The 576,716-nt window shown below is 42.2% G+C and overlaps 18 protein-coding genes, 1 long non-coding RNA gene and 2 pseudogenes across 19 annotated transcripts; 9 read left to right on the top strand and 12 right to left on the bottom strand.

The window, feature by feature from the left end:
- Positions 1-2,340: 2,340 nt before the first annotated feature.
- On the bottom strand, positions 2,341-3,534 carry LOC148341825 (uncharacterized). Its single transcript, XM_088287963.1, has 2 exons — positions 3,446-3,534; positions 2,341-3,277 (listed from the first exon to the last, which is right to left on the bottom strand). Exons 1-2 carry the CDS (start codon positions 3,532-3,534, stop codon positions 2,401-2,403), a joined length of 966 nt encoding a protein of 321 aa, XP_088144089.1. The 3' UTR covers positions 2,341-2,400.
- Positions 3,535-4,628: 1,094 nt separating this feature from the next.
- On the top strand, positions 4,629-452,004 carry LOC148341826 (uncharacterized). Its single transcript, XM_088287964.1, has 3 exons — positions 4,629-4,652; positions 9,876-9,975; positions 449,967-452,004. Exons 1-3 carry the CDS (start codon positions 4,629-4,631, stop codon positions 451,700-451,702), a joined length of 1,860 nt encoding a protein of 619 aa, XP_088144090.1. The 3' UTR covers positions 451,703-452,004.
- LOC148341827 (uncharacterized) lies at positions 45,177-50,996 on the bottom strand. Its single transcript, XM_088283777.1, has 3 exons — positions 50,910-50,996; positions 48,272-48,371; positions 45,177-46,586 (listed from the first exon to the last, which is right to left on the bottom strand). The coding sequence occupies exons 1-3, from the start codon at positions 50,994-50,996 to the stop codon at positions 45,184-45,186; spliced, it is 1,590 nt and encodes a 529-aa protein (XP_088139903.1). The 3' UTR covers positions 45,177-45,183.
- On the top strand, positions 96,930-98,662 carry LOC148341828 (uncharacterized; annotated as a pseudogene).
- On the top strand, positions 99,476-102,674 carry LOC148341829 (uncharacterized; annotated as a pseudogene).
- Positions 103,056-104,988, bottom strand: LOC148341830 (uncharacterized). Its single transcript, XM_088288999.1, has 3 exons — positions 104,231-104,988; positions 103,757-103,913; positions 103,056-103,228 (listed from the first exon to the last, which is right to left on the bottom strand). Exons 1-3 carry the CDS (start codon positions 104,822-104,824, stop codon positions 103,056-103,058), a joined length of 924 nt encoding a protein of 307 aa, XP_088145125.1. The 5' UTR covers positions 104,825-104,988.
- Positions 105,807-115,126, bottom strand: LOC148341831 (uncharacterized). Its single transcript, XM_088283804.1, has 5 exons — positions 115,086-115,126; positions 114,882-114,957; positions 107,384-107,710; positions 106,745-107,215; positions 105,807-105,842 (listed from the first exon to the last, which is right to left on the bottom strand). The coding sequence occupies exons 1-5, from the start codon at positions 115,124-115,126 to the stop codon at positions 105,807-105,809; spliced, it is 951 nt and encodes a 316-aa protein (XP_088139930.1).
- Positions 122,914-126,132, bottom strand: LOC148341832 (uncharacterized). Its single transcript, XM_088288620.1, has 3 exons — positions 126,027-126,132; positions 124,227-124,361; positions 122,914-123,968 (listed from the first exon to the last, which is right to left on the bottom strand). The coding sequence occupies exons 1-3, from the start codon at positions 126,127-126,129 to the stop codon at positions 122,920-122,922; spliced, it is 1,287 nt and encodes a 428-aa protein (XP_088144746.1). The 5' UTR covers positions 126,130-126,132; the 3' UTR covers positions 122,914-122,919.
- LOC148341833 (uncharacterized) lies at positions 170,194-173,694 on the bottom strand. The gene is made up of 2 exons (XM_088283815.1): positions 173,295-173,694; positions 170,194-171,608 (listed from the first exon to the last, which is right to left on the bottom strand). The coding sequence occupies exons 1-2, from the start codon at positions 173,416-173,418 to the stop codon at positions 170,194-170,196; spliced, it is 1,539 nt and encodes a 512-aa protein (XP_088139941.1). The 5' UTR covers positions 173,419-173,694.
- LOC148341834 (uncharacterized) lies at positions 269,604-275,049 on the bottom strand. The gene is made up of 3 exons (XR_015842079.1): positions 271,799-275,049; positions 271,467-271,661; positions 269,604-271,302 (listed from the first exon to the last, which is right to left on the bottom strand). It is a non-coding gene; the product is annotated as an uncharacterized LOC148341834 (long non-coding RNA).
- LOC148341835 (uncharacterized) lies at positions 294,129-330,398 on the bottom strand. The gene is made up of 3 exons (XM_088283829.1): positions 330,213-330,398; positions 319,629-321,341; positions 294,129-294,157 (listed from the first exon to the last, which is right to left on the bottom strand). Exons 1-3 carry the CDS (start codon positions 330,277-330,279, stop codon positions 294,129-294,131), a joined length of 1,809 nt encoding a protein of 602 aa, XP_088139955.1. The 5' UTR covers positions 330,280-330,398.
- Positions 352,315-382,747, bottom strand: LOC148341836 (uncharacterized; the record flags this gene model as incomplete). Its single annotated transcript, XM_088283885.1, has 3 exons — positions 352,315-353,045; positions 357,093-357,098; positions 382,159-382,747. Coding segments are annotated over 3 exons (1,326 nt in total), but the record flags the coding sequence as incomplete, so codon positions are not given.
- Positions 389,098-395,316, top strand: LOC148341837 (uncharacterized). The gene is made up of 2 exons (XM_088283896.1): positions 389,098-389,118; positions 393,697-395,316. Exons 1-2 carry the CDS (start codon positions 389,098-389,100, stop codon positions 395,314-395,316), a joined length of 1,641 nt encoding a protein of 546 aa, XP_088140022.1.
- Positions 408,090-409,814, top strand: LOC148341838 (uncharacterized). The gene is made up of 2 exons (XM_088288625.1): positions 408,090-408,407; positions 408,477-409,814. The coding sequence occupies exons 1-2, from the start codon at positions 408,296-408,298 to the stop codon at positions 409,337-409,339; spliced, it is 975 nt and encodes a 324-aa protein (XP_088144751.1). The 5' UTR covers positions 408,090-408,295; the 3' UTR covers positions 409,340-409,814.
- LOC148341839 (uncharacterized) lies at positions 418,467-420,939 on the bottom strand. The gene is made up of 2 exons (XM_088288851.1): positions 419,909-420,939; positions 418,467-419,839 (listed from the first exon to the last, which is right to left on the bottom strand). The coding sequence occupies exons 1-2, from the start codon at positions 420,018-420,020 to the stop codon at positions 418,977-418,979; spliced, it is 975 nt and encodes a 324-aa protein (XP_088144977.1). The 5' UTR covers positions 420,021-420,939; the 3' UTR covers positions 418,467-418,976.
- Positions 452,005-459,636: 7,632 nt separating the features above from the next.
- Positions 459,637-472,810, top strand: LOC148341840 (uncharacterized). The gene is made up of 5 exons (XM_088287965.1): positions 459,637-460,013; positions 461,211-462,740; positions 471,710-471,921; positions 472,249-472,320; positions 472,754-472,810. Exons 1-5 carry the CDS (start codon positions 459,890-459,892, stop codon positions 472,808-472,810), a joined length of 1,995 nt encoding a protein of 664 aa, XP_088144091.1. The 5' UTR covers positions 459,637-459,889.
- A 2,114-nt stretch (positions 472,811-474,924) lies between these two features.
- LOC148341841 (uncharacterized) lies at positions 474,925-477,518 on the bottom strand. The gene is made up of 3 exons (XM_088287967.1): positions 477,372-477,518; positions 476,986-477,138; positions 474,925-476,176 (listed from the first exon to the last, which is right to left on the bottom strand). The coding sequence occupies exons 1-3, from the start codon at positions 477,516-477,518 to the stop codon at positions 475,091-475,093; spliced, it is 1,386 nt and encodes a 461-aa protein (XP_088144093.1). The 3' UTR covers positions 474,925-475,090.
- Positions 477,519-478,711: 1,193 nt separating this feature from the next.
- LOC148341842 (uncharacterized) lies at positions 478,712-479,837 on the bottom strand. The gene has a single exon (XM_088287968.1). The coding sequence runs from the start codon at positions 479,444-479,446 to the stop codon at positions 478,712-478,714; it is 735 nt and encodes a 244-aa protein (XP_088144094.1). The 5' UTR covers positions 479,447-479,837.
- Positions 479,838-492,993: 13,156 nt separating this feature from the next.
- On the top strand, positions 492,994-495,395 carry LOC148341843 (uncharacterized). The gene is made up of 3 exons (XM_088283904.1): positions 492,994-493,000; positions 493,929-494,063; positions 494,322-495,395. The coding sequence occupies exons 1-3, from the start codon at positions 492,994-492,996 to the stop codon at positions 495,284-495,286; spliced, it is 1,107 nt and encodes a 368-aa protein (XP_088140030.1). The 3' UTR covers positions 495,287-495,395.
- A 31,222-nt stretch (positions 495,396-526,617) lies between these two features.
- Positions 526,618-529,835, top strand: LOC148341844 (uncharacterized). The gene is made up of 2 exons (XM_088283916.1): positions 526,618-526,636; positions 527,482-529,835. Exons 1-2 carry the CDS (start codon positions 526,618-526,620, stop codon positions 528,834-528,836), a joined length of 1,374 nt encoding a protein of 457 aa, XP_088140042.1. The 3' UTR covers positions 528,837-529,835.
- A 19,189-nt stretch (positions 529,836-549,024) lies between these two features.
- LOC148341845 (uncharacterized) lies at positions 549,025-563,121 on the top strand. The gene is made up of 6 exons (XM_088283929.1): positions 549,025-549,138; positions 549,884-549,982; positions 550,070-550,219; positions 550,281-550,335; positions 561,655-561,789; positions 562,048-563,121. The coding sequence occupies exons 1-6, from the start codon at positions 549,025-549,027 to the stop codon at positions 563,010-563,012; spliced, it is 1,518 nt and encodes a 505-aa protein (XP_088140055.1). The 3' UTR covers positions 563,013-563,121.
- The last annotated feature ends 13,595 nt before the right edge of the window (positions 563,122-576,716 follow it).

Here is a 576,716-nt window from a genome sequence, read left to right on the forward strand (position 1 = left end):
TAATTTATTTAATTTCTACACTAGTATATTTCGAATACAAGGTTGTTTTGAATTTTATAGAAAAGATTCGTTTTGATTACAAAAGGTTCCTTATATTTATGTGCGTATGTGCGTGTGTGCGTATGTGTGTGTGTGTTTGTTTGTTTTTTTATTTTATTATTTTATTTATTTTTTTATATATCTTCTGTCTTACTTATTTATATATATTAATATACACATTTTATTTAATTATTATTCATTTATTTATTTATTATTTATTTATCTTCTTTTTTATATATTTATTTATTATTACTAAACTCTTCTTTTTTCTTTTTTTTCTTCAAATCATTCCTATACTTTGTTGCACTAATCACTCGTCCTACAACTGTCTGACATCTTCAATCACTAAATAGTCTACACATACTTTAGATCCTTTATTCTTCAAATTTGTTTAACTCACGATTGTGCCGTGAGAGCAAAATGTTCTTTTACTAAATACTTAGATAATTTAAATGGTTGTTAATCGCCACCTCTTCAGATCTTTATTTTCTAAAAGCGCATTTCTTGTCTGGTATTTCAAAATTTCAAGTGTTCTACTCTGTTTTCATGGATCATTTGTTTAAGTCTCTTAATGTTGTGTCCTTAAATGTTAAAGGTCTGAGGGATATTACTAAGCGTAAGGCAATTTTTTTGTTTTGTAAAAAATCAGAAGCTGACTTAATTTTGCTTCAGGAAACACATTCTGGCGAGTCAGACGTTAATTTTTGGAAAACACAATGGGGGAATCTATCTTATTTTAGCCACGGCACTAATCATTCTGCAGGGGTCTTGATTTTCTTGCATAAATTCAAGGGAGAAGTTCTTGAGACAATATCTGCTAGTGATGTTAGATGGATTCTGTTGATAGTTAAACAAGACGATGCTAAATTTATCATTTGCAACATATACGGATTTAACTCTCACAGTCTTAATAAAATATTATTTGAATTAATAAATTTAAAATTAAAGGACCTCAACAAAAAATACCAAGGAGCTGTCACCATTATTTGTGGAGATTTTAACGAGTGCCCAGACGACACAAAGGATCGATATCCTCCTAGATTATCCCAGAGATCAACAAATAACCTTCTGTCATTACTTTGCTCTAATCTCTCCCTGACTGATGCTTGGCGATTTTTTTTTTTAACCCCAATGTGGTGGAATTCACTTGGTGTAATAGAAATGCAACACTGAAATCTAGAATAGATTTATTTTTAATATCATCATCTATTCTTCAATTTGTAAAAGAAGTTCATCATCAATATGCCCCATTAACAGATCACATGCAAATAATTTTAAAATTGGGTAAAACCCAAGAAAACTGTTAGGTTGAAGATATATTTTATCCCATATTTTACTCTATTAGTATTGCAAAAGAATTGTTCCACAGCGTGACCTATGTTTGACCATATGGATGAGAAGACTTCACAGAGAAGCGGATGCCTGAGGACTGGATCAACGTCTGCAACATCAAAAGAGGTGTGCCGAGACACACCTCTGAAACAAAAGGACTGAGACTTTAGTACCAGAGCACTAAAAGGCATATCTGCCTTTTCAATCAGTGGATGACTGCCATTGATGTCTGTCTTTCCTCTTGTGTCTGAGATGTTTACATATTCCTGCTGGTGCGCCCCCCTTCATCCCTTAGTGCAAATACGTTGTATTGTTAGGGACTTCCCTAATAAAATAGAGGGCTCGGCGGAGTGTGCTCCAGAACGAAGTTGGAGATGTAACTGAGCACACCTCCGTTCGTTCTCCTCGCGAGTAAAAGATCAACTCTTGTCTTCCTTCCATTCATTTAGCCTTTGTTCAGTGAATGCTTAGGTGATTGAACCTGACAGTAATTATTAAATGTATGTGAGGGGATATTTGAAGAGTTTGAGTTTTGTTCAATGGACCATACATATACGAGCCAGCCAAACACAGCGAGAAAACCAGCGCTGACTCCAGTCGCCATCAAGTTGCCCACTCCTGACATTCCAAAACCTTGAAGAGAAACTGAGACGATTTGCGTTTCTCTTTCTGGTTCTTTTTATAGTTCAACTTCTAGTTCAGTTATTCACCTTTTCACACAGCGTAATGAAGGCCAGTTGAGCAAGTGGAACAAGTAATTTTATTGATAGTGGAAGGCACCGATTTCTTAAGCACCGTTTCTTCTCACACCTTTTCCATTAGGTACGATTAAAAAGACGACTGAAAAGCATAACGTTAACAAATGTTGCTCTAGGCAAATGCAATTAATTTCATTTACATGTTTGATGTTAACACAAAAAAAAAACATCACTCAGACACAATGGTTCTTCTGGCACTGATCACATTGGCTTAATGTCAATAAAAAAGCTTTGCAAAATTCAATACATCATATTTTATTCAAAATCACATTTACATCTTACCACAAAGAGTCGGTTCCTTCAGTTTTTTTTGTCTTTTTTTTAAGCTTGAACGATCGCTGCAATTCTCACCAGCACAATTGTGTCTCTCAGCACTATGTTTAGTGGAGAATGTTTTAGCACAAACGCTGCAACTGAATGGCTTGTCTCCACTGTGCGTTCTTGTGTGGCTTTTTAAATTTCCCTTTTGAGAGAAGCATTTTCCACAAGCAGAGCATGAAAAGGGTTTTTCTCCATTGTGCTTTCTTGTGTGGTTTGTTAAATGCGGCTTTTGAGAGAAACTCTTGCCACAAACTAAGCAGGAAAAACGTTTTTCACCACTGTGTGTTTTTCTGTGTTTTGTTAAAGCAGAGTTGTCAGAGAAGCATTTTCCACAAATGGAGCATGAAAAAGGTTTTTCTCCACTGTGCGTTCTTGTGTGGCTTCGTAAATGCGACTTTCGAGAGAACCTTTTGGCACAAACTGAGCAGGAAAAAGGTTTTTCTCCACTGTGTGTTCTTGTGTGCCTTTTTAAATTTGACTTTTCAACGAAACTCATGCCACAAACTGAGCAGGAAAAAGGCTTTTCTCCAGTGTGTGTTCTTGTGTGGATTCCTAAATATGACTTTTCAGAGAAGCTTTTACCGCAAACCGAGCAGGAAAAAGGTTTTTCTCCACCGTGTGTACTTGTGTGCCTTTTTAAATTTGACTTTTCAACGAAACTCATGCCACAAACTGAGCAGGAAAAAGGTTTTTCTCCAGTGTGTGTTCTTGTGTGGATTCCTAAATATGACTTTTCATAGAAGCTTTTACCGCAAACCGAGCAGGAAAAAGGTTTTTCTCCACCGTGTGTACTTGTGTGGATTTGTAAATGCGACTTTTGAGAGAAACTCTTGCCACAAACTAAGCAGGAAAAACATTTTTCACCACTGTGTGTTTTTCTATGTTTTAGTAAAGCCGAGTTGTCAGAGAAGCATTTTCCACAAACGGAGCATGAAAAAGGTTTTTCTCCACTGTGCGTTCTTGTGTGGCTTCGTAAATGCGACTTTCGAAAGAACCTCTTGGCACATACTGAGCAGGAAAAAGGTTTTTCTCCACTGTGTGTTCTTGTGTGCCTTTTTAAATTTGACTTTTCAACGAAACTCATGCCACAAACTGAGCAGGAAAAAGGTTTTTCTCCAGTGTGTGTTCTTGTGTGGATTCGTAAATATGACTTTTCAGAGAAGCTTTTACCGCAAACCGAGCAGGAAAAAGGTTTTTCTCCACCGTGTGTACTTGTGTGGATTCGTAAATGCGACTTTTGAGAGAAACTCTTACCACAAACTAAGCAGGAAAAACATTTTTCACCACTGTGTGTTTTTCTATGTTTTGTTAAAGCCGAGTTGTCAGAGAAGCATTTTCCACAAATGGAGCATGAAAAAGGTTTTTCTCCAGTGTGCGTTCTTGTGTGATTTATTAAATCAGACTTTCGAGAGAAACATTTACCGCAAACCAAGCAGGAAAAGGGTTTTTCTCCACTGTGTGTCCTTGTGTGCCTTGTTAATCGTGACTTTAGAGAAAAGCTTTTACTGCAAACTGAGCAAGAAAAAGGTTTTTCACCACTGTGTGTTCTTGTGTGACTTGTTAAATGCAACTTTTGGGAGAAGCTTTTACCACAAAATGAGCATGAAAATGTTTTTTCTCCACTGTGTGTTCTTGTGTGTGGTTTTAAAGACAACTTTGAAGTTAATGAGTCAGTGTGACATGCCCTTTCACCTTCGGCTTGCCCATCATCATCATCATCAGGAGAGCGTGATAATGTGTCCTCATTATGTGCTCGTGATGGCCCCCAGTGGTCTTCGTCACCTTCTGTTGTCACGTGATAACTTGAACTGCTGCTTGTAGGCTCCGCCCCTCTGTTGTCCTCACTCTCATCCTTGTTTGCATCTTCACTCTTTATAGGGACAACGTTCAGTGGTGACTTGTTGACCTCCTCCTCCTCCTCCTTTTTGATGTGAGTCAAGTCTGGCTCCTCTTTTACAGAACAGAGATCGTTTTCACTGACGTCTGCAGGACACAAAAAGACAAATTTGGTTTGGTCAAGTCAAACCTCATGTGGCGACTTTGTCTTATATTGTTTCTACATGACTTGTGCCTGCCGCACACGGAGCAATGCGTGCGACCCGGTGTTAAAGAAATTAAATTTGTCATGTCATCATGTTTCAAAACTATGCTTACAGGTTAATAGAAGGTCACAAAAACATGGACCTCTTAAACCGGAAATACGTTAGTTCAGTCGGAACAGAAGTGTCTATGCTGGCAGTTTAGCAGGAAGCCACAAAAACAGATGCACGTCTTGAACCGTGTTTGACAGTAAACCGTTTGGCTCGCATTTAACAGAAGTGTGACCCAAAGATGTTTTGGAAGCTGAAACCGTTAGAACAAAAGGAAGCGTGTGGACGGGTGTGATAAAGTCAAAATGTGTCCATTCTGTTTGAGTTTGCATATTCAAATCTGCTTCAATAAAAAGCCACATGAGAGAAGAAATCTTTGGCTTTCACTCTGGGAACTAAATGTTCCTGGGCTTGTTGGTAGAAAAGGGGGTTGTGATGTTCTCACTTTTTAAGCCCATAGTAAGCCAAAGATGCAGATGCATTCCTTCCAGCATGCGCTTTTTCAATGATGAGATCCGACCAACCCTGGATGGATGCATTTAATGCATTTTAAATGTTTGGATGAGGTGAAACTATGCACACGTGCACAAAACAGTGCAGGGCCACCCGAGGTTCATTGACTCTCACCCGACCAAGCCAGTACAAAGTTCATAAATAAGACCAATACGTACTTGATTTTTTTTTTAAAAACTTAATATTTTGTGTTTTATCCACTAAAATTGATCAACCGCCATTGATGTTTTCGCCGCAGTGTGCACATTTTTTAGAGTCAGGCAGAATTCCTCCAGGAAGGAATTGCTTGAACAAGATATAAATACCAGAAAATGTAAAATGTTAAATAATCAGTTCAAATTTTATAAAAAAAAAAACATGGAATTCACCCCCCCCCTTATTGGTTATTCTTTGGCATTTATTTTCTGAACTGATTTCATTTGGCAAAAACAAATGTTCAGCAGACCTGCAAGTAAAAGGCAATATTTAAAAATAAAGCGGAAATAACCTTGGACGCATTTCCCCAAACAACTTAATGTTGTGATGCATATGTTTAACGACAGAAAGTCGTTCTTTAGAAAGCAAATGAGAGTAAGACGGGTACAAACCTGCTTTGATTGGCACAACACGAGGCTGGTTGCAACCTTCACCCAGCAGTTGAAGATGTTGCTCGGACTCTTCTTTTATTCCACAAAGTTCCTCTTTGTACTTGGGTGTCGTTCTTGCACACATTTTTCAAACGCCAATCTCAACAAATCCGCACTCGATCTCTGCTTGGCGATGAGTCATGTGCCTCTTTTCGTTAGCGGCTAGCTAGCTAACAAGCTAAGCTAACTACGCCGAAAAGCATCAACGCGCGAAGATGAGGTTATCGGGACACAAAGACTTAATGAATTATGTCGTAGTCCTTTAGAGTAGCACTGGACATTCTGTCAGAAAATTACAGTCAGTTCCACACTAAATCAGAAGAATTTAGCGGTGGGATTTTTTGTTCCGGTGTGGACGGGTCGGTGGATGTGGTCGAGGCCCTTCGGAAGCTGCGCGCTTGCTAATGACGTCATGCTTTAAGCACGTATTTTTCAAATATCTTTCTTTGCCTCTGTGTTTGTTTTTACCCCTGTTATATTTTAATATATATTTTATATAATATTTGAAATCGGTTGATAAAAGAAATTAACAAAATAACTAAATTAACGCCACATTCGCGAGTCAGCTCCTACGTCACTTCCGCCGATGCCTCGAGAAGCCGCTGCTGCAACAGCACTGGGACGTTTACGTTTCTCCTACCGAACTTGCAACAATGCTGTGGTTCAGTCGGGCTGCAAGATTGTATGAATATAATGTCTGCATATACTAGCAGTGCTTCTCAATTATTTCACGCCCGCCCCTACCAAGAAGAAAAAGATTCGCGCCCCTTCACCACCAATTTTTTTTCTGTCTTTGTAGATTGATATTAGATTGTCAATAAAATATCCATTAACTAACCTAAATTGATAAGAAATATAATTTTGAGAACTATTATAGTGAGGATCTCGAAACTCAGTACTCTGTTGTGCAAATATTGATGAGATGACAAATATTTGTCACGTCATGTCATTATCCACACCGCTTATCCTGAACAGGGTCGCGGGAGAGTGCTGGAGCCAATTCCAGCTGACAACGGGCGAAAGGCGCACAACACCCTGAACTGGTCGCCAGCCAGTCACAGGGCAGACATAGACACCGTCACTGAGTGGGAACTGAACCCACGCTGCCTGCACACAACTCAGGCGAGTGTACAGCTCCACCATCAGTGGTGATATTAGGGCTGGGCGATATGACCTAAAATCAATATCGCGATAAATTGGGCAATTTTACCTCAATAACGATAAATGTGCGATAAATTCCCCCTGAGGACCAAAATCAAAATAAATGCAGGAAATGCATATTAACTGCTTTTTTTTATTGACCAACTGGTACACATTAGTTTCAATGAAAAATAAAAGTACAAAAATCATTTGAATAAAGATTCAAAATAGCTTGCTTTGCATGACTTGAACAATGTCACAAAGAACAGGAGAAAAAGGGTACCTCTCACAAAATCTTTTTCTGCAAATAGATTGTGCCAAGATGCTGTAATGCCATTTGCATAGGCCTAAATTTGTGTAAAGGTATCTTGTAAACAATCTAAATAATGCCATGTGCAAAGGAGCTAGTCGCCTGTAAATAAAATGCTAAATAAAATGAAAAAAATGTCAATGGAATGCCAATGCCAAATAAACAAGTGTGCTTCATCAGGAAAATGTGCCGTCTCGAGTGGTGCGCGGTCGCTACTTGTCGTCTACGTCATGCACAGTCAGGCTCAAACAGGGATCCATGTTGCGACTCGACCACAAGTCGGATGTGGATGCAAAATGCTCGACATGTCTACGCTCCCGTCCCGATGTTGTCCATATAAGGAAGTGCTGTTTGCGACAAATATTTTCGTGCCTCTTGTCGGCTACGTTCATGAGGCGTTTAAATCCTGTGCGCTCCACTGTAACTAGAGGAGCTATATCTTTAGCTATGTGCTAGGCTATCGCGTCCACCTCTGAGACATTCTCTCGTATGGTGTCGCCTCCGTTATGGGCTGTTGTCACTTGTCCAAACTTGCTTCTCACTTTGAACTTTTAGCACAAGCTCCAAGTCAACAACATGGTTGTGTTGTGGGTGGTGAAAAAGAAAAGGTTGGGCGCGCTGTTTCGGGTGCTTACGACGCACTTTGTGTTCTTTTGCTCAAACATCGTCTTTATGGAACCCAAAACATTTCCAAACGACAGATTTCGAATTTCTTTTCGGGACAAGCGAGTCAGGAACAATTTCAACGAACATTACGTCGTCTTCAGCCGTGTCAGCTGCTTCTGGATTTGAATCGCCAGCTACGACCGCGTCGTCAGTTTTCTTTCTTGTTCAGCTGGGTGGAGTCACATGACTACAGCCGCTCAAGCCGTTTTACAGGGGCATGAACATAGCTGCAGACTAAAAGGACTTCTTTTTTTTTAAAACACCGAATTAACCGACATGGGCAAAATGATTTTATTAAATTTCGATCACGGTAAATTTTCGGTTTATTGCCCAGCCCTACGAGAATAGCAGCGATCCTTGAAGCTTAAAAAGACAAAAAAAAAAACCTGAAGGAACTGACTCTTCGTGGTAAGATGTAAATGTGATTTAGAAAATATGATATATTGAATTTTCAAAGCTCTTTTATTGACACAAGGCCAATGTGATCAGTGCATTGTGTCTGAGTGATGATGATTTTTTTGTGTTTACATCAAACATTGAAATGAAATTAATTGCCTTTGCCTGGAACAACATTTTTTAACGTTATGCTTTTCAGTTGTCTTTTAAATCGTACCTAATGGAAAAGGTGTGAGAAGAAACTGTGCTTATGAAATCGGTTCCTTCCACAATCATCAATAAAATCACTTGTTCCACTTGCTCAACTGGCCTTCATTACGCCGTGTGAAAAGGTGAAAAACTGAACTAGAAGTTGAACTATAAAAAGAACCAGAAAGAGAAACGCAAATAGTCTCAGTTTCTCTCAATGGTTTTGGAATGTCAGGAGTTGGCAACTTGATGGCGACTGGAGTCAACGTTTATTTGTCACCACGGACGAGATGATTCACATCACGCTGTTCGTTGCTGCTGCTGTCTTAATTGAACACTGGAGGTCACCTGCCAGCATCCCTGAATTTCACCGGCGGATATTCAGCTATCCCACGTCTGATCCCAGATTGTTGTGGAATTTTCAGCGGTAAGGGAAGATCAATGAGATAGTCTGGAAAATAAATTGTCTTTTGGGTCAGTCTGCAGAGTGATCTCAGTGGGAGAAGTGCGTGGGAAGATACTGATGCACACAGGAAGATGATTTATTTGACAGTAACTGTGTCATCTTAAAACAAAAAGATACTTTTTCTGCGTTGAGCCTACTTATCAGTCAAGGTCGTGTTGTTTTGGCTTCACAAAGAATCCTCTCGTACAAGAAGCGAAAGGCACTTCCTTCAAAAGCAGGTGGCCACAATAAATAACAAAAACCTTACTTGCAAAAGATTTGTCCATAATATTAAGATTGAACAAAATAGTGACACAAATATTGAAAAAGTAAATACAGTCACGATTAAACATTGAATACTAAATTATTACTAAAACAGTTCAATGAATCTTGAAATAAATAATGAATCACCGTAGTTTAATGAATACTGAAACGAATAATGAAATATTTAAGTTAGTTAAGTTATAAACATTGAAACCATTTTTTAAGACTCTAACATTTAGAGAATAAAACAGTGACGTATTTTAATTTAAAATTCGCAACCACGTCGCTGGCGAAAAACCCTGTAAAAAGGCAAATATGTTGACAAAAAGTTTCATTTTATCATGTCAACTGTTAATAATAGAGAAATACATTTGGAATACTGTCCAACCAACAACATGGTGTCAGATGTGAAAACAAAACCAGCAACAAAAGTCAAATTCAATACATCTCTCAAGTTCATATTTGGGAACTAAAATGTTTGTTCATGTGCATCTTAGGTTTTTCTCTATGTTTAGAAGAAGATAACAATGATTTGCATCGCAAATGACGACATCTGTCGGTGAGTTGGTGACAGTGCTCCACACAGCCAGCAGCCAATCATATCACAGCGGGGTGTGTCCTGTTCTTCCGCTTTCGTGACGAACAGGAAATCCTTTCAGTGGGACGATGCCATCTTTCTTTCATCTCGTCGAACAAAGAGAAGCACACGAGTTATCGCCAAGCAAAGACCAAGTGCGGATTTTTGGGAATTATCATTTGAAAATGTGTGCAAGAACGACACCCAAGTACAAAGAGGAACTTTGTGGAATAAAAGAAGAGAACGAGCAACATCTTCAACTGCTGGACGAAGTTTGCAAGCAGCTTCGTGTTGTGCTACACGAAGCAGGTTTGTACACGTTTTACTCTCATTTGCTTTGTAAAGAACGACTTTCTATCGTTAAAAATATGCATCACAACATTAAGTTGTTTGGGGAAATCGTTCAAGGTTATTGCCGTTTTAAATGTTGCCTTTTACTTGCCAGTTTGCTGAACATTTGTTTATGCCAAATGAAATCAGTGCAGAAAATAAATGCCAAAGAATAACCATTAGTGGGGGGTAAACTCCGTGTTTTTTTTCCCCAGTTTAAAATTTGAACTGATTATTGAACATATTACATATTCCGGTTTTTAAATGGTGTGAAAGAAATTAAGTTTGTCATGTCATCATGTTTCAAAACTATGCTGACAGATGTTGTGTATTTTTATATCCACACTGATAAAAATTTGGGGGCTGATCTACTTAGAAAATGGAAGGTAACCTTTTGCATCACACATTTATGTTTATAAAGCAAGGACAGTGCTTGTTTCATCTACTTAATTTCTTGTGCATAAGAAATCGGTTTTGTAAAGTCTACTTAATTTTACAAGTCAAGTTAGTTTCAATTTTGCAAGTGAAGTCAACTTAATTCTGCAAGTTTGTTAACTACATTACTTCAGTAAATGCAACCTAACTATTCAAGTTAACTTGCTTGCAAGGTTAAGTAGAGTTTACTTGCGAAAATAAAACTAACCTGACTTGCAAAGTTAAGTGGATTTTACTTGCAAATCTAATTTCTTCCACACAAGAAATGAAGTAGCCTTTACAAAACAATCCTTGCACTATCTACATAAAAATGTGATGCAAAAAGTTACCTTACATTTAGGAAGTAGATCAAGCACACCATTTTGTGTCATGCTGGGTCTACTTTAAATATTAAGTATGTGACACCTGTTGGGCAATCATCCACTGATCACTCAAAATATATTTCCAAGGCCAAGGGTCAACATGACTATGAATGAATTCCAACAACTGATTAATCAAATAATTGGTAACAATTAAATTATAAACTATTTTTGTAAAGGACAAACGGGCAATCATTAGTTGCGGCCCCAACACTATACATATGAACAACATGTGTCAAACTATGCATGTATAATTATGTGACTTAATTCAAAACAAAACTTGGAATTTCTTGAGTTTATATAAGCATATTTATTTGACAAGAAAATATTTTTTGTTATGAACAGTGAGGGTGAAGGTAAGACGTGGCAAAGTTAAATACATTGAAAGGACATGTTCATTCATAATCAATGTTTGTCTCAAAAATTAACTCACCTAATATCCGTTCATCTAACACCAACCAAACATCCATCCTATGCTTGTGGATGTTTTTATTAAATTCTGTTAAAAATAATTATAATTTTGTCACCATTTAAATAGAGAAATCTAAGATCATAAAAGAATGAATGCATGTTCCGTGGAATCTGATTTGTCAACACGGAAAAGCTCTGAGTGATGAAAACGTTAACATATGGTTCAGGAACAGGTCTCTTTGACGGCAAAAGTCTGACTACGGTAAACAATTGATAATTAGACCTCAATGAAGTGATTGTGCAGTTGAAAAAGTTCATATATTGACTGTGAAAAGCTAAAGTGAGAAACTAGGATTAACTATTTGGCAAACACTAGAACATATTCAGTCTCGAGGAAGACTGAATACAGTAAAATTGCAATAAGAAGAACAATAAACCAGCCCAGAGTGTTACAATGTCCTGGAAACAAAAGTTTGGGATTGCCCCTGAGGGTGAAATTCCTCTCTGAACTCCTCCTTTTTGCCCCCGGCAGGAACTCATGAAACAGGGATACTGATAAGAGATACAATTTTGTTGAAACAGAACATGCAAGGTTAAAGGTCATGCAAAACGGGAAAAAAAAAAAAACATCTAATGTTCCATACTTCTGTTTGGCGACGGATGTACGACGGTAATTCAATTAATGGAACGACATTTTGAAATGGAAATGACAGGAATATGATGAATTATCATGTTATGAGGGGACTTTTGATATACAGTGAACCCTCGGTTATCGCGGTTAATGGGGACCGAGACCACCCGCGAAAACTGAAAATCCGCGAAGTAGCGGCGCACTTTCAAAAATGCTTAAAAAAAAGTGCAAAGTAGCGGCGCACCTTCAAAAATGCTTAAAAAAAATAAATAAATATATATATATATATATATATATATATATATATATACGGGTAGAGAGAGAGAGTGAAATTCATGTTATAACAAAAAAACAAAACAAATTATTATTAAAACTTATTTTATATTCCCCAGCCATTATTTTTGTATTTATTCAATTACTTCTTTTTGTATTTATTTAATTACTTCGACTTTTACCTGCTGGTACGCCGTCCGGTGTGCCCTGTGAAATGAAAGGTGGCATTCTTCATTTATTTATTTATTCATTCATAACTGACAGCCTCGCGCTCCGCTCATGCCCGGGCGGAAGAGGTGCTCCTCTTCGGCTTACTGTGACGCGAGCATGCCCTCCTCCTCCGGAGCTTCCATTCGGTTAAACTTGGGGGCCGCTTGGCACCGCCCGTGCCCGGGGAAGATGCTCCTCTACGGCTTAACTGCAGCACGCCGGCCGGAGCTCTGGTACGGTCCGAACCGCGCGAAACGTCGACACCAATCGTGTCCGGGGGAACGTGCTCTTCTTCGTCCACTCTCCTCTTCGCCCACGCTCTTCTTCGATGCACGCCAGCCGTCTAACCGCTCCAGCGCCCCCTCGTGCCGCTCGGCGAAACTACAATGCCCCGAATATTTTTTAGACCCGCGAAGCACTGAAGCGCGAAGTAGCGAGGGTTCACTGTACAGTAAATTGATATAAATTAAATTAGATATTTTTAGTCTGCGCATAATCCACTTCAAAGAATACTGACTCATTGGTTGAGGAAAACGGGGTTATACAGTGAACCCCCGCTACTTCGCGGTTCACCTTTCGCGGATTCAATGCTTTGCGGGTCTAAAAAATATTCGGGTGTATTGTAGTTTCGCCGAGCGGCACAAGGGGGCGCTGAAGCGGTTAGACGGCCGGCGTGCGCCGAAGAGGAGAGTGGACGAAGAAGAGAGTGGAAGAAGAAGAGCAGGTTCCCCCGGACACGATTGGTGGCGACGGACACGATCGGGGGCGACGTTTCGGACCGTACCCGAGCTGCGGCCGGCGTGCGTGGCAGTTAAGCCGAAGAGAAACAACTTCCGCCCGGGCACTCGCGCGGCGACATTTTGCTTCGTTCGGGGCCGTGCGTGAGCTCCGAAGGAGACCGGCCGGCGTGCGTGGTAGTTAAGCCGAATAGGAGCACCTTCCGCCCGGGCACCGGCGGAGCGCGAGGCTGTCAGTTATGAATGAATAAATAAATAAATGAAGAATGCCACCTTTCATTTCACCGTCATGATCCGTGCCTGTCATGCCGCGTGTGTTTTTGTTTTTTCAGCTGTGTGGGCGTTCCTCCAGCGATCGTCTCGCGCCATGTCGTCAGCTGCTGCGAGACGCGCTGATTACACTGACTATATTGTGATTATAAATATCTTTGTATCACCACCTTTTTTCCCGGGTCTGCGTTTGGAGAGTCCTGTTCAATCCACCAGTTCTGCTGGAGGATCATAACATTCACAGGGCACACCGGACGGCGTACCAGCAGGTAAAAGTCAAAGTAATTAAATAAATACAAAAAGAAGTAATTGAATAAATACAAAAATAATGGCTGGGGAATAAAAAAATAATAAGTTTTAATCATAATTAGTTTTTTTGTTTTTTGAATTTCACTCTCTCTCTCTCTACCAGTATATATATATATATGTATATATATATATATATATATATAGGTGCGAAGTATATATATATATACACGGTGTTTTTTTTTTAAGGTGCGACGCTACTTTGCGGATTTTCAATTTTCGCGGGTGGTCTCGGTCCCCATTAACCGCGATAACCGGGGGTTCACTGTATTAGTTCAGTGGTTCTCAATTATTTCCTGTCACGCCTCCCCCCTACCAAGAAGAAAATAAATTCGCGCCCCCCCACCACAATTTTGTTTTTTACATTTTGTACTCATGTACATGTTCTTTGTATATTAATGTTAGATTGTCAATAAAATATCCCTTAACAAAGATAAATTGATTAAAAAAATATATCATTTTGAGAACGACTATTGTGAGGATCTCGAAACTCAGCACTCTGTGGTGCGAATATTGATGGGATGATAAATATTTACTTTACGTTTTTGTTTATTTTTTTTTAACTTTATTAACATGAACAAACCAAACAGTTATTAATGCGTACATAATATAGAAAAGACAAAAAGAGCCAGGGGGATTTCAAACAAAAATTCTATATAAATAACATAAAGCAATTTGTTGACTATACATTTTTTTTTATGTTCACAATCCGTTTGACGTCGAACCTCTTCGTTTTGATGACGTCAGCCATTTCCGTGTTCCAGCCTGAGAGCGTCTGCTAAATTGCTAACGTAGCCATCGTCTTATTTTGTTTGGATACGTAATGGTTGCAATACAACATTTCTGTTCATAGCTGCTGGCTCTCCGCCCGAACGCGGTTTGAGTCAGACTTCTTTTCAAAGTCGAGCGTCCATCGAAGCAATTCATTTTAGCGATTAGCGTGCTTAGCGCCTCCTTGCTCGCTCTGCTGAGGCGCAAGATAGCTTGGCATTTAAAGAGCGGCGAAATAAATCACTTCCGGGTCAACAAGCGACGGGGCGACGCTTTTTTTTTAATCAGGACTGCGTGACAAGGCGACACGTTTTTTTTAAAACCAGTACTGCGTGAACTCGGGGCACAAACAGCTTTGACAAGCTCAAACTCGCGTTGTCTGAGATCGCCTTTTTCGGTCCCAAAACCATGCAAAAAAGCATGTTCGCCAGGGTCCCACGCACCCCCCCCCAGCATCGCACCACGCGCCGAATCACTGGTGTAGCACAACAGGAGGCCGCTTGCAAATTTCGCCCAGCAGTTGAAGATGTTGCTCGTTCTCTTCTTTTATTCCACAAAGTTCCTCTTCGTACTTGGGTGTCATTCTAGCACACATTTTCAAACGCCAATCTCAACAAATCCGCACTTGGTCTTTGCTTGGCGACAACTCGTGTGCTTCTATTTGTTCGACGAGACGAATGAAAGATGGCGTCGTTTTTTTAGAGCAGCGCTGAACGGATTTCCTGCGTGGAAACTGCAGTTTGTTCTGCACTAAAGCGGAAGAACAGGACACACCCCGCTGTGATATGATTGGCTGCTGGCTATGTGGCGCACTGTCATCAACTCACGCGCCCCCCTCAGCATCGCACCGCGCCCCATTATTTGAGAATCACTGTATTAGTTAGTTAAAAAAAGAATAGCTAAATTATAGTTGACGTGTTCATGGGTGTTCTGAAGGTTCGCATGTTTATAGAATCATCCCTTTGAGTTGTGATTAAGAAGGGGATATTTTCCGAACTAATGTTAATTGTCCTTACTGACATCATGCGGAACAGTCTGTCAATGAGAAACTGCTAATCAGTATGAGTAGAACCCCCGTTTTTGCATCGATGAAAGAAAATATTGTATTGGATGGAGAAAAAGAATTGTTACACTCGTGGGTTCAGAGGGCCAAGAGTGCTAATTCACCGGGAACGGAAAAAAGAACAGGGGAAAAATAAATAAAATAAAACAGGGGGAAGCAGTTAATGCAGCAGCCGACGCACACAGCTCCCATTGCGTCTGCTCTTTCCGTTTCCGCTGCTCCTGGGCCAGGTTCTGGTGACGCAGTGCCCACAGCAGGCTTGTTGTCCGCACCGGCTGGTCAACAAGGTCACATAACAGAAGTAGGGGTGGTTATAGACATGGGTTGTGAGTGGGACGTGCTCTTGCTGTGGGGTGTGGGGTCACTGGGTGATGAGCGGTCCAAACCGAGCCACTTCCTGAAATGTGCCATCCTGTGGTCCAGCGCCACGCCAGTCACAAAGAGGTCCTCTAGCACGGGGGCGCCATCGCTACCCCCTCCTCTGACAACGCTTCTATGGCTTCCAAACGCACAGTTGATGCTTCAACCCGATTGGGACCCCATTCCACGATAGGGGTGCCCGTGGAGCCTCAGCATTCAAGGACCGGCAGGTCTTGGCATTCCGGTGACGATTGATGGACAACAGTTTTTGATGGTGGAACAAGATATTCCATGCTTTGCAAGCTCCCTCTGCATATCCCAGTGAGCAACAACACTGTCACCCTTGTGGGACACTTGAGATTGGCCGAGTCACTGCCATGGACCGAACCCGCACCTGTGAAACACTGGAATTTGAGTGGGACTGAATTTCCAGAAGGGACTGAATATGACTGTGCGCTTCCGCCGGGGGAAGCAGATGTTGTCCTCCGTTCCAGTCGACTGGGCAGCTCTGAGACCAGGGTCTCCATCCTCCCGCGGGTGGTACGTCCTTGTTCCTGCTCTGGTCTGCGCGGTGTAGCCGCCTCCACCCTTTCAAACCACCAATTGGTCCTTTGCATTGAACACTCAGTTCTTATGATTTGGTTTGTCAGGATGCATTCACCCAATTCCGAGGGTCAGAAGTGCATCTTGCATTAGGATTATGTATTTGTGATGTCTACCGGTGCTGCCTCGCATGTGTGCCTTGCCCCAGAGCAGAGGAAACGCTATGAATTGTCTCTGTTCGCTGAGCCACAAATCACATTAACTATCGGTGCGCATCATCATACTCAAGATTTAGGCCCATTGGTGAAGACGGTTGGCAGAGTTAATTTCAGATGTTGAATACTCCATGTCACTAGCAGGGTGTGGTGTTTCAGCACCCAATCCGAATTCCTCTGTTATGAAACATTTTCCGAATTTCTCGACAGTATGGTTGACAGTGAATGGGTCACTCTGAAGCGAAAGCTCTGTTTGCGTCTCTGCAAGAGGAGTTGTGGACCCGGGGTCTGACTGATGTTGTGCTCTGCTCCACAGCTTCTCCAATTTGTTTTTGCTATATCTGAGCCTCCCCCATTTGACAGAGTTAATGCCGGTACAACCTGGCGGACTGCTCCTCGCAAGTGACAAAGACAATCTTGGCTTGTCTCGTTTTTGACAAAAACTCTGACATATCTTGTTCAAGCAATTCCTTATGGAATGAGTCAACCTGACTCTAAAAACTGTGCACACTGCGGCAAAAAAATCAATGGCGGGTGATGAATTTTAGTGGATAAAGCACAAAGGATTAATTTTTTTTTTAAAAATCAAGTACGTATTGGTCTTATTTATGAACTTTGTACTGGCTCGGTCAATGAACCTCGGGTGGCCCTGCACTGTTTTGTGCACGTGTGCATAGTTTCACCTCATCCAAACATTTAAAATACATTTAATGGATCCATCCAGGGTTGCACGGATCTCATCAGTGAACAAGCGCATGCTGAAAGGAATGCATCTGCATCTTTGGCTTACTATGGGCTGAAAAAGGGAGAACGTCACAACCCCCTTTTCTACCTACAAGTACAGGAATATTTAGTTCCTGGTCATAAAGTTCCTGTGGCCCAGGTGGTTTGCATCTCCACTGCAACTCGTAGTTCCTGGTAATTTATCCAAATGACAACGAAGACGTAACAGTGAGAGGTGTTGCGTTACTTTGTTACTCATTACTGGCACCCTATGGCTGTTATACATCATTGCAGTTCCAAAATAATTCAGTGAACTCTTAAAATATTTTGGTGTATCTTCGTCAAATTTGAATACATATTGGATAACTTTAAAATATACAGTCATTATTCAAATATGTCAACATGAAAGTCAGAGTGAAAGTGTTGTTGCTTAATGCTTTTGTGTAAGAACATTTACTCTTCAAATGTAATTTTGTTTTAAAATTTATTTCAAAACAGAAATTTTATAAAAATAAAAAGGGTAATGTCGGAACTTGCTCGCAGGATAAATGTCATTTTGGGTAAAAAAAACCCAAACGTAAATCATACAATAGATAGCGACTCTGATTCCAGGGCCCCTTTAATTCTTTTAGGGATCCAGATTATAATGGAAGCAAAAAGTACCCACGATGAAACTATCTCTAAATGCAAAAAGAAATACTTGTAAACATATTTCGCTTGAAGGATTCCTATTTTATCAATGACATTAGGTTGCGATGGCCCCCAGTGGCCCCCCATTAATAAGTTAGGGTCCCACAACAGGTGTTCCATCAGACGCACACAATAGCCTGTGTGTGCTGACTTCAGCTCGCTTCCAGAAACGTCTGTGACTAATTCAGGAATAAAATCGGGCATCAGCCGCAACGTGCTTCCTTTTTAAATGCTCGTTTATCACTGTTGTGCTGCTAAAAGGAGGTTTACATCGTAGGACGTAATTTTGTGAAATGCCCCCATGGTCCGGTCCAAGTTGGGGTTGCACGCATTGCTCCGTATGCGGCAGGAACAAGTCAAGGTAGCACGGTAGAAACAATATAAGACAAAGTCGCCGCATGAGCTTTGACTTGACCAAACCAAATTTGTCTTTCTGTGTCCTGCAGACGTCAGACAAAATGATCTCTGTTCTGTGAAAGAGGAGCCAGACTTGACTCACATCAAAAAGGAGGAGGAGGAAGAGGAGATCAACAAGTCACCACTGAACGTTGTCCCTATAAAGACTGAAGATGAAAACAAGGATGTGCGTGAGGACAACAGAGGGGCGGAGCCTACAAGCAGCAGTTCAAGTCATCACGTGAAAACAGAAGGTGATGAAGACCACTGGGGGCCATCACAAGCACATCATGAGGACACATTATCAGACGCTCATGACAATGATGATGATAATGGGCAAGCTAAAGGTGAAAGGGCATGTCACACTGACTCATTAACTTCAAAGTTGTCTTTAAAAGGGCACAAAAAAACACACAGTGGAGAAAAACCATTTTCTTGCTCGATTTGTGGCAAAAGCTTCCTGCATCAGTCAACGTTCACAATCCACACAAGAACACACAGTGGAGAGACATCTTTTTCCTGCTCAGTTTGTGGCAAAAGCTTTTCTTTTAAGTCAAATTTAAAAACACATACACGATTACACACTGGAGAAAAACCTTTTTCATGCTCAGTTTGTGGCAAAAGCTTCTCTCGAAAGTCTCATTTAGTAAGGCACACAAGAATGCACAGTGGAGAAAAACCTTTTTCCTGCTCAGTTTGTGGCAAGAGTTTCTCTGACAAGTTTAATTTAACAAACCACACAAGAACACACAGTGGTGAAAAACCTTTTTCTTGCTCGGTTTGTGGCAAAAGTTTCTCTAAAAAGTCACATTTAACAACGCACACAAGAATACACAGTGGAGAAAAACCTTTTTCCTGCTCAGTTTGTGGCAAAAGTTTCCCTAAAAAGTCACATTTAACAACGCACACAAGAACACACAGTGGAGAAAAACCTTTTTCCTGCTCAGTTTGTGGAAACTGCTTCTCTCAAAAGGCACATTTAACAGAACACACAAGAACACACACTGGAGAAAAACATTTTTCCTGCTCAGTTTGTGCCAAGAGTTTCTCTCAAAAGTCCTATTTACGAAACCACACAAGAACACACAATGGAGACAAGCCATTCAGTTGCAGCGTTTGTTCTAAAAAATTTGTCACTAACCAGGGAGCTGAGAGACACGATTGTGCTGGCGAGAATTGCAGCGATCCTTGAAGATTAAAAAAAGAAAAAAAAATGAAAAAACCGACTCTTTGTGGTAAGATGTAAATGTGATTTTCAATAAATGTGATCAGTGCATTGTGTCTGAGTGATGATGATTTGTTTTGGTGTTTACATCAAACATGTAAATAAAATTAATTGCCTTTGCCTGGAATAACATTTGTTAACGTTATGCTTTTCAGTTGTCTTTTTAATCGTATTTAATGGAAAAGGTGTGAGAAGAAACAGTGCTTATGAAATCGGTACCTTCCACAATCATCAATAAAATCACTTGTTCCACTTGCTCAACTGGCCTTCATTACGCTGTGAAAAGGTGAAAAACAGAACGAGAAGTTGAACTATAAAAAGAACCAGAAAGAGAAACGCAAATAGTCTCAGTTTCTCTCAAAGGTTTTGGAATGTCAGGAGTTGGCAACTTGATGGCGACTGGAGTCAGCGCTGGTTTTCTCGCTGTGTTTGGCTGGCTCGTATATGTATGGTCCATTGAACAAAACTCAAACTCTTCAAATATCCCCTCACATACATTTAATATGCTTTCTGAATAAATTTCTGACTGGCAAAATAAACATTCTAGGTTGAGCTCTATCAATCGTTTGGGGTTTGTTGCGAAGAATCTCACTTCGGAAAAAAACTATCATTTTGTCAAATATACCAAATATTTTTTTTCATGCTTTATTATATTTTTTATAGATTGGATTATTTATATAGTGAAATAGGTAAATATTAAAATGTAAAATTGGAAATCACATACAGACTTAATTCAATTAATAACAAATATAGAAACATTTTATAAATATTGAACTCATTGAGAAGAGTCCTGATCTTGAAATAAATATTGAATTATAAAAAATACTAAAAAAATTAATTCAATAACCCGACCCTGGATGAGTGGCAGAAAATGGCTGGATGGATGGAATAATTTAAATTGCACACATATTCAAAAGAACAGATATGTTAAGAAATATTCAAGTGTGAAATAAAAAGGTTAAAATTAATATTGATATAATTTCACATATTAAAATAATTGAATAAATATTGTAGTATTACATAAGAAAGCTTAAATATACATTGAAATAAATAAAAAAAAAGTCATGTATTTTTAAATGGCCTACTATAGATATGGGAAGTTCAAAGAAGTGACCAGTCTTGGTTCTGAAGTTCCGATGTAACCAGATACTGCCCTGAGAGAAAATAGGCCTGAGCATTGTTTATGGTGGGGGCAATTCTCTCGCCAGGTCAGTGACCTTCCAGGGTATGGAAGTAATTTAAGGTGGTCACTCGTAGACTGGTCGTATCAAACGGGGAGACGCATCTGCTCTCCCTCTGGGGGACTTTTGGAGGGAAATCCCGAAGACTAGCGTGATGGGAATTGCATATGCAACAAGGGAAAATTTGATATTTATGTCCTATTTGGGCATTCCCTAAAAGAAGGGAATGTCTGAGAGGGGGCTCGCACGTTTTTGGGGAGACTTCTTTTGACATCAGCATGTGACGAGAATAAAATCTTTTTCGAACCAGTTCTTTTCCATCACCATTCTCCAGCCTTGCTCGGCTGCCTCTCCGGAAGGCAGCAAGGACCCACACTTCAAAGACAAAATATACGACATACTGAAAGAAAAATAATACTCAAATATTGAAATAAGTCCAGAATTGAATGAATAAACAACAAAGAAATAAATACCTCCTGGAAAATGTCATTATTTTCAACATTTGTCAAAGCACAACATTTCGATCAGATTGAGTTCTTTCTTGCACATTCTTAAGCAATCATAATTTTTTTACTTTTACTTTTGAAGTTACCTCAGTGCATTTCACACCTGTGCCTTCAGGGAATTCCTACTTTGTTCGACTTGAATGAATCCGCATCAAAATATCATCATTTATGACACCACGGCTGGACAAATAATATCTAGAAACACACTTACAAACACTTGGCTGTCAGGATGGCCGAGTGGTCTAAGGCGCCATGTTCAGGACCCGATCTCCCCAGGAGGCCTGGGTTCGAATCTTGAATTTCCCCATTGTGGGACTAATAAAGGGCATCTCTCTCTACACGCCACTGAGTGAGTGTTGGACGATATAGCTTCTTTTGAAAGGTCCGACTTGAAAATGTCCTTGCAAGTGGATCTGAAATTAAATCCACACTTTTCCTTCCTTCGGCCATTGTGGTTTAAAAAAAGCAAGAATATATTTCAGATTTTCGAACGGTCGCCAGTTCCGACTTTTTGGTGTGTTGATTCGGCATAGTGCTGCCCCCTCACAAGTGAGTATCCAATCACAAAACGCGTTCATCACCCTCAGCATAAGGCCAGCGAGAAGGCTCACTGTAACCAACTCGTGATCTGATTGGCTATCGCAACCGTCTAACAAATTTGAAAGCTCATTGACTTTGACAGAAGAGATGCCCGCACAATTGCATCTTAAGGCCTCGGAACGAATAACGAGCGAGCGGAATTCCGATTGGATTCAAAACTCTCACCTAAAGATACAACGCTCAGCTATAATATGACATCAATGCGACGATTACGATTTTTTTTTTTTATTGATTATGTTTGGCCAGCAGAGAAGACCTTGAAGGCCCACCACTTCGTTACTTAATAGCCAAAATTAAACTTTACTTTCATCAATAGAGTTAAAGTTGTATTTTATTGTAGGCGTTATGTAATTAATAGTGAAGGATTGTATTACGATTGCTGGCATTATTTTAAACACTTACGGGACAGAAGGTCAATTATTTAATTTAGCAGGTTCATAGGGACTGAATATGTTCAACATTGATAAACAAAAAGCATTTTTCAAATGAAAGTAGAAGTACAGTGCATCGATAAGATTGACTGGGATTGTAGTCATGGTGTTTACTGATGCATTATATTATTCTCATATGCTAATTTTCTATGACTTAGTTTAAATGTAAGACCTCAAACTTGCACACATAGTATTTTCATGACCCACACTCTCATTCGGAACAAACAGATTCAGTCTTCTCAGGTCAAACTGATGACAAACCAGATCGCACTTCATGGACAAATACGACAAAACACATTCTCCACATCGGCCATAGAAGATACAAACATCAAGTTGGGCCGGGGAGGACGTCACAGGGACGCTATCAAGAACACCAAAAATACATAATTTGAACTGTGAAAATTTACACCACACAATCTGTACACTGACGAGATTACAGGGGAAGGAGAGCAGGAGAGACGGAGAGACTGCCGCCTGCCTGAGAAGGTCAGCCTTGGACGTGGAACGTGGGAAGGAGCAAGGACGACCGATTCAACCTACATGTCCCTTGACAAAGAAAACCTCCTAGAAAATGTCAGACTGGGCTGAGATCAGCGCAACATTTTTCGATTGGGCTCGTCCGAGAACAGTTTCTCGTCAGATTAAGAAAAAGCCGCCCAGATATCTGTATTTGTACTATTTCCTGAACTCCAGAAATCGAAGAAACTTAAATATCGGAACTCTAATCAGTTGTTGTTGAGTCTTTATTTGACCCTTTTCTTCTTGAGTACAAAAAAAACGAACACGCATTGGAGTAAGTTTGGATTTTCAGGTTCATTTACGAAATATTTCTCGTTTTCTCGGTGGCTCAACTCCAACAGTTTTGGTGACCCCGACGTGATTTTCTCAAGGAGAGAGTCCTTGCGGCTTGTTGTTCACACTCTACAATATTCCAGGCCTGGACAATCAGAACAAAGGTAGGGGAGAGCCTGTTTATTCAAAGTCTCCTGATTTGTTATATTGTAGAGTGGAAAGACGTGGCCGATTATTAGACCGTTAAATTTTGTTCGTGTTTCTGGATATATTGTTTCTGGACTTCAGGAATGGTTGCATGCTTTGTATAGAATGTAGATTGCGCATGGATTACTAGTAATATTGGAAGCGTATGCAGGTGAAATAAGTAGGGGGCTCCTGTTGTCGGCCGGCAACAGAAATTAGCACCCGGAGTCAAAAAGGGGGACTCCTGCTCTGGCAGTCGAAGAAGGGGATGCACAGCTGACTAGCAGAACGTGTGCACGGCGATCCCAATAAAGTGACGCTCAGTATAGTAAGTATAGTATAGTATATAAGTGGACTGAGGCTGGGAAAGATTCGAACTTTCGGACCGCCATTATCTGTCGCTGCCGAGGCATACACGGTGGAGGGAAGTGCACAGCTGACGAGCTCATGGTCGCACTGCAACCTCAAAAAAGAGTGCGCAGTCACGGTAAAAGAGCGCGCAGTCACGGTATACGTGGTTGACCGAGGCGTGGAACGTTCCGGTTGCTGGAATATAGAATAGATTTTAAGGTGTTCCGATATTGTTGACAGTTTCTTGATTTCGGGGTGTTCCAATGTGGTTCACTGGCTCTGTTCTGTGTTTGTGCTGTTGTCTGTGTGTTGATTGTGACGTTGTTGTGTAATTGTCTAACTGCCTATACGTTGTGTGTGTCCCGTGGCAATTTGTGGCCCTTGCTGTGCTGCGTTCAACTGGGTTGTTGTGTCTCATGTTCATAATTCCCGGGTCTATGTCTTATGATGCTCAATTGGTTTAATGTTAGGGGGTGTAAGAGAAAGTAGAGTGTTAATGTCTGGTGAGTGATGATAAAAAGGAGAGAGTGGGGTTTGTGTCCCACACAAGAAAACATGCTTAAAGTAACGTGTGGTGCATACAATATATCGTGTGAAAGTTCAAGCGATCGTGTGAGTGAATGCAACCCTGAAGCAGAACAGGGGGAAACCTAACGGTGATAAGATAAAACTGCCTGATTGGTTTGAGTGAATAAATAATGAAGTTGTGGATATTTTGGTAGTACAGAGAGGAGAATCCAAAACATGGAAAAATCTGTGATAGGATGGACCTTGCTCCGGTGAGAGTTCCACACTGCTTGAGTCGTAGTTGATTAAAAATGGGGAAATGGTGGGAATGTAAAATTATGATTGTTATAAAAATTTCAGGGGATGATTAGCAATTAAATTACAGGAGAGGATTGGCGATGAAATTACTTGAGATAAAAAGTATATGAAACCGAAACACAAAGGCTCTATTGAGCATGTGTCTTGCGGACGTACGAAATGTGACCATTGGGAACTCTGAGTTGATGAGGAAATTGAAAGAAAAAAGTCAAAGCGAGCAGGGTGAAGAGTGTGAGGAGAGATTGGTGGGGAAAGTGGTGGGAGTAGTTGGATGAGCAGGGGGAGTTGCAGATATGAGGTTGGAAAGATGGGGGTCGAGTGGCCGATGGACGGTAGCTGTTTGTGAGGGTTGGAGATGGGGAGGCGTGGCTGGGGTGCGGACAATATATATAAGATATATAATCATACGCAATACCGACAAAGTGCAACGAAAGACGCTGGTGGAAAAACTGACACCAGGGGAATAACGACGGGAACGAAAAAGGCTTGCAAAAGGCAAGGAACAAAATGAACAAAAATCGCTTTCCGCAGAAGGGCAAGGAAAACCAATTGAGCGCAACCGAGAAGATCAATAAATGAAAACGGAAACACAAACAATGAACGGGAACAAGGTACACGGAATGCAATAACAAGGTGTCTAGAATTCACAACTTGGGGCATGAGCAAGATGAATATTCCGACGCTGAGTCGTCAGCGTGGAGTGTTTAAATAGTGCAGTAATCAATGACTTGTCGAGTGACAGGTGTGTGGCTGGTGGGCGTGTCTCTCCAGCCATGACGACATGAACAGGAACAAGCGCTGGAAGGAAACGCCCCCCACTCCAGCTGGGCAAACACAAAACAAAAACATGACAGGACAAAACGGACCATGACACAAAAGGATTAGGTTTTTGGGATAGGTTTTAATTGAAACATTTTATGATCATGTTTAAAGAAAATCTTTAGAACAGGAGCTGTCTAGCAATTGATGAGAGGTTTGCCAAGTATAAAGTTGGATTAAATAGTTCGGCAGCTGATTTATTAACTGATGTGTATCAAATGTAACAAAGGTGGACGACAGATGTTTTATGACTTTGCGACACCAGCCCTGACATGACAACTTTTAAGGGACTAGACAGCATTCAAGAAATACCAGACTAACATCCGCATCTATGAGCTGTTTGACGTCACAGGTGCAGGATCGTCAGCTGAGGAACAGGAGAAACGATTTCACGGAGACTCAATGGGAAAATCCACAAACGCACAGTGGTAAACTTTGGCATATGCTGGCTAAATTGAGGCTGAATTAGCGCCGAGGCAGGGGTCTCTGTGTGGAATTGGAAAGTATCTTTTTGGTGAGTGAAAGTGTGACAGAAAAAGTGTTTGTATGTCTAAGTGGTTTGAGTGAATGTTTAAGGGACGGGCCTCAGGAAAGAAACCTGATGAAGGGCACCGGCAAGCCCTAACACCACGTAGGATGCAATGGGCGGACAGGTCTGATCAACCTGGATCCCTATTGCACTCCCAAGTACTGATTTTCAAATTGTTATTGGAGACAGATTGGACTAATCAAATTCAAGCATCAAGTGAATGATGTCAGGAACTGTCCTTACTCGAGGCCGAGGCCAGACCTACAGACCAGCATGACGGTCACCGGCTGAATGGGGACACCTCAGGTGAGATTGGCCGTGCCGTGCATCAGATATTTCTGGCCCCGTTGGGGCCGATGTTGCTGTATCTTTCAGGTGGGGAGCGGAGGAGACAGGCCTGGTCTATGTGGCCAGGGCGAGACGTGAATGGAGTGAGACTTCCGGCAGTGACCCATCCATTAATGTCGTCATTACGCAGCTGTTCCAGTTGGCCGTCCTTAGGGCGTGTCCTTCCGGTTACGGACATCATGTGAAACAGTCCATCAATGAAAAAATGCTAATCAGTCTCAGGAGAACACATTTTTTTACATCATTTTGCACAACATCAGAAAAGAAAAATGTGGGATTGGATTAAGGAGTGTTACTAAAAATTGTTGTACTTGCATGTTCAGGTTGCACCTGCGCCTTCCGCTTCTGCTGCTCCTAGGCAAGGTTTGGGTGACGCGGCACCACAGCAGACTGGCTGTCCGTACCCGGCCGGTCAACGAGGGGAACAGAGGTAGGGGTGGTTATAGACGGGGGTTGTGAGTGGGGTGTGCTCTTGCTGCGGGGTCACTGGGTGATGAGCAGTCCATACCGAGCCACTTTCTGGAATGTGTCATCCTCTGGTCCGGTGCCATTCATGTCGCCCAGAGCTCCACCAGCGCAGGGGGCGCCACCGTTACCCACTCCCAATGCACTCTTGACACCAACCCGCTGGTACCCCATTCCATGACAGGGGGCCGCGGAGCATATGTGGTGCTCTCCTCCATTCCACTGGCTGAACTGAAACATCTGAGGGCAGCTCTGAAACCTGGTTCTCCATCCTCCCGCGGTGGGTATGCCCTGTTCCTGATCCAACCTCCACCCATTCACCAATTGACCCAGTACATTGTACACTGCACACATGATTTGGTTTATCAAAATGCATTCATCCAAATTTAGTCAGGAGTTCATCTTGCATTAGGATTATATATGTGCTATGTCTACCGGCGTTGCCTCGCATGCGTGCCTTGTCCCTGAGCAGCGGAATTGGTATGAATTGTTTACTTTCGCTGAGTCACAAATCACATTGACTATTGATGCGCGTCTTCATACTAAAGATCTAGGCCCCATGGTAAAGCGGTGTGTAGAGGCGGTTGGCTGGGTTCAGACGTCTATTACATGTTGAATACTCCGCGTCACTAACAGGGTATCATACTTCAGCACCCACAACAAATTCTTCGGTTTTGGGAACGTGACTAAATTTCAAAATTTCACGAAACGGGTCACTCGGGAGAGGTAGCTCTGTGTGCGTCTCTGCCGGATGGGTTGTGGACACGGGGCCCGACTGATTTTGGGCTCTGCTCCACAGCTCCCCCAATTGTTTTACTGTCTCTACACCCTCGCCCAGTTGACAGAATCAGAGTTGGCACAGCCTGGAGGTGGAGGGAGGCATTCGGGAGACAATAGGAGGTGAAGACTGCAGCGGTCTTGGAGCTGTCTACGTCTTGGAGAGCACCTATTCTTCCCGTAAAAAATGGTTTAATTTGGTATCTGCGTAATTCTAGTTGTGGGATTTTTATTTTATTTTTTATTATTATCATAAATGGTTACTATTTCATTTGGCTTGCTTTAAAGATTTGCCAAAGAACGGTCAAAATTGGAGCGTTAGCTCAGGGCTTAATTTATAATCTCTAAACAGTTAGATATTTGAACTCAGTGAACTACATTTTTTTAAATTCAGGAATAATTTGCCCATCTTGCAAAGCCAAATTCTAACATTGTGCCATATTAGCTGGATATCATTGGGACATTATTGCGAACCAACACTTCTGGATTGTGGTGATTATCGGCACAACGAAATGTATACGTTGGAAAATTGTTTCTGGGGGCAATGCCTGTGAGGATGCCACTGTCTAAATTATATTCAAAGAAAGCTTTTACAACAGTCTGGGAATTGAAATAGATATAGATATAAAATTTGGTGGGTCTACGTTAATTACAATATCTTATTCAAGTGCCTGATACAAGCTTCACAAACAAGTTTAAAAAGGTGATTGAGTGCAATTAATGACGGTAGTGTTGCAATTATTTAGTTAAGAATTTTAATTGCGGGACGGCACTAGTTAATTTGTTACTTTTTGTTGTCTAATATAACTTTGATTGGGATCGACCCCACTAGGGGGTGGGGTCATAGTATATTTCTTGCCGCATGCATTTTTTGTGGCCACAGGTTGCGTTTTCATTTTCATGGTAAGATATTTTTTCGGCGGGGATTGAAGGATTGTATTACGATGACTGGCATTATTTTAAACACATACGGGACAGAATGTCGATTATTAAAGTTAGCAGGTTCATATTCACTGAATATTTTAAACATTGATGAAACAAAAAGCATTTATCAAATTGAATTAGAAGCACGGGTCACAAGAATAACTGGGATTGTAGGCCTGATGTTTACTGATTTATTATATTATTCTTAGATGCTAAATTTATAGTACTTAGTTTAAATGTGTGAACTTTATTGAAATTCTCAGTCGCGAGAACAAATTTGCCTACATAGCATTTCCATGAGCTGCCCTCACATTCACAGCACTTCATGGACAAAGACGACAAAGCACATTCTCCACATTGCACTGGAGGACTCACACAGACGCTATCGCAAAAAACACATTCCGAAAGACATAACAATTGGAGATCGGAGCACACGCACATACACACTTGAACATACACGTGCACATACACACACACACATGCACACCAACAAGATTACAGAGGAATGCCAGCGGGGAGAGAGACGGAGAGACTGCCCGCCGGAGAAGGCCAGCCTTGGCGTTCCAGTCTTGGGGACCAGACGGGAATCAACTATCCAGACGATGACTAACCTGGGGAGGACCTTCCCTCGGACGTGGACCCGTGCCGTGGGAGGGAGCGAGGACGACCAATTCAACCAATTCAACCTACATTACCCTTGACATAAAAAACTCCTATAAAAACTGAAGCTGGGCTGAAAGATGGTGCGCATTTTTCGACTGTGCTCGCCCGAGTGCAGTTTCTCGTGAGATTAAGAAAAAGCCACCCAGATATCTGTCTTTGTACTATATCCTGAACTCCAGAAATTGAAGAAACTAAATATCGGAACTCTAATCAGTTGTTGAGTCTTTATTTGACCCTTTTCTTCTTGAGTACAAAAACCGAACACGCATTGGCGTAAGTTTGGCTTTTAAAGGTTGATTTACAAACTACTTCTCATTTCCATGGTGACCCAACTCCAACAGTAACTGTAATGATAGCAGTTATATCATTAGTCACTAGTTGGCAGTATTGCCTGACGTGTGTTTGGTTACCAGACAAACAAGTGTGTCTGCACATAGACGAGAATGCAAGTCAGTAAATAAAGAGAAACAAGCTTGCAGCATCACGTTACCTGCGTGACTTCTTAAGATAGAAGACAGAACATTACATGGTACAGTGGAACCTCGGTTCTCGACCATAATCCGTTCCAGAACCCTGTTCGAAAAGCGAATTGTTCGAACACCGAAACCATTCCTTTGCTGCTTGCACTGACTTTCTTTGGAGGCAAGATTTGGGGCTAAAACACTTCGTACACCTATATAAAACGCGAGAGCAAAACGCAGCACGTCCGCACGCGACAACAGTTGGTCACGAAGAGAGAGAGAGAGCGATCTACACCCGTACGCCGCTCAGCATCCCATCCTCGCGGACGCACTCACGCGTCGTACCGGCGTTCGAACTCCGAGGTTTGTTCGAACTGCGAAGCAAGAATTTCTCTTTTTTGTTGTTCGAACTCCGATTTGTTCGACCTCAGAGTCGTTCGAGAACCGAGGTTCCACTGTACCAGGTCGCGGGTCAAGAAAAGGACTGACGCGAGATGGACTCCGTAAGGCCACCAGAAGCGCTGAAAATGACGGGAAATGTGGACGTGAGTTCAAGCAACAATTCCTGCTCTACCTTGCCGTCGTGGGAGTCGGAAACAGAGCGGACGAAAGAAAAATAGCCCTTTTGCGAACCAATGCCGGAGCCGAGGCCATCGAGGTATTCAATGAACCCGAAGATAAAGACAAGTTTGAAACGGTCCTGTGGATTTAATTGCAGATACACTTGCAAGGAGATTTTCAAGTCGGACCTTTCAAGAGAAGCTATATCGTCCAACACTCACTCAGTGGTGCGTAAGTGTGTTTCTGGATATTATTTGTCCAGCCGTGGTGTCATAAATGATGGTATTTTGATGGGGATTCATTCAAGTAGGACAAAGTAGGACTTCGCTGAAGGCACCTTAAATTACTTCCATACCCTGGAAGGTCACTGACCTGGCGAGAGAATTGTCCCCACCATAAACAATGCTCAGGCCTATTTTCTCTCAGGGCAGTATATGGTTACATCGGAACTTCAGAACCAAGACTGGTCACTTCTGTGAGCTCCAGTCCCTTCATAGTTTCATAAAGAGAATTACTTCCCAGATCTATATTAGGCCATTTAAAAATACATGACTTTTTTTAATTTCAATGTATATTTAAGCTTGCTGATGTAATACTACAATATTTATTCAATTATTTTAAGATGCAAAATTATATCAATTAATTTAAACCTTTTTATTTCACACTTGAATATTTCTTAACAAATTTGTTCATTTGAATATGTATGCAATTTAAATTATTCCATCCATCCAGCCATTGGCTGCCGCTCATCCGGGGTCGGGTTATTGAATTAATTTAATACTTAAGTATTTTTTATATTTCAATATTTATTTCAAAATGAACTCTTCTCAATGTGTTCAATATTTATAAAATGTTTCTATATTTCTTATTAATTAAATTAGGTCTGTAAGTGGGTGCCAATTTTAATATTTCCCTATTTCATTATATAAATAATCCAATGTATAAAAAATATAATAAAGCATGAAAAAAAATATTTGGTATATTTGACAAAATGATAGTTTTTCCGAAGTGAGATTCTGCTTAGCAACACACCCCAAACGCTTGATAGAGCTCAACCTAGAAAGTGTATTTGGGCAGAAAGTGAAATATTAAATGTATGTGAGGGGATATTTGAAGAGTTTGAGTTTTGTTCAATGGACCATACATATACGAGCCAGCCTAACACAGCGAGAAAACCAGCGCTGACTCCAGTCGCCATCAAGTTGCCAACTCCTGACAAATCAAAACCTTTGAGAGAAACTGAGACGATTTGCGTTTCTCCTTCTGGCTCTTTTTATCGTTCAACTTCTAGTTCAGTTTTTCACCTTTTCACAGCGTAATGGAGGCCAGTTGAGCAAGTGGAACAAGTGATTTTATTGATGATTGTGGAAGGCACCGATTTCATAAGCACCGTTTCTTCTCACACCTTTTCCATTAAGTACGATTAAAAAGACAACTGAAAAGTATAATATTAACAAATGTTGTTCCAGGCAAAGGCAATTAATTTCATTTACATGTTTGATGTAAACACACAAAAAAAATCATCATCACTCAGACACAATGGTTCTTCTGGCACTGATCACATTGGCTAAATGTCAATAAAAAAGCATATTTTATTCAAAATCACATTTACATCTTACCACAAAGAGTCAGTTCCTTCAGTTTTTTGTTGTCTTTTTTTAAGCTTCAAGGATCGCTGCAATTTTCACCAGCACAATCGTGTCTCTCAGCGCTACGTTTAGTGAAGAATTTTTTCGCGCAAACGCTGCAACTTTTCTCCATTGTGTGTTCTTGTGTGGTTTCGTAAATGCGACTTTAGAGAGAAACTCCTGGCACAAAATGAGCAGGAAAAAGGTTTTTCTCCACTGTGCGTTCTTGTGTGATATGTTAAACTTGAATTTTGAGAGAAGCTTTTACCACAAACTGAGCAAGAAAAAGGTTTTTCTCCAGTGTGTGTTTTTGTGTGACAAGTTAAATTTGACTTTGCGGAGAAGCGTCTACCACAAACTGAGCAGGAAAAAGGTTTTTCACCACTGTGTGTTCTTGTGTGTGCTATTAACCTTGCCTTTTGAGAGAAGCATTTTCCACAAACTAAGCAGGAAAAGGGTTTTTCTCCACTGTGTGTTCTTGTGTGGGTTGTTAAATGCGACTTTTGAGAGAAACTCTTGCCACAAACTGAGCAAGAAAAAGGTTTTTCTCCACTGTGCATTCTTGTGTGGATTGTTAAATGAAACTTTTGAGAGAAGCTTTTGGCACACACTGAGCAAGAAAAAGGTTTTTCTCCACTGTGCGTTCTTGTGTGCCTTACTAAATAAGACTTTCGAGAGAAGCTTTTGTCACATACTGAGCAAGAAAAAGGTTTTTCTCCACTGTGCATTCTTGTGTGGACTGTTAAATGAAACTTTTGAAAGAAGCTTTTGCCACAAACTGAGCAAGAAAAAGGTTTTTCTACACTGTGCGTTCTTGTGTGGATTGTTAAATGAAACTTTTGAGAGAAGCTTTTGTCACATACTGAGCAAGAAAAAGGTTTTTCTCCACTGTGCATTCTTGTGTGGATTGTTAAATCAAACTTTCGAGAGAAGCATTTCCCACAAACTGAGCAAGAAAAAGGTTTTTCACCACTGTGTGTTTTTCTGTGCCCTTTTAAAGACAACTTTGAAGATAATGAGTCAGTGTGACATGCCCTTTCACCTTTGGCTTGGCCATCATCATCATCATCATCGTCATGAGTGTCTGATAATGTGTCCTCATTATGTACTTGTGATGATCCCCATTGGTCTTCATCAACTTCTGTCGTCACGTGATGACTTGAGCTGCTGCTTGTAGGCTCCGCCCCTCTTTTGTCCTCATTCTCATCCTTTTTTTTATCTTCAGTCTTTATAGGGAGAATGTTTACTGGTGACTTGTTGATCTCCTCCTCCTCCTTTTTGATGTGAGTCCAATCTGGCTCCTCTTTCACAAAACGGAGATCGTTTTCACTGACGTCTGCAGGACACAAAAAGACAAATCCACATTTTGTTTGGTCAAGTCAAAGCTCATGCGGCGACTTTGTCTTATAATGTTTCCACTGTGCTACCTTGACTTGTTCCTGCCGCACACGGAGCAATGTGTGCGACCCCTACTTTGACCGGACCATGGGGACATTTCACAAAATTACGTCCTACGATGTAAACCTCCATTTTCTAGCAGCACAACAGTGATAAACGAGCATTTAAAAAGGAAGCACGTTGCGGCTGATGCCCGATTTCATTCCTGACATAGTCACAGACGTTTCTGGAAGCGAGCTGAAGTTAGCACACACAGGCTATTGTGTGGGTGTGATGGAACACCTGTTGTGGGACCCTAACTTATTGATGGGGACCACTGGGGGCCATCGCAACATAATGCAAATTGATAGAATAGGAATCCTTCAAGCGAAATATGTTTTCAAGTATTTCATTTTGCATTAAGAGATATAACTAAATGTTCCTGGGCTTGTTGGTAGAAAAGGGGGGTCTGACGTTCTCCCTTTTTAATTTCAGCGTAAGCCAAAGATGCAGATGCATTCCTTGCAGCATGCGCTTGTTCACTGATGAGATCCGTGCAACCCTGGATGGATGCATTCAATGTATTTTAAATGTTTGGATGAGGTGAAACGATGCACACGTGCACAAAACAGTGCAGGGCCACCCGAGGTTCTTTGATTCTCGCCCGACCAAGCCAGTACAACGTTCATAAATAAATAAGACCAACACGGACTTGATTTTTTTTTAAAAACTTCATATTTTGTTTTTTTTTTTCACTAAAATTGATCAACCGCCATTGATGTTTTTGCCCCAGTGTGCACATTTTTTACAGTCAGGCAGAATTCCTTCCGTAAGGAATTGCTTGAACAAGATATGTCAGACAGAGTTTTTGCAAAAACGAGACAAGCCTGCACAAATGAATCACCGAGCCAAGATTGACTTTGTCACTTGCAAGGGGCAGTCCGTCAAAGAGAAAAGCTATCCCACTCCTGTGCGGCGTTTTATTGAAGCACAGCAAAGTAATTTGTATATGCAAACTCATAAAGAATGGAAAAACATGAACACTTTGACTTTATCACACCCGTCCACACTCTTCCTGTTGTTCGAACGATTTCAGCTTGCAAGACATGTTTGGGTCACACATCTGCTAAACGGTTTCCTGTCAAACACGGTTCAAGACGTGCATCTGTTTTTGTGGCTTCCTGCTAAACTGCCAGCATAGACACAACTCTGTTACCACTGAACTCACGTTTTCCTGTTTAAGAGGTCCATGTTTTTGTGACCTTTTATTAACCTGTAAGCATAGTTTTGAAACATGAGGTGTCAGGTTGAAATGCCCTGAGGCCTTTGGGAGAGCTTAATTTGCTGCCGACTGAAATAGCTTCCTGCACCAGATAAAGGTGACTGACACCAGGGAAAAAGCAGGTATTGTTGTGCATTTTTACCGGTCGACCGGGAGAGTGAGACAGAGAGCCGTCCTGCTTCCTTCAGCTCTGTGCACCCTCTCGCTGCTAGCCCCCCCCCATTATTAAAAAATCAAACGGCAATAACCTTGAACGATTTCCCCAAACAACTTAATGTTGTGATGCATATTTTAAACAATAGAAAGTCGTTCTTCACAAAGCAAATGAGACAAACCTGCTTTGTGTAGCACAACACGAGGCTGGTTGTTAACTCGTCCAGCAGTTGAAGATGTTGCTCGTTCTCTTCTTTTATTCCACAAAGTTCCTCTTTGTACTTGGGTGTCGTTTTTTCACACATTTTCAAACGCCAATCCCAATAAATCCGCACTTGATCTCTGCTTGGGGATAACTCGTGTGCTTCTCTTTGTTCGACGAGACGAATGAAAGATGGCGTCGTTTTTCAAAGTTGCATTGAAAGGATTTCCTTCGAGAAAACCGCAGTCTGCTCTGCACGCATGCGGAAGAATAGGACACACCCCGCTGTGATATGATTGGCTCCTGGCTGTGTGGAGCACTGTCATTGTAAATGATGGCAACGAGGCTCTTGTCTTGTAAAACGTTTTAATTGGCGAGACCACTCCAACAACTCCCCACTTGCATGAACAATCTCGCGAGACCCCTGCGAGACCATTGTGACACTCAGTTACCGTAAAGATGCAACACAGTCGCAAAGACAAATATAGCACCATTACATGACATCTCCCCTCATTTGTGTTATTTTCAATAACATCAAACAAGCACACATTTTCCCCAACTGGGCTGCAAAATGCAAAAAAGTAAAGATGCCTCTCAGAAATCAAGTTAACCTGAAATATGCATCAATCAAACAAATCCCAACAGCATGAGAATTTTTTTCTTTTTCCATTTTTCCCATTTTTTTTCTTTTCCTTTTCTCCCCAAGGACCATGAGTCTCAGTCTCACAGGTCAAGCCTGTCGACTGGTTTGCACACCCGCCCAGAACGGGTCACCACCCGAGTAGGTGGGGAAGTCGAGGATGTCGACTCGCTCCGGCATACAGAAGCGGTGTCGTCTCTGCCGGTGTTGACAGGATGGACATCCGTCGGCTTGTAGTCTTCGGATGCTGCTGGGACTGACTGGGGAACTGGCCCAGGTTTGAGGTGACGGCGGTTCCGCCTCAGTTCTGCTCCTTGTGGTGTCCGGATGAGGAAAGACCTAGGTGTTGTACTCTCTCATGAAACCGCAGCTGGCAAACACCATGACTTCTCGTGATCCAATTTGGAAAACACTTGGTCACCTGGATGTAAAGAAGGCAAAGTTCTGGCTCCATGGCGACGGTTGAAGTAGTGAGTCTGTTTAGCCTTTTCCTTCTTATCTGTCTCCTCCACATCTGTCCTGCTGGGCCACTTAGGTTTGAGGTTCTCCTCCAGTGTTGGAAGTGTCGTTCTATTTTTCCTCCCCATCAACAGCTCAGCTGGGCTGTAGCCTGTCATGGAACAGGGAGTAGCTCGATGACACATGAGCGCCATGACAGGGTCCTCCTGCTTCAGGATCCTCTTAGCTGTCTGCACTGCTCTTTCTGCATGTCCATTTCCTTTTGGATGATGAGGGCTGGACGTGTAGTGTTAGAAGCCGAGCTGTTTAGAGAACTGCTGGAATTCAGCACTTGTAAACTGGGGACCATTGTCGCTCACAATCTCACTTGGAATGCCGAATCTAGGGAAAACGGTTTTCAAACTTTTATTATTTGTGCACTCGTTGTAGATGGCAGGTGTAATATTTCAATAAACCTTGAGTAGTAATCCGAGATTACAAGGTAGTTATGTTGTTTAAATTCACGGATGCCCATGGCTACTCTCTTCCAAGGTCGCTCCGGAAACGGTGTGGATAGGAGTGGCTCCTTTTGTTGACTTCTTCTCATTTCGTAGCACACTTGACATGATGCCACGAGCTTGCATATTTCCGATGAAAGTCCGGGCCACCACACGGATGAACCCGCTCTCTGTCTACATTTGATGAGGCCTTGATGTCCCTCATGAACTTTCTGAAGTACTTCCCCTCTCATTGATCGTGGCACAACAATCCTACACCCTCTCAGAATTAGGCCATCGTGCACTGACATATGCTCTAGCAACTACTGGCACTTTACTGATGTGCTCAGGCCATCCTCTCTCTATTAGCCCTGCAACACATTGAAGTTCGGGGTCAGCGGCTGTCGCTACCCTAATTTCCTCCAACTTGCCTGTAGATGCCGGGATCCCTTCCACCACACTAGCCACATAACAGGCCACATCGCTATGCGTTTCGTTTACAGTGTTTGCGTTCGGTAGCGGGCTGCGTGACAGCGCGTCCGCAACAATCAGGGTTTTCCCAGGAGCATATTCAGCGATAGGGTTGAATCTCATTAGTCTCATGAGAAGACGCTGGCAACGTAAGGGTACATTGTCCAAACTTTGATTGTTGATGAGAGGTACAAGTGGTTTGTGATCAGTTACCAACTTGAACTGTTCCAGTCCGTTAAGGTATCTGTCGAACTTCTCGCACGCCCAGACACCAGCCAATGCTTCCTTTTCTATCTGTGCGTAGCGAGATTCTGCATCGCTTAGCCTTCGGGAGCAATAAGCTACAGGTTTCCAGTGATCTCCATGGAGTTGCAGTCACACACCACCCAGTCCATAACTGCTCGCATCAGCCGACACAGCAGTTGGCATCCCCACATTGTAGTAGGCAAGCACCGGTGCAGTTGTTAGCAATTCCTTAATGTTCTCAAAAGCTGCTTGTTGAGCGTGACTCCAAGTCCAGACGGCATCATTCCTCAGGAGCTCATGCATTGGCTGACCCACCGTTGAGAGGTTTGGAATATACCTTCCTAGGTAATTGACCATTCCCAATATCCTCTTCAGCTCTTTCAAATCACCTGGTGGCGACAACTGCCGTATAGCTTCCACCTTCTCTGGGTCTGGCCGGATGCCAGACCTGTCGATGAGGTGTCCAAGGAATCGCAGCTGGTTCTGTTTAATTGAACACTTATCTTTGTTGAGCTTCAGGCCAGCAGTCTGGATGCGTTGCATCACCTTCTCCAAGTTGTCGTCGTGCTCCTTCTCAGTAGCCCCGTACACCAGGATGTCATCCATGAAGACCTCAACCCCTTCAAGGCCCTGTAGAGTCTCCATCATCTTCCTCTGGAAGATCTCTGGTGCACTTGTAATTCCAAACGGGAGTCGTTTAAAGTTGAAGCGGCCAAAGGGAGTGATGAATGTAGTGAGCCTACAGCAGTCTGGATGGAGGGGTATCTGGAAGAACCCGCTGGCTGCATCCAAGGAAGAAAAGACTGTAGCTCCGCTTAGTTTCGCTATGATGTCATCAGCTGTGGGCAAAATGTACCGTTCTCGTTTAACAGCCTCATTCAGCCTTTTGAGGTCGACACAGATGCGGGCTTTTCCTGTGCTTTTCTTCAGGACTGGCACCATGGGTGCACACCAGTCAGTGGGCTGTGTAACCCTCTCTATTATGCCATTTTGTTCCATCCTCTGTAACTCTTCTTTCACCTTTTGCAGCATGGGCAGAGGAACACGTGTGTATGGCATATGGTTGAGCATTGTCTTTTAATTGTATTCGCACCGGTTCAGTCTTTAAAGTCCCATGTTCACCGTATGCTTGTATGTGACCTCTGTTGGTCACCAACTCATCTATTCTCCTCACCAGGTTCATTTTCACAGACATTGGCCGGCTGAGGGGGTTATTCACCGTGCGACCACGAATAACATAAACTGCGAGAGGGTAGGTTTTGCCTTTATAGGTAACTGTGCTTTGGATCAGACCTAAGCACTGCAATTCACCACCTGGACTATCAAGTGGAATGTCAGCAGGCTGCAGTTGTGTTTTGGGAGTGAGCGAACGGTAGGTCTGTTCGCAGATGACGTTCACGTCTCCCCCTGTGTCAATTTTAAATTCTGCTGGTGTAGATCCCAGCAACAACTTCACGGCCCATTGCTGTGAAGTTCCATTTGCTTTTCTCACTGACCCAAGGAAATACGGTTGCTGTTGCTCCGATTGCTCTGTGACTTCACTCACCGCTTTTTTATTCCTACACACTCTGCTCCAATGTCCCACTTTGTTGCACGAGTTACATGTAGATTTCTTAGCAGGACACATTTCATCCTTATTATTGCTTGGCTTTCCCACATTTTCCACATTGTCCATAACAGCTCTCCCTCTGCTTGAAGTGTTGCTTGGTGCGCTTTTTAAATTTATTGGTCACCTCATGTACCATCCCAGCTGCTTCTCCTTGCATGCTAATTTGGGACGTTACCTCCTCACACTGCCTGACCGTCTCAATCGTCCGCGCCAGCGTTAGGTCGTTTATCAGCTGCAGTTTACGTGAAACCTCCTTGTCCAATATTCCCACGACGATCCTGTCGCGAATGTTCTCCTCTCGGGTCGCGCCGAAGTCACAATGTTCGGAGAGCTCGTACAACACCCGAATGAAAGTCTCCGCCTTCTCGCCCGGCCGCTGTGCGCGCTGGTGGAAGCATGCGCGTTCATGTATCACATTCCGTCGTGGCACGAAATAGTCATCGAACTTGCAGAGTACTCGGTCAAAGTCATTTCTGTGTCCATCTTCGGCGAATGTAAACGACTTGTAGATGTCCTCGGACTCACTACCCATGGCGTATATCAGGCTGCTCACCTGCACCGCACCCTCTTCTCTGTCGAGTTTAGTGGCGGTCCTAAATCTCACAAATCGCTGCTTCCAGTCCGGCCACTCTCCTGGCTTATCAAAGGGGAAACCCGTCGGGGGATTAAACTTGGCCATTGTTTCGAGTTTACTTCTGACACCATGTAAATGATGGCAACGAGGCTCTTGTCTAGTAACACGTTTTAATGGCGATACCACTGCAACAACTGCCCGCACTTGCATGAACAATCTCGCGAGACCCCCTGCGAGACAACTGTGACACTCAGTTACCGTAAAGGTGCAACACCGTCGCAAATACAAAATTAGTACCATTACATGACATTTACGATACGTTTTAAAAAAAAAAAAAAAATTATGGTGACTATACGTTTTTTTTAATGGTTACTGTAAATTTTTGTCTTCTATCTTAAGAAGTCACGCAGGTACAGTGATGCTGCAAGCTTGTGTCTCTTTAGTTATTGATTTGCATTCTCGTCTATGTGTGTACACACGAGTTCGTCTGGTAACTAAACACACATCAGGCAATACTGCCAACTACTGACTAATGATATAACTGCTATCATTACAGTTACTATACGTTTGAAATCAAACCACTTCGTCGTGATGACGTCAGACATTTCCGTGTTCCTTTCATTTTATGTTTAGATACTTAATGGTTGCAATACAACATTTCTGTTCATAGCTGCTGGCTCTCCACCCAAATGCAGTTCAAGTCAGACTTCTGTTAAACGTCGAGCGTACATAGAAACAATTCATTTTAGCGATTAGCGCGCTTAGCACCTCCTCGCCTCCTCGATTAGCACGCTACTTGTTCGTGGAGTCGTTTATTAGCCATCACGTATCTTGTTGCTGCTCCTGTGCGCGGACTTAGATATAGTTCAAATAAAGTCCGTTCTGCTGCGGCGCAAGAAAGCTTAGCGCAGGGCGTTTAAGTAGCGGCAAAATAAATCACTTCCAGGACAACCAGCGACAGGCCGACGCTATATATATATTTTTTAATCAATACTGCGTGAACTAGGGGCACAAACAGCTTTGACGAGCTCAAACTCGTGTTGTCTGAGATCGCCTTTTTCGGTCCCAAAACGATGCATCGTTCAGATGGACTACGGCGGAAAAAAAGCATGTTCCCCAGGGTCCCACGCGCCCGCCTCAGCATCGCACCGCGACCCACGATTTGAGAATCACGGCTTTAAAGAGTGAAGATGAAGACAAGGGTGAGAGTGAGGACAACAGACACGCGGAGCCTCCAAGCATCACGTGACAACAGAAGGTGACGAAGACGACTGGGGGCCATCACAAGCACATAGTGAGTACACATCGTCCCACGCTCCTGAAGACGACAATGATGATAATGATGATGATGATTTTCGGCACCGCGCAAGTGGCTGCCTGTTTCAGCAGCACTGGCTCACCGTTGAGCCTTCTTCGTGTGTTTTTCCCTTTACCCTGTTTATTTATTTATTTATTTCACCTCATCACAGCAATGGACATCAAACTTGTGGTGGTTTTATTGCTGCTGGGGGCTGTTTTTTGCGCGACCGTGTCCGGAGACATAACTCTGAGTTACGGATCGATCGTGTACACAAGAGATCACCTGTTAGCACTCCGTGCTAACCCCGCACCGGCTGCCGGAGCGAGACCCGATGTCCCCCGGGAGCTGAGGAGGAAGAGACGGGGATGCGGGGGCTAAACACCAGGCAAGGAGGAGACGATAGCACCCTGTCCTCCCATCCGTTATTATGGGGAATGTTAGATCTGTTCCCAATAAAATGGACAAGCTAACAGCGTTAACCCGTCTCGAGTGGAATTTCCGGGAGGCTAGCTTGCTGATGTTCACGAAGTCTTGGCTAACAGAGCTAACGCCGGACGCCATCGTCAAATTGGACGGCTTCCAAATTCTACGTGCGGACAGGACACTGGAAAGCGGTAAGAAGAAAGGAGGAGGGCTGGCTGTGTTTATTAATGATAGATGGTGTAATCCTGAGCACATCACTATTAAGGAGCAACTTTGCAGTCGGGACATTGAACTTCTAGCTGTTAGCGTGCGTCCGTATTACGTCCTACGAGAGTTCAGTCACGTGATCTCGGTGGCGGTGTACGAACCTCCGTCTGCTAAGAGTGAGACAGTCTGTGACGTACTGACTGCTGCTGTGAGTAGGCTACAAACAAAACACCCAAATGCCCTGCTCCTTATCACTGGTGACTTCAATCATGCTTCTCCTTCCTCCTCTCTGCCTTCATTCACACAATATGTGACTGCCACACCAGAGACAATAAAATCTTGGACCTTTTCTATGCCAACACCAAGGAGGCATACACATCACTGTCCCTCCCCTCGCTGGGCAAAGCTGATCACAACTTGGTGGCTCTCCTTCCTGTGTACAAACCTCTGGTCCGCAGGCCGCCAGCTGTGACAGGCAAAGTTCAGAGAGGGTCTGGAGAAGCAGAGGAGGCCCTAAAGGACTGTTTCAACACAACTGTGTGGGAAGTATTCAGCGAAGCTCGCTGGGAGGACACTAATGGTCTAACGGACACAATTACAGACTATAATAATTTCTGCATGGAGAACACCATTCCCACCAGGACAGTAAGATGTTTCTCCAACAACAAACCATGCATCACACCAGACATTAAAGCTCTCCTGAAGGAGAAAAACAGGGCTTTTGTGTCAGGCGACAAGGAAGAGCTGAAGAGAAACGTCAGCTGAGAAGGAGGATCAGAGAGGGGAAAAAGTCCTATGGGATGCGGATGGAGGAAAAGCTGCAGAGTAATAATGCCATGGATGTCTGGATGAGCCTGAAGACCATTTCAGGCCACAGAAACCAAAGCCCCAGAAGGGGGGGACCTTCATTGGGCAATTGAGTTGAACCTATTTTTCAATATGTTTGATCAGATGCGTGCCCCCGCTTAGTCTCCCCTGCTGCAGCCCCCACCAAGCCCTCCTGCCGCTGCGAATGAGACCCTCTCTCCCCCTCTCTCTCCTCTCTCCTCTCCCCCCCACAGGCTTCAGTTCCCTGCCACATCAGACAACCACCACTTCCTACTGCTCAGCCTTGTTCCTCACAACATCTCAGGTGAAGAACCAGCTGAGGAAGATAAAGGCAAGGAAGGCAGCGGGTCCAGGTGGGATTCGTTCCCAGCTCCTCAAATCCTGCGCAGACCAGTTGTGTGGAATCGTCCAGCACATGTTCAGCCTGAGCCTGAAGCTGGGCAGAGTCCCCCAGCTGTGGAAAACATCCTTCCTGGACCCCCCATCCGAAGGAGCTCAACAACTTCAGACCAGTGGCGCTGACGTCTCATCTGATGAAGACCCTGGAGAAACTGGTCCTCGTCCATCTGCGCCCCCTGGTGAGCTCTTCGATGGACCCACTCCAGTTCGTATACCAGCCTGGCATCAGTGTGGATGATGCCATCATCTACCTGCTCCACACTTCACTCTCCCACCTAGAGAAGGCGGGGAGCACTGTGAGGATCATGTTCTTTGATTCCTCCAGTGCTTTCAACACTATCCAGCCCACCCTATTGGGAGACAAGCTGGAGCAGGCGGGAGTGGCTCACCACCTCATCACATGGATCCATGACTTCCTCACAAACCGGCCACAGTACGTGAAAACACACGACTGTGTGTCTAACGTGCTCCTCTGCAGCACAGGAGCGCCGCAGGGAACTGTTCTGGCTCCCTTCCTATTCACCTTCTACACCTCGGACTACAAATACAATTCCTCTACCTGTCACCTGCAGAAGTTCTCTGATGACTCTGCGATTGTCGGCCTCATCACTGACGGAGACGATCGGGAGTACAGAGGGGTTACGCAGGGTTTTGTGGACTGGTGTCAGCAGAACCGCCTCCAAATCAACGCTGGGAAATCCAAAGAGCTGGAGGTGGATTTCTGCAAGAGTTGGCACTCTCCACCTGCACCAGTGAATATCCAGGGAACAGACGTTGAGAGGGTCTCAACTTAAGAGTACCTGGATGTTCATCTGAACAATAAACTGGACTGGAGCGACAACACAGACGCTCTCCATAGGAAGGGGCAGAGCAGACTCTTCCAACTCAGGAGACTGAGGTCCTTTGGCGTTCAGGGGACACACCTCAGGAATTTCTATGACTCTGTGGTTTCATCTGTCTTTTTCTTTGGAGTGGTCTCCTGGGCAGGAGGCATCTCGGGCCGGGACAAAAAGAGACTGGACAAACTAGTGAGGAGGGCCAGCTCTGTCCTGGGCTGCTCCCTGGACTCTGTGGACTCAGTGGGGGGCAGGAGGATAACGGCGAAACTGTCATCAATGCTGGACAACCCAGCCCACCCACTCAATGACACTCTCGGAGCACGCCAAAACTCCTTCAGTGATAGAGTGAAGAGATTTTTCCGCTCCTTCCTGCCGGCTGCTGTCAGACTTTTTAACAAGAACATTAGGACAGGTGTCAGGTTCGTCAATCAGACATAATATATTTTATCTTACCCCTGGTGTTCCGTGTTGTCCCTTCTGGTTCAGTCGGACGGTGACCGAGCCGCGCGTCGGGATGTTCTAGAGAGGCTGGCCTCAAGATGAGGGTTTTAAATACTAGTTGCTGTGCACAGTCTTTCTTCAGCCGTCACTGTTCTCTCCGCTCGATCCAGTCACCATCCAGCCCGAACTTTGAAATGTCACGGAAGAATCAGAGACAAAAATAGACACGAACACCAAGTGGCAAGAGTCTGGCAGCCAGGAGAGATGATACCCCAGTGATCCTGTCGAATCTCTGAAGCTTACTGCACCTCCCTGGGCCTTTTATTGAAAATCACGAGTTATATCACAATACAGGTTTACACAACAGATCAAGGGTATGTTTATTCTGGTCGCAGCTGTTGTTGATCCTGCTCACGTCTGCACTTCTTTCATGTTGATTTGGAGTCGACTTAACCTGGGTGCAGGTGGCTGTTCCCAGAGTTGTTAGTTAATGTGTGAACTAAAATTAGCAACAAAACCTATACCGTATAGTTAATGTTGTGCCGTGTGATATCAACTTCTCTTTATTACATTTGTTAATAATTGTTCATGTTATTTCTCTGTAGCCACTTCATAAGAATTTCTTTATTATTCTCAACATTCTTTTTTAGCATAGGTGTCGTCGTAGTAGCAGCAGACTTCAGCAAACATCTCTTATCAGGATTCAGCACGATGTTGCTTGCATCAGCTTTTCTCCTGAATTTCCACTCAAACTGCAAACACTCAAGCATAGTCTACTTCACTAGACTGCGACATGTTATATGCACTACGTATTAAAATAAACTGTGTCACGGCAAATGTATAATAACCTCTTAATATTATTCTAACAGGTATAATTGACAAAATGATAGTTTTTTTCCGAAGTGAGATTCTGCTTCGCAACAAACCCCAAACGCTTGATAGAGCTCAACCTAGAAAGTGTATTTAGCCAGTCAGAAATTTATTCAGAAAGTGAAATATTAAATGTATGTGAGGGGATATTCGAAGAGTTTGAGTTATGTTCAATGGACCATACATATACGAGCCAGCCAAACACAGCGCGAAAACCAGCGCTGACTCCAGTCGCCATCAAGTTGCCAACTCCTGACATTCCAAAACCTTTGAGAGAAATTGAGACTATTTGCGTTTCTCTTTCTGGTTCTTTTTATAGTTCAACTTCGAGATCAGTTTTTCACCTTTTCACACAGCGTAATGAAGGCCAGTTGAGCAAGTGGAACAAGTGATTTCATTGATGATTGTGGAAGGCAACGATTTCATAAGCACCGTTTCTTCTCACACCGTTTCCATTAGGTACGATTAAACAGACAACTGAAAAGCAAAACATTAACAAATGTTATTCCAGGCAAAGGCAATAAATTTTATTTACATGTTTGATGTTAACACACAAAAAAACTCACCATCACTCAGACACAATGGTTCTTCTGGCACTGATCACATTGGCTTAGTGTCAATAAAAGAGCTTTGCAAAATTCAATTTCATCATATTTTATTGAAAATCACATTTACATTTTACCACAAAGAGTCGGTTCTTTCATTTTTTTTTTCTTTTTTTAATCTTCAAGTATCGCTGCAATTCTCACCAGCACAATTGTGTCTCTCAGCATGCTGTTTAGTGAAGAATGTTTTAGCACAAACGCTGCAACTGAATGGCTTGTCTCCATTGTGTGTTCTTGTGTGGCTTTGTAAACTTGACCTTTGAGAGAAACTCTTGGCACAAACTGAGCAGGAAAAAGGTTTTTCTCCAGTGTGTGTTCTTGTGTGGCTTGTGAAATGCGACTTTTGAGAGAAACTCTTGGCACAAACTGGGCAGGAAAAAGGTTTTTCTCCAGTGTGTGTTCTTGTGTGGCTTGTGAAATGCGATTTTTGAGAGAAACTCTTGGCACAAACTGAGCAGGAAAAAGGTTTTTCTCCACTGTGTGTTCTTGTGTGGCTTGTGAAATGCGACTTTTGAGAGAAACTCTTGGCACAAACTGGGCAGGAAAAAGGTTTTTCTCCAGTGTGTATTCTTGTGTGGCTTGTGAAATGCGACTTTTGAGAGAAACTCTTGGCACAAACTGAACAGGAAAAAGGTTTTTCTCCAGTGTGTGTTCTTGTGTGATTTGTTAAAAATGACTTTACATTAAAGCTTTTGCCACAAACTGAGCAGGAAAAAGGTTTTTCACCACTGTGCTTTCTTATGTGGTTTGTTAAATGCAACTTTTGAGAGAAACTCTTGGCACAAACTGAGCAGGAAAAAGGTTTTTCTCCACTGTGTGTTCTTGCGTGCCTTGTGAAATTAGAATTATGGGAGAAGCTTTTCCCACAATCTGAGCACGAAAAGGGTTTTTCACCACTGTGTGTTCTTGTGTGGATTGTTAAATGAGAATTTTGAGAGAAACTCTTGCCACAAATTGAGCAAGAAAAAGGTTTTTCTCCACTGTGTGTTCTTGTGTGCCTTACTAAATGAGTCTTTCGAGAGAAGCTTTTACCACAAACTGAGCACGAAAAGGGTTTTTCACCACTGTGTGTTCTTGTGTGGTATGTTAAATTTGATTTTAGAGAAAAGCTTTTACCACAAACCAAGCAGGAAAAAGGTTTTTCTCCACTGTGTGTTCTCGTGTGCGGTTTTAACGACAGCTTTGAAGTTAATGAGTCAGTGTGACATGCCCTTTCACCTTTGGCTTGCCCATCATCATCATCATCATCATTAGTATCATCATCATCGTCATGAGCGTCTGATGTGCCCTCATTTTGTGCTTGTGATGGCCCCCAGTGGTCTTCATCACCTTCTGTTGTCAAGTGATGACTTGAGCTGCTGCTTGTCGGCTCCGCCCCTCTGTTGTCCTCACTCTCATCCTCTTCAGTCTTTTTAGGGACAACGTTCACTGGTGACTTGTTGACCTCCGCCTCTTCCTCCTCCTTTTTGATGTGAGTCAAGTCTGGCTCCTCTTTCACAGAACGGAGATCGTATACACTGACGTCTGCGGGACACAAAAAGACAAATTTGGTTTGGTCAAGTCAAAGTTCAGGCGGCGACTGTCTTATATTATTTCTCCCGTGCTACCTTAACTTGTGCCTGCCGCACACGGAGCAATGCATGCGACCCCGATTTGGACCAGACCATGGGGGCATTTCACAAAATTACGTCCTACGATGTAAACCTCCTTTTAGCAGCACAACAGTGATAAACGAGCATTTAAAAAGGAAGCACGTTGCGGCTAATGCCCGATTTCATTCCTGACATAGTCACAGACGTTTCTGGAAGCGAGCTGAAGTTAGCACACACTATCGTGTGCGTCTGATGGAACACCTGTTGTGGGACCCTAAGATATTAATGGGGGGCCACTGGGGGCCATCGCAACATAATCTCATTGATAAAATAGGAATCCTTCAAGCGAAATATGTTTTCAAGTATTTCATTTTGCATTTATGGATAGTTTCATCGTGGGTACTTTTTGCTTCCATTATAATCTGGATCCCTAAAAGAATTCAAGGAGCCCTGGCATCAGAGTCGCTATTTATTGTATGATTTACGTTACTTTTTTTTAACCCAAAATGACATTTATCCTGCGAGTAAGTTCCGACGTTACCCTTTTTATTTTTATAAAATTTCTGTTTTGAAATAAATTTTAAAACAAAATTACGTTTGAAGAGTAAAAGTTCTTACACATAAGCATTAAGCAACAACACTTTCACTCTGACTTTCATGTTGACATATTTGAATAATGACCGTATATTTTAAAGTTATCCAATATGTATTAAAATTAGACTAAGATACACCATAATAATATTAGAGTTCACTTAATTATTTTGTACCTGCAATGATGCATAACAGCCATCGGGTGTCAGTAATGAGTAACAAAGTAACACAACACCTCCCATTATTCCGTCGTCATCGTCATTTGCAAAAATTACCGGGAACTATGAGTTGTGGGGGAGATGCAAACCACCTGGGCCACAGGAACTTTATGACCAGGAACTAAATGTTCCTGGCCTTGTTGGTAGAAAAGGGGGTTGTGGCGTACTCCCTTTTTAAGCCCATAGTAAGCCAAAGATGCAGATGCATTCCTTGCAGCATGCGCTTGTTCACTGATGAGATCCGTGCAACCCTGGATGGATGCATTCAATGTATTTTAAATGTTTGGATGGGGTGAAACGATGCACATGTGCACAAAACTTGAATTGCACCCGACGAAGCCAGTACAAAGTTAATAAATAAATAAATAAGACCAATACGTACTTGATTTAAAAAAAAAACAACGTATTTTGTGTTTTATCCACTAAAATTGATCAACCGCCATTAATGTTTTCGCCGCAGTGTGCACATATTTTAGATTCAAGCAGAATTCCTTCCGTAAGGAATTGCTTGAACAAGATATAAAAAACAGAAAATGTAAAATGTTAAATAATCAGTTCAAATTTTATACTGGGAAAAAACATGGCGTTTAGCCCCCACTAATGGTTATTATTTGGCATATATTTTCTACACTGATTTCATTTGGCAAAAACAAATGTTCAGCAGACCTGCAAGTAAAAGGCAATATTTAAAAATAAAACGGCAATAACCTTGAACGCATTTCCCCAAACAACTTAATGTTGTGATGCACATTTTTAACGATAGAAAGTCGTTCTTTACAAAGCAAATGAGAGTAAGACGTGTACAAACCTGCTTTGTGTAGCACAACACGAGGCTGGTTGCAACCTTCGTCCAGCAGTTGAAGATGTTGCTCGTTCTCTTCTTTTATTCCACAAAATTCCTCTTTGTACTTGGGTGTCGTTCTTGCACACATTTTCAAATGATAATTCCAAAAAATCCACACTTGATCTCTGCTTGGCGATGAGTCATGTGCCTCTTTTCGTTAGCGGCTAGCTAGCTAACAAGTTATGCTAACTACGCCGAAAAGCATCAACGCGCGAAAATGAGATTATCGTGACACAAAGACTTAATGAATTATGTCGACGTCCTTTAGAGTAGCACTGGACATCCTGTGAAAAAATTACAGTCAGTTCTACACTAAATCAGAAAAATGTAGCGGTGGTTGTTTTTATTTCGGTGTGGACGGGTCGGTGGATGTGGTCGAGGTCCTTCGGAAGCTGCGCGCTTGCTTATGACGTCATGCTTTAAGCGCGTATTTTTCAAATATATTTCTTTGCCTCTGTGTTTGTTTTTACCCCTGGCTGTTCTGTTTTGATATATATTTTATATAACATTTTAATTCGGTTGATGAAAAAAATTAACAAAATAACTAAATTCGCTCCGACGTCACTTCCGCCTATTTCCCGAGAAGCCGCTGCTGGAACAGCAGTGGGACGTTTACGTTTCTCCTTCCGAACTTGCAACAATACTGTGGTTCACTCGGGCTGCTAGATTGTATGAATATAATGTCTGCATATACTAGCAGTGCTTCTCAATTATTTCACACCCGCCCCTACCAAGAAGAAAAAGATTCGCGCCCCCCCACCACCACCAATTTGTTTTCTGTCTTTGTAGATTGATATTAGATTGTCAATAAAATATCCCTTAACTAAGCTAAATTGACAAGAAATATAATTTTGAGAACTATTATAGTGAGGATCTCGAAACTCAGTACTCTGTTGTGCAAATATTGATGAGATGACAAATATTTGTCATGTTATTGTTGGAGTTGGGTCACCGTGGAAATAAGAAGTAGTTAATAAATCAACCTTTAAAAGCCAAACTTACTCCAATGCGTGTTCGTTTTTTGTGCTCAAGAAGAAAAGGGTAAAAAAAAGACTCAACAACTGATTAGAGTTCCGATATTTAGTTTCTTCAATTTCTGGAGTTCAGGAAATAGTACAAAGACAGATATCTGGGCGTCTTTTTCTTAATCTCACGAGAAAACTGCACTCGGGCGAGCACAGTCGAAAAATGCGCGCCATCTTTCAGCCCAGCTTCAGTTTTTATAGGAGTTTTATATGTCAAAGGTAATGTAGGTTGAATCGGTCGTCCTCGCTCCCTCCCACGGCACGGGTCCACGTCCAAGGGAAGGTCCTCCCCAGGTTCGTCATCGTCTGGATAAGTTGATTCCCGTCTGGTCCCCAAGACTGGCACGCGAAGGCTGGCCTTCTCCGGCGGGCAGTCCCTCCGTCTCTCTCTCCGCTGGCATTCTTTTGTAATCTTGTCGGTGTGTGCGCGTGTATGTGCAAGTGTATGTGCAAGTGTATGTATATGTCTGTGTGTGTGTATGCGTATGTGCATGTGCTCCGTTCTCCAATTGTTCTGTCTTTCGGAATGTGTTTCTTTTGATAGCGTCTGTGTGAGTCCTCCAGTGCCCAATTTGGTATGTTTGCATCTTCTACAGCCAATGTAGAGAATGTGCTTCGTCGTATTTGTCCATGAAGTGCTGTGAATGTGAGGGCAGCTCATGGAAATGCTATGTGTAGAGGTTATTTTAGATTAAATTAGTTTCTTCTTATTTTCGTTGTTCAACCTCTTCGTTTGGTGGCGAATAAAAACAACTTTTTACGCGTGAACAAACACTGATGGTCGAAGCACGACAAAAAGACCGTGTTGCTCCTTCGCCATCATCTTTATTTCTTCTTCAACCAAAAAACACTTTGTTCTTCGTGCATTACAGTAAATAAAGAATTGCGCCCTCTAACGTTGACACATTTCACTCCACAAATCAAAATAATTACAAAAGACAAAGAAATGTATAATTTCTTCTCACAAACATACAAATGGCAAAAAACAAATATTTGCAATCATTATCCATAAAAATATAAACATTTGTGAAATGGCGCTAACAACTCATATTCAGAGACACAAAAGACAAGGGCCTGGAAACCCTCAGTGTTGAGAGAACACTATATCGGCAAAGGTAGGCCCCGCATTGTCTCCCTATACATTGATGACGGCGCTGAAGAAAGCGGACACAGAGACCGTGACTGAATAAGTCATCAGAGCTGAACAGAATATCACGGCGCTGAGACGCGCGGGTGAAGCGCCGAGCGAAGGGTTGATGATGGCAATGATTATGAGAGGGCTACCGGAAAAATATAAGCCGTTCACGTTAATGGTGACGCACGGCTCAACGGACGTTTCGCTGGGGGAGTTCAAGGCCAAATTATGGAACTTCGAGGCAGCGGAAGACACAGGATCACTCGCCGAGGAGGCCGGAGGGACAGTGATGAACGCACGGGCGGCGCAAAAGAAGAAAAGCAGACCGCCGACGGAGCTGGCGTGTTGGCGATGCGGCGAAAAGGGTCACCGTAAAGATGACTGCTCAAAGACTAGTTGGTGTAGTTCCTTTAAACACACAGGACCAGCGGACAAAGCATGCCGGAAGAAGCGCGGACAAAGCGCTCGGTATGCGTGCGTCCAAAAAGGCGGAGACGATGATGGCGGTGGCAGCCATGAAATGCAACATGATGACGCCAGGAGAGCAACCGGAGGTGAGGATTACTCCTTCAAGACGGAGACTGAGAATACCAGCTGGACAGCACAGCAAATGCAACAAAAGGTATTGATTGTGGACACAGGTGCATCGTCCCACTTTATGAACGACAAAAGATGGTTTAAGAACTTTGTGAGCAATTTCAGGCCGGAGAAACACAGCATGGGGCTCGCAGATGGGAAACGTGTTTTTGGGCTGGCACAAGGCAAGGGAAACGCACAGGTGTGTCTAATAGTCAGTAAGGGGCGTCGGTGTAAAGTTACGTTCAAGAACGCCCTCTACATCCCATCCTTGCCTCAAGAACTGTTTTCCATGAAGTCAGCTACTGCTAAGAGTGCCAAAGTGTTCTTCAAGGAAGGCGAAGACGTTCTTACGGCGCCTGATGGTCCAACATTTGACATTTATATGTATAAAAGAATGTACTACTTGAAAACAGAGTGTCATGAAAATGATGTGTGTAAAGTCAGCCATGATATTCAGACATGGCACGAGATAATGGGGCACTGCAACTATGAGGATATATTGAAATTGCAAAATATAACAGTTGGCATGCACATTAGTGGTGCGAAACACAAGCCTGATAAAGAATGTGATGTATGCATAAAAGGGAAGTTCGCCCAAACGAGAAACCGAACTCCAACTGACAAGGTAAAGACACCGCTAGAACTGGTGAACACAGATTTAGCTGGTCCTATTAGCAACAAATCCATTGATGGTTTTAAGTATGTGCAATCTTTTACAGATGTGTATACAGGTGCGGTGTTTGTTTATTTTTTGAAAGCAAGGATGATGGCGATGCTCTTCAAGCTACCAAGAAGTTCTTATCTGATGTAGCACCATATGGCACTGCGAAATACATACGGTCAGACAATGGAACCCAGTTTACAAACAGAGACTTTAAGACACTGCTACGATAGAACAATATGAGACATGAAACCTCCTGTCCTTATTCCCCACACCAGAATGGGGTAGCTGAGAGGGAATGGCCGACTCTTTTTGATATGGCTAGGTGTAAGCTTATTGACTGCAACTTACCAAAGAGCCTGTGGCACAATGCTGTTCAGGAGGCGGCATATATAAGAAATCTGTGTTTTAATAAGCATACAGGCACCACTGACAGGAAAAATGTGTCATTTATCAAGGATGCACAAGTTCGGGTCAATATGCTCTGCCTATCAACAAGACAGGATTAAACTTGACTTTAAGTGCGAAAAAGGACACTTTGTAGGGCATGACAAAGGCAGTCCAGCCTTTCTAGTTTATTATCCAGTGAGGGAAAGGTGTTCCCACAGACTGGTAAAGTTTGTCACCAAGACAACATGTGAAAATGAAACGCTGACTTATGAGTTAAACCTGCAACCTAGAGTGAGTTGTGAAGTCAAAGACACCCCACAACCTAGTGCGAGCACAGACATACAAACTGGTGGTTCAAAACAACCAAAAGATGATGATGACAAGCACCCTAAAGGGATACCACAGGTCCCACGTAGTGGGAGATATCCTACCCAAGAACGAAGACCACCGGGTTATCTAAAAGATTATACTCAAGACAGCAGTGAGGAGGATGACAGTACACTTGTTAGCATAGACCAACGCAACAGAGTAATGTGCAATATTCCCCTAAACTTTAAAGAGACCTGAACATCAACTGAGTCAAAAAAATGAAAGAAAGCAATGGACGAAGAGATGAAGTCCTTAGAGGACATCCACACTTTCACTTTGACTTAATTGCCAGATGGCAGAGAGACAGTGGAAGGGAAGTGTGTCTATTCAATCAAGGAAGGCAGTGATGGACGTGAGATGTACAAGGCCAGGTTTGTAGTGAAAGGTTATAGCTAGAGAGCAGGAATAGACTATGGTGAAACATTCTCACCGACAGCAAATCTGACTCGTGTACGGGTGGCGATGCAAAAGGCTGACGTAAAAACAGCTTATTTGCACGCACCCATTGATAGAGAAATATACATGGAACAACTTGAGGGTTATGAGAAAGGAAGAGATGGGCTAGTGAATAAGCTGGAGAAGTCCATTTACGGCCGAAAACAATTTGGACGTAATTGGAATTTATTACTTCACAAATACCTAACCGGGAACAAATTTATCCAGAACCAAGCAGACCACTGTGTATACACGAAAGAGTCTAAAGTAGAAGGGAAAGTGATCATTGTTATCTGGGCTGATGACCTCATCATTGCCGCCAATAACACAAAAGTGGCTTCGAGCAAGTGAAGAGCATGCGATCCACCAAGTTTAAAATGAAGGACCTAGGCAGGTTAAAACATTTCCTTGGCATGGTCTTCAGCCACTCGGAAGGCCGTGTAAATGTGACACAAAACAAGTACCGTATTTTTACGGCCATACGACGCGCTGCCTCAAAGTGCGCAACACCAGTTGAGGGTGCTATTTCTGTCTTTAACGCATATAGGCGCGCCGCATTACAAGGCGCTAGCTTGTTCACTCACGCTGGCGAACGCTGCATTACAAGGCGCTAGCTCGTTCGCGCTAGCTCAGCTGGGTTTGCGCTAGCTCGTTCGCGTAATCTCAGTTGATGTCAGCTCCCCAGGACTCAATCCCATTAGGAATTGCTGTCAGAGATATCACCCCATTTTAATGACAGAGGTCATGAAGCTATTAGGAGTCACTGTCAATAACAATGACTCTAACCAATAACAGGTGTCTTGGCAAAAGTCTACAAGACAACGTCAGGGGAGGGACTTCACTGGTCACCACACTCCTTAGAGTCACGGTTTCAAATCAAAACAAAAAAAAACTCAGCATACAAGCAAACAATGAAATAAAGAAATAAGATTAACACAAAACTTGTATCTATCATGCCATCAATATACCCAAAAGAAATAAAAAATAACACAAAAAGATTATAGCAATGGCTTCTTGGGAGCCACTCAGCCTTAGCTAATTACAGCAATGGCTTCTGGGAGCCACTCAGACTCAGCCAATCACATGGCTGTTTAGAGAGATGTGCATTGCTGTTTGGAGAGATGTGCTGTTGTGCTTTGGGCTTTTTGTCTGTTGTCTAAACCTGGGACGTTTCTTGCTTGCAATAACATAAATGATAAGACAGACTACAACATTGTGGACAGCTGCCCTTTGTCCAGCTTTTTCCAACACCATCACCCAAACACCATAGTCACATAATGTATAGTCACGGTCAATTAGAAGCATAGATAACTCACACTTTGTTCAGCAGGGTGTGCTAACATGCACTCTGAACAGCCCATTGAGTAAAAGGGTTGATGGTCGCGAGTGATACTTAGTCCATATAATGGGCGGGTTGCTTTACAAGGCGCTTTGTTTGATTTGCGGAAGATTCAGGACTTTAAAGAGCGCCCTATGGGCCGGAAAATACGGTATGTGGAAAAGATCCTAAACCATTTTGACATGCAAATGTGTAGAACAAGGGAAACACCCTGCAAACAAAAACTAGACTACACTGAAGATGCGCCGAGAATGACTGATGTAAAAATGTACAGAGAAGCGGTTGGCAGTCTCATATATTTGGTCACCGGCACACGCCCTGATCTATGTTTTGTGGTGAGCCAACTATCGCAACATTTTTTCTGAACCCACAGATGAGCACTGGATCACGGTCAAACATGTCTTGCGTTATCTCAGAGGTACAACCGACGGACAGCTCTGTGTCCAAAAGAGCTGCGAGGGTCTTGGTATTCGAGCTTACAGTGATGCAGATTGGGCGTCGGACGCCACTGACAGACGCAGTACCACAGGGCATTGTGTGAGTATGTGTGATGACAGTGCACTGGTCTCATGAAGGACCAAGAAACAACAAACAGTAGCACTATCTACCTGTGAGGCAGAATACATGGCTTTAGCCCTAACAATACAGGAGTGTATTTATTTGGAACAACTGTTAAAAGGTATTGATGACTATGTGTACACGAAAACTATCATTCATGAGGACAATCAAGGGGCTATCGCACTTGCGAGGAACCCTGTATACAGGCAGAGGTGTAAACATGTGGACATCAAATATCATTTTATTAGATCCATCATAAAAGATGAGAAGATGATACTTGTTTCCTGTTCCACAAATGACATGGCAGCAGATGTTATGACCAAGCATGTGACCAAATCTAAATTGAAAAAATTTACAGGGGTCATATTTGGCATAGAAATATTCGACAATCAAATGTCATGTTATTTCTTTATGTCTTTGTGAAAGTTGTTCAGTTTACAAGTAGTTCATAAGTGGGAATGTTGAGTGTAATTGTATGACTGCTTATTTCTGTAATGTGCTTATTTGTCACAAGGGGTGCTGTCGCTGACAGATGATGTTAACACGCGATGTTCGGCAGGTGCTCACGCCTTATTTCTCTCTCTCTGCTTTTGGCTCTTGTGAGGAGCAGTTCGTGTGCGTTGCTGGAATAAACTACGCCACTTGGCAAAAGAGAGAAGTTGTCTGCATATCAGAATTATTCTTCTGCTGCGACTTGGCATTAAGGTATAATCCTAGTTTGCCACATAACGGTGGATTTTATCAATGGCGAAACGGTTAATTCGTGCAGATTTATTAAGAGTCGCCCTTTGTTTTTCATTCATACAGAAGAAACGGACAATTTTAAAAAGATATTGTTGAAATGAGAAACAGAATGTGCTGTTCTAAAGAAAAAGATAAATATGTCCTTTATTAGTCCCACAATGGGGAAATTTGATAATATGTTGGGTTTGTTTCTCTGAATATACTTTTTTTGTTGTTTATTATATTGTGTGTTGTTTCCAGCAGCCAATCACATCACAGCGAGGAATGTCCTGACTGACTTCCGGTTTTCACTCCGGTGTCGGTACCAGATGGGGACGGGTTGCTCGATGTGTTCGGGTTGTGGACGGGGTCCTTCGGAAGCCTGCTGATGACGTCAGGCGTTATAATATATTTATGTATTATATTTCTTTGACTGCATGTTTGTCACCCCTGTGTGTTACATTTGTGTGTTCTGAGTTACTAAATAAAAACAATTACAAAATAATAAAGTATATTTACATCATACTCTGTGTGCCTGTCGAAGAAGTCACGTCAATTGTCGGAGGGAAAATTTGGAAATACTAGATTGAGAAATATTTCACACTATATGCAGACATTATATTAATACAATCTTGCAGCCCGAGTGAACCACAGCATTGTTGTAAGTTCGGTCGGAGAAACGTAAACGTCCCACTGCTGGAGCAGCAGCGGCTTTTCGGGAAATAGGCGGAAGTGACGTCGGAGCTGACTCGCCAATGCGGCGTTAATTTAGTTATTTTGTAAAAACAAAAATATCAACCGAATTAAAATATTATATAAAATATATATTAAAATAGAACGGCCAGGGGTAAAAACAAACACAGAGGCAAAGAAATATATTAGGAAAATACGCGCTTAAAGCATGACGTCATAAGCAAGCGCGCAGCTTCCGAAGGTCTTCGACCACATCCACCGACCCGTCCACACCGGAACAAAAACACCCACCGCTAAATTCTTCTGATTTAGTGTGGAACTGACTGTAATTTTCACACAGGATGTCCAGTGCTACTCTAAAGGACTTCGACATAATTCATTAAGTCTTTGTGTCCCGATAACCTCATCTTCGCGCGTTGATGCTTTTCGGCGTAGTTAGCTTAGCTTGTTAGCTAGCTAGCCGCTAACGAAAAGAGGCACATGACTCATCGCCGAGCAGAGATCAGAATTATTGGAATTATCATTTGAAAATGTGTGCGAGAACGACACCCAAATGCAAAGAGGACCTTTGTGCAATAAAAGAAGAGAACGAGCAACATCTTCAACTGCTGGACGAAGTTTGCAAGCAGCCTCGTGTTGTGCCACTCAAAGCAGGTTTGTACACGAGTGGGTTGATCTGAATCAGAATGAATTGACCAAACCAAATCTGTGTTCATCTTTTTGTGTCCTGCAGACGTTAGTGAAAAATATTTCTGTTCTGTGAAAGAGGAGCCAGACTTGACTCACATCAAAAAGGAGGAGGAGGAGATTAACCAGTCATCAGTGAACTTTGACCCGATAAAGACTGAAGATGAAAAAAAGGATGAGAATGAGGACAAAAGAGGGGCGGGGCCTCCAAGCAGCAGCTCAAGTCATCACGTGACAACAGAAGGTGATGAAGACCACTGGGGACCATCACAAGTACATAATGAGGACACATTATCAGATGACGATGATGATGATGATGGGCAAGCCAAAACTGAAAGGGCATGTCACACTGACTCATTAACCTCAAAGTTGTCTTTAAAACGGCACACAAGAAACCACGGTAAAGAAAAACCTCGATTTTGCTCAATTTGTGGCAAAATTTTCTCTCGAAAGTTTCATTTGACAATTCACACAAGAACACACAGTGGAGAAGCATCTTTTCGCTGCTCAGTTTGTAGCAAAAGCTTTTCTTTACAGTCAAATTTAAAAACACATACACGATTACACACTGGAGAAAAACCTTTTTCCTGCTCAGTTTGTGGTAAAAGCTTCTCTCAAAATTCAAGTTTAACAATCCACACAAGAACGCACAGTGGAGAAAAACCTTTTTACTGCTCAGTTTGTGGAAAATGCTTCTCTGTAAAGTCAACGTTAACAAGCCACACAAGAACTCACAGTGGAGAAAAACCTTTTTCCTGCTCAGTTTGTGGCAAAAGCTTTTCTGGAAAGTCAAATTTAACAAGTCACATAAAAACACACACTTGAGAAAAAAACTTTTCCTGCTCAGTTTGTGGCAAAAGCTTTTCTGTAAAGTCAAATTTAACAAGTCACATAAAAATACACACTGGAGAAAAACATTTTTCCTGCTCAGTTTGTGGAAAATGCTTCTCTCAAAAGTCAAGTTTAACAGAACATATAAGAACGCACTGTGGAGAAAAAACCTTCGCCTGCTCAGTTTGTGGCAAAGGATTCTCTCTAAAATCAACTTTAACAAAACATAGAAGAATACACAGTGGAGAAAATCCTTTTTCCTGCTCAGTTTGCGGAAAAAGTTTCTCTCAAAAGTTAAGTTTAACATATCACACAAGAACACACAACGGAGAAAAACATTTTTCCTGCTTAGTTTGTGGCAAAAGTTTCTCTGATAAGTCAAATTTAACAAAACACACAAGGACACATAGTGGAGAAAAACCTTTTTCATGCTCAGTTTGTGGCAAGAGTTTCTCTCAAAAGTCGCATTTAACGAGCCATACAAGAACACACAGTCGAGACAAGCCATTCAATTGCAGCGTTTGTGCTAAAAAATTCTCCACTAAACATAGTACTGAGAGACACAATTGTGTTGGTGAAAAAAGCAGCGATGCTTGAAGCTTAAAAAATGACAAAAAAAACTGAAGGAACCGACTCTTTGTGGTAAGACGTGAATGTGATTTTCAATAAAATATGATGAAATTGAATTTTGCAAAGATCTTTTATTGACACAAAGCCAATGTGATCAGTGCCAGAATAACCATTGTCTCTGAGTGATGATGAGTTTTTTTGTTTTTATATCAAACATTGTCAATGAAATTAATTGCCTTTGCCTAGAACAACATTTGTTAACGTTATGCTTTTCAGTTGTCTTTTTAATCGTACCTAATGGAAAATGTGTGAGAAGAAACTGTGCTTATGAAATCGGTGCCTTCCACAATCATCAATAAAATCACTTGTTCCACTTGCTCAACTGGCCTTCATTACGCTGTGTGAAAAGGTGAAAAACAGAACTAGAAGTTGAATTATAAAAAGAACAAGAAAGAGAAACGCAAGTAGTCTCAGTTTCTCTCAAAGTTTTTGGAATGGCAGGAGTGTAGTCCAGCAAAAAGGCCACGATTCAGACTGATATCCAGATTTTCCTTTTTTATTTCTCCTTTTCCTCTGACGGCGTTCGGAAATTCCGGAGCCCCTTAGGGGACATGGAAGAAAAAAAAAACAACAACAAATCTTTGCTTTCCCTTGCAAAGATTGCGTTCCCTCGCAAATGCAAAGTTGTTTTTTTTTTTTAGTGAATGTTCGTTTATTTATTTTTCCAATACGTGTTTATGTACTTCCGGGTCAGTTTGGCTTGCCTAGCCTCTGATGCGCGGCTGTTTGAGAGACGACAGTACGTCAGATGCGGCAATAATCTTAGAGGGTGACTTGGAACGTTTCTTGCGGTCAAGAGATGTCCCTCACGGTGACATTCTGCACATGAAAAGCAACAAGGTACATACAATTAACTCAAACGCACATGTCAAACTCAAGGCCCGGGGGCCAGATCTGGCCCGCAACCTCATTTTATGTGGCCCGCAAAGGGCAAATCATCTGCATCAACTTCCTGTTTCTATCATATTTTCTTCACTTTTAACAACACTGAGATATGAGATATTGCCATTTATTTGTTAGCAGTCCTCCCCTTTTAAAATAAATGGAAAAATTGTTGAACAATTACTTAGGAGCTTCTGATTTCAAAACTGGCTTTCCATTCAATTTATATGGGTTCACAGTCATACCGGCCCTCTGAGGGAAACCACAACTACGATGTGGCCCGTCCACAAAAATGAGTTTGACACCCCTGCTCTAACGAAATAACCTTAATAATAGCAATATGGGTCCCTACTGTTAATGTTTTTGCATAATACTAGCGTGCAAACTGTTTACCTTTTGAGTGGCAAGAAAAGTATTGCTGTTCTGTTTTCAATTTGTAGTTAATTTAAATCCTGTTATTGCATTCAAATTACTGTGTAGTGTAACGTTAAATATTTTTCTAAATGTTTTTTGTACAGCGCAACTTTAGTTTTGTTATGAAGCAGCGTAGTTCGTACCCGGAAATGACGTCATCAAATCGGAAGTCGCGGAAGCAGGAAGTATAATAATAGATCACCAATAAGAGAGAAATGTGATGATAATGAAGTCCAATCGAGCACAATCTGCATACATCTTTTGCCTTTGGTAGCATCGTGGGTACGTACAAGTTTGTGTTAATAACATTGACTATTACTCTAACTATCCTGAGATTGCCCAACTCACCAGCACCACTGCACAGTCCATTATTGTTCACATGAAAGGGTTCTTTGCAAGACACGGAATTCCGCAGTGTGTTGTGAGTGACAACGGTCCGCAATTTGACTGTGGATAATTTCAACAGTTTGCAAAGCAATATGGATTCACTTCAAGCCCTTTATACCCACAGGCAAATGGCCAGGCTGAGAAGGGAGTGCAAATCATCAAGAGACTGCTAAGGAAGGCCAAGGATGATGCATCTGATCCTTACCTTGCCCTATTGAGTTACAGAGCTGCACCTCTGGAGTGGGGAGCTTCGCCTGCTGACCTACTCATGTGCCGTAAGCTTCGCACCACAAATACCACAAGGACATGACAACAACATTTGGATTGAAAATAAGAGAATGCTCAAACTCAAACAGAAAATTGCATATGATAGAGCTACAAAACATCTGGAACCTCTTTCTGAGAAAGACACTGTAAGGATCGAGGGACCTCATTGGGACAGAAAAGTGACTGTCCTTATCGAAGCCGGACCGAGATCTTACATTGTGGAAACAAAGCATGGACAAAGAGTGAGGAGGAACAGGAGGAGTCTTCTGAAGGTTCCCGGGAATTGTAAGAAATCTTCTGATGCGGCTGAGGCTGCAAAGCAGGTGGATACATCGAAGGAGCACAGACCTCAACCACCAGCAATTTCTGGGATTACTGAACCTCTTCGAAGATCAACAAGAGTTAGACGACAACCGGACAGGCTGATTGAAAATGTTTAATGTTGTGTTATTGTTGCTAAAATTGTTGTAGAGCTGCTTGTTGTCATAAATAATGGATAGATATTGATAAGAAGTGAAAATAATTGATAACAAAACAAAATTATAACAATAATAATAAATAATAATAATGAAAAAAAGGCATAGGCATTGTTTAACGTTTGAAAGGGAGATGTAATGATAGCAGTTATATCATTGGCCACTAGTTGGCAGTATTGCCCGATGTGTGTTTTGGTTACCAGACGAACAAGTGTGTCTGCACATAGACGAGAATGCAAGTCAGTAAATTAAGAGACACAAGCTTGCAGCATCACGTTGCCTGCGTGACTTCTTAAGATAGAAGACGGAACATTACAGTAACCATTAAAAAAAACGTATAGTAACCATAAAATTATTAAAAAAAAAACGTATCGTAAACATACTAAAGCTGTTGCTTTTTGTTATTTACAAAGAATTTTTGTTTAAAATCCCCCTGGCTCTTCTTTTTGTCTTTTCTCTATTATGTACGTATTAGTAGCTGACCTTCCCACAACTCCCTGGCAGAAGGTAGGCACTGATTTTTTTTTCATATAAGAGAACATTATCAGTTTCCCAAGCGTGAAGAAGTCCTGAGTGACATGGCAGGTGCTAAGTACTTCAAATTAGATACATCGCATGGATTTTGGTATTAATAACTGTGTTTGGTTTGCTTTTGTGAATAAAGATTTTACAAAAAACGTATGAGTAAATATTTATCATCTCATCAATATTTGTACAACAGAGTACTGAGTTTCGAGATCCTCACAATTATAATTCTCAAAATTATATTTCTTAGCAATTTAGCTTAGTTAAGGGATATTTTATTGACAATCTAACATCAATATACAAAGACAGAAAAAAATGGTGGTGGGGGGGCGCGAATCTTTTTCTTCTTGGTAGGGGTGGGCGTGAAATAATTGAGAGGCACTGCGAGTATATGCAGACATTATATTCATACAATCTCGCAGCCCGAGTGAAACACAGCATTGTTGCAAGTTCGGGAGGAGAAACTTAAACGTCCCACTACTCTTGCAGCAGCGGCTTCTCGGGGCAAATGCAGAAGTGACGTCAGAGTTTACTCGCCAATGTGGCGTTATTTTAGTTATTTTGTTAATTTTTTTTATCAACCGAATTAAAATATTATATAAAATATATATTAAAATAGAACAGACATGGGTAAAAACAAACACAGAGGCAAAGAAATATATTTGAAAAATACGTGCTTAAAGCATGACGTCATAAGCAAGCGCGCAGCTTCCGAAGGACCTCGACCACATCCACACCGGAACAAAAACAGTCCACCGCTAAATTCTTCTGATTTATTGTGGAACTGACTGTAAATTTCTCACAGAATGTCCAGTGCTCCTCTAAAGGACGTCGACATAATTCATTAAGTCTTTGTGTCCCGATAACCTCATCTTCGCGCGTTGATGCTTTTCGGCGTAGTTAGCTTAGCTTGTTAGCTTGCTAGCCGCTAACGAAAAGAGGCACATGACTCATCGCCAAGCAGAGATCAAGTGCGGGTTTTTTGGAATTATCATTTGAAAATGTGTGAAAGAACGACACCCAAGTACAAAGAGGAACTTTGTGGAATAAAAGAAGAGAACGAGCAACATCTTCAACTGCTGGACGAAGTTTGCAACCAGCCTCGTGTTGTGCTACACAAAGCAGGTTTGTACCCGTCTTACTCTCATTTGCTTTGGAAAGAACGACTTTCTATCGTTAAAAATATACATAACAACATTAAGTTTTTGGGGGAAATCGTTCACGGTTATTGCCGTTTTATTTTTAAATATTGCCTTTTACTTGCCGGTTTGCTGAACAATTGTTTATGCCAAATGAAATCAGTGCACAAAATAAATGCCAAAGAATAACCATTAGTGGGGGGTCAACTCCGTGTTTTTTTTCCCAGTTTCAAATTTGAACTGATTATTTAACCTTTTACTTATTCAGGTTTTTAAATGTTGTTAAAGAAATTAAGTTTGTCATGTCATCATGTTTCAAAACTATGCTGACAGATGGAGTGTATTTTTATTTCCACTGTTGAAGTTGAGCCACCGAGTAAATGAGAAACATTTCGTAAATGAATCTTAAAAGCCAAACTTACTCCAATGCGTGTTCGTTTTTTGTACTCAAGAAGAATAGGGTCAAATAAAGACTTAACAACAACTGAATAGAGTCCCAATATTTAGTTTCTTCAATTTCTGGCGTTCAGGAAGTAGTACAAATACAGAGATCTGGACGGCTTTTTCTTCATCTGACGAGAAACTGTACTCAAGACGAGTACTATCGAAAAATGGCGCGCTGATCTCAGCCCAGCCTCACATTTTATAGGAGGCTTTTTATGTCAAGGGTCATGTAGGTTGAATCGGTCGTCCTTGCTCCTTCCCCCGGCCCGGCCCACGTTCCAGGTCCAAGGCTGACCTTCTCAGGCAGTCTCTCCGTCTCTCCTGCTCACATTCCCCTGTAATCTCGTCAGTGTACAGATTGTGTGGTGTATGTTTTCCCAGATCAGATTATATTTTTGGGTCTTCTTGATAGCATCCCTGTGATGTCCTCCCCCAACTTGATATGTTTGTATCTTCTATGGCCTATGTGGAGAATGTGTTTTATTGTATTTGTCCATGAAGTGCTATCTGGGGTGTCATCAGTTTGACCTGAGCAGACTGAATTTATTTGTTCTGAATGAGAGTGTGGGTCATGAAAATACAATGTGTGTAATTTTGAGGTCTTACATTTAAACTAAGTCATATCAATTTAGGATATGAATGCATCAGTAAACACCATGACTACAATCCCAGTCAATCTTATCGATGCACTGTACTTCTACATTCATTTGATAAATGATTTTTGTTTAATCAATGTCGAACATATTCAGTAAATATGAACCTGCTCAATTAAATAATTGACCTTCTGTCCCGTAAGTGTTTAAAATAATGCCAGCAATCATAATACAATCCTTCAATATTCATGTCCGGTGTGGCCATTCCCTATAAGAAGGGAAGGCCGGAGAGAGGGGACACCTTTCCCTTTTTTCTTTTTGGGGAGACTTCTTTTGACATCAGCACGTGACAAAAATAACCAAAATGGCTGTGTCAGAGAATTTTTTTCCATCACCAATTCTGCCATGCTCGGCGACCTGTCCGGAGGGAAGCTGAGCCAGACCCACACATCAACAACTAAATATACCACACAGGTTAATAGAAGGTCACAAAAACATGGACCTCTTAAACAGGAAAACGTGAGTTCAGTGGTAACAGAGTTGTGTCTATGCTGGCAGTTTAGCAGGAAGTCACAAAAACAGATGCACGTCTTTAACCGTGTTTGACAGGAAACCGTTTAGCTCGCATTTAACAGAACTGTGACCCAAACATTGTGTTGTAAGCTGAAACCGTTCGAACAACAGGAAGCGTGTGGACGGGTGTGATAAAGTCAAAGTGTTCATGTTTTTCCATTCTTTATGAGTTTGCATATTCAAATTGCTTTCCTGTGCTTCAATGAAACGCCGCACAGGAGCGGGAAAGCTTTTCTCTTTGCCGGACTGCTCCTCGCAAGTGACAAAGACAATCTTGGCTGGGTGATTCATTTATGAAGGCTTGTCTCGTTTTTGGCAATAACTTCTCTGACATATCTTGTTCAAGCAATTCCTTCTGGAATGATTCAATCTGACTCTAAAAACTGTACACACTGGGGCAAAATGATCAATGGCGGTTGATGAATTTTCGTGGATATAACACAAAGGATTACGTTTTAAAAAAAATCAAGTACGTGTTGGTCTTATTTATGAAAATTTTACTGGCTCGGTCAATGAACCTCGGGTGGCCCTGCACAGTTTTGTGCACATGTGCATAGTTTCACCTCATCCAAACATTTAAAATACATTTAATGCATCCATCCAGGGTTGCACGGATCTCATCAGTGAACAAGCGCATGCTCTAAGGAATGCATCTGCATCTTTGGCTTACTATGGGTTTAAAAAGGGAGAACGTCACAACCCCCTGTTCTACCAGGGCCCCTTTAATTCTTTCAGGTATCCAGATTATAATGGAACCAAAAAGTACCCACGATGAAACTACAGTGGAACCTCGGTTCTCGACCATAATCCGTTCCAGAACCCTGTTCGAAAAGCGAATTGTTCGAACACCGAAACCATTCCTTTGCTGCTTGCACTGACTTTCTTTGGAGGCATGATTAGGGGCTAAAACACTTCGTACACCTATATAAAACGCGAGAGCAAAACGCAGCACGTCCGCACGCGACAACAGTTGGTCACGAAGAGAGAGAGAGAGAGCGATCTACACCCGTACGCCGCTCAGCATCCCACCCTCGCGTACGCACTCACGCGTCGTACCGGCGTTCGAACTCCGAGGTTTGTTCGAACTGCGAAGCAAGAATTTCTCTTTTTTGTTGTTCGAACTCCGATTAGTTCGACCTCATAGTCGTTCGAGAACCGAGGTTCCACTGTATCTCTGAATGCAAAATGAAAAACTTGTAAAGATATTTCACTTGAAGGATTCCTATTCTATCAATGACATTATGTTGCGATGGCCCCCAGTGGTCCCCATCAATAAGTTAGGGTCCCACAACAGGTGTTCCATCAGACGCACACAATAGCCTTTGTGTGCTAACTTCAGCTCACTTCCAGTAACGTCTGTGACTATGTCCGGAATGAAATTGGGCATCAGCCGCAACGTGCTTCCTTTTTAAATGCTCGTTTATTACTGTTGTGCTGCTCGGAAAGGGAGGTTTACATCGTAGGACGTAATTTTGTGAAGTGTCCCCATGGTCCGGTCCAAGTTGGGGTCGCACGCATTGCTCCGTGTGCGGCAGGCACAAGGCAAGGTAGTACGGTAGAAACAATATTAGACAAAGTCACCGCTTGAGGTTTGACTTGACCAAACCAAATTTGTCTATTTGTGTCCCACAGACGTCAGTGAATACTATCTCCGTTCTGTGAAAGAGGAGCCAGACTTGACTCGCATCAAAAAGGAAGAGGAGGAGGAGATCAACAAGTCACCAGTGAACGTTGTCCCTATAAAGAGTGAAGATGAGAGTGAGGACAACAGAGGGACGGAGCCTACAAGCAGCAGTTCAAGTCATCACGTGACAACAGAAGGTGATGAAGACCACTGGGGGCCATCACAAGCACAAAATGAGGACACATTATCACACGCTCATGATGATGATGATGATGACGATGATGGGCAAGCCAAAGGTGAAAGGGCACGTCACACTGACTCATTAACTTCAAAGTTGTCTTTAAAACCACACACAAGAACACACAGGGGAGAAAAAACATTTTCATGCTCATTTTGTCGCAAAAGCTTCCTGCATAAGTCAACGTTCACAATTCACACAAGAACACACAGTGGAGAGGAGCCTTTTTCATGCTCAGTTTGTGGCAAGCGTTTCTCTCAAAAGTCGCATTTAACCAGCCACACAAGAACACACAGTGGAGAAAAACCTTTTTCCTGCTCAGTTTGTGGCAAAAGCTTTTCTTTAAAGTCATATTTAATAAAACACACAACAATGCACAGTGGAGAAAAACATTTTTCCTGCTCAGTTTGCGGAAAAAGTTTCTCTCAAAAGTCACATTTAACAGAACACACAAGAACACACAGTGGAGAGAAGCCTTTTTCCTGCTCAGTTTGTGGCAAAAGCTTTTCTTTAAAGTCATATTTAAGAAAACACACAACAATACACTGTGGAGAAAAACCTTTTTCCTGCTCAGTTTGTGGAAAACACTTCTCCAGGAACTCAAGTTTAACAGAACACACAAGAACACACAGTGGAGAAAAACCTTTTTTCTGCTCAATTTGTAGGAAAAGTTTCTCTCAAAAGTCACGATTAACAGAACATACAAGAACACACAGTGGTGAAAAACCTTTTTCCTGCTCAATTTGTGGAAATAATTTCTATCGTAAGTCGCATTTAATAAAACACACAACAATACATAGTGGAGAAAAACCTTTTTCTTGCTCAGTTTGTGGCAAAAGCTTCTCTCAAAAGTCTAATTTAACAATCCACACAAGAAAACACAGTGGAGAAAAGCCTTTTTCATGCTCAGTTTGTGGAAAATGTTTCTCTCAAAAGTATAATTTAACAAGCCACTTAAGAAGACACAGTGGAGAAAAGCCTTTTTCCTGCTCAGTTTGTGGCAAAAGCTTCTCTGGAAAGTTTAATTTAATAGAACACACAACAACACACAGTGGAGAAAAACCCTTTTCATGCTCAGTTTGTGGCAAAAGCTTCTCTGGAAAGTCAACTTTAACTAAACATAAAAGAATACACAGTGGTGAAAAACCTTTTTCCTGCTCAGTTTGTAGGAAAGGTTTCACTCAAAAATCAACTTTAACAAATCATAGAAGAACACACGGTGGCGAAAAACCCTTTTCCTGCTCAGTTTGTGGAAAGAGTTTCTATCGTAAGTCGCTTTTAACGAACCACACAAGAACACACAGTGGAGAAAAGCCATTCAGTTGCAGTGTTTGTGCTAAAAAATTCTTCACTAAACAGGGTGCTGAGAGTCACAATTGTGCTGGTGAGAATTGCAGCAATCCTTGAAGCTTAAAAAAAAAAACGGAAGGAATTGACTCTTTGTGGTAAGATGTAAATGTGATTTTGAATAAAATATGATAAATTTAATTTTGAAAAGCTTTTTTTATTGACATTAAGCCAATGTGATCAGTGCCAGAAGAAGCAATGTGTCTGAGTGATGATGAGTTGTTTTGTTTTTATATCAAACATTATCAATGAAATTAATTACCTTTTCCTGGAACAACATTTTTTAACATTATGCTTTTCAGTTGTCTTTTTAATTGTACCTAATGGAAAAGGTATGAGAAGAAACGGTGCTTATGAAATCGGTTTCTTCCACGGTCATCAATAAAATCACTTGTTCCACTTGCTCAACTGGCCTTCATTACGCTGTGTGAAAAGGTGAAAAACTGAACAAGAAGTTGAACTATAAAAAGAACCAGAAAGAGAAACGCAAGTAGTCTCAGTTTCTCTCAAAGGTTTTGGAATGTCAGGAGTTGGCAGCTTGATGGTGACTGGAGTCAGCGTTTATTTGTCACCCCGAAGGAGATGATTCGCATCACGCAGTTCGTTGCTGCTGCTGTCTGAATTGAACCCCGGAGGTCACCCGCCAGCGTCCTGAATTTCACCGGCAGATCTTCAGCTATCCCACGTCTGACCCCAAATTGTTGTGGAATTTTCAGCAGTAAGGGAAGATCAATGAGATAGTCTGGAATATAAATTGTCTTTTGGGTCAGTCTGCAGAGTGATCTTAGTGGGAGAAGTGCGTGGGAAGATACTGATGCACACAGGAAGATGAAGATTTATTTGACAGTGTAATCTTAAAACAGAGATATTTTTTCTGCATTGAGCATACTTATCAGTCAAAGTCGTGTTGTACAAGAAGCGAAAGGCACTTTCTCAAAAGCAGGTGGCCACAATAAATAACAAAAACCTTACTTGCTAAATAGTTTTCCATAACATTAAGATTGAACAAAATATTGACACGAATATTTAAAAAGAAACGATTAAACATTGAATACTAAATTATTACTAAAACAGTTGAATGAATCTTGAAATAATAGTGAATAGGCGTAGTTTAATGAATACTGAGACGAATAATGAAATATTTCAGTGCTTATATCAACACTGAAATCATTTTTAACACTCTAATATTTAGATATTTAGATAATGAAACAGTGACGTATTTTAATTTAAAATTCGCAACAACGTTGCTGGCGAAAAACCCTGTAAAAAGGCAAAGGTGCAAACATGTTGACATAAAGTATCACTTTATCATGTCAACTGTTAATAATAGGGAAATACATTTGGAATATCGTCCAGCCGACGACATGGTGGCATGTTTTAACAAAGCCAGCAACAAAAGTAAAATTCAATACATCTCTCAAGTTCATATTTGGGAACTAAAATGTTTGTTCATGTGCATACGGTTCAAATCGTACGTTTTTCCAATGTTTAGAAGAAGATAACAATGATTTGCATCGCAAATGGCGACATCTGTCGGTGAGTTGGTGACAGTGCTCGACACAGCCAGCAGCCAATCATATCACAGCGGGGTGTGTCCTGTTCTTCGGATTTCGTGCGGAACAGACTGCAGTTTTCACGCAGGAAATCCATTCAGCGCTACTTTAAAAATCGACGCCATCTTTAATTCGTCTCGTCGAACAAAGAGAAGCTCACGAGTTATCGCCAAGCAGAGATCAAGTGCGGATTTGTTGGGATTGGCGTTTGAAAATGTGTGAAATAACGACACCCAAGTACAAAGAGGAACTTTGTGGAATAAAAGAAGAGAACGAGCAACATCTTCAACTGCTGGGCGAAGTTTGCAAGCAGCCTCGAGTTGTGCTCCACAAAGCAGGTTTGTACACGTCTTACTCTCATTTGCTTTGTAAAGAACGACTTTCTATCGTTAAAAATATGCATCACAACATTAAGTTGTTTGGGGAAATGCGTTCAAGGTTAATTGCCTCTCTAATGTCTTGAATAGACATTGTTTCACAAGTTTGTTTAAGTCAAAGATTTTGAATTTGTTCACCTTTCCTCATAAGCAAGTACATTATTTTTGTTCTCTTGGTGCTGTTGGAATTTAACTCTAAGACTGTAGCATAACTTTTACCAAATTATTCGAATTAATTATCTGACTCCATTAATGATTAACCAAACATGACCGACATTCATCCAACAATTATGCGCGCTCGTTTTGAGAGAAAGACGACCAGGAAGCCGGCAACTTCACACAGGAGCCGATTTATTCCTCACAGGAGATCTAGTACAAAAGCCCTCTCAACACAGTTCTGCGCGCCTCTGTACCCAACAGAAGCCAAAGTTTTGTTACCTCTTTTGGATTTCACCTGGACGGGTAGTATTGATAACACACAGTCCTGTTTAGAATAGAATAGAAATAGAATAGAAATCCCTTTATTGTCATTGTACTCAAGTGTGCAACGAGATTAGAGGGCTCCCCTCTCCAGTGCAATACAACAATAATACAGACAAATATATAAATTAGATAAACAAAGAAGACAGTGCAATGGAATTCAGTACTGAATAGGGCATATAGAAACACATCACAATGCTGTTCTTCGAGGTTAGGGTGGTCTCGTGTGTGTGTGAGAGTTCAGTATGGAGATGGCTCTCGGAAAGAAACTGTTTCTCAGTCTATTGGTCCTTGATTTGATGCATCTGTAGCGCCTGCCAGAGGGCAACAGGTCGAACAGGTGTGAGTTTGGGTGGGTATTGTCATTGACGATGTTGAGAGCCCTTCTGAGGCACCGGGCGGTGTAGATGTCCGACAGTGGGGGAAGAGGGCAGCCAATAATCCTTTGCGCTGTTTTGACTGTCCTCTGGAGCCTCACTCTGTCCGCCTCAGTGCAGCCGCTGTACCAGGTGGAGACACAGTACGTCAGCAGGCTCTCGATGGACGAGTGGTAGAAGGCCAGCAGCAGCTTCCTGTCCAGGTTGAATTTCCTGAGGACTCTCAGGAAGTGCAGACGTTGGCGGACCTTCTTTACCACTGCTGTGGTGTTGTGACTCCAAGAAAGGTCATCGGAGATCTGTACTCCCAGGAACTTGAACGTGTGGACCCTCTCCACACACACGCCTTCGATGCAGAGGGGGGGCGGCAGCGTCTTGTTCCTCCTGAAGTCGACGACAATCTCCTTTGTTTTAGCAGAGTTAAGGTGCAGTCTGTTGTCCTTGCACCAAGTTGTCAGTCTCTTTACCTCCTCTCTGTAGGCTGTCTCGTCACCTTCCGAGATCAGACCGACCACTGTCGTGTCGTCAGCAAACTTGACGATGGTGTTGTTGCCGTGGGCCGGGCTGCAGTCGTAGGTGTAGAGGGCGTACAGGAGAGGGCTCAGCACGCATCCTTGGGGGGAACCGGTGCTCAGCATGAGGGTGGAGGACGTGTAGGGGCCGAGCAACACAGTCTGGGGTCTGTTGGTCAGAAAGTCCTTAATCCAGATGCGTGTGAGGGCAGGGAGGCCGAGAGTGTCCAGTTTGGCGACGAGGATGTCTGGGATGATCGTGTTGAATGCCGAGCTGTAGTCCACAAAGAGCATCCTTGCATAGCTCTGCTGTCGTTCCAGGTGGCCCAGCACAACATGCAGAGCAGTGTCGATGGCGTCCTCAGTGGATCTGTTAGCCCGGTATGCAAACTGGTAGGGGTCCAGAGTGGGAGGAAGGCAGTCCCTGATGTGCTGGAGAACCAGCCTCTCGAAGCACTTCATAATGACTGGTGTGAGAGCAACAGGACGGTAGTCATTCAGGTGGACGGCTGGTGACTTTTTGGGGACAGGAATAATGGTGGAAGTTTTCAAGCAGGAGGGGATGACTGCCTGAGCCAGGGAGCGGTTGAAGATCCTGCAGAAAACATGTGACAGTTGGTGGGCACATGCTCTGAGGACCTTGCCTGGTATTCCGTCGGGTCCAGTAGCTTTCCTGGGGTTGACCGCCAGGAGCGCGCGCCTCACATCGTGTTCCTCTACGATGAGTGGGGGGGAGTTGGAGCTTGAAGTGCGGGGGTGTGACGGTTGGGGCGAGTCAAAGCGAGCGAAGAAGCAGTTAAGCTCCTCTGCCAGCGATGCACTCGGGTCTACAGAGGTCGTGCTGCTGCCACGGAAGTTGGTGATGCTCCGTAGACCCTGCCACACCTCCCGTGGCCTGTTACTGGCAAGGTGGGCCTCCAGCCTCCCCTTGTAGGTTGCCTTGGCTAGCTTGATGCCTTTGCTCAGGTCAGCACGAGCCACCCTGTACTGGGCTTTGTCGCCTGACCTGAAGGCAGCGTCACGGGCCTTGAGGAGAGAGCGAACCCTGCTGGACATCCAGGGCTTCGCATTTGGAAAGGTCCGTATAGTCTTATGTTGGGACACAGTTTCCATGCAGAACTTGATGTAGTCCAGTACACAATGCGTGTAGACATCAAGGTCCTGATGATCAAAGAGGTCCCAGTTTGTGTCATGAAAGCAGTCCTGTAATTCACTCATGGCGTCGTCACGCCAGGTTTTCACAGTCTTTGTGGTAGGCCTGAATCTGCGCCTGAGAGGGGTGTACGCAGGTGCGAGCTGCAAGGACAGGTGGTCTGACTGGCCGAGAGGGGCGAGTGGGAGGGCTCTGTATGCGTGCTTGATGTTCGAGTACACATGGTCGAGAGTGTTGTCTCCCCTCGTTGGGCACTTGACATGCTGGTGAAACTCTGGGAGTACAGTCTTTAAATTGGCCTTATTAAAGTCTCCCGCTACTACGTGAACGCCATCAGGGTGGGCCCGCTGATGTTTATTGATGACGCACGCGAGTAGCGAGAGCGCCGTGCTAGTGCTAGCGTCGGGAGGGATGTAAACAGCTGTGACAATCACTACCGTTAGCTCCCTCGGGAGAAAATAAGGCCGGCATTTAACGGACATGAACTCGATGTCGGGGGAAGAGTGCTTCTCGACGATCGTGCTATCGCCGCACCAGTTCTCATGCACGTAAACACAGAGCCCCCCGCCCCTCCTCTTACCGGTGTCCCTCGTCCGATCCGCGCGATGTAGCGAGCGCCCGGCCAGCTGGATGCTAGCGTCGGGGACGTCTGCGTGCAGCCAGGTTTCCGTGACGACGATCACACTGCTATCGCGCACATAGCGGTTTCCCAGGATTTGTAATCCCAGGTCGTCGATTTTGTGGACCACGGATCTGGCGTTGGTGAGATGCAGACTCGGTAGTGGTTGCCTATGGGGCTGCCGTCGCAGCCGTTGCAAGACACCGGACCTGCAGCCTCGCTTCTGCTTCCTCTCTCTGCGTCGCCTGCGCCGCCTCCCGGCCCCGATGACCAGCCACGGTGAGCCGGGCAGCCTCGCCAGTTCGTTGGGAATTTTGCGATCATAGCAAAATTCCTCTGTGATGGTTATTTCGCATCGATATCCAATGTTCACGATGTCCTGGCGGGTATATCGATGTTGTGCCTCAGTTGATGCCAATAAGAGCAAGCAAACACTAATAAAAAGTAATAAGGAGCACTGTGAGTGGGAGCTGTTAGCCGCTGTGTCTATGCGCGCCGCCATCTTGGGAAATAAATTGTGGAATAAAAGAAGAGAACGAGCAACATCTTCAACTGCTGGACGAAGTTTGCAACCAGCCTCGTGTTGTGCCACTCAAAGCAGGTTTGTAGACGTCTTACTCTCATTTGCTTTGTAAAGAACGACTTTCGATCGTTTAAAATGTGCATCACAACATTGAGTTGTTTGGGGAAATCGTTCAAGGTTATTGCCGTTTTATCTTTAAATATTGCCTTTTACTTGCAGGTCTGCTGAGCAATTGTTTATGTCAAATGAAATCAGTGCAGAAAATATATGCCAAAGAATAACCAATAGTGGGGGGTGAACTCCATGTTTTTCCCAGTATAAAATTTACATTTAAAATAACAAAACATTTTCTGGTTTTCATATTTTGTTCAAGCAATTCCTTACGGAAGCAATTCCGCCTGACTCTAAAAATGTGCACACTGCCGCAAAAACGTCAATGACGGTTGATCAATTTTAGTGAATAAAACACAAAATATTAAGTTTTTTTTTTTTTTAAATCAAGTACGTATTGGTCTTTTTCATTTATGAACTTTGTACTGGCTTGGTCGGGTGAGAGTCAATGAACCTCGGGTGGCCCTGCACTGGTTTGTGCACATGTGCGTAGTTTCACCCCATCCAAACATTTAAAATACATTGAATGCATCCATCCAGGGTTGCACGGATCTCATCAGTGAACAAGCGCATGCTGCAAGGAATGCATCTGCATCTTTGGCTTACTATGGGCTTAAAAAGGCTGAAAGTCACAACCCCCTTTTCGACCAACAAGGCCAGGAACATTTAGTTCCTGGTAATAAAGTTCCTGTGGCCCAGGTGGTTTGCATCTCCCCCGCAACTCATAGTTCCTGGTAATTTATGCAAATGACAATGTTGTGTTACTTTGTTACTCATTACTGACACTCTATGGCTGTTAAGCATCGTTGCAGTTCCAAAATAATTCAGTGAACTCTTAAAATATTTTGGTGTATCTTAGTCGAATTTGAATACATATTGGATAACTTTAAAATATACAGTCATTATTCAAATATGTCAACATGAAAGTCAGAGTGAAAGTGTTGTTGCTTAATGCTTATGTGTAGGGATTTTGACTCTTCAAACATAATGTTGTTTTAAAATTTATTTAAAAACAGAAATTTTATAAAAAATAAAAAGGGGAATGTTGGAATGTACTTGCAGGCTAAATGTCATTTTGGGCAAAAAAAACCCAAACGTAAATCATGCAATAAATAGCAACTCTGATTCCAGGGCCCCTTTAATTCTTTTAGGGATCCAGATTATAATGGAAGCAAAAAAATACCCACGATGAAACTATCACGAAATGCAAAAAGAAATACTTGTAAACATTTTTCACTTGAATGATTTCTATTCTATCAATGACGTTATGTTGCAATGGGCCCCAGTGGTCTGCATCAATAAGTTAGGGTCCCACAACAGGTGTTCCATCAGACGCACACAATAGCCTGTGTGTGCTAACTTCAGCTCGCTTCCAAAAACGTCTGTAACTATGTCAGGAATGAAATCGGGCATCAGCCGCAACGTGCTTCCTTTTTAAATGCTCGTTTATCACTGTTGTTGTGCTGCTAAAGTGAGGTTTACATCGTAGGACGTAATTTTGTGAAATGCCCCCATGGTCCGGTCCAAATCGGGGTCGCACGCATTGATTGGTGTTCGCCAGGCACAAGTCAAGATAGCGCTGTAGAAAATAAGACAAAGTCGCCGCATGTGGTTTGACTTGACCAAACCAAATTTGTCTTTTTGTGTCCTGCAGACGTCAGACAAAATGATCTCTGTTCTGTGAAAGAGGACCCAGACTTGACTCACATCAAAAAGGAGGAGGACGAGGAGGAGATCAACAAGTCACCAGTGAACGTTGTCCCTATAAAGACTGAAGATGAAAACAAGGATGAGAGTGAGGACAAGAGAGGGGCGGAGCCTCCAAGCAGCAGTTCAAGTTGTCACGTGACAACAGAAGGTGATGAAGACTACTGGGGGCCATCACAAGCACATAATGAGGACACATTATCAGACGCTCATCACGATGATGATGATGATGATGGGCAAGCCAAAGGTGAAAGGGCATGTCACTCTGACTCATTATCTTCAAAGTTGTCTTTAAAACTGCACAAAAAAACACACAGTGGAGAAAAAACATTTTCCTGCTCAGTTTGTGGCAAGAGTTGCTCGCGAAAGTCTGATTTAATAAGTCACACAAGAACACACACTGGAGAAAAACCTTTTTCTTGCTCAGTTTGCGGCAAGGGGTTCTCTGTAAAGTCGCATTTACGAAGCCACACAAGAACACACAATGGAGACAAGCCATTCAGTTGCAGCGTTTGTGCTAAAAAATTCTCCACTAAACAGCATGCGGAGAGTCACAATTGTGCTGGTGAGATAAGCAGCGATACTTGAAGCTTAAAAAAAGACAAAAAAACTGAAGGAACTGAGTCTTTGTGGTAAGATGTAAATTTTGATTTTGAATAAAATATGAAATATTGAATTTTGCAAAGCTCTTTTATTGACACTAAGCCAATGTGATCAGTGCCAGAAGAACCATTGTGTCTCAGTGATGATTTTTTTTTGTGTGTGTTTACATCAAACATTATCAATTAAATTAATTGCCTTTGCCTGGAATAACATGTGTTAACATTATGCTTTTCAGTTTTCTTTTTAATCATACTTAATGGAAAAGGTGTGAGAAGAAACGGTGCTTATGAAATCGGTGCCTTCCACAATCATCAATAAAATCACTTGTTCCACTTGCTTAACTAGCTTTCATTACGCTGCGTGAAAAGGTGAAAAACTGAACTAGAAGTTGAACTAAAAAAAGAACAAGAAAGAGAAATGCGAATAGTCTCAGTTTCTCTCAAAGGTTTTGGAATGTCAGGAGTTGGCAACTTGATGGCGACTGGAGTCAGCGCTGGTTTTCTTGCTGTGTTTGGCTGGCTCGTATATGTATGGTCCATTGAACAAAACTCAAACTCTTCAAATATCCCCTTACATACATTTAATATTATGCTTTCTGAATAAATTTCTGCAAAATACACTTAATGGGTTGAGCTCTATCAAGTGTTTGGGGTTTGTTGCTAATCAGAATCTCACTTTGGAAAAAAACTATTTTGTCAAATATACCAAATTTTTTTTTTCATGCTGTATTATATTTTTTATACATTGGATTATTTATATAGTGAAATAGGAAAATATTAAAATGTAAAATTGGAAACCACATACAGACTTAATTCAATTAACAAATATAGAAACATTTTATAAATATTGAACTAATTGAGAAGAGTCCTGATCTTGAAATAAATATTGAATTATAAAAAATACTTAAAAAATTAATTCAATAACCCGACCCTGGATGAGCGGCAGAAAATGGCTGGATGGATGGAATAATTTAAATGGCACACATTTTCAAAAGAACAAATATGTTCAGAAATATTCAAGTGTGAAATAAAAATGTTCAAATTGTTGATAATTTTACATACTAAAACAATTGAATAAATATTCTATTATTACATAAGCAAACTTAAATATACATTGAAATAAATAAAAAAAAGTTGTGTATTTTTAAATGGCCTAATTTAGATATGGGATGTAATTCTCTTTATGAAACTATGAAGGGACTGGAGCTCACAGAAGTGACCAGTCTTGGTTCTGAAGTTCCGATGTAACCAGATACTGCCCTGAGAGAAAATAGGCCTGAGCATTGTTTATGGTGGGGGCAATTCTCTCGCCAGGTCAGTGACCTTCCAGGGTCTGGAAGTAATTTAAGGTGGTCACGAGTAGACTGGTCGTATCAAAGGGGAGACACATCTGCTCTCCCCCTGGGGGACTTTTGGAGGGAAATCCTGAAGACTAGCGGGATGGGAATGCATATGCAACAAGGGAAAATTAGATATTCATGTCCAATTTGGGCATGCCCTGTAAGAAGGGAATGTCTGAGAGGGGGCTCGCACGTTTTTGGGGAGACTTCTTTTGACATCAGCATGTGACGAGAATAAAATCTTTTTCGAACCAGTTCTTTTCCATCACCAATCCAGCCTTGCTCGGCTGCCTCTCCTGAAGGCAGCAAGGACCCACACTTCAAAAACAAAATATACTACATATTGAAAGAAAAATAATACTCCAATGTTGAAATAAGTATAGAATTGAATGAATAAACAACAAAGAAATAAATACCTCCTGGAAAATATCATTATTTATCAACATTTGTCAACATTTTTCTTTCTTGCACATTCTTAAACACATTCTTTTTTTACTTTTACTTTTTAAGTTACTTCAGTGCATTTCACACCTGTGCCTTCAGTGAAGTCCTACTTTGTTCTACTTGAATAAATCCCCATCAAAATACCATAATTTATGACACCACGGCTGGACAAATAATATCCAGAAACACACTTACGCACCACTGAGTGAGTGTTGGACGATATAGCTTCTCTTGAAAGGTCCGACTTGAAAATGTCCTTGCAAGTGTATCTGCAATTAAATACACACTTTTCCCTCCTTCGGCCATTGTGGTTAAAAAAAAGCAAGAATATATTTTAGATTTTCGAACGGTCGCCAGTTACGACTTTTTGGTGTGTTGGTTCGGCATAGCGCCGCACTGCCCCGCAGTATTGGAACTCACTGGAGTTGCATCTTCATTTGAAGTTTGAAAAACACAACAAAAACCTACGATATTTCGTCCGAAAATTGACAGTCGGAAGTTTTCTTACCTTCTGCGCATGTTTACAAGTGGCGACAAGTTCGTTCAAATCCGAACATTTCGGATTCTGACATGACTAAAGTAGCTCGAATATTTTTAAGTAGACAATTCAGTTGCGAGTAAGGAAGGGAGTAATATTTGATTATTGGCTGTTAATTCGTTAGCTCCATGATGTGACCTGACATCGTGTCAGTGACTGTGTTCTTTTTATGCTATGAAACTTATGGAGGCAGCGCCACAGGCACTGGTCTTAAAGGAATACACAAATTTCCCACACTCATATTTTACTCATGTGATTACTCAATTAATAGGCTCCCCTGGACTTAAAATTGATATCTGGATTGCTGTAATATAATTTCCCCAATTTAACATGAAGATTTGTTAATTATAAAAACTACAATTAACATTTTCAATAACTGCACAGGATGATACATGCTGTTGTGAGGAGGGTTTCATGGTTGATGATGAAAACAAGACTGTGTAATTGTAATTCTGTTGTAATTCTTTCGAGGCAGGAACTGTCCGAAAAAAAAATTCATGCAATTTGTAATCACACACTTTGTCATCCAAAAGGTCACTCAGGGCAAGGTAATTTAATCTTTGGGAAGGAGAAAAAAAATTGTCACTTGCCCAAGTTGGGCAAGTAATTTGGCCACTCGGGCAAGGCAAATTTTGGCACTTGCCCTAAGGGCAAGCAGTTTTTAAAGTTAACTTTGAAGCCTGCGAGTGAACCACAGCATTGTTGCAAGTTCGTTCGGAGAAACGTAAACGTCCCACTGCAGTTGCAGCAGCGGATTCTCCGGGCAAAGGCGGAAGTGACGTAAGAGCTGACTCGCCAATGTGGCGTTAATTTATTTTTTTTTATCAACCGAATTCAAATATTATATAAAATATATATTAAAATAGAACATCAAGGTGTAAAAACAGACACAGAGGCAAAGAAATATATTTGAAAAATACGTGTCTGAAGCATGACGTCATTAGCAAGCGCGCAGCTTCTGAAGGACCTCGACCACATAAAAAAATAAATAAATAAATAAATAAATAAATAAAAAATAAATAAATAAAAAAAAAAAAAAAAAAAAAGGACCTCGACCACATCCACCGACCCGTCCACATCGGAACAAAAGCAGTCCACCGCTGAATTCTTCTGATTTAGTGTGGAACTGACTGTAATTTTCTCACAGGATGTCCAGTGCTACTCTAAAGGACGACGACATAATTCATTAAGTCTTTGTGTCCCGATAACCTCATCTTCGCGCGTTGATGCTTTTCGGCGTAGTTAGCTTAGCTTGTTAGCTAGCTAGCCGCTAACGAAAAGAGGCACATGACTCATCGCCAAGCAGAGATCAAGTGCGGATTTGTTGAGATTGGCGTTTGAAAAATGTGTGCAAGAACGACACCCAAGTACAAAGAGGAACTTTGTGGAATAAAAGAAGAGAACGAGCAACATCTTCAACTGCTGGACGAAGTTTGCAACAAGCCTCGTGTTGTGCCACACAAAGCAGGTTTGTACACGTTTTACTCTCATTTGCTTTGTTAAGAACGACTTTCTATCGTTAAAAATATGCATCACAACATTAAGTTATTTGGGGAAATGCGTTCAAGGTTATTGCCGTTTTATTTTTATTTTTTGCTTTTCACTTGCCGGTCTGCTGAACATTTGTTGATGCCAAATTAAATCAGTGCAGGAAATAAATGCCAAAGAAAAACCATTCGTGGGGGGTAAACTCCATGTTTTTTTCCAGTATAAAATTTGAACTGATTATTTAACATTTGACATATGACAATGTCAAAGTGTTCATGTTTTCCATTCTTTATGAGTTTGCATTTACAATTTGCTTTGCTGTGCTTCAATAAAACGCAGCACAGGTGCGGGAAAGCTTTTCTCTTTGGTGGACTGCTCCTCGCAAGTGACAAAGACAATCTTGGCTGGGTGATTCATTTATGAAGGCTTGTCTCGTTTTTGACAAAAACTCTGACATATCTTGTTCAAGCAATTCCTTATGGAATGATTGAACCTGACTCTAAAAACTGTGCACGCTGTGGCAAAAAGATCAATGGCGTTGATGAATTTTAGTGGCTATAACACAATGGATTAAGTTTTTGAAAAAATCAAGTACGTATTGGTCTTATTTATTTATGAAATTTTTACTGGCTCGGTCAATGAACCTCGGGTGGTCCTGCACAGTTTTGTGCACATGTGCGTAGTTTCACCTCATCCAAACATTTAAAATACTTTGAATGCATCCATCCAGGGTTGCACGGATCTCATCAGTGAACAAGCGCATGCTGCAAGGAATACATCTGCATCTTTGGCTTACTATGGGCTTAAAAAGGGAGAACGTCACAAACCCCTTTTCCACCAACAAGTCCAGGAACATTTAGTTCCTGGTAATAAAGTTCGTGTGGCCCAGGTGGTTTGCATCTCGACTGCAACTCATAGTTCCTGGTAATTTATCCAAATGACAATGATGATGTATCAGAGGGAGGTCTTGTGTTACTTTGTTACTCATTACTGACACCCTTTGGCTGTTAAGCATCATTGCAGTTCCAAAATAATTCAGTGAACTCTAATAATATTATGGTGTATCTTAGTCTAATTTTAATACATATTGGATAACTTTAAAATACACCTTATTCATATATGTCAGAGTGAAAGTGTTGTTGCTTAATTTATGCGTAGGGATTTTGATTCTTCACACGTAATTTTGTTTTCAAATTTATTTAGAAACAGAAATTTTATAAAAAAAAATTAAAAAGGGGAATGTTGGAATGTACTAGAAACAATCTAAGACAAAGTCGCCGCATGAGGTTTGACTTGACCAAACCAAATTTGTCTTTTTGTGTCCTCCAGACGTCAAGTGCAAACGATCTCCGTTCTGTGAAAGAGGAGCCAAACTTGACTCACATCAAGAAGGAGGAGGAGGAGATTAACAAGTCACCAGTGAACGTTGTCCCTACAAAGAGTGAAGATGAAAACAAGGATGAGAGTGAGGACAAGAGAGGGGCGGAGCCTCCAAGTAGCAGTTCAAGTCATCACGTGACAACAGAAGGTGATGAAGACCACTGGGGGCCATCACAAGCACATAATGAGGACACATTATCAGACGCTCATCATGATGATGATGGTGATCATGATGATGATAATGGGCAAGCTAAAGGTGAAAGGGCACGTCACACTGACTCATTAACTTTGTGTTTAAAAGGGCACAAAAAACACACAGTGGTGAAAACCCTTTTTCTTGCTCAGTTTGTGGCAGAAGCTTCTTTGATAAATCAACTTTAACAAACCATAGAAGAACACACAGTGGTGAAAAACCTTTTTCCTGCTCAGTTTGTGGAAAAGGTTTCTCTCAAAAGGCGAATTTAACAAGCCACACAAGAACACACAGTGGAGACAAGCCATTCAGTTGCAGCGTTTGTGCTAAAACATTCGCCACTAAACAGCAAGCTGAGAGACACAATTGTGCTGGTGACAATAGGAGCGATCCTTGAAGCTTAAAAAAAGACAAAAAAACTGAAGGAACTGACTCTTTGTGGAAAGATGATGTTGGAGTTCAGTCACCATGGAAATGAGAAGTAGTTTCGTAAATCAACCTTTAAAAGCCAAACTTACGCCAATGCATGTTCGTTTTTTGTACTCAAGAAGAAAAGGGTCAAATAAAGACTCAACAACAACTGATTAGAGTTCCGATATTTAGTTTCTTCAATTTCTGGAGTTCAGGAAATAGAACAAAGACAGATATCTGGGCGTCTTTTTCTTAATCTCACGAGAAAACTGCACTTGGGCGAGCACAGTCGAAAAATGCGCGCCATCTTTCAGCCCAGCTTCAGTTTTTAGAGGAGTTTTTTTAATGTCAAGGGTAATGTAGGTTGAATCGGTCGTCCTTGCTCCCTCCCACGGCACGTGTCCACGTCCAAGGGAAGGTCCTCCCCAGGTTAGTCATCGTCTGGATAGTTGATTCCCGTCTGGTCCCCAAGACTGACACGCCAAGGCTGGCCTTCTCCGGCGGGCAGTCCCTCCGTCTCTCTCCCTGCTGGCATTCCTCTGTAATCTTGTCGGTGTGTGCGCGTGTATGTGCGTGTATGTATATGTCTGTGTGTGTGTATGTGTATGTGCAGGTGTAAGGGTGTGTCTGTGTGTATGCATGCGTATGTGCATGTGCTCTGATCTCCAATTGTTCCGTCTTTCAGAATGTGTTTTTTTATAGCGTCTGCGTGAGTCCTCCAGTGCCCAATTTGGTATGTTTGCATCCCTACAGCCAATGTGGAGAATGTGCTTCGTCGTATTTGTCCATGAAGTGCTGTGAATGCAAGTCATGGAAATGCTATGTGTGCAAATTTGTTCTCACTACTGAGAATTTCAATAAAGTTCACACATTTAAACTAAGTACTATAAATTTAGCATATGAGAATAATATAATAAATCAGTAAACATCATGACTACAATCCCAGTCATTCTTGTGACCCATGCTTCTAGTTCCATTTGATAAATGCTTCTTGTTTCATCAATGTTTAAAATATTCAGTAAATATGAACCTGCTAACTTTGATAATCGACATTCTGTCCCGTATGTGTTTAAAATAATGCCAGTAATCGTAATACAATCCTTTAATCCCCGCCGAAAAATATTTTACCATCTAAATGAAAACGCAACCTGTGGCCACAAAAAATGCATGCGGCAAGAAATATACTATGACCCCCCCCCTGTCAACCCCACCCCCTAGTGGGGTTGATCCCAATCAAAGTTATATGAGCCAACAAAAAGTAACAAATTAATTAGTGCCGTCCCGCAATTAAAATTCTTAACTAAATAATCGCAACACTACCGTCATTAATTGCACTCAATCACCTTTTTTTAACTTGTTTGTGAAGCTTGTATCAGTCACTTGAATAAGATATTGTAATTAACGTAGACCCACCAAATTTTATATCTATATCTATTTCAATTCCCAGACTGTTGTAAAAGCTTTCTTTGAATATAATCTAGACCAGGGGTGCTCACACTTTTTCAGCATGCGAGCTACTTTCAAAATGACCGAGTCAAAATGATCTACCCACTACAAAAATGCAAAACATCTATTTATTTTCAAATGTATTAAGGATTATTTGTACGTACAATGTATGTTGATGTACCTTACATAACCAAATGAGCCAATATTGCAAGACACACATAATTAGCTATTAACATTTTTTTAAATTAACTGAGTTTACTTTGATGACTTGCACTGAATTGAATCAGCCAGGGATGCATAGTCCGGACAGTAGCTGCTGATAGCCAGCCTCAAACACACTTCCAAATGTTCATCAGTCATGGTGGAACGGTATTTGGACTTAATGATCTTCATGTAAGAAAAGGCTGACTCACATAAATAAGTGGAGCCGAATAATGCAGTCAAAGAGATAGCACATTTCCTCATGTTAGGGTACTTTTCCTCCGTGAGTAAGTTCCAGAACTGTCCATGAGCTCTCGACTTCAGTTCAATGTCGGTTTGTAGAGTCAAAATCTCATCTTCCACTCCAGAAGAGTTCATGTGAAACAGTGATGCAATGTTTGATGCGAGTGAATCAACCTCAACATCTTCCTGAAAAGGATAGCACATGAATGTAGCGACTGGCTCGAGCAAAGAAAAGTCTTGAAAGCGTTTGTTAAATTCTGACAGACAACCGGTGATCTGCTCCGTGTAGCGTGCACTGTCAAGTTGCTCACAGGCCTTCCCTTGCGTCTCCAACTCTGACGCCAGGTTCTTGAAAATTTGCCAAATCATGGTGCTGCAGCTTTGTGGAGAAATGTTGCATCTTTCGTTTGAAAGCGTGAACTGAGCTGATCATATTGGTCACTGTTTTGTCTTTTCCTTGCAGCTCAAGATTAAGGTCATTCAACAAGTTTGTCAGATCGGTTAAAAATGCCAAGTCTAACAGCCACTGGCCGTCATTTAGCTGCTTGTATTCTGCATGTCCAGATACACGGAAAAACTCCTTAATCTCCGGACAGAGCTCTCGAAATCTTTTGAGGAATTTCCCACGACTAAGCCATCTCACGTCAGTATGTAGCAACAACTCAGAGTGGTTGCAGCCAGCCTTCTCCAGATGTGCACGGAATAACCGTCTTTGAAGAGATCTGGCTCGAATAGAACATGCGATCTTCGTTGCCACATCCATGATCTCTTTCATGTTAAGCATTTTAGCGCATAGCGCTTGTTGGTGGATAATGCAATGGTAATTCAAGAAGTCTGGGAACGCATCATCCTGCCTGCACTTGGCAATAAATCCATTCACACGCCCAACCATTGCAGGTGCTCCATCTGTGGTGATAGACACCAATTTGTACATTGGGAGCTCAGTTTTCTCGATAAAGTTTTTAAACGTCTGAAATATGTCCTCTCCTCGCGTCTGTTCTTTCATGGGAAGTACTGTTAATAGCTCCTCTTTTGCAGTGATATCACTTAACACCATGCGAATGAAAACGCACATCTGGGCTGTGTCACTCACATCCGTAGATTCGTCCAACTGCAGTGAGAAAAATTCACAATTTCTGATGTCCGTCCACATTTGCTGGGTTAAATCCTCGGCCATGGCATCACAGCGACGTGTAACTGTATGTCTTGACAACTGCAGAGCTTTGATTGAAGATAATATCTCTGCCTTATTTTTAAAGTCCCGGAACAATGAGTCAGCTGCTTCAACGAATGCCTCTTTTACCATCTCTCCGTCTTGGAAGGACTTCTTGTTTTTAACAATGGCGTGACACACCCGGAACGATGCTTCGGTGGCCGCCTTCGCTTTGGAAGTATGTTGTGTGAAAAATGACTGCTGTCTTGTCAACTGGGATTTTAGTTCATTCACCTTTCTCTTTCTTAGCTCGCTTTTCGGCGGGAAGTCGTTTTCGTATCTTTCTTGAACAGTCCGAAAATGCCGCTCCACATTTCCCTTCTTTGGTACTGCGATGATAGAATGGCATATGAGGCAAACGCACTTCGAAAATGACATTGTGAAAAAAAAGTCCACCTCCCATTCTGTATGGAATTGATATGCTTTTGCCTTTTTACTTGGTCCAGCTCCTTCACTCATTTTAGTGACCATAAACTTTAGCGAGGGCTTAAAATCTGACACAATTCGCCGACTAGCTTAGCACTTTGCGTCGTTGTTTACGCATGAGCGGTGACCTAAAGGTCAAAATTCAGTTGTTATCTGACTGGTTGTCCTGTATGTCAATCAAGTAACGGGGATGGATGATAGGCTGACATCGTAAGTTCTGCTGCACTTAGAGCCGTTGTTTGATTTGATTGGTCAACAGAATGGCAACATTCAGTTGTCATCTGAATGGCTGCCTTGTATATTAATCAAGTGACGGCATTGATGCTAGGATGATATTTTTTTAATGTCACGCCGCGATCGACCAGTACCACCTCCGCGATCGACCGGTAGATCGCGATCGACTTAATGAGCACCCCTGGTTTAAGGCATCCATCCAAGGTTGCACGGATCTCATCGGTGAACAAGCGCATGCTGCAAGGAATGCATCTGCATCTTTGGCTTACTATGAGCTTAAAAAGGGATACCGTCACAACCCCCTTTTCTACCAACAAGCCCAGGAACATTTAGTTCCTGATAATAAAGTTCCTGTGGCCCAGGTGGTTTGCATCTCCACCGCAACTCATAGTTCCTGGTAATTTTTGCAAATGAAAATGATGACGGAACAATGGGAGTTGTTGTTACTTTGTTACTCATTACTGACACCCTATGGCTGTTAAGCGTCATTGCAGTTACAAAATAATTCAGTGAACTCTTAAAATATTATGGTGTATCTTAGTCTAATTTTAATACATATTGGATAACTTTAAAATATACGTTATTCAAATATGTCAAAGTGAAAGTGTTGTTGCTTAATTTATGTGTAGGGATTTTGACTCTTCAAACGTTAATTTTGTTTTAAAATTTATTTAGAAACAGAAATTTTATGAAAAAGTAAAAAGGGGAATGTTGGAACGTACTAGCAGGCTAAATGTCATTTTGGGCAAAAAAAAAACAAACAAAAAAAAACCAAACGTAAATCATGCAATAAATAGCGACTATGATGCCAGGGCCCCTTTAATTCTTTTAGGGATCCAGATTATAATGAAAGCAAAAAGTACCCACGATGAAACTATCCATAAATGCAAAATGAAATACTTGGAAACATATTTTGCTTGAAGGATTTCTATTCTATCAATGACATTATGTTGTGATGGCCCCCAGTGGCCCCCATTAATAAGTTAGGGTCCCACAACAGGTGTTCCATCAGACGCACACAATAGCCTGTGTGTGCTAACTTCAGCTTGCTTCCAGAAACGTCTGTGACTTTGTCCAGAATGAAATCGGGCCTCAGCCGCAACGTGCTTCCTTTTTAAATGCTCGTTTATCACTGTTGTGCTGCTAGGAAAGGGAGGTTTACATCGTTGGCCGTAATTTTGTGAAATGCCCCCATGGTCTGGTCCAAATCGGGGTCACACGCATTGCATGCATCACAACATTAATGCGGCAGGCACAAGTCAAGGTAGCACGGTAGAAACAAAAGAAGACAAAGTCGATGCACGAGGTTTGACTTGACCAAACCAAATGTATGTTTGTCTTTTTGTGTCCTGCAGACGTCAGACAAAATGATCTCCGTTCTGTGAAAGAGGAGCCAGACTTGACTCACATCAAAAAGGAGGAAGAGGAGGAGGAGATCAACAAGTCACCAGTGAAAGTTGTCCCAACAAAGACCGAAGATGTAAACAAGGATGAGAGTGAGGACAACAAAGGGGCGGAGCCGACAAGCAACAGCTCAAGTCATCACGTGACAACAGAAGGTGATGAAGACCACTGGGGACCATCACAAGCACATAATGAGGACACATTATCAGATGCTCATGACAATGATGATGATGATGATGATGATGATGATGGGCAAGCTCAAGGTGAAAGGGCATGTCACACTGACTCATTCACTTCAAAGCTGTCTTTAAAAGGGCACAGAAAAACACACCGTGGTGAAAAACAGTTTTCTTGCTCGGTTTGTGGCAAAAGCTTCATGCATAAGTCAACGTTTACAATCCACACAAGAACACACACTGAAGAAAAACCTTTTTCCTGCTCAGTTTGTGGCAAAAGCTTCTCTGGAAAGTCTAATTTAAGAAAACACGCAACAACACATAGTGGAGAAAAACCTTTTTCTTGCTCAGTTTGTGGTAAAAGATTTTCTCTAAAGTCCCGATTCACAGAACATACAAGAACACACACTGCAGAACCTCCTTCTTGCTTAGTTTGTGGTAAAAGCTTCTCCCAAAAGGCTCATTTAACAAGCCACACAAGAACACACAGTGGGGAAAAATCTTTTTCCTGCTCAGTTTGTGGCAGAAGCTTCTCTCATAAGTCAACTTTAACAAGGCACACAAGAACTCACAGTGGAGAAAAACCTTTTTCCTGCTCATTTTGTGGAAAATGCTTCTCTCAAAAGTCTTATTTAAGAAATCACACAAGAACACACAGTGGAGAAAAACCTTTTTCCTGCTCAGTTTGTGGAAAATGCTTCTCTGAAAAGTCACATTTACAAAGCCACACAAGAACACACAATGGAGACAAGCCATTCAGTTGCAGCGTTTGTGCTAAAAAATTCGCCACTAAACAGCATGCTGCGAGACACGATTGTGATGGTGAGAATATAGGGCTGGGCGATATGACCTAAAATCAATATTGCGATAAATTGAGCAATTTCACCTTGGTAATGATCGATGCACGATAAATTCCCCCCAAAATCAAAATAAATGCAGGAAATGCATATTAACTGTTTTTTTTTTTAACCAACTCGTACACATTACTTTCAATGAAAAATAATAGTACAAAAACCATTTGTATAAACATTCCAAATATCTTGCTTTGCATGATTTGAACAATGTCACAAAGAACAGGAGAAAAAGGGTAACTCTCACAAAATCTTTTTCTGCAAATCGATTGTGCCGAGATGCTGTCATGCCATTTGCAAAGGCCTAGATTTATGTAAAGGTATGTTGAAAACAATATAAATAATGCCATGTGCAAAGGAGCTAGTCGCCCGTAAACAAAATGCTCATTAGAATGGAAAAAAATGTCAATGCAATGCCAGTGCCAAATAAACAAGTGTGCTTCATTAGGAAAATGCCGTCTCGAGTACTCCGGTGCGCAGTCGCCACTTGTCATCTATGTAATGCACGGTCAGGCTCAAACAGGGATCCATGTTGCGACCCGACCACAAGTCGGATGTGGATGCAAAATGTTTGACATGTGTCCGCTCCCGTCCCGATGTTGTCCATATCGGGAAGTACGGTTTGCAACAAATATTTTCGTACCTCTCGTCGGCTACTTTCATGAGGCGTTTAAATCCTGTGCGCTCCACTGTAACTAGAGGAGCTCTATCTTTAGCTATGTGCTCGGCTATCGCGTCCACCTCTGAGACATTCTCTCGTATGGTGTCGCCTCCGTTATGGGCTGTTGTCACTTGTCCAAACTTGCTCCTCACTTTGAACTTTTAGCACAAGCTCCAAGTCAACAGCATGGTTGTGTTGTGGGTGGTGAAAAAGAAAAGGTTGGACGCGCTGTTTCTGGTGCTTACGACGCACTTTGTAGTTCATGTTTTTTTGCTTAAACATCGTCTTTATGGAACCCAAAACATTTCCAAACGACAGATGTCGAATTTCTTTTCGGGACAAGCACAACTGGAACAACTTCAACTAACGTTACTTCGCGTGTCAGCCGCTTCTGGATTTGAATCGCCAGCAACGACCGACCGCGTCGTCAGTTTTCTTTCTAGTTCAGCTGGGTGGAGTCACGTGACTAAAAAGACTTTTCTTTTTTTTTTTTAACACTGAATTTTCCGACATGGGCAAAATGATTGTATTAAATTTCAGGAACAGTAAATTTTCGGATTATCGCCCAGCCCTACGAGAATAGCAGCGATCCTTGAAACTTAAAAAAAAGGACCAAAAAAAACTGAAGGAACTGACTCTTTGTGGTAAGATGTAAATGTGATTTTGAATAAAATATGATAAATTTAATTTTGCAAAGCTTTTTTATTGACATTAAGCCAATGTGATCACTGCCAGAAGAACCATTGTGTCTGAGTGATGATTTTTTTTTTGTGATTTTACATCGAGATGTAAATAAAATTAATTGCCTTTGCCTGGAATAGGGCTGGGCGATAAACCGAAAATTTACCGTTACCGAAATTTATTAGAATGACCGACATCATTTTGCCCATGTCGGTAAATTCGGTGTCTAAAAAAAAAAAAGAAAAAGAAGTCTTTTCTGTCTGCGGCGATGCTCATGCCCCTTTAAGACGGCTCAAGCGCGTGTAGTCACGTGACTCCTCCCTTCTGAACAAGAATGTAAACAAGACGCGTTCGTAGCTGGCGATTCAAATCCTGAAGCGGCTGACACGGCTGCGGACGAAGTAACGTTAGTTGAAATTGTTCCTGTCGCGCTTGTCCCGAAAATAAAGTGGACATCTGTCGTTTGGAAATGTTTTGGTTCCATAAAGACGATGTTTAAGCAAAAAAACATGAACTACAAAGTGCGTCGTAAGCACCAGAAACAGCGCGTCCAACCTTTTCTTTTTCACCACCCACAACACAACCATGCTTTGACTTGGAGCTTGTGCTAAAAGTTCAAAGTGAGGAGCAAGTTTGGACAAGTGACAACAGCCCATAACGGAGGCGACACCATACGAGAGAACGTCTAAGAGGTGGACGCGATAGCCGAGCACATAGCTAAAGATAGAGCTCCTCTTGTTACAATGGAGCGGACAGGATTCAAACGCCTCATGAAAGTAGCCGACAAGAGGTACGAAAATATTTGCCGCAAACAGCACTTCCGATATGGACAACATCGGGACGGGAGCGGAGACATGTCAAGCATTTTGCATCCACATCCGACTTGTGGTCTTGTCGCAATATGGATCCCTGTTTGCGGCTGAATGTGCATTACATAGACGGCAAGTGGCGATTGCGCACCAGGGTAATCGAGACGGCACATTTTCCTGATGAAGCACATGCGTTTATTTGGCATTGGCATTCCATTGACATTTTTTTCCCATTCTATTTAGCATTTTGTTTACAGGCGACTAGCGCCTTTGCACATGGCATTATTTAGATTGTTTATACGATACCTTTACACAAATCTAGGCCTTTGCAAATGGAATTACAGCATCTCGGCACAATATATTTACATAAAAAGATTTTGTGAGAGGTACCCTTTTTCTCCTGTTCTTTGTGACATTGTTCAAGTCACGCAAAGCAAGCTAGTTTGAATGTTTATTCAAATGATTTTTGTACTTCTATTTTTCATTGAAAGTAATGCGTACCAGTTGGTCAATAAAAAAAGCAGTTAATATGCATTTCCTGCATTTATTTTGATTTTGGTCCTCAGGGGGAATTTATCGCGCATTTATCGTTATCGAGGTAAAACTGCCTAATTTATCGCGATATTGATTTTAGGTCATATCGCCCAGCCCTAGCCTGGAACAACATTTGTTACGTTATGCTTTTCAGTTGTCTTTTTAATCGTATTTAATGGAAAAGGTGTGAGAAGAAACTGTTCTTATGAAATCGGTATCTTCCACAATCATCAATAAAAATGACTTGTTCCACTTGCTCAACTGGCCTTCATTACGCTGTGTGAAAAGGTGAAAAACCGATCGAGAAGTTGAACTATAAAAAGAACAAGAAAGAGAAACGCAAGTAGTCTCAGTTTCTCTCAAAGGTTTTGGAATGTCAGGAGTTGGCAACTTGATGGCGACTGGAGTCACCACGGAGGAGATGATCAACATCACGCAGTTTGTTGCTGCTGTTGTCTTAATTGAACCCCGCAGGCCATCCGCCAGCGTCCCTGAATTTCACCGTCGGATCGTCAGCTATCCCACGTCTGACCCCAGATTGTTGTGGAATTTTCAGCAGTTAGGGAAGATCAATGAGTCTGGAAAATAAATTGTTTTTTGGGTCAGTCTGCAGAGTGATCTCAGTGGGAGAAGTGCGTGGGAAGATACTGATGCACACAGGAAGATGAAGATTTATTTGACAGGAACTGTGTAATCTTAAAACAAAAAGATACTTTTTCTGCGTTGAGCCTACTTATCAGTCAAGGTCGTGTTGTTTTGGCTTCGCAAAGAATCCTCGAGTACAAGAAGCGAAAGGCACTTTCTTCAAAAGCAGGTGGCCACAATAAATAACAAAAACCTTACTTGCTAAATAATTGTCCATAATATTAAGATTGAACAAAGTAGTGACACAAATATTGAAAAAGTAAATAATGTCACGATTAAACATTGAATACTAAATTATTACTAAAACAGTTCAATGAATCTTGAAATAAATAATGAATCACCGTAGTTTAATGAATACTGAAACGAATGATGAAATATTTAAGTTAGTTGTTATAAACACTGAAATCATTTTTTAAGACTAACATTTAGAGAATAAAACAGTGATGTATTTTAATTTAAAATTCACAACCACGTCGCTGGCGAAAAACCCTGTAAAAAGGCAAACATGTTGACATAAAGTATCACTTTACCATGTCAACTGTTAGAGAAATAGAGAAATACATTTGGAATACTATCCAACCAACAACATGGTGTCAGATGTGAAAAGAAAACCAGCAACAAAAGTAAAATTCAATACATCTCTCAAGTTCATATTTGGGAACTAAAATGTTTGTTCATGTGCATCTTAGGTTTTTCTCTATGTTTAGAAGAAGATAACAATGCTTTGCATCGCAAATGGTGACATCTGTCGGTGAGTTGGTGACAGTGCTCCACACAGCCAGCAGCCAATCATATCACAGCGGGGTGTGTCCTGTTCTTCCGCTTTGTGACGACCATTTTCTCGAAGGGAAAAAAACGACGCCATCTTTCATTCGTCTCGTCGAACAAAGAGAAGCTCACGAGTTATCACCAAGCAGAGATCAAGTGCCTATTTGTTGGAATCATCATTTGAAAATGTGTGCTAGAACGACACCCAAGTACAAAGAGGAATTTTGTGGAATAAAAGAAGAGAACGAGCAACATCTTCAACTGCTTGACGAAGTTTGCAAGCAGCCTCGTGTTGTGCCACACAAAGCAGGTTTGTACACGTCTTACTCTCATTTGCTTTGTAAATAACGACTTTCTATCGTTAAAAATATGCATCACAACATTAAGTTGTTTGGGGAAATGCGTTCAAGGTTATTGCCGTTTTATCTTTTAATATTGGGGGGCTAGCAGAGAGAGGGTGCACAGAGCTGAAGGAAGCAGGACGGCTGTAAAAATGAACAACAATGCCTGCTTTTTCCCTGGTGTCAGTCACCTTTATCTGGTGCAGTAAGCTATTTCAGTCAGCAGCTAATTAAGCTCTCCCAAAGGCCTCAGGGCATTTCAACCTGACACCTCATGTTTCAAAACTATGCTTACAGGTTAATAAAAGGTCACAAAAACATGGACCTCTTAAACAGGAAAACGCGAGTTCAGTGGTAACAGAGTTGTGTCTATGCTGGCAGTTTAGCCGGAAGCCACAAAAACAGATGCACGTCTTGAACCGTGTTTGACAGGAAACCGTTTAGCAGATGTGTGACCCAAACATGTCTTGTAAGCTGAAACCGTTCGAACAACAGGAAGAGTGTGGACGGGTGTGATAAAGTCAAAGTGTTCATCTTTTTCCATTCTTTATGAGTTTGCATCTTCAAATTGCTTTGCTGTGCTTCAATAAAACGTCGCACAGGAGCGGGAAAGCTTTTCTCTTTGGCGGACTGCTCCTTGCAAGTCAAGTCAAGTCAATTTTATTTGTATAGCCCTTAATCACAGACAGTCTCAAAGGGCTTTACATAGCCACAATCGACATCCCCGATCTTAACCCCCAGGACAAAGACAATCTTGGCTGAGTGATTCACTTGTACAGGCTTGTCTCGTTTTTGACAAAAACTCTGACAGATCTTGTTCAAGCAATTCCTTACGGAAGGAATTCTGCCTGACTCTAAAAAATGTGCACACTGCGGCGAAAACGTCTATGGCGGGTAATCAATTTTAGTGGATAAAACACAAAATATTCTGTTTTTTTTTTAAAAATCAAGTACATATTGGTCTTATTTATGAACTTTGTACTGGCTTGGTCGTGTGAGAGTCAATGAACCTCGGGTGGCCCTGCACAGTTTTGTGCACGTGCGTAGTTTCACCTCATCCAAACATTTAAAATACATTTAATGCATCCATCCAGGGTTGCTTGGATCTCATCAGTGAACAAGCGCATGCTGCAAGGAATGCATCTGCATCTTTGGCTTACTATGCGCTTAAAAAGGCTGAACGTCACAACCCCCTTTTCTACCTACAAGTCCAGGAACATTTAGTTCTGTCTCTTAATGCAAAAAGAAATACTTTTATTTTACTTGAAGGATTTCTATTCTATCCATGACATTATGTTGCGATGGCCCCCAGTGGTCTGCATCAATATGTTAGGGTCCCACAACAGGTGTTCCATCAGACGCACACAATAGCCTGTGTGTGCTAACTTCAGCTCGCTTCCAGAAACTTCTGTGACTATGTCAGGAATGAAATCGGGCATCGGCCGCAACGTGCTTCCTTTTTAAATGCTCGTTTATCACAGTTGTGCTGCTCGGAAAGGGAGGTTTACATCGTAGGACGTAATTTTGTGAAATGTCCCCATGGTCCGGTCCAAATCGGGGTCGCACGCATTAATCCGTGTGCAGCAGGCTCAAGTCAAGTTAGCACTGTAGAAAATAGGACAAAGTCGCCGCATGAGCTTTGACTTGACCAAACCAAATTTGTCTTTCTGTGTCCTGCAGACGTCAGTGAAAACGATCTCCGTTCTGTGAAAGAGAAGCCAGACTGGACTCACATCAAAAAGGAGGAGGAAGAAGAAGAGATCAACAAGTCACCAGTGAACGTTGTCCCTATAAAGACTGAAGATGAAAACAAGGACAACAGAGGGGCGAAGCCTACAAGCAGCAGTTCAAGTCGTCACGTGACAACAGAAGATGACGAAGACCACTGGGCGCCATCACAAGCACATAATGAGGACACATTATCAGACGCTCATGATGATAATGATACGAATGATGATGATGCTGATGATGGGCAAGCCAAAGGTGAAAGGGCATGTCACACTGACAGTTGGGTATGTACTCACTGTGGGAAATCATTAACTTCAAAATTCTCTTTAAAACAGCACATAAGAACACATAGTGGAGAAAAACCTTTTTCCTGCTCAATTTGTGGCAAAAGCTTTTCTGTAAAGTCACATTTAACAAGCCACACAAGAACACACAGTGGTGAAAAACCTTTTTCCTGCTCAGTTTGTGGCATGAGTTTTGTTCATAAGTCAAATGTAAAAAGGCACACAAGAACACACACTGGAGAAAACCCTTTTTCCTGCTCAGTTTGTGGCAAGAGTTTCTCTCAAAGGTCTAATTTAATAATTCACACAAGAACACACAGTGGTGAAAAACCTTTTTCCTGCTTAGTTTGTGGCATGAGTTTTGTTAATCAGTCAAATGTAAAAAGGCACACAAGAACACACACTGGAGAAAACCCTTTTTCCTTCTCAGTTTGTGACAAGCGTTTCTCTCGAAAGTCAATTTTAACATGTCACACAAAAGCACACATTGGTGAAACACCTTTTGCTTGCTCGGTTTGTGGAAAATTCTTCTCTGAGAAGTCTCAGGTAACAAGACACACAAGAACTCACAGTGGAGAAAAGCCTTTTTCCTGCTCAGTTTGTGGCAAGAGTTTCTCTCAAAAGTCAAATTTAACAAAACATAGAAGAACACACACTGGAGAAAAACCTTTTTCCTGCTCAGTTTGTGGCAAAAGCTTTTCTGTAAAGTCAACTTTAAAATATCACACAAGAACGCACAGTGGAGAAAAGCCTTTTTCCTGCTCAGTTTGTGGCAAGAGTTTCTCTCAAAAGTCAAATTTAACAAAACATAGAAGAACACACTCTGGAGAAAAACTTTTTTTCTGCTCAGTTTGTGGCAAAAGCTTTTCTGTAAAGTCAACTTTAACATATCACACAAGAACGCACAGTGGAGAAAAGCCTTTTTCCTGCTTAGTTTGTGGCAAGAGTTTCTCTCAAAAGTCAAATTTAACAAAACATAGAAGAACACACTCTGGAGAAAAGCCTTTTTCCTGCTCAGTTTGTGGCAAAAGCTTCCTCCGTAAGTCAACGTTAACAATCCACACAAGAACACACAGTGGTGAAAAACCTTTTTCCTGCTCAGTTTGTGGCAAGAGTTTCTCTCTAAAGTCACAATTAACAGCGCACTCAAGAACACACCGTGGTGAAAAACCTTTTTCCTGCTCAGTTTGTGGTGAAAGCTTTTCTATAAAGTCAAGTTTAACAAGCCACACAAGAAAGCACGCTGTAGTAAAACCCTTTTCCTGCTCAGTTTGTGGCAAGAGTTTCTCTCAAAATTCACAGTTAACAAGCCACACAAGAACGCACAGTGGAGACAAGCCATTCAGTTGCAGCGTTTGCGCTAAAAAATTCTTCACTAAACGTAGTGCTGAGAGACACGATTGTGCTGGTGAGAAAAGCAGCGATCCTTGAAGATTAAAAAAATGAAAGAACCGACTCTTTGTGGTAAGATGTAAATGTGATTTTGAATAAAATGTCAATTTAATTTTGCAAACCTCTTTTATTGACACTAAGCCAATGTGATCAGTGTCAGAAGAAGCAATGTGTCTGAGTGATGATGATTTGTTTTGGTGTTTACATCAAACATTATGAATATGATTGCCTTTGCCTGGAACAACATTTTTTAACATTATGCTTTTCAGTTGTCTTTTTAATCGTACTTAATGGAAAAGGTGTGAGAAGAAATGGTGCTTATGAAATCGTTGCCTTCCACAATCATCAATAAAATCACTTGTTCCACTTGCTCAACTGGCCTTCATTATGCTGTGTAAAAAGGTGAAAAACTGAACGAGAAGTTGAACTATAAAAAGAACCAGACAGAGAAACGCAAATCGTCTCAGTTTCTCTCAACGGCAGTTAAGTTGAATACGTTTTTCAAGTTCGTATTTGGGAACTGTCAGAGAAGTTTCTGCAAAACAACCGGACAAGCCTTCTGACTGTACAACTGAATCAACCAGCCAAGATTGTCTTTGTCACTTGTGAGGAGCGGTCCGCCAAACCTCTCAGTGAGAAGGCCCAGAGAAAAGTTTTCCCACTCCTGTGCGGCGTTTTATTGTAGCACAGCAAAGTGTGACCCACGAAATATGTGGTCACAGTTTGGTTCATTTGGGATGGTTGATGTGAAGGGAAATCCATTTTCCAGGTTGATTTGAAACATGTGCGTGTTTCGACAGCAGAGGGCAGTAAAGGAACAGCACAGTACCAGCGATGTGATTGTATCTTCACAACAAGCTGCAGTAAAGTGGCGTTGTGTCGTAGTTTCTATGAGTTCGCGATTCTACGGAGCCCCTTAGGGGACACGGAAGAGAGAAAAAAAACTTTGCGTTCCCTCGCAAAATCTTTGCGTTCCCTCGCAAAGTTTGCGGGAATGCAAAGTTGTTTAGTTTTTTCTTCGAGTGAATGTTTTTTTTTTTAATGCGCGTTTATGTACTTCCGGGTCATCTTCCGTGTAAACAAACGCAGCAAAGATGGCGTGTGTTCACCCGTGGGCGAGTTTAATTGAATTTTACTTTGAAATTGGCTTGAAATACAAAGAAATAAAATCAGTTCTGGATATTAAGCACGGTGTTCAAATAAGTGAAAGACATCTGAAGCGAGTGCTAAACAAAAAAGGATTCTTTCGTCGTAAAACGTTCACTGACTTGTACGGAGCCCCTTAGGGGACACGGAAGAGAAAAAAAAAAACTTTGCGTTCCCTGCAAAGATTGCGTTCCCTCGCAAAGTTTGCGTTCCCTGGCAGACTTTGCGAGGGAACGCAAAGTTGTTTAGTTTTTTCTTAGAGTGAATGTTTTTTTTTTTTTAATGCGCGTTTATGTACTTCCGGGTCATCTTCCGTGTAAACAAACGCAGCAAAGATGGCGTGTGTTCACCCGTGGGCGAGTTTAATTGAATTTTACTTTGAAATTGGCTTGAAATACAAAGAAATAAAATCAGTTCTGGATATTAAGCACGGTTTTCAAATAAGTGAAAGACATCTGAAGCGAGTGCTAAACAAAAAAGGATTCTTTCGTCGTAAAACGTTCACTGACTTGTACGGAGCCCCTTAGGGGACACGGAAGAGAAAAAAAAAAAACTTTGCGTTCCCTGCAAAGATTGCGTTCCCTCGCAAAGTTTGCGTTCCCTGGCAGACTTTGCGAGGGAACGCAAAGTTGTTTAGTTTTTTCTTAGAGTGAATGTTTTTTTTTTTTTAATGCGCGTTTATGTACTTCCGGGTCAGTTTGCCTACCCTTGCCTTGAATGCGCGGCTGTTCAAGAGACGACAGTACGTTGGAGGCGGCACTAATCATGGAGGAGGGCTTGGAACGTTTCTTGCGGTCAAGAGATGTCCCTCACGGTGACATTATGCGCATGAAAAGCGACAAGCAACATACAATTCACTCTAACATAATTCCTTAATAATAGCAATATGGGTCCCTACTGTTAACTTTCTGTTTTGCATAATACTAGCGTGCAAACTGTTTACCTCTTGAGTGGCAAGAAAAGCATAAATTTGATTGACTATTATTTTAGTAACTATTTTTTAGTAACATAGAGGTAAAAATACAGTGTGAACTTAACTGGGGGAGGGGTGAAGCCAGCATTTCTATCTAGTCGAGCTGCACTGTTAATGCTCTTATAGTATTGAAGATATTTAACACAAATTAAAAACTACGTTACAAAAATAGTAAATGTACTGCCACTTCCAGATGTTTAATATTGAATACATTTAATTATGACTGCTGTGTGCCATTACTCATGTGAATATATACAAAATACGTTATTAAGTAAGTAAACATTGCAAGTATTTATTCTCATATTTCATATTTGCAGGTTGACATGGCAGTAATTTCCCTTTTGACTGACGAGCAATTGGGCAAATATATCACTTCCTACGGTGATCGAGTAGCTGTCCTTTGCTTTTGTCGACAGAAAATGCCCAGTGCTGATAATGAAACTCTCATACAGACATTAAGGGACAAAATAAGATCAAGGAAAAAAGGTGTACTGAGTGGAACTCCAGGTGTGCTCCAAAACCACGACAGGGGAATGGCAAGAGAAAAAAAAATTTCTGCGGAAACGAGTTGCAGGAAGATTGAAATAGGATGGCTCCATTTTTATGGCAATGAATATACCATCAAGTTAGGACAACCAATGGTGGAGGAACAAGGCATGCCATTATGGAAAAAACAGCAACTGTTGCTCAGATTTTGGAATTGGGAAAAGAGTTATTTTTCCCAGATGGAAGCTCAACCAAAGGATCAGTTGGTGACTTTACTTTTGAGGTATGTGACTTTAAAAGAAATCAGATTACTTTAGATGAAACGGTTGGCAGACTCTATGAAAAAAACAAACTGAAGCTGCTGAGATTTTACATTTGCACAAAAGAAGTTCCTTCCACATGTCAAGTGGATGAACACAGTGAAGATACTTTATCTGTCACCAACATGAAGGGAGGACTTTCACAGTTGAATGAAGATGGATCTCACCTTAACGGAGGTGATCTGTATAGAAATGTACTGGATCACGGACACTCATCTGACAGTGACGTAGGCGAACAGGTTTGTGCCAGTTGATGCATTATTTGTTATGCTCGATTTAAGTAAAACAGAAGTGAAGTCTTTTTGCTACTCAAAAAAGAAAAACATGTGTGCCAACAATGAACATGTTTGCTAAAAAATGCATCACAAAGACTGAGGGAAAATTCACAGCTATTTAATACTATTTCTAATGTGTTTTATCCTAATCTGTAGTGTTTGCCCAGCATTTAATCAGAATAAAGTGCTTACCATTAGATGATTTTAAATTGTTGCAGACAATTGTTTTAGAGTTCACTGTATTTGTTGCAGAGTTTGCAATTACAAGCAAGGTGTGGCGGTTCGGTGAACCAAGTGGAGTGAAAACAGGACCCAAAAGCAAGCGTGGAGAGGAGAGGAGGTTTTATTGGTATGATAGGAGGGGAAGCAGCGAGTTCGGGAGCCGGGGATGGGTGGCTGGTGGAGGAGCGACGCGACAGGGCAGACGAGCCTGCAGCAGCGGGAGAAGGCGGGCCGGTGACGGCGCAGCGGGAGGCAGACAGGCGCTCTGGCGGGAGGAGCGCGGGCGAGGAGATCGGCGAGGCAGGGAAGATGCCGGCGAGGAGGCGGAAGCGGTGAACGGCAGGCAGGCAGCGTAGGGGCGGCCAAGGTGCAGGCGGCGGTCAGGAACTCGACGGTAGGCAGCAGAGGAGCGGGCTCGGACGGGCGCTGGGCGGCTGGAGGGAGAACGAGGACATTCAGAGGTTAACGACGAACGCATGTCACGGCAAACAGGCGAGAGCAAGGTGAACGACGACATGAGCCAGGTGCCACGGTTGGTCACGGGATAATCCGGCGTCTGGCTCCTGGCAGCGCTGAGCTTTAACCCTGCGGTGATTGCTGTTGATGAGCTGCAGGTGCGCAGGAGCCGACGCCCTCTCAAGCCGGAGGCGTGCCTGGCTGGAAACTGCCGGAGACCTGAAAACAACAATAACCTCGCCAGGCCCCACAAACCCGAACCCCCACACAAGGTTAAACAAACAACGACGACTTTCTGAGAGTGGGAGAGCAGAAGAGGCAGGAAAATCCCAACCATCTTCTTCAACCTCAACAGCAAATAATGAAACAAACATTGGCCAGGGGAAGGAGTCAGACATCAACACAAACGGACAGGATGCAGTTTGGATTAATCTCCCAAATTCTAAAGACTTCCCCTGATGCTTGCTTTGAAATTATGGACATGACCAGAGCAGTTCCGAATGGATTCTCACAAACAGAGATGGAGTACAGCTCCCCCGACACTTTTGAAGAAGCAGATACAGTTGAATGGGATCCAGAGGACAGCCTTGGGAGAATATATCAAGATGAGTCTGTAGTAATTGTTGGGGTAAGGTAGAAATACTAATGCAGGTTTTAAATCATTTGAAAGAGTGGATTAATCTGCTAATTAAAATCTGTACATTTCATACTGTCATACTTTTCTTTTTCTGAAATATATTGAGATTTTGGGGGCGTTATAAAAATATGTAAAATTCCATTTTAGAAAGACTCAGTATACAGTAAATAACAGCGTAATAAATTGTTTGACAAGGCCATTAACTTGAGGTTTAACGAATAATACGTTTGTCATTTAATACATTGTGTTCAATTAATTCTTCAGAGTTCTGGGATGTAGGTGGGACCGAACAGGCTTCACAACCTCCTCTCCCTCCTGCTGCTAATGACCTGCCTTCGCAAGTTGGACAGTCCACTCAACAAGAGGTGACTGCACAGGTAGGCTCCATTGCAAGTTACCCCAAACACACTCTCTAAACTACTGACTTATTTTACACAACTGTTAAGTAATATAATATCGTATTTTGTCATTTAATGGTCCTACAGTTTACATTTACAGTTTCAGGGATTGAGGGGAACATTATCATGGAGAAGCAGCATTCAGTTTTTGTGCGACGTCACATATATAAAACATACTTCCAGAGAATTGCAAGAATGCTTAAGGTGTGAATTTCTTGAAAACAAAAATATAATTTCGGAAATGTTTGTTGTTAAATAATCTGAAGCAACACTTTAATTTGAATCCTTAACATAAATTTTAAATTGACTATTTATAGTAGTTCTGTTGGTTTTTGGGAGGTAGGGGCAAGGTCAGAGGTACAACCATTCGATTCCCACTCCATCCAATCATGTGTCCTCCACAGCCACTCACATTAATGTATGGCTTGGTGTGAATGTTTGGTGGTGGTCGGGAGGGGTCGTAGGCGCACACTCGCAGCTACGCTTCTGTCAACCTGCCCAGGGCAGTTGTGGCAAATACGTAGTTTAACACCACCATCGTGTGAATGCATGAGTGCATGAATAATGTATTCATTGTGAGCACTTTGAGTGTCTGGTAATTGTCCAGAAAAGCGCTATATAAATATGATGCATTATTATTATTGTTAGGTTTTTACTTGCATTATAGGACACATAGGATCAGGCATTATTTTGATACTCACACAATTATCGTCAAAGTTCATTTCACATTTCACCTTTGCTTTGTTGACTAAACAGTATTTTTGTTGTTTGAATGTTTATTCTTTCAGGACAGTGGACCAAATCAAACGCAAGACGTGCTCTCAATTTCAAGCAGTCTCCTGTCCCCGACAACCTCACCTGACAACCATAGCGATCCAAGGACTACATGGCATGCATCGATTTGTAGGATAAAGATTGTTGATGATCTTTTGTCAGTGTTTATGGACAGTAGTATAATGGAATTCAATTTAAAGATTAAGTTTGTAAATGAAAAAGCTATTGATGATGCTGGCGTGTCAAGGGAAGGTTACACTGCATTCTGGGAAAAATTTCTTGAACAGTGTGAGGGGGAAACAGAGCGGGTTCCAAGGCTGAGGCCAGATTTTTGTGAGGCTGAATGGCAAGCGGTTGGCCGGATCTGGGTGAAAGGGTTATTAGACCATGGTGTCATGCCAGTGAGGCTATCAAAAGCTTTCATGTTAGCCTGCATCCATGGCATTGACTCAGTTGATGTAGACATCCTTACATCATCATTCCTTAACTACCTTCCTCCCATTGAGAGATCAGCAGTTGAGAAGGGCCTCCAGGGCACAATAGAGGAAAGTGATGAAGAGGACTTGCTTGATGTATTTACAAGAATGGGTTCCCATTTCCTCCCACCAAAGACTAGCTTACAGCCTGCCATTCAAACAATGGCTCATAAAGCCCTTCTACAAGAGCCCAAGTTTATACTTGATTGTTTCGCCACAATAATGATACTTGTGCATCACAAATTACCAGATAAGCGAAGTGTGTTGTCCCTGTATGACTCCAAGAAGGCCACAGGCAAAAAAGTGTTGCAACTGCTTAAAACAACAAAGATGGTGATGTCTCAAGGAGAGCAAGCAACCTTTAACTATCTCCAACGTTATGTAAAAAATGCTGATCAAACCAAAGCTGAAAAAAATCCTGCGTTTCTGGACTGGTTCCTCTGTCATCTGTGTTGACAACATTCTGGTATGCTTCAATAGTGAAAGTGGACTGAACAGAAGGCCTGTTGCCCATACCTGTGGAGCCACACTTGAAGTACCATGCACATACAGCTCTTACCCTGAATTCCGCACAGAGTTTGACAACATTCTGTCCAGTAACTACTTAGAAATGGACATTCTTTAAATCTGACACCATGCAGAGAGTAGGCTTTTCTGTTTGTACATTAATACACTGCCATAGTTTCCACATTTTCTGCTCCACTTATTTTTATGATGGTTCCATGTTAGATGGAGCACTATCTTATTTTTGTGTGAGAAGCGGGGTTCATCGTGGATTGTTCACCAGACCAGGACCAGGAATGTTGGAGCACATGGAGAAAACCCACATGGTCAAGAGAACATGCCAAATGCCACACAGAAGGCTGAAGACTGGATTTGAGCATGCAACTTTTTAGGTGGATGTGATAACTTCTCATCCTGTGCTGCAGTTATATACATTTGATTTGATTAATTTAGCTTTGAAAAAGGCATGTTGTACGAGTGATCATCACGTTCCACAATTTTGAGGTCCTTTTGTGTGTGAAGTTGGCTTGTTCTTCCGATGATTGCATGGCTGTTCTACAGGTACTCCGGCTTCCCTCCAAATTCCCAAAAGTTCCCTAATTAAGGTCCGTTGAAGTTTCTAAATAATAATTAAAAATAATAATTGGGGAAAAAAGATGTCCCAAGACTCACAACACTTTTTTTAAGACCCAGAGTTGCCCATCAAGGGTCGAATGGTTAATTGCTGTTGATATGTAGTGTTCATACATTCTAAATTGTTAAAAAAATATTTGCTCTGTTACGAGAGTTTTTCCAGTTGCCATTCCATTTGCATCCAAAGGCTGTTCGTGAACAGATATCCTAACGTTGCCTTTCTGTCAGGTAAATTGATGTTTGTAAGAATTTGTGATTGCTAATAAAATTTGTTCTATTTCAGTGTAACATATTGCATTTTTTAAACACATGACACCACCTGCTGACCAAAGCAAGGAGTGACAATTATGTCATCATCTTTAACAGGCAAGTTTCTAAAATCTCAATTAGGATAATACAATACTACTTTATTTAAATAGCGCATTCCACAACAGCTGTCTGCAGAAATATTATTTAACATGCAGTTAGGTTCAGAAATTGTGGCTGAAGTCAGTGACCAAGACAGAAAGTGTATGTCATATTTTAATTTGAATGTAAAAGAAAATATGGATACCATACTCGCATGATTGGTGATAGGAAGGAAAAATAGTTTCACCAACAATGAATCTTTATGGCCAATGAAAACGTAATGCTTGTAAATTACAGAATTGCGGTGATGGCCTCTTTGAGGTACAAATACATGTTCACAGCCTGATATGGATCTCTTGGTAGAGTCATATCAGACTGGGCCATTAACACAGCAAACAATACAAATGCATCCGGATCACAAGGCATGGTCTTACGAAAAACACACTGGTTTTTGCACAGTTGAACTTTGTCAGGTATCGCTCGCCGGTCGGCGAGGAGGAGGTGGACCCAGAAAGCGAGGAAGCAGGGGAAAGGGTAACTTAAAGGGAATTTATGAACTGAATCAAACAACGAGGACAAACAACGTGGCGTGGACAAACTAAACGTGACTAAATAGAACGAAAGAAGACAAGTGACGAGGATCGTGACAAAACACAAGGGACCGTGGGCATGAGCATGGGGCAAGAGCATGGAGCAGGAGCGGGGGCATGAACGAGGGCATGAGCGAGGGCATGAGCGAGAAGGAGGGTGGTCGTGAAGTCCATAAAATGGCGTAGCAGGAGAAATGTTCCGACGCAGAGCTGTCGGCCAGGGGTGGATAAATAGTCCGATAATTAGGGGGAGCAGATGGGAATCAGGTGCGTGGCTGGTGGAGACGGAGTGCTGAGGGGAAACGCCCCTTCTCAGCTGACAAACATAAACAACGTGCACATGGCAGGGAGGTGACGAAAACAATAACAAAAAACACAGACATGCCCGACACGGGTCATGACAAACTTGTTCATTGTCAACAGGGGAAAGGAAGTCCCTTGTCCCATAAAGTTCAGGTAAAGCATACATCACGTTGGGCCGACCACTGGGGACATTTATGTTCTTTGAGGGCCGAATGAGATGGGAGTTCCAAACTTGGGCAGTCTCATCCAATTCATCCTGTTGAAAATAATATGCAGATAGATGTAGGAAAAGCTACACAGTCAAATCAAATTTAAAGAGCAAGAAATTACAGCATAAAGCCCCTTTTCTCTCCTTATTTGCCACTCACTCGCACCTTCATCCCACCTTTCCTCCATCTCTGTTTACCTTGGTCATTTCATATTCACTGTGTGAAACCACCACACACACGTACCACCATCTTCTTTCCCCTATCCATCCTTTTTTATTTCCTATCCTTGTTATTTCCATTAACACACTCTCATATGCACAAATACACGTTTAATAAATTACTATATTGGAATGTAGTAACTCACCTGAATAAGTCCCATGCAACAAAATTGCAGGAGGCTTTTGTCCAGAAATCCAGCATCAAAGAAGCCATTGTCTCTAAGGTCTGTGAAGAGTGATAACCAGAACTCCATACACTGGCTGCGAAGAAACCCCCACCAATATTCAATTCTTTGATTGGCGGTACTGGCTCCATCCAAGTAGCTGTCAAGGGTGCTTCCTGGTGGTATGGGGACAAGGAAACGCTGGAAGCCTTTGACATGGCCATTTTCAGTTCCAAGATCACCTCTAACGATTCGAGGACAACCCCCTAAACGCTGCACAACTCCCATGTAGTAACCTCCAATCAACTTTGGGTCACTGCTTGTTGTGTAGGCATTGAGCCACATTATTTTCCTTGAAAAGCCATCAATAGCCCCATTGATGCAAATTCCAAATGGCTTCACTTTATCATAGGAATCCAGGTGCCAAATAAAGTTCGGCCCTTTAGAGAAGTAGCTTCGTCGTCTCAGACGTCTTGCCTGCCTTAAGGACACTCCACTCGGGTCCAACTCTTTCAGCACCAGACGAACATCCTCTTTCCTGACTCGAAGTCCATGTTCTCTGCATTTACTGTACATCCATCGGTACCCGTGTAACTGTCCGGAGTGCTGCAATTGACCTCTAATAAAGTCAACCAGGACTGCCAAGTCAGTGAACGTTTTACGACGAAATAATCCTTTTTTGTTTAGCACTCGCTTCAGATGTCTTTCACTTATTTGAAAACCGTGCTTAATATCCAGAACTGATTTTATTTAATAATAATAATAATTTGCCCTTTATTAGTCCCACAATGGGGAAATTCGAGATTCGAACCCAGGCCTCCTGGGGAGACTGGGTCCTGAACGCGGCGGCGCCTTAGACCACTCGGCCATCCTGGCAGCCACTCGGCCATCCTGGCAGCCACTCGGCCATCCTGGCAGCCACTCGGCCATCCTGGCAGCCACTCGGCCATCCTGGCATTTCTTTGTATTTCAAGCCAATTTCAAAGTAAAATTCAATTAAACTCGCCCGCGGGTGAACACACGCCATCTTTGCTGCGTTTGTTTACACGGAAGATGACCCGGAAGTACATAAACGCGCATTAAAAAAAAAAACATTCACTCGAAGAAAAAACTAAACAACTTTGTATTCCCGCAAACTTTGCGAGGGAACGCAAAGATTTTGCGAGGGAACGCAAAGTTTTTTTTTTTTCTTCCGTGTCCCCTAAGGGGCTCCGTAGAATCGCGAACTCATAGAAACTACGACACAACGCCACTTTACTGCAGCTTGTTGTGAAGATACAATCACATCGCTGGTACTGTGCTGTTCCTTTACTGCCCTCTGCTGTCGAAACACGCACATGTTTCAAATCAACCTGGAAAATGGATTTCCCTTCACATCAACCATCCCAAATGAACCAAACTGTGACCACATATTTCGTGGGTCACACTTTGCTGTGCTACAATAAAACGCCGCACAGGAGTGGGAAAACTTTTCTCTGGGCCTTCTCACTGAGAGGTTTGGCGGACCGCTCCTCACAAGTGACAAAGACAATCTTGGCTGGTTGATTCAGTTGTACAGTCAGAAGGCTTGTCCGGTTGTTTTGCAGAAACTTCTCTGACAGTTCCCAAATACGAACTTGAAAAACGTATTCAACTTAACTGCCGTTGAGAGAAACTGAGACGATTTGCGTTTCTCTGTCTGGTTCTTTTTATAGTTCAACTTCTCGTTCAGTTTTTCACCTTTTTACACAGCATAATGAAGGCCAGTTGAGCAAGTGGAACAAGTGATTTTATTGATGATTGTGGAAGGCAACGATTTCATAAGCACCATTTCTTCTCACACCTTTTCCATTAAGTACGATTAAAAAGACAACTGAAAAGCATAATGTTAAAAAATGTTGTTCCAGGCAAAGGCAATCATATTCATAATGTTTGATGTAAACACCAAAACAAATCATCATCACTCAGACACATTGCTTCTTCTGACACTGATCACATTGGCTTAGTGTCAATAAAAGAGGTTTGCAAAATTAAATTGACATTTTATTCAAAATCACATTTACATCTTACCACAAAGAGTCGGTTCTTTCATTTTTTTAATCTTCAAGGATCGCTGCTTTTCTCACCAGCACAATCGTGTCTCTCAGCACTACGTTTAGTGAAGAATTTTTTAGCGCAAACACTGCAACTGAATGGCTTGTCTCCACTGTGCGTTCTTGTGTGGCTTGTTAACTGTGAATTTTGAGAGAAACCCTTGCCACAAACTGAGCAGGAAAAAGGTTTTACTACAGCGTGCTTTCTTGTGTGGCTTGTTAAACTTGACTTTATAGAAAAGCTTTCACCACAAACTGAGCAGGAAAAAGGTTTTTCACCACGGTGTGTTCTTGAGTGCGCTGTTAATTGTGACTTTTGAGAGAAACTCTTGCCACAAACTGAGCAGGAAAAAGGTTTTTCACCACTGTGTGTTCTTGTGTGGATTGTTAACGTTGACTTACGGAGGAAGCTTTTGCCACAAACTGAGCAGGAAAAAGATTTTTCTCCAGTGTGTGTTCTTCTATGTTTTGTTAAATTTGACTTTAGAGAGAAACTCTTGCCACAAACTAAGCAGGAAAAAGGCTTTTCTCCACTGTGCGTTCTTGTGTGATATGTTAAAGTTGACTTGACAGAAAAGCTTTTGCCACAAACTGAGCAGGAAAAAGGTTTTTCTCCAGAGTGTGTTCTTCTATGTTTTGTTAAATTTGACTTTAGAGAGAAACTCTTGCCACAAACTAAGCAGGAAAAAGGCTTTTCTCCACTGTGCGTTCTTGTGTGATATGTTAAAGTTGACTTTACAGAAAAGCTTTTGCCACAAACTGAGCAGGAAAAAGGTTTTTCTCCAGAGTGTGTTCTTCTATGTTTTGTTAAATTTGACTTTTGAGAGAAACTCTTGCCACAAACTGAGCAGGAAAAAGGCTTTTCTCCACTGTGTGTTCTTGTGTGTCTTGTTACCTGAGACTTCTCAGAGAAGAATTTTCCACAAACCGAGCAAGCAAAAGGTGTTTCACCACTGTGTGTTTTTGTGTGACATGTTAAAATTGACTTTCGAGAGAAACGCTCGTCACAAACTGAGAAGGAAAAAGGGTTTTCTCCAGTGTGTGTTCTTGTGTGCCTTTTTACATTTGACTGATTAACAAAACTCATGCCACAAACTAAGCAGGAAAAAGGTTTTTCACCACTGTGTGTTCTTGTGTGAATTATTAAATTAGACCTTTGCGAGAAACTCTTGCCACAAACTGAGCAGGAAAAAGGGTTTTCTCCAGTGTGTGTTCTTGTGTGCCTTTTTACATTTGACTTATTAACAAAACTCATGCCACAAACTGAGCAGGAAAAAGGTTTTTCACCACTGTGTGTTCTTGTGTGGCTTGTTAAATGTGACTTTACAGAAAAGCTTTTGCCACAAATTGAGCAGGAAAAAGGGTTTTCTCCACTATGTGTTCTTATGTGCTGTTTTAAAGAGAATTTTGAAGTTAATGATTTCCCACAGTGAGAACATACCCAACTGTCAGTGTGACATGCCCTTTCACCTTTGGCTTGCCCATCATCATCGTCCTCATGAGCGCCTGATAATGTGTCCTCATTATGTGCTTGTGATGACCCCCAGTGGTCTTCATCACCTTCTGTTGTCACGTGATGACTTGAACTGCTGCTTGTAGGCTCCGCCCCTCTGTTGTCCTCACTGTCATCGTTGTTTTCATCTTCAGTCTTTATAGGGACAACGTTCAGTGGTGACTTGTTGATCTCCTCTTCTTCCTCCTCCTTTTTGATGTGAGTCCAGTCTGGCTTCTCTTTCACAGAACGGAGATCGTTTTCACTGACGTCTGCAGGACACAGAAAGACAAATTTGGTTTGGTCAAGTCAAAGCTCATGCGGCGACTTTGTCCTATTTTCTACAGTGCTACCTTGACTTGAGCCTGCTGCACACGGATTAATGCGTGCGACCCCGATTTGGACCGGACCATGGGGACATTTCACAAAATTACGTCCTACGATGTCAGCCTCCCGTTCGCCGCACAGCAGTGATAAACGAGCATTTAAAAAGGAAGCATGTTGCGGCTGATGCCCGATTTCATTCCTGACATAGTCACAGACGTTTCTGGAAGCGAGCTGAAGTTAGCACACACAGGCTATTGTGTGCGTCTGATGGAACACCTGTTGTGGGACCCTAACATATTAATGGGGGCCACTGGGGGCCATCGCAACATAATGTCATTGATAAAATAGGAATCGTTCAAGTAAAATATGTTTACAAGTATTTCTTTTTGCATTAAGAGATAGAACTAAATGCTCCAGGGCTTGTTGGGAGAAAGGGGGGTTGTGACGTTCTCCCTTTTTAAGCCCATAGTTAGAAAAAGATGCAGATGCATTCCTTGCAGCATGCGCTTGTTCACTGATGAGATCCATGCAACCCTGGATGGATGCATTCAATGTATTTTAAATGTTTGGATGAGGTGAATCTACGCACATGTGCACAAAACAGTGCAGGGCCACCCGAGGTTCATTGACTCTCACCCGACCAAGCCAGTACAAAGTTCATAAATAAGACCAATATGTACTTGATTTTTTTAAAAAACTGAATATTTTGTGTTTTATCCACTAAAATTGACTACCCGCCATTGATGTTTTCGCCGCAGTGTGCACATTTTTTAGAGTCAGGCAGAATTCCTTCCATAAGGAATTGCTTGAACAAGATATGTCAGAGTTATTGTCAAAAACGAGACAAGCCTGCACAAATGAATCACCCAGCCAAGATTGTCTTTGTCACTTGCAAGGAGCAGTCCGGCAAAGAGAAAAGCGTTCCCGCTTCTGTGCGGCCTTTTATTGAAGCACAGCAAAGCAATTTGAATATGCAAACTCATAAAGAATGGAAAAACATGAACACTTTGACTTGATCACACCCGTCCACACTCTCCCTGTTGTTCGAATGGTTTCAGCTTACAAGACATGTTTGGGTCACACTTCTGTTCAATGCGAGCTAAACGGTTTCCTGTCAAACACGGTTCAAGACGTGCATCTGTTTTTGTGGTTTCCTGCTAAACTGCCAGCATAGACACAACTCTGTTACCACTGAACTCACGTTTTCCTGTTTAAGAGGTCCTCGTTTTTGTGACCTTCTATTAACCTATAAGCATAGTTTTGAAACATGAGGTGTCAGGTTGAAATGCCCTGAGGCCTTTGGGAGAGCTTAATTTGCTGCTGACTGAAATAGCTTAGTGCACCAGATAAAGGTGAGAGACACCAGGGAAAAAGCAGGCATTGTTGTTCATTTTTACCGGTCGTCCTGCTTCCTTCAGCTCTGTGCACCCTCTCTCTGCTAGCCCCCCAATATTAAAAGATAAAACGGCAATAACCTTGAACGCATTTCCCCAAACAACTTAATGTTGTGATGCATATTTTAAACGATAGAAAGTCGTTCTTCACAAAGCAAATGAGAGTAAGACGTGTACAAACCTGCTTTGTGTAGCACAACACGAGGCTGCTTGTAACCTTCGCCCAGCAGTTGAAGATGTTGCTCGTTCTCTTGTTTTATTCCAGAAAGTTCCTCTTTGTACTTGGGTGTCGTTCTAGCACACATTTTCAAATGATGATTCCAACAAATTGGCACTTGATCTCTGCTTGGTGATAACTCGTGAGCTTCTCTTTGTTCGACGAGACGAATGAAAGATGGCGTCGTTTTTTTCCCTTCGAGAAAATGGTCGTCACCAAAGCGGAAGAACAGGACACACCCCGCTGTGATATGATTGGCTGCTGGCTGTGTGGAGCACTCTCACCAACCCACCGACAGATGTCGCCATTTGCGATGCAAAGCATTGTTATCTTCTTCTAAACATAGAGAAAAACCTAAGATGCACATGAACAAACATTTTAGTTCCCAAATATGAACTTGAGAGATGTATTGAATTTTACTTTTGTTGCTGGTTTTCTTTTCACATCTGACACCATGTTGTTGGTTGGATAGTATTCCAAATGTATTTCTCTATTTCTCTAACAGTTGACATGGTAAAGTGATACTTTATGTCAACATGTTTGCCTTTTTACAGGGTTTTTCGCCAGCGACGTGGTTGTGAATTTTAAATTAAAATACATCACTGTTTTATTCTCTAAATGTTAGTCTTAAAAAATGATTTCAGTGTTTATAACAACTAACTTAAATATTTCGTCATTCGTTTCAGTATTCATTAAACTACAGTGATTATTTATTTCAAGATTCATTGAACTGTTTTAGTAATAATTTAGTATTCAATGTTTACTCGTGACTGTATTTCCTTTTTCAATATTTGTGTCACTATTTTGTTCAATCTTAATATTATGGAAAATTATTTAGCAAGTAAGGTTTTTGTTATTTATTGTGGCCAACTGCTTTTGAAGAAAGTGCTTTTCGGTTCTTGTACGAGAGGATTCTTTGTGAAGCCAAAACAACACGATCTTGACTGATAAGTAGGCTCAACGCAGAAAAAGTATCTTTTTGTTTTAAGATTACACAGTTCTTGTCAAATAAATCTTCATTTTCCTGTGTGCATCAGTATCTTCCCACGCACTTCTCTCACTGAGATCACTCTGCAGACTGACCCAAAAAACAATTTATTTTCCAGACTATCTCATTGATCTTCCCTAACTGCTGAAAATTCCACAACAATCTGGGGTCAGACGTGGGATAGCTGACGATCCGACGGTGAAATTCAGGGACGCTGGCGGGTGGCCTGCGGGGTTCAATTAAGACAACAGCAGCAACAAACTGCGTGATGTGGATCATCTCCTCCTTGGTGACTCCAGTCGCCATCAAGTTGCCAACTCCTGACATTCCAAAACCTTTGAGAGAAACTGAAACTACTTGCGTTTGTCTTTCTTGTTCTTTTTATCGTTCAACTTCTCGATCAGTTTTTCACCTTTTCACACAGCGTAATGAAGACCAGTTGAGCAAGTGGAACAAGTCATTTTATTGATGATTGTGGAAGATACCGATTTCATAAGAACAGTTTCTTCTCACACCTTTTCCATTAAATACGATTAAAAAGACGACTGAAAAGCATAATGTTAACAAATGTTGTTCCAGGCAAAGGCAATTAATTTCATTTAAATGTTTGATGTAAACACAAAAAAAAATCATCATCACTCAGACACAATGCACTGATCACATTGGCTTAATGTCAATAAAAAAGCTTTGAAAATTCAATATATCATATTTTCTAAATCACATTTACATCTTACCACGAAGAGTCAGTTCCTTCAGGGGTTTTTTTGTCTTTTTTTAAGCTTCAAGGATCGCTGCTATTCTCGTAGGGCTGGGCAATAAACCGAAAATTTACCGTGACCGAAATTTAATAAAATCTTTTTGCCCATGTTGGTTAATTCGGTGTTTAAAAAAAAAAGAAGTCCTTTTAGTCTGCAGCTATGTTCATGCCCCTGTAAAACGGCTTGAGCGGCTGTAGTCACGTGACTCCACCCAGCTGAACAAGAAAGAAAACTGACGACGCGGTCGTTGCTGGCGATTCAAATCCAGAAGCAGCTGACACGGCTGAAGACGACGTAATGTAAGTTGAAATTGTTCCTGTCTCGCTTGTCCCGAAAAGAAATTCCGACATCTGTCGTTAAGAAATGTTTTGGGTTCCAAAAAGACGATGTTTGAGCAAAAGAACACGAACTACAAAGTGCGTCGTAAGCACCTGAAACAGCGCGTCCAACCTTTTCTTTTTCACCACCCACAACACAACCATGCTGTTGACTTGGAGCTTGTGCTAAAAGTTCAAAGTGAGAAGCAAGGTTGGACCAGTGACAACAGCCCATAACGGAGGCGACACCATACGAGAGAACGTCTAAGAGGTGGACGTGATAGCCGAGCACAGTGTTTTTCAACCACTGTGCCGCGGCACACCAGTGTGCCGTGAGATATTGTCAGGTGTGCCGTGGGAAATTATTCAATTTGTGTACATGTGCGGTCTAGCGCCTGCAGAGTTAAGTAGTAACATGTAGTACTCTTCCAAACCAGTAGGCGGCGGCAGCAGCAGCAGGTAGTGAATTGCCTTGTGCTTGGAGACAAGCGAGAAGTGGATAGCAGAATGAAAAAAGTGGATAACAGAACGACGGTGAAAGTAATGGATATGTTTTTGAAGAGAAAAAAATGCTGACTCTGAACTGGTACCCTGGACAAAACCCAGACATAGAAGAAGGCCCTAGTATGAGTGGAGGTAAAAAAAAAAAAACAGCAAAGATGACCTGCAAAGTTTCTGCCGTGAGGCAATACAGCGAAAGCTATCTTTCATCTGGATTTACTTTTACCGGAGATGCAACGACACCGACTCCGTTGTGCTTGGTATGTGGTGAAAAGCTCTCCAACGGCGCTCTGGTCCCAAGCACGCTTAAACGCCATCTCCAAACGAAACGCCCTTTACTTCAAAACAAAAATGTGGCGTATTTTGTTGGCCTGAGTGAACACACGGAGAAACAAGCAACTTTCATGAGAAAAACCGCAAAGGTAAGCAAGAGAGCCCTTAAAGCTAGCTACCACGTCGATGAACTTGTGGCTAAATCAAAAAAAGTCTCACTCGTGGCAGAGGAATTAATACTTTGATTCCTGCCAATATATCAGCTCTGTGTTCATCCAAACAGGCACAGGTTTCACACTGAGTATAAATGTGAAAGATTTTACGATTGTTGAATTATATGCTCTCATGGTATTCTTTAGTTTAAGTAATGATATATTTAATTATATGTCATTATGTAAATTTGGGTATGTGTGTATTTTGTTGAATGTCACATATATTTTCGTTACTGTCGTAAATCTCGCGTGGTTTACGTGATGACGTTTTACGTTTGTTGAAATGCCTTTTATGGATGTTGGCTGTGGGAAGACATGTTGTGTCGAGTGACTGAAAAATAAACAGCAAGATGGAAACATCCTAAACTTGTCGTGGTGTTGTGTTGGTGCGGTGAGCCGAAAGGAAATATGGAATACGAAGCTGCAAACGCAACAGGTTATGGGCCCAGGCGCGGCACAGGAGGAGGAAGATGGCAACGGTTAGTTTTCGACGGGAATGAAAACAACTACGAACTTTGGGAGGTAAAGTTCCTCGACCATTTGAGGATACTCGGATTGAAAGACACTATACTGTCTACCGCCGCACCCGATCCACAAAAGAATGAAGAATGCTACGCGGAGCTAATTCAGTTTCTCGACGACACAAGCCTGTCATTGGTGATGAGAGAAGCGGCAGACGACGGCAAAAAGGCGTTGGAAATACTACGCGGCCATTACGCGAGTCAGGGTAAGCCCAGAATTATTGCCCTGTATACGGAATTAACTTCCTTAAAGAAAGAAACTGAGGAAACTATAACCGACTATGTCATTCGTGCTGAGAAGGCAGTAACCTCCTTGAGAAATGCAAAGGAGATAATAAGTGATGGACTGATAATAGCTATGATTCTGAAGGGCCTCCCAGAAACATACAAGCCTTTCTGCGTCCACACTACACAAAGCAGCGATGACTTAACGTTTGCACAGTTTAAAAGTCGGCTACAAAGCTACGAGGAGACGGAAAAGTTTGACTCTAACACAAAGACAGACAATGTAATGAAAGTAGACATATCATCGGTCGTCTGCTACGGATGTGGAAACCGTGGACATCTTGTGAGAGATTGCCGCCAAAGAGGGGTGACGAAGTGGTGCAACTACCACAGGAGTGCTACACACAGTGATGAGACATGCAGGAGAAAAACCAAGATGAAAGATGAAGCAAAACAAACGGCAGAAAGACAACAGGATCATGAGGAGGAAGAGACATTTGTGTTCAAGGTCAACCACAAATATCTCTCATACAATGCTAAAAGGAATGCATTAATGGTGGACTGTGGAGCAACATCACATGTTGTCAATGAGGAACACAAATTCACAACGTTTGATGAGACTTTCAACCCAGCAAGACATTATATGGAACTAGCAGACGGAACCAGGAAAAACAATGTTGCATTGAAAAGAGGAGATGCCAAGGTCTTCCTCCAGGACGCGAAAGGAAGATGTGTCGGTGTCACGTTGAAGAAAGCCTTGTATATACCAACGTACCCTCAAAGCATCATGTCAGTGAAAGCAGCTACGTCGGATGGAGCCATAGTAACATTCAAGGAAGGACAAAATGAACTCATAACCAAAGATGGAACAGTTTTCGACATCGAGGAACATGAAAGACTGTACTTCGTGAGAACGGTAAATCACAACGAACAAAACTATGATGAGTCATTTACTGACATGAAGTCAAAGGACAATGCGAATCTGACTTGTGATGTCAAAACATGGCATGAAATTTTGGGACACTGTAATATGGATGATGTGTTCAAATTGCCAAATGTGGTAAAGGGCATGACAATTACAGGTAACTCTAAAGTAGAATGCAATGTGTGCACAGAGGGAAAATTCATCAATAGTAGAAATAGGACATTGAATGCAAAAGCTAATGCACCTCTTGAGATGGTGCACACTGACTTGGCAGGCCCCATTGAACCAACTAGTCAGGATGGTTACAAGTATGCTGTTTCATTCATAGACGATTTTTCAGGGGCCGTGTCTGTTTATTTTCTCAAAAGCAAAAGTGACACACTATTAGCAACAGAAAAATTCCTTGCTGACAGTGCCCCATACGGCAGTGTCAAATGCATTAGATCGGATAATGGTACAGAATACACCAACAAAGCCTTTCAGTCGCCTTGAGGGATAAAGGAATTAGACATGAAACTTCATCCCCATACTCTCCACACCAAAATGGTACAGCCGAAAGACAATGGAGAACACTCTTTGAAATGGGACGGTGCCTGTTATTAGAAAAGGGGTTACCAAAAGTGCTGTGGCCTTATGCTGTCCAAAATGCTGCTCATATCCGTAACAGATGTTACAATGACAGGGTTAAAAACACTCCATATTTCATGATGACAGGAAGAAAACCAGATCTTTCCAAACTGTGGGTGTTTGGATCAGAATGTTATGTATACAAGCACAATCACAAGAAATTAGATGCAAGAGGTGAAAAGGGGATTTTTGTGGGGTACAGTAAAAACAGCCCTGCATATCTGGTGTATAACCCACAAACTGAAAAAGTATCGAAACACAGACTGGTAAAATTCATCAAAAATAAGTGCATGGAAAGAGAGACACAAACAGATGAATTGGATTCAGAAATCATGGGAAGCAGGAGTACATTTTCTAACACTGAGGGTTTTGAAGATAAACCACACGATGAAGTTGGCAGTGAAAGTCATGACTTTAATGAGAACGAGGGCATGATAAATACAGATGTGTCACAGTATGATGAGGCGTCAGAAACACTAGGTGACAAAATGAAAAATGCAAGTCCTGATTACGGTACAAACCACCGCTATCCAAAAAGAGAAAAGAATCCTCCAAAATACTTAAATGATTATCTGACAGACCTCAATGACAACGATATTGCTAACACAAATGTTGATCATTGTTACAGAGCCATATGTGACGTTCCACAAACGTATAGTGAAGCTCGGATGTCGGTCGAGGCACCCTGATGGATACAAGCAATGAAGGAAGAAATTCAATCACTCCAAGAAAATGAAACATTTGAACTGGTTTCTTTACCCGAAAGCAGGAACTTAATAGGGGGGAAATGGGTATATGCCTTGAAAGAAAATTCAGAAAGAGGAAAAGTATATAAAGCTAGATACGTTGCTAAGGGCTACAGTCAAACAGAAGGCATTGACTACCATGAGACGTTTGCTCCAACAGCTAACATCACATCTGTACGGGCTTTGATGCAGATAGCAGTCCAAAACAATCTCATCGTCCACCAAATGGATGTAAAAACAGCTTATTTGCATGCGCCGATAGATGAAGAAATCTTCTTAGAGCAGCCTGAGGGTTTTGAAAAGACATCAGAAAAAGGCGAGAAGTTGGTATATAGGCTAAAGAAATCCCTCTATGGCCTTAAACAATCTGGAAGGAACTGGTACAAGCTTCTAAATGATCACCTAGAGCAAGGAAATTTTGTGAGAAATCTATCTGATCACTGCGTATACAGGAAACAGATAGAAAATGAGGTGATCATTATTATCATTTGGGTAGATGATCTAATAGTGGCAGCAAGCAACAGTGATCTACTTAATAAATTCAAAGACACCATGAAATCCAGGTTCAATATGAAAGATTTGGGCAAAATATCGTACTTCTTGGGCATTCAGTTTGAGCAAAAGGGTGAAGAAATCAAAATGAGTCAGAAAAGGTATATCGTCAAAGTGCTTGAAAGATTTGGAATGTCAGACTGTAAACCCAGATACACACCAAGTGAACCAATACTGGGGGTGAATGAAGAAAGTAATAAAAATGAGATGGCCAACCCTAAAGAGTACCGTGAGATTGTAGGTAGCCTGATTTATGCCATGACGTGTACAAGACCAGATATCAGCTGGATAGTGAGCAAATTGTCACAAACACTTGCAAACCCAAAAGCATGCAATTTAGTGACTGCTCAACATGTTTTGAGATATCTAAAAGGTACCATGGATTACGAATTAATATACAAGAAAAATGATGAAGATTTAAACCTGGTGGCGTTCAGTGACTCTGATTGGGCATCATCTGTAGAAGACAGACGTAGCACTACGGGCTACTGCTTCAGCATGACAAAACAAGGCCCTGCAATCTCATGGAAGTCGAAGAAGCAGCCTATAGTGGCTCTTTCGACTTGTGAAGCCGAATACATTGCTTTGGCAACCACGACACAAGAAAGCATGTATTTAATTCAGTTGTTAAATGGTATGGATCATACAACATACAGTTGCACCAGGATTTATGGAGACAATCAAGGGGCCATTGCTTTGACCAAAAACCCAGTGAATAGACAGAGATCTAAACACATTGATGTTAGGTTTCACTTCATCCGTGAAGCACTTCAAAATGGAAAAATAGACATTGCATACTGTCCGTCAGAAAACATGATTGCAGACATATTAACAAAAGCAGCATCTAGGATTAGGATTGAAAAATTTAAAACTTGGTACTTTGGAAATTAAAGGTCATTGTTTTGAGCTGATGAGAGCAAGGGAGGGTGTTGAGTTATATGCTCTCATGGTATTCTTTAGTTTAAGTAATGATATATTTAATTATATGTCATTATGTAAATTTGGGTATGTGTGTATTTTGTTGAATGTCACTTATATTTTCGTTACTGTCGTAAATCTCGCGTGGTTTACGTGATGACGTTTTACGTTTGTTAAAATGCCTTTTATGGATGTTGGCTGTGAGAAGACATGTTGTGTCGAGTGACTGAAAAATAAACAGCAAGATGGAAACATCCTAAACTTGTCGTGGTGTTGTGTTGGTGCGGTGAGCCGAAAGGAAATATGGAATACGAAGCTGAAAACTCAACACCTTTATTTCATAGTTTAATGCGGTTCAAAAGTACACTGAATAAAGACATTATTTTGTGTTTAAAATGTTCAGTAAGGTATAATTGTCAGGTGTTTTGGTTTAAAATCGTAGTAAAGGGGGGAACTTGTTTTTTCTTCTACATGTATAAATTGTTGTTTCGGGACATGGGCATAGATGCACACAATGGCAAGAAGAGGCAATGTACCCTGAAGAGAAGGCAAGAGGACAAGTCACGTTTGTGTGAAGATTTGTAAACCTTTATTCCTTTTGAGTGAATGTGGCCAATGAGGTGAATATTGTGCTATTTACTTTAAGTTTCTTTATTGTTTTGTGAGCCATCCTTATTTGTGTGCTCTATCCGTTTATATCCAGGGGTGCACAAAACTGGTACGCAGGTACGCATGCGCAACAGAAATCAGGGATGCGTAACGTCAAGTGCGTCACGATGCGCCCTTGCGTACCTGTACACACTGCCATCAATCCACTATTTCATCAGAAGCACAACGAACGAGGTGAAAAATGCCAAAAAAAAACCAACAGACTTGAAGCAAATTTTTGGGTCTTTCACCACCAAAAAAGAAACAGCCAAGCGAGCCTGAGCCAAACTAGAGAGCATTTTCGAAAAAGTGGCTCCAAGATCTGCCGTGGCTTGAAGCTAATGATGAGCGTACTGAAATGTGGTGCAAGATTTGCCACTCACATCCACATATAGCTGATAAAAGAGGTGCGTTTTGCTCAAAGACCTGGGTCTGCTTTTTGATGGATCCGAGGACATCACAAAAACTGAGCAGGAGATCGTTTACGTCGTGTCGGTGTCCAGTGACGGCGAACTTACCTCAGACTTCGTTGGACTAATTGAACTGGGTGCTGATCGAACCGCACAAGCCATAAGTGACGGACTAGTGAGACTTTTCGAGGACGCAGGCTTGAATAACTGGGCCGCTAAACTGGTCGCTGTGTGCACGTTAACGTTGGAGCGTACAACGTAATTGTGCCGAAACTTAAGCAACTCGCTGCAGTTGGAGGCTCCGTGGTGCACATTTTGTGCACCGCAGACACTGGAGAACTGAGCCAAGTCAGGTGATCACGGTGTGCCTTACTGTGTCACATTTAAAGCTGATGCAGTTTTATTTACAGAAAGGTGGTGCAAAAAAACACTGAAACACTGAAGAAATTGTGCAAAGAAAATGGGATCTCTTTTGTGGAGTAAGTTTTATAACGTCAGGAGGACATCGAGGAAGAAAAAAAAAAGACGTGAGTACCCCACACTATCTCCTGGTACTCATGTGAGTAACCCATGAAAAATATTATGTGCACCCCTGTTTATATCGCTGTTTCTTAGTTCTGACGGCATTGTTGGGGTGTTGTTTTAACATGTAAAAAGACTTGTCGATAACATTAAATGTCTGTTGAAACCGAAGAACGAAGTTGAGCTTTGATTGAACTCGAAAGGAGTAACACCGAGTGCCTGTTGAAGTAACTATTCCAGACCACGCCCATAATGGCATAAAAATGATGTATGAGGTAGTGAAGGACGTGTTTGTTGAAAAGTAGTTATATTACATTTGGAAGCAGATATTAATAAAGGAAAAACAACTGGTTATTTGATTTTCATTTTAAATAATAAATTCCAAAATTGAAATACAGCTTGTTTGTTTTCTGCAACAAGGAAGGAAACGTCTCAAAACAGCTTGAATTTAAAATTTTGTTTCGACTACAAAAATAGAATATAACACGAGCAAAAATGGAAAAACGGCTTTTCTATTTATTTGAGATTCCCGGAAGTGGTCGGAGAGGGACAACTTGAAAGACTGCAATTGCGTTTTCTCGCCTGTAGGTGGCAATGTTTTCCACAGTTTTGAATGAGCTAAGACGGGTTTTATCGCCATCTACTGTTTAATAAACAACGACTTTTAAAGTTTGTGGTATATTATTGTTGTAGATGTGCGGGTCTGGCCCAGCTTCCCTCCGGACAGGTCGACAAGCAAGGCTGGAGTGGTGATATAAAAAAACTTCTGAGACACTCTGGTGGTTGGAAAAAGATTGTATTGGTGTCAAATTAGCTGATGCCAGAAGTTCCCCCAAAAAACAACAGTTGCACTATGTTAGAAGTAGAAATGAAGAATTATTACCATCCATAAATTACAACGTATGGAAATACAAACGTAAAATGTTGTTGGGTTTCTCACCTGTTTCACACTCTTTACTTCGCCAGCTCTCTCGTTTGTCACTTTTTCCTGTTTGCTTGTGTTTTGGGTTGCGATTTTTCATTGGCTCTCTTCATCATTGAGGTCAGCGTCGATCTGAAGTAACTCAATGTCGGTGTAATGTGTGCAAAAATATACTTTATTTCTAAAGCGCATTTCACGTATATGGGTTTAAACTTGAATTGCTGTCTGTTTTGTTTTTTCAGCGTTACCCGTTTACATTAAGTACACTAAAGTCCATCAAAGGCTATTAATTACATAAATCCTACAATAAAGCATAACTTTAACTCTATTGATGAAAGTAAAGTTTAATTTAGGCTATTAAGTAACTCAGTGGTGGGCCTTCAAGGTCTTCTCTGTTGGCCGAACATAATCAATAAAAAAAAATGATCATAATCTTCACATTGATGTCATATTATAGCTGAGCGTTGTATTTTTAGGTGAGAGTTTTTAATCCAATCAGAATTCCGCTCGCTCGTGTTGCCGGGCAGGTTTCACAATACGGGGAGCGGGCATTATGCGTTCCGAGGCCTTAAGATGCAATTGTGCGAGCATCTCTTCTGTCAAAGTCAATGAGCGTTCATATTTGTTAGACGGTTGCGATAGCCAATCAGATCACGAGTTGGTTACAGTGAGCCTTCTCGCTGGCCTTATGCTGAGGGTGATGAACGCGTTTTGTGATTGGATGCTCACTCGTGAGGGGGCAGCGCTGTGCCGAATCAACACACCCAAAAGTCGTAACTGGCGACCGTTCGAAAATCTGAAATATATTCTTGCTTTTTTTAAACCACAATGGCCAAAGGAGGGAAAAGTGTGAATTTAATTGCAGATAAACTTGCAAGGACATTTTCAAGTCGGACCTTTCAAGAGAAGCTATATCGTCCAATACTCACTTAGTGGTGCTTAAGTGTGTTTCTGGATATTATTTGTCCAGCCGTGGTGTCATAAATGATGGTATTTTGATGGGGATTCATTCAAGTAGGACAAAGTAGGACTTCACTGAAGGCACCTTAAATTACTTCCATACCCTGGAAGGTCACTGACCAGGCGAGAGAATTGCCCCCACCATAAACAATGCTCAGGCCTATTTTCTCTCAGGGCAGTATCTGGTTACATCGGAACTTCAGAACCAAGACTGGTCACTTCTGTGAGCTCCAGTCCCTTCATAGTTTCATAAAGAGAATTACTTCCCATATCTAAATTAGGCCATTTAAAAATACACAACTTTTTTTTCCATTTATTTCAATGTATATTTAAGCTTTCTTATGTAATAATACAATATTTATTCAATTATTTTAATGTTAAATTATATCAATATTAATTTAAACCTTTTTATTTCACACTTGAATATTTCTTAACATATTTGTTCTTTTGAATTTGGATGCCATTTAAATTATTCCATCCATCCAGCCATTTTCTGCCGCTCATCCGGGGTCGGGTTATTGAATTAATTTTTTAAGTATTTTTTATAATTCAATATTTATTTCAAGATCAGGACTCTTCTCTAATAGTTCAATATTTATAAAATGTTTCTATATTTGTGATTAATTGAATTAAGTCTGTATGTGATTTCCAATTTTACATTTTAATATTTTCCCATTTCACTATATAAATAATCCAATGTATAAAAAATATGATAAAGCATGAAAAGAAATGTTTGGTATATTTGACAAATGATTTAAGTTTTTCCGAAGTGAGATTCTGCTTAGAAACAAACCCCAAACGCTTGATAGAGCTCTACCTAGAAAGTGGTTTTAGCTCGTCAGAAATGTATTCAGAAAGCGAAATATTAAATGTATCTGAGGGGATATTTGAAGAGTTTGAGTTATGTTCAATGGACCATACATATACGAGCCAGCCAAACACAACGAGAAAACCAGCGCTGACTCCAGTCGCCATCAAGTTGCCAACTCCTGACATTCCAAAACCTTTGAGAGAAACTGAGACGATTTGCGTTTCTCCTTCTGGCTCTTTTTATCGTTCAACTTCTAGTTCAGTTTTTCACCTTTTCACAGCGTAATGGAGGCCAGTTGAGCAAGTGGAACAAGTGATTTTATTGATGATTGTGGAAGGCACCGATTTCATAAGCACAGTTTCTTCTCACACCTTTTCCATTAAGTACGATTAAAAAGACAACTGAAAAGCATAATGTTAAAAAATGTTGTTCCAAGCAAAGGCAATTATTTTTATTTACATGTTTGATGTTAACACACAAAAAAACTCATCATCACTCAGACACAATGGTTCTTCTGGCACTGATCACATTGGCTTTGTGTCAATAAAAGAGCTTTGCAAAATTCAATTTCATATTTTATTGAAAATCACATTTACATCTTACCACAAAGAGTCGGTTCTTTCATTTTTTTCCTTCTTTTTTTAATCTTCAAGTATCGCTGCAATTCTCACCAGCACAATTGTGTCTCTCAGCATGCTGTTTAGTGAAGAATGTTTTAGCACAAACGCTGCAACTGAATGGCTTGTCTCCACTGTGCGTTCTTGTGTGGATTCGTAAATGCAACTTTTGAGAGAAGCTTTTGCCACAAACTGAGCAGGAAAAAGGTTTTTCTCCACTGTGCGTTCTTGTGTGGTTTGTTAAATGCAACTTTTGAGAGAAACTCTTGGCACAAACTGAGCAGGAAAAAGGTTTTTTACCACTGTGCTTTCTTGTGTGCCTTACTAAATGAGACTTTCGAGAGAAGCTCTTGCCACAAATTGAGCAAGAAAAAGGTTTTTCTCCACTGTGTGTTATTGCGTGCCTTGTGAAATTAGAATTATCGGAGAAGCTTTTACCACAATCTGAGCAGCTAAAGGTTTTTTCACCACTGTGTGTTCTTGTGTGATTTGTTAAAAATGACTTTACATTAAAGCTTTTGCCACAAACTGAGCAGGAAAAAGGTTTTTCACCACTGTGCTTTCTTGTGTGGCTTGTTAAATGCGACTTTTGAGAGAAACTCTTGCCACAAATTGAGCAAGAAAAAGGTTTTTCTCCACTGTGTGTTCTTGCGTGCCTTGTGAAATTAGAATTCTCTGAGAAGCTTTTACCACAATCTGAGCAGGAAAAGGGTTTTTCACCACTGTGTGTTCTTGTGTGGCTTGTTAAATGTGACTTTAGAGAAAAGCTTTTGCCACAAATTGAGCAGGAAAAAGGTTTTTCCACCACTGTGTGTTCTTGTGTGGCTTGTTAAATTTGATTTTAGAGAAAAGCTTTTACCACAAAACAAGCAGGAAAAAGGTTTTTCTCCACTGTGCGTTCTTGTGTGCCTTACTAAAGAAGACTTTCGAGAGAAGCATTTTCCACAAACTGAGCAGGAAAAAGGTTTTTCACCACTGTGCTTTCTTGTGTGGCTTGTTAAATGCGACTTTTGAGAGAAACTCTTGCCACAAATTGAGCAAGAAAAAGGTTTTACTCCACTGTGTGTTCTTGCATGCCTTGTGAAATTAGAATTCTCAGAGAAGCTTTTACCACAATCTGAGCAGGAAAAAGGTTTTTCACCACTGTGTGTTCTTGTGTGGCTTGTTAAATGTGACTTTAGAGAAAAGCTTTTGTCACAAATTGAGCAGGAAAAAGGTTTTTCACCACTGTGTGTTCTTGTGTGGCTTGTTAAATGTGACTTTAGAGAAAAGCTTTTGTCACAAAACAAGCAGGAAAAAGGTTTTTCTCCACTGTGCGTTCTTGTGTGCCTTACTAAAGAAGACTTTCGAGAGAAGCATTTTCCACAAACTGAGCAGGAAAAAGGTTTATCTCCGCTGTGTGTTCTTGTGTGCGGTTTTAACGACAGCTTTGAAGTTAATGAGTCAGTGTGACATGCCCTTTCACCTTTGGCTTGCCCATCATCTTCATCATCATCATCGTCATGAGCGTCTGATAATGTGTCCTCATTATGTACTTGTGATGGCCCCCAGTGGTCTTCATCACCGTCTGTTGTCACGTGATGGCTTGAGCTGCTGCCTGTAGGCTCCGCCCCTCTGTTGTCCTCACTTTCATCCTTGTTTTCATCTTCAGTCTTTATAGGGACAACGTTCAGTGGTGACTTGTTGATCTCCTCCTCCTCCTCCTTTTTGATATGAGTCAAGTCTGGCTCTTCTTTCACAGAACGGAGATTGTTTTCACAGACGTCTGCAGGACACAAAAAGACAAACACAAATTTGGTTTGGTCAAGTCAAACCTCATGTGGCGACTTTGTCTTATATTGTTTCTACCGTGCTACCTTGACTTATGCCTGCCGCACACGGAGCAATGCGTGCGACCCCAACTTGGACCGGACCATGGGGACATTTCACAAAATTACGTTTGACGATGTAAACCTCCCTTTCCTAGCAGCACAGCTGTGATAAACGAGCATTTAAAAAGGAAGCACCCCTCTGTTGTCCTCACTCTCATCCTTGTTTTCATCTTCAGTCTTTATATGGACAACGTTCACTGGTGACTTGTTGATCTCCACCTCCTCCTTTTTGATGTGAGTCAAGTCTGGCTCCTCTTTCACAGAACGGAGATCATTTTGTCTGACGTCTGCAGGACACAAAAAGACAAATTTGGTTTGGTCAAATCAAAGTTCAGGCGGCGACTTTGTCTTATATTGTTCCTACCGTGCTACCTTGACTTGTGCCTGCCGCACACGGAGCAATGCGTGCGACCCCGATTTGGATCGGACCATGGGGGCATTTCACAAAATTACGTCCTACGGTGTAAACCTCCCTTTCGCAGCACAACAGTGATAAACGAGCATTTAAAAAGGAAGCATGTTGCGGCTGATGCCGATTTCATTCCTGACATACTCACAGACGTTTCTGGAAGCGAGCTGAAGTTAGCACACACACGTCTGATGGAACACCTGTTGTGGGACCCTAACTTTTTAATGGGGGCCACTGGGGGCCATCGCAACATAATGTCATTGATAGAATAGGAATCCTTCAAGTGAAATATGTTTACAAGTATTTCTTTTTGCATTTATGGATAGTTTCATCGTGGGTATTTTTGCTTCCATTATAATCTGGATCCCTAAAAGAATTAAAGGGGCCCTGGCATCAGAGTCGCTATTTATTGCATGATTTACATTTAGCCTGCTAGTACATTCCAACATTCCCCTTTTTATTTTTTATAAAATTTCTGTTTTTAAATAAATTTTAAAACAACATTATGTTTGAAGAGTCAAAATCCCTACACATCAGCATTAAGCAACAACACTTTCACTCTGACTTTCATGTTGACATATTTGAATAATGACTGTATATTTTAAAGTTATCCAATATGTATTCAAATTCGACTAAGATACACCAAAATATTTTAAGAGTTCACTGAATTATTTTGGAACTGCAATGATGCTTAACAGCCATAGGGTGTCAGTAATGAGTAACAAAGTAACACAACACCTCCCATTGTTCCGTCATCATTGTCATTTGCATAAATGATCAAGAACTATGAGTTGCGGGGGAGATGCAAACCATCTGGGACACAGGAACTTTATGACCAGGAACTAAATGTTCCTGGCCTTGTTGGTAGAAAATGGGGTTGTGGCGTACTCCCTTTTTAAGCCCATAGAAAGCTAAAGATGCAGATGCATTCCTTGCAGCATGCGCTTGTTCACTGATCGAGATCCGTGCAACCCTGGATGGAGGCATTCAATGTATTTTAAATGTTTGGATGGGGTGAAACTACGCACATGTGCACAAAACAGTGCAGATCCACCGGAGGTTCATTGACTCTCACCCGACGAAGCCAGTACAAAGTTAATAAATAAGACCATTACGTGCTTGATTTAAAAAAAAAAACTTAATATTTTGTGTTTTATCCACTAAAATTGATCAACCGCCATTGATGTTTTCGCCCCAGTGTGCAGATTTTTTAGAGTCAGGCAGAATTCCTTCCGGAAGGAATTGCTTGAACAAGATATAAATACCAGAAAATGTAAAATGTTAAATAATCAGTTCAAATTTTATAAAAAAAATAAAAAAACATGGAGTTCACGCCCCCCTATTGGTTATTCTTTGGCATATATTTTCTGCACTGATTTCATTTGGCAAAAACAAATGTTCAGCAAACCGACGAGCAATATTTAAAAATAAAACGGCAATAACCTTGGACGCATTTCCCCAAACAACTTAATGTTGTGATGCATATTTTTAACGATAGAAAGTCGTTCTTGACAAAGCAAATGAGAGTAAAACGTGTACAAACCTGCTTTGAGTGGCACAACACGAGGCTGGTTGCAAACTTCGTCCAGCAGTTGAAGATGTTGCTCGTTCTCTTCTTTTATTCCACAAAGATCCACTTTGTACATGGGTGTCGTTCTTTCACACATATTCAAATGATAATTCCCAAAAATCCGCACTTGATCTCTGCTTGGCGATGAGTCATGTGCCTCTTTTTGTTAGCAGCTAGCTAGCTAACAAGCTAAGCTAACTACGCCGAAAAGCATCAACGCGCGAAGATGAGGTTATCGGGACACAAAGACTTAATGAATTATGTCGTAGTCCTTTAGAGTAGCACTGGACATCCTTTGAGAAAATTACAGTCAGTTCCACACTAAATCAGAAGAATTTAGCGGTGAACTGCTTTTGTTCCGGTGTGGACGGGTCGGTGGATGTGGTCGAGGTCCTTCGGAAGCTGCGCGCTTGCTTATGACGTCATGCTTTAAGCGCGTATTTTCCATATATATTTCTTTGCCTCAGTGGGTTTTATTTACACCTGGATGTTCTATTTTAATATTTATTTTATATAATATTTTAATTCGGTTGATAAAAAAAAATTAACCAAATAATTAAATTAACGCCACATTGGCGAGTCATCTCTCGCGTCACTTCCGCTTATGCCCCGAGAAGCCGCTGCTGGAACAGCAGTGGGACGTTTACGTTTCTCCGACCGAACTTGCAACAATGCTGTGGTTCACTCGGGCTGCAAGATTGTATGAATATAATGTCTGCATATACTCGCAGTTGCTCTCAATTATTTCACGCCCGCCCCTCCCAAGAAGAAAAAGATTCGCGCCCCCCACCACCATTTTTTTCTGTCTTTGTATATTGATGTTAGATTGTCAATAAAATATCCCTTAACTAACCTAAATTGATAACAAATATAATTTTGATAACTATTATAGTGATGATCTAGAAACTCAGTACTCTGTTGTGCAAATATTGATGAGATGACAAATATTTGTCATGTCATGTCATTATCCTCACCGCTTATCCTGAACAGGGTCGCGGGACGGTGCTGGGGCCGATTCCAGCTGACTACGGGCGAAAGGCGCACTACACCCTGAACTGGTCGCCAGCCAGTCACAGGGCAGACATAGACACCGTCACTGAGTGGGAACTGAACCCACGTTGCCTGCACACAACTCAGGCGAGTGTACCACTCCACCATCAGTGACATGATAAATATTTACTAATACGTTTTTTGTCAAAAACTTTATTAACATTAACAAACAGTTATTAATACTTTCATAATATAGAAAAGACAATAAAAAGAGCCAGGGGGATTTTAAACAAAAATTCTATATGAATAACAAAGCAACAGCTTTAGTATTGTTGGAGTTGAGTCACCGTGGAAATGAGAAGTAGTTAGTAAATCAACCTTTAAAAGCCAAACTTACGCAAGTTTTCTGCCTTGTGCGCACTCAGAGGTGCAGCGCTATATGTCAGCAGGAAACGTTGCACGTACGGAAGACCCGCTCTTATACTGGAAGTCCATGGAGGCAACGTTCCCTCATCTATTTCTATTAGCCACACAGGCGTTGTGCACACCGGCCTCTTCAGTGCCTTGTGGGAGGATCTTCTCAAAGGCGGGGGAAATTGCCTAAAAAAAAAAGATATAAATAGACTGAATAACAAAACGCTGGAGAAACTAATTTTTTTGAATAAAAATCTTTAATTACAATGAGTCCATTGTCATTCACAACACTTTTACTTGAGCATTCAGACAGATGTTCACTTAATTTATAAACTGCGTCTCAAATATCAAAGATTTTTTTATGAAAGTACGTATATGTAAAAATAATGTGAATGCAAATGCCTAATCATTGGAATTGGATAAAATTAGTTTGACAGATCAGAGTCTGATGACCCTGTCAAATTTTTCCTGCAAGTCCACCAGGTGTCAGTATTCAGCAACACAGTGTCAACACAGTGTCAATACAGTGTGTCACTGTGTCAAAACAATACAGGTTGCCTCATCTACCCATCACTAACAGGGACGAGAGTGGGGACGAGAGTGGGGACGAGAGTGGGGACGAGAGTGGGGACGAGAGTGGGGACGCGGACAAGAGAATGCACGAGATCAGAGAGCGGTCGTGACAGTCCGTAACGGAGCAATGCACCGCCAATGAGTTGTCGGAGTGAGGTGTTCAAATAGTCCAGTAATTAGGGGAGCAGATGGGCATCAGGTGTGTGAGGGTAACGGGGAACAGGTCCGTGGCTGGTGGGGAACGAGTGCTGGAGGGAACGCCCCACTCAGCTGACTAAATAAACAGAATGAGCACATGGCAGGAAGGTGAAGAAAATAATAACAAAAACACTGACATGACCGACACGGGTTATGACAGCAGTATTTTTTATCATTGCAGCGTTTTAGTAATTTTCCCTCTGTACCATAGACAGACATTCGGAGTGTTTCCTTACACTTGTATATGTTGTGGGATGTAAGTGTGTATATACACATGGGGACTTGTGTATTTACGTATATACTGTGTATATTCGCATAGGTTTGCTTTTTCTGAATGTCTGCTGCTAATGTTATACATTAACGGCCACATTGCACCGCCGCCTCGGTGTGATCTATATGTTTGCTGCTGTCACACTGCAAATTTCCCCATTGTGGGACTATTAAAAGACATCTTTATTGTTATCTTTAAAAACCTTGTGTTGGTGCTTGCAAAATAATTTTCCATAAGATTAAGATTGAACAAAATGGGGAAACAAAAATTTTAAAAGTAAATACTGTAACTATTAAACATTGAATACTAAATTATTCCTAAAACAGATCAATGAATCTTGAAATTTAGAGTGAATTATTGCAGTTTAATAAATACTGAAACGAATAATGAAATATTACAGTACTTTAAATAAATACCGAAATCATTTTCGAACACAATAACAGTTAAGTAATAAAAGAGTGACATATTTTAATTTAAAATTCGCAATCACATCACAACCTGGTGAAAAACCCTGTAAAAAGGCAAATATGTTGACATAAAGTATCACTTTATCATGTCAACTGTTAATAATAGGGAAATACATTTGGAATACTATCCAACCAACAACATGGTGTCAGATGTATAAATAAAACCAGCAACAAAAGTAAAATTCAATACATCTCTCAAGTTCATATTTGGGAACTAAAATGTTTCTTCATGTGCATCTTGGGTTTTTCTCTATGTTTAGAAGAAGATAACGATGATTTGCATCGCAAATGGTGACATCTGTCGGTGAGTTGGTGACAGTGCTCCACAAAGCCAGCAGCCAATCATTTCACAGCGGGGTGTGTCCTGTTCTTCCGCTTTCGTGACGAACAGACTGCCATTTTCTCGAAGGAAAAAAACGACGCCATCTTTCATTCGTCTCGTCGAACAAAGAGAAGCTCACGAGTTATCGCCAAGCAGAGGTCAAGTGCGGATTTGTTGAGATTGACGTTTGAAAACGTGTGCAAGAACGACACCCAAGTACAAAGAGGAACTTTGTGGAATAAAAGAAGAGAACGAGCAACATCTTCAACTGCTGGGCGAAGGTTGGAAGCAGCCTCGTGTTGTGCTACACGAAGCAGGTTTGTACACGTCTTACTCGCATTTGCTTGGTAAAGAACGACTTTCTATCATTAGAAATATGCATCACAACATTAAGTTGTTTGGGGAAATGCGTTCGAGGTTATTGCCGTTTTATTTTTAATTATTGCCTTTTACTTGCCGGTGTCGTACCAAAGTACTTACCCCTGCCAAAATCTGTATCCCCTGTCGCGGGAGCGCGCACGCATTGACTGAAGGCGGCGCGATGTTACTACGTTTGTTTTCATTGAAAGGCACGAAGAATGTATGATTTTGTGTGTTTGATTTGCTGTAATTTAAACCAGGGTTTCCATAAAAGTGGTAGTCTTCGTCGGTGTGGGTTTCAGCACACCATTCGCTACAATTTAACACGTAAAGTAAGCGTTTGACTCCTCCGAAATCGGGGGGAAATTCCCTGAATTTGCATTAGTTAGTGTTAGACCAAAGAAATTTTGCAATCAATGAAGCTACCATAAGGGAATTTCAGTGATCAAAACACGATGGAAAGGGGAGAGGATTAGTGAAGTGGGCTATATCGTTTTTCCAGCGAGATCAAATTAAGTGGCAACATACAGATAGGTGGTATCCGGTTAGAGAACACGTAATTGTATTCCAATTGACTGATTTGTTTATTTTTTTTATAACCACCGATAGCTGCGTCAAGAGTAGCAAAAGAATAAAAAAAATAAATAAAGTCACTCGCGTTCTGCGTCGGACTCGAGGTGCATTCACTGACCACTTAGGCAGTAGGACAGTTACCAGGGGGGACTGATTCTGGCAGCACCTGCCAGAATAGGTACCCCCCTCTAATCACAAAAGTATTGACCCCAACCATCAAGTGACTTATTCTGTGTGCTTATTGGATCATTTTGAGTATGTGTGGCAAGTTTGAGCAGGATCCCACTTTTCTAAGCAAAGTTACCAGGGGGGACCTATCCTGGCAGCACCTGCCACAATAAGTACCCCCCCCTCTAATCACCTGCTTTGATAAATGCAGTAATCAATTTAATGCATATGCAAACAGTCACAAACACACATTTACATATTTATTTAAGTGCTAATACTATAAAAAATAAAATAAATAAATAATACTACTGTATCATAGAACTTTACATACTGTAATAGTGCAGTCCTTATGTAATATTTATGCTGTCCTCAGTAAATTGTGTCAGTTGTTTTATAATTGGAATTCTATTTCTATGTGTAATTTTGTTTATTGTTTGATCCTCAGTCGGTTACTTTGTGGCTTTTTGACTTTTTTTGCATGTAGGCTTAATATCATTATTGCGACACCTGGACCGAATTGAGTGTGTGGACACACTTGGACTGAAGAACTTCAGCCAGTTAAGTGTTGTAAACTGGCCAGATTTGCCAGTTGCAAATGAAGAAAGCACTCCTCGATTTCCTTCAGAAGTACAACAGGCAGACTGGATGGGAGGGTTGCTCAGGCTGTGACGTGTCGGAAGCTGTTGGATGACCATCTGATATGCCTCTCCTCACTAGGGTCGCAGGCATCCTGGAGGCTATTCTATTAAATTTACTTTACTTTATTTAATTAAATCACCCTCTAGTTTATTTTACCTGGAGGGCAGTACATGACACATGAATCGCACAAAGATTAACAAGATTTATTCATAGGTTCCTCAAGTAAATATGATAAACCATGAAAAAATAAGACAACATAAGTATGCATGTTCTCCCCATGACTGCGTGTGTTTTCTACTTGTACTCCAGTTTCCTCCCTCATTCCAAAAACATGCATAGTGGGTTCATTGGACACTCGAAATTGCCCCGAGGTATGAATGTGAGCGTGAATGGTTGTTCGTCTCTGTGTGCCCTGCAATTGGCTGGCAACCAGTTCAGGGTGTCCCCCCGCCTACTGCCAAAGACAGTTGGAATAGCCTCCAGGATGCCTGCGACCCTAGTGAGGAGAGGCATATCAGATGGTCATCCAACAGCTTCCGACACGTCACAGCCTGAGCAACCCTCCCATCCAGTCTGCCTGTTGTACTTCTGAAGGAAATCGAGGAGTGCTTTCTTCATTTGCAACTGGCACTATTTGAGAATCACTGTATTAGTTAGTTAAAAAAAGAATAGCTTAATTATAGTTTACGTGTTCATGGGGATTGAATATGAATCATAAACAGAAGACAAAACCAATTGGCATTGGCATTTGTAAAATATATGTAAAATATTAAGTTGGTGAGCTCTTATGGGAGACGGGGCGAGACGCGAATGGATTGAAGCTTCCGCCAGTCACCCGTCCAATAGTGTCACCACCACTCAGCTGTGCCGGGTGGCCGTCCTCGAGGGCGTGCGCCTCCCAGTTACTGACATCATGCGAAACAGTCCGTCAATTAGAAACTGCTAATCAGTATGAGTAGAACCCCCGTTTCTGCATCAATGAAAGAAAATATTGTATTGGATGGAGAAAAGAATTGTTACACTTGCGGGTTCAGAGGGCCAAGAGTGCTAATTCACCAGGAAAGGAAAAAAGAATATGGGAAAAATAAATAAAATAAAACGGGGGGAAGCAGTTAATGCAGCAGCCGACACATGCAGCTCCCATTGCGTCTGCTCTTTCCGTTTCCGCTGCTCCTGGGCCAGGTTCTGGTGACGCAGTGCCACAGCAGACTTGTTGTCCGCACCGGCCGGTCAACAAGGTCACGTAACAGAAGTAGGGGTGGTTCTAGACATGGGTTGTGAGTGGGACGTGCTCTTGCTGTGGGGTGTGGGGTCACTGGGTGATGAGCGGTCCAAACCGAGCCACTTCCTGAAATGTACCATCCTGTGGTCCAGCGCCATGCCAGTCACAAAGAGGTCCACTAGCACCGGGGCGCCATCGCTACCCCCTCCTCCGACAACGCTTCTATGGCTTCCAAACGCACAGTTGACGCCTCAGCCCGATTGGGACCACATTCCACGATAGGGGTGCCCGCGGAGCCTCAGCATTCAAGGACCGGCAGGTCTTGGCATTCAGGTGACGATTGATGGACAACAGTTTTTGATGGTGGAACAAGATATTCCACGCTTTGCAAGCTTCTTCTGCATATCCCAGTGAGCAACAACACTGTCATGCTTGTGGGACTCTTGAGATTGGCCAAATCACTGCCATGGACCGAACCCACACCTGTGAAACACTGGAATTCGAGTGGGACTGAATTTGACTGTGCACATCCGGCGGGGAAGCATATGTTGTCCTCCGTTCCAGTCGACTGGGCAGCTCTGAGACCAGGGTCTCCATCCTCCCGCGGGTGGTACGTCCTGTTCCTGCTCTGGTCTGCGCGGTGTAGCCGCCTCCACCCATTCAAACCACCAATTGGTCCTTTGCATTGAACACTGAGTTATGATTATTTGGTTTGTCAGGATACATTCACCTAATTTCGAGGGTCAGAAGTGCGTCTTGCATTAGGATTATGTATTTGTGATGTCTACCGGTGCTGCCTCGCATGTGTGCCTTGCCCCAGAGCAGAGGAAACTGTATGAATTGTCTCTGTTCGCTGAGCCACAAATCACATTCACTATCGGTGCGCATCATCATACTAAAGATTTAGGTCCATTGGTGAAGACGGTTGGCAGAGTTAATTTCAGATGTAGAATACTCCATGTGACTTGCAGGGTGTGGTGTTTCAGCACCCATTACGAATTCCTCTGTTATGCAACATTTTCCGAATTTCGACACTATGGTGGACCCGGGGTCTGACTGATGTTGTGCTCTGGTCCACAGCTTCTCCAATTTGTTTTTGCTATATCTGCGAAAGTTTTTATCTTATTGTGAAAGAAATTAAGTTTGTCATGTCATCATGTTTCAAAACTATGCTTACGGGTTAATAGAAGGTCACAAAAACATGGACCTCTTAAACAGGAAAACGTGAGTTCAGTGGTAACAGAGTTGTGTCTATGCTGGCAGTTTAGCAGGAAGCCACAAAAACAGATGCACATCTTGAACCGTGTTTGACAGAAAACCGTTTAGCTCGCATTGAACAGAAGTGTGATAAAGTCAAAGTGTTCATGTTTTTCCATTCTTTATGAGTTGACATACAAATTGCTTTGCTGCGCTTCAATAAAACGCCGCACAGGAGCGGGAACGCTTTTCTCTTTGGCGGACTACTCCTCGCGAGTGACAAAGACAATCTTGGCCCGGTGATTCATTTGTGCAGACTTGTCTCGTTTTTGACAAAAACTGTGCACACTGCGGCAAAAAGATCAATGGCGGTTGATGAATTTTAGTGGATAAAGCACAAAGGATTAATTTTTTTAAAATAAATCAAGTACGTATTGGTCTTATTTATGAAATTTTTACTGGCTCGGTCAATGAACCTCCGGTGGCTCTGCACTGTTTTGTGCTCGTGTGCATAGTTTCACCTCATCCAAACATTTAAAATACATTTAATGCATCCACCCAGGGTTGCACGGATCTCGATCAGTGGACAAGCGCATGCTGCAAGGAATGCATCTGCATCTTTGGCTTACTATGGGCTTAAAAAGGGAGTACGCCACAACCCCCTTTTCTACCAACAAGCCCAGGAACATTTAGTTCTATCTCTAAATGCAAAAAGAAATTGTCATGATCCGTGTCGGTCATGGCAGGGCTTTGTTGTCATTTTTCACGTCCCATGCCTTGTCCTTGTTTTTGTTTACCCCGGTCAGCTGAGTAGGGGCGTTTCCCCTCAGCTCTCCGTTCCCACCAGCCATGCACCTGTTCCCCGTTAGCCCCGCACACCTGACTCCCATCTGCTCCCCTAATCAATGGACTACTTAACCACCCGTGCCGACAGCTCAGCGTCGGTGCATTGCCCCATTTGCGGACAGCACTCCCATTGCTTTGCCCTTTCCTCATGCCACCGTTACTCTTTGCTGTCATTCCTGATCATAGCTCGTAGTCACTTGTTATTGTCCCCGTTTCACAGTCTAGTTCAGTTCTGTCCTGTCGCACCGTTGTTTGTCCTCATTGTTTTGTTATTTTGTCCCTAGTACCTTGTTGCCTTTTGGTTTCGTTTTGTTGAATAAATTCCCTTTAAATTACCCTAATCCCGGGTTCCTCGCATTTTGGGTCCACCCCCTCCTCGCCGACCGGCGAACCTAACAGAATGCACCGACCAAGAAAGGACCCAGCGAGAGGCTCACGGCGGCGTCATGGGCGCCGCCGCTCGGACAACCACCCTCTTCAGCCTGCCGACCAGCCCCGTGCCTTTCCGTTGGTTCAGCCTTCCGTACCTCGTCTGACTCTTCTCCCCTTGGCAATGTAAACGACTACCCCCCAGTCATCACCACCTTATAATAGACTCCGATTTGGCCGACGATTTTGAGCACCAGGTCCCTCACGTTCTGGTCGACTCAGATCACGAGGATGACTTCGAGTATATCTACCATCTTTTAGACGCCCAGCGCAACCCGGACTCACTCAGTGACCAGATTTCAGAACTCCAGACCTGCTTTTCTCACTTGGCCGAAAAGGAGGAGCAGCTGCAGGCTGCACTGGTAAAGATTGAGGAGGAGGCTGCCGCCGAGAACCCAGCCCAGAAGAAGATCCAGGAACTGGAAGCTCAGATCGCTGAGCTGCAGGAGGATCTGGAATCGGAGAGACAGAATCACAACCAGGCTTTTGATGAGCTTAATGACCAACTGGAGCAGGCCAAACGGAACAAGATGTCGGTGGAGAAAGCAAAGCAGGTTCTCGAGAGCGAATGGGACGAGGTGCAGATCGAGCTCAAGACTCTGATGCAAGGCAACTCCGATTCCGAGCATCGTCGGAAGAAGGCGGCGTACCAGGTTCAGGAGCTGCAGGTCAAGCTTGGAGAGAGCGAACAGCAGAGGCAGGAGATGGCTGACAAGATGGCCAAAGTGCAGTCTGAGCTGGACAATGTCAACAGCCTTCTGACTGAAGCCGAGGGTAAGAACATCAAACTCAGCAAAGACCTTTCTTCAGTGGAGTCGCAGCTGCAGGATGCACAGGATTTGCTCCAAGAGGAGACTCGTCAGAAGCTGAGCCTCTCCACTCGCTTGCGGCAGCAGGAGGAGTGCAAGAGGAACATGGAGAAGCAGGTCTCCTCGCTTCGGGACCAGCTGGCCGACATGAAGAAGGCTGATAGGGATCAGGTCCCCCGTCTCGGCTGCGCCTGGCCCGCCTGCTGCGCCTGGTCCGCCGCCGCCTCCATGTCAGCTGCAGCAACCCATGCCATCTCCACGTCAGCTGCACAGACCATGCCGCCTCCACGTCAGCTGCAGCAACCCACGCCGCCTCCACGTCAGCTGCATCCACCCACGCCGCCTCCACGTCAGCTGCAGAAACCCACGCCGCCTCCACGTCAGCTGCAGAAACCCACGCCGCCTCCACGTCAGCTGCAGCAACCCACGCCGCCTCCGCGTCAGCTGCAGCAACCCACGCCGCCTCCACGTCAACTGCAGCCTCCAGCGCCGGTCCCTCATCAGCTGCATCCTCCAGAGCCCCACTCCGCCTCACTGCCAGCTGCTGAGCCCCGTCCCGGCTCCCCGCCAGCTGCTGAGCCCCGTCCCGGCTCCCAGCCAGCTGCTGAGCCCCGTCCCGGCTCCCCGCCAGCTGCTGAGCCCCGTTCCGGCTCCCCGCCAGCTGCTGAGCCCCGTTCCGGCTCCTCGCCAGCCGCTGAGCCCCGTTCCGGCTCCCCGCCAGCCGCTGAGCCCCGTTCCGGCTCCCTGCCAGCTCCTGAGCCCCGTTCCGGCTCCCCGCCAGCTCCTGAGCCCCGTTCCGGCTCCCCGCCAGCTCCTGAGCCCCGTCCCGGCTCCCCGCGAGCTACGGAGCCCCGTCCCAGCTCCTCGCCGGCTGCTAAGCCCCGTCCCGGCTCCTCGCCGGCTGCTGAGCCCCGATCCCGCGTCTTGCCAGCGCCCCAGGTCCATGTTCAAGCGGAGCACGTCTTGCGTCCGCCCCAAGTTCACGTTCCGTTGGAGCACGTCCTGCGTCCGTCCCAAGTTCACGTTTCGGCGGAGCACTTCTTGCGTCCGCCCCAAGTTCACGTTTCGGCGGAGCACTTCTTGCGTCCGCCCCAAGTTCACGTTTCGGCGGAGCACGTCTTGCGTCCGCCCCAAGTTCACGTTCCGGCGGAGCACGTCGTGCGTCCGCCTCAAGTCCACGTTCCGGCGGAGCACGCCATGCGTCCGCCTCAAGTCCACATTCCGACGGAGCACGTCCTGCGTCCGTCCCACGTCCACGTCCCAGTGGAGCACGTCGTGCGTCCGCCCCAAGTCCACGTTTCGGCGCAGCACGCCCTGCGTCCGCCTCAAGTCCTCGACCCGACGGCGCACGCCCTGCGCCCGTCCCAAGTTCCTGCCTCGGCAGTGGCTGACGACCCACTGCCGCGTCTCGTCTCAGCCTCGGCGGCGCTCGACGACCCACCGCCGCTCGAGGTTCCGGCGTCGGCGGTGGAAGACGTTACGCCGCCGCTTCTCGTCTCTTCCTCGGCGGCGTCCGAGGAACCGCCGTCGCTTCTCGCCTCTGCCTCGGCGGCCTTCGTCAACCCGCAGTCGCTCCCGGTTCCTGCCCCGGCGGTGGACGACGACATGCCGTCGCTTCTCGTCTTTGCCTCGGCGGCGTCCGATGAACCGCCGCCGCTTCTCGTCTCTGCCTCGGCGGCGTCCGATGAACCGCCGCCGCTTCTCGTCTCTGCCTCGGTGGCGTTCGACGATCCGCCGTTCCAAGCTCCTGTCTCGGCTGCGCGCGACGGTCCGCCGCCGCTCCAAGCTACGGTCTCGGCTGCACCCAACGGCCCGCCGCCGTTCCCAGTTCCTGTCTCGGCGCCACCCGACGATCCGCTGCTGCACCAAGCTCCTGTCTCTGCTGCACCCGACGGCCCGCCGCCGTTCCCACTTCCTGTCTCGGCGCCCCCCGACGGTCCGCTGCAGCACCAAGCTCCTGCCTCGGCTGCGCCCGGCGTCCCGCTGCCGCTTCTCGTCTCAGCCTCGTCGCCGTACTTCATGTGGCGATCTGGACCTCCCGGACGTCCGCCGAATGGCCACGGCGGGACTTGCAGGTCTGGCCACCCGGACGGCCGCCTGAAGGGCCACGAAGGGACTCACTGGTCTGGCCCCCCGGACATCCGTCGAGCGTGGGCCATGGTCCCCTCCTGCCCACCCTCGTTTTTGGACAATTTTGTTTGTTTTTTTTCTCCTTGTTGTTTTGGGACGTCTGGGATCCGTCCCTTTAGGGGGGTTCATGATCCGTGTCGGTCATGGCAGGGCTTTGTTGTCATTTTTCACGTCCCATGCCTTGTCCTTGTTTTTGTTTACCCCGGTCAGCTGAGTAGTGGCGTTTCCCCTCAACTCTCCGTTCCCACCGGCCACGCACCTGTTCCCCGTTAGCCCCGCACACCTGACTCCCATCTGCTCCCCTAATCAATGGACTACTTAACCACCCCGTGCCGACAGCTCAGCGTCGGTGCATTGCCCCATTTGCGGACAGCACTCCCATTGCTTTGCCCTTTCCTCATGCCACCGTTACTCTTTGCTGTCATTCCTGATCATAGCTCGTAGTCACTTGTTATTGTCCCCGTTTCACAGTCTAGTTCAGTTCTGTCCTGTCGCACCCTTGTTCGTCCTCATTGTTTTGTTATTTTGTCCCTAGTACCTTGTTGCCTTTTGGTTTCGTTTTGTTGAATAAATTCCCTTTAAGTTACCCTAATCCCGGCTTCCTCGCATTTTGGGTCCACCCCTCCTCGCCGACCGGCGAGCCTAACAGAAATACTTGTAAACATATTTCACTTGAAGGATTCCTATTTTATCAATGACATTATGTTGCGATGGCCCCCAGTGGCCCCCATTAATATGTTAGGGTCCCACAACAGGTGTTCCATCAGACGCACACAATAGCCTGTGTGTGCTAACTTCAGCTCGCTTCCAGAAACGTCTGTGACTATGTCAGGAATTAAATCTGGCATCAGCCGCAACGTGCTTCCTTTTTAAATGCTCGTTTATCACAGTTGTGCTGCTAAAGGGAGGTTTACATCGTAGGACGTAATTTTGTGAAATGCCCCCATGGTCCGGTCCAAATCGGGGTTGCACGCATTGCTCCGTGTGCGGCAGGCACAAGTCAAGGTAGCATGGTAGAAACAATATAAGTCGAAGTCGCCGCCTGAGATTTGACTTGACCAAACCAAATTTGTCTTTTTGTGTCCTGCAGACGTCAGTGAAAACGATCTCTGTTCTGTGAAAGAGGAGCCAGACTTGACTCACATCAAAAAGGAGGAGGATGAGGAGGAGGAGATCAACAAGTCACCACTGAACGTTCTCCCTATAAAGACTGAAGATGAAAACAAGGATGAGAGTGAGGACAACAGAGGGGCGGAGCCTCCAAGCAGCAGTTCAAGTCATCACGTGACAACAGAAGGTGATGAAGACCACTGTGGGCCATCACAAGTACATAATGAGGACACATCAGACGCTCATGACGATGATGACGTTGACAGTGGGCAAGCCAAAGGTGAAAGGGCATGTCACACTGACTCATTCACTTCAAAGCTGTCTTTAAAAGGGCACAGAAAAACACACGGTGGTGAAAACCCTTTTTCCTGCTCAGTTTGTGGCAAGAGTTTCTCTCAAAAGTCGCATTTAATAATTCACACAAGAACACACAGTGGAGAAAAAACATTTTCCTGCTTGGTTTGTGGTAAAAGCTTTTCTCTAAAATCAAGTTTAAAATACCACACAAGAACACACACTGGAGAAAACCCTTTTTCCTGCTCAGTTTGTTGCCAAGGATTCTTTCGAAAGTTTCAATTAACAATCCACACAAGAACACAGTGGTGAAAAATATTTTTCCTGCCCAGTTTGTGGAAAATGCTTCTCTCATAAGGCAAATTTAACAAGCCACACAAGAACACACAGTGGTGAAAAACCTTTTTCTTGCTCAGTTTGTGGCAAAAGCTTCTCTCAAAAGTTTGATTTAACAATCCACACAAGAACTCACAGTGGAGAAAAACCTTTTTCCTGCTAAGTTTGTGGCAAGAGTTGCTCTCGAAAGTCTCATTTAATAACTCACACAAGAACACACACTTGAAAAAAAACATTTTCCTGCTTGGTTTGTGGAAAAAGCTTTTATCTAAAATCAAGTTTAAAATACCACACAAGAATACACAGTGGAGAAAACACTTTTTCCTGCTCAGTTTGTGGCAAGAGTTGCTTTCGAAAGTCTCATTTGATAATTCACACAAGAACACACACTGGAGAATAACCATTTTCCTTCTCAGTTTGTGGAAAATGCTTCTCTCAAAATTCAACTTTAACAAACCATAGAAGAACACACAGTGATGAAAAACCTTTTTCCTGCACAGTTTGTGCCAAGAGTTTCTCTCAAAAGTCGCATTTACGAAACCACACAAGAACACACAGTGGAGACAAGCCATTCAGTTGCAGCGTTTGTGCTAAAAAATTCTTCACTAAACAGCATGCGGAGAAACACGATTGTGCTGGTGAGAAAAGCAGCGATCCTTGAAGCTTAAAAAAAGAACAAAAAACTGAAGGAACTGACTCTTTGTGGTAAGATGTAAATGTGATTTTGAATAAAATATGATATACAGTTAACCCCCGGTTATCGCGGTTAATGGGGACCGACCGAGACCACCCGCGAAAACTGAAAATCGGCGAAGTAGCGTCGCACCTTAAAAAAAAAAAAACACCGTGTATATATATACTTCGCACCTGTATGTATATATATATATATATAAATATGTATAGGTGCAAAGTAGCGGCACACCTTCAAAAATGCTTTAAAAAAAAAATATATATATATATACAATGAACCCCCGGTTATCACGGTTAATGGGGACCGAGACCACCCGCGAAAACTGAAAATCCGCGAAGTAGTGTCGCACCTTCAAAAAAACAAAACAAAAAAAAAAACACCGTGTATATATATATATACTTCGCACATATATATATATATATATATATATATATATATATATATATATACTGGTAGAGAGAGAGAGAGTGAAATTCATGTTATAACAAAAAAACAAATATTATTAAAACTTATTTTTTTATTCCCCAGCCATTATTTTTGTATTTATTCAATTACTTCTTTTTGTATTTATTTAATTACTTCGACTTTTACCTGCTGGTACGCCGTCCGGTGTGCCCTGTGAATGTTATGATCCTCCAGCAGAACTGGAGGATTGAACAGGACTCTCCAAACGCAGACCCGGGAAAAAAGGTGGTGATACAAAGATATTTATTATAATCACAATATAGTCAGTGTAATCAGCGCGTTGCGCAGCAGCTGACGGCATGGCGCGAGACGATCGCTGGAGGAACGCCCACACAGCTGAAAAAACAAAAACACACGCGGCATGACAGGCACGGATCATGACAGTGAAATGAAAGGTGGCATTCTTCATTTATTTAGTTATTCATTCATAACCGACAGCCTCGCGCTCCGCCGGTGCCCGGGCGGAAGTTGTTTCTCTTCGGCTTGACAGCCACACACGCCGGCCGGTCTCCTTCGGAGCTCACGCACGGTCCCGAGCGAAGCAAAATGTCGCCGCGCGAGTGCCCGGGCGGAAGTTGTTTCTCTTCGGCTTAACTGCCACGCACGTCGGCCGTAGCTCGGGTACGGTCCGAACCGCGCGAAACGTCGCCCCCAATCGTGTCCGGGGGAACCTGCTCTTCTTCGTCCACTCTCTTCTTCGTCCACTCTCCTCTTCGGCGCACGCCGGCCGTCTAACCGTTTCAGCGCCCCCTTGTGCCGCTCGGCGAAACTACAATGCCCCCGAATATTTTTTAGACCCGCGAAGCACTGAACCCGCGAAAGGTGAACCGCGAAGTAGCGGGGGTTCACTGTATTGAATTTTGCAAAGCTTTTTCATTGACATTAAGCGTGTGATCCGTGCCAGAAGAACCATTGTGTCTGAGTATTTGTATTTGTATTTGTTTTTATTTTTGAAAGTATACAGGGACAGTGCATATTAATCAAACAGTTTCCTGTAAATATGCCAGATTATGGCCAATGGCTAATTTGCATCCGTTGTCCCTGAGTGATGTTGATCTTTTTTTTGTTTTCATATCAAACATTATTAATGAAATTAATTGCCTTTGCCTGGAGCATTTGTTAACGTTATGCTTTTCAGTTGTCTTTTTACTTAATGGAAAAGGTGTGAGAAGAAACGGTGCTTATGAAATCGTTGCCTTCCACAATCATCAATAAAATCACTTCTTCCACTTGCTCAACTGGCCTCCATTACGCTGTGTGAAAAGGTGAAAAACTGATCGAGAAGTTGAACTATAAAAAGAACCAGAAAGAGAAACGCGAATAGTCTCAGTTTCTCTCAAAGGTTTTGGAATGTCAGGAGTTGGCAACTTGATGGCGACTGGAGTCAGCGCTGGTTTTCTCGCTGTGTTTGGCTGGCTCGTATATGTATGGTCCATTGAACAAAACTCAAACTCTTCAAATATCCCCTCACATACATTTAATATTATGCTTTCTGAATAAATTTCTGACTGGCCAAATACAGGGCTCTATCAATCGTTTGGGGTTTGTTGCGAAGCAGAATCTCACTTCGGAAAAAATCATTTTGTCAAATATACCAAATATTTTTTTTCATGCTTTATTATATTTTTTATAGATTGGATTATTTATATAGTGAAATAGGAAAATATTAAAATGTAAAATTGGAAATCACATACAGACTTAATTCAATTAATAACAAATATAGAAACATTTTATAAATATTGAACTCATTGAGAAGAGTCCTGATCTTGAAATAAATATTGAATTATAAAAAATACTAAAAAATTAATTCAATAACCCGACCCTGGATGAGTGGCAGAAAATGGCTGGATGGATGGAATAATTTAAATTGCACACATATTCAAAAGAACAGATATGTTAAGAAATATTCAAGTGTGAAATAAAAAGGTTTAAATTGTTGATAATTTTACATATTAAAATAATTAAATAAATATTGTATTATTACATAAGCAAGCTTAAATATAAATTGAAATAAATGAAAAAATAAGTTGTTTTTTAAATGGCCTAATATAGATATGGGAAGTAATTCTCTTTATGAAACTATGAAGGGACTGGAGCTCACAGAAGTGACCAGTCTTGGTTCTGAAGTTCCGATGTAACCAGATACAGTGAACCCCCGGTTATCGCGGTTAATGGGGACCGAGACCACCCGCGAAAACTGAAAATCCGCGAAGTAGTGTCGCACCTTAAAAAAAAAAAAAAAAAAAAAAACACCGTGTATATATATATACTTCGCACATATATATATATATATATATATAGATATATATATATATATATATACTGGTAGAGAGAGAGAGAGAGTGAAATTCATGTTATAACAAAAAAACAAATATTATTAAAACTTATTTTTTTATTCCCCAGCCATTATTTTTGTATTTATTCAATTACTTCTTTTTGTATTTATTTAATTACTTCGACTTTTACCTGCTGGTACGCCGTCCGGTGTGCCCTGTGAATGTTATGCTGGAGGATTGAACAGGACTCTCCAAACGCAGACACGGGAAAAAAGGTGGTGATACAAAGATAGTGTAGCGACTTTGTAAATAGTTCAAGGGTTCTGTGTTTTCCTCTTTTCTGTGGAGGCTGTGAAGGCAGCAGGGGAGTGAACGTTTTGTTGTTGTTGTTGTGTTGCTCTCTCTCTGATCGGCGTGGTTGCGGCCAACAGCAGCCGCCGGGAGGAAGGATACAACCTCTACGTGGTCTCCCGGACGAGTCGGCGGTCCCCCGTCGACGACGAATGTATCCTGCCGGCACCCATATTACCCCACGACTCGGTCCGGAGGACCGGTCTGGGAGAGGGCGCCGCCACTATCTCCTGCCACCTTTTGGCTATGGCTCCTGCGGTGCCCCCGACTCATTCCCCTCCGGCAGAGGATTTTCGGCGACGCACCTCCCCCTCACAACGGCCTCTCCACCGAGCCGCAGAAGGTGATTGCGCTAGCTGGGCGAACCTTGGGAGGTTCCGCCCAGGCGCCAGCCCAACAACAACAACAACAGCAGCCGTTTTTGGCTTAATAATAAAAGCGTTCGCTGATGGACAAATTGGCCTGATTTATTATACAACGTTACAATATTTATTATAATCACAATATAGTCAGTGTAATCAGCGCGTCTCGCAGCAGCTGATGGCATGGCGCGAAATGATCGCTGGAGGAACGCCCACACAGCTGAAAAAACAAAAACACACGCGGTATGACAGGCACGGATCATGACAGTGAAATGAAAGGTGGCATTCTTCATTTATTTATTCATTCATTCATAACTGACAGCCTCGCTCTCCGCCGTTGCCCGGGCGGAAGGTGCTCCTATTCGGCTTAACTACCACGCACGCCGGCCGGTCTCCTTCGGAGCTCACGCACGGTCCCGAACGAAGCCAAATGTCGCCGCGCGAGTGCCCGGGCGGAAGTTGTTTATCTTCGGCTTGACAGCCACACACGCCGGCCGGTCTCCTTCGGAGCTCACGCACGGTGTCCGATCGTGTCCGTCGCCACCAATCGTCCGGGGGAACCTGCTCTTCTTCGGCCACTCTCTTCTTCGTCCACTCTCCTCTTCGGCGCACGCCGGCCGTCTAACCGCTTCAGCGCCCCCTTGTGCCGCTCGGCGAAACTACAATGCTCCCGAATATTTTTTAGACCCTCGAAACACTGAACCCGCGAAAGGTGAACCGTGAAGTAGCGGGGGTAATAGGCCTGAGCATTGTTTATGGTGGGGGCAATTCTCTCGCCAGGTCAGTGACCTTCCAGGGTATGGAAGTAATTTAAGGTGGTCACGAGTAGACTGGTCGTATCAACGGGGAGACGCATCTGCTCTCCCTCATGGGGACTTTTGGAGGGAAATCCCGACGACTAGCGGGATGGGAATGCATATGCAACAAGGGAAAATTAGATGAGACTTCTTTTGACATCAGCATGTGAGGAGAATAAAATCTTTCTTCTTTCTTTTGTTCTTTTCCATCACCAATCCAGCATTGCTCGGCTGCCTCTCCCGAAGGCAGCAAGGACCCACACTTCAAAGACAAAATATACTACATATTGAAAGAAAACTAATACTCAAATATTGAAATAAGTATAGAATTGAATGAATAAACAACAAAGAAATAAATACCTTCTGGAAAATATCATTATTTATCAACATTTGTCAACATTTTTCTTTCTTGCACATTCTTAAACAATCGTAATTTTTTTTACTTTTACTTTTTAAATTACTTCAGTGCATTTCACACCTGTGCCTTCAGGGAATTCCTACTTTGTTCTACTAGAATGAATCCCCATCAAAATACCATCATTTATGACACCACGGCTGGACAAATAATATCCAGAAACACACTTACGCACCACTGAGTGAGTGTTGGACGATATAGCTTCTCTTGAAAGGTCCGACTTGAAAATGTCCTTGCAAGTGTATCTAACATTAAATCCATGCTTTTCCCTTCTTTGGCCATTGTGGTTTAAAAAAAAGCAAGAATATATTTTAGATTTTCGAACGGTCGCCAGTTACGACTTTTTGGTGTGTTGATTCGGCATAGCGCCGCCCCCTCACGAGTGAGTATCCAATCACAAAACGCGTTCATCACCCTCAGCGTAAGGCCAGCGAAAAGGCTCACTGTAACCAACTCGTGATCTGATTGGCTATCGCAACCGTCGAACAAATATGAAAGCTCATTGACTTTGACAGAAGAGATGCCCACAGAATTGCGTCTTAAGGCCTCAGAATGCATAATGCCCGCTCCCCGTATTGTGAAACCTGCCTGGCAACACGAGCGAGCGGAATTCCGATTGGATTCAAAACCCTCACCTAAAAATACAACGCTCAGCTATAATATGACATCCATGCGACGATTATGATTTTTTTTTTTTATTGATTATGTTTGGCCAGCAGAGAAGGCATTGAAGGCCCAACACTGAGTTACTTAATAGTCTCAATTAAACTTTACTTTCATCAATAGAGTTAAAGTTATGCTTTATTGTAGGCGTTATGTAATTAATAGTGAAGGATTGTATTACGATTGCAGGCATTATTTTAAACACTTACGGGACAAAAGGTCAGGTTCATATTTACTGAATATGTTCAACATTGATTGAACAAAAAGCATTTATCAAATGAAAGTAGAAGTGCAGTGCATCGATAAGATTGACTGGGATTGTAGTCATGGTGTTTACTGATGCATTCATATGCTAAATTTATATGACTTAGTTTAAATGTAAGACCTCAAACTTGCACACATAGAATTTTATGACCCACACTCTCATTCAGAACAAACAGATTCAGTCTGCTCAGCTCAAACTGATGACAAACCAGATAGCACTTCATGGAAAATACGACAAAACACATTCTCCACATAGGCCATAGAAGATACAAACATATCAAGTTGGGCCGGGGAGGATGTCACAGGGACGCGATCAGGAACACCAAAAACATAATTTGAACTGGGAAAACATACACCACACAATCTGTACACTGACGAGATTACAGGGGAATGTGAGCAGGAGAGACGGAGAGACTACCGCCTGCCTGAGAAGGTGAGCCTTGGACGTGGACGGGGGAGGGAGCAAGGACGACCGATTCAACCTACATGACCCTTGACAAAGAAAACCTCCTATAAAATGTGAGGCTGGGCTGAGATCAGCGCGACATTTTTCGATTGTGCTCGTCCGAGTACAGTTTCTCGTCAGATTAAGAAAAAGCCGCCCAGATATCTGTATTTGTACTATTTCCTGAACTCAAGAAATCGAAGAAACTAAAATATCGCAACCCTAATCAGCTGTTGAGTCTTTATTTGACCCTTTTCTTCTTGAGTACAAAAAACGAACACGCATTGGAGTAAATTTGGCTTTTCAGGTTCATTTACGAAATATATCTCGTTTTCTCGGTGGCTCAACTCCAGCAGTTTTGGTGACCCCGACGTGATTTTCTCAAAAAGGGAGTCCTTGCGGCTTGTTCTTCACACTCTACAATATTCCAGGCCTGGACAATCAGAACAAAGGTAGGGGAGAGCCTGTTTATTCAAAGTCTCCTGATTTGTTATATTGTAGAGTGGAAAGACGTGGCCGATTATTAGACCGTTAAATTTTGTCAGTGGTTCTGGATATATTGTTTCTGGACTTCAGGAATGCTTTGTATAGAATGTAGATTGCGCATGGATTACTAGTAATATTGGAAGCGTACGCAGGTGAAATAAGTAGGGGGCTCCTGTTGTCGGCCAGCAACAGAAATTAGCACCCGGAGTCAAAAAGGGGGACTCCTGCTCTGGCAGTCGAAGAAGGGGATGCACAGCTGACTAGCAGAACGTGTGCACGGCGATCCCAATAAAGTGACGCTCAGTATAGTTAGTATAGTATAGTATAGTATATAAGTGGCCTGAGGCTGGGAAAGATTGGATCTTTCGGACCGCCAATATTTGTCGCTGCAGAGGCATACACGGTGGAGGGAAGTGCACAGCTGACGAGCTGATGGTCGCACTGCAACCTCAAAAAAGAGTGCGCAGTCACGGTAAAAGAGCGGGCAGTCACGGTATACGTGGTTGACAGAGGCGTGGAGCGTTCCGGTTGCTGGAATATAGAATAGATTTTAAGTGGTTCGATATTGTTGACAGTTTCTTGATTTCAGGGTGTTCCAATGTGGTTCACTTGCTCTGTTGTGTGTTTGTGCTGTTGTCTGTGTGTTAATTGTGACGTGTATTTGTTGTGTAATTATCGAACAGCCTATACGTCGTGTGTGTCCCGTGGCAATTAGTGGCCCTTGCTGTGCTGCGTTCTACTGGGTTGTTGTGTCTCATGTTTATGACTCCCGGGTCTATGTCTTATGATGCTCAATTGGTTTAATGTTAGGGGGTGTGTGAGAAAGTAGAGTGTTAATGTCTGGTGAGTGATGATAAAAAGGAGAGAGTGGGGTTTGCGTCCCACACTCACAACAAAACATGCTTAAAGTATCGTGTGGTGCATACAATATATCGTGTGAAAGTTCAAGCGATCGTGTGAGTGAATGCAACCCTGAAGCAGAACAGGGGGAAACCTAACGGTGATAAGATAAAACTGCTTGATTGGTTGGAGTGGATAAATAATGAAGTTGTGGATATTTTGGTAGTACAGAGAGGAGAATCGAAAACACGGAAAAATCTGTGTTAGGGTGGACCTTGCTCCGATGAGAGTTCCACACTGCTTGAGTCGTAGTTGATTAAAAATGGGGAAATGGTGGGAGTGTAAAATTATGATTGGTATAAAAATTTCAGGGGATGATTAGCAATTAAGGAGAGGATTGGCGATGAAATTACTTGAGATAAAAAGTATATGAAACCGAAACACAAAGGCTTCATTGAGCATGTGTCTTCCGGACGTACAAAATGTGACCATTGGGAACTCTGAGTTGATTAGGAAATTGAAAGAAAAAAGTCAAAGCAAGCAGGGTGAAGAGTGTGGGGAGAGATTGGTGGGGAAAGTGGTGGGAGCAGTTGGATGGGCAGGGGGAGTTGCAGATATGAGGTTGGAAAGATGGGGGTCGAGTGGCCGATGGACGGTAGCTGTTTGTGAGGGTTGGAGATGGGGAGGCGTGGCTGGGGTGCGGACAAAATATATAAGATATATAATCATACCCAATACCGACAACGAAAGACGCTGGTGGAAAAACTGACACCAGGGGAATAACGACGGGAATGAAAAACGCTTGCAAAAGGCAAGGAACAAAATGAACAAAAATCGCTTACCGCAGAAGGTCAATAAATGAAAACGGAAACACTAACAATGAACGGGAACAAGGTACACGGAATGCAATAACAAGGTGTCTAGAATTCACAACTTGGGGCATGAGCAAGAGGAATATTCCGACGCTGAGTAGTCAGCGTGGAGTGTTTAAATAGTGCAGTAATCAATGACTTGACGAGTGACAGGTGCGTGGCTAGTGGGCGCATCTTTCCAGCCATGACGACATGAACAAGAACAAGTGCTGGAAGGAAACGCCCCCACTCCAGCTGGGCAAACACAAAACAAAAACATGACAGGACAAAACGGACCACGACACAAAGGGATTAGGTTTTTGGGACAGGTTTGAATTGAAACATTTTATGAATTAGAATTAGAATTAGAAATCCCTTTATTGTCATTGTACTCAAGTGTGCAACGAGATTAGAGGGCTACCCTCTCCAGTGCAATACAACAATAATACAGATATACGGCACCACAGCGGTGATACTTGAGGTTAATTTCAGTTAAGTTGGCGGTGGCGCTGTTTTTATGAAAATTACTCACTTAACGCAAGGGTAGGTTCTTCGTAGAGGGGATTACAGAGTTACATGCGGGACAAAATTTACTTGTCAGGAACTGTCCTTACTTGAGGCCGAGGCCAGACCTACAGACCAGCATGACGGTCACCGGCTGAATGGGAACACCTCAGGTGAGATTGGCCGTGCCGTGCAGCAGATATTTCTGTGTCTTTCAGGTGGGGAAGGGGGAGACAGGCCTGGTCTATGTGGCCAGGGCGAGACGTGAATGGAGTGAGACTTCCGGCAGTGACCCATCCAATAATGTCGTCATTCCGTCCTTAGGGCGTGTCCTTCCGGTTACGGACATCATGTGAAACAGTCCATCAATGAAAAAATGCTAATGAGTCTCAGGAGAACAATTTTTTTTTTACATCATTTTGCACGACATCAGAAAAGGAAAATGTGGGATTGGATTAAGGAGCGTTACTAAAAATTGTTGTACTTGCAGGTTCAGGTGGCCAAGAGGGCTAAAAATGATAAAATAAAAAAATGGAAAAAAAAGGGGTGGGGTAGCTAATGCATGCAGCTCCCATTGCACCTGCGCCTTCCGCTTCTGCTGCTCCTAGGCAAGGTTCGGGTGACGCGGCACCACAGCAGATTGGCTGTCCGTACCCGGCCGGTCAACGAGGTCGGGATTGCGGTAACAGAGGTAGGGGTGGTTATAGACGGGGGTTGTGAGTGGGGTGTGCTCTTGCTGCGGGGTCACTGGGTGATGAGCAGTCCATACCGAGCCACTTTCTGGAATGTACCATCCTCTGGTCCGGTGCCATTCCTGTCGCCCAGAGCTCAACCAGCACAGGGGGCGCCACCGTTACCCACTCCCAACGCACTCTTGACACCAACCCGCTGGTACCCCATTCCATGACAGGGGGCCGCGGCGCATATGTGGTGCTCTCCTTCATTCCAGTGGCTGAACTGAAACATCTGAGGGCAGCTCCGAAACCTGGTTCTCCATCCTCCCGCGGTGGGTATGCCCTGTTCCTGCTCCAACCTCCACCCATTCACCAATTGACCCAGTACATTGTACACTGTACATATGATCGCACACATGATTTGGTTGCTCAAAATGCATTCATCCAAATTTAGTCAGGAGTTCATCTTGCATTAGGATTATATATGTGTTATGTCTACCGGCGTTGCCTCGCATGCGTGCCTTGTCCCTGAGCAGCAGAAATGGTATGAATTGTTTACTTTCGCTGAGCCACAAATCACATTGACTATTGATGCGCGTCTTCATACTAAAGATCTAGGCCCCATGGTAAAGCGGTGTGTTGAGGCGGTTGGCTGGGTTCAGACGTCTATTACGAATGTTGAATACTCCGCATCACTAACAGGGTATCATACTTCAGCACCCACTACAAATTCTTCGGTTTTGGGAACGTGACTAAATTTCAAAATTTCACGAAGCGGGTCACTCGGGAGAGGTAGCTCTGTGTGCGTCTCTGCCGGAGGGGTTGTGGACACGGGGCCCGACTGATTTTGGGCTCTGCTCCACAGCTCCCCCAATTGTTTTACTGTCTCTACACCCTCGCCCAGTTGACAGAATCAGAGTTGGCACAGCCTGGAGGTGGAGGGAGGCATTCGGGAGACAATAGGAGGTGAAGACTGCAGCGGACTTGGAGCTGTCTACGTCTTGGAGAGCACCTATTCTTCCCATAAAAAATGGTTTAATTCGGTATCTGCGTAATTCTAGTTTGGGATTTTTATTTATTTATTTTTTTTTTTTATCATAAATGGTAACAATTTCATTTGGTTTGCTTTGAAGATTTGCCGAAAAACGGTCAAAATTGGAGCATTAGCTCAGGGCTTAATTTATAATCTCTAAACAGTTAGATATTTGAACTCAGTGACTACATTTTCTTGAATTCAGGAATAATTTGCCCATCTTGCAAAGCCAAATTCTAACATTGTGCCATATTAGCTGGATATCATTCAGACATTATTGCGAACCAACACTTCTGGATTCTGGTGATTATCGGCAAAACTAAATGTATACGTTGGAAAATTGTTTCTGGGGGCAATGCCTGTGAGGATGCCACTGTCTAGATTATATACAAAGAAAGCTTTTACAACAGTCTGGGAATTGAAATAGATATAGATATAAAATTTGGTGGGTCTACGTTAATTACAATATCTTATTCAAGTGCCTGATACAAGCTTCACAAACAAGTTTAAAAAGGTGATTGAGTGCAATTAATGGTTACCAGACGAACAAGTGTGTATGTACATAGACGAGAATGCAAGCCAATAAATAAAGACACACATGCTTGCAGCATCACGTTACCTGCGTGACTTCTTAAGATAGAAGACAGAACATTACATGGTACCAGGTCGCGGGTCAAGAAAAGGACTGACGCGAGATGGACTCCGTAAGGCCACCAGAAGCGCTGAAAATGACGGGAAATGTGGACGTGAGTTCAAGCAACAATTCCTGCTCTACCTTGCCGCCGTGGGAGTCGGAAACAGAGCGGACGAAAGAAAAATAGCCCTTTTGCGACCCAATGCCGGAGGCCATCGAGGTATTCAACACCTTTGTTTATGATGAACCCGAAGATAAAGACAAGTTTGAAAAGGTCCAGTGGATTTAATTGCAGATACACTTGCAAAGACATTTTCAAGTCGGACCTTTCAAGAGAAGCTATATCGTCCAACACGCACTCAGTGGTGCGTAAGTGTGTTTCTGTATATTATTTGTCCAGCCGTGGTGTCATAAATGATGGTATTTTGATGGGGATTCATTCACGTAGGACAAAGTAGGACTTCACTGAAGGCACAGGTATGAAATGCACTGAAGTAACTTCAAAAGTAAAAGTAAAAAAAAATAAAAAATACGATTAAGAATGTGCAAGAAAGAAAAATGTTGACAAATGTTGAAAATAATTATATTTTCCAGGAGGTATTTATTTCTTTTTTGTTTATTCATTCAATTCTATACTTATTTCAATATTTGAGTATTATTTTTCTTTCAACATGTCGTATATTTTGTCTTTGAAGTGTGGGTCCTTGCTGCCTTCCGGAGAGGCAGCCGAGCAAGGCTGGATTGGTGATGGAAAAGAACTGGTTCGAAAAAGATTTTATTCTCGTCACATGCTGATGTCAAAAGAAGTCTCCCCAAAAACGTGCGAGCCCCCTCTCAGACGTTCCCTTCTTATAGGGAATGCCCAAATAGGACATGAATATCTAATTTTCCCTTGTTGCATATGCATTCCCATCACGCTAGTCTTTGGGATTTCCCTCCAAAAGTCCCCCAGAGGGAGAGCAGATGCGTCTCCCCGTTGACACGACCAGTCTACTCGTGACCACCTTAAATTACTCTCATACCCTGGAAGGTCACTGACCTGGCGAGAGAATTGCCCCCACCATAAACAATGCTCAGGCCTATTTTCTCTCAGGGCAGTATCTGGTTACATCGGAACTTCAGAACCAAGACTGGTCACTTCTGTGAGCTCCAGTCCCTTCATAGTTACATAAAGAGAATTACTTCCCAGATCTAAATTAGGCCATTTAAAAATACACAACTTTTTTTTTTCATTTATTTCAATTTATATTTAAGCTTGCTTATGTAATACTACAATATTTATTCAATTATTTTAGTATGTAAAATTCTCAACAATTTAAACCTTTTTATTTCACACTTGAATATTTCTTAACATATTTGTTCATTTGAATTTGGATGCAATTTAAATTATTCCATCCATCCAGCCTTTTTCTGCCGCTCATCCCGGGTAGGGTTATTGAATTAATTTTTTATGTATTTTTTATAATTCAATATTTATTTCAAGATCAGGACTCTTCTCAATTAGTTCAATATTTATAAAATGTTTCTATATTTATTATTAATTGAATTAAAGCTGTATGTGGTTGCCAATTTTAAAATTTCCCTATTTCATTATATAAGTAATCCAACGTATAAAAAATATAATATAGCATGAAAAAAAACATTTGGTATATTTGACAAAATGAAAGTTTTTCCGAAGTGAGATTCTGCTTAGCAACAAACCCCAAACGCTTGATAGAGCTCAACCTAGAAAGTGTATTTAGCCAGTCAGGAATTTATTCAGAAACCGTAATTATTAAATCTATGTGAGGGGATATTTGAAGAGTTTGAGTTTTGTTCAATGGACCATACATATACGAGCCAGCCAAACACAGCGAGAAAACCAGCGCTGACTCCAGTCGCCATCAAGTTGCCAACTCCTGACATTCCAGAACCTTTGAGAGAAACTGAGACTGCTTGCGTTTCTCTTTCTTGTTCTTTTTCGAGTTCAACTTCTAGTTCTGTTTTTCACCTTTTCACACAGCGTAATGAAGGCCAGTTGAGCAAGTGGAACAAGTGATTTTATTGATGATTGTGGAAGGCACAGATTTCATCAGCACCGTTTCTTCTCACACCTTTTCCATTCGGTACGATTAAAAAGACAACTGAAAAGCATAACGTTAAAAAATGTTGTTCCAGGCAAAGGCAATTTATTTCCTTTACATGTTTGATGTAAACACACGAAAAAATCATCATCACTCACACACAATGGTTCTTCTGGCAATGATCACATTGGCTTAGTGTCAATAAAAAAGCTTTGCAAAATTCAATATATCATATTTTATTCAAAATCACATTTACATCTTACCACAAAGAGTCAGTTCCTTGAGTTTTTTGTTGTCTTTTTTTTTAAGCTTCAAGGATCGCTGCAATTCTCACCAGAACAATTGTGTCTCTCAGCACTACGTTTAGTGAAGAATTTTTTAGCACAAACACTGCAACTGAATGGCTTGTCTCCACTGTGTGTTCTTGTGTGGCTTCGTAAATACGACTTTCGAGAGAACCTCTTGGCACAAACTAAGCAGGAAAAAGGTTTTTCTCCACTGTGCGTTCTTGTGTGGATTGTTAAACTTGAATTTTGAGAGAAGCTTTTACCACAAACTGAGCAAGAAAAAGGGTTTTCGCCAGTGTGTGTTCTTGTGTGACAAGTTAAATGTGACTTTGCAGAGAAGCGTCTACCACAAACTGAGCAGGAAAAGGCTTTTTCACCACTGTGTGTTCTTGTGTGTTCTGTTAAAGTTCCCTTTTGAGAGAAGCATTTTCCACAAACTGAGCAGGAAAAGGGTTTTTCTCCACTGTGTGTTCTTGCGTGGGTTGTTAAATGCGACTTTTGAGAGAAACTCTTGCCACAAACTGAGCAAGAAAAAGGTTTTTCTCCACTGTGTATTGTTGTGTGTTTTATTAAATATGACTTGAAAGAAAAGCTTTTGCCACACACTGAGCAAGAGAAAGGTTTTTCTCCATTGTGCGTTCTTGTGTGCCTTACTAAAGACTTTCGAGAGAAGCATTTCCCACAAACTGAGCAAGAAAAAGGTTTTTCACCACTGTGTGTTCTTGTGTGCGGTTTTAAAGACAGCTTTGCAGTGAATGAGTCAGTGTGACATGCCCTTTCACCTTTAGCTTGCCCAGCATCATCATCATCATCGTCATGAGCGTCTGATGTGTCCTCATTATGTGCTTGTGATGGGCCCCAGTGGTCTTCATCACCTTCTGTTGTCACGTGATGACTTGAGCTGCTGCTTGTAGGCTCCGCCCCTCTTTTGTCCTCATTCTCATCCTTTTTTTCATCTTCAGTCTTTATCGGGAGAACGTTCACTGGTGACTTGTTGATCTCCTCCTCCTCCTCCTCCTTTTTGATGTGAGTCAAGTCTGGCTCCTCTTTCACAGAACGGAGATCATTTTGTCTGACGTCTGCAGGACACAAAAAGACAAATTTGGTTTGGTCAAGTCAAAGCTCAGGCGGCGACTTTGTCTTATATTGTTTCTACCATGCGACCTTGACTTGTGCCCGCCGCACACGGAGCAATGCGTGCGACCCCATCTTGGACCAAACCATGGGGGCATTTCACAAAATTACGTCCTACGATGTAAACCTCCCTTTAGCAGCACAGCTGTGATAAACGAGCATTTAAAAAGGAAGCACGTTGCGGCTGATGCCCTATTTCATTCCTGACATAGTCACAGACGTTTCTGGAAGCGAGATGAAGTTAGCACACACAGGCTATTGTGTGGGTGTGATGGAACACCTGTTGTGGGACCCGAACATATTGATGCAGACCACTGGGGGCCATCGCAACATAATGTCATCGATAAAATAGTAATCCTTCAAGTGAAATATGTTTACAAGTTTTTCATTTTGCATTGAGAGATAGTTTCATTGTGGGTACTTTTTGCTTCCATTATAATCCGGATCCCTAAAAGAATTAAAGGGGCCCTGGAATCAGAGTCGCTATTTATTGTATGATTTACGTTTGTTTTTTTTTTACCCAAAATTATATTTATCCTGCGAGTAAGTTCCGACATTACCCTTTTTATTTTTATAAAATTTCTGTTTTGAAATAAATTTTAAAACAAAATTACGTTTGAAGAGTAAAAGTTCTTACACATAAGCATTAAGCAACAACACTTTCACTCTGACTTTCATGTTGACATATTTGAATAATGACTGTATATTTTAAAGTTATCCAATATGTATTAAAATTAGACTAAGATACACCATAATATGAGTTCACTGAATTATTTTGTAACCGCAATGATGTATAACAGCCAGAGGGTGTCAGTAATGAGTAACAAAGTAACACAACACCTCCCACTGTTCCGTCATCGTTGTCTTTTGCATAAATTATCAAGAACTATGAGTTGCAGTCGAGATGCAAACCACATGGGCCACAGGAACTTTATTACCAGGAACTAAATGTTCCTGGACTTGTTGGTGGAAAAGGGGGTTGTGACGTTCTCCCTTTTTAAGCCCATAGTAAGCCAAAGATGCAGATGCATTCCTTGCAGCATGCGCTTGTTCACTGATGAGATCCGTGCAACCCTGGATGGATGCATTAAATGTATTTTAAATGTTTGGATGGGGTGAAACTACGCACATGTACACAGAACAGTGCAGGGCCACCCGAGGTTCATTGACTCTCATACGAACAAGCCAGTACAAAGTTAATAAATAAGAAAAGACCGATACGTACTTGACTTTAAAAAAAAAAAAAAAACTTAATATTTTGTGTTGTATCCACTAAAATTGATCGACCGCCATTGATGTTTTCACCGCAGTGTGCACATTTTGTAGAGTCAGGCAGAATTCCTTCCGTAAGGAATTGCTTGAACAAGATATAAAAACCAGAAAATTGAAAATGTTAAATAATCAGTTCAAATTTTCGACTGGGAAAACATGGAGTTCACCCCCCACTATTGGTTATTCATTGGCAGGTATTTTCTGCACTGATTTCATTTGGCAAAAACAAATGTTCAGCAGACCTGCAAGTAAAAGGCAATATTTAAAAATAAAACGGCAATAACATTGGACGCATTTCCCCAAACAACTTAATGTTGTGATGCATATTTTTAACGATAGAAAGTCGTTCTTTACAAAGCAAATGAGAGTAAAACGTGTACAAACCTGCTTTGAGTGGCACAACTCGAGGCTGCTTGTAACCTTCGCCCAGAAGTTGAAGATGTTGCTCGTTCTCTTCTTTTATTCCACAAAGTTCCTCTTTGTACTTGGGTGTCGTTCTTTCACACATTTTCAAACGCCAATCTCAACAAATCCGCACTTGATCTCTGCTTGGCGATGAGTCATGTGCCTCTTTTCGTTAGCGGCTAGCTAGCTAACAAGCTAAGCTAACTACGCCAAAAAACATCAACGCGCGAAGATGAGGTTATCGGGACACAAAGACTTAATGAATTATGTCGACGTCCTTTAGAGTAGCACTGGACATCCTGTGAGAAAATTACAGTCGGTTCCACACTAAATCAGAAGAATTTAGCGGTGGGTGTTTTTGTTCCGGTGTTGACGGGTCGGTGGATGTGGTCGAGGCCCTTCGCAAGCTGCGCGCTTGCTAATGACGTCATGCTTTAAGCACGTATTTTTCAAATATATTTCTTTGCCTCTGTGTTTGTTCTGTTTTGATATATATTTTATATAACATTTTAATTCGGTTGATGAAAAAAATTAACAAAATAACTAAATTAACGCCGCATTCGCGAGTCAGCTCCGACGTCACTTCCGCCTATTTCCCGAGAAGCCGCTGCTGGAACAGCAGTGGGACGTTTACGTTTCTCCTACCGAACTTGTTTTTATTTCGGTGTGGACGGGTCAGTGGATGTGGACGAGGTCGAAGATGCGCGCTTCCTAATGACGTCATGCTTTAAACACGTATTTTTCAAATATATTTCTTTGCCTCTGTGTTTGTTTTACCCCTGGCTGTTCTGTTTTAATGTATATTTTATATAATATTTTAATTCGGTAGATGAAAAAATTAACAAAATAAATAAATTCAAGCCACATTGGCGAGGCAGTTCTTACGTCACTTCCGCCTTCGGCCCGAGAAGCCGCTGCTGCAACAGCAGTGGGACGTTTACGTTTCTCCTACAGAACTTGCAACAATGCTGTGGTTCACTCGGGCTGCAAGATTGTATGAATATGATGTCTGCATATACTCGCAGTGCTTCTCAATTATTTCACGCCCGCCCCTACCAAGAAGAAAAAGATTCGCGCCCCCCCACCACCAATTCTTTTTCTGTCTTTGTAGATTGTTATTAGATTGTCAATAAAATATCCCTTAACTAAGCTAAATTGCAAAGAAATATAATTTTGAGAACTATTATAGTGAGGATCTCGAAACTCAGTTCTCTGTTGTGCAAATATTGATGAGATGACAAATATTTGTCATGTCATGATCCACATTGCTTATCCTGTACAGGGTCGCGGGAGGGTGTGGTCGTTTTTTTTTTTGTGCTCAAGAGGAAAAGGGTCAAATAAAGACTCAACAACTGATTAGAGTTCCGATATTTAGTTTCTTCAGATTCTGGCGTTCAGGAAATAGTACAAACACAGATATCTGGGCAGCTTTTTCTTAATCTCACAAGAAAACTGCACTTGGGCGAGCACAGTCGACAAATGCGCACCATCTTTCAGCCCAGCTTCAGTTTTTAGAGGAGTTTTTTATGTCAAGGGTAATGTAGGTTGAATCGGTCGTCCCCGCTCCCTCCCACGGCACGGGTCCACGTCCAAGGGAAGGTCCTCCCCAGGTTAGTCATCGTCTGGATAGTTGATTCCTGTCTGGTCCCCAAGACTGGCACGCCAAGGCTGGCCTTCTACGGCGGGCAGTCTCTCCGTCTCTCCAGCTGGCACTGCTCTGGAATCTTGTCGGTGTGTGCGTGTTCCTGTGTATGTGCACGTGTATATGCAGGTGTAAGTACGTGTCTGTGTGTATGCATGCGTATATGCATGTGCTCCGATCTCCAATTGTAATGTCTTTTGGAATGTGTTTTTCTTTTGATAGCGTCTATGTGAGTCCTCCAGTGCCTAATTTGGTATGTTTGCATCTCTACAGCCAATGTGGAGAATGTGCTTTATCGTATTTGTCCATGAAGTGCTGTGAATGTGAGGGCAGCTCATAGAAATGCTATGTGCGCAAATCTATTCTCACGATTGAGAATTTCAATAAAGTTCACACATTTAAACTAAGTACTCTAAATTTAGCATATGAGAATAATATAATAAATCAGTAAACATCATGACTACAATCCCAGTCATTCTTGTGACCAGTGCTTCTAGTTCCATTTGATAAATGCTTTTTGTTTAATCAATGTTTAACATATTCAGTAAAAATGAACCTGCTAAATTAAATAATTGACCTTCTGTCCTGTAAGTGTTTAAAATAATGCCAGCAATCATAATACAATCCTTCATTTACCATTGCAGTCGACTTATCATTGCAGTATTTTCTATCATTGCAGCATTTTTATTAATTTCCCCTCTGTACCATGGACAGACATTCGGAGAGTTTCCTTACACTTGTATATGTTGTGGGATGTAAGTGTGTATATACACATGGGGATTTGTGTATTTACGTATGTACTGTGTATATTTGCATGTTTTTTTTATGAATGTCTGCTGCAAATGTTATACATTAACGGCTACATTACGCCGCCGCCTCTGTGTGATCTATTTCTTTGCTGCTGTAACACTTCAAATTTCCCCATTGTGGGACTATTGAAGGACATCTTTATCTTTATCTTTAAAAACTTTGTGTTGGTGCTTGTTAAATAATTTTCCAAAAGATTAAGATTGAACAAAATGGTGAAACAAAAATTTAAAAAGTAAATTCTGTAACAATTAAACATTGAATACTAAATTATTCCTAAAACAGTTCAATAAATCTTGTAATTAATAGTGAATTATTGTAATTTAATGAATACTAAAACAAATAATGAAATATTAAAGTACTTAAATAAATATCGAAATCATTTTCGAACACAATAACAGTTAAGAAATAAAAGAGTGACATGTTTTAATTTAAAATTTACAACCACATCGCAACTTGTCGAAAAAGCCTGGAAAAAGGCAAAGGTGCAAATATGTTGACATAAAGTATCACTTTATCATGTCAACTGTTAATAATAGGGAAATACATTCGGAATACTATCCAACCAACAACATGGTGTCAGATGTATGAACAAAACCAGCAACAAAAGTAAAATTCAATACAGCTCTCAAGTTCATATTTGGGAACTAAAATATTTGTTCACGTGCATACGGTTCAAATCGGACGTTTTTCCAATGTTTAGAAGAAGATAACAATGCTTTGCATCGCAAATGGCGACATCTGTCGGTGAGTTGGTGACAGTGCGCCACACAGCCAGCAGCCAATCATATCACAGCGGGGTGAGTCCTGTTCTTCCGCTTTCGTGACGAACAGGAAGTCCTTTCAGTGCGACTTTGAAAAACGACGCTCTTTCATTCGTCTCGTCGAACAAAGAGAAGCACGCGAGTTATCGCCAAGCAGAGATCAAGTGCGGATTTTTTGGAATCATTTGAAAATGTGTGAAAGAACGACACCCAAGGACAAAGAGGAACTTTGTGGAATAAAAGAAGAGAACGAGCAACATCTTCAACTGCTGGGCGAAGTTAGCAAGCAGCTTCGTGTTGTGCCACTCAAAGCAGGTTTGTACACGTTTTACTCTCATTTGCTTTGGAAAGAACGACTTTCTATCGTTAAAAATACACATAACAACATTAAGTTGTTTGGGGAAATCGTTCAAGGTTATTGCCGTTTTATTTTTAATTATTGCCTTTTACTTGCCGGTTTGCTGAACATTTGTTTATGCCAAATGAAATCAGTGCAGAAGATAAATGCCAAAGAAAAAACAAAAGTGGGGGGTGAACTCCATGTTTTTTTTCCAGTTTAAAATTTGAACTGATTATTGAACATTTTACATATTCCGGTTTTTATATGTTGTTAAAGAAATTAAGTTTGTCATGTCATCATGTTTCAAAACTATGCTGACAGATGTAGTGTATTTTTATATCCACTGTTGGAGTTGAGCCACCGAGAAAATGAGAAACATTTAGTAAATGAATCTTCAAAGCCAAACTTACTCCATAGCGTGTTCGTTTTTTGTACTCAAGAAAAAAAGGATCAATATGTTCGGGTCCCACAACAGGTGTTCCATCACACCCACACAATAGCCTGTGTGTGCTAACTTCATCTCGCTTCCAGAAACGTCTGTGACTATGTCAGGAATGAAATCGGGCATCAGCCGCAATGTGCTTCCTTTTTAAATGCTCGTTTATCACAGTTATGCTGCTAAAGGGAGGTTTACATCGTAGGACGTAATTTTGTGAAATGTCCCCATGGTCCGGTCCAAGTTGGGGTCCACGCATTGCTCCGTATGCGGCAGGCACAAGCCAAGGTAGCACGCTATGAACAATATAAGACAAAGTCGACGCACGAGGTTTGACTTGACCAAACCAAATTTGTCTTTTTGTGTCCTACAGACGTCAGTGAAAACGATCTCCGTTCCGTGAAAGAGGAGCCAGACTTGACTCACATCAAAAAGGAGGAGGAGGAGATCAACAAGTCACCACTGAACTTTGTCCCTATAAAGACTGAAGATGAAAACAAGGATGAGAGTGAGGACAAAAGAGGGGCGGAGCCTACAAGCAGCAGCTCAAGTCATCACGTGACAACAGAAAGTGATGAAGACCACTGGGGGCCAGCACATAATGAGGACACATTATCAGACGCTCATGACGATGATGATGATGATAATGGGCAAACTAAAGGTGAAAGGGCATGTGATACTGACTCATTAACTTCAAAGTTGACTTTAAAACCGCACACAAGAACACACAGTGGAGAAAAAAAAAATTTTTGCTTGGTTTGTGGCAAAAGCTTCCTGCATAAGTCAACATTCACAATCCACACAAGAACACACAGTGGAGAGGAGCCTTTTTCCTGCTCAGTTCTTGGCAAAAGCTTTTCTTTAAAGTCATATTTGATAAAACACACAAGAATACACAGTGGAGAAAAACATTTTTCCTGCTCAGTTTGCGGAAAAAGTTTCTCTCAAAAGGCACATTTAACAAGTCACGCAAGAACACACAGTGGAGATAAACCTTTTTCATGCTCAGTTTGTGGCAAAAGCTTCTCTGGAAAGTTTCATTTAACAAAACACACAACAATACATAGTGGAGAAAAACCTTTTTCCTGCTCAGTTTGTAGGAAAAGTTTCACTCAAAAATCAACTTCAACCAATCATAGAAGAACACACAGTGGCGAAAAACCCTTTTCCTGCTCAATTTGTGGAAAGAGTTTCTCTCGTAAGTCGCTTTTAAAGAGCCACACAAGAACACACAATGGAGACAAGCCATTCAGTTGCAGTGTTTGTGCTAAAAAATTCTTCACTAAACATGGTGCTGAGAGACATGATTGTGCTGGTGAGAAAAGCAACGATCCTTGAAGCTTAAAAAAACAACCAAAACAAAAACTGAAGGAACTGACTCTTTGTGGTAAGATATAAATGTGATTTAGAATAAAATATGATATATTGAATTTTGCAAAGCTTTTTTATTGACACTAAGCCAATGTGATCAGTGCCAGAAGAACCAACATGTTTGAGTGATAATTGTTTTTTTTTGTTTTCATATCAAACATTATCAATGAAATTAATTACCTTTGCCTAGAACAACATTTTTTAACATTATGCTTTTCAGTTGTTTTTTTAATCGTACTTAATGGAAACGGTGTGAGAAGAAACTGTGCTTATGAAATCGGTTCCTTCCACAATCATCAATAAAGTCACTTGTTCCACTTGCTCAACTGGCCTTCATTACGCTGTGAAAAGGTGAAAAACTGAACTAGAAGTTGAACTCTAAAAAGAACCAGAAAGAGAAACGCAAATCGTCTCAGTTTCTCTCAAAGGTTTTGGAATGTCAGGAGTTGGCAACTTGATGGCAACTGGAGTCAGTGTTTATTTGTCACCACGGAGGGGATGATCCGCATCACGCAGTTTGTTGCTGCTGCTGTCTGAATTGGAAAAGTACCGTAGTTTAATGAATATTGAAATTAATAATGAAATATTTAAGTAATAAAATAAACATTGAAATATTTTTTGAAACTTTAACATTTAAATAATAGTGAAAATTTTCAATTTAAAATTTGCAACAATATACGTCCATCTATCCATTATCTATACCGCTTCTCCTCACGAGGGTCGCGTGGGGTGCTGGAGCCTATCCCAGCTATCTTTGGGCAGTAAAGATAAAGATAAAGATAAAGATGTCCTTTATTAGTCCCACAATGGGGAAATTTGAAGTGTTACAGCAGCAAAGATATAGATCACACAGAGTCGGCGGCGTAACATTAGCAGCAGACATTCATAAAAACGCATGCAAATATACACAGTATAAACGTATCTAAGTGTAAGGAAACACTCCTAATGCCTGTCCATTATACAGAGGGGGAAACACTGTAATGATAAAAACTACTGAATGATTGAAAATACTGCAATGATAAAGATATTACACTGAAAAAAGTACTGTAATGGTGAGAGTACTGACATGACAGGAGAGTACTGCAATGATAGAAAATACTGCAATGATAAAAGTACTGTAATGGTAAAAGTACTGCAATGATAAAATATACTGCAATGATAAAAGTACTGTAATAGTAAAAGTACCGCAATGATAGGAAATACAGTAATTATAAAAGTACTGCAATGATAAAAGTACTGTAATAGTGAACATCCTGCAGTGGTAGAAATACTACAGTGATAGAAGTATTGTAATAAGAATACTGTAATGATAAGAATACTGTAATGGCGGGGGACACCCTGAACTGGTTGCCAGCCAATTGCAGGGCACACAGAGACGAACAACCATCCGTGCTCAAACTCATACCTAGGGGCAATTTAGAGTGTTCAATCGGCCTGCCATGCATGTTTTTGGAATGTGGGAGGAAACCGGAGTACCCGGAGGAAACCCACGCAGGCACGGGGAGGAATTAAATTAATAAGAAATATAGAAACATTTACTAAATATTGAACAAATTGAATAGTCCAAATTTTCAAAGATAAAAATAATGAATCAAATTTTAAGTATTAATTAATTCAATAAATAATTAAAATAATTGCACTCATATTTAAATGAACAAATATGTTGTCAAATATTCAAGATTGAAATCGAAAGTATTTAAAAATATTGATAGAATTCTTACATATTAAAAATTTTGAATACATATTGTAGTCATACATAAGCAAGTTTAAATATTTACATGAAAATCGAATTAAATACTGAATACTGAGGTAAAAAATTGTTTAGGAAAAAATACTTAAATATTGAAGTGAGTATCCAATTAAATGAATAAACAACAAATACCTCGTGGAAAATATAATTTATCAACGTTTGTCAAACCACAATGTTCTTTTTTGCATATTCTTAAATAATCTTAGTTTTTTTTCTCTTTTCCTTTTTTAGTTACTCAACAGTTCATTCCACGTGGAATATCCCATTGGGAGAAAAAAAATATCTCATGCAAAAAATAAAGAGCGACCTATTGTTTTTGAGGACAATAAAAGGCACCACAGCACTGGCGAAAAAGCCTGTAAAAAGGCAAAGGTGCAAACATGTTGACATTAAGAAGAACTTTATCACGTCAACTGTGAATAATAGGAAAATAGATTTGCAATGCAGTCCAAAAGACAACATGGTGGCAGATAACAAAACCGGCTGTCAGAAAGACTTGGGGGGGAACCAAAGTTTCGTTCCGCATTGACGCAATACTAGGACGGGTTTCATAATAAGGTAACACTTCCGCTCCTCTCGCGGCACCCGTTGGTGTGCGTCTACTGATTAAAACATTCAAATTATTCCAGTTTCCTGATTCTCTGACCGGAATCAACGGCCCATACTGCCCGCTTCAGCCAGTGTAATTTCTCAGCTAATGTGGACAACACTGCATTACAACAAGTGGTCCTTCGAGCCGGATTGGAGCAAAGCTAAAGCACTATGGACCCTGCAGCAACTACGGAAGAGACATCAAGTCGGCCCAGCAGAGAATCCCGTCTGCCCCCTCATCTAATGGACTATGAAGTTGGCTATTCAGTCCCCGGATCACATCCTCCAATCACTTCATCCCGCTCCAGCGGCAGACTCAGAAGTACTTCGAGGAGATCCCATCGCTCTGTAACCAACTCCAGTTCTTACTCAGGGAGGCACACAACCTATTCCGTTGGCCACTATCCGCAAGATGAGAATGCTGAACAACTTCAGATGGTTAATCTTCAAAGACAGCTGGCCGAAGATGAGGAAGCTGAGCGCGAACTCAAACAACTGCAAGCTCAAGCCAAGGCAGCGCAACAGGCACAAGAAGAAGCCATACAAGCAAAGGAGGCCATTAGCAAACGCTTCGAACAAAGCCGCAGACTACAACAATTAAGAGCGGATGTGGAACTAGCTAAACTGGTCACGTCAATGCTCAGTACGAACAGCCCCACATCAAGCACCTATCAGCCGATCCCACCAGCTAGTCCTGCACCAGGCAACCTTGCACCTCCTCACGCCAACTCATATCCAACAATGGGCAAACAACAATCCCCTAATTTAGTCCAAACAGCTGCTGCAGCACAACCGTTGCCTACGGCAGCGCCAACAACGATCCATGATGGAGCGGCTGCTCCACTACAAAGTGAGCAACTTAATACGACTCACGGCCCGTCATTCCAGCAGACAGGACAAGAATGGGAGCATCCTCGAGCTTCTTCCATTCCCTTCCAGGCTCCTACATCAGCACCTGCCCCCTATTCTGGTCTACAGCCACAACTCGGAGCAGATATGCTGATCGCTTCTGCCTTTGGCATTCCAAAGCCAACGCTACCAGTGTTTGAGAGCGGTCCTGAGAGTGACTTTGCTCTGCTGAAGATGGCACTGGACAGTCTACTCAACAACCACACCCACCTGAGTGAGCAGTATAAGTATCAAGTGTTACTAAGTGTAACTAATTGTCACATGATCTTCTATCATTTTCCGGTTCCGGCGCCGCGCGAGTGGCTGCCTGTTTACAGCAGCGTGGCTCACTATTGAGCCTTTTTCGTGTGTTTTTTCCCTTTACCCTGTTTTATTTTATTTTTACCTCATCTCAGCAATGGACCTACAACTTGTGGTGGTTTTGCTGCTGTTGGGGGCTATTTCTTGCGCGATCGTGTCCGGAGACGAAACTCGGAGCTACGGATCGATCGTGTACACAAGAGATCAGCTGTTAGCACTCCGTGCTAACCCCGCGTCGGCTCCCAGAGCGAGACCCGATATCCCCCACGAGCTGAGGAGGAAGAGACGGGGATGTCGTGCGGGGGCTAAACGCCAGGCAAGGAGGAGACGATACCACCCCGTCCTCCCGTCCGTTATCATGGGGAATGTTCGATCCCTCCCCAACAAAATGGACGAGCTAACAGCGCGAACCCGGCACGAGAGGATTTTCCGGGAGGCTAGCTTGCTGGTGTTCACGGAGTCGTGGCTAACAGAGCTAACGCCGGACGCCGTCGTGGAATTGGACGGCTTCCAAATACTACGCGCGGACAGGACACTGGAGAGCGGTAAGAGGAAAGGGGGAGGGCTGGCTGTGTTTGTTAATGATATAGATGGTGTAACCCTGGGCACATAACTGTTAAGGATCAACTTTGCAGTCGGGACATTGAGCTGATAGCTGTTAGCATGCGTCCGGTCTCCTTACCGCGAGAGTTCAGTCATGTGATCGCGGTGGCGGCGTTCGTGCCACCCTCCGCTAACGGTGAGACAGCCTGTAACGTACTGACTGCAGCTGTGAGCAGGCTACAAACACAGCACCCAAATGCCTTGCTCCTTATCTCTGGTGACTTCAATCATGCTTCTCCTTCCTCTTCTCTGCCTTCATTCACACAATATGTAACCTGCCATACCAGAGACAATAAAATATTGGACCTTTTCTATGCCAACACCAAGGAGGCGTACACGTCACTGCCCCTCCCCTCGCTGGGCACAGATGATCACAACTTGGTGGCTCTCCTGCCTGTGTACAAACCTCTCGTCCGCAGGCAGCCAGCTGTGACAGGCACAGTTCAGAGATGGTCCGGAGAAGCCGAGGAGGCCTTGAAGGACTGTTTCAACACAACTGTGTGGGAAGTAATCAGCGAAGCCCACTGGGAGGGCATTAATGGTCTAACAGACACAGTTACAGACTATATTAACTTCTGCATGGAGAACACCATTCCCACCAGGACTGTAAGATGTTTCTCCAACAACAAACCCTGGATCACACGGGACATTAAAGCTCTCCTGAAGGAGAAAAAGAGGGCTTTTGCGTCAGGCGACAAGGACGAGCTGAAGAGAGTGCAGCGTCAGCTGAGAAGGAGGATCCGAGAGAGGAAAAAGTCCTCCAGGATGCGGATGGAAGAACAACTGCAGCGGAACAATGCCAGGGATGTCTGGAGGGGCCTGAAGACCATCTCAGGCCACGGACAACCAGGTAAGACCCAGAAGGGGCTTCAGTGGGCAAATGAGTTGAACCTATTTTTCAATAGGTTTGATCAAATGTCTGACCCCGCTCAGGATTCCCTGATGCAGCCCCCACCCACCCCTCCTGCCACTGCGAACAAGACCCTCTCTCCCCCTCTCTCGCCCCTCTCTCTCTCCACAAGCTCCAGTTCCCAGCCTCATCAGACAACCACCACTTCCTCCTGCTCAGCTTTGTTCCTCACAACATCTCAGGTGAAGAACCAGCTGAGGAAGATGAAGGCGAGGAAGGCGGCAGGCCCAGATGGGATCATCTCCCAGCCCCTCAAATCCTGCGCAGACCAGCTGTGTGGAATCGTCCAGCACATGTTCAACCTGAGCTTGAAGCTGGGCAGAGTCCCCCAGCTGTGGAAAACATCCTGCCTGGTTCCGGTTCCAAAGACACCCCATCCGAAGGAGCTCAACAACTTCAGACCAGTGGCGCTGACGTCTCATCTGATGAAGACCCTGGAGAGACTGGTCCTCGTCCATCTGCGCCCCCTGGTCAGCTCCTCAATGGACCCACTCCAGTTTGCATACCAGCCTGGCATCAGTGTGGATGATGCCATCATCTACCTGCTCCACACTTCACTCTTCCACCTGGAGAAGGCGGGGGGCACGGTGAGGATCATGTTCTTGGATTTCTCAAGTGCTTTCAACACCATCCAGCCCGCCTTTTTGGGGGACAAGCTGGAGCAGGCGGGAGTGGCCCATCACCTCATCACATGGATTCACGACTACCTCACAAACCGGCCACAGTATGTGAGGACACAGGACTGTGTGTCTGACGTGCTCCTCTGCAGCACGGGAGCGCCGCAGGGAACTGTGCTGGCTCCCTTCCTGTTCACCCTCTACACCTCGGACTACAAATACAATTCCACAACCTGTCACCTGCAGAAGTTCTCTGATGACTCTGCGATTGTCGGCCTCATCACTGACAATGACGATCGGGAGTACAGAGGGGTTACGCAGGGGTTCGTGGACTGGTGTCAGCAGAACCGCCTCCAAATCAACGCTGGGAAATCCAAAGAGCTGGTGGTGGACTTCCGCAAGTATCGGCACTCTCCACCTGCACCAGTGAATATCCTGGGAACAGACGTTGAGAGGGTCTCAACTTAAGAGTACCTGGATGTTCATCTGAACAATAAACTGGACTGGAGCGACAACACAGACGCTCTCTATAGGAAGGGTCAGAGCAGACTCTTCCTACTCAGGAGGCTGAGGTCCTTTGGCGTTCGGGGAACACTCCTCAGGAGCTTCTATGACTCGGTGGTTTCACCGGTCATCTTCTATGGAGTGGTCTCCTGGGCAGGAGGCATCTCGGGCCGGGACAAAAAGAGACTGGACAAACTAGTGAGGAGGGCCAGCTCTGTCCTGGGCTGCTCCCTGGACTCTGTGGAGTCAGTGGGGGGCAGGAGGATGACGGTGAAACTGGCATCAATGCTGGACAACCCAGCCCACCCACTCAATGACACTCTGAGAACACTCCACAGCTCCTCCAGTGATAGACTTTTACACCCTCGCTGTACCAAAGAGAGATTTTGTCGCTCCTTCCTGCCGACTGCTGTCAGACTTTTTAACAAGAACATTGGGTCAGGCCTACAAACGGGAGGGCATTAGTGCAATTGTGCAGTCCTAGAATGCAATATATACTACGACTGTACTTTCAGCCAATGGTGTACTTAAATATTGACCAATGATGTATTTTGTTTCCCATTACAGTATTCTTATAACAGTACTTCTATCACTGCAGCATTTCTACCATTGCAGGACGTTCACTATTACAGTACTTTTATCATTGCAGTACTTTTATCATTGCAGTATTTTTCTATTGTTGCAGTACTTTTCCTATTACAGTACTTTTACCATTGCAGTATATTTTATCATTGCAGTACTTTTTAACATTACAGTACTTTTATCATTGCAGTATTTTCTATCATGCAGTACTTTTCTATCATGTCAGTACTCTTACCATTACAGTACTTTTATCATTGCAATATTTTTATGATTGCAGTATTTTCAATCATTCAGTAGTTTTTATCATTACAGCGTTTCCCCCTCTGTATAATGGACAGACATTAGGAGTGTTTCCTTACACTTAGATACGTTTATACTGTGTATATTTGCATGCGTTTTTATGAATGTCTGCTGCTAATGTTATACATTAACGGCTACATTACGCCGCCGACTCTGTGTGATCTATATCTTTGCTGCTGTAACACTTCAGATTTCCCCATTGTGGGACTAATAAAGGACATCTTATCTTATCTTATAAAGAGAATTACTTCCCATATCTCCATTAGGCCATTTAAAAATACACTACTTTTTTTTTCATTTATTTCAATTTATATTTAAGCTTGCTTATGTAATAATACAACATTTATTCAATTATTTTAATATGCAAAATTAGATCAATATTAATTTAAACCTTTTTATTTCACTCTTGATTATTTCTTAACATATTTGTTCATTTGAATATGTGTACAATTTAAATTATTCCATCCATCCAGCCATTTTCTGCCGCTCATCCAGGGTCGGGTTATTGAATTAATTTAATACATAAGTATTTTTTATATTTCAATATTTATTTCAAGATTAGGACTCTTCTCAATGTGTTCAATATTTATAAAATGTTTCTATATTTCTTATTAATTGCATTAAGTCTGTATGTCGTTGCTAATTTTACATTTTAATATTTCACGATTTCATTATATAAGCAATCCAAAGTAAAAAAAATATAATATAGCATGAACAAAAATATTTGGTATATTTGACAAAATGATAGTTTTTTCCGAAGTGAGATTCTGCTGAGCAACAAACCCCAAACACTTGATAGAGCTCAACCTAGAAAGTGTATTTAGCCAGTCAGAAATTTATTCAGAAAGCGAAATATTAAATGTATGTGAGGGGATATTCGAAGAGTTTGAGTTATGTTCAATGGACCATACATATACAAGCCAGCCAAACACAGCGAGAAAACCAGCGCTGACTCCAGTCGCCATCAAGTTGCCAACTCCTGACATTCCAAAACCTTTGAGAGAAATTGAGACTATTTGCGTTTCTCTTTCTGGTTCTTTTTATAGTTCAACTTCGAGATCAGTTTTTCACCTTTTCACACAGCGTAATGAAGGCCAGTTGAGCAAGTGGAACAAGTGATTTCATTGATGATTGTGGAAGGCAACGATTTCATAAGCACCGTTTCTTCTCACACCGTTTCCATTAGGTACGATTAAACAGACAACTGAAAAGCATAATGTTAAAAAATGTTATTCCAGGCAAAGGCAATAAATTTTATTTACATGTTTGATGTTAACACACAAAAAAACTCACCATCACTCAGACACAATGGTTCTTCTGGCACTGATCACATTGGCTTTGTGTCAATAAAAGAGCTTTGCAAAATTCAATTTCATCATATTTTATTGAAAATCACATTTACATCTTACCACAAAGAGTCGGTTCTTTCATTTTATTTATTTTTTTTTTAATCTTCAAGTATCGCTGCAATTCTCACCAGCACAATTGTGTCTCTCAGCATGCTGTTTAGTGAAGAATGTTTTAGCACAAACGCTGCAACTGAATGGCTTGTCTCCATTGTGTGTTCTTGTGTGGCTTTGTAAACTTGACCTTTGAGAGAAACTCTTGGCACAAACTGAGCAGGAAAAAGGTTTTTCTCCAGTGTGTGTTCTTGTGTGGCTTGTGAAATGCGACTTTTGAGAGAAACTCTTGGCACAAACTGGGCAGGAAAAAGGTTTTTCTCCAGTGTGTGTTCTTGTGTGGCTTGTGAAATGCGATTTTTGAGAGAAACTCTTGGCACAAACTGAGCAGGAAAAAGGTTTTTCTCCACTGTGTGTTCTTGTGTGGCTTGTGAAATGCGACTTTTGAGAGAAACTCTTGGCACAAACTGGGCAGGAAAAAGGTTTTTCTCCAGTGTGTGTTCTTGTGTGGCTTGTGAAATGCGACTTTTGAGAGAAACTCTTGGCACAAACTGAACAGGAAAAAGGTTTTTCTCCAGTGTGTGTTCTTGTGTGATTTGTTAAAAATGACTTTACATTAAAGCTTTTGCCACAAACTGAGCAGGAAAAAGGTTTTTCACCACTGTGCTTTCTTATGTGGTTTGTTAAATGCAACTTTTGAGAGAAACTCTTGGCACAAACTGAGCAGGAAAAAGGTTTTTCTCCACTGTGTGTTCTTGCGTGCCTTGTGAAATTAGAATTATGGGAGAAGCTTTTCCCACAATCTGAGCACGAAAAGGGTTTTTCACCACTGTGTGTTCTTGTGTGGATTGTTAAATGAGAATTTTGAGAGAAACTCTTGCCACAAATTGAGCAAGAAAAAGGTTTTTCTCCACTGTGTGTTCTTGTGTGCCTTACTAAATGAGTCTTTCGAGAGAAGCTTTTACCACAAACTGAGCACGAAAAGGGTTTTTCACCACTGTGTGTTCTTGTGTGGTATGTTAAATTTGATTTTAGAGAAAAGCTTTTACCACAAACCAAGCAGGAAAAAGGTTTTTCTCCACTGTGTGTTCTCGTGTGCGGTTTTAACGACAGCTTTGAAGTTAATGAGTCAGTGTGACATGCCCTTTCACCTTTGGCTTGCCCATCATTATCATCATCATCATCATTAGTATCATCATCATCGTCATGAGCGTCTGATGTGCCCTCATTTTGTGCTTGTGATGGCCCCCAGTGGTCTTCATCACCTTCTGTTGTCAAGTGATGACTTGAGCTGCTGCTTGTCGGCTCCGCCCCTCTGTTGTCCTCACTCTCATCCTTGTTTTCATCTTCAGTCTTTTTTGGGACAACGTTCACTGGTGACTTGTTGACCTCCGCCTCTTCCTCCTCCTTTTTGATGTGAGTCAAGTATGGCTCCTCTTTCACAGAACGGAGATCGTATACACTGACGTCTGCGGGACACAAAAAGACAAATTTGGTTTGGTCAAGTCAAAGTTCAGGCGGCGACTGTCTTATATTATTTCTCCCGTGCTACCTTAACTTGTGCCTGCCGCACACGGAGCAATGCATGCGACCCCGATTTGGACCAGACCATGGGGGCATTTCACAAAATTACGTCCTACGATGTAAACCTCCTTTTAGCAGCACAACAGTGATAAACGAGCATTTAAAAAGGAAGCACGTTGCGGCTGATGCCCGATTTCATTCCTGACATAGTCACAGACGTTTCTGGAAGCGAGCTGAAGTTAGCACACACTATCGTGTGCGTCTGATGGAACACCTGTTGTGGGACCCTAAGATATTAATGGGGGGCCACTGGGGGCCATCGCAACATAATGTCATTGATAAAATAGGAATCCTTCAAGCGAAATATGTTTTCAAGTATTTCATTTTGCATTTATGGATAGTTTCATCGTGGGTACTTTTTGCTTCCATTATAATCTGGATCCCTAAAAGAATTCAAGGAGCCCTGGCATCAGAGTCGCTATTTATTGTATGATTTACGTTACTTTTTTTTAACCCAAAATGACATTTATCCTGCGAGTAAGTTCCGACATTACCCTTTTTATTTTTATAAAATTTCTGTTTTGAAATAAATTTTAAAACAAAATTACGTTTGAAGAGTAAAAGTTCTTACACATAAGCATTAAGCAACAACACTTTCACTCTGACTTTCATGTTGACATATTTGAATAATGACCGTATATTTTAAAGTTATCCAATATGTATTAAAATTAGACTAAGATACACCATAATAATATTAGAGTTCACTTAATTATTTTGTACCTGCAATGATGCATAACAGCCATAGGGTGTCAGTAATGAGTAACAAAGTAACACAAGACCTCCCACTGATACGTCATCATTGCCATTTGGATAAATTACCAGGAACTATGAGTTGCAGTGGAGATGCAAACCACCTGGGCCACAGGAACTTTATTACCAGGAACTAAATGTTCCTGGACTTGTTGGTGGAAAAGGGGGTTGTGGCGTACTCCCTTTTTAAGCCCATAGTAAGCCAAAGATGCAGATGCATTCCTTGCAGCATGCGCTTGTTCACTGATGAGATCCGTGCAACCCTGGATGGATGCATTAAATGTATTTTAAATGTTTGGATGAGGTGAATCGACGCACATGTGCACAAAACTTGAATTACACCCGACGAAGCCAGTAAAAAGTTAATAAATAAATAAATAAGACCAATACGTACTTGATTTTTTTTTTTTAAACTTAATATTTTGTGTTTTATCCACTAAAATTGATCAACCGCCATTAATGTTTTCGCCGCAGTGTGCACATATTTTAGATTCAAGCAGAATTCCTTCCGGAAGGAATTGCTTGAACAAGATATAAAAAACAGAAAATGTAAAATGTTAAATAATCAGTTCAAATTTTATACTGGGAAAAACATGGAGTTCACCCCCCCACTATTGGTTATTCTTTGGCAATTATTTTGTGCACTGATTTAATTTGGCATAAACAAATGTTCAGCAGACCTGCAAGTAAAAGGCAATATTTAAAAATAAAACGGCAATAACCTTGAACGATTTCCTCAAACAACTTAATGTTGTGATGCATATTTCTAATGAAAGAAAGTCGTTCTATACAAAGCAAATGAGAGTAAGACGGGTACAAACCTGCTTTGTGTAGCACAACACGAGGCTGGTTGCAAACTTCGCCCAGCGATTGAAGATGTTGCTCGTTCTCTTCTTTTATTCCATAAAGTTCCTCTTTGTACTTGGGTGTCGTTCTTTCACACATTTTCAAACGCCAATCTCAACAAATCCGCACTTGATCTCTGCTTGGCGATGAGTCATGTGCCTTTTTTCGTTAGCGGCTAGCTAGCTAACAAGTTATGCTAACTACGCCGAAAAGCATCAACGCGCGAAAATGAGATTATCGGGACACAAAGACTTAATGAATTATATCGACGTCCTTGAGAGTAGCACTGGACATCCTGTGAAAAAATTACAGTCAGTTCCACACTGAATCAGAAGAATTTAGCGGTGGGTGTTTTTGTTCCGGTGTGGACCTGGTCGGTGGATGTGGTCGAGGCGCTTCGCAAGCTGCGCGCTTGCTAATGACGTCATGCTTTAAGCACGTATTTTTCAAATATATTTCTTTGCCTCTGTGTTTGTTTTTGCCCCTGGCTGTTCTGTTTTGATATATATTTTATATAACATTTTAATTCAGTTGATGAAAAAAATTAACAAAATAACTAAATTAACGCCGCATTCGCGAGTCAGCTCCGACGTCACTTCCGCCTATTTCCCGAGAAGCCGCTGCTGGAACAGCAGTGGGACGTTTACGTTTCTCCTACCGAACTTGCAACAATACTGTGGTTCACTCGGGCTGCTAGATTGTATGAATATAATGTCTGCATATACTAGTAGTGCTTCTCAATTATTTCACACCCGCCCTTACCAAGAAGAAAAAGATTCGCGCCCCCCCACCACCACCAATTTGTTTTCTGTCTTTTTAGATTGATATTAGATTGTCAATAAAATATCCCTTAACTAAGCTAAATTGACAAGAAATATAATTTTGAGAACTATTATAGTGAGGATCTCGAAACTCAGTACTCTGTTGTGCAAATATTGATGAGATGACAAATATTTGTCATGTTATTGTTGGAGTTGGGTCACCGTGGAAATAAGAAGTAGTTCGTAAATCAACCTTTAAAAGCCAAACTTACTCCAATGCGTGTTCGTTTTTTGTGCTCAAGAAGAAAAGGGTAAAAAAAAAGACTCAACAACTGATTAGAGTTCCGATATTTAGTTTCTTCAATTTCTGGAGTTCAGGAAATAGTACAAAGACAGATATCTGGGCGTCTTTTTCTTAATCTCACGAGAAAACTGCACTCGGGCGAGCACAGTCGAAAAATGTGCGCCATCTTTCAGCCCAGCTTCAGTTTTTATAGGAGTTTTATATGTCAAAGGTAATGTAGGTTGAATCGGTTGTCCTCGCTCCCTCCCACGGCACGGGTCCACGTCCAAGGGAAGGTCCTCCCCAGGTTAGTCATCGTGTGGATAGTTGATTCCCGTCTGGTCCCCAAGACTGGCACGCCAAGGCTGGCCTTCTCCGGCGGGCAGTCCCTCCGTCTCTCTCTCCGCTGGCATTCTTTTGTAATCTTGTCGGTGTGTGCGCGTGTATGTGCACGTGTATGTGCAGGTGTATGTTTATGTCTGTGTGTGTGTATGCGTATGTGCATGTGCTCCGATCTCCAATTGTTCTGTCTTTCGGAATGTGTTTCTTTTGATAGCGTCTGTGTGAGTCCTCCAGTGCCCAATTTGGTATATTTCCCTCTACAGCCCATGTGGAGAATGTGCTTCGTCGTATTTGTCCATGAAGTGCTGTGAATGTGAGGGCAGCTCATGGAAATGCTATGTGTAGAGGTTATTTTAGATTCAATTAGTTTCTTCTTATTTTCGTTGTTCAACCTCTTCGTTTGGTGGCGAATAAAAACAACTTTTTACGCGTGAACAAACACTGATGGTCGAAGCACGGCAAAAAGACCGTGTTGCTCCTTCGCCATCATCTTTATTTCTTCTTCAACCAAAAAACACTTTCTTCTTCGTGCATTACAGTAAATAAAGAATTGCGCCCTCTAACGTTGACACATTTCACTCCACAAATCAAAATAATTACAAAAGACAAAGAAATGTATAATTTCTTCTCACAAACATACAAATGGCAAAAAACAAATATTTGCAATCATTATCCATAAAAATATAAACATTTGTGAAATGGCGCTAACAACTCATATTCAGAGACACAAAAGACAAGGGCCTGGAAACCCTCAGTGTTGAGAGAACACTATATCGGCAAAGGTAGGCCCCGCATTGTCTCCCTATACATTGATGACGGCGCTGAAGAAAGCGGACACAGAGACTGTGACTGAATAAGTCATCAGAGCTGAACAGATTATCATTATATTATATGCCGAGCGAAGGGTTGATGATGGCAATGATTATGAGAGGGCTACGGGAAAAATATAAGCCTTTCACGTTAATGGTGACGCACGACTCAATGGACGTTTCGCTGGGGGAGTTCAAGGCCAAATTATGGAACTTCGAGGCAGCGGAAGACACAGGATCACTCGCCGAGGAGGCCGGAGGGACAGTGATGAAAGCACGGGCGGCGCAAAAGAAGAAAAGCAGACCGCCGACGGAGCTGGCGTGTTGGCGATGCGGCGAAAAGGGTCACCGTAAAGATAACTGCTCAAAGACTATTTGGTGTAGTTTCTGTTAACACACAGGACACGCGGACAAAGCATGCCGGAAGAAGCGCGGACAAAGCGCCCGGTACGCACGCGTCCAAAAAGGCGGAGATGATGACGGCGGTGGCAGCCATGAAATGCAACATGATGACGCCAGGAGAGCAACCGGAGGTGAGGATTACTCCTTCAAGACGGAGACTGAGAATACCAGCTGGACAGCACAGCAAATGCAACAAAAGGTATTGATTGTGGACACAGGTGCATCGTCCCACTTTATGAACGACAAAAGATGGTTTAAGAACTTTGTGAGCAATTTCAGGCCGGAGAAACACAGCATGGGGCTCGCAGATGGGAAACGTGTTTTTGGGCTGGCACAAGGCAAGGGAAACGCACAGGTGTGTCTAATAGACAGTAAGGGGCGTCGGTGTAAAGTTACGTTCAAGAACGCTCTCTACATCCCATCCTTGCCTCAAGAACTGTTTTCCGTGAAGCGAGCTACAGCTAAGAGTGCCAAAGTGTTCTTCAAGGAAGGTGAAGACGTTCTTACGGCGCCTGATGGTCCAACATTTGTTATTTATTATGTGTATAAAAGAATGTACTACTTGAAAACAGAGTGTGATAAAAATGGTGTGTGTAAAGTCAGCCATGATATTCAGACATGGCACGAGATAATGGGGCACTGCAACTATGAGGATATATTGAAATTGCAAAATGTAACAGTTGGCATGCACATTAGTGGTGCGAAACACAAGCTTGATAAAGAATTAGAATTAGAAATCCCTTGTGTGTGTGATGTATGCATAAAAGGGAAGTTAACCCAAACGAGAAACCGAAATCCAACTGACAAGGTAAAGACATTGCTAAAACTGATGAACACAGATTTAGCTGGTCCGATAAGCAACTAATCCATTGATGGTTTTAAGTATGTGCAATCTTTTACAGATGTGTATACAGGTGCGGTGTTTGTTTATTTTTTGAAAGCAAGGATGATGGTGATGCTCTTCAAGCTACCAAGAAGTTAAGATTCCCTTTATTAGTCCCACAATGGGGAAATTCGAGGTTCGAACCCAGGCCTCCTGGGAAGACTGGGACCAGAATGTGGCGCCTTAGACCACTCGGCCATCCAGTTCTTATCTGATGTAGCACCATATGGTACTGCGAGATACATACGGTCAGACAATGGAACCGAGTTCACAAACAGAGACTTTAAGACACTGCTACGAAAGAACAATATGAGACATGAAACCTCCTGTCCTTATTCCCCACACCAGAATGGGGTAGCTGAGAGGGAATGGCCGACTCTTTTTTATATGGCCAGGTGTAAGCTTATTGACTGCAACTTACCAAAGAGCCTGTGGCACAATGCTGTTCAGGAGGCGGCATATATAAGAAATCTGTGTTTTAATAAGCATACAGGCACCACTGACAGGAAAAATGTGTCATTTATCAAGGATGCACAAGTTCGGGTCAATATGCTATGCCTATCAACAAGACAGGATTAAACTAGACTTTAAGTGCGAAAAAGGACACTTTGTAGGGCATGACAAAGGCAGTCCAGCCTTTCTAGTTTATTATCCAGTGAGGGAAAGGTGTTCCCACAGACTGGTAAAGTTTGTCACCAAGACAACATGTGAAAATGAAACGCTGACTTATGAGTTAAACCTGCAACCTAGAGTGAGTTGTGAAGTCAAAGACACCCCACAACCTAGTGCGAGCACAGACATACAAACTGGTGGTTCAAAACAACCAAAAGATGATGATGACAATCACCCTAAAGGGACACCACAGGTCCCAAGTAGTGGGAGATATCCTACCCAAGAACGAAGACCACCGGGTTATCTAAAAGATTATACTCAAGACAGCAGTGAGGAGGATGACAGTACACTCGTTAGCATAGACCACCGCAACAGAGTAATGTGCAATATTCCCCTAAACTTTAAAGAGACCTGAACATCAACTGAGTCAAAAAAATGAAAGAAAGCAATGGACGAAGAGATGAAGTCCTTAGAGGACATCCACACTTTCACTTTGACTAAATTGCCAGATGGCAGAGAGACAGTGGGAGGAAAGTGGGTCTATTCAATCAAGGAAGGCAGTGATGGACGTGAGATGTACAAGGCCAGGTTTGTAGTGAAAGGTTATAGCTAGAGAGCAGGAATAGACTATGTTGAAACATTCTCACCAACAGCAAATCTGACTCGTGTACGGGTGGCGATACAAAAGGCTGACGTAAAAACAGCTTATTTGCACGCACCCATTGATAGAGAAATATACATGGAACAACCTGAGGGTTATGAGAAAGGAAGAGATGGGCTAGTGAATAAGCTGGAGAAGTCCATTTACGGCCGAAAACAATTTGGACGTAATTGGAATTTATTACTTCACAAACACCTAATCGGGAACAAATACATCCAGAACCCAGCAGACCACTGTGTATACACGAAAGAGTCTAAAGAAGAAGGGAAAGTGATAATTGTTATCTGGGCGGATGACCTTATCATTGCTGCCAATAACACAAAAGTGGCTTCGAGCAAGTGAAGAGCATGCGATCCACCAAGTTTAAAATGAAGGACCTAGGCAGGTTAAAACATTTCCTTGGCATGGTCTTCAGCCACTCGGAAGGCCGTGTAAATGTGACACAAAGTATGTGGAAAATATCCTAAACCATTTTGACATGTAAATGTGTAGAACAAGGGAAACACCCTGCAAACAAAAACTAGACTACACTGAAGATGCGCCGAGAATGACTGATGTAAAAATGTACAGAGAAGCGGTTGGCAGTCTCATATATTTGGCCACCTGCACACGCCCTGATTTATGTTTTGTGGTGAGCCGACTATCGCAGCATTTTTCTGAACCCACAGATAAGAACTGGATCACGGTCAAACATGTCTTGCGTTATCTCAGAGGTACAACCGACGGACAGCTCTGTGTCCAAAAGAGCTGCGAGGGTCTAGGCCTTCGAGCTTACAGTGATGCAGATTGGGCGTCAGACGCTACTGACAAATGCAGTACCACGGGGTATTGTGTGAGTATGTGTGATGACAGTGCACTGGTCTCATGAAGGACCAAGAAACAACAAACAGTAGCACTATCTACCTGTGAGGCAGAATACATGGCTTTAGCCCTAACAATACAGGAGTGTATATATTTGGAACAACTATTGAAAGGTATTGATGACTATGTGTGCACGAAAACTATCATTCATGAGGACAATCAAGGGGCTATCGCACTTGCGAGGACCCCTGTGTACAGGCAGAGGTGTAAACATGTGGACATCAAATATCATTTTATTAGATCCATTATAAAAGACGAGAAGATGATACTTGTTTACTGTCCCACAAATGACATGGCAGCAGATGTTATGACCAAGCCTGTTACCAAATCTAAATTGAAGAAATTTACAGGGGTCCTGTTTGGCATGTAAATAGTTGACATTCAAATGTCATGTTATTTTTTTATGTCTTCGTGAAAGTTGTACAGTATACAAGCCATTCATAAGTGGGAGTGTTGAGTGTTATTGTATGACTGCTTGTTACTGTAATGTGCTTATTTGCCACAAGGGGTGCTGTCGCTAACAGACGATGCCATGTTAGGCAGGTGCTCACGCCTTATTTCTCTCTCTGCTTTTGGCTCTAGTGAGGAGCAGTTCGTGTGTGTTGCTGAAATAAACTACGCCAGTTGGCTAACGAGAGAAGTTGTCTACATATCAGAATTATTCTTCTGCTGCGACTGGGCATCAAGGTATAATCCTATGATGCCACATGACCATGGATTTTATCAGATGTTATTCTACATTTGCCATGACGCAACTTTATTTCAATACATAGTGCACATATCATGTTGCAGTGGAGTGAACTGTGCTGAGTGTTTGCAGTGTGGGGGGTGATACAGGGGGGCCCCTCTACTGCAGAGAGGGGCTTCTAGGAATTGGCAGGGCGGTGGCACTTCTTCAGAAGTGAGGATGAAGTAACCAACGTCGTGATGAGCCCTGATAAGAAGAAGTTGGCCCCAAAGTCTGACGCAAACAACAACATGCGGGGTCCTGATAGAAGATGTTGACGTCAAAGTCAGCTGCAGTCAGCTGCGACCCACGGCGACACGCCAATGATGAACCGGACTAAACCAGCTTTTGAGAAGAGGAACTGTACCACCCTTTAGTGTAATCTGATTTCTTGAAGTGTAATCTGATTCCCCGATGTTATAAAAGGGAATGTGTGAAAAGCATTGACGAACAGGGGGGAGATAAAGTTGTCAAATAAACTTTGTTAACCTCTCAGTATCCACTTGGGCTGTGCGTCTTTCTCCTTCCAGCTATGAACCCGATATGTCAAATTGGCGAACCTGACATATAATTGGTCCTTCGAGAGCCGTGAACCCAACATACTGGAAGCGTCCGGGGGCGAAGCCGACGACCGGGGACAATCGTGGCCACGACGAGGATTTCTTTTTTTTTTTTCCAGGATTTATTTTTCTTTTCCCCTTTTTCTTTTTGTTTTTTTGTGTTTCTTTTTTTGGACCTGGTCCTCGACTTTGCTGCTGGAAGGCTGAAAGTTGAAGGGAAGCTGCGGAGAGAGACGTTCAGCTCATCTTGGGTGAGTGTGTCATTTCCGAATGGGATAAATGTGGGCATTTGAAGGGGTACGTAGTTAAATTCCGTGGGGATATTGGAGGGCGGACTCCACTACGAATAGACAGAGTAAGTCTTTAAAACTGTGTAAAACCGTAAGAATACTAGTCAATGTTACGTGAAGAGACAGAGATAGTCTATAAAACTGATAGAGGATAACAGGGGTGTATCCTCCACGCGCGTTTGAAGGGGGAAAAATAAGGGGAAGAGAAATAAGGGAAAAGAGAGAGATAAGGGGAAAAAGTAAAAGGGGAAAAATAAAAGTCAAGAGGAAAAATAGGGGGAAAAATAGTGTGAATGAATAAGTGTGTGTGGCGCTATGCGATAAATGGATACATAGAAATGGTTGCCCCCCCGCCCGAAATTTTATTGTCGTTGGGCTGAATGTCATTTTCCAATGAGAACATGAGGGTTTAGTCTCTGTATGTTTATCAGGGTGCAATATTAGCTTCGCCAGCAGAGGGTGCCTAGGACCTTGCTCATCAGAGCCAACGCTGACTACCGTAGCAGAAGAACAGTCAATTTGTGATGACGCAAGAGAAGCTACGCTTCAAGAACATTTCTGAATGTTACTATTGTGCCCTGACAGGTAAAATCTATTGTAAATAAGCTAAAAAGGATAAGCAGGAGTAGATAATGGTCACAAACGTTGCAGGTGTTGTAGATGTCTAGTTAGATAGAAGATGTGTGTATATAAATTAGTTTTTGAATATGATTCGTGACGACGTACGTTTGCAATGGCGGATACGTTGTGCGACGCGATCGCGGGAGACGAAACAATACAGCATGATATGTGTAATTTGGTAACTGACGTTGCGAGGTGTTTAGAAGTTGAAGTTGTGGCCAAAGTTAATGTGAAACAGGATAGGTTGTGTCATGAGGTGCCAGTATTAATCTTAGTGTTTTGCCAAGCTAAGTTCCAAAGTGCATGTTGTGGGCTTCTATTAGCACTAACCCATTAGCCAGTGCTGGAAACCATTGCCCACATTTAATGTTTTAGAAATCTATTAATTCTTAGGTTTCATCACAAAGATATACAATGTTCATCCTGAAGTTCTCAATGTTTAAGACAACTGTAGTAAAGTAGATTAAACCAGTTCAGTATGTGAAAAAGTATTGTAAGAGCAACAGCTAAAACCCTTTAATTTAATTATATTTCATTAAATTATAGTCTTTGTTATTAAAGGTGCATATTGTGTTTTCCTCGCTAACATAATACAGCAAGTTATGTGGTCTAAGATATAAAACCATTGTCATAGAATTGTCAGAAATTGTAATAGAAATGGTTTTGGTGTGACGGTAGCAGAAGAACAGTCAATTTGTGAGGACGCAAGAGAAGCTGCGCTTCAAGAACATTTCTGAATGTTACTATTGTGCCCTGACAGGGAGAAGTGCTGCTGATTGGAGAAAAATAAATACGTTGCACGGCAGATGAGTTGGCCCATCATTTCAAGCTGTGTAACATATTTTGGCGAGCCAGCCAGGAGGTGGCGCTAGTGAGTCGTCAACACCATCACCAACCACCATCCTACCCGTGAGACGAACCTTCAAGACAAACAATAAAAATGGACGCAACACAGCATCTGCGCGATAAAGTGAGTGCAACCTTGTGGCAGTTGGAGAGAGAGCCTCTTGTGGACGTCTGCAGGCGGTTGAAATGTCCCGGCCTGGACAGTGGAGAGTCTCAAAGCCAAACCAAAAGGGCACTCATCAAGCTGGCAGAGGGCGTGTTCGATGAGTTTGAGAAATGTGAGGAAGAGGATTCAGCGCAACAGTTCTATCGAGATTTGGTCACGTACACCCAGAGCCTAAGTGAAAGAGAGTGCCCATCGGAAAAGGGACTCCCATCCATTGGACCTGTGCCGAGGAAAGAGTCTGGAGACACCCCTCCACGAGCCACTCCTGTCAAAATGATTGATTTTTCACCGAAAGCCCGACCAGAGGCAACCCGAACCCTGCAAGAGGTAACATTAAGGAGGGAGTTTAGGATTTGTGGACAAATTGGGGAGCATGGGCAAAAGGAGAAGTTGTCCTACCTCAGCCTGTTACTTCAAATCGAAAGTGGGAGTGAAAAGGGGCACTCAGAGGCGGAAATAGTTGAAGCCGTAATCAGAGCCATTACCCCAGGATTGCCCCTAAGAGACATGCTGGAGATAAAACGTGGACTGACACTTGGTAAACTGCTCACCATATTAAAGGGACACTACAAAGTGGATAGTGCCACAGAGCTCTATCACCAGCTCCTCAACGTCTCTCAGGAACCGAAAGAAACTCCCCTCAATTTTGTTTTCCGCGCCATCGAACTGAAAGAGAAACTGCTGTGGAAAATAGTAAATGAGGAGACTGATGAACTATACAGTAGAGCCACAGTCCAGCGTAAATTTCTCCGCTCACTGGAAACTGGACTGCTCAGCGACTCCATTAAATACCAGTTACTTCCCCTCTTGAGTGAGTTGACCACAACAGATGAAGAATTGATCGGGTCAGTTAACGATGCCTCCAAGCTAGAAAGTGAACGACTAGAGAAACGCAAGAGATCCACTGCTGCTAGGGTCCCCAAAGTCCAAGAGCTTCACACGGAATGCCAGCCAGTCCCGGCACCGGCTTCAAGCCACTCCAAGCCCAGTGAACCCTCCACTTCAGCGGCTGTGAAAACAGTTAAAGGGAAGGAGACAAAGTCAGAAATGCAGCAGATGATTGAAGAACTACGTCAAGAAATGAAACAAATGTTTGTGGCTGCTATGGAAACTAATCCCAACGCGATGGTAACAAAACAGATAGCGAAAGGCTGTAAGAAATGCAGAGAAGACGGGAAAGGAGAAAGCTGCATGCACTGTTTCAGGTGTGGACGAGAGGGCCACTACTCTCGTGGATGCCGGGCCCAGAGACCATCGACGGGAAACGAGGAAGGACTTCTGAGACGGGACCACCAGTAGTCCGAAGCCGAGTGTCCCAACAGAAACAGCAGGACCCAGCACCAACCCCCAGCGAAAGTGCATCCAATGCCCTGTCAACTATAACGGAAGTCCGCTATTTAACTCCTCAACGCAAATCACGGTTAGTAAGCCTGGTGGGAAACCGATGCACTGTGAAATGCTTCATGGACAATCAGCCAGTGACAGTGTTGTGGGATTCAGGGGCCCAGTCCAGCATTGTCAATGAGAATTGGCGACAAAAGCACCTGCCCCACACAGTTATCAGACCAGTCTCGGAACTGTTGGATGATGAGACACTTACAGTCTTTGCTGCTAATGACACTCCCATCCCGTATATTGGCTGGATGGAAGTCAGCTTTAGAATTAACAGTGACTCGTCCCCAAACAGTGAGAGGCAAGTGCCAATATTGGTTTCCAGTAATCCCGCCGTGGCTGACGACCCGATTATTGGGTACAATGTTATCGAAGCCGTGGTCAAGCAGGAAGACGTAAAGGAAAAATGTGGAATACGGCAGCAAACGTACCACGTGAGTAAAGCCCTTGAAATCACCGTGAGAACTGCTCAAAACGTTGTGAAGCTAGTGCAGAAAAACTGTGAAGATTCAGGGACAGCTGTGGTACGAGTTGGAGTAAAAAGAGTGCCGTTACCAGCTAAGCAAGTCACCACAGTTTATGCACGAGCTCATGTTAGTCCGCACGCAAGTGGGCAGGACATGTATTTTTCACCTCATGAGGCTGACCCACCATCAGAGGGCGTGATCTTCCAGGACGTACTGGTGCAAATTCCAAACAGAAAAGTACCATATGTGTCCATCCCCGTGACGAACACCACAGACCACACCATTTATTTGGAAAGTCATAGAGTAATTGGACACCTGGAGCCGATAAAAACTGTATATGCAGCAAACATTCAGACAAAAATAAACGAGCTGACACAAGGATACAAGGACGGAACAGAGCCAAAGTCACACAATCCCAGGAATACACCTGAGAATGAACAGAGGCCGAGATGTTGGGATCCACCAGTGGACCTACAACACCTAACAGATGGCGAACAAACAGTTGTAAGGCAGATGTTGCGGGAAGAATGTGAGGCATTTTCAATGGATGATGATGACGTTGGTTGTATACCATCTTTGAACATGCGCATAACTCTCCACGACACAAGGCCAGTGCAGAAAACCTACATGTCTGTTCCAAAGCCTCTTCACAAAGAAGTGAAGGAGTATTTGCAAGATCTTCTTAACAGAGGTTGGATTACGCCTTCCCGGTCTCCCTACTCATCACCTGTAGTGTGTGTCCGTAAGAAAGACGGAACTCTTCGTCTTTGCTGTGATTATCGAGAGCTCAATCGCAAGTCAGTCCCAGACCGCCACCCGATACCAAGAATTCAAGACATGTTGGATGCATTGGGTGGGAGCTCTTGGTTTACAGTGTTAGACCAGGGTAAGGCATACCACCAGGGCTTCGTGGACGAAGCAAGCCGTCCTTTGACTGCCTTCATCACACCCTGGGGGCTCTATGAATGGGTCCGCATTCCCTTTGGCCTGAGCTCTGCACCCGCTGAATTTCAAAGGAGTATGGAACACTGTTTGGAAGGCCTAAGAGACACTGTTTGCCTCCCGTACCTGGATGACAATCTGGTGCACAGCAACAACTTTGAGGAGCATGTAGAACACATCCGCCTTGTCCTCCAGCGTTACAAACAACATGGTGTTAAGCTGACCCCAAAGAAATGTGATCTGTTCAAGCGCAAAGTCAAGTTCCTGGGCAAGTTGGTAACAGGCGAAGGCTACACAATGGATCCAGCGGAGTTGGCTCCGGTGACTGCTTTAAAAGAGAAGACACCGGTAACCGTTGGAGAGGTACGTCAAATGCTAGGCTTCCTCTCGTATTATAGGCCGTTCATCCCCAACTTCTCCCGTGTAGCTCACCCACTTTATAGCCTGCTTAGTCCTCCAACTAGTGAGAACGCTGCCCCAGATCCAGTCAACAAGTCCAAAAAGGGAGTGAAGAAAGCTAAAGGCCACTTACCATCACGCACACCTATTCAATGGAACAGTTCCCACCAAGAGGTGTTGAATCAACTTGTGGATGCACTTACCAAACCGCCAGTCCTCGGGTACCCCGACTTCACCGAGCCCTTTGTATTACATTGTGATGCATCCCAGGTTGGGTTGGGCGCTGTCTTGTACCAGCGACAACAAGGCAAGATGCGAGTTGTGGCCTATGGTTCCCGCACCCTGAGTCCAGCAGAGAAGAAATACCACTTGCACTCTGGCAAACTCGAGTTTTTGGCAATGAAGTGGGCCATTTGTGAACGTTTCCGGGATTATCTGTACCATGCCCCATCATTTGTGGTCTACACTGATAACAACCCGCTGACATATGTGCTCACTACCGCAAAACTAAATGCAACCGGTCACCGATGGGTTGCGGAGCTAGCCAACTACAACTTCACGATACGTTATCGTCCAGGCCAGAACAATGCAGACGCTGATGGGCTGTCGCGGATGCCTCTGGACATTGACAGTTACATGAAAAGTTGTACAGTGGAAATTGGACAGGAAGCAATAAGTGCATCGATGGAGTCTGTTACAGTACAGCAGAGACATCCGTGTCAAGGCGTTGGAGTTATCCAGGTTAGTGCTCTACAGTTGATCAAAGATGCTTGCACCAACCGACCTTTCACACCAGACCAGATTCGCAGGGCACAGGAATCAGATGAAGTTCTGTCAAGAGTTCTCTGGTACAAGACCCAGGGTAGAAGACCAAGTAGAACAGAGGTGAAGGCAGAGAATCCTACGGTATCCGCACTCCTTAAACAATGGTTGAAGTTACATGTTGACAAAGATGGTATCCTGCGTCGCCAAACAAACCGTCGAAAGCAGTTATTGGTTCCAAAAGTCTATCGTCCCATGATCTTCAAAGAGCTCCATCAGGACATGGGCCACCTAGGTGTGGAACGAACACTCGATCTGATTAGAGACAGGTTCTACTGGCCGCAGATGGCAAAAGAGGTTGAACACTTTGTCACTGAACAATGTGAGTGTATCAAGAAGAAGAAGCCAAACAAGCAGACTTGTGCCCCTCTGGTCTCAATCCAGTCCACTTATCCATTTCAGCTTGTGTCCATAGATTTTCTCCACCTCGAAAAGTGCAAGCATGGCTATGAGTACATACTAGTCGTTATGGATCACTTCACGAGATTTGCCCAAGCGTATGCGACCAAGAACAAAACAGCTAAGACAGTCGCTGACAAGATCTTCAATGACTTCGCGCTAAAATTTGGCTTCCCGACAAGACTACATCATGACCTGGGCAAGGAATTTGACAACAAGCTCATGAATAGATTGAAGGCGCTCTCAGGTATCCAAGGCTCGCACACGACGCCCTACCACCCACAAGGCAATGGACAGGTTGAGAGATTTAACCGTACCCTATTGTCCATGTTACGGACCTTGGAGGACAAAGAGAAAGATGATTGGAAAGAGTCACTGGCAAAAGTTGTTCATGCATACAACTGTACGAAGAGTGAGGCAACCGGCTACGCCCCTTATTACCTCATCTTTGGACGTTCTCCACGCCTGCCCATTGACCTAGTCTTGGATTTAAGGAAAGATGAAGATTATATGGACTATGATGACTATGTTCGATGTTGGAAAGAAAGAATGCAGGAGGCCTATGCAGTAGCTTCGACCACAGCTACCAAGGAAGCTGCTCGGGAAAGGCTTATTATGACAAGAGCGTCAAAGGGAGAGAACTACAACCTGGAGATAGAGTACTCCTTAGAAATCTCACGCCTAGGGGTGGTCCTGCAAAGATTCAGTCCTACTGGGAGGACCAAGTCTATAAAGTAAAGGAAAGAAAAGCAGTTGACAGTCCGGTGTATTGGATCAGTCCGGAAAATGGCAAAGGAAGAGATAAGGTGGTGCACAGAAATCTCCTACTGCCTTGTGACTTCTTACCTCTCGAAATTCCACCGACGCAGACTGTCGACCTCCAAAAGAATCCCCCAACTGTCTCAAGGAAAAAGTCGAGACCACCAGCTAAGCAGCAACAACAGGCAGAGAACAGCGACAGTTCGGATGACAACTTCAGCGAAACCCACCGATGGTATCTTAGGCCAGCAGTTCTGGAATGACGACAGCGGCAGACCCCACTCAACCACCTGGCAGAGCCCTTCCAGCCCCAAAGAAGTCTACCGCGCCATGAAGAGGATTTGCCACCACAGAGTGAAGAGGATTTGCCACTACAGAGCGAAGAGGATTTGCCACTACAGAGCGAATCGGATTTGCCACTACAGAGCGAAGAGGGCTTGCCTTCGCGGATCCGTGGCAGTGCACCTGACATGGACAGCCTTGGAGGTGGTGAGCCTGAAACTGAACTGTTCGCTGGAAATGAAGGTATGAGTCACACAGTGAGACAGCGTCCTCAAAGGCAGAGACAGAGACCAATTGTACTGAGTTATGACACATTAGGCCAGCCAACTTTGGTTAAAAGAGACTTCACAGTTGCAAAGACTCAGAGTATTCAATGCCATAACTTTTGGAGACCGTGGGTTGTGTTAGTGGATTAATGTACCTGTTTGTGAACATGTTAAGTTAGCGGAAATGTCAGGAGACATTTAATTTTGTGGGGGCGAGTGTGGCGCTATGCGATAAATGGATACATAGAAATGGTTGCCCCCCCCCGAAATTTTATTGTCGTTGGGCTGAATGTCATTTTCCAATGAGAACATGAGGGTTTAGTGTCTGTATGTTTATCAGGGTGCAATATTAGCTTCGCCAGCAGAGGGTGCCTAGGACCTTGCTCATCAGAGCCAACGCTGACTACCGTAGCAGAAGAACAGTCAATTTGTGATGACGCAAGAGAAGCTACGCTTCAAGAACATTTCTGAATGTTACTATTGTGCCCTGACAGGTAAAATCTATTGTAAATAAGCTAAAAAGGATAAGCAGGAGTAGATAATGGTCACAAACGTTGCAGGTGTTGTAGATGTCTAGTTAGATAGAAGATGTGTGTATATAAATTAGTTTTTGAATATGATTCGTGACGACGTACGTTTGCAATGGCGGATACGTTGTGCGACGCGATCGCGGGAGACGAAACAATACAGCATGATATGTGTAATTTGGTAACTGACGTTGCGAGGTGTTTAGAAGTTGAAGTTGTGGCCAAAGTTAATGTGAAACAGGATAGGTTGTGTCATGAGGTGCCAGTATTAATCTTAGTGTTTTGCCAAGCTAAGTTCCAAAGTGCATGTTGTGGGCTTCTATTAGCACTAACCCATTAGCCAGTGCTGGAAACCATTGCCCACATTTAATGTTTTAGAAATCTATTAATTCTTAGGTTTCATCACAAAGATATACAATGTTCATCCTGAAGTTCTCAATGTTTAAGACAACTGTAGTAAAGTAGATTAAACCAGTTCAGTATGTGAAAAAGTATTGTAAGAGCAACAGCTAAAACCCTTTAATTTAATTATATTTCATTAAATTATAGTCTTTGTTATTAAAGGTGCATATTGTGTTTTCCTCGCTAACATAATACAGCAAGTTATGTGGTCTAAGATATAAAACCATTGTCATAGAATTGTCAGAAATTGTAATAGAAATGGTTTTGGTGTGACGGTAGCAGAAGAACAGTCAATTTGTGAGGACGCAAGAGAAGCTGCGCTTCAAGAACATTTCTGAATGTTACTATTGTGCCCTGACAGGGAGAAGTGCTGCTGATTGGAGAAAAATAAATACGTTGCACGGCAGATGAGTTGGCCCATCATTTCAAGCTGTGTAACATATTTTGGCGAGCCAGCCAGGAGGTGGCGCTAGTGAGTCGTCAACACCATCACCAACCACCATCCTACCCGTGAGACGAACCTTCAAGACAAACAATAAAAATGGACGCAACACAGCATCTGCGCGATAAAGTGAGTGCAACCTTGTGGCAGTTGGAGAGAGAGCCTCTTGTGGACGTCTGCAGGCGGTTGAAATGTCCCGGCCTGGACAGTGGAGAGTCTCAAAGCCAAACCAAAAGGGCACTCATCAAGCTGGCAGAGGGCGTGTTCGATGAGTTTGAGAAATGTGAGGAAGAGGATTCAGCGCAACAGTTCTATCGAGATTTGGTCACGTACACCCAGAGCCTAAGTGAAAGAGAGTGCCCATCGGAAAAGGGACTCCCATCCATTGGACCTGTGCCGAGGAAAGAGTCTGGAGACACCCCTCCACGAGCCACTCCTGTCAAAATGATTGATTTTTCACCGAAAGCCCGACCAGAGGCAACCCGAACCCTGCAAGAGGTAACATTAAGGAGGGAGTTTAGGATTTGTGGACAAATTGGGGAGCATGGGCAAAAGGAGAAGTTGTCCTACCTCAGCCTGTTACTTCAAATCGAAAGTGGGAGTGAAAAGGGGCACTCAGAGGCGGAAATAGTTGAAGCCGTAATCAGAGCCATTACCCCAGGATTGCCCCTAAGAGACATGCTGGAGATAAAACGTGGACTGACACTTGGTAAACTGCTCACCATATTAAAGGGACACTACAAAGTGGATAGTGCCACAGAGCTCTATCACCAGCTCCTCAACGTCTCTCAGGAACCGAAAGAAACTCCCCTCAATTTTGTTTTCCGCGCCATCGAACTGAAAGAGAAACTGCTGTGGAAAATAGTAAATGAGGAGACTGATGAACTATACAGTAGAGCCACAGTCCAGCGTAAATTTCTCCGCTCACTGGAAACTGGACTGCTCAGCGACTCCATTAAATACCAGTTACTTCCCCTCTTGAGTGAGTTGACCACAACAGATGAAGAATTGATCGGGTCAGTTAACGATGCCTCCAAGCTAGAAAGTGAACGACTAGAGAAACGCAAGAGATCCACTGCTGCTAGGGTCCCCAAAGTCCAAGAGCTTCACACGGAATGCCAGCCAGTCCCGGCACCGGCTTCAAGCCACTCCAAGCCCAGTGAACCCTCCACTTCAGCGGCTGTGAAAACAGTTAAAGGGAAGGAGACAAAGTCAGAAATGCAGCAGATGATTGAAGAACTACGTCAAGAAATGAAACAAATGTTTGTGGCTGCTATGGAAACTAATCCCAACGCGATGGTAACAAAACAGATAGCGAAAGGCTGTAAGAAATGCAGAGAAGACGGGAAAGGAGAAAGCTGCATGCACTGTTTCAGGTGTGGACGAGAGGGCCACTACTCTCGTGGATGCCGGGCCCAGAGACCATCGACGGGAAACGAGGAAGGACTTCTGAGACGGGACCACCAGTAGTCCGAAGCCGAGTGTCCCAACAGAAACAGCAGGACCCAGCACCAACCCCCAGCGAAAGTGCATCCAATGCCCTGTCAACTATAACGGAAGTCCGCTATTTAACTCCTCAACGCAAATCACGGTTAGTAAGCCTGGTGGGAAACCGATGCACTGTGAAATGCTTCATGGACAATCAGCCAGTGACAGTGTTGTGGGATTCAGGGGCCCAGTCCAGCATTGTCAATGAGAATTGGCGACAAAAGCACCTGCCCCACACAGTTATCAGACCAGTCTCGGAACTGTTGGATGATGAGACACTTACAGTCTTTGCTGCTAATGACACTCCCATCCCGTATATTGGCTGGATGGAAGTCAGCTTTAGAATTAACAGTGACTCGTCCCCAAACAGTGAGAGGCAAGTGCCAATATTGGTTTCCAGTAATCCCGCCGTGGCTGACGACCCGATTATTGGGTACAATGTTATCGAAGCCGTGGTCAAGCAGGAAGACGTAAAGGAAAAATGTGGAATACGGCAGCAAACGTACCACGTGAGTAAAGCCCTTGAAATCACCGTGAGAACTGCTCAAAACGTTGTGAAGCTAGTGCAGAAAAACTGTGAAGATTCAGGGACAGCTGTGGTACGAGTTGGAGTAAAAAGAGTGCCGTTACCAGCTAAGCAAGTCACCACAGTTTATGCACGAGCTCATGTTAGTCCGCACGCAAGTGGGCAGGACATGTATTTTTCACCTCATGAGGCTGACCCACCATCAGAGGGCGTGATCTTCCAGGACGTACTGGTGCAAATTCCAAACAGAAAAGTACCATATGTGTCCATCCCCGTGACGAACACCACAGACCACACCATTTATTTGGAAAGTCATAGAGTAATTGGACACCTGGAGCCGATAAAAACTGTATATGCAGCAAACATTCAGACAAAAATAAACGAGCTGACACAAGGATACAAGGACGGAACAGAGCCAAAGTCACACAATCCCAGGAATACACCTGAGAATGAACAGAGGCCGAGATGTTGGGATCCACCAGTGGACCTACAACACCTAACAGATGGCGAACAAACAGTTGTAAGGCAGATGTTGCGGGAAGAATGTGAGGCATTTTCAATGGATGATGATGACGTTGGTTGTATACCATCTTTGAACATGCGCATAACTCTCCACGACACAAGGCCAGTGCAGAAAACCTACATGTCTGTTCCAAAGCCTCTTCACAAAGAAGTGAAGGAGTATTTGCAAGATCTTCTTAACAGAGGTTGGATTACGCCTTCCCGGTCTCCCTACTCATCACCTGTAGTGTGTGTCCGTAAGAAAGACGGAACTCTTCGTCTTTGCTGTGATTATCGAGAGCTCAATCGCAAGTCAGTCCCAGACCGCCACCCGATACCAAGAATTCAAGACATGTTGGATGCATTGGGTGGGAGCTCTTGGTTTACAGTGTTAGACCAGGGTAAGGCATACCACCAGGGCTTCGTGGACGAAGCAAGCCGTCCTTTGACTGCCTTCATCACACCCTGGGGGCTCTATGAATGGGTCCGCATTCCCTTTGGCCTGAGCTCTGCACCCGCTGAATTTCAAAGGAGTATGGAACACTGTTTGGAAGGCCTAAGAGACACTGTTTGCCTCCCGTACCTGGATGACAATCTGGTGCACAGCAACAACTTTGAGGAGCATGTAGAACACATCCGCCTTGTCCTCCAGCGTTACAAACAACATGGTGTTAAGCTGACCCCAAAGAAATGTGATCTGTTCAAGCGCAAAGTCAAGTTCCTGGGCAAGTTGGTAACAGGCGAAGGCTACACAATGGATCCAGCGGAGTTGGCTCCGGTGACTGCTTTAAAAGAGAAGACACCGGTAACCGTTGGAGAGGTACGTCAAATGCTAGGCTTCCTCTCGTATTATAGGCCGTTCATCCCCAACTTCTCCCGTGTAGCTCACCCACTTTATAGCCTGCTTAGTCCTCCAACTAGTGAGAACGCTGCCCCAGATCCAGTCAACAAGTCCAAAAAGGGAGTGAAGAAAGCTAAAGGCCACTTACCATCACGCACACCTATTCAATGGAACAGTTCCCACCAAGAGGTGTTGAATCAACTTGTGGATGCACTTACCAAACCGCCAGTCCTCGGGTACCCCGACTTCACCGAGCCCTTTGTATTACATTGTGATGCATCCCAGGTTGGGTTGGGCGCTGTCTTGTACCAGCGACAACAAGGCAAGATGCGAGTTGTGGCCTATGGTTCCCGCACCCTGAGTCCAGCAGAGAAGAAATACCACTTGCACTCTGGCAAACTCGAGTTTTTGGCAATGAAGTGGGCCATTTGTGAACGTTTCCGGGATTATCTGTACCATGCCCCATCATTTGTGGTCTACACTGATAACAACCCGCTGACATATGTGCTCACTACCGCAAAACTAAATGCAACCGGTCACCGATGGGTTGCGGAGCTAGCCAACTACAACTTCACGATACGTTATCGTCCAGGCCAGAACAATGCAGACGCTGATGGGCTGTCGCGGATGCCTCTGGACATTGACAGTTACATGAAAAGTTGTACAGTGGAAATTGGACAGGAAGCAATAAGTGCATCGATGGAGTCTGTTACAGTACAGCAGAGACATCCGTGTCAAGGCGTTGGAGTTATCCAGGTTAGTGCTCTACAGTTGATCAAAGATGCTTGCACCAACCGACCTTTCACACCAGACCAGATTCGCAGGGCACAGGAATCAGATGAAGTTCTGTCAAGAGTTCTCTGGTACAAGACCCAGGGTAGAAGACCAAGTAGAACAGAGGTGAAGGCAGAGAATCCTACGGTATCCGCACTCCTTAAACAATGGTTGAAGTTACATGTTGACAAAGATGGTATCCTGCGTCGCCAAACAAACCGTCGAAAGCAGTTATTGGTTCCAAAAGTCTATCGTCCCATGATCTTCAAAGAGCTCCATCAGGACATGGGCCACCTAGGTGTGGAACGAACACTCGATCTGATTAGAGACAGGTTCTACTGGCCGCAGATGGCAAAAGAGGTTGAACACTTTGTCACTGAACAATGTGAGTGTATCAAGAAGAAGAAGCCAAACAAGCAGACTTGTGCCCCTCTGGTCTCAATCCAGTCCACTTATCCATTTCAGCTTGTGTCCATAGATTTTCTCCACCTCGAAAAGTGCAAGCATGGCTATGAGTACATACTAGTCGTTATGGATCACTTCACGAGATTTGCCCAAGCGTATGCGACCAAGAACAAAACAGCTAAGACAGTCGCTGACAAGATCTTCAATGACTTCGCGCTAAAATTTGGCTTCCCGACAAGACTACATCATGACCTGGGCAAGGAATTTGACAACAAGCTCATGAATAGATTGAAGGCGCTCTCAGGTATCCAAGGCTCGCACACGACGCCCTACCACCCACAAGGCAATGGACAGGTTGAGAGATTTAACCGTACCCTATTGTCCATGTTACGGACCTTGGAGGACAAAGAGAAAGATGATTGGAAAGAGTCACTGGCAAAAGTTGTTCATGCATACAACTGTACGAAGAGTGAGGCAACCGGCTACGCCCCTTATTACCTCATCTTTGGACGTTCTCCACGCCTGCCCATTGACCTAGTCTTGGATTTAAGGAAAGATGAAGATTATATGGACTATGATGACTATGTTCGATGTTGGAAAGAAAGAATGCAGGAGGCCTATGCAGTAGCTTCGACCACAGCTACCAAGGAAGCTGCTCGGGGAAAGGCTTATTATGACAAGAGCGTCAAAGGGAGAGAACTACAACCTGGAGATAGAGTACTCCTTAGAAATCTCACGCCTAGGGGTGGTCCTGCAAAGATTCAGTCCTACTGGGAGGACCAAGTCTATAAAGTAAAGGAAAGAAAAGCAGTTGACAGTCCGGTGTATTGGATCAGTCCGGAAAATGGCAAAGGAAGAGATAAGGTGGTGCACAGAAATCTCCTACTGCCTTGTGACTTCTTACCTCTCGAAATTCCACCGACGCAGACTGTCGACCTCCAAAAGAATCCCCCAACTGTCTCAAGGAAAAAGTCGAGACCACCAGCTAAGCAGCAACAACAGGCAGAGAACAGCGACAGTTCGGATGACAACTTCAGCGAAACCCGCCGATGGTATCTTAGGCCAGCAGTTCTGGAAAGACGACAGCGGCAGACCCCACTCAACCACCTGGCAGAGCCCTTCCAGCCCCAAAGAAGTCTACCGCGCCATGAAGAGGATTTGCCACCACAGAGTGAAGAGGATTTGCCACTACAGAGCGAAGAGGATTTGCCACTACAGAGCGAATCGGATTTGCCACTACAGAGCGAAGAGGGCTTGCCTTCGCGGATCCGTGGCAGTGCACCTGACATGGACAGCCTTGGAGGTGGTGAGCCTGAAACTGAACTGTTCGCTGGAAATGAAGGTATGAGTCACACAGTGAGACAGCGTCCTCAAAGGCAGAGACAGAGACCAATTGTACTGAGTTATGACACATTAGGCCAGCCAACTTTGGTTAAAAGAGACTTCACAGTTGCAAAGACTCAGAGTATTCAATGCCATAACTTTTGGAGACCGTGGGTTGTGTTAGTGGATTAATGTACCTGTTTGTGAACATGTTAAGTTAGCGGAAATGTCAGGAGACATTTAATTTTGTGGGGGCGAGTGTGGCGCTATGCGATAAATGGATACATAGAAATGGTTGCCCCCCCCCGAAATTTTATTGTCGTTGGGCTGAATGTCATTTTCCAATGAGAACATGAGGGTTTAGTGTCTGTATGTTTATCAGGGTGCAATATTAGCTTCGCCAGCAGAGGGTGCCTAGGACCTTGCTCATCAGAGCCAACGCTGACTACCGTAGCAGAAGAACAGTCAATTTGTGATGACGCAAGAGAAGCTACGCTTCAAGAACATTTCTGAATGTTACTATTGTGCCCTGACAGGTAAAATCTATTGTAAATAAGCTAAAAAGGATAAGCAGGAGTAGATAATGGTCACAAACGTTGCAGGTGTTGTAGATGTCTAGTTAGATAGAAGATGTGTGTATATAAATTAGTTTTTGAATATGATTCGTGACGACGTACGTTTGCAATGGCGGATACGTTGTGCGACGCGATCGCGGGAGACGAAACAATACAGCATGATATGTGTAATTTGGTAACTGACGTTGCGAGGTGTTTAGAAGTTGAAGTTGTGGCCAAAGTTAATGTGAAACAGGATAGGTTGTGTCATGAGGTGCCAGTATTAATCTTAGTGTTTTGCCAAGCTAAGTTCCAAAGTGCATGTTGTGGGCTTCTATTAGCACTAACCCATTAGCCAGTGCTGGAAACCATTGCCCACATTTAATGTTTTAGAAATCTATTAATTCTTAGGTTTCATCACAAAGATATACAATGTTCATCCTGAAGTTCTCAATGTTTAAGACAACTGTAGTAAAGTAGATTAAACCAGTTCAGTATGTGAAAAAGTATTGTAAGCAATAGCTAAAACCCTTTAATTTATATTTCATTGAGTTATAGTCTTTGTTATTAAACGTGCATATTGTGTTTTCCTCGCTAACATAATACAGCAAGTTATGTGGTCTAAGATATAAAACCATTGTCATAGAATTGTCAGAAATTGTAATAGAAATGGTTTTGGTGTGACGGTAGCAGAAGAACAGTCCATTTGTGAGGACGCAAGAGAAGCTGCGCTTCAAGAACATTTCTGAATGTTACTATTGTGCCCTGACAGGGAGAAGTGCTGCTGATTGGAGAAAAATAAATATGTTGCACGGCAGATGAGTTGGCCCATCATTTCAAGCTGTGTAACATGTGCATGGAGGCTTGCAACCTCATTTTGGAACGGGAAATTTAACTAACAAGTGTCTGGGAAGCAGAAGCTTGGGAATTACCTAAGGCAGAGTAATTGTCAACCTGTTCAGGGATTGGAGAACAGTTAAGGGAAACATGGGGAAATCAAACAGTAAAAAGCTAGAAAAAAAGGATCCGAAACAACAATTGACGTGTAAGGACTAGAAATTTATAGAAAGCCAATGTCCGGAAAAAGTAAAACATTTAAACTTATGCTTGCGTAATGAAAGCCAGTTGAGCAAGTGGAACAAGTGATTTTATTGATGACTGTGGAAGGCACCGATTTCATAAGCACAGTTTCTTCTCACACCTTTTCCATTAAATACGATTAAAAAGACAACTGAAAAGCATAATGTTAAAAAATATGTATTAAGCTGACCAGCGAATTCATGTTATAACAAAAAAACAAATATTAAAACGTATTTTTTTATTCCCCAGCCATTATTTTTGTATTTATTCAATTACTTCGACTTTTACCTGCTGGTACGCCGTCCGGTGTGCCCTGTGAATGTTATGATCCTCCAGCAGAACTGGAGGATTGAAGAGGACTCTCCAAACGCAGACACGGAAAAAAGGTGGTGATACAAAGATAGTGTAGCGACTTTGTAAATAGTTCAAGGGTTCTGTGTTTTCCTCTTTTCTGTGGAGGCTGTGAAGGCAGCAGGGGAGTGAACTTTATGTTGTTGTTGTGTTGCTCTCTCTCTGATCGGCGTGGTTGCGGCCAACAGCAGCCGTTTTTGGCTTAATAATAAAAGCGTTCGCTGATGGACAAATTGGCCTGATATTATACAACGTTACAATATTTATTATAATCACAATATAGTCAGTGTAATCAGCGCGTCTCGCAGCAGCTGATGGCATGGCGCGAGACTATCGCTGGAGGAACGCCCACACAGCTGAAAAAAACAAAAACACACGCGGCATGACAGGCACGGATCATGACAGTGAAATGAAAGGTGGCATTCTTTTATTTATTTATTCATTTATTCATTCATAACTGACAGCCTCGCTCTCCGCCGTTGCCCGGGCGGAAGGTGCTCCTATTCGGCTTAACTACCACGCACGCCGGCCGGTCTCCTTCGGAGCTCACGCACGGTCCGAACGAAGCCAAATGTCGCCGCGCGAGTGCCCGGGCGGAAGTTGTTTATCTTCGGCTTGACAGCCACACACGCCGGCCGGTCTCATTCGGAGCTCACGCACGGTGTCCGATTGTGTACGTCCCCACCAATCGTGTCCGGGGGAACCTGCTCTTCTTCGGCCACTCTCTTCTTCGTCCACTCTCCTCTTCGGCGCACGCCGGCCGTCTAACCGCTTCAGCGCCCCCTTGTGCCGCTCGGCGAAACTACAATGTTCCCGAATATTTTTTAGACCCGCGAAGCACTGAACCCGCAAAAGGTGAACCGCGAAGTAGCGGGGGTTCACTGTATTAAATGTATGTGAGGGAATATTTGAAGAGTTTGAGTTTTGTTCAATGGACCATACATATACGAGCAAGCCAAACACAGCGAGAAAACCAGCGCTGACTCCAGTCGCCATAAAGTTGCCAACTCCTGACATTCCAAAACCTTTGAGAGAAACTGAGACGATTTGCGTTTCTCTTTCTGGTTCTTTTTATTGTTCAACTTCCTGTTCTATTTTTCACCTTTTCACACAGTGTAATGAAAGCCAGTTGAGCAAGTGGAACAAGTGATTTTATTGATGATTGTGGAAGGCACCGATTTCATAAGCACCGTTTCTTCTCACACCTTTTCCATTAGGTACGATTAAAAAGACAGCTGAAAAGTATAATATTAACAAATGTTGTTACAGGCAAAGGCAATTAATTTCCTTTACATGTTTGATGTAAACACACAAAACAAATCATGATCACTCAGACACATTGCTTCTTCTGGCACAGATCACATTGGCTTAATGTCAATAAAAAAGCTTTGCAAAATTCAATATATCATATTTTATTCAAAATCAAAATTTACATCTTACCACAAAGAGTCAGTTCCTTCAGTTATTTGTTTTCTTTTTTTTAAGCTTCAAGGATTGCTGCTTTTCTCACCAGCACAATTGTGACTCTCCGCATATTGTTTAGTGGAGAATTTTTTAGCACAAACGCTGCAACTGAATGGCTTGTCTCCAGTGTGTGTTCTTGTGTGGTTTCGTAAATACGACTTTTGAGAGAACCTCTTGGCACAAACTGAGCAGGAAAAATGTTTTTCTCCACTATGTGTTCTTGTGTGTTTTGTGAAATTTGACTTATCAGAGAAACTTTTGCCACAAACTAAGCAGGAAAAAGGTTTTTCTCCACTGTGTGTTCTTGTGTGGATTGTTAAATCAAACTTTTGAGAGAAGCTTTTACCACAAACCAAGCAGGAAAATGTTTTTTCTCCAGTGTGTGTTCTTGTGTGGATTGTTAAATTTGCCTTATGAGAGAAGCATTTTCCACAAACTGAGCAGGAAAGAGGTTTTTCTCCAGTGTGTGTTCTTGTGTGGATTGTTAAACTTGAATTTTGAGAGAAGCTTTTACCACAAACTGAGCAGGAAAAAGGTTTTTCTCCAGTGTGCGTTCTTGTGTGGATTGTTAAACTTGAATTTTGAGAGAAGCATTTTCCACAAACTGAGCAGGAAAAAGGTTTTTCTCCACTGTGCGTTCTTGTGTGGATTGTTAAACTTGAATTTTGAGAGAAGCTTTTACCACAAACCAAGCAGGAAAATGTTTTTTCTCCAGTGTGTGTTCTTGTGTGAATTATTAAATATGACTTTCGAGAGTAACTTTTGCCACAAACTGAGCAGGAAAAAGGTTTTTCTCCAGTGTGCGTTCTTGTGTGGATTGTTAAACTTGAATTTTGAGAGAAGCATTTTCCACAAACTGAGCAGGAAAAAGGTTTTTCTCCAGTGTGCGTTCTTGTGTGGATTGTTAAACTTGAATTTTGAGAGAAGCTTTTACCACAAACTGAGCAGGAAAAAGGTTTTTCTCCACTGTGCGTTCTTACGTGCCCTTTTAAAGACAGCTTTGAAGTGAATGAGTCAGTGTGACATGCCCTTTCACCTTTGGCTTGCCCATCATCATCATCATCGTCATGATCGTCTGATAATGTGTCCTCATTATGTACTTGTGATGGCCCCCAGTGGTCTTCATCACCTTCTGTTGTCACATGATGACTTGAGCTGATGCTTGTAGGCTCCGCCCCTCTCTTGTCCTCACTCTCATCCTTGTTTTCATCTTCAGTCTTTATAGAGACAATGTTCACTGGTGACTTGTTGATCTCCTCCTCCTCCTTTTTAATGTGAGTCAAGTCTGGCTCCTCTTTCACAAAACGGAGATCGTTTTCACTGACGTCTGCAGGACACAAAAAGACAAATTTGGTTTGGTCAAATCAAAGGTCAGGCGGCGACTTTGTTTTATATTGTTTCTACCGTGCTACCTTGACTTGTGCCTGCTGCACACGGAGCAATGCGTGCGACCCCAACTTGGACCGGACCATGGGGGCATTTCACAAAATTACGTCCTACGATGTAAACCTCCCTTTAGCAGCACAACTGTGATAAACGAGCATTTAAAAAGGAAGCACGTTGCGGCTGATGCCCGATTTCATTCCTGACATAGTCACAGACGTTACTGGAAGCGAGCTGAAGTAAGCACACACAGGCTATTGTGTGCGTCTGATGGAACACCTGTTGTGGGACCCTAACTTATTAATGGGGGCCACTGGGGGCCATCGCAACATAATGTCATTGATAAAATAGGAATCGTTCAAGTGAAATATGTTTACAAGTATTTCTTTTTGCATTAAGAGACAGAACTAAATATTCCTGGGCTTGTTGGTAGAAAAGGAGGTTGTGACGTTCTCCCTTTTTAAGCCCATCGTAAGCCAAAGAGATATATATATACAGTGGAACCTCGGTTCTCGACCATAATCTGTTCCAGAACCCTGTTCGAGAACCGATTTGTTCGAACACCGAATCAAATGCAATAGTTGTACGCACTACTTTTCTTTTTTCGCTAGTAGCAGCTTTGTTGCTTGCACTGACCTTCTTAGGAGGCATGATTAGGGACTAAAACACTTCCCAGCACGTAGCACGTCCGCACGCGACAACAATTGGTCAATTGGCTGCTCAGCATCCCACCCTCGCGTGCGCACACACGCGTTATACCGGCGTTCGAACTCCGATGTTTGTTCGAACTCCGATTAGTTCGACCTCAGAGTCGTTCGAGAACCGAGGTTCCACTGTATATATATATATTTTTTTAAGCATTTTTGAAGGTGTGCCGCTACTTCGCGGATTTTCAGTTTTCGCGGGTGGTCTCTGTCCCCATTCACCGCGATAACCGGGTTTTTACTGTCCTTCCAACTGACTCCTTCCGCGACTCGCACACTCCCCTTCTTCAAGTGCACACTCTCTCACGTCATCAATCGGGATTGCGCGAGACATCCCGCGACCGACAAAATAAGCACATTGTCCATTACATGCGCCACACCAATCAAAGGCAAACAGTATTAACAATACAGCAGAATGTCAAACGATGCACAATTATTAACCATATAACTGTGTATATCATAAAGCCATCACAATTAACATTAGTTCGGAAAATATCCCCTTCTTAATCACAACTCAAAGGGATGATTCTATAAACATGCGAACCTTCAGAACAACCATAAACACGTCAACTATAATTTAGCTATTCTTTTTTTAACTAACTAATACAGTGATTCTCAAATAGTGGGGCGCGGTGCGATGCTAAGGGGGGCGCATGAATTGATGACAGTGCTCCACACAGCCAGCAGCTGATCATATCGCAGCGTGGCGTGTCCTATTTTTCCACTTTTGTGCTGAACAGACTGCAGTTTTCACCCAGGAAATCCATTCAGCACGACATTAAAAAACGACAACGCCGTTCATTCTTCTCGTCTAACAAAAAGAAGCACACGAGTTATCGCTAAGCAGAGATCAAGTGCGGATTTGTTGAGATTGGCGTTTGAAAATGTGTGAAAGAACGACACCCAAGTACAAAGATAAGATAAGATGTCCTTTATTAGTCCCACAATGGGGAAATTTGAGGTGTTACAGGAGTAAAGATATAGATCACACAGAGTCGGCGGCGTAATGTAGCCGTTAATGTATAACATTAGCAGCAGACATTCATAAAAAGCATGCAAATATACACAGTATAAACTTATCTAGTGTAAGGAAACACTCCTAATGCCTGTCCATTATACAGAGGGGGAAACACTGTAATGATAAAAACTACTGAATGATTGGAAATACTGCAATGATAAAAATATTGCAATGGTAAAAGTACTGTAATAGTAAAAGTACTGTAATGGTAAAAGTACTGTAATGGTAAAAGTACTGCAATGATAAAGTATACTGTAATGGTAAAAGTACTGTAATAGTAAAAGTACTGCAATGATAGAAAAATACTGTAATGATAAAAGTGATAAAAGTACTGTGATAGAAAAAGTACCGCAATGATAGGAATACTGCAATTATAAAAGTACTGCAAGGATAAAAGTACTGTAATAGTGAACATCCTGCAATGGTAGAAATACTGCAGAGATAGAAGTACAGTAATAAGAATACTGTAATATAAACAAAATACATCATTGGTCAATATTAAAGTACCCCTTGGGTGAAAGTGCAGTAGCGGTTTATATTGCATCCTAGGACTGCACAATTGCACTAATGCCCTCCTGTTTGTAGGCCTGACCCAATGTTCTTGTTAAAAAGTCTGACAGCAGTCGGCAGGAAGGAGCGGCGAAATCTCTCTTTGGTACAGCGAGGGTGTAAAAGTCTGTCACTGAAGGAGCTGTGGAGTGTTCTCAGAGTGTCATTGAGTGGGTGGGCTGGGTTGTCCAGCATTGATGACAGTTTTGCCGTCATCCTCCTGCCCCCCACTGAGTCCACAGAGTCCAGGGAGCAGCCCAGGACAGAGCTGGCCCTCCTCACTAGTTTGTCCAGTCTTTTTTTGTCCCGGCCCGAAATGCCTCCTGCCCAGGAGACCACTCCATAGAAGATGACTGAGGAAACCACCGAGTCATAGAAATTCCTGAGGAGTGTTCCCCAAACGCCAAAGGACCTCAACCTCCTGAGTAGGAAGAGTCTGCTCTGACCCTTCCTCCAGCTTGTCTCCCAATAAGGCGGGCTGTATGGTGTTGAAAGCACTTGAGAAATCAAGGAACATGATCCTCACCGTGCCCCCCGCCTTCTCCAGGTGGGAGAATGAAGTGTGGAGCAGGTAGATGATGGCATCATCCACACTGATGCCAGGCTGGTATGCGAACTGGAGTGGGTCCATTAAGGAGCTGACCAGGGGGCGCAGGAACTTTATTACCGGGAACAAAATGTTCCTGGCCTTGTTGGTAGAAAAGGGGGTTGTGGCGTACTCCCTTTTAAGCCCATAGTAAGCCAAAGATGCAGATGCATTCCTTGCAGCATGCGCTTGTTCACTGATGAGATCCGTGCAACCCTGGATGGATGCATTAAATGTATTTTAAATGTTTGGATGAAGTGAAACTATGCACACGTGCACAAAACAGTGCAGAGCCACCCGAGGTTCATTGACTCTCATACGACCAAGCCAGTACAAAGTTCATAAATGAAAAAGACCGATACGTACTTGACTTTAAAAAAAAAAAAAAACTTAATATTTTGTGTTTTATTCACCAAAATTGATCGACCGTCATTGATGTTTTCGCCACAGTGTGCACATTTTGTAGAGGCAGGCAGAATTCCTTCCGGAAGGAATTGCTTGAACAAGATATAAAAACCAGAAAATGTAAAATGTTAAATAATCAGTTCAAATTTTATACTGGGAAAAAACACGGAGTTCACCCCCCACTATTGGTTATTCTTTGGCATACATTTTCTGCACTGATTTTATTTGGCATAAACAAATGTTTAGCAAACCGACAAGTAAAAGGCAATAATTAAAAATAAAACGGCAATAACCTTGAACGCATTTCCCCAAACAACTTAATATTGTGATGCATATTTTTAACGACAGAAAGTCGTTCTTTACAAAGCAAATGAGAGTAAAACGTGTACAAACCTGCTTTGAGTGGCACAACACGAGACTGGTTGCAAACTTCGTCCAGCAGTTGATGATGTTGCTCGTTCTCTTCTTTTATTCCACAAAGTTCCTCTTTGTACTTGGGTGTCGTTCTTTCACACATTTTCAAATGATAATTCCAAAAAATCCGCACTTGATCTCTGCTTGGCGATGAGTCATGTGCCTCTTTTTGTTAGCGGCTAGCTAGCTTACAAGCTAAGCTAACAAGCTAAGCTAACTGCACCGAAAAGTATCAACACGCGAAGATGAGTTGATCGGGACACAAAGACTTAATGAATTATGTCGACGTCCTTTAGAGGAGCACTAAGGATCGAGAGACCTCATTGTTGGGACAGAAAAGCGACTGTCCTCAGCGAAGCCGGACCGAGATCTTACATAGTAAAACAAAGCATGGACAAAGAGTGAGGAGGAACAGGAGGAGTCTTCTGAAGGTTCCCGAGGACTGTAAGAAATCTTCTGATACGGCTGAGGCTGCAAAGCAGGTGGATACATCGAAGGAGCACAGACCAAAACCACCAGCAATTTCTGGGATTACTGAACCTCTTCGAAGATCAACAAGAGTTAGACGACAACCGGACAGGCTGATTGAAAATGTTTAATGTTGTGTGATTGTTGCTAAAATTGTTGTAGAGCTGCTTGTTGTCATAAAAAATGGATAGATATTGTTAAGAAGTGAAAATAATTGATAACAAAACAAAATTATTATAATAATAATAAAAAATAATAAGAATGAAAAAAAAGCTTAGGCATTGTTGAACGTTTGAAAGGGAGATGTAATGATAGCAGTTATATCATTGGCCACTAGTTGGCAGTATTGCCCGATGTGTGTTTTGGTTACCAGACGAACAAGTGTGTCTGCACATTGACGAGAATGCAAGTCAGTAAATTAAGAGACACAAGCTTGCAGCATCACGTTGCCTGCGTGACTTCTGAAGATAGAAGACGGAACATTACAGTAATCATTTAAAAAAAACGTATAGTAACCATAAAATTATTTTAAAAAAACGTATCGTAAACATACTAAAGCTGTTGCTTTTTGTTATTTACAAAGAATTTTTGTTTAAAATTCCCCTGGCTCTTCTTTTTGTGTTTTCTATATTATGTACGTATTAGTAGCTTCCCACAACTCCCTGGCAGAAGGTAGGCACTGATTTTTTTCATATAAGAGAACATTATCAGATTCCCAAGCGTGAAAAAATCCTGAGTGACATGGCAGGTGCTAAGTACTTCAAATTAGATGCATCGCATGGATTTCTGTATTCATAAATGTGTTTGGTTTGCTTCTGTGAATAAAGATTTTTAAAAAAAACGTATTAGTAAATATTTATCATCTCATCATTATTTGCACAACAGAGTACTGAGTTTCGAGATCCTCTCAAAAAATAATTCTCAAAATTATATTTCTTAGCAATTTAGCTTAGTTAAGGGATATTTTATTGACAATCTAACATCAATCTACAAAGACAGAAAAAAAATTGGTGGTGGGGGGGGCGCGAATCTTTTTCTTCTTGGGAGGGGCGGGCGTGAAATAATTGAGAAGCACTGCTAGTATTTGCAGACATTATATTCATACAATCTCGCAGCCCGAGTGAAACACAGCTTTGTTGCAAGTTCGGGAGGAGAAACTTAAACGTCTCACTGCTGGAGCAGCAGCAGCTTCTCGAGGCAAAGGCGGAAGTGACGTCAGATCTTACGCGCCAATGTGGCGTTATTTTAGTTTTTTTTTTTTTATCAACCGAAATAAAATATTATATAGAATATATATTGAAATATAACAGCCAGGGGTAAAAACATACACAGAGGCAAAGAAATATATTTGAAAAACACGTGCTGAAAGCATGACGTCATAAGCAAGCGCGCAGCTTCCGAAGGACCTTGACCACATCCACCGACCCGTCCACACCGGAACAAAAACCGTCCACCGCTAAATTCTTCTGATTTAGTGTGGAACTGACTGTAAATTTCTCACAGAATGTCCAGTGCTACTCTAAAGGACTACGACATAATTAATTAAGTCTTTGTGTCCCGATAACTCATCTTCGCGCGTTGATGCTTTTCGGCGTAGTTAGCTTAGCTTGTTAGCTTGCTAGCCGCTAACGAAAAGAGGCACATGACTCATCGCCAAGCAGAGATCAAGGGCGGGTTTTTTGGAATTATCATTTGAAAATGTGTGCTAGAACGACACCCAAGTACAAAGAGGAACTTTGTGGAATAAAAGAAGAGAACGAGCAACGTCTTCAACTGTTGGGCGAAGGTTGCAACCAGCCTCGTGTTGTGCCACTCAAAGCAGGTTTGTACACGTTTTACTCTCATTTGCTTTGTTTCGAACGACTTTCTGTCGTTAAAAATATGCATCACAATATTAAGTTGTTTGGGGAAATGCGTTCAAGGTTATTGCCGTTTTATTTTTAAATATTGCCTTTTACTTGTCGGTTTGCTGAACATTTGTTTATGCCAAATGAAATCAGTGCAGAAAATAAATGCCAAAGAATAACCAATAGTGGGAAGTGAACTCCATGTTTTTCCCAGGATAAAATTTGAACTCGTTTAACATTTTACATTTTCTGGTTTTTATATCTTGTTCAAGCAATTCCTTACGGAAGGAATTCTGCCCGACTCTAAAAAATGTGCACACTGCGGCGAAAACATCAATGGCGGTTGATCAATTTTAGTGGATAAAACACAAAATATTACGTTTTTTTAAAAAATCAAGTACGTATTGGTCTTATTTATGAACTTTGTACTGGCTTGGTCGGGTGAGAGTCAATGAACCTCCGGTGGCTCTGCACTGTTTTGTGCATATGTGCGTAGTTTCACCCCATCCAATCATTTAAAATACATTGAATGCATCCATCCAGGGTTGCACGGATCTCATCAGTGAACAAGCGCATGCTGCAAGGAATGCATCTGCATCTTTGGCTTACTATGGGCTTAAAAAGGGAGAACGTCAAAACCCCCTTTTCTACCAACAAGTCCAGGAACATTTAGTTCCTGGTAATAAAGTTCCTGTGGCCCAGGTGGTTTGCATCTCCCCCACAACTCGTAGTTCCTGGTAATTTATCCCAATGACAATGATGATGTATCAGTGGGAGGTCTTGTGTTCCTTTGTTACTCATTACTGACACCCTTTGGCAGTTAAGCATCATTGCAGTTCCAAAATAATTTAGTGAACTCTTAAAATATTATGGTGTATCTTAGTCTAATTTGAATATGTATTGGATAAGTTTAATATAAACAGTCATTATTCAAATATGTCAACATGAAAGTCAGAGTGAAAGTGTTGTTGCTTAATGCTTATGTGAAGGGATTTTGTCTCTTCAAACATAATTTTGTTTTAAATTTGATTTAGAAACAGAAATTTTATTTAAAAAAAGGAAAAAGGGGAATGTCGGAATGTACTAGCAGGATAAATGTCATTTTGGGTAAAAAAAACCAAACAAACGTAAATCATGCAATAAATAGCGACTCTGATTCCAGGGCCCCTTTAATTCTTTTTGGTATTCAGATTATAATGGAAGCAAAAAGTACCCACGATGAAACTATCTCTAAATGCAAAATGAAATACTTGTAAACATATTTCACTTGAAGGATTTCTTTTCTATCAATGACATTATGTTGCGATGGCCCCCAGTGGCCCCCATTAATAAGTTAGGGTCCCACAACAGGTGTTCCATCAGACGCACACAATAGCCTGTGTGTGCTCACTTCAGCTCGCTTCCAGAAACGTCTGTGACTAATTCAGGAATGAAATTGGGCATCAAAAGGGAGGTTTACATCGTAGGACGTAATTTTGTGAAATGCCCCCATGGTCCGGTCCAAGTTGGGGTCGCACGCATTGCTCCGTATGCGGCAGGCACAAGTCAAGGTAGCACAGTAGAAACAATATAAGACAAAGTCACCGCATGAGCTTTGACTTGACCAAACCAAATGTGTGTTTGTCTTTTTGTGTCCGACAGACGTCAGTGAATACGATCTCTGTTCTGTGAAAGAGGAGCCAGACTTGACTCACATCAAAAAGGAGGAGGAAGAGGAGGAGATCAACAAGTCACCAGTGAACGGTGTCCCAATCAAGACTGAAGATGAAAACAAAGATGAGAGTGAGGACAACAGAGGGGCGGAGCCTCCAAGCAGCATCTCAAGTAGTCACGTGACAGCAGAAGGTGATGAAGACCAATGGAGACCATCACAAGTACATAATGAGGACACATTATCAGATGCTCATCACGATGATGATACTTATGATGATGATGAAGATGATGATGATGATGGGCAAGCCAAAGGTGAAAGGGCATGTCATACTGACTCATTAACTTCAAAGTTGTCTTTAAAAGGGCACACAAAAACACACACTGGAGAAAAAACATTTTCCTGCTCAATTTGTGGCAAGAGTTTCTCTCAAAAGTCGCATTTAACAAACCACACAAGAACACACAGTGGAGAAAAACTTTTTTCTTGCTCAGTTTGCAGTAAATGCTTTTCTCAAAAGTCTTATTTAGTAAGGCACACAAGAACACACACTGGAGAAAAACCTTTTTCCTGCTCAGTTTGTGGCAGAAGCTTCTTTGATAAGTCAACTTTAACAAAACATAGAAGAACACACAGTGGTGAAAAACCTTTTTCCTGCTCAGTTTGTGGCAAAAGCTTCTCTCAAAAGGCACATTTAACAATCCACACAAGAACACACACTGGAGAAAAACCTTTTTCCTGCTCAGTTTGTGGCAAGAGTTTCTCTCATAAGATAAGTTTAACAAAACACACAACAACACACAGTGGTGAAAAACCTTTTTCCTGCTCAGTTTGTGGAAAATTCTTCTCAAGAAAGACATATTTAACAGAACACACAAGAACACACAGTGGTGAAAAAACTTTTACCTGCTCAGTTTGTGGCCAAAGCTTCCTGTATAAGTCAACTTTAACAAGACACACAAGAACACACAGTGGTGAAAAACCTTTTTCCTGTTCAGTTTGTGGCAAAAGCTTCTCTCAAAAGGCACAATTAACAAGGCACACAAGAACACACACTGGAGAAAAACCTTTTTCCTGCTCAGTTTGTGGCAAAAGCTTCTCTGTAAAGTCAAGTTTACGAAGCCACACAAGAACGCACAGTGGAGACAAGCCATTCAGTTGCAGCGTTTGTGCTAAAAAATTCTCCACTAAACAGCATGCGGAGAGTCACAATTGTGCTGGTGAGAAAAGCAGCGATCCTTGAAGCTTAAAAAAAAGACAACAAAAAACTGAAGGAACTGACTCTTTGTGGTAAGATGTAAATGTGATTTTGAATGAAATATGATAAATTTAGTTTTGCAAAGCTCTTTTATTGACACTAAGCCAATGTGATCATTGCCAGAAGAACCATTGTGTCTGAGTGATGATGAGTTTTTTTTGTGTGTTTACTTCAAACATGTAAATAAAGTTAATTGCCTTTGCCTGGAACAACATTTGTTAACATTATTCTTTTCAGTTGTCTTTTTAATCGTACTTAATGGAAATGGTGTGAGAAGAAACTGCTTATGAAATCGGTACCTTCCACAGTCATCAATAAAATCACTTGTTCCACTTGCTCAACTGGCCTTCATTCCGCAGTGTGAAAAGGTGAAAATCTGAACTAGAAGTTGAACTATAAAAAGAACAAGAAAGAGAAACGCAAATCGGCTCAGTTTCTCTCAAAGGTTTTGGAATGTCAGGAGTTGGCAATCTGATGGCGACTGGAGTCAGCGCTGGTTTTCTCGCTGTGTTTGGCTGGCTCGTATATGAATGGTCCATTGAACAAAACTCAAAGTCTTCAAATATCCCCTCACATACATTTAACATTTCACTTTCTGATTAAAAGAGATAGAAAATAGGCCTGAGCATTGTTTATGGTGGGGGCAATTCTCTCGCCAGGTCAGTGACCTTCCAGGGTATGAGAGTAATTTAAGGTGGTCACTAGTAGACGGCGTATCAACGGGGAGACGCATCTGCTCTCCCTCTGGGGGACTTTTGGAGGGAAATCCCAAAGACTAGCGTGATGGGAATGCATATGCAACAAGTCAAGTCAATTTTATTTGTATCGCCCTAAATCACAGACAGTCTCAAAGGGCTTTACATAACCACAATCGACATCCACTGATCTTAACCCCCAGGAGGGCAAGGAAAAACTCAAAAAACCTCATTAGGGGAAAAGTGAGAAACCTAGAGAAGGGACCACAGATGGGGGAATCCCCCTTCCAGGCTGCAATGGATGCCAACTGGGCAACATTTGACACATAAGATGATGCTATACAATGTTAGATGAGATAATGTGAGAGTCAATCAAAAGAAGTGCTGCAGGAAGATGACTTCAGTGGAGTGCGTCCTCATCCAGGGCCGTAATCTCCATGGCAGCATATCCGAGGATGAGCCTTCGATCTTGTACCGGTCAGTTGGTGTAAATTCAGAACAGCCACTTCCAGGTGAATCACCATCGCCTAATTCCTGTGAGAGTATGTAAATAGTTTGTGTATTTTTAATCATGTTTTTATACACTATTTGTATCAATGATAATTACACACACACTCACAGACACGCACATCATTGCTTCAGCACACATGCGCACAACTGGCACACCCACACGCTTGTATAAGTTTCACTTTCCATAAGTTTCGTTTTCCTTTGAATAAAAGTCCAAAGGGTTGGGCGAAGAAGTCAGTGAGAGTGCGGGAGAGTGAACTGGCAAGACGTCTACTTCATCTCCTGGCTTCTCCTCCCATCGCGATGGAGAAAAGACAAAACCTTCCCTGGTTATTCCTCTGGTTCTCTGTATTTTAATTCAGTCTAATGAAGGCGTCAGGACCCTTTTAAACCTGACATTTATTGGTGCCGAAACCCGGGAGCCACACCCGGACGGGCGATCGTCGCTGGATATTTCGGGGGCCAACGAATCTGACGTCAGCGCTTCACCATTTGAAAGCGGGCCTCTGAGCTCCGGTGCGGCCGTCTGCCCGGATGTCGGTTCCCTGTCGGACCAGGCGGATCCGGAGGAAGCCAGGTATGGTTTTTCAAATTATTTTGTACCACCATTTTAAATTTTAAAACAATTCGTAAGGGGTGATTTATGTGAGGGAGTGAAAAAGCTGAGTAAGGAAGCACGCCGGCCGTTTTGCAGTAGTTCGGTCGAAAAGAAAATAAACTGGATCGTGCTCGTCTAAGGAGTTATAGAAAAATAATTGGGCCATAACTCATTGCGCTGAAGGGAAGCTGGACTTCTCGGGAGGCTGGATCTCCCTTACGGAGAGCATGGTAGCATTGATTGGCGGTTCTGCGGTCCGTCTGATAAGGAAGAAAGGAAGAAAAAAAACCCGATCGCGTTATTCAAGGAGTTACAAATAATATTAGGCCGTAACTCGTTTAAACAGTGTTAAACATCTCAACTGAACATTACGGATAGCGCGGTAGTATCTATTAGAACGTCCTGCGGTACGTCTAAACCGGATCGTGTTGTTTAGGGAGTTACAAAAAGAAGACATTAGGTCGTAACTCGTTCAAACCGACAGCACGGTAGAGTCTATTAGAAGTTCCTCGGTGTCGATAAATAGAGAGAAAGAGAAAAATAATCGCACTTGGAGGAGGTCTCCTCACAATTTCACATTGAAATTTAGGGAAAAATAAGGCATTATTTTTGGTGGTTTTTATTTTGAATTTCTTTGGCAAGCAGACTGCTCATTTTGACTGTGTGTGTGTGATCTTGGAGCTGCGCAGCTGTGTGTGTGTGGAGAAAGGAAAAAAGGAAAAACTAGGTGGGGGTTTGAGTCAGTGAGAAAGAGCGTGCGTGTGGGGGCGTGCGTGTGGGGGCGTGCGTGTGGGGGCGTGCGTGGGTGTGTGAGCGTGTGTGCGTGTGGGTTAGAATTCCAGCATAAGAAAGCAAATTCAGAAGTGAAAAGAATTTGCAGAGAAAGAAAGTAAGCTGAAGAGAAAAAGAAAAAGGAAAAAGTAAAACCCACACACACAACATCAGATGTGGAATGATCATTTTTGCTTGTGGATGTTTGCGGAAAAACTGTATGCAAAGTGAGTGAATGGTGTGATTGGGGATTACAAATACCTTTTGGTATTTTATCTTGTATAATGCAATAAGGGTTATAAACAGGAATAGTATTTGAGAATGACAGAGAAGGTTGTTGAAGAAGGTAAAGAAGAGGGAGGGGGTTGCAACTGCCCCCTGCATCCTGAATTACCCCCCACCACCCACATTATCAGGTAACGCCACATAGAATGAGAACTAGATCAGACAGAACTGCACCGATAAGACAAAAACCCCCAATAAAAGATAGAAAAACCAAAAAAGCGCTCACCTCAATGTGTTGCGTGTATAAGTGGCAGTGTGCATTTGTGGCAGAGGCTGCATTGGCCCTATAGGGCTGCACATACATAATTATGAGAGATATTAGTTGAATTAAAGGACTTATTATGGGCAAAAGATAAAGATGGATTGTGTTGCTGTTATTACTAACATGTTATTCTTGTTTGAAGTTGTTCAGTGTTGAGAACTGTGTGTGTCGTTTTGTGGGCCCGTGTATATGTCTGAGTGTCTGTCTGTGTGTCTAAATGTCAGGGAGAGTGATCAAAGTGGTTGGAATTATGCTAAAAGGATGGATGAAGTAGAGATAAAATGGAATCAATGATTAGTAACCAGCGAAAGGCTACTTAGGAGTGATGAGATCTTATTGAGGAAAATAATTCAAAAATTTACAAAAAGAAATCAATAAAGGGGAAAATACATATATTCCGATTTGAAAATAAAATAAAATAACTTTTATGACAAGATAGGCTTAACGAAAAAGAGAGAAAATAGCCTGAAGTGCCTTTTCCGAAAAAAAATTGAACCCAGATGCCTAAGACTGGTTGAGAAAGATGAGCAAAGATAAGGGGAGAAGGAAAAAGACTCCAATAAAGATGAGAATAGCAGGCATCTGAATAAGATTGAGAGGTTGATCAAAAGAACAGATGAGTTTCTAAATGAAGAGGTTCTCCTAAATTTACAAAAGATATTGGCTTTTGATTAAATGATTGAGCTGAAATAACCGTATTGGTAATGGATCACCAATTACCCTTTTTATGTGACACTGGTGCATGTAGGATTGCTTGTAATAATTAATTTTAAATGATAGAGCAAGTGAGAAAGGTGTCATAGTCAGATTTGCAAGTGGAAAACTGTTTAGAGTAGCAGAATTAGTTAGAATCATGATTTGAAAGAGAGAAATAGGTGTTATGAAATTTTAATAATTGGACGAAGCTTTTGAAAGTGAACATGAGGAATCTTTGCAAAAGCATAGGTGTTTTCTTGATTTTGAAAATTTTGATTCGAGACATTGGTAGGTTTGAGTGGTTGTGGAAAAACTACAGTGAATTTGGAAATTAGGAGCAGACTGTGGAGAGGCTCCTGTGAGGAGGAGGAAGAGAGAGAGTTCAGTGAGAGAAGGAGGATAGAAATTAGATTTTGCTTTTTGGTGAATTGAAGAAATAAATATTTTAGATTTCATATTCCAGTTGATGATGTTTATATTAAAGTAGGCCAGAGATGCAATGAAATGCAGAAATATAAATGATACAGGAAAAATTTGGCAAGGGCTATAATTTTCATTAAAGCAGAGAAGAAATTAGAAATTGCAAATAACATTGATGTGTACTTGTCCACTTTGAAGTAGAATTAACATGTTCATTTTGTGATAAGAAATTTGTGATTATGTGAAAAAGGAAAAAGAGAATTACAGGCTTTTCAGATAAAACAACCTAATTTAAAATGGCCAACTTGTAAAATGGAAAAGAAGATTTTAAATTATGCACAAAAAGCTTGAACGTGTTGAGCAGAAGGAAGAAAAAGAGAAAACATTTTAAAAAAAGAAGGAAGCAGAGAGTCTTGTGATAAACAATAACTTTTCAGGACGAAGAGAGAAGCAACAGAGGATCACATGGCGAAAGAAAAAAAAAAACTAACATAAAAAGTGTGTGTAGAAGGACTTCTACATCAACATGCGTTTTTCTTATTAGGCCGTGATACACTGACAATTGGACTTTAATATCAGAATCAATAAGCAAGGGCGAATTTAAACAAGAGTCAAAACTTTAAAAGGACGCATTGTCAGTGATAAGCGGGAAGAAAAATAGTAATAAATCTTTGCCAGACCACTTTTGTGTAAACACCTTCCTTGGGACTTTCATGACCTCCATTAAGTCCCTGACCTTTCATAGATAAAGTTGGAGCCCAAAGTCTCTCAGGGCTGTAGTTTATGCGGCAGAGAAAGAGCCCAACAGGCTTGGGGTGAGTTTAAAACAACAGTATCATGGCCATAAAATGGGTTGTGTATGTTGGAACTTGTGGAGATACACTGCAAGATTGGATTTACAAAGCATCTTAATGCACTACCAAATTATTATTATAAGCCATTTGGGCAAACAGTGACTGCAAAAAAAATGGCTTCATGGACTTGTGTTGCTGCAGAAACACAGGAAAGTGAATCCATTTGCATATTAGTCACAACAATTTGGATTTCGTGGCAGAGAACCACTTAAGAGTGTGATCAAGAGCTTTCACTGCTGCTTTAAGGAATGAAAAAATGACATTCCATCACACGACATTCACATTGCACGGCGATTTAATTGTAACATTACATTAATAAGGTGCGATGCATTTAAGCCCAGCGTCATTCTTTTTCCACGCACCATTTAGAAGGCGCCACACGACTGTGGAGCCGTCCAAATTTTCACCAAACCCATGACTTGACTTTTTGACATTTTTTCCTCCCGACTGGAGGAGTTAAGACGTGTAAAGACATGAAGACCAGGTGCACCTTCCAGACTGATAAGAAAGTGTCTGAGAACCAAGGTTGTAGGAAGAAATCACGCTGACTTTTATGCGATGGGAGTATTAGTAGTGTGATACCAACAGATAACTTGTAAAAGAGAGAAATTGTTAGGATAAGCAGGAAGAGCGTAGGCGGTTGTGAGCTAATTAAAATTTGGAGTTTCCCATCTTGTATGAGCTGTATGGTTACAATGGGAACTCACAGTCAAGATAAAATGTTCTTGTGTTCTGTTGATTTTGGGCGAACGGGTGCTTTAAAAATCACAAAAGATAAAAGAAAAGTTGCGCATAAAGCACGTCTAAGTAAGTATTTGTAAATAAAAAAAAAAAAAATTTCTCTGAACAGAAAATGACACGATTACGATTGAATAAAGGCTGGAGCCAAGCCATAACCCCAGAGTCAACAAAGCACAAGAGGTTTAATGAAAGCACACACACACACACACACACACACCCCCACGCACCCCCACACACACACAGTAAATCAACTTGACAAGTTGATCTCAGGCCAGGGAAAAAGGCATCACTAATTGAACATGCACATGTGAGAACAAAGGTGCAAACATTGCTGAGGACAGGATCAGCAAATTGGCAGATGGCAAATCCTGGCTGCCTAATTCATTGATTAGAGGAATAAGACGATTGACACACGAGCAGATAGTCGTGTGTCAACAGGGGGAAGTATGATATGAAATTGTTCCCACATATAGACTTTTCAACAAAAAACTTTTTTTTTTAGACAAAGTGTTAGTTGTTTGGGTTGCAATATTGTTTGGTTATAATTAAAATGTTTTCAAAATGGATTAAGTTCTTTCCATCAACACATGCTGATGCTAAAAACGATTGGGAAAAGTGTTGTGTAATCAAATTATCCTGACATTTGGAATTTCAAGAAGTGATTTGAAGTGAAAATGATGCATTTTGTGAATGATGTTGTAACAAGTGGGACAGTTGTTAAAAAATGGACTCAAAGCGTCACTGTGCATACAGTCTGCAGGACTTGTGGAACGCATTGATTGAATTGTTATGGCCAGACTTATCAAGACAATGAAAAAAAAGAGACAATGGCCAGACTGTGTTTCAATCACAGCAATGAGGACAATGCCAGCCGAAGGAAGGACACTATCCCCTATAGACTCTCAGGTTCATCAGAACCACCAACAAAAAACATGTTTGACCGAAAAAGATGCAAAAGACGCAAATACTGGTCAAGTGTGTTCTGATTTACAGAAATCACGTCCGTGTGGGAGACCAACTCTTCTTCAAGGTGTTGAAACGACTCCGTTGGGGGGAAGTGAATGCTGAGATGGCCCTCGCCAGATGATGGCGTTGACCCCGACGCTGCAAAGGTCGCGGGGCGTGGCAGCTGGATCCACCAGTTGCAGTACAAGCTTCACCGGTTTCCAGCTAAAGGCCTAGCAACGCGAATCCCTCCCCGAGTCACAATCTCGGACCACACGCACATCAGAACCACACCACCAGCCACAGATACGAATGTTGAAGCCACAGAATAAAAAGATTAGATATGGTTTGGAAATTAATGACGTACATAAAGAAATTTTAGCCCAGATTGGAGAACATAATTGCATTTAAAGTTTTAAAAATGAAACAATTATTGATGTTATGACCACTATGAAGAATTTGAAAGACACAATATATATCGGGATAATTATGGTTTTCATTTTTGGTTATGTGTAATCTGTTCATGTTGCATTATTATTATGACAAAGATGATGATTAACCGCATGTTTGTTGCCCAAAAATAACATTACAATCTGATTGATGTTGAGTATGACAAACTCGAACTGGACACTGAAACGTAAAAACACATGGACCCTTTTTGCCCCTGCCCACACATACACCACACACGAAGATCCGGGAGGTAAAGACGGCTGTCTCCTCCTACAGCGAGGCAAGGGGCCTGCATCGAGTCCCCCAGAGACAAGCTCTGCGTGGAGACAGTTTTGTTATTTTTCACTAGGCACATTGAAATGTATTTTTATATGTTTTATTCCCTGATGACTCATCTTAAAGCCGTATGGACATGATTTAAATCCGACAAACAGGGGGGAAATGTGAGAGTATGTAAATAGTTTGTGTATTTTTAATCATGTTTTTTGTACACTATTTGTATCAATGATAATTACACACACACTCACATAGACGCACATCATTGCTTCAGCACACATGCGCACACCCACACGCTTGTTTTAAGTTTCACTTTCCATAAGTTTAGTTTTTCTTTGAATAAAGTCCAGAGGGATGGGCGAAGAAGTCAGTGAGAGTGCGGGAGAGTGAACTGGCAAGACGTCTACTTCGCTTCCTAGCTTCTCCTCCCATCGCGATGGAGAAAAGACAAAACCTTCCCTGGTTATTCCTCTGGTTCTCTGCATTTAATTCAGTCTAATGAAGGCGTCAGGACCTTTTAAACCTGACACTCGTTCACACCTCTTTTGTTGCAGCCTTGATCTAATCTTCCTGCATTCATCTCCTGAGGGTCTTGTCATTAGCATGGTCCAAACTTCGGTTACACTTAAAGGATTTCATACATTTGACTATTAAAGGAATATAAGAGTTTGAGCTTAACATAGTTCATTAGATGTTGCTGCATTCAGTGTATGAAAGTGTGAGACTGTAAAGTGCTGAGCGTGTGACTGGTGGAGCGGAACGGTGTGTGGGGTGCGAGAATGGAATGTTTCAGGACAGATGGTGATAGCCGCAAGGAGGGAGCGAGACGAGATGACTCGGGGGGGCAGTGGATGAAGGAGCAGCCATCAAATGATCACACGCAGGAGGAGCCACGGGATTCGGCGGGAGAAGAAAGACCAATGAGAACAAGCTAAAGTTAACTGCAGGATACACATAGCCAATAGAATCATGCCAGGATGCCTTTGTCTCTGTGCCATTTGCATGTAGTATAGTATGAATCAGTACTGGGCAACTCGGAGGTAGAACACATTCGCCGGTGGCAAGAGAGGTGTAGAGTTGTATTGAGAGGGACCCGAGACCCAGGTGCCATGTAGAAAATCTGTGTATTGGGAATAAACCCACTTGTGCGTGAAAATGCCGGCTTCCGGATACCTTTCTATTGCAGAACGAGCGCGCATATCGTTGGATGAGTGAGAGTTGGGTAAGGTCGCAAATTGGAGTCAGATTACTAATTTGAGTTTACATTGGGTTAAAATTAAATTCTAACATTGATATAAAGATAAATTCCAACAATATCAACCCATCCCTTAGGAGGATTATCCCATGACATATGTTGTAAATCATCCTCGGAAATAAGTGCAGGTCCGGGACCTGGTTCGATGACGGTTTGAACCTTAGAGGGCTCAATCAAACTGTTTGAGAGCTCTTGTTCGGTCCAAGTAGGTGGTCGTACCTGCTTGATTTGTGGAGATTCTGCTTGGTCGGACCAACTAGGCAGCTGGACCTCCTCGGTTTGTGAAGATTCTGCGGAAGATGCGGAGGTCATCGGAGGTGTCGACGGCGGAGTCGGGGAAACGGGACGGCTCCACCCTGAATATGATGGCTCGCCAGTGTTGTACGAGGATACAGCAGGGGTAGGTAAGGTTCCCGTACCGCACACCCATAAGGAGTATGATGGCACAGACTGGTCCTCGTCTGTTTTTGTAGAGGTTCCAACCTGGTCTAAATTTGTAGAGGCGCCAAACTGGTCCATGTTTGCAGTTGTCAGGGTCTCTACTTCAACAACCGTAGTCATATCATGGTTGCTTGTAGGTTCATCCACATCGCTATCTGCAGTACAAAGATACTTTTATTAAATATTATATAGCTATTGATTATATAAATATAGTTAAGGATTAGTTGCATCATTTACCTGAAGAAATTTCAGCAATATTGTTAGAAACCTGATCAGGTGCCGTAACGGTTGTCACCCTTCTCCGTGTGATGTCCATGGCCAGGCGGCGTCTTGTTCTGAGCGTCTTCATTTTTAGAGTAGGTCTGGCTCTTCAGCCGGAAAAATTGGTTTGTCTGTGCAGAGCGTGACTTGGGCTTTGGTTGTATTGAGACTGGGGGCGGGATATGATAGGAGGGGATGTGCTAATTTTTGACAGAAGCTTGATTCTATGGGTTTGTCTACGCTTACACACAACCACAACCGCAACTTGGAGGTCGTCTGTCTGTTAGAAATACGTGAAAACATGGCTTGGGACGTTTGGTAAATCAACCTTCATATTTGACAGAAGCTTGATCACAACCACCACCACAACTTGGGGGATCGTCCTGCTGTTCAACTAGAGATAAGAAATACGTGAAAACATGTCAAGGCATGTTTGCAAAGATGACTTGGGGGTGTCTACAGCCAACCTAGAATACAGACAAGATGATGGTACTCCTTGAAAGTTAAAATAATTGATAAAATAATACCTTAATGATATCTTAGCTTTTCTTAGCTGCATGCTATTGATTTTATACATAATATATTATAATATATAACGAGGTAGTCAATTAAAAGTCACAGAGGTCCACGACGAAAATTTCTTCCAATTAAAAGGTCCGAACCAAAGTCCAACTTCCCGAAATGTCTAGCCTTTGTTCACATTTTTATATAGTTTCAATATTTAGTCATTTTCAACAGAGCGCACTTATATGCTAAATATTTTGCTATGTTCCCATTAAACACCTTTGCCAGTCAAACAAATATAAGGCGTTTATTTCACATTCAAGAAAATGTGGCTCCAGGAATTTAAGGGTACCACTTCCAGAAAAAACAGTAAAATATCTCCTGCAGAACTATATCAAGTGCTAAGCATTGAGTTAACATCTTTTACCTTTTTTTTTTTTTTTAATCAAAGAGTTATCAGCCTAAGAAAAACGGAAAGCCTAATTATCCAAGTAAAACAGGTCAACATGTTCAGTGCAAAATCAATAAAAATGGCTGTCCTCATGAAAAACTAATTCAAAATGAGCTTTGACACCACTTTTTCTTTTGAATATTTTGTTTAACTTCTCTTAATGAGAAAAAATAGTTTGTGACTGCCCTGCCAGTGACTTAAATCTGTGTTGGAACGAAGTCAGGGCCATTGGAATTTGGTAGATTATTTCACACATCTGGGCTTTGTGTTTTCCTTTAAATAATGTTTGTGCAACCACATTTAAGCACTCCTTCACAACTTCCCCATCACTTGAACGTTTTTTATGTTTCCCCAAAATCCATGATACTTTTACTGAATATTCGTTTGCATGCTGGGATGTAAACGAAAATGTAAAAATCTGTTGTACTGCACTCGAAATTCGATGTTTTTGCCAGCACTCACCTCAAATGTCAGCGGATAACTGTGCACAAAAGGGCGGTGCTTTGTTTCGCAGTGGCGCTTCGCAATGTTGCGACGGTTTCGGAGCATATGATGCACACTGGTTTTGAATTGGCTGCAGCTAGAACGAAACTAAATTTCTCCGTCCATTCATTTAAAACAAGACGCATCGACCTCGCTAACTTTTTAGCAAGGCATACTGTCAGCAGCACTATCTTCCGGTCTGCTGCGCAATTGGCAGTGGATCGTAAACAAAAGATTTGATTGGCTCAAATCAGTGACGCCTTTTCCGTATTTACTAGAATTGCGGCGCCAACGTTTGCGAATGCGCCCTGAAAAAAAAAATTCATCATAGATTGGGCATGGGTCCGGTCCGAACCATCCCGCGGTCCGAATCCATTTGGTGATGCCTGATATATAACATTATAATATTCTAATATCTAATATTTCTTAGCTGTATGAACTACAAACGTGGGGGTTGCCTAGCTGCATGCTCTTGACCTAGCTGTATGCTATTTTCTTAGCTGTATTCTATTTCTTAACCGTATGCTATTTCTTAGCTGTGTGGACTACAAACATGGGGGCTGCTGGAAGTAGGAAGGATGTGACGTACAGGAAAATAGGAGAGTGCTAGTAGGGGCAGGAGGCGGGAGGGGTGGAGACATCACCCTGCATTTATGACAGAAGCGTGATTCTATAGGGCTGGGAAATGAAACAATGAAACAAAGAAATAAGATTAACACAAAACATGTATCTCTCATGCCATCTATCTACCCAAAAGAAATAAAAATAACACAAAAAGATTATAGCAATGGCTTCTTGGGAGCCACTCAGACTCAGCCAATCATATGGCTGTTTAGAGAGATGTGCTGTTGTGCTTTGGGCATTTTGTCTGTTGTCTAAACCTGGGACGTTTCTTGCTTGCAATAACATAAATGATAAGACAGACTACAACATTGTGGACAGCTGCCCTTTTGTCCAGCTTTCTCCTACACCATCACCCAAACACCATAGTCACATAATGTATAGTCACGGTCAATTAAAAGCATAGATAACTCACACTTTGTCCAGCAGGGTGTGCTAAAATGCACTCCGAACAGCCCAATGAGTAAAAGGGTTGATGGTCGCGAGTGATACTTTGTCCATATAATAGGCGCGTTGCTTTACAAGGCGCTTTGTTTGTTTTGCGGAAGATTCAGGACTTTAAAGAGCGCCCTTTGTGCTGGAAAATACGGTATGTGGAAAAGATCCTAAACCATTTTGACATGCAAATGTGTAGAACAAGGGAAACACCCTGCAAACAAAAACTAGACTACACTGAAGATGCGCCGAGAATGACTGATGTGAAAATGTACAGAGAAGCGGTTGGCAGTCTCATATATTTGGCCACCGGCACACGCCCTGATCTATGTTTTGTGGTGAGCCGACTATCGCAACATTTTTTCTGAACCCACTGGATCACGGTCAAACATGTCTTGCGTTATCTCAGAGGTACAACCGACGGACAGCTCTGTTTCAGAAAGAGCAGTGAGGGTCTAGGCCTTCGCGCTTACAGTGATGCAGATTGGGCGTCAGACGCTACTGACAAATGCAGTACCACGGGGTATTGTGTGAGTATGTGTGATGACAGTGCACTGGTCTCATGAAGGACCAAGAAACAACAAACAGTAGCACTATCTTAGTGTGAGGCAGAATACATGGCCTTAGCCTTAACAATACAGGAGTGTATATATTTGGAACAACTATTGAAAGGTATTGATGACTATGTGTACACGAAAACTGTCATTCATGAGGACAATCAAGGGGCTAGCGCACTTGTGAGGAACCCTGTGTACAGGCAGAGGTGTAAACATGTGGACATCAAATATCATTTCATTAGATCCATCATAAAAGATGAGAAGATAATACTTGTTTCCTGTTCCACAAATGACATGGCAGCAGATGTTATGACCAAGCATGTGATCAAATCTAAATTAGAGAAATTTACAGGGGTCATATTCGGCATATAAATATTTGACATTCAAATGTCATGTTATTTGTTTTTCTTGATATGTCTTTGTGAAAGTTGTACAGTTTACAAGTAGTTCATAAGTGGGAGTGTTGAGTGTTATTGTATGACTGCTTGTTTCTGTAATGTGCTTATTTGCCACAAGGGGTGCTGTCGCTGACAGATGATGTTAACATGCGATGTTCGGCAGGTGCTCACGCCTTATTTCTCTCTCTCTGCTTTTGGCTCTTGTGAGGAGCAGTTTGTGTGCGTTGCTGGAATAAACTACGCCACTTGGCAAAAGAGAGAAGTTGTCTGCATATCAGAATTATTCTTCTGCTGCGACTTGGCATTAAGGTATAATCCTAGTTTGCCACAAAACGGTGGATTTTATCAATGGCGAAACGGTTAATTCGTGCAGATTTATTAAGAGTCGCCCTTTGTTTTTCATTCATACAGAAGAAACGGACAATTTGAAAAAGATATTGTTGAAATGAGAAACAGAATGTGCTGTTCTAAAGATAAAGATAAATATGTCCTTTATTAGTCCCACAATGGGGAAATTTGATAATATGTTGGGTTTGTTTCTCTGAATATACTTTTTTTGTTGTTTATTATATTGTGTGTTGTTTCCAGCAGCCAATCACATCACAGCGAGGAATGTCCTGACTGACTTCCGGTTTTCACTCCGGTGTCGGTACCAGATGGGGACGGGTTGCTCGATGTGTTCGGGTTGTGGACGGGGTCCTTCGGAAGCCTGCTGATGACGTCAGGCGTTATAATATATTGATGTATTATATTTCTTTGACTGCATGTTTGTCACCCCTGTGTGTTACATTTGTGTGTTCTGAGTTACTAAATAAAAACAATTACAAAATAATTAAGTATATTTACATCATACTCTGTGTGCCTGTCGAAGAAGTCACGTCAATTGTCGGAGGGAAAACTTGGAAATACTAGATTGAGAAATATTTCACACTATATGCAGACATTATATTCATACAATCTTGCAGCCCGAGTGAACCACAGCATTGTTGTAAATTCGGTCGGAGAAACGTAAACGTCCCACTGCTGGAGCAGCAGCGGCTTTTCGGGAAATAGGCGGAAGTGACGTCGGAGCTGACTCGTCAATGCGGCGTTAATTTAGTTATTTTGTAAAAACAAAAATATCAACCGAATTAAAATATTATATAAAATATATATTAAAATAGAACGGCCAGGGGTAAAAACAAACACAGAGGCAAAGAAATATATTTGGAAAATACGCGCTTAAAGCATGACGTCATAAGCAAGCGCGCAGCTTCCGAAGGTCTTCGACCACATCCACCGACCCGTCCACACCGGAACAAAAACACCCACCGCTAAATTCTTCTGATTTAGTGTGGAACTGACTGTAATTTTCACACAGGATGTCCAGTGCTACTCTAAAGGACTTCGACATAATTCATTAAGTCTTTGTGTCCCGATAACCTCATCTTCGCGCGTTGATGCTTTTCGGCGTAGTTAGCTTAGCTTGTTAGCTAGCTAGCCGCTAACGAAAAGAGGCACATGACTCATCGACGAGCAGAGATCGGAATTATTGGAATTATCATTTGAAAATGTGTGCGAGAACGACACCCAAGTACAAAGAGGACCTTTGTGCAATAAAAGAAGAGAACGAGCAACATCTTCAACTGCTGGACGAAGTTTGCAAGCAGCCTCGTGTTGTGCCACTCAAAGCAGGTTTGTACACGAGTGGGTTGATCTGAATCGGAATGAATTGACCAAACCAAATCTGTGTTCATCTTTTTGTGTCCTGCAGACGTTAGTGAAAAATATTTCTGTCCTGTGAAAGAGGAGCCAGACTTGACTCACATCAAAAAGGAGGAGGAGGAGGAGGAGGAGATTAACCAGTCATCAGTGAACTTTGACCCGATAAAGACTGAAGATGAAAAAAAGGATGAGAATGAGGACAAAAGAGGGGCGGGGCCTCCAAGCAGCAGCTCAAGTCATCACGTGACAACAGAAGGTGATGAAGACCACTGGGGACCATCACAAGTACATAATGAGGACACATTATCAGACGATGATGATGATGGGCAAGCCAAAACTGAAAGGGCATGTCACACTGACTCATTAACCTCAAAGTTGTCTTTAAAACGGCACACAAGAAACCACGGTAAAGAAAAACCTCTATTTTGCTCAATTTGTGGCAAAATTTTCTCTCGAAAGTTTCATTTGACAATTCACACAAGAACACACAGTGGAGAAGCATCTTTTCGCTGCTCAGTTTGTAGCAAAAGCTTTTCTTTAAAGTCAAATTTAAAAACACATACACGATTACACACTGGAGAAAAACCTTTTTCCTGCTCAGTTTGTGGTAAAAGCTTCTCTCAAAATTCAAGTTTAACAATCCACACAAGAACGCACAGTGGAGAAAAACCTTTTTCCTGCTCAGTTTGTGGAAAATGCTTCTCTGTAAAGTCAACGTTAACAAGCCACACAAGAACTCACAGTGGAGAAAAACCTTTTTCCTGCTCAGTTTGTGGCAAAAGCTTTTCTGGAAAGTCAAATTTAACAAGTCACATAAAAACACACACTGGAGAAAAAAACTTTTCCTGCTCAGTTTGTGGCAAAAGCTTTTCTGTAAAGTCAAATTTAACAAGTCACATAAAAATACACACTGGAGAAAAACATTTTTCCTGCTCAGTTTGTGGAAAATGCTTCTCTCAAAAGTCAAGTTTAACAGAACATATAAGAACGCACTGTGGAGAAAAAACCTTCGCCTGCTCAGTTTGTGGCAAAGGATTCTCTCTAAAATCAACTTTAACAAAACATAGAAGAATACACAGTGGAGAAAATCCTTTTTCCTGCTCAGTTTGCGGAAAAAGTTTCTCTCAAAAGTTAAGTTTAACATAACACACAAGAACACACAACGGAGAAAAACCTTTTTCCTGCTTAGTTTGTGGCAAAAGTTTCTCTGATAAGTCAAATTTAACAAAACACACAAGGACACATAGTGGAGAAAAACCTTTTTCATGCTCAGTTTGTGGCAAGAGTTTCTCTCAAAAGTCGCATTTAACGAGCCATACAAGAACACACAGTCGAGACAAGCCATTCAGTTGCAGCGTTTGTGCTAAAAAATTCTCCACTAAACATAGTACTGAGAGACACAATTGTGTTGGTGAAAAAAGCAGCGATGCTTGAAGCTTAAAAAATGACCAAAAAAACTGAAGGAACCGACTCTTTGTGGTAAGACGTGAATGTGATTTTCAATAAAATATGATGAAATTGAATTTTGCAAAGATCTTTTATTGACACAAAGCCAATGTGATCAGTGCCAGAATAACCATTGTCTCTGAGTGATGATGAGTTTTTTTGTGTGTTAACATCAATCATTATAAATGAAATTAATTGCCTTTGCCTAGAACAACATTTGTTAACGTTATGCTTTTCAGTTGTCTTTTTCATCGTAGGTAATGGAAAAGGTGTGAGAAGAAACGGTGCTTATGAAATCGTTGCCTTCCACAATCATCAATAAAATCACTTGTTCCACTTGCTCAACTGGCCTTCATTACGCTGTGTGAAAAGGTGAAAAACAGAACTAGAAGTTGAACTATAAAAAGAACAAGAAAGAGAAACGCAAGTAGTCTCAGTTTCTCTCAAAGTTTTTGGAATGGCAGGAGTGTAGTCCAGCAAAAAGGCCACGATTCAGACTGATATCCAGATTTTCCTTTTTTATTTCTCCTTTTCCTCTGTCGGCGTTCGGAAATTCCGGAGCCCCTTAGGGGACATGGAAGAAAAAAAAACAACTTTGCATTCCCTCGCAAAATCTTTGCTTTCCCTTGCAAAGATAGTGAATGTTCGTTTATTTATTTTTTTAATACGTGTTTATGTACTTCCGAGTCAGTTTGGCTTGCCTAGCCTCTGATGCGCGGCTGTTCGAGAGACGACAGTACGTCAGATGCGGCAATAATCTTAGAGGGTGACTTGGAACGTTTCTTGCGGTCAAGAGATGTCCCTCACGGTGACATTCTGCACATGAAAAGCAACAAGGTACATACAATTCACTCTAACGCACATGTCAAACTCAAGGCCGGGGGCCAGATCTGGCCCGCAACCTCATTTTATGTGGCCCGCAAAGGGCAAATCATCTGCATCAACTTCCTGTTTCTATCATATTTTCTTCACTTTTAACAACACTGAGATATGAGATATTGCCATTTATTTGTTAGCAGTCCTCCCCTTTTAAAATAAATGGAAAAATTGTTGAACAATTACTTACGAGCTTCTGATTTCAAAACTGGCTTTCCATTCAATTTATATGGGTTCACAGTCATACCGGCCCTCTGAGGGAAACCACAACTACAATGTTGCCCGTCCACAAAAATGAGTTTGACACCCCTGCTCTAACGAAATAACCTTAATAATAGCAATATGGGTCCCTACTGTTAATGTTTTTGCATAATACTAGCGTGCAAACTGTTTACCTTTTGAGTGGCAAGAAAAGTATTACTGTTCTATTTTCAATTTGTAGTTCATTTAAATCCTGTTATTGCATTCAAATTACTGTGAAGTGTAACGTTAAATATTTTTCTAAATGTTTTTTGTACAACGCAACTTTAGTTTCGTTATGAAGCAGCGTAGTTCGTACCCGGAAATGACGTCATCAAATCGGATGACGCGGAAGCAGGAAGTATAATAATAGATCACCAATAAGAGAGAAATGTGATGATAATGAAGTCCAATCGAGCACAATCTGCATACATCTTTTGCCTTTGGTAGCATCGTGGGTACGTACAAGTTTGTGTTATTAACATTGATTATTACTCTAACTATCCTGAGATTGCGCAACTAACCAGCACCACTGCACAGTCCATTATTGTGCACATGAAAGGGATCTTTGCAAGACACGGAATTCCGCAGTGTGTTGTGAGTGACAACGGTCCGCAATTTGACTGTGGAGAATTTCAACAGTTTGCAAAGCAATATGGATTCACTTCAAGCCCTTTATACCCACAGGCAAATGGCCAGGCTGAGAAGGGAGTGCAAATCATCAAGAGACTGCTAAGGAAGGCCAAGGATGATAAGTCTGATCCTTACCTTGCCCTATTGAGTTACAGAGCTGCACCTCTGGAGTGGGGAGCTTCGCCTGCTGACCTACTCATGTGCCGTAAGCTTCGCACCACGCTTCCACAAATACCACAAGGACATGACAACAACATTTGGTTTGAAAATAAGAGAATGCTCACACTCAAACAGAAAATTGCATATGACAGAGCTACAAAACATCTGGAACCTCTTTCTGAGAAAGACACTGTAAGGATCGAGGGACCTAATTGTTGGGACAGAAAAGTGACTGTCCTTATCGAAGCCGGACCGAGATCTTACATTGTGGAAACAAAGGATGGACAAAGAGTGAGGGGGAACTGGAGGAGTCTTCTGAAGGTTCCCGGGAACTGTAAGAAATCTTCTGATGCTGCTGAGGCTGCAAAGCAGGTGGATACATCGAAGGAGCACAGACCAAAACCACCAGCAATTTCTGGGAGTACTGAACCTCTTCGAAGATCAACAAGAGTTAGACGACAACCGGACAGGCTGATTGAAAATGATTAATGTTGTGTTTTTGTTGCGAAAACGGTTGTAGAGCTGCTTGTTGGCATAAAAATGTGTGGATATTGATAAGAAGTGAAAATAATTGATAACAAAACAAAATTATCAAAATAATAATAATAAATAATAATAATGAAAAAAAGGCACAGGCATTGTTTAACGTTTGAAAGGGAGATGTAATGATAGCAGTTATATCATTGGCCACTAGTTGGCAGTATTGCCTGATGTGTGTTTTGGTTACCAGACGAACAAGTGTGTACGCACAAAGACGAGAATGCAAGTCAATAAATAAAGAGACACAAGCCAGCAGCGTCACGTTACCTGCGTGTAGTGATGGGTAGATGAGGCATCCTGTATCGTTTCGACACAGTGACACAATGTATTGACACTGTGTTGACACTGTGTTGCTGAATACTGACACCTGGTGGACTTGCAGGAAACATTTGACAGGGTCATCTGACACTGATCTGTCAAACTAATTTTATCCAATTCCATTGATTAGCGACGTGATGTGTTTTTATATATCCTATTTCGTATTACATTCCATCGCACTATTTATTTTCATATTTATCTAATTTATATATTTAACAGAATTATTGTTGTATTGCACTGGAGAGGGGAGCTCTCGAATCTCGTTGCACACTTGAGCACAATGACAAAGGGATTTCTGATTCTGATTAGGCATTTCCTTTCACATTATTTTTACATACACGCAATTTCATAAAAAAAATCTTTGATATTCGAGACGCAGTTGATAAATTAAGAGAACATCTGTCTGAATGCCCAAATAAAAGTGTTGTGAATGACAATGGACTCATTGTAATTAAAGATTTTTATTAAAAAAAATTAGTTTCTCCAGCGTTTTGTTATTCAGTCTATTTCTTTTTTTGAGGCAATTTCCCCCGCCTTTGAGAAGATCCTCTCACAAGACACTAAAGAGGCCGGTGTGCACAACGCCTGTGTGGCTAATATAAATAGGTGAGGGAACGTTGCCTCCATGGACTTCCAGTATAAGAGCGAGTCTTCCGTACGTGCAACGTGTCCTGCTGACATATAGCGCTGCACCTCTGAGTGCGCATCAACAGTGACGTCTTCCATCTTGTGGATATTTAACGCAAAGTAATGCGCCAATAACTCGATGCTTGTTTTGAGCGTCCATCCTGTTGACAGATGCGCGTCCCTATGAACACGGTTTGGCGCGCGACCGCCGTGTCGACACGATTCTGGTAGTGGTCACGTGACTTTCTCAAAGCAGTACGCGCACCGACACGGGGTTTGCCCTGGATGCTCGGCGCGCGCATCGACGTCTCAGTGTCGCTGGACCCATCACTACCTGCGTGACTTCTTAAGACAGAAGACGGAACATTACAGTAACCGTGAAAAAAACCGAATCGTAAACATACGAAAGCTGTTCCTTCTGGTTATGTACAAAGAATTTTTGTTTAAAATCCCCCTGGCTATTCTTTTTGTCTTTTCTATATTATGTACGTATTAATAACTGTGTTTGGTTTGCTAATATTAATAAAGTTTTTTTTTTTTTACAAAAAACGTATGAATAAATATTTATCATCTCATCAATATTTGCACAATAGAGTACTGAGTGTCGAGATCCTCACTATAATAGTTCTCAAAATTATATTTCTTATCAATTTAGCTTAGTGAAAGGATATTTTATTGACAATCTAACATCAATATACAAAGACAGAAAAAAATGGTGGTGGGGGGCGCGAATCTTTTACCTCTTGGTAGGGGCGGGCGTGAAATAATTGAGAAGCACTGCGAGTATATGCAGACATTACATTCATACAATCTCGCAGCCCGAGTGAACCACAGCATTGTTGCAAGTTCGTTAGGAGAAACATAAACGTCCCACTGCTGGAGCAGCAGCGGCTTCTCGGGGTAAAGGCGGAAGTGACGTCAGAGTTTACTCGCCAATGTGGCGTTATTTTAGTTATTTTGTAAAAAAAAAATTATCAACCAAATTAAAATATTATATGAATAATATATGAAAATAGAACAGACATGGGTAAAAACAAACACAGAGGCAAAGAAATATATTTGAAAAATACGTGCTTAAAGCATGACGTCATAAGCAAGCGCGCAGCTTCCGAAGGACCTCGACCACATCCACCGACCCGTCCACACCGAAATAAAAACAACCACCGCTAAATTTTTCTGATTTAGTGTAGAACTGACTGTAATTTTTTCACAGGATGTCCAGTGCTACTCTAAAGGACGTCGACATAATTCATTAAGTCTTTGTGTCCCGATAATCTCATTTTCGCGTGTTGATGCTTTTCGGTGTAGTTAGATTAGCTTGTTAGCTAGCTATCCGCTAACGAAAAGAGGCACATGACTCATCGCCAAGCAGAGATCAAGGGCGGATTTTTTGGAATTATCATTTGAAAATGTGTGAAAGAACGACACCCAAGTACAAAGACGAACTTTGTGGGATAAAAGAAGAGAACGAGCAACATCATCAACTGCTGGGCGAAGTTTGCAACCAGCCTCGTGTTGTGCTACACGAAGCAGGTTTGTACACGTCTTACTCATTTGCTTTGTCAAGAACGACTTTCTATCGTTAAAAATATGCATCGCAACATTAAGTTGTTTGGGGAAATGCGTTCGAGGTTATTGCCATTTTATTTTTAAATATTGCCTTTTACTTGCCAGTTTGCTGAACATTTGTTTATGCCAAATAAAATCAGTGCAGACAATAAATGCCAAAGAATAACCAATAGTGGGGGGTGAACTCCATGTTTTTCCCAGTATAAATTTTGAACTGTTAATTTAACATTTTACATATTGTGGTTTTTAAACTAGGCTGACAGATGTAGTGTATTTTTATATCCACTGTTGGAGTTTAGCCACCGAGAAAATGAGAAACATTTAGGAAATGAATCTTGAAAGCCAAACTTACTCCAATGCGTGTTATTTTTTTGTACTCAAGAAGAATAGGGTCAAATAAAGACTCAACAACAGCTGATTATAGTTGCGATATTTTAGTTTCTTCGATTTTTGGAGTTCAGGAAATAGTACAAAGACAGATATCTGGGTGGCTTTTTCTTAATCTCATGAGAAACTGTACTCAGACGAGTACAATCGAAAAAATGTCGCGCTGATCTCAGCCCAGCCTCACATTTTATAGGAGGTTTTTTATGTCAAGGGTCATGTAGGTTGAATCGGTCGTCCTTTCTCCTTCCCCCGGCCCGGTCCACGTTCCAGGTCCAAGGCTGACCTTCTCAGGCAGGCGTCAGTCTGTCCGTCTCTCCTGCTCACATTCCCCTCTAATCTCGTCAGTGTACAGATTGTGTGGTGTATGTTTTCCCAGATCAGATTATATTTTTGGGTCTTCTTGATAGCATCCCTGTGATGTCCTCCCCCAACTTGATATGTTTGTATCTTCTATGGCCTATGTGGAGAATGTGTTTTGTCGTATTTGTCCATGAAGTGCTATCTGGTTTGTCATCAGTTTGACCTGAGCAGACTGAATCTGTTTGTTCTGAATGAGAGTGTGGGTCATGAAAATACGATGTGTGCAATTTTGAGGTCTTACATTTAAACTAAGTCATATAAATTTAGCATACGAATGCATCAGTAAACACCATGACTACAATCCCAGTCAATCTTATCGATGCACTGTACTTCTACATTCATTTGATAAATGGTTTTTGTTTAATCAATGTCGAACATATTCAGTAAATATGAAGCTGCTCAATTAAATAATTGACCTTCTGTCCCGTAAGTGTTTAAAATAATGCCAGCAATCATAATACAATCCTTCAATAATCAGGTGTGGCCATTCCCGATAAGAAGGGAAGGCCGGAGAGAGGGGACACCTTTCCCTTTTTGCTTTTTGGGGAGACTTCTTTTGACATCAGCACGTGACAAAAATAACCAAAATGGCTGTGTCAGAGAATTTTTTTCCATCACCAATTCTGCCATGCTCGGCGACCTGTCCAGGGGGAAGCTGCACCAGACCCACACATCAACAACAAAATATACCCCATTTTTGGCGTCACAAACAGGATTCTTGCTCCATTGATGGTCTCAAGGGTGCTGGGGCGCAGGCGTTCAACAGCCGGCCGGCTGAACTTTGGGTGAGATGCTTTTACTCACAATGGGTGTTGTGCGCCTGTGTCCAAGCGGTCGGGGCTTTTGGGGTCGTTAAAGAAAGCTTGTGCGTGTGGGTCTGCTGGCTGATTGGTCATGGAAAATGTCCCTGTGTTAGTTTCAATTATTGTTTAAACAAGAGGCCTCTATCATGACTGATTAAGACATTAAAAGATGTCAAAGTAACCGCACTGTGAAAGAACATACGGAAATGTATAAAAAAATAAATAAATAAATGAAAAAAAATAATGATAGGAACTATGTAAATGGGGACTAGCGCGGGAGAAATGTGCAGAAGGTAAAGAAAAGAAAGGTCTAGTGGTTAAAGAGATGAGAAATAAGAAGTGTAAAACTATAGCTATAGACAACATAGTCGTGAATAAGCTCAGTTTGAGCACAGACCCTGGCCATGGTGTAAATTTTAGCAGGAAAATTATGAGCTGATAACAGAAATAATGAAGAGAAGCACACTTCCACGTATCGTACTGGGCACTTTGTGGCATGGAACACAGTAAGGATCGAGGCGTACCGTTGTGTGGAGGGCCTGGGGCTGAGCCGACAGTTTCGCTGGTACGTAGCAAGAGATACGCTGTTCAGATACGTACCCTATGATTACTCGTGTTCTGGTCGGATAATTCTGTCAGGGTCTTGCCAGCGAAACGCTGGGAAGAAGGTGGCAGGACTCTCCAAACGCGGACACAGGAAAATCAGTTTAACAAAGAGTGTTTATTGATTCACAATAGTGGAAGTCCAATCATCAATTAAGGCAAATATATCTATCTTAGCATTACATCCGTCGATAAATCAGGAGAAAACACAAAGCGCTGGCGGAGAAAAGCTCACACCAGGAAGGAGATAAACGACGGAACGAAAAGCGCTTGCACCGGCAAGGAAAAGGAAAAACGATCAACATAAATAGCTTGCCAAAAGGGCAAGAGGGAAAACCAATTGGAGAAAACGAGGAACAAAAAGAGACCGAGCAATAGCTGGCCAAACGTGGAACACAAAGAGATCGCAAGAGCAAAAATGCATGAACATGAGAACAATCGATACCAGGGTCATGAACGTGAGCAGTGCAGGAAAATTATCCGACGCCGGGCAGTCAGTGTAGGTGGCTTAAATAGTGTGTGTAATTAGTCAGTGGATGGATGTCAGGTGCGGCGCCGGTGGGCTGGGCTCCCGCTCGTGATGACGCGGGCGGAGTCGGTCGTCGGAGGAGACGCCCCTGCTCAGCTGAGAAACATAAACAAAAGTGCACATGGCAGGGAGGTGACGAAAACAACAACAAAACAGGCGTGACCGGCACGGGTCACGACAACCGGGGGAAGCAGTTAATCCAGCAGCCGACGCATGCAGCTCCCATTGCGTCTGCTCTTTCCATTTCCGCTGCTCCTGGGCCAGGTTCTGGTGACGCAGCGCCACAGCAGACTTGTTGTCCGCACCGGCCGGTCAACAAGGTCACGTAACAGAAGTAGGGGTGGTTATAGACATGGGTTGTGAGTGGGACGTGCTTTTGCTGTGGGTTGTGGGATTACTGGGTGATGAGTGGTCCAAACCGAGCCACTTCCTGAAATGTGTCAGCCTGTGGTCCAGCGCCATGCCTGACACAAAGAGCTCCTCTAGCACGGGGGCGCCATCGCTACCCCCTCCTCCGACAACGCTTCTATGGCTTCCAAATGCACACTTGACGCCTCAACCCGATTGGGACCCCATTCCACGATAGGGGTGCCCGCGGAGCCTCCGCATTCAAGGACTCGCAGGTCTTGGCATTCCGTTGACGACTGATGGACAACAGTTTTTGATGGTGGAACAAGATATTCCACGCTTTGCAAGCTTCTTCTGCATATCCCAGTGAGCAACAACACTGTCACCCTTGTGGGACTCTTGAGATTGGCCGAGTCACTGCCATGGTCCGAACCCGCACCTGTGAAACACTGGAATTCGAGTGGGACTGAATTTCCAGAAGGGACTGAATTTGACTGTGCACTTCCGCCGGGGGAAGCATATGTTGTCCTCCGTTCCAGCAGATTAGGCAGCTCTGAGACCAGGGTGGTGTTTCAGCACCCATTACGAATTCCTCTGTTATGGAACATTTTCCGAATTTCTCAGCACTGTGGTAGACAATGAATTGGTCACTCTGAAGCGAAAGCTCTGTTTGCGTCTCTGCCAGAGGGGTCGTGGACCCGGGGTCTCACTGACGTTGTGCTCTGCTCCACAGCGTCTCCAATTTGTTTTTGCTATATCTGCGCCTTCCCCATTTGACAGAGTTAATGCCGGCACAGCTTGGGGGCAAAGGGGGGCATTCCGGCCATAATGGCTGGGATGAGGACTGCACTGCTCTTGGTGCCCTCCACATCCTGGAATGGACTCTTTCCTGTGGAAAATGGATTTTATTGGCATCTCTGGTGCTCAATTTTTGTGTGGAGTGTGTCTGCTTGTTGTATTTCAGGTGAAGTGTAGATGGAGTTGGATGCAGACTGGAATCTCACTTGGAGCAAGCGACGAGGAGGACTCCTATGAGGGTCATAAGATGTGGACGTGATAATCTGAAACAATAGTGTTTGCAAGAGCTCGTCGGTGACGAGGGCTTGGCATCTCTCGAGGGAGACGATGCCATGGGATTCTCACGCTGGAGCGTGGCCTCAACTATGTTTTTGCATATCATTTGACTCGTGTTTGTGTTTTGTATGTTAATGTGTCTTGTCCTATCATGCTTTTATTACGCTGTGGATTTATTCTGTTCTGTAACGGTGTTCCTTCATCCTACTTGCCTTGTGGATGCAGGTTCACTAGAAAGTGTTAGCAAGGATCTCCCTCTTTTCCCCCACTCTTTCGAAGGGGGTTGGGGGCGGGGGTTCACCCGAGGTTTGGAGAAGCTTTGATGCCTCCATATGGACTGCACTGGAAATTGTTAGTCTGACTGCCGGTTTGCTTAAAGATCTATCATTGCGGGGGGATCTCCTTCGTGACCGAGGTGGTTGATTTGGGATTTTTTGGAATTATTGCTGGATTTATGTGTGGTCCTGTAGGAGGTGTTAGAGTGACACCAGGGAGCAATTTGGCCATTCACTTAGTTTTCCTAGTTAAACTACCCTTATGTAGCATGCCTTGAGCATGATTTAGGTTTTAGTCAATTAGGTTTCCCAAATTTTAGGCAATGGATTCATATAAAAGGTTGGAATGGGATTTTTGGTGACATGCTGGTGTCGTTTTTGCTTTATCAGGACAAGATTGCCTGGAGGTGGGAAATATGTAGTGTATTTTTTTATTCACTCTTATGAACATTTTAGTAATTCTCTTTAACGATGAGGGGATTGGAGACTAAAGAAGTGACCAGTTTTGGTTTTGAAATTCCAATGTGAACGAGATAGTGTCCAGGAGGACAAAAGGCTTGACCAGCTCTAGGTGTGGAGCACTCAAGGTGATAGAAGCAGTCAAGATGGCACCGGAAGGCCACTTCAAAGAGCAACCACATCTGCTCTCGCCGTAGGGAGCTTTGGGGGCAAAATCGAAGACTAGTACAATGAGAATGCATATGCAACAAGGTAAAGTTAGACATTCATGTCCGGTGTGGCCATTCCCGATAAGAAGGAACGTGAGGGGACACCCTTTCCCTTTTCTCTTTTTTGGGGAGACTTCTTTTGACATCAGCATGTGACGAAAATAAAATCTCTTTCGAACCAAAATGGCTGTGTCAGAGAGGTTCTTTCCATCACCAATTCTGTCATGCCCAGCGACCTGTGCGGAGGGAAGCTGAGCCAGACCCACACATCAACAACTAAATATACCACACAGGTTAATAGAAGGTCACAAAAACATGGACCTCTTAAACAGGAAAACGTTAGTTCAGTGGTAACAGAGTTGTGTCTATGCTGGCAGTTTAGCAGGAAGCAACAAAAACAGATGCACGTCTTTAACCGTGTTTGACAGGAAACCGTTTAGCTCGCATTTAACAGAATTGTGACCCAAACATTGTGTTGTAAGCTGAAACCGTTCGAACAACAGGAAGCGTGTGGACGGGTGTGATCAAGTCAAAGTGTTCATGTTTTTCCATTCTTTATGGGTTGTCATATACAAATTTGCTTTGCTGTGCTTTAATAAAACGCCGCACAGGAGCGGGAAAGCTTTTCTCTTTGCCGGACTGCTCCTCGCAAGTGACAAAGACAATCTTGGTTGGGTGATTTATTTGTGCAGGCGTGTCTCGTTTTTGAAAACTTCTTTGACAAATCTTGTTCAAGCAATTCCTTCTGGAATGATTCAATCTGACTCTAAAAACTGTACACACTGGGGCAAAATGATCAATGGCGGTTGATGAATTTTCGTGGATATAACACAAAGGATTACGATTTTTAAAAAATCAAGTACGTGTTGGTCTTATTTATGAAAATTTTACTGGCTCGGTCAATGAACCTCGGGTGGGCCTGCACCGTTTTGTGCACGTGTGCATAGTTTCACCTCATCCAAACATTTAAAATACATTTAATGTATCCATCCAGGGTTGCACGGATCTCATCAGTGAACAAGCGCATGCTGCAAGGAATGCATCTGCATCTTTGGCTTACTATGGGTTTAAAAAGGGAGAACGTCACAACCCCCTGTTCTACCAGGGCCCCTTTAATTCTTTCAGTTATCCAGATTATAATGAAACCAAAAAGTACCCACGATGAAACTACAGTGGAACCTCGGTTCTCGACCATAATCCGTTCCAGAACCCTGTTCGAAAAGCGAATTGTTCGAACACCGAAACCATTCCTTTGCTGCTTGCACTGACTTTCTTTGGAGGCATGATTAGGGGCTAAAACACTTCGTACACCTATATAAAACGCGAGAGCAAAACGCAGCACGTCAGCACGCGACAACAGTTGGTCACGAAGAGAGAGAGAGAGCGATCTACACCCGTACGCCGCTCAGCATCCCACCCTCGCGTGCGCACTCACACGTCGTACCGGCGTTCGAACTCCGAGGTTTGTTCGAACTGCGAAGCAAGAATTTCTCTTTTTTGTTGTTCGAACTCCGATTAGTTCGACCTCATAGTCGTTCGAGAACCGAGGTTCCACTGTATCTCTGAATGCAAAATGAAAAACTTGTAAAGATATTTCACTTGAAGGATTCCTATTCTATCAATGACATTATGTTGCGATGGCCCCCAGTGGTCCCCATCAATAAGTTAGGGTCCCACAACAGGTGTTCCATCAGACGCACACAATAGCCTTTGTGTGCTAACTTCAGCTCACTTCCAGTAACGTCTGTGACTATGTCCGGAATGAAATTGGGCATCAGCCGCAACGTGCTTCCTTTTTAAATGCTCGTTTATTACTGTTGTGCTGCTCGGAAAGGGAGGTTTACATCGTAGGACGTAATTTTGTGAAATGCCCCCATGGTCCGGTCCAAGTTGGGGTCGCACGCATTGCTCCGTATGCGGCAGGCACAAGTCAAGGTAGCACTGTAGAAACAATATAAGACAAAGTCGCCGCTTGAGGTTTGACTTGACCAAACCAAATTTGTCTATTTGTGTCCCACAGACGTCAGTGAAAACGATCTCTGTTCTGTGAAAGAGGAGCCAGACTTGACTCGCATCAAAAAGGAAGAGGAGGAGGAGATCAACAAGTCACCAGTGAACGTTGTCCCTATAAAGAGTGAAGATGAGAGTGAGGACAACAGAGGGACGGAGCCTACAAGCAGCAGTTGAAGTCATCACGTGACAACAGAAGGTGATGAAGACCACTGGGGGCCATCACAAGCACATAATGAGGACACATTATCACACGCTCATGACGATGATGATGATGATGATGACGATGATGGGCAAGCCAAAGGTGAAAGGGCACGTCACACTGACTCATTAACTTCAAAGTTGTCTTTAAAACCACACACAAGAACACACAGGGGAGAAAAAACATTTTCATGCTCATTTTGTCGCAAAAGCTTCTCACAAAAGGCACAATTTACAAGGCACACAAGAACACACAGTGGAGAGAAGCCTTTTTCATGCTTGGTTTGTGGCAAAGGATTCTCTCAAAAGGCACATTTAACAGAACACACAAGAATACACAGTGGAGAGAAGCCTTTTTCCTGCTCAGTTTGTGGCAAAAGCTTTTCTTTAAAGTCATATTTAAGAAAACACACAACAATACACAGTGGAGAAAAACCTTTTTCCTGCTCAGTTTGTGGAAAACACTTCTCCAGGAACTCAAGTTTAACAGAACACACAAGAACACACAGTGGAGAAAAACCTTTTTTTCTGCTCAATTTGTAGGAAAAGTTTCTCTCAAAAGTCACGATTAACAGAACATACAAGAACACACAGTGGTGAAAAACCTTTTTCCTGCTCAATTTGTGGAAATAATTTCTATCGTAAGTCGCATTTAATAAAACACACAACAATACATAGTGGAGAAAAACCTTTTTCTTGCTCAGTTTGTGGCAAAAGCTTCTCTCAAAAGTCTAATTTAACAATCCACACAAGAAAACACAGTGGAGAAAAGCCTTTTTCATGCTCAGTTTGTGGAAAATGTTTCTCTCAAAAGTATAATTTAACAAGCCACTTAAGAAGACACAGTGGAGAAAAGCCTTTTTCCTGCTCAGTTTGTGGCAAAAGCTTCTCTGGAAAGTTTAATTTAATAGAACACACAACAACACACAGTGGAGAAAAACCCTTTTCATGCTCAGTTTGTGGCAAAAGCTTCTCTGGAAAGTCAACTTTAACTAAACATAAAAGAATACACAGTGGTGAAAAACCTTTTTCCTGCTCAGTTTGTAGGAAAGGTTTCACTCAAAAATCAACTTTAACAAATCATAGAAGAACACACGGTGGCGAAAAACCCTTTTCCTGCTCAGTTTGTGGAAAGAGTTTCTATCGTAAGTCGCTTTTAACGAACCACACAAGAACACACAGTGGAGAAAAGCCTTTTTCCTGCTCAGTTTGTGGAAAGAGTTTCTATCGTAAGTCGCTTTTAACGAACCACACAAGAACACACAGTGGAGAAAAGCCATTCAGTTGCAGCGTTTGTGCTAAAAAATTCTTCACTAAACAGGGTGCTGAGAGTCACAATTGTGCTGGTGAGAATTGCAGCAATCCTTGAAGCTTAAAAAAAAACCGGAAGGAATTGACTCTTTGTGGTAAGATGTAAATGTGATTTTGAATAAAATATGATAAATTTAATTTTGAAAAGCTTTTTTTATTGACATTAAGCCAATGTGATCAGTGCCAGAAGAAGCAATGTGTCTGAGTGATGATGAGTTGTTTTGTTTTTATATCAAACATTATCAATGAAATTAATTACCTTTTCCTGGAACAACATTTTTTAACATTATGCTTTTCAGTTGTCTTTTTAATTGTACCTAATGGAAAAGGTGTGAGAAGAAACGGTGCTTATGAAATCGGTTTCTTCCACAATCATCAATAAAATCACTTGTTCCACTTGCTCAACTGGCCTTCATTACACTGTGTGAAAAGCTGAAAAACTGAACTCGAAGTTGAACTCTAAAAAGAACAAGAAAGAGAAACGCAAGCAGTCTCAGTTTCTCTTTCTAGGTTGAGCTCTATCAAGCGTTTGGGGTTTGTTGCTAAGCAGAATCTCACTTCGGAAAAACTATCATTTTGTCAAATATACAAAATACTTTTTTCATGCTATATTATATTTTTTATACTTTGGATTGCTTATATAATGAAATCGGGAAATATTGAAATGTAAAATTAGCAACGACATACAGACTGCAATTAATAAGAAATATAGAAACATTTTATAAATATTGAACACATTTAGAAGAGTTAATCTTGAAATAAATATTGAAATATAAAAAATACTTGTGTTTTAAATTATTTCAATAACCCGACCCCGGATGAGCGGCAGAAAATGGCTGGATGGATGGAATGATTTAAATTGCATACATATTCAAATGAACAAATATGTTCAGAAATATTCAAGTGTGAAATAAAAAGGTTTAAATTAATATTGATATAATTCCACATTAAAATAATTGAATAAATATTGTAGTATTACATCAGCAAGCTTAAATATACATTGAAATAAATAAAAAAAAAAAGTCATGTATTTTTAAATGGCCTTATATAGATATGGGAAGTTCAAAGAAGTGACCAGTCTTGGTTCTGAAGTTCCGATGTAACCAGATACTGCCCTGAGAGAAAATAGGCCTGAGCATTGTTTATGGTGGGGGCAATTCTCTCGCCAGGTCAGTGACCTTCCAGGGTGTGAGAGTAAATTAAGGTGGTCACGAGTAGACTGGTCGTATCAACGGGGAGACGCATCTGCTCTCCCTCTGGGGGACTTTTGGAGGGAAATCCCAAAGACTAGCGTGATGGGAATGCATATGCAACAAGGGAAAATTAGATATTCATGTCCTATTTGGGCATTCCCTATAAGAAGGGAATGTCTGAGAGGGGGCTTGCACGTTTTTGGGGAGACTTCTTTTGACATCAGCATGTGACGAGAATAAAATCTTTTTCGAACCAGTTCTTTTCCATCACCAATCCAGCCTTGCTCGGCTGCCTCTCCGGAAGGCAGCAAGGACCCACACTTCAAAGACAAAATATACTACATATTGAAAGAAAAACAATACTCAAATATTGAAATAAGTATAGAATTGAATGAATAAACAACAAATAAATAAATACCTCCTGGAAAATATTATTTATCAACATTCGTCAAAGCACAACATTTCGATCAGATTGAGTTCTTTCTTGCAAATTCTTAAACAATCGTAATTTTTTTACTTTTAATTTTTAAGTTACTTCAGTGCATTTCATACCTGTGCCTTCAGTGAAGTCCTACTTTGTCCTACTTGAATAAATACCCATCAAAATACCATAATTTATGACACCACGGCTGGACAAATAATATCCAGAAACGCACTTACGCACCACTGAGTGAGTGTTGGACGATATAGCTTCTCTTGAAAGGTCCGACTTGAAAATGTCTTTGCAAGTGTATCTGCAATTAAATCCACAGGACCTTTTCAAACTTGTCTTTATCTTCGGGTTCATCATAAACAAAGGTGTTGAATACCTCGATGGCCTCGATTCCGGCATTGGTTCGCAAAAGGGCTATTTATCTTTCGTCCGCTCTGTTTCCGACTCCCACGTCGGCAAGGTAGAGCAGGAATTGTTGCTTGAACTCGCGTCCACATTTACCGTCATTTTCAGCGCTTCTGGTGGCCTTACGGAGTCCATCTCGCGTCAGTCCTTTTCTTGACCCGCGACCTAGTACCATGTAACGTTCTGTCTTCAAAGAAGTCACGCAGGTAATGTGATGCTGCAAGCTTGTGTGTCTTTATTTACTGACTTGCATTCTCGTCTATGTGCAGACACACTTGTTCGTCTGGTAACCATTAATTGCACTCAATCACCTTTTTAAACTTGTTTGTGAAGCTTGTATCAGGCACTTGAATAAGATATTGTAATTAACGTAGACCCACCAAATTTTATATCTCTATCTATTTCAATTCCCAGACTGTTGTAAAAGCTTTCTTTGAATATAATCCAGACAGTGGCATCCTCACAGGCATTGCCCCCAGAAACAATTTTACAACGTATACATTTCGTTGTGCCGATAATCACCACAATCCAGAAGTGTTGGTTCGCAATAATGTCCTAATGATATCCAGCTAATATAGCACAATGTTAGAATTTGGCTTTGCAAGATGGGCAAATTATTCCTGAATTAAAAAAAATGTAGTTCACTGAGTTCAAATATCTAACTGTTTAGAGATTATAAATTAAGCCCTGAGCTAATGCTCCAATTTTGACAGTTTTTTGGCAAATCTTCAAAGCAAACCAAATGAAATAGTAACCATTTATGATAAAAATAAAATAAAAATCCCAAAACTAGAATTACGCAGATACCAAATTAAACCATTTTTTACAGGAAGAATAGGTGCTCTCCAAGACGTAGACAGCTCCAAGACCGCTGCAGTCTTCACCTCCTATTGTCTCCCGAATGCCTCCCTCCACCTCCAGGCTGTGCCAACTCTGATTCTGTCAACTGGGCGAGGGTGTAGAGACAGTAAAACAACTGGGGGAGCTGTGGAGCAGAGCCCAAAATCAGTCGGGCCCCGTGTCCACAAACCCTCCGGCAGAGACGCACACAGAGCTACCTCTCCCGAGTGACCCGTCTCGTGAAATTTTGAAATTTAGTCACGTTCCCAAAACCGAAGAATTTGTAGTGGGTGCTGAAGTATGATACCTTGTTAGTGACGCGGAGTATTCAACATTCGTAATAGACGTCTGAACCCAGCCAACCGCCTCTACACACCGCTTTACCATGGGGCCTAGATCTTTAGTATGAAGACGCGCATCGATATTCAATGTGATTTGTGGCTGGGTGAAAGTAAACAATTCATACCATTTGCGCTGCTCAGGGACAAGGCACGCATGCGAGGCAACGCCGGTAGACAAAACCTGTTGCTCTCACACCAGTCATTATGAAGTGCTTCGAGAGGCTGGTTCTCCAGCACATCAGGGACTGCCTTCCTCCCACTCTGGACCCCTACCAGTTTGCATACCGGGCTAACAGATCCACTGAGGACGCCATCGACACTGCTCTGCATGTTGTACTGGGCCACCTGGAACAACAGCGGAGCTATGCAAGGATGCTCTTTGTGGACTACAGCTCGGCATTCAACACGATCATCCCAGACATCCTCGTCACCAAACTGGACACTCTCGGCCTCCCTGCCCTCACACGCATCTGGATTAAGGACTTTCTGACCAACAGACCCCAGACTGTGTTGCTCGGCCCCTACACGTCCTCCACCCTCATGCTGAGCACCGGTTCCCCCCAAGGATGCGTGCTGAGCCCTCTCCTGTACGCCCTCTACACCTACGACTGCAGCCCGGCCCACGGCAACAACACCATCGTCAAGTTTGCTGACGACACGACAGTGGTTGGTCTGATCTCGGAAGGTGACGAGACAGCCTACAGAGAGGAGGTAGAGAGACTGACAACTTGGTGCAAGGACAACAGACTGCACCTTAACTCTGCTAAAACAAAGGAGATTGTCGTCGACTTCAGGAGGAACAAGACGCTGCCGCCCCCCCTCTGCATCGAAGGCGTGTGTGTGGAGAGGGTCCACACGTTCAAGTTCCTGGGAGTACAGATCTCCGATGACCTTTCTTGGAGTCACAACACCACAGCAGTGGTAAAGAAGGTCCGCCAACGTCTGCACTTCCTGAGAGTCCTCAGGAAATTCATCCTGCACTGAGGCGGACAGAGTGAGGCTCCAGAGGACAGTCAAAACAGCGCAAAGGATTATTGGCTGCCCTCTCCCCTCGCTGTCGGACATCTACACCGCCCGGTGCCTCAGAAGGGCTCTCAACATCGTCAAAGACAATACCCACCCAAACTCACACCTGTTCGACCTGTTGCCCTCTGGCAGGCGCTACAGATGCATCAAATCAAGGACCAATAGACTGAGAAACAGTTTCTTTCCGAGAGCCATCTCCATACTGAACTCTCACACACACACGAGACCACCCTAACCTTGCAAAACAGCATTGTGATGTGTTTCTATATGCCCTATTCAGTACTGAATTCCATTGCACTGTCTTATTTATTTATCTAATTTATATATTGTCTGTATTGTTGTTGTATTGCACTGGAGAGGGGAGCCCTCTAATCTCGTTGCACACTTGAGTACAATGACAATAAAGGGATTTCTATTTCTATTTCTATTTCTATCTATTTCTACCTCTGTTACCGCAATCCCGACCTCATTGACCGGCCGGGTACGGACAGCCAATCTGCTGTGGTGCCGCGTCACCCGAACCTTGCCTAGGAGCAGCAGAAGCGGAAGGCGCAGGTGCAATGGGAGCTGCATGCATTAGCTGCCCCACCCCTTTTTTTTCATTTTTTTTATTTTATTATTTTTTGCCCTCTTGGCCACCTGAACCTGCAAGTACAACAATTTTTAGTAACGCTCCTTAATCCAATCCCACATTTTCCTTTTCTGATGTCGTGCAAAATGATGTAAAAAAAAATGTGTTCTCCTGAGACTGATTAGCATTTTTTCATTGATGGACTGTTTCACATGATGTCCGTAACCGGAAGGACATGCCCTGAGGACGGCCAACTGGAACAGCTGCGGAATGACGACATTATTGGATGGGTCACTGCCGGAAGTCTCACTCCATTCACGTCTCGCCCTGGCCACATAGACCAGGCCTGTCTCCTCCGCTCCCCACCTGAAAGATACAGCAACATCGGCCCCAACGGGGCCAGAAATATCTGATGCACGGCACGGCCAATCTCACCTGAGGTGTCCCCATTCAGCCGGTGACCGTCATGCTGGTCTGTAGGTCTGGCCTCGGCCTCAAGTAAGGACAGTTCCTGACAAGTAAATTTTGTCCCGCATGTAACTCTGTAATCCCCTCTACGAAGAACCTACCCTTGCGTTAAGTGAGTAGTTTTCATAAAAACAGCGCCACCGCCAACTTAACTGAAATTAACCTCAAGTATCACCGCTGTGGTGCCGTATATTATGGAAAAGTCTTAACAATACAACAAAATTCTGCTCTATCCTGGACTAGGTGTGTGTTATCTATTCGTGCACCCAATGTGAATATTAAAACTGCGGAGCACATGAGCAGGCTAAAGCAACAACTATATCTTAATCTGTTTTCATGGAACCTAACTTAGAATATCTTATATCTCCCTCCTTGTTGAGGAGAAACTCCGGGATGGGCGTGATGCGGCGCTATTTGAAGCGTTCTCCGACCTTCTAGTCACACAGGTCACATGTCACCTAGAACCTGTGGAGAGAACTGGAGGAGTGGCACTTGCCAGTGAGAAGGGGTAAATTACCTCCCTTCTGAAAATTTCAGTTTTGCATAGATTTTGTGTAATGATGTCAATCAATCATTCACGTGATGCTGGAATTTGATTAGTCCAATCTGTCTCCAATAACAATTTGAAAATCAGTACTTGGGAGTGCAATAGGGATTCAGTTTGATCAGACCTGTCCGCCCATTGCATCCTACGTGCTGTTCGGGCTTACTGGTGCCCTCAATCAGGTTTCTTTCCTGAGGCCCGTCCCTTAAACATTCACTCAAACCACTTAGACATACAAACACTTTTTCCGTCACACTTTCATTCACCAAAAAGATACTTTCCAATTCCACACAGAGACCCCTCCCTCGGCGCTAATTTAGCCTCAATTTAGCCAGCATATGACAAAGTTTACCACTGTGCGTTTGTGGATTTTCCCATTCGGTCTCCGTGAAATCGTTTCTCCTGTTCCTCCTGGACGCAGCTGACGATCCTGCACCTGTGACGTCAAACAGCTCATAGATGCGGATGTTAGTCTGGTATTTCTGGAATGCTGTCTTGTCCCTTAAAAGTTGTCATGTCAGGGCTGGTGTCGCAAAGTCATAAAACATCTGTCGTCCACCTTTGTTACATTTGATACACATCAGTTAATAAATCAGCTGCCGAACTATTTAATCACACTTTATGCTTGGCAAACCTCTCATCAATTGCTAGACATCTCCTGTTCTAAAGATTTTCTTTAAACACGTACGCTGTTGCAACGGCCGCTCTGCGTTTATTAACGATGCCACGTGACACGATTGGCGGGAAAGTACTGTGGTTTGGCAGTAGGGTTGTTATTGAGGTTGAGTGTGACTGAAAGAGGAGTAGCAACCACAAAATGTCCCAACCACAAACCAAAGTAGGACATTTATATAATGCTTATATAAGAAAGGGAGGTACAGGGGAGGAGCAGAGCACTATAAAAAGGAGAGGCACAGACTGCCACGTCGGAGATGGACAAGAGAAACCAGCAGAAGAGACACTTCTCCATACAGAAGAAGCTGGCTGCAAAAAGACCAAGACTTGAAGAAGAAAACGAGTCTCAAGAAGAGGAACAAAGTGAGTATGAGCGAATGCAAGTTCCTGCTCGAGACGCCAGAGAAGGATCCGATCCGTCGAAAGAGGATCCTTACGGACGTGAAGAGACTATTGCTTTCGAAATATCACAGCTCTTAGTTTCAGCTGACCAAAGAGGGGCTGATTTTTTACTGCACGAGATTCAGACTGAAAAACACCACGGTGAAGGCCCGGCTGGGTACCCTGAGTCGGCTGGTGACTCTGACAATGTTCCCGGAGCCTTCCATGGAACTGCAGGAGCTCCTGGAGCTCAGGAAACTGGAAAACCACTACAGGGTGCCGGATTACGCGAAATACTACCACGATCAGGACAGCAACAACAACGAGAAGGAGTACCAGGCGTCTCCGGAGCCTCCAGCGGAGGAGGACGAGGCATTGGTGCTTTACGAGGACCGGTACACGACTGGAGAGAACGCGCAGTGATACTGGACACGGTCTACTGCTCCGACGACATAAGCGAGGACTTCAAGGAGGCGTGCGCACAGTCGACCTACGCCGATTACATGAAATTGGTGACGCAGGTAACCATCCACACCTTCAACGCCATCGTGATCACGATCGAGACGATAAGCAGCCTTTTCGAGTGGCTGGAGACGCATTCTCAGCTATGGCTCGTATCAAGCGAACTGTCAGAAGGCAACGTCCTTCACTACCACGTGCTCATGTCGACGTCAAAACGTTCGGACAACATCAAACGCACTTTCAACCAGCGCTTCCACAATGCTGGATGCTTCAAAAGCCAGAAGGTGAGATCGCTGCCTGCACTCCTCCGATACATCTCAAAACAGCGCATGTCTGCATGGACCAACAGTGCTATACTGCTCGAGGCCTCGACCATCGCCACGCACAGCCTGCTGGTGCGCTGGCAGTCGGAGGAGAACATCAAGAATCCGATGACCAAAGACATCATGCACATTATGCACAATTACAATGCATTGACCTTACAGGAGATGTTGGAGAAAGCTCCGGACATCATGGAAAATCACCTGCATCGCTCGAACCTGCAGACAGTGATCCACAACTGCAGGATGTATTACCTGACGACCAAAAGGAAACTGAACCTGCTCCAGAACCTGTCGACGGGCACGCCGACTCCAGCACGCATCCACCAGTACCTGAGGTTCCAAGAAATAACACAGACGAATTTGACAACGACTTCAAGTTATGGGCACTGCAGCTACATCCGAAAAAGAACACGCTGGTGCTGCATGGGCCAAGCAATACAGGAAACATAAAATGTTTCAATTAAAACCTATACCAAAAACCTAATCCTTTTGTGTCATGGTCCATCTTATCCTGTTATGTTTTTGTTTTGTGTTTGCCCAGCTGGAGTGGGGGCGTTTCCTTCCAGCGCTTGTTCCTGTTCATGTCGTCATGGCTGGAAAGATGCGCCCACCAGCCACGCACCTGTCACTCGTCAAGTCATTGATTACTGCACTATTTAAACACTCCATGCTGACTAATCAGCGCCGGAATATTCATCTTGCTCATGCCCCAAGTTGTGAATTCTAGACACCTTGTTATTGCATTCCGTGTACCATGTTCCCGTTCATTGTTTGTGTTTCCGTTTTCATTTATTGATCTTCTCGGTTGAGCTCAATTGGTTTTCCTTGCCCTTCTGCGGTAAGCCATTTTTGTTCATTTTGTTCCTTGCCTTTTGCAAGCCTTTTTCGTTCCCGTCGTTATTCCCCTGGTGTCAGTTTTTCCACCAGCGTCTTTCGTTGCACTTTGTCGGTATTGCGTATGATTATATATCTTATATATATTGTCCGCACCCCAGCCACGCCTCCCCATCTCCAACCCTCACAAACAGCTACCGTCCATCGGCCACTCGACCCCCATCTTTCCAACCTCATATCTGCAACTCCCCCTGCTCATCCAACTGCTCCCACCACTTTCCCCACGTATCTCTCCCCACACTCTTCACCCTGCTCGCTTTGACTTTTTTCTTTCAATTTCCTCATCAACTCAGAGTTCCCAATGGTCACATTTCGTACGTCCGCAAGACACATGCTCAATAGAGCCTTTGTGTTTCGGTTTCATATACTTTTTATCTCAAGTAATTTCATCGCCAATCCTCTCCTGTAATTTAATTGCTAATCATCCCCTGAAATTTTTATAACAATCATAATTTTACATTCCCACCATTTCCCCATTTTTAATCAACTACGACTCAAGCAGTGTGGAACTCTCACCGGAGCAAGGTCCATCCTATCACAGATTTTTCCGTGTTTTGGATTCTCCTCTCTGTACTACCAAAATATCCACAACTTCATTATTTATTCACTCCAACCAATCAGGCAGTTTTATCTTATCACCGTTAGGTTTCCCCCTGTTCTGCTTCAGAGTTGCATTCACTCACACGATCGCTTGAACTTTCACACGATATATTGTATGCACCACACGTTACTTTAAGCATGTTTTCTTGTGTGGGACACAAACGCCACTCTCTCCTTTTTATCATCACTCACCAGACATTAACACTCTACTTTCTCCTACACACCCTAACATTAAACCAATTTAGCATCATAAGACATAGACCCGAGAATTATAAACATGAGACACAACAACCCAGTAGAACGCAGCACAGCAAGGGCCACAAATTGCCACGGGACACACACAACGTATAGCCAGTTAGACAATTACACAACAACGTCACAATTAACACACAGACAACAGCACAAACACAGAACAGAGCAAGTGAACCACATTGGAACACCCCGAAAGCAAGAAACTGCCAACAATATTGGAAAACCTTAAAATCTATTCTATATTCCAGCAACCGGAACGCTCCACGCCTCGGTCAACCACATATACCGTGACTGCGCGCTCTTTTACCGTGACTGCGCGCTCTTTATTGAGGTTGCAGTGCGACCATCAGATCGTCAGCTGTGCACTTCCCTCCACCGTGTATGCCTCTGCAGCGACAAATAATGGCGGTCCGAAAGATCCAATCTTTCCCAGCCTCAGGCCACTTATATACTATAGTATACTAACTATACTGAGCGTCACTTTGTTGGGATCGCCGTGCACACATTCTGCTAGTCAGCTGTGCATCCCCTTCTTCGACTGCCGGAGCAGGAGTCCCCCTTTTTGACTCCAGGTGCTAATTTCTGTTGCCGGCCGACAACAGTAGCCCCCTACTTATTTCACCTGCGTACGCTTCCAATATTACTAGTAATCCATGCGCAATCTCCATTCTATACAAAGTATGCAACCATTCCTGAAGTCCAGAAACAATATATCCAGAAACACTGACAAAATTTAACGGTCTAATAATCGGCCACATCTTTCCACTCTCCAATACAGTGGAACCTCGGTTCTCGAACATAATCCGTTCCTGAACCCTGTTCGAAAAGCGAATTGTTCGAACACCGAAACATTCCTTTGCTGCCTGCACTGACTTTCTTTGGAGGCATGATTAGGGGCTAAAACACTTCGTACACCTATATAAAACGCGCGAGCAAAACGCAGCACGTCCGCACGCGACAACAGTTGGTCATAAAGAGAGCAAGAGAGCGATCTACACCCGTACGCCGCTCAGCCCCCACCCTCGCGTACGCACTCACGCGTCATACCGGCATTCGAACTCCGATGTTTGTTCGAACTGCGAAGCAAGAATTTCTCTTTTTTTTTGTTCGAACTCCGATTTGTTCGACCTCAGAGTCGTTCGAGAACCGAGGTTCCACTGTATAACAAATCAGGAGACTTTGAATAAACAGGCTCTCCCCTACCTTTGTTCTGATTGTCCATGCCTGGAATATTGTAGAGTGTGAAGAACAAGCCGCAAGGACTCCCTCCTTGAGAAAATCACGTCGGGGTCACCAAAACTGTTGGAGTTGAGCCACCGAGAAAATGAGAAACATTTAGTGAATGAATCTTAAAAGCCAAACTTACTCCAATGCGTGTTCGTTTTTTGAAAAGGGTCAAATAAAGACTCAACAACAGCTGATTAGGGTTGCGATATTTTAGTTTCTTCGATTTCTGGAGTTCAGGAAATAATATCTGGGCTGCTTTTTCTTAATCTGACGAGAAACTGTACTAGGACGGGCCCAATCGAAAAATGTTGCGCTGATCTCAGCCCAGCCTCACATATTATAGGAGGTTTTCTTTGTCAAGGGTCATGTAGGTTGAATCGGTCGTCCTTGCTCCCTCCCCCGGTCCACGTTCCACGTCCAAGGCTGACCTTCTCAGGCAGGCGGCAGTCTCTCCGTCTCTCCTGCTCACATTCCCCTGTAATCTTGTCAGTGTACAGATTGTGTGGTGTATCTTTTCCCAGATCAGATTATGTTTTTGGGGTGTTCTTGATCGCGTCCCTGTGACGTCCTCCCCGGTCCAACTTGATATGTTTGTATCTTCTATGGCCTATGTGGAGAATGTGTTTTGTCGTATTTGTCCATGAAGTGCTATCTGGTTTGTCATCAGTTTGACTTGAGCAGACTGAATCTGTTCTGAATGAGAGTGGATCATGAAAATACTATGTGTGCAAGTTTGTGGTCTTACAATTAAACAAAGTCATATAAATTTAGCATATGAATGCATCAGTAAACGCCATGACTACAATCCCAGTCAATCTTATCTATGCACTGTACTTCTACTTTCATTTGATAAATGCTTTTTGTTTAATCAATGTTGAACATATTCAGTAAATATGAACCTGCTAAATTAAATAATTAACCTTCTGTCCCATAAGTGTTTAAAATAATGGCAGTAATCGTAATACAATCCTTCACTATTAAATACATTACGCCTACAATAAAGCATAACTTTAACTCTATTGATGAAAGTAAAGTTTCATTTAGGCCATCAAGTAACTCAGTGGTGGGCCTTCAAGGCCTTCTCTGCTGGCCAAACATAATCAATAAAAAAAAAAAATCATAATCGTTGCATTGATGTCATATTATAGCTGAGCGCTGTATTTTTAGGTGAGGGTTTTGAATCCAATCGGAATTCCGCTCGCTCGTGTTGCCGGGCAGGTTTCACAATACGAGGAGCGCGCATTATGCGTTCCGAGGCCTTAAGATGCAATTGTGCGAGCATCTCTTCTGTCAAAGTCAATGAGCTTTCATATTTGTTAGATCACAAGTTGGTTACAGTGAGCCTTTTCGCTGGCCTTATGCTGAGGGTGATGAACGCGTTTTGTGATTGGATACTCATTCGTGAGGGGGCGGCGCTATGCTGAATCAACACACCCAAAAGTTGTAATTGGCGGCCGTTCGAAAATCTAAAATATATTCTTGCTTTTTTTAAACCACAATGGCCGAAGGAGGGAAAAGCATGGATTTAATTTCAGATCCACTTGCAAGGACATTTTCAAGTCGGACCTTTCAAGAGAAGCTATATCGTCCAACACTCACTCAGTGGTGCGGGAGTGTGTTTCTGGATATTATTTGTCCAGCCGTGGTGTCATAAATTATGGTATTTTGATGGGGATTTATTCAAGTAGGACTAAGTAGGACTTCACTGAAGGCACAGGTGTGAAATGCACTGAAGTAACTTAAAAAGTAAAAGTAAAAATAAAAAAATTACGATTGTTTAAGAATGTGCAAGAAAGAAAAATGTTGACAAATGTTGAAAATAATGATATTTTCCAGGAGGTATTTATTTCTTTGTTGTTTATTCATTCAATTCTATACTTATTTCAACATTGGAGTATTATTTTTCTTTCAATATGTAGTATATTTTGTCTTTGAAGTGTGGGTCCTTGCTGCCTTCCGGAGAGGCAGCCGAGCAAGGCTGGATTGGTGATGGAAAAGAACGAAAGAAAGAAGAAAGATTTTATTCTCGTCACATGCTGATGTCAAAAGAAGTCTCCCCAAAAACGTGCGAGCCCCCTCTCAGACATTCCCTTCTTACAGGGAATGCCCAAATAGGACGTGAATATCTAATTTTCCCTTGTTGCATATGCATTCCCATCCCGCTAGTCTTCGGGATTTCCCTCCAAAAGTCCCCCAGAGGGGGAGCAGATGCGTCTCCCCGTTGATATGACCAGTCTACTCGTGACCACCTACTCTCATACCCTGGAAGGTCACTGACCTGGCGAGAGAATTGCCCCCACCATAAACAATGCTCAGGCCTATTTTCTCTCAGGGCAGTCTCTGGTTACATCGGAACTTCAGAACCAAGACTGGTCACTTCTGTGAGCTCCAGTCCCTTCATAGTTTCATAAAGAGAATTACTTCCCAGATCTAGATTAGGCCATTTAAAAATACACAACTTTTTTTTTATTTATTTCAATGTATATTTAAGCTTGCTTATGTAATAATAGAATATTTATTCAATTGTTTTAGTATGTAAAATTATCAACAATTTGAACATTTTTATTTCACACTTGAATATTTCTGAACATATTTGTTCTTTTGAAAATGTGTGCAATTTAAATTATTCCATCCATCCAGCCATTTTCTGCCGCTCATCCAGGGTCGGGTTATTGAATTAATTTTTTAAGTATTTTTTATAATTCAATATTTATTTCAAGATCAGGACTCTTCTCAATTAGTTCAATATTTATAAAATGTTTCTATATTTGTTAATTGAATTAAGTCTGTATGTGGTTTCCAATTTTACATTTTAATATTTTCCTATTTCACTATATAAATAATCCAATGTATAAAAAATATAATACAGCATGAAAAAAAAATTTGGTATATTTGACAAAATAGTTTTTTTCCAAAGTGAGATTCTGATTAGTAACAAACCCCAAACACTTGATAGAGCTCAACCCATTAAGTGTATTTTGCAGAAATTTATTCAGAAAGCATAATATTAAATGTATGTGAGGGGATATTTGAAGAGTTTGAGTTATGTTCAATGGACCATACATATACGAGCCAGCCAAACACAACGAGAAAACCAGCGCTGACTCCAGTCGCCATCCGATTGCCAACTCCTGACATTCCAAAACCTTTGAGAGAAACTGAGACGATTTGCGTTTCTCTTTCTTGTTCTTTTTATAGTTCAACTTCTAGTTACGTTTTTCACCTTTTCACACAGCGTAATGAAGGCCAGTTGAGCAAGTGGAAAAAGTGATTTTATTGATGATTGTGGAAGGCAACGATTTCATAAGCAGTTTCTTCTCACACCTTTTCCATTAAGTACGATTAAAAAGACAACTGAAAAGCAGAACATTAACAAATGTTATTCCAGGCAAAGGCAATTAATTTATTTTACATGTTTGATGTAAACACAAAAAAATCATCACTCAGACACGTTGGTTCTTCTGGCAATGATCACATTGGCTTAGTGTCAATAAAAGAGCTTTGCAAAATTCAATATTTCATATTTTATTCAAAATCACATTTACATCTTACCACAAAGACTCAGTTCCTTCAGTTTTTTTGTCTTTTTTTAAGCTTCAAGTATCGCTGCTTATCTCACCAGCACAATTGTGACTCTCCGCATGCTGTTTAGTGGAGAATTTTTTAGCACAAACGCTGCAACTGAATGGCTTGTCTCCTCTGTGTGTTCTTGTGTGGCGTCGTAAATGTGACTTTACAGAGAACCCCTTGGCACAAACTGAGCATGAAAATGTTTTTTCTCCAGTGTGTAATCGTGTATGTGTTTTTAAATTTGGCTTAAAAGAAAAGCTTTTGCCACAAACTGAGCAAGAAAAAGGTTTTTCTCCAGTGTGTGTTCTTGTGTGACTTATTAAATCAGACTTTCGCGAGCAACTCTTGCCACAAACTGAGCAGGAAAAAGGGTTTTCTCCACTGTGTTTTCTTGTGTGTTCTGTTAAACTTTCCTTTCTCGAGAAGCATTTTCCACAAACTGAGCATGAAAAAGGGTTTTCTTCAGTGTGTAATTGTGTATGTCTTTTTAAATTTGACTTAAAAGAAAAGCTTGTGCCACAAACTGAGCAGGAAAAAGATTTTTCACCACTGTGTGTTCTTGAGTGATTTATTAAATGAGACCTTCGAGAGAAACTCTTGCCACAAACTGAGCAGGAAAAAGGTTTTTCTCCACTGTGTGTTCTTGCATGGCTTGTTAAATGTGCCTTTTGAGAGAAGCTTTTTCCACAAACTGAGCATGAAAAAGGTTTTTCTCCAGTGTGTAATCGTGTATGTGTTTTTAAATTTGGCTTAAAAGAAAAGCTTTTGCCACAAACTGAGCAAGAAAAAGGTTTTTCTCCACTGTGTGTTCTTGCGTGTTCTATTAAATTTGCCTTTTGAGAGAAGCATTTCCCACAAACTGAGCAGGAAAAAGATTTTTCAACACTGTGCGTTCCTGTGTGCCTAACTAAATGAGACTTCTGAGAGAAGCTTTTGCCACAAACCGAGCAGGAAAAAGGTTTTTCACCACTGTGTGTTTTTCTGTGCCCTTTTAAAGACAACTTTGAAGATAATGAGTCAGTGTGACATGCCCTTTCACCTTTAGCTTGCCCATTATCATCATCATCATCGTCACGAGCGCCTGATAATGTGTCCTCATTATGTGCTTGTGATGGCCCCCAGTGGTCTTCATCACCTTCTGTTGTCACGTGACAACTTAAACTGCTGCTTGGAGGCTCCGCCCCTCTCTTGTCCTCACTCTCATCCTTGTTTTCATCATCAGTCTTTATATGGACAACGTTCACTGGTGACTTGTTGATCTCCTCCTCCTCCTCCTCCTTTTTGATGTGAGTCAAGTCTGGCTCCTCTTTCACAGAACAGAGATCATTTTGTCTGACGTCTGCAGGACACAAAAAGACAAATTTGGTTTGGTCAAGTCAAAGCTCATGCGGTGACTTTGTCTTATATTGTTTCTACCGTGCTACCTTGACTTGTGCCTACCGCATATGGAGCAATGCGTGCGACCCCAACTTGGACCGGACCATGGGGGCATTTCACAAAATTACGTCCTACGATGTAAACCTCCCTTTCCTAGCAGCACAACAAGTGATAAACGAGCATCTAAAAAGGAAGCACGTTGCGGCTGATGCCCGATTTCATTCCTGACAGAGTCACAGACGTTTCTGGAAGCGAGCTGAAGTTAGCACACACAGGCTATTGTGTGCGTCTGATGGAACACCTGTTGTGGGACCCTAACTTATTGATGCAGACCACTGGGGCCCATTGCAACATAACGTCATTGATAGAATAGAAATCATTCAAGTGACAAATGTTTACAAGTATTTCTTTTTGCATTTCGAGATAGTTTCATCGTGGGTATTTTTTTGCTTCCATTATAATCTGGATGCCTAAAAGAATTAAAGGGGCCCTGGAATCAGAGTTGCTATTTATTGCATGATTTACGTTTGGGTTTTTTTTTCCCAAAATGACATTTAGCCTGCAAGTGTTGTGTTTTTAATCCTGCAAATAAGGATGCCACTACAGCGAGGTCCGATACTGTCGGCTTTATTGACATACGCTCAACCCCACACTGAACTGCGTAGCGCCCGCCCATTGTCCCAGCTCGGGCCAATGGACCATACCACAACATAAAGGGGGTGTATGGGTTAAACCATCACCACCCGGTATATACACACAGATCACACCACAGCAAGTACATTCCAACATTCCCCTTTTTATTTTTTATAAAATTTCTGTTTTTAAATAAATTTTAAAACAACATTATGTTTGAAGAGTCAAAATCCCTACACATAAGCATTAAGCAACAACACTTTCACTGTGACTTTCATGTTGACATATTTGAATAATGACTGTATATTTTAAAGTTCTCCAATATGTATTCAAATTCGACTAAGATCCACCATAATATTTGAAGAGTTCACTGAATTATTTTGGAACTGCAACGATGCTTAACAGCCATAGAGTGTCAGTAATGAGTAACAAAGTAACACAACATTGTCATTTGCATAAATTACCAGGAACTATGAGTTGCGGGGGAGATGCAAACCACCTGAGCCACAGGAACTTTATGACCAGGAACTAAATGTTCCTGGCCTTGTTGGTAGAAAAGGGGGTTGTGACGTTCTCCCTTTTTAAGCCCATAGTAAGCCAAAGATGCCGATGCATTCCTTGCAGCATGTGCTTGTTCACTGATGAGATCCGTGCAACCCTGGATGGATGCATTAAATGTATTTTAAATGTTTGGATGGGGTGAAACTACACACATATGCACAAAACAGTACAGAGCCACCGGAGGTTCATTGACTCTCACCCGACGAAGCCAGTACAAAGTTAATAAATAAATAAGACCATTACGTGCTTGATTTTTTTTAAAAACTTAATATTTTGATCCACTAAAATTGATCAACCGCCATTGATGTTTTCGCCGCAGTGTGCACATTTTTTAGAGTCCGGCAGAATTCCTTCCGGAAGGAATTGCTTGAACAAGATATAAATACCAGAAAACGTAAAATGTGAAATAATCAGTTCAAATTTTATAAAAAAAAAAAAAAACATGGAGTTCACCCCCCACTATTGGTTATTCTTTGGCATATATTTTCTGCACTGATTTCATTTGGCAAAAACAAATGTTCAGCAGACCTGCAAGTAAACGGCAATATTTAAAAATAAAGCGGCAATAACCTTGGACGCATGTCCCCAAACAACTTAATGTTGTGATGCATATTTTTAACGATAGAAAGTCGTTCTTGACAAAGCAAATGAGAGTAAGACGTGTACAAACCTGCTTTGTGTAGCACAACACGAGGCTGGTTGCAAACTTCGTCCAGCAGTTGAAGATGTTGTTCGTTCTCTTCTTTTATTCCACAAAGTTCCTCTTTGTACTTGGGTGTCGTTCTTTCACACATTTTCAAATGATAATTCCAAAAAATCCACACTTGATCTCTGCTTGACGATGAGTCATGTGCCTCTTTTTGTTAGCGGCTAGCTAGCTAACAAGCTAAGCTAACTACGCCGAAAAGCATCAACGCACGAAGATAAGGTTATCGGGACACAAAGACTTTATGAATTATGTCGTAGTCCTTTAGAGTAGCACTGGACATCCTTTGAGAAAATTACAGTCAGTTCCACACTAAATCAGAAGAATTTAGCGGTGGACTGCTTTTGTTCCGGTGTGGACGGGTCGGTGTATGTGGTCGAGGTCCTTCGGAAGCTGCGCGCTTGCTTATGACGTCATGCTTTAAGCGCGTATTGTCCAAATATATTTATTTGCCTCAGTGGGTTTTTTTACACCTGGCTGTTCTATTTTAATATTTATTTTATATAATATTTTAATTCGGTTGATAAAAAAAATTAACAAAATAACTAAATTAACGCCACATTCGCGAGTCAGCAGCGACGTCACTTCCGCCTATTTCCCGAGAAGCCGCTGCTGGAACAGTAGTGGGACGTTTCCGTTTCTCCGACCGAACTTGCAACAATGCTGTGGTTCACTCGGGCTGCAAGATTGTATGAATATAATGTCTGCATATACTCGCAGTGCTTCTCAGTTATTTCACGCCCGCCCCTACCAAGAAGAAAAAGATTCGCGCCACCCCACCACCAATTTTTTCTTTCTTTGTTTGTTGATGTTAGATTATCAATAAAATATCCCTTAACTAAGCTAAATTAATAAGAAATATAATTAGGAGAAATATTATAGTGAGGATCTCGAAACTCAGTACTCTGTTGTGCAAATATTGATGAGATGACAAATATTTGTCATGTTATTGTTGGAGTTGAGTCACCGTGGAAATGAGAAGTAGTTAGTAAATCAACCTTTAAAAGCCAAACTTACTCCAATGCGTGTTCGTTTTTTTGTGCTCAAGAAGAAAAGTGTCAAATAAAGACTCAACAACTGATTAGAGGCCCGATATTAAGTTTCTTCAATTTCTGGAGTTCAGGAAATAGTACAAAGACAGATATCTGGGCAGCTTTTTCTTTATCTCACGAGAAACTCCACTCGGGCGAGCACAGTCGAAAAATGCGCACCAGCTTTCATCCCAGCTTCAGTTTTTATAGGAGTTTTTTTATGTCAAGGGTAATGTAGGTTGAATCGGTCGTCCTCGCTCCCTCCCACGGCACGGGTCCACGTCCAAGGGAAGGTCCTCCCCAGCTTAGTCATCGTCTGGATAGTTGATTCCCGTCTGGTCCCCAAGACTGACACGCCAAGGCTGGCCTTCTCCGGCGGGCAGTCTCTCCGTCTCTCTGCCCGCTGGCATTCCTCTGGAATCTTGTTGGTGTGTGCGTGTGTATGTCCAAGTGTCTGTGCGTGTATGAGGAGGCTGCCAGGTTGGCCGAGTGGTCTAAGGCGCCGCGTTCAGTCCCAGTCTCCCCAGGAGGCCTGGGTTCGAGTCTCGAATTTCCCCATTGTGGGACGAATAAAGGGAATGTTATGTGCACGTCTATGTGCAGGTGTATGTATCCATGTCTGTGTGTGTGTATGCGTACGTGCATGTGCTCCGATCTCCAGTTGTTATGTCTTTCGGAATGTATTTTTTGCGATAGTGTCTATGTGACACCTCTAGTGCCAAATTTGGTGTGTTTGCATCTCTACAGCCAATTTGGAGAATGTGCTTCGTCGTATTTGACCATGAAGTGCTGTGAATGTGAATGCAAGTCATGGAAATGCTATGTGTGCAAATTTGTTCTCACTACCCAAAATTTCAATAAAGTTCACACATTTAAACTAAGTACTATAAATTTAGCATATGAGAAAAATATAATAAATCAGAAAACATCAGGACTACAATCCCAGTTATTCTTGTGACCCGTGCTTCTAGTTTCATTTGATAAATGCTTCTTGTTTCATCAATGTTTAAAATATTCCGTAAATATGAACCTGCTAAATTAAATAATTGACCTTCTGTCCTGTATAAGTGTTTAAAATAATGCCAGCAATCACAATACAATCCTTCATTTACCATTGCAGTCGTCTTCTCATTGCAGTATTTTTATTAATTTCCTTTACCATAGACAGACATTCGGAGTGTTTCCTTACGCTTGTATATGTTGTGGGATGTAAGTGTGTATATACACATGGGGATTTGTGTATTTACGTATATACTGTACTGTGTATATTCGCATAGGTTTGCTTTTTCTGAATGTCTGCTGCTAATGTTATACATTAACGGCTACATTGCGCCGCCGCCTCTGTGATCTATACCTTTGCTGCTGTAACACTGCAGATTTACCCATTGTGGGACTATTAAAGGACATCTTTATCTTTATCTTTAAAAACCTTGTGTTGGTGCTTGCTAAATGATTTTCCATTAGATTAAGATTGAACAAAATGGTGAAACAAAAATTTAAAAAGTAAATACTGTCACGATTAAACATTGAATACTAAATTAATCCTAAAGCAGTTCAATGAATCTTGAAATTAATAGTGAATTATTGTAGTTTAATGAATACTGAAACGAATAATGAAATATTAAAGTACTTAAAGAAATACCTAAATCATTTTCGAACACAATAACAGTTAAGTAATAAAACAGTGACATATTTTCATTTAAAATTCGCAACCACATCGCAACCTGTTGAAAAACTCTGCAAAGGTGCAAATATGTTGACATAAAGTATCACTTTATCATGTCAACTGTTAAAAATAGGGAAATACATTTGGAATACTATCCAACCAACAACATGGTGTCAGATGTTTTAACAAAACCAGCAACAAAAATAAAATTCAATACATCTCTCAAGTTCATATTTGGGAACTAAAATGTTTGTTCATGTGCAGACGGTTCAAATCGTACGTTTTTCCAATGTTTAGAAGATAACAATGATTTGCATCGTAAATGGCGACATCTGTCGGTGAGTTGGTGACAGTGCTCGACACAGCCAGCAGCCAATCATATCACAGCGGGGTGTGTCCTGTTCTTCCGCTTTCGTGACGAACAGGAAGTCCTTTCTGTGCGACTTTGAAGACCGTCGCTCTTTCATTCGTCTCGTCGAACAAAGAGAAGCACACGAGTTATCGCCAAGCAGAGACCAAGTGCGGATTTGTTGAGATTGACGTTTGAAAATGTGTGAAAGAACGACACCCAAGTATAAAGTGGAACTTTGTGGAATAAAAGAAGAGAACGAAGCAGGTTTGTACACGTCTAACTCTCATTTGCTTTGTAAGGAACGACTTTTTATCGTTAAAAATATGCATCACAACATTAAGTTGTTTGGGACAATCGTTCAAGGTTATTGCCGTTTTATTTTTAAATATTGCCGTTTACTTGCCGGTTTGCTGAACATTTGTTTATGCCAAATGAAATCAGTCCAGAAAATAAATGCCAAAGAATAACCATTAGTGGGGGATAAACTCCGTGTTTTTTTTCTCAGTTTAAAATTTGAACTGAATATTTAACATTTTACTTATTCCGGTTTTTATATGTTGTTAAAAAAATTTAGTATGTCATGTCATCGTGTTTCAAAACTATGCTGACAGATGTAGTGTATTTTTATATCCACTGTTGGAGTTGAGCCACCGAGAAAATCAGAAACATTTCGTAAATGAATCTTAAAAGCCAAACTTACTCCATAGCGTGTTCGTTTTTTGTACTCAAAAAGAAAAGAACCAAATAAAGACTCAACAACAACTGAATGGAGTTTTGATATTTAAGTTTCTTCGATTTCTGGAGTTCGGGAAATAGTACAAATACAGATATCTGGGCGGCTTTTTCTTAATCTGACGAGAAACTGTACTCGGACGAGTACTATCGAAAAATGGCGAGCTGATCTCAGCCCAGCCTCACATTTTATAGGAGGTTTTCTTTGTCAAGGGTCATGTAGGTTGAATCGGTCGTCCTTGCTCCTTCCCCCGGTCCACGTCCCACGTCCAAGGCTGACCTTCTCAGGCAGAAGGCAGTCTCTCCGTCTCTCCTGCTCACATTCCCCTGTAATCTCGTCAGTGTACAGATTGTGTGGTGTATGTTTTCCCAGATCAGATTATGTTTTTGGGTGTTCTTGATCGCGTCCCGGTGACGTCCTCCCCGGCCCAACTTGATATGTTTGTATCTTCTATGGCCTATGTGGAGAATGTGTTTAGTCGTATTTGTCCATGAAGTGCTATCTGATTTGTCATCAGTTTGACCTGAGCAGACTGAATCTGTTTCTTCTGAATGAGAGTGTGGGTCATGAAAATACTGTGTGTGCAATTTTGAGGTCTTACATTTAAACTAAGTCATATAAATTTAGCATATGAATGCATCAGTAAACACCATGACTACAATCCCAGTCAATCTTATCGATGCACTGTACTTCTACATACATTTGAAAAATGCTTTTTGTTTAATCAATGTTGGCAGAGTGGTACTACGCAGCAGTAGTATCGCGTCCAACTATTTTCAGGATCAGCAAACCAGAATTTCTGTATTGACAGAGGAATAACTGCACACAACCTGTCTCGTCTGACAGTGTGGAAGAAGTGATTTTATTCTGAGGCTACAAAGGATAAAAGGGATGAAAGGGGCGGCACATCATAAGCATGCATGTGACAAAGTAATACATCATAAACATACGTAACAAAGTAAGGACTTTGAGAGCACATCTTTAACAATCAATGTTGAACATATTCAGTAAATATGAACCTGCTAAATTAAATAATTGACCTTCGGTCCCGTAAGTGTTTAAAATAATGCCAGCAATCGAAATACAGTGAACCCCCAGTTATCGCGGTTTATGGGGACCGAGACCACCCGCGAAAACTGAAAATCCGTGTAGTAGCGTTGCACCTTCAATAAAAAAAAAGTGTGTGTGTATATATATACATATATATATCTATATATATATATATATATATACATATACATATATATATATATATATCCATCCATCCATTAGCTATACCGCTTGTCCTCACTAGGGTTGCGGGGGGGTGCTGGAGCCTATCCCAACTATCTGCGGGCAGGAGGCGGGGGACACCCTGAACTGGTTTCCAGCCAATTGCAGGGCACACAGACACGAAAAACTATCCGCACGCACACTCATACCTAGGGGCAATTTAGAGTGTTCAATCGGCCTGCCATGCATGTTTTTGGAATGTGGGAGGAAACCGGAGTACCCGGAGGAAACCCACGCAGGCACGGGGAGAACATGCAAACTCCACACAGGATGGCCGGAGCCGGGATTGAACCCACGCACGCTGATGTCTCTCACTGTGAGGCCATCGTGCTAACCATTAGGCCACCGTGCCGCCCATATATATATATATATATGTATATATATATATATATATGTATATATATATATATATATATATGTATATATGTATATATGTATATATGTATGTATGTATGTATGTATGTATGTATGTATGTATGTATGTATGTATGTATGTATGTATGTATGTATGTATGTATGTATGTATGTATGTATGTATGTATGTATGTATGTATGTATGTATGTATGTATGTATGTATGTATGTATGTATGTGTATGTATGTATGTGTATGTATATATATGTATGTATGTGTATGTATGTATGTGTATGTATATATATGTATGTATATATATGTATGTATATATATGTATGTATATATATGTATGTATATATATGTATGTATATATACGTATGTATATATGTATATATACATATATATATACATATATATATATACATACATATATATATATATATATATATATGTGTATACATATATATATATACATACATATATATATATATATATATATATGTGTATACATATATATATATATATATGCTTAATGCTTATGCGTAAGAACCTTTACTCTTCAAACGTAATTTTGTTTTAAAATTTATTTCAAAACAGAAATTTTATAAAAATAAAAAGGGTAATGTCTGAACTTACTCGCAGGATAAATATCATTTTGGGTCAAAAAAAACAAACGTAAATCATACAATAAATAGCGACTCTGATTCCAGGGCCCCTTTAATTCTTTTAGGGATCCAGATTATAATGGAAGCAAAAAGTACCCACGATGAAACTATCTATAAATGCAAAATGAAATACTTGAAAACATATTTCGCTTGAAGGATTCCTATTTTATCAATGACATTATGCTGCGATGGCCCCCATCAATAAGTTAGGGTCCAGCAACAGGTGTTCCATCAGACGCACACAATAGCCTGTGTGTGCTAACTTCAGCTCGCTTCCAGAAACGTCTGTGACTATGTCAGGAATGAAATCGGGCATCGGCCGCAACGTGCTTCCTTTTTAAATGCTCGTTTATCACAGTTATGCTGCTAAAGGGAGGTTTACATCGTAGGACGTAATTTTGTGAAATGCCCCCATGGTCCGGTCCAAGATGGGGTCGCACGCATTGCTCCGTGTGCGGCGGGCACAAGTCAAGGTACCACGGTAGAAACAATATAAGACAAAGTCGCCGCCTGAGCTTTGACTTGACCAAACCAAATTTGTCTTTTTGTGTCCTGCAGACGTCAGACAAAATGATCTCTGTTCTGTGAAAGAGGAGCCAGACTTGACTCACATCAAAAAGGAGGAGGAGGAGGAGATCAACAAGTCACCAGTGAACGTTGTCCCTTTTAAGACTGAAGATGAAAACAAGGATGAGAGTCAGGACAACAGAGGGGCGGAGCCTGCAAGCAGCAGCTCAAGTCATCACATGACAACAGAAGGTGATGAAGACCACTGGGGGCCATCACAAGTACATAATGAGGACACATTATCAGACGCTCATGACAATGATGATCATGATGATTATGATGATGATGGGCAAGCCAAAGGTGAAAGGGCATGTCACACTGACTCTTTCACTTCAAAGCTGTCTTTAAAAGGGCACAGAAAAACACACAGTGGTGAAAAACCTTTTTCCTGCTCGGTTTGTGGCAAAAGCTTCTCTCGGAAGTCTCATTTAGTAAGGCACACAGGAACGCACAATGGAGAAAAACCTTTTTCCTGCTCAGTTTGTGGCAAGAGTTTCTCTCAAAAGTTTCAATTAAAAATCCACACAAGAAGACACAGTGTTGAAAAATCTTTTTCCTGCTCAGTTTGTGGAAAATGCTTCTCTCAAAATTCAAGTTTAACAAGTCACGCAAGAACACACACTGGAGAAAAACCTTTTTCATGCTCAGTTTGTGGAAAAAGCTTCTCTCAAAAGTCGCATTTAACAAGCCACGCAAGAAAGCACAGTGGAGAAAAACCTTTTTCCTGCTCAGTTTGTGGCAAAAGCTTTAATGTAAAGTCATTTTTAACAAATCACACAAGAACACACACTGGAGAAAAACCTTTTTCATGCTCAGTTTGTGGAAAAAGCTTCTCTCAAAAGACACATTTAACAAGCCACGCAAGAACACACAGTGGAGAAAAACCTTTTTCCTGCTCAGTTTGTGGCAAGAGTTTCTCTCGAAGGTCTCATTTAATAATTCACTCAAGAACACACACTGGAGAAAACCATTTTTCTTGCTCAGTTTGTGGCAAAAGCTTTTCTTTTAAGTGGAATTTAAAAACACATACTCGATTACACACTGGAGAAAACCCTTTTTCATGCTCAGTTTGTGGAAAATGCTTCTCTCGAAAGGCAAGTTTAACAGAACACACAAGAAATCACAGTGGAGAACACCCTTTTTCCTGCTCAGTTTGTGGCAAGAGTTGCTCTCGAAAGTCTGATTTAATAAATCACACAAGATCACACACTGGAGAAAAACCATTTTCCTGTTTGGTTTGTGGTAAAAGCTTTTCTCTAAAATCATATTTAACAAGTCACACAAGAACACACAGTGGTGAAAAACCTTTTTCCTGCTCAGTTTGTGGCAAGAGTTTCTCTCGAAGGTCTCATTTACGAAGCCACACAAGAACACACAGTGGAGACAAGCCATTCAGTTGCAGCGTTTGTGCTAAAAAATTCTTTTCTAAAATGGGTGCTGAGAGACACAATTGTGCTGGCGAGAATTGCAGCAATCCTTGGAGCTTAAAAAATGGACAAAAAAAAAACTGAAGGAACTGACTCTTTGTGGTAAGATGTAAATGTGATTTTGAAAAATGTAATTTTGCAAAGCTCTTTTATTGACATTAAGCCAATGTGTTCCATGCCAGAATAACCAATGTGTCTGAGTGATGATTTTTTTTTGTGTTTACATAAAACATGTAAATAAAATTAATTGCCTTTGCCTGGAATAACATTTGTTAACATTATGCTTTTCAGTTGTCTTTTTAATCGTACCTAATGGAAAAGGTGTGAGAAGAAGCGGTGCTTATGAAATCGGTGCCTTCCACAATTATCAATAAAATCACTTGTTCCACTTGCTCAACTGGCCTTCATTACGCTGTGTGAAAAGGTGAAAAACTGAACTAGAAGTTGAACGATAAAAAAAACCAGACCGAGAAACGCAAATCGTCTCAGTTTCTCTCAAAGGTTTTGGAATGTCAGGAGTTGGCAACTTGATGGCGACTGGAGTCAGCGCTGGTTTTCTTGCTGTGTTTGGCTGGCTTGTATATGTATGGTCCATTGAACAAAACTCAAACTCTTCAAATATCCCCTCAGATATATTTAATATTTCGCTTTCTGAATAAATTTCTGACGAGCTAAAACCACTTTCTAGGTTGAGCTCTATCAAGCATTTGGGGTTTGTTGCTAAGCAGAATCTCACTTCGGAAAAACTTAAATCATTTGTCAAATATACCAAATATTTTTTTTCATGCTATATTATATTTTTTATACATTGGATTAGATATATAATGAAATAGGGAAATATTAAAATTGGAAACCACATACAGACTTAATTCAATTAATAACAAATATAGAAACATTTTAGAAATATTGAACTCATTGAGAAGAGTCCTGATCTTGAAATAAATTTTGAATTGTAAAAAATACTAAAAAAATTAATTCAATAACCCGACCCTGGATGAGCGGCAGAAAATGGCTGGATGGATGGAATAATTTAAATTGCATCCAAATTCAAAAGAACAAATATGTTCAGAAATATTCTAGTGTGAAATAAAAAGGTTTAAATTGTTGATAATTTTACATATTAAAATAATTGAATAAATATTGTATCATTACATAAGCAATCTTAAATATACATTGAAATAAATTTTAAAAAAGTCGTGTATTTTTAAATGGCCTAATCTAGACATGGGAAGTAATTCTCTTTATGAAACTATGAAGGGACTGGAGCTCACAGAAGTGACCAGTCTTGGTTCTGAAGTTCCGATGTAACCAGATACTGCCCTGAGAGAAAATAGGCCTGAGCATTGTTTATGGTGGGGGCAATTCTCTCGCCAGGTCAGTGACCTTTGAGGGTATGAGAGTAATTTAAGGTGGTCACGAGTAGACTGGTCGTATCAACGGGGAGATGCATCTGCTCTCCCTCTGGGGGACTTTTGGAGGGAAATCCAGAAGACTAGCGGGATGGGAATGCATATGCAACAAGGGAAAATTAGATATTCACGTCCTATTTGGGCATTCCCTGTAAGAAGGGAATGTCTGAGAGGGGGCTCGCACGTTTTTGGGGAGACTTCTTTTGACATCAGCATGTGACGAGAATAAAATCTTTCTTCTTTCTTTTGTTCTTTTTCATCACCAATCCAGCCTTGCTCGGCTGCCTCTCCGGAAGGCAGCAAGGACCCACACTTCAAAGACAAAATATACTACATATTGAAAGAAAAACGATACTCAAATATTGAAATAAGTATAGAATTGAATGAATAAACAACAAAGAAATAAATACCTCCTGGAAAATATTATTTTCAACTTGTGTCAACATTTTTCTTTCTTGCACATTCTTAAACAATGGTATTTTTTTTTTTTACTTTTACTTTTGAAGTTACTTCAGTACATTTCACACCTGAGCCTTCAGGGAATTTCTACTTTGTCCTACTTGAATAAATACCCATCAAAATACCATAATTTATGACACCACGGCTGGATAAATAATTTGGAGAAACACACTTACGCACCACTGAGTGAGTGTTAGACGATATAGCTTCTCTTGAAAGGTCCGACTTGAAAATGTCCTTGCAAGTGTATCTGCAATTAAATCCACACTTTTCCCTCCTTTGGCCATTGTGGTTTAAAAAAAGCAAGAATATATTTCAGATTTTCGAACGGCCGCCAATTACGACTTTCGGGTGTGTTGATTCGGCATAGCGCCGCCCCCTCACGAGTGAGTATCCAATCACAAAACGCGTTCATCACCCTCAGCATAAGGCCAGCGAAAAGGCTCACTGTAACCAACTCGTGATCTGATTGGCTATCGCAACCGTCTGACAAATTTGAAAGCTCATTGACTTTGACAGAAGAGATGCTCGCACAATTGCATCTTCAGGCCTCGGAACGCATAATGCCCGCTCCCCGTATTGTGAAACCTGCCCGGCAACACGAGCGAGCGGAATTCTGATTGGATTCAAAACTCTCACCTAAAAATACAACGCTCAGCTATAATATGACATCAATGCGATGATTATGATCATTTTTTTTTATTGATTTTGTTCGGCCAACAGAGAAGGCCTTGAAGGCCCACCACTGAGTTACTTAATAGCCTAAATTAAACTTTACTTTCATCAATAGAGTTAAAGTTATGCTTTATTGTAGGATTTATGTAATTAATAGCCTTTGATGGACTTTAGTGTACTTAATGTAAACTGCTAACGCTGAAAAAAGAAAACAGACAACAATTCAAGTTTAAACCCATATACGTGAAATGCGCTTTAGAAATAAAGTATATTTTTGCACACATTACGAGTTCCTCCAGATCGACGCTGACCTCAATGATGAAGAGAGCCAATCAAAAATCGCAACCCAAAACACAAGCAAACAGGAAAAAGTGACAAACAAGAAAGCTGGCAAAGTGAAGAGTGTGAAACAGGTGAGAAACCCAACAACATTTTATGTTTGTATTTCCATACGTTGTAACTTATGGACGGGAATAATTCTTCATTTCTACTTCTAACATAGCGCAACTGTTGGTCTGGTGAATGTATAATCTTGCGTTGAGCCGCCACTACAATGAGTTAAGATTCTAATTTGCAGTGGGCCTCAACATAGTTTCTGTCAGGGCAGGGATTTCGACAGGGGTCTCCGACTTATCAAGGGATGGATTTACAGGAATGGGTCTCGGTTTAGACGAGATGGCGCCGAGGAGCAACATAAGGGGAGTCCACATCTGTTCTCGTCCTTGAGGGTTTTGGGTGGCCATGTAAGGGCAAGTAGGATGAGAATGCATATGTAACAGGGGAGAACTGGATATTTATATCTTTTGTTTGCTTTCCCTATAAGAGGGGAAAGCTCGATGGGGGGGGGGGGGGGACACACCCTTTCTTGGGGGAACTTCTGGCATCAGCCAATTTGACACCAATACAATCTTTTTCCAACCACCAGAGTGTCTCAGAAGTTTTTTTATATCACCACTCCAGCCTTGCTTGTCGACCTGTCCGGAGGAAAGCTGGGCCAGACCCGCACATCTACAACAATAATATACCACAAAGGTTAAAAGTCGTTTTTTATTAAACAGTAGATGGCGATAAAACCAGTCTAGTGTGGGGTACTCACGTCTTTTTTTTTTCTTCCTCGATGTCCTCCTGACGTTATTAAACCTACTACACAAAAGAGATCCCATTTTCTTTGCACAATTTCTTCAGTGTTTCAATGTTTTTTTGCACCACCTTTCTGTGAATAAAACTGCAACAGCTTTAAATGTGACACAGTAGGGCACACCGTGATCACCTGACTTGGCTCAGTTCTCCAGTGTCTGCGGTGCACAAAATGTGCACCAGGGAGCCTCCAACTGCAGCGAGTTGCTTAAGTTTTGCCACAATGCCGTTGTACGCTCCAACGTTAACGTGCACACAGCGACCAGTTTAGCGGCCCAGTTATTCAAGCCTGCGTCCTCGAAAAGTCTCACTAGTCCGTCACTTATGGCTTGTGCGATTCGATCAGCACCCAGTTCAATTAGTCCAACGAAGTCTGAGGTAAGTTCGCCGTCACTGGACACCGACACGACGTAAACGATCTCCTGCTCAGTTTTTGTGATGTCCTCGGATCCATCAAAAAGCAGACCCAGGTCTTTGAGCAAAACGCACCTCTTTTATCAGCTATATGTGGATGTGAGCGGCAAATCTTGCACCACATTTCAGTACGCTCATCATTAGCTTCAAGCCACGGCACATCTTGGAGCCACTTTTTTGAAAATGCTCTCTAGTTTGGCTCAGGCTCGCTTGGCTGTTTCATTTTTGGTGGTGAAAGACCCAAAAATTTGCTTCAAGTCTGTTGTTTTTTTTTTGGCATTTTTCACCTCGTTCGTTGTGCTTCTGATGAAATAGTGGATTGATGGCAGTGTGTACAGGTACGCAAAGGCGCGTCGTGACGCACTTGACGTTCCGCATCCCTGATTTCTGTTGCGCATGCGTACCTGCGTACCAGTTTTGTGCACCCCTGGATATAAACGGATAGAGCACACAAATAAGGATGGCTCACAAAACAATAAAGAAACTTAAAGTAAATAGCACCTCATTGGCCACATTCACTCAAAAGGAATAAAGGTTTACAAATCTTCACTCAGACGTGACTTGTCGTCTTGCCTTCTCTTCAGGGTACATTGCCTCTTCTGGCCATTGTGTGCATCTATGCCCATGTCCCTAAACAACAGTTTATACATGTAGAAGAAAAAACAAGTTCCCCCTTTTACTACGATTTTAAACCAAAACACCTGACAATTATACCTTACTTAACATTTTAAACACAAAATAATGTCTTTATTCAGTGTACTTTTGAACCACATTAAACTATGAAATAAAGGAATGAAATAAATTAGATTGGCCTTTGACGGCAGCTACACTGTGGCCGTGTCCAAATTAACAGGCTGCGACCTCCGAAGGCCAGTTCGCAGGCTGGGTCCTCGAAGCCTAAGAAGGCTCCTCCTCAAGTAGCCTTATATGGACCGCATAACCCGTGGTGAATTTGGACAGGCTCGATAGCTACGTACAAATAATTAGGCTGCGTCCTTCGATGTCCAATATGGCGGACAGAAGACGTCACTTCCGGTGCGACAAGAACGCTTACGCCGGTGTCCAAATTCACGCGGCCTCCGAGTACTAGCCTTATAATCTGTCCTCGTTTCCATGGAAACTCCATGGAAACGGGCCCTGAGTGAAGGCTACGATCATGCAACCTTCGCAGCCTTAAAAGCCTCGCTCTTCTTCTACGCCGTTCTACACTCGCAAGATGCAAACTACCGAAGCCACATGTTCCGCCTCATCGGAGTGCACTTTCAGATATAAGTATAAGTTATTTATATGCAATATTAAAACATCACTCATGAGACATATTGGGCAGCAATGTTTGGATATTTAGCTCCAGATTAAGATAATTTTATTAGTTGCGATATCGGCCAAATATAACTAAGGTAGCTCTAAGAACTATTGCATAGGAAGTACGGCTGAAACATTTGAATTGTCTTATTTCTGCATGTTAGCATTATTTTATTTAATCTTTCCCTTATGTTTTAGGGAGCAAGGAGATGACCGCGCTGATCAAGCTGTGCGGGGAGTACGACAGCCTCTTTAAAGGGGCCAAGTTCTCCGCAGCCACAGCATGGAGGTAAAAATACAATTACTATCGGGAAAAATATTTGACGGGTTATTGTCTTATTTCCATCCATTTAAACTCAAAATATCAAAAGGAAAACGCATAAGAATGGCGAGACCCACTATAGCAATTTTAGTTTCCATTCATCAGCCATTTGTGTTTGAATTAGATTTGCGCTAACACGCAGCTGTTTATCCTAGCACAGAATGTGCCCTGTATAAATTCCATGTACCCCCGACAATGTGCTCCCCAATTACTGATATTAATGAATAATATACGAATCACCCTCCACATTAACATGATAAAACGCACTGAAACGGTCATGAACTAATGTACTGAAGTACATAAATCTGCATGTTACCCATAACACCAGGATTTCTGACTAATATTTGCATCTTTTTTACCCGTTTTTTCTTCCTTTATTTTTGCATGCATTTTTATTTATTTAATACAGAACCATCGTGGAAAAGCTCGAGCTGCAGGGCAAAGTGACGCCCCTGCAGGCAAAAAAAAAAATGGGATAATTTAAAAATGAAGTATAAAGTATGGAAGTCCGCATTTCTTTTTCTTGTGTGTGAAAATGAAGATATAATTGTGTTATCTTTTTGCTTCTTTTCATATAAAGGATTGCAAAAACCCAGGCACTGGCGAAGGGGTGGCAGGGAGAGCTACTGCCGATACTTGGCCCTGGTTCGAACTTATGGATGGAGTGCTCGGACAGAGTCCATCACCCCCCCTGTCCTAATTGCCTCCATCCCTGAGGAAAGACCAGGGCCAAGTCAGGCCATCCCTGAAGAACTCCCAGGGCCAAGTCGGGCCAGGGTGACGCAAGAGGAGGAGGAGGAAGAAGAAGAAGAAGAAGAAGTAGAAGAAGAAGAAGAAGAGCGAGGCCAACAGCCGGAGCAACGACCGAGAGGGAGAAAGCGAAGGAGAGAGGATGAAATGATCAAACTATCCAGACTCGACTTGGCAATGCGGAGACAGGAATTGGAGAGACAGAGGTTGGCAGAGGAGGGAAGGGCAACTGAGAGGAGGGAGACATTTGAAAGGTTTTTCAGTTTGATGGAAAAGTTGATAGATCAAAATAAAAAATGAGTGAAATATGCTTGGTGTTCAAGACTGAAATTTAGATAACATTCATTTAAGAGTAAACAAAAACCGGGGTACTTTTAAAACAGATGAACTAGTTCGTATCCCAGTCACATCTTGAGATCAGCTTCTTCAGACAAAAGTGAAAAAGGCCAGGTTTGTGAAAGACCAAAACTTTTACAATAATATGAAGACTCCACCATGTCTGTTTTGCTTACAAACTTAATTTATTGAAAAACTGGTGGACAAACAAGGCATAAATTAAGTACATTATAATTCACAGTAACTATTCACAGAAAATAAAAAAGCATTTCCCAGTTCATAACTGTTGCAGGATAAACCTGAGTGTGTCAGTGCTGTTTTGCCAATTTTCGCCTGAGCAGGGACTCATTTGGAGCATGGATGGAACCTTTCTTCCAGGACCCATGACATGGATGGGGCACGAGCAAGAGTCCTGATCTTCCTCTCGTGACTTGAAGTGGGGCATCATACCGGTTGCAGTGTCCACTACATCATCCATTACGTGGGGGTTTGCAGGGATGGTTGGGGCAATAGATGGCTGCCATGTCACTCCAAAAGATGGGATAGATTTATTAACCATTCATTACATCTTCTGATATTTTGCCATGTTTGTGTGGCTGTGCTGTTTGATGATTCAGTTAAAGATTATTTTGTGGCATATTTGATGGGATGATTGCTCAAATACTATTGTGCAGTTAAAAGTATTTAAATACCTAAATATACTCGTGGTCCTCTGGTACCTCCTCCAGGGCAGACACCTGAGCAGACAGGTGGTCCCTCCACTGCACTCCAGCGACTGTGTCAGCCACCTCTTCCACAGCAGCCTCCTCTTCCCCTTCGTCCTCCGAGGCCATGAGGTCTCCCACCCCAAGGCAGATGTTGTGGAGGACGGCACAGGCAGCGATGACCTAAAAGAAATAAAAAGGAAATGCCGTATATTGGCTATATTTGATAGTTATTGCACTGAACAGGACATGATTTGATCCTGAATAAAGAGCAACATATTGAAAGTATAAGTATCAATTATACTTTTTTTTTTATTTACCTAGATGTGGTGCAAAGGTGTGGTGCACCTCCAGGGCGTGGAAAAAGATGGCCCGGAATCTCACCTCCATCATTCCTTGGAATGATGAACGTTGAAGCGCCGGGCCCCCACGCCCTGCACCGGCCGCTTGTAAGGAGTGATGAGGGGGAGTGGTCGCTGGAGGAACGGATACCCTCCATCTGCCAAGATGAAGTGCCCTGGAGGAGGATACAGCCCTCTTTGGTAAAGAGGGCTGTGCCGGAGGACCCTAGAGTCGTGGACTGATCCAGGCCAACCCACGTATATGTCTAGAAAGCGACCCTGATGGTCACACACAGCTTGCATGATTATGCTGCTGAAAAGCTTGCGGTTCTTGTAGTCATGACCATCAGGGCCACTTGGAGGCTTGATTCGGACATGACAACCATCTATTGCTCCAGCAGCTCTTGCAAATGCATGGTGCTTCGCCAGCCCTGCAAATCCCTGGGTCACTGCCTGAAGGTCTCCTGCAGTGTTGGGGAAGTGGATGACTCTGTGGCGAAGAGCCACCACTTCCCCAGTGACCCGGTGGATGATGTAGTGGACGGTGGACCGCGGCATCCCAAATGCTCGTGCCACCACCCGATATGATGCCCCACTCGCCAGCCAGAAGAGAAAGACAAGGACCTCTATCTCGACACTCCATCCATGTCGTCGGTCTTGGTCCAGGAGGTTCAGCAACACTCTGAACAAGTCCCTGCTCAGGCGAAAGTCTGTTTGGAGATCCTCTCCATTGAAAAAACGATCCAACACTGGCACACCCAGGTTTATCCTGCAGTATGGACTTCTTGGCTGTTAATGTTTTGAATAAAAAAAAAAAAAACATGAACGCATTAATTATTGTACTTGTTTCGTTTGCTTGCATCATTCCTACAGTATCACCAACTTAATTTTAATAACTCTGGCCCTAAACTCTCTAGTGGTATTCTGGTGTTTTGCCATATGTACAAACTAATCACGGGGACAATAAAGCCGTCACAAGTATCTAAATTCATAAAAACTCTTTCAGAATGTATATAATTATATCATTTCCATTCGATATTTGTTCTATTATGAAGTTAACACGTACTACTGAAGTTGTACTACTGATGTTTTTAGCTCATCTGTAACCATCACGTTATAACCCTATTGACCTGTCAATGTTGGTAATAGTGTGAAAATGCTGATAGACGGATTTAGAACTTACTTCATTCCTTCGATAAAGGACAACTCTGCGATGGGAAAGCGTGATCCTCCTCTCCTCAAGAACAAAATGGAAATAAACCAAAAAGTGAAATAAAATGAAGAAAAGTTCGGGTTCCATCGTTTAAAATGAAATAATACAAATGTTTTGCGCAGCCGATGCCTTCGGTCTGGCGCTCGTCGCTGATTATCCATTGATTATCCAAGCCGTTTATAAATCCACCGCAAATACTTATCACCTGCGTCGAACAGAGGAGCAAAGTATATGGGGGCGTAACGTAAATGTTGCGTCAAGCGGCCTTGGCTCCATGGAAACGAAGACCAATTCCAAGGCTGGATTCGAAGGTCGCACGTGACAGCCGTGAATTTGGTCACCACGCGCGGTCGTGTCGCGCCGAAAGTGACGTCATCCGACCGAAAAAGCAGCCTTCGGAGGTCGCAGCCTGTTAATTTGGACACGGCCAGTGTCGGGTCATTGTTCCGTGTTACCCCGCTTTGTACCCTGGTTTGCCCTTCGGTTGTCGCCAATTAAAATCCATTTAAGTTACCCTTATCCCTGCCTCCTCGCATTTTGGGTCCACCTCCTTCTCGCCGTGCGCCGATTGCATCACCTCCTCTTCTTCGCCGGACGGCGGATCGTGACAACAGCATCTTGGCACAATCTATTTGCAGAGAAAATTTTGCGAGAAGTACCCTTTTTCTCCTGTTCTTTGTGACATTGTTCAAGTCATGCAAAGTAAGATATTTGGAAGGCTTCTACACATGATTTTTGTACTTTTATTTTCCATTGAAAGTAATGTGTACCACTTGGTCAATAAAGAAAACAGTTATTATGTATTTCCTGCATTTATTTTGATTTTGGTCAACGGGCGGAAATTTATCGTGATTCATCGTTATCGAGGTAAAATTGCTCATTTTATTTTAGGTCATATTGCCCAGCCCTATATTCTCTCCATCACAATTGTGTCTCTCAGCCTGCCATTTAGTGGCGAATTTTTTAGCACAAACGCTGCAACTGAATGGCTTATCTCCACTGTGTGTTCTTGTGTGTTTTATTAAATGTGACTTTTCAGAGAAGCATTTTCCACAAACTGAGCAGGAAAAAGGTTTTTCTCCAGTGTGTGTTCTTGTGTGTATTTTTAAATCAGACTTTCGAGAGAAGCGTTTACCACAAACTGAGCAGGCAAAAGGTTTTTCTCCACTGTGAGTTCTTGTGTGTCTTGTTAAACTTGCCTTTTGAGAGAAACTTTTTCCGCAAACTGAGCAGGAAAAAGGATTTTCACCACTGTGTGTTCTTGTGTGTTCTGTTAAATGTGACTTGTGGGAGAAGATTTTACCACAAAATGAGCAAGAAAGAGGTTCTTCAGTGTGTGTTCTTGCATGCTCTGTTAATCGGAACTTTAGAGAAAAGCTTTTGCCACAAACTGAGCAGGAAAAAGGTTTTTCACCACTGTGTGTTCTTGTGTGTTCTGTTAAATTTCCCTTTTGAGAGAAGCATTTTCCACAAACTGAGCAGGAAAAGGGTTTTTCTCCAGTGTGTGTTCTTGTGTGGGTTGTTAAATGCGGCTTTTGAGAGAAACTCTTGCCACAAACCGAGCAGGAAAAAGGTTTTTCTCCACTGTGCATTCTTGTGTGGATTGTTAAATCAAACTTTCGAGAGAAGCATTTCCCACAAACAGAACAAGAAAAAGTTTTTTCACCACTGTGTGTTTTTCTGTGCCCTTTTAAAGACAGCTTTGAAGTGAATGAGTCAGTGTGACATGCCCTTTCACTTTTAGCTTGCCCATTATCATCATCATCGTCGTCATGAGCGTCTGATAATGTGTCCTCATTATGTGCTTGTGATGGCCCCCAGTGGTCTTCATCACCTTCTGTTATCACGTGATGACTTGAGCTGCTGCTTGGAGGCTCTGCCCCTCTGTTGTCCTCACTCTCATCCTTGTTTTCATCTTCAGTCTTTATAGGGACAACGTTCAGTGGTGACTTGTTGATCTCCTCCTCCTCCTTTTTGATATGAGTCAAGTCTGGCTCCTCTTTCACAGAACGGAGATCGTTTTCACTGATGTCTGTAGGACACAGAAAGACAAATTTGGGTTGATAAAGTCAAAGCTCAGGCGGCGACTTTGACTTATATTGTTTTTACCGTGCTACCTTGACTTGTGCCTGCCGCATACAGAGCAATGTGTGCGACCCCGATTTGGACCGGACCATGGGGGCATTTCACAAAATTACGTCCTACGATGTAAGCCTCCCGTTAACCGCACAACAGTGATAAACGAGCATTTAAAAAGGAAGCATGTTGCGGCTGATGCCCGATTTCATTCCGGACATAGTCACAGACGTTTCTGGAAGCGAGCTGAAGTTAGCACACACAGGCTATTGTGTGCGTCTGATGGAAGACCTGTTGTGGGACCCTAACATATTGATGGGGGCCATCGCAACATGTCATTAATAGAATAGAAATCCTTTTCGAGAAATATGTTTACAAGTATTTCTTTTTGCATTTCGAGATAGTTTCATCGTGGGTACTTTTTGCTTCCATTATAATCTGGATACCAAAAAGAATTAAAGGCATCATAGTCGCTATTTATTGCATGATTTACGTTCGTTTTTGTTTTTTTTCTCTCCAAAATGACTTTTAGCCTGCTAGTACGTTCCAACATTCCCCTTTTTACTTTTTAAAAAAAAAATAATTTCTGTTTCTAAATAAAATTTAAAACAAAATTATGTTTGAAGAGACAAAATCCCTTCACATAAGCATTAAGCAACAACATATTCAAATTAGACTAAGATACACCATAATATTATAAGAGTTCCCTGAATTATTTAGTAACTGCAATGATGGTTAACAGCTATAGGGTGTCAGTAATGAGAAACAAAGTAACACAAGACATCCCACTGATACATCATCATTGTCTTTTGCATACATTATCAAGAACTATGAGTTGCAGTCGAGATGCAAACCACCTGGGCCACAGGAACTTTATTACCAGGAACTAAATGTTCCTGGCCTTGTTGGTAGAAAAGGGGGTTGTGACGTTCTCCCTTTTTAAGCCCATAGTAAGCCAAAGATGCAGATGCATTCCTTCCAGCATGCGCTTGTTCAATGATGAGATCCGACCAACCCTGGATGGATGCATTTAATGCATTTTAAATGTTTGGATGGGGTGAAACTATGCACACGTGCACAAAACAGTGCAGGGCCACCCGAGGTTCATTGACTCTCACCCGACCAAGACAGTACAAAGTTAATAAATAAATAAGACCAATACGTACTTATTTTTTTTTTTAAACTTAATATTTTGTGTTTTATCCACTAAAATTGATCAACCGCCATTGATGTTTTCGCCGCAGAGTGCACATTTTTTAGAGTCGGACAGAATTCCTTCCGTAAGGAATTGCTTGAACAAGATATAAAAACCAGAAAATGTAAAATGTTAAACGAGTTCAAATTTTATACTGGGAAAACATGGAGTTCACCCCCCACTATTGGTTATTCTTTGGCATTTATTTTCTGCACTGATTTAATTTGGCATAAACAAATGTTCGGCAAACCGACAAGTAAAAGGCAATATTTAAAAAAAACCGGCAATAACCTTGGACGATTTCCCCCAAAAAACGTAATGTTGTTATTCATATTTTTAACGATAGAAAGTCGTTCTTGACAAAGCAAATGAGAGTAAAACGTGTACAAACCTGCTTTGAGTGGCACAACACGAGGCTGCTTGTAACCTTCGTCCAGCAGTTGAAGATGTTGCTCGTTCTCTTCTTTTATTCCACAAAGTTCCTCTTTGTACTTGGGTGTCGTTCTTTCACACATTTTCAAATGATAATTCCAAAAAATCCACACTTGATCTCTGCTTGGCGATGAGTCATGTGCCTCTTTTCGTTAGCGGCTAGCTAGCTAACAAGCTAAGCTAAATACGCCGAAAAGCATCAACGCGCGAAGATGAGGTTATCGGGACACAAAAACGTAATGAATTATGTCGTAGTCCTTTAGAGTCGCACTGGACATTCTGTGAGAAAATTACAGTCAGTTCCACACTAAATCAGAAGAATTTAGCGGTGGGATTTTTTGTTCCGGTGTGGACGGGTCGGTGGATGTGGTCGAGGTCCTTCGGAAGCTGCGCGCTTGCTAATGACGTCATGCTTTAAGCACGTATTTTTCAAATATATTTCTTTGCCTCTGTGTTTGTTTTTACCCCTGGCTGTTCTATTTTAATATATATTCTATGTAATATTTTAATTCGGTTGAAAAAAAATGTAACAAAATAACTAAATTCACGCCACATTGCTGCGTCAACTCCCGCGTCACTTCCGCCTATGCCCCGAGAAGCCTCTGCTGCTCCAGCAGTGGGACGTTTACGATTCTCTGACCGATTCTGCGGTTCACTCGGGCTGCAAGATTGTATGAATATAATGTCTGCATATACTAGCAGTGCTTCTCAATTATTTCACGCCGGCCTCTACCAAGAAGAAAAAGATTCGCTCCCCCCCACCACCAATTTTTTTTCTGTCTTTGTAGAGTGATGTTAGATTGTCAATAAAATATCCCTTAACTAAGCTAAATTGATAAGAAATATAATTTTGAGAATTATTATTGTGAGGATCTCGAAACTCAGTACTCTGTTGTGCAAATATTGATGAGATGATAAATATTTACTCATACGTTTTTTGTAAAATCTTTATTCACAAAAGCAAACCAAACACATTTATGAATACCAAAATCCATGCGATGCATCTAATTTGAAGTACTTAGCACCTGTCATGTCACTCAGGATTTTTTCACGCTTGGGAATCTGATAATGTTCTCTTATATGAAACAAATCAGTGCCTACCTTCTGCCAGGGAGTTGTGGGAAGGTCAGCTACCAGTATTGGCTCTTTGACTTGTTTGTGTTGATGTTTTTTGCAAACTTGGCATTTTTAAATCATTTCTTCTATGTCTTTGTTAATGCCCGGCCAGTAGATGGCTTCTCGTGCTCTTCTCTTACATTTCTCCACTCCCAGGTGTCCTTCGTGAAGACGCTGAAGCATGTCCTTGGGCATAGCTTGTGGAACTACAATCCTGTCCGTCCTAAGCAGGAGGCCGTCCGCCATGCACAACTCCGCTCTCATCGGGTAAAACTGAGGGCAGTTCCCTTTTGACCATCCATTGTTCATACATTGTGACACTTTGTTCAAGACTGCGTCCATTGCCGTCTCTGCAACAATTTGTTGCAGCATAGCGTCAGTAGCAGGAAGCGCGGCTGTGACCATGTTAATGTGAGCCTCAGCCTCCTCCGCCGTAACGCAGTCCTTGATGTCACTGTTAGGGTGCGGCGCTCGGGATAACGCATCAGCAAGCACGATGTATTTTCCAGGCGTGTAAGTTAGCTCAAAATCATAGCGCTGCAACGTCATCATCATGCGTTGAATTCTGGGCGTCATGTCATTGAGATTTTTCTTTCTAATTGAAATCAGTGGCTTATGATCAGTCTCTGCTATGAACGTGGGCAGTCCATAAACATACGTGTGAAATTTGCCAAATCCAAACACTAGACCCAGTGACTCCTTTTCGATCTGAGCAGAGCGTTTTTCAGTCTCTGACATTGACCTGGATGCATAGGCTACAGGTTGCCAAGTGTCTCTCGCCTTTTGCAGCAGTACGGCACCTAGCCCATCTTTCGATGCATCCGTGGAAATTTTGGTTGGTTTTGATGGATCAAAGTAGGCAAGGACTGGCTCAGCTGTCACAGTTCTCTTTAGATCTTGCCATTTTTTGTCATGTTTTGTTGTCCACTCAAAGACTACGTTGTGATGCAGCAGCAAACTTAGGGACTTTGTTCTTGAAGAGAGGTTTGGAATGAACTTGCCCCGGAAGTTTATCATCCCCATTGCTCGCAGAAGTCCTTTTTTCTCAGTTGGAACTGGCATGTCCAGCATTGCTTGCACTTTGGTTCTGTCTGGCACCACTCCATCTGCTGTGAGCTTGTCTCCCAAGAATGTCAATTCTGTAACTCCAAACAGACATTTCAGAAATCAGAAATCCCTTTATTGACATTGTACTCAAGTGTGCAACGAGATTAGAGATTTCTCTCGTTTTAGTTTAAGTCCATTCATTTTAACTCTTTGTAGCAGTTCCTCAAATCTTTCATTGTGTTCTTGTTCCGTGTTTCCCCAAACAACCAAATCATCAATGTACACACGGGTTCCTTCCAGACCTTCTATGATTGACTCCATAGCTCTGTGAAAGAACTCAGGCGCAGACTTTATGCCAAATGGCAGTCTCAGAAAACAGAAACGCCCAAATGGTGTGTTGAAGGTGGTGTACCTGCTGCTTTCGGTGTCCAGCTTCAGCTGCCAAAATCCATGCGATGCATCTAATTTGCTGAAGTACTTAGCACCTGCCATGTCACTCAGGATTTCTTCACGCTTGGGAATCTGATAATGTTCTCTTTTAATGTTCTCATTCAGATCTTTGGGGTCGAGGCAAACACGTAACTCTGGGGAGTTCCTCTTTTGAACACACGTGATGGAATTTACCCAGTCGGTGGGTTCCTCCACTTTCTCTCTGACTCTTATTGGTGTCATTCTGTTCAGTTCCTTTTTTAATCTATCTTTGAGAGGGGCTGGAACTCTTCTGGGGCATGTACTACAGGTTTAGCATCTTCCTTGAGCTGTATTTTGTAAGTGTAAGGTAGCGTCCCTTGTCCTTTGAAGACAGAAAAGTATTTGTTCACTATACTCTTACTACCTTCACTCTGCAACACTTTGTTGTTCTTATTGACATCCTTGCTGTTGATTTGGTAAATTCTTTTTACCAATCCAAGATCTTCAGATGTCTTGTCTCCAAGGATTGACTCCAGTCCACTTGGCACAATTGTGAACGTTAATTTGTGTTGTCTTCCCTTTGCTGTCACTTTTAGCCTACAACATCCCTTTGTTTTTATTGGCTGATTGTTGTCGGTTTTCAATTTCACGGCCTTGTTAGACGGTTGCGACAGCCAATCAGATCACGAGTTGGTTACAGTGAGCCTTTTCGCTGGCCTTATGCTGAGGGTGAGGAACGCGTTTTGTGATTGGATACTCACTCGTGAGGGGGCAGCGCGATGCCGAATCGACACACCCAAAAGTCGTAATTGGCGGCCGTTCGAAAATCTAAAATATATTCTTGCTTTTTTTTAACCACAATGGCCGAAGGAGGGAAAAGTGTGATTTTTATTGCAGATCCACTTGCAAGGACATTTTCAAGTCGGACCTTTCAAGAGAAGCTATATCGTCCAACACTCACTCAGTGGTGCGTAAGTGTGTTTCTGGATATTATTTGTCCAGCCGTGGTGTCATAAATGATGGTATTTTAATGGGGATTCATTCAAGTAGGACAAAGTAGGACTTCACTGAAGGCACAGGTGTGAAATGCACTGAAGTAACTTAAAAAGTAAAAGTAAAAAAATTACGATTGTTTAAGAATGTGCAAGAAAGAACTCAATCTGATCGAAATGTTGTGCTTTGACAAATGTTGATAAATGATATTTTACAGGAGGTATTTATTTCTTTGTTGTTTATTCATTCAATTCTATACTTATTTCAATATTTGAGTATTATTTTTCTTTCAATATGTAGTATATTTTGTCTTTGAAGTGTGGGTCCTTGCTGCCTTCCGGAGAGGCAGCCGAGCAAGGCTGGATTGGTGATGGAAAAGAACAAAAGAAAGAAGAAAGATTTTATTCTCGTCACATGCTGATGTCAAAAGAAGTCTCCCCAAAAACGTGCAAGCCCCCTCTCAGACATTCCCTTCTTATAGGGAATGCCCAAATAGGACATGAATTTCTAATTTTCCCTTGTTGCATATGCATTCCCATCCTGCTAGTCTTCGGGATTTCCCTCCAAAAGTCCCCCAGAGGGAGAACAGATGCGTCTCCCCGTTGATACGACCAGTCTACTCGTGACCACCTTAAATTAGTTCCATACCCTGGAAGGTCACTGACCTGGCGAGAGAATTGCCCCCACCATAAACAATGCTCTGGCCTATTTTCTCTCAGGGCAGTATCTGGTTACATCGGAACTTCAGAACCAAGACTGGTCACTTCTTTGAACTTCCCATATCTATATAAGGCCATTTAAAAATACATGACTTTTTTAAAATTTATTTAAATGTATATTTAAGCTTGCTTATATAATACTACAATATTTATTCAATTATTTTAATGTTAAATTATATCAATATCAATTTAAACCTTATTTCACTCTTGAATATTTCTGAACATATTTGTTCATTTGAATATGTATGCAATTTAAATTATTCCATCCATCCAGCCATTTTCTGCCGCTCGTCCGGGGTTGGGTTATTGAATTAATTTAATACCGAAGTATTTTTTACATTATAGTTTTTCTGAAGTGAGATTCTGCTTAGCAACAAACCCCAAACGCTTGATAGAGCTCAACCTAGAAAGTGTATTTAGCCAGTCAGAAATTTATTCAGAAAGTGAAATATTAAATGTATGTGAGGGGATATTTGAAGAGTTTGAGTTTTGTTCAATGGACCATTCATATACGAGCCAGCCAAACACAGCGAGAAAACCAGCGCTGACTCCAGTCGCCATCAGATTGCCAAGTCCTGACATTCCAAAACCTTTGAGAGAAACTGAGACTATTTGCGTTTCTCTTTCTGGTTCTTTTTATAGTTCAACTTCGAGTTCTGTTTTTCACCTTTTCACAGCGTAATGAAGGCGAGTTGAGCAAGTGGAACAAGTCATTTTATTGATGATTGTGGAAGGCACCGATTTCATAAGCACTGTTTCTTCTCACACCTTTTCCATTAAATGCGATTAAAAAGACATCTGAAAAGCATAATGTTAAAAAATGTTGTACCAGGCAAAAGCAATAAATTTTATTTACATGTTTGAAGTAAACACACAAAAAAATCATCACCACTCAGACAGTGGTTCTTCTGGCACTGATCTCAATAAAAGAGCTTTGCAAAATTAAATTTCATCATATTTTATTGAAAATCACAATTACATTTTACGGAAGAGGATTAGGGCCATGAATGAGAAAAAAAAAAGATTGGAAGGATTCTGACTTTAATCTCAGAATTCTGACTTTATTCTCAGAATTCTGACTTTAATCTCAGAATTCTGACTTTAAAGTGAGAATTCTGACTTTAATCTCAGAATTCTGACTTTATTCTCAGAATTCTGACTTTAATCTCAGAATTCTGACTTTATTCTCAGAATTCTGACTTTAATCTCAGAATTCTGACTTTATTCTCAGAATTCTGACTTTAATCTCAGAATTCTGACTTTAAAGTGAGAATTCTGACTTTAATCTCAGAATTCTGACTTTAAAGTGAGAATTCTGACTTTAATCTCAGAATTCTGACTTTATTCTCAGAATTCTGACTTTAATCTCAGAATTCTGACTTTATTCTCAGAATTCTGACTTTAATCTCAGAATTCTGACTTTATTCTCATAATTCTGACTTTAATCTCAGAATTCTGACTTTATTCTCAGAATTCTGACTTTAATCTCAGAATTCTGACTTTAAAGTGAGAATTCTGACTTTAATCTCAGAATTCTGACTTTATTCTCAGAATTCTGACTTTAATCTCAGAATTCTGACTTTAAAGTGAGAATTCTGACTTTAATCTCAGAATTCTGACTTTAAAGTGAGAATTCTGACTTTAATCTCAGAATTCTGACTTTATTCTCAGAATTCTGACTTTATTCTCAGAATTCTGACTTTAATCTCAGAATTCTGACTTTAATCTCAGAATTCTGACTTTATTCTCAGAATTGATTAATCTCAGAATTCTGACTTTATTCTCAGAATTGATTAAAGTCAGAATTCTCACTTTAAAGTCAGAATTCTGAGATTAAAGTCAGAATTCTCACTTTAAAGTCAGAATTCTGAGATTAAAGTAAGAATTCTGAGAATAAAGTCAGAATTCTGAGATTAAAGTCAGAATCCTTCCAATCTTTTTTTTTTCTCATTCATGGCCCTAATCCTCTTCCGTACGAGTGAACCACAGCATTGTTGCAAATTCGGTAGGAGAAACGTAAACGTCCCAGAGCTGTTGCAGCAGCGGCTTCTCGAGGCATCGGCGGAAGTGACGTGGGGGCTGACTCGCCAATGTGGCGTTAATTTAGTTATTTTGTGAATTTTTTTATCAACCGATTTAAAACATTATATAAAATATATATTAAAATAGAACAGCCAGGGGTAAAAACAAACACAGAGGCAAAGAAAGATATTTGAAAAATACGCGCTTAAAGCATGACGTCATTAGCAAGCGCGCAGCTTTCGCAGGACCTCGACCACATCCACCGACTCGTCCACACCGGAACAAAAACGCCCACCGCTAAATTCTTCTGATTTAGTGTGGAACTGACTGTAATTTTATCAAAGGATGTCCAGTGCTACTCTCAAGGACTACGACATAATTCATTAAGTCTTTGTGTCCCGATAACCTCATCTTCGCGCGTTGATGCTTTTCGGCGTAGTTTGCTTAGCTTGTTAGCTAGCTAGCCGCTAACAAAAAGAGGCACATAACTCATCGCCAAGCAGAGATCAAGTGCGGATTTTTTGTAGTTATCATTTGAAAATGAGTGAAAGAACGACACCCAAGTACAAAGATGAACTTTCTGGAATAAAAGAAGAGAACGAGCAACATCTTCAACTGCTGGACGAAGTTTGCAACCAGCCTCGTGTTGTGCCACTCAAAGCAGGTTTGTACACGTCTTACTCTAATTTGCTTTGTCAAGAACGACTTTCTATTGTTAAAAATATGCATCACAACATTAAGTTGTTTGGGGAAATGCGTTCAAGGTTATTGCCGTTTTATTTTTAAATATTGCCTTTTACTTGTCGGTTTTCTAAACATTTGTTTATGCCAAATAAAATCAGTGCAGAAAATAAATGCCAAAGAATAACCAATAGTGGGGGGTGAACTCCATGTTTTCCCAGTATAAAATTTGAACTGATTATTTTACATTTTCAAATTTCTGGTTTTTATACCTTGTTCAAGCAATTCCTTGCGGAAGGAATTCTGCCTGACTCTACAAAATGTGCACACTGCGGCGAAAACATCAATGGCGGTTGATCAATTTTAGTGGATACAACACAAAATATTACGTTTTTTTTTTTTTTTTAAAGTCAAGTACGTATCGGTCTTTTTTTATTTATGAACTTTGTACTGGCTTGGTCGTATGAGAGTCAATGAACCTCGGGTGGCCCTGCACTGTTTTGTGCACGTGTGCGTAGTTTCACCCCATCAAAACATTTAAAATACATTGAATGCATCCATCCAGGGTTGCACGGATCTCATCAGTGATCAAGCGCATGCTGCAAGGAATGCATCTGTATCTTTGGCTTACTATGGGCTGAAAAAGGGAGAATGTCACAACCCCCTTTTCTACCAACAAGTCCAGGAACATTTAGTTCCTGGTAATAAAGTTCCTGTGGCCCAGGTGGTTTGCATCTCCCCCACAACTCGTAGTTCCTGGTAATTTATCCAAATGACAATGATGACTTAACAGTGGGAGGTCTTTTGTTACTTTGTTACTCATTACTGACACCCTTTGGCTGTTAAGCATCATTGCAGTTACAAAATAATTCAGGGAACTCTTATAATATTATGGCGTATCTTAGTCTAATTTTAATACATATTGGATAACTTTAAAATATACATTCATTATTCAAATATGTCAACATGAAAGTCAGAGCGAAAGTATTGTTGCTTAATTTATGTGTAGGGATTTTGATTCTTCACACGTAATTTTGTTTTAAAATTTATTTAGAAACAAAAATTTTATAAAAAAAAAAAAGGGGGAATGTTGGAACGTACTAGCAGGCGAAATGTCAGTTTGGGAAAAAAAAACAAACAAAACACAAACATAAATCATGCAATAAATAGCGACTATGATGCCAGGGCCTAGGGCTGGGCGATAAACCGAAAATTTACCGTTACCGGAATTTATTACTATGACCGAAATCATTTTGCCCATGTCGGTAAATTCAGTGTTTAAAAAAAAAAAGAAAAGCCTTTTCTGTCTGCGGCAATGTTCATGCCCCTTTAAAACCGCTACAGCGCCTCTAGTCACGTGACTCCACCCGCCTGATCGAGAAAGAAAACAGACGTCGCTGTCGAAGCTGGCGAATCACATCCAGAAGCTTTTTCACCACCCACAACACAACCATGCTGTGCTGAAAGTTCAAAGTGAGAAGCAAGGTTCGACAAGTGACAACAGCCCATTAACGGAGGCGACACCATACGAGAGAACGTCTCAGAGGAGGACGCAATAGCCTAGCACATAGCTAAAGATAAAGCTCCTCTAGTTCCAGTGGCGCGCACAGGATTTAAACGCTCCATGGAAGCCATATTTCCCGATATGGACAACATCGGGCCGGAAGCTTAGACATGTCAAGCATTTTGCATCTACATCCGACTTGTGGTCGGGTCGCAACATGGATCCCTGATTGAGCCTAACTGTGCATTACATAGATGACAAGTGGCGACTGCGCACCAGAGTACTCGAGACGGCACATTTTCCCCGATGATGCACACTTGTTTATTTGTCTTGCATTGACATTTTCTTTCATTTTATTTACCATTTTTTTGTTTGGCATTATTTGCACCATGACAGCATCTTGGCGCAAGCTATTTGCAGAAAAAGATTTTGCAAGAGGTACCCTTTTTCTTTGTGACATTGTTCAAGTCATGCAAAGCAAGCTATTTCGAATGTTTATACAAAGGATTTTTGGACTTTTGTTTTTCATTGAAAGTAATGTGTACCAGTTGGTCAATAAAAAAAACAGTCAGTACGCATTTCCTGCATTTATTTTGATTTTAGTCCACGGGGAATTTATCGTGCATTTATCGTTATCGAGGTAAAATTGCTCAATTAATCGCGATATTGATTTTAGGTCATATCGTCCAGCCCTAGCAGGGCCCCTTTAATTCTTTTAGGCATACAGATTAGAATGGAAGCAAAAAGTACCCACGATGAAACTATCTCTAAATGCAAAATGAAAAACTTGTAAACATATTTCACTTGAAGGATTCCTATTCTATCAATGACATTATGTTGCGATGGCCCCCAGTGGTCTGCATCAATATGTTGGGGTCCCACAACAGGTGTTCCATCAGACGCACACAATAGCCTGTGTGTGCTTACTTCAGCTCGCTTCCAGAAACGTCTGTGAGTATGTCAGGAATTAAATCGGCATCAGCCGCAACGTGCTTCCTTTTTAATTGCTCGTTTATCACTGTTGTTGTGCTGCTAAAGGGAGGTTTACATCGTAGGACGTAACTTTGTGAAATGCCCCCATGGTCCGGTCCAAATCGGGGTCGCACGCATTGCTCCGTGTGCGGCAGGCACAAGTCAAGGTAGCACGGTAGAAACAATATAAGACAAAGTCGCCGCCTGACCTTTGACTTGACCAAATTAAATGTGTGTTTGTCTTTTTGTGTCCTGCAGACGTCAGTGAAAACGATCTCCGTTCTGTGAAAGAGGAGCCAGACTTGACTCACATCAAAAAGGAGGAGGAGGAGGAGGAGGAGATCAACAAGTCATCAGTGAACGTTCTCCCGATAAAGACTGAAGATGAAAACAAGGATGAGAGTGAGGACAAGAGAGGGGCGGAGCCTCCAAGCAGCAGTTCAAGTCATCACGTGAAAACAAAAGGTGATGAAGACCACTGGGGGCCATCACAAGCACACAGTGAGGACACATTATCAGACGCTCATGACAATGATGATGATAATGGGCAAGAAAACCCTTTTTCTTGCTCAGTTTGTGGTAAAAGCTTGTCTCAAAATTCAAGTTTAACAATCCACACAAGAATGCACATTGGAATGCATCTGCATCTTTGGCTTACAATGGGCTTAAAAAGGGAGAACGTCACAACCCCCTTTGCTACAAACAAGTCCAGGAACATTTAGTTCCTGGTAATAAAGTTCCTGTGGCCCAGGTGGTTTGCATCTCCCCGCAACTCAAAGTTCTTGATAATTTATGCAAATGACAATGATGATGTATCAGTGGGAGGTCTTGTGTTACTTTGTTACTCATTACTGACACCCTATGGCTGTTAAGCATCATCGCAGTTCCAAAATAATTCAGTGAACTCTAAAAAAATATTTTGGTGTATCTTAGTTGAATTAGAATACATATTCCAGAAACGTCTGTGACTATGTCAGGAATGAAATCGGGCATCAGCCGCAGCGTGCTTCCTTTTTAAATGCTCGTTTATCACTGTTGTGCTGCTAAAAGGAGGTTTACATCGTAGGACGTAATTTTGTGAAATGCCCCCATGGTCGAGTCCAAGTTGAGGTCACACGCATTGCTCCGTATGCGGCAGGCACAAGTCAAGATAGCACGGTAGAAAATAAGACAAAGTCGCCGCCTGAGGTTTGACTTGACCAAACCAAATTTGTCTTTCTCCAGACGTCAGTGAAAACGGTCTCCGTTCTGTGAAAGAGGAGCCAGACTTGACTCACATCAAAAAGGAGGAGGAGGGGGAGCAGATCAACAAGTCACCAGTGAACGTGCTCCCTATAAAGACTGACGATGAAAACAAGGATGAGAGTGAGGACAAGAGAGGGGCGGAGCCTACAAGCAGCAGATCAAGTCATCACGTGACAACAGAAGGTGATGAAGACCACTGGGGGCCATCACAAGCACATAATGAGGACACATTATCAGACGCTCATGACCATGATGATACTAATGATGATGATGATGATGGGCAAGCCAAAGGTGAAAGGGCATGTCACACTGACTCATTCACTTCAAAGCTGTCTTTAAAAGGGCACAGAAAAACACACAGTGGTGAAAAACCTTTTTCCTGCTCAGTTTGTGGCAAAAGCTTCTCTCGAAAGTTTTATTTAACAATCCACACAAGAACGCACAGTGGAGAAAAACCTTTTTCTTGCTCAGTTTGTGGCAAAAGCTTCTCTTTTAAGTCAAATTTAACAAGTCACACAAGAATACATAGTGGCGAAAACCCTTTTTCCTGCTCAGTTTGTGGAAAATGCTTCTCTCAAAAGGCAAATTTAATAGAGCACGCAAGAACACACACTGGAGAAAAACCTTTTACTTGCTCAGTTTGTGGTAAAAGCTTCTCTCAAAATTCAAGTTTAAAAATCCACACAAGAAAGCACAGTGGAGAAAAACCTTTTTCCTGCTCAGTTTGTGGTAGACGCTTCTCTGAAAAGTCAAATTTAACTTGTCACACAAGAACACACACTGGAGAAAACCCTTTTTCTTGCTCAGTTTGTGGTAAAAGCTTCTCTCAAAATTCAAGTTTAACAATCCACACAAGAATGCACAGTGGAGAAAAACCTTTTTCCTGCTCAGTTTGTGGAAGACGCTTCTCTGTAAAGTCAAATTTAACTTGTCACACAAGAACACACACTGGAGAAAAACCTTTTTCTTGCTCAGTTTGTGGCAAGAGTTTCTCACAAAATTCCCACTTAACAATCCACACAACAACACACACTGGAGAAAACCCTTTTTCCTGCTCAGTTTGTGGCAAAAGCTTCTCTGGAAAGTCTAATTTAAGAAAACACACAGCAACACATAGTGGAGAAAAACCTTTTTCTTGCTCAGTTTGTGGCAAAAGCTTCTCTTTTAAGTCAAATTTAACAAGTCACACAAGAATACATAGTGGAGAAAAACCTTTTTCTTGCTCAGTTTGTGGAAAATGCTTCTCTCAAAAGGCAAATTTAACAGAACACGCAAGAACACACACTGGAGAAAAACCTTTTACTTGCTCAGTTTGTGGTAAAAGCTTCTCTCAAAATTCAAGTTTAACAATCCACACAAGAACGCACAGTGGAGAAAAACCTTTTTCCTGCTCAGTTTGTGGTAGACGCTTCTCTGAAAAGTCAAATTTAACTTGTCACACAAGAACACACACTGGAGAAAACCCTTTTTCTTGCTCAGTTTGTGGTAAAAGCTTCTCTAAAAATTCAAGTTTAACAATCCACACAAGAACGCACAGTGGAGAAAAACCTTTTACCTGCTCAGTTTGTGGAAGACGCTTCTCTGTAAAGTCAAATTTAACTTGTCACACAAGAACACACACTGGAGAAAAACCTTTTTCTTGCTCAGTTTGTGGCAAGAGTTTCTCCCAAAATTATCATTTAACAATCCACACAACAACACACACTGGAGAAAACCCTTTTTCCTGCTCAGTTTGTGGCAAAAGCTTCTCTGGAAAGTCTAATTTAAGAAAACACACAGCAACACATAGTGGAGAAAAACCTTTTTCTTGCTCAGTTTGTGGCAAAATCTTCTCTTTTAAGTCAACTTTAACAAGTCACACAAGAATACATAGTGGAGAAAACCCTTTTTCTTGCTCAGTTTGTGGAAAATGCTTCTCTCAAAAATCAAATTTAACAGAACACGCAAGAACACACACTGGAGAAAAACCTTTTACTTGCTCAGTTTGTGGTAAAAGCTTCTCTCAAAATTCAAGTTTAACAATCCACACAAGAACGCACAGTGGAGAAAAACCTTTTTCCTGCTCAGTTTGTGGTAGACGCTTCTCTGAAAAGTCAAATTTAACTTGTCACACAAGAACACACAGTGGAGAAAACCCTTTTTCTTGCTCAGTTTGTGGTAAAAGCTTCTCTAAAAATTCAAGTTTAACAATCCACACAAGAACGCACAGTGGAGAAAAACCTTTTTCCTGCTCAGTTTGTGGAAGACGCTTCTCTGTAAAGTCAAATTTAACTTGTCACACAAGAACACACACTGGAGAAAAACCTTTTTCTTGCTCAGTTTGTGGCAAAGGCTTCTCTGTAAGGTCAAGTTTACGAAGCCACACAAGAACACACAATGGAGACAAGCCATTCAGTTGCAGCGTTTGTTCTAAAAAATTTGCCACGAAACCGGAAGCTGAGAGACACGATTGTGCTGGCGAGAATTGATGCGATCCGTGAAGCTTAAAAAAAGACAAAAAAAACTGAAGGAACTGACTCTTTGTGGTAAGATGTAAATTTTGATTTTGAATAAAATATGAAAAATTTAATTTTTCAAAGCTCTTTTATTGACTTAAAGCCAATGTGATCAGTGCCAGAAGAACCATTGTGTCTGAGTGATGATGATCGTTTTTTTTGTTTTCATATCAAACATTATAAATGAAATTAATTTCCTTTGCCTAGAACAACATTTGTTAACATTATGCTTTTCAGTTGTCTTTTTAATCGTACTTAATGGAAAAGGTGTGAGAAGAAACGGTGCTTATGAAATCGGTATCTTCTACAATCATCAATAAAATCACGTGTTCCACTTGCTCAACTGGCCTTCATTACGTTGTGTGAAAAGGTGAAAAACAGATCTCGAAGTTGGAACTAAAAAAAGAACCAGAAAGAGAAACGCAAATAGTCTCAGTTTCTCTTCAAGGTTTTGGTATGTCAGGAGTTGGCAATCTGATGGCAACTGGAGTCAGCGCTGGTTTTCTCGTTGTGTTTGGCTGGCTCGTATATGTATGGTCCATTGAACAAAACTCAAACTCTTCAAATATCCCCTCACATAAATTTAATATTTCGCTTTCTGAATAAATATCTGACTTGCTAAAACCTCTTTCTAGGTTGAGCTCTATCAAGTGTTTGGGGTGAATTGCTAAGCAGAATCTCACTTCGGAAAAAATATAATTTTGGCCGAGTGGTCTAAGGCGCCGCGTTCCGGACGCAGTCTCCCCAGGAGGCCAGGGTTCGAATCTCGTGGCTGCCAGGATGGCCGAGTGGTCTAAGGCGCCGCGTTCAGGACCCAGTCTCCCCAGGAGGCCTGGGTGCGAATCTCGAATTTCCCCATTGTGGGACTAATAAAGGCATTATTATTATTATTATTATAAAATATACCAAATATTTTTGTTCATGCTCTATTATATTTTTTATACTTTGGATTGCTTATATAATGAAATCGGGATATATTAAAATGTAAAATTGGCAACGGCATACAGACTTAATGCAATTAATAAATATAGAAACATTTTATAAATATTGAACTAATTGAGAAGAGTCCTTGAAATAAATATTGAATTATAAAAAATACTTACGTATTAAATTAATTCAACTACCCGACCCCAGATGAGCGGCAGAAAATGGCTGGATGGATGGAATAATTTAAATTGCATACATATTCAAATGAACAAATTTGTTCAGAAATATTCAAGAGTGAAATAAAAAGGTTTAAATTAATATTTATATAATTTCACATTAAAATAATTGAATAAATATTGTAGTATTGTATAAGCAAGCTTAAATCTACATTGAAATACATTTTTAAAAAGTTGTGTATTTTAAAATGGCCTAATCTACATATGGGAAGTATTCTCTTTATGAAACTATGAAGGGACTGGAGCTCACAGAAGTGACCAGTCTTGGTTCTGAAGTTCCGATGTAACCAGATACTGCCCTGAGAGAAAATAGGCCTGAGCATTGTTTATGGTGGGGGCAATTCTCTCGCCAGGTCAGTGACCTTCCAGGGTATGGAAGTAATTTAAGGTGGTCACGAGTAGACTGGTCGTATCAACGGGGAGACGCATCTGCTCTCCCTCTGGGGGACTTTTGGAGGGAAATCCCGAAGACTAGCGTGATGGGAATTGCATATGCAACAAGGGAAAATTAGATATTCATGTCCTATTTGGGCATTCCCTATAAGAAGGGAATGTCTGAGAGGGGGCTCGCACGTTTTTGGGGAGACTTCTTTTGACATCAGCATGTGACGAGAATAAAATCTTTCTTCTTTCTTTTGTTCTTTTCCATCACCAATCCAGCCTTGCTCGGCTGCCTCTCCTGAAGGCAGCAAGGACCCACACTTCAAAGACAAAATATACTACATATTGAAAGAAAAATAATACTCAAATATTGAAATAAGTATAGAATTGAAAGAATAAACAACAAAGAAATAAATACCTCCTGGAAAATATCATTATTTTCAACATTTGTCAAAGCACAAAATTTCGATCAGATTGAGTTCTTTCTTGCACATTCTTAAACAATCATAATTTTTTTACTTTTACTTTTTAAGTTACTTCAGTGCATTTCACACCTGAGCCTTCAGGGAATTCCTACTTCGTCCTACTTGAATGAATCCACATCAAAATATCATCATTTATGACACCACGGCTGGACAAATAATATCCAGAAACACACTTACGCACCACTGAGTGAGTGTTGGACGATATAGCTTCTCTTGAAAGGTCCGACTTGAAAATGTCCTTGCAAGTGGATCTGAAATTAAATCCACACTTTTCCCTCCTTCGGCCATTGTGGTTTAAAAAAATCAAGAATATAGTGTATTAGTCACGGTCAATTGTAAGCATGGACAACTCACTCTTTGCCCAGCAGAATGTGCTAACATGCACTCGCAACAGCCCGTTGATGACAAGAGCTGATGGTCGTGAGTGATACTTTGTCCATTTAATGAGCGTATCGCCTGACAAGGCGCTTTGTTTGTTTCGGAAAAAAATTGCGACTTTAAAGTGCGCCTTATGACTGCGAAAATACGGTCATTTTAGTTGTCCAACTTGTAAAATGGAAAAGAAAATTATGCACAAAAAGCATGAACGTGTTGAGCAGAAGGAAGAAAAAAAGTGTCAGGTTTCGCCGTTCGGCGAAGAGGTGGGTGGACCCAAAGAGCGAGGAAGCAGGAGAAGGGTAAACTAAGGGAGTTTATTAAATAAATCTAACGAGGACAAACAACGGGGCGTGGACAAACAAACGTGGCAGGATGAAAAATAACAAGGACGCAACCAAAACGTGACCAACAGAAAAGGAAGACGAGGAACATAAGCCGGGGGCAAAACGCTGAGGGGCGTGACGGGAACGAGGACGTGAACAAGAGCATGAACTTGACAGGAACAACCGTGGTCGTGGAAGTCCGGAAAGTGCGGCAGCAATTGTATAGGGCAGGCGTAGCAGGGGCAATGTTCCGACAATGAGTTGTTGGGATGAGGTGTTTATATAGTCCAGTCATTAGGAGTGCGGATGGGCATCAGGTGTGTGAGCTGACGGGGAACAGGTGCGTGGCTGGTGAGGGCGAGGTGCTGAGGTGAAACGCCCCTACTCAGCAGATCAAAACAATAACAAGTGCACATGGCCGGGAGGTGAAGAAAACAATAACAAAACCGCATGAACATGAAAACAATAACAAAACCCCGGTCATGTCCGACGCGGATCATGACAAAAAGGGAGAAAGCAGTAAGTCTTGTTACAAACATTACTTTTTCAGGACGAGTTGTGGTAGCAACGGAGGATCACGTGACGTAAAAAACAAACATAAAAAGTGTGTGTAGAAGGAGTTCTACATCAACATGCGTTTTACTTATTAGTCCGCGATACACTGACACAATTGGACTTTAATACAGAATCAAAAAGCAAGGGCGAATTTACACAAATGTCAAAACTTTAAAAGAGCGCATTGTCAGTGATAAGCAAAACATTGCCAGAGCCTTAAAGCCAATAACAGACGAGTAAATGTTTTTTATAGAAGTGTGTAATTCTTTTTGTCGCATGAATTGCAAATTACTCAGAAATCACACAAGCATTGCTGGACATCATTTATGACCAGGCAATGACATTTGCGGAAGAGAAAAATTGTTTGAACACTTAAGGCTGACAAAGCTTTTGAACTTGTCAAGCATGAACTCATTGATTACGATGTATTAGCACTACCAACTTGATATTTAACTGCTAAATTGAGTCATGGAAATTCCGATGTCTCAACAGGAGGGATTGATATCCATACTACAGCTAGGACAACAAACCTTTTTAAAATTTTTGTAGATCATGTTTAGTGTGTAGTAAACATAATTTTCAAGTGAATATGAGACCAAAAAGGAGATTGTATGGACAAAGCATCTTAACGCACTACCAAATTAGTATGAGCATTGAGCAAACAGTGACTGCAAAAAAATGGCTTCATGGACATGTGTTGCTGCAGAAACACAGGAAAGTGAATCTATTTGCATATTAGTCACAATAATTGGATCCCGTGGTGAGAGCCACGTCAGAGTGTGTTCAAGCAGTCTTCACTGCTGCTTCAGGAATTAAAAAATTACATTCTTGTCCACCACATTCACATTGCACGGCGACCTCATTGTCACTGGGACACATTAAACTGATAAGGTGCGGTGCGTTTCAGCCCAGCGTCACTTTTTCTCGCACCACTAGAAGGCGCCACACGACTGTGGAAGCCGCTCCAAATTATCACCAAACCGTGACTTGACCTTATGGACACTTTTTCTTTTTTTTTTTAAGGACATTTTTCTCCCGACTGGAGGAACATTTTTTGTTTTGGGGATTGCAAATGGAAATTTTGTTTCAAGGGATGCTAAATTCTGTATGTTCAAGACAAGCAGCATGATGTTTTGCACTGATTCAGGCGTGTAAGAAAAAAAAAAACAGGTGCACATTCCAGACTGATAAGAAAGAAATGAGGTGCACATTCCGGACTGGTGAGAAGTAGAAGCGTTTGAGAAGCAATGTCACAAAACAGATCATTTGTAAGAGAGAAATTGTTAGGATAAGCAGGAAGAGCGTAGCAGGCTAATTAAAATTTAGGGTTTCCCATCTTGTATGGGTTGTATGGTTACAATGTGAACTGACAGTCAAGATAAATGTTCATGTGTTCTGTCGACATTGGGCAGACAAGGGCTTTTAAAACCACAACAGGAAAAGAAATGTTGTGCATAAAACATGCCTAAATGGTTATTTGAAAAGCAAAACTTACTTAATAAAATGACCCAATTACAATTGGAAACTGCCTCGCTGACAATGCAGCGAAGGCTGCAGCCCAAAGCATGACCTCAAAGTCGGCACTGCATTACTATAAAGGAAAATGAACACATACACACACACACACTCACAGCAAGTCAACTTGACAATTTGATATCACGCCAGGAAAAATACACCACTAATTGAATGCACACATTGGGAGAACAAAGGTGCAAACATTGCTGAGGACAGGATCAGCAAATTGGCAGATGGCAAATCCTGGCTGCCTAATTCATTGATTAGAGGAATAAGATGGTTGACACACGAGCAGATAGTCGTGTGTCAACAGAGGGGAAGTATGACATGAAATTGTTCCCACATACTTTTCAACAAAAAAAACTTTTTTTAGACAAAGTGTTATTTGTTTGAGATGCAATGTTGTTTGGTTGTAATTAATGTTTTCAAAATGGGTTAAGTTGTTTCCAACAAGATATGATGATGCTAAAACAGTTGGAAAAAGTATTGTGTAATCAAATTATCCTGACATTTGGACTTTCAAGAAGTGATTTAAAGTGAAAATGATGCATTTTGTGAATGATGTTGTAACGAAATGGGACACTAATGGAACTGTTAAGGCCAGACTTATCAAGAAAAAAAAAAGACAATGGCCAGACTATTTTTCAATCACAGCAATGAGGATCGTGCCAGCCTAAGGAAGGACACTATCCCCTTTTGAAATCCTATATGGCTTCACACATGGACTCTCAGGTTCATCAGAACCACCAGCGACTGGCACATCGGTCGCAGTCCACATGAAAAACATGTTTGACTGACAAAGATGCAAAGACACAATTACTGGTCAGTGTGTTCTGATCCACAGAGAAAACCACGTCCGTGTGGGAGACCAACTCCTCTTCAAGGTGTTGAAACGACTCCGTTGGGACAAGTGAATGCTGAGATGGCCCTCGCCAGATGATGGCAGTGACCCCGACGCCGCAAAGGTCGCGGGGCGTGGCAGCTGGATCCACCAGTTGCAGTACAAGCTTCACCGGTTTCCAGCTAAAGGCCTAGCAACGCGAATCCCTCGAACAGGAGCTCACCTGAGTCACAATCTCGGACCACACGCACATCAGAACCACACAACCAGCCACAGATACGAATGTTGAAGCCACAGAACAAAAAGATCAGATATTGTTTGGACATTAATGACGTACATAAAGAAATTTCAGCCTTGATTGGAGAACATAACTGCATTTAAATTTTTAGTAAAATGAAACAATTATTGATGTTATGACCACTATGAAAAATTTGAAAGACACAATTTATCGGGATAATCATAGTTTTCATTTTGTTATGTGTAGTTTGTTCATGTTGCATTGTTCCTATGACAAAGACTATGGTTAATCGTATGTTTGTTGCCCAAACGTACCATTCCAATCAAATTGATGTTGAGAATGATGAACTCGAACTGGACACTGAAACCTAAAAAACACATGGACCCTTTTTGCCCCTGCCCAAACATGTGCACACATACACCACACACAAAGATCCGCGAAGCGAGGACGGCTGTCCCATCCTACCACGAGGCAAGGGCCTCCACCAAGTCTCCCCAGGGACAAGCTCTGCGTGGAGACAGTTTTATTATTTTTCACTAGGCATATAGAAATGTTTCTTTCTATATATATATATATATATATATATATATGTTTTATTCCCTGATGGTCATCAAATTATGAGGATCTCGTTCCACGCCGGAAGGGAGGAGGGGAATTTTGTCCCTACTGAGGGGTTTCACCCCTCCACTGATAATCACACTGTTGTATGATTTCATTATGATGATCTGTCTTAAACCCACAAACAGGGGGAAATGTAAGATGCGCTGAGGATAGGTAATCAGTTTGTGTATTCATAATCATGTTTTTATACACTCATTAATGTTTAATACACACACATAGACACTTACTTGTTATTTTAACACACACACACACTGTATCCTGAAGATGTGTGTCAGGTTCGCCAATTTGACATATAGGGTTCATAATCACTAATTTGCAACATGTCATGCGCACCATGCATTGAAATAAAGCTGCGTCATGGCAAATGTATAATAACCTCTAAATATTATTCGAACAATGTGTTTAGTTAAAGTAACCTTTACACCGTGAGTTGTGATTTCCTGCCTGTTGGAGTCTTCTGGTGATTAGTTTAGACTAAACAGACTCTAATTGTATTTTAATTTCTTGTCTCCTGGTGATTCTTGAGTCAAGCTAATAAAATCAGAGCAGAGCAGAGCAGGGAGGAAGAGAGAGGAAGGAGTCACGCGGAGCTGCCTGCTCGCTTCTGCTTTGTCCCACTCTTTCCCCCGCCGGCCGGTGAAAATGAACGCCATGTCTGGTTCCTCCTGGCCTCTCAGGCATATTTTTATTTCGGCCGTTACCTTTAGTAAGTTATTTCAGTAAGCTCTCCCAAAAGGCGTCAGGGCATTTAAACCTGACTAAAAGACAACTGAAAAGCATAATGTTCACAAATGTTGTTCCAGGCAAAGGCAATTTTATTTATAATGTTTGATGTTAACACAAAAAAACTCATCATCACTCAGACACAATAGTTCTTCTGGCACTGATCACATTGGCTTAGTGTCATTAAAAGAGCTTTGCAAAATTTAATTTATATTTTATTCAAAATCACATTCACATCTTACCACAAAGAGTCAGTTCCTTCAGTTTTTTGTTTTCTTTTTTTTAAGCTTCAAGGATCGCTGCTATTCTCACCAGCACAATTGTGTCTCTCAGCACTATGTTTAGTGGAGAATTTTTTAGCACAAATGCTGCAACTGAATGGCTTGTCTCCACTGTGCGTTCTTGTGTGGCTTCGTAAATGCGACTTTTGAGAGAAACTCTTGGCACAAACTGAGCAGGAAAAAGGTTTTCCTCCACTATGTGTTCTTGTGTGTTTTGTGAAATTTGACTTATCAGAGTAACGTTTGCCACAAACTAAGCAGGAAAAAGGTTTTTCTCCACTGTGTGTTATTGTGTGGCTTGTTAAATTTGCCTTTAGAGAGAAACTCTTGCCACAAACTGAGCAGGAAAAAGGATTTTCTCCAGTGTGTGTTCTTGCGTGACTTGTTAAATTTGACTTAAAAAAGAAGCTTTTGCCACAAACTGAGCAGGAAAAAGGTTTTTCACCACTGTGTGTTCTTCTATGTTTTGTTAAAGTTGACTTTTCAAAGAAGCTTCTGCCACAAACTGAGCAGGAAAAAGGTTTTTCACCACTGTGTGTTCTTGCGTGACTTGTTAAATTTGACTTAAAAAAGAAGCTTTTGCCACAAACCGAGCAAGCAAAAGGTTTTTCACCACTGTGTGTTCTGGAGTGCCTTACTAAAGTAGACTTTCGAGAGAAACTTTTTCCGCAAACTGAGCAGGAAAAGGGTTTTTCTCCAGTGTGTGTTCTTGTGTGTTCTGTTAAACGCGCTTTATGAGAGAGACTCTTGCCACAAACTGAGCAGGAAAAAGGGTTTTCTCCAGTGTGTGTTCTTGTGTGCCTTTTTAAATTTGACTTTTTATCGAATTTCATGCCACAAACTGAGCAGGAAAAAGGGTTTTCTCCAGCGTGTGTTCTTGTGTGCCTTGTTAAACTTGACTTTACAGAAAAGCTTTTGCCACAAACTGAGCAGGAAAAAAGTTTTTCACCACTGTGTGTTCTTGTGTGTCTTGTTAAACTTGACTTTTGAGAGAAACACTTGCCACAAAATGAGCAAGAAAAAGGTTTTTCTCCAGTGTGTGTTCTTATGTGGCTTGTTAAATGCGACTTTTGAGAGCAACTCATGCCACAAACTGAGCAGGAAAAAGGTTTTTCTCCACTATGTGTTCTTATGTGCAGTTTTAAAGAGAATTTTGAAGTTAATGATTTCCCACAGTGAGAACATATCCATCTGTCAGTGTGACATGCCCTTTCACGTTTGGCTTGCCCATCATCATCATCATCAGGAGAGCGTGATAATGTGTCCTCATTATGTGCTTGTGATGGCGCCCAGTGGTCGCCGTCACCTTCTGTTGTCACGTGATGACTTGAGCTGCTGCTTGTAGGCTCCGCCCCTCTGTTGTCCTCACTCTCATCCTTGTTTTCATCTTCAGTCTTTATAGGGACAACATTCAGTGGTGACTTGTTGATCTCCTCCTCCTCCTCCTCCTCCTTTTTGATGTGAGTCAAGTCTGGCTCCTCAGAACAGAGATCATTTTCACTGACGTCTGCAGGACACAAAGACAAACACACATTTGGTTTGGTCAAGTCAAAGCTCGTGCGTCGACTTTGTCTTATATTGTTTCTACCGTGCTACCTTGGCTTGTGCCTGCCGCATACGAAGCAATGCGTGCAACCCCGATTTGGACCGGACCATGGGGGCATTTCACAAAATTACGTCCTACGATGTAAACCTCCTTTTAGCAGCACAACAGTGATAAACGAGCATTTAAAAAGGAAGCACGTTGCGGCCGATGCCCTATTTCATTCCTGACATAGTCACAGACGTTTCTGGAAGCGAGCTGAAGTTAGCACACACAGGCTATTGTGTAACATATTGATGCAGACCACTGGGGGCCATCGCAACATAATGTCATTGATAGAATAGGAATCCTTCAAGTGAAATATGTTTACAAGTATGTCTTTTTGCATTTAGAGATAGAACTAAATGTTCCTGGGCTTGTTGGTAGAAAAGGGGGTTGTGATGTTCTCGCTTTTTAAGCCCATTGTAAGACAAAGATGCAGATGCATTCCTTGCAGCATGCGCTTGTTCACTGATGAGATCCGAGTAACCCTGGATGGACGCATTAAATGTATTTTAAATGTTTGGCTGGGGTGAAACTACGCACATGAAGACAGAACAGTGCAGATCCACCGGAGGTTCATTGACTCTCACCCGACCGACCAAGACAGAACAAAGTTCTTCAATAAATAAGACCAATACGTACTTGATTTTTTTAAAAACTTAATAATTTGTGTTTTATTCACAAACATTGATCAACCTCCATTGATCTTATTGCCGCAGTGTTCACAGTTTTTAGAGTCAGGTCGAATCATTCCATAAGGAATTGCTTGAACAAGATATGTCAGAGAAGTTATTGTCAAAAACGAGACAAGCCTTCATAAATGAATCACCCAGCCAAGATTGTCTTTGTCACTTGCGAGGAGCAGTCCGGCAAAGAGAAAAGCGTTCCCGCTCCTGTGCGGCCTTTTCTTGAAGCACAGCAAAGAAATTTGTATTTGCCAACTCATAAAGAATGGAAAAACATGAACACTTTGACTTCATCACACCCGTCCACACTCTTCCTGTTGTTCGAACGGTTTCAGCTTCCAAGACATGTTTGGGTCACACTTCTGTTCAATGCGAGCTAAACGGTTTCCTGTCAAACACGGTTCAAGGCGTGCATCTGTTTTTGTGGCTTCTTGCTAAACTGCCAGCATAGACACAACTCTTTTACCACTGAACTCACGTTTTCCTGTTTAAGAGGTCCATGTTTTTGTGACCTTCTATTCACCCGTAAGCATAGTTTTGAAACATGATGACATGACAAACTTAATTTCTTTCACAATAAAATAAAAACTTTCGCAGATAAAGCAAAAACAAATTGGAGAAGCTGTGGAACAGAGCACAACATCAGTCAGACCCCGTGTCCACGACCCCTCTGGCAGAGATGCAAACAGAGCTTTCGCTTCAGAGTGACCCATTCACTGTCTACCATACTGTCAAGAAATTCGGAAAATGTTCCGTAACAGAAGAATTCGGAATGGGTGCTGAAACACCACACCCTGCTCATGACATGGAGTATTCGACATCTAAATTTAACTCTGCCAACCGTCTTCACCAATGGGCCGAAATCTTTAGTATGATGATGCGCACCGATAGTTAATGTGATTTGTGGCTCAGCGAACAGAGACAATTCATACCGTTTCCTCTGCTCTGGGGCAAGGCACACATGCGAGGCAGCACCGGTAGACATCACAAATACATAATCCTAATGCAAGACGCACTTCTGACCCTCGAAATTGGGTGAATGCATCCTGACAAACCAAATCATCATAACTCAGTGTTCAATGCAAAGGACCAATTGGTGGTTTGAAGGGGTGGAGGCGGCTTCACCGCGCAGACCAGAGCAGGAACAGGACGTACCAGCTGCGGGAGGATGGAGACCCTGGTCTCAGAGCTGCCCAGTCGACTGGAACGGAGGACAACATATGCTTCCCCCGGCGGATGTGCACAGTCAAATTCAGTCCCACTTGAATTCCAGTGTTTGTTTCACAGGTGCGGGTTCGGTACATGGCAGTGACTCGGCCAATCTCAAGAGTCCCACAAGCGTGACAGTGTTGTTGCTCACTGGGATATGCAGAAGGAGCTTGCAAAGCGTGGAATATCTTGTTCCACCATCAAAAACTGTTGTCCATCAATCGTCACCGGAATGCCAAGACCTGCCGGTCCTTGAATGCTGAGGCTCCGCGGGCACCCCTATCGTGGAATGGGGTCCCAATCGGGTTGAGGCGTCAAGTGTGCATTTGGAAGCCATAGAAGCGTTGTCGGAGGAGGGGGTAGCGATGGCGCCCCGTGCTAGTGGAGCTCTTTGTGACTGGCATGGCGCTGGACCACAGGATGGTACATTTCAGGAAGTGGCTCGGTTTGGACCGCTCATCACCCAGTGACCCCACAACCCACAGCAAGAGCACGTCCCACTCACAACCCATGTCTATAACCACCCCTACTTCTGTTACGTGACCTTGTTGACCAGCCGGTGCGGACAACAAGCCTGCTGTGGCGCTGCGTCACCAGAACCTGGCCCAGGAGCAACGGAAACGGAAAGAGCAGACGCAATGGGAGCTGCATGCGTCGGCTGCTGCATTAGCTGCTTCCCCCCGGTTTTTTTTTTTTTTTCCCCGCATATTCTTTTTTCCGTTCCCGGTGAATTAGCACTCTTGGCGCCCTGAACCCGCGAGTGTAACAATTCTTTTTCTCCATCCAATACAATATTTTCTTTCATCGATGCAAAAACGGGGGTTCTACTCATACTGATTCGCAGTTTCTCATTGACGGACTGTTTCGCTTGATGTCAGTAACTGGGAGGCGCACGCCCTCGAGGACGGCCACCCGGCACAGCTGAGTGGTGGTGACACTATTGGACGGGTCACTGGCGGAAGCTTCAATCCATTCGCGTCTCGCCCCGTCTCCCATAAGAGCTCACTAACTTAATCCCTCATCATATTTTACAAATGCCAATTGGTTTTGTCTTCTGTTTATGATTCATATTCAATCCCCATGAACACGTCAATTATAATTTAGCTATTCTTTTTTCACTAACTAATATAACCCCGTTTTCCTCAACCAATGAGTCAGTATTCTTTGAAGTGGATTATGCGTAGACTAAAAATTTGTAATTTAATTTAAATCAATTTACTGTATCTCAAAAGTCCCCTCATAAGATGATAATTCATGACATTCCTGTCATTTCCATCTCAAAATGTCGTTCCATTAATTGAATTACCGTAGTACATCCGTCGCCAAACTGAAGTATGGAACATTAGATGTTTTTTTTTCGTTTTGCATGACCTTTAACCTTGCATGTTCTGTTTCAATAAAATTGTATCTCTTATCAGTTTCCCTGTTTCACGAGTTCCTGCCGGGGGCACAAAGGAGGGGTTCAGAGAGGAATTTCACCCTCAGGGGTAATCCCAAACTTTTGTTTCCAGGACATTGTAACACTCTGGGCTGGTTTATTGTTCTTCTTATTGCAATTTTACTGCATTCAGTCTTCCTCGAGACTGTATATGTTCGAGTGTTTGCCAAATAGTTAATCCTAGTTTCTCACTTTAGCTTTTCACAGTCAATATATGAACTTTTTCAACTGCACAATCACTTCATTGAGGTCTAATTATCAATTGTTTACCATAGTCAGACTTTTGCCGTCAAAGAGACCTGTTCCTGAACCATATGTTAACGTTTTCATCACTCAGGGCTTTTCCGTGTTGACAAATCACATTCCACGGAACATGCATTCATCCTTTTATGATCTTAGATTTCTTAATTTAAATTACCCCTTTTTGCAATTAAGATTAATTTCACCCCAATGATTATGTAGCCAATTATCTTTCTCGTTCTAATTTTGCTTTAGTTATTATCCAAATTTTTGAACATTTTTTATGCTGCATCTTTCAATGCACACTAGGACGCACACGCGTTAGTTGAACTGATAAAACTGAATATTAATGCAATCACATATGGGTTTTAGAAGGGGCAATTCTTTTCTACAAAGGAGGGACTGGCACTGGTTGATAACTATCACCCCTTATCTCCTGCGTGGGGGCTGCCTGACTTCCTGGTCCCACAGTAGATGGTAGCCAGGTTTTTGATTTTGTGTGGCCTTTACCAGAACACGAGTAATCACAGGGTACATATCTGAACAGCGTATCTCTTCCTACGTACCAGCGAAACCGTCGGGACCTCCACACAACGGTACGCCTCGATCCTTGCTGTGTTCCATGCCGCAAAGTGCCCAATACGATACGTGGAAGCGCGCTTCTCTTCATTATTTCTATTTTCAGCTCATAATTTTCCTGCTAAAATTTACACCCTAGCCAGGGTCTGTGCTCAAACTGAGCTTATTCACGACTATGTTGTCTATAGCTATAGTTTTAAACTTCTTATTTCTCATCTCTTTAACCACTAGACCTTTCTTTTCTTTATCTTCTGCACATTTCTCCCGCACTAGTCCCCATTTACTTAGTTCCTATCATCATTTTTTAAATTTATTTTTTTTATACTTTTTCTAATGTTCTTTCGTAGTGCGGTACTTTGACATCTTTTTATGTTTATCCTTTGTCGCCTCAGAATAAAATCTTCACTTCTTCCACACTGTCAGACGAGACAGGTTGTGTGCAGTTATTCCTCTGTCAATACAGAAATTCTGGTTTGCTGATCCTGAAAATAGTTGGACGCGATACGACTGCTGCGTAGTACCACTCTGCCAACATTGATTAAACAAAAAGCATTTCTCAAATGAAAGTATAAGTGCAGTGCATCGATAAGATTGACTGGGATTGTAGTCATGGTGTTTACTGATGCATTCATATGCTAAATTTATATGACTTAGTTTAAATGTAAGACCTCAAAATTGCACACAGAGTATTTTCATGACCCACACTCTCATTCAGAACAAACAGATTCAGTCTGCTCAGGTCAAACTGATGACAAACCAGATAGCACTTCATGGACAAATACGACGAAACACATTCTCCACATAGGCCATCGAAGATTCAAACATATCAAGTTGGGCAGGGGAGGACGTCACAGGGACGCGATCAAGAACACCAAAAATACATAATTTGAACTGTGAAAATGTTACACCCTGAAACAGGGTGAAATAATCACAACAGTGTTGTGTGTTGTTTCCTCAGTAGACTTTACTAGAATGAGGAAAGTCTCCAACGGCCGCCTGCTAGGTTCATACAGACATAAATAATCGATCTCAGATTGTTCTTATTACAAACTATAGGAGAACCCAGATCGACAGCGTCACTAATGTGAAAAGCATGGAAATATTCAAAAGACAAAATTAATATTTAAATTCCTATCGTATTACAAATAATACATTATTTTATTTATACTTTAATATTTCAACTTGTTACAAAAACATACACCACACAATCTGAACACTGACAAGATTACAGGGGAATGTGAGCAGGAGAGACGGAGAGACTGCCGCCTGCCTGAGAGGGTCAGCCTTGGACCTGGAACGTGGGCCGGGCCGGGGGAAGGAGCAAGGACGACCGATTCAACCTACATGACCCTTGACATAGGAAACCTCCTATAAAATGTCAGGCTGGGCTGAGATCAGCGCGCCATTTTTCGATTGTACTCGTCAGTTTCTCGTCAGATTAACAAAAGGCCGCCCAGATACTATTTCCTGAACTCCAGAAATCGAAGAAACTAAAATATCGCAACCCTAATCAGCTGTTGTTGAGTCTTTATTTGGCCCTTTTCTTCTTGAGTACAAAAAACGAACACGCATTGGAGTAAGTTTGGCTTTGAAGATTCATTTACTAAATGTTTCTCATTTTCTCAGTGGCTCAACTCCAACAGTGGATATAAAAATACACTACATCTGTCAGCGTAGTTTTGAAACATAATGACATGACAAACTTAATTTCTTTAACAACATATAAAAACTGGAATATGTAAAATGTTAAATAATCAGTTCAAATTTTAAACTGGAAAAAAAACACGGAGTTTACCCCCCACTATTGGTTATTCTTTGGCATCCATTTTCTGCACTGATTTCATTTGGCATAAACAAATGTTCAGCAAACTGGCAAGTAAAAGGCAACATTTAAAAATAAAACGGCAATAACCTTGAACGCATTTCCCCAAACAACTTGATGTTGTGACGCATATTTTTAACGATAGAAAGTCGTTCTTTACAAAGCAAATGAGAGTAAGACGTGTACAAACCTGCTTTGTGTAGCACAACACGAGGCTGGTTGCAACCTTCGCCCAGAAGTTGAAGATGTTGCTCGTTCTCTTCTTTTATTCCACAAAGTTCCTCTTTGTACTTGGGTGTCGTTCTAGCACACATTTTCAAACGCCAATCTCAACAAATCCGCACTTGGTCTTTGCTTGGCGATAACTCGTGAGCTTCTCTTTGTGCGACGAGACGAATGAAAGAGAAAATGGCAGTCTGTTCAGCACTAAAGAGGAAGAACAGGCCACACCCCGCTGTGATATGATTGGCTGCTGGCTGTGTGGAGCACTGTCACCAACTCACCGACAGATGTCGCCATTTGCTATGCAAATCATCGTTATCTTCCTCTCAACATAGAGAAATACCTAAGATGCACATGAACAAACATTTTAGTTCCCAAATATGAACTTGAGAGATGTATTGAATTTTACTTTTGTTGCTGGTTTTATTTATACATCGGACACCATGTTGTTGGTTGGATAGTATTCCAAATGTATTTCTCTATTATTAACAGTTGACATGATGAAGTGAAACTTTATGTCAACATGTTTGCCTTTTTACAGGGTTTTTCGCCAGCGACGTGGTTGCGAATTTTAAATTAAAATACATCACTGTTTTATTCTCTAAATGTTAGAGTCTTAAAAAATGATTTCAGTGTTTATAACTTAACTAACTTAAAAATGTCATTATTCGTTTCAGTATTCATTAAACTACGGTGATTCATTATTTATTTCAAGATTCATTGAACTGTTTTAGTAATAATTTAGTATTCAATGTTTAATCGTGACTAAATTTACTTTTTCAATATTTGTGTCACTATTTTGTTCAATCTTAATATTATGGACAATTATTTTGCAAGTAAGGTTTTTGTTATTTATTGTGGCCACTTGCTTTTGAAGAAAGTGCCTTTAGCTTCTTGTACGAGAGGATTCTTTGTGAAGCCAAAACAACACGACCTTGACTGATAAGTAGGCTCAACGCAGAAAAAGTATCTTTTTGTTTTAAGATTACACAGTTCCTGTCAAATAAATCTTCATCTTCCTGTGTGCATCAGTATCTTCCCACGCACTTCTCCCACTGAGATCACTCTGCAGACTGACTCAAAAGACAATTTATTTTCCAGACTATCTCATTGATCTTCCCTTACTGCTGAAAATTCCACAACAATCTGGGGTCAGACGTGGGATAGCTGAAGATCCGCCGGTGAAATTCAGGGATGCTGGCAGGTAACCTCCGGGGTCCAATTCAGACAGCAGCAGCAAAAAACTGCGTGATGCGGATCATCTCCTCCGTGGTGACAAATAAATGCTGACTCCAGTCGCCATCAAGTTGCCAACTCGTGACATACTAAAGCCATTGAGAGAAACTGAGACTATTTGCGTTTCTCTATCTGGTTCTTTTTACAGTTCAACTTCTAGTTCAGTTTTTCACCTTTTCACACAGCGTAATGAAGGCCATGAGCAAGTGGAACAAGTGATTTTATTGATGATTGTGGAAGATACCGATTTCATAAGCAACGTTTCTTCTCACACCTTTTCCATTAGGTACGATTTAAAAGACAACTGAAAAGTATAACGTTAAAAAATGTTGTTCCAGGCAAAGGCAATTAATTTCATTTCAATGTTTGATGTAAACACAAAAAATCATCATCACTCAGACACAATGCACTGATCACATTGGGCTTGTGTCAATAAAAGAGCTTTGAAAATTCAATATATCATATTTTCTAAATCACATTTACATCTTACCACGAAGAGTCAGTTCCTTCAGGTTTTTTTTTGTCTTTTTTTAAGCTTCAAGGATCGCTGCTATTCTCGTAGGGCTGGGCAATAAACCGAAAATTTACCGTGATCGAAATTTAATAAAATCATTTTGCCCATGTCGGTTAATTCGGTGTTTTAAAAAAAAAAGAAGTCCTTTTAGTCTGCAGCTATGTTCATGCCCCTGTAAAACGGCTTGAGCGGCTGTAGTCATGTGACTCCACCCAGCTGAACAAGAAAGAAAACTGACGACGCGGTCGTAGCTGTCGATTCAAATCTAGAAGCAGCTGACACGGCTGAAGACGACGTAATGTTCGTTGAAATTGTTCCTGACTGGCTTGTCCCGAAAAGAAATTCGACATCTGTCGTTTGGAAATGTTTTGGGTTCCATAAAGACGATGTTTGAGCAAAAGAACATGAACTACAAAGTGCGTCGTAAGCACCTGAAACAGCGCGTCCAACCTTTTCTTTTTCACCACCCACAACACAACCATGCTGTTGACTTGGAGCTTGTGCTAAAAGTTCAAAGTGAGGAGCAAGTTTGGACAAGTGACAACAGCCCATAACGGAGGCGACACCATACGAGAGAACGTCTCAGAGGTGGACGCGATAGCCTAGCACATAGCTAAAGATTTAGCTCCTCTAGTTACAGTGGAGCGCACAGGATTTAAACGCCTCATGAAAGTAGCCGACGAGAGGTACGAAAATATTTGTCGCAAACCGTACTTCCCAATATGGACAACATCGGGACGGGAGCGGAGACATGTCAAGCATTTTGCATCCACATCCGACTTGTGGTCAAGTCGCAACATGGATCCCTGTTTGAGCCTGACCGTGCATGACATAGACGACAAGTGGCGACCGCGCACCAGCGTACTTGAGACAGCATTTTCCTGATGAAGTACACTTTTTTTATTTGGCACTGGCATTGCATTGACATTTTTTTCCATTCTAATGAGCATTTTGTTTACGGGCGACTAGCTCCTTTGCACATGGCATTATTTATATTGTTTTCAACATACCTTTACATAAATCTAGGCCTTTGCAAATGGCATGATAGCATCTCGGCACAATCGATTTGCAGAAAAAGATTTTGTGAGAGTTACCCTTTTTCTCCTGTTCTTTGTGACATTGTTCAAATCATGCAAAGCAAGATATTTGGAATGTTTATACAAATGGTTTTTGTACTATTATTTTTCATTGAAAGTAATGTGTACCAGTTGGTTAAAAAAAAAAACAGTTAATATGCATTTCCTGCATTTATTTTGATTTTAGGGGGAATTTATCGTGCATCGATCATTACCAAGGTGAAATTGCTCAATTTATCGCAATATTGATTTTAGGTCATATCGCCCAGCCCTATATTCTCACCATCACAATCGTGTCTCGCAGCATGCTGTTTAGTGGCGAATTTTTTAGCACAAACGCTGCAACTGAATGGCTTGTCTCCATTGATTGTTCTTGTGTGGCTTTGTAAATGTGACTTTTCAGAGAAGCATTTTCCACAAACTGAGCAGGAAAAAGGTTTTTCTCCACTGTGTGTTCTTGTGTGATTTCTTAAATAAGACTTTTGAGAGAAGCATTTTCCACAAAATGAGCAGGAAAAAGGTTTTTCTCCACTGTGAGTTCTTGTGTGCCTTGTTAAATTTGACTTATGAGAGAAGCTTCTGCCACAAACTGAGCAGGAAAAAGATTTTTCCCCACTGTGTGTTCTTGTGTGGCTTGTTAAATGAGCCTTTTGGGAGAAGCTTTTACCACAAACTAAGCAAGAAGGAGGTTCTGCAGTGTGTGTTCTTGTATGTTCTGTGAATCGGGACTTTAGAGAAAATCTTTTACCACAAACTGAGCAAGAAAAAGGTTTTTCTCCACTATGTGTTGTTGCGTGTTTTCTTAAATTAGACTTTCCAGAGAAGCTTTTGCCACAAACTGAGCAGGAAAAGGGTTTTTCTCCAGTGTGTGTTCTTGTGTGTTCTGTTAAATTTCCCCTTTCAGAGAAGCATTTTCCACAAACTGAGCAGGAAAAAGGTTTTTCTCCAGTGTGTGTTCTTGTGTGGATAGTAAACGTTGACTTATGCATGAAGCTTTTGCCACAAACCGAGCAAGAAAACAGTTTTTCACCACTGTGTGTTTTTCTGTGCCCTTTTAAAGACAGCTTTGAAGTGAATGAGTCAGTGTGACATGCCCTTTCACCTTGAGCTTGCCCATCATCATCATCATCATCATCATCATCATCATCATCATTGTCATGAGCGTCTGATAATGTGTCCTCATTATGTGCTTGTGATGGCCCCCAGTGGTCTTCATCACCTTCTGTTGTCACGTGATGACTTGAGCTGCTGCTTGTCGGCTCCGCCCCTCTGTTGTCCTCACTCTCATCCTTGTTTACATCTTCGGTCTTTGTTGGGACAACTTTCACTGGTGACTTGTTGATCTCCTCCTCCTCTTCCTCCTTTTTGATGTGAGTCAAGTCTGGCTCCTCTTTCACAAAACGGAGATAGTTTTCACTGACGTCTGTCGGACACAAAAAGACAAACATACATTTGGTTTGGTCAAGTCAAACCTCGTGCATCGACTTTGTCTTCTTTTGTTTCTACCGTGCTACCTTGACTTGTGCCTGCCGCATTAATGTTGTGATGCATGCAATGCGTGTGACCCCAAATTGGACCGGACCATGGGGGCATTTCACAAAATTACGGCCAACGATGTAAACCTCCCTTTCCTAGCAGCACAACAGTGATAAACGAGCATTTAAAAAGGAAGCACGTTGCGGCTGAGGCCCGATTTCATTCCTGACATAGTCACAGACGTTTCTGGAAGCTAGCTGAAGTTAGCACACACAGGCTATTGTGTGCGTCTGATGGAACACCTGTTGTGGGACCCTAACATATTGATGGGGCCACTGGGGGCCATCACAACATAATGTCATTGATAGAATAGAAATCCTTCAAGCGAAATATGTTTCCAAGTATTTCATTTTGCATTTATGGATAGTTTCATCGTGGGTACTTTTTGCTTTCATTATAATCTGGATCCCTAAAAGAATTAAAGGGGCCCTGGCATCAGAGTCGCTATTTATTGCATGATTTACGTTTGGTTTTTTTTTGTTTGGTTTTTTTTTTGCCCAAAATGACATTTAGCCTGCTAGTACGTTCCAACATTCCCCTTTTTACTTTTTTATAAAATTTCTGTTTCTAAAACAATTTTAAAACAAAATTAACGTTTGAAGAGTCAAAATCCCTACACATAAATTAAGCAACAACACTTTCACTTTGACATATTTGAATAACGTATATTTTAAAGTTATCCAATATGTATTAAAAATAGACTAAGATACACCATAATATTTTAAGAGTTCACTGAATTATTTTGTAACTGCAATGACGCTTAACAGCCATAGGGTGTCAGTAATGAGTAACAAAGTAACAACAACTCCCATTGTTCCGTCATCATTTTCATTTGCAAAAATTACCAGGAACTATGAGTTGCGGTGGAGATGCAAACCACCTGGGCCACAGGAACTTTATTACCAGGAACGAAATGTTCCTGGACTTGTTGGTAGAAAAGGGGGTTGTGGCGTACTCCCTTTTTAAGCCCATAGCAAGCCAAAGATGCAGATACATTCCTTGCAGCATGCGCTTGTTCACCGATGAGATCCGTGCAACCTTGGATGGATGCATTAAATGTATTTTAATTGTTTGGATGGGGTGAAACTACGCACATGTGTACAAAACTGTGCAGGGCCACCCGAGGTTCTTTGACTCTCACCCGACCAAGCCAGTACAAAGTTCATAAACAAATAAGACCAATACGTACTTGATTTAAAAAAAAAAAGAAAAAAACTTAATATTTTGTGTTTTATCCACTAAAATTGATCAACCGCCATTGATGTTTTCGCCGCAGTGTGCACATTTTGTAGAGTTAGGCAGAATTCCTTCCGTAAGGAATTGCTTGAACAAGATATAAAAACCAGAAAATTGAAAATGTAAAATAATCAGTTCAAATTTTATTTTAAAAAAACATGGAGTTTACCCCCCACTATTGGTTATTCTTTGGCATTTATTTTCTGCACTGATTTTATTTGGAATAAACAAATGTTTAGCAAACCGACAAGCAATATTTAAAAATAAAACGGCAATAACATTGAACGATTTCCCCAAACAACTTAATGTTGTGATGCATATTTTTAACGATAGAAAGTCGTTCTTTCCAAAGCAAATGAGAGTAAGACGTGTACAAACCTGCTTTGAGTGGCACAACACGAGGCTGGTTGCAAACTTCGCCCAGCAGTTGAAAATGTTGCTCGTTCTCTTCTTTTATTCCACAAAGGTCCACTTTGTACATGGGTGTCGTTCTTTCACACATTTTCAAATGATAATTCCAAAAAATCCACACTTGATCTCTGCTTGGCGATGAGTCATGTGCCTCTTTTTGTTAGCGGCTAGCTAGCTAACAAGCTAAGCTAACTACGCCGAAAAGCATCAACGCGCGAAGATGAGGTTATCGGACACAAAGACTTAATGAATTATGTCGTAGTCCTTTAGAGCAGCACTGGAAATCCTGTGAGAAAATTACAGTCAGTTCCACACTAAATCAGAAGAATTTAGCGGTGTTTGTTTTTATTTCGGCGTGGACGGGTCGGTGCATGTGGTCGAAGTCCTTTTTTTTTTTTTAACTTTATTGAACACTTTGAATAGACAGTACTACAGTATTACAAGATCAGTTCAGGTATTGAACGAACATATACATTTTTCATCCTTAAATAGAATTCACAACAAAGGATAATGAATGTAGAAAAAAATTATATTATAAAATAAAAATACACAGTAAAACAGGAACAATGTCTCTGGATATGTAATTCAGGCTTTTAAAGGAAAAAGGCACTCAAAAATGTCAATATCTTGTTGCTTTTCTTGTTGTTAATTAATTTAATCGAATTAAATATGGATTTCAACTCTATCAGGAAAGGCATAAATCTGGGAGAGGATCTTGAGAATTTCTGTTTGTGGATAAAAAAAAATTTGCATCAACAATGATTAAATTAATTAAGTATGCAAAATTGTTATCGTTTGGGTGACTATAATCGCAAATAATATCCTTCAGATTAAGAACACAGGGGGTTTCAGATGGTTTAAAGAAATGAAACGTTAAATCAGCCCAAAATTGCTTTGTGATCATACAGTCAAAGAATAAATGAGATATTGTTTCAGTTTCATTCCCACAGAAAGAGCAAATATTGCTAATATCAATAAATTTGGAAATTAAGGAATTAACCGGATATATATTATGTAAGATATTAAAATGTATCAACTTGGCTTTATTAGTAATACAGTGGTCGAAGTCCTTTTTTTTTTTTTTTTTTTTTTTTTTCTTTATTGCAAACTGTAGAAAATACAACAATTAGACAAATGTAAAAGTCATTATAGTAAATCGAACAATTGAACAAGAAAACGATCATGAATATAGTGGAAAAGAATAATATAACTATTAAGTAAAAATACAGATAGATTAACGGAGAAATAGAAACAAATAAAATAAATAAAGAATAAATAAAGATATTAGGGAACAACTTGCTTGGGGCAGAAAAAATAGGACTATATAAACACCTTCAAGTTTTTGCAGATCTCTATTGTTTTATGAGCCTTTTGTTTAAGAGAATATTTGATGGAATGGATGTACTGTTGAAAATCGTTGTAAAAAAACAATAAAGCATGGTTTCTTTCCACGAAATTTACAGGAGTGAATATGGTATTTTACCATTATAATCAAAAGATTTATCAAATAATATACATCTCTTTCGTCCATGTTATCTTCAAAGAAACCAAACAATACACAGTGGTCGAAGTCCTTCGGAAGCTGCGCGCTTGCTAATGACGTCATGCTTTAAGCACGTATTTTTCAAATATATTTCTTTGCCTCTGTGTTTTTTTTTAACCCTGGCTAGTCTATTTTAATATATATTTTATATAATATTTTAATTCGGTTGATTAAAAAAAAACTAAATTAACGCCACATTGGCGAGTCAGCTCCGACGTCACTTCCGCCTATGCCCCGAGAAGCCGCTGCTGGAACAGCAGTGGGAAGGTTACGTTTCTCCTACCGAACTTGCAACAATGCTGTGGTTCAATTGGGCTGCAAGATTGTATGAATATAATGTCTGCATATACTAGCAGTGCTTCTCAAATATTTCACGCCCGCCCCTACCAAGAAAAAAAAGATTCGCGCCCCCCCACCACCATTTTTTTCTGTCTTTTTATATTGATGTTAGATTGTCAATAAAATATCCCTTAACTAAGCTAAATTGACAAGAAATACAATTTTGAGAACGATTATCGCAAGCATCTCGAAACTCAGTACTCTGTTGTCCAAATATTGATGAGATGATAAATATTTACGAATATTTGTTTATGTTAAAAAAAACTTTATTAACATTAACAAACCAAACACAGTTATTAATACGTACAAAATAGAGAAAAGACAAAAAGAAGAGCAAGGGCGATTTTAAACAAAAATTCTACATAAATTACAAAGCAACAGCTTTAGTATGTATACGCGACATTTTTATTTTTTTTTCATTTATGGTTACTATGTGGCAGTCGGATGAACACACACGTCTGACTGGAAACTCGCATTTATTTGAAGACTAGCAACAACAGAATAATGCACAATCATAAATTTGCACCAAAAAACATTTTCATGAACACGCCCCCAAGCACTATGCCTGCTGGGTGAGAGGCATAGTCCTAATGTCTGCCACACAGAGGACAGCAGGGCCGCCGCCACGCATCACTACTTCAAGTTTAAGAGCCGTACTCACCGTCTTGAGGTTGCGGGTGTCATGATCATCGGACTGGTCGGCAGCCATTTCTGAAAAATCAACCCCGAGCTGGACTGGACATACGATCGCGCGCGATAGACAATCAGCTACAGGGTTACATTTACCAGCCACGTGCCCAATGTCTGTCGTAAACTCAGAAATGGCCGCTAAGTGCTGTTGCTGGCGGGCCGACCATGGTTCAGTGACCTTCGACATTGCCAATGTAAGTGGCTTATGAGCCACATAAGCCTTGAAACGGCATCCTTCAAGAAGGAAACGAAAGTGGCGCGTCACAAGGTACAATAACAACAACTTTCGGTCAAAAACGCTATACATATATATAAATATATATTTGTACATTGATGTTAGATTGTCAATAAAATATCCCTTAACTAAGCTAAATTCATAAGAAATATGATTTTGAGAACTACTATTGTGAGGATCTCGAAACTCAGTACTCTGTTGTGCAATTATTGATGAGATGATAAATATTTACTCATACGTTTTTTTGTAAAAAAAAAAAAAAAACATTATTCACATTAGCAAACCAAACAGTTATTAATACGTACATAATATAGAAATGACAAGAAGAAGAGCGAGGGGGATTTTAAACAAAAATTCTTTGTAAATAACATAAAGCAACAGCTTTAGTATGTTTGCGATACGTTTTTTAAAATAATTTTATGGTTACTTTACGTTTTTTTAATGGTTACTGTAATGTTCCGTCTTCTATCTTAAGAAGTCACGCAGGCAACGTGACGCTGCAAACTTGTGTCTATTTATTTATTGACTTGCATTCTCGTCGATGTGCAGACACACTTGTTCGTCTGGTAACCAAAACACACGTCAGGCAATACTGCCAACTAGTGGCCAATGATATAACTGCTATCATTACATCTCCCTTTCAAACGTTAAACAATGCCTATGCCTTTTTTTATTATTATTATTGTTTATTATTATTTTTATTTTGTTTTGTTCTCAATTATTTTCACTTCTTATCAATATCCACACATTTTTATGACAACAAGCAGCTCTACAACAATTTTAGCAACAATCACACAACATTAAACATTTTCAATCAGCCTGTCCGGTTGTCGTCTAACTCTTGTTGATCTTCGAGGAGGTTCAGTAATCCCAGAAATTGCTGGTGGTTGAGGTCTGTGCTCCTTCGATGTATCCACCTGCTTTGCAGCCTCAGCCGCATCAGAAGATTTCTTCCAGTCCTCGGGAACCTTCAGAAGACTCCTGTTCCTCCTCACTCTTTGTCCATACTTTGTTTCCACAATGTAAGTTCTCGGTCCGGCTTCGATAAGGCAAAAGATGTATGCAGATTGTGCTCGATTGGACTTCATTTTCATCACATTTCTCTCTTATTGGTGATCTATTATTATACTTCCTGCTTCTGCGACATCCGATTTGATGACGTCATTTCCGGGTACGAACTACACTGCTCCATAACGAAACTAAAGTTGCGTTTTACAAAAAACATTTAGAAAAATATTTAACGTCACACTTCACAGTAATTTGAATGCAATAACAGGATTTAAATGAACTACAAATTGAAAACAGAAAAGCAATACTTTTCTAGCCACTCAAAAGGTAAACAATTTGCACGCTAGTATTATACAAAAACATTAACAGTAGGGACCCATATTGCTATTATTAAGGTTATATCGTTAGAGCAGGGGTGTCAAACTCATTTTTGTGGACGGGCCACATCGTAGTTGTGGTTTCCCTCAGAGGACTGTGAACCCATATAAATTGAATGGAAAGCCAGTTTTGAAATCAGAAGCTCGTAAGTAATTGTTCAACAATTTTTCCATTTATTTTAAAAGGGGAGGACTGCTAACAAATAAATGGCAATATCTCATATCTCAGTGTTGTTAAAAGTGAAGAAAATATGATAGAAACAGGAAGTTGATGCAGATGATTTGCCCTTTGCGGGCCACATAAAATGAGGTTGCGGGCCAGATCTGGTCCCCGGGCCTTGAGTTTGACATGTGCGTTCGAGTGAATTGTATGTACCTTGTTGCTTTTCATGTGCAGAATGTCACCGTGAGGGACATCTCTTGACCGCAAGAAACGTTCCAAGTCCCCCTCTAAGATTATTGCCGCATCTGACGTACTGTCGTCTCTCGAACAGCCGCGCATCAGAGGCTAGGCAAGCCAAACTGACCCGGAAGTACATAAACACGTATTGGAAAAATAAATAAACGAACATTCACTCAAAAAAAACCTACTTTGCATTTGCGAGGGAACGCAATCTTTGCAAGGGAAAGCAAAGATTTGTTGTTGTTTTTTTTTTCTTCCATGTCCCCTAAGGGGCTCCGGAATTTCCGAACGCCGTCAGAGGAAAAGGAGAAATAAAAAAGGAAAATCTGGATATCAGTCTGAATCGTGGCCTTTTTGCTGGACTACACTCCTGCCATTCCAAAAACCCTCAAGGACGAGAACAGATGTGGACTCCCCTTATGTTGCTCCTCTGCGCCATCTCGTCTAAACCGGGACCCATTCCTGTATATCCATCCCTTGATTTGTCGGGGACCCCTGTCGAAATCCCTGACCTGACATAAACTATGTTGAGGCCCGCTGCAGTTCAGAATCGTAACTCATTGTAGTGGCGGCTCAACGCAAGATTATACATTCACCAGACCAACAGTTGCGCTATGTTAGAAGTAGAAATGAAGAATTATTACCATCCATAAATTACAACGTATGGAAATACAAACGTAAAATGTTGTAGGGTTTCTCACCTGTTTCACACTCTTCACTTTGCCAGCTTTCTTGTTTGTCACTTTTTCCTGTTTGCTTGTCTTTTGGGTTGCGATTTTTGATTGGCTCTCTTAATCACTGAGGTCAGCGTCGATCTGGAGTAACTCAATGTCGGTGTAATGTGTGCAAAAATATACTTTATTTCTAAAGCGCATTTCACGTATATGGGTTTAAACTTGAATTGTTGTCTGTTTTGTTTTTTCAGCGTTACCAGTTTACATTAAGTACACTAAAGTCCATCAAAGGCTATTAATTACATAAATCCTACAATAAAGCATAACTTTAACTCTATTCATGGAAGTAAAGTTTAATTTAGGCTATTAAGTAACTCAGTGGTGGGCCTTCAAGGCCTTCTCTGTTGGCCGAACAAAATCAATAAAAAAAAAAAGATCATAATCATCGCATTGATGTCATATTATAGCTGAGCGTTTTATTTTTAGGTGAGAGTTTTGAATCCAATCGGAATTCCGCTCGCTCGTGTTGCTGGGCAGGTTTCACAATAGCAGGGGCACGCATTATGCGTTCCGAGGCCTTAAGATGCAATTGTGCGAGCATCTCTTCTGTCAAAGTCAATGAGCTTTCATATTTGTTAGACGGTTGCGATAGCCAATCAGATCACGAGTTGGTTACAGTGAGCCTTTTCGCTGGCCTTATGCTGAGGGTGATGAACGCATTTTGTGATTGGATACTCACTTGTGAGGGGGCGGCGCTATGCCGAATCAACACACCCAAAAGTTGTAATTGGCGGCCGTTCTAAAATCTAAAATATATTCTTGCTTTTTTTAAACCACAATGGCCGAAGGAAGGAAAAGTGTGGATTTAATTTCAGATCCACTTGCAAGGACATTTTCAAGTCGGACCTTTCAAAAGAAGCTATATCGTCCAACACTCACTCAGTGGTGCGTAAGTGTGTTTCTGGATATTATTTGTCCAGCCGTGGTGTCATAAATGTTGGTATTTTGATGGGGATTCATTCAAGTAGGACGAAGTAGGACTTCTTTGAAGGCACAGGTGTGAAATGCACTGAAGTAACTTAAAAAGTAAAATAAAATTACGATTGTTTAAGAATGTGCAAGAAAGAAAAATGTTGACAAATGCTAAAAATAATGATATTTTCCAGGAGGTATTTATTTCTTTGTTGTTTATTCATTCAATTCTATACTTATTTCAATATTTGAGTATTATTTTTCTTTCAATATGTAGTATATTTGTCTTTGAAGTGTGGGTCCTTGCTGCCTTCCGGAGAGGCAGCCGAGCAAGGCTGGATTGGTGATGGAAAAGAACTGGTTCGAAAAAGATTTTATCCTCGTCACATGCTGATGTCAAAAGAAGTCTCCCCAAAAACTTGAGCCCCCTCTCAGACATTCCCTTCTTACAGGGAATGCCCAAATAGGACATGAATATCTAATTTTCCCTTGTTGCATATGCATTCCCCTCACGCTAGTCTTTGGGATTTCCCTCCAAAAGTCCCCCTGAGGGAGAGCAGATGCGTCTCCCCGTTGATACGACCAGTCTACTCGTGACCACCTTAAATTACTCTCATATGCTGGAAGGTCACTGACCTGGCGAGAGAATTGCCCCCACCATAAACAATGCTCAGGCCTATTTTCTCTCAGGGCAGTATCTGGTTACATCGGAACTTCAGAACCAAGACTGGTCACTTCTGTGAGCTCCAGTCCCTTCATAGTTTCATAAAGAGAATTACTTCCCATATCTAAATTAGGCGATTTAAAAATACACAACTTTTTTTATTCATTTCAATGTATATTTAAGCTTGCTGATGTAATACTACAATATTTATTCAATTATTTTAATGTGTGAAATTATATAAATATTAATTTAAACCTTTTTATTTCACACTTGAATATTTCTTAACATATTTGTTCATTTGAATATGTATGCAATTTAAATTATTCCATCCATCCAGCCATTTTCTACCGCTCATCCGGGGTCGGGTTATTGAATTAATTTTTTAGTATTTTTTTATAATTCAATATTTATTTCAAGATCAGGACTCTTCTCAATGAGTTCAATATTTATAAAATGTTTCTATATTTCTTATTAATTGAATTAAGTCTGTATGTGGTTGCCAATTTTAAATTTTAATATTTCCCTATATCAATATATAAATAATCCAATCTATAAAAAATATAATAAAGCATGAAAAAAAATATTTGGTATATTTTTCCGAAGTGAGATTCTGCTTAGCAACAAATGCCAAACGCTTGATGGAGCTCAACCTAGAAAGTGTATTTAGCCAGTCAGAAATGTATTCAGAAAGCGAAATATTAAATGTATGTGAGGGGATATTTGAAGAGTTTGAGTTATGTTCAATGGACCATACATATACGAGCCTGCCAAACACAACGAGAAAACCAGCGCTGACTCCAGTCGCCATCAAGTTGCCAACTCCTGACATTCCAAAACCTTTGAGAGAAACTGAGACTATTTGCGTTTCTCTTTCTTGTTCTTTTTATAATTCAACTTCTAGTTACGTTTTTCACCTTTTCACAGAGCAATGAAGGCCAGTTGAGCAAGTGGAACAAGTGATTTTATTGATGATTGTGGAAGGCAGCAATTTCATAAGCACAGTTTCTTCTCACACCTTTTCCATTAAGTACGTTTAAAAAGACAACTGAAAAGCATAATGTTAACAAATGTTCCAGGCAAAGGCAATTAATTTCATTAATAATGTTTGATATGAAAACAAAAAAAAGATCATCATCACTCAGGGACAACGGATGCAAATTAGCCATTGGCTATAATTTGGCATATTTACAGGAAACTGTTTGATTAATATGCATTGTCCCTGTATACTTTCAAAAATAAAAACAAATACAAATACAAATACTCAGACACAATGGTTCTTCTGGCACGGATCACACGCTTAATGTCAATAAAAAAGCTTTGCAAAATTCAATATATCGTATTTTATTCAAAATCACATTTACATCTTACCACAAAGAGTCAGTTCCTTCAGTTTTTTGTTTTCTTTTTTTTAAGCTTCAAGGATCGCTGCTTTTCTCACCAGCACAATTGTGACTCTCCGCATGCTGTTTAGTGGAGAATTTTTTAGCACAAACGCTGCAACTGAATGTCTTGTCTTCACTGTGTGTTCTTGTGTGGCGTCGTAAATACGACTTTTGAGAGAAACTCTTGGCACAAACTGAGCAGGAAAAATGTTTTTCTCCAGTGTGTGTTCTTGTGTGACAAGTTAAACTTGACTTTACAGAGAAGCTTTTGCCACAAACTGAGCAGGAAAATGGTTTTTCACCACTGTGTGTTCTTGTGTGGCTTGTTAAATTTGATTTTAGAGAAAAGCTTTTACCACAAAACAAGCAGAAAAATGGTTTCTCACCACTGTGTGTTCTTGTATGTTGTGTTAAATGTGCCTTTTGAGAGAAGCATTTTCCACAAACTGAGCAAGAAAAAGGTTTTTCTCCACTGTGTGTTCTTGTGTGTTCTGTTAAACTTGACTTTTGAGAGAAGCTTTTGCCACAAACTGAGCAGGAAAAAGGTTTTTCGCCACTGTGCTTTCTTGTGTGACTTGTTAAATTTGATTTTAGAGAAAAGCTTTTACCACAAACCAAGCAGGAAAATTGTTTTTCTCCAGTGTGTGTTCTTGTGTGATTTATCAAATGAGACTTTTGAGAGAAGCTTTTCCCACAAACTGAGCAGGAAAAAGGGTTTTCTCCAGTGTGTGTTCTTGTGTGCCTTTTCAAATTTGACTTATAAGAAAAGCTTTTGCCACAAACTGAGCAGGAAAAGGGTTTTTCTCCACTGTGAGTTCTTGTGTGGCTTGTTAAATTTGCCTTACGAAAGAAACATTTTCCACAAACTGAGCAGGAAAAAGGGTTTTCTCCACTGTGTGTTCTTGTGTGGCTTGTTAAATTTGCCTTATGAAAGAAGCATTTTCCACAAACTGAGCAGGAAAAAGATTTTTCACCACTGTGTGTTCTTGTGTGACTTGTTAAATTTGATTTTTGAGAAAAGCTTTTACCACAAACCAAGCAGGAAAATGGTTTTTCTCCAGTGTGTGTTCTTGTGTGACAAGTTAAATTTGGCTTATAAGCAAAGCTTTTGCCACAAACTGAGCAGGAAAAAGGTTTATCTCCACTGTGTTTTCTTGTGTGAATTATTAAATGCGACTTTTGAGAGAAACTCTTGCCACAAACTGAGCAGGAAAAAGGTTTTTCTCCAGTGTGTGTTCTTGTGTGACAATTTAAATTTGACTTTACAGAGAAGCGTCTCCCAAAAACTGAGCAGGAAAAAGGTTTTTCTCCACTGTGCATTCTTTTGTGTGCTATTAACCTTGCCTTTTGAGAGAAACCTTTTCCGCAAACTGAGCAGGAAAAATGTTTTTCTCCACTGTGCGTTCTTGTGTGCCTTACAAAATGAGACTTTCGAGAGAAGCTTTTGCCACAAACCGAGCAGGAAAAAGGTTTTTCACCACTGTGTGTTTTTCTGTGCCCTTTTAAAGACAGTTTTGAAGTGAATGAGTCAGAGTGACATGCCCTTTCACCTTTGGCTTGCCCATCATCATCATCATCATTGTCATGAGCGTCTGATAATGTGTCCTCATTATGTGCTTGTGATGGCCCCCGGTGGTCTTCATCACCTTCTGTTGTCACGTGATGTCTTGAGCTGCTGCTTGTAGGCTCCGCCCCTCTGTTGTCCTCACTCACATCCTTGTTTTCATCTTCAGTCTTTATAGGGACAACGTTCACTGGTGACTTGTTGATCTCCGCCTCCTCCTCCTCCTCCTTTTTGATGTGAGTCAAATCTGGCTCCCCTTTCACAGAACAGAGATCATTTTGTCTGACGTCTGCAGGACACAAAAAGACAAATTTGGTTTGGTCAAGTCAAACCTCAGGCGGCGACTTCGACTTATATTGTTTCTACCATGCTACCTTGACTTGTGCTCGCCGCACACGGAGCAATGCGTGGACCCCAACTTGGACCGGACCATGGGGGCATTTCACAAAATTACGTCCTACGATGTAAACCTCCCTTTAGCAGCACAACTGTGATAAACGAGCATTTTAAAAGGAAGCACGTTGCGGCTGATGCCAGATTTAATTCCTGACAGAGTCACAGACGTTTCTGGAAGCGAGCTGAAGTTAGCACACACAGGCTATTGTGTGCGTCTGATGGAACGCCTGTTGTGGGACCCTAACATATAATTGGGGGCCACTGGGGGCCATCGCAACATAATGTCATTGATAAAATAGGAATCCTTCAAGTGAAATATGTTTACAAGTATTTCTGTTAGGTTCGCCGGTCGGCGAGGAGGGGGTGGACCCAAAATGCGAGGAAGCCGGGATTAGGGTAACCTAAAGGGAATTTATTCAACAAAACGAAACCAAAAGGCAACAAGGTACTAGGGACAAAATAACAAAACAATGAGGACGAACAAGGGCGCAACAGGACAGAACTGAACTCGACTGTGAAACGGGGACAATAACAAGTGACTACGAGCTATGAACAGGAATGACAGCAAAGAGTAACGGTGGCATGAGGAAAGGGCAAAGCAATGTCAGTGCTGTCCGCAAATGGGGCAATGCGCCGACGCTGAGCTGTTTAGTAGGGTGGTTTAGTAGTCCATTGATTAGGGGAGCAGATGGGAGTCAGGTGTGCGGGGCTAACGGGGAACAGGTGCGTGGCTGGAGGGAACGGAGAGCTGAGGGGAAACGCCCCTACTCAGCCTACCGGGGTAAACAAAAACAAGGACAAGGCATGGGACGTGAAAAATGACAACAAAGCCCTGCCATGACCGACACGGATCATGACAATTTCTTTTTGCATTTAGAGATAGAACTAAATGTTCCTGGGCTTGTTGGTAGAAAAGGGGGTTGTGGCGTACTCCCTTTTTAAGCCCATAGTAAGCCAAAGATGCAGATGCATTCCTTGCAGTATGCGCTTGTTCACTGATGAGATCCGTGCAACCTTGGATGGATGCATTCAATGTATTTTAAATGTTTGGATGAGGTGAAACTATGCACACGAGCACAAAACAGTGCAGAGCCACCGGAGGTTCATTGACCGAGCCAGTAAAAATTTCATAAATAAGACCAATACGTACTTGATTTATGTAAAAAAAAAAAATAATCCTTTGTGCTTTATCCACTAAAATTCATCAACCGCCATTGATCTTTTTGCCGCAGTGTGCACAGTTTTTGTCAAAAACGAGACAAGTGTGCACAAATGAATCACCCAGCCAAGATTGTCTTTGTCACTCGCGAGGAGCAGTCCGCCAAAGAGAAAAGCTTTCCCGCTCCTGTGCGGCATTTTATTGAAGCGCAGCAAAGCAATTTGTAAATGTCAACTCATAAAGAATGGAAAAACATGAACACTTTGACTTTATCACACTTCTGTTCAATGCGAGCTAAACGGTTTTCTGTCAAACACGGTTCAAGACGTGCATCTGTTTTTGTGGCTTCCTGCTAAACTGCCAGCATAGACACAACTCTGTTACCACTGAACTCACGTTTTCCTGTTTAAGAGGTCCATGTTTTTGTGACCTTCTATTAACCCGTAAGCATAGTTTTGAAACATGATGACATGACAAACTTAATTTCTTTCACAATAAAATAAAAACTTTCGCAGATAAAGCAAAAACAAATTGGAGAAGCTGTGGAGCAGAGCACAACATCAGTCAGACCCCGGGTCCACCATAGTGTCTTTAACTGCCAAAATATTATGTCATTTAATTTATTATAATTTTATTATTCATCAAACAATTGGCAAGTTGACTTTATTGATAATTTGTGTATAGTTGTCATGCAAGTTTTCTTTTCCTATTTGTGAATCGTTTGTACATGGAACAATAGGAAAGTAATTATATTGTTTGTTGCTCCGGGGACGTGTTTGAGAGTTGCACTGTTCATACTCATGCGCTCTTTACGTGGCAAGGCAAGTGCCGTCGGACATGATTGACAAGCTGAGTCTGTTTGGTCGGCTGAATAAGATGGTAAACTTTCCCCTGTAAGATTACAGGTTAATATCCTGCTGGTTTTGTGTCTATAGTGGCAATGGTTAATATTTTCCGTTCTAATTGTCAGTTTTTGAAGTGACTTTTCTGCCAGCATTTGAAGCTCATTCCCCTCAGAATTATTGTGCAGTCATCGAGGTATGTTTTGCTGCTAACAACTATGTTTACACTTGATGGTGTTGCTGTGCTTTCTTTTCATTATCTTTGTAAATATTGTATATTGCAGTTGTATATTTATATTTTTTGTATGTTTTATAGTTTGACGGTGACAAATTAATAAATGTCAGCTGTGTGAGAAGATTCGAGACTTGTGATGATTATCTGACGGGAGTGAAAGTGTCGAAATTCTGAAAATGTTCCATAACAGAGGAATTCGCAATGGGTGCTGAAACACCACACCCTGCAAGTCACATGGAGTATTCTACATCTGAAATTAACTCTGCCAACCGTCTTCACCAATGGGCCTAAATCTTTAGTATGATGATGCGCACCGATAGTGAATGTGATTTGTGGCTCAGCGAACAGAGACAATTCAGAGACCAGAGCAGGAACAGGACGTACCACCCGCGGGAGGATGGAGACCCTGGTCTCAGAGCAGCCCAGTCTACTGGAACGGAGGACAACATATGCTTCCCCGCCGGATGTGCACAGTCAAATTCAGTCCACGGCAGTGACTTGGCCAATCTCAAGAGTCCCACAAGCATGACAGTATTGTTGCTCATTGGGATATGCTGAAGAAGCTTGCAAAGCGTGGAATATCTTGTTCCACCATCAAAAACTGTTGTCCATCAATCGTCACCGGAATGCCAAGACTTGCCGGTCCTTGAATGCTGAGGCTCCGCGGGCACCCCTATCGTGGAATGTGGTCCCAATCGGGTTGAGGCGTCAAGTGTGCGTTTGGAAGCCATAGAAGCGTTGTCGGAGGAGGGGGTAGCGATGGCGCCCCAGTGCTAGTGGAGCTCTTTGTGACTGGCGTGGCGCTGGACCACAGGATGGCACATTTCAGGAAGTGGCTCGGTTTGGACCGCTCATCACCCAGTGACCCCACAGCAAAAGAACGTCCCACTCACAACCCATGTCTATAACCACCCCTACTTCTGTTACGTGACCTTGTTGACCGGCCGGTGCGGACAACAAGCCTGCGGTGGCAGCGGAAACGGAAAGAGCAGACGCAATGGGAGCTGCATGCGTCGGCTGCTGCATTAACTGCTTCCCCCTGTTTTATTTTATTTATTTTTCCCATATTCTTTTTTCCTTTCCCAGTGAATTAGCACTCTTGGCCCTCTGAACCCACAGGTGTAACAATTCTTTTTCTCCATCCAATCCAATATTTTCTTTCATCGATGCAAAAACGGGGGTTCTACTCATACTGATGAGCAGTTTCTCATTGACGGACTGTTTTGCATGATGTCAGTAACTGGGAGGCGCACGCCCTCGAGGACGGCCACCCGGCACAGCTGTGTGGTGGTGACACTATTGGACGGGTCACTGGCGGAAGCTTCAATCCATTCGCGTCTTGCGCCGTCTCCCATAAGATCTCACAAACTTAATCCCTCATCATATTTTACAAATGCCAATGCCAATTGGTTTTGTCTTCTGTTTATGATTCATATTCAATCCCCATGAACACGTCAACTATTCGTTTAGCTATAGGACTTGTTGTTATAATCCCCCCAAAAAAATCAGCACTCCTGGTGTTTTAGAGTGGGGGAAAAAGAAGCAACTCAATTTGACCTGCATGAGGACCAGAGGCTTCACTGGGGTCATCAGGTGGGTCCCCTCCTTCATCGGTGTTTCGTTGATAAACCCACAACACCTCAGGATGGGTTCAACAGCGACATCTGTGCGCCTCAGGTGTGCCCCCCTCTGCCTCTGCTCCTCCTGCCTATTGTCAAAATTGGGAAGGGAGAAGAGTCCTTTACTAGGTCTTTGAAGTCTTATGAGGGTGTTCCTCCTCCACTTTTCCTCACATTTGGCATCGAACAGCCCAAGTGGGGTCCTTCCTCTTCATCCAGAGCCAATTGCTGCCTCTCTCCGCAGCCTCCGACAGCAATTTCACAGCTTGTCGTTGGGCCTGGCCTTGGATCCCCATGCTTCTCAGGAGCCTTGTTGTTGATGTGGCTACAAATCCTCTGCACCCGACCTCCACAGGGAGCACCTGTGTACGCCAGCCACGCTGCTCTGCCTCTGCTGCGATGTCCATGTATTTCAGGCTTTTGCGATTATAGGCTTCATCCACTGCAGACTCCCATGGGACTGTTAGTTCCACGATGTACAGGAGTTTCTGTGAGGTTGACCACAAGATCAGGTCTGGCCTGAGATTAGTTGTAATGATCACCGGTGGAAAGATGATTTTCTGATCCAGGTCAACTTTCATTTTCCAGTCTCGGGCTGTGTCCAGGAGGGTTGTTTCCACTCTTACAGATGGTCTCCCTGGAAGTTGTCCTGCTTTCACAAAGGCGATTGTGCTTGGGAGTCCAGGCGCGTGGGGAGGGAGGGCATTGTTGGTCGTTCTCCTTTTCTCCAGTATGATCGCCAGTTGCCGTAGGACCTGATTGTGCCTCCAGGTAGTGGGGGGGCGCAAATTTATTTTCTTCTTGGTAGGGGGGGCGTGACAGGAAATAATTGAGAACCACTGAACTAATATAACCCCGTTTTCCTCAACCAATGAGTCAGTATTCTTTGAAGTGGATTATGTGCAGACTAAAAAATTGTAATTTAATTTAAATCAATTTACTGTATATCAAAAGTCCCCCATAACATGATAATTCATATTCCTGTCATTTCCATTTCAAAATGTCAATCCATGAATAGAATTACCGTCGTACATCCGTCGCCAAACTGAAGTATGGAACATTAGATGTTTTTTTTTTTTTGTTTTACATAACCTTTAACCTTGCATGTCCTGTTTCAACAAAATTGTATCTCTTATCAGTGTTAACGATTTCATCACTCAGGGCTTTTCCGTGTTGACAAATCACATTCCACGGAACATGCATTCATTCTTTTATGATCTTATATTTCTGTATTTAATTCACCGCTTCTTGCAATGAAGATTAATTTCATCCCAATTATTATGTAGCCAATTATCTTACTCGTTTTAATTTTGCTTTAGTTATTATCTAAATTTTTAAACATTTTTTATGCTGCAAATTTCAATGTATACTAGGACGCACACGCGTTAGTTGAACTGATAAAACGGAATATTAATGCAATAACATTTGGGTTATAGAAGGGGCAATTCTTTCTACAAAGGCGGGACTGGCACTGGTTTATAACTATCACCCCTTATCTCCTTCGTGGGGGCTGCCTGACTTCTTGGTCCCACAGTAGATGGTAGCCAGGTTTTTGATTTTGTGTGGCCTTTACCAGAACACGAGTAATCACAGGGTACGTATCTGAACAGCGGAGTCGAACCGGCCCAGACTTAATGCATTACTCTTGCTACGTACCAGCGAAACTGTCGGCTCAGCCCCAGGCCCTCCACACAACGGTACGCCTCGATCCTTACTGTGTTCCATGCCACAAAGTGCCCAATACGATACGTGGAAGCGCGCTTCTCTTCATTATTTCTATTTTGAGCTCATAATTTTCCTGCTAAAATTTACACCGTGGCCAGGGTCTGTGCTCAAACTGAGCTTATTCACAACTATGTTGTCTATAGCTATAATTTTACACTTCTTATTTCTCATCTCTTTAAGCACTAGACCTTTCTTTCCTTTATCTTCTGCACATTTCTCCCACACTCGTCCCCATTTACTTAGTTCCTATCATAATTTTTTTAATTAATTTTTTTTTTTAATACTTTTTTTAATGTTCTTTCAAAGTGCGGTTACTTTCACATCTTTTATGTCTTAATCATTATGGAGGCCTCTTGTTTAAACGATAATTGAAACTAACACAGGGACATTTTCCATGACCAATCAGCCAGCAGACCCACACGCACAAGCTTTCTTTAACGACCCCAAAAGCCCCGACCGCTTGGACACAGGCGCACAACACCCTTTGTGAGTAAAAGCATCTCACCGAACGTTCAGCCGGCCGGCTGTTGAACGCCTGCGCCCCAGCACCCTGAGACCCTCAATGGAGCAAAATGCCAAAAATGTGGTATATTTTGTTGTTGATGCTCAGCTTCCCTCCGGACAGGTCGCCGAGTATGGCAGAATTGGTGATGGAAAAAAATTCTCTGACACAGCCATTTTGGTTAGAAAGAGATTTTATTCTCGTCACATGCTGATGTCAAAAGAAGTCTCCCCAAAAAGAAAAAAGGGAAAGGTGTCCCCTCTCTCCGGCCTTCCCTTCTTATAGGGAATGGCCACACCGGACATGAATATTGAAGGATTGTATTACGATTGCTGGCATTATTTTAAACACTTACGGGACAGAAGGTCAATTATTTAATTTAGCAGGTTCATATTTACTGAATATGTTAAACATTGATTAAACAAAAAGCATTTATCAAATGAATGTAGAAGTACAGTGCATCGATAAGATTGACTGGGATTGTAGTCATGGTGTTTACTGATGCATTCATATGCTAAATTTACATGACTTAGTTTAAATGTAAGACCTCAAAATTGCACACATAGTATTTTCATGACCCACACTCTCATTCAGAATAAACAGATTCAGTCTGCTCAGGTCAAACTGATGACAAACCAGATAGCACTTCATGGACAAATACGACTAAACACATTCTCCACATAGGCCATAGAACAGCGGTCGGGAACCTTTTTGACCTGGAGAGCCATAAAATCTAATTATTTCTAGATATATATTTTTTGAGAGCCATATAGTATTTTAAATATAATAATAATAAAAATAATAAAAGGTTTACTTTTAATGCGACTTCTGGTTCTGCATGGTTTTTTTTATGTCCTTAATTTGTGTTTCCTCGACTTGATTCGCCATCATGATGCTCCGATCGTGAACCGTTCTTGCTGACAGTGGCATGTCTCTTATTTTTTTGATTATCTTGGCTTTATTTGGAAAGTCATCAAAAGGTTCATTGGCCACATCAAGCATAAATGTTTTGGCATATTCGCCATCTGTGAACGGCTTTCCACTCTTCACTATTGCCAAAGCACCCGCAAAGCTAGCGGAATTACCGTCACCTTGCGTGGTCCAGACACGCAGTTGCTGCTGGCTCGTCTGCACTTTCCGTAGCAGCTCTTCGCATGCCTTTTTCCTGCTGTCCCCCGGTGGATATTTCAATGCAAAAGAAGCATGACGCGTATCGAAGTGCCGCTTTATATTTGAGCGTTTCATTGATGCAATTTTGTCATTGCATATTCGACATACTGCGGATCCTGCTCTCTCCACAAATGCAAATTCCTCTGTCCACGCAGCCTGGAATGTACGGTAATCATCGTCTTTTTTTCTTTTCGCCATCTTTTCTGTTACAAGGGTTGAGCGGGTTGAAGGGTTGAAATTTTATCTCTGATAAAATTAATTTCCGTACATTGACAATGACCCGTGACGTCCTTGCGATCGATTGGTTCCCGACCTGATCCTCGGGTCACCGGCGGATTGCAAGTGCCGCAACCCACCCCTGACTTTTAAAATGTATCTTTAAAACTAATTTTAAATTACTTAATATTATTAAGATTATCACTAGTATTTTAAAACCAGTTGCAAAATATATATATATTTTAATTTAATTTAATTTAATTTTATTTTATTTTTTTTCGGCCCCCTCAACTCCAAACTGTCTGGGAGCCATATGACGTCTCCGGAAGAGCCATATATGGCTCGAGAGCCATAGGTTCCCGACCGCTGCCATAGAAGATACAAACATATCAAGTTGGGGACGTCACAGGGACACGATCAGGAGTACCAAAAACACATAATTTGATCTGTGAAAACATACACCACACAATCTGTACACTGACGAGATTACAGGGGAATGTGAGCAGGCGAGACGGACAGACTGACGCCTGCCTGAGAAGGTCAGCCTTGGACGTGGAACGTGGACCGGGGGAGGGAGCAAGGACGACCGATTCAACCTACATGACCCTTGACATAGGAAACCTAGAAAATGTGAGGCTGGGCTGAGATCATCGCGACATTTTTCGATTGTGCTCGTCTGATAATAGTTTCTCGTCAGAATAAGAAAAAGCCGCCCAGATACTATTTCTTGAACTCCAGAAATCGAAGAAACTAAAATATCGCAACCCTAATCAGCTGTTGTTGAGTCTTTATTTGGCCCTTTTCTTCTTGAGTACAAAAAACGAACACGCATTGGAGTAAGTTTGGCTTTGAAGATTCATTTACTAAATGTTTCTCATTTTCTCGGTGGCTCAACTCCAACAGTGGATATAAACATACACTACATCTGTCAGCATAGTTTTGAAACTTGATGACATGACAAACTTAATTTCTTTAGCAACATATAAAAACCGGAATATGTAAAATGTTAAATAATCAGTTCAAATTTTAAAAAAACACGGAGTTTACCCCCCACTAATGGTTTTTCTTTGGCATATATTTTCGGCACTGATTTCATTTGGCATAAACAAATGTTAAGCAGACCTGCAAGTAAACGGCAATATTTAAAAATAAAACGGCAATAACCTTGAACGATTTCCCCAAACAACTTAATGTTGTGATGCATATTTTTAACGATAGAAAGTCGTTCTTTACAAAGCAAATGAGAGTAAAACGTGTACAAACCTGCTTCGTTCTCTTCTTTTATTCCACAAAGTTCCACTTTGTACTTGGGTGTCATTCCTGCACTCATTTTCAAACGCCAATCTCAACAAATCCGCACTTGATCTCTGCTTGGCGATAACTCGTGTGCTTCTCTTTGTTCGACGAGATGAAAGAAAGATGGCATCGTTTTTCAAAGTAGCACTGAAAGGATTTCCTTCGAGAAAACCGCAGTCTGTTCGGCACTAAAGCGGAAGAGCAGTGGACACACCCCGCTGTGATATGATTGGCTGCTGGCTGTGTGGAGCACTGTCACCAACTCACCGACAGATGTCACCATTTACGATGCAAATCATTATCTTCTTCTCAACATTGGAAAAACGTACGATTTGAACCGTATGCACATGAAGAAACATTTTAGTTCCCAAATATGAACTTGAGAGATGTATTGAATTTTACTTTTGTTGCTGGTTTTGTTTTCACATCTGATGTGGTGGATTGTATTGTTTGGGACTGACGGTGCTGTGCATGAGACAGGTTCATCTGGGCTGCAGCTGATCCTTGATTACGGCCTGCAGCTGATCCTGATTACGGGGATGGTATATATTGGGGAGGCACTGTTGCTTTAGGTTGATGTGTAAGCAGAGACAAATAAAGCCACCGACAAGCCTGCAGTTGTTCCCCCGTCTACTTTGTTCCGTTGAAGAACACGACATCTGACACCATATTGTTGGTTGGATAGTGTTGGAGCAGTTTTCTTTTGAGTAATGCAGTATGGCAACACCACCACTAGGGCAATTGATGACGTCAGCGCCAGTTGCGCTCATCCATCAATAACGAATGCAGGGGATGATTGCTCCCAAGATGGCGGCTTGAAGAGACGGTGAATGTCGAGCTCTCAGCATAAAACGGATTTATAAGACATTCCCGGGTAAAACTAAGGTATACAATAGAGCCAGTCCGACGTCAATTGAACCCGATTTGAATTATTGAACCGCTGAAAATGCCAAAGTCGGGGAGAAGAAGTGAAAAAAGCGGGGAATGTGGAGAACAAGCCTCTGCTAATGCTAGCGACCACGTCTTTAGCAACGTGATGGACGACGCTGTACATTTGACGAATGATGACTTTCCGCTGCTGCCTGTTACTCCAAGTAAGCCTCCGCTTGCCAAGAGACCTATTTTGTCCTACACCCTCGCTCAAGAAAGTGCTCTTTCTTCCGACGATGCTGTCCGCACTTTGGCCAACTTGATTAACTCAAGATGTGATGCTATTGAAAAAATGGTGGATACTGTTCGCTCAGAAATTAACTCAAGATGTGATGCTATTGAAAAAATGGTGGACATTGTTCGCTCAAAAATAAAAGAGATGAATGGAAAAATAACCCTCGTTGAAAAACGTCTTGACAAAAATGAGGAGGCTGTCTTGACATACATGACGCGTGTTGTTGACTTGGATAGCTACGGGCGACGTTGGAACTTGAGGCTACACGGACTACCAGAAGCAGAGAAGGAAGATGTACGCGCAGAGGTTATCGCTGTTTGCCAACACGTACTACCATCTGAAAAAGAGAAGTTTCCCGATGTTGTTGATGTGACTCATCGAGCAGGAAGAAAATTTCAAGACAATGCAAAGCCTCGCAATATCATCATCAGGTTCATCTCTCGTCGGATCAAAGAGGAACTCTGGAAAGCGGCAAAGAACATTGCATTTCTTCAGGCAAAGGGACTGCGCTTCACTGAGGACCTGACAAAGGAGGACCGCGATAATAGACAACGACTGTGGCCCAGAATTAAAAAGGCTCGAGAAGAGGGCAAGATGGCCTACTTTGTGGGTGGAAAGGGATACATCAATGGTTCAGAAGTTCGCATATAGAAGGGTTGGGTCATTGTTTCCTCAAAAGAGGAGACCTGGACTCTCTCAGGTGTATTGCAGTACTTTTCTCTTTTTTCTCAATCTTCTTGGGATCAAGTTTGAGTTGAAACCATGCTCCTAACCATTCTTATTTTCTTGAAATACTCTTCTAACTCAGGGTTCATTTAAAAAAAAGGGACTGTTCTTTTGGTATTATTAAACGGTTACATACTTAGTGTTTATAGCAACGCTATATTTATTTAATATGTAGCTATTATTACCTGGTCTTTATGACATGTTTACAAGTGCTGATCTCGACAATATACTTAATCTATCTTCAGGTTTACTTAAAGGTTTATCTTTAGCTCTAATTGTTTTCAACTGTTTGTTTAATGTTATTGAATCTTTCTTTTCTTTCTCTAAATGCTAGGGGTTTACGAAATTCTACAAAACGCAAAGCCTTGTTTCTTTTTGCCAAACAATTCAAAACAGACCTGGTCTATTTACAGGAAACTCACTCAGTCACAAATGATAAAAAATTCTGGAAATCACAATGGGGCAATAGTATGTGGCTTGCTCATGGCACTGAACATTCTGCTGGAGTTGCTACCTTAAAGAACAGATTTAACGGGGAAGTTTTGCTTACTGAATATGATCCAGCTGGTCACTGTGTTTGCCAAGCTATCCAAGTTAATGATCAAGTATACATAATAAGTAATATATATGGTTATAATAAAAAAACGGAAAATGATAATCTTATTAGGTCAATTGATGATTTATTGATTAACTGGTTAACTAAATTTCCTAATGCTGTGTTACTTATAGGGGGTGATTTTAATTTTATATTAGATAATAACATGGATAAATGGCCGCCTAGCTCGTCTAATCGGACAAACTCTAACTTAATTTCCTTTATGGATAAATTTGACCTTGATGATATATGGAGAGTAAAATATCCCATGAACAAAACATTTACATGGAGTAATAAAACAAGATCGAGCCAATCAAGAATTGACTTTTGGCTAATATCAAAGAGTGTTAATAAAAACAATATTGAGGTGGGCATACATCCTACCCCTCTCACAGATCATAAGGCTATATACATTAAGATTAACTTGTCGACATCTCAACTTGGTAATGCACGCTCGGCATATTGGAAACTTAATAGCTCATTACTCACAGATGATATTGTTAAAAAGGAGGTAAAAAAATTAATTTCTCACTTCATGTCTAAAGCTATAAATGAAAAACAATTCTGCACTAATTGGGAACTTTTGAAATTTGAACTTGGTAAGTTTTTCAGGAAATTTAGTAGTGAGTTGGCTAAATCCAGAAGGGGTGAAGAATCGAATGTGATATCAAGAATCACCTGCTTATCCTCCAAACCCTTTGATAATTTGACAGCGGCAGAAAAAGTGGAACTGTCTACTCTGCAAACGAAATTAGATGAACTTTACGTTCAAAAAGCTAAAGGAGCATTTATTAGGTCCAGAACAAGATGGCTGGAGGAAGGGGAACAGAACTCGCATTACTTTTTTTAATTTAGAAAAACGTCATGCCACTATTAATAAAATAAATAAATTAAATGTTGATGGAACACTTACAGAAGACCACAATCTTATAGCGAAATACTGTTGCCGTTTTTATACAAATTTATACAGTTCTAAATTTTGTCAGGCGTCAACCGAGGCCCTTTTGAATCCTTTAATTGTTAAAACAATTACGGAAGCTGATATGGTCTTATGTGATAAACCTATTACACCAGAAGAAGTAAAAGAAGCTATTACTCTCCTAAAGAATAACAAATCTCCAGGTAGTGATGGATTAGTTTCAGAACTGTACAAATCCTTTGAATCTGAGCTGACTCCATTCCTTTTTGAAGTTTATGTAGAAAGTCTAAAAAGAGGAACACTTCCTATAACAATGACTCAAGGTTTAACGACATTAATTCCCAAACCAAACAAAGATAATACTCTGATTGATAATTGGCGTCCGATTTCGTTGCTTAATAATGATTACAAAATCTTTGCTCTGATATTTGCCAGAAGACTGAAAAGAATTTTGAACTTTCTTATTGATGAGACTCAGTCAGGATTTATGCCCAAACGACACATAACAAACAACATAAGACTAGTTATTGACATACTAGATTACTCTGATATTTTGGACCTTAATGGCTTTATTTTATTTCTTGACTTTTATAAAGCCTTCGATACAGTTGAACATCAGTTCATAATTCATTCATTAATTAAATTTGGCTTTGGTAATTATTTTTGCTCAGCTATGAAAACTCTCTATGAAAACGGTAATAGCTCCATTAAACTATCAGGTGGCACGTCCCCTCGATTTAAAATCTCTAGAGGTATACGGCAGGGCTGTCCTGCCTCCCCATATCTGTTTTTAATCGTGGCACAAATGATGGCTTATCATATCCAAAGTAGTGCTGTTGAAGGCATTTCTCTCCTCGGCAAAGAATTAATACTGACACAACTCGCAGACGATTCAACACTTTTTTTGAAAAATGAAAACCAAATTCCTATTGCTATCAAAACCATCGGGGAATTCTCAAGGGCCTCCGGTTTATGCCTGAACATTAAAAAATGTGAACTTATTGCTATTAAAAACTGTGATAATTCTGAGCTGTATAACATTCCCATAAGAAATGAAGTGAGATATTTAGGTATCTTGATAACAAAAGATCAAAAAATGAGATGCGCTACAAATTTCTCTCCAATTATTAAAAGTACCCATCACAAATTAAACCAATGGCTTATTCGTGATCTGTCGTTGAGAGGTAGGATCTTGCTTGCCAAGTCAGAAGGACTCTCTCGTCTTATATATGCGGCTATGGCATTACATGTCAATAAGGAGATCCTTAAAGACATTGACAGAATACTATATAACTTTATTTGGAAAAACAGACATCATTATCTAAAAAAGACTGTCGTTATGAATTCTTATGAAACTGGTGGCCTTAACTTTTTGGATTTTCTTACACTGAATAATACTTTTAAGATCAATTGGATCAAGCAAATGTATCAAAACCCCGACTCAATATGGAATCTTATTCCTCTCCATATGTTATCAAAGCTGGGTGGTATTGATTTATTTCTTGTCAGCAATTATAACATTGATAAAATCCCTGTTAAGTTGTCAGCTTTTCACTGCCAGGCATTTCTTTCTTGGTCACTTATCTACAAACACAATTTTTCACCCCATAAATATTTGATCTGGAATAACAAGGATATTCTTTATAAGCATAAGTCACTCTTTCTGGAGTAATGGTTCCAAAACAAAATCATCTGGGTCGATCAGCTGTTTAATAATGAAGGACTTCTGTTTACATATGAGGAATTTCTTAGGAAATATCGTATCCCTGTGACACCTGGTGATTTTGCCAAAGTCTTTGGAGCCATCCCCACTGGTGTTTGCATGCTTTTCAAAGGTCAGAAGCGTTTGGATTATTACAAAACAGATTATCTCTCCCCAACTACCATAACCGTGGGGAAGGTGTGTTTACTTAGCGGCTCCATTAATAACAATAGGCTCATAAGGAACATGCTCCAGAAAGACGTTACAACATTACCCTATGTTATTCCACACTGGAATATGTTTGTTAATGATATACCGTGGAAAAAAGTCTGGCTCCAATCAAGCAAATATCTAATCACAAACAAAATTAAAGAAATATCTTTTAAATTGATACATAAATTCTACCCATCCAAAATGTATATAAACAAACTATTTAAGATCGGTATTAACACGGACTGTAGCTTTTGTAACAAATGCCCTGAATCTGTTATTCACTTATTTTGGTATTGCCCTTATGTTCATTTGTTATGGCAGAAATTATGTGATTTTATACATAATAATATTGAAAGTGATATAAGAATTGCTTGGAAAAATGTGTTGTTTGGTTTCTTTGAGGATAACATGGACAAAAGAAATGTATTTTATTTGATAAATCTTTTGATTATAATGGTAAAATACCATATTCACTCCTGTAAATTTCGTGGAAAGAAACCATGCTTTATTGTTTTTTACAACGATTTTCAACAGTACATCCATTCCATCAAATATTCTCTTAAACAAAAGGCTCATAAAACAATAGAGATCTGCAAAAACTTGAAGGTGTTTATATAGTCCTATTTTTTCTGCCCCAAGCAAGTTGTTCCCTAATATCTTTATTTATTCTTTATTTATTTTATTTGTTTCTATTTCTCCGTTAATCTATCTGTATTTTTACTTAATAGTTATATTATTCTCTTCCACTATATTCATGATCGTTTTCTTGTTTAATTGTTCGATTTACTATAATGACTTTTACATTTGTCTAATTGTTGTATTTTCTACAGTTTGCAATAAAGAAAAAAAAACAAAAAAAAAACGACGCCATCTTTCATTCGTCTCGTCGAACAAAGAGAAGCTCACGAGTTATCGCCAAGCAGAGATCAAGTGCGGATTTGTTGAGATTGACGTTTGAAAATGTGTGCAAGAACGACACCCAAGTACAAAGAGGAACTTTGTGGAATAAAAGAAGAGAACGAGCAACATCTTCAACTGCTGGGCGAAGGTTGGAAGCAGCCTCGTGTTGTGCTACACGAAGCAGGTTTGTACACGTCTTACTCGCATTTGCTTGGTAAAGAACAACTTTCTATCATTAGAAATATGCATCACAACATTAAGTTGTTTGGGGAAATGCGTTCGAGGGTATTGCCGTTTTATTTTTAATTATTGCCTTTTACTTGACGGTGTCGTGCCAAAGTACTTACCCCTGCCAAAATCTGTATCCCCTGTCGCGGGAGCGCGCACGCATTGACTGAAGGCGGCGCGATGTTACTACGTTTGTTTTCATTGAAAGGCACGAAGAATGTATGATTTTGTGTGTTTGATTTGCTGTAATTTAAACCAGGGTTTCCATAAAAGTGGTAGTCTTCGTCGGTGTGGGTTTCAGCACACCATTCGCTACAATTTAACACGTAAAGTAAGCGTTTGACTCCTCCGAAATCGGGGGGAAATTCCCTGCATTTGCATTCGTTAGACCAAAGAAATTTTGCAATCAATGAAGCTACCATAAGGGAATTTCAGTGATCAAAACACGATGGAAAGGGGAGAGGATTAGTGAAGTGGGCTATATCGTTTTTCCAGCGAGATCAAATTAAGTGGCAACATACAGATAGGTGGTATCCTGTTAGAGAACACGCAATTTTATTCCAATTGACTGATTTGTTTATTTTTTTTATAACCACCGATAGCTGCGTCAAGAGTAGCAAAAGAATAAAAAAATAAATAAAGTCACTCGCGTTCTGCGTCGGACTCGAGGTGCATTCACTGACCACTTAGGCAGTAGGACAGTTACCAGGGGGGACTGATTCTGGCAGCACCTGCCAGAATAGGTACCCCCCTCTAATCACAAAAATATTGACCCCAACCATCAAGTGACTTATTCTGTGTGCTTATTGGATCATTTTGAGTATGTGTGGCAAGTTTGAGCAGGATCCCACTTTTCTAAGCAAAGTTACCAGGGGGGACCTATCCTGGCAGCACCTGCCTCAATAAGTACCCCCCCCTCTAATCACCTGCTTTGATAAATGCAGTAATCAATTTAATGCATATGCAAACAGTCACAAACACACATTTACATATTTATTTAAGTGCTAATACTATAAAAAAATAAAATAAATAAATAATACTACTGTATCATAGAACTTTACATACTGTAATAGTGCAGTCCTTATGTAATATTTATGCTGTCCTCAGTAAATTGTGTCAGTTGTTTTATAATTGGAATTCTATTTCTATGTGTAATTTTGTTTATTGTTTGATCCTCAGTCGGTTACTTTGTGGCTTTTTGACTTTTTTTGCATGTAGGCTTAATATCATTATTGCGACACCTGGACCGAATTGAGTGTGTGGACACACTTGGACTGAAGAACTTCAGCCAGTTAAGTGTTGTAAACTGGCCAGATTTGCCAGTTGCAAATGAAGAAAGCACTCCTCGATTTCCTTCAGAAGTACAACAGGCAGACTGGATGGGAGGGTTGCTCAGGCTGTGACGTGTCGGAAGCTGTTGGATGACCATCTGATATGCCTCTCCTCACTAGGGTCGCAGGCATCCTGGAGGCTATTCTATTAAATTTACTTTACTTTATTTAATTAAATCACCCTCTAGTTTATTTTACCTGGAGGGCAGTACATGATACATGAATCGCACAAAGATTAACAAGATTTATTCATAGGTTCCTCAAGTAAATATGATAAACCATGAAAAAATAAGACAACATAAGTATGCATGTTCTCCCCATGACTGCGTGTGTTTTCTACTTGTACTCCAGTTTCCTCCCTCATTCCAAAAACATGCATAGTGGGTTCATTGGACACTCGAAATTGCCCCGAGGTATGAATGTGAGCGTGAATGGTTGTTCGTCTCTGTGTGCCCTGCAATTGGCTGGCAACCAGTTCAGGGTGTCCCCCCGCCTACTGCCAAAGACAGTTGGAATAGCCTCCAGGATGCCTGCGACCCTAGTGAGGAGAGGCATATCAGATGGTCATCCAACAGCTTCCGACACGTCACAGCCTGAGCAACCCTCCCATCCAGTCTGCCTGTTGTACTTCTGAAGGAAATCGAGGAGTGCTTTCTTCATTTGCAACTGGCACTATTTGAGAATCACTGTATTAGTTAGTTAAAAAAAGAATAGCTTAATTATAGTTTACGTGTTCATGGGGATTGAATATGAATCATAAACAGAAGACAAAACCAATTGGCATTGGCATTTGTAAAATATATGTAAAATATTAAGTTGGTGAGCTCTTATGGGAGACGGGGCGAGACGCGAATGGATTGAAGCTTCCGCCAGTCACCCTTCCAATAGTGTCACCACCACTCAGCTGTGCCGGGTGGCCGTCCTCGAGGGCGTGCGCCTCCCAGTTACTGACATCATGCGAAACAGTCCGTCAATGAGAAACTGCTAATCAGAATGAGTAGAACCCTCGTTTCTGCATCGATGAAAGAAAATATTGTATTGGATGGAGAAAAGAATTGTTACACTTGCGGGTTCAGAGGGCCAAGAGTGCTAATTCACCAGGAAAGGAAAAAAGAATATGGGAAAAATAAATAAAATAAAACGGGGGGAAGCAGTTAATGCAGCAGCCGACACATGCAGCTCCCATTGCGTCTGCTCTTTCCGTTTCCGCTGCTCCTGGGCCAGGTTCTGGTGACGCAGCGCCACAGCAGACTTGTTGTCCGCACCGGCCGGTCAACAAGGTCACGTAACAGAAGTAGGGGTGGTTCTAGACATGGGTTGTGAGTGGGACGTGCTCTTGCTGTGGGGTGTGGGGTCACTGGGTGATGAGCGGTCCAAACCGAGCCACTTCCTGAAATGTACCATCCTGTGGTCCAGCGCCATGCCAGTCACAAAGAGGTCCACTAGCACCGGGGCGCCATCGCTACCCCCTCCTCCGACAACGCTTCTATGGCTTCCAAACGCACAGTTGACGCCTCAGCCCGATTGGGACCACATTCCACGATAGGGGTGCCCGCGGAGCCTCAGCATTCAAGGACCGGCAGGTCTTGGCATTCAGGTGACGATTGATGGACAACAGTTTTTGATGGTGGAACAAGATATTCCACGCTTTGCAAGCTTCTTCTGCATATCCCAGTGAGCAACAACACTGTCATGCTTGTGGGACTCTTGAGATTGGCCAAGTCACTGCCATGGAACGAACCCACACCTGTGAAACACTGGAATTCGAGTGGGACTGAATTTGACTGTGCACATCCGGCGGGGAAGCATATGTTGTCCTCCGTTCCAGTCGACTGGGCAGCTCTGAGACCAGGGTCTCCATCCTCCCGCGGGTGGTACGTCCTGTTCCTGCTCTGGTCTGCGCGGTGTAGCCGCCTCCACCCATTCAAACCACCAATTGGTCCTTTGCATTGAACACTGAGTTATGATTATTTGGTTTGTCAGGATACATTCACCTAATTTCGAGGGTCAGAAGTGCGTCTTGCATTAGGATTATGTATTTGTGATGTCTACCGGTGCTGCCTCGCATGTGTGCCTTGCCCCAGAGCAGAGGAAACTGTATGAATTGTCTCTGTTCGCTGAGCCACAAATCACATTAACTATCGGTGCGCATCATCATATTAAAGATTTAGGTCCATTGGTGAAGACGGTTGGCAGAGTTAATTTCAGATGTAGAATACTCCATGTGACTTGCAGGGTGTGGTGTTTCAGCACCCATTACGAATTCCTCTGTTATGCAACATTTTCCGAATTTCGACACTATGGTGGACCCGGGGTCTGACTGATGTTGTGCTCTGGTCCACAGCTTCTCCAATTTGTTTTTGCTGTATCTGCGAAAGTTTTTATCTTATTGTGAAAGAAATTAAGTTTGTCATGTCATCATGTTTCAAAACTATGCTTACGGGTTAATAGAAGGTCACAAAAACATGGACCTCTTAAACAGGAAAACGTGAGTTCAGTGGTAACAGAGTTGTGTCTATGCTGGCAGTTTAGCAGGAAGCCACAAAAACAGATGCACGTCTTGAACCGTGTTTGACAGAAAACCGTTTAGCTCGCATTGAACAGAAGTGTGACCCAAACATGTCTTGTAAGCTGAAACCGTTCGAACAACAGGAAGCGTGTGGACGGGTGTGATAAAGTCAAAGTGTTCATGTTTTTCCATTATTTATGAGTTGACATATACAAATTTCTTTGCTGTGCTTCAATAAAACGCCGCACAGGAGCGGGAACGCTTTTCTCTTTGGCGGACTGCTCCTCGCAAGTGACAGACAATCTTGGCTGGGTGAATCATTTATGAAGGCTTGTCTCGTTTTTGACAAAAACTCTGACATATCTTGTTCAAGCAATTCCTTATGGAAGGAATTCTGCCTGACTCTAAAAAATGTGCACACTGCAGCGAAAACATCAATGGCGGTTGATCAATTTTAGTGGAAAAAATATTATTATTTTTTTAAATCAAGTACGTATTAGTCTTATTTATGAACTTTGTACTGGCTTGGTCGGGTGAGAGTCAATGAACCTCGGGTGGCCCTGCACTGTTTTGTGCACGTGTGCACACTTTCACCTCATCCAAACATTTAAAATACATTTAATGCATCCATCCAAGGTTGCACGGTTCTCATCAGTGAACAAGCGCATGCTGCAAGGAATGTATCTGCATCTTTGGCCTACTATGGGCTTAAAAAGGGAGAACGTCACAACCCCCTTTTCTACCAACAAGGCCAGGAACATTTAGTTCCTGGTAATAAAGTTCCTGTGGCCCAGGTGGTTTGCATCTCCCCCGCAACTCAAAGTTCTTGATAATTTTTTGCAAATGACAATGATGATGTATCAATGGGAGGTGTTGTGTTACTTTGTTACTCATTACTGACACCCTATGGCTGTTAAGCATCATTGCAGTTCCAAAATAATTCAGTGAACTCTTAAAATATTATGGTGTATCTTAGTCGAATTTGAATACATATTGGATAACTTTAAAATATACAGTCATTATTCAAATATGTCAACACAAAAGTCAGAGTGAAAGTGTTGTTGCTTAATGCTTATGTGTAAGAACTTTTACTCTTCAAACGTAATTTTGTTTTAAAATTCATTTCAAAACAGAAATTTTATAAAAATAAAAAGGGTAATGTCGGAACTTACTCGCAGGATAAATGTCATTTTGGGTAAAAAAAAAACCCAAACGTAAATCATGCAATAAATAGCGACTATGATGCCTTTAATTCTTTTTGGTATCCAGATTATAATGGAAGCAAAAAGTACCCACGATGAAACTATCTATAAATGCAAAAAGAAATACTTGAAAACATATTTCACTTGAACGATTCCTATTTTATCAATGACATTATGTTGCGATGGCCCCCATTAATAAGTTAGGGTCCCACCACAGGTGTTCCTTCAGACGCACACAATAGCCTGTGTGTGCTGACTTCAGCTCGCTTCCATAAACGTCTGTGACTATGTCAGGAATGAAATCGGGCATCAGCCGCAACGTGCTTCCTTTTTAAATGCTCGTTTATCACAGTTCTGCTGCTAAAGGGAGGTTTACATCGTAGGACGTAATTTTGTGAAATGCCCCCATGGTCCGGTCCAAATCGGGGTCGCACGCATTGCTCCGTATGCGACAGGCACAAGTCAAGATAGCACGGTAGAAATATAAGACAAAGTTGCCGCCTGAGCTTTGACTTGACCAAACCAAATTTGTCTTTTTGTGTCCTACAGACGTCAGTGAAAACGATCTCCGTTCTGTGAAAGAGGAGCCAGACTTGACTCACATCAAAAAGGAGGAGGAGGAGGAGGAGATCAACAAGTCACCAGTGAACGTTGTCCTTATAAAGACTGAAGATGAAAACAAGGATGAGAGTGAGGACAACAGAGGGGCGGAGCCTACAAGCATCAGCTCAAGTCATCACATGACAACAGAAGGTGATGAAGACCAACGGGGGCCATCACAAGTACATAATGAGGGCACATTATCAGACGCTCATGACAATGATGATGATGAAGATGATGATGATGATGGGCAAGCCAAAGGTGAAAGGGCATGTCACACTGACTCATTCACTTCAAAGCTGTCTTTAAAAGGGCACAGAAAAACACACAGTGGTGAAAAACCTTTTTCCTGCTCGGTTTGTGGCAAAAGCTTCTCTCAAAAGTCTCATTTAGTAAGGCACACAAGAACGCACAGTGGAGAAAAACCTTTTTCTTGCTCTGTTTGTGGCAAAAGCTTCTATCAAAAGTCAAGTTTAAAAAGGCACACAAAAACACACGGTGGTGAAAAACCTTTTTCCTGCTCAGTTTGTGGCAAGAGTTTCTCTCAAAATTCAAGTTTAACATACCACATAAGAATACACAGTGGAGAAAAACCTTTTTCCTGCTCGGTTTGTGGCAAAAGCTTCTCTCAAAAGTCACATTTAGTAAGGCACACAAGAACGCACAGTGGAGAAAAACCTTTTTCTTGCTCAGTTTGTGGCAAAAGCTTCTCTGGAAAGTCTCATTTAGTAAGGCACACAAGAACGCACAGTGGAGAAAAACATTTTTCCTGCTCAGTTTGTGGTAAAAGCTTCTCTCAAAACTCAACGTTAACAAGCCACGCAAGAACACACAGTGGAGAAAAACCTTTTTCCTGCTCAGTTTGTGGCAAGAGTTTCTCTCAAAATTCAGGTTTAACATACCACAAAAGAATACACAGTGGAGAAAAACCTTTTTCTTGCTCAGTTTGTGGAAAATGCTTCCCTCAAAAGGCAAGGTTAAAAAGGCACACAAGAACTCACAGTGTTGAAAAATCTTTTTCCTGCTCAGTTTGTGGAAAATGCTTCTCTCAAAAGGCAAATTTAACAGAACACGGAAGAACACACACTGGAGAAAAACCTTTTTCTTGCTCAGTTTGTGGCAAAAGCTTTTCTTTTAAGTCAAGTTTAAAAAAACATAAAATATTACACACTGGAGGAAAACCTTTTTCATGCTCAGTTTGTGGAAAATGCTTCTCTCAAAAGGCAAGTTTAACAGGACACACAAGAACACACAGTGGAGAAAAACCTTTTTCCTGCTCAGTTTGTTGCAAGAGTTTCTCTCAAAGGTCTCATTTAATAATTCACACAAGAACACACAGTGGTGAAAAACCTTTTTCCTGCTCAGTTTGTGGAAAATTGCTTCTCTCATAAGGCAAATTTAACAAGCCACACAAGAACACACACTGGAGAAAAGACATTTTCCTGCTTGGTTTGTGGTAAAAGCTTTTCTCTAAAATCAAGTTTAAAATACCACACAAGAATACACAGTGGAGAAAACCCTTTTTCCTGCTCAGTTTGTGGCAAGAGTTGCTCTCGAAAGTCTCATTTAATAATTCACACAAGAACACACACTGGAGAAAAACCATTTTCCTGCTTGGTTTGTGGTAAAAGCTTTTCTCTAAAATCAAATTTAACAAGTCACACAAGAAAGCACAGTGGTGAAAAACCATTTTCCTGCTCAGTTTGTGGCAAAAGCTTCTCTCAAAAGTTTGATTTAACAATCCACACAAGAACGCACAGTGCCGAAAAACCCTTTTCCTGCTCAGTTTGTGGAAAGAGTTTCTATCGTAAGTCGCTTTTAACGAGCCACACACACTGGAGACAAGCCATTCAGTTGCAGCGTTTGTGCTAAAAAATTCTTCACTAAACGTACTGCTGCGAGACACGATTGTGCTGGTGAGAAAAGCAGCGATCCTTGAAGCTTAAAAAAAAGAAAACTAAAAACTGAAGGAACTGACTCTTTGTGGTAAGATGTAAATTTTGATTTTGAATATATGATATATTGAATTTTGCAAAGCTTTTTTATTGACATTAAGCCAATGTGATCAGTGCCAGAAGAAGCAATGTGTCTGAGTGATCATGATTTGTTTTGTGTGTTTAGATCAAACATGTAAAGGAAATTAATTGCCTTTGCCTGGAACAACATTTGTTAACGTTATGCTTTTCAGTTGTCTTTTTAATCGTACCTAATGGAAAAGGTGTGAGAAGAAACTGTGCTTATGAAATCGGTGCCTTCCACAATCATCAATAAAATCACTTGTTCCACTTGCTCAACTGGCCTTCATTACACTGTGTGAAAAGGTGAAAAACAGAACTAGAAGTTGAACAATAAAAAGAACCAGAAAGAGAAACGTAAATCGTCTCAGTTTCTCTTCAAGGTTTTGGAATGTCAGGAGTGGGCAACTTGATGGCGACTGGAGTCAGCGCTGGTTTTCTCGCTGTGTTAGGCTGGCTCGTATATGTATGGTCCATTGAACAAAACTCAAACTCTTCAAATATCCCCTCACATAGATTTAATAATTACGGTTTCTGAATAAATTTCTAACTGGCTAAATACACTTTCTAGGTTGAGCTCTATCAAGCGTTTGGGGTTTGTTGCGAAGCACAATCTCACTTCGGAAAAACTATCATTTTGTCAAATATACCAAATATTTATTTTCATGCTTTATTATATTTTTTATACATTGGATTATTTTTATAATGAAATAGGAAAATATTAAAATGTAAAATTGGAAACCACATACAGACTTAATTCAATTAACAAATATAGAAACATTTTATAAATATTGAACTATTTGAGAAGAGTCCTGATCTTGAAATAAATATTGAATTATAAAAATACTAAAAAATTTATTCAATAACCCGACCCCGGATGAGCGGCCGGAAATGGCTGGATGGATGGAATAATTTAAATTGCATACATATTCAAATGAACAAATATGTTAAGAAATATTCAAGTGTGAAATAAAAAGGTTTAAATTAATATTTATATAATTTAACATATTAAAATAATTGAATAAATATTGTATTATTACAGAAGCAAGCTTAAATATAAATTGAAATAAATGAAAAAAAAAAGTCGTGTATTTTTAAATGGCCGAATTTAGATATGGGAAGTAATTCTCTTTATGAAACTATGAAGGGACTGGAGCTCACAGAAGTGACCAGTCTTGGTTCTGAAGTTCCGATGTAACCAGATACTGCCCTGAGAGAAAATAGGCCTGAGCATTGTTTATGGTGGGGGCAATTCTCTCGCCAGGTCGGTGACCTTCCAGGGTATGATAGTAATTTAAGGTGGTCACGAGTAGACTGGTCGTATCAAAGGGGAGACGCATCTGTTCTCCCTCTGGGGGACTTTTGGAGGGAAATCCCGAAGACTAGCGGAATGGGAATGCATATGCAACAAGGGAAAATTAGATATTCATGTCCTATTTGGGCATTCCCTATAAGAAGGAAATGTCTGAAAGGGGGCTCGCACGTGCGCGGAGCGCACACACGCACACATTCTTTTTCGAACCAGTTCTTTTCCATCACCAATCCAGCCTTGCTCGGCTGCATCTCCGGAAGGCAGCAAGGACCCACACTTCAAAGACAAAATATACGACATATTGAAAGAAAAATAATACTCAAATATTGAAATAAGTATAGAATTGAAAGAATAAACAACAAAGAAATAAATACCTCCTGGAAAATATCATTATTTTCAACATTTGTCAAAGCACAACATTTCGATCAGATTGAGTTCTTTCTTGCACATTCTTAAACAATCGTATTTTTTTTTTACTTTTACTTTTAAAGTTACTTCAGTGCATTTCACACCTGTGCCTTCAAAGAAGTCCTACTTCGTCCTACTTGAATAAATCCCCATTAAAATACCATCATTTATGACACCACGGCTGGATAAATAATTTGGAGAAACACACTTACGCACCACTGAGTAAGTGTTCGACGATATAGCTTCTCTTGAAAGGTCTGACTTGAAAATGTCCTTGCAAGTGTATCTAACATTAAATCCACACTTTTCCCTCCTTCGGCCATTGTGGTTTAAAAAAAAGCAAGAATATATTTTAGATTTTCGAACGGTCGCCAGTTACGACTTTTTGGTGTGTTGATTCGGCATAGCGCCGCCCCCTCACAAGTGAGTATCCAATCACAAAATGCGTTCATCACTCTCAGCGTAAGGCCAGCGAAAAGGCTCACTGTAACCAACTCGTGATCTGATTGGCTTTCGCAACCGTCAAACAAATATGAAAGCTCATTGACTTTGACAGAAGAGATGCTCACACAATTGCATCTTAAGGCCTCGGAATGAATAATGCGCGCTCCTCGTATTGTGAAACCTGCCTGGCAACACGAGCGAGCGGAATTCTTATTGGATTCAAAACTCTCACCTAAAAATACAACGCTCAGCTATAATATGACATCAATGCGATGATTATGATAATTTTTTTATTATTGATTATGTTTGGCCAACAGAGAAGGCCTTGAAGGCCCACCACTGAGTTACTTAATAGCCTAAATTAAACTTTACTTCCATGAATAGAGTTAAAGTTATGCTTTATTGTAGGATTTATGTAATTAATAGCCTTTGATGGACTTTAGTGTACTTAATGTAAACTGGTAACGCTGAAAAAACAAAACAGACAGCAATTCAAGTTTAAACCCATCTACGTGAAATGCGCTTTAGAAGTAAAGTATATTTTTGCACACATTACACCGACATTGAGTTCCTCCAGATCGACGCTGACCTCAATGATGAAGAGAGCCAATCAAAAATCCCAAAACACAAGCAAACAGGAAAAAGTGACAAACAAGAAAGCTGGCAATGTGAAGAGTGTGAAACAGGTGAGAAACCCAACAACATTTTATATTTGTATTTCCATACGTTGTAACTTATGGACGGTAATAATTCTTCATTTCTACTTCTAACATAGCGCAACTGTGGGTCTGGTGAATGTATAATCTTGCGTTGAGCCGCCACTACATTGAGTTACGATTCTAATGCAGTGGGCCTCAACATAGTTTATGTCAGGTCAGGGATTTTTACAGGGGGGACTTATCAAGGGATGGATATACAGGAATGGGTCCCGGTTTAGACGAGATGGCGCCGAGGAGCAACATAAGGGGAGTCCACATCTGTTCTCGTCTTGAGGGTTTTGGATGGCCATGTAAGGGCAAGTAGGATGAGAAGGCACAGAACGCTTGAACTATTTACAAAGTCGTTACACTGCCCTCCCCTTTATCAAGAACCTCGTCCCGAGGGCGTCATTCAACAAAGTCACTGAGGTGACCCGGTGGTCTCCTCTGTCGCTGAGGTTGCCCCGAGGCATGTCCGCTCGGAACAGCTAATGTAGCATCAGGCGATGAGTCCTCAACTGTAGTAGCCGCCTATGGGGGTGGGAGTGGAGGTACAATCCGCCCTCTTGGAGGGGTGGGATTCGAAACCCACTGTGAATGTGTCCGCGACCCAGACTGCTGCTGTGGAACGGCATCACCTCTATATGGGGCCAGTCTGTCTCTGTGGAGGGCTACCCGTCTGCCACCAGGTGGCAGCTGCACCCTATACACCACCTCTCCTATCCTCTCCAGCACGCCACACGGCCCCACCCAGTGCCTGTCCAATTTAGGACACCTGCCCTTTTTCCTTTTTGGGCTGGACACCCAAACCAGGTCTCCAGCCTTAAAGTCCGTCCCTCTGGCCTTCATGTCATAATTCCTTTTCTGCCTTACACCTGCCTTCTGTAAATGGTCGCGAGCAAAGGCATGTGCTGACTCCAACCTGTCTTGGAGTCTCCTGGCATATTCCGGTGGCACGGCTGGTGTAGCAGGGGTCTGCCAAAAGCCATTTCCACCGGTGTCCGTAGCTCACGCCCCAGCATGAGCAGGGCAGGTGTACATGAAGTGGAATCCTGTACAGCGGACCTGTAGGCCCACAAAACCAGAGGGAGATGCCTGTCCCAATCTCGTTGGTGCTCCGCTGTGAGAATTGCGAGTTGTTTTGCCAAGGTCCTGTTAAAGCGCTCAATGAGCCCATCACTTTGAGGATGCAGAGGTGTTGTGCGTGTTTTCCTCATGCCCAGTCGCTCACACATTGCAGTGAACACAGCCGACTCAAAGTTTCTCCCTCGGTCGCTGTGAATGACCTCAGCTGCCCCAAACCTTGTAGACATGCCTTCAACCAGCGCGTCTGCAACAGTCTCTGCTTCTTGGTCGGGGATGGCATATAATTCTGGCCATTTCGTAAAATAGTCCAGACCAGCTAAGACATAACGGTTGTCTTTGTCAGTGTGTGGAAATGGGCCCATTATGTCCTCTCCATCGGCGCGCCCACTGCTAGCTGTTGGAGGTGGGCACGAGACCGGCCTGGTGGACCCTTGTGCGCTGTGCAGAGGTCACAACGGCGACAAAAGTCCTCAACATCTCGCCTTAGTTGGCTCCAATAGAAACTTTGCCGGAGTCTGCGAAGTGTTTTCGACACACCAATGTGTCCTGCCCCTGCAGGCCCATGAGAAGCTTTCAACACAGCCTCTCTCAGAGCCCTGGGGATGACCACCTGCCATCTATCCTCACCAGTAGCAGGCTCCTTCCAAGCTCTCTGGAGCACCCCATCCTTGACCTAAAGAGTCCCAATCTTTGAATACAGTCCTTTAGTGGCAGGCGAGTATCTAGCGACCTCCTCCCACTTTGGGTTTTGACCCTGCAATACAGGTCGGAGGTCAACATCCTGTTGCTGCTGCTTCCTGCATTCAGGTGCCCCCACAACCTTGACCTCCCTACATACGGGGTCGACATGATCATGCGAGGGGCTTTGCTCATCACCACAAAGTTCCTTCTCTCGGGTCTCTCTCTTCTCGCAGAAGCGGCAGCCAGCAAGAGCACAAGGGCGTCGAGACATAGCGTCAGCGTTGGCATGGTGATTTCCAGCCCTGTGCTCCACTTGGAAGACATATGGTGCCAGTTCTTCAAGCCAGCGTGCAATCTGTCCTTCAGGCTCCTTAAAAGACAATAGCCACTGGAGTGCCGCATGGTCAGTGTGTACAATTAGGGGAAACCCGACAGACAATATCGAAAATGGCTAATGGCTCTCACAATTGCCAGCAGTTCCCTTCGTGTGACACAATAACGCCGTTCAGCCTTATTCAAGGTTTTGCTGAAGTATGCCACTACTCTCTCCCCGTCTGCCCCCACTTCACTCAAAACCGCCCCAATTCTGACATTGCTGGCATCAGTGTCCAGGACAAACGGCAGGTTGGCATCTGGGGGGACGAGAATGGGTGCCTCCGTCAGCACCTTCTTTAGCGAGCTGAAGGCCCGTCTGCACTCGGGAGTCCAATCAAAATCAGTGTCCTTCCGCTGCAGGTGGAAAAGCGGTGCAGCTACACATGAGAAACCCCGCACGAATCGCCTGTAATAGGATGCCAGCCCAAGGAAGCTCTTCAGTTCACGCGGGTTGCTGGGTGTAGGCCAGTCCCTCACGGCTCGCACTTTCTCCTCCAAAGTGCTAATGCATTCCCTTCCAACTTTGGCCTTTTATTTTTGTTTAATGAATACCCTTTAAGTTTCCCACTCCTCGCTTCCCTGCGTTTGGGTCCTCCTCAACCTCCAGCGCAACATGACAGAATGGACTAACCAACAACGGATCCAGCAGGAAGCACACGCCGACGAGTTCGCCGTCGCCGCTCTAGCTGGTACCCCCTCAGCCTGTCAACCAACCCCAAACCCTTCACGTGCTTTTTATTCCACGCCTGTTTCTCCCTCTTCGTCTAGTTATGACTCACAGCACCCAGCCATTTCACCTCCCCACATTTTTGTAGATTCTGATTTTGAATACATTTACAACCTTCTAGACTCCCAGTGCGACACAGATTTTGTTAGGCCCAGTCAGTTTCCTACCCACTATTAGTTTTTGTTACCTTTTTCTTTTGATTCCTTTGAGTCTATCCCATCAGACCTTTACTTGGGCACACGTTTGGCCATCTATCCCGGACCTCCGCGGGGTGGTCAACGACGGTTCCCAAGTAAAGGAACTGCCACCAGTCATCGGAACACCCGCTTTTCACACCCTGAGGCACATTCTTCACAGCCGCTTTGTTCACCTCGTCCACTATCATTTTCTGCACCTTGTCCCGTTCCACCCACATTTTGTAGACCACGTTCATCAGCACCTGTAGTCTCAGTCCCTCGTTCCCCTAAATCCCTATGGCGGCAGACTGATAGGGATGAGGCCCCCAGCTGCAGTCTCCCGTTCCGGCCCCTCGCCTGCTGCCGCCCCGAGTGCCGGCCCCTTGCCAGTTCCAAAGCTCCTACTCCGGCGGTGCACGTTCTGTGCCCCCCCCCTGAGTTGCCCAGGATCATTTATACATTTCAACAAACAAAGCAAAGACATCCTACTACTCTCCTATTTGCTATGTGTCATCTGCAGCTAACTTTAGCTTTCTCTTATTGGTTGTCTTCCCCGCAGGATGGCATGTCGGCTCTTCCCATGTGCGCGCCAAGGCAGTTGTTTGTGCTCAACTGCCAATGAGCCACTGGATCTGTTATTCTGCTTTTGCGGTCGCCATTTTACCAATCTCACACAACAGCGCCTTGATGTCTGGAACATTCTGCGTCAGCACACCCAGTTCTCAGAAGTGCGGCTCGTCCTGTACAAAACATCTGCCACCTATGCATTTCACACAGCCTGATCTGACCTTTTATTGTACATTGAATTAAAGGCCAGTCAATAAAAATCTTTCTTGCATTAAACTGAATACATTTAACTTGTAGTCAATCGTATAAAATCCTTTATAGTCAAATGTATCAAATCCTTTACTATGCTGGCAGTTTACCAGGAAGCCACAAAACAGATGCACGTCTTGATCCGTTTTCGACAGGAAACCGTTTAGCTCACATTTAACAGAAGTGTGACCCAAACATGTCTTGTAAGCTGAAACCGTTCGAACAACAGGAAGAGTGTGGACGGGTGTGATGAAGTCAAAGTGTTCATGTTTTTCCATTATTTGAGTTTACTTATGAAAATTGCTTTTGTTCCAGGCCCCAGATTGGCAGGCGTGTTGACAGATAATAATCCTGCAAATGCAGGAAAAATGATGAGAACGGAGATCATTGTTGCCTTTTCAACGGATCTTGTCAGAACTGTGAACTCATAGAAACTACGACACAACGCCACTTTACTGCAGCCTGTTGTGAAGATACAATCACATCGCTGTTACTGTGCTGTTCCTTTACTGCCCTCTGCTGTCGAAACACGCACACTTTTCAAATCAACCTGGAAAATGGATTTCCCTTCACCACATCAACCATCCCAAATGAACCAAACTGTGACCACATATTTCGTGGGTCACACTTTGCTGTGCTACAATAAAACGCCGCACAGGAGTGGGAAAGCTTTTCTCTGGACCTTCTCACTGAGAGGTTTGGCGGACCGCTCCTCGCAAGTGACAAAGACAATCTTGGCTGGTAGATTCAGTTGTACAGTCAGAAGGCTTGTCCAGTTGTTTTGCAGAAACTTCTCTGACAGTTCCCAAATATGAACTTGAAAAACGTATTCAACTTAACTGCCTTTGAGAGAAACTGAGACGATTTGCGTTTCTCTTTCTTGTTCTTTTTATAGTTCAACTTCGAGTTCAGTTTTTCACCTTTTCACACAACGTAATGAAGGCCAGTTGAGCAAGTGGAACAAGTGATTTTATTGATGATTGTGGAAGGCACCGATTTCATAAGCACCGTTTCTTCTGACACCTTTTCCATTAAGTACGATGAAAAAGACAACTGAAAAGCATAATGTTAAAAAATGTTGTTCCAGGCAAAGGCAATTAATTTCATTTTTAATGTTTGATATAAAAACAAAAAAAAAATCATCACTCAGACACGATGGTTCTTCTGACACTGATCACATTGGCTTAGTGTCAATATAAGAGGTTTGCAAAATTAAATTTATATTTTATTCAAAATCACATTTACATCTTACCACAAAGAGTCAGTTCCTTCAGTTTTTTTAAGCTTGAACGATCGCTGCAATTCTCACCAGCACATTTGTGTCTCTCAGCACTCTGTTTAGTGGAGAATTTTTTAGCACAAACGCTGCAACTGAATGGCTTTTCTCCACTGTGTGTTCTTGTGTGGCTTGTTAACTGTGAATTTTGAGAGAAACTCTTGCCACAAACTGAGCAGGAAAAAGGTTTTTCTACAGTGTGCTTTCTTGTGTGGCTTGTTAAACTTGCCTTTAAAGAAAAGCTTTCACCACAAACTGAGCAGGAAAAAGGTTTTTCTCCATTGTGTGTTCTTGTGTGCCTTGTTAAATGCGACTTTACAGAAAAGCTTTTGCCACAAACTGAGCAGGAAAAAGTTTTTTCTCCACTGTGCGTTCTTGTGTGAATTATTAAATGAGACCTTCGAGAGAAATTCTTGCCACAAACTGAGCAGGAAAAAGGTTTTTCACCACTGTGTGTTCTTGTGTGCCTTGTTAAATGCGACTTTACAGAAAAGCTTTTGCCACAAACCGAGCAAGCAAAAGGTTTTTCACCACTGTGTGTTCTGGAGTGATTTACTAAATTAGACTTTTGAGAGAAACTCTTGCCACAAACTGAGCAGGAAAAAGGTTTTTCACCACTGTGTGTTCTTGTGTGGCTTGTTAAATGTGACTTTACAGAAAAGCTTTTACCACAAATTGAGCAGGAAAAAGGTTTTTCTCCACGATGTGTTCTTATGTGCTGTTTTAAAGAGAATTTTGAAGTTAATGATTTCCCACAGTGAGTACATACCCAACTGTCAGTGTGACATGCCCTTTCACCTTTGGCTTGCCCATCATCAGCATCATCATCATTAGCATCATTATCGTCATGAGCATCTGATAATGTGTCCTCATTATGTGCTTGTGATGGCGCCCAGTGGTCGCCGTCACCTTCTGTTGTCACGTGATGACTTGAACTGCTGCTTGTAGGCTCCGCCCCTCTTTTGTCCTCACTCTCATCCTTGTTTTCAACTTCACTCTTTATAGGGACAACGTTCAGTGGTGACTTGTTGATCTCCTCCTCCTCCTGCTCCTTTTTGATGTGAGTCAAGTCTGGCTCCTCTTTCACAGAACGGAGATCGTTTTCACTGACGTCTGCAGGACACAGAAAGACAAATTTGGTTTGGTCAAGTCAAAGTTCAGGCGGCGACTTTGTCTTATATTGTTTTTACCGTGCTACCTTGACTTGTGCCCGCCGCACACGGAGCAATGCGTGCGACCCCAACTTGGACCGGACCATGGGGACATTTCACAAAATTACGTCCTACGATGTAAGCCTCCCGTTAGCCGCACAACAGTGATAAACGAGCATCTAAAAAGGAAGCATGTTGCGGCTGATGCCCGATTTCATTCCGGACATAGTCACAGACGTTTCTGGAAGCGAACTGAAGTTAGCACACACAGGCTATTGTGTGCGTCTGATGGAACACCTGTTGTGGGACCCTAACATAATGATGCAGACCACTGGGGGCCATCGCAACATTATGTCATTGATAAAATAGGAATCCTTCAAGTAAAATATGTTTACAAGTATTTCTTTTTGCATTTAGAGATAGAATTAAATAATCCTGGGCTTGTTGGTAGAAAAGGGGGTTGTGACGTTCTCCCTTTTTAAGCCCATAGTAAGCCAAAGATGCAGATGCATTTCTTGCAGCATGTGCTTGTTCACTGATGAGATCCGTGCAACCCTGGATGGATGCATTCAATGTATTTAAAATGATTGGATGAGGTGAAACTATGCACACGTGCACAAAACAGTGCAGGGCCACCCGAGGTTCATTGACTCTCACCCGACCAAGCCAGTACAAAGTTCATAAATAAGACCAATACGTACTTGATTTTTAAAAAACTTAATATTTTGTGTTTTATCCACTAAAATTGATTAACCACCATTGATGTTTTCGCCGCAGTGTGCACATTTTTTAGAGTCAGGCAGAATTCCTTCAGTAAGGAATTGCTTGAACAAGATACGTCAGAGTTTTTGCCAAAAACGAGACAAGCCTGCACAAATGAATCACCCAGCCAAGATTGTCTTTGTCACTTGCGAGGAGCAGTCCGCCAAAGAGAAAAGCTTTCCCGCTCCTGTGCCGCGTTTTATTGAAGCACAGCAAAGAAATTTGTATATGCAAACTCATAAAGAATGGAAAAACATGAACACTTTGACTTTATCACACCCGTCCACATGCTTCCTGTTGTTCGAACGGTTTCAGCTTACAAGACATGTTTGGGTCACACTTCTGTTCAATGCGAGCTAAACGGTTTCCTGTCAAACACGGTTCAAGACATGCATCTGTTTTTGTGGCTTCCGGCTAAACTGCCAGCATAGACACAACTCTGTTACCACTGAACTCACGTTTTCCTGTTTAAGAGGTCCATGTTTTTGTGACCTTCTATTAACCTGTAAGCATAGTTTTGAAACATGAGGTGTCAGGTTGAAATGCCCTGAGGCCTTTGGGAGAGCTTAATTTGCTGCTGACTGAAATAGCTTACTGCACCAGATAAAGGTGACTGACACCAGGGAAAAAGCAGGCATTGTTGTTCATTTTTACAGGTCGACCGGGAGAGTGAGACAGAGAGCCGTCCTGCTTCCTTCAGCTCTGTGCACCCTCTCTCTGCTAGCCCCCCCCCCATATTAAAAAATAAAACGGCAATAAAACCTTGACCGATTTCCCCAAACAACTTAATGTTGTGATGCATATTTTTAACGATAGAAAGTCGTTCTTTCCAAAGCAAATGAAAGTAAGACCTGTACAAACCTGCTTTGTGTAGCACAACACGAGGCTGCTTCCAACCTTCGCCCAGCAGTTGAAGATGTTGCTCGTTCTCTTCTTTTATTCCACAAAGTTCCTCTTTGTACTTGGGTGTCGTTCTCTCACACATATTCAAATGATAATTCCAAAATATCCGCACTTGATCTCTGCTTGGCGATAACTCGTGAGCTTCTCTTTGTTCGACGAGACGAATGAAAGATGGCGTCGTTTTTTTCCTTCGAGAAAATGGCAGTCTGTTCGTCACGAAAGCGGAAGAACAGGACACACCCCGCTCTGATATGATTGGCTGCTGGCTATGTGGCGCACTGTCACCAACTCACCGTCAGATGTCACCATTTGCGATGCAAATCATTGTTATCTTCTTCTAAACATTGGAAAAACGTACGATTTGAAAAAAGAAAAAACGAAAGATTTAAACCGTATGCATTTGACCAAACATTTTAGTTCCCAAATATGAACTTGAGAGATGTATTGAATTTTACTTTTGTTGCTGGTTTTGTTTATACATCTGACACCATGTCTTCGGTTGGATAGTATTTCAAATGTATTTCCCTATTATTAACAGTTGACATGATAAAGTGATACTTTATGTCAACATATTTGCACCTTTGCCTTTTTCCAGGCTTTTTTGACAAGTTGCGATGTGGTTGTAAATTTTAAATTAAAACATGTCACTCTTTTATTACTTAACTGTTATTGTGTTCGAAAATGATTTGGGTATTTATTTAAGTACTTGAATATTTCATTATTCGTTTTAGTATTCATTAAACTACAATAATTCACTATTAATTTCAAGATTCATTGAACTGTTTTAGGAATAATTTAGTATTCAATGTTTAATTGTTACAGAATTTACTTTTTAAATTTTGGTTTCACCATCTTAATCTTATGGAAAATTATTTAACAACCACCAACACAAGGTTTTTAAAGAGAAAGATAAAGATGTCCTTTCATAGTCCCACAATGGGGAAATTTGCAGTGTTACAGGAGCAAAGGTATAGATCACACAGAGGCGGCAGCGTAATGTAGCCGTTAATGTATAACATTAGCAGCAGACATTCATAAAAAGCATGCAAATATACACTGTATATACGTAAATACACAAATCCCCCTGAATATACACACTTACATTCCACAACATATACAAGTGTAAGGAAACACTCCAAATGTCTGTCAATGGTACGGAGGGGAAATTAATAAAAATGCTGCAATGATAAAAAATACTGCAATGATAGAAAATACTGCAATGATAAAAGTGCTGTAATGGTAAAAGTACTGCAATGATAAGACTACTGCAATGGTAAACAAAATACAGCATTGGTCAATATTTAAGTACAGCATTGGATAAAGCACAGTAGTAGTTTGTATTGCATCCTCGGACTGCACAATTGCACTCATGCCCGCCCATTTGTAGACCTGACCTAGTGTTCTTGTTAAAAAGTCTGACAGCAGCCGGCAGGAAGGAGCGGAACAATCTCTTCACTCTATCACTGAAGGAACTGTGGCGTGCTCCAAGAGTGTCATTGAGTGGGTGGGCTGGGTTGTTCAGCATTGATGCCAGTTTTGCCGTCATCCTCCTGCCCCCCACTGAGTCCACAGAGTCCAGGGAGCAGCCCAGGACAGAGCTGGCCCTCCTCACTAGTTTGTCCAGTCTCTTTTTGTCCCGGTCCGAGATGCCTCCTGCCCAGGAGACCACTCCATAGAAAATGACTGATGAAACCACCGAGTCATAGAAGTTCCTGAGGAGTGTTCCCCGAACGCCAAAGGACCTCAGCCTCCTGAGTAGGAAGAGTCTGCTCTGACCCTTCCTATGGAGAGCGTCTGTGTTGTCGCTCCAGTCCAGTTTATTGTTCAGATGAACACCCAGGTACTTGTAAGTTGAGACCCTCTCAACGTCTGTTCCCTGGATATTCACTGGTGCAGGTGGAGAGTACCAACGCTTGCAGAAATCCACCACCAGCTCTTTGGATTTCCTAGCATTGATTTGGAGGCGGTTCTGCTGACACCAGTCCACGAACCCCTGCGTAACCCCTCTGTACTCCCGATCGTCTCCGTCAGTGATGAGGCCAACAATCGCGGAGTCATCAGAGAACTTCTGCAGGTGACAGGTTGTGGAATTGTATTTGTAGTCCGAGGTGTAGAGGGTGAACAGGAAGGGAGCCAGAACAGTTCCCTGCGGCGCTCCCGTGCTGCAGAGGAGCACGTCAGACATACAGTCCTGTGTCCTCACCGCACCGGCAGGAGGGGTTGGTGGGTGCTGCAGCAGTTGAGACCGAGCGGGGGCACGCATCTGATCAAATATATTGAAAAATAGGTTCAACTCATTTTGCCCAATGAAGGTCCCCCCCCTTCTGGGGCATTGGTTGTCTGTGGCCTGAAATGGTCTTCAGGCTCCTCCAGACATCCATGGCATTATTACTCTGCAGCTTTTCCTCCATCCGCATCCCATAGGACTTTTTCCCCTCTCTGATCCTCCTTCTCAGCTGACGTTTCTCTTCAGCTCTTCCTTGTCGCCTGACACAAAAGCCCTCTTTTTCTCCTTCAGGAGAGGTTTAATGTCTGGTGTGATGCATGGTTTGTTGTTGGAGAAACATCTTACTGTCCTGGTGGGAATGGTGTTCTCCATGCAGAAATTATTATAGTCTGTAAATGTGTCCGTTAGACCATTAATGCCCTCCCAATGGGCTTCGCTGAATACTTCCCACACAGTTGTGTTGAAACAGTCCTTCAAGGCCTCCTCTGCTTCTCCAGACCATCTCTGAACTGTGCCTGTCACAGCTGGCAGCCTGCGGACCAGAGGTTTGTACACAGGAAGGAGAGCCACCAAGTTGTGATCAGCTTTGCCCAGCGGGGGGAGGGACAGTTATGTGTACGCCTCCTTGGTGTTGGCATAGAAAAGGTCCAATATTTTATTGTCTCTGGTGTGGCAGGTTACATATTGTGTGAATGAAGGCAGAGAGGAGGAAGGAGAACATGATTGAAGTCGCCAGTGATAAGGAGCAGGGCATTTGGGTGCTTTGTTTGTAGCCTACTCACAGCAGCATTCAGTACGTCACAGACTGTCTCACTCTTAGCTGACGGAGGTTCGTACACCGCCACCGAGATCACATGACTGAACTCTCGTAGGATTTAATACGGACGCACGCTAACAGCTAGAAGTTCAATGTCCCGACTGCAAAGTTGCTCCTTAATAGTGATGTGCCCAGGATTACACCATCTATCATGAACAAACACAGCCAGCCCTCCTCCTTTCTTCTTACCGCTTTCCAGTGTCCTGTCCGCACGTAGAATTTGGAAGCCGTCCAATTCGACGACGGTGTCCGGCGTTAGCTCTGTTAGCCAAGACTTCGTGAACATCCTCCCGGAAATTCCACACGTGCCGGGTTAACGCTGTTAGCTTGTCCATTTTATTGGGAACAGATCGAACATTCCCCATAATAACGGACGGGAGGACAGGGTGCTTTCGTCTCCTCCTTGCCTGGTGTTTAGCCCCCGCATCCCCGTCTCTTCCTCCTCAGCTCCCGGGGGACATCGGGTCTCGCTCCGGCAGCCAGTGCGGGGTTAGCACGGAGTGCGAACAGGTGATCTCTTGTGTACACGATCGATCCGTAGCTCAGAGTTATGTCTCCGGACACGGTCGCGCAAAAAACAGCCCCCAGCAGCAATAAAACCACCACAAGTTGGATGTCCATTGCTGTGATGAGGTGAAATAAATAAATAAATAAACAGGGTAAAGGGAAAAACACACGAAGAAGGCTCAACGGTGAGCCAGTGCTGCTGAAACAGGCAGCCACTTGCGCGGTGCCGAAAATCATCATCCTCATCATCATCATTGTCGTCTTCAGGAGCGTGGGACGATGTGTCCTCACTATGTGCTTGTGATGGCCCCCAGTGGTCTTCGTCACCTTCTGTTGTCACGTGATGCTTGGAGGCTCCGCGTGTCTGTTGTCCTCACTCTCACCCTTGTCTTCATCTTCACTCTTTAAAGCTGTGATTCTCAAATCGTGGGTCGCGGTGCGATGCTGAGGCGGGCGCATGGGACCCTGGGGAACATGCTTTTTTTCCGCCGTAGTCCATCTGAACGATGCATCGTTTTGGGACCGAAAAAGGCGATCTCAGACAACACGAGTTTGAACTCGTCAAAACTGTTTGTTCCCCTAGTTCACGCGGTACTGATTAAAAAAAATATATATATATCGCGTCAGCCTGTCGCTGGTTGTTTATTTTGCTGCTACTTAAACGCCCTGCGCTAAGCTATCTTGCACCTGTAGTGTATTTTCACAAGGTCTGACATAGACAACTTATTTTATGGCCATGACAACTGTCGCTTTGAACTCCCTCAGGGCTTCCTGACTCCCCCTTTGACACGTAGATTGCCGCCCTGAGAGGCACGAGACTTTAACTTTATCTACGGGGGGTCAGGAAGCAGAACAGGGGTTATCTGCGTCCCAAGGAGGGGGTTTACAAAAGAGGGGTCTGGCGCCGGGAAGTCGCACCTTCGCGGAGTCTGTGCCCCGCAGGCCTGGGGGCAGTTTGAGGAGTCAGCTAAGAGACAGCTGGATAAAATGCATATGCAATAAGGGAAAATTAGATATTCATGTCCTTTGTTTGCCTTCCCTATAAGAAGGGAAGGCGCGAGAAGGGGACACCTTTTTTCTTTTGGGAACTTCTGACATCAGCTGAGATCAATAAAATCTTCTTCCAACCACCGGTGTGTGTCAGAAGTTTTTTCCATCACCAAGCCAACCTTGCCTGGCGACCTGTCCGGAGGGGAGCTGAGCCAGACCCGCACATCAACAACGAAATTTACCTCATTTTTGGCGTCACGAACAGGATTCGTGCTCCAGCGAGGGCCTCCGGGTGCTGGGGTGCAGGCGTTCAACAGCCGGCCGGCTGAACTTGAGGTGAGATGCTTTTACTCACAATGGATGTTGGGCGCCTGTGTCTGAGCGGTCGGGGGTTTTGGGGCAGTTAAAGAGAGCTTGTGCGTGTGGGTCTGCTGGTTGGTTGGTCATGGAAAATGCTGTCCCTATGTCTTGGTTTTTGGAGTAGGAAAGGCCGTTGTAAGGATTAAGACATGTGAAAAGGTCAAAGTAACCGCACTATGCAAGAACATTAGAAAAAGTATAAAAAAACTGATGAAAGAAACTAAGTAAATGGAGCCTTAGTGAGGGGACACGAAGTAACCCACTATGCAATAACATTAGGAAAGTATAAAAAAATGATGAAAGAAACTAAGTAAAGAGACTTGTGCGGGAGTGGTCAAAGAGATGAGAAACAAGAAGTGGAAAGCTCCGAGACTGCTGTTGAAAAGCTAAGAAGCGAACTATGGATTATATAGTCGTGAAAGGCTTAGTTTGAGTACAGACCCTGGCCAGGGTGTAAATTTTTGCAGGAAATTATGAGCGGAAAAGACCACTAATGAGATAAGAAGAGAAGATATGAAATAGAAGAGATGATGAGATGAGAAGTTCGGACAGTTTGGCATGAGAGAAATCCGAACAGAAGTAGAGACGCGCGCTATCACGTATCGTTTGGGCAAGCGAGGCATGGAGCGCATTTGAGGCACGAGACGCACTTCAGTGTTGACGGCGCGGAGCCAGGAGCTGTCGTTGTGTTCGGTATGTTACGGAGGTTCCTTGTCAAGCCGGTTCGATTCCGCTGTTTGAGACATATCCGGTGATCAAATGCGCTCTGGTCAAGGCCACGCAAAATCAAGAATCTGGCTGCGGTCCACGTTTGGCATAGGATGTACGCAGGGGTTTATGAAGTGATATGGGTACGTGGAAATTAGGCCTAATTAGGGGGTTTAATAATGGTATACCAGTATATGAATGATATGTGCACACAATAGAAATGTTTGAAAGTCTGCAGAAGTAATGATAATGATAGACAAGCGCTTTGAAAATCAATAGAGACGTACTGAGAATAATATTAACTATAATGTGATTGTATTAATATAAGGATGAAGAAAATAAGGATGGCAAAAATGATTGAATATAGGAAAATCCAAAACGCGCACACGTCCTTGCGCTGCGCGTGAACGCGTGCACGCGTGGCCGTTGGCCGCCAACCTTAGAGGGTTGTGTACATGTAATAGTTTCGAGAAAAATAGCCATCAAAACGAGAATTATCATAAGCCAAAATGAAATAGATTGAATTGTTGTCAGTTTATTTTTTGTGTCTGTTCTTTTCGTGAACATTGTCTTCTATGGAGTGGGCCCGTGTCTGTGTCTGTCTGCGTCTGTTTGTGTGTCAAAATGTGGGGAAAGAGTCATTAAATGGTTAAAGGGGTGCATAAAGAGATCGATAAGGAATGTTCTATCAAAATTGTGCTTTTAAAAACAAAAAATTTGAAATTTTAAGTGGTGTCAAACCTGAGGTGCGGGGGCAGAATTTGGTTCTCTAACTGAGAGGCAAGGTAGGTTGAGAAGGAAAAGCGTAAGTGAAATAGGATGAGCGGAAAGTTAAGAGGGGGTAGGAGATGACTGAGAGGTAAAGTAGGTTGGGCAGATGCCAGAAGGAAAGCGTAAGTGAATTGGAACGAGCGGAAAGTTTAGGGGGAAGGAGCTGTTGCCATTGGCTTGAGATTGCCTGCTCGTAAATTGGCAGGGAGGAGTGGCCGGTAAACTGGAGCCTTTGGTAGGGGGCGTAACCCCTCGTAACCCGGGGGCCGCGTGATCGGCGTATGAACAGTGAGGCGCCCCCCCTTCCCTTCTTTTTCTGCTGTGAGCGTCTAGGATAGGCTTGCACACGAGGGCGGCCAAGGAGAGGACGAGTAATTTACATAATTAATGAATGAAGGGTTGAGAACTTGTTTTAAGGAAGTGTACGATTGGGAAAATGAATGACGTTTGAAGGAATGAGGAAGTGCAAAATGAGGGGTTGAGAACTGTTTTAAGGAAGAACGAAAGAAAATTAATGCTTAATGAAGGGACTCAGTGAAATATTTTCTTGGCGGACAGTGAGAATGGTTAGAAAAAAGAATTTGGGGAAGTTGAGTAAGTTACGTGTGGTGTCAAGAGATTTAATTGGTCAGGGGCAGGAAAATGTTTGATAAATATGGCCAGAACCATACAGCACTACAGAAATACTAGAGTATACAACATGGAATTCCATCAATTGGAAAATGTAGTTACAAATAGGCTAGCCATAACTAATCACTTTTAATAAATAGAATGTTACTTAACATGTCTAAATATTTTAGCAGGCAGATCCAGCATCCTGCGTTCACCTCCTGTTTCTGACCCCAACAGAAGATGTCTTCGGCCTTTGCTTTGAGGTAGTGAACAACGAGGGGTGTCAAAGGGGGGAGATCAGCCTCCCCCACTGAGTTGGGTTCATGAAGCCCGAGTAGAAGAAGCAGAGTACAAATGGCTTGAGTGGGAAACTTAGAATATGTAATGGAAGTTGAGCTGTCTTCAATTTAGTCTGCAGGTGGCTGGACTGTTAAATCACTCAATCTAACTATACGAACTCTAGTAAGAGGAAACAATTTAACTATTCGTATAGGGCAACTGATTTATAAAATACTTGTGAGTTACATCTTAGAAGAGTAGCAGTCATATGGAATTAAATTAAAATAGAAGGAAAATATACACGTGGCGACAACTAACAGAGGGATTTAATGCAGCAGAGTTGGAAATTAGCCAGTGGTAAATTATAAATCACCAGATTTGATCAGATGATTAGGCGATACATTTCTATCAATACTTTCTCAGTTGACAGCGGCATGGGAAAAGGAAAATAAATAAATAAATAAATAAAAATAAAAAAGCAAAACGAAACAAACTGTTCATTTGAGGCATCATTAAAGGGGGGTATTGTAGGCTTCCCATAGTTAGCTAGACAGATTAATTCTTGAGGAAAAAGCATTCGTAGATTGATTAGGAATGAACAATTTGCAGCTCGAACAGTGAATTTGAATGACCACAAACATTTAGTCGGAGAAATCTTATAGGGGGTTACAAAACAGGAAGAAATTATATACATTTAACTACTGTAATTAAGATCATGTGACAACACCAAGGAATTACACACAGAAAACAATAAAATGAACTAGAAAAAGGGGAGGCATGAACGTAGTAAATTGACGTTGAGGAAATACAAATAATTAAATGAACGAGTAAGAAATCAAGACAAAACTAAATAGAGTTTGACAACCTGCAAGAGAGGTTCGGGATGACAACAGATGAGAAGATAAACACATGGATGTGGGAAGAAAAAAGAACAGTTGTAATCCAAGAGGTATTAAACAGAAGAACTTGAAGCTACAGCACAATTTAAGGTGTGAAGGTTTTTTAACAAGTGAAGCAAACAAAAGGGGGGATTTGAACCATGTTCTAGGATTATAGGTGTAATTTGGAAGGCTACGGGAATAACTTTAAACATACAATTCAATGTTCATTTTAGGATTAATTTGAGGAGATTAGAGCCAATGAGGAGGCGGAGCTATTTTCAAGGTAAATTAGGTCTTGCAATTGATATGCATCTAATCTATTGGACTACAATTAGTTGAAAAGGAGTTGGGGAAAGCAATAATACTGGTATTGGTGGATTGGAGCTGTTGATTGAAGAAAATTAGCTCTGATTCTGTGAAATGACTCATTTGCGTGTGATTGAAGGTTTTGTGAGAGGATGGAAATGTGTCAGTCACTAGTGCAGTGTGTGCGCGTGTGTGCGTGTGTGTGTGTGGGTGGCCACCATTAAAATACACTTAGACTATATATTGAGAATGGGAGTCAATCAACCACGTGGGGGATTGTTTAATTGATAAAAGGTAGCATGCTTGAAGAGGCATGTGTGAAGATATTCAAGTTCATTGAGAGATGGAGATGATGTGATCAAGTTAAGAGGATAAATTCCTCTCACCTGGAACTATATACTGCATAAGCTGTGCGGTTCAACAAATGGGATACACCGACTGATCGGTGACGGTTCTTGACCAAATCTGTGTGGACGAATAATTTGGAAGTGGTACATCTTATGGCACCATTTGACAACCAAATTAGTCAAATGGAGAAGGCCTATTGCGGTAATAGTGCTGGACACAACTGTACCAGCTGTGAATGACTTTGGACTGTATGAGGGGTGACACAGATGTCGACTATGAGACGGAAATACTTGGACAGTGACCCTATATATGGCATTCGTGCCAGAGACTGAGACCAAAAGACAATTGTGACTTCGTGGAATGTTTGGTTTTTTAACTTTTTTTTTTTTCAGCTTGAATGCTCAGCCGTTGCTAAAGGAACAGACGCTGTGTTGGTTACATGATTTATGTTAATTTTGCAGGTTGTGGATCACCTTCTGAGAGGATGATATGCTATATTTGTTGATTTTTTAACCCTAACCCTTTATTTTTCATGTTTGATTGATTTTGTTGATGATGAATTCAGGCTGATTTACAGGATGGACGCTGCTGATTCCAGTGCCGAGATTATGTGGTGTTTGATTTGTATGATGTGGATTGTTGTCGTAAGTGGGTGTTTGTTTATTGAGGTGTGTTTTGTTAGAGCCGTTTCCATGTCAGGCAGGTTGCGGGAGCAGCTACTGGATGGGAAGTGATTTTGTTTGCGTAAGTTGTTTCCAGTTGTGTTTCAGCATTCAAGTGGGTGTCCATTCCAGAAGGAGAGACGGCTGGTCAACGAATTAAGTCTGGTTCGTCACGGGTAGGATGATCTGGAATCGCTGTTTTGTCGGTTTTTATTGTTATTTGTGTTGACACATGTGGGGCATGTGTCAAAGGGGGGAGATAGATGCAGTATTTTGTTCACATAATTGTTTTTGCCTGTAAAGATGTTTAAGTGTTAACAGGACATATCAACAATGATCATGCTGAGGTGAAAGAGTTGAAGATTGGGCCCAGCAGGAAGAATGCAAGCAGAGCGCTGGGGTCTCACCTCAATCTACTGTGGGACCAGGACGTCAGGCAGCCCCCACGCAGGAGATAAGGGGTGATAGTTATAAACCAGTGCAAGTTTCTTTGTAGTCAGAAGTGCCCCTTCTAAAAAAAACCATGTGTCCTTAGGCGATTGCATTATTAAACAGTGTCATCAGGTCATCAAAACAGCTAGCGCGTGTGCGTCGTAGTTTGCATTGAAAGATGCAGCATAAAATATATTAAAAATTTGGATAATAACTAAAGCAAATTTAGAATGATAAAAAGATAATTGGCTACAAAAACATTGGGGTGAAATTAACCTTCAATTCAAGTAGGGGTGTTTTAAAGAGAGAAATCCAAGATCTTAAAAGGATAAAGGCATGATGCGTAGAATCTGACTTGGCAATATGAAAAGCGCAAAAGCTAAAGTGACAAACTACGATTAAATATGAGAGAAAAACTATAATGTATTCAGTCTTGAGGAAGACTGAATGCAGTAAAATTGCAATAAGAAGGATAATAAACCGGCCTAGAATGTCACAATGTACTGGAAACATAAGTTTGGGATTGCCCCTGAGAGTGAAATTCCACTCTGAACCCCTCCTTTTTACGACCGGCAGCAACTAATGAAACAGCGATACTGATAAGAGATACAATTGGGTTAAAACAGAACACGCAAGGTTAGAGGTCATGCCAAACAAAATACGTCTAATGTTGCATGCTCCAGTTTGGTGACGGTTGTACTGAGGTAATTCAATGAATGGAACGGCATTTTGAGATAGAAATTATATGGGAATATGACGAATTGTCATGTTATTAGGGGACTTTTGATATACAGTAAAGTAGAAATTTTAACTTGCAGATAATCCAGTTTAAAGGCTAGTGACTCATTGGTTGAGGAAAACGGGGTCATATAAGAGTTAGCTGAAAAAGAATAGCTAAATTATGGTTGATGTGTTCATGGGAATTAAAAGGGAATAATAAATAGAAGACAAAACCAATTGGCATCGGAATAGGTAAAATATGATGAGGATACCTATTGGGAGAAATAATTTAGGTTTGGGTGATTAACAGTCAGGAATTTTTGTTTTTACAAGACAGACCTTTAAGGGGTTCAACATAATTTAAAATAATTTAGAGATGACACGTGCTGTTAATTGTGAGTTGATTACATCTAGTCATTGTTATGAGGGATTAGGTTAGTGAGCTCTTATGGGAGACAGGTTGCCAGGGCGAGACGTGAATGGATTGAAACTTCCGCCAGTGACCCGTCCAATAGTGTCATCACCACACAGCTGTTCCAGGTGGCCGTCCTTAAGGGCGTGCCCCTTCCCGTTACTGACGTCATGCGAAACAGTCCGTCAATGAGAAACTGCTAATCGGTTTGAGTAGTGCACACATTTTTGCGTCAATTTGTACGCCATCGATGAAAGAAAATATTGTCTTGGATGTAGAAAAAGAATTGCTACATTTGCGGGTCCAGAGGGCCAAGAGTGCAAATTCATTGGGAAAGGATAAAGAATATGGAAAGGAAAAAAAAAAAAAAAGAGGAAAAATAAATAAAGGGGGGGGCAGCGAATGCTGCGGCTAATACAGACAGCTCCCACTGCGCTTGCGCCTTCCGTTTCTGCTGCTCCTGCGCCAGGTTCTGGTGATGCAGCGCCACAGCAGGCTTGTTGTCCGCGCCAGACGGTCAGCAAGGTCACGTAACAAAAGTAGGAGTGGTTATAGACATGGGTTGTGAGTGGGACGTACCCTTGCTGTGGGGTGTTGGGTCACTGGGTGATGAGCTGTCCATACTGCGCCACTTCCTGAAAGGTGCCATCCTGTGGTCCAGTGCCATGCCGGTCACAAAGAGCTCCACCAGCGAGGGGGCGCCACCGCTACCCACTCCTCTGACAACGCTTCCATGGCCTCTCAAAGCACACTTGACTCCTCAACCAGATTGGGACCCCCATTCCGCAATAGGGGTGCCCGAGGAGCCTCAGCGTTCAAGGACTGGCAGGTCCCGGCATTCCGGTGACGGTAGATGGACATCAGTTTTTGATGGGGGGACAAGATGCTCCAGGCTTTGCAAGCTCCCTCTGCACATCGCAGTGAGCAACAACACTGTCAACCCTCGTGGACTTCTGGAGATTACCCGAGTCACTGCAGTGGACCGACACCACACAAATGAAACTAACACTGGTATTTGAGTGGCATTACCAGATGGGACTGAATTTGACTATGCACATCCGCCGGGGGACAAATACGTTGTGCTCTCCTCCATTCCAGTAGACTGGGCAGCTCTGAAACCAGGGTCACCATCCTCCCGCGGTTTGTACGTCCTGTTTCTGCTCTGGTCTGTGTGGCGTAGCCGCCTCCACTCATTCAAACCACCGATTGATACTTTGCATTGAACACTGAGTTATGATGATTTGGTTTGCCAGTGTGCATTCACCCAAAATCGAGGGTGAGAAATAGATCTTACATGATGATTATGTGTTTGTTATGTCTACCGGCGTTGCCTTGCATGTGCGCCTTGCTCCGGAGCAGAGGAGACGGTATGAATGGTCTACGTTCGCCTGCCACAGATCACATTACCTGACGGCGCGCATGATCATACTAAAGACTTAGGCCCCATGGTGAAGATGACTGACGGGTTTTCAGTTCAGATGTTGAATACTCTGTTTCACTATCAGGGTAGCGTATTTCTGCCCCATTACAAATTCATTTGTTTTGGAACATTACCAAATTTCTCGACACTATGCGGGACAGGGAATGGGTCACTCGGAAGCGAAAGTCCTGTTTGCATCTCTGCCGGAGGGGTTGTGGACCCGGAGTTCGACTGATGTTGGGCTCCGCTCCGCGGCTTCCCCAATTTTTTGCTGTCTCTGCACCCTCCCCTATTTGACAGAGTCAGTGTTGGTACAGTTTGGGGACGAAGGGGGGCATTCCGGAGACGGTGGCTGTGTTGAAGATTGCAGTGGCCGTGGAGCCATCTACGTCCTGGAATGTGCCTATTTCTCATGTTGAAAATGATTTGATTTGGCACCTCAGGTGCTCAATTTTGTGTGGAGTGTTTCTGCTTGTTGTATTTCAGGTGGAGTGTAACTGGAGGTGGATGCAGATTGGAACTCCGCTTGGAGCAAGTGACATGGAGGACTCCTATGAGTGTTGTAGGATGCGACCATCAGATCTGTTTTTTCCTAAAGTGTTGCCCGAGACACTAAGGAACTGGCCAGGGTCCTGCAGACCGTTGAGGGGACTGTAAACGTTGGTGCGAGGCCAATGACTATGGGCTGCGGGCCCTTACCAGTATTGTCCTGTTTGTCGGCGTGCTTTTCTATCAGTGCAATGGACTGTACAACACATACACAAGCACACAACTACACACACAGGAGGGGCGGCACTGTGGAACATGTTTACTGTGTTTTGATATCATTTGTATTTGCTGCATGACTATTCTTTCATTTATATCGGTGGTGCTTCAGCATGTCATACGAAGCCTTCATATCCGTTTTCATGTTCATGGCTTTTGTATTTGTGGCAATCTGTAAACATTGTTTGTTGCTTAGTATGGGCCTCCCTCTTTTTCCCCACTCTCTACACGAGGGGTTTTTTTCCGACGGAGGCTCGGTGGATCCCTAACACTTCCGTATGGACTGCATCGAAATTTGCCTAATGTTAATGTCGGTTTGCTAAAAGAATTACCAGTCAGGGGGTAAATTTGATGCGACCGGGGTGGTTGATATGAGATCTTTTGAATTTTTGCGGTGCTGTGTAGTCCTGTGGGAGGTGTTAGGGTGCCATCAGGGAGTGATTTGGCCTTATTAGATTAGCTTTTCCTAGTCTAAAGTTAACCTTAAGTAACATGCCTTGAGCATCATTTAGGATCTAGACAAATAGGGTTTCAAATTGTAGACATGGGATTGGCATAAAATGTTGGATTGAGATTTTTGGGTTCATGCTGATGTCGTTTTTGGTTTATCTTAACTAAGTGTCGAGGCAATCTGGATTTGCCTCGAAGGGGGGATTATGTAGTGTATTTTCACAAGGTCTGACATAGACAACTTATTTTATGGCCATGACAACTGTTGCTTTGAACTCCCCCAGGGCTTCCTGACCCCCCCTTTGACACGTAGATTGCCGCCCTGAGAGGCACGAGACTTTAACTTTATTTACGGGGGGTCAGGAAGCAGAACAGGGGTTATCTGCGTCCCAAGGAGGGGGTTTACAAAAGAGGGGTCTGGCGCCGGGAAGTCGCACCTTCGCGGAGTCTGTGCCCCGCAGCCATGGGGGCAGTTTGAGGAGTCAGCTAAGAGACAGCTGGATAAAATGCATATGCAATAAGGGAAAATTAGATATTCATGTCCTTTGTTTGCCTTCCCTATAAGAAGGGAAGGCGCGAGAAGGGGACACCTTTTTCTTTTGGGAACTTCTGACATCAGCTGAGATCAATAAACTCTTTTTCCAACCACCGGTGTGTGTCAGAAGTTTTTTCCATCACCAAGCCAACCTTGCCTGGCGACCTGTCCGGAGGGGAGCTGAGCCAGACCCGCACATCAACAGCGGAAATTTACTTCACCATCATCTTTATTTCTTCTTCAACCAAAAAACACTTTCTTCTTCGTGAATTACAGTAAATAAAGAATTGCGCCCTCTAACGTTGACACATTTCACTCCACAAATCAAAATAATTACAAAAGACAAAGAAATGTATAATTTCTTCTCACAAACATACAAATGGCAAAAAACAAATATTTGCAATCATTATCCATAAAAATATAAACATTTGTGAAATGGCGCTAACATTCCGGCCCCTAATTGTTCTGTTTGGGCATAACAATCACAAAAATTACAAAAGCGACATTCTAAACTGTTCTATTATAGAAACCATATCTAAATGTAAACGCAACACGTTTGTATTTTGAAACTAATCACATCACTGCTCCATTTCAAGCAAAAGGCATAACTTGTCAACTGGCCTTTCCAAAACACTACTTTTAGTCTTAACCAAAACTCTTCTCACGTGACCATTCGAATCACGGATTGCATTTTCAACCTTTCCCATTACCCACGAACCCCTAGGTGCACTGTCATCTACAATAAGAACAATATCACCGGGTTGTAGGTTTCTTTTCACATTGAACCATTTTTGCTTTTCTTGTAGAAGTGGGAGATACTCTTTGGCCCAACGCTTCCAAAAAATGTCTGACAAGTATTGAACCTGACGCCACCTTCTCTTTGAGTGCAAATCTTCCTTTTCAAATAAACCAGGTGGTAAAACAGGTTGTCTTTTTAGAAGCAGCAAATGATTTGGTGTTAATGCTTCTATGTCATTTAGATCGTTTGAAACTCTGGTAATTGGTCTATTATTAATAATAGATTCCACTTCACAAAACAAAGTGTGAAGACGTTCATCATCTAGAGTTTGTAGTTTCAATAATGAAACAAGAATTCGTCGAACAGAACGGATCTGTCTCTCCCAAATCCCACCGAAATGAGACCCAGAAGGTGGATTGAATATCCATGTAACACCTTTTTGCAAAAGTGACTCAGCAATTTTTGACTTGTTCCAACCTTTGATTGCTTCACGCATTACCTTTTGTGCACCAACCAGGTTTGTACCATTATCTGATCTCATAACAGAAACTTGACCTCTCCTGGCTACAAACCTTCTGAATGCGTTAATGCATGAATCAGTTTCAAGTGAGTGCGCAACTTCTATGTGAACTGCTCTTGTGGTAAGACATGGAAATAAAACACCATACCTTTTCACATTACTCCTGCCACATTTAACATCCAAAGGTCCAAAATAGTCCATCCCTACGTTTGTGAAAGGGGGATTGTCCATTTCAAGTCTATCTTTTGGCAGATTTGCCATTTTCTGTTCACCAGGTTTGACTGACAACATTTTACAAATGACACATTTTGACAAGATTTTCCTTCGAGCTGCATCAGCTTTTGGAATCCAATATTTTTCTCTCAGCTTGGACAACATTACATTCCTACCACTATGACCTGTTTGCATGTGAATGTGTCTGAGTATCAAAGACGATACATAGTGGTCTTGATGAAGTATTACAGGGTGTTTCACATTGCATGGTAAAGCAGATTTATCCAGCCTTCCGCCCACCCTCAAGACATCATTGTCCAACACAGGATCTAGTTTCAATATATGACTAGTCCTTTTGACCTTTTGACCCCTCTGTAGAGTAAGGATTTCATCTTTGTAGCTCTGATTTTGACAAAATTTCACAATTTCCTTCTCTGCATCTTCCAGTTCTGTGACAGTTAAGTAACATTCATTTCTGTTCAACTTTTGCTCTGTATTTCCCTTTTTCGATCGGCTATCACTGGATGGCAAACTTTTGCGCTCATGCGACAGTTTTAAGAGTAGCTGTTTGAATCTCAACATCCAGGCAATAGCCTTTTTTAATCTGTACCAATCTGAGTAGTACCAAATAAATTGGCTGATTGGATCGTCTCGCACAGTATCAACAGTAACGCTCATGACCTTGACTTCTGGGTCATTCTGAATGTCCATTGATGCTACTGGTGACACTGGCCAAGATTTACAATCATCTTTAAGAAAGTCCGGTCCTTGAATCCAAGATTTGTTTGCGAGGAACTCGCTTGGTTTCATTCCTCTATGCATAGTCAGCCGGGTTCAACCCTGAACTTACGTGCCTCGACTGACTGACCATGGAATGATCTTTGATCAGCGATACTCTTATTTGCCACGAAAGTCTTAAATCTGGCACTGTCATTTGCAAGGTACCGCAACACTGTGGTACTATCTGACCAGAATATGGATTCCTTCAATGGCATTTTTAGCTCTTTTCTCATCATTTTGTCCATTTTCACAGCCTCAGCAGCCGCCGTAAGCTCTAATCGAGGAATGGTAGTTTGTTTCAAAGGTGATACTCGTGATTTGCCTATTACAAAAGAGCAATGCGATTCACCTCTTTCATTTGTAACACGAAGGTATGTAACCACTCCGTATCCTTTCTCACTCGCGTCTGCGAAATTAGGAAGTTGCGCAGATGTGACATTTCCAAATCTGAGTGGTTTAAAACATCTGTCCACTGTGAATCCTTGTAGTTTTGAAAATTCTGACAACCACTGTTGTGACTTCTTAATAAGGTTCTCTGGAATGTCCTCATCCCACGAGAATTTCTTTCTACACAGCTCCTACAAAATAATTTTTGCTGGAAGAATTACCGGTGACAAAAACCCTAAAGGATCATAAATTGAACTCACGAACGACAGAATTCCACGTGTGGTTTGTGTCATTGTGTTTTCATTGATTTTGACTTTAAGAGAGTCTGTTTCAATACACCAATTTACGCCTAAAACCCGTTCATCTGGAAGTTCGTCATGACAGAGATCTAATGCTTTAACCTCTGATGCTCTTTCCTTTTCGGGAATGGAAGTCAGGACAAGTCTGCTGTTAGTATTCCATTTTGTAAGGTGAAAACCTCCACCTGCGCATAGTTTCGTTAACTCCTTCACCATAGTACAGGCCTCACTTTCACTTGTGACTGACACAAGACAATCATCCACATAAAAGTTATTCTGCGCTGCACTAATGGCCATCTGTGATGTCTTGTTAATGGCATCCTCAGCCGTTTTCTTTAAGGCAAAGTTGGCACAACTCGGTGAAGACGTAGCACCGAACAAATGCACAGTCATTTTGAACTCCTGCAGTGGTTCATCCAGGTTTCCTTCATGCCACCAGAGAAAACGTAGCATATCTGTGTCCTCTGGTGGAACTTTCACTTGGTGGTACATTGCCTCTATATCAGACATCAAGGCAATGTGGTCGTGTCTGAAACGGGTTAAAACTCCAATTAAAGAATTTGTCAAATCAGGTCCCTGTAAAAGTTCCTTGTTCAATGAATTGCCTTGAAATGAGGCAGCACAGTCAAAGACAACACAGAGTTTTCCTTTCTGTGGGTGGTACACCCCATGGTGAGGTATATACCATAATCTCCCATCATCACGTTCCAGTTGTTCGCTTGGCACAGACACAGCATATTTTTTATCAATGAGATCTGTCATGAATGCTGTGTACTCTTCGTGAAAATCTTTGTTTTTCAACAGTTTCCTTTTGAGACTTTCTGCTCTTTGCACAGCTAGGTTACGGTTGTTGGGTAGTTTGACAGACTGATCTTTAAGTGGGAGGCCAATGCAATAATGACCTTCAACCTTTTTAACAGTGTTCTTGGCTGAGTCTATGAAGTGTTTATCCTCTTGTGACATCTCTTGTTGCTCTTCAGAAATCTTTTCTGGAAAGTCATGGTTAAACTGTTTCACACACAGTGTTTCAATGTCTGACAGTGAGATGCGGTTGACAGAAGCACTGTGTTCATTTTCAGAGTCTGTTCTATTTAAAGGTCCATTGATAACCCAACCGAGGATTGTACGGACTGCATAGGGACCATCATCTACGCAGTGAATGATTTCCCATGGCTCCATTGCCTTGTGAGTATTTGCTCCAATCAAGAGTCCAACATCTGCATCTATAGCTGGCAGATCAACTTTTTTCAAATGAGGCCACTTTTCCAAATCTGTCTGCCTTGGGATGCTGTCTTTCGAAACTGGAATGTCTTTGTGTGTGTACGTGTCAGGTAAATCAATGTACACATTTTCTTTTACACCGCTAACTTCCAAGCCTGAAACAATGTAACTTGGCTCAACCCTTTTCTGGCCCATCGTGCGGAGAAGGAATCTAGTCTTCTTTCCTTCTACACCAAGTTGTCTCATGAGCTTCTCTGAGCAGAAAGTTGCGTCACTACCATTGTCCAAAAAGGCGTATGTGTCTATTACTTTGTTGTTTTTCTTGAGCTTAACATGAACTGGCACAATAGCCAAAATTCTATTGCCATTACCGGCCCCAGTGGCACCACATGTTCCACTTGTGATTGCAGTAGGGCTGGGGATTTCAGTATGTGAAATGTCATTGCCATCATTGGATTTGTTTTCAACTGTTCCGTCCTCTGTTTTAACATAGTGAAGGAGGCTGGGATGTCTTTTTGAACATTCATCACATTGAAGTCGTTTCTTACAGTCCTTACTCAAATGACCTTGAGTCAAGCATGAAAAGCACAGTCCTTTTCCCTTAAGGAACTCCACTCTTTCCTTGTGATGCAGTTGTCTTATTTTCTGACAGTCCGCAAGTGAGTGTTTTTTCTCACAATATGCACACGGACTCTTAAACGCATCAACTCTTTGCTTTATGATGCCTTTGTTACCATTTGGAATCTTTTCTTCTCTTGCAGGTGCCACACTGGTGGCAAATGCACTGCCCTTCGGTCTATACGTCTTGTTTTGTTTTGAATGCTGCTTGTCCTTGTCAACATCTTTAATGTCTCCAAACAGCGGATCTGAAGCTATTTTAGCTTGTCTGTTAACAAATCTCACTAAATCTGAAAACCTAGCTCTTCCACCAGAGTTTTCCTGAATGTCGAAGGCAAAAACCCTCCACATTTCTCTCATTTTGTAAGGCAACTTAGAAACTATGACCTTGAGATTTGTGGGATTATCGAGTTCGTCAAGATGATTAATATCCTGTATTGCATTGTTACAGCCAGTTAGAAATAAAGAGTAACTATGCAAAGCTTTGGCATCATCTGCTTTCACCTGAGGCCAGTTAACAACCTTGTTCAGGTAAGCTGTTGCAATTTTGATCTCGTTGCCATAATGATAGTATAAGAGTTTCATTGCTTCGTTATAGCCTTTTTGAGGGCTCATGTGTTGGCAACTTCGAACTAAGTCTCTAGGTTCATCTTTTGTGAATTGTTCAAGATAATAAATCTTGTCACTATCATTATCAACCTTGCTGACAATTGTATGGTCGAAAGCTCTTAGGAATGACTTGAAATCTAAAGGATCACCACTGAATATAGGAACATCCCTCTGAGGTAAGTTTGTTTGTTTTTGTTGCTTAACTAACATTTCTGTAATGTCATTCTGCTTTAGCATTACTTCACACAAGTTAACCTCAGTGTCTATGTCAACCGTTCGCGTTGGCATTTCCTGTTTAACTTTATACTGTGATCCGTTTAAGCGAGGCTCTGCCCGTTTATTGATGACAACGGGGGGCATGCTACTAAATGAGTCTGCACGCTGAAAGGTTACACCTTTGTCCTCATTGTCTCCATACTCACTCTCCTCAAGCACTTTAATCTTTGCAGTAGAAGCAGCAATTTGAGTTTCAATTTCAAGCTGCTCCTTCCTTGCCTTTAACTTCAATCCTTCCATTTCCAGAGCTTGCTTCTCCTTTAACTTCTCTGCTTTTGCCATCAGAGAAGCTCTTTCCGCTTGTTCCAGGCGACGTACAGATGATGATGTAGTTGAACCACAGCTACTGGACCCGGCCCTGGATGTGCAGAATCCCGGACGCCTTCCTGTTGTTCGTCCTGTTGAAGATGCGCTGTCATCTGGTCCCACGTTGTCTTGTAGATGTCTTGCGTCGATAGTTCATCAACTGTATCTGGATTCTCATTACTTGTCATCAAGGCATTTATTTTATTCAATTTCGCCGTCACTTGTGAAAGCTCTACTCTCCTTAAATTGATTTGCCGCTTCAAAAAGTCCTCAAGGCCTTTTTCAGTGTACTTTGGCGCTCTCTTCTGACCATTATTGGTACTGCACGCATGTGCGTCCTCAGTGGTTACTTGCGTCACGTCATCTGCCATCTTTGCTTCTTTATTTAATAAGACTCCGAGTAGAATAGTCCATAACACAAAGCATGCGTTGCTTTCTTAATATGTGCTATCTGCTGAAGACCACCGCACATTGTTGTCTTATTTCTCTTCTTTGGCTTATGCACACAAGTTACCAATTTGTAGCTTGTTTCCTGAAGGTCCGTCGAGGGTGCTTTCAGTTCGTCTCGGCTCACCGTTCTCTTGTGAGCGCGGTCTTTTTACTAAATGTAGAGGTTATTTAGATTCCTTTCGTTTCTTCTTATTTTCGTTGTTCAACCTCTTCGTTGGGTGGCGAATAAAAACAACTTTTTACGCGTGAACAAACACTGATGGTCGAAGCACGGTAAAAAGACCATGTTGCTCCTTCGCCATCATCTTTATTTCTTCTTCAACCAAAATAAAACACTTTCTCCTTCGTGCATTACAGTAAATAAAGAATTGCGCCCTCTAACGTTGACACATTTCACTCCACAAATCAAAATAATTACAAAAGACAAAGAAATGTATACTTTCTTGTTACAAACATAAAAATGGCAAAAAACAAATATTTGCAATCATTATCCACAAAAATATAAACATTTGTGAAATGGCGCTAACATTATTGTTGTTGATGTGCGGGTCTGGCCCAGCTTCCCTCCGGACAGGTCGACAGGCAAGGCTGGAGTGGTGATATAAAAAAAACATCTGAGACACTCTGGTGGTTGGAAAAAGATTGTATTGGTGTCAAATTAGCTGATGCCAGAAGTTCCCCCAAAAAACAACAGTTGCGCTATGTTAGAAGTAGAAATGAAGATTTATTACCATCCATAAATTACAACGTATGGAAATACAAACGTAAAATGTTGTTGGGTTTCTCACCTGTTTCACACTCTTCACTTTGCCAGCTTTCTTGTTTGTCACTTTTTCCTGTTTGCTTGTGTTTTGGGTTGCGATTTTTGATTGGCTCTCTTAATCACTGAGGTCAGCGTCGATCTGGAGTAACTCAATGTCGGTGTAATGTGTGCAAAAATATACTTTATTTCTAAAGCGCATTTCAAGTATATGGGTTTAAACTTGAATTGCTGTCTGTTTTGTTTTTTCAGCGTTACCAGTTTACATTAAGTACACTAAAGGCTATTAATTACATAAATCCTACAATAAAGCATAACTTTAACTCTATTGATGAAAGTAAAGTTTAATTTAGGCTATTAAGTAACTCAGTGGTAGGCCTTCAAGGCCTTCTCTGTTGGCCGAACATAATCAATAAAAAAAAATGATCAGAATCTTCACATTGATGTCATATTATAGCTGAGCGTTGTATTTTTAGGTGAGTTTTGAATCCAATCAGAATTCCGCTAGCTCGTGTTGCATTAGACGTATGAAACGTGATGCAACCGATGTGCTGACACATTATGCGCTTGTTTCTGTGTTAACACATCCCCGCCCCCTCCACGATAATAAATAAATATATTGCACTTGGATGAGCTTTGCCCTATTATTATATGTGCAACACTATGCAGAATCAACCGGAAGTCGTAATTGGCGACCGTTCAAAAATCTAAAATATATTCTTGCTTTTTTTTAAACCACAATGGCCAAAGGAGGGAAAAGCGTGGATTTAATTGCAGATGAACTTGCAAGGACATTTTCAAAAGAAGCTATATCGTCCAACACTCACTCAGTGGTGCGTAAGTGTGTTTCTGGATATTATTTGTCCAGCCGTGGTGTCATAAATGATGATATTTTGATGGGGATTTAATCAAGTAGAACAAAGTAGGAATTCCCCGAAGGCACAGGTGTGAAATGCACTGAAGTAACTTCAAAAGTAAAAGTAAAAAAATTATGATTGCTTAAGAATGTGCAAGAAAGAAAAATGTTGACAAATGTTAAAAATAATGATATTTCCCAGGAGGTATTTATTTCTTTGTTGTTTATTCATTCAATTCTATACTTATTTCAATATTTGAGTATTATTTTTCTTTCAATATGTAGTATATTTTGTCTTTGAAGTGTGGGTCCTTGCTGCCTTCCGGAGAGGCAGCCGAGCAAGGCTGGATTGGCGATGGTTCGAAAAAGATTTTATTCTCGTCACATGCTGATGTCAAAAGAAGTCTCCCCAAAAATGTGCGAGCCCCCTCTCAGACATTCCCTTCTTATAGGGAATGCCCAAATAGGACATGAATATCTAATTTTCCTTTGTTACATATGCATTCCCATCCCGCTAGTCTTCGGGATTTCCCTCCAAAAGTCCCCCAGAGGGAGAGCAGATGCGTCTCCCCTTTGATACGACCAGTCTACTCGTGACCACCTTAAATTACTTCCATACCCTGGAAGGTCACTGACCTGGCGAGAGAATTGCCCCCACCATAAACAATGCTCAGGCCTATTTTCTCTCAGGGCAGTATCTGGTTACATCGGAACTTCAGAACCAAGACTGGTCACTTCTGTGAGCTCCAGTCCCTTCATAGTTTCATAAAGAGAATTACTTCCCATATCTATATTAGGCCATTTATAAATACACAACTTTTTTTTAAATTTATTTCAATTTATATTTAAGCTTGCTTATGTAATACTACAATATTTCTTTAATTATTTTAATGTTAAATTTTATCAATATTAATTTAAACCTTTTTATTTCACTCTTGAATATTTCTGAACAAATTTGTTCATTTGAATATGTATGCAATTTAAATTATTCCATCCATCCAGCCATTTTCTGCCGCTCATCCGGGGTCGGGTAATTGAATTTATTTAATATATAAATATTTTTTATAATTCAATATTTATTTCAAGATTAGGACTCTTCTCAATTAGTTCAATATTTATAAAATGTTTCTATATTTCTTATTAATTGAATTAAGTCTGTATGTGGTTTCCAATTTCATTATATAAATAATCCAATGTATAAAAAATATAATATAGCATGAAAAAAAATATTTGGTATGTTTGACAAAATGATAGTTTTTCCAAAGTGAGATTCTGCTTAGCAACAAACCCCAAACACTTGATAGAGCTCAACCTAGAAAGTGTTTTTAGCAAGTCAGAAATTTATTCAGAAAGTGAAATATTAAATGTATGTGAGGGCATATTTGAAGAGTTTGAGTTCTGTTCAATGGACCATACATATACGAGCCAGCCAAACACAGCGAGAAAAACCAGCGCTGACTCCAGTCGCCATCAAGTTGCCAACTCCTGACATACCAAAACCTTTGAGAGAAACTGAGACGATTTGCGTTTCTCTTTCTGGTTCTTTTTATAGTTCAACTTCTAGTTCAGTTTTTCACTTTTTCACAGCGTAATGAAGGCCAGTTGAGCAAGTGGAACAAGTCATTTTATTGATGATTGTGGAAGGCACCGATTTCATAAGCACCGTTTCTTCTCACACCTTTTCCATTAAGTACGATTAAAAAGACAACTGAAAAGCATAACGTTAAAAAATGTTGTTCCAGGCAAAGGCAATTAATTTTATTTACATGTTTGATGTAAACACCAAAACAAATCATCATCACTCAGACACGTTGCTTCTTCTGACACAGATCACATTGGCTTAATGTATATAAAAGAGTTTTGCAAAATTCAATTTCATCATATTTTATAGAAAATCAAAATTTACATCTTACCACAAAGAGTCAGTTCCTTCAGTTTTTTGTTTTCTTTTTTTTAAGCTTCAAGGATCGCTGCTTTTCTCACCAGCACAATTGTGAATCTCCGCATGCTGTTTAGTGGAGAATTTTTTAGCACAAACGCTGCAACTGAATGGCTTGTCTCCACTGTGTGTTCTTGTGTGGTTTCGTAAATACGACTTTTGAGAGAACCTCTTGGCACAAACTGAGCAGGAAAAATGTTTTCCTCCACTATGTGTTCTTGTGTGTTTTGTGAAATTTGACTTATCAGAGTAACGTTTGCCACAAACTAAGCAGGAAAAAGGTTTTTCTCCACTGTGTGTTCTTGTGTGGATTGTTAAATAAAACTTTTGAGAGAAGCTTTTACCACAAACCAAGCAGGAAAATGTTTTTTCTCCAGTGTGTGTTCTTGTGTGAATTATTAAATGAGACTTTCGAGAGTAACTTTTGCCACAAACTGAGCAGGAAAAAGGGTTTTCTCCACTGTGTATTCCTGTGTGGTATTTTAAACTTGATTTTAGAGAAAAGCTTTTACCACAAACCAAGCAGGAAAATGTTTTTTCTCCAGTGTGTGTTCTTGTGTGGCTTGTTAAATTTGCTTATGAGAGAAGCATTTTCCACAAACCAAGCAGGAAAATGTTTTTTCTCCAGTGTGTGTTCTTGTGTGGCTTGTTAAATTTGCCTTATGAGAGAAGCATTTTCCACAAACTGAGCAGGAAAAAGGTTTTTCTCCAGTGTGCGTTCTTGTGTGGATTGTTAAACTTGAATTTTGAGAGAAGCTTTTACCACAAACTGAGCAGGAAAAAGGTTTTTCTCCAGTGTGTGTTCTTGTGTGCCCTTTTAAAGACAACTTTGAAGTTAATGAGTCAGTGTGACATGCCCTTTCACCTTTGGCTTGCCCATCATCATCATCATCATCATCATGAGCGTCTGATAATGTGTCCTCATTATGTGCTTGTGATGGCCCCCAGTGGTCTTCGTCAACTTCTGTTGTCATGTGATGACTTGAGCTGCTGCTTGTAGGCTCCGCCCCTCTGTCGTCCTCACTCTCATCCTTGTTTTCATCTTCAGTCTTTATAGGGAGAACGTTCACTGATGACTTGTTGATCTCCTCCTCCTCCTCCTCCTTTTTGATGTGAGTCCAGTCTGGCTCCTCTTTCACAGAACGGAGATTGTATTCACTGACGTCTGCAGGACACAAAAAGACAAATTTGGTTTGGTCAAGTCAAAGCTCAGGCGGCAACTTTGTCTTATATTGTTTCTACTGTGCTACCTTGACCTGTACCTGCCGCATACGGAGCAATGCGTGCGACCCCAACTTGGACCGGACCATGGGGGCATTTCACAAAATTACGTCCTACGATGTAAGCCTCCCTTTTGATGCCCGATTTCATTCCTGACATGGTCACAGATATCCTACGATGTAAACCTCCTTTTAGCAGCACAACAGTGATAAACGAGCATTTAAAAAGGAAGCACGTTGCGGCTGATGCCCGATTTAATTCCTGACATGGTCACAGACGTTTCTGGAAGCGAGCTGAAGTTAGCACACACAGGCTATTGTGTGCGTCTGATGGAACACCTGTTGTGGGACCCTAACATATTGATGCAGACCACTGGGGGCCATCGCAACATAGAATAGGAATCCTTCAAGTGAAATATGTTTACAAGTATCTCATTTTGCATTAAGAGATAGAACTAAATGTTCCGGGGCTTGTTGGTGGAAAAGGGCATTGTGACGGTCTCCCTTTTTAAGACCATAGTAAGCCAAAGATGCAGATGCATTCCTTGCAGCATGCGCTTCGTCACTGATGAGATCCGTGCAACCTTGGATGGATGCATTAAATGTATTTTAAATGTTTGGAAAGAGTGAAACTATGCACACGTGCACAAAACAGTGCAGGGCCACCTGAGATTCATTGACCGAGCCAGTACAAAGTTGATAAATAAGACCAATACGTACTTGATTTTTTAAAAAAAAAAAAACGTAATCCCTTGTGTTTTATCCACTAAAATTCATCAACCGCCATTGATCTTTTTGCCGCAGTGTGCACAGTTTTTGTCAAAAACGAGACAAGCCTTCATAAATGAATCACCCAGCCAAGATTGTCTTTGTCACTTGCGATGAGCAGTCCGCCAAAGAGAAAAGCTTACGCGCTCCTGTGCAGCGTTTTATTGAAGCAGAGCAAAGTATTTTAAATATGCAAACTCATAAAGAATGGAAAAACATGAACACTTTATCACACCCGTCAAGTTGGCAACTCATGACATTCCAAAACCTTTGAGAGAAACTGAGACTGCTTGCGTTTCTCTTTCTTGTTCTTTTTATTGTTCAACTTCTAGTTCTGTTTTTCACCTTTTCACAGCGTAATGAAGGCCAGTTGAGCAAGTGGAACAAGTGATTTTATTGATGATTGTGGAAGGCAACGATTTCATAAGCACCGTTTCTTCTCACACCTTTTCCATTAAATACGATTAAAAAGACAACTGAAAAACATAATGTTAAAAATTGTTGTTCCAGGCAAAGGCAATTTTTTCTATTTACATGTTTGATGTAAACACCAAAACAAATCATCGTCACTCAGACACAATGGTTCTTCTGGCACTGATCACATTGGCTTTGTGTCAATAAAAGAGCTTTGCAAAATTCAATACATCATATTTTATTCAAAATCACATTCACATCTTACCACAAAGAGTCAGTTCCTTCAGTTTTTTGTTTTATTTTTTTTAAGCTTCAAGGATCGCTGCTTTTCTCACCAGCACAATTGTGACTCTCCGCATGCTGTTTAGTGGAGAATTTTTTAGCACAAACGCTGCAACTGAATGGCTTGTCTCCACTGTGTGTTCTTGTGTGGCTTCGTAAATTAGACTTTTGAGAGAAACTCTTGCCACAAACTGAGCAGGAAAAAGGTTTTTCACCACTGTGTGTTCTTGTGTGTTGTGTTAAATTTCCCTTTTCAGAGAATCGTTTGCCACAAACTGAGCAGGAAAAAGGTTTTTCTCCAGTGTGTGTTCTTGTGTGATCTGTTAAAATTGACTTTACATTAAAGCTTTTGCCACAAACTGAGCAGGAAAAGGGTTTTTCGCCACTGTGTGTTCTTGCGTGGATTGTTAAATCAGACTTTTGATAGAAGCTTTTGCCACAAACTGAGCAAGAAAAAGTTTTTTCTCCACTGTGCATTCTTGTGTGGATTGTTAAATCAAACTTTCGAGAGAACCTCTTGCCACAAATTGAGCAAGAAAAAGGTTTTTCTCCACTGTGCATTCTTGTGTGCCTTTCTAAATGAGACTTTCGAGAGAAGCTTTTGCCACAAACCGAGCAGGACAAAGGTTTTTCTCCAGTGTGAGTTCTTGTGTGTTCTGTTAAATGTCCCTTTTGGGAGAAGCATTTTCCACAAACTGAGCAAGAAAAAGGTTTTTCACCACTGTGTGTTTTTCTGTGCCCTTTTAAAGTCAGCTTTGAAGTGAATGAGTCAGTGTGACGTGCCCTTTCACCTTTGGCTTGGCCATTATCATCATCATCATCGTCATGAGCGTGTGATAATGTGTCCTCATTATGTGCTTGTGATGGTCCCCAGTGGTCTTCATCATCTTCTGTTGACACGTGATGACTTGAGCTGCTGCTTGTAGGCTCCGCCCCTCTCTTGTCCTCACTCTCATCCTTGTTTTCATCTTCAGTCTTTATAGGGACAATGTTCACTGGTGACTTGTTGATCTGCTCCTCCTCCTCCTCCTTTTTGATGTGAGTCAGGTCTGGCTCCTCTTTCACGGAACGGAGATCGTTTTCACTGACGTCTGTAGGACACAAAAAGACAAACACACATTTGGTTTGGTCAAGTCAAAGCTCAGGCGGCGACTTTGTCTTATATTGTTTTTACCGAGCTACCTTGACTTGTGCCTGCCGCACACGGAGCAATGCGTGCGACCCCAACTTGGACCGGACCATGGGGGCATTTCACAAACTTACGTCCTACTATGTAAACCTCCTTTTAGCAGCACAACAGTGATAAACGAGCATTTAAAACGGAATCACGTTGCGGCCGATGCCCTATTTCATTCCTGACATGGTCACAGACGTTTCTGGAAGCGAGCTGAAGTTAGCACACACAGGCTATTGTGTGCGTCTGATGGAACACCTGTTGTGGGACCCTAAAATATTGATGCAGACCACTGGGGGCCATCGCAACATAATGTCATTGATAAAATAGGAATCCTTCAAGTGAAATATGTTTACAAGTATTTCATTTTGCATTAAGAGATAGAACTAAATGTTCCGGGGCTTGTTGGTGGAAAAGGGCATTGTGACGGTCTCCCTTTTTAAGCCCATAGTAAGCCAAAGATGCAGATGCATTCCTTGCAGCATGCGCTTGTTCATTGATGAGATCCGTGCAACCCTGGATGGATGCATGAAATGTATTTTAAATGTTTGGATGGGGTGAAACTACGCACACGTGCACAAGACAGTGCAGGGCCACCTGAGATTCATTGACCGAGCCAGTACAAAGTTGATAAATAAGACCAATACGTACTTGATTTAAAAAAAAAAAAAAAAAAACGTAATCCCTTGTGTTTCATCCACTAAAATTCATCAACCGCCATTGATCTTTTTGCCGCAGTGTGCACAGTTTTTGTCAAAAACGAGACAAGCCTTCATAAATGAATCACCCAGCCAAGGTTGTCTTTGTCACTAGCGAGGAGCAGTCCGCCAAAGAGAAAAGCTTTCCCGCTCCTGTGCGGCATTTTATTGAAGCGCAGCAAAGCAATTTGTATATGCAAACTCATAAAGAATGGAAAAACATGAACACTTTGACTTCATCACACCCGTTCACACGCTTCCTGTTGTTCGAACGGTTTCATCTTACAAGACATGTTTGTGTCACACTTCTGTTCAATGCGAGCTAAACGGTTTCTAGTTAAACACGGTTCGTGCATCTGTTTTTGTGGCTTCCTGCTACAGAATTGGTGATGGAAAGAACCTCTCTGACACAGCCATTTTGGTTTGAAAAAAGATTTTATTCTCGTCACATGCTGATGTCAAAAGAAGTCTCCCCAAAAAGAAAAAAGGGAAAGGTGTCCCCTCTCTCCGGCCTTCCCTTCTTATAGGGAATGGCCACACCGGACATGAATATTGAAGGTTTGTATTACGATTGCTGGCATTATTTTAAACACTTACGGGACAGAAGGTCAATTATTTAATTTAGCAGGTTCATATTTACTGGATATGTTTGACATTGATTAAACAAAAAGCATTTCTCAAATGGAAGTAGAAGTGCAGTGCATCGATAAGATTGACTGGGATTGTAGTCATGGTGTTTACTGAAGCATCCATATGTTAAATTTATATCCATCCATCCATCCATTATCTAGACCGCTTCTCCTCACTAGGGTCACGGGGGGTGCTGGAGCCTATCCCAGCTGTCTTCGGGCAGTAGGCGGGGGACACCCTGAACTGGTTGCCAGCCAATTGCAGAGCATAAATTTATATGACTTAGTTTAAATGCAAGACCTCAAAATTGCACACATAGTATTTTCATGACCCACACTCTCATTCCGAATAAACAGATTCAGTCTGCTCAGGTCAAACTGATGACAAACCAGATCTCACTACATGGACAAATACGACTAAACACATTCTCCACATAGGCCATAGAAGATTCAAACATATCAAGTTGGGCAGGGGAGGACGTCACAGGGACGCTATCAAGAACACATAATTTGATCTGGGAAAACATACACCACACAATCTGTACACTGACGAGATTACAGGGGAATGTGAGCAGGAGAGACGGAGAGACTGCCTGAGAAGGTCAGCCTTGGACCTGGAACGTGGACCGGGCCGGGGGAAGGAGAAAGGACGACCGATTCAACCTACATGACCCTTGACATAAAAAACCTCCTATAAAATGTGAGGCTGGGCTGAGATCAGCGCGACATTTTTTCGATTGTACTCGTCTGAGTACAGTTTCTCATGAGATTAAGAAAAAGCCACCCAGATATCTGTCTTTGTACTATTTCCTGAACTCCAAAAATCGAAGAAACTAAAATACCACAACTATAATCAGCTGTTGTTGAGTCTTTATTTGACCCTATTCTTCTTGAGTACAAAAAAATAACACGCATTGGAGTAAGTTTGGCTTTCAAGATTAATTTCCTAAATGTTTCTCATTTTCTCGGTGGCTAAACTCCAACAGTGGATATAAAAATACACTACATCTGTCAGCCTAGTTTAAAAACCACAATATGTAAAATGTTAAATTAACAGTTCAAAATTTATACTGGGAAAAACATGGAGTTCACCCCCCACTATTGGTTATTCTTTGGCATTTATTGTCTGCACTGATTTTATTTGGCATAAACAAATGTTCAGCAAACTGGCAAGTAAAAGGCAATATTTAAAAATAAAATGGCAATAACCTCGAACGCATTTCCCCAAACAACTTAATGTTGCGATGCATATTTTTAACGATAGAAAGTCGTTCTTGACAAAGCAAATGAGTAAGACGTGTACAAACCTGCTTCGTGTAGCACAACAGGAGGCTGCTTGTTAACTTCGCCCAGCAGTCGAAGATGTTGCTCGTTCTCTTCTTTTATCCCACAAAGTTCCTCTTTGTACTTGGGTGTCGTTCTTTCACACATTTTCAAATGATAATTCCAAAAAATCCGCCCTTGATCTCTGCTTGGCGATGAGTCATGTGCCTCTTTTCGTTAGCGGATAGCTAGCTAACAAGCTAAGCTAACTACGCCGAAAAGCATCAACGCGCGAAAATGAGATTATCGGGACACAAAGACTTAATGAATTATGTCGACGTCCTTTATAGTAGCACTGGACATCCTGTGAAAAAAATACAGTCAGTTTTACACTAAATCAGAAAAATTTAGCGGTGGTTGTTTTTATTTCGGAGTGGACGGGTCGGTGGATGTGGTCGAGGTCCTTCGGAAGCTGCGCGCTTGCTTATGACGTCATGCTTTAAGCACGTATTTTTCAAATATATTTCTTTGCCTCTGTGTTTGTTTTTACCCATGTCTGTTCTATTTTCATATATTATTCATATAATATTTTAATTTGGTTGATAATTTTTTTTTTTACAAAATAACTAAAATAACGCCACATTGGCGAGTAAACTCTGACGTCACTTCCGCCTTTGCCCCGAGAAGCCGCTGCTGCTCCAGCAGTGGGACGTTTATGTTTCTCCGAACGAACTTGCAACAATGCTGTGGTTCACTCGGGCTGCGAGATTGTATGAATATAATGTCTGCATATACTCGCAGTGCTTCTCAATTATTTCACGCCCGCCCCTACCAAGCGGAAAAAGATTCGCGCCCCCCACCACCATTTTTTTCTGTCTTTGTATATTGATGTTAGATTGTCAATAAAATATCCCTTCACTAAGCTAAATTGAAAAGAAATATAATTTTGAGAACTATTATAGTGAGGATCTCGAAACTCAGTACTCTATTGTGCAAATATTGATGAGATGATAAATATTTACTCATACGTTTTTTGTAAAAAAAAAAAAACTTTATTAATATTAGCAAACCAAACACAGTTATTAATACGTACATAATATAGAAAAGACAAAAAGAATAGCCAGGGGGATTTTAAACAAAAATTCTTTGTAAATAACCAGAAGGAACAGCTTTAGTGTGTTTACGATTCGGTTTTTTTCACGGTTACTGTAATGTTCCGTCTTCTGTCTTAAGAAGTCACGCAGGTAGTGATGGGTCCAGCGACACTGAGACGTCGATGCGCGCGCCGAGCTTCCAGGGCAAACCCCGTGTCGGTGCGCGTACCGCTTTAAGAAAGTCACGTGACCACTACCGGAATCGTGTCGACACGGCGGTCGCGCGCCAAACCGTGTTCATAGGGACGCGCATCTGTCAACAGGATGGACGCTCAAAACAAGCATCGAGTTATTGGCGCATTACTTTGCGTTAAATATCCACAAGATGGAAGACGTCACTGTTGATGCGCACTCAGAGGTGCAGCGCTATATGTCAGCAGGACACGTTGCACGTACGGAAGACTCGCTCTTATACTGGAAGTCCATGGAGGCAACGTTCCCTCACCTATTTATATTAGCCACACAGGCGTTGTGCACACCGGCCTCTTCAGTGCCTTGTGAGAGGATCTTCTCAAAGGCGGGGGAAATTGCCTCAAAAAAAAGAAATTGACTGAATAACAAAACGCTGGAGAAACTAATTTTTTTAATAAAAATCTTTAATTACAATGAGTACATTGTCATTCACAACACTTTTATTTGGGCATTCAGACAGATGTTCTCTTAATTTATCAACTGCGTCTCAAATATCAAAGATTTTTTTTATGAAATTGCATGTATGTAAAAATAATGTGAAAGGAAATGCCTAATCAGAATCAGAAATCCCTTTGTCATTGTACTCAAGTGTGCAACGAGATTCGAGAGCTCCTCTCTCCAGTGCAATACAACAATAATTCAGTTAAATATATAAATTAGATAAGAGAATAATTAGTGCGATGGAAAGTAATACGAAATAGGATATATAAAAACACATCACGTCGCTAATCAATGGAATTGGATAAAATTAGTTTGACAGATCAGTGTCAGATGACCCTGTCAAATGTTTCCTGCAAGTCCACCAGGTGTCAGTATTCAGCAACACAGTGTCAACACAGTGTCAATACATTGTGTCACTGTGTCGAAACGATACAGGATGCCTCATCTACCCATCACTACACGCAGGTAACGTGACGCTGCTGGCTTGTGTCTCTTTATTTATTGACTTGCATTCTCGTCTTTGTGCGTACACACTTGTTCGTCTGGTAACCAAAACACACATCAGGCAATACTGCCAACTAGTGGCCAATGATATAACTGCTATCATTACATCTCCCTTTCAAACGTTAAACAATGCCTGTGCCTTTTTTTCATTATTATTATTTATTATTATTATTTTGATAATTTTGTTTTGTTATCAATTATTTTCACTTCTTATCAATATCCACACATTTTTATGCCAACAAGCAGCTCTACAACCGTTTTCGCAACAAAAACACAACATTAAACATTTTCAATCAGCCTGTCCGGTTGTCGTCTAACTCTTGTTGATCTTCGAAGAGGTTCAGTAATCCCAGAAATTGCTGGTGGTTGAGGTCTGTGCTCCTTCGATGTATCCGCCTGCTTTGCAGCCTCAGCCGCATCAGAAGATTTCTTACAGTTCCCGGGAACCTTCAGAAGACTCCTCCAGTTCCCCCTCACTCTTTGTCCATGCTTTGTTTCCACAATGTAAGATCTCGGTCCGGCTTCGATCAGGACAGTCACTTTTCTGTCCCAACAATTAGGTCCATCGATCCTTACAGTGTCTTTCTCAGAAAGAGGTTCCAGATGTTTTGTAGCTCTGTCATATGCAATTTTCGGTTTGAGTTTGAGCATTCTCTTCTTTTCAATCCAAATGTTGTTGTCATGTCCTTGTGGTATTTGTGGAAGCGTGGTGCGAAGCTTACGGCACATGAGTAGGTCAGCAGGCGAAGAAGCTCCCCACTCCAGAGGTGCAGCTCTGTAACTCAATAGGGCAAGGTAAGGATCAGACTTATCATCCTTGGCCTTCCTTAGCAGTCTCTTGATGATTTGCACTCCCTTCTCAGCCTGGCCATTTGCCTGTGGGTATAAAGGGCTTGAAGTGAATCCATATTGCTTTGCAAACTGTTGAAATTCTCCACAGTCAAATTGCGGACCGTTGTCACTCACAACACACTGCGGAATTCCTTGTCTTGCAAAGAACCCTTTCATGTGCACAATAATGGACTGTGCAGTGGTGCTGGTGAGTTGGGCAATCTCAGGATAGTTAGAGTAATAGTCAATGTTCATAACACAAACTTGTACGTACCCACGATGCTCCCAAAGGCAAAAGATGTATGCAGATTGTGCTCGATTGGACTTCATTATCATCACATTTCTCTCTTATTGGTGATCTATTATTATACTTCCTGCTTCCGCGACATCCGATTTGATGACGTCATTTCCGGGTACGAACTACGCTGCTTCATAACGAAACTAAAGTTGCGTTGTACAAAAAACATTTAGAAAAATATTTAACGTTACACTTCACAGTAATTTGAATGCAATAACAGGATTTAAATGAACAACAAATTGAAAACAGAAAAGCAATACTTTTCTAGCCACTCAAAAGGTAAACAGTTTGCACGCTAGTATTATGCAAAAACATTAACAGTAGGGACCCATATTGCTATTATTAAGGTTATTTCGTTAGAACAGGGGTGTCAAACTCATTTTTGTGGACGGGCCACATCGTAGTTGTGGTTTCCCTCAGAGGGCCGGTATGACTGTGAACCCATATAAATTGAATGGAAAGCCAGTTTTGAAATCAGAAGCTCCTAAGTAATTGTTCAACAATTTTTCCATTTGTTTTAAAAGGGGAGGACTGCTAACAAATAAATGGCAATATCTCATATCTCAGTGTTGTTAAAAGTGAAGAAAATATGCCAGAAACAGGAAGTTGATGCAGATGATTTGCCCTTTGCGGGCCACATAAAATGAGGTTGCGGGCCAGATCTGGCCCCCGGGCCTTGAGTTTGACATGTGCGTTTGAGTTAATTGTATGTACCTTGTTGCTTTTCATGTGCAGAATGTCACCGTGAGGGACATCTCTTGACCGCAAGAAACGTTCCAAGTCACCCTCTAAGATTATTGCCGCATCTGACGTACTGTCGTCTCTCAAACAGCCGCGCATCAGAGGCTAGGCTAGCCAAACTGACCCGGAAGTACATAAACACGTATTAAAAAAATAAATAAACGAACATTCACTATCTTTGCAAGGGAAAGCAAAGATTTTGCGAGGGAATGCAAAGTTGTTTTTTTTTCTTCCATGTCCCCTAAGGGGCTCCGGAATTTCCGAACGCCGTCAGAGGAAAAGGAGAAATAAAAAAGGAAAATCTGGATATCAGTCTGAATCGTGGCCTTTTTGCTGGACTACACTCCTGCCATTCCAAAAACTTTGAGAGAAACTGAGACTACTTGCGTTTCTCTTTCTTGTTCTTTTTATAGTTCAACTTCTAGTTCTGTTTTTCACCTTTTCACACAGCGTAATGAAGGCCAGTTGAGCAAGTGGAACAAGTGATTTTATTGATGATTGTGGAAGGCAACGATTTCATAAGCACCGTTTCTTCTCACACCGTTTCCATTAGGTACGATTAAAAAGACAACTGAAAAGCATAACGTTAACAAATGTTGTTCTAGGCAAAGGCAATTAATTTCATTTATAATGATTGATGTTAACACACAAAAAAACTCATCATCACTCAGAGACAATGGTTATTCTGGCACTGATCACATTGGCTTTGTGTCAAGAAAAGATCTTTGCAAAATTCAATTTCATCATATTTTATTGAAAATCACATTCACGTCTTACCACAAAGAGTCGGTTCCTTCAGTTTTTTTTGTCATTTTTTAAGCTTCAAGCATCGCTGCTTTTTTCACCAACACAATTGTGTCTCTCAGTACTATGTTTAGTGGAGAATTCTTTAGCACAAACGCTGCAACTGAATGGCTTGTCTCGACTGTGTGTTCTTGTATGGCTCGTTAAATGCGACTTTTGAGAGAAACTCTTGCCACAAACTGAGCATGAAAAAGGTTTTTCTCCACTATGTGTTCTTATGTGTTTTGTCAAATTTGACTTATCAGAGAAACTTTTGCCACAAACTAAGCAGGAAAAAGGTTTTTCTCCATTGTGTGTTCTTGTGTGATATGTTAAACTTAACTTTTGAGAGAAACTTTTTCCGCAAACTGAGCAGGAAAAAGGATTTTCTCCACTGTGTATTCTTCTATGTTTTGTTAAAGTTGATTTTAGAGAGAATCCTTTGCCACAAACTGAGCAGGCGAAGGTTTTTTCTCCACAGTGCGTTCTTATATGTTCTGTTAAACTTGACTTTTGAGAGAAGCATTTTCCACAAACTGAGCAGGAAAAATGTTTTTCTCCAGTGTGTATTTTTATGTGACTTGTTAAATTTGACTTTACAGAAAAGCTTTTGCCACAAACTGAGCAGGAAAAGTTTTTTTCTCCAGTGTGTGTTTTTATGTGACTTGTTAAATTTGACTTTCCAGAAAAGCTTTTGCCACAAACTGAGCAGGAAAAAGGTTTTTCTCCACTGTGAGTTCTTGTGTGGCTTGTTAACGTTGACTTTACAGAGAAGCATTTTCCACAAACTGAGCAGGAAAAAGGTTTTTCTCCACTGTGCGTTCTTGTGTGGATTGTTAAACTTGAATTTTGAGAGAAGCTTTTACCACAAACTGAGCAGGAAAAAGGTTTTTCTCCAGTGTGTAATCGTGTATGTGTTTTTAAATTTGACTTTAAAGAAAAGCTTTTGCTACAAACTGAGCAGCGAAAAGATGCTTCTCCACTGTGTGTTCTTGTGTGAATTGTCAAATGAAACTTTCGAGAGAAAATTTTGCCACAAATTGAGCAAAATAGAGGTTTTTCTTTACCGTGGTTTCTTGTGTGCCGTTTTAAAGACAACTTTGAGGTTAATGAGTCAGTGTGACATGCCCTTTCAGTTTTGGCTTGCCCATCATCATCATCATCGTCATGAGCGTGTGATAATGTGTCCTCATTATGTACTTGTGATGGTCCCCAGTGGTCTTCATCACCTTCTGTTGTCACGTGATGACTTGAGCTGCAGCTTGGAGGCCCCGCCCCTCTTTTGTCCTCATTCTCATCCTTTTTTTCATCTTCAGTCTTTATCGGGTCAAAGTTCACTGGTGACTGGTTAATCTCCTCCTCCTCCTTTTTGATGTGAGTCAAGTCTGGCTCCTCTTTCACAGAACAGAAATATTTTTCACTAACGTCTGCAGGACACAAAAAGATGAACACAGATTTGGTTTGGTCAATTCATTCTGATTCAGATCAACCCACTCGTGTACAAACCTGCTTTGAGTGGCACAGCACGAGGCTGGTTGCAAACTTCGTCCAGCAGTAGAAGATGTTGCTCGCTCTCTTCTTTTATTGCACAAAGGTCCTCTTTGCACTTGGGTGTCGTTCTCGCACACATTTTCAAATGATAATTCCAAAAAATCCGCACTTGATCTCTGCTTGGCGATGAGTCATGTGCCTCTTTTCGTTAGCGGCTAGCTAGCTAACAAGCTAAGCTAACTACGCCGAAAAGCATCAACGCGCGAAGATGAGGTTATCGGGACACAAAGACTTAATGAATTATGTCGAAGTCCTTTAGAGTAGCACTGGACATCCTGTGTGAAAATTACAGTCAGTTCCACACTAAATCAGAAGAATTTAGCGGTGGGTGTTTTTGTTCCGGTGTGGACGGGTCGGTGGATGTGGTCGAAGACCTTCGGAAGCTGCGCGCTTGCTTATGACGTCATGCTTTAAGCGCGTATTTTCCAAATATATTTCTTTGCCTCTGTGTTTGTTTCTACCCCTGGCCATTCCATTTTAATATTCCTCTTATCAATGACATGATGTTGTGATGGCCCCCAGTGGTCTGCATCAATATGTTCGGGTCCCACAACAGGTGTTCCATCAGACGCACACGATTGTGTGTGCTAACTTCAGCTCGCTTCCAGAAACGTCTGTGACTAATTCAGGAATGAAATCGGGCATCAGCCGCAACGTGCTTCCTATTTAAATGCTCGTTTATCACAGTTGTGCTGCTAAAGCAGGGATGTCCAAACTTTTTGCAAAGGGGGCCGGATTTGATGTTGTAAAATGTGGGAGGGCCGACCTCGGCTGACATTAACTACATAAAGAACAATATATTCAAACACATTTTAGCAAGTGATTCTGTGTTTCACATTTGCTTTTTTATTTTCATTTAAACCATCAAACATGTATTTTGGTTCATTTGAAACATGAGCATTGCTCCGTGTGCGGCAGGCACAAGTCATGTAGAAACAATATAAGACAAAGTCGCCGCCTGAGGTTTGACTTGACCAAACCAAATTTGTCTTTTTGTGTCCTGCAGACGTCAGTGAAAACGATCTCCGTTCTGTAAAAGAGGAGCCAGACTTGACTCACATCAAAAAGGAGGAGGAGGAGGTCAACAAGTCACCACTGAACGTTGTCCCTATAAAGAGTGAAGCTGCAAACAAGGATGAGAGTGAGGACAACAGAGGGGCGGAGCCTCCAAGCAGCAGTTCAAGTTATCACGTGACAACAGAAGGTGACGAAGACCACTGGGCGCCATCACAAGCACATAATGAGGACACATTATCACGCTCTCCTGATGATGATGATGGGCAAGCCAAAGGTGAAAGGGCATGTCACACTGACTCATTAACTTCAAAGCTGTCTTTAAAACCGCACACAAGAACGCACAGTGGAGAAACCCCCTTTTCTTGCTCAGTTTGTGGTAAAAGCTTCTCCCAAAAGTCGCATTTAACAAGTCACACAAGAACACACAGTGGTGAAAAACCTTTTTCTTGCACAGTTTGCAGTAAAAGCTTTTCTCTAAAGTCACGATTAACAATGCACACAAGGACACACAGTGGAGAAAAACCTTTTTCCTGCTTGGTTTGCGGTAAATGTTTCTCTCGAAAGTCTGATTTAATAAATCACACAAGAACGCACACTGGAGAAAAACCTTTTTCATGCTCCGTTTGTGGAAAATGCTTCTCTGACATCTCGGCTTTAACAAAACATAGGAAAACACACAGTGGTGAAAAACGTTTTTCCTGCTTAGTTTGTGGCAAGAGTTTCTCTCAAAAGTCGCATTTACGAATCCACACAAGTACACACGGTGGAGAAAAACCTTTTTCCTGCTCAGTTTGTGGCATGAGTTTCGTTGAAAAGTCAAATTTAAAAAGGCACACAAGAACACACAGTGGAGAAAAACCTTTTTCCTGCTCAGTTTGTGCCAAGAGGTTCTTTCGAAAGTCGCATTTACGAAGCCACACAAGAACGCACAGTGGAGAAAAACCTTTTTCATGCTCCGTTTGTGGAAAATGCTTCTCTGACAACTCGGCTTTAACAAAACATAGAAAAACACACAGTGGTGAAAAATGTTTTTCCTGCTTAGTTTGTGGCAAGAGTTTCTCTCAAAAGTCGCATCTACGAATCCACACAAGTACACACGGTGGAGAAAAACCTTTTTCCTGCTCGGTTTGCGGTAAAAGCTTCTCTGAAAAGTCATATTTAGGAATCCACACAAGAACACACACTGGAGAAAAACCTTTTTCCTGCTCAGTTTGTGGCATGAGTTTCGTTGAAAAGTCAAATTTAAAAAGGCACACAAGTACACACGGTGGAGAAAAACCTTTTTCCTGCTCGTTTTGCGGTAAAAGCTTCTCTGAAAAGTCATATTTAGGAATCCACACAAGAACACACACTGGAGAAAAACCTTTTTCCTGCTCAGTTTGTGGCATGAGTTTCGTTGAAAAGTCAAATTTAAAAAGGCACACAAGAACACACAGTGGAGAAAAACCTTTTTCCTGCTCAGTTTGTGCCAAAAGGTTCTCTCGAAAGTCGCATTTACGAAGCCACACAAGAACGCACAGTGGGGAAAAACCTTTTTCATGCTCCGTTTGTGGAAAATGCTTCTCTGACAACTCTGCTTTAACAAAACATAGAAAAACACACAGTGGTGAAAAACGTTTTTCCTGCTTAGTTTGTGGCAAGAGTTTCTCTCAAAAGCCGCATTTAACAAACCACACAAGAAAGCACAATGGAGAAAAACCCTTTTCCTGCTCTGCTTGTGGAAAATGCTTCTCTCAAAAGGGAAATTTAAAAAGCCACACAAGAACACACACTGGAGAAAAACCTTTTTCCTGCTCAGTTTGTGCCAAGAGTTTCTCTCAAAAGTCGCATTTACGAAGCCACACAAGAACACACAGTGGAGACAAGCCATTCAGTTGCAGCGTTTGTGCTCAAACATTCTCCACTAAACATAGTGCTGAGAGACACAATTGTGCTGGTGAGAATTGCAGCGATCGTTCAAGCTTAAAAAAAAGACAAAAAAGACTGAAGGAACTGACTCTTTGTGGTAAGATGTAAATGTGATTTTGAATAAAATATGATGTATTGAATTTTGCAAAGCTTTTTTATTGACATTAAGCCAATGTGATCAGTGCCAGAAGAACCATTGTGTCTGAGTGATGTTTTTTTTTTTGTGTTAACATCAAACATGAAATTAATTGCATTTGCCTAGAGCAACATTTGTTAACGTTATGCTTTTCAGTCGTCTTTTTAATCGTACCTAATGGAAAAGGTGTGAGAAGAAACGGTGCTTATGAAATCGGTGCCTTCCACTATCAATAAAATTACTTGTTCCACTTGCTCAACTGGCCTTCATTACGCTGTGTGAAAAGGTGAAAAACAGATCTAGAAGTTGAACTCGAAAAAGAACAAGAAAGAGAAACGCAAGCAGTCTCAGTTTCTCTCAAAGGTTTTGGAATGTCAGGAGTTGGCAGCTTGATGGCGACTGGAGTCAGCGCTGGTTTTCTCGCTTTGTTAGGCTGGCTCGTATATGTATGGTCCATTGAACAAAACTCAAACTCTTCAAATATCCCCTCAGATGCATTTAATAATTACTGTCAGGTTCAATCACCTAAGCATTCACTGAACAAAGGCTAAATGAATGGAAGGAAGACAAGAGTTGATCTTTTACTCGCGAGGAGAACGAACGGAGGTGTGCTCAGTTACATCTCCAACTTCGTTCTGGAGCACACTCCGCCGAGCCCTCTATTTTATTAGGGAAGTCCCTAACAATACAACGTATTTGCACTAAGGGATGAAGGGGGGAGCACCAGCAGGAATATGTAAACATCTCAGACACAAGAGGAAAGACAGACATCAATGGCAGTCATCCACTGATTGAAAAGGCAGATATGCCTTTTAGTGCTCTGGTACTAAAGTCTCAGTCCTTTTGTTTCAGAGGTGTGTCTCGGCACACCTCTTTTGATGTTGCAGACGTTGATCCAGTCCTCAGGCATCCGCTTCTCTGTGAAGTCTTCTCATCCATATGGTCAAACATAGGTCACGCTGTGGAACAATTCTTTTGCAATACTAATAGAGTAAAATATGGGATAAAATATATCTTCAACCGAACAGTTTTCTTGGGTTTTACCCAATTTTAAAATTATTTGCATGTGATCTGTTAATGGGGCATATTGATGATGAACTTCTTTTACAAATTGAAGAATAGATGATGATATTAAAAATAAATCTATTCTAGATTTCAGTGTTGCATTTCTATTACACCAAGTGAATTCCACCACATTGGGGTTAAAAAAATCGCCAAGCATCAGTCAGGGAGAGATTAGAGCAAAGTAATGACAAGAAGGTTATTTGTTGATCTCTGGGATAATCTAGGAGGATATCGATCCTTTGTGTCGTCTGGGCACTCGTTAAAATCTCCACAAATAATGGTGACAGCTCCTTGGTATTTTTTGTTGAGGTCCTTTAATTTTGAATTTATTAATTCAAATAATATTTTATTAAGACTGTGAGAGTTAAATCCGTATATGCAAATGATGAATTTAGCGTTGTCTTGTTTAACTATCAACAGAATCCATCTACCATCACTAGCAGATATTGTCTCAAGAACCTCTCCCTTGAATTTATGCAAGAAAATCAAGACCCCTGCAGAATGATTAGTGCCGTGGCTAAAATAAGATAGATTCCCCCATTGTGTTTTCCAAAAATTAACGTCTGACTCGCCAGAATGTGTTTCCTGAAGCAAAATTAAGTCAGCTTCTGATTTTTTACAAAACAAAAAAATTGCCTTACGCTTAGTAATATCCCTCAGACCTTTAACATTTAAGGACACAACATTAAGAGACTTAAACAAATGATCCATGAAAACAGAGTAGAACACTTGAAATTTTGAAATACCAGACAAGAAATGCGCTTTTAGAAAATAAAGATCTGAAGAGGTGGCGATTAACAACCATTTAAATTATCTAAGCATTTAGTAAAAGAACATGTTGCTCTCACAGCACAATCGTGAGTTAAACAAATTTGAAGAATAAAGGATCTAAAGTATGTGTAGACTATTTAGGAGTGATGGGTAGTTGAGGCATCCTGTATCGTTTTGACACAGTGACACACTGTATTGACACTGTGTTGACACTGTGTTGCTGAATACTGACACCTGGTGGACTTGCAGGAAAAATTTGACCGGGTCATCAGACTCTGATCTGTCAAACTAATTTTATCCAATTCCATTGATTAGGCATTTGCATTCACATTATTTTTACATATACATACTTTCATTAAAAAAATCGTTGATATTCGAGACGCAGTTGATAAATTAAGTGAAAATCTGTCTAAATGCCGAAGTAAAAGTGTTGTGAATGACAATGGACTCATTGGAATTAAAGATTTTTATTAAAAAAAATTAGTTTCTCCAGCGTTTGGTTATTCAGTCTATTTATATCTTTTTTTTTTAGGCAATTTCCCCCGCCTTTGAGCAGATCCTCCCACAAGGCACTGAAGAGGCCGGTGTGCACAACGTATAAGAGCGGGTCTTCCGTACGTGCAACGTGTCCTGCTGACGTATAGCGCTGCACCTCTGAGTGCGCATCAACAGTGACGTCTTCCATCTTGCGGATATTTAATGCAAAGTAACGTGCCAATAACTCGATGCTTGTTTTGAGCGTCCATCCTGTTGACAGATGCGCTTCCTTATGAACACAGTTTGGCGCGCGACCGCTGTGTCGACACGATTCTGGTAGTGGTCACGTGACTTTCTCAAAGCAGTACGCGCACAGACACGGGGTTTGCCCTGGAAGCTCGGCGCGCGCATCGACGCCTCGGTGTCGCTGGACCCATCACTACTATTTAGGGATTGAAGATGTCAGACAGTTGTAGGACGAGTGATTAGTGCAACAAAGTATAGGAATGGTTTGTAGAAAAAAAAGAGTTTCGTAATAATAAATAAATATATAAAAAGAAAATAAATAAATGAATAATAATTAAATAAAATGTGTATATTAATATATATAAATAAGTAAGACAGAAGATATATAAAAAAAACAACAAACAAACACAAACACACATACACGCACACAGACACACTGACAGACCCCAGTCAGTGCGGCTTGGTCAGAACACCTCCAATGTCATCACCCTCAGCACGGGCTCCCCCCAAGGTTGTGTCCTGAGCCCCCTGCTGTTCACCCTGATGACACACGACTGCGTCCCTAGGTCAGCCACAAACCACATCGTGAAGTTTGCGGACGACACAACAGTGGTGGGCCTCATCAGGGACGACAACGACCTGGCCTACAGAGAGGAGGTGGAGCAGTTGGTGGGCTGGTGCAGAGTCAACAGCCTGGTCCTGAATGTTGACAAAACTAAAGAGATCATTGTCGACTTCAGGAAAAACCAGCCCAACCATGCCCCACTTCTCATCAACAACAAGGCTGTGGAGGTGGTCAGCAGCACCAAGTTCCTAGGGGTGCACATCACAGACAAACTCACCTGGTCTGTGAACACTGCATCACTGGTGAAGAGGGCACAGCAGCGCCTGTACTTGCTGCGGAGGATGAGGAGAGCCCACCTGCCCCCACCCACCCTCATCACATTCTACAGAAGCACCATAGAGAGCATCCTGACTAACTGTATCTCTGTGTGGTGTGGAGGCTGCAGTGCCTCCGACTGGAGTAGTGTGAGGAGGGTGGTGAGGACAGCAGAGAAAATCGTCGAGACTTCTCTCCCCTCCATTCAGGACATTGGCCAGAAGCGCTGCCTATCCCGAGCCAAAAACATCATTAGGGACCCCTCTCAACCCCATCATGGACTGTTCACTCTGCTAGCCTCTGGGAAGAGGTACTGCAGTGTGCGGTGCAGGACCACCAGGTTCTGCAACAGCTTTGTCCCCCTAGCCATTAGACTGTTAAACGGTCAATCACACACATAGCAAGCCTACCCAGCTGTTACCCCCCCACTTGCGTGTTTCACTCTACAAACTTTCTATTTTTTTGCACTGTTGTACATAAAATCCCTTTTCTATATTCCAACTCAATACTACATATTTTATCTGTATATTTATGGAACCTGTGCGGGTCAGATGTATCGACATTTCGTTCTGTATACATGTGTACAAGAATGACAATAAAGTATATCAAATCAAATCAAATCAAATCAAGGCACCGATTTCATAAGCACAGTTTCTTCTCACACCTTTTCCATTAAGTACGATTAAAAAGACAGCTGAAAAGCATAATGTTAAAAAATTTTATTCCAGGCAAAGGCAATAAATTTTATTTACATGTTTGATGTAAACACACAAAAAAAAAAAATCATCATCACTCAGACACAACGGTTCTTCTGGCAATGATCACATTGGCTTAGTGTCATTAAAAGAGCTTTGCAAAATTCAATTCATCATATTTCATTCAAAATCACATTTACATCTTACCACAAAGAGTCGGTTCCTTCAGTTTTTTTAAGCTTCAAGCATCGCTGCTTTTATCACCAACACAATTGTGTCTCTCAGCAATATGTTTAGTGGAGAATTTTTTAGCACAAACGCTGCAACTGAATGGCTTGTCTCCACTGTGTGTTCTTGTATGGCGTCGTAAATACGACTTTTGAGAGAACCTCTTGCCACAAACTGAGCATGAAAAAGGTTTTTCTCCACTGTGTGTTCTTGTGTGTTCTGTAAAACTTGACTTTTGAGAGAAGCATTTTCCACAAACTTGAGCAAGAAAAACGTTTTTCTCCACTGTGTGTTCTTGTGTGTTCTGTTAAACTTGACTTTTGAGAGAAGCATTTTCCACAAACTGAGCAAGAAAAACGTTTTTCTCCACTGTGCATTCTTGTGTGGATTGTTAAATCAAACTTTTGAGAGAAGCTTTTGCCACAAACTGAGCAAGAAAAAGGTTTTTCTCCACTGTGTGTTCTTGCGTGCCTTGTTAATTGTGCCTTTTGACAGAAGCTTTTGCCACAAACTGAGCAAGAAAAAGGTTTTTCTCCACTGTGTATTGTTGTGTGTTTTATTAAATATGACTTGAAAGAAAAGCTTTTGCCACAAACTGAGCAAGAAAAAGGTTTTTCTCCACTGTGTATTGTTGTGTGTTTTATTAAATATGACTTGAAAGAAAAGCTTTTGCCACAAACTGAGCAAGAAAAAGGTTTTTCTACACTGTGCGTTCTTGTGTGCCTTACGAAATGAGACTTTTGAGAGAAGCTTTTGCCACAAACCGAGCAGGAAAAAGGTTTTTCACCACTGTGTGTTTTTCTGTGCCCTTTTAAAGACAGCTTTGAAGTGAATGAGTCAGTGTGACATGCCCTTTCACCTTTGGCTTGCCCATCATCATCATCATCATCACCATCATCGTCATGAGCGTCTGCTAATGTGTCCTCATTATGTGCTTGTGATGGTCCCCAGTGGTCTTCATCAACTTCTGTTGTCACGTGATGACTTGAGCTGCTGCTTGTAGGCTCCGCCCATCTGTTGTCCTCACTCTCATCCTTGTTTTCATATTCAGTCTTTATAGGGACAACGTTCACTGGTGACTTGTTGATCTCCTCCTCCTCCTCCTTTTTGATGTGAGTCAAGTCTGGCTCCTCTTTCACAGAACGGAGATCATTTTGTCTGACGTCTGCAGGACACAAAAAGACAAATTTGGTTTGGTCAAGTCAAAGCTCAGGCGGCGACTTTGTCTTATATTGTTTCTACCGTGCTACCTTGACTTGTGCCTGCCGCATACGGAGCAATGTGTGCAACCCCAACTTGGACCGGACCATGGGGGCATTTCACAAAATTACGTCCTACGATGTAAACCTCCCTTTAGCAGCACAGCTGTGATAAACGAGCATTTAAAAAGGAAGCACGTTGCGGCTGATGCCCGATTTCATTCTGGACAAAGTCACAGACGTTTCTGGAAGCGAGCTGAAGTTAGCACACACAGGCTTTTGTGTGCGTCTGATGGAACACCTGTTGTGGGACCCAAACATATTGATGCAGACCACTGGGGGCCATCGCAACATAATGTCATTGATAAAATAGGAATCCTTCAAGTGAAATATGTTTACAAGTATTTCATTTTGCATTTAGAGATAGTTTCATCGTGGGTACTTTTTGCTTTAATGATAATCTGAATACCTAAAAGAAATAAAGGGGCCCTGGCATCATAGTCGCTATTTATTGCATGATTTGCGTTTGTTTTGTTTTTTTTGTTTGTTTTTTTTTTTTTGCCCAAAATGATATTTAGCCTGCTAGTACGTTCCAACATTCCCCTTTTTACTTTTTTATAAAATTTCTGTTTCTAAATATATTTTAAAACAAAATTAACGTTTGAAGAGTCAAAATCCCGACAGATAAATGAAGCAACAACACTTTCACTCTGACTTTTATGTTGACATATTTGAATAATGACTGTATATTTTAAAGTTATCCAATATGTATTCAAATTCGACGAAGATACACCAAAATATTATGAGTTCACTGAATTATTTTGTAACCGCAATGATGTATAACAGCCATAGGGTGTCAGTAATGAGTAACAACGTAAACAAGACCTCCCACTGTTCCGTCATCATTGTCATTTCGATAAATTACCAGGAACTACGAGTTGTGGGGGAGATGGAAACCACCTGAGCCACAGGAACTTTATTACCAGGAACTAAATGTTCCTGGACTTGTTGGAGGAAAAGGGGGTTGTGACGTTTTCCCTTTTTAAGCCTATAGTAAGCCAAAGATGCAGATGCATTCCTTGCAGCATGCACTTGTTCACTGATGAGATCCGTGCAACCCTGGATGGATGCATTAAATGTATTTTAAATGTTTGGATGGGGTGAAACTATGCACACGTGCACAAAACAGTGCAGAGCCACCGGAGGTTCATTGACTCTCACCTGACCAAGACAGTACAAAGTGCATAAATAAAAAAGACTGATACGTACTTCATTTTTAAAAAGAAAAACTTACTTCCGTAAGGAATTGCTTTAACAACATTTAAAAACCGGAATAAGTAAAATGTTAAATAATCAGTTCAAATTTTATACTGGGAAAAACATGGAGTTCACCCCCCACTCTTGGTTATTCATTGGCAGATATTTTCTGCACTGATTTCATTTGGCATAAATAAATGTTCCGCAGACCTGCAACTAAAAGACAATATTTAAAAATAAAACGGCAATAACCTTGAACGCATTTGCCCAAACAACTTAATGTTGTGATGCGTATTTTTAACGATAGAAAGTCGTTTTTTACAAAGCAAATGAGAGTAAGACGTGTACAAACCTGCTTTGTGTAGCACAAGATGAGGCTGGTTCCAACCTTCGCCCAGCAGTTGAAGATGTTGCTCGTTCTCTTCTTTTATTCCACAAAGTTCCTCTTTGTACTTGGGTGTCGTTCTTTCACACATTTTCAAATGATAATTCCAAAAAATCCGCACTTGATCCCTGCTTGGCGATGAGTCATGTGCCTCTTTTCGTTAGCGGCTAGCTAGCTAACAAGCTAAGCTAACTACGCCGAAAAGCATCAACGCGCGAAGATGAGGTTTCCGGGACTTAATGAATTATGTCGTAGTCCTTTAGAGTAGCACTGGACATCCTTTGAGAAAATTACAGTCAGTTCCACACGAAATCAGAAGAATTTAGCGGTGGGTGTTTTTGTTCCGGTGTGGAGGAGTCGGTGGATCTGGTCGAGGTCCTTCGGAAGCTGCGCGCTAGGTAATGACGTCATGCTTTAAGCACGTATTTTTCAAATATATTTCTTTGACTCTGTGTTTGTTTTACCCCTGGCTGTTCTATTTTAATATATATTTTATATAATATTTTAATTGGGTCGATAATTTTTTTTTGCAAAATAACTAAATTAACGCCACATTGGCGAGTCATCTCCCGCGTCACTTCCGCCTCTGTCCCGAGAAGCCGCTGCTGCTCCAGCAGTGGGACGTTCAAGTTTCTCCGACCGAACTTGCAACAATGCTGTGGTTCAATCGGGCTGCAAGATTGTATGAATATAATGTCTGCATATACTAGCAGTGCTTCTCAATTATTTCACGCCCGCCCCTTCCAAGAAGAAAAAGATTCGCGCCCCCCCACCACCATTTTTTTCTGTCTTTGTATATTGATGTTAGATTTCAATAAAATATCCCTTAATTAAGCTAAATTGATAAGAAATACAATTTCGAGAACGATTATCGCAAGCATCTCGAAACTCAGTACTCTGTTGTCCAAATATTGATGAGATGATAAATATTTACTAATATTTGTTTATGTGAAAAAAACTTTATTAACATTAACAAACCAAACACAGTTATTAATACGTACAAAATATAGAAAAGACAAAAAGAAGAGCCAGGGCGATTTTAAACAAAACATCTATATAAATTACAAAGCAACAGCTTTAGTATGTATACGCGACATTTTTATTTTTTTTTAATTTATGGTTACGATGTGGCAGTCGGAATGAACACACACAAATATCAAGCTGCACAATATGTATCAGCAGCCATGTCTGATGTGTCAAATTGGCTAGAACGTTCTCATTTACATCTTAATGTATCAAAGACTGTCTGTATGTTCTTTTCAATTCGGAGGTGTGCTGATACAAATCCTCACGTATATGTGCAAGGAACGAAAATTGAGGTTGTACAAGAGTTTAAATATCTAGGAATCATGTTGGACTCGCAGTTACAGATTAGGCAACAAATAGAAAGATTAATGAATCACATGAAACTTAATCTCTCTAACTTTAGATATATTAGGAATAATTTAACTCTCGATTCATCCAAACTATTTTTAAATGCCATAATAATGTCACATATGACTTATTGTCTAACTAGTTGGGCAATGGCATGTAAAACCACACTTAAGCCTGTTGAAATTGCATACAAACAGTCCTTGAAAATCTTGGATAAAAACCCGAACACATACCACCACTGTCAATTTCTGAAGAAATATGAACTCCTGAGATGGGAAAACATACAAAAATATTCTGATTGTATTCTTGTGTACAAAATTCTCAATGGTTTGGCTCCACCTCCACTAAATAAATATGTGCAGAGTCTAGAGGTGACTGTACAGTTCCATTCAGAAAAAGTACCTTTGGCCAGTCAGTGTTCTCATACAGAGCATCTCACACCTGGAACACAATACCAAATGCCGTACGAGACTTACCCACTCTCACTTCCTTTGGTAAACACCTAAAAACCTGGCTTCTAGAGAATCAAGTCTGTAATCATATTTCTTCTCAGTTTACATACAGTTACATACATACATACATCTAATCTCGTTGCACACTCGAGTACAATGACAATAAAGGGATTTCTATTCTATTCTATTACCATTGAGTAGGAAACCCTCTGTTTGTAATTTATGTTTGTGAATATGTGTACTGGCCTCACAGAACCTTTTTGCTAACCAGTTAGTTAAACACCTCCACACAATCAGTCACTGACGCCAGGATGGGTTTAGACCTTCTCTTTATATGGCAGGTGTGAAACTGAAACAAACACATCACAGCGGCACAGTCAGTGGCACAGTCAGCAATGCAAATAGTTCACATCCTAATTTGCGATTTACAAACTCTACGAATTAACATCAATCAATGGTTAAATATTTGGAAAACACTTACAGGGAATGCCGTTTTATGGACTTAAGCATCAGACACAACCTAACTGCTACTTGGCTTCGTGTATAACAGACTTTGTGTGAGCAGGGAGCGCTTGTTCTCGCGCTGACTTTTGACACTCTCTTAAAGGGACAGTGCACCACCAAACTGGGACTGAAAGGGGGATGGCATGCAACAGTCTCTTCACTATAAACAATTGAAAAAATAATAACGGCCAAAACACTCCCCGTCTGGTATCTTAAGGATACCACATAACTTAAGTACCACCCGAACATAGCAAGACCATCTCTGAAATTGGTCGAAAATAGTTTCTAACAGTCTCTTGGGAAGCAACTTCAACTTCAGCCTTCCGGATGATCCCATCTTCACTGGGAACAGTCTTTATTATTACGCCCATTGGCCACTCATGTCTTCTTGTTTGTTTATCCTTGAGAAGAATAACATCTTCTTCCTTAATGTTGGTTGATTTGTGATGCCATTTCTGCCTAGACTGGAGGCAGCTCAAATATTCCTTACGCCACCGGCTCCAAAAGTTGTCCGCAAGGAACTGAACACGTTTCCAATGGCTTTTCAACATGTCCTTCTCGCCGACGTTATCACAGATCTGAGGAGCTGCCTGCGTTTTTTGTGTCAGCAGCATCGCAGGTGACAAGATGTGAGGATTTTCTGGGTCTGACGATACTGGCAACAAAGGGCGTGCATTTATGATGGCCATTACTTCTGCAAGAAATGTAGTTAGGATTTCATGAGTCAGTTGCACATGGTCAGCCTGCATGAGCATGTTGTCAAGTATCCGGCGAGCCACTCCGATCATCCGTTCCCACGCTCCTCCCATATGGGACGAATGTGGTGGGTTAAATATCCACTTGCACCTTTGGTCTGGCAGATAATTTTGTATCTTTTCTTCCTCCGATGTTGTTGTCATTTCCTTGTGAGCACCAACAAAGTTCGTGCCGCAATCGGAACGTAACAGCTTTGCGGGTCCACGCAGAGCAAAGAAGCGCCTCAATGCATTGATAAAACTTGAAGAGCTTATTTCCTCCACGACTTCAATATGGACTGCTCTTGTACATAAACATGTGAAGAGTACTGCCCATCTTTTACTATTCGCTTGCCCCCCTCTTGTTCGTCTTGCAGTTACCTCCCATGGGCCAAACATGTCCACTCCCACATAGGAGAAAGGGGGTTCCATTTTGAGTCTGTCAGCGGGCAAATCGCTCATTATTTGTTCCTCAAATTTCCCTCTCTATCTTTTGCATGTCACACATTTAATAATAACTTTACCAATACATCGTTTTCCTCCGATGATCCAGAAGCCACCTTCTCGAACAGCGTCTTCGGTGAAATGCCTGCTTTGATGGTTCACCTTCTCATGGTGATGGCGCACTAGGAGGATAGTGCAGTGGTGTCTGCCTGGCAAAATTATGGGGTTTGTTTCTTTAACTCCCAGCTCTGCACGAGAAATTCGACCTCCAACTCTTAATAGCTTATCTTTGCCAATGAGGGGGTTCAGCTTCAGGAGTGGACTATTTTTAGAAAGATTCCGTTTCTCAGAGATGCATTGCATTTCGTCTGCATATGTTTCAAGCTGTAGATTTCTAATGATTACAGTCTCTGCTTGTTCTAACAGTTCAGGGGAGATAGCGGTTTTACAGATGTGCCATCCAGAGCACTTTGTGGTGGTTGTAGGCTGAGAGAAGCATCGGGCAATATGAATAAGGTGTGACATGGCTCTCTTAAGTGACTTCCATGTGGAGAAACGCTCCAAACAATTTGAACTCAGTGCAACTTTAGTGATGCTTGTGCAAAGTGTCTGTACCTCTGGGCGGACCTCTGTGTCATTGTCGGGGTCCAGCAAGTCAAATCCTTGTTGCTCCAACTGGATCTCGGGAGAACGCTGAAGAAAGGATGGGCCCGTGAACCACATTGTGTTTTTTAGTGCAGCAGCTGGAACTGATCGTGAACCATAATCAGCAGGATTGTGGTCTGTCGCGACATAATGCCATTGTTCAGGAGTGGTTGACTCTCTGATGCGGCGGACACGGTTGTTTACATACACATAAAAGCGCCTGGACTGGTTGTGGATATAACCAAGGACAACTTTACTATCTGTGTAGAAACTGATTTTGTCTATCGAGTGATCGATTTCATCACATATAACTTCTGCCATTTCAATTGCCATTACTGCGGCACAAAGTTCAAGCCTAGGCACAGTTAGCTCTGGCTGTGGGGCAAGTCGTGCTTTCCCTAGGACAAATCCAACCTCTGTCGTGAGAGATAATAGAATTACGCTTTTTTGAATTTTGATGACGTCATAGCCCCGCCTACAGAATTACGATTTTGTCTCGTTTTCCCCGCCTACAGAATTACGCTTTTGTCCAAAATGGCCGCTATCCCCGCCCCTGTGTTAAAACTATCCAATCTCCAGCCACCTATTTAAAAATATTTACATATTCCCTGCCCTTGAAGGTTTAATACCACGCCTACAGAATTACGCTTTTGTCGAAGTGGGCCCCGCCTACAGAATTACGCTTTTTGTCATTGTGATGACGTTGTGTGTGTGTGTGTGTGTGTGGGCCAAGGGCCCCGCCTACAGAATTACGCTTTTTGTCATTGTGATGACGTTGTGTGTGTGATTGGGAGGGGGGCTTGGCCCCCCTCCCAAACTGTATGCTTCTTATGTTAAAAACAATGTGTTCCCTGCGTGCGTGCGTCCCCAACCCAAACTGTACTTATGTTATTCATATTTTAATATCTGAAGTATATAAAGCATCCAATGCAATGTTCTATTTAAATAAATAAAACCAAATGAAATAAGTGAAATAATATGAGTTGAGAAGAGCAGGCGTTGTTTTTACCTTTGAATAAGATGTTTATTCGGTGGATATAGGTCATCCATATTTAAATATCTGAAGTATATAAAGCATCCAATGAAATGAGCTATATCTAATTAAATAATGTAGATGTATAAAATTAAATTAAACGAGTGAAATAATATGAGTTGAGAAGAGCAGGCGTTGTTATTACCTTTGAATAATATGTTTATTCGGTTGATATTTGCCCTTTTTGCAAACATGTCTGGACATATTCCCAGCGACATAAGTTTAAACATGGTATTGTGCAGGCTTGGGGGGTTGTCCGGGCAAGACGCCGGCCATAGACACCCTCCAAGCCTGCAGCAGCCTCAAGGTGTTTCAAAAGATAGTGAGTGGCGACATCCTGTCGACATCCGGGCGACCGTGGGCATCCGGGCGACCACCCTCCTCCTTCTTACCTTTTTGTAAAATCTGCCGAGTCATGTTTACTTGTCTGGACATGTATCTGTTGGCTACATTTGGCCAATCGAACCACGCCATTTAACCCTCCCCCGGTCTCAAACCAGTATAAGTAAAGCCCAAGTCACGCTCTGCACAGACAAGACAATTTTTCCAGCTCGTGAAAGAAATGAAGACGTGTAGACCAAGACGTCATCTGGGCGTGAACAGCAAGGCCCGAAGGGTGACAACCATCGCCGCACCTGATCATATTGACAACAACATTGCAGAAATCTCTTCAGGTAAACGATGCAATTAATCTTTAACTATATAGCTTTCTAATATTTAATCATGGTATCTTTGTATTACAGATAGCGGTGTGGATGAACCTACATGCGATCAAGATCTGAATATGGATGTTGTGGAAACCTTTACAACTACAAACATGGAACAGGTTGAGACCTCTACAAATGTAGACCAGGATGGACCCTCTACAAAAACAGGCGAGGACCAGACTGTGCCATCATACTCCTTGTGGATGGGGGGCCCAGGAATCTTAGCAAGACCTGTTGCAGCCTCGTACAACAACGGCGAGCCATCGTATTCAGGGTGGAGTCGTCCCGTTTCGCCGACGCCGTCGTCGACACCTCCGATGACCCCCACCTCGTCGGCAGAATCTTCACAAAACGAGAAGGTACAACTGTCCAGTTGGTCCGACCAGGCTGATTCTCCACAAACCACGGAGATCAAGGTTCAGACCGTCAACGACCCTGACCACGGACCAGCACCTATTTCCGAAGATGAGGCAAAACATATGTCATGGGATAATCCTCCTAAGGGATGGATTGATATGGATGTCGTATTAGTTGTTAAGGCGGCTATTATTTACATGGTCAGACGTTTTTTGATAAAGTATCACAAAAAAAGGGGTTGTTTGCATAGCTATAGATACCTATGCAATTGTTATTATCTAAGACTGCACTATGACCGCATCATGCCCATCCTTTGCGGTAAAAAGTTTTTACCATGTATCCACTACTTGTTGGATTTGTGTTCTGTAAAAGCGGATAAAGAAACAGTCAAGCGAATTGCAGAGATCTTAATGGTGGATTTAGCACTCGTAAAGGACTTACCGGACCGCCTTAAAGCGGATGAGCCCATATGTTTTATGATATATCGTGATCAACTTGATACTTTCGAAGAATATCTTATAGAAAATATTAACTTTGAATAAAAAATGGGTAATGTCTTCAGAAAATTATCGTTTTTTGGCTATAGAAGCCAAGGGTGGGCAGATATAATAAATAGAGCAATTACATATAACCCCGATGATAAAGACCCTTTCATTGAAAATTTTTTATTGTTTATGCAAAAAGTGCGTGCCATGTCTTTAACAATTTTTCAGGAGCCTTGGGAATTGTTTGTGCAACATGTCATATTTTTGAGTCGCTCGGGATTGATCGACACGTTTCAAAATATTTTGGAAAATTGGGAAAATGCGATAAGTGTAGGACATGTACTTACCATACTCACGCTGTTTAACGATGTGATAAGATACCGTCTCCGTCATCAACAACCTGTGGATCTCGCGCACGAATTGAAGCTGTTTGAAGACCTGTTAGAATCAAAAGTTAATCCATCTGTTTTAACCCTGACCTATAGACTTTTTACATCTTAGAGAATCCTTATCACGTGTAACCATACTTAACCTTCTTTCAATAAAAAAATGGATGTTTTTAAAAAGATGCTTTTGTGTCTGTGTGTTTAGATAAATAGCGATGTGATGTTTGTCACTAAATCATAAACCGTCATGAGCGTTAAGCGGTGGTTGAAAAAACTGTACTACGACCCCGCTCATCCAGCCAGCTTTGGAGGTGTAGAACGCCTTCATTTAGCTGCGTCGGAGAAAATGGGTCAAAAAGTGACGCGTCATAAAGTCAAGGATTTTTTATCTTCGCAAGATGCATACACCTTGCACAAACCAGCACGAATTCATTTCCCTAGGAACAGAGTTTTTGTGTCCAGTCCTATGAATCAATTCCAAGCCGATCTATGTGATATGCAAGCTCTGACCGAGTACAACGATGGTTTTAAATACCTACTCACAATCATCGATGTGTTCTCAAAACGAGCGTATGCCCGTGTGCTGATGAACAAGACGGGGCCAGAAGTTGTTCGAGCCTTTGAGTCGGTCTTATCCTTTAGCGGCATCCCTAAAAAGTTACAAACAGACAAGGGGAAGGAGTTCTTCAACACGCAATTTCAGAGGTTGATGAAAAAACACAATATTAATCATTTTGCAACAGCCAGTGATTTGAAAGCCTCGGTGGTCGAAAGGTTGAATCGAACTTTAAAAACTCGAATGTGGCGATATTTCACCGCCAACAACACACGTCGTTATATCGACGTATTACAAGATTTAATCGATAGTTACAATGAAAGTTATCATACAAGTATAAAAATGAAACCTAACCAAGTCACACCAGATAACACATGGCTTGTCTTCCAAAACTTGTACGGCAACATACCCTCTGGGGGTAGTGATAGAATAAAAATGATATTTAAACAAGGAGATCTCGTTAGAATATCAAAAGTGCGAGGTGTGTTTGACAAGAAATATGAACAGAGTTTTACAGACGAGTTATTTACGATAGCGGAGTGTGTACCGCGTTTTCCACCTGTTTACAAGCTTAAAGACTACGACGGTGAAATAGTGCAAGGAACTTTTTATGCACACGAGCTCCAGAAAGTCACGATATCCAAGGATCAAATCTTTCAAGTGGAGAAGATTATCAAACGGCGTAAAGTCGGCGGACAGAAACAGTTTCTCATACGTTGGAAGGGCTGGCCTGTAAAATATGACAGTTGGGTCCCCGCTACACAAGTCGTCGACGTATAAATAAGAAGCTTTACAACGAATCTCGACATTTGCCAACATGGATCCGAATCTTGAAGGGGGGTTTTACGTCACCTTACCCTCCAATGCAAGTTCTGATGTGTATGTAGACAATACGATAGCTGAATACAGAGTGAATCTGGCTCATCATATCGATCTCGAAGGTAATTGGGAAGTAGCTCTGAGTGAAATATCGTACCCCCATACATGGTTCAACGTGTCTGAAGATCAAGCATCTTTTGACTATGTAGATGCATGGGAAAACGGTGAACCAGCACCAGGTGCTTTGGCACCTCGATACCTTGATGAAAACAAATTCACCATCAAATCCTTAAGCCTATCGGCTGGGTACTATGATAATATTATGAAAATAGGACAAGATGTGGAAGCGCTCCTCAAAAACATCCATCCGGAAATCCTTGTTGTATACCATTTGTTAAAGGGGAGATTTTTCTGGGGAGGGAATGGTCATTACAGGATACGCTTTCGTCCCCCATTAGCCTACATTTTTGGGACGTTACCCGATGAATGGATTACCTGCGGACCCCGATGGACAGCGAGCCAACATCCCGCGGATATAAAAGCGGGGTTGTACCATCTATATGTTTATACAGACGTGGTGTATCATCAGGCTGTGGGTGACGCTTTTGCTCCGCTCTTGAGAATTATACCTATCGAAGATAAGCACGGTGACATTGTATTTAAAACCTTTAATCCTCTTTATTACATGCCAGTTAGTAGAAGGCATATTGAGGATATAAGAATCGAAGTTAAGACGGATCAGAATCAACCCGTGGAATTTACACACGGTAAAGTTATCGTTACTCTACACTTTAGACCCAGATAGAAAAATGGTTGTGTTGGAGACGCATCATGACCTTTACCGTTTTGTCGATTATTACGAAAACCAAGCGGGTGGCTCATTATCAGGTTTTCAAGGATTACCTGTCCAATACGGGCGTGGATTGGGATCAATCTTTGCCAAATTATTTCGTTTTGTGAGTCCATTAATCAGAAGAGGGTTCAGTGGTGCCAGACCGCACCTGCAAACGGCTGCGAAAATCATTGCAACAGATGTAGCCGGTCGTGTGTTAGAACGAATACAACGTAAGGCGGAGCCTCAAGAAGGTTCGGGATTAATGGTTCTGGCACGAAGACCTGCAAAACGACCCGTAGGACAGCGTCTGAGACAACCTAAAAAACGCAAACGAGTGTCCAGGAAGAAATCAGTCAAGAAAAGGAGACGGCGAAGAAACACCGGGGATATTTTCTCTTAACCAAAATTGACCGTTAGGGTTATTCATCATGGCTCTTTTGCATCACAAGTCAGCAGAGTGCACCCTAACTGAACTGGATTTATTTAGTCCACCCATGACACAACTATCAATCGAACAAAGTCAATATGTGGAAATGTTACCTATCTCGGCTCTCACCGATGATGGTCCTGTGGAGTTTTTCATACCTGGAGAAGGATCCAAATATCTCGACCTCTCAGACACCCTGCTTCAGCTGCACCTGAGGGTACTCAACAGAGATGGTAGCATTTTACCCACAGATCAACGAGTCGGTATTATTAATTATCCTTTGAATACAATCTTCTCACAAGTGGATGTAACATTAGGCGACAGGTTGATCTCGCAATCTAGCGCAACCCATCCATACAGAGCTATGATAGAGACGTTGTTAAACTTTTCAGAAGCCTCTCTAAGAAGCCAATTCACAGCGGCTATGTTTTACAAAGATACATCAGGGCATATGGATTCAACAGTCTTAACGGGGGATGCTGTTAACAAAGGATTACTGCGCAGAGCAGAATATGTGTTGGGTTCCCGAACATTCACCGTGATAGGACCTCTACACGCCGACATATTTTTTTGTGAGAGACATCTTCTCAATAACGTGGATCTACGAGTGAAACTCATCAAAGCCAACGACCAATTTTGTTTTATGAGCCCTCCCGATGTGAACTACCATCTGAAAATCGTGGGCGCTTCCCTCTTTGTGAAAAGAGTCGCCGTTTCACCAGCCATCTCTATCGGTCATGCTGCGGCTCTCAACAAAGAAAATGCTTTGTATCCGTTATCAAGAATTAATGTGAAAACTTATTCCATCCCGCAACATTCCAGAACCTGTCAACAAGATAATCTTTTCCTCGGTCATACACCTCGATATGTGGTGTTAGGTCTTGTAAATCACAACGCCTTTGTGGGCAGAAAAGATTTGAATCCATTTAATTTCGCTCATCATCATTTGGAATATTTAGCGCTCTGCCAAGAGGGGAGACAGATACCAGCCAAAGCTTTCCAGCCCCAATTTAATGCAGGAAACGCCGTTCGAGAATTTCATAACCTGTTTACATCGACAGGAAGACATTTGAAAGATTTACCTCTTTGCATCAACAGGGAGGATTTTTCCGGTGGATATGCGCTGTATGTTTTTAACTTAAACCCCAACGATGATTCAGGAGCTCTCGCACCTGTCTCCAGCGGAAGTTTGAGGTTAGAAATGAGATTTAGACTCCCACTCCCTCACACAACCACACTTATTGTGTACGCCTGCTACGATTCCATCCTGGAAATAAATTCAAAACGACAGGTATTAGTGGATTATTACTGATGAACGGGAAAGAGCTGGAGCAACTCATGAAACGTCTACAAGGGCGTTTATTTGGAGGTGTTTACGCTTCGGATGAAATAAATTCGCTGCAGCCTAACCCCCCAATCTTCTACATCGTCAACACACATCCTCGACACTTACCCGGTGAACACTGGCTGGCTCTGACGTTGGAAAAAGATGGAACCAGTACTTTTTTTGACGCTTTTGGATTTCCTCCTGAATTTCAATATTATCCGCAAACCATTAACTCTTTTTTGAAAAAACATTCCGATCGTATTTTGTATCATAACAGACGGTGAACACTGGCTGGCTCTGACGTTGGAAAAAGATGGAACCAGTACTTTTTTTGACGCTTTTGGATTTCCTCCTGAATTTCAATATTATCCGCAAACCATTAACTCTTTTTTGAAAAAACATTCCGATCGTATTTTGTATCATAACAGACGTCTACAACACGAGCTATCAATCACCTGTGGTCAACATTGTGTCTATTATTTAACACATAGAGGCTGTGGTTTGAGTTATCAGGATGTGTTAACATGCTATAAGGATGATGTGTTAAAGAATGATGCCATGGTAACTAGTTTTGTAAAGCATTATCAAACCTGTGCAGAAAAGACATGTGCCGGTCAAGCGGCATGTTCTTTTAAAAAATTTCAAACCTGTCATTGTCTGTAATCATTTAAAATGTATTTTATTGAATAAAAACACATGTATAAACATACAAAGGTTTTAGATTTTTCATTAAAACTTATGAAGAGGAATACCCCACCCACTTTACAGGGGCGGGTCTTTTTCTATTAGTTTTTTTCTTCTTCCTAATGGATGTCCTCTTGTTTGTGTCATCATCAGAGCTTAACGAACCTCGGAGTTTCAACCGTCTGAATTCGTCACGGGCGTGAGGGTTGACGATGGTGGTCTCCGGAATATTGAGTTCGTGTAGAGTGTGAAGAAACTCCTTCCAGCCTCTAGGGGTTCGAGTCGCGATGTTTTTACTCGTCAAAGTAATCTGCCTGAGTAAATCGGTCATGTGAGATCCTTTTATAGGCTTATCTTGAAACATGAATTCATGACGAGGGGTCCAGCTTCTATCAGCATCCTTAAGTTTTCTCAAAACATAGTCTGCGTTTTTCCGATAACGCGTTGGAATGTTATGCAGAATATCGAACCAGGGTTCGATTTCATTCCCCACCATTTTGTCTTGTACCTCAACATTCGAAATCTTTGAAGGGTTCAAAACCTCAGGGGTTAGAGACACGGTCAGAGGTCGTTCTTCCTTTTCACCTTGTTTGAGAAGGCTTAAATAACGATGAAGTAAAGACTGATACCTTGTTATTTTTTCATGAGGGGACAAGGATTGATCTTCCAAAACTGCCTTCATCTTCACATCCATGTCCTGTTCGGCAGTTTGTCTGATGGTAGGTTCGGGTTTTTTCAGACGTTCCAGTTGTTGTGGTGTGAGAAGAAACATTTTCTGGGCTGTTTTCAAACTCATGATGGCTAGTTTTTGTTGATTAACCCACCCAAAAGATTACCTAGGAAGGGTACAACTGTTCCCAACAGAGGAAGAATAAATCCACCCCTTTGAGTCAAAAAGGCGCGTTTTTTCTTAAGACTTGTTTTTTTACGTGCCAATAGTCTAATAATTTTCTTTTGTTTTTTTAATTTCTTAAACTGTGAAGGTGAAAGCGGTATATGACCCTTTAATAGATTGAAAGCAATTTCACAGAGGACCTTGATCAAAGAAGGTGGACCTCTGGTTAGTATGTCTTTACGTCTCTTAGCCGTGGCTTGAAACAGGTTCCTGAGTTGCGGAGCGTTTGTTTTTAAAAGCTTGGACATGTCAATTTTTGGAAATGTAGACGGTAGGCCACTGATCAGGAAGTACACCCGTTCTCAAACGGTATTGTTCTGGACATGTGGGTGTTAAATCCACCAATAAATACCCATGAGCGTCTTTGGTGGCATCTTCAAAACTTTCTAAAAAATAATTTTTCTTCGTAGGGAATATCTGATTAGCCAAAATACTGGTTTGTAATTTATCCCGAGGATTTTTGAACAAGACCATGTAATTACTATTTAGACTAATAGTACGACTGTATTTACCTTGGTGGAATACATTCTGAGTTAACAATATGACGCTCATATTTCTATGATGCCTATATTGGGTAAAGATTTTCACCACTTCAGGATGGTCCGATGCTTGGAAGATCAGATCATCAAGGATGATTAGATGAGTCTGGTGTAACGGGAACAAGGCTTCGTCATCAAAAGATTCTGGGAGAGGATCGTCTGACATGCGAACCGTCTCATATATATTTACATTTTCCCCCACCACTTCCAATTGAACCATATCCCCAGGCAATACGTTCGATAATGCGTGATCCATCTGTTCATTTATCGAGCCCATGATAGCGGTGTAAAATGCTGGAAAATCAGTTTCTTCGCCGTCTCCTTTTCTTGACTGATTTCTTCTTGGACACGCGTTTGCGTTTTTTAGGCTCTCTCAACCTTTGTCCGATGGGTCTTTTTGCAGGTCTTCGTGCCAGAACCATTAAACCCGAACCTTCTTGAGGCTCCGCCTTACGGTTTATTCGTTCTAACACCCGACCGGCTACATCTGTTGCAATGTTTTTCGCAGCCGTTTGCAGGTGAGGTCTGGCAACGCTGAACCCTCTTTTGATTAATGGACTCACAAAACGAAATAATTTGGCAAAGATTGAACCCAATCCACGCCCATATTGGACCGGTAATCCATGAAAACCTGATAACGACCCACCCGCTTGGTTTTCGTAATAATCGACAAAACGGTAAAGATCATGATGCGTATCCAATACAACCATTTTTCTATCTGGGTCTAAAGTGCAGAGTAGCGATAACTTTACCGCGTGTAAATCCCACGGGTTGATTCTGATCCGTCTTAACTTCGATTCTTATATCCTCAATATGCTTCCTACTAACAGGCATGTAATAAAGAGGATTAAAGGCTTTAAATACAATGTCACCGTGATTATCATCGATGGGTATCGTTCTCAAGAGCGGAGCGAAAGCGTCACCCACAGCCTGATGATACACCACGTCTGTATAAACATATAGATGGTACATCCCCGCTTTTATATCCGCAGGATGTTGGCTCGCTGTCCACTGGGGTCCGCAGGTAACCCATTCATCGGGTAACGCCCCAAAAATGTAGGCTAACGCGGGACGAAAGCGTATCTTGTAATGACCATTCCCTGCCCAGAAAAATCTCTCCTTTAAATAATGGTATACAACATGGATTTCCGGATGGATCTTTTTGAGGAGCGCTTCCACATCTTGTCCTATTTTCTTAATATTATCGTAGTACCCAGCCGACAGGCTTAAGGATTTGATGGTGAATTTGTTTTCATCATAGTAAAGAGGTGCCAAAGCACCTGGTGTTGGTTCACCGTTTTCCCATGCATCTACATAGTCAAAAGATGCTTGATCTTCAGGCACGTTGAACCATGTATGGGGGTAGGATATTTCACTCAGAGCTACTTCCCAATTACCTTCGAGATCGATATGATGAGCCAGATTCACTCTGTATTCAGCTATCGTATTGTCTACATACACATCAGAACTTGCATTGGAGGGTAAGGTGACGTAAAACCCCCCTTCAAGATTCGGATCCATGTTGGTAAATGTCGAGATTCGTTGTAAAGCTTCTTATTTATACGTCGACGACTTGTGTACCGGGGACCCAACTGTCATATTTTACAGGCCAGCCCTTCCAACGTATGAGAAACTGTTTCTGTCCGCCGACTTTACGCCGTTTGATAATCTTCTCCACTTGAAAGATTTGATCCTTGGATATCGTGACTTTCTGGAGCTCGTGTGCATAAAAAGTTCCTTGCACTATTTCACCGTCGTAGTCTTTAAGCTTGTAAACAGGTGGAAAACGCGGTACACACTCCGCTATCGTAAATAACTCGTCTGTAAAACTCTGTTCATATTTCTTGTCAAACACACCGCGCACTTTTGATATTCTAACGAGATCTCCTTGTTTAAATATCATTTTTATTCTATCACTACCCCCAGAGGGTATGTTGCCGTACAAGTTTTGGAAGACAAGCCATGTGTTATCTGGTGTGACTTGGTTAGGTTTCATTTTTATACTTGTATGATAACTTTCATTGTAACTATCGATTAAATCTTGTAATACGTCGATATAACGACGTGTGTTGTTGGCGGTGAAATATCGCCACATTCGAGTTTTTAAAGTTCGATTAAACCTTTCGACCACCGAGGCTTTCAAATCACTGGCTGTTGCAAAATGATTAATATTGTGTTTTTTCATCAACCTCTGAAATTGCGTGTTGAAGAACTCCTTCCCCTTGTCTGTTTGTAACTTTTTAGGGATGCCGCTAAAGGATAAGACCGACTCAAAGGCTCGAACAACTTCTGGCCCCGTCTTGTTCATCAGCACACGGGCATACGCTCGTTTTGAGAACACATCGATGATTGTGAGTAGGTATTTAAAACCATCGTTGTACTCGGTCAGAGCTTGCATATCACATAGATCGGCTTGGAATTGATTCATAGGACTGGACACAAAAACTCTGTTCCTAGGGAAATGAATTCGTGCTGGTTTGTGCAAGGTGTATGCATCTTGCGAAGATAAAAAATCCTTGACTTTATGACGCGTCACTTTTTGACCCATTTTCTCCGACGCAGCTAAATGAAGGCGTTCTACACCTCCAAAGCTGGCTGGATGAGCGGGGTCGTAGTACAGTTTTTTCAACCACCGCTTAACGCTCATGACGGTTTATGATTTAGTGACAAACATCACATCGCTATTTATCTAAACACACAGACAGACACAAAAGCATCTTTTTAAAAACATCCATTTTTTATTGAAAGAAGGTTAAGTATGGTTACACGTGATAAGGATTCTCTAAGATGTAAAAAGTCTATAGGTCAGGGTTAAAACAGATGGATTAACTTTTGATTCTAACAGGTCTTCAAACAGCTTCAATTCGTGCGCGAGATCCACAGGTTGTTGATGACGGAGACGGTATCTTATCACATCGTTAAACAGCGTGAGTATGGTAAGTACATGTCCTACACTTATCGCATTTTCCCAATTTTCCAAAATATTTTGAAACGTGTCGATCAATCCCGAGCGACTCAAAAATATGACATGTTGCACAAACAATTCCCAAGGCTCCTGAAAAATTGTTAAAGACATGGCACGCACTTTTTGCATAAACAATAAAAAATTTTCAATGAAAGGGTCTTTATCATCGGGGTTATATGTAATTGCTCTATTTATTATATCTGCCCACCCTTGGCTTCTATAGCCAAAAAACGATAATTTTCTGAAGACATTACCCATTTTTTATTCAAAGTTAATATTTTCTATAAGATATTCTTCGAAAGTATCAAGTTGATCACGATATATCATAAAACATATGGGCTCATCCGCTTTAAGGCGGTCCGGTAAGTCCTTTACGAGTGCTAAATCCACCATTAAGATCTCTGCAATTCGCTTGACTGTTTCTTTATCCGCTTTTACAGAACACAAATCCAACAAGTAGTGGATACATGGTAAAAACTTTTTACCGCAAAGGATGGGCATGATGCGGTCATAGTGCAGTCTTAGATAATAACAATTGCATAGGTATCTATAGCTATGCAAACAACCCCTTTTTTTGTGATACTTTATCAAAAAACGTCTGACCATGTAAATAATAGCCGCCTTAACAACTAATACGACATCCATATCAATCCATCCCTTAGGAGGATTATCCCATGACATATGTTTTGCCTCATCTTCGGAAATAGGTGCTGGTCCGTGGTCAGGGTCGTTGACGGTCTGAACCTTGATCTCCGTGGTTTGTGGAGAATCAGCCTGGTCGGACCAACTGGACAGTTGTACCTTCTCGTTTTGTGAAGATTCTGCCGACGAGGTGGGGGTCATCGGAGGTGTCGACGACGGCGTCGGCGAAACGGGACGACTCCACCCTGAATACGATGGCTCGCCGTTGTTGTACGAGGCTGCAACAGGTCTTGCTAAGATTCCTGGGCCCCCCATCCACAAGGAGTATGATGGCACAGTCTGGTCCTCGCCTGTTTTTGTAGAGGGTCCATCCTGGTCTACATTTGTAGAGGTCTCAACCTGTTCCATGTTTGTAGTTGTAAAGGTTTCCACAACATCCATATTCAGATCTTGATCGCATGTAGGTTCATCCACACCGCTATCTGTAATACAAAGATACCATGATTAAATATTAGAAAGCTATATAGTTAAAGATTAATTGCATCGTTTACCTGAAGAGATTTCTGCAATGTTGTTGTCAATATGATCAGGTGCGGCGATGGTTGTCACCCTTCGGGCCTTGCTGTTCACGCCCAGATGACGTCTTGGTCTACACGTCTTCATTTCTTTCACGAGCTGGAAAAATTGTCTTGTCTGTGCAGAGCGTGACTTGGGCTTTACTTATACTGGTTTGAGACCGGGGGAGGGTTAAATGGCGTGGTTCGATTGGCCAAATGTAGCCAACAGATACATGTCCAGACAAGTAAACATGACTCGGCAGATTTTACAAAAAGGTAAGAAGGAGGAGGGTGGTCGCCCGGATGCCCACGGCTGCCCATCGATCGACAGGATGTCGCCACTCACTATCTTTTGAAACACCTTGAGGCTGCTGCAGGCTTGGAGGGTGTCTATGGCCGGCGTCTTGCCCGGACAACCCCCCAAGCCTGCACAATAACATGTTTAAACTTATGTCGCTGGGAATATGTCCAGACATGTTTGCAAAAAGGGCAAATATCAACCGAATAAACATATTATTCTAAGGTAATAACAACGCCTGCTCTTCTCAACTCATATTATTTCACTCGTTTAATTTAATTTTATACATCTACATTATTTAATTAAATATAGCTCATTTCATTGGATGCTTTATATACTTCAGATATTTAAATATGGATGACCTATATCCACCGAATAAACATCTTATTCAAAGGTAAAAACAACGCCTGCTCTTCTCAACTCATATTATTTCACTCGTTTAATTTAATTTTATACATCTACATTATTTAATTAGATATAGCTCATTTCATTGGATGCTTTATATACTTCAGATATTTAAATATGGATGACCTATATCCACCGAATAAACATCTTATTCAAAGGTAAAAACAACGCCTGCTCTTCTCAACTCATATTATTTCACTCGTTTAATTTAATTTTATTTAATTAGATATAGCTCATTTCATTGGATGCTTTATATACTTCAGATATTTAAATATGAATAACATAAGTACAGTTTGGGTTGGGGACGCACGCACGCAGGGAACACATTGTTTTTAACATAAGAAGCATACAGTTTGGGAGGGGGGCCAAGCCCCCCTCCCAAACACACACACAACGTCATCACAATGACAAAAAGCGTAATTCTGTAGGCGGGGCCCTTGGCCCACACACACACACACACACACAGACACACAACGTCATCACAATGACAAAAAGCGTAATTCTGTAGGCGGGGCCCACTTCGACAAAAGCGTAATTCTGTAGGCGTGGTATTAAACCTTCAAGGGGCAGGGAATATGTAAATATTTTTAAATAGGTGGCTGGAGATTGGATAGTTTTAACACAGGGGCGGGGATAGCGGCCATTTTGGACAAAAGCGTAATTCTGTAGGCGGGGACAACGAGACAAAAGCGTAATTCTGTAGGCGGGGCTATGACGTCATCAAAATTTAAAAAAGCGTAATTCTATTATCTCTAGTGTGGTCTGCCATCTGCAAGAAACGTACCATCGCAGAGCCACATTTCATGACATTGTGGAGTTTGTGGAGAAGCAAGTTAAGATTGCAAGTGATCCTCTCTTTGGAGATATACAAGATTTGCCTGCAACAGTAAAAAGAGAGTTTAGAGGTGTGACATTTCGGACTGGTACGAAAGCTAAAGGGAGTAGCTTTGCCACTACAATAGCAAATGTGGAAAAGAAAATGGAGCCTGTAAATAAAATGGAGAAGAACTTACCTGTAAAGGCATGCTTGTTTTGTGGAGCTGGACATTCTTTGGATGTTTGCCTTCTATTGGATAAAAAGACGCAAGTTGAAAAGATGTCTTTTTTGAAGGAAAAAGGAATGTGCTTTGGTTGTTTGTGCATTGGGCACAGAAGCAGAGAATGCAAAGGACGTTTGGTGTGTAGAGTATGCAATAAGAAGCACCCTACCTTGTTGCAGATTTATTCCCAAACGAAGCAAATAAGTTCAACACAGGCCGATGTTGATTTAGAAAGTGTCAGAGACGGACGGTGCTGTGGTGTCAATTCAGTCCAGTGGCTTGACTGGGACCAGTAAACAGGACTATGTGTTATCAATACTACCCGTCCAGGTGAAATCCAAAAGAGGTAACAAAACTTTGTCTTCTGTTGGGTACAGAGGCGCGCAGAACAGTGTTGAGAGGGCTTTTGTACTAGATCTCCTGTGAGGAATAAATCGGCTCCTTTCTGAAGTTGCCGGCTTCCTGGTCGTCTTACTCTCAAAACGAGCGCGCATAATTGTTGGATGAATGTTGGTCATGTTTGGTTAATCATTAATGGAGTCAGATAATTCATTCGAATAATTTGGTAAAAGTTATGCTACAGACTTAGAGTTAAATTCCAACGGCACCAAGAGAACAAAAATAATGTACTTGCTTATGAGGAAAGGTGAACAAATTCAAAATCTTTGACTTAAACAAACTTGTGAAACATTGTCTATTCAAGACATGAGAGAGGCAATTGACCTTGAACGCATTTCCCCAAACAACTTAATGTTGTGATGCATATTTTTAACGATAGAAAGTCGTTCTTTACAAAGCAAATGAGAGTAAGACGTGTACAAACCTGCTTTGTGGAGCACAACACGAGGCTGCTTGCAAACTTCGTCCAGCAGTTGAAGATGTTGCTCGTTCTCTTCTTTTATTCCCCAAAGTTCCTCTTTGTACTTGGGTGTCGTTCTTGCACACATTTTCAAACGCCAATCCCAACAAATCCGCACTTGATCTCTGCTTGGCGATAACTCGTGAGCTTCTCTTTGTTCGACGAGACGAATTAAAGATGGCGTCGATTTTTAAAGTAGCGCGGAATGGATTTCCTGCGTGAAAACTGCAGTCTGTTCCGCACGAAATCCGAAGGAACAGGACACACCCCACTGTGATATGATTGGCTGCTGGCCATATGGAGCACTGTCACCGCTCACCGACAGATGTCCCCATTTGCGATGCAAATCATTGTTATCTTCTTCTAAACATTGTAAAAACGTACGATTTGAAAAAAGAAAAAACGAAAGATTTAAACCGTATGCATTTGACCAAACATTTTAGTTCCCAAATATAAACTTGAGAGATGTATTGAATTTTACTTTTGTTGCTGGTTTTGTTAAAACATCTGCCACCATGTCGTCGGTTGGACAGTATTCCAAATGTATTTCCCTATTATTATCAGTTGACATGATAAAATGATACTTTATGTCAACATGTTTGCACCTTTGCCTTTTTACAGGGTTTTTCGCCAGTGACGTTATTGCGAATTTTAAATTAAAATACGTCACTGTTTTATTATCTAAATATTAGTGTTAAAAATGATTTCATTGTTGATATAAGCACTGAAATATTTCATTATTCGTCTCAGTATTCATTAAACTACGCCGATTCACTATTATTTCAAGATTCATTCAACTGTTTTAGTAATAATTTAGTATTCAATGTTTAATCGTTTCTTTTTAACTATTCGTGTCAATATTTTGTTCAATCTTAATGTTATGGAAAACTATTTAGCAAGTAAGGTTTTTGTTATTTATTGTGGCCACCTGCTTTTGAAGAAAGTGCCTTTCGCTTCTTGTACAACACGACTTTGACTGATAAGTATGCTCAATGCAGAAAAAATATCTCTGTTTTAAGATTCCACTGTCAAATAAATCTTCATCTTCCTGTGTGCATCAGTATCTTCCCACGCACTTCTCCCACTGAGATCACTCTGCAGACTGACCCAAAAGACAATTTATTTTGCAGACTATCTCATTGATCTTCCCTTACTGCTAGAAATTCCACAACAATCTGGGGTCAGACGTGGGATAGCTGAAGATCCGCCGGTGAAATTCAGGGACGCTGGCGGGTAACCTCCGGGGTTCAATTAAGACAGCAGCAGCAATGAACTGCGTGATGCGGATCATCTCCTCCGTGGTGACAAATAAACGCTGATTCCAGTCACCATCAAGCTGCCAACTCCTGACATACCAAAACCTTTGAGAGAAACTGAGCCGATCTGCGTTTGTCTTTCTGGTTCTTTTTAGAGTTCAACTTCTTGTTCAGTTTTTCACCTTTTCACACAGCGTAATGAAGGCCAGTTGAGCAAGTGGAACAAGTGATTTTATTGATGATTGTGGAAGATACCGATTTCATAAGCACCGTTTCATCTCACACCTTTTCCATTAGGATTAAAAAGACAACTGAAAAGCATAACGTTAACAAATGTTGTTCCAGGAAAAGGTAATTAATTTCATTGATAATGTTTGATATAAAAACAATACAACTCATCATCACTCAGAGACAATGGTTATTCTGGCACTGATCACATTGGCTTAATGTCAATAAAAAAAGCTTTTCAAAATTAAATTTATCATATTTTATTCAAAATCACATTTACATCGTTTTTTTTTTAAGCTTCAAGGATTGCTGCAATTCTCACCAGCACAATTGTGACTCTCAGCACCCTGTTTAGTGAAGAATTTTTTAGCACAAACACTGCAACTGAATGGCTTTTCGCCACCGTGTGTTCTTCTATGATTTGTTAGAGTTGATTTTTGAGTGAAACCTTTCCTACAAACTGAGCAGGAAAAAGGTTTTTCACCACTGTGTATTCTTTTATGTTTTGTTAAAGTTGACTTTCCAAGAGAAGCTTTTGCCACAAACTGAGCATGAAAAGGGTTTTTCTCCACTGTGTGTTGTTGTGTGTTCTATTAAATTAAACTTTCCAGAGAAGCTTTTGCCACAAACTGAGCAGGAAAAAGGCTTTTCTCCACTGTGTCTTCTTAAGTGGCTTGTTAAATTATACTTTTGAGAGAAGCATTTTCCACAAACTGAGCAGGAAAAAGGTTTTTCTCCACTATGTATTGTTGTGTGTTTTATTAAATGCGACTTACGATAGAAATTATTTCCACAAATTGAGCAGGAAAAAGGTTTTTCACCACTGTGTGTTCTTGTATGTTCTGTTAATCGTGACTTTTGAGAGAAACTTTTCCTACAAACTGAGCAGGAAAAAGGTTTTTCTCCACTGTGTATTGTTGTGTGTTTTCTTAAATATGACTTTAAAGAAAAGCTTTTGCCACAAACTGAGCAGGAAAAAGGCTTCTCTCCACTGTGTGTTCTTGTGTGTTCTGTTAAATGTGACTTTTGAGAGAAACTTTTTCCGCAAACTGAGCAGGAAAAATGTTTTTCTCCACTGTGTATTGTTGTGTGTTTTATTAAATATGACTTTAAAGAAAAGCTTTTGCCACAAACCGAGCATGAAAAAGGCTTCTCTCCACTGTGTGTTCTTGTGTGCCTTGTAAATTGTGCCTTTTGTGAGAAGCTTTTGCGACAAAATGAGCATGAAAATGTTTTTTCTCCACTGTGTGTTCTTGTGTGTGGTTTTAAAGACAACTTTGAAGTTAATGAATCAGTGTGACGTGCCCTTTCACCTTTGGCTTGCCCATCATCGTCATCATCATCATCATCATCGTCATGAGCGTCTGATAATGTGTCCTCATGATGTGCTTGTGATGGCCCCCAGTGGTCTTCATCACCTTCTGTTGTCACGTGATGACTTGAACTGCTGCTTGTAGGCTCCGCCCCTCTGTTGTCCTCACTCACATCCTTGTTTTCATCTTCAGTCTTTATAGGGAGAACGTTCACTGGTGACTTGTTGATCTCCTCCTCCTCCTCCTCCTCCTCCTCCTCCTCCTCTTTGATGTGAGTCAAGTCTGGCTCCTCTTTCACAGAACAGAGATCATGTTGTCTGACGTCTGCAGGACACAAAAAGACTAATTTGGTTTGGCCAAGTCAAAGGTCAGGCGGCGACTTTGTCTTATATTGTTTCTACCATGCTACCTTGACTTGTGCCCGCCGCACACGGAGCAATGCGTGCGACCCCAACTTGGACCGGACCACGGGGACACTTCACAAAATTCCGTCCTACGATGTAAACCTCCTTTCGCAGCACAACGGTGATAAACGAGCATTTAAAAAGGAAGCACGTTGCGGCTGATGCCCAATTTCATTCCGGACAGAGTCACAGACGTTTCTGGAAGCGAGCTGAAGTTAGCACACACAGGCTATTGTGTGCGTCTGATGGTACACCTGTTGTGGGACCCTAACATATTGATGCAGACCACTGGGGGCCATAGCAACATAATGTCATTGATAGAATAGGAATCCTTCAAGTGAAATATCTTTACAAGTTTTTCATTTTGCATTCAGAGACACAGTGGAACCTCGGTTCTCGAACGACTCTGAGGTCGAACAAATCGGAGTTTGAACATAAAAAAAGAGAAATTCTTGCTTCGCAGTTCAAACAAACCTCGGAGTTCGAACGCCGGTACGACGCGTGAGTGCGCACGCGAGGGTGGGATGCTGAGCGGCGTACGGGTGTAGATCGCTCTCTCTCTCTCTTCGTGACCAACTGTTGTCGCGTGCGGACGTGCTGCGTTTTGCTCTCGCGTTTTATATAGGTGTACGAAGTGTTTTAGCCCCTAATCATGCCTCCAAAGAAAGTCAGTGCAAGCAGCAAAGGAATGGTTTCGGTGTTCGAACAATTCGCTTTTCGAACAGGGTTCTGGAACGGATTATGGTCGAGAACCGAGGTTCCACTGTAGTTTCATCGTGGGTACTTTTTGGTTCCATTATAATCTGGATACCTGAAAGAATTAAAGGGGCCCTGGTAGAACAGGGGGTTGTGACATTCTCCCTTTTTAAGCCCATAGTAAGCCAAAGATGCAGATGCATTCCTTGCAGCATGCGCTTGTTCACTGATGAGATCCGTGCAACCCTGGATGGATGCATTAAATGTATTTTAAATGTTTGGATGAGGTGAAACTATGCACATGTGCACAAAACTGTGCAGGGCCACCCGAGGTTCATTGACCGAGCCAGTAAAATTTTCATAAATAAGACCAACACGTACTTGATTTTTTAAAAATCGTAATCCTTTGTGTTATATCCACGAAAATTCATCAACCGCCATTGATCATTTTGCCCCAGTGTGTACAGTTTTTAGAGTCAGATTGAATCATTCCATAAGGAATTGCTTGAACAAGATTTGTCAAAGAAGTTTTCAAAAACGAGACACGCCTTCATAAATGAATCACCCAGCCAAGATTGTCTTTGTCACTTGCGAGGAGCAGTCCGCCAAAGAGAAAAGCGTTCCCGCTCTTGTGCGGCGTTTTATTGAAGCACAGCAAAGCAATTTGAATATGCAAACTCATAAAGAATGGAAAAACATGAACACTTTGACTTTATCACACCCGTCCACACGCTTCCTGTTGTTCGAACGGTTTCAGCTTACAACACAATGTTTGGGTCACAATTCTGTTAAATGCGAGCTAAACGGTTTCCTGTCAAACACGGTTAAAGACGTGCATCTGTTTTTGTGGCTTCCTGCTAAACTGCCGGCATAGACACAACTCTGTTACCGCTGAACTCACGTTTTGCTGTTTAAGAGGTCCATGTTTTTGTGACCTTCTATTAACCTGTGTGGTATATTTAGTTGTTGATGTGTGGGTCTGGCTCAGCTTCCCTCCGCACAGGTCACTGGGCATGACAGAATTGGTGATGGAAAGAACCTCTCTGACACAGCCATTTTGGTTCGAAAGAGATTTTATTTTCGTCACATGCTGATGTCAAAAGAAGTCTCCCCAAAAAAGAGAAAAGGGAAAGGGTGTCCCCTCACGTTCCTTCTTATCGGGAATGGCCACACCGGACATGAATGTCTAACTTTACCTTGTTGCATATGCATTCTCATTGTACTAGTCTTCGATTTTGCCCTCAAAGCTCCCTACGGCGAGAGCAGATGTGGTTGCTCTTTGAAGTGGCCTTCCGGTGCCATCTTGACTGCTTCTATCACCTTGAGTGCTCCACACCTAGAGCTGGTCAAGCCTTTTGTCCTCCTGGACACTATCTCGTTCACATTGGAATTTCAAAACCAATACTGGTCACTTCTTTAGTCTCCAATCCCCTCCTAGTTAAAGAGAATTACTAAAATGTTCATAAGAGTGAATAAAAAAATTCACTACATATTTCCCCCTTCGAGGAAATCTTGTCCTGATAAAGCAAAAACGACACCAGCATGTCACCAAAAATCCCATTCCAACCTTTTATATGAATCCATTGTCTAAAATTTGGGAAACCTAATTGACTAAAACCTAAATCATGCTCAAGGCATGCTACATAAGGGTAGTTTAACTAGGAAAACTAAGTGTATGGCCAAATTGCTCCCTGGTGTCACTCTAACACCTCCTGCAGGACCACACATAAATCCAGCAATAATTCCAAAAAATCCCAAATCAACCACCTCGGTCACGAAGGAGTTCCCCCCGCAATGTTAGATCTTTAAGCAAACCGGCAGTCAGACTAACAATTTCCAGTGCAGTCCATATGGAGGCATCAAAGCTTCGCTGAACCTTCGTCAAAACCCCCCAACCCCCTTTGAAAGAGTGGGGGAAAAGAGGGAGATCCTTGCTAACACTTTCTAGTGAACCTGCATCCACAAGGCAAGTAGGATGAAGGAACACCGTTACAGAACAGAATAAATCCACAGCGTAATAAAAGCATGATAGGACAAGACACATTAACATACAAAACACAAACACGAGTCAAATGATATGCAAAAACATAGTTGAGGCCACGCTCCAGCGTGAGAATCCCATGGCATCGTCTCGCTCGAGAGCTGCCAACCCCTCGTCACCGACGAGCTCTTGCAAACAGTATTGTTTCAGATGATCACGTCCACATCCTATGACCCTCATAGGAGTCCTCCTCGTCGCTTGCTCCAAGTGAGATTCCAGTCTGCATCCAACTCCATCTACACTTCACCTGAAATACAACAAGCAGACACACTCCACACAAAAATTGAGCACCAGAGATGCCAATGAAATCCATTTTCCACAGGAAAGAGTCCATTCCAGGATGTGGAGGGCACCAAGAGCAGTGCAGTCCTCATCCCAGCCATTATGGCCGGAATGCCCCCCTTTGCCCCCAAGGTGTGCCGGCATTAACTCTGTCAAATGGGGAAGGCGCAGATATAGCAAAAACAAATTGGAGACGCTGTGGAGCAGAGCACAACGTCAGTGAGACCCCGGGTCCACGACCCCTCTGGCAGAGACGCAAACAGAGCTTTCGCTTCAGAGTGACCCATTCATTGTCTACCACAGTGCTGAGAAATTCGGAAAATGTTCCATAACAGAGGAATTCGTAATGGGTGCTGAAACACCACCCTGGTCTCAGAGCTGCCTAATCTGCTGGAACGGAGGACAACATATGCTTCCCCCGGCGGAAGTGCACAGTCAAATTCAATCCAACTGGAAATTCAGTCCCACTCGAATTCCAGTGTTTGTTTCACAGGTGCGGGTTCGGTCCATGGCAGTGACTCGGCCAATCTCAAGAGTCCCACAAGGGTGACAGTGTTGTTGCTCACTGGGATATGCAGAGGGAGCTTGCAAAGCGTGGAATATCTTGTTCCACCATCAAAAACTGTTGTCCATCAGTCGTCAACGGAATGCCAAGACCTGCGAGTCCTTGAATGCGGAGGCTCCGCGGGCACCCCTATCGTGGAATGGGGTCCCAATCGGGTTGAGGCGTCAAGTGTGCATTTGGAAGCCATAGAAGCGTTGTCGGAGGAGGGGGTAGCGATGGCGCCCCCGTGCTAGTGGAGCTCTTTGTGTCAGGCATGGCGCTGGACCACAGGCTGACACATTTCAGGAAGTGGCTCGGTTTGGACCGCTCATCACGCAGTAACCCCACAACCCACAGCAAGAGCACGTCCCACTCACAACCCATGTCTATAACCACCCCTACTTCTGTTACGTGACCTTGTTGACCGGCAGGTGCGGACAACAAGCCTGCTGTGGGCACTGCGTCACCAGAACCTGGCTCAGGAGCAGCGGAAACGGAAAGAGCAGACGCAATGGGAGCTGCATGCGTCGGCTGCTGGATTAACTGCTTCCTCCAGTTGTCGTGACCCGTGCCGGTCACGCCTGTTTTGTTGTTGTTTTCGTCACCTCCCTGCCATGTGCACTTTTGTTTATGTTTCTCAGCTGAGCAGAGGCGTCTCCTCCGACAACCGACTCCGCCCGCGTCATCACGAGTGGGAGACCAGCCCACCGGCGCCGCACCTGACATCCATCCACTGACTAATTACACACACTATTTAAGCCACCTACACTGACTGCCCGGCGTCGGATAATTTTCCTGCACTGCTCACGTTCATGACCCTGGTATCGATTGTTCTCTTGTTCATGCATTTTTGCTCTTGGATCTCTTTGTGTTCCACATTTTGCAAGCTATTGCCCTGTCTCTTTTTGTTCCTCGTTTTCTCCAATTGGTTTTCCCTCTTGCCCTTTTGGCAAGCTATTTATGTTGATCGTTTTTCCTTTTCCTTGCCGGTGCAAGCGCTTTTCGTTCCGTCGTTTATCTCCTTCCTGGTGTTAGCTTTTCTCCGCCAGCGCTTTGTGTTTTCTCCTGATTTATCGACGGATGTAATGCTAAGATAGATATATTTGCCTTAATTGATGATTGGACTTCCACTATTGTGAATCAATAAACACTCTTTGTTAAACTGATTTTCCTGTGTCCGCGTTTGGAGAGTCCTGCCACCTTCTTCCCAGCGTTTCGCTGGCAAGACCCTGACAGAATTATCCGACCAGAACACGAGTAATCATAGGGTACGTATCTGAACAGCGTATCTCTTGCTACGTACCAGCGAAACTGTCGGCTCAGCCCCAGGCCCTCCACACAACGGTACGCCTCGATCCTTACTGTGTTCCATGCCACAAAGTGCCCAATACGATATGTGGAAGTGTGCTTCTCTTCATTATTTCTATTATCAGCTCATAATTTTCCTGCTAAAATTTACACCGTGGCCAGGGTCTGTGCTCAAACTGAGCTTATTCACGACTATGTTGTCTATAGCTATAGTTTTACACTTCTTAGTTCTCATCTCTTTAACCACTAGACCTTTCTTTTCTTTATCTTCTGCACATTTCTCCCGCGCTAGTCCCCATTTACATAGTTCCTATCATTATTTTTTTTCATTTATTTATTTATTTTTTAATACATTTTCGTATGTTCTTTCACAGTGCGGTTACTTTGACATCTTTTAATGTCTTAATCATTATAGAGGCCTCTTGTTTAAACAATAATTGAAACTAACACAGGGACATTTTCCATGACCAATCAGCCAGCAGACCCACACGCACAAGCTTTCTTTAACGACCCCAAGAGCCCCGACCGCTTGGACACAGGCGCACAACACCCATTGTGAGTAAAAGCATCTCACCGAAAGTTCAGCCGGCCGGCTGTTGAACGCCTGCGCCCCAGCACCCTGAGACCCTCAATGGAGCAAGAATCCTGTTTGTGACGCCAAAAATGTGGTATATTTTGTTGTTGATGTGTGGGTCTGGCTCAGCTTCCCTCCGGACAGGTCGCGGAGCATGGCAGAATTGGTGATGGAAAAAGATTCTCTGACACAGTCATTTTGGTTAGAAAGAGATTTTATTCTCGTCAAATGCTGATGTCAAAAGAAGTCTCCCCAAAAAGAAAAAAGGGAAAGGTGTCCCCTCTCTCCGGCCTTCCCTTCTTATAGGGAATGGCCACACCAGACATGAATATTGAAGGATTGTATTACGATTGCTGGCATTATTTTAAACAGTTACGGGACAGAAGGTCAATTATTTAATTTAGCAGGTTCATATTTACTGAATATGTTAAACATTGATTAAACAAAAAGCATTTATCAAAGGAAAGTAGAAGTACAGTGCATCGATAAGATTGACTGGGATTGTAGTCATGGTGTTTACTGATTCATTCATATGCTAAATTGATATGACTTAGTTTAAATGTAAGACCTCAAAATTGCACACATTGTATTTTCATGATCCACTCTCATTCAGAAGAAACAGATTCAGTCTGCTCAGGTCAAACCAGATAGTACTTCATGGACAAATACAATAAAACACATTCTCCACATAGGCCATAGAAGATACAAACATATCAAGTTGGGCAGGGGAGGACGTCACAGGGACGCGATCAAGAACACCAAAAACATAATCTGATCTGGGAAAACATACACTACACAATCTGTACACTAACAAGATTACAGGGGAATGTGAGCAGGAGAGACGGAGAGACTGCCGCCTGCCTGAGAAGGTCAGCCTTGGACGTGGAACGTGGACCGGGGGAGGGAGCAATGACGACCGATTCAACCTACATGACCCTTGACAAAGAAAACCTCCTATAAAATGTAAGGCTGGGCTGAGATCAGCGCGCCATTTTTCTATTGTACTCGTCTTGAGTACAGTTTCTCGTCAGATTAAGAAAAGGTCGCTAGATATCTGTATTTGTACTATTTCCTGAACTCCAGAAATCAAAGAAACTAAATTTCGGAACTCTAATCATTTGATGTTGAGTCTTTATTTGACCCTATTCTTCGTGAGTACAAAAAACGAACACGCATTGGAGTAAGTTTGGCTTTGAAGATTCATTTTCTAAATGTTTCTCATTTTCTCGGTGGCTCAACTCCAACAGTGGATATAAAAATACACTACATCTGTCAGCATAGTTTTGAAACCTGACATGACAAACTTAATTTCTTTAACAACATATAAAAACTGGAATATGTAAAATGTTAAATAATCAGTTCAAATTTTAAACTGGGAAAAAAACACAGAGTTTACCCCCCACTAATGGTTATTCTTTGGCATTTATTTTCTGCACTGATTTCATTTGGCATAAACAAATGTTCAGCAAACCGGCAAGTAAAAGGCAATATTTAAAAATAAAACGGCAATAACCTTGAACGATTTCCCCCAAACAACTTAATGTTGTTATGTATATTTTTAACGATAGAAAGTCGTTCTTGACAAAGCAAATGAGAGTAAAACGTGTACAAACCTGCTTTGTGTAGCACAACACGAGGCTGCTTGCAACCTTCGTCCAGCAGTTGAAGATGTTGCTCGTTCTCTTCTTTTATTCCACAAAGTTCCTCTTTGTACTTGGGTGTCGTTCTTTCACACATTTTCAAATGATAATTCCAATAATTCCGATCTCTGCTTGACGTAGAGTCATGTGCCTCTTTTGTTAGCTGCTAGCTAGCTAACAAGCTAAGCTAACTACGCCGAAAAGCATCAACGCGCGAAGATGAGGTTATCGGGACACAAAGACTTAATGAATTATGTCGTAGTCCTTTAGAGTAGCACTGGACATTTTGTGAGAAATTTACAGTCAGTTCCACACTAAATCAGAATAATTTAGCGGTGGTTGTTTTTATTTCGGTGTGGACGGGTCGGTGGATGTGGTCGAGGTCCTTCGAAAGCTGCGCGCTTGCTTATGACGTCATGCTTTAAGCACGTATTTTTCAAATATATCTCTTTGCCTCTGTGTTTGTTTTTACACCTGGCTGTTCAGTTCTAATATATATTTTATATAATACTTTAAATCGGTTGATTAAAAAATTAACAAAATAACTAAATTCACGCCACATTGGCGAGACAGCTCTGACGTCACTTCCGCCTATGCCCCGAGAAACCGCTGCTGCTCCAGCAGTGGGGTGTTTAAGTTTCTTCTCCCGAACTTGCAACAATTCTGTGTTTCACTCGGGCTGAAAATTGTATGAATATAATGCCTGCATATACTAGCAGCGCTTCTCAATTATTTCACGCCCGCCCCTACCAAGAAGAAAGAAGATTCGCGCCCCCCCACCACCAATTTTTTTCTGTCTTTGTATATTGATGTTAGATTGTCAATAAAATATCCCTTAACTAAGCTAAATTGATAAGAAATATAATTTTGAGAACTATTATAGTGAGGATCTCGAAACTCTGTACTCTGTTGTGCAAATATTGATGAGATGATAAATATTTACTCATATGTTTTTTGTAAAAAAAAAAAAAACGTTATTAATATTAGCAAACCAAACACAGTTATTAATACGTACATAATATAGAAAAGACAAAAAGAATAGCCAGGGGGATTTTAAACAAAAAATCTTTGTAAATAACATAAAGCAACAGCTTTTTTTTTTTTTTTTTTTTACAATATTTTTATTACTTTTTCACACATTATACACATGACAACAACATCAGAAAATAAACAAAAAAGTAAATAAATAAAATAAAACAGGCAGCACAGTGGGTGGTTGAGCACCCCACTGGCCCACAAAGTTTTGTAAAGGTTTTCACATTTCCTCAAACTCCTCTGCTCTCCCTCTCATGACATACGTCAGTTTTTCCATTGCCATATTGTTTGTCAGTTCTTTTATCCAGTGATCCAGTGAAGGTGCGTCCGTTTTTTTCCAGTATAATGCAATGAGTCTCCTGGCCTGTAGCAATCCAAAGTCAATCAAAGTAGTTATGTTTGTGCAAGCCACAAAGTCTTTGGGGTAGATGCCCAGCACAAACAGTTTCACAACATGAGGTATGTTAATTCCAACTCTAGTTGACAATGTCTGTCCTACTCCTCTCCAATATTTTTGCAATTTCGGACATTCCCAAACGCAATGGAAGAGGGAACCCCGTCCCTCTACACATTTAATACAGGTGTCTGGTATAACAGGAGACCATGAGTTCAGTTTTACAGGTGTAATGTATGTTCTCATCAGCCATTTATACTGTAATAGTCTCATTCTAGTATTAATTGTTTGTTTCTGGGCTTTAAGGCATGCCCTATGCCATTCTTCCTCTGTTACAGCCTCCTCAAAATCAGAATTCCATGCCTGTAATCTATCAATAGAGGATTCATCATCATGGGTTACCAAAAGGTTGTAATACACAGAAATTAAACCTTTATCATCACTGTGTGAAAGTGTCAGACGTTCCAAATTTGAAAGGGGAGGTTCTATGTTGATCGTTTTGTATTTTGCAGATATGAAATGTTTGAGTTGCAGATATTTAAAGAAATGCTTTTTATGAATTTGATATTTATGTACAAGTTCTTCAAATGTAAGCAATATACCGTTATTATATAAATCACCCACACTTCCAATACCCTTTTCTGTCCATATCCTAAAACCCCCATCTGCCCTGCCAGGCACAAAATTTAAGTTACCCCTCAAAGGGGTAAAACGTGAAATTAGAGGAGTGTCTTTAATATGATGATGTGCTTTATACCAGATATCAATAGAGTTTTTCACAAACGGGTTTTTAGTCTCCTTTTTTAGGGTTTTATGGTTTGCTGAGTATAAGTAGAGCTTTAGGGGAAGTGACACTGAGGCTTGTTCGATAGACAGCCATGATGGATTCATCTCATTTGTAAAATAAAACGCCATAGATCGCAATTGCGCAGCCCAATAATACCATTTTAAATTCGGAAACCGTTGTCCTCCTCGTTCATATGGGAGGTAGAGTAGTCGCAATCTCAACCGGGGTTTTTTACTACTCCAAATGAATGTGCTAAAGGTATTGTTAATCTTATTAAAGAATGCATTTGACAATTGCAGTGGAATTGACTGAAATAAATATAAAAACTTTGGTAGTATATTCATTTTTATCAAATTAATCCGTCCAATTATTGATATAGGCAAAGTCATCCAACGATCCAGCGTTTCCTTCATCTCTGCAATCAAAGGGTGATAGTTGGAAGGGACCACTGTTTTAATTGAAGGTGTTATTTGCACCCCGAGGTAAAGAAATCCTTCTTTTGCGTTAATAAAAGGTGTTTTTACGGTTGGGTTTGTCCTTTCTTCCTTGTTTAGAAATAGTATTGATGATTTTGAGTAATTGATATCATAACCAGATAATTTTCCAAATATGTCTATATAGCTAATAAGACTTGGGACGCTATTGTGTAAGTTTGTTAAAAAAAGAATGACATCATCAGCATATAATGATATTTTATGTTCCTGCCCCCCTAAATTAATCCCTTCTATACTCGTATGCGTTCTAACCGTCATCGCAAAGGGCTCTATGGCAAGAATGAACAACATAGGTGATAGAGGGCATCCTTGTCTAGTAGATCGTTCTAGTTCTAGAGTGATTGGCTTTGAAGCAATGTTATTTGTTAATATACTAGCCATCGGGCCAGTATATAGCAGTTTTACCCATCTGAGAAAGTTAGCACCAAGTCCATATCTCGGCAGTAAACTAAATAGATATGGCCATTCTATTCTATCAAAGGCCTGTCTGGCATCTAGAGACAGCAATGCCATATCCTTAGTATTGTACTTTTCATGTATTATATTCAAGACCCGTCGTATATTATGAAATCCCTGACGCTTCTGTACAAAACCATTTTGATCATGATGTACCAGATATGGTATGTGTTTTTCCAACCTCTTAGCCAATAATTTGCACAATATTTTAGTATCACAGTTCATTAAACTTATTGGTCTAAAAGATGAACATTCCATTGGGGGCTTTCCCGGTTTCAAAATGAGTGTTATAATCGCCAGACGTAAGGAGGGCGGGAGTATCCCACTTTGAAGTGAGCCATTATACATATTCAATAAAGGGGTAAGTAACTTTTCTTTAAAAGTTTTATAAAATTCAATGGGCAGTCCATCATTTCCACCAGTTTTGCCACTTTTTGTACTTTGAATGGCTTCAGAAATTTCTTCAATTTCTAAATCGCTATCAAGTTCTTTTTTAAATTCATCTGGTAATATTTTAAACTGATAAAGATCCAGGAATTCATTTTGATCTTCTGGTGTTTTTGACATGTCGGATTTATACAGAAATTGGTAATATTCTCTAAAGGTATCATTAATTTCCAATGGATCCATAGATATATTTCCCAATGAGGTTGTAATGCTCTTGATAGCTCTGTCTGTATGTCTTTTTTTAACTTGCCAAGATAACAACTTACTACCCGCTTTCTCGCCTTGATCATAATAGGCCCTTCTCAACCACAAAAGACTCTTAGCTACTCTATCAGCCGACAATTTATTATATTCAGCTCTGAGAAGGAGCAGGTCTCTTTCTTGTGTAGGATCATCATTTGTATTAAGATTAGTTTCCAGCTCTTTAATGTGTTTTTCTAAACCATCCATCACTATTCTTTTTTGTCTCAACTTAAAACTCGTATAGCTGATAATTTCTCCTCTGATATAGGCTTTAAATGCCTCCCATCGTATACCAGCCGAAGTTTCATGAGTATTCAGTTCAAAATAGGCATCAATCTTACTTCCTACATGTTTAACAAAATCAGCATTTTGCAACCAGGTCGCCCGCAGATGCCAATTCGGTAGATTATGAAAAAAATTCTCAATGTGCACAGTTAATGAGATAGCGGCATGGTCACTAAGTAAAATACTATCATACCAGCAATCTTTAATGTTGGATATAAGACCCCGAGAAACAAGAAAATAATCAATGCGGGAACGGGACTTAAATGCGGCTGAATGACACGAGTATTCTTTTTTACCAGGATTCCGTTCCCTCCATATATCCACCAAGTTTAAATCATCCATGTACTGTTTAATTAATTTCCTAGTTTGAGTCTTAGTGGTGTCAAGGCCTGTAGAGCGATCAATTGTGGGGTTCAAAGTGCAGTTAAAGTCTCCCCCAATGATACAACTTCCAGGTAATGTAGATACAGTCAGAAAAAAATCTTCAAAGAATTTAGGGTTATCCTCATTAGGGCCATATAAGCATGCCAAGTTCAATTTAAGATAAAGTACTTTGCCCTGAACAATTACATATCTACCTCCCCGGTCTGATATTGTTTTTTCCAGTTGAAAAGGTATATCCTTATGGATCAAAATAATAACCCCTCTTGCATAATTGTTATATGACGCATGTAACACCTGTCCAGGCCATCGATTACTAATAAATTTAATGTCTGAGGGTGTCAAATGGGATTCTTGAAAAAATACTATATTAGATTTAATATGCTTCACCCTATTCATGATTTGTTTTAATTTGCTTATTCGTCGCAATCCTCTAACGTTCCAGCTTGTCACCAATATATTTCTAACGCTGGGTAGATTTCTTTTTTCCATACATAGTGTTTGCAATAATATAGAGAACACTTTACATACATTGTATTCTTATCAAGTGAAGTAGCCTGACACACATACACACAAAATAACACACGTACAAAACAATAAAGACACAAATTTAACATTTAAAGCCCCACCCTTATTCAAAACTAAACTATGGGGGTGACACTGATCCACCATAAGGAGGAGCAGCTCAAGCTATGGTAGCCTGACCCTGGAGTTCCAAAAAAAAGATTCAAAAGAAATGTGTCACGCAACCCTGCATATTATAGCATTAAATATACTATTAACCCAAAGATATTGATAGACAATAAATATATAGATTAAACAAAAATTGGAACCATTTTCAAGTAATATGCATTTAGATATTAAAAAAAAAATGTTCCAGCAGTTCCACTAAGCTCTTGCTCACCGGAGTGTTATTGTGTGTCATCACATCCATTTTCACGATGGAACTCCTCTGCAGCTTTCGGTGACGAGAAAAAAAGAATTTTTCCTCTGTGGAGGACTCTTATCCTACAAGGGTTGTATGTGAATCCACGAAATGTACCCTTCAACGAAGACTTTTTTTATGTCATTGAAGTCGTACCGTTGTCTCATGGTTTCCGCCGAGAGGTCCTCTGTGAGAAAAAGCCTGTCACCGTTGTGAGCGATGTCACACCGTTTGGCTGTACGAAACACCAGTTCCCGATCTTGATACCGTACGAATCGAATGATGATCGGCCGGTTCCGACCCGGTCGAGGGGGGGCCAGGGTCCGGTTGGTTCTCTCCAGCATGAACTTTTGATTAGGCTCCATCTTTAGCCAGCATGGGAGCATCTCCCGTATAAATTCCATCAATGAATGACTTCCCTCTGCGCCCTCTGGAAGTCCAATCAGTCGTAAATTATTTCGTCTGCTGCGATTTTCCAGATCATCTGTCTTTGATACGAGAAAAGAAATGCGTTTCATAGCTTGAGATAAATCGATCTTGCTTTTTTCCAGCTGCTCTTCTGCTGACATAATCCGGTTTTCAGCTTCCTCCATTCGAGTGGCATTAGCGGCCACGTTTTTCTTGACTTCCGTCACATTGCTTTCCAAAGCAACTACTGAGGTGGTCATTTTCTCCAGACGTTCGTTAATGTTGTCAAGCTTGGATCCAAATCCTCCGAATTCAGCGCGTACTTCAGTCCGAAGTGATTTTAGCTCCACAAGCACCGTCGCTAGTTCCGACATATCGGCGTCAGCCTCGTCGTTTTGTTCGTTCGGAGCGGCACTTTTTAACTTCTGAAGGGCGCGTTTTCGGGTAAATATTTCACAGTCTTTAACTGGGTTGACTTTAGACATATTTGTCCGGTGATGTAAAAAGTATATATTGGGTCACCAAGTATTTTCTTGCAGGGTTGTACAGAGACAGAGAGGCTAAGCAGCCATTTTGGATCGCGGCTCCGCCCCCTGGTCCACTCCAGAACAGAACTAAACTTGACGGGGAAACAGGAACAGTGACAAATTACTATGAACCTGAAGAAGAGCAAGAACGAGAGCATGAGCGTGAGCGAGGGCGAGGGCGAAACGAGAGCGAGAAGGAGGGTGGTGGTGACAGTCCATACAGGGCGTAGACAAGTCGAGGGTGGTAATGCCCGTGAGAGGGGCAATCGCGTATCGCGGGCGTAGCAGGAGCAATGTTCCGACACAGAGCTGTCGGGATGAGGTGTTCAAATAGTCCGTTAATCAGGGGAGCAGATGGGAATCAGGTGTGTGATCGTTAATGGGGAGCAGGTGCGTGGCTGGTGAGGGCGAGGTGCTGAGGGGAAACGCCCCTACTCGGCTGATCAAAACAAAAACAAAGTGCACATGGCAGGGAGGTGACGAAAACAATAACAAAACCCTGTCATGCCCGACGCGGATCATGACAGTTCAAATGAATGGACTTAAACTAAAACGAGAGAAATGTCTGTTTGGAGTTACAGAATTTACATTCTTGGGAGACAAGCTCACAGCAGATGGAGTGGTGCCAGACAGAACCAAAGTGCAAGCAATACTGGACATGCCAGTTCCAACTGAGAAAAAAGGACTTCTGCGAGCAATGGGGATGATAAACTTCCGGGGCAAGTTCATTCCAAACCTCTCTTCAAGTCAAAGTCCCTAAGAGAGCTGCTGCATCACAACGTAGTCTTTGAGTGGACAACAAAACATGACGAAGAATGGCAAGATCTAAAGAGAACTGTGACAACTGAGCCAGTCCTTGCCTCCTTTGATCCATCAAAACCAACCAAAATTTCCACGGATGCGTCGAAAGATGGGCTAGGTGCCGTACGGCTGCAAAAGGCGAGAAACACATGGCAACCTGTAGCCTATGCATCCAGGTCAATGTCAGGGACTGAAAAACCCTATGCTCAGATCGAAAAGGAGTCACTGGGTTTAGTGTTTGGATGTGGCAAATTTCACACGTATGTGTATGGACTGCCCACGTTCATAGCAGAGACTGATCATAAGCCACTGATTTCAATTAGGAAGAAAAATCGCAATGACATGACGCCCAGAATTCAACGCATGATGATGACATTGCAGCGCTATGATTTTGAGCTAATATACACGCCTGGAAAATACATAGTGCTTGCTGATGCGTTGTCCCGAGCGCCGCACCATAACAGTGACATCAAGGACTGCGTTACGGCGGAGGAGGCTGAGGCTCACATCATCACTTCAAGCCCTTTATACCCACAGGCAAATGGGCAGGCTGAGAAGGGAGTGCAAATCATCAAGAGACTGCTAAGGAAGGCCAAGGATGATAAGTCTGATCCTTACCTTGCCCTATTGAGTTACAGAGCTGCACCTCTGGAGTGGGGAGCTTCTTTGCCTGCTGACCTACTCATGTGCCGTAAGCTTCGCTCCACGCTTCCACAAATACCACAAGGACATGACCACAACATTTGGATTGAAAAGAAGAGAATGCTCAAACTCAAACAGAAAATTGCATATGACAGAGCTACAAAACATCTGGAACCTCTTTCTGAGAAAGACACTGTAAGGATCGAGGGACCTAATTGTTGGGACAGAAAAGTGACTGTCCTTATCGAAGCCGGACCGAGATCTTACATTGTGGAAACAAAGGATGGACAAAGAGTGAGGGGGAACTGGAGGAGTCTTCTGAAGGTTCCCGGGAACTGTAAGAAATCTTCTGATGCGGCTGAGGCTGCAAAGAAGGTGGATACATCGAAGGAGCACAGACCTCAACCACCAGCAATTTCTGGGATTACTGAACCTCTTCGAAGATCAACAAGAGTTAGACGACAACCGGACAGGCTGATTGAAAATGTTTAATGTTGTGTGATTGTTGCTAAAATTGTTGTAGAGCTGCTTGTTGTCATAAAAAATGGATAGATATTGTTAAGAAGTGAAAATAATTGATAACAAAACAAAATTATTATAATATTAATAAAAAATAATAATAATGAAAAAAAAGCATAGGCATTGATTAACGTTTGAAAGGGAGATGTAATGACAGCAGTTATATCATTGGCCACTAGTTGGCAGTATTGCCCGATGTGTGTTTTGGTTACCAGACGAACAAGTGTGTCTGCACATAGACGAGAATGCAAGTCAGTAAATTAAGAGACACAAGCTTGCAGCATCACGTTGCCTGCGTGACTTCTGAAGATAGAAGACGGAACATTACAGTAATCATTAAAAAAAACGTATAGTAACCATAAAATTATTTTTAAAAAACGTATCGTAAACATACTAAAGCTGTTGCTTTTTGTTATTTACAAAGAATTTTTGTTTAAAATCCCCCTGGCTCTTCTTTTTGTGTTTTCTATATTATGTACGTATTAGTAGCTGACCTTCCCACAACTCCCTGGCAGAAGGTAGGCACTGATTTTTTTCATATAAGAGAACATTATCAGATTCCCAAGCGTGAAAAAATCCTGAGTGACATGGCAGGTGCTAAGTACTTCAAATTAGATGCATCGCATGGATTTCGGTATTCATAAATGTGTTTGGTTTGCTTCTGTGAATAAAGATTTTAAAAAAAACGTTTTAGTAAATATTTATCATCTCATCAATATTTGCACAACATAGTACTGAGTTTCGAGATCCTCACAATAATAATTCTCAAAATTATATTTCTTAGCAATTTAGCTTAGTTAATGGATATTTTATTGACAATCTAATATCAATCTACAAAGACAGAAAAAGATTGGTGGTGGGGGGGCGCGAATCTTTTTCTTCTTGGTAGGGGCGGGCGTGAAATAATTGAGAAGCACTGCTAGTATTTGCAGACATTATATTCATACAATCTCGCAGCCCGAGTGAAACACAGCATTGTTGCAAGTTCGGGAGGAGAAACTTAAACGTCCCACTGCTGGAGTAGCAGCGGCTTCTCGAGGCAAAGGCGGAAGTGACGTCAGATCTTACGCGCCAATGTGGCGTTATTTTATTTATTTTTTATTTATTTTTTTTTATCAACCGAATTAAAATATTATATAGAAAATATATTGAAATAGAACAGCCAGGGGTAAAAACATACACACAGGCAAAGAAATATATTTGAAAAATACGTGCTTAAAGCATGACGTCATAAGCAAGCGCGCAGCTTCCGAAGGACCTCGACCACATCCACCGACCCGTCCACACCGGAACAAAAACAGTCCACCGCTAAATTCTTCTGATTTAGTCTGGAACTGACTGTAAATTTCTCACAGAATGTCCAGTGCTACTCTAAAGGACTACGACATAATTCATTAAGTCTTTGTGTCCCGATAACTCATCTTCGCGCGTTGATGCTTTTCGGCGTAGTTAGCTTAGCTTGTTAGCTTAGCTTGTTAGCTTGCTAGCCGCTAACGAAAAGAGGCACATGACTCATCGCCAAGCAGAGATCAAGTGCGGATTTTTTGGAATTATCATTTGAAAATGTGTGCTAGAACGACACCCAAGTACAAAGAGGAACTTTGTGGAATAAAAGAAGAGAACGAGCAACATTTTCAACTGCTGGGCGAAGTTAACAAGCAGCCTCCTGTTGTGCTACACAAAGCAGGTTTGTACCCGTCTTACTCTCATTTGCTTTGGAAAGAACGACTTTCTATCGTTAAAAATATACATAACAACATTAAGTTTTTGGGGGAAATCGTTCACGGTTATTGCCGTTTTATTTTTAAATATTGCCTTTTACTTGCCGGTTTGCTGAACAATTGTTTATGCCAAATGAAATCAGTGCATAAAATAAATGCCAAAGAATAACCATTAGTGGGGGGTCAACTCCGTGTTTTTTTTCCCAGTTTAAAATTTGAACTGATTATTTAACATTTTACTTATTCCGGTTTTTAAATGTTGTTAAAGAAATTAAGTTTGTCATGTCATCATGTTTCAAAACTATGCTGACAGATGTAGTGTACTTTTATATCCACTGTTGGAGTTGAGCCACCGAGAAAATGAGAAACATTTAGTAAATGAATCTTAAAAGCCAAAGTTACTCCAATGCGTGATCGTTTTTTGTACTCAAGAAGAATAGGGTCAAATAAAGACTCAACAACAACTGAATAGAGTTCCAATATTTAGTTTCTTCAATTTCTGGCATTCAGGAAATAGTACAAATACAGATATATGGGCGGCTTTGTCTTCATCTGACGAGAAACTGTACTCAAGACGAGTACTATCGAAAAATGGCGCGCTGATCTCAGCCCAGCCTCACATTTTATAGGAGGCTTTTTATGTCAAGGGTCATGTAGGTTGAATCGGTCGTCCTTGCTCCTTCCCCCGGCCCGGCCCACGTTCCAGGTCCAAGGCTGACCTTCTCAGGCAGAAGGCAGTCTCTCCGTCTCTCCTGCTCACATTCCCCTGTAATCTCGTCAGTGTACAGATTGTGTGGTGTATGTTTTCCCAGATCAGATTATGTTTTTGGTGTTCTTGATCGCGTCCCTGTGACGTCCTCCCCCAACTTGATATGTTTGTATCTTCTATGGCCTATGTGGAGAATGTGTTTTATTGTATTTGTCCATGAAGTGCTATCTGGGGTGTCATCAGTTTGACCTGAGCAGACTGAATCTGTTTGTTCTGAATGAGAGTGTGGGTCATGAAAATACTGTGTGCAATTTTGAGGTCTTACATTTAAACTAAGTCATATAAATTTAGCATACGAATGCATCAGTAAACACCATGACTACAATCCCAGTCAATCTTATCGATGCACTGTACTTCTACATTCATTTGATAAATGTTTTTTGTTTAATCAATGTCGAACATATTCAGTAAATATGAAGCTGCTCAATTAAATAATTGACCTTCTGTCCCGTAAGTGTTTAAAATAATGCCAGCAATCATAATACAATCCTTCAATATTCATGTCAGGTGTGGCCATTCCCGATAAGAAGGGAAGGCCGGAGAGAGGGGACACCTTTCCCTTTTTGCTTTTTGGGGAGACTTCTTTTGACATCAGCACGTGACAAAAATAATCAAAATGGCTGTGTCAGAGAATTTTTTTCCATCACCAATTCTGCCATGCTCGGCGACCTGTCCGGAGGGAAGCTGAGCCAGACCCACACATCAACAACAAAATATACCACATTTTTGGCGTCACAAACAGGATTCTTGCTCCATTGATGGTCTCAAGGGTGCTGGGGCGCAGGCGTTCAACAGCCGGCCGGCTGAACTTTAGGTGAGATGCTTTTACTCACAATGGGTGTTGTGCGCCTGTGTCCAAGCGGTCGGGGCTTTTGGGGTCCTTAAAGAAAGCTTGTGCGTGTGGGTCTGCTGGCTGATTGGTCATGGAAAATGTCCCTGTGTTAGTTTCAATTATTGTTTAAACAAGAGGCCTCTATAATGATTAAGACATTAAAAGATGTCAAAGTAACCGCACTGTGAAAGAACATACGAAAATGTATTAAAAAATAAATAAATAAATGAAAAAAAATAATGATAGGAACTATGTAAATGGGGACTAGCGCGGGAGAAATGTGCAGAAGATAAAGAAAAGAAAGGTCTAGTGGTTAAAGAGATGAGAACTAAGAAGTGTAAAACTATAGCTATAGACAACATAGTCGTGAATAAGCTCAGTTTGAGCACAGACCCTGGCCACGGTGTAAATTTTAGCAGGAAAATTATGAGCTGATAATAGAAATAATGAAGAGAAGCACACTTCCACATATCGTATTGGGCACTTTGTGGCATGGAACACAGTAAGGATCGAGGCGTACCGTTGTGTGGAGGGCCTGGGGCTGAGCCGACAGTTTCGCTGGTACGTAGCAAGAGATACGCTGTTCAGATACGTACCCTATGATTACTCGTGTTCTGGTCGGATAATTCTGTCAGGGTCTTGCCAGCGAAACGCTGGGAAGAAGGTGGCAGGACTCTCCAAACGCGGACACAGGAAAATCAGTTTAACAAAGAGTGTTTATTGATTCACAATAGTGGAAGTCCAATCATCAATTAAAGCAAATATATCTATCTTAGCATTACATCCGTCGATAAATCAGGAGAAAACACAAAGCGCTGGCGGAGAAAAGCGCACACCAGGAAGGAGATAAACGACGGAACAAAAAGCGCTTGCACCGGCAAGGAAAAGGAAAAACGATCAACATAAATAGCTTGCCAAAAGGGCAAGAGGGAAAACCAATTGGAGAAAACGAGGAACAAAAAGAGACAGGGCAATAGCTTGCAAAATGTGGAACACAAAGAGATCGCAAGAGCAAAAATGCATGAACAAGAGAACAATCGATACCAGGGTCATGAACGTGAGCAGTGCAGGAAAATTATCCGACGCCGGGCAGTCAGTGTAGGTGGCTTAAATAGTGTGTGTAATTAGTCAGTGGATGGATGTCAGGTGCGGCGCCGGTGGGCTGGTCTCCCACTCGTGATGACGCGGGCGGAGTCGGTTGTCGGAGGAGACGCCTCTGCTCAGCTGAGAAACATAAACAAAAGTGCACATGGCAGGGAGGTGACGAAAACAACAACAAAACAGGCGTGACCGGCACGGGTCACGACAACTGGGGGAAGCAGTTAATCCAGCAGCCGACGCATGCAGCTCCCATTGCGTCTGCTCTTTCCATTTCCGCTGCTCCTGGGCCAGGTTCTGGTGACGCAGTGCCCACAGCAGGCTTGTTGTCCGCACCTGCCGGTCAACAAGGTCACGTAACAGAAGTAGGGGTGGTTATAGACATGGGTTGTGAGTGGGACGTGCTTTTGCTGTGGGTTGTGGGGTCACTGGGTGATGAGCGGTCCAAACCGAGCCACTTCCTGAAATGTGTCAGCCTGTGGTCCAGCGCCATGCCTGACACAAAGAGCTCCACTAGCACGGGGGCGCCATCGCTACCCCCTCCTCCGACAACGCTTCGGTGGCTTCCAAACGCACAGTTGACGCCTCAACCCGATTGGGACCACATTCCACGATAGGGGTGCCCGCGGAGCCTCCGCATTCAAGGACTCGCAGGTCTTGGCATTCCGTTGACGACTGATGGACAACAGTTTTTGATGGTGGAACAAGATATTCCACGCTTTGCAAGCTCCCTCTGCATATCCCAGTGAGCAACAACACTGTCACCCTTGTGGGACTCTTGAGATTGGCCGAGTCACTGCCATGGACCGAACCCGCACCTGTGAAACACTGGAATTCGAGTGGGACTGAATTTCCAGAAGGGACTGAATTTGACTGTGCACTTCCGCCGGGGGAAGCATATGTTGTCCTCCGTTCCAGCAGATTAGGCAGCTCTGAGACCAGGGTGGTGTTTCAGCACCCATTACGAATTCCTCTGTTATGGAACATTTTCCGAATTTCTCAGCACTGTGGTAGACAATGAATGGGTCACTCTGAAGCGAAAGCTCTGTTTGCGTCTCTGCCAGAGGGGTCGTGGACCCGGGGTCTCACTGACGTTGTGCTCTGCTCCACAGCGTCTCCAATTTGTTTTTGCTATATCTGCGCCTTCCCCATTTGACAGAGTTAATGCCGGCACACCTTGGGGGCAAAGGGGGGCATTCCGGCCATAATGGCTGGGATGAGGACTGCACTGCTCTTGGTGCCCTCCACATCCTGGAATGGACTCTTTCCTGTGGAAAATGGATTTCATTGGCATCTCTGGTGCTCAATTTTTGTGTGGAGTGTGTCTGCTTGTTGTATTTCAGGTGAAGTGTAGATGGAGTTGGATGCAGACTGGAATCTCACTTGGAGCAAGCGACGAGGAGGACTCCTATGAGGGTCATAGGATGTGGACGTGATCATCTGAAACAATACTGTTTGCAAGAGCTCGTCGGTGACGAGGGGTTGGCAGCTCTCGAGCGAGACGATGCCATGGGATTCTCACGCTGGAGCGTGGCCTCAACTATGTTTTTGCATATCATTTGACTCGTGTTTGTGTTTTGTATGTTAATGTGTCTTGTCCTATCATGCTTTTATTACGCTGTGGATTTATTCTGTTCTGTAACGGTGTTCCTTCATCCTACTTGCCTTGTGGATGCAGGTTCACTAGAAAGTGTTAGCAAGGATCTCCCTCTTTTCCCCCACTCTTTCGAAGGGGGTTGGGGGGGGGGTTCACCCGAGGTTTGGAGAAGCTTTGATGCCTCCATATGGACTGCACTGGAAATTGTTAGTCTGACTGCCGGTTTGCTTAAAGATCTATCATTGCGGGGGGATCTCCTTCGTGACCGAGGTGGTTGATTTGGGATTTTTTGGAATTATTGCTGGATTTATGTGTGGTCCTGCAGGAGGTGTTAGAGTGACACCAGGGAGCAATTTGGCCATACACTTAGTTTTCCTAGTTAAACTACCCTTATGTAGCATGCCTTGAGCATGATTTAGGTTTTAGTCAATTAGGTTTCCCAAATTTTAGACAATGGATTCATATAAAAGGTTGGAATGGGATTTTTGGTGACATGCTGGTGTCGTTTTTGCTTTATCAGGACAAGATTGCCTCGAGGAGGAAATATGTAGTGTATTTTTTTATTCACTTTTATGAACATTTTAGTAATTCTCTTTAACGATGAGGGGATTGGAGACTAAAGAAGTGACCAGTTTTGGTTTTGAAATTCCAATGTGAACGAGATAGTGTCCAGGAGGACAAAAGGCTTGACCAGCTCTAGGTGTGGAGCACTCGAGGTGATAGAAGCAGTCAAGATGGCACCGGAAGGCCACTTCAAAGAGCAACCACATCTGCTCTCGCCGTAGGGAGCTTTGAGGGCAAAATCGAAGACTAGTACAATGAGAATGCATATGCAACAAGGTAAAGTTAGACATTCATGTCCGGTGTGGCCATTCCCGATAAGAAGGAACGTGAGGGGACACCCTTTCCCTTTTCTCTTTTTTGGGGAGACTTCTTTTGACATCAGCATGTGACGAAAATAAAATCTCTTTCGAACCAAAATGGCTGTGTCAGAGAGGTTCTTTCCATCACCAATTCTGTCATGCCCAGCGACCTGTGCGGAGGGAAGCTGAGCCAGACCCACACATCAACAACTAAATATACCACACAGGTTAATAGAAGGTCACAAAAACATGGACCTCTTAAACAGGAAAACGTGAGTTCAGCGGTAACAGGGTTGTGTCTATGCTGGCAGTTTAGCAGGAAGCAACAAAAACAGATGCACGTCTTTAACCGTGTTTGACAGGAAACCGTTTAGCTCGCATTTAACAGAATTGTGACCCAAACATTGTGTTGTAAGCTGAAACCGTTCGAACAACAGGAAGCGTGTGGACGGGTGTGATAAAGTCAAAGTGTTCATGTTTTTCCATTCTTTATGAGTTTGCATATTCAAATTGCTTTGCTGTGCTTCAATAAAACGCCGCACAAGAGCGGGAACGCTTTTCTCTTTGGCGGACTGCTCCTCGCAAGTGACAAAGACAATCTTGGCTGGGTGATTCATTTATGAAGGCGTGTCTCGTTTTTGAAAACTTCTTTGACAAATCTTGTTCAAGCAATTCCTTATGGAATGATTCAATCTGACTCTAAAAACTGTACACACTGGGGCAAAATGATCAATGGCGGTTGATGAATTTTCGTGGATATAACACAAAGGATTACGATTTTTAAAAAATCAAGTACGTGTTGGTCTTATTTATGAAAATTTTACTGGCTCGGTCAATGAACCTCGGGTGGGCCTGCACCGTTTTGTGCACATGTGCATAGTTTCACCTCATCCAAACATTTAAAATAAATTTAATGCATCCATCCAGGGTTGCACGGATCTCATCAGTGAACAAGCGCATGCTGTAAGGAATGCATCTGCATCTTTGGCTTACTATGGGTTTAAAAAGGGAGAATGTCACAACCCCCTGTTCTACCAGGGCCCCTTTAATTCTTTCAGGTATCCAGATTATAATGGAACCAAAAAGTACCCACGATGAAACTACAGTGGAACCTCGGTTCTCGACCATAATCCGTTCCTGAACCCTGTTCGAAAAGCGAATTGTTCGAACACCGAAACCATTCCTTTGCTGCTTGCACTGACTTTCTTTGGAGGCATGATTAGGGGCTAAAACACTTCGTACACCTATATAAAACGCGAGAGCAAAACGCAGCACGTCCGCACGCGACAACAGTTGGTCACGAAGAGAGAGATAGAGCGATCTACACCCGTACGCCGTTCAGCATCCCACCCTCGCGTGCGCACTCACGCGTCGTACCGGCGTTTGAACTCCGAGGTTTGTTCGAACTGCGAAGCAAGAATTTCTCTTTTTTGTTGTTCGAACTCCGATTAGTTCGACCTCAGAGTCGTTCGAGAACCGAGGTTCCACTGTATCTCTGAATGCAAAATGAAAAACTTGTAAAGATATTTCACTTGAAGGATTCCTATTCTATTAATGACATAAAGTTGTGATGGCCCCCATCAATATGTTAGGGTCCCACAACAGGTGTTCCATCAGACGCACACAATAGCCTGTGTGTGCTAACTTCAGCTCGCTTCCAGAAACGTCTGTGACTCTGTCCGGAATGAAATTGGGCATCAGCCGCAATGTGCTTCCTTTTTAAATGCTCGTTTATCACCGTTGTGCTGCGAAAGGGAGGTTTACATCGTAGGACGGAATTTTGTGAAGTGTCCCCATGGTCGGGTCCAAGTTGGGGTTGCACGCATTGCTCCGTGTGCGGCAGGCACAAGGCAAGGTAGTACGGTAGAAACAATATTAGACAAAGTCACCGCTTGAGGTTTGACTTGACCAAACCAAATTTGTCTATTTGTGTCCTACAGACGTCAGTGAAAACGATCTCCGTTCTGTGAAAGAGGAGCCAGACTTGACTCGCATCAAAAAGGAAGAGGAGGAGGAGATTAACAAGTCACCACTGAACTTAGTCCCTATAAAGACTGAAGATGAAAACAAGGATGAGAGTGAGGACAACAGAGGGGCGGAACCTCCAAGCGGCAGCTCAAGTCATCACGTGACAACAGAAGGTGATGAAGACCACTGGGGGCCATCACAAGCACAAAATGAGGACACATTATCAGACGCTCATGACGATGATGATGATGATGACGATGATGGGCAAGCCATAGGTGAAAGGGCACGTCACACTGACTCATTAACTTCAAAGTTGTCTTTAAAACCGCACACAAGAACACACAGTGGAGAAAAAACATTTTCATGCTCATTTTGTCGCAAAAGCTTCTCACAAAAGGCACAATTTACAAGGCACACAAGAACACACAGTGGAGAGAAGCCTTTTTCATGCTCGGTTTGTGGCAAAGGATTCTCTCAAAAGGCACATTTAACAGAACACACAAGAATACACAGTGGAGAGAAGCCTTTTTCATGCTCGGTTTGTGGCAAAAGCTTTTCTTTAAAGTCATATTTAATAAAACACACAACAATACACAGTGGAGAAAAACATTTTTCCTGCTCAGTTTGCGGAAAAAGTTTCTCTCAAAAGTCACATTTAACAGAACACACAAGAACACACAGTGGAGAGAAGCCTTTTTCCTGCTCAGTTTGTGGCAAAAGCTTTTCTTTAAAGTCATATTTAAGAAAACACACAACAATACACAGTGGAGAAAAACCTTTTTCCTGCTCAGTTTGTGGAAAACACTTCTCCATAAACTCAAGTTTAACAGAACACTCAAGAACACACAGTGGAGAAAAACCTTTTTTCTGCTCAATTTGTAGGAAAAGTTTCTCTCAAAAGTCACGATTAACAGAACATACAAGAACACACAGTGGTGAAAAACCTTTTTCCTGCTCAATTTGTGGAAAGAATTTCTATCGTAAGTCGCATTTAATAAAACACACAACCATCCATAGTGGAGAAAAACCTTTTTCTTGCTCAGTTTGTGGCAAAATCTTCTCTCAAAAGTCTAATTTAACAATCCACACAAGAATACACAGTGGAGAAAAACCTTTTTCTTGCTCAGTTTGTGGCAAAAGCTTCTCTCAAAAGTCTAATTTAACAACTCACTCAAGAACACACAGTGGAGAAAAACCTTTTTTCTGCTCAATTTGTAGGAAAAGTTTCTCTCAAAAGTCACGATTAACAGAACATACAAGAACACACAGTGGTGAAAAACCTTTTTCCTGCTCAATTTGTGGAAAGAATTTCTATCGTAAGTCGCATTTAATAAAACACACAACCATCCATAGTGGAGAAAAACCTTTTTCTTGCTCAGTTTGTGGCAAAATCTTCTCTCAACAGTCTAATTTAACAATCCACACAAGAAAACACAGTGGAGAAAAACCTTTTTCTTGCTCAGTTTGTGGCAAAAGCTTCTCTCAAAAGTCTAATTTAACAATCCACTTAAGAACACACAGTGGAGAAAAGCCTTTTTCCTGCTCAGTTTGTGGAAAGAGTTTCTATCGTAAGTCGCTTTTAACGAACCACACAAGAACACACAGTGGAGAAAAGCCATTCAGTTGCAGCGTTTGTGCTAAAAAATTCTTCACTAAACAGGGTGCTGAGAGTCACAATTGTGCTGGTGAGAATTGCAGCAATCCTTGAAGCTTAAAAAAAAAAAAAAAAAAAAACGGAAGGAATTGACTCTTTGTGGTAAGATGTAAATGTGATTTTGAATAAAATATGATAAATTTAATTTTGAAAAGCTCTGAGTGATGATGAGTTGTTTTGTTTTTATATCAAACATTATCAATGAAATTAATTACCTTTTCCTGGAACAACATTTGTTAACGTTATGCTTTTCAGTTGTCTTTTTAATCGTACTTAATGGAAAAGGTGTGAGAAGAAACTGTGCTTATGAAATCGTTGCCTTCCACAATCATCAATAAAATCACTTGTTCCACTTGCTCAACTGGCCTTCATTACGCTGTGTGAAAAGGTGAAAAACTGAACAAGAAGTTGAACTCGAAAAAGAACAAGAAAGACAAACGCAAATCGGCTCAGTTTCTCTCAAAGGTTTTGGTATGTCAGGAGTTGGCAGCTTGATGGTGACTGGAGTCAACGTTTATTTGTCACCACTGAGGAGATGATTCGCATCACGCAGTTCGTTGCTGCTGCTGTCTGAATTGGACCCGGGTGGCTACACGCGAGCGTCCCTGAATTTCACCGGCGGATCTTCAGCTATCCCACGTCTGACCCCAGATTGTTGTGGAATTTTCAGCAGTAAGGGAAGATCAATGAGATAGTCTGCAAAATAAATTGTCTTTTGGGTCAGTCTGCAGAGTGATCTCAGTGGGAGAAGTGCGTGGGAAGATACTGATGCACACAGGAAGATGAAGATTTATTTGACAGTGGAATCTTAAAACAGAGATATTTTTTCTGCATTGAGCATACTTATCAGTCAAAGTTGTGTTGTACAAGAAGCGAAAGGCACTTTCTTCAAAAGCAGGTGGCCACAATAAATAACAAAAACCTTACTTGCTAAATAGTTTTCCATAACATTAAGATTGAACAAAATAGTGACACGAATAGTTAAAAAGAAACGATTAAACATTGAATACTAAATTATTACTAAAACAGTTGAATGAATCTTGAAATAATAGTGAATCGGCGTAGTTTAATGAATACTGAGACGAATAATGAAATATTTAAGTGCTTATATCAACACTGAAATCATTTTTAACACTAATATTTAGATATTTAGATAAAACAGTGACGTATTTTAATTTAAAATTCGCAATAACGTCACTGGCGAAAAACCCTGTAAAAAGGCAAAGGTGCAAACATGTTGACATAAAGTATCATTTTATCATATCAACTGATAATAATAGGGAAATACATTTGGAATACTGTCCAGCCGACGACATGGTGTCAGATGTTTTAACAAAACCAGCAACAAAAGTAAAATTCAATACATCTCTCAAGTTCATATTTGGGAACTAAAATGTTTGGTCAAATGCATACGGTTTAAATCTTTCGTTTTTTCTTTTTTCAAATCGTACGTTTTTACAATGTTTAGAAGAAGATAACAATTATTTGCATCGCAAATGGCGACATCTGTCGGTGAGTTGGTGACAGTGCTCCACAAAGTCAGCAGCCAATCATATCACAGCGGGGTGTGTCCTATTCTTCCGCTTGAGTGCTGAACAAACTGCAGTCTTCACGCAGGAGATCTATTCAGCACTACTTGAAAAAAAAGACGCCATCTTTCATTCGTCTCGTCGAACAAAGAGAAGCTCACGAGTTATCGCCAAGCAGAGATCAAGTGCGGATTTGTTGGGATTGGCGTTTGAAAATGTGTGCAAGAACGACACCCAATTACAAAGAGGAACTTTGTGGAATAAAAGAAGAGAACGAGCAACATCTTCAACTGCTGGGCGAAGGTTGCAAGCAGCCTCGTGTTGTGCTACTACACAAAGCAGGTTTGTACACGTCTTACTCTCATTTGCTTTGTAAAGAACGACTTTCTATCATTAGAAATATGCATCACAACATTAAGTTGTTTGGGGAAATGCGTTCAAGGTTAATTGCCTCTCTCATGTCTTGAATAGACATTAATGTTTCACAAGTTTGTTTAAGTCAAAGATTTTGAATTTGTTCACCTTTCCTCATAAGCAAGTACATTATTTTTGTTCTCTTGGTGCCGTTGGAATTTAACTCTAAGTCTGTAGCATAACTTTTACCAAATTATTCGAATTAATTATCTGACTCCATTAATGGTGAACCAAACATGACCGACATTCATCCAACAATTATGCGCGCTCGTTTTGAGAGAAAGATGACCAGGAAGCCGGCAACTTCACACAGGAGCCGATTGATTCCTCACAGGAGATCTAGTACAAAAGCCCTCTCAACACAGTTCTGCGCGCCTCTGTACCCAACAGAAGACAAAGTTTTGTTACCTCTTTTGGATTTCACCTGGACGGGTAGTATTGATAACACATAGTCCTGTTTACCGATCCCAGTCAAGCCACTGGACTGAATTGACACCACAGCACCGTCCGTCTCTGACACTTTCTAAATCAACATCGGCCTGTGTTGAACTTATTTGCTTCGTTTGGGAATAAATATGCAACAAGGTAGGGTGCTTCTTATTGCATACTCTACACACCAAACGTCCTTTGCATTCTCTGCTTCTGTGCCCAATGCACAAACAACCAAAGCACATTCCTTTTTCCTTCAAAAAAGACATCTTTTCGACTTGCGTCTTTTTATCCAATAGAAGGCAAACATCCAAAGAATGTCCAGCTCCACAAAACAAGCATGCCTTTACAGGTCAGTTCTTCTCCATTTTATTTACAGGCTCCATTTTCTTTTCCACATGTAGTGGCAAAGCTACTCCCTTTAGCTTTCGTACCAGTCCGAAATGTCACAGCTTTAAACTCTTTTTCCTGTTGCAGGTAAATCTTGTATATCTCCAAAGAGAGGGTCACATGCAATCTTAACTTGCTTCTCCACAAACTCCACAATGTCATGAAATGTGGCTCTGCGATGGTATGTTTCTTGCAGATGGCAGACCACACTTCTCCACTTATCTCTAAGCTCGTAAGGCAGTTTTTTAACCATAATTTGCATATTGGTGGGCACGTTTAGGTCACCTACAGAATCTCCCGTTGAATTACAGCATTCACGAAGCAATAAACTGTAGGCCTGCATCGCCTTGAGATTTTCTCCCTTTATCAAAGACCATGAAAGTACCTTGTCCATGTATGCAGAAGCTACTTTAAACGGATCTCCAAAATGTTCTTGTAGCAAAGCCTTCGCTTTAATGAATCCACGAGAAGGTGGCAGATGCTGACAGCTTCGGACCAGATCCAGGGACTGGCCTCTGGTATATTGCTCGAGGTAGTACAAACAGTCCTTGTGATTAGGTGTTAGGTTGAAGATATATTTTATCCCATATTTTACTCTATTAGTATTGCAAAAGAATTGTTCCACAGCGTGACCTATGTTTGACCATATGGATGAGAAGACTTCACAGAGAAGCGGATGCCTGAGGACTGAATCAACGTCTGCAACATCAAAAGAGGTGTGCCGAGACACACCTCTGAAACAAAAGGACTGAGACATTTAGTACCAGAGCACTAAAAGGCATATCTGCCTTTTCAATCAGTGGATGACTGCCATTGATGTCTGTCTTTCCTCTTGTGTCTGAGATGTTTACATATTCCTGCTGGTGCGCCCCCCTTCATCCCTTAGTGCAAATACATTGTATTGTTAGGGACTTCCCTAATAAAATAGAGGGCTCGGCGGAGTGTGCTCCAGAACGAAGTTGGAGATGGAACTGAGCACACCTCCGTTCGTTCTCCTCGCGAGTAAAAGATCAACTCTTGTCTTCCTTCCATTCATTTTGCCTTTGTTCAGTGAATGCTTAGGTGAATGAACCTGACATTAGGAGTTCTTTCTTCGATGTTGTGTTCAAAGGCTCTTATGAAACTTAGGTATTGTAATGGATCTCCATCAAAAACTTGCAAATCTCGTTTGGGTAACAGCAAAAGTGTTTGTTGTTAGAAAAGTGAAGATGTAATTTCATTTTGCTTCTCCAGTGCTGTAAGCAAACGATCAGGTTGTTGGTGAAGCTTGGTCACACTGTATTGTTGGAATAGTTTCACGTTGTACACCTGCTGGTAGTGATGACAGACCGGCCCCAGTTAAGACAGAATGAAGCTCAGGTTGAGGATACACTTTGGGTCTGACAGTAGAACCTCCTGTTGAAATTATGTACGGCTTTCAAGCAACAATTCCAGCTCTCCCTTGCTGCCGTGGGAGTCGGAAACAGAACGGACGAAAGAAAACTAGCCCTTTTGCGAACCAATGCCGGAGCCGAGGCCATCGAGGTATTCAATGAACCCGAAGATAAAGACAAGTTTGAAAAGGTCCTACAAAAATTTGATGAACACTGTCTAGCTAAGAAAAACAAAACTTATGAGAGATACGTGTTTCGTTCAAGACTCCAACAGCCCGGTGAGTCCTTTGACAATTTCCCCACGGATCTCAAAATTAAAGCTAAGTCTTGTAACTTTGGTGATCTGAAAAACTCAATCATAAGGGATCAGACTAACGAAAAGAAACTAAGAGAGACGCTGTTGAGGGAAGCCGACCCAACATTGGAAAGTGCAATAAAGACTTGCCAAGCTAACGAGCTAGCAAAGCAGCACGTGCTAACTTTCCAAGCAGCGCCATCTTATGAAAAAACAGAGTCCGTGAAGGCAGTGACGAGCAAAGGTAAACTGCGATTCAAGAAAAAGACCAAAAACAATGAAAATGATCAAGCTCCATTCAGCTGTAAAAAGTGTGGAGAAATGCACGAGCCAAAACGGTGTCCTGCATTTGGGAGAACATGTGCTAAGTGTAAAAAGCAAAATCACTATGCTAAGATGTGCAACACCAAGAAGAAAGTGCACACCGTGCAGGAAGACACAGATGATAGTGATGACCTAAGTGACACTTTTTTCATCAAAATCGTGTCATATGACGAAAGCGATGTGCAACAACAAACTGGAGGAGACCCAGAGCAAGCTGTTAATGCAGTAAAAGAAGATAAATGGATTGCACCACTGCTTGTCAATGGGACACTATTTGCTTCTAAAATTGACACAGGAGCAAAAGCAAACAAAATTAATGAAAAAGACTTGAAACCACAACCGGAAAGAGTCACAGACAAGGCCGTGAAATTGAAAACCTACAACAATCAGTCAATAAAAACAAAGGGATGTTGTAGGCTAAAAGTGACAGCAAAGGGAAGACAACACAAATTAACGTTCACAATTGTGCCAAGTGGACTGAAGTCAATCCTTGGAGACAGGACATCTGAAGATCTTGGATTGGTAAAAAGAATTTACCAAATCAACAGCAAGGATGTCAATAAGAACAACAAAGTGTTGCAGAGTGAAGGTAGTAAGAGTATAGTGAACAAATACTTTTCTGTCTTCAAAGGACAAGGTACGCTACCTTACACTTACAAAATACAGCTCAAGGAAGATGCTAAACCTGTAGTACATGCCCCAAGAAGAGTTCCAGCCCCTCTCAAAGAGAGATTAAAAAAGGAACTGAGCAGAATGGCACCGATCGGAGTCATAGAGAAAGTGGAAGAACCCAGCGACTGGGTAAATTCCATCACGTGTGTTAAAAAGAGAAACTCCCCAGAGTTACGTGTTTGCCTCGACCCCAAAGATCTGAATGAAAACATGATAAGAGAACATTATCAAATTCCCAAGCATGAAGAAATCCTGAGTGACATGGCAGGTGCTAAATTCTTCAGCAAATTAGATGTATCGCATGGATTTTGGCAGCTCAAGCTGGACACCGAAAGCAGCAGGTACACCACCTTCAACACACCATTTGGGCGTTTCTGTTTTCTGAGACTGCCATTTGGCATAAAGTCTGCGCCTGAGATCTTTCACAGAGCTACGGAGTCAATCATAGAAGGTCTGGAAGGAACCCGTGTATACATTGATGATTTGGTTGTGTGGGGGAACACAGAACAAGAACACAATGAGAGACTTGAGAAACTGCTACAAAGAGTTAAAATGAATGGACTTAAACTAAAACGAGAGAAATCTCTCATCTCGTTGCACACTTGAGTACAATGTCAATAAAGGGATTTCTGATTTCTGAAATGTCTGTTTGGAGTTACAGAATTGACACAGCAGATGGAGTGGTGCCAGACAGAACCAAAGTGCAAGCAATGCCGGACATGCCAGCTCCAACTGAGAAAAAAGGACTTCTGCGAGCAATGGGGATGATAAACTTCCGGGGCAAGTTCATTCCAAACCTCTCTTCAAGTCAAAGTCCCTAAGTTTGCTGCTGCATCACAACATAGTCTTTGAGTGGACAACAAAACATGACAAAGAATGGCAAGATCTAAAGAGAACTGTAACAACTGAGCCAGTCCTTTCCTACTTTGATCCATCAAAACCAACCAAAATTTCCACGGATGCGTCGAAAGATGGGCTAGGTGCCGTACTGCTGCAAAAGGCGAGAGACACATGGCAACCTGTAGCCTATGCATCCAGGTCAATGTCAGAGACTGAAAAACGCTCTGCTCAGATCGAAAAGGACTCACTGGGTCTAGTGTTTAGATTTGGCAAATTTCACACGTATGTTTATGGACTGCCCACGTTCATAGCAGAGACTGATCATAAGCCACTGATTTCAATTAGAAAGAAAAATCTCAATGACATGACGCCCAGAATTCAACGCATGATGATGACATTGCAGCGCTATGATTTTGAGCTAATATACACGCCTGGAAAATACATAGTGCTTGCTGATGCGTTATCCCGAGCGCCGCACCCTAACAGTGACATCAAGGACTGCGTTACGGCGGAGGAGGCTGAGGCTCACATTAACATGGTCACAGCCGCACTTCCTGCTACTGACGCTATGCTGCAACAAATTGTTGCAGAGACGGCAATGGACGCAGTCTTGAACAAAGTGTCACAATGTATGAACAATGGATGGTCAAAAGGAAACTGCCCTCAGTTTTACCCTATGAGAGCGGAGTTGTGCATGGCGGACGGCCTCCTGCTGAGGACGGACAGGATTGTAGTTCCACAAGCTATGCACAAGGACATGCTTCAGCGTCTTCACAAAGGACACCTGGGAGTGGAGAAATGTAAGAGAAGAGCACGAGAAGCCATCTACTGGCCGGGCATTAACAAAGACATCGAAGAAATGATTTAAAAATGCCAAGTTTGCCAAAAACATCAACACAAACAAGTCAAAGAGCCAATGCTGGTAGCTGACCTTCCCACAACTCCCTGGCAGAAGGTAGGCACTGATTTGTTTCATATAAGAGAACATTATCAGATTCCCAAGCGTGAAGAAATCCTGAGTGACATGGCAGGTGCTAAGTATTTCAAATTAGATGCATCGCATGGATTTTGGTATTCATAAATGTGTTTGGTTTGCTTTTGTGAATAAAGATTTTACAAAAAACGTATGAGTAAATATTTATCATCTCATCAATATTTGCACAACAGAGTACTGAGTTTCGAGATCCTCACAATAATAATTCTCAAAATTATATTATCAATTTAGCTTAGTTAAGGGATATTTTATTGACAATCTAACATCACGATACAAAGACAGAAAAAAAATTGGTGGTGGGGGGGAGCGAATCTTTTTCTTCTTGGTAGGGGCCGGCGTGAAATAATTGAGAGGCATTGCTAGTATATGCAGACATTATATTCATACAATCTTGCAGCCCGAGTGAACCGCAGCATCGGTCAGAGAATCGTAAACGTCCCACTGCAGGAGCAGCAGCGGCTTCTCGGGGCATAGGCGGAAGTGACGCGAGAGATGACTCACCAATGTGGCGTGAATTTAGTTATTTTGTTAATTTTTTTAATCAACCGAAATAAAATATTATATAAAAAATATATATATTAAAATAGAACAGCCAGGTGTAAAAACAAACACAGAAGCAAAGAAATATATTTGAAAAATACGCGCTTAAAGCATGACGTCATTAGCAAGCGCGCAGCTTCCACAAGACATCGACCACATCCACCGACCCGTCCACACCGGAACAAAAACACCCACCACTAAATTCTTCTGATTTAGTGTGGAACTGACTGTAATTTTCTCACAGGATGTCCAGTGCTACGCTAAAGGACTACGACATAATTCATTAAGTCTTTGTGTCCCGATAACCTCATCTTCGCTCGTTGATCCTTTTCGGCGTAGTTAGCTTAGCTTGTTAGCTAGCTAGCCGCTAACGAAAAGAGGCACATGACTCATCGCCAAGCAGAGATCGAGTGCGGATTTGTTGAGATTGGCGTTTGAAAAATGTGTGCAAGAACGACACCCAAGTACAAAGAGGAACTTTGTGGAATAAAAGAAGAGTCCGAGCAACATCTTCCACTGCTGGGCGAAGGTTGCAACCAGCCTCGTGTTGTGCCAATCAAAGCAGGTTTGTACCCGTCTTACTCTCATTTGCTTTCTAAAGAACGACTTTCTGTCGTTAAACATATGCATCACAACATAAAGTTGTTTGGGGAAATGCGTCCAAGGTTATTGCCGCTTTATTTTTAAATATTGCCTTTTACTTGCAGGTCTGCTGAACATTTGTTTTTGCCAAATGAAATCAGTTCAGAAAATAAATGCCAAAGAATAACCAATAAGGGGGGGGGTGAATTCCATGTTTTTTTTAAATAAAATTTGAACTGATTATTTAACATTTTACATTTTCTGGTTTTTATATCTTGTTGAAGCAATTCCTTACGGAAAGAATTCTGCCTGACTCTAAAAAATGTGCACACTGCGGCGAAAACATCAATGGCGGTTGATCAATTTTAGTGGATAAAACACAAAATATTAAGTTTTTTTAAAAAAAAATCAAGTACGTATTGGTCTTATTTATGAACTTTGTACTGGCTTGGTCGGGTGAGAGTCAATGAACCTCGGGTGGCCCTGCACTGTTTTGTGCACGTGTGCATAGTTTCACCTCATCCAAACATTTAAAAATGCATTAAATGCATCCATCCAGGGTTGGTCGGATCTCATCATTGAACAAGCGCATGCTGGAAGGAATGCATCTGCATCTTTGGCTTACTATGGGCTTAAAAAGTGAGAACATCACAACCCCCTTTTCTACCAACAAGCCCAGGAACATTTAGTTCCCAGAGTGAAAGCCAAAGATTTCTTCTCTCATGTGGCTTTTTATTGAAGCAGATTTGAATATGCAAACTCAAACAGAATGGACACATTTTGACTTTATCACACCCGTCCACACGCTTCCTTTTGTTCTAACGGTTTCAGCTTCCAAAACATCTTTGGGTCACACTTCTGCTAAACGGTTTCCCGTCGAACACGGTTCAAGACGTGCATTTGATTTTGTGGCTTCCTGCTAAACTGCCAGCATAGACACTTCTGTTCCGACTGAACTAACGTATTTCCGGTTTAAGAGGTCCATGTTTTTGTGACCTTCTATTAACCTGTAAGCATAGTTTTGAAACATGATGACATGACAAATTTAATTTCTTTAACACCGGGTCGCACGCATTGCTCCGTGTGCGGCAGGCACAAGTCATGTAGAAACAATATAAGACAAAGTCGCCGCCTGAGGTTTGACTTGACCAAACCAAATTTGTCTTTTTGTGTCCTGCAGACGTCAGTGAAAACGATCTCCGTTCTGTGAAAGATGAGCCAGACTTGACTCGCATCAAAAAGGAGGAGGAGGAGGAGGTCAACAAGTCACCACTGAACGTTGTCCCTATAAAGAGTGAAGATGCAAACAAGGATGAGAGTGAGGACAACAGAGGGGCGGAGCCTCCAAGCAGCAGTTCAAGTTATCACGTGACAACAGAAGGTGACGAAGACCACTGGGCGCCATCACAAGCACATAATGAGGACACATTATCACGCTCTCCTGATGATGATGATGGGCAAGCCAAAGGTGAAAGGGCATGTCACACTGACTCATTATCTTCAAAGCTGTCTTTAAAACCGCACACAAGAACACATAGTGGAGAAACCCCCTTTTCTTGCTCAGTTTGTGGTAAAAGCTTCTCCCAAAAGTCGCATTTAACAAGTCACACAAGAACACACAGTGGTGAAAAACCTTTTTCTTGCTCAGTTTGCAGTAAAAGCTTTTCTCTAAAGTCACGATTAACAAGGCACACAAGGACACACAGTGGAGAAAAACCTTTTTCCTGCTTGGTTTGCGGTAAATGTTTCTCTCGAAAGTCTGATTTAATAAATCACACAAGAACGCACACTGGAGAAAAACCTTTTTCATGCTCCGTTTGTGGAAAATGCTTCTCTGACAACTCGGCTTTAACAAAACATAGAAAAACACACAGTGGTGAAAAACGTTTTTCCTGCTTAGTTTGTGGCAAGAGTTTCTCTCAAAAGTCGCATTTACGAATCCACACAAGTACACACGGTGGAGAAAAACCTTTTTCCTGCTCGGTTTGCGGTAAAAGCTTCTCTGAAAAGTCATATTTACGAATCCACACAAGAACACACACTGGAGAAAAACCTTTTTCCTGCTCAGTTTGTGGCATGAGTTTCGTTGAAAAGTCAAAATTAAAAAGGCACACAAGTACACACGGTGGAGAAAAACCTTTTTCCTGCTCGGTTTGCGGTAAAAGCTTCTCTGAAAAGTCATATTTAGGAATCCACACAAGAACACACACTGGAGAAAAACCTTTTTCCTGCTCAGTTTGTGGCATGAGTTTCGTTGAAAAGTCAAATTTAAAAAGGCACACAAGAACACACAGTGGAGAAAAACCTTTTTCCTGCTCAGTTTGTGCCAAAAGGTTCTCTCGAAAGTCGCATTTACGAAGCCACACAAGAACGCACAGTGGGGAAAAACCTTTTTCATGCTCCGTTTGTGGAAAATGCTTCTCTGACAACTCTGCTTTAACAAAACATAGAAAAACACACAGTGGTGAAAAACGTTTTTCCTGCTTAGTTTGTGGCAAGAGTTTCTCTCAAAAGCCGCATTTAACAAACCACACAAGAAAGCACAATGGAGAAAAACCCTTTTCCTGCTCTGCTTGTGGAAAATGCTTCTCTCAAAAGGGAAATTTAAAAAGCCACACAAGAACGCACAGTGGAGACAAGCCATTCAGTTGCAGTGTTTGTGCTAAAACATTCTCCACTAAACATAGTGCTGAGAGACACAATTGTGCTGGTGAGAATTGCAGCGATCGTTCAAGCTTAAAAAAAAGACAAAAAAAACTGAAGGAACTGACTCTTTGTGGTAAGATGTAAATGTGATTTTGAATAAAATATGATGTATTGAATTTTGCAAAGCTTTTTTATTGACATTAAGCCAATGTGATCAGTGCCAGAAGAACCATTGTGTCTGAGTGATGTTTTTTTTTTTTGTGTTAACATCAAACATGTAAATGAAATTAATTGCATTTGCCTAGAGCAACATTTGTTAACGTTTTGCTTTTCAGTCGTCTTTTTAATCGTACCTAATGGAAAAGGTGTGAGAAGAAACGGTGCTTATGAAATCGGTGCCTTCCACTATCAATAAAATTACTTGTTCCACTTGCTCAACTGGCCTTCATTACGCTGTGTGAAAAGGTGAAAAACTGAACTAGAAGTTGAACTCGAAAAAGAACCAGAAAGAGAAACGCAAATCGTCTCAGTTTCTCTCAATGGTTTTGGAATGTCAGGAGTTGGCAACTTGATGGCGACTGGAGTCAGCGCTGGTTTTCTCGCTGTGTTTGGCTGGCTCGTATATGTATGGTCCATTGAACAAAACTCAAACTCTTCAAATATCCCCTCAGATGCATTTAATAATTACTGTCAGGTTCAATCACCTAAGCATTCACTGAACAAAGGCTAAATGAATGGAAGGAAGACAAGAGTTGATCTTTTACTCGCGAGGAGAACGAACGGAGGTGTGCTCAGTTACATCTCCAACTTCGTTCTGGAGCACACTCCGCCGAGCCCTCTATTTTATTAGGGAAGTCCCTAACAATACAACGTATTTGCACTAAGGGATGAAGGGGGGCGCACCAGCAGGAATATGTAAACATCTCAGACACAAGAGGAAAGACAGACATCAATGGCAGTCATCCACTGATTGAAAAGGCAGATATGCCTTTTAGTGCTCTGGTACTAAATGTCTCAGTCCTTTTGTTTCAGAGGTGTGTCTCGGCACACCTCTTTTGATGTTGCAGACGTTGATCCAGTCCTCAGGCATCCGCTTCTCTGTGAAGTCTTCTCATCCATATGGTCAAACATAGGTCACGCTGTGGAACAATTCTTTTGCAATACTAATAGAGTAAAATATGGGATAAAATATATCTTCAACCTAACAGTTTTCTTGGGTTTTACCCAATTTTAAAATTATTTGCATGTGATCTGTTAATGGGGCATATTGATGATGAACTTCTTTTACAAATTGAAGAATAGATATTAAAAATAAATCTATTCTAGATTTCAGTGTTGCATTTCTATTACACCAAGTGAATTCCACCACATTGGGGTTAAAAAAAATCGCCAAGCATCAGTCAGGGAGAGATTAGAGCAAAGTAATGACAGAAGGTTATTTGTTGATCTCTGGGATAATCTAGGAGGATATCGATCCTTTGTGTCGTCTGGGCACTCGTTAAAATCTCCACAGAGAATAGTGACAGCTCCTTGATATTTTTTGTTGAGGTCCTTTAATTTTGAATTTATTAATTCAAATAATCTTTTATTAAGAGTGTGAGAGTTAAATCCGTATATGTTGCAAATGATAAATTTAGCGTTGTCTTGTTTAACTATCAACAGAATCCATCTACCATCACTAGCAGATATTGTCTCAAGAACCTCTCCCTTGAATTTATGCAAGAAAATCAAGACCCCTGCAGAATGATTAGTGCCGTGGCTAAAATAAGATAGATTTCCCCATTGTGTTTTCCAAAAATTAACGTCTGACTCGCCAGAATGTGTTTCCTGAAGTAAAATTAAGTCAGCTTCTGATTTTTTACAAAACAAAAAAATTGCCTTACGCTTAGTAATATCCCTCAGACCTTTAACATTTAAGGACACAACATTAAGAGACTTAAACAAATGATCCATGAAAACAGAGTAGAACACTTGAAATTTTGAAATACCAGACAAGAAATGCGCTTTTAGAAAATAAAGATCTTAAGAGGTGGCGATTAACAACCATTTAAATTATCTAAGCATTTAGTAAAAGAACATTTTGCTCTCACGGCACAATCGTGAGTTAAACAAATTTGAAGAATAAAGGATCTAAAGTATGTGTAGACTATTTAGTGATTGAAGATGTCAGACAGTTGTAGGACGAGTGATTAGTGCAACAAAGTATAGGAATGGTTTGTAGAAAAAAAAGAGTTTCGTAATAATAAATAAATATATAAAAAGAAAATAAATAAATAATAAATAAATGAATAATAATTAAATAAAATGTGTATATTAATATATATAAATAAGACAGAAGATATATAAAAAAAAAAAACAAACAAACACACATACACGCACATAAATATAAGGAACCTTTTGTAATCAAAACGAATCTTTTCTATAAAATTCAAAACAACCTTGTATTCGAAATATACTAGTGTAGAAATTAAATAAATTATAAATAAACTATTAAACAACCAAATAATTAAAATAACGAATTATTTAAAATCAAGTTCACATTAAATAATAATTGTCTCCAAAAGGGGTCCCATGAAAGTCTGCACAGTCTCAAACATTCTACAGTTTTGTTCCGGATTAGCCCACTTTAGTCAAAAAGACCAATTTATTTTAAGTTACCTGTGGAAAGTCCATCTTCTTCCCATTTATGAAGACGAAAGGACCACGGAAAACAGCTTTTTCCCCTCTTTCTCTTGCTTTCTGAACCAAAGGCCAAAGCTTTATCCTCTGGGGACAAAGCTTCGGTGATCCTCAGCTTGTTGTCAAGAAGAAACTTGGAACCTCTCGCCTCCTTCCAAACAGCATCCCGGTGTCGTCGCAAAGCAAACAGGACTATAGTTGAGCGAGTTGAGCCGTCTGGACGTCTCTGTCCAATGCGGTGAACTATGTCAATCCCCTCCTTCAAGCAACCTCGGGTGGATGGTGCAGTTCCCTGCAGGATGGTGATAACTTTGGACCTGATATTCTCGTTGTCTTCTTCCTTTATTCCGTGAATCTTCAATGACCAGCGACGGCTGTAGCGATGGCTCTCTGCAATACTTGCTTTCAGGAGTTTATTTTCAGCCTGGAGTTTCTTAATTTCCTTCTCCATTTGTACTCCTTTTTCTTTTTGTTGTCTAACATCTAACGTTAGTTGTTGGACTGTCGCAGTTAGTTTTGCAAGCTCTTGTGAAGTGGCCACCGTTGTTTTCTCAATGGTTGAAATTTTCTGAAAGGTCTCATCGTGTTTAGCAGATAGAGCCTGAATTGCCGCTAGTATACCACCTTCATCTTCGCTTTGCTCTTTTCGGTGCCGGTTTCTTTGGAGTACCGTTCTGGGGCATTTTAAAGCTTGAAAGTTCCATATTTCCATCAACTTCTTCCATTGTTACCGCGGCAGTTGTGTCGTCGCTGGGCATGACTGAGGACTCCGCGGTCGACAAGTTATTGCTTTTCTTCCTTTTCTTCCCTTTAACTCCCTTTCCCATCCAAAAAAAACGTGTCTCACTTCAAAATACAAGGTTGGATGCGTGAAAGCTTAAAAAAATCAACTTGTACTTACATAACTTGGTGTTAATCACAAAACCCCTTGACTATCTGAACAACATACGTTCTCTTACGCCGCAGCCATCTTGGCTCTCTCCCTGCATTCGTTATTTATTTATTTATTTTATTTTTTTTTTCTTTATTGCAAACTGCAGAAAATACAACAATTAGACAAATGTAAAAGTCATTATAGTAAATCGAACAATTGGACAAGAAAACGATCATGAATATAGTGGAAAAGAATAATATAACTGTAAAATATTTGCTTGTAGGACTGATTTTCAGGAGTTGATAACCGCTGCAGTATGTCCAGTTAGAACACAATATTGTCCAGATGAGGAATAATCAAACCAGTTTGGTCCATGTAAACTTTAATTTGTTTCGATATGGATGTGTGTATGTGTGTGGTTTATGCTAATGCACGCACACCTTGTGGTTGGATGGCTTCGGAGAGAAATGACTGTACATCCCTTGTCTGTTACCTTTCGTGGGTCCTAAAATAGGTGGCTAAAAAACATGCCCATCTAAAATTCAATTGTATGAACAGGCGAGCCACCAGAGGGTGCTACAACGGCATACTACAAAACAACCTGACCTTTTTAACAGCCACCCCCAAATCTGAGAAGCAGATTTGTATCCCTTGAAGCCAGTTAATTGTCTTCTTCTGGTGGAAAGGCGGGCAACTTTATGAGGCGAGACATCAGTCTTACGAAAATTTTGTCATTCACGCGAACCTCTGCCGGTCGGATCCTATTGTCTCTTTCCTGTATAGTAGTCTTAACTATTCCGACAAGCCAAAGGGCTCTCGGAGACTGTGGGTCCGCCAACATCATCACAGCTCCGACCCTGAGGTCATCCTTGTCCTCTGTCCATTTGTTACGAGTTTGTAAGGCGGGCAGGTGATTTTGTGTGAAGCATTTCCAAAACTGGTCACCGAGAATTTGGCCATGTCTCCAACGCTTCCTGCTCAGAAGATCGGATTCGGGGTACACCACCTGTGGCAGAGATGAATCATGCCGCCCCGTCAAGAGTGTATTTGGTGTAATGGGATCGGGATCTGCGATGTCAGATGGGTCATGATGGGTTTGAGTGACCCAAAGTTTTGTACTTTCCGATGCGCACTCAACGGGAAGGTGTTCAAGCGTTTCTGGGTGACTGGTTGCCCACTGCCTGAGTTCAAATCCACCTTCTGCCGGCAAATCTCGTAGTTTGTTGGCTAGTGACTTAGCTTTCTCGACTGATGGTAAACTTTTCAGCCAATTGTCTATGTAGAGACAACGCTCAATTGCCGCACGCACATCTTCATTAGGTTGACTGTTATTTGTCACATGCATTTGCAAAGCAAACGTAGCACAGCAAGGGCTTGAGACGGTTCCGAACAACAGAACTAACCACTGGTACACTTCAGGGGGTTCAGTCACTGTGTTCCGCCAGAGAAATCTCAGGTACGACTGATCTTCTTTTTTGCGTCTTAACTCAGATAAAACCGAGATGCTCATCATTGGACCAGCGCGTCATCGGTACCTTTTCAAAGACACCACTCTGAATATCGATAAATGTAATATTATCCAAAAGGATTCAACAAAAAATCTCGGTGTTATATTTGACGCAACTATGTCTTTTCAAATGCACATTAAAAATATTACTCGAACTGCGTTTTTTCATCTGCGTAACATTGCTAAAATTTGCCCAATTCTATCAACGTGTGACGCGGAAATCTTAATCCATGCGTTTGTTACGTCTCGCCTCGACTATTGTAACGCTTTGCTCTCGGGTCTCCCCATGTCGAGTATTAAAAGTCTGCAGTTAGTTCAAAATGCAGCAGCTAGACTCTTAACTAAGACGAGAAAGTTTGATCATATTACCCCGATATTAGCCAATTTGCATTGGCTTCCGGTCCACTTGAGATGTGATTTTAAAGTTCTGCTACTTACTTTTAAAATATTGCACGGCTTAGCACCTTCTTATCTCGTTGACCTCGTGGTACCATATGTTCCGTCCCGAAACCTTCGCTCACAAAATGCTGGTCTTTTAGTGATCCCGCGAGCCAAAAAGAAGTCCGCAGGTTCTAGAGCGTTCTCTATTCGGGCACCAATGCTTTGGAATGCACTTCCCTCAGATATTAGAGGCGCCACCTCAGTAGAAATGTTCAAAACACTATTAAAGACGCATTTATACTCTTGTGCATTTAGCTGAAATATTTGTTGGCCTGTTTACTGCCGCTTTTTTTTCTTTTGTTTTCTTTTCTGCCCCCTTTTCCCCCGGCTGGGGGATTAGGTGACGGTGACCCACTAGGAAGTTTAAGGCATTGACCAACTGGGCATGCACCTGTTCCAGTGATGTCGTCTTCCTGCAGCGCGACATTTGATCAATTTATTTATATACTTTAGCATCTAATTTAATTATTTGTTGGCCTGTTTACTGCCGCTTCTTTTCTTTTCTGCCCCCTCTTCGCCTGCTTGGGAATTAGGTGATGGGGACAGGCTTTGAAGATTACGGCACTGACGAACCAGGAAGGGACCTGCTCTGCCGAAGTCGTCTTCATGCAGCGCCTTTTCTGATTTCCTTATATTTCAGCACTTCATTGAACTACTTGTTGGCCTGTTTGCTATTTCTGTTCTTTCTTTTCTGTTCCCAATTCCCCGAATTAGGTGATGGCGATTCACTTGGAAGTGGCTGTACTGAATTTACACCAACTGACCGGTACAAGATCGAAGGCTCATCCTCGGATATGCTGCCATGGAGATTACGGCCCTGGATGAGGACCCACTCCACTGAAGTCATCTTCCTGCAGCACTTCATTCAATTGACTCTTATATTATCTCATCTATTATTGCATAGCATCATTGTATGTGTCAAATGTTGCCCAGTTGGCATCCATTGCAGCCTGGTCATCCTGGAAGGGGGATTCCCCCATCTGTGGTCCCTTCTCAAGGTTTCTCACTTTTCCCCTAATGAGGTTTTGTGAGTTTTTCCTTGCCCTCCTGGGGGTTAAGATCGGGGATGTCGATTGTGGCTATGTAAAGCTGAGACTGTCTGTGATTAAGGGCTATACAAAGAAAATTGACTTGACTTGACTTGAATCTTCGGGAAGGAGACGTATCTGGTGGGACATTCCCTTTATGTCGCTGCTAATGGACACCATATTCTTTCTGAACCGCAACAAGATCCCCAAAAGACTTGAGGTGAGTCTGGGGCCGGGCAGCAGATGTTCATTCGGTGATAGTCCTTTATACTTGAGTGAACAGTTAAACACTATTCGGTTTTTGGCATTGTGCATTACCGTGTGATGGGGAATGTACCAACCTTTGCTGGAATCGACTTCGTCAGGTGTGATTTTCTTGGTGTATCCCAAGGTGGGTAGCTTGTTGATCTCGTTTTTATAAGCTATCAACTTACTATTATCCTTTGTTAACCTTTTCTCCATACTGCGTGAATGAGGTAGAACAGCTTCTTTGGGTGCGACCAGCTGTGGCAGATTCTTTCTCCACGACAAGAGTGTGGCATATCTGGAGGCACCATTTACGTCACCCTTGACAGGTTTTTGGGATAACGTCTCGAGTGCTTCAGTGTCATCCCTGGACCTGGTAACCACCCTCTCACTTCGATAAGGCAAGATGTCCAACTGCCATAAACGTTCGACATGAGTAAGAAGATTGGCTTGGGGTGGCTGAGTGGAGGTGAAATGGCATTGCGCGGAGTGGGGGGAATGCTTCAGGTACCTGGAAGGGCCTTGCAGGGTCCAGCCCATCGCTGTCTTGATTGCAGCTGGACCGTCAAGTGGTCCGCGCCGGACACGCTCTGTTGGTAGGATGAGGTGTGGATGGTCCGACCCTATTAGGAGCAGTGGTTGTGCATTATTTATTTCTGGGATTGGCAACTCTCTCAGGTGATGATATTTCGTCTTGAGGGCGGCTACTGGGTAGGAATGACTTCCTAGAGCTATAGCTCTTTAGCTGTAAAGGTATCTTGTATTTGGTATTTATAATTGGGATTGGTCGCTGAGGACACTGTGAATGACATAGAGGCACCATGAATGATACAGACATCTTGCCGTACAGTGCGCAGGTGTAAGTCCTCCGGGCTCCCCAGGATACCTAATGCTTGAGCTGCCTCGTGAAGTAGAAAAGAACGCTCCGATCCATCATCCAGCACAGCATGGGTGTCGAGTGATGCATCTCCATGTCTCAGGGTGACAGGAATAATTTTGAGCAGCACTTTATTGTGTCCAATTGGTCTGTCCACATAGAGTGTTTCGGCGGTAGAATTTATTGCACGGGGGCTGTCGGCCATGATCGGATGGATGGATGTGGGAGTGGGAAATTCACCGGCATTTACCTCATGAAGCACTTCCAAGTGTTTCCCTTTGCATTTATTACATCTTGCCTTTAAAGTGCATTGTGATGAGAAATGGTTACGCCCACATCTCCAGCACCTCTTGTATGTCTTAATCCAGTTATTAATTTGCTCTTTTGTGAGAATCTTAAAGTTTGTACACTGGTTTAGATAGTGTTGAGTGGTGTTACAGAATGGGCAGAATTTCTTTGGTTCTATTGTAGTTTCTTCGGGTTCGCATGTAACTGTTGTGCTTTCTATTTGATTATGATCACTACCAAGGAGGGCAAATGTACCTCTAGGCCTAACCCCTAGTGCTTGCTCTTTCTTGGTGAAAGGGCGGTCTCTGCTGGCGGTTTGGGGGGACTGCATACTATCGTCTTGTACCCTGACTTCGTATTCGAGCCAATCTGATAAGTGTACTAAGGTAGGGATGGGGGTTCTAAGAGGGTTAATATGTCTCTTGAAGTCTGCTCTGAGATGATGCGGCAACTTAGTTAATACTCGGGTGACATGTGATCCACATTTTAGCTCCGTTTGGCCTATGTCGCCCAACTGGTCCAGCATTCCCACTAGGGCTTGAACCTTTAGAGCAAACTTTCGGAATGATTTTATGTCACCGCTCTTGATGTTCGGTTCGTCCATAAGCTGGGCGATACGCTTCAGTGCTAACTGATGGGGCTGACCGTATTGTTCATTAAGAGCATCCATAGTGTCACTGTATGGATAACGACTGCTACAGTACGAATCGGCTATAAGTAGTGCCTCCTCTAGCCTGAGATGATCTAGTAAAATCTGGTATTTAAATTGTTCTGTCGCATCCCGTGGCAGGAGATTATCGAGTGCGACCCTAAGACGTGTGAACTCTCGTGGGTCTTCATTTACAAAATGGGGAATAGTAGGAGTTGGCCCTCGATATGTTGGTTCACCACGAGGTGGTGAAAATGTACGTTGGCGTGTATTGTATCTAGGGGGGTCATATCTGTTCTCTGGACCATCACTTTGTGTGTTGTAGCTTGAATCAATGTAGGTGGACATGATTCGTCTTTGATCGCCTGACTCATAGTGATGCTGGTGGTGAGAATAATACTGTCTATTACGCTGCTGGGTGAGTTCATGACGGCATTCACGTAGATTCTGAGACTCATGGTCACGCTGGCAATGGTGTGAAATTGAAAGTTCACGACGGTGATAGTGAGGACTTGCAGACTCACGAAGATGTTGACGCGAACTTGAAGCTTCACTACGGTGGCTGCGCGGACTTGGAGGCTCGCGACGACGATGATGTGGACGACGGTGCTGACGTGGACTTGAAGACTCACAACGAGGTTGATGAGGACGACGACGTGGACTTGGAGACTCACGACGGCGTGGACTTGGAGACTCACGACGACATGGACTTGGAGACTCACGAAGGCGTGGACGCGGAGACTCACGACGGCGTGGACTTGGAGACTCACGACGGCGTCGACACGGAGACTCACGACGATGCTGACGTGGACGTGGAGACTCGCGACGATGTTGATGAGCACGGAGACGTGGGCTTGGAGACTTACACCAACGTTGGCGTGGACTTGGAGAGTCACGACGGTGCTGTTGTGCACTTGAAGACTCACGATGACGATGATGATGTGGGCTTGAAGACTCACGACGGCGTTGGCGTGGACTTGAAGGCTCACGACGGTGTTGGTGATGACGATGACGTGGACTTGGAGGTTCACGACGGTGTGGATGAGGACGATGACGTGGACTTGAAGACTCACGACGGCGTTGGTGTGGACTTGAAGACTCACGACGGTGTTGCTGATGACGATGACGTGGGCTTGGGGACTCACGACGATGCTGACGTGGACTTGTGGACTCACAACGATGCTGACGTGGACTTGAAGACTCACGACAATGCTGACGTGGACTTGGAGACTCACGACGATGCTGACGTGGACTTGTGGACTCACGACGATGCTGACGTGGACTTGAGGACTCACGACGATGCTGATGTGGACTTGAAGACTCACGACGATGCTGACGTGGACTTGTGGACTCACAACGATGCTGATGTGGACTTGAGGACTTAGGACGGCGTGTACTTGGAGACTCACGACGATGCTGACGTGGACTTGAAGACTCACGACGGCGTTGGCGTGGACTTGAAGACTCACGACGGTGTTGCTGATGAAGATGACGTGGACTTGGAGGTTCACGACGGTGTGGATGAGGACGATGACGTGGACTTGAAGACTTACGACGACGTGGACTTGGAGACTCACGACAATGCTGACGTGGACTTGGAGACTCACGACGATGCTGACGTGGACTTGTGGACTCACGACGATGCTGACGTGGACTTGAGGACTCACGACGATGCTGATGTGGACTTGAAGACTCACGACGATGCTGACGTGGACTTGTGGACTCACAACGATGCTGATGTGGACTTGAGGACTTACGACGGCGTGTACTTGGAGACTCACGACGATGCTGACGTGGACTTGAAGACTCACGACGGCGTTGGCGTGGACTTGAAGACTCACGACGGTGTTGCTGATGAAGATGACGTGGACTTGGAGGTTCACGACGGTGTGGATGAGGACGATGACGTGGACTTGAAGACTTACGACGACGTGGACTTGGAGACTCACGACGATGCTGTCGTGGACTTGAAGACTCACGACGATACTGACGTGGACTTGGAGACTCACGACGATGCTGACGTGGACTTGAAGACTCACGGCGATGCTGACGTGGACTTGAAGACTCACGACGACATTGGCGTGATGACTCCTTTTTTCTAAGACTGTTTTCACCACTCATTTGTACTGCTTCTTGATTATTTGGTGGTTGTATTGACTGATCGTATGTCAAACAGGAGATTATGGTCTCTTCCGCTGGACTGTCTTCAGAAAATTCTTGTTCATTTACAGATTCCATTAGTTGAGTATGTTCAGAGTCATTCTCGTGATGTTCAGTTGTAACATCATAGTCTTTTAAGTAGTGTGGAGGGTGAGTTAAACGTTTAGGTCTGGTTTGTACTTCTTCCTGAGAGGACATCGTTGTCTGCAGTAATTATCGAATCCGGCTCGAAGGACCATGTAAAATATTTGCTTGTAGGACTGATTTTCAGGAGTTGATAACCGCTGCAGTATGTCCAGTTAGAACACAATATTGTCCAGAAGAGGAATAATCAAACCAGTTTGGTCCATGTAATCTTTAATTTGTTTCGATATGGATGTGTTTGTGTGTGTGGTTTATGCTAATGCACGCACACCTTGTGGTTGGATGGCTTCGGAGAGAATGACTGTACATCCCTTGTCTGTTACCTTTCGTGGGTCCTAAAATAGGTGGCTAAAAACATGCCCATCTAAAATTCAATTGTATGAACAGGCGAGCCACCAGAGGGTGCTACAACGGCATACTACAAAACAACCTGACCTTTTTAACAGTATCCATATTTTCTTTTACATTCAAATTAAAATATGACATACACTTTCTGTCTTGGTCACTGACTTCAGCCACAATTTCTGAACCTAACTGCATGTTAAATAATATTTCTGCAGACAGCTGTTGTGGAATGCGCTATTTAAATAAAGTAGTATTGTATTATCCTAATTGAGATTTTAGAAACTTGCCTGTTAAAGATGATGACATAATTGTCACTCCTTGCTTTGGTCAGCAGGTGGTGTCATGTGTTTAAAAAATGCAATATGTTACACTGAAATAGAACAAATTTTATTAGCAATCACAAATTCTTACAAACATCAATTTACCTGACAGAAAGGCAACGTTAGGATATCTGTTCACGAACAGCCTTTGGATGCAAATGGAATGGCAACTGGAAAAACTCTCGTAACAGAGCAAATATTTTTTTAACAATTTAGAATGTATGAACACTACATATCAACAGCAATTAACCATTCGACCCTTGATGGGCAACTCTGGGTCTTAAAAAAAGTGTTGTGAGTCTTGGGACATCTTTTTTCCCCCAATTATTATTTTTAATTATTATTTAGAAACTTCAACGGACCTTAATTAGGGAACTTTTGGGAATTTGGAGGGAAGCCGGAGTACCTGTAGAACAGCCATGCAATCATCGGAAGAACAAGCCAACTTCACACACAAAAGGACCTCAAAATTGTGGAACGTGATGATCACTCGTACAACATGCCTTTTTCAAAGCTAAATTAATCAAATCAAATGTATATAACTGCAGCACAGGATGAGAAGTTATCACATCCACCTAAAAAGTTGCATGCTCAAATCCAGTCTTCAGCCTTCTGCGTGGCATTTGGCATGTTCTCTTGATCATGTGGGTTTTCTCCATGTGCTCCAACTTTCTCCCACATTCCTGGTCCTGGTCTGGTGAACAATCCACGATGAACCCCGCTTCTCACACAAAAATAAGATAGTGCTCCATCTAACATGGAACCATCATAAAAATAAGTGGAGCAGAAAATGTGGAAACTATGGCAGTGTATTAATGTACAAACAGAAAAGCCTACTCTCTGCATGGTGTCAGATTTAAAGAATGTCCATTTCTAAGTAGTTACTGGACAGAATGTTGTCAAACTCTGTGCGGAATTCAGGGTAAGAGCTGTATGTGCATGGTACTTCAAGTGTGGCTCCACAGGTATGGGCAACAGGCCTTCTGTTCAGTCCACTTTCACTATTGAAGCATACCAGAATGTTGTCAACACAGATGACAGAGGAACCAGTCCAGAAACGCAGGATTTTTTCAGCTTTGGTTTGATCAGCATTTTTTACATAACGTTGGAGATAGTTAAAGGTTGCTTGCTCTCCTTGAGACATCACCATCTTTGTTGTTTTAAGCAGTTGCAACACTTTTTTGCCTGTGGCCTTCTTGGAGTCATACAGGGACAACACACTTCGCTTATCTGGTAATTTGTGATGCACAAGTATCATTATTGTGGCGAAACAATCAAGTATAAACTTGGGCTCTTGTAGAAGGGCTTTATGAGCCAATGTTTGAATGGCAGGCTGTAAGCTAGTCTTTGGTGGGAGGAAATGGGAACCCATTCTTGTAAATACATCAAGCAAGTCCTCTTCATCACTTTCCTCTATTGTGCCCTGGAGGCCCTTCTCAACTGCTGATCTCTCAATGGGAGGAAGGTAGTTAAGGAATGATGATGTAAGGATGTCTACATCAACTGAGTCAATGCCATGGATGCAGGCTAACATGAAAGCTTTTGATAGCCTCACTGGCATGACACCATGGTCTAATAACCCTTTCACCCAGATCCGGCCAACCGCTTGCCATTCAGCCTCACAAAAATCTGGCCTCAGCCTTGGAACCCGCTCTGTTTCCCCCTCACACTGTTCAAGAAATTTTTCCCAGAATGCAGTGTAACCTTCCCTTGACACGCCAGCATCATCAATAGCTTTTTCATTTACAAACTTAATCTTTAAATTGAATTCCATTATACTACTGTCCATAAACACTGACAAAAGATCATCAACAATCTTTATCCTACAAATCGATGCATGCCATGTAGTCCTTGGATCGCTATGGTTGTCAGGTGAGGTTGTCGGGGACAGGAGACTGCTTGAAATTGAGAGCACGTCTTGCGTTTGATTTGGTCCACTGTCCTGAAAGAATAAACATTCAAACAACAAAAATACTGTTTAGTCAACAAAGCAAAGGTGAAATGTGAAATGAACTTTGACGATAATTGTGTGAGTATCAAAATAATGCCTGATCCTATGTGTCCTATAATGCAAGTAAAAACCTAACAATAATAATAATGCATCATATTTATATAGCGCTTTTCTGGACAATTACCAGACACTCAAAGTGCTCACAATGAATACATTATTCATGCACTCATGCATTCACACGATGGTGGTGTTAAACTACGTATTTGCCACAACTGCCCTGGGCAGGTTGACAGAAGCGTAGCTGCGAGTGTGCGCCTACGACCCCTCCCGACCACCACCAAACATTCACACCAAGCCATACATTAATGTGAGTGGCTGTGGAGGACACATGATTGGATGGAGTGGGAATCGAATGGTTGTACCTCTGACCTGGCCCCTACCTCCCAAAAACCAACAGAACTACTATAAATAGTCAACTTAAAATTTATGTTAAGGATTAAAATTAAAGTGTTGCTTCAGATTATTTAACAACAAACATTTCCGAAATTATATTTTTGTTTTCAAGAAATTCACACCTTAAGCATTCTTGCAATTCTCTGGAAGTATGTTTTATATATGTGACGTCGCACAAAAACTGAATGCTGCTTCTCCATGATAATGTTCCCCTCAATCCCTGAAACTGTAAATGTAAACTGTAGGACCATTAAATGACAAAATACGATATTATATTACTTAACAGTTGTGTAAAATAAGTCAGTAGTTTAGAGAGTGTGTTTGGGGTAACTTGCAATGGAGCCTACCTGTGCAGTCACCTCTTGTTGAGTGGACTGTCCAACTTGCGAAGGCAGGTCATTAGCAGCAGGAGGGAGAGGAGGTTGTGAAGCCTGTTCGGTCCCACCTACATCCCAGAACTCTGAAGAATTAATTGAACACAATGTATTAAATGACAAACGTATTATTCGTTAAACCTCAAGTTAATGGCCTTGTCAAACAATTTATTACGCTGTTATTTACTGTATACTGAGTCTTTCTAAAATGGAATTTTACATATTTTTATAACGCCCCCAAAATCTCAATATATTTCAGAAAAAGAAAAGTATGACAGTATGAAATGTACAGACTTTAATTAGCAGATTAATCCACTCTTTCAAATGATTTAAAACCTGCATTAGTATTTCTACCTTACCCCAACAATTACTACAGACTCATCTTGATATATTCTCCCAAGGCTGTCCTCTGGATCCCATTCAACTGTATCTGCTTCTTCAAAAGTGTCGGGGGAGCTGTACTCCATCTCTGTTTGTGAGAATCCATTCGGAACTGCTCTGGTCATGTCCATAATTTCAAAGCAAGCATCAGGGGAAGTCTTTAGAATTTGGGAGATTAATCCAAACTGCATCCTGTCCGTTTGTGTTGACGTCTGACTCCTTCCCCTGGCCAATGTTTGTTTCATTATTTGCTGTTGAGGTTGAAGAAGATGGTTGGGATTTTCCTGCCTCTTCTGCTCTCCCACTCTCAGAAAGTCGTCGTTGTTTGTTTAACCTTGTGTGGGGGTTCGGGTTTGTGGGGCCTGGCGAGGTTATTGTTGTTTTCAGGTCTCCGGCAGTTTCCAGCCAGGCACGCCTCCGGCTTGAGAGGGCGTCGGCTCCTGCGCACCTGCAGCTCATCAACAGCAATCACCGCAGGGTTAAAGCTCAGCGCTGCCAGGAGCCAGACGCCGGATTATCCCGTGACCAACCGTGGCACCTGGCTCATGTCGTCGTTCACCTTGCTCTCGCCTGGTTGCCGTGACATGCGTTCGTCGTTAACCTCTGAATGTCCTCGTTCTCCCTCCAGCCGCCCAGCGCCCGTCCGAGCCCGCTCCTCTGCTGCCTACCGTCGAGTTCCTGACCGCCGCCTGCACCTTGGCCGCCCCTACCCTGCTTGCCTGCCGTTCACCGCTTCCGCCTCCTCGCCGGCATCTTCCCTGCCTCGCCGATCTCCTCGCCCGCGCTCCTCCCGCCACAGCGCCTGTCTGCCTCCCGCTCACCGCTCCCGCTGCGCCGTCACCGGCCCGCCTTCTCCCGCTGCTGCAGGCTCGTCTGCCCTGTCGCGTCGCTCCTCCACCAGCCACCCTTCCCCGGCTCCCGAACTCGCTGCTTCCCCTCCTATCATACCAATAAAACCTCCTCTCCTCTCCACGCTTGCTTTTGGGTCCTGTTTTCACTCCACTCGGTTCCCCGAACCGCCACACCTTGCTTGTAATTGCAAACTCTGCAACAAATACAGTGAACTCTAAAACAATTGTCTGCAACAATTTAAAATCATCTAATGGTAAGCACTTTATTCTGATTAAATGCTGGGCAAACACTACAGATTAGGATAAAACACATTAGAAATAGTATTAAATAGCTGTGAATTTTCCCTCAGTCTTTGTGATGCATTTTTTAGCAAACAAGTTCATTGTTGGCACACATGTTTTTGTTTTTTGAGTAGCAAAAAGACTTCACTTCTGTTTTACTTAAATCGAGCATAACAAATAATGCATCAACTGGCACAAACCTGTTCGCCTACGTCACTGTCAGATGAGTGTCCGTGATCCAGTCCATTTCTATACAGATCACCTCCGTTAAGGTGAGATCCATCTTCATTCAACTGTGAAAGTCCTCCCTTCATGTTGGTGACAGATAAAGTATCTTCACTGTGTTCATCCACTTGACATGTGGAAGGAACTTCTTTTGTGCAAATGTAAAATCTCAGCAGCTTCAGTTTGTTTTTTTCATAGAGTCTGCCAACCGTTTCATCTAAAGTAATCTGATTTCTTTTAAAGTCACATACCTCAAAAGTAAAGTCACCAACTGATCCTTTGGTTGAGCTTCCATCTGGGAAAAATAACTCTTTTCCCAATTCCAAAATCTGAGCAACAGTTGCTGTTTTTTCCATAATGGCATGCCTTGTTCCTCCACCATTGGTTGTCCTAACTTGATGGTATTCATTGCCATAAAAATGGAGCCATCCTATTTCAATCTTCCTGCAACTCGTTTCCGCAGAAATTTTTTTTTCTCTTGCCATTCCCCTGTCGTGGTTTTGGAGCACACCTGGAGTTCCACTCAGTACACCTTTTTTCCTTGATCTTATTTTGTCCCTTAATGTCTGTATGAGAGTTTCATTATCAGCACTGGGCATTTTCTGTCGACAAAAGCAAAGGACAGCTACTCGATCACCGTAGGAAGTGATATATTTGCCCAATTGCTCGTCAGTCAAAAGGGAAATTACTGCCATGTCAACCTGCAAATATGAAATATGAGAATAAATACTTGCAATGTTTACTTACTTAATAACGTATTTTGTATATATTCACATGAGTAATGGCACACAGCAGTCATAATTAAATGTATTCAATATTAAACATCTGGAAGTGGCAGTACATTTACTATTTTTGTAACGTAGTTTTTAATTTGTGTTAAATATCTTCAATACTATAAGAGCATTAACAGTGCAGCTAGACTAGATAGAAATGCTGGCTTCACCCCTCCCCCAGTTAAGTTCACACTGTATTTTTACCTCTATGTTACTAAAAAATAGTTACTAAAATAATAGTCAATCAAATTTATGCTTTTCTTGACACTCAAGAGGTAAACAGTTTGCACGCTAGTATTATGCAAAACGGAAAGTTAACAGTAGGGACCCATATTGCTATTATTAAGGAATTATGTTAGAGATTGTATGTTGCTTGTCGCTTTTCATGCGCATAATGTCACCGTGAGGGACATCTCTTGACTGCAAGAAACGTTCCAAGCCCTCCTCCATGATTAGTGCCGCCTCCAACGTACTGTCGTCTCTTGAACAGCCGCGCATTCAAGGCAAGGGTAGGCAAACTGACCCGGAAGTACATAAACGCGCATTAAAAAAAAAAAAAACATTCACTCTAAGAAAAAACTAAACAACTTTGCGTTCCCTCGCAAAGTCTGCCAGGGAACGCAAACTTTGCGAGGGAACGCAATCTTTGCAGGGAACGCAAAGTTTTTTTTTTTCTCTTCCGTGTCCCCTAAGGGGCTCCGTACAAGTCAGTGAACGTTTTACGACGAAATAATCCTTTTTTGTTTAGCACTCGCTTCAGATGTCTTTCACTTATTTGAAAACCGTGCTTAATATCCAGAACTGATTTTATTTCTTTGTATTTCAAGCCAATTTCAAAGTAAAATTCAATTAAACTCGCCCACGGGTGAACACACGCCATCTTTGCTGCGTTTGTTTACACGGAAGATGACCCGGAAGTACATAAACGCGCATTAAAAAAAAAAAACATTCACTCGAAGAAAAAACTAAACAATGCGAGGGAACGCAAAGATTTTGCGAGGGAACGCAAAGTTTTTTTTTTCTCTTCCGTGTCCCCTAAGGGGCTCCGTATTCTAGTGATTAGTTTAGACTAAACAGACTTTCATTGTATTTTAATTTCTTGTCTCCTGGTGATTCTTGAGTCAAGCTAATAAAAGCAGAGCAGATCAGGGAGGAGGAGGAGAGAGGAAGGAGTCACGCGGAGCTGCCTGCTCGCTTCCGCTTTGTCCCACTCTTTCCCCCGCCGGCCGGTGAAAATGAACGCCATGTCTGGTTCCTCCTGGCCTCTCAGCCATATTTTTATTTCGGCCGTTACCTTTAGTAAGTTATTTCAGTAAGCTCTCCCAAAAGGCGTTAGGGCATTTAAACCTGACAAAACGACAACTGAAAAGCATAATGTTCACAAATGTTGTTCCAGGCAAAGGCAATTTTATTTAGAATGTTTGATGTAAACACAAAAAAACTCATCATCACTCAGACACAATGGTTCTTCTGGCACTGATCACATTGGCTTAGTGTCAATAAAAGAGCTTTGCAAAATTCAATTTACATTTTATTCAAAATCACATTTACATCTTACCACAAAGAGTCAGTTCCTTCAGTTTTTTGTTTTCTTTTTTTTAAGCTTCAAGGATCGCTGCAATTCTCACCAGCACAATTGTGTCTCTCAGCATGCTGTTTAGTGAAGAATGTTTTAGCACAAATGCTGCAACTGAATGGCTTGTCTCCACTGTGCGTTCTTGTGTGGCTTCGTAAATGCGACTTTTGAGAGAAACTCTTGGCACAAACTGAGCAGGAAAAAGGTTTTACACCAGTGTGTGCTCTTGAGTGCGCTGTTAATTGTGACTTTCGAGAGAAACTTTTTCCGCAAATTGAGCAGGAAAAAGGTTTTTCACCACTGTGTGTTATTGTGTGGCTTGTTAAATTTGCCTTTAGAGAGAAACTCTTGCCACAGACTGAGCAGGAAAAAGGATTTTCTCCAGTGTGTGTTCTTGCGTGACTTGTTAAATTTGACTTAAAAAAGAAGCTTTTGCCACAAACTGAGCAGGAAAAAGGTTTTTCACCACTGTGTGTTCTTCTATGTTTTGTTAAAGTTGACTTTTCAAAGAAGCTTCTGCCACAAACTGAGCAGGAAAAAGGTTTTTCACCACTGTGTGTTCTTGCGTGACTTGTTAAATTTGACTTAAAAAAGAAGCTTTTGCCACAAACCGAGCAAGCAAAAGGTTTTTCACCACTGTGTGTTCTGGAGTGCCTTAGTAAAGTAGACTTTCGAGAGAAACTTTTTCCGCAAACTGAGCAGGAAAAAGGTTTTTCTCCAGTGTGTGTTCTTGTGTGTTCTGTTAAACGCGCCTTATGAGAGAGACTCATGCCACAAACTGAGCAGGAAAAAGGGTTTTCTCCAGTGTGTGTTCTTGTGTGCCTTTTTAAATGTGACTTTTTAACGAATTTCATGCCACAAACTGAGCAGGAAAAAGGGTTTTCTCCAGTGTGTGTTCTTGTGTGCCTTGTTAAACTTGACTTTACAGAAAAGCTTTTGCCACAAACTGAGCAGGAAAAAAGTTTTTCACCACTGTGTGTTCTTGTGTGTCTTGTTAAACTTGACTTTTGAGAGAAACACTTGCCACAAAATGAGCAAGAAAAAGGTTTTTCTCCAGTGTGTGTTCTTATGTGGCTTGTTAAATGCGACTTTTGAGAGCAACTCATGCCACAAACTGAGCAGGAAAAAGGTTTTTCTCCACGATGTGTTCTTATGTGCAGTTTTAAAGAGAATTTTGAAGTTAATGATTTCCCACAGTGAGAACATATCCATCTGTCAGTGTGACATGCCCTTTCACGTTTGGCTTGCCCATCATCATCATCATCATCATCATGAGAGCGTGATAATGTGTCCTCATTATGTGCTTGTGATGGCGCCCAGTGGTCGCAGTCACCTTCTGTTGTCACGTGATGACTTGAACTGCTGCTTGTAGGCTCCACCCCTCTGTTGTCCTCACTCTCATCCTTGTTTTCATCTTCAGTCTTTATAGGCACAACATTCAGTGGTGACTTGTTGATCTCCTCCTCCTCCTTTTTGATGTGAGTCCAGTCTGGCTCATCTTTCACAGAACAGAGATCATTTTCACTGATGTCTGCAGGACACAAAGACAAACACACATTTTGTTTTGTCAAGTCAAACCTTGTGCGTCGACTTTGTCTTCTATTCTTTCTACCGTGCTACCTTGGCTTGTGCCTGCCGCATACGGAGCAATGCGTGCGACCCCGATTTGGACCGAACCATGGGGGCATTTCACAAAATTACGTCCTACAATGTAAACCTCCTTTTAGCAGCACAACAGTGATAAACGAGCATTTAAAAAGGAAGCACGTTGCGGCTGATGCCCGATTTCATTCCGGACATAGTCACAGACGTTTCTGGAAGCGAGCTGAAGTTAGCACACACAGGCTATTGTGTAACATATTGATGCAGACCACTGGGGGCCATCGCAACATTATGTCATTGATAGAATAGAAATCCTTCAAGTGAAATATGTTTACAAGTATGTCTTTTTGCATTTAGAGATAGAACTAAATGTTCCTGGGCTTGTTGGTAGAAAAGGAGGTTGTGATGTTCTCGCTTTTTAAGCCCATTGTAAGACAAAGATGCAGATGCATTCCTTGCAGCATGCGCTTGTTCACTGATGAGATCCGAGTAACCCTGGATGGATGCATTAAATGTATTTTAAATGTTTGGCTGGGGTGAAACTACGCACATGAAGACAAAACAGTGCAGATCCACCGGAGGTTCATTGACTCTCACCCGACCGACCAAGACAGAACAAAGTTCTTCAATAAATAAGACCAATACGTACTTGATTTTTTTTAAAACGTAATAATTTGTGTTTTATTCACAAACATTGATCAACCTCCATTGATCTTATTGCCGCAGTGTGCACAGTTTTTAGAGTCAGGTCGAATCATTCCATAAGGAATTGCTTGAACAAGATATGTCAGAGTTTTTGTCAAAAACGAGACAAGCCTTCATAAATGAATCACCCAGCCAAGATTATCTTTGTCACTTGCGAGGAGCAGTCCGGCAAAGAGAAAAGCGTTCCCGCTCCTGTGCGGCCTTTTCTTGAAGCACAGCAAAGAAATTTGTAGATGCCAACTCATAAAGAATGGAAAAACATTGAACACTTTGACTTCATCACACCCGTTCACACGCTTCCTGTTGTTCGAACGGTTTCAGCTTACAAGACATGTTTGGGTCACACTTCTGTTAAATGCGAGCTAAACGGTTTCCTGTCAAACACGGTTCAAGACGTGCATCTGTTTTTGTGGCTTCTTGCTAAACTGCCAGCATAGACACAACTCTATTACCACCGAACTCACGTTTTCCTGTTTAAGAAGTCCATGTTTTTGTGACCTTTTATTAACCTGTAAGCATATTTTTGAAACATGATGACATGACAAACTTAATTTCTTTAACAACATATAAAAACTGGAAAATGTGAAATGTTAAATGATGTGTTCAAATTTTAAACTAGGAAAAAAACACGGAGTTTACCCCCCACTATTGGTTATTCTTTGGCATCCATTTTCTGCACTGATTTCATTTGGCATAAACAAATGTTCAGCAAACTGGCAAGTAAAAGGCAATATTTAAAAATAAAACGGCAATAACCTTGAACGATTTCCCCAAACAACCTAATGTTGTGATGCATATTTTTAACGATAGAAAGTCGTTCTTTACAAAGCAAATGAGAGTAAAACGTGTACAAACCTGCTTTGTGTAGCACAACACGAGGCTTGGTGCAAACTTCGTCCAGCAGTTGAAGTTGTTGCTCGTTCTCTTCTTTTATTCCACAATGTTCCTCTTTGTACTTGGGTGTCGTTCTTTCACACATTTTCAAACGCCAATCTCAACAAATCCGCACTTGATCTCTGCTTGGCGATAACTCGTGAGCTTCTCTTTGTTCAACGAGACGAATGAAAGATGGCGTCGTCTTTTCAGAGTCGCACTGAAAGAATTTCCTCCGAGAAAATGGCAGTCTGTTCGGCACGAAAACCGAAGAACAGGACACACCCCGCTGTGATTTGATTGGCTGCTGGCTTTGTGGAGCACTGTCACCAACTCACCGACAGATGTCACCATTTGCGATGCAAATCATCGTTATCTTCTAAACATAGAGAAAAACCCAAGATGCACATGAAGAAACATTTTAGTTCCCAAATATGAACTTGAGAGATGTATTGAATTTTACTTTTGTTGCTGGTTTTGTTTTCACATCTGACACCATGTTGTTGGTTGGATAGTATTCCAAATGTATTTCCCTATTATTAACAGTTGACATGATAAAGTGATACTTTATGTCAACATATTTGCCTTTTTACAGGGTTTTTCACCAGGTTGTGATGTGATTGCGAATTTTAAATGAAAATATGTCACTCTTTTATTACTTAACTGTTATTGTGTTCGAAAATGATTTCGGTATTTATTTAAAGTACTGTAATATTTCATTATTTGTTTCAGTATTTATTAAACTGCAATAATTCACGATTAATTTCAAGATTCATTGATCTGTTTTAGGAATAATTTAGTATTCAATGTTTAATAGTTACAGTATTTACTTTTTAAATTTTTGTTTCCCCATTTTGTTCAATCTTAATCTAATGGAAAATTATTTTGCAAGCACCAACACAAGGTTTTTAAAGATAACGATAAAGATGTCTTTTAATAGTCCCACAATGGGGAAATTTGCAGTGTGACAGCAGCAAACATATAGATCACACCGAGGCGGCGGTGCAATGTGGCCGTTAATGTATAACATTAGCAGCAGACATTCAGAAAAAGCAAACCTATGCGAATATACACAGTATATACGTAAACACACAAATCCCCATGTGTATATACACACTTACATCCCACAACATTTACAAGTGTAAGGAAACACTCCGAATGTCTGTCTGTCTATGGTACAGAGGGAAAATTAATAAAATGCTGCAATGATAAAAAATACTGCTGTCATAACCCGTGTCGGTCATGTCAGTGTTTTTGTTATTATTTTCTTCACCTTCCTGCCATGTGCTCATTCTGTTTATTTAGTCAGCTGAGTGGGGCGTTCCCTCCAGCACTCGTTCCCCACCAGCCACGCACCTGTTCCCCGTTACCCTCACACACCTGATGCCCATCTGCTCCCCTAATTACTGGACTATTTGAACACCTCACTCCGCCAACTCATTGGCGGTGCATTGCTCCGTTACGGACTGTCACGACCGCTCTCTGATCTCGTGCATTCGCTTGTCCGCGTCCCCACTCTCGTCCCCACTCTCGTCCCCACTCTCGTCCCCACTCTCGTCCCCACTCTCGTCCCCACTCTCGTCCCCACTCTCGTCCCCACTCTCGTCCCCACTCTCGTCCCCACTCTCGTCCCCACTCTCGTCCCCACTCTCGTCCCCACTCTCGTCCCCACTCTCGTCCCTGTTAGTGATGGGTAGATGAGGCAACCTGTATCGTTTTGACACAGTGACACACTGTATTGACACTGTGTTGACACTGTGTTGCTGAATACTGACACCTGGTGGACTTGCAGGAAAAATTTGACAGGGTCATCAGACTCTGATCTGTCAAACTAATTTTATCCAATTCCAATGATTAGGCATTTGCATTCACATTATTTTTACATATACGTACTTTCATAAAAAAATCTTTGATATTTGAGACGCAGTTGATAAATTAAGTGAACATCTGTCTGAATGCTCAAGTAAAAGTGTTGTGAATGACAATGGACTCATTGTAATTAAAGATTTTTATTAAAAAAAATTAGTTTCTCCAGCGTTTTGTTATTCAGTCTATTTATATCTTTTTTTTTTAGGCAATTTCCCCCGCCTTTGAGAAGATCCTCCCACAAGGCACTGAAGAGGCCGGTGTGCACAACGCCTGTGTGGCTAATTGAAATAGATGAGGGAACGTTGCCTCCATGGACTTCCAGTATAAGAGCGGGTCTTCCGTACGTGCAACGTTTCCTGCTGACATATAGCGCTGCACCTCTGAGTGCGCACAAGGCAGAAAACTTGCGTAAGTTTGGCTTTTAAAGGTTGATTTACTAACTACTTCTCATTTCCACGGTGACTCAACTCCAACAATACTAAAGCTGTTGCTTTGTTATTCATATAGAATTTTTGTTTAAAATCCCCCTGGCTCTTTTTATTGTCTTTTCTATATTATGAAAGTATTAATAACTGTTTGTTAATGTTAATAAAGTTTTTGACAAAAAACGTATTCGTAAATATTTATCATGTCACTGATGGTGGAGTGGTACACTCGCCTGAGTTGTGTGCAGGCAACGTGGGTTCAGTTCCTACTCAGTGACGGTGTCTATGTCTGCCCTGTGACTGGCTGGCGACCAGTTCAGGGTGTTGTGCGCCTTTCGCCCGTTGTCAGCTGGAATTGGCTCCAGGAGCCTCCCGCGACCCTGGCCAGGATAAGCGGTGAGGATAATGAAATGACATGACAAATATTTGTCATCTTGTGGCAGTTGAAATGAGCACACACGACTGACTGTGAACACGTCTTTATTCCAAGACTGCCAACAACAGAATAACACACAATCACAAATTCGCGCCAACAAACATTAACATGAATACGCCCCCAAACGGGATGCCTGCTGGGTGAGAGGCATGGTCCTAATGTCCGCCACACAGCCCCCCCCCGAACACCCAGAAGGTCGCTCAGAACAAAAACCTCACAGGGGGCTTCACCGGCCTGCCACAACGACTACGCAGGCCATCCTTTAGTGGTGCAGTTGAAACCCGGTGGGCAGGGGGGTCAGGCGAGACAGGAGCGGGAGCACGACACACAACGTCGTCGCGCGGAAGTGAGGGCGTGGACTTTGGAGGGCGACCGCGGCGAGGGACGTGGGCCGGCAACAGCACATCGCCTGCAACCAAATGAGCTGGTTTTAGCCTATCTACCGAGACGCACTCCCTTCGCCCACCCATATCAAGCACAAAACTCTTATCGCCGCGCTCCAGCACCCTAAACGGGCCGTCATACGGTGGCTGCAAGGGCGAGCGGTGGGCATCGTGGCGCACAAAAACAAAACGGGCTGACATAAGCGCGGACGGCACGAATACCTTGGGAACACAGTGGTGAACCGGTGCAGGGCTCAGGGGCCCCCCCGACAAAAAGGAAAAGGGCGGAGCGTCCAAACCGTCTGGCAGAAATTCACCAGGTACGCGAAGCGGCTGACCGAGCACCAACTCAGCAGGAGCGGCGTTAAGATCCTCCTTCGGCGCTGAACGTAAGCCGAGCAAAATCCATGGCAGACGGTCGACCCAGTTACCGTCCGATAACGCAGCTCGCAGCGCAGCTTTAAGTGACCGGTGAAAACGTTCGCACAAACCGTTAGCCTGCGGATGGTAGGCAGTAGTGCGGTGCACGCGCACACCCAACGATACTGCCAAGGCTGACCAGAGCTCAGATACAAACTGGGGGCCCCTGTCCGAGGTGATATCGGACGGCGTGCCAAAACGCGCGACCCAGGACGACAGAAACGCACGGGCTATATCCACCGAGGTCGTGGAGGACAGAGGAACCGCCTCTGGCCACCTAGTCGTCCGGTCCACCATAGTGAGTAGGTGAGTAAAACCTTGCGAAGGGGGAAGGGGACCTACCAAGTCCACATGCACATGGTCGAACCTCCTGGCCGGAATCGGAAAAGGTTCAAGGCTCGACCTGGTGTGTCGGTGGACTTTGGCACGCTGACATGCTACACAGGCCGCTGCCCACATCCTGACGTCCTTACGAAGCCCGGGCCAGACAAACTTTGCCCCCACCAGCTTGACCGATGCACGGACGCCAGGGTGTGACAGGGAGTGGATCGAATCAAAAATCCGGCGACGCCATTCCAACGGAACTACAGGACGAGGGCGGCCCGTGGACACATCGCAGAGGAGAGCAGTGCCACCGCCCCGCAACACCACCTCCTCAAGCTTAAGAGCCGTACTCACTGCCTTGAGGTTGCGGATGTCAGGATCAACGGACTGGTCGGCAGCCATTTCCGAAAAATCAACCCCAAGCTGGACTGGACACACGATCGCGCGCGATAAACAATCAGCTACAGGGTTACACTTACCGGCCACGTGCCGAACGTCCGTCGTAAACTCTGAAACGGCCGCCAAGTGCCGCTGCTGACGGGCCGACCATGGTTCAGTAACCTTTGACATCGCAAACGTAAGTGGCTTATGATCTACGTAAGCCGTGAAACGGCGTCCTTCAAGAAGGAAGCGAAAGTGGCGCGTCGCAAGGTACAAAGCCAACAACTCTCGGTCGAAAACACTATACTTGCGTTCGTTATCCCGCAGCTTACGACTGAAAAACGCAAGAGGCTGCCACACATTTGCCACGAGCTGCTCAACCACTGCCCCAACAGCTATATCAGAAGCATCTGTAGTTAAGGCAACTTGCGCAGTCGCAATCGGGTGGACCAGGAGAGTCGCACTCGCCAGGGCGTCCTTAGTTTGTCGAAAAGCCTGTTCCCGCGGTGCAGACCACTCGACAGTATCATTAGCTTTCTTATTTTTCAAGGCATTGTAAAGAGGATGCAGGAGGTGGGCCGCACGCGGGAGAAACCGGTTATAAAAATTAACCATGCCCAAAAACTCCTGCAGCGCCTTAATTGAGGCCGGGCGGGGGAAATCCACCACTGCCTTCACCTTGGCGGGCAAGGGGACCGCGCCCTGTGCTGAAATCCGGTGGCCTAAGAAATCAATCTCAGCCAGACCAAATTGACATTTCGCTGGGTTAACGATCAGACCATGCGAATCAAGACGCTTGAAAACCTCTGTTAAGTGCGACAGATGTTCCTCTGGTGAAGGACTGGCCACCAGAATATCGTCAAGATAAACAAACACAAAGTCGAGGTTGCGCAACACAGAGTCCATCAATCTTTGAAAAGTCTGTGCTGCCCCCTTCAGTCCAAAAGGCATGCGCAAGAATTCAAAAAGACCGAACGGGGTTATCACCGCGGTTTTGGGCACATCTTCCGCCTGCACAGGCACCTGGTGGTAACCACGGACCAAGTCTACTTTTGAAAAAATGGTGGTGCCCGCCAAACGGGTGGAAAAGTCTTGAATGTGTGGAATGGGGTAACGGTCATGCGTAGTCACATTGTTAAGGCGACGAAAATCACCACAAGGCCGCCAGGAACCATCCCTTTTAGGCACCATGTGTAAAGGCGAGGCCCACGGACTGTTAGAACGCCTCACAATCCCCAAACGCTCCATTGTAGCAAACTCCCCTTTTGCTATCGCCAATTTGGCCGCGTCAAGGCGACGCGCGCGAGCAAAAACAGGCGGGCCGACCGTGGGTATGAAATGCTCCACCCCGTGTTTAGTGCATGCGGTGGAAAAGGCTGGAGTCGTTAGGGAGGGAAAGTCTGTCAGCAGGCGCTGATAAATGTCACCCGATGCCAAATAATTCGCATGCGTTAATGGCCCGAGTCCCCCAGCCTCACACGGAAAAGTAGCAAAAGAAACAGCGTCAATCAAACGGCGGTTTGCGACATCAACGAGCAGTCCATGTGCACACAGAAAATCCGCGCCGATAATGGGAACCGTGATTGCGGCAACAAGAAAGTTCCACTGGAAATCACGTCCATGGAAGCACAGAGTCACCGACCTGGAACCAAAGCTGATGATGGGCGAGCCGTTAGCCGCACACAGGGGTGGTCCGCAAACGCCGCCCGCCTTGTCCACGGCGGAGGGTGTAAGCAGGCTGACTTGCGACCCGCAGTCCACCAGGAAACGTCTTCCAGAGGACGAGTCTGTAAGGAAAAGCAGCTCGCTCTCTTTGCCGGCGCCCACAGCCACTACTGAACGCCGGCGTTGGAGTTTCCCGGAGCTTCGTAGGTGCAGGGGGGAACACAACGCCGAGCCCTGGCGCCAAACCGCTGATGGAAGAAGCAGAGAACCTTCCCACGACGCTTTCGAACGACCACCGCGGCCACCGTTGACGGATCCACGTCTGGTGTCGTCCCAAGGGTGGAATCGGCCGCCACACTTTGCACGGCGAACCGTCTCGTAGCCAGCAGAACTCGATCCGCTTCCTCAGCCAAACCTCGATGATCGCCGGTCGCCAGACAAGCGGAGTTAGCCAACACTGCGCGCACCGGAGATGGTAGCTGTCGCAGGAAAATGTGCGGGAAAATAAAACCGCCCTCATCCGAACCCAAGAGCGACAGCATATTGTCCATAAGATCCACCGCCGTGCCATCGCCCAAACCGGGCAGGGAAAGGAGCCTATCTGCCCTCTCTGAGTCCGACAAACAGAACCTCCTCAGCAGAAGCTGTTTGAGCGCGTCGTATTTCCCGCCATGTGGAGGTGCTCGCAATAGCTGCATAACACGACGTGTAGTCAGTTGGTTGAGGGACGCCACGACCATGTAGTACTTCGGGTCATCGGAGGTGATTCCACGAAGGTGGAAAAGCGCTTCCACATGCTGGAACCACGAAGCCGGATCGCTCTGCCAGAACTCCGGTAGCCTCACGGTAGCGGTGACGGCTGCAAGATGAGGGAGTTGGGGCGGCATGGCCAAGGAAGACACCTCTTCATCTACGACTTGAAACATACTCAGCGTCGGGGTCACCAATGTGGCAGTTGAAATGAGCACACACGACTGACTGTGAACACGTCTTTATTCCAAGACTGCCAACAACAGAATAACACACAATCACAAATTCGCGCCAACAAACATTAACATGAATACGCCCCCAAACGGGATGCCTGCTGGGTGAGAGGCATGGTCCTAATGTCCGCCACAATCTCATCAATATTTGCACAACAGAGTACTGAGTTTCGAGATCCTCACTATAATAGTTCTCAAAATTATATTTCTTATCAATTTAGGTTAGTTAAGGGATATTTTATTGACAATCTAATATCAATCTACAAAGATAGAAAAACAATTGGTGGTGGGGTGGCGCGAATCTTTTTCTTCTTGGTAGGGGCGGGCGTGAAATAATTGAGAAGCACTGCGAGTATATGCAGACATTATATTCATACAATCTTGCAGCCCGAGTGAACCACAGCATTGTTGCAAGTTCGGTCGGAGAAACGTAAACGTCCCACTGCTGTTCCAGCAGCGGTTTCTCGGGGCATAAGCGGAAGTGACGCGGGAGATGACTCGCCAATGTGGCGTTAATTTAATTATTTGGTTAATTTTTTTTTATCAACCGAATTAAAATATTATATAAAATAAATATTAAAATAGAACATCCAGGTGTAAATAAAACCCACTGAGGCAAAGAAATATATATGGAAAATACGCGCTTAAAGCATGACGTCATAAGCAAGCGCGCAGCTTCCGAAGGACCTCGACCACATACACCGACCCGTCCACACCGGAACAAAAGCAGTTCACCGCTAAATTCTTCTGATTTAGTGTGGAACTGACTGTAATTTTCTCAAAGGATGTCCAGTGCTACTCTAAAGGACTACGACATAATTCATTAAGTCTTTGTGTCCCGATAACCTCATCTTCGCGCGTTGATGCTTTTCGGCGTAGTTAGCTTAGCTTGTTAGCTAGCTAGCTGCTAACAAAAAGAGGCACATGACTCATCGCCAAGCAGAGATCAAGTGCGGATTTTTGGGAATTATCATTTGAATATGTGTGAAAGAACGACACCCAAGTACAAAGAGGATCTTTGTGGAATAAAAGAAGAGAACGAGCAACATCTTCAACTGCTGGACGAAGTTTGCAACCAGCCTCGTGTTGTGCCACTCAAAGCAGGTTTGTACACGTTTTACTCTCATTTGCTTTGTCAAGAACGACTTTCTATCGTTAAAAATATGCATCACAACATTAAGTTGTTTGGGGAAATGCGTCCAAGGTTATTGCCGTTTTATTTTTAAATATTGCTCGTCGGTTTGCTGAACATTTGTTTTTGCCAAATGAAATCAGTGCAGAAAATATATGCCAAAGAATAACCAATAGGGGGGCGTGAACTCCATGTTTTTTTTTGTATAAAATTTGAACTGATTATTTAACATTTTACATTTTCTGGTATTTATATCTTGTTCAAGCAATTCCTTCCGGAAGGAATTCTGCCTGACTCTAAAAAATCTGCACACTGGGGCGAAAACATCAATGGCGGTTGATCAATTTTAGTGGATAAAACACAAAATATTAAGTTTTTTTTAAAAATCAAGCACGTAATGGTCTTATTTATTAACTTTGTACTGGCTTCGTCGGGTGAGAGTCAATGAACCTCGGGTGGCCCTGCACTGTTTCGTGCACGTGTGCGTAGTTTCACCCCATCCAAACATTTAAAATACATTGAATGCATCCATCCAGGGTTGCACGGATCTCATCAGTGAACAAGCGCATGCTGCAAGGAATGCATCTGCATCTTTAGCTTTCTATGGGCTTAAAAAGGGAGTACGCCACAACCCCATTTTCTACCAACAAGGCCAGGAACATTTAGTTCCTGGTCATAAAGTTCCCGTGTCCCAGATGGTTTGCATCTCCCCCGCAACTCATAGTTCTTGATCATTTATGCAAATGACAATGATGACGGAACAATGGGAGGTGTTGTGTTACTTTGTTACTCATTACTGACACCCTATGGCTGTTAAGCATCGTTGCAGTTCCAAAATAATTCAGTGAACTCTTAAAATATTTTGGTGTATCTTAGTCGAATTTGAATACATATTGGATAACTTTAAAATATACAGTCATTATTCAAATATGTCAACATGAAAGTCAGAGTGAAAGTGTTGTTGCTTAATGCTGATGTGTAGGGATTTTGACTCTTCAAACATAATGTTGTTTTAAAATTTATTTAAAAACAGAAATTTTATAAAAAATAAAAAGGGGAATGTTGGAATGTACTAGCAGGCTAAATGTAAATCATGCAATAAATAGCGACTCTGATGCCAGGGCCCCTTTAATTCTTTTAGGGATCCAGATTATAATGGAAGCAAAAATACCCACGATGAAACTATCCATAAATGCAAAAAGAAATACTTGTAAACATATTTCACTTGAAGGATTCCTATTCTATCAATGACATTATGTTGCGATGGCCCCCAGTGGCCCCCATTAAAAAGTTAGGGTCCCACAACAGGTGTTCCATCAGACGTGTGTGTGCTAACTTCAGCTCGCTTCCAGAAACGTCTGTGAGTATGTCAGGAATGAAATCGGCATCAGCCGCAACATGCTTCCTTTTTAAATGCTCGTTTATCACTGTTGTGCTGCGAAAGGGAGGTTTACACCGTAGGACGTAATTTTGTGAAATGCCCCCATGGTCCGATCCAAATCGGGGTCGCACGCATTGCTCCGTGTGCGGCAGGCACAAGTCAAGGTAGCACGGTAGGAACAATATAAGACAAAGTCGCCGCCTGAACTTTGATTTGACCAAACCAAATTTGTCTTTTTGTGTCCTGCAGACGTCAGACAAAATGATCTCCGTTCTGTGAAAGAGGAGCCAGACTTGACTCACATCAAAAAGGAGGAGGTGGAGATCAACAAGTCACCAGTGAACGTTGTCCATATAAAGACTGAAGATGAAAACAAGGATGAGAGTGAGGACAACAGAGGGGTGCTTCCTTTTTAAATGCTCGTTTATCACAGCTGTGCTGCTAGGAAAGGGAGGTTTACATCGTCAAACGTAATTTTGTGAAATGTCCCCATGGTCCGGTCCAAGTTGGGGTCGCACGCATTGCTCCGTGTGCGGCAGGCATAAGTCAAGGTAGCACGGTAGAAACAATATAAGACAAAGTCGCCGCATGAGGTTTGACTTGACCAAACCAAATTTGTGTTTGTCTTTTTGTGTCCTGCAGACGTCTGTGAAAACGATCTCCGTTCTGTGAAAGAAGAGCCAGACTTGACTCATATCAAAAAGGAGGAGGAGGAGGAGATCAACAAGTCACCACTGAACGTTGTCCCTATAAAGACTGAAGATGAAAAAAAGGATGTGAGTGAGGACAACAGAGGGGCGGAGCCTCCAAGCAGCAGCTCAAGTCATCACGTGACAACAGAAGGTGATGAAGACCACTGGGGGCCATCACAAGCACATCATGAGGACACATTATCAGACACTCATGACGATGATGATGATGATGAAGATGATGGGCAAGCCAAAGGTGAAAGGGCATGTCACACTGACTCATTAACTTCAAAGCTGTCGTTAAAACCGCACACAAGAACACACAGCGGAGATAAACCTTTTTCCTGCTCAGTTTGTGGAAAATGCTTCTCTCGAAAGTCTTCTTTAGTAAGGCACACAAGAACGCACAGTGGAGAAAAACCTTTTTCCTGCTTGTTTTGTGACAAAAGCTTTTCTCTAAAGTCACATTTAACAAGCCACACAAGAACACACAGTGGTGAAAAACCTTTTTCCTGCTCAATTTGTGACAAAAGCTTTTCTCTCAAGTCACATTTAACAAGCCACACAAGAACACACAGTGGTGAAAAACCTTTTTCCTGCTCAGATTGTGGTAAAAGCTTCTCCGAGAATTCTAATTTCACAAGGCATGCAAGAACACACAGTGGAGTAAAACCTTTTTCTTGCTCAATTTGTGGCAAGAGTTTCTCTCAAAAGTCGCATTTAACAAGCCACACAAGAAAGCACAGTGGTGAAAAACCTTTTTCCTGCTCAGTTTGTGGAAAATGCTTCTCTCGAAAGTCTTCTTTAGTAAGGCACACAAGAACGCACAGTGGAGAAAAACCTTTTTCCTGCTTGTTTTGTGGTAAAAGCTTTTCTCTAAAATCAAATTTAACAAGCCACACAAGAACACAGTGGTGAAAAACCTTTTTCCTGCTCAATTTGTGGCAAAAGCTTTTCTCTAAAGTCACATTTAACAAGCCACACAAGAACACACAGTGGTGAAAAACCCTTTTCCTGCTCAGATTGTGGTAAAAGCTTCTCAGAGAATTCTAATTTCACAAGGCACGCAAGAACACACAGTGGAGAAAAACCTTTTTCTTGCTCAATTTGTGGCAAGAGTTTCTCTCAAAAGTCGCATTTAACAAGCCACACAAGAAAGCACAGTGGTGAAAAACCTTTTTCCTGCTCAGTTTGTGGCAAAAGCTTTAATGTAAAGTCATTTTTAACAAATCACACAAGAACACACAGTGGTGAAAAAACCTTTAGCTGCTCAGATTGTGGTAAAAGCTTCTCCGATAATTCTAATTTCACAAGGCACGCAATAACACACAGTGGAGAAAACCCTTTTTCTTGCTCAATTTGTGGCAAGAGCTTCTCTCGAAAGTCTCATTTTGTAAGGCACACAAGAAAGCACAGTGGTAAAAAACCTTTTTCCTGCTCAGTTTGTGCCAAGAGTTTCTCTCAAAAGTTGCATTTAACAAACCACACAAGAACGCACAGTGGAGAAAAACCTTTTTCCTGCTCAGTTTGTGGCAAAAGCTTCTCTCAAAAGTTGCATTTACGAATCCACACAAGAACGCACAGTGGAGACAAGCCATTCAGTTGCAGCGTTTGTGCTAAAACATTCTTCACTAAACAGCATGCTGAGAGACACAATTGTGCTGGTGAGAATTGCAGCGATACTTGAAGATTAAAAAAAGAAGAAAAAAAATGAAAGAACCGACTCTTTGTGGTAAGATGTAAATGTGATTTTCAATAAAATATGAAATTGAATTTTGCAAAGCTCTTTTATTGACACAAAGCCAATGTGATCAGTGCCAGAAGAACCATTGTGTCTGAGTGATGATGAGTTTTTTTGTGTGTTAACATCAAACATGTAAATGAAATTAATTGCCTTTGCCTGGAACAACATTTGTTAACGCTATGCTTTTCAGTTGTCTTTTTAATCGTACCTAATGGAAAAGGTGTGAGAAGAAACTGCTTATGAAATCGCTGCTTTCCACAATCATCAATAAAATCACTTGTTCCACTTGCTCAACTGGCCTTCATTACGCTGTGAAAAGGTGAAAAACTGAACTAGAAGTTGAACGATAAAAAGAGCCAGAAGGAGAAACGCAAATCGTCTCAGTTTCTCTCAAAGGTTTTGGAATGTCAGGAGTTGGCAACTTGATGGCGACTGGAATCAGTGCTGGTTTTCTCGCTGTGTTTGGCTGGCTCGTATATGTATGGTTCATTGAACATAACTCAAACTCTTCAAATATGCCCTCACATACATTTAATATTTCACTTTCTGAATACATTTCTGACGAGCTAAAACCACTTTCTAGGTAGAGCTCTATCAAGCGTTTGGGGTTTGTTTCTAAGCAGAATCTCACTTTGGAAAAACTTAAATCATTTGTCAAATATACCAAACATTTTTTTTCATGCTTTATCATATTTTTTATACATTGGATTATTTATATAGTGAAATGGGAAAATATTAAAATGTAAAATTGGAAATCACATACTGACTTAATTCAATTAATAACAAATATAGAAACATTTTATAAATATTGAACTATTAGAGAAGAGTCCTGATCTTGAAATAAATATTGAATTATAAAAAATACTTAAAAAATTAATTCAATAACCCGACCCCGGATGAGCGGCAGAAAATGGCTGGATGGATGGAATAATTTAAATGGCATCCAAATTCAAAAGAACAAATATGTTAAGAAATATTCAAGTGTGAAATAAAAAGGTTTAAATTAATATTGATATAATTTAACATTAAAATAATTGAATAAATATTGTATTATTACATAAGAAAGCTTAAATATACATTGAAATAAATGGAAAAAAAAGTTGTGTATTTTTAAATGGCCTAATTTAGATATGGGAAGTAATTCTCTTTATGAAACTATGAAGGGACTGGAGCTCACAGAAGTGACCAGTCTTGGTTCTGAAGTTCCGATGTAACCAGATACTGCCCTGAGAGAAAATAGGCCTGAGCATTGTTTATGGTGGGGGCAATTCTCTCGCCAGGTCAGTGACCTTCCAGGGTATGGAAGTAATTTAAGGTGCCTTCAGTGAAGTCCTACTTTGTCCTACTTGAATGAATCCCCATCAAAATACCATCATTTATGACACCACGGCTGGACAAATAATATCCAGAAACACACTTAAGCACCACTAAGTGAGTGTTGGACGATATAGCTTCTCTTGAAAGGTCCGACTTGAAAATGTCCTTGCAAGTTTATCTGCAATTAAATTCACACTTTTCCCTCCTTTGGCCATTGTGGTTTAAAAAAAGCAAGAATATATTTCAGATTTTCGAACGGTCGCCAGTTACGACTTTTGGGTGTGTTGATTCGGCACAGCGCTGCCCCCTCACGAGTGAGCATCCAATCACAAAACGCGTTCATCACCCTCAGCATAAGGCCAGCGAAAAGGCTCACTGTAACCAACTCGTGATCTGATTGGCTATCGCAACCGTCTAACAAATATGAAAGCTCATTGACTTTGACAGAAGAGATGCTCGCACAATTGCATCTTAAGGCCTCGGAACGCATAATGCCCGCTCCCCGTATTGTGAAACCTGCCCGGCAACACGAGCGAGCGGAATGCTGATTGGATTCAAAACTCTCACCTAAAAATACAACGCTCAGCTATAATATGACATCAATGCAACGATGATGATAATTTTTTTTTATTGATTATGTTCGGCCAACAGAGAAGACCTTGAAGGCCCACCACTGAGTTACTTAATAGCCTAAATTAAACTTTACTTTCATCAATAGAGTTAAAGTTATGCTTTATTGTAGGATTTATGTAATTAATAGCCTTTGATGGACTTTAGTGTACTTAATGTAAACGGGTAACGCTGAAAAAACAAAACAGACAGCAATTCAAGTTTAAACCCATATACGTGAAATGCGCTTTAGAAATAAAGTATATTTTTGCACACATTACACCGACATTGAGTTACTTCAGATTGACGCTGACCTCAATGATGAAGAGAGCCAATCAAAAATCGCAACCCAAAACACAAGCAAACAGGAAAAAGTGACAAACGAGAAAGCTGGCGAAGTAAAGAGTGTGAAACAGGTGAGAAACCCAACAACATTTTACGTTTGTATTTCCATACGTTGTAATTTATGGATGGCAATAATTCTTCATTTCTACTTCTAACATAGTGCAACTGTTGTTTTTTGGGGGAACTTCTGGCATCAGCTAATTTGACACCAATACAATCTTTTTCCAACCACCAGAGTGTCTCAGAAGTTTTTTTATATCACCACTCCAGCCTTGCTTGTCGACCTGTCCGGAGGGAAGCTGGGCCAGACCAGCACATCAACAACAATAATATACCACAAAGGTTAAAAGTCGTTGTCTATTAAACAGTAGATGGCGATAAAACCAGTCTTCACTCATTCAAAACTGTGGAAAACATTGCCACCTATAGGCTAGAAAACGCAATTGCAGTCTTTCAATTTGTCCCTCTCCGACCACTTCCGGGAATCTCAAATAAATAGAAAAGCCGTTTTTCCATTTTTGCTCGTGTTATATTCTATTTTCGTCGTCGAAACAAAATTTTAAATTCAAGCTGTTTTGAGATGTTTCCTTCCTTGTTTCAGAAAACAAACAAGCTGTATTTCAATTTGGGAATTTATTTTTTAAAATGAAACTCAAATAACCAGTCGTTTTTCCTTTGTTAATATCTGCTTCCAAATGTAATATAACTACTTTTCAACAAACACATCCTTCACTAACTCATACATAATTTTTATGCCAATATGGGCGTGGTCTGGAATAGTTACTTCAACAGGCACTCGGTGTTACTCCTGTCGAGTTCAATCAAGGCTCAACTTTGTTCTTCGGTTTTAACAGATGTGATGTATTGATTGTAGTCGTTTCTCATTGAGAATGCAGTGGTGCCCCCTGGGTAACTTGTTGATGACGTAAGTTGTTGTTGAGCGCTGAACGAAAAATACTGTAACGTTGTATAATAAGTCAGGCCAATTTGTCCATCCATCCATTATTAAGCCAAAAACAAACGGCTGCTGTTGGCCGCAACCACGCCGAACAGACCACAACCAAACACAACGACAACAACAGCGGGACAAAGACCAGGAACCTTCTCGAGGTGTCCCGCGAAGGGCTTCTTCATGGAGGAGCACTGCGAATCCTGGCTACTACACTCAGACTCGCGTCGTGGGAGGCGCCCTTTTCCCTTATCGGAGCTGCATTGCCCGTCCTGCATCTGCGATCTCTTCTTCTTAGGGCGGGCGACATCGACTGTGCCGCCTGTCGACGGGGGTTCCACAGGAGCTGCTCCGGCCTGTCCCGATATTCAATGGACATACAAGGCTTCGTCTGCAGAATCTGTTTGGGCTCTCTCCGCCTACACGGGTGGCACAGGCCAGTCGTAGCACCCCCACTTCATCTATAACTATCACCCCGTCATCTCTTGCCCCCAACTCTACGTCAGCCATTCCCCCCGCTACTCCCACACGCGAGTCTAGCGCTTCTGAGGATTATCCTCAGGCACCTCGAGTGATTTAACAACAACAACAACGACAACAACATAACGTTCACTCCCCTGCTGCCTTCACAGCCTCCACAGAAAAGAGGAAAACACAGAACCCTTGAACTATTTACAAAGTCATTACACTGCCCTCCCCTTTATCAAGAACCTCGTCCCGAGGGCGTCATTCAACAAAGTCACTGAGGTGACCCGGTGGTCTCCTCTGTCGCTGAGGCCGCCCCGAGGCATGTCCGCTCGGAACAGCCAGTGTAGCATCAGGCGATGAGTCCTCAACTGTAGCCGCCTATGGGGGTGAGAGTGGAGGTACAATCCGCCGTCTTGGAGGGTTGGGATTCGAAACCCACTGTGAGTGTGTCCGCGACCCAGACTGCTGCTGTGGAACGGCACCACCTCTATATGGGGCCAGTCTGTCTCTGTGGAGGGCTACCCGTCTGCCACCAGGTGGCAGCTGCACCCTATACACCACCTCTCCTATCCTCTCCAGCACGCCACACGGCCCCGCCCAGTGCCTGTCCAATTTAGGACACCTGCCCTTTTTCCTTTTTGGGCTGGACACCCAAACCAGGTCTCCAGCCTTAAAGTCCGTCCCTCTGGCCTTCATGTCATAATTCCTTTTCTGCCTTACACCTGCCTTCTGTAAATGGTCGCGAGCAAAGACACGTGCTGACTCCAACCTTTCTTGAAGTCTCCTGGCATGCTCTGGTCCTGGTGGCACGGCTGGTGTATCAGGGGGTCTGCCAAAAGCCATTTCCACCGGTGTCCGTAGCTCACGCCCCAGCATGAGCAGGGCAGGTGTACATGAAGTGGAATCCTGGACAGCAGACCTGTAGGCCCACAAAACCAGAGGGAGATGCCTGTCCCAATCTCGTTGGTGCTCCGCTGTGATAATTGCGAGTTGTTTTGCCAAGGTCCTGTTAAAGCGCTCAATGAGCCCATCACTTTGAGGATGCAGAGGTGTGGTGCGCGTTTTCCTCGTGCCCAGTCGCTCACACATTGCAGTGAACACAGCCGACTCAAAGTTTCTCCCTTGGTCGCTGTGAATGACCTCAGCTGCCCCAAACCTTGTAAACATGCCTTCCACCAGCGCGTCTGCAACAGTCTCTGCTTCTTGGTCGGGGATGGCATATGCTTCTGGCCATTTCGTAAAATAGTCCATAGCAGCTAGGACATAACGGTTGCCTTTGTCAGTGCGTGGAAAGGGGCCCATTATGTCCACCGCAATCCTCTCCATAAGAGTGCCCACTGCTAGCTGTTGGAGGTGGGCACGAGACCGGCCTGGTGGGCCCTTGTGCGCTGTGCAGAGGTCACAACGGCGACAAAAGTCCTCAACATCTCGCCTTAGTTGGCCCCAATAGAAACTTTGCCGGAGTCTGCGAAGTGTTTTCGACACACCAAAGTGTCCTGCCCCTGCAGGCCCAAGAGAAGCTTTCAACACAGCCTCTCTCAGAGCCCTGGGGACGACCACCTGCCATCTATCCTCACCAGTAGCAGGCTCCTTCCAAGCTCTCTGGAGCACCCCATCCTTGACCTAAAGAGTCCCAATCTTTGAATACAGACCTTTAGTGGCAGGCGAGTGTCTAGCGACCTCCTCCCACTTAGGGTTTTGACCCGACTCGACCCACTGCAATACAGGTCGGAGGTCAACATCCTGTTGCTGCTGCTTCCTCCATTCAGGTGCCTCCACAACCTGCACCTCCCTACATACGGGGTCGACATGATCATGCGCGGGGCTTTGCTCATCACCACAAAGTTCCTTCTCTCGGGTCTCTCTCTTCTCGCAGAAGCGGCAGCCAGCAAGAGCACAAGGGCGTCGAGACATAGCGTCAGCGTTGGCATGGTGATTTCCAGCTCTTCAGTTCACGCGGGTTGCTGGGAGTAGGTCAGTCCCTCACGGCTCGCACTTTCTCCTCCAAAGTGCTAATGCCTTCCCTTCCAACTTCATGTCCCAGGAACTCAAGCTCTCTCCTCATGAAGCAGCACTCGTCAGGGTGAAGCTTCAGACCCGCAGTGGAAATTCTTTGTAAGACCTGGCGCAGGGCCTCCAAGGCTGCATGGAAAGAGTTCCCATGGACCAGGATGTCATCCAAATAGACCAAACATTCCTGTCGGGGGATGCCAGCCAGCACCTTGTCAGTAAGCCGCTCAAAGGTAGCAGGTGCATTACACAGGCCGAAACAGAGAACTCGAAACTGCCACAACCCCCTGCCAGTACAGAAAGCAGTCTTTGGCCTGCCTTCCGGGCTGAGGGGCACCTGCCAATATCCACTGCGCAGGTCTAATGAGGAGAACCAGGACGATCCATACACCAGATCCAGAGTCTCATCAATGCGGGGCAGTAGATAGGAGTCTTTCTTGGTCACGCTGTTTAAGGGTCTATAGTCCACACAGAACCTTTTCTTCACCGTCTTTTTTTTTACCATGACAACCCCTGAGGCCCAAGGGCTGTCAGATGGCTCAATGATGCCAGCTTTCAGCATCTCGTCAATTGCGCTGTCCGCATCTGCCTGATGTGCAAGGGGAAGGCGGCGGGGGCGTGCTTTGATAGGTCGTGCATCCCCCGTGTCAATTTCGTGCTGCACCAAGTCTGTTCGGCCCACCTCCTCTTCTGTCAGCGCAAAAATGTCCTTAAAGTCCCACAACAGTTGCCACAGCTCCTCCTGTTGCTTGGGTTCTAAACCATCACTGTTGCGCTTCCACACTTCGCGCACTGCCGTTAATCTGTCCACTCCACCTGTCATGGACCACGGGGCCGGGGAAGAGGAATACTCATCAATGTGGGCATCTGATGTGGGTGGAGAAGTCATAGGAGCCAGCGGTTCATGGGTGGGATCAGACTCCTGCTGTGCAATGGCTGCGCTCGACGTCGGAAGGAATGACTTTTCAGGCTGTGTAGGGCGCACCATTTCAACTGTGGGGCGTCTGGGAAAAGCCAACGTGTTCCTCCCCAGGTCAAGGACGCACTGGGCTGTTCGTACAAAATCCAGTCCTATAATGCAGGGGTCGCGTACCGCGGCAACCCACATTTCATGTTCATGCATAGTCCCCCCACTTGGATAGTCACCACCCCCCTTCCAAGCATAGGGGTGAGCTTTGTTCTTTTTATAGTTCAACTTCTAGTTCAGTTTTTCACTTTTTCACACAGCGTAATGAAGGCCAGTTGAGCAAGTGGAACAAGTGATTTTATTGATGATTGTGGAAGGCACCGATTTCATAATCACAGTTTCTTCTCACAACTTTTCCATTAGGTACGATTAAAAACACAACTGAAAAGCATAATGTTAAAAAATGTTGTTCCAGGCAAAGGCAATTAATTTTATTGACATGTTTGATGTAAACACCAAAACAAATCATCACTCAGACACGTTGGTTCTTCTGGCACAGATCACATTGGCTCTTAATGTCAATAAAAAATCTTTGCAAAATTAAATTTATCATATTTCATTCAAAATCACATTTACATTTTACCACAAAGAGTCAGTCCCTTCAGTTTTTTTGGTCTTTTTTTTAAGCTTCATGGATCGCTGCTTTTCTCACCAGCACAATTGTGACTCTCAGCACCCTTTTTAGAAAATAATTTTTTAGCACAAACGCTGCAACTGAATGGCTTGTCTCCACTGTGTGTTCTTGTGTGGCTTCGTAAAAGTGACTTTCGAGAGAACCTCTTGCCACAAACTGAGCAGGAAAAAGGTTTTTCTCCACTGTGCGTTCTTGTGTGGCTTCGTAAATGTGACTTTACAGAAAAGCTTTTGCCACAAACTGAGCAGGAAAAAGGTTTTTCACCACTGTGTATTCTTGCGTGATTTGTTAAACTTGATTTTAGAGAAAAGTTTTTACCACAAACCAAGCAGGAAAATGTTTTTTCTCCAGTGTGTGTTCTTGTGTGGCGTGTTAAATCAAACTTTTGAGAGAAGCATTTTCCACAAACTGAGCATGAAAAAGGCTTCTCTCCACTGTGTGTTCTTGCGTGCCTTGTTAAATCAAACTTTTGATAGAAGCTTTTGCCACAAACCGAGCAGGAAAAAGGTTTTTCACCACTGTGTGTTTTTCTGTGCCCTTTTAAAGACAGATTTGAAGTGAATGAGTCAGTGTGACATGCCCTTTCACCTTTAGCTTGCCCATTATCATCATCATTAGTATCATCATCATCGTCATGAGTGTCTGATAATGTGTCCTCATTATGTACTTGTGATGGCCCCCAGTGGTCTTCGTCACTTTCCGTTGTCACGAGATGACTTGAACTGCTGCTTGTAGGCTCCGCCCCTCTGTTGTCCTCACTCACATCCTTTTTTTCATCTTCAGTCTTTATAGGGACAACGTTTACTGGTGACTTGTTGATCTCCTCCTCCTCCTCCTCCTTTTTGATGTGAGTCAAGTTTGGCTCCTCTTTCACAGAACGGAGATCGTTTTCACTGACGTCTGTCGGACACAGAAAGAAAAATTTGGTTTGGTCAAGTCAAACCTCAGTCGGCGACTTTGTCTTATATTGTTTCTTCATGACTTGTGCCTGCCGCACACGGAGCAATGCGTGCGACCCGGTGTTAAAGAAATTACGTTTGTCATGTCATCATGTTTCAAAACTATGCTTACAGGTTCATAGAAGGTCACAAAAACATGGACCTCTTAAACCGGAAAACGTTAGTTCAGTGGCAACAGATTTGTCTATGCTGGCAGTTTAGCAAGAAGCCCCCAAAACAGATGCACGTCTTGAACCGTGTTTGACAGGAAACCGTTTAGCTCGCATTGAACAGAAGTGTGACCCAAACATGTCTTGAAAGCTGAAACCGTTCGAACAACAGGAAGAGTGTGGACGGGTGTGATAAAGTCAAAGTGTGTCCATTCTGTATGAGTTTGCATATTCAAGTCTGCTTCAATAAAAAGCCACATGGGAGAAGAAATCTTTGGCTTTCACGTAAAGGGGGTTGTGACGTTCTCCATTTTTAAGCCCATAGTAAGCCAAAGATGCAGATGCATTCCTTGCAGCATGCGCTTGTTCACTGATGAGATCCGAGCAACCCTGGATGAATGCATTAAATGTATTTTAAATGTTTGGATGGGGTGAAACTACGCACATGTGCACAAAACAGTGCAGGGCCACCCGAGGTTCATTGACTCTCACCCGACCAAGACAGTACAAAGTTCATCAATAAATAAGACCAATATGTACTTGATTTTTAAAAAAATAATATTTTGTGTTTTATCCACTAAAATTGATCAACCGCCATTGATGTTTTCGCCGCAGTGTGCATATTTTTTAGAGTCAGGCAGAATTCCATCCATAAAGAATTGCTTGAAAAAGATATAAAAACCAGTAAAATGTAAAATAATCAGTTCAAATTTTAGACTGGAAAAAACATGGAGTCGACCCCCCACTATGCATTCTTTTATGCACTGATTTCTAGTGATGGGTCCAACGACACCGAGGCCTCGATGCGCGCGCCGAGCTTCCAGGGCAAACCCCGTGTCGGTGCGCGTACTGCTTTGAGAAAGTCACGTGACCACTACCAGAATCGTGTCGACACAGCGGTCGCGCGCCAAACTGTGTTCATAAGGAAGCGCATCTGTCAACAGGATGGACGCTCAAAACAAGCATTGAGTTATTGGCGCGTTACTTTGCATTAAATATCCGCAAGATGGAAGACGTCACTGTTGATGCGCACTCAGAGGTGCAGCGCTATATGTCAGCAGGACACGTTGCACGTACGGAAGACCCGCTCTTATACTGGAAGTCCATGGAGGCAACGTTCCCTCACCTATTTATATTAGCCACACAAAAAAGAAATAGACTGAATAACAAAACGCTGGAGAAACTAATTTTTTTGAATAAAAATCTTTAATTACAATGAGTCCATTGTCATTCACAACACTTTTACTTGGGCATTCAGACAGATGTTCTCTTAATTTTTCAATTTATCATTTTTTTATGAAATTGCGTGTATGTAAAAATAATGTGAAAGCAAATGCCTCATCAGAATCAGAAATCCCTTTGTCATTGTACTCAAGTGTGCAACGAGATTCGAGAGCTCCCCTCTCCAGTGCAATACAACAATAATTCAGTTAAATATATAAATTAGATAAATATGAAAATAAATAGTGCGATGGAATGTAATACGAAATAGGATATATAAAAACACATCACGTCGCTAATCAATGGAATTGGATAAAATTAGTTTGACAGATCAGTGTCAGATGACCCTGTCAAATGTTTCCTGCAAGTTCACCAGGTGTCAGTATTCAGCAACACAGTGTCAACACAGTGTCAACACAGTGTCAACACAGTGTCAATACATTGTGTCACTGTGTCGAAACGATACAGGATGCCTCATCTACCCATCACTACACGCAGGTAACGTGACGCTGCTGGCTTGTGTCTCTTTATTTATTGACTTGCATTCTCGTCTTTGTGCGTACACACTTGTTCGTCTGGTAACCAAAACACACATCGGGCAATACTGCCAACTAGTGGCCAATGATATAACTGCTGTCATTACATCTCCCTTTCAAACGTTAAACAATGCCTGTGCCTTTTTTTCATTATTATTATTTATTATTATTATTTTGATAATTTTGTTTTGTTATCAATTATTTTCACTTCTTATCAATATCCACACATTTTTATGCCAACAAGCAGCTCTAAAACCGTTTTCGCAACAAAAACACAACATTAAACATTTTCAATCAGCCTGTCCGGTTGTCGTCGAGCTCTTGTTGATCTTCGAAGAGGTTCAGTAATCCCAGAAATTGCTGGTGGTTGAGGTCTGTGCTCCTTCGATGTATCCACCTGCTTTGCAGCCTCAGCCGCATCAGAAGATTTCTTACAGTCCTCGGGAACCTTCAGAAGACTCCTCCTGTTCCTCCTCACTCTTTGTCCATGCTTTGTTTCCACAATGTAAGATCTCGGTCCGGCTTCGATAAGGACAGTCACTTTTCTGTCCCAAAAATGAGGTCCCTCGATCCTTACAGTGTCTTTCTCAGAAAGAGGTTCCAGATGTTTTGTAGCTCTGTCATATGCAATTTTCTGTTTGAGTTTGAGCATTCTCTTATTTTCAATCCAAATGTTGTTGTCATGTCCTTGTGGTATTTGTGGAAGCGTGGTGCGAAGCTTACGGCACATGAGTAGGTCAGCAGGCGAAGCTCCCCACTCCAGAGGCGCAGCTCTGTAACTCAATAGGGCAAGGTAAGGATCAGATGCATCATCCTTGGCCTTCCTTAGCAGTCTCTTGATGATTTGCACTCCCTTCTCAGCCTGGCCATTTGCCTGTGGGTATAAAGGGCTTGAAGTGAATCCATATTGCTTTGCAAACTGTTGAAATTCTCCACAGTCAAATTGCGGACCGTTGTCACTCACAACACACTGCGGAATTCCTTGTCTTGCAAAGAACCCTTTCACACAAACTGGGACCTCTTTGATCATCAGGAAGTTCTGCATGGAAACTGTGTCCCAACATAAGACTATACGGACCTTCCCAAATGCGAAGCCCTGGATGTCCAGCAGGGTTCGCTCTCTCCTCAAGGCCCGTGACGCTGCCTTCAGGTCAGGCGACAAAGCCCAGTACAGGGTGGCTCGTGCTGACCTGAGCAAAGGCATCAAACTAGCCAAGGCAACCTACAAGGGGAGGCTGGAGGCCCACCTTGCCAGTAACAGGCCACGGGAGGTGTGGCAGGGTCTACGGAGCATCACCAACTTCCGTGGCAGCAGCACGACCTCTGTAGACCCGAGTGCATCGCTGGCAGAGGAGCTTAACTGCTTCTTCGCTCGCTTTGACTCGCCCCAACCGTCACACCCCCGCACTTCAAGCTCCAACTCCCCCCCACTCATCGTAGAGGAACACGATGTGAGGCGCGCGCTCCTGGCGGTCAACCCCAGGAAAGCTACTGGACCCGACGGAATACCAGGCAAGGTCCTCAGAGCATGTGCCCACCAACTGTCACATGTTTTCTGCAGGATCTTCAACCGCTCCCTGGCTCAGGCAGTCATCCCCTCCTGCTTGAAAACTTCCACCATTATTCCTGTCCCCAAAAAGTCACCAGCCGTCCACCTGAATGACTACCGTCCTGTTGCTCTCACACCAGTCATTATGAAGTGCTTCGAGAGGCTGGTTCTCCAGCACATCAGGGACTGCCTTCCTCCCACTCTGGACCCCTACCAGTTTGCATACCGGGCTAACAGATCCACTGAGGACGCCATCGACACTGCTCTGCATGTTGTGCTGGGCCACCTGGAACGACAGCAGAGCTATGCAAGGATGCTCTTTGTGGACTACAGCTCGGCATTCAACACGATCATCCCAGACATCCTCGTCGCCAAACTGGACACTCTCGGCCTCCCTGCCCTCACACGCATCTGGATTAAGGACTTTCTGACCAACAGACCCCAGACTGTGTTGCTCGGCCCCTACACGTCCTCCACCCTCATGCTGAGCACCGGTTCCCCCCAAGGATGCGTGCTGAGCCCTCTCCTGTACGCCCTCTACACCTACGACTGCAGCCCGGCCCACGGCAACAACACCATCGTCAAGTTTGCTGACGACACGACAGTGGTCGGTCTGATCTCGGAAGGTGACGAGACAGCCTACAGAGAGGAGGTAAAGAGACTGACAACTTGGTGCAAGGACAACAGACTGCACCTTAACTCTGCTAAAACAAAGGAGATTGTCGTCGACTTCAGGAGGAACAAGACGCTGCCGCCCCCCCTCTGCATCGAAGGCGTGTGTGTGGAGAGGGTCCACACGTTCAAGTTCCTGGGAGTACAGATCTCCGATGACCTTTCTTGGAGTCACAACACCACAGCAGTGGTAAAGAAGGTCCGCCAACGTCTGCACTTCCTGAGAGTCCTCAGGAAATTCAACCTGGACAGGAAGCTGCTGCTGGCCTTCTACCACTCGTCCATCGAGAGCCTGCTGACGTACTGTGTCTCCACCTGGTACAGCGGCTGCGCTGAGGCGGACAGAGTGAGGCTCCAGAGGACAGTCAAAACAGCGCAAAGGATTATTGGCTGCCCTCTCCCCTCACTGTCGGACATCTACACCGCCCGGTGCCTCAGAAGGGCTCTCAACATCGTCAAAGACAATACCCACCCAAACTCACACCTATTCGACCTGTTGCCCTCTGGCAGGCGCTACAGATGCATCAAATCAAGGACCAATAGACTGAGAAACAGTTTCTTTCCGAGAGCCATCTCCATACTGAACTCTCACACACACACGAGACCACCCTAACCTCGCAAAACAGCATTGTGATGTGTTTCTATGTGCCCTATTCAGTACTGAATTCCATTGCACTGTCTTCTTTATTTATCTAATTTATATATTTGTCTGTATTATTGTTGTATTGCACTGGAGAGGGGAGCCCTCTAATCTCGTTGCACACTTGAGTACAATGACAATAAAGGGATTTCTATTTCTATTTCTATTTCTATTTCATGTGCACAATAATGGACTGTGCAGTGGTGCTGGTGAGGATAGTTAGAGTAATAGTCAATGTTAATAACACAAACTTGTACGTACCCACGATGCTACCAAAGGCAAAAGATGTATGCAGATTGTGCTCGATTGGACTTCATTATCATCACATTTCTCTCTTATTGGTGATCTATTATTATACTTCCTGCTTCCGCGACATCCGATTTGATGACGCCATTTCCGGGTACGAACTACGCTGCTTCATAACGAAACTAAAGTTGCGTTGTACAAAAAACATTTAGAAAAATATTTAACGTTACACTTCACAGTAATTTGAATGCAATAACAGGATTTAAATGAACAACAAATTGAAAACAGAAAAGCAATACTTTTCTAGCGACTCAAAAGGTAAACAATTTGCACGCTAGTATTATGCAAAAACATTAACAGTAGGGACCCATATTGCTATTATTAAGGTTATTTCGTTAGAACAGGGGTGTCAAACTCATTTTTGTGGACGGGCCACATTGTAGTTGTGGTTTCCCTCAGAGGGCCGGCCGGTATGACTGTGAACCCATATAAATTGAATGGAAAGCCAGTTTTGAAATCAGAAGCTCCTAAGTAATTGTTCAACAATTTTTCCATTTGTTTTAAAAGGGGAGGACTGCTAACAAATAAATGGCAATATCTCATATCTCAGTGTTGTTAAAAGTGAAGAAAATATGATAGAAACAGGAAGTTGATGCAGATGATTTGCCCTTTGCGGGCCACATAAAATGAGGTTGCGGGCCAGATCTGGCCCCCGGGCCTTGAGTTTGACATGTGCGTTTGAGTTAATTGTATGTACCTTGTTGCTTTTCATGTGCAGAATGTCACCGTGAGGGACATCTCTTGACCGCAAGAAACGTTCCAAGTCACCCTCTAAGATTATTGCCGCATCTGACGTACTGTCGTCTCTCGAACAGCCGCGCATCAGAGGCTAGGCGAGCCAAACTGACTCGGAAGTACATACGTATTAAAAAAATAAATAAATAAACGAACATTCACTATCTTTGCAAGGGAAAGCAAAGATTTTGCGAGGGAATGCAAAGTTGTTTTTTTTTCTTCCATGTCCCCTAAGGGGCTCCGGAATTTCCGAACGCCGTCAGAGGAAAAGGAGAAATAAAAAAGGAAAATCTGGATAGCAGTCTGAATCGTGGCCTTTTTGCTGGACTACACTCCTGCCATTCCAAAAACTTTGAGAGAAACTGAGACTACTTGCGTTTCTCTTTCTTGTTCTTTTTATAGTTCAACTTCTAGTTCTGTTTTTCACCTTTTCACACAGCGTAATGAAGGCCAGTTGAGCAAGTGGAACAAGTGATTTTATTGATGATTGTGGAAGGCACTGATTTCATAAGCACCGTTTCTTCTCACACCGTTTCCATTAGGTACGATTAAAAAGACAACTGAAAAGCATAACGTTAACAAATGTTGTTCTAGGCAAAGGCAATTAATTTCATTTATAATGATTGATGTTAACACACAAAAAAACTCATCATCACTCAGAGACAATGGTTATTCTGGCACTGATCACATTGGCTTTGTGTCAATAAAAGATCTTTGCAAAATTCAATTTCATCATATTTTATTGAAAATCACATTCACGTCTTACCACAAAGAGTCGGTTCCTTCAGTTTTTTTTGTCATTTTTTAAGCTTCAAGCATCGCTGCTTTTTTCACCAACACAATTGTGTCTCTCAGTACTACGTTTAGTGGAGAATTTTTTAGCACAAACGCTGCAACTGAATGGCTTGTCTCGACTGTGTGTTCTTGTATGGCTCGTTAAATGCGACTTTTGAGAGAAACTCTTGCCACAAACTGAGCATGAAAAAGGTTTTTCTCCACTATGTGTCCTTGTGTGTTTTGTTAAATTTGACTTATCAGAGAAACTTTTGCCACAAACTAAGCAGGAAAAAGGTTTTTCTCCGTTGTGTGTTCTTGTGTGATATGTTAAACTTAACTTTTGAGAGAAACTTTTTCCGCAAACTGAGCAGGAAAAAGGATTTTCTCCACTGTGTATTCTTCTATGTTTTGTTAAAGTTGATTTTAGAGAGAATCCTTTGCCACAAACTGAGCAGGCAAAGGTTTTTTCTCCACAGTGCGTTCTTATATGTTCTGTTAAACTTGACTTTTGAGAGAAGCATTTTCCACAAACTGAGCAGGAAAAATGTTTTTCTCCAGTGTGTATTTTTATGTGACTTGTTAAATTTGACTTTAAAGAAAAGCTTTTGCCACAAACTGAGCAGGAAAAGTTTTTTTCTCCAGTGTGTGTTTTTATGTGACTTGTTAAATTTGACTTTCCAGAAAAGCTTTTGCCACAAACTGAGCAGGAAAAAGGTTTTTCTCCACTGTGAGTTCTTGTGTGGCTTGTTAACGTTGACTTTACAGAGAAGCATTTTCCACAAACTGAGCAGGAAAAAGGTTTTTCTCCACTGTGCGTTCTTGTGTGGATTGTTAAACTTGAATTTTGAGAGAAGCTTTTACCACAAACTGAGCAGGAAAAAGGTTTTTCTCCAGTGTGTAATTGTGTATGTGTTTTTAAATTTGACTTTAAAGAAAAGCTTTTGCTACAAACTGAGCAGCGAAAAGATGCTTCTCCACTGTGTGTTCTTGTGTGAATTGTCAAATGAAACTTTCGAGAGAAAATTTTGCCACAAATTGAGCAAAATAGAGGTTTTTCTTTACCGTGGTTTCTTGTGTGCCGTTTTAAAGACAACTTTGAGGTTAATGAGTCAGTGTGACATGCCCTTTCAGTTTTGGCTTGCCCATCATCATCATCATCATCATCATCGTCTGATAATGTGTCCTCATTATGTACTTGTGATGGTCCGCAGTGGTCTTCATCACCTTCTGTTGTCACGTGATGACTTGAGCTGCTGCTTGGAGGCCCCGCCCCTCTTTTGTCCCCATTCTCATCCTTTTTTTCATCTTCAGTCTTTATCGGGTCAAAGTTCACTGATGACTGGTTAATCTCCTCCTCCTCCTCCTCCTTTTTGATGTGAGTCAAGTCTGGCTCCTCTTTCACAGAACAGAAATATTTTTCACTAACGTCTGCAGGACACAAAAAGATGAACACAGATTTGGTTTGGTCAATTCATTCTGATTCAGATCAACCCACTCGTGTACAAACCTGCTTTGAGTGGCACAACACGAGGCTGCTTGCAAACTTCGTCCAGCAGTTGAAGATGTTGCTCGTTCTCTTCTTTTATTGCACAAAGGTCCTCTTTGTACTTGGGTGTCGTTCTCGCACACATTTTCAAATGATAATTCCAATAATTCCGATCTCTGCTCGGCGATGAGTCATGTGCCTCTTTTCATTAGCGGCTAGCTAGCTAACAAGCTAAGCTAACTACGCCGAAAAGCATCAACGCGCGAAGATGAGGTTATCGGGACACAAAGACTTAATGAATTATGTCGAAGTCCTTTAGAGTAGCACTGGACATCCTGTGTGAAAATTACAGTCAGTTCCACACTAAATCAGAAGAATTTAGCGGTGGGTGTTTTTGTTCCGGTGTGGACGGGTCGGTGGATGTGGTCGAAGACCTTCGGAAGCTGCGCGCTTGCTTATGACGTCATGCTTTAAGCGCGTATTTTCCAAATATATTTCTTTGCCTCTGTGTTTGTTTTTACCCCTGGCCGTTCTATTTTAATATATATTTTATATAATATTTTAATTCGGTTGATATTTTTGTTTTTACAAAATAACGAAATTAACGCCGCATTGACGAGTCAGCTCCGACGTCACTTCCGCCTATTTCCCGAAAAGCCGCTGCTGCTCCAGCAGTGGGACGTTTACGTTTCTCCGACCGAATTTACAACAATGCTGTGGTTCACTCGGGCTGCAAGATTGTATGAATATAATGTCTGCATATAGTGTGAAATATTTCTCAATCTAGTATTTCCAAGTTTTCAATTGACGTGACTTCTTCGACAGGCACACAGAGTATGATGTAAATATACTTAATTATTTTGTAATTGTTTTTATTTAGTAACTCAGAACACACAAATGTAACACACAGGGGTGACAAACATGCAGTCAAAGAAATATAGTACATAAATATATTATAACGCCTGACGTCATCAGCAGGCTTCCGAAGGACCCCCTCCACAACCCGAACACATCGAGCAACCCGACCACATCTAGTACCGACACCGGAGTGAAAACCGGAAGTCAGTCAGGACATTCCTCGCTGTGATGTGATTGGCTGCTGGAAACAACACACAATATAATAAACAACAAAAAAAGTATATTCAGAGAAACAAACCCAACATATTATCAAATTTCCCCATTGTGGGACTAATAAAGGACATATTTATCTTTATCTTTAGAACAGCACATTCTGTTTCTCATTTCAACAATATCTTTTTCAAATTGTCCGTTTCTTCTGTATGAATGAAAAACAAAGGGCGACTCTTAATAAATCTGCACGAATTAACCGTTTCGCCATTGATAAAATCCACCGTTTTGTGGCAAACTAGGATTATACCTTAATGCCAAGTCGCAGCAGAAGAATAATTCTGATATGCAGACAACTTCTCTCTTTTGCCAAGCGGCGTAGTTTATTCCAGCAACGCACACGAACTGCTCCTCACAAGAGCCAAAAGCAGAGAGAGAGAAATAAGGCGTGAGCACCTGCCGAACATCGCGTGTTAACATCATCTGTCAGCGACAGCACCCCTTGTGGCAAATAAGCACATTACAGAAACAAGCAGTCATACAATAACACTCAACACTCCCACTTATGAACTACTTGTAAACTGTACAACTTTCACAAAGACATAAAGAAAAACAAATAACATGACATTTGATTGTCGAATATTTATATGCCAAATATGACCCCCGTAAATTTCTTCAATTTAGATTTGGTCACATGCTTGGTCATAACATCTGCTGCCATGTCATTTGTGGAACAGGAAACAAGTATCATCTTCTCATCTTTTAGGATGGATCTAATGAAATGATACAGTTTTCGTGTACACATAGTCATCAATACCTTTCAATAGTTGTTCCAAATGTATGCACTGCTGTACTGTTAAGGCTAAAGCCATGTATTCTGCCTCACACTAAGATAGTGCTACTGTTTGTTGTTTCTTGGTCCTTCATGAGACCAGTGCACTGTCATCACACATACTCACACAATACCCCGTGGTACTGCATCCGTCAGTAGCGTGTGACGCCCAATCTGCATCACTGTAAGCTCGAAGGCCTAGACCCTCGCAGCTCTTTTGGACACAGAGCTGTCCGTCGGTTGTACCTCTGAGATAACGCAAGACATGTTTGACCGTGATCCAGTGCTCATCTGTGGGTTCAGAAAAAATTTTGCGATAGTCGGCTCACCACAAAACATAGATCAGGGCGTGTGCCGGTGGCCAAATATATGAGACTGCCAACCGCTTCTCTGTACATTTTCACATCAGTCATTCTCGGCGCATCTTCAGTGGAGTCTAGTTTTTGTTTGCAGGGTGTTTCCCTTGTTCTACACATTTGCATGTCAAAATGGTTTAGGATCTTTTCCACATACCGTATTTTCCGGCCCATAGGGCGCTCTTTAAAGTCCTGAATCTTCCGCAAATCAAACAAAGCGCCTTGTAAAGCAACGCGCCCATTATATGGACTAAGTATCACTCACGACCATCAACCCTTTTACTCAATGGGCTGTTCAGAGTGCATGTTAGCACACCCTGCTGAACAAAGTGTGAGTTATCTATGCTTCTAATTGACCGTGACTATACATTATGTGACTATGGTGTTTGGGTGATGGTGTTGGAAAAAGCTGGACAAAGGGCAGCTGTCCACAATGTTGTAGTCTGTCTTATCATTTATGTTATTGCAAGCAAGAAACGTCCCAGGTTTAGACAACAGACAAAAAGCCCAAAGCAAAACAGCACATCTCTCTAAACAGCCATGCACATCTCTCTAAACAGCCATGTGATTGGCTGAGTCTGAGTGGCTCCCAGAAGCCATTGCTGTAATTAGCTAAGGCTGAGTGGCTCCCAAGAAGCCATTGCTATAATCTTTTTGTGTTATTTTTATTTCTTTTGGGTATATTGATGGCATGATAGATACAAGTTTTGTGTTAATCTTATTTCTTTATTTCATTGTTTGCTTGTATGCTGAGTTTTTTTTGTTTTGATTTGAAACCGTGACTCTAAGGAGTGTGGTGACCAGTGAAGTCCCTCCCCTGACGCTATCTAGTAGACTATTGCCAAGACACCTGTGATTGGTTAAAGTCATTGTTATTGACAGTGACTCCTAATAGCTTCATGACATCTGTCATTAAAATGGGGTGATATCTCTGACAGCAATTCCTAATGGGATTGAGTCCTGGGGAGCTGACATCAGCTGAGATTGCGCGAACGAGCTAGCGCAAACCCAGCTGAGCTAGCGCGAATGAGCTAGCGCCTTGTAATGCGGCGTTCGCCATCGTGAGTGAACTAGCGAACAAGGTAGCGCCTTGTAATGCGGCGTGCCTAGTATATGCGTTAAAGACAGAAATAGCACCCTCAACTGGTGTTGTGCCCTTTGAGGCAGCGCGTCGTATGGCCGTAAAAATACGGTACTTGTTTTGTGTCACATTTACACGGCCTTCCGAGTGGCTGAAGACCATGCCAAGGAAATGTTTTAACCTGCCTAGGTCCTTCATTTTAAACTTGGTGGATCGCATGCTCTTCACTTGCTCGAAGCCACTTTTGTGTTATTGGCAGCAATGATGAGGTCATCAGCCCAGATAACAATGATCACTTTCCCTTCTACTTTAGACTCTTTCGTGTATACACAGTGGTCTGCTTGGTTCTGGATAAATTTGTTCTCGGTTAGGTATTTGTGAAGTAATAAATTCCAATTACGTCCAAATTGTTTTCGGCCGTAAATGGACTTCTCCAGCTTATTCACTAGCCCATCTCTTCCTTTCTCATAACCCTCAGGTTGTTCCATGTATATTTCTCTATCAATGGGTGCGTGCAAATAAGCTGTTTTTACGTCAGCCTTTTGCATCGCCACCCGTACACGAGTCAGATTTGATGTTGGTGAGAATATTTCACCATAGTCTATTCCTGCTCTCTAGCTATAGCCTTTCGCTACAAACCTGGCCTTGTACATCTCACGTCCATCACTGCCTTCCTTGATTGAATAGACCCACTTTCCTCCCACTGTCTCTCTCTGCCATCTGGCAATTTAGTCAAAGTGAAAGTGTGGATTTCCTCTAAGGACTTCATCTCTCCATTGCTTTCTTTCATTTTTTTGACTCAGTTGATGTTCAGGTCTCTTTAAAGTTTAGGGGAATATTGCACATTACTCGGTAGCAGTGGTCTATGCTAACAAGTGTACTGTCATCCTCCTCACTGCTGTCTTGAGTATAATCTTTTAGATAACCCGGTGGTTTATGTTCTCGGGTAGGATATCTCCCACTGCCTGGGACCTGTGGTGTCCCTTTAGGGTGCTTGTCATCATCATCTTTTGGTTGTTTTGAACCACCAGTTTGTATGTCTGTGCTCGCACTAGGTTGTGGGGTGTCTTTGACTTCACAACTCACTCTAGGTTGCAGGTTTAACTCATAAGTCAGCGTTTCATTTTCACATGTTGTCTTGGTGACAAACTTTACCAGTCTGTGGGAACACCTTTCCCTCACTGGATAATAAACTAGAAAGGCTGGACTGCCTTTGTCTTGCCCTACAAAGTGTCCTTTTTCGCACTTAAAGTCTAGTTTAATCCTGTCTTGTTGATAGGCATAGCATATTGACCCGAACTTGTGCATCCTTGATAAATGACACATTTTTCCTGTCAGTGGTGCCTGTATGCTTATTAAAACACAGATTTCTTATATATGCCGCCTCCTGAACAGCATTGTGCCACAGGCTCTTTGGTAAGTTGCAGTCAATAAGCTTACGCCTGGCCATATCAAAAAGAGTCGGCCATTCCCTCTCAGCTACCTCATTCTGGTGTGGGGAATAAGGACAGGAGGTTTCATGTCTCATATTGTTCTTTCGTAGCAGTGTCTTAAAGTCTCTGTTTGTAAACTGGGTTCCATTGTCTGACCGTATGTATTTCGCAGTGCCATATGGTGCTACATCAGATAAGAACTGGATGGCCGAGTGGTCTAAGGCGCCGCGTTCTGGTCACAGTCTCCCCAGGAGGCCTGGGTTCGAACCTCGAATTTCCCCATTGTGGGACTAATAAAGGGAATCTTAACTTCTTGGTAGCTTGAAGAGCATCGCCATCATCCTTGCTTTCAAAAAATAAACAAACACCGCACCTGTATACACTTCTGTAAAAGATTGCACATACTTAAAACCATCAATGGATTCGTTGCTAATAGGACCAGCTAAATCTGTGTTCACCAGTTTTAGCAATGTCTTTACCTTGTCAGTTGGATTTCGGTTTCTCGTTTGGGTTAACTTACCTTTTATGCATACATCACATTCTTTAACAGGCTTGTGTTTCGCACCACTAATGTGCATGCCTACTGTTACATTCTGCAATTTCGATATATCCTCATAGTTGCAGTGCCCCATTATCTCGTGCCATGTCTGAATATCATGGCTGACTTTACACACACCATTTTTATCACACTCTGTTTTCAAGTAGTACATTCTTTTATACACATAATAAATAACAAATGTTGGACCATCAGGCGCCGTAAGAACGTCTTCGCCTTCCTTGAAGAACACTTTGGCACTCTTAGCTGTAGCTCGCTTCACGGAAAACAGTTCTTGAGGAAAGGATGGGATGTAGAGGGCGTTCTTGAACGTAACTTTTCACCGACGCCCCTTACTGACTATTCGACACACCTGTGCGTTTCCCTTGCCTTGTGCCAGCCCAAAAACACGTTTCCCATCTGCGAGCCACATGCTGTGTTTCTCCGGCCTGAAATTGCTCACAAAGTTCTTAAACCATCTTTTGTCGTTCATAAAGTGGGACGATGCACCTGTGTCCACAATCAGTACCTTTTGTTGAAATTGCTGTGCTGTCCAGTTGGTATTCTCAGTCTCCGTCTTGAAGGAGTAATCCTCACCTCCGGTTGCGCTCCTGGCGTCATCATGTTGCATTTCATGGCTGCCACCGGCGTCATCGTCTCCACCTTTTTGGACGCACGCGTACCGAGCGCTTTGTCCGCGCTTCTTCCGGCATGCTTTGTCCGCGTGTCCTGTGTGTTAACAGAAACTACACCAAATAGTCTTTGAGCAGTCATCTTTACGGTGACCCTTTTCGCCGCATCGCCAACACGCCAGCTCCGTCGGCGGTCTGCTTTTCTTCTTTTGCGCCGCCCGTGCTTTCATCACTGTCCCTCCGGCCTCCTCGGCGAGTGATCCTGTGTCTTCCGCTGCCTCGAAGTTCCATAATTTGGCCTTGAACTCCCCCAGCGAAACGTCCATTGAGTCGTGCGTCACCATTAACGTGAAAGGCTTATATTTTTCCCGTAGCCCTCTCATAATCATTGCCATCATCAACCCTCCGCTCGGCATATAATATAATGATATTCTGTTCAGCTCTGATGACTTATTCAGTCACAGTCTCTGTGTCCGCTTTCTTCAGCGCCGTCATCAATGTATAGGGAGACAATGCGGGGCCTACCTTTGCCGATATAGTGTTCTCTCAACACTGAGGGTTTCCGGGCCCTTGTCTTTTGTGTCTCTGAATATGAGTTGTTAGCGCCATTTCCCAAATGTTTATATTTTTATGGATAATGATTGCAAATATTTGTTTTTTGCCATTTATATGTTTGTGAGAAGAAATTATACATTTCTTTGTCTTTTGTAATTATTTTGATTTGTGGAGTGAAATGTGTCAACGTTAGAGGGCGCAATTCTTTATTTACTGTAATGCACGAAGAAGAAAGTGTTTTTTGGTTGAAGAAGAAATAAAGATGATGGTGAAGGAGCAACACAGTCTTTTTGCCGTGCTTCGACCATCAGTGTTTGTTCACGCCTAAAAAGTTGTTTTTATTCGCCACCAAACGAAGAGGTTGAACAACGAAAATAAGAAGAAACTAATGGAATCTAAAATAACCTCTACACATAGCATTTCCATGAGCTGCCCTCACATTCACAGCACTTCATGGACAAATACGACGAAGCACATTCTCCACATTGGCTGTAGAGATGCAAACATACCAAATTGGGCACTGGAGGTGTCACACAGACGCTATAAAAAAAACACATTCTGAAAGACAGAACAATTGGAGATCGGAGCACATGCACATACGCATACACACACACAGACATAAACATACACGCACATACACTTGCACATACACGCGCACACACCGACAAGATTACAAAAGAATGCCAGCGGAGAGAGAGACGGAGGGACTGCCCGCCGGAGAAGGCCAGCCTTGGCGTGCCAGTCTTGGGAACCAGACGGGAATCAACTATCCAGACGATGACTAACCTGGGGAGTACCTTCCCTTGGACGTGGACCCGTACCGTGGGAGGGAGCGAGGACGACCGATTCAACCTACATTACCTTTGACATATAAAACTCCTATAAAAACTGAAGCTGGGCTGAAAGATGGCGCGCATTTTTCGACTGTGCTCGCCCGAGTGCAGTTTCTCGTGAGATTAAGAAAAAGACGCCCAGATATCTGTCTTTGTATTATTTCCTGAACTCCAGAAATTGAAGAAACTAAATATCGGAACTCTAATCAGTTGTTGAGTCTTTTTTTTTACCCTTTTCTTCTTGAGCACAAAAAACGAACACGCATTGGAGTAAGTTTGGCTTTTAAAGGTTGATTTACTAACTACTTCTTATTTCCACGGTGACCCAACTCCAACAATAACATGACAAATATTTGTCATCTCATCAATATTTGCACAACAGAGTACTGAGTTTCGAGATCCTCACTATAATAGTTCTCAAAATTATATTTCTTATCAATTTAGGTTAGTTAAGGGATATTTTATTGACAATCTAATATCAATCTACAAAGACAGAAAAACAATTGGTGGTGGGGGGGCGCGAATCTTTTTCTTCTTGGTAGGGGCGGGCGTGAAATAATTGAGAGGCACTGCGAGTATATGCCGACATTATATTCATACAATCTTGCAGCCCGATTGAACAGCAGCATTGTTGCAAGTTCGGTCGGAGAAACGTAAACGTCCCACTGCTGTTCCAGCAGCGGCTTCTCGGGGCATAGGCGGAAGTGACGCGAGAGATGACTCGCCAATGTGGCGTTAATTTAGTTGTTTTGTTAATTTTTTTTATCAACCGAATTAAAATATTATATAAAATAAATATTAAAATAGAACCGGCAAGTGTAAATAAAACCCACTGAGGCAAAGAAATATATATGGAAAATACGCGCTTAAAGCATGACGTCATAAGCAAGCGCGCAGCTTCCGAAGGACCTCGACCACATCCACCGACCCGTTCACACCGGAACAAAAGCAGCCCACCGCTAAATTCTTCTGATTTAGTGTGGAACTGACTAATTTTCTCAAAGGATGTCCAGTGCTACTCTAAAGGACTACGACATAATTCATTAAGTCTTTGTGTCCCGATAACCTCATCTTCGCGCGTTGATGCTTTTCGGCGTAGTTAGCTTAGCTTGTTAGCTTAGCTTGTTAGCTTGCTAGCCGCTAACGAAAAGAGGCACATGACTCATCGCCAAGCAGAGATCAAGTGCGGATTTTTGGGAATTATCATTTGAATATGTGTGAAAGAACGACACCCAAGTACAAAGAGGAACTTTGTGGAATAAAAGAAGAGAACGAACAACATCTTCAACTGCTGGACGAAGTTTGCAAGCAGCCTCCTGTTGTGCTACACAAAGCAGGTTTGTACCCGTCTTACTCTCATTTGCTTTCTAAAGAACGACTTTCTATCGTTAAAAATATGCATCACAACATTAAGTTGTTTGGGGAAATGCGTCCAAGGTTATTGCCGCTTTATTTTTAAATATTGCCTTTTACTTGCAGGTCTGCTGAACATTTGTTTTTGCCAAATGAAATCAGTGCAGAAAATATATGCCAAAGAATAACCAATAGTGGGGGGTGGACTCCATGTTTTTTTTTTTTTTATAAAATTTCAACTGATTATTTAACATTTTACATTTTCTGGTATTTATATCTTGTTCAAGCAATTCCTTCCGGAAGGAATTCTGTTTGACTTTAAAAAATGTGCACACTGCGGCGAAAACATCAATGGCGGTTGATCAATTTTAGTGGATAAAACACAAAATATTAAGTTTTTTAAAAAAATCAAGCACGTAATGGTCTTATTTATTTATTAACTTTGTACTGCCTTCGTCGGGTGAGAGTCAATGAACCTCCGGTGGATATGCACTGTTTTGTGCACGTGTGCATCGTTTCACTTCATCCAAACATTTAAAATACATTGAATGCATCCATCCACGGTTGCACGGATCTCATCAGTGAACAAGCGCATGCTGCAAGGAATGCATCTGCATCTTTGGCTTACTATGGGCTTAAAAAGGGAGTACGCCACAACCCCCTTTTCTACCAACAAGGCCAGGAACATTTAGTTCCTGGTCATAAAGTTCCTGTGTCCCAGATGGTTTGCATCTCCCCCGCAACTCAGAGTTCCTGGTAATTGATGCAAATGACAATGATGACGGAACAATGGGAGGTCTTGTGTTACTTTGTTACTCATTACTGACACTCTATGGCTGTTAAGCATCGTTGCAGTTCTAAAATAATTCAGTGAACTCTTCAAATATTATGGTGGATCTTAGTCGAATTTGAATACATATTGGATAACTTTAAAATAGACAGTCATTATTCAAATATGTCAACATGAAAGTCACAGTGAAAGTGTTGTTGCTTAATGCTTATGTGTAGGGATTTTGACTCTTCAAACATAATGTTGTTTTAAAATTAATTTAAAAACAGAAATTTTATAAAAAATAAAAAGGGGAATGTTGGAATGTACTTGCAGGCTAAATGTCATTTTGGGCAAAAAAAAAACCCCAAACGTAAATCATGCAATAAATAGCGACTCTGATGCCAGGGCCCCTTTAATTCTTTTAGGGATCCAGATTATAATGGAAGCAAAAATACCCACGATGAAACTTTCTCTAAATGCAAGAAGAAATACTTGTAAACATATTTCACTTGAAGGATTCCTATTTTATCAATGACATTATGTTGCGATGGCCCCCAGTGGCCCCCATTAATAAGTTAGGGTCCCACAACAGGTGTTCCATCAGACGCACACAATAGCCTGTGTGTGCTAACTTCAGCTCGCTTCCAGAAACGTCTGTGACCATGTCAGGAATTAAATCGGGCATCAGCCGCAACGTGCTTCCTTTTTAAATGCTCGTTTATCACTGTTATGCTGCTAAAAGGAGGTTTACATCGTAGGACGTAATTTTGTGAAATGCCCCCATGGTCCGGTCCAAGTTGGGGTTGCACGCATTGCTCCGTGTGCAGCAGGCATAAGTCAAGGTAGCATGGTAGAAACAACATAAGACAAAGTCGCCACATGAGGTTTGACTCGACCAAATTAAATGTGTGTTTGTCTTTTTGTGTCCTGCAGACGTCTGTGAAAACGATCTCCGTTCTGTGAAAGAGGAGCCAGACTTGACTCACATCAAAAAGGAGGAGGAGGAGGAGATCAACAAGTCACGAGTGAATGTTGTCCCTATAAAGACTGAAGATGAAAACAAGGATGAGAGTGAGGACAACAGAGGGGCGGAACCTCCAAGCGGCAGCTCAAGTCATCACGTGACAACAGAAGGTGATGAAGACCACTGGGGGCCATCACAAGCACATAGTGAGGACACATTATCAGGCGCTTGTGACGATGATGATGATAATGAGCAAACTATAGGTGAAATGGCACGTCACACTGACTCATTATCTTCAAAGTTGTCTTTAAAACTGCACAAAAAATTACACAGTGGAGAAAAAACATTTTCCTGCTCAGTTTGTGGCAAGAGTTTCTCTCAAAAGTCAAGTTTAAAAACGCACACAAGAACACACACTGGAGAAAAACCTTTTTCTTGCTCAGTTTGTGGCAAGAGTTTCTCTCAAAAGTCGCATTTAACAAACCACACAAGAACACACAGTGGAGAAAAACCTTTTTCTTGCTTGGTTTGTGGAAGATACTTCTCTAGAAAGGCTAATTTACAAATTCACACAAAAACACACTGTGGTGAAAAACCTTTTTCATGCTCAGTTTGTGGCAAAAGCTTCTCTGATATGTCATGTTTGACAAGCCACACAAGAAAGCACAATGGAGAAAAACCTTTATCCTACTCAGTTTGTGGTAAAAGCTTCTCTGGAAAGTCACATTTACGAATCCACACAAGAAAACACACTGGAGAAAACCCTTTTTCTTGCTCAGTTTGTGGTAAAAGCTTCTCTCAAAACTCAACGTTAACAAGCCACACAAGAACACACAATGGAGAAAAACCTTTTTCCTGCTCAGTTTGTGGTAAAAGCTTCTCCCAAAATTCTCATTTAACAAGGCACGCAAGAACACACAGTGGAGAAAAACCTTTTTCCTGCTCGGTTTGCGGTAAATCTTTCTCTGTAAAGTCAAATTTACGAATCCACACAAGAACGCACAGTGGAGACAAGACATTCAGTTGCAGCGTTTGTGCTAAAAAATTCGCCACTAAACAGAGTGCTGAGAAACACGATTGTGCTGGTGAGAATTGCAGCGATCTGAAGCTTAAAAAAAGGACAAAAAAACTGAAGGAACCGACTCTTTGTGGTTTTGTGATTTTGAATAAAATATAATAAATTGAAATTTGCAAAGCTTTTTTATTGACACGAAGCCAATGTGATCATTGCCAGAAGAACCATTGTGTCTGAGTGATGATGATTTTTTTTGTTTTTATACTACACCCTGAACTGGTCACCAGCCAGTCACAGGGCAGACATAGACAGTGAGAACTGAGTGGGAACTGAACCCACGCTGCCTGCACACAACTTGGGCAAGTGTACCACTACACCATCAGTGGCTTTATATCAAACATAAATTAAATTAATTGCCTTTGCTTGGAAGAACATTTGTTAACATTATGCTTTTCAGTTGTCTTTTTAATCGTACCTAATGGAAAAGGTGTGAGAAGAAACGGTGCTTATGAAATCGGTGCCTTCCATGATCATCAATAAAATCACTTGTTCCACTTGCTCAACTGGCCTCCATTACGCAGTGTGAAAAGGTGAAAAACTGAACTAGAAGTTGAACTTTAAATAGAACAAGAAAGATAAATGCAAGTAGTCTAACTTTCTCTCAAAGATTTTGGAATGTCAAGAGTGTAGCTACACCGGTCCAGCGAAAAGGCCACGATTCAGACTGATGTCCAGATTTTCTTTTTTTATTTCTCTTCCTTTGATGGCTTTAGGAAATCACGTGACACAGTGAAAACTACAAATACATACACGCCGAATGAGTCCTTGAGGCCAATGCAAACAATGTACATTAATAAACAAAGTAAAAATGAAGAAAGGCACAAATATCGTGTGCGCCTCCTGAACACAGTGTATTTATCGCTCTGCTGTTACACGGTCCGTTCCTGCTTTCGTTAATCTTCCCGCTTCTTTTTTTTTGTCACCACGGAGGAGAGGATCCGCATTACGCAGTTCGTTGCTGCGCGTCTGAATTGCAAAAGTGAATCACCGTAATTTAATGAATACTGAAACGAATAATTAAATATTTAAGTACCTCAATAAACACAGAAATATTTTTTAACACTCTAACATTTACATAATAAAACAGCAACATATTTCAATTTAAAATTCACAACCACATACTGAGTTAATTAAATTCATAATAAATATAGAAACATTTAATAAATATTGAACGAATTTTGAAAGATAAAAAATAATGAATGAAATTTTAAGTATTAATTATTGCAATAAATAAATAAAATAATTGCACTCATATTTAAATGAACAAATATGTTGACAAATATTCAAGATTTAAATAAAATAATTAAAAAATATTGAAATTTTATGTATTAAAAAAATTAAATAAATATTGCAGTATTACATAAGCAAGATTAAATAATTCCATGAAAATCGAATCAAATACTGATAGAGGTAAAGAATAGTAAAAGAAAAAATACTTAAATGGTGACGTGCAAATAAATGAAAAACAACACAAATCCCTAATGAAAAATACAATTTATCAACATTTGACAAACGACAATGTGAAATGTTGATCTGAGAGATTTCTTTCTTGCGTATTCATATTCCTAATGAACCTTAATTATTTTTTTCTTTTACTTTTTTAGTTACTTAAGAGCTCAATCCACGTGAAATATCCCCTTGGGAGATAAAAAAAAGATCTCATGCAAAAAATAAAGAGCAACTAATTGTTTTTTAGGACAATCAAGGCACCATAGCACTGGCGAAAAAGCCTGTAAAAGGCAAAGGTGCAAATATGTTGACATTAAGAAAAACTTTATCACGTCAGCTCCGGCACCCTCCCGCGACCCAGTACAGGAAAAGCGGTGTGGATAATGACATGGCATGACATTTGGAATACTGTCCAACCGACAACATGGTGGCAGATGTTTCAACAAAACCAGCAACAAAAGTTAAGTTTAATTCATCTGTCAAGTTCATGTTTGGGAACTAAAATGTTTGTTCATTTGCATACGGTTTAAATCTTAAGTTTTTCCGATGTTGAGAAGAATATGACAATGATTTGCATAGCAAATGGCGACATCTGTCGGTGAGTTGATGACAGTGCCCCACACGGCCAGCAGCCAATCATATCACAGCGGGGTGTGTCCTGTTCTTCCGCGTTCGTGACGAACAGACTGCCGTTTTCAAGCAGGGGATCCATTCAGCGCTACTTTAAAAAACGACGCGATCTTTCATTCGTCTCGTCTAACAAATAGAAGCACAGAGATCAAGTGCGGATTTGTTGAGATTGTCAGGGGAGGGATTTCACTGGTCACCACACCATAGAGTCATGGTTTCAAATCAAAACCAAAAATATCTCTGAACAGCTTACAAGCAAACAATGAAACAAAGAAATAAAATTATCACAAAACGTGCATCTCTCATGCCATTCATATCCTCATAAGAAATAAAAACAACACAAGAACAGTACTGATGCATTCTGGGAGCCTCAGCCAATCAGATGGCTGGTTAGAGAAATGTGAGTCGTGTGCTTTGGGTAGTGTGTTTTTATTTATATTTTTGCAGTCTGTAGTCTAAACCTGTGATGTATCTTGCTTGCAATAACATGAATGATAAGACAGACTACAACATCGTGTACAGCTGCCATTTTGTCCCGCTTTCTCCTGCACCATCAGCCAAAGAACGTATTCACATAATATATATGTCACAGTCAATTTGAAGCAAAGATGTCTCAGATTTTGGCCGGCACGGTGTCCTAACATGCACTCTGAAATACCTCAAGGGGAACATGCCCGATGGTCGAGTGAGTTGCTCAGTCCATATAATAGGCGTGTCGCATTACAAGGAGCCTCGTTTGTTTTGGGGAAGATTTAAGACTTTGAAGTGTGCCTTATGGTCGTGAAAATACGATACCCACGATGAAACTATCTCTATGCAAAAAGAAATACTTGTAAACATATTTCACTTGAAGGATTTCTATTCTATCAATGACATTATGTTGCGATGGCCCCCAGTGGCCCCCATTAATAAGTTAGGGTCCCACAACAGGTGTTCCATCAGACGCACACAATAGCCTGTGTGTGCTAACTTCAGCTTGCTTCCAGAAACGTCTGTGACTATGTCAGGAATGAAATCGGCATCAGCCGCAACGTGCTTCCTTTTCAGATGCTCGTTTATCACAGTTGTGCTGCGATAGGGAGGTTTACATCGTAGGACGTAATTTTGTGAAATACCCCCATGGTCCGGTCCAAATCGGGGTCGCACGCATTGCTCCATATGCGGTAGGCACAAGTCAAGGTAGCACGGTAGAAACAATATAAGACAAAGTCGCCGCCTGAGCTTTGACTTGACCAAACAAAATGTGTGTTTGTCTTTGTGTCCTTCAGACGTCAGTGAAAACGATCTCCGTTCTGTGAAAGAGGAGCCAGACTTGACTCACATCAAAAAGGAGGAGGAGGAGGAGGAGATCAACAAGTCACCAGTGAATGTTGTCCCTAGAAAGACTGAAGATGAAAACATGGGTGAGGGTGAGGACAACAGAGGGGCGGAGCCTCCAAGCTGCAGTTCAAGTCATCATGTGACAACAGAAGGTGATGAAGACCACTGGGGGCCATCACAAGCACATAATGAGGACACATTATCGGACGCTCATGACGATGATGATGATGATGATGATGATGGGCAAGCCGAGGGTGAAAGGGCATGTCACACTGACTCATTAACTTCAAAGTTGTCTTTAAAACCGCACACAAGAACACACAGTGGAGAAAAACCTTTTTTCTGCTCAGTTTGTGGCAAAAGCTTCTCTGGAAAGTTTAATTTAATAAAACACACAACAACACATAGTGGAGAAAAACCCTTTTCCTGCTCAGTTTGTGGCAAAGAATTCTCTCAAAAGGTACATTTAACAAGTCACACAAGAACACACAGTGGAGAAAAACCTTTTTTCTGCTCAGTTTGTGGAAAGAGTTTCTCTCGTAAGTCGCATTTGACAAGCCACACAAGAACACACACTGGTGAAAAACCCTTTTCCTGCTCAGTTTGCGGCCGAAGCTTCTCTCAAAATGCAACGTTAACAAAACACACAAGAACGCACACTGGAGAAAAACCCTTTTCGTGCTCTGTTTGTGGTAAAAGCTTCTCCCAAAATTCTCATTTAACAAGGCACGCAAGAACACACAGTGGAGAAAACCCGTTTTTCTGCTCAGTTTGGAGGAAAAGTTTCTCTCAAAAGTCACGATTAACAGAACACACAAGAATACACGCTGCAAAAAAACCCTTTTCCTGCTCAGTTTGTGGAAAGAGTTTATTTCGTAAGTCGCATTTAACAAGCCACATAAGAACACACAGTGGAGAAAAACCTTTTTTCTGCTCAGTTTGTAGGAAAAGTTTCTCTCAAAAGTCACGATTAACAGAACATACAAGAATACACTCTGCAGAAAAACCCTTTTCCTGCTCAGTTTGTGGAAAGAGTTTCTATCGTAAGTCGCATATAACAAGCCACACAAGAACACACAGTGGTGAAAAACCCTTTTCCTGCTCAGTTTGCGGCAAAAGCTTCTCTCAAAATGCAACGTTAACAAAACACACAAGAACGCACACTGGAGAAAAACCCTTTTCGTGCTCAGTTTGTGGTAAAAGCTTCTCCCAAAATTCTCATTTAACAAGGCACGCAAGAACACACAGCGGAGAAAACCCTTTTTTCTGCTCAATTTGGAGGAAAAGTTTCTCTCAAAAGTCACGATTAACAGAACACACAAGAATACACGCTGCAAAAAACCATTTTCCTGCTCAGTTTGTGGAAAGAGTTTCGCATTTAACGAGCCACACAACAACACACACTGGAGACAAGCCATTCAGTTGCAGCGTTTGTGATAAAAAATTATTTTCTAAAAAGGGTGCTGAGAGACACAATTGTGCTGGTGAGAATTGCAGCGATCCTTGAAGCTTAAAAAAAGACAACAAAAAAACTGAAGGAACTGACTCTTTGTGGTAAGATGTAAATGTGATTTTGAATAAAATATTATAAATTTAATTTTGCAAAGCTCTTTTATTGATACTAAGCCAATGTGATCAGCGCCAGAAGAACCAACGTGTCTGAGTGATAACTAGTTTTTTTTGTTTTCATATCAAACATTATCAATGAAATTATTTACCTTTGCCTAGAACAGGGGTCTCAATCCCGCGGGCCACTTGCGGCCCGCGGGATGATAGTTTGCGGCCCCCGCCTTATTATGAAAGTTTAATGTTCGTGCGGCCCGCGAATTTGATATGACTGGCACTTTACAGTGTTTTGTGCGAAGCTGAACGAACCTACCAATCACGGTGGAGTATATGGCTCTCGAGGGTGGGACATCGGCCGGGCTTGACGTAAGCAGAGAGTTACAGCAGCGAGTTCATTCGTGTGCTGGGATGAGACTGTGACTGTTGATGTTGAAGATCTGTTAATGTTGTACATCTCTCAATAATCAGATGTGGTTACGATAACAATGTATTCATACACTATAAATGTCCCGCTGGTGACAAAACCTTCATGTTCATCTGCAAAAGCAATGCAGAAATCGCACGTGGTACTCTCAAAACCAGAGGATGGAACAAAACTATGGTTGCACTTGTTTCTGCAATTTCCAGATTGTGGGACTAATAAAAGACCATCTTTATCTTAATCTTACAGCAGTAATTTCTGCATAATTTGGAACTCAGATTTTGCAATAATTTGTTAAGATTGAACATCTTAATTTTATTTTATTTCCTATTTTTATAACTTTGTGACTCATTTTACTTCAACCAGGATCAATGTTATTTGTTGTCTCTAATTTATTCTCTGCTTTAATGTAAATACTAGCCCTTCTAATCAAATTACCATCTTTTTTCCTGTGTCATTTCTATCTGTGAATTTCATTCCAAATACTGGTATAACTTAATAAAAAGATCATCAACTGAAGTATGAAACATAAAATATTTATTTCTTCAATTCATCCTTACAGCGGAACCTAATTCTTATCCTTATTCATTTGTTCAAGTCACACCTTCTTCAATCACCAAACTCTCTCTCTGACTTCCTACCCCTACTTGGGAACGAGCATCTAACTTCAAAGAGCTGTGAACTCTTTGTTACAGCACACTCATGATTTACGATTACACCTATATCCATTTTAGCTCTACTTCATCAATCCTTTTAGCACAATTGCAACCACTTTTATCACTCTTCCTAACATTTTGACACACAGACACACACACAAATGTATACACGGGCCCACAAAACGACACACACACAGTTCTCAACACTGAACAGCTACAAACAATAATAACATGTTATTAATAACAGCAACACAATCTATCTTTATCTTTGGCCAATAATAAGTCCTTCAATTCAACTAATATTTTTCTCTCCTAATTATGTATGTGCAGCCCTGTAGGGCCACTGCAGCCTCTGCCACAAATGCACACTGTCACTTAAACACGCAGCACATTGAGGTGAGCGCATTTTTGGTTCATCTCTCATTTTTGGTTTTTTTTCTTATCAATGCAGTTCTGTCTGATCTAGTTGTCATTCTATGTGGCATTACCTGTAAATGTGGGAGTGGGGGTAACTCAGGATACAGGGGGCAGTTGCAACCCCCCCCCCCTTCTTTACCTTCTTCAACAACTTTCTCTGTCATTCTCAAATACTGGCCCTGTTTCATCATCCTCCTTTCTATGGAACATTAATTGTTCCTTTTGTTTTTTTTACACATTCACTATCTTTCTCTTCACATTTATTTTCCTTTCTGATTTCATTTTCATGCTCTTTTTGTCTCTTGACTCCCTCCTTTCTTTTTGAGGCTACTCTCATCCAATATTCTGTTTCCTCAAAGCCATTTTTCTTCATCTTTTTGGGGTCTTTCTTCGTCTTTCCAATGATTGATCCCTGCAATGCGGCTATTTTTTGTGTATTTAACTGACCATTAAAGCCATGTTCAGCTATCCATTTGTCTAAATACTGAATTTTATCAGGATCCTGTTTTTCGATGAACTTCCAATCTTTACACTGCAGCATATCCCTGGGTTTTATTTTACTACCTAATATCCCCATTTTAGAAAATTTGGACCAGTTTGTCAACACCTAGGGTGTTCTAAAACTGGTTTCTCATCAGTAGGACAGCAACTCAAATTTCCTGTTGTGGTAATTCTCACTTCAACCCTTTTCAGGTGGAGAATTCTTGTCTATTACATCCACAACAGTCTGCTGTTTATAATCCTACTGTATTACATGGGATAAAATACCAAGTGGTATTTATAATCCCCAATCACACCATTCACTCACTCACTTCACACAGGGTTTTACATACGATTTGCGCAAACATTCACACACGGAATTTAAGTGTACACAGGACTCCGCCGTCCACGGAATTTCTCCACGGAATTTAAGTGTACACAGGACTCCGCCGTCCACGGAATTTCTCGGACTCCGCCGTCCTTCATATACCTGCCATTGACTTAGTATTCACAGGTTTTTTTTTTTTCTCTCACTCCACTATCCTTCATGGACCTGCCATCGACTAGTATGCACAGGATTTCTAACTCTATCTCTTTTCTCTATCTTTCTTTCTTTCTCTTTTCTTATTTCATCTCTACTTCATGTCTTTCTTCACTTTTTTTTTCTTTTTTATGTTTTATTTTTATTTATTCTTAACACTTATTTATTTATTCTTAACGCGCAATGACCTCCAGTCACTCACTTCCCCCCTAAAAAAAATTGATCTCACCACTGTTGTCTTCCCTCCAATGGATCGCCGTCAACCGTCAGATCCCAGCTGGTGGGGTGAGGTCCAGTCCTGGAAAAGGATTTTTAGGCTCTCTCTAGTGAGCCTGCCATGGCCATGGTCTTTCTGGAGTTCACCACACCCGCTGGAATCCTTAGGTATCTTGGCATCCCGCTCAAAGGACCAAAATAATGTCAGGTTTAATCACCTAAGCATTCACTGAACATAGGCTAAATTAATGGAAGGAAGACAAGAGTTGATCTTTTACTCGCGAGGAGAACGAACGGAGGTGTGCTCAGTTACATCTCCAACTTCGTTCTGGAGCACACTCCGCCGAGCCCTCTATTTTATTAGGGAAGTCCCTAACAATACAATGTATTTGCACTAAGGGATGAAGGGGGGCGCACCAGCAGGAACATGTAAACATCTCAGACACAAGAGGAAAGACAGACATCAATGGCAGTCATCCACTGATTGAAAAGGCAGATATGCCTTTTAGTGCTCTGGTACTAAAGTCTCAGTCCTTTTGTTTAAGAGGTGTGTCTCGGCACACCTCTTTTGATGTTGCAGACGTTGATCCAGTCCTCAGGCATTCGCTTCTCTGTGAAGTCTTATCATCCATATGGTCAAACATAGGTCACGCTGTGGAACAATTCTTTTGCAATACTAATAGAGTAAAATATGGGATAAAATATATCTTCAACCTAACAAATATAGAAAACAGTGTCAGTGTGAAAAGGTTGGTTTCTGATTGTCAAACTTACATTTATGAATAAAAAAGTTATTATTAGCAAATAAATTATGAAAAAAGCATCTACAGCACCACACTTCTTCAAGAAACAGAAAACAACATTTTCCCACTTTAAAGAAAAGTTTTTATGAAGAAATAAACTGACAAATTTATTGAAGTCCTTCCAAAATGTCCTTGAATATGAGCCGATCCAAAACAGGTGTTGAACTGTCTTAGCGTGGGTTCCACAAAAAGAGCAACTCTTCCGGTTTCTCTCTCCTCTTCAGAACAAAACACAGTTTTACGCTTACAATGCAAACTGTGCCACAATTGTTAACCAATCAGGAGTCGGACGCGAGGGCTGATTCTGATTGGCTGTTTACTGGCAAATCGCATTTTATAACAGTATGACGTCCGGGTAGACTCAAAAACACAGGCCGTGTCCAAATTAACAGTCCGCGACCTCAGAAGGCCAGTTTGCAGGCTGGGTCCTCTGAAGCCTAACAAGGCTCCTCCTCATGTAGCCTGAATGGACCGCATAACTCGTGGTGAATTTGGACAGGCTCAATAGCTACAAATTAATAGGCTCCGTCCTTCGATGTCCAATATGGCGACCAGAATACGTCACTTCCGGTGCGACGAGACTGCTTACGCAGGTGTCCAAATTCACGCAGCCTCCGAGAACTAGCCTTCAAATCTGGCCTTGTTTCCATGGAGTTTCCATGGCGACGGGCCCTGAGGGAAGGCTACTAAAATGTAACCTTCGCAGCCTTAAATGCCTCGCTCTTCTTATGCCGTTCTACACTCTTCTTCGACAAAAAAAACCAAACGAAGCTACGTACGTGTTCCACCTCATCGGAGTGCACTTTCAGATATAAGTATAAGTTATTTGTATGTAATATGAAAACATCAATCATAAGAAATATTGGGCAGCAATGGTTGGATATTTAGCTCCAGATTAAGATCAGTTTATCAGTTATCGGCCAAATATAACTAAGGTCGTTCTAGTAACTCTTGTATAGAAGGTACGGCTGAAACATTTGAATTGTCGTAATTCTGCATGCATGCAAAATAGCATTATTTTATTTTATCTTTCTCTTTAGGGAGCAAGGAGATGACCGCGCGGCTGATCAAGCTCCAGGGGGAATCGTATATACGACAGCCTCTTTACGGGAGGCCAAGTTCTACGCAGCCAGTGCATGGTGTAAAAAAAATAATATCACAGGAAAAACATTTAACGGGTTATTGTCTTGTCTATTTCCATCCATTTACTCAAGATGCGCTAATTCAATGGTTCCTAATCTTTCTTGGGTTGTGTACCCTCGGGTACCCCCCTGACTCTTATGTGTTGATTATTCACTAAATGTATGTAACAGAACTGTTCATTAATTATTATTTTCTCTACCTTAACGTGATTTGTTAGGAATTGGATATGAAATGGGATATTAGAATATTTAAGTCACATATATTTCAATAGTAGGGAGCAAAACAAAGAAATAAAACTGCCTTTGTTGAATCGAACTCATGAAATAAGACTCTACAAACTGGGTTTAGAAATGCGGAGACAAGAATTGGAGAGACAGAGGTTGGCAGAGGAGAGAAGAGCAACTGAGAGGAGGGAGACGAAGGTTTTTCAGTTTAATGGAAAAAATGATTGATCAAAATAAAAATCAATGCTTGGTGTCCCAAGACTAGAATTTATAAAACATTCACTTAAAAGTAAACAAAAACCGGGGTACTTTCAAAACAGATGAACTAGTTTGTATCGCTCAACAATTTATTTCACGTGTTTACATGCATTTGTCCCAGTCACAGCTTTAGATCAGCTTCTTCAAACAAAAGTGAAAAAGCCCAGGTTTGTAAAAGACCAAAACTTTTACAATAATATGAAGATGCCACCATGTGTCTGTTTTGCTTACAAACTGTTAGGAACAAACAAAATGGATAAATTAAGTACATCATAACTCACACTAAATTCACAGAAATAACTATTCACAGTAAATAAATAAAAAGCATTCCCCAGTTCATAACAGTTGCAGGATAAACCTGAGTGTGCCAGGGCTATTTTTAAATTCTCGCCTGAGCAGGGACTCATTTGGAGCATGGATGGAACCGTTCTTCCAGGACCCATGACATGGATGGGGCACAATGAGGAGTCCTGATCTTCCTCTCCTGACTCGAAGTGGGGCATCACACCGGTTGCAGTGTCCACTACATCATCCATTACGTGGGGGTTTGCAGGGGTGGCTGGGGCAATTGATGGCTGCCATGTCACGACAAAAGATGGGATAGATTTATTAACCATTCATTACATTGTATATGAATCTATTTTTCCATCTGCTGATATTTTGCCATGTTTGTGCGCCTTGGAATGATGAATGTTGAAGCGCCGGGCCCACACACCCTGCACCGGCCGCTTGTAAGGAGTGATGACGGGGAGTGGTCGCTGGAGGCACGGGTACCCTCCATCTGCCAAGATGAAGTGCCCTGGAGGAGGATACAACCCTCTTTGGTAAAGGGGGCTGTGGCGGAGGACCCTGGAGTCGTGGACTGATCCAGGCCAGCCCATGTAGATGTCCAGAAAGCGACTCTGATGGTCACATACAGCTTGCATAATTATGCTGCTGAAAAGCTCGCGGTTCTTATAAGTCATGACCATCAAGGTCACTTGGAGGCTTGATTCGGACATGACAACCATCTATTGCTCCAGCAACTTTTGCAAATGCATGGTGCCTCGCCAGTCCTGTAAATCCCTGGGTCACTGCCTGAAGGTCTCCTGCAGTGTTGGGGAAGTGGATGACTCTGTGGCGAAGAGCCACCACTTCCCCAGTGACCCGGTGGATGATGTAGTGGACGGTGGACCGTGGCATCCCAAATGCTCGTGCCACCACCCGATATGATGCCCCACTCTCCAGCCAGAAGAGAAAGAACTGGACCTCAATCTCGGCACCCCATCCATGTCTTCGGTCTTGGTCCAGGAGGTTCAGCAACACTCTGAAAGAGTACCTGCTCGAGCGAAAGTCCGGTTGGAGATCCTCTCCATTGAAAAAAACGGTCCAACACTGGGACACCCAGGTTTATCCTGCAGTTTGGACTTCTTGGCTGTTAATGTTTTGAATAAAAAAGAAAATGAACGCATGAATTATTGTATTTGTTTCATTTGCTTGCATAATTCCGACATTAACACCAACTTAATTTTAATAACTCTGGCCCTAAACTCTCTAGTGGTATTCTGGTGTTTTGCTATATGTAAAAGTATGTATTTGGTCACAAACTAAACACAGGGACAATAAAGCCATCACAAGTATCTAAGCTTTCACTCATCCGCCTGTCGATCTCTCGCTCCATCCTCCCCTCACTCGTAAACAAGACCCCAAGATACTTAAACTCCTCCACTTGGGGCAGGATCTCCTCCCCAACCTGGAGAGGGCATTCCACCCTTTTCCGACTGAGAACCATGGTCTCAGATTTAGAGGCGCTGATCTTCATCCCAACCGCTTCACTCTCAGCTGCGAACCGCTCCAATGAGAGTCGGAGATCACGCCTTGACGAAGCCAACAGTACCACATATTCTGCAAAAAGCAGAGAGGAAATACTGAGGTCACCAAACCGAATCCCCTCATCGCCTCGACTGCGCCTAGAAATTCTGTCCATAAAAGTTATGAACCGAATCTGTGACAAAGGGCAGCCTTGGCGGAGTCCAACCCTCACTGGAAACGAATCCGACTTACTGCCGGCAATGCGGACCAAACTCTGACATCGGTGGTACAGGGACCCAACTGCCCATATCAAGGGGCTCGGTACCCCGTACTCCCGAAGCACGCTCCACAGAACTCCCCGTGGGACACGGTTGAACGCCTTCTCCAAGTCCACAAAACACATGTAGACTGGCTGGGCGCACTCCCATGAACCCTCAAGGACCATGTAGAGAGTGTAGAGCTGGTCCACTGTTCCACGGCCAGGACGAAAACCGCACTGCTCCTCTTGGATCTGAGATTCAACCTCCCGACGGACCCTCTTCTCCAGTACCCCTGAGTAGACCCTACCAGGGAGGCTGAGGAGTGTGATTCCTCTATAATTGGATCCACGTTGCCTTTTCGGGCTGTGCCCGGCCGAGCCCCATGGGTGCAGGCCCGGCCACCAGGCGCTCGCCGACGAGCCCCACCTCCAGGACTGGCTCCAGAGGGTGGCCCCGGTGACCAGCGTCCAGGCAAGGGAAATCGTGGTCCAATAATTTTGTGCTTCATAAGGGGGTTTGGTGAGCCGTGCTTTGTCTGGACCCTCACAGACGACCTGTTTGCCATGGGTGACCCTACCAGGGGCAAAAGCCCCCGACGACTTAGCTCCTAGGATCATTGGGACACGCAAACCCCTCCACCACGGTAAAGTGATGGCTCGCGGGGGGAAAACGAATATTGAATGGAAATTAAATAATTGTATAGATTCTTAAATAGTTTTTGAAAGCTTAGATACTTGTGATGGCTTTATTGTCCCTGTGTTTAGTTTGTGACCAAATACATACTTTTACATATAGCAAAACACCAGAATACCACTAGAGAGTTTAGGGCCAGAGTTATTAAAATTAAGTTGGTGTTAATGTCGGAATTATGCAAGCAAATGAAACAAATACAATAATTCATGCGTTCATTTTCTTTTTTATTCAAAACATTAACAGCCAAGAAGTCCAAACTGCAGGATAAACCTGGGTGTCCCAGTGTTGGACCGTTTTTTTCAATGGAGAGGATCTCCAACCGGACTTTCGCTCGAGCAGGTACTCTTTCAGAGTGTTGCTGAACCTCCTGGACCAAGACCGAAGACATGGATGGGGTGCCGAGATTGAGGTCCAGTTCTTTCTCTTCTGGCTGGAGAGTGGGGCATCATATCGGGTGGTGGCACGAGCATTTGGGATGCCACGGTCCACCGTCCACTACATCATCCACCGGGTCACTGGGGAAGTGGTGGCTCTTCGCCACAGAGTCATCCACTTCCCCAACACTGCAGGAGACCTTCAGGCAGTGACCCAGGGATTTACAGGACTGGCGAGGCACCATGCATTTGCAAAAGTTGCTGGAGCAATAGATGGTTGTCATGTCCGAATCAAGCCTCCAAGTGACCTTGATGGTCATGACTTATAAGAACCGCGAGCTTTTCAGCAGCATAATTATGCAAGCTGTATGTGACCATCAGAGTCGCTTTCTGGACATCTACATGGGCTGGCCTGGATCAGTCCACGACTCCAGGGTCCTCCGCCACAGCCCCCTTTACCAAAGAGGGTTGTATCCTCCTCCAGGGCACTTCATCTTGGCAGATGGAGGGTACCCGTGCCTCCAGCGACCACTCCCCGTCATCACTCCTTACAAGCGGCCGGTGCAGGGTGTGTGGGCCCGGCGCTTCAACATTCATCATTCCAAGGCGCACAAACATGGCAAAATATCAGCAGATGGAAAAATAGATTCATATACAATGTAATGAATGGTTAATAAATCTATCCCATCTTTTGTCGTGACATGGCAGCCATCAATTGCCCCAGCCACCCCTGCAAACCCCCACGTAATGGATGATGTAGTGGACACTGCAACCGGTGTGATGCCCCACTTCGAGTCAGGAGAGGAAGATCAGGACTCCTCATTGTGCCCCATCCATGTCATGGGTCCTGGAAGAACGGTTCCATCCATGCTCCAAATGAGTCCCTGCTCAGGCGAGAATTTAAAAATAGCCCTGGCACACTCAGGTTTATCCTGCAACTGTTATGAACTGGGGAATGCTTTTTATTTATTTACTGTGAATAGTTATTTCTGTGAATTTAGTGTGAGTTATGATGTACTTAATTTATCCATTTTGTTTGTTCCTAACAGTTTGTAAGCAAAACAGACACATGGTGGCATCTTCATATTATTGTAAAAGTTTTGGTCTTTTACAAACCTGGGCTTTTTCACTTTTGTTTGAAGAAGCTGATCTAAAGCTGTGACTGGGACAAATGCATGTAAACACGTGAAATAAATTGTTGAGCGATACAAACTAGTTCATCTGTTTTGAAAGTACCCCGGTTTTTGTTTACTTTTAAGTGAATGTTTTATAAATTCTAGTCTTGGGACACCAAGCATTGATTTTTATTTTGATCAATCATTTTTTCCATTAAACTGAAAAACCTTCGTCTCCCTCCTCTCAGTTGCTCTTCTCTCCTCTGCCAACCTCTGTCTCTCCAATTCTTGTCTCCGCATTTCTAAACCCAGTTTGTAGAGTCTTATTTCATGAGTTCGATTCAACAAAGGCAGTTTTATTTCTTTGTTTTGCTCCCTACTATTGAAATATATGTGACTTAAATATTCTAATATCCCATTTCATATCCAATTCCTAACAAATCACGTTAAGGTAGAGAAAATAATAATTAATGAACAGTTCTGTTACATACATTTAGTGAATAATCAACACATAAGAGTCAGGGGGGTACCCGAGGGTACACAACCCAAGAAAGATTAGGAACCATTGAATTAGCGCATCTTGAGTAAATGGATGGAAATAGACAAGACAATAACCCGTTAAATGTTTTTCCTGTGATATTATTTTTTTTACACCATGCACTGGCTGCGTAGAACTTGGCCTCCCGTAAAGAGGCTGTCGTATATACGATTCCCCCTGGAGCTTGATCAGCCGCGCGGTCATCTCCTTGCTCCCTAAAGAGAAAGATAAAATAAAATAATGCTATTTTGCATGCATGCAGAATTACGACAATTCAAATGTTTCAGCCGTACCTTCTATACAAGAGTTACTAGAACGACCTTAGTTATATTTGGCCGATAACTGATAAACTGATCTTAATCTGGAGCTAAATATCCAACCATTGCTGCCCAATATTTCTTATGATTGATGTTTTCATATTACATACAAATAACTTATACTTATATCTGAAAGTGCACTCCGATGAGGTGGAACACGTACGTAGCTTCGTTTGGTTTTTTTTGTCGAAGAAGAGTGTAGAACGGCATAAGAAGAGCGAGGCATTTAAGGCTGCGAAGGTTACATTTTAGTAGCCTTCCCTCAGGGCCCGTCGCCATGGAAACTCCATGGAAACAAGGCCAGATTTGAAGGCTAGTTCTCGGAGGCTGCGTGAATTTGGACACCTGCGTAAGCAGTCTCGTCGCACCGGAAGTGACGTATTCTGGTCGCCATATTGGACATCGAAGGACGGAGCCTATTAATTTGTAGCTATTGAGCCTGTCCAAATTCACCACGAGTTATGCGGTCCATTCAGGCTACATGAGGAGGAGCCTTGTTAGGCTTCAGAGGACCCAGCCTGCAAACTGGCCTTCTGAGGTCGCGGACTGTTAATTTGGACACGGCCTGTGTTTTTGAGTCTACCCGGACGTCATACTGTTATAAAATGCGATTTGCCAGTAAACAGCCAATCAGAATCAGCCCTCGCGTCCGACTCCTGATTGGTTAACAATTGTGGCACAGTTTGCATTGTAAGCGTAAAACTGTGTTTTGTTCTGAAGAGGAGAGAGAAACCGGAAGAGTTGCTCTTTTTGTGGAACCCACGCTAAGACAGTTCAACACCTGTTTTGGATCGGCTCATATTCAAGGACATTTTGGAAGGACTTCAATAAATTTGTCAGTTTATTTCTTCATAAAAACTTTTCTTTAAAGTGGGAAAATGTTGTTTTCTGTTTCTTGAAGAAGTGTGGTGCTGTAGATGCTTTTTTCATAATTTATTTGCTAATAATAACTTTTTTATTCATAAATGTAAGTTTGACAATCAGAAACCAACCTTTTCACACTGACACTGTTTTCTATATTTGTTAGGTTGAAGATATATTTTATCCCATATTTTACTCTATTAGTATTGCAAAAGAATTGTTCCACAGCGTGACCTATGTTTGACCATATGGATGATAAGACTTCACAGAGAAGCGAATGCCTGAGGACTGGATCAACGTCTGCAACATCAAAAGAGGTGTGCCGAGACACACCTCTTAAACAAAAGGACTGAGACTTTAGTACCAGAGCACTAAAAGGCATATCTGCCTTTTCAATCAGTGGATGACTGCCATTGATGTCTGTCTTTCCTCTTGTGTCTGAGATGTTTACATGTTCCTGCTGGTGCGCCCCCCTTCATCCCTTAGTGCAAATACATTGTATTGTTAGGGACTTCCCTAATAAAATAGAGGGCTCGGCGGAGTGTGCTCCAGAACGAAGTTGGAGATGTAACTGAGCACACCTCCGTTCGTTCTCCTCGCGAGTAAAAGATCAACTCTTGTCTTCCTTCCATTAATTTAGCCTATGTTCAGTGAATGCTTAGGTGATTAAACCTGACATTATTTTGGTCCTTTGAGCGGGATGCCAAGATACCTAAGGATTCCAGCGGGTGTGGTGAACTCCAGAAAGACCATGGCCATGGCAGGCTCACTAGAGAGAGCCTAAAAATCCTTTTCCAGGACTGGACCTCACCCCACCAGCTGGGATCTGACGGTTGACGGCGATCCATTGGAGGGAAGACAACAGTGGTGAGATCAATTTTTTTTAGGGGGGAAGTGAGTGACTGGAGGTCATTGCGCGTTAAGAATAAATAAATAAGTGTTAAGAATAAATAAATGAGCGTTAAGAATAAATAAATAAAAATAAAACATAAAAAAAAAATTTAAAAAAAAGTGAAGAAAGACATGAAGTAGAGATGAAATAAGAAAAGAGAAAGAAAGATAGAGAAAAGAGATAGAGTTAGAAATCCTGTGCATACTAGTCGATGGCAGGTCCATGAAGGATAGTGGAGTGAGAAATGAAAAAAAAAACCTGTGAATACTAAGTCAATGGCAGGTATATGAAGGACGGCGGAGTCCGAGAAATTCCGTGGACGGCGGAGTCCTGTGTACACTTAAATTCCGTGGAGAAATTCCGTGGACGGCGGAGTCCTGTGTACACTTAAATTCCGTGTGTGAATGCTTGCGCAAACCGTATGTAAAACCCTGTGTGAAGTGAGTGAGTGAATGGTGTGATTGGGGATTACAAATACCATTTGGTATTTTATCTCATGTAATACAGTAGGATTATAAACAGCAGACTGTTGTGGATGTAATAGACAAGAAATCTCCACCTGAAAGGGTTGAAGTGAGAATTACCACAACAGGAAATTTGAGTTGCTGTCCTACTGATGAGAAACCAGTTTTAGAACACCCTAGGTGTTGACAAACTGGTCCAAATTTTCTAAAATGGGGATATTAGGTAGTAAAATAAAACCCAGGGATTTGCTGCAGTGTAAAGATTGGAAGTTCATCGAAAAACAGGATCCTGATAAAATTCAGTATTTAGACAAATGGATAGCTGAACATGGCTTTAATGGTCAGTTAAATACACAAAAAAAAATAGCCGCATTGCAGGGATCAATCATTGGAAAGACGAAAAAAGACCCCAAAAAGATGAAGAAAAATGGCTTTGAGGAAGCAGAATATTGGATGAGGGTAGCCTTAAAAAGAGAAGAGGGATACAGGAAACAAAAAGAGAATGAAAACAAAATAAGCAAAGGAAAGGAATGCGAAAAGTCAGATAGAGCAAATTACACTGAAATAGGAAGAGTAAAACAAAAGGATGATGAGACATTTGAGCAATATAGAGTGAGAATGACAGCTGTGTTTAAAATTCACAGCGGGCTGCAGGAAGATGGTGATGTAAATGGGGCATTTCAACAGCAGTTGAAGAATGCTTTACATGCAGGCTCAAGAGAGTTAATTCGTGCTTGGGTAAATAAACATTACATTTGCTTGCCAACAGGTACCCTGGAGGAGTATGTAAATCATGCCCTCCATGCTGAGAAGATAGAAAATAAAAAGAAACATAGGTCTATAGACACCTATTATCAAGATAAAGGACAGGAGGTCTTTTATCAAGGTGGAAGGGGCAGAGGTAGCTTTAGAGGACAAAGGGGCAGACGACAGAGAGGAGGAAGAATAGGAAGAGGAGCAAACAGGCAAAATACATCAGGCTGCTGGCGTTGTGGTAAAGAAGGCCATATAGCAAGAGATTGCCCTGAGAAAAAGCAACCTTCAGCATAACTAGGATAGGAAGCATCTAAACAGGATTTTGAGGCTGATCAAGAAAACAGATGAGTTTCTAGATGAAGAGATCCTCCAAAATTTAAAAGAGATATTGGCCTTTGATGAAATAACTGAGCTGAAATAACCTTATTGGTAAATGGGTCACCAATTACCTTTTTATGTGACACTGGTACATGTAGGATTGCTTGTAATAAATCAATTCCAAATGAAAAAGCAAGAGAAATGTGTCATAGTCAGAATTGCAAGTGGAAAACTGTCCAGAGTAACAGAATTAGAACCTGTGTGGTTGAGGGACCCAGAAGGACACTGAGTTGGTTGCATAAATTGAAAATAGGTTTATTTTTACAGAACAATGAGAGCCCAAGTTGTGGGGATGTGATTAATTATGAGAAAAAGATTAGTTGAATTGAAGGACTTATTATTGGCCAAAGATAAAGATAGATTGTGTTGCTGTTATTAATAACATGTTATTATTGTTTGTAGCTGTTCAGTGCTGTGTGTGTGTCGTTTTGTGGGCCCGTGTATACATTTGTGTGTGTGTCTGTGTGTCAAAATGTTAGGAAGAGTGATAAAAGTGGTTGCAATTGTGCTAAAAGGATTGATGAAGTAGAGCTAAAATGGATATAGGTGTAATCGTAAATCATGAGTGTGCTGTAACAAAGAGTTCACAGCTCTTTGAAGTTAGATGCTCGTTCCCAAATAGGGGGAGGAAGTCAGAGAGAGAGTTTGGTGATTGAAGAAGGTGTGACTTGAACAAATGAATAAGGATAAGAATTAGGTTCCGCTGTAAGGATGAATTGAAGAAATAAATATTTTATGTTTCATACTTCAGTTGATGATCTTTTTATTAAGTTATACCAGTAATTGGAATGAAATTCACAGATAGAAATGACACAGGAAAAAAGATGGTAATTTGATTAGAAGGGCTAGTATTTACATTAAAGCAGAGAATAAATTAGAGACAACAAATAACATTGATGATGTGTACTTGTTCACTTTGAGGTACACCTGGTTGAAGTAAAATGAGTCACAAAGTTATAAAAATAGGAAATAAAATAAAATTAAGATGTTTAAGATTAACAAACTATTGCAAAATCTTGGTTCCAAATTATGCAGCAATTACTGCTGTAAGATTAAGATAAAGATGGTCTTTTATTAGTCCCACAATCTGGAAATTGCAGAAACAAGTGCAACCATAGTTTTGTTCCATCCTCTGGTTTTGAGAGTACCACGTGCGATTTCTGCATTGCTTTTGCAGATGAACATGAAGGTTTTGTCACCAGCGGGACATTTATAGTGTATGAATACATTGTTATCGTAACCACATCTGATTATTGAGAGATGTACAACATTAAACCCTACGTCGTTATTATGTCAGGAGGATGGTACAAAACTAGATTATTAGGAGTTAGTAGAAAAAAGTAACCAAAAGTAAAGGCATCAAAAAGATTCGCTTTCGGAAAATAGAGAAGTACTATTTGTAGATGGCTCATCTGTGAGAAATAAATAAAATAAATGAATAAAATACTGTAGTTGTAACGAATGACACTGAAAAAGAGCCAAGCAGTTAGCCCTCAAATTACTCAGCTCATGCAGCAAAATTAGTAACTTTAACAAAACCGTCTGAACTAAAGAGAGTAAATTGTGTTACTATTTACACATATAGTCATTTTAAAATGTGCGGCACATACATCGCGCACGGACAGTGTGTCCCTCAGGAATGCATTTGTAGACAAAATGGCTAAAGCGGCAGTTGCAGGCCAGACACATACGCTAGTACTAGATGATAACGCAAATTTTGATAACGACATATGATGAGACGAGCAACAACAAAGTCCCAAAGTTAGGAAAAGGCTTTGGAGGAAAGTGGCGTAACATTGCTACGTGATCTGTGTATGACCAAACAATAATCTTTACAAATGGGCTGCTATATTGAGTCATGGGACAATACATGTCTCCACAGGAGAAATGGTGAATCAGATATTACGTTATTATACGGCTTACGGCTTTAATGCTTATTCGAAACATTTTTGTAGGGCATGTTTAACGTGTGCGAAACAAAATGCACAAGGTAATCTGAGTCCACGCAGAGGACGCTTTCCTACACCACAATATCCATTTCAAATTATTTTTTGAACTAAACCAAAGTGGAAAATAAATAAATAAATAAAATAAATGTTTGGTCAGCAAAGATGTGAATTCGAAATGGTTAAAACTCTTTCTAACCAACAAATCCAGATGCATTGACAGTGGCAAAAGTACTTTGTAAGGATATCATTCCAGGATATGGTATTCCTGAAAAAAAAAAAAAAATAAATAAATAAATTTAACAGTGATAATGGTACCCATTTTGTTAACTAACTTGTGAAAGAGATAGGAATGATGTTTCACATTGATTTGAAGCATAATTGTGCTTACCACCCTCAATGCTCTGAAATTGGTGAAAAGAATGAACAAATAAATAAATAAAAATAAAAGGAAAAAAAAAGCAAAACAAAACAAACTGTTCATTTGAGGCATCATTAAAGGGGGGTATTGTAGGCTTCCCATAGTTAGCTAGACGGATTAATTCTTGAGGAAAAAAGCATTCGTAGATTGATTAGGAATGAACTATTTGCAGCTCGAACAGTGAATTTGAATGACCACAAACTTTTAGTCGGAGAAATCTTATAGGGGGTTACAAAACAGGAAGAAATTATATACATTTAACTACTGTAATTAAGATCATGTGACAACACCAAGGAATTACACACAGAAAACAATAAAATGAACTAGAAAAAGGGGAGGCATGAACGTAGTAAATTGACATTGAGGAAATACAAATAATTAAATAAACGAGTAAGTAAACAAGACAAAACAAAATAGAGTTTGACAACCTGCATGTGAGGTTCGAGATGACAACAAATGAGAAGATAAACACATGGATGTGGGAAGAAAAAAGAACAGTTGTAATCCAAGAGGTATTAAACAGAAGAACTTGAAGCTACAGCACAATTTAAGGTGTGAAGGTTTTTTAACAATTGAAGCAAACAAAAGGGGGGATTTGAACCATGTTCTAGGATTATAGGTGTAATTTGGAAGGCTCCGGGAATAACTTTAAACATACAATTCAATGTTCATTTTAGGATTAATTTGAGGAGATTAGAGCCAATGAGGAGGCGGAGTTGTTTTCAAGGTAAATTAGGTCTTGCACTTGATATCCATCTAATCTATTGGACTACAATTAGTTGAAAAGGAGTTGGGGAAAGCAATAATACTGGTAATGGTGGATTGGAGCTGTTGATTGAAGAAAATTAGCTCTGATTCTGTGAAATGACTCATTTGCGTGTGATTGAAGGTTTTGTGAGAGGATGGAAATGTGTCAGTCACTAGTGCGGTGTGTGTGTGTGTGTGTGTGTGTGTGTGGGTGGCCACCATTAAAATTACACTTAGACTATATATATTGAGAATGGGAGTCAATCAACCACGTGGTGAATTGTTTAATTGATAAAAGGTAGCATGCTTGAAGAGGCATGTGTGAAGATATTCAAGGAAAAGTGCATTGAGAGTTGGAGATGATGTGAACAAGATAAGAGGATAAATTCCTCTCTCCTGGAACTATATACTGCATAAGCTGTGCGGTTCAACAAATGAGATACACTGACTGGTCTGTGACGGTTCTTGACCAAATCTGTGTGGATGAGTAATTTGGAAGTGGTACATCTTATGGCACCATTTGACAACCAAATTAGTCAAATGGAGAAGGCCTGTTGCGGAAATATTGCTGGACACAACTGTACCAGCTGTGAATGACTTTGGACTGTATGAGGGGTGACACAGATGTTGACAATGAGACGAAAAAACTTGGACAGTGACCCTATATATGGCAGTCATGCCAGAGACTGAGAGCAAAAGACAATTGTGACTTGGTGATTTGTTTTGTTTTTAACCTTTTTTTCAACGTGAATGCTCAGCCTTTGCTGAAGGAACAGACGATGTGTTGGTTATATGATTTATGTTGAATTTGCAGGTTGCGGATCACCTTCTGGGAGAATGATATGCTATATTTGTTAATTTTTAACCCTAACCATTTATTTTTCCTGTTTGGTTGATTTTGTTGATGATGAATTCAGGCTGGTTTACAGGATGGACGCTGCTGATTCCAGTTCCGAGGTTATGTGATGTTTGAGTTGTATGATGTGGGTTGTTGTTGTTTGTTTATTGAGGTGTGTTCTGTTAGAGCCGTTTCCATGTCAAGCAGGTTGCGGGAGCAGCTACTGGATGGAGAGTGATTTGTTTGCGTGAGTTGGTTCCAGTTGTGTTTCAGAATTCAAGTGGGTGTCCATTCCAGAAGGAGAGGCGGCTGGTCAACGAATTAAGTCTGGTTCGTCACGGGTAGGATGGTCTGGAATTGCTGGTTTGTCGGTTTTTATTGTTATTTGTGTTGACACATGTGGGGCATGTGTCAAAGGGGGGAGATGGATGCAGTATTTTCTTCACATAATTGTTTTTGCCTGTAAAGATGTTTAAGTGTTAACAGGACATATAAACAATGATCATGCTGAGGTGAAAGAGTTGAAGATTGGGCCCAGCAGGAAGAATGCAAGCAGAGCGCTGGGGTCTCACCTCAATCTACTGTGGGACCAGGACGTCAGGCAGCCCCCACGCAGGAGATAAGGGGTTATAGTTATAAACCAGTGCAAGTTCCTTTGTAGTCAGAAGTGCCCATTCTAAAAAACCCATGTGTCCTTAGGCGATTGCATTATTAAGCAGTGTCATCAGTTTATCAAAACAGCTAACGCGTGTGCGTCGTAGTTTGCATTGAAAGATGCAGCATAAAATATATTTCAAAATTTCGATAATAACTAAAGCAAATTTAGAACGATAAAAAGATAATTGGCTACAAAATCATTGGGGTGAAATTAATCTTCAATTCAAGTAGGGGTGGTTTAAAAAGAGAAATCCAAGATCTTAAAAGGATAAAGGCATGATACGTGGAATCTGACTTGGCAATATGGAAAGCGCAAAAGCTAAAGTGGCAAACTATGATTAACTATTAGAGAAAAACTATAATGTATTCAGTCCCGAGGAAGACTGAATGCAGTAAAATTGCAATAAGAAGGATAATAAACCAGCCTAGAGTGTCACAATGTCCTGGAAACATAAGTTTGGGATTGCCCCTGAGAGTGAAATTCCTCTCTGAACCCCTCCTTTTTACGACCGGAAGCAACTAATGAAACAGCGATACTGATAAGAGATACAATTGGGTTAAAACAGAACACGCAAGGTTAAAGGTCATGCCAAACAAAATACGTCTAATGTTGCATGCTCCAGTTTGGTGACGGTTGTACTGAGGTAATTCAATGAATGGAACGGCATTTTGAGATAGTAATTATATGGGAATATGACGAATTGTCTTGTTATGAGGGGACTTTTGATATACAGTAAAGTAGAAATTTTTAACTTGCAGATAATCCAGTTTAAAGGCTAGTGACTCATTGGTTGAGGAAAACGGGGTCATATAAGAGTTAGCTGAAAAAGAATAGCTAAATTATGGTTGATGTGTTCATGGGAATTAAAAGGGAATAATAAATAGAAGACAAAACCAATTGGCATCGGAATAGGTAAAATATGATGAGGATACCTATTGGGAGAAATAATTTAGGTTTGGATGATTAATAGCCAGGAATTTTTGTTTTTAAAAGACAGGCCTTTAGGGGATTCAACATAATTTAAAATAATTTATAGATGACACGTGCTGTTAATTGTGAGTTGATTACATCTAGTCATGGTTATGAGGGATTAGGTTAGTGAGCTCTTATGGGAGACAGGTTGCCAGGGCGAGACGTGAATGGATTGAAACTTCCGCCAGTGACCCGTCCAATAGTGTCATCACCACACAGCTGTTCCAGGTGGCCGTCCTTAAGGGCGTGCCCCTTCCCGTTACTGACGTCATGCGAAACAGTCCGTCAATGAGAAACTGCTAATCGGTTTGAGTAGTGCACACATTTTTGCGTCAATTTGTACGCCATCGATGAAAGAAAATATTGTCTTGGATGTAGAAAGAGAATTGCTACATTTGCGGGTCCAGAGGGCCAAGAGTGCAAATTCATTGGGAAAGGAAAAAGAATATGGAAAGGAAAAAAAAAAAAGAGGAAAAATAAATAAGTGGGGGGCAGCGAATGCTGCGGCTAATACAGACAGCTCCCACTCCGCTTGCGCCTTCCGTTTCTGCTGCTCCTGCGCCAGGTTCTGGTGATGCAGCGCCACAGCAGGCTTGTTGTCCGCACCAGCCGGTCAGCAAGGTCACGTAACAAAAGTATGAGTGGTTATAGACATGGGTTGTGAGTGGGACGTGCCATTGCTGTGGGGTGTTGGGTCACTGGGTGATGAGCTGTCCATACCGAGCCACTTCCTGAAAGGTGCCATCCTGTGGTCCAGTGCCATGCCGGTCACAAAGAGCTCCACCAGCGAGGGGGCACCACCGCTACCCACTCCTCTGACAACGCTTCCATGGCCTCTCAAAGCACACTTGACTCCTCAACCAGATCGGGACCCCAATTCCGCAATAGGGGTGCCCAAGGAGCCTCAGCGTTCAAGGACTGGCAGGTCCCGGCATGCCGGTGACGGTAGATGGACAACAGTTTTGATGGTGGGACAAGATATTCCAGGCTTTGCAAGCTCCCTCTGCACATCGCAGTGAGCAACGACACTGTCAACCCTTGCGGACTTCTGGAGATTGCCCGAGTCACTGCAGTGGACCGACACCACACAAATGAAACTAACACTGGTATTTGAGTGGCATTACCAGATGGGACTGAATTTGACTATGCACATCCAACGCATACGTTGTGCGCTCCTCCGTTCCAGTAGACTGGGCAGCTCTGAAACCCGGGTCTCCATCCTCCCGCGGTTTGTACGTCCTGCTTCTGCTCAGGTCTGTGTGGCGTAGCCGCCTCCACTCATTCAAACCACCAATTGATACTTTGCATTGAACACTGAGTTATGATGATTTGGTTTGCCAGTGTGCATTCACCCAAAATCGAGGGTGAGAAATAGATCTTACATGATGATTATGTGTTTGTTATGTCTACCGGCGTTGCCTTGCATGTGCGCCTTGCTCCGGAGCAGGGGAGACAGTATGAATGGTCTACGTTCGCCTGCCACAAATCGCATTAACTGACGGCGCGCATTATCATATTAAAGACTTAGGCCCCATGATGAAGACGACTGACGGGTTTTCAGTTCAGATGTTGAGTACTCTGTTTCACTATCAGGGTAGCGTATTTCTGCCCCATTACAAATTCATTTGTTTTGGAACATTACCAAATTTCTCGACACTATGCGGGACAGGGAATGGGTCACTCGGAAGCGAAAGTCCTGTTTGCATCTCTGCCGGAGGGGTTGTGGACCCGGAGTTCGACTGATGTTGGGCTCCGCTCCGCGGCTTCCCCAATTTTTTTCTGTCTCTGCACCCTCCCCTATTTGACAGAGTCAGTGTTGGTACAGTTTGGGGGCCAAGGGGGACATTCTGGAGATGATGGCTGTGTTGAAGACTGCAGCGGCCTTGGAGCCATCCATGTCCTGGAATGTGCCTGTTTTTCTTGTTGAAAATGATTTCATTTGGCACCTCAGGTGCTCAATTTTGTGTGGAGTGTTTCTGCTTGTTGTATTTCAGGTGGAGTGTAACTGGAGGTGGATGCAGATTGGAACCTCACTTAGAGCAAGCGACAAGGAGGACTCCTATGAGTGTTGTAGGATGCGAACATCAGATCTGGTTTTTCCGAAAGTGTTGCCCGAGCAAGTCAATCATGTCCTGAATATGGCTGTGAGGTTGGATGGGATCCAAGGGGGGTCAAAGGAGATTTATGATGCTTTTACTGCTACAGGACACTAAGGAACTGGCCAGGGTCTTGCAGACCGTTGAGGGGACTGTAAACGTTGGTGCGAGGCCAATGACTATGGGCTGCGGGCCCTTACCAGTATTGTCCGGTTTGTTGGCGCACTTCTCTATCAGTGCAATGGACTGTACAACACATACACAAGCACACAACTACGCACACAGGAGGCACGGTGGAACATGTTTACTGTGTTTTGATATCATTTGTATTTGCTGCATGACTATTCTTTCATTTATATCGGTGGTGCTTCAGCATGTCATATGAAGCCTTTATGCTCGTTTTCATGTTCATGGCCTTTGTATTTGTGGCAATCTGTAAACATTGTTTGTTGGTTAGTATGGGCCTCCCTCTTTTTCCCCACTCTCTACACGAGGGGGTTTTTTCCGACGGAGGCTCGGTGGGTCCCTAACACTTCCGTATGGACTGCATCGAAATTTGCCTAATGTTAATGTCGGTTTGCTAAAAGAATTACCAGTCAAGGGGTAAATTTGATGCGACCGGGGTGGTTGATATGAGATCTTTTAAATTTTTGCGGTGGTGTGTAGTCCTGTGGGAGGTGTTAGGGTGCCATCAGGGAGTGATTTGGCCTTATTAGATTATCTTTTCCTAGTCTAAAGTTAACCTTAAGTAACATGCCTTGAGCATCATTTAGGATCTAGTCAAATAGGGTTTCAAATTGTAGACATGGGATTGGCATAAAATGTTGGAATGAGATTTTTTAATTCATGCTGATGTTGTTTTTGTTTTATCTTAACTAAAGTGTCGAGGCAATTTGGGTTTGCCTCGAAGGGGGGTATGTAGTGTATTTTCACAAGGTCTAACATATGCAACCCATTTTATGGCCATGACGAGATTGCTGCTTTTAGGAATATCAACTCTTGGGGTTGGAGCCCCTTAGTATTAAGTTACAGCTTTGAGTGGCAGCTGGCCCCAAACATCAGGTACGAAAGGTCAGGACTTTGAACAGAGGTCATCGGCGAGGTGTTTACAGAAGAGGGGTCTGGCGCCAAGAAGTCGCATCTGGAAATGGGATCTGTGCCTCGCACAGAGAGGCTGTTTGAAAAGTCAGCTAAGAGACAGCAGGATAAAAATGCATATGCAATAAGGGAAAATTAGATATTCATGTCCTTTGTTTGCCTTCCCTATAAGAAGGGAAGGCGCGAGAGGGAGAGACCTTTTTTCTTTTGGGAACTTCTGACATCAGCTGAGATCAATAAAATCTTCTTCCAACCACCGGTGTGTGTCAGAAGTTTTTTCCCCATCACCAAGCCAACCTTGCCCGGCGACCTGTCCGGAGGGGAGCCGAGCCAGGCCCGCACATCAACAGCGGAAATTTACCACAATATCAAAATACACTACATCTGTCAGCATAGTTTTGAAACATGATGACATGACAAACTTAATTTCTTTCACACCATTTAAAAACCGGAATATATAAAATGTTAAATAATCAGTTCAAATTTTAAACTGGAAAAAAAACATGGAGTTCACCCCCCACTATTGTTTTTTCTTTGGCATTTATTTTCTGCACTGATTTCATTTGGAATAAACAAATGTTCAGAAAACCGACAAGTAAAAGGCAATATTTAAAAATAAAACGGCAATAACCTTGAACGCATTCCCCCAAACAACTTAATGTTGTGATGCATACTTTTAACGATAGAAAGTCGTTCTTTACAAAGCAAATGAGAGTAAGACGTGTACAAACCTGCTTTGTGTAGCACAACACGAGGCTTGGTGCAAACTTCGTCCAGCAGTTGAAGTTGTTGCTCGTTCTCTTCTTTTATTCCACAATGTTCCTCTTTGTACTTGGGTGTCGTTCTTTCACACATTTTCAAACGCCAATCTCAACAAATCCGCACTTGATCTCTGCTTGGCGATAACTCGTGAGCTTCTCTTTGTTCAACGAGACGAATGAAAGATGGCGTCGTCTTTTCAGAGTCGCACTGAAAGAATTTCCTCCGAGAAAATGGCAGTCTGTTCGGCACGAAAACCGAAGAACAGGACACACCCCGCTGTGATTTGATTGGCTGCTGGCTTTGTGGAGCACTGTCACCAACTCACCGACAGATGTCACCATTTGCGATGCAAATCATCGTTATCTTCTAAACATAGAGAAAAACCCAAGATGCACATGAAGAAACATTTTAGTTCCCAAATATGAACTTGAGAGATGTATTGAATTTTACTTTTGTTGCTGGTTTTGTTTTCACATCTGACACCATGTTGTTGGTTGGATAGTATTCCAAATGTATTTCCCTATTATTAACAGTTGACATGATAAAGTGATACTTTATGTCAACATATTTGCCTTTTTACAGGGTTTTTCACCAGGTTGTGATGTGATTGCGAATTTTAAATGAAAATATGTCACTCTTTTATTACTTAACTGTTATTGTGTTCGAAAATGATTTCGGTATTTATTTAAAGTACTGTAATATTTCATTATTTGTTTCAGTATTTATTAAACTGCAATAATTCACGATTAATTTCAAGATTCATTGATCTGTTTTAGGAATAATTTAGTATTCAATGTTTAATAGTTACAGTATTTACTTTTTAAATTTTTGTTTCCCCATTTTGTTCAATCTTAATCTAATGGAAAATTATTTTGCAAGCACCAACACAAGGTTTTTAAAGATAACGATAAAGATGTCTTTTAATAGTCCCACAATGGGGAAATTTGCAGTGTGACAGCAGCAAACATATAGATCACACCGAGGCGGCGGTGCAATGTGGCCGTTAATGTATAACATTAGCAGCAGACATTCAGAAAAAGCAAACCTATGCGAATATACACAGTATATACGTAAACACACAAATCCCCATGTGTATATACACACTTACATCCCACAACATTTACAAGTGTAAGGAAACACTCCGAATGTCTGTCTGTCTATGGTACAGAGGGAAAATTAATAAAATGCTGCAATGATAAAAAATACTGCTGTCATAACCCGTGTCGGTCATGTCAGTGTTTTTGTTATTATTTTCTTCACCTTCCTGCCATGTGCTCATTCTGTTTATTTAGTCAGCTGAGTGGGGCGTTCCCTCCAGCACTCGTTCCCCACCAGCCACGCACCTGTTCCCCGTTACCCTCACACACCTGATGCCCATCTGCTCCCCTAATTACTGGACTATTTGAACACCTCACTCCGCCAACTCATTGGCGGTGCATTGCTCCGTTACGGACTGTCACGACCGCTCTCTGATCTCGTGCATTCGCTTGTCCGCGTCCCCACTCTCGTCCCCACTCTCGTCCCCACTCTCGTCCCCACTCTCGTCCCCACTCTCGTCCCCACTCTCGTCCCCACTCTCGTCCCCACTCTCGTCCCCACTCTCGTCCCCACTCTCGTCCCCACTCTCGTCCCCACTCTCGTCCCCACTCTCGTCCCTGTTAGTGATGGGTAGATGAGGCAACCTGTATCGTTTTGACACAGTGACACACTGTATTGACACTGTGTTGACACTGTGTTGCTGAATACTGACACCTGGTGGACTTGCAGGAAAAATTTGACAGGGTCATCAGACTCTGATCTGTCAAACTAATTTTATCCAATTCCAATGATTAGGCATTTGCATTCACATTATTTTTACATATACGTACTTTCATAAAAAAATCTTTGATATTTGAGACGCAGTTGATAAATTAAGTGAACATCTGTCTGAATGCTCAAGTAAAAGTGTTGTGAATGACAATGGACTCATTGTAATTAAAGATTTTTATTAAAAAAAATTAGTTTCTCCAGCGTTTTGTTATTCAGTCTATTTATATCTTTTTTTTTTAGGCAATTTCCCCCGCCTTTGAGAAGATCCTCCCACAAGGCACTGAAGAGGCCGGTGTGCACAACGCCTGTGTGGCTAATTGAAATAGATGAGGGAACGTTGCCTCCATGGACTTCCAGTATAAGAGCGGGTCTTCCGTACGTGCAACGTTTCCTGCTGACATATAGCGCTGCACCTCTGAGTGCGCACAAGGCAGAAAACTTGCGTAAGTTTGGCTTTTAAAGGTTGATTTACTAACTACTTCTCATTTCCACGGTGACTCAACTCCAACAATACTAAAGCTGTTGCTTTGTTATTCATATAGAATTTTTGTTTAAAATCCCCCTGGCTCTTTTTATTGTCTTTTCTATATTATGAAAGTATTAATAACTGTTTGTTAATGTTAATAAAGTTTTTGACAAAAAACGTATTCGTAAATATTTATCATGTCACTGATGGTGGAGTGGTACACTCGCCTGAGTTGTGTGCAGGCAACGTGGGTTCAGTTCCTACTCAGTGACGGTGTCTATGTCTGCCCTGTGACTGGCTGGCGACCAGTTCAGGGTGTTGTGCGCCTTTCGCCCGTTGTCAGCTGGAATTGGCTCCAGGAGCCTCCCGCGACCCTGGCCAGGATAAGCGGTGAGGATAATGAAATGACATGACAAATATTTGTCATCTTGTGGCAGTTGAAATGAGCACACACGACTGACTGTGAACACGTCTTTATTCCAAGACTGCCAACAACAGAATAACACACAATCACAAATTCGCGCCAACAAACATTAACATGAATACGCCCCCAAACGGGATGCCTGCTGGGTGAGAGGCATGGTCCTAATGTCCGCCACACAGCCCCCCCCCGAACACCCAGAAGGTCGCTCAGAACAAAAACCTCACAGGGGGCTTCACCGGCCTGCCACAACGACTACGCAGGCCATCCTTTAGTGGTGCAGTTGAAACCCGGTGGGCAGGGGGGTCAGGCGAGACAGGAGCGGGAGCACGACACACAACGTCGTCGCGCGGAAGTGAGGGCGTGGACTTTGGAGGGCGACCGCGGCGAGGGACGTGGGCCGGCAACAGCACATCGCCTGCAACCAAATGAGCTGGTTTTAGCCTATCTACCGAGACGCACTCCCTTCGCCCACCCATATCAAGCACAAAACTCTTATCGCCGCGCTCCAGCACCCTAAACGGGCCGTCATACGGTGGCTGCAAGGGCGAGCGGTGGGCATCGTGGCGCACAAAAACAAAACGGGCTGACATAAGCGCGGACGGCACGAATACCTTGGGAACACAGTGGTGAACCGGTGCAGGGCTCAGGGGCCCCCCCGACAAAAAGGAAAAGGGCGGAGCGTCCAAACCGTCTGGCAGAAATTCACCAGGTACGCGAAGCGGCTGACCGAGCACCAACTCAGCAGGAGCGGCGTTAAGATCCTCCTTCGGCGCTGAACGTAAGCCGAGCAAAATCCATGGCAGACGGTCGACCCAGTTACCGTCCGATAACGCAGCTCGCAGCGCAGCTTTAAGTGACCGGTGAAAACGTTCGCACAAACCGTTAGCCTGCGGATGGTAGGCAGTAGTGCGGTGCACGCGCACACCCAACGATACTGCCAAGGCTGACCAGAGCTCAGATACAAACTGGGGGCCCCTGTCCGAGGTGATATCGGACGGCGTGCCAAAACGCGCGACCCAGGACGACAGAAACGCACGGGCTATATCCACCGAGGTCGTGGAGGACAGAGGAACCGCCTCTGGCCACCTAGTCGTCCGGTCCACCATAGTGAGTAGGTGAGTAAAACCTTGCGAAGGGGGAAGGGGACCTACCAAGTCCACATGCACATGGTCGAACCTCCTGGCCGGAATCGGAAAAGGTTCAAGGCTCGACCTGGTGTGTCGGTGGACTTTGGCACGCTGACATGCTACACAGGCCGCTGCCCACATCCTGACGTCCTTACGAAGCCCGGGCCAGACAAACTTTGCCCCCACCAGCTTGACCGATGCACGGACGCCAGGGTGTGACAGGGAGTGGATCGAATCAAAAATCCGGCGACGCCATTCCAACGGAACTACAGGACGAGGGCGGCCCGTGGACACATCGCAGAGGAGAGCAGTGCCACCGCCCCGCAACACCACCTCCTCAAGCTTAAGAGCCGTACTCACTGCCTTGAGGTTGCGGATGTCAGGATCAACGGACTGGTCGGCAGCCATTTCCGAAAAATCAACCCCAAGCTGGACTGGACACACGATCGCGCGCGATAAACAATCAGCTACAGGGTTACACTTACCGGCCACGTGCCGAACGTCCGTCGTAAACTCTGAAACGGCCGCCAAGTGCCGCTGCTGACGGGCCGACCATGGTTCAGTAACCTTTGACATCGCAAACGTAAGTGGCTTATGATCTACGTAAGCCGTGAAACGGCGTCCTTCAAGAAGGAAGCGAAAGTGGCGCGTCGCAAGGTACAAAGCCAACAACTCTCGGTCGAAAACACTATACTTGCGTTCGTTATCCCGCAGCTTACGACTGAAAAACGCAAGAGGCTGCCACACATTTGCCACGAGCTGCTCAACCACTGCCCCAACAGCTATATCAGAAGCATCTGTAGTTAAGGCAACTTGCGCAGTCGCAATCGGGTGGACCAGGAGAGTCGCACTCGCCAGGGCGTCCTTAGTTTGTCGAAAAGCCTGTTCCCGCGGTGCAGACCACTCGACAGTATCATTAGCTTTCTTATTTTTCAAGGCATTGTAAAGAGGATGCAGGAGGTGGGCCGCACGCGGGAGAAACCGGTTATAAAAATTAACCATGCCCAAAAACTCCTGCAGCGCCTTAATTGAGGCCGGGCGGGGGAAATCCACCACTGCCTTCACCTTGGCGGGCAAGGGGACCGCGCCCTGTGCTGAAATCCGGTGGCCTAAGAAATCAATCTCAGCCAGACCAAATTGACATTTCGCTGGGTTAACGATCAGACCATGCGAATCAAGACGCTTGAAAACCTCTGTTAAGTGCGACAGATGTTCCTCTGGTGAAGGACTGGCCACCAGAATATCGTCAAGATAAACAAACACAAAGTCGAGGTTGCGCAACACAGAGTCCATCAATCTTTGAAAAGTCTGTGCTGCCCCCTTCAGTCCAAAAGGCATGCGCAAGAATTCAAAAAGACCGAACGGGGTTATCACCGCGGTTTTGGGCACATCTTCCGCCTGCACAGGCACCTGGTGGTAACCACGGACCAAGTCTACTTTTGAAAAAATGGTGGTGCCCGCCAAACGGGTGGAAAAGTCTTGAATGTGTGGAATGGGGTAACGGTCATGCGTAGTCACATTGTTAAGGCGACGAAAATCACCACAAGGCCGCCAGGAACCATCCCTTTTAGGCACCATGTGTAAAGGCGAGGCCCACGGACTGTTAGAACGCCTCACAATCCCCAAACGCTCCATTGTAGCAAACTCCCCTTTTGCTATCGCCAATTTGGCCGCGTCAAGGCGACGCGCGCGAGCAAAAACAGGCGGGCCGACCGTGGGTATGAAATGCTCCACCCCGTGTTTAGTGCATGCGGTGGAAAAGGCTGGAGTCGTTAGGGAGGGAAAGTCTGTCAGCAGGCGCTGATAAATGTCACCCGATGCCAAATAATTCGCATGCGTTAATGGCCCGAGTCCCCCAGCCTCACACGGAAAAGTAGCAAAAGAAACAGCGTCAATCAAACGGCGGTTTGCGACATCAACGAGCAGTCCATGTGCACACAGAAAATCCGCGCCGATAATGGGAACCGTGATTGCGGCAACAAGAAAGTTCCACTGGAAATCACGTCCATGGAAGCACAGAGTCACCGACCTGGAACCAAAGCTGATGATGGGCGAGCCGTTAGCCGCACACAGGGGTGGTCCGCAAACGCCGCCCGCCTTGTCCACGGCGGAGGGTGTAAGCAGGCTGACTTGCGACCCGCAGTCCACCAGGAAACGTCTTCCAGAGGACGAGTCTGTAAGGAAAAGCAGCTCGCTCTCTTTGCCGGCGCCCACAGCCACTACTGAACGCCGGCGTTGGAGTTTCCCGGAGCTTCGTAGGTGCAGGGGGGAACACAACGCCGAGCCCTGGCGCCAAACCGCTGATGGAAGAAGCAGAGAACCTTCCCACGACGCTTTCGAACGACCACCGCGGCCACCGTTGACGGATCCACGTCTGGTGTCGTCCCAAGGGTGGAATCGGCCGCCACACTTTGCACGGCGAACCGTCTCGTAGCCAGCAGAACTCGATCCGCTTCCTCAGCCAAACCTCGATGATCGCCGGTCGCCAGACAAGCGGAGTTAGCCAACACTGCGCGCACCGGAGATGGTAGCTGTCGCAGGAAAATGTGCGGGAAAATAAAACCGCCCTCATCCGAACCCAAGAGCGACAGCATATTGTCCATAAGATCCACCGCCGTGCCATCGCCCAAACCGGGCAGGGAAAGGAGCCTATCTGCCCTCTCTGAGTCCGACAAACAGAACCTCCTCAGCAGAAGCTGTTTGAGCGCGTCGTATTTCCCGCCATGTGGAGGTGCTCGCAATAGCTGCATAACACGACGTGTAGTCAGTTGGTTGAGGGACGCCACGACCATGTAGTACTTCGGGTCATCGGAGGTGATTCCACGAAGGTGGAAAAGCGCTTCCACATGCTGGAACCACGAAGCCGGATCGCTCTGCCAGAACTCCGGTAGCCTCACGGTAGCGGTGACGGCTGCAAGATGAGGGAGTTGGGGCGGCATGGCCAAGGAAGACACCTCTTCATCTACGACTTGAAACATACTCAGCGTCGGGGTCACCAATGTGGCAGTTGAAATGAGCACACACGACTGACTGTGAACACGTCTTTATTCCAAGACTGCCAACAACAGAATAACACACAATCACAAATTCGCGCCAACAAACATTAACATGAATACGCCCCCAAACGGGATGCCTGCTGGGTGAGAGGCATGGTCCTAATGTCCGCCACAATCTCATCAATATTTGCACAACAGAGTACTGAGTTTCGAGATCCTCACTATAATAGTTCTCAAAATTATATTTCTTATCAATTTAGGTTAGTTAAGGGATATTTTATTGACAATCTAATATCAATCTACAAAGATAGAAAAACAATTGGTGGTGGGGTGGCGCGAATCTTTTTCTTCTTGGTAGGGGCGGGCGTGAAATAATTGAGAAGCACTGCGAGTATATGCAGACATTATATTCATACAATCTTGCAGCCCGAGTGAACCACAGCATTGTTGCAAGTTCGGTCGGAGAAACGTAAACGTCCCACTGCTGTTCCAGCAGCGGTTTCTCGGGGCATAAGCGGAAGTGACGCGGGAGATGACTCGCCAATGTGGCGTTAATTTAATTATTTGGTTAATTTTTTTTTATCAACCGAATTAAAATATTATATAAAATAAATATTAAAATAGAACATCCAGGTGTAAATAAAACCCACTGAGGCAAAGAAATATATATGGAAAATACGCGCTTAAAGCATGACGTCATAAGCAAGCGCGCAGCTTCCGAAGGACCTCGACCACATACACCGACCCGTCCACACCGGAACAAAAGCAGTTCACCGCTAAATTCTTCTGATTTAGTGTGGAACTGACTGTAATTTTCTCAAAGGATGTCCAGTGCTACTCTAAAGGACTACGACATAATTCATTAAGTCTTTGTGTCCCGATAACCTCATCTTCGCGCGTTGATGCTTTTCGGCGTAGTTAGCTTAGCTTGTTAGCTAGCTAGCTGCTAACAAAAAGAGGCACATGACTCATCGCCAAGCAGAGATCAAGTGCGGATTTTTGGGAATTATCATTTGAATATGTGTGAAAGAACGACACCCAAGTACAAAGAGGATCTTTGTGGAATAAAAGAAGAGAACGAGCAACATCTTCAACTGCTGGACGAAGTTTGCAACCAGCCTCGTGTTGTGCCACTCAAAGCAGGTTTGTACACGTTTTACTCTCATTTGCTTTGTCAAGAACGACTTTCTATCGTTAAAAATATGCATCACAACATTAAGTTGTTTGGGGAAATGCGTCCAAGGTTATTGCCGTTTTATTTTTAAATATTGCTCGTCGGTTTGCTGAACATTTGTTTTTGCCAAATGAAATCAGTGCAGAAAATATATGCCAAAGAATAACCAATAGGGGGGCGTGAACTCCATGTTTTTTTTTGTATAAAATTTGAACTGATTATTTAACATTTTACATTTTCTGGTATTTATATCTTGTTCAAGCAATTCCTTCCGGAAGGAATTCTGCCTGACTCTAAAAAATCTGCACACTGGGGCGAAAACATCAATGGCGGTTGATCAATTTTAGTGGATAAAACACAAAATATTAAGTTTTTTTTAAAAATCAAGCACGTAATGGTCTTATTTATTAACTTTGTACTGGCTTCGTCGGGTGAGAGTCAATGAACCTCGGGTGGCCCTGCACTGTTTCGTGCACGTGTGCGTAGTTTCACCCCATCCAAACATTTAAAATACATTGAATGCATCCATCCAGGGTTGCACGGATCTCATCAGTGAACAAGCGCATGCTGCAAGGAATGCATCTGCATCTTTAGCTTTCTATGGGCTTAAAAAGGGAGTACGCCACAACCCCATTTTCTACCAACAAGGCCAGGAACATTTAGTTCCTGGTCATAAAGTTCCCGTGTCCCAGATGGTTTGCATCTCCCCCGCAACTCATAGTTCTTGATCATTTATGCAAATGACAATGATGACGGAACAATGGGAGGTGTTGTGTTACTTTGTTACTCATTACTGACACCCTATGGCTGTTAAGCATCGTTGCAGTTCCAAAATAATTCAGTGAACTCTTAAAATATTTTGGTGTATCTTAGTCGAATTTGAATACATATTGGATAACTTTAAAATATACAGTCATTATTCAAATATGTCAACATGAAAGTCAGAGTGAAAGTGTTGTTGCTTAATGCTGATGTGTAGGGATTTTGACTCTTCAAACATAATGTTGTTTTAAAATTTATTTAAAAACAGAAATTTTATAAAAAATAAAAAGGGGAATGTTGGAATGTACTAGCAGGCTAAATGTAAATCATGCAATAAATAGCGACTCTGATGCCAGGGCCCCTTTAATTCTTTTAGGGATCCAGATTATAATGGAAGCAAAAATACCCACGATGAAACTATCCATAAATGCAAAAAGAAATACTTGTAAACATATTTCACTTGAAGGATTCCTATTCTATCAATGACATTATGTTGCGATGGCCCCCAGTGGCCCCCATTAAAAAGTTAGGGTCCCACAACAGGTGTTCCATCAGACGTGTGTGTGCTAACTTCAGCTCGCTTCCAGAAACGTCTGTGAGTATGTCAGGAATGAAATCGGCATCAGCCGCAACATGCTTCCTTTTTAAATGCTCGTTTATCACTGTTGTGCTGCGAAAGGGAGGTTTACACCGTAGGACGTAATTTTGTGAAATGCCCCCATGGTCCGATCCAAATCGGGGTCGCACGCATTGCTCCGTGTGCGGCAGGCACAAGTCAAGGTAGCACGGTAGGAACAATATAAGACAAAGTCGCCGCCTGAACTTTGATTTGACCAAACCAAATTTGTCTTTTTGTGTCCTGCAGACGTCAGACAAAATGATCTCCGTTCTGTGAAAGAGGAGCCAGACTTGACTCACATCAAAAAGGAGGAGGTGGAGATCAACAAGTCACCAGTGAACGTTGTCCATATAAAGACTGAAGATGAAAACAAGGATGAGAGTGAGGACAACAGAGGGGTGCTTCCTTTTTAAATGCTCGTTTATCACAGCTGTGCTGCTAGGAAAGGGAGGTTTACATCGTCAAACGTAATTTTGTGAAATGTCCCCATGGTCCGGTCCAAGTTGGGGTCGCACGCATTGCTCCGTGTGCGGCAGGCATAAGTCAAGGTAGCACGGTAGAAACAATATAAGACAAAGTCGCCGCATGAGGTTTGACTTGACCAAACCAAATTTGTGTTTGTCTTTTTGTGTCCTGCAGACGTCTGTGAAAACGATCTCCGTTCTGTGAAAGAAGAGCCAGACTTGACTCATATCAAAAAGGAGGAGGAGGAGGAGATCAACAAGTCACCACTGAACGTTGTCCCTATAAAGACTGAAGATGAAAAAAAGGATGTGAGTGAGGACAACAGAGGGGCGGAGCCTCCAAGCAGCAGCTCAAGTCATCACGTGACAACAGAAGGTGATGAAGACCACTGGGGGCCATCACAAGCACATCATGAGGACACATTATCAGACACTCATGACGATGATGATGATGATGAAGATGATGGGCAAGCCAAAGGTGAAAGGGCATGTCACACTGACTCATTAACTTCAAAGCTGTCGTTAAAACCGCACACAAGAACACACAGCGGAGATAAACCTTTTTCCTGCTCAGTTTGTGGAAAATGCTTCTCTCGAAAGTCTTCTTTAGTAAGGCACACAAGAACGCACAGTGGAGAAAAACCTTTTTCCTGCTTGTTTTGTGACAAAAGCTTTTCTCTAAAGTCACATTTAACAAGCCACACAAGAACACACAGTGGTGAAAAACCTTTTTCCTGCTCAATTTGTGACAAAAGCTTTTCTCTCAAGTCACATTTAACAAGCCACACAAGAACACACAGTGGTGAAAAACCTTTTTCCTGCTCAGATTGTGGTAAAAGCTTCTCCGAGAATTCTAATTTCACAAGGCATGCAAGAACACACAGTGGAGTAAAACCTTTTTCTTGCTCAATTTGTGGCAAGAGTTTCTCTCAAAAGTCGCATTTAACAAGCCACACAAGAAAGCACAGTGGTGAAAAACCTTTTTCCTGCTCAGTTTGTGGAAAATGCTTCTCTCGAAAGTCTTCTTTAGTAAGGCACACAAGAACGCACAGTGGAGAAAAACCTTTTTCCTGCTTGTTTTGTGGTAAAAGCTTTTCTCTAAAATCAAATTTAACAAGCCACACAAGAACACAGTGGTGAAAAACCTTTTTCCTGCTCAATTTGTGGCAAAAGCTTTTCTCTAAAGTCACATTTAACAAGCCACACAAGAACACACAGTGGTGAAAAACCCTTTTCCTGCTCAGATTGTGGTAAAAGCTTCTCAGAGAATTCTAATTTCACAAGGCACGCAAGAACACACAGTGGAGAAAAACCTTTTTCTTGCTCAATTTGTGGCAAGAGTTTCTCTCAAAAGTCGCATTTAACAAGCCACACAAGAAAGCACAGTGGTGAAAAACCTTTTTCCTGCTCAGTTTGTGGCAAAAGCTTTAATGTAAAGTCATTTTTAACAAATCACACAAGAACACACAGTGGTGAAAAAACCTTTAGCTGCTCAGATTGTGGTAAAAGCTTCTCCGATAATTCTAATTTCACAAGGCACGCAATAACACACAGTGGAGAAAACCCTTTTTCTTGCTCAATTTGTGGCAAGAGCTTCTCTCGAAAGTCTCATTTTGTAAGGCACACAAGAAAGCACAGTGGTAAAAAACCTTTTTCCTGCTCAGTTTGTGCCAAGAGTTTCTCTCAAAAGTTGCATTTAACAAACCACACAAGAACGCACAGTGGAGAAAAACCTTTTTCCTGCTCAGTTTGTGGCAAAAGCTTCTCTCAAAAGTTGCATTTACGAATCCACACAAGAACGCACAGTGGAGACAAGCCATTCAGTTGCAGCGTTTGTGCTAAAACATTCTTCACTAAACAGCATGCTGAGAGACACAATTGTGCTGGTGAGAATTGCAGCGATACTTGAAGATTAAAAAAAGAAGAAAAAAAATGAAAGAACCGACTCTTTGTGGTAAGATGTAAATGTGATTTTCAATAAAATATGAAATTGAATTTTGCAAAGCTCTTTTATTGACACAAAGCCAATGTGATCAGTGCCAGAAGAACCATTGTGTCTGAGTGATGATGAGTTTTTTTGTGTGTTAACATCAAACATGTAAATGAAATTAATTGCCTTTGCCTGGAACAACATTTGTTAACGCTATGCTTTTCAGTTGTCTTTTTAATCGTACCTAATGGAAAAGGTGTGAGAAGAAACTGCTTATGAAATCGCTGCTTTCCACAATCATCAATAAAATCACTTGTTCCACTTGCTCAACTGGCCTTCATTACGCTGTGAAAAGGTGAAAAACTGAACTAGAAGTTGAACGATAAAAAGAGCCAGAAGGAGAAACGCAAATCGTCTCAGTTTCTCTCAAAGGTTTTGGAATGTCAGGAGTTGGCAACTTGATGGCGACTGGAATCAGTGCTGGTTTTCTCGCTGTGTTTGGCTGGCTCGTATATGTATGGTTCATTGAACATAACTCAAACTCTTCAAATATGCCCTCACATACATTTAATATTTCACTTTCTGAATACATTTCTGACGAGCTAAAACCACTTTCTAGGTAGAGCTCTATCAAGCGTTTGGGGTTTGTTTCTAAGCAGAATCTCACTTTGGAAAAACTTAAATCATTTGTCAAATATACCAAACATTTTTTTTCATGCTTTATCATATTTTTTATACATTGGATTATTTATATAGTGAAATGGGAAAATATTAAAATGTAAAATTGGAAATCACATACTGACTTAATTCAATTAATAACAAATATAGAAACATTTTATAAATATTGAACTATTAGAGAAGAGTCCTGATCTTGAAATAAATATTGAATTATAAAAAATACTTAAAAAATTAATTCAATAACCCGACCCCGGATGAGCGGCAGAAAATGGCTGGATGGATGGAATAATTTAAATGGCATCCAAATTCAAAAGAACAAATATGTTAAGAAATATTCAAGTGTGAAATAAAAAGGTTTAAATTAATATTGATATAATTTAACATTAAAATAATTGAATAAATATTGTATTATTACATAAGAAAGCTTAAATATACATTGAAATAAATGGAAAAAAAAGTTGTGTATTTTTAAATGGCCTAATTTAGATATGGGAAGTAATTCTCTTTATGAAACTATGAAGGGACTGGAGCTCACAGAAGTGACCAGTCTTGGTTCTGAAGTTCCGATGTAACCAGATACTGCCCTGAGAGAAAATAGGCCTGAGCATTGTTTATGGTGGGGGCAATTCTCTCGCCAGGTCAGTGACCTTCCAGGGTATGGAAGTAATTTAAGGTGCCTTCAGTGAAGTCCTACTTTGTCCTACTTGAATGAATCCCCATCAAAATACCATCATTTATGACACCACGGCTGGACAAATAATATCCAGAAACACACTTAAGCACCACTAAGTGAGTGTTGGACGATATAGCTTCTCTTGAAAGGTCCGACTTGAAAATGTCCTTGCAAGTTTATCTGCAATTAAATTCACACTTTTCCCTCCTTTGGCCATTGTGGTTTAAAAAAAGCAAGAATATATTTCAGATTTTCGAACGGTCGCCAGTTACGACTTTTGGGTGTGTTGATTCGGCACAGCGCTGCCCCCTCACGAGTGAGCATCCAATCACAAAACGCGTTCATCACCCTCAGCATAAGGCCAGCGAAAAGGCTCACTGTAACCAACTCGTGATCTGATTGGCTATCGCAACCGTCTAACAAATATGAAAGCTCATTGACTTTGACAGAAGAGATGCTCGCACAATTGCATCTTAAGGCCTCGGAACGCATAATGCCCGCTCCCCGTATTGTGAAACCTGCCCGGCAACACGAGCGAGCGGAATGCTGATTGGATTCAAAACTCTCACCTAAAAATACAACGCTCAGCTATAATATGACATCAATGCAACGATGATGATAATTTTTTTTTATTGATTATGTTCGGCCAACAGAGAAGACCTTGAAGGCCCACCACTGAGTTACTTAATAGCCTAAATTAAACTTTACTTTCATCAATAGAGTTAAAGTTATGCTTTATTGTAGGATTTATGTAATTAATAGCCTTTGATGGACTTTAGTGTACTTAATGTAAACGGGTAACGCTGAAAAAACAAAACAGACAGCAATTCAAGTTTAAACCCATATACGTGAAATGCGCTTTAGAAATAAAGTATATTTTTGCACACATTACACCGACATTGAGTTACTTCAGATTGACGCTGACCTCAATGATGAAGAGAGCCAATCAAAAATCGCAACCCAAAACACAAGCAAACAGGAAAAAGTGACAAACGAGAAAGCTGGCGAAGTAAAGAGTGTGAAACAGGTGAGAAACCCAACAACATTTTACGTTTGTATTTCCATACGTTGTAATTTATGGATGGCAATAATTCTTCATTTCTACTTCTAACATAGTGCAACTGTTGTTTTTTGGGGGAACTTCTGGCATCAGCTAATTTGACACCAATACAATCTTTTTCCAACCACCAGAGTGTCTCAGAAGTTTTTTTATATCACCACTCCAGCCTTGCTTGTCGACCTGTCCGGAGGGAAGCTGGGCCAGACCAGCACATCAACAACAATAATATACCACAAAGGTTAAAAGTCGTTGTCTATTAAACAGTAGATGGCGATAAAACCAGTCTTCACTCATTCAAAACTGTGGAAAACATTGCCACCTATAGGCTAGAAAACGCAATTGCAGTCTTTCAATTTGTCCCTCTCCGACCACTTCCGGGAATCTCAAATAAATAGAAAAGCCGTTTTTCCATTTTTGCTCGTGTTATATTCTATTTTCGTCGTCGAAACAAAATTTTAAATTCAAGCTGTTTTGAGATGTTTCCTTCCTTGTTTCAGAAAACAAACAAGCTGTATTTCAATTTGGGAATTTATTTTTTAAAATGAAACTCAAATAACCAGTCGTTTTTCCTTTGTTAATATCTGCTTCCAAATGTAATATAACTACTTTTCAACAAACACATCCTTCACTAACTCATACATAATTTTTATGCCAATATGGGCGTGGTCTGGAATAGTTACTTCAACAGGCACTCGGTGTTACTCCTGTCGAGTTCAATCAAGGCTCAACTTTGTTCTTCGGTTTTAACAGATGTGATGTATTGATTGTAGTCGTTTCTCATTGAGAATGCAGTGGTGCCCCCTGGGTAACTTGTTGATGACGTAAGTTGTTGTTGAGCGCTGAACGAAAAATACTGTAACGTTGTATAATAAGTCAGGCCAATTTGTCCATCCATCCATTATTAAGCCAAAAACAAACGGCTGCTGTTGGCCGCAACCACGCCGAACAGACCACAACCAAACACAACGACAACAACAGCGGGACAAAGACCAGGAACCTTCTCGAGGTGTCCCGCGAAGGGCTTCTTCATGGAGGAGCACTGCGAATCCTGGCTACTACACTCAGACTCGCGTCGTGGGAGGCGCCCTTTTCCCTTATCGGAGCTGCATTGCCCGTCCTGCATCTGCGATCTCTTCTTCTTAGGGCGGGCGACATCGACTGTGCCGCCTGTCGACGGGGGTTCCACAGGAGCTGCTCCGGCCTGTCCCGATATTCAATGGACATACAAGGCTTCGTCTGCAGAATCTGTTTGGGCTCTCTCCGCCTACACGGGTGGCACAGGCCAGTCGTAGCACCCCCACTTCATCTATAACTATCACCCCGTCATCTCTTGCCCCCAACTCTACGTCAGCCATTCCCCCCGCTACTCCCACACGCGAGTCTAGCGCTTCTGAGGATTATCCTCAGGCACCTCGAGTGATTTAACAACAACAACAACGACAACAACATAACGTTCACTCCCCTGCTGCCTTCACAGCCTCCACAGAAAAGAGGAAAACACAGAACCCTTGAACTATTTACAAAGTCATTACACTGCCCTCCCCTTTATCAAGAACCTCGTCCCGAGGGCGTCATTCAACAAAGTCACTGAGGTGACCCGGTGGTCTCCTCTGTCGCTGAGGCCGCCCCGAGGCATGTCCGCTCGGAACAGCCAGTGTAGCATCAGGCGATGAGTCCTCAACTGTAGCCGCCTATGGGGGTGAGAGTGGAGGTACAATCCGCCGTCTTGGAGGGTTGGGATTCGAAACCCACTGTGAGTGTGTCCGCGACCCAGACTGCTGCTGTGGAACGGCACCACCTCTATATGGGGCCAGTCTGTCTCTGTGGAGGGCTACCCGTCTGCCACCAGGTGGCAGCTGCACCCTATACACCACCTCTCCTATCCTCTCCAGCACGCCACACGGCCCCGCCCAGTGCCTGTCCAATTTAGGACACCTGCCCTTTTTCCTTTTTGGGCTGGACACCCAAACCAGGTCTCCAGCCTTAAAGTCCGTCCCTCTGGCCTTCATGTCATAATTCCTTTTCTGCCTTACACCTGCCTTCTGTAAATGGTCGCGAGCAAAGACACGTGCTGACTCCAACCTTTCTTGAAGTCTCCTGGCATGCTCTGGTCCTGGTGGCACGGCTGGTGTATCAGGGGGTCTGCCAAAAGCCATTTCCACCGGTGTCCGTAGCTCACGCCCCAGCATGAGCAGGGCAGGTGTACATGAAGTGGAATCCTGGACAGCAGACCTGTAGGCCCACAAAACCAGAGGGAGATGCCTGTCCCAATCTCGTTGGTGCTCCGCTGTGATAATTGCGAGTTGTTTTGCCAAGGTCCTGTTAAAGCGCTCAATGAGCCCATCACTTTGAGGATGCAGAGGTGTGGTGCGCGTTTTCCTCGTGCCCAGTCGCTCACACATTGCAGTGAACACAGCCGACTCAAAGTTTCTCCCTTGGTCGCTGTGAATGACCTCAGCTGCCCCAAACCTTGTAAACATGCCTTCCACCAGCGCGTCTGCAACAGTCTCTGCTTCTTGGTCGGGGATGGCATATGCTTCTGGCCATTTCGTAAAATAGTCCATAGCAGCTAGGACATAACGGTTGCCTTTGTCAGTGCGTGGAAAGGGGCCCATTATGTCCACCGCAATCCTCTCCATAAGAGTGCCCACTGCTAGCTGTTGGAGGTGGGCACGAGACCGGCCTGGTGGGCCCTTGTGCGCTGTGCAGAGGTCACAACGGCGACAAAAGTCCTCAACATCTCGCCTTAGTTGGCCCCAATAGAAACTTTGCCGGAGTCTGCGAAGTGTTTTCGACACACCAAAGTGTCCTGCCCCTGCAGGCCCAAGAGAAGCTTTCAACACAGCCTCTCTCAGAGCCCTGGGGACGACCACCTGCCATCTATCCTCACCAGTAGCAGGCTCCTTCCAAGCTCTCTGGAGCACCCCATCCTTGACCTAAAGAGTCCCAATCTTTGAATACAGACCTTTAGTGGCAGGCGAGTGTCTAGCGACCTCCTCCCACTTAGGGTTTTGACCCGACTCGACCCACTGCAATACAGGTCGGAGGTCAACATCCTGTTGCTGCTGCTTCCTCCATTCAGGTGCCTCCACAACCTGCACCTCCCTACATACGGGGTCGACATGATCATGCGCGGGGCTTTGCTCATCACCACAAAGTTCCTTCTCTCGGGTCTCTCTCTTCTCGCAGAAGCGGCAGCCAGCAAGAGCACAAGGGCGTCGAGACATAGCGTCAGCGTTGGCATGGTGATTTCCAGCTCTTCAGTTCACGCGGGTTGCTGGGAGTAGGTCAGTCCCTCACGGCTCGCACTTTCTCCTCCAAAGTGCTAATGCCTTCCCTTCCAACTTCATGTCCCAGGAACTCAAGCTCTCTCCTCATGAAGCAGCACTCGTCAGGGTGAAGCTTCAGACCCGCAGTGGAAATTCTTTGTAAGACCTGGCGCAGGGCCTCCAAGGCTGCATGGAAAGAGTTCCCATGGACCAGGATGTCATCCAAATAGACCAAACATTCCTGTCGGGGGATGCCAGCCAGCACCTTGTCAGTAAGCCGCTCAAAGGTAGCAGGTGCATTACACAGGCCGAAACAGAGAACTCGAAACTGCCACAACCCCCTGCCAGTACAGAAAGCAGTCTTTGGCCTGCCTTCCGGGCTGAGGGGCACCTGCCAATATCCACTGCGCAGGTCTAATGAGGAGAACCAGGACGATCCATACACCAGATCCAGAGTCTCATCAATGCGGGGCAGTAGATAGGAGTCTTTCTTGGTCACGCTGTTTAAGGGTCTATAGTCCACACAGAACCTTTTCTTCACCGTCTTTTTTTTTACCATGACAACCCCTGAGGCCCAAGGGCTGTCAGATGGCTCAATGATGCCAGCTTTCAGCATCTCGTCAATTGCGCTGTCCGCATCTGCCTGATGTGCAAGGGGAAGGCGGCGGGGGCGTGCTTTGATAGGTCGTGCATCCCCCGTGTCAATTTCGTGCTGCACCAAGTCTGTTCGGCCCACCTCCTCTTCTGTCAGCGCAAAAATGTCCTTAAAGTCCCACAACAGTTGCCACAGCTCCTCCTGTTGCTTGGGTTCTAAACCATCACTGTTGCGCTTCCACACTTCGCGCACTGCCGTTAATCTGTCCACTCCACCTGTCATGGACCACGGGGCCGGGGAAGAGGAATACTCATCAATGTGGGCATCTGATGTGGGTGGAGAAGTCATAGGAGCCAGCGGTTCATGGGTGGGATCAGACTCCTGCTGTGCAATGGCTGCGCTCGACGTCGGAAGGAATGACTTTTCAGGCTGTGTAGGGCGCACCATTTCAACTGTGGGGCGTCTGGGAAAAGCCAACGTGTTCCTCCCCAGGTCAAGGACGCACTGGGCTGTTCGTACAAAATCCAGTCCTATAATGCAGGGGTCGCGTACCGCGGCAACCCACATTTCATGTTCATGCATAGTCCCCCCACTTGGATAGTCACCACCCCCCTTCCAAGCATAGGGGTGAGCTTTGTTCTTTTTATAGTTCAACTTCTAGTTCAGTTTTTCACTTTTTCACACAGCGTAATGAAGGCCAGTTGAGCAAGTGGAACAAGTGATTTTATTGATGATTGTGGAAGGCACCGATTTCATAATCACAGTTTCTTCTCACAACTTTTCCATTAGGTACGATTAAAAACACAACTGAAAAGCATAATGTTAAAAAATGTTGTTCCAGGCAAAGGCAATTAATTTTATTGACATGTTTGATGTAAACACCAAAACAAATCATCACTCAGACACGTTGGTTCTTCTGGCACAGATCACATTGGCTCTTAATGTCAATAAAAAATCTTTGCAAAATTAAATTTATCATATTTCATTCAAAATCACATTTACATTTTACCACAAAGAGTCAGTCCCTTCAGTTTTTTTGGTCTTTTTTTTAAGCTTCATGGATCGCTGCTTTTCTCACCAGCACAATTGTGACTCTCAGCACCCTTTTTAGAAAATAATTTTTTAGCACAAACGCTGCAACTGAATGGCTTGTCTCCACTGTGTGTTCTTGTGTGGCTTCGTAAAAGTGACTTTCGAGAGAACCTCTTGCCACAAACTGAGCAGGAAAAAGGTTTTTCTCCACTGTGCGTTCTTGTGTGGCTTCGTAAATGTGACTTTACAGAAAAGCTTTTGCCACAAACTGAGCAGGAAAAAGGTTTTTCACCACTGTGTATTCTTGCGTGATTTGTTAAACTTGATTTTAGAGAAAAGTTTTTACCACAAACCAAGCAGGAAAATGTTTTTTCTCCAGTGTGTGTTCTTGTGTGGCGTGTTAAATCAAACTTTTGAGAGAAGCATTTTCCACAAACTGAGCATGAAAAAGGCTTCTCTCCACTGTGTGTTCTTGCGTGCCTTGTTAAATCAAACTTTTGATAGAAGCTTTTGCCACAAACCGAGCAGGAAAAAGGTTTTTCACCACTGTGTGTTTTTCTGTGCCCTTTTAAAGACAGATTTGAAGTGAATGAGTCAGTGTGACATGCCCTTTCACCTTTAGCTTGCCCATTATCATCATCATTAGTATCATCATCATCGTCATGAGTGTCTGATAATGTGTCCTCATTATGTACTTGTGATGGCCCCCAGTGGTCTTCGTCACTTTCCGTTGTCACGAGATGACTTGAACTGCTGCTTGTAGGCTCCGCCCCTCTGTTGTCCTCACTCACATCCTTTTTTTCATCTTCAGTCTTTATAGGGACAACGTTTACTGGTGACTTGTTGATCTCCTCCTCCTCCTCCTCCTTTTTGATGTGAGTCAAGTTTGGCTCCTCTTTCACAGAACGGAGATCGTTTTCACTGACGTCTGTCGGACACAGAAAGAAAAATTTGGTTTGGTCAAGTCAAACCTCAGTCGGCGACTTTGTCTTATATTGTTTCTTCATGACTTGTGCCTGCCGCACACGGAGCAATGCGTGCGACCCGGTGTTAAAGAAATTACGTTTGTCATGTCATCATGTTTCAAAACTATGCTTACAGGTTCATAGAAGGTCACAAAAACATGGACCTCTTAAACCGGAAAACGTTAGTTCAGTGGCAACAGATTTGTCTATGCTGGCAGTTTAGCAAGAAGCCCCCAAAACAGATGCACGTCTTGAACCGTGTTTGACAGGAAACCGTTTAGCTCGCATTGAACAGAAGTGTGACCCAAACATGTCTTGAAAGCTGAAACCGTTCGAACAACAGGAAGAGTGTGGACGGGTGTGATAAAGTCAAAGTGTGTCCATTCTGTATGAGTTTGCATATTCAAGTCTGCTTCAATAAAAAGCCACATGGGAGAAGAAATCTTTGGCTTTCACGTAAAGGGGGTTGTGACGTTCTCCATTTTTAAGCCCATAGTAAGCCAAAGATGCAGATGCATTCCTTGCAGCATGCGCTTGTTCACTGATGAGATCCGAGCAACCCTGGATGAATGCATTAAATGTATTTTAAATGTTTGGATGGGGTGAAACTACGCACATGTGCACAAAACAGTGCAGGGCCACCCGAGGTTCATTGACTCTCACCCGACCAAGACAGTACAAAGTTCATCAATAAATAAGACCAATATGTACTTGATTTTTAAAAAAATAATATTTTGTGTTTTATCCACTAAAATTGATCAACCGCCATTGATGTTTTCGCCGCAGTGTGCATATTTTTTAGAGTCAGGCAGAATTCCATCCATAAAGAATTGCTTGAAAAAGATATAAAAACCAGTAAAATGTAAAATAATCAGTTCAAATTTTAGACTGGAAAAAACATGGAGTCGACCCCCCACTATGCATTCTTTTATGCACTGATTTCTAGTGATGGGTCCAACGACACCGAGGCCTCGATGCGCGCGCCGAGCTTCCAGGGCAAACCCCGTGTCGGTGCGCGTACTGCTTTGAGAAAGTCACGTGACCACTACCAGAATCGTGTCGACACAGCGGTCGCGCGCCAAACTGTGTTCATAAGGAAGCGCATCTGTCAACAGGATGGACGCTCAAAACAAGCATTGAGTTATTGGCGCGTTACTTTGCATTAAATATCCGCAAGATGGAAGACGTCACTGTTGATGCGCACTCAGAGGTGCAGCGCTATATGTCAGCAGGACACGTTGCACGTACGGAAGACCCGCTCTTATACTGGAAGTCCATGGAGGCAACGTTCCCTCACCTATTTATATTAGCCACACAAAAAAGAAATAGACTGAATAACAAAACGCTGGAGAAACTAATTTTTTTGAATAAAAATCTTTAATTACAATGAGTCCATTGTCATTCACAACACTTTTACTTGGGCATTCAGACAGATGTTCTCTTAATTTTTCAATTTATCATTTTTTTATGAAATTGCGTGTATGTAAAAATAATGTGAAAGCAAATGCCTCATCAGAATCAGAAATCCCTTTGTCATTGTACTCAAGTGTGCAACGAGATTAGAGAGCTCCCCTCTCCAGTGCAATACAACAATAATTCAGTTAAATATATAAATTAGATAAATAAGAGAATAATTAGTGCGATGGAAAGTAATACGAAATAGGATATATAAAAACACATCACGTCGCTAATCAATGGAATTGGATAAAATTAGTTTGACAGATCAGTGTCAGATGACCCTGTCAAATATTTCCTGCAAGTCCACCAGGTGTCAGTATTCAGCAACACAGTGTCAACACAGTGTCAATACATTGTGTCACTGTGTCGAAACGATACAGGATGCCTCATCTACCCATCACTATCAAAAACTTACAAAGACCATACACGGGGGGGGGGGAAAACTTGGGCGAAGACTGTAGCGAAGGCACATGGGCGAGAGCAAGTTCGGTCAATAATCCGACGTGAGAGTGTCGGCGTGGCTGGCTTAAATAGCCCGTGAGTCATTAGCTTCATGGGTCGCAGCTGTGTGGCTCGTGAGCGCGTCTCGCTCGCGGCCGAGTTCCGAGGTAGCGCGCCGACGGGCACGCCCACTCAGCTGCAACAATAACACATGGATTGTGACAATTATTTAACCCAAAGAGGTTGCGGGTTGAGTTATCAGGATGTGCTAGCATGCTACAAGGATGATGTGTTACAGAACGACGCCATGGTGTCTACTTTTGTTAAACATTATCAAACGTGTGTAGAAAAGCCATGTATCGGACAGGCGGTGTGTTCTTTTCACAAATTTAAAACATGTCATTGTCTGTAATGATTTCAAAATGTTTTTTATTGAATAAAACATGTAAAAACATAAACATTTCCGATTTTTCATTGACACTGATGAGGGGGTATAACCCAACCACTTTACAGAAGCAGGTCTTCTTTTTCTACTCATCTTCTTCCTAATGGCTGTCCTCTTCTCGATATCACCATCATCAGAGCTTAACGACCCTCGGAGTTTCAATCTTCTGAATTCATCGCGGGCGTGGGGGTTGACGATGGTGGTTTCAGGAATATTGAGTTCGTATAGAGTGTGCAGAAACTCCTTCCAGCCACTGGGTGTTCGAGTCGCGATGTTTTTGCCCGTCACAGTAATCTGTCTGAGTAAATCGGTCATATGGGACCCTTTTATCGGTTTATCTTGATACATAAATTCGTGACGAGGCGTCCAACTTCCATAGGCGTCCTTGAGTTTTCTCAAAACATAGTTGGCGTTTTTCCGATAACGAGTCGGAACGTTTTGCAGGATATCGAACCAGGACTCAGTTTCATCCCCCACCTTTTTGTCTTGCACTTCGACAACCGAGCTCTTTGAAGAGTTCAAAACTTCTGGTGTTAGCGGTAGGTGTAACAATATGGTATGCTGTGTTATCAGGTGCATCAGTAGGGGGCACTGCAGGGCAGTTGGATGGGTGTAAGCCTGTTGTTATGACTGCAGGGCATTCGAGGAACACGTTGTTGGAAATAAACGCTGGCCAAGTTGGGTCAGAGCAAAGAAACTGGACTTGTATCTTTTCTTAGAAAACCCCACTTAAACATGGTGGCAGCGGCGGAGGATTTTGTCGGATTTTTTTGGTAAATCGTTGTTTCCACCGAGGAGACGACAAGACGCTAACGATTAGCGGAGGTTAGCATCGCCAGGCAAGCTCCGAGCTGAAAAGCGCCACAAACGTTGTGTTTGGACTCCAGCCATTTGTCCAAAACGTGGAAGGCGTGGAGGGACGAGTTTCAACTTTATGTTGGATTAACTGTTGCCGAGGATGACGAGAAGAGGTGGGTGCGGCTCTTCAGGTACCTGGTCGGCGAGGGCGGCAGGGAGCTGCTCGATACGCTCATGGGGGACACAGCGCAGGCGGAGTGGACGTTGGAAGACATGATTGAGAAATTCGACACCTATTGCAGTCCAGCGGTGAATGAAACGGTGGAGAGGTACAAATTTTTCACGAGGAGCCAAGGACCCAGTGAGTCAATTGACAACTATGTTACCGAATTGAAGCTGCTTGCTAAGACATGTAACTTTGCCAACTTGAGAGACTCCCTCATTCGAGACAGAATCGTGTGCGGCATTTGTGACGCCAACATGCGGGAAAGATTACTGAGGGAAAAGGCTTTGACTTTGGATGCTTGCCTTCAGCTGTGCAGAGCAGCGGAGCTGTCCCGGGAAAATTGCAGGACCATTGCTGGACAAGTGGAGGAAGTTCATGTCGTCCACGGAGCTTCGCGCCAGCAGCAAGGAGACAAAGACAACATGGTGGATTGCAAGTTCTGTGGTAGGACACACGAGAGGAGCAAATACAAATGTCCAGCTTTTGGCAAGAAATGCAAAAAGTGTGGTTCGGACAACCATTTTGCGGCAAAATGTAAAGCTCGCACGGAAGTCAAGCGAAAGACGTCGATTCACTGTGTAGAGGACTTTGAAAGTGAATATGAGGACATTCTGTGTGTTAGAGAGGTGACAAAACTTGAAAATGTGAATACTATAAGCTCTAACAAAGAAAATGACACAAAGCTGTTTGCAGGCATGCTCCTAGGGGAAAATATGGTGAAGTTCCAAATTGATTGTGGCGCCACATGTAACGTATTACCTGTTAACCTGCTAAACACGGATGTGAGACTGGATGAGACAAAGTCAGTACTAGTGATGTATAATGGTAGTAAGGTGAAACCGCTGGGCAGATGTAAAGTCAAGCTGAGGAACCCAAGGAACCAGAAACTGTATCGGTTAGAGTTCCAAGTAGTGGATGATGACTGCACTGTCCCACTTAACGGGAAAAGAGCCAGTGAGGCTATGAAACTTATCAAGGTGCATTATGAAAATATCATGGCAATGGACAGTATTTTGACAACAGAGAAAGAGACAATAGGAGAGTGGACATTTGAACAGATTAAGATAGACTTTGCAGATGTATTCTCAGGAGATGGGTGTCTGGAAGGAGAGTACACAATAGAAGTGGACAAAAGTGTCAAACCAGTACAGCTGCCAAAGCGACGTGTGCCTGTTGCTATGCTGAAGCCACTGAAGGAGGAGCTTCAAGACCTTGAGCGCAGAGGTATTATCGCACCAGTGGACTGTAGCACCGATTGGATCAGCAGCATGGTG

The sequence above is a fragment of the Idiotropiscis lumnitzeri genome, chromosome 2 (assembly GCF_059441095.1).
Source record: "Idiotropiscis lumnitzeri isolate Australia: NSW breed Sydney's pygmy pipehorse chromosome 2, RoL_Ilum_1.0, whole genome shotgun sequence".
NCBI classification, from domain to species: Eukaryota; Metazoa; Chordata; class Actinopteri; order Syngnathiformes; family Syngnathidae; genus Idiotropiscis; species Idiotropiscis lumnitzeri.

Bases quoted from the DNA above. Each gene is read 5' to 3' on its own strand.
- LOC148341826 (XM_088287964.1), top strand. From the start codon at position 4,629: ATGGACCTCTTAAACCGGAAATAC. The intron at 4,653-9,875 runs GTTAGTTCAGTC...ACGACACCCAAG, and splicing joins ACCTCTTAAACCGGAAATAC to TACAAAGAGGAACTTTGTGG. The intron at 9,976-449,966 runs GTTTGTACACGT...TGTGTCCTACAG, and splicing joins TGTTGTGCTACACGAAGCAG to ACGTCAGTGAAAACGATCTC.
- LOC148341831 (XM_088283804.1), bottom strand. From the start codon at position 115,126: ATGAGCAGCATTTTGGACAGCATAAGGCCACAGCACTTTTG. The intron at 114,958-115,085 runs GTAACCCCTTTT...TTATCCCTCAAG, and splicing joins ATAAGGCCACAGCACTTTTG to GCGACTGAAAGGCTTTGTTG. The intron at 107,216-107,383 runs GTAAAAAGGCAC...GAGAAGTCTCAG, and splicing joins GTTTTGTTAATCAGTCAAAT to GTAACAAGACACACAAGAAC.
- LOC148341837 (XM_088283896.1), top strand. From the start codon at position 389,098: ATGGACTGTGCAGTGGTGCTG. The intron at 389,119-393,696 runs GTGAGTTGGGCA...TTCTCCCAAAAG, and splicing joins TGGACTGTGCAGTGGTGCTG to TCGCATTTAACAAGTCACAC.
- LOC148341838 (XM_088288625.1), top strand. From the start codon at position 408,296: ATGAAGACGTGTAGACCAAGACGTCATCTGGGCGTGAACAGCAAGGCC. The intron at 408,408-408,476 runs GTAAACGATGCA...TTTGTATTACAG, and splicing joins CATTGCAGAAATCTCTTCAG to ATAGCGGTGTGGATGAACCT.
- LOC148341840 (XM_088287965.1), top strand. From the start codon at position 459,890: ATGTGTGCAAGAACGACACCCAAGTACAAAGAGGAACTTTGTGGAATA. The intron at 460,014-461,210 runs GTTTGTACCCGT...TGTGTCCTGCAG, and splicing joins TGTTGTGCCAATCAAAGCAG to ACGTCAGTGAAAACGATCTC. The intron at 471,922-472,248 runs GTGGACTTGGAG...GTGGACTTGAAG, and splicing joins AGGTTGATGAGGACGACGAC to GCTCACGACGGTGTTGGTGA.
- LOC148341841 (XM_088287967.1), bottom strand. From the start codon at position 477,518: ATGACCAGAGCAGTTCCGAATGGATTCTCACAAACAGAGATGGAGTAC. The intron at 477,139-477,371 runs GTAAGGTAGAAA...TAACGAATAATA, and splicing joins AGTCTGTAGTAATTGTTGGG to CGTTTGTCATTTAATACATT. The intron at 476,177-476,985 runs GTAGGCTCCATT...TTATTCTTTCAG, and splicing joins AACAAGAGGTGACTGCACAG to GACAGTGGACCAAATCAAAC.
- LOC148341825 (XM_088287963.1), bottom strand. From the start codon at position 3,534: ATGAGTTTCGTTGAAAAGTCAAATTTAAAAAGGCACACAAGAACACAC. The intron at 3,278-3,445 runs GTTCTTTCGAAA...TTGTGGCAAGAG, and splicing joins TGCTCAGTATGTGCCAAGAG to TTTCTCTCAAAAGTCGCATT.
- LOC148341845 (XM_088283929.1), top strand. From the start codon at position 549,025: ATGGACAACAGTTTTGATGGTGGGACAAGATATTCCAGGCTTTGCAAG. The intron at 549,983-550,069 runs GTGCCTGTTTTT...GTTGTATTTCAG, and splicing joins AGCCATCCATGTCCTGGAAT to GTGGAGTGTAACTGGAGGTG. The intron at 550,220-550,280 runs GTGAGGTTGGAT...TTACTGCTACAG, and splicing joins ATCATGTCCTGAATATGGCT to GACACTAAGGAACTGGCCAG.
- LOC148341843 (XM_088283904.1), top strand. The intron at 494,064-494,321 runs GTGAGGACAACA...TGTGTCCTGCAG, and splicing joins AGATGAAAACAAGGATGAGA to ACGTCTGTGAAAACGATCTC.
- LOC148341835 (XM_088283829.1), bottom strand. From the start codon at position 330,279: ATGAGTGCAGGAATGACACCCAAGTACAAAGTGGAACTTTGTGGAATA. The intron at 321,342-330,212 runs GTTTGTACACGT...GTTCTGTGAAAG, and splicing joins AAAAGAAGAGAACGAAGCAG to GGGAGCCAGATTTGACTCAC. The intron at 294,158-319,628 runs GTGCTAAAAAAT...GGCGCCTTCTAG, and splicing joins GACATTCAGTTGCAGCGTTT to TGGTGCGAGAAAAAGTGACG.
- LOC148341842 (XM_088287968.1), bottom strand. From the start codon at position 479,446: ATGGCAGTAATTTCCCTTTTGACTGACGAGCAATTGGGCAAATATATC.
- LOC148341827 (XM_088283777.1), bottom strand. From the start codon at position 50,996: ATGTTGCATTTCATGGCTGCCACCGCCATCATCGTCTCCGCCTTTTTG. The intron at 48,372-50,909 runs GCATGCTTTGTC...ACGACACCCAAG, and splicing joins CTTTGTCCGCGCTTCTTCCG to TACAAAGAGGAATTTTGTGG. The intron at 46,587-48,271 runs GTTTGTACACGT...TGTGTCCCGCAG, and splicing joins TGTTGTGCTACACAAAGCAG to ACGTCAGTGTATACGATCTC.
- LOC148341839 (XM_088288851.1), bottom strand. From the start codon at position 420,020: ATGAAGACGTGTAGACCAAGACGTCATCTGGGCGTGAACAGCAAGGCC. The intron at 419,840-419,908 runs GTAAACGATGCA...TTTGTATTACAG, and splicing joins CATTGCAGAAATCTCTTCAG to ATAGCGGTGTGGATGAACCT.
- LOC148341832 (XM_088288620.1), bottom strand. From the start codon at position 126,129: ATGTACAAAGTGGATCTTTGTGGAATAAAAGAAGAGAACGAGCAACAT. The intron at 124,362-126,026 runs GTTTGTACACGT...TGTGTCCTGCAG, and splicing joins TGTTGTGCCACTCAAAGCAG to ACGTCAGACAAAATGATCTC. The intron at 123,969-124,226 runs GTGAGGACAACA...TGTGTCCTGCAG, and splicing joins AGATGAAAACAAGGATGAGA to ACGTCTGTGAAAACAATCTC.
- LOC148341833 (XM_088283815.1), bottom strand. From the start codon at position 173,418: ATGTGTGAAAGAACGACACCCAAGTACAAAGAGGAACTTTATGGAATA. The intron at 171,609-173,294 runs GTTTGTACCCGT...TGTGTCCCGCAG, and splicing joins TGTTGTGCTACACAAAGCAG to ACGTCAGTGTATACGATCTC.
- LOC148341830 (XM_088288999.1), bottom strand. From the start codon at position 104,824: ATGTACAGTAAATGCAGAGAACATGGACTTCGAGTCAGGAAAGAGGAT. The intron at 103,914-104,230 runs GTGAGTTACTAC...TATTTTCAACAG, and splicing joins GTTGCATGGGACTTATTCAG to GATGAATTGGATGAGACTGC. The intron at 103,229-103,756 runs GTCATGACCCGT...TACCTGACAAAG, and splicing joins TGTTGACAATGAACAAGTTT to TTCAACTGTGCAAAAACCAG.